This window comes from Manis pentadactyla, chromosome 11 (genome assembly GCF_030020395.1).
Source record: "Manis pentadactyla isolate mManPen7 chromosome 11, mManPen7.hap1, whole genome shotgun sequence".
NCBI classification, from domain to species: domain Eukaryota; kingdom Metazoa; phylum Chordata; class Mammalia; order Pholidota; family Manidae; genus Manis; species Manis pentadactyla.
Window position 1 is genome coordinate 77,057,200 of NC_080029.1, and position 474,173 is coordinate 77,531,372.

Here is a 474,173-nt window from a genome sequence, read left to right on the forward strand (position 1 = left end):
TTGCTTGGGCAAATTTCAACCTGCCATTCATCAGCTGTGAAAACTTACTCAAGAAAGCTACTTTGCCTCTCTAAGACTCAGTTTCCTCATTTGTAAAACGGGGTGTTCTACATGTCTAAGATGGTGATTATATAATGCTTCCTTTGCAGTTATTTTAAGGATAAATGAGATCGTGTATTCAAAGGGCATGGCGCACAGAATCCTCCTAAACTGTGATTATTGTTATCAAAAAGAAACATTACATGCCTTTCTAGGTTCCTAGTTTAGTTCCCTTGCAATGAAAATCCAGTTCCTCTGAGGATCCAACTCTTTGCCAGGTAGAGGAAATGCCTCCTACAACTAAAGAAAGGAGTAATGCTGAGAGAAGACACTGTAAGAATATAGTAATTTATCCTCCATTTGCCCCATGGTCCCAAGCACATAAGCCAGTGACAATTATGCCTGGGCTTTTTTCAGAGGCTCTCACCTTATTTTAAGCCTATGGTCCCTGTCTCATTCCCCCTCTACAGATGGAGACTCTAGCTGCTGCTAGGGAAAGGGGGCGACGACCACTCTGGCTGCTTCATGCTGAGAGGGGGCGCAGTAAAGGGTGCAGCTAGGTCTCCAACACTGGTCAGTTGAGAGGGCCTCAGAGGGTTGGTGCTTCTATTCTGGGTTTCATTTCTATTACTATTTGCAGTTTTGTGGCTTCTAGACAAAATAGAACAAATTGTTATTAGGTTAAGTAGCAACATCTGAAGTTGGATTTTCCATTCTGGAAGGACAAACTTGATGAGATTAAGAATGCATGGCTGAATGTGAGAACTAGAAATATGAAGAGTCTAATTGAGAATCATAGCCAGGTATTATGGGGAAACTAGAATTCTGGATCGAGTTTACATCTCAATGACTAGTATTAGGATTTAGTATAGATAAGACTGCATTATTGAAACAATACTTTTCTCTAAAATCACCCTCATTTTTATTAGAAGTAACCAGATAAAGAAAATAATTAACAGCTGGCTTGATTATTTGCATAAGTGCAGCAAGAAGAGTAATTGATACATGGGGTTGGAGGATAAATTACTATATTCTTACAGACACCTTAAATGAAATACCAAAAAATTTGCTGGACCCCCACATGACTATAGATGTATTTTTAGGGCAAAAGCCACTGTGAGTTTAAAAACTCTTTTAAATGACTTAGAAGTGTATTAGTCCCAACAACATCAACAAAAACTTGGCCAACAGGAATATGTATATACATATTGAGAAGCATGTTATTTATTCAGACTACAGGCCTGGCCGCCTTGGCACGTACATGGATTCCCTGCAACAGTACTGTTGTTCTCTAGTAATCTACAGCCTAGGGCTTAGAAACCACCAGTCAAGCACAATTGTCTCAAACTTGACTCTGCAAAAGAATCACTTAAGAGTTTATTGAAAAACCTTAGGCCCCACCGCCAAAGACTCTGATTAAGTAGATGGAGGCAAGGACTGTGAATTCTTGATAAATTCCCCATGTGATTACAGTGAGTCCACCCAGAGTGTATAGAGCTCTGGGAATTAGCATTCCTGATCGGCTCCTCATTTTCCTCTTCCAAGGATGTCATTCCAGTCACCTTCTTTTTGTTCCTCCCAGTTCCTGGCTTCTTTAACTGGAGTGTTGTGGTGACACCACAATGTGCAGAAAAATCTCCGAGAGTCAGACATTACAACTGGTTCTCTTTAAAAGGCAACAGCATATCTGCTTTTCAAGGAATTAATTTTGACCATAAATATAACTTCACATCCATTTTAACTCATTCAGAGGCAACCTGTGCTCACTAATGAAGGATACAGAGATTATGCTCAAGTGGTCAGGCTTGAAAATTGGTTCCCTGATGTAAACACCTCAACAGTACTTTAAGCTATTCCTGAAGAGAGAAAAAATTGTTGGGCCAATAGCCAATAGGGAAGCCAAAATAGAAAATGTTGATAAAATTAGTAATTATCATAGAAGGAACCACAAAGCCAGAAGAAGGAGCTTATCTTCACCCCCAGCTTCCTCATACAGAAAATTTCTCCTAGAGCCTCTCTGGCTCCCACACATGGGAAGGAACCCGGGGTAGGGTGCCAGGATAAGTCCCTTTTCCCTACCCTTTATTATCTTCGATGCCCTTGAGTGCCTCTTCAGTTTCTTGGGAATGTAAGCACTTCGTTTACAAGGTCAAAAAACTAGGCAACATTTTCCAAAAATTAAATCACCAATTAAAGAAAAGTTTTGTTTTAATATTCTCTTCTGCTATCAAGTCTCTCTGTCTCCCTGCCTCCCTCTCATTTCTTTCTCCTTCTGTTTCATCCTCTGGTGCGCTCTCTCTCCCTTTTCTCCCCATCTACTCCTCCTCTCTCCACTTCACCACACACAGAAACCCCTTTTCAAAGGGGCTTTTTTCCAACTCAGTGAAGTAAAGTCTTTGCCTCTTTGTGGGGAAGGCTCATTAACATTCCCACAGCAGCATCTCTTCAAGGATTTTACTTTTGTAACTCTGTGGGGAGGTCAAGAGGCCACAGTGGAGAGGTAAAAGGAAAAAAATGGTAAATGGGGGAGGGCAGAAGAAAGCAGAGGAGGGGAAAGAGCTTTTCCTTTCACAATAAGGCCAGCAAGGAGGGTGGAGAGAAATAGGAAAAGATCAGACAGACAAGACCTAGGAAAGAGACAAATATTGGGCTCCCAAATTTGGCCATGGAGATTTCACAGACTCCTGAGAAAAGCAAAAAACTGTATTCCTTCTCTACTTTCTTTTCCTCAAAGTGGAAGTAAATGATGGAAACAGGGGCGACATCTAGTCTATTCCACTGAGAAATTAGCAGATTTCCTGGCCTCGGTGTTCCCATGTCCTCTGCAGTAGCCTAGTGGTAACCGCACCTACCACAGGGACGTTAATAGGATGAATTAGACAATGTCAGCAAGGGTTCCAAGGGTGGACCATGAGGGAGCCACCCAGGGGCCTGACCCCAAAGGACTGGGAAAATAATGGAGGTTCAGTGAACTCCAAATCAAAGATCAGAGTGCCTCCCCATTCTCTCCAGATGTTGGGTACCTGCCTCATTTACCACAGCAACCCTTCTAGTGTCCCTCTCCCTTTCTTAGTATTTCTTAAAGAGTTTGAATGTAAGAGAAGAAAGGAAAGAACTTTAAGTTTGGACCCAACACTGTGAGTGAGCTTTCTTTGCTTTTCTCTGAAGACTCAGCCATCAGAGATTTACCTCACTAAGCTCCAAAAGGCAAAATAATTCACACTCTCGTAACTGAGGTGTTTCTGGTGTTCTCTCGTCTCAGCCAGGAGAGTAAAAGGTAAATAAGGTAAAAAAAAAGAGGATATATGCATTATGGCTGAAGATAGGGCATATCGATATTCAATGCCCAATAGCACAGTATTATTCCAAATTCAGGTAGGAACAGCATGGCCAGATGTTAAAGAACAAAAAATGAATCACTCTTTGGCATGCAGGCTGAGGGGAGACATGATTGGTTGCCAAATTATGTGTTTTAGAGATGGAGGAATTCTTAAAGGTCAAACTTCATATCTGTAAGAAAATTCTTTCCATGCAATCCTTCACAATTGTTTTCAGTCTCTGTGAGTACATATGCTAGAGACCTCACAAACTCCGTGGAGAGTCCATTACACTATTAGAAAGTTCCTTTATATTGAGCCGAAAGTGCCTCCTTATAACTTCCACTGTGGAGTACCACAGAACTCGTTGACCTCATCTCACAGGTGGTGTCCCTTCAGCCCTGGGAGCTGGAAGGAGTAGGAGAAATAGAAGAGCCACAGACCCTGCTGCCATTTTAAACGAGATTCCTTAATATCAATCTTTTTTTTTTTTCATGCAAAGAGTCTGGTGGCATATGTACCCTTTAATAATATATATATATATAAAGCTAGACTGTTGTTAGATGAACCTGGCTTCCAGGCCTGTCTCTTACACCATAGTTGTGCAACCTTGGATAGGTTACTTAACCTTACTGGGTCTTTTGGTTCATCTCTAAAGGGGATCGTCTGTAAATAGTAGTAGTAAGACCTGCCGTGCTAATCTCAGAGTTGTAATATTCAAAATATGTCATGTACATGAACATATTTCATGAATTATAGAAAGCTCTCTCTATATTAATTTATTATGATGACTTTCCATCTTTAGGAAGATGGCTTTTTGCCAGCTTTTCACTCCACGGTTTCAGCTCGCAGTAGCTGACTCCTTGGCCTCATAATCAGGATATGCCAGAAAGTTCTTCTTCAGTTTATGCACTAGCAGTCACCTCATCAAACAAGATTGCACAGAATCACGAAGGAACCAAAAAGCACTGTGAAGATCTCATAGGAGGCATTAGAAAAACAAACAGGGGCATTTTTCTGGACAGACAGCAGAGGGAAAGGCCTGGAGAGCCCCCGCAGGGAGGAAAGGGTTAAATCCTTTCCTCCACAGTACAAAAGAAAAGAGTGTGCGGAAAGATTAGGATTTTTGCTTTTACAATGGGAGCTGCAGAAGCGTAGGGAAGAAGCTGAAGAAAAAAAAGGGGGCGTCTCCCCTTTAAAGACTTGCAGAGATTGAGAGAGAAAGAGAGAGTCAGGGACAGAGAATCAGAGAGAGAGCGCCCGCGAGTCTGTCTATCTGTCTCTGGGAAGGGAGAACATCTCTGCCTCACAGTGATTTGCCCTGGGGAGAGGCATCAGTTGCCTTCAGACCCAAGAGAGAGAGCAGACCAAGTCACCCGGGTTAAGACTAAGTGAGCGTGGCCCCTCCCTAGCCCACCTCTCTCTACCCGGGAATGTCGCGGCGAAAGCAGCGGAAACCCCAACAGTTAATCTCGGACTGCGAAGGTCCCAGCGCGTCTGAGAACGGTGGGTGCCTGGGGAGGGGAGCGGGGGGCCCTAAATCCCAGCCTGTGGTGGGTCAGGCCAGGGTAAGGGGAGGACACCCACCCGGGCCGTGAGGGAACACGGTGGTGGGGGGGGCACTTAGTCCCTGGAGGCTTGAAGAAATTGGATGCAGGGAGTAAGGAGATGATGACTTGTGCTGGGAAGAAGCCCTGCTGGGCTTTGCTCAGGATTGATTCTGTTTGTGTTTCCCTTGTTTTTCTCTGGATGAAATGGAGTTTTCAAACTGGCTCCGTCTCCTCAACCAAGAGTTTTCTGCCCAGGTCCCGCTTTGCTCACTGGTCTTTGTGCCGTTGCTAAGTAACCTCCTCAGACCTGAAGACCGTCTCTTAGGGGTGGAATTTTCCCCCCTTTTCTCTCTGGAGAGTTGGGTTGCAAGAGAATGAATTGGATAAACGTGAAGGTTCCCCTGAGGGAGAAGAGAAAAAAGTTTCTCATTGTTGGGCTGAGCTGAGAGCAGATCAGAGCTCCCAGAGGGAGAGAGCTAATGTCGGTCAGCTGCAGCCTGCTTTGAGGTGTGTATCCATGTCACCTGGGGTGGAGGCTGGAGGAGAGGTCTGGACAAGGGGCTTACGTTTGTGCTTCAAGGAAGGCTAAGCTGAAAAAAAAAGGATGCATTACCACGACCTGTTAATACATGTACATCATTTTATGAAGATATATTATCATCTGTTTTTTAAGTAACATTTTCTTTATGAGGGGGAAAATTTCACATATTCTTATAGCATTCCAGTAAATAAGAGGCAGGCAATAGAGCGACAAGGATATGGAGAAGTGACATTGCCCAAAGCCTCAGAAACAGGCATTGTCAGGACAAACACCTAAGTTCCTCATGCTCCACTAACTTAGGATTTTCCAAACTGCTTCATTGTGGGTAGATCTAGGCTGGAGTCTGAAAGTCTATAATCTTTGCAAGTTCCCCCTTGTTTCTTAGGATGAAGCAAGTTTTGGACATATTGGTATGACTACATATATTCATACGGAAAAGTCTGGAAGTCCTGGCCCAGGGATAAACTGTCTATTTAGCAAACAGTTGATTCACCCAACAATGTAGTGTAGGATTAAGAACAGGGATTCTGAAGCCAGACGTTGAGGATTCAAATCCTAGCTATACCACTTGGTTAGCTGTGCAACCTTGGTTGATATACTGTGCCTCTCTTTGCCTCAGTTTTCTCATCTGTAAAATGGGGATGAATAGCCTTGCTACCTCATTAGGTTATTGGGAGAATCGAAATTAGTGAATATGTGTAAAGCACTTGGAAAAATAACTAGCATAAATAGGTGTTTAATACACATGGGTACTGGTATGATCATTTTCTGTGAGTACAGTGGCACTTACTGCAAGTGCTAAAATCAGACCAAAGCTCAGAAACCTCTAGCCTACCTTCAGTATTTCTTTATGAGATGTGTGCCATGAAAGGCTCTAGGATAATGTATTTGTAGTGACTAAAACTAAACTGCATTGAACTTACCTTTCCACCTGTTGTAAAAAAGAAAAAAAAATGATGAGATCAAATCAGTGCTCCATGTGCTGTGGAACAGCCTAAACAGACATACTGTGTTTTGGGCAGAACACATCCTCCTTAAGTCACTGTTTTGCTGAGATCCCACTGTGCCCATATTTAGAGGTTCCTGGTGGTGGCATCCTTCCCTCCTGGGCCCCGACAGCCCTCCTTAAAGCCGCTGCCACCGGATGTTTCCTCCTGTTGCTCTACAGGAGACTTCCCCTGGAGCCTCAGAGTGGCCTCCTGGTCCTGCTCTCCTGCTGGTTGTCTGTGGAACAGTGCTGAGTTCCCCCTATCCACCACACACCCAAGAGGCATCCTCTCCTCTCCTTTCCCCACATCTCCCAAGTCTGCTCACTCATTCCCCATACCTCTGCCGAGGGAAACTCTGTGAGGGAGTCAAAAGAAATCTTTTGCAACTGCCCTGAGTGGCTCTCAAGTCCCTGGAGAAATAGTTTCCACTTGAACAATTAAATGCATGGTGATGCTGCTATAAAGCTGTCCCCACAGAAACAGTGCAGGCTTGAACACAAAGGCAGCAAAAAATTTTAGCTGCAATTTTGCCTTTGAGCCATAAAAGCCAGAAACATAAATATATGGAGCAAGGAAGCAGTAGCAGCCTCTTAAGATCTGCCTTAAAACCTAAAGATTTTTTTTATCAGAAATCTCCTGAGAGCCAAAGATCTTGGGCTACTTCCACGACCTGGCATTTAATTGGGACTCATCCTAAGATGGGTGGGTATATTTGATGGAATATAAAATGCCTTTCTGCTCTGGTAAAAGATGTAGATTTCCCATTCTCTCCTTTTCCACAGACAGGGTTTCTATTTGCTTATGCGATCTTTCAGGCAACCTGACTTTTCCTTCTACCCCAGAGACATTTTCTTGTTCTGCATGCCCCAAAATTAGGTAGGAAGAGTTCTTATTTGGGGGCTTTTATGTGTCCCCTCTGGTGTACCTGTGACACTCTGGGCATCATTGTGAGCATCAGCAGACATTATTTAGTAGGCTCAGGGGCTGCTTAGGTCCTCAGAAGCCTTGGCCAGCCTGCCCTTAAGCAATGTTTACCATATGTGACAAACAAATGTTGAGCCACATTTGAAAAGATTCATCTCCACAGTGACCAAAGATGTCAACAAGAAATCGTCTGGAAAACCAGTTTTCCAGACCTGTTTTTGCTCAGCTGCCCTGACCAGAACACCAAAACCTAACAGAATAGTTATTGCATGTAAGTGATAAGAAGGAAATAGTCTATTTACTTAAAAACTCTGGAGAGAAAAAAAAAATTCTCTCTCCCCTGGAGTCTAGAAATCTGGATTAGAGAACATAAGGGAAGTGAATAGGGGAAATGTAAAGTAGTTCATCTGGGAAATAAAGGAAATGATCAGAAACCCAGATATTTAGTGAGAAGGAGAAACCAGGACAACAGCCAAACAGATCTAAGGGGAGAAGTGGAAGTTGGCAGACATCGAGAGCAGCGAAAGGGGGAAAAAGGCAAAAATAGAGTTTTGAGGGCTCTGTTCTCTTTATATGTGGAAGTAGAGAGCATCGTCTCTCAGGGTATTGAGCCCTGAGCTTTTCAGCTCTAGGCACTCGTAGGTCAAAATAAGATTTCTGAGCAGATAGAAAGTTAACTCAGGTAGGGTGTGACAGCACTGGATAAGGTAGCAGAAAACCTGGTTTTCAATCCAGCTTGGACCTTGAAGCCATGTGACCTTGGGCAGGTCCATTCTCCCTGCAGGGCTTTGGCTTTTGGCCTTTAAATAATAACCCTCATTACCCATATTTGTAGAGTACTTACTATTTGTCAGATACTATGTTAAGTCGTTTATGCATTTCCTCTTCATTACTCCTCCCAACTGCCACTATTATTACTTCCATTAGATATGTATTTTTAAATCTGTGGCAAAACATACATAGCAAAATTTACCATTTTGACCCTTTTTAAGTGTACAGTTCATTGGTATTAAGTATATTCACAGTGTTGGGCGACCATCTCTACCACCCATCTCCAGAACTCTCTCATCTTGCAAAACTGAAACTATACCCATTAAACACTAATTCCCCATTCCCCTCTCCTTCCAGCCCCCCCCCCCGCCCCCGCAGTCACCATTCTACCTTCTTTCTCTACAAGTTTACCAATTCTAGGTAATCCTCATATAATGGAATCCTACAATATTTGTTCTTTTGTGTCTGGCTTATTTCACTTAGCATAATGTTTTCAAGGCTCATCCATGTAGTAGCCTGTATAAAACTTGATTCCCTTTGGTGGCCATTCCCACATTTTAAGGAGAAATCCAAGCCTTAGAGAAACTTTCCCAAGGTCACAAAGATTAGAGAGTGTCGGGATTTGAACTGAGGTCTGATTCAGAGCTGATACTGTCAACCATGTGCTCAATGAGAGGGTCAGATCTCTACAGTCTCTTCCTTATTCAAAATGGTATGAATTCCATGTTAAATGCAGAGTCCTTCCATATCAGAAAAATGTCTATTAAAAGCACAATTTTTTTGTGTGTGAGCTAAGATATTCCTATTCTAGAAACAAACATTTTTCTCACTTAGCACCAGATGTACAAATCCCTGTGCCTGTTTGTCTACTGGGTTGTACAGACCAAGCTATGGGTGGCAAAGGAGTCTGAGTATGTATTTAGGAGAGAGGAGTGAGGATGAGAAGATGGGACATTCTCCCTTAGAAGAGGTCTATCACAGCAGTTACAGAATCAGTTCATAATTATCGACACTGCCACTTAGTGTTGGTCCAATGTTCACAGTAAATTTAGGCAGCAGCTTACATAGTGTGTGCTTTGTTTCTTTAATGGCTGGATGATGCTTGAACTCTATGTAGAGCAAAACCTTTCATCTAACAATGAGAAATAGGGCTCAAGATGCACACACCCTGGGAAAGGCAACCATGCCCTTAAATTCCCAGCCAGGTGTAAATCTTACCCAATTCTCTTCACGGAAGGGGGATCTAAGCAGGATGAAGTGTGGCTGTGGGCAGAGTAAAGAGGTAGCCTAATGGGCAGATTTAGCATTAAGTAGCTCATTTTGCCTCTGTCTTCATTTTGGTCAAGTCCAACGCAGGTAGTTTGTGAGGAGCAGGATGGAGGGGTGTTGGGAGGCGCAGTCCTCTGAAAGGCACTGTGGTTCTCATCCTTGGCTGTACACTAGAACCCCCCTGAGGAGCTTTACACTCAAACTGATGCCTGTATTCCACCTTCAGAGATCCTGAATTAATTGGTCTGAGGTGAGGCCTAGCCAAAGGGATTTTTTAAATCTCTCCTGGTTAATTCTGATGGGCGGCAAACTTTGAGAACCACTATTCAACTGTAGCACCCTGCTGTGCATTACCCACCTATTTTTCTCCCTGGTTCCCCCCAGCCATTCTCTTCCAAGCCTAAAGCAGCAGTTTAGAGAGCCACCTTATTTCTTTTTACGTTGTCATTTCAGCTCTTTATAAATTTAAACAAGCATATCCAGGTCTTAGTCCTATATCCATCCCAGATTTTGCACATGGCCCAGGATAGCTTACCTCACCTTATCTGCTATCTAGGGACACCATTACCAGCTTAGTTTATTCCTGTGTTTATGACTTCATTCACGTCTGCCTAAGAATCCTGCCCCCCTTTTCAGGACGGGCAATGCAAAGTGCTGAGAAATAGAGGGTTCATCTTACAGGTGGCTGTTGATCTGTCACCTTTCACCAGGGACTAAATTTACCTTAAGGAAGAGTGCAGATCAAATTACACATCAGAAAGCAAGTTTCATTAAAGAGCAAAAAAGGGGACAGTGTTTCCCAGGAGGAGATGAAAAGAAAAGTATTTCTTTTCTTGTCAGGAGACTTGACAAAACAGCAACTTGATATCAAATGTTCAATGCTAATTAACAAATGCTCTGTAGAAAGCTTCCATCTGATTCCTTCTCTTACTGAGGCCAGAGAGCAAATGGCAGGTAGGAGCCACACAGGGCCCTTTCTCTAGCACTAGGGGAGCCACACAATGTTGATGTGTTTGAGAAAGCGCTGGACAGGAGTCAAAATTCTGAATGCCGGCTTCATTGCATTACTGTGTGAACTTGCAAAATGCACTTAACCTCTCCAAGGTTCAATTTCCATATGTGTAAAAATAAACAGCATTGCACTAACCTATGATTCGCCATATTTGAAATAGCTCACCCACTCCCTCATTGTAAGGTCAGGCCTGGCAGAGGCGCTCATCTGGGTTAGAACTGTCATTCACATTAGTAAGATTCTCATGATTACCGGGAAGTTTCAAAACATAATTAAGTAAAATGGTTTCAATTGAAAAAGACAGCAACATTTATTTCAAATGAATTTTGAAAAGTAAAGAGGATGTTACTAACATTAGGTTATTTCAGCTCCCCCTCAAAAAGATTCTTTACCCTTGACATATGCCAATGATATTATCCAATAGCTTATCTTAGAAATGAATAAGATTAATAAGCAACATAAAAAACAGATCTAATGTTAGTATGTGCGTATTTTAGGTTGTTTTGATTGCTTAGTGATTGACAGTGCAAATGCTAATCCATGATATTTGGGACTTTCCACAAATTTAAACTCTCATATGTATATATTATTTGTCATAAGTTTCTCAAGTTTTTGTCCCCCCTAATATCTCTCTGAGGAGGAAAGCACTGCTAAAATATTACCATTTTACCAAAAGGGAAATGGTGGCATAGTGTGGGTTTTAATGACCACTGTACCTCAGTTTACCAGCCAGGCAAGAATAGACCTAGGATTAGAACAACATGGGTTTACTGATATCTGGCAAACCACAAACCTAAAGATTTGTGGTCACTTCCTGTAAGTAAGATATACTCTTTTAGGAAGTGGAAAACCCATTGAGTTTCATTTCCAGGTAAAAAGGGAATGCCAGGGTGCCTGGTCTAGGAAGCACCTCACCCCTCCCCTATCCTTTCTCTGAACAGGAGGCAGCCTCTGTGGCTATAGGCAGGTGTTAAGTATTTTCTAGGCATTCAAACCAGATTGGGGCTGAAGGGGGTTTAGGCACAAAGAGGCTACCTAGTAGCTTCGACTGCATTTTCCTTTGTCTCAGGAGCTCCCCTCCTCCCAGGTTAGAGCTAGGTGGGCCTCTGTAGACCTCTGCAGGCGAGCATCTCCCCAAACCAAGTTGTCCTTGATAGTGACAGAGCGCTAATGTTGCAAGAGAAGGGAAATAGAGGGAGAAGGATAGAGAAGAGGATACTAAACAGGAGATGGCTCCTTAACTAAGCATGAACTCTATGGGTGTGGGCCCGGTGCTCTGTGGAGTAACTTGGATTTGGTTATTATTCTGCGGAGGAAGGGTAGGGAGAAGAGGGCCTCAGTGTTCCGCAAAGACTGCTGAAATGACTTCCATGGAGCCTCCACCCTGAGAAACTTCTCGGGGGGAAAGGGGAACGGTAGGAATGGAGGTGAGGAAGATAGGACAAAACTTGGGGTACTTTGGGGTGCCCGTCTGTTGATGAAGAGTGGATATTCCGGGCTCCCCCTCTGGCCCTGAGACCTCTAAGGAGACCATACCACCTTCTCCGTGGAGTCCACGTTTTCCAGGCTCAGCGGATCCTTTTTCTGAAGAAAAATAAGAGAAGCCTATCGCTTTGCTCTATTGAGCAGGACTATGTTTCCCACTGTGCCCCCTTGAGCTTACTGGGGGGTGGGGTCGGGTAGGCCTGGGCAAAGGCATCTGGAAATGGTGGGGTGGCTGGCAGAGGGCAAGGAAAGGTGGATCCCACCATGCCCCACAGCACCTGTCACTAAGCCTCCGGAAACCCTCCTGGGCCCCGGGCTCCCGCCTCCACGCACCCTCGTCCTGCTCGCCGCTCCCTCCTCCCACCCCAGCAGCACCTCCCCCGTCTCCCCTATCCCAGCTTTCTCGCTCCAGCTCCTCCCCTCCTCCGCGCCTCCTCGCTCCCCTCCCCCTCCGCGGCTGCTCCCTGCCCCCGCCGCGGATCTCCATCTCTGCAGCCTCGGCCGCTGGGTGCACAGGCTGTCGCAGCCCCCGCGGCCACCACCGCCAACCCGAGCCCCGATACCCATTGTCTCCTACTCTCCCCGGCCTTCCACCTTCTCCACAACCATGGCGCACGAAGCCGGGAGAAGCTCTCGTCTCGGGGGGCCCTGCGGGGAGCCGACGGAGCTTGGAGGTGCGGTAGGGCCGGGCCGGCCGGGGCAGTCGAGGGGGCGGAGGGGACGCACGGGAGCAAGAGGAAAGACTTTCCGTGGATGGGATAAAATGCACGATTCTCTGCGTAGGAGCCCTTTCCCTGCACCCGCCGGTGGCCCGAGGTGGGGGTGTGTGTGTGGGGAGGGCAGTAGCTTAAGCGTGCCCGCCACCCGCCCTTCCCCGCCCCATGCTGGGTGTCTCGTGTCCAGGCGGGTCAGGACCGAGCTCTAGTTTTCTGCCTGGCCTGATGGTGAGCTCATCTCCCCACCCCCAACCAGCGGTTCCTGGGCCCGTTGTTAATGAGAGCCTCCGTGTACCCTTCCAAACCGCGCCACCCATGCTCTCTCCTTGTCTTCTCCCCAGGTGATGCTAGCGAGGAGGACCACCCCCAGGTCTGTGCCAAGTGCTGCGCACAATTCACTGACCCAACCGAATTCCTCGCCCACCAGAACGCATGTTCTACTGACCCCCCTGTAATGGTGATAATTGGGGGCCAGGAGAACCCCAACAACTCTTCGACCTCTTCTGAACCTCGGGCTGAGGGCCACATTAGTCCCCAGGTCATGGAGGCAGAGCACAACAGCCCTCCGGATTCTGGGTCCGTCGTCCCCACAGATCCCACCTGGGGCCCAGAGCGGAGGGCAGAGGAGTCTGTGGGGCACTTCCTGGTCGCTGCCGCAGGTACTGCAGCTGGGGGAGGTGGGGGCCTGATCTTGGCCAGTCCCAAGCTGGGAGCAACCCCGTTACCTCCAGAATCCACCCCTGTGCCCCCGCCTCCTCCACCTCCTCCCCCGCCCCCAGGCGTAGGCAGCGGACACTTGAACATTCCTCTGATCTTGGAAGAGCTGCGGGTGCTACAGCAGCGACAGATCCATCAGATGCAGATGACTGAGCAAATCTGCCGCCAGGTGCTGCTACTTGGCTCTCTCGGCCAGACAGTGGGCACCCCTGCCAGTCCCTCAGAGTTACCTGGGACAGGGACCACGTCCTCTACCAAGCCCCTGCTTCCCCTCTTCAGCCCCATCAAACCCGTCCAAACTGGCAAGACTCTGGCACCTTCTTCTTCCTCCTCTTCCTCCTCCTCCTCCTCAGGGGCAGAAACACCTAAGCAGGCTTTCTTCCACCTTTATCATCCACTGGGGTCACAGCACCCGTTTTCTGCTGGAGGAGTTGGGCGAAGCCACAAACCCACCCCTGCTGCGTCCCCGGCCCTGCCGGGCAGCACAGATCAACTGATTGCGTCGCCTCATCTGGCGTTCCCAGGCACCACAGGATTGTTGGCAGCACAGTGTCTTGGGGCAGCCCGAGGCCTGGAGGCCACTGCCTCCCCAGGGCTCCTGAAGCCAAAGAATGGAAGTGGTGAGCTGGGCTTTGGGGAAGTGATGGGCCCCTTGGAGAAGCCTGGTGGACGGCATAAATGCCGCTTCTGTGCCAAAGTATTTGGCAGTGACAGTGCCCTGCAGATCCACCTGCGTTCCCACACGGGGGAGAGGCCCTATAAGTGTAATGTCTGTGGCAACCGCTTCACCACCCGCGGTAACCTCAAAGTGCATTTCCACCGGCACCGTGAGAAGTACCCGCACGTACAGATGAACCCTCACCCGGTGCCGGAGCACCTAGACTACGTCATCACCAGCAGCGGCCTCCCCTACGGTATGTCTGTGCCGCCTGAGAAGGCAGAGGAGGAGGCAGCCATGCCCGGTGCCAGTGTGGAACGCAAGCCTTTGGTGGCCTCCACCACAGCACTCAGTGCCACAGAGAGCCTGACGCTACTCTCCACCAGTGCAGGCCCAGCCACGGCGCCTGCGCTCCCTGCTTTCAATAAGTTTGTACTCATGAAAGCAGTAGAGCCAAAGAGTAAAGCTGATGAAAATACCCCTCCAGGAAGTGAGGGCTCCACCATCGCTGGGGTGGCGGAAAGTAGCACAGCAGCCCGCATGCAGCTAAGTAAGCTGGTGACTTCACTGCCCAGCTGGGCACTGCTTACCAACCATTTGAAATCCACCAGTAGCTTCCCCTTCCCCTATGTGCTAGAGCCCTTGGGGGCCTCACCGTCTGAGACATCGAAGCTGCAGCAACTGGTAGAGAAGATTGACCGACAAGGAACAGTGGCCGTGGCTTCTACTGCCTCAGGAGCTCCCACCACCTCTGCGCCTGCAACTTCGGCCTCCACCTCATCTGGACCAAACCAGTGTGTCATCTGCCTCCGGGTGCTGAGCTGTCCTCGAGCACTGCGCCTGCATTATGGCCAGCACGGAGGTGAGCGGCCCTTCAAATGCAAAGTGTGCGGCAGAGCTTTCTCCACCCGGGGCAATCTGCGTGCACATTTCGTGGGCCACAAGGCCAGTCCTGCTGCCCGGGCCCAGAACTCCTGCCCCATCTGCCAGAAGAAGTTCACTAATGCTGTTACTCTGCAGCAACATGTTCGGATGCACCTAGGGGGCCAGATCCCCAACGGTGGTACCATGCTCCCTGAAGGCGGGGGAGCTGCCCAGGAGAATGGCTCTGAGCAATCTGCAGTCTCTGGGGCAGGAAATTTCCCCCAGCAGCCTTCCCAGCAGCCATCCCCAGAAGAGGAGTTGTCGGAAGAGGAGGAGGAGGACGAGGAAGAAGAGGAAGATGTGACTGATGAAGATTCCCTGGCAGGAAGAGGCTCAGAGAGTGGAGGTGAGAAGGCAATATCAGTGCGTGGTGATTCAGAAGAGGCATCTGGGGCAGAGGAGGAAGGGGGGGTGGTGGTGGCAGCACCCACAGTTGGGAAGGCGATGGACAGTAATGAGAAAGCAATTCAACCACCTTCTCTGCTGCCGCCACCACCACCACCACCACCACCACCACCACCACCACCACCACCACCACCACTACCTGATAGCCTGGACCAGACACAGCCAATGGAGCCAGGAGGCAGTGATGTTGCAGGAAGCACGGAAGAGGGGGGCAAACCAGAAAGGAGCTCAAGCCCAACATCGACGCTCACCCTGGGAGGGGAAGGTAGTGGCACCATGGTGGAGGAGCTGAGCATGCAGGAAGCCATGAGAAGGGAGCCAGGAGACAGCAGTAGCCGAAAAGCCTGTGAGGTGTGTGGCCAGACCTGCCCCACCCAGGCAGTCCTGGAGGAGCATCAGAAGACCCACCCCAAGGAGGGGCTGCTCTTCACTTGCGTTTTCTGCAGGCAGGGCTTTCTGGAGCGGGCTAACCTCAAGAAGCACATGCTGCTGGCTCACCACCAGGTACAATCCTTTGTCCCCCATGGCCCTCAGAATATTGCTGCTCTTTCCTTGGTCCCAAGCTGTTCACCCTCCATTACTTCTCCAGGGCTGTCCCCCTTTCCCCGAAAAGATGACCCCACGATCCCATGAGCCTGTTTTTCTGTGCCTGCTGCCCTTTCACTGAGGGAGCAGAAACTAAGAGCTCTGTAGAAGGACCTTTAAGATATTTGAGCCTTTATTTGAATCTTTCTCTCTGAGTTCTTACATTCTATGTCTCTAGTGGTTTTTCTCTAGTCCCTGAGCTTGGAAGTCATTGTCCTCATGGGGGGATGGCTCCCTGAGGAATTTTTCTTCCTTCTTCATTCATTGTACCTGAGGAAAATAGATTCTCTACAGCTTTCACATTCCCAAGAGACCCTCTCCAGCTACCCTGGGGGGACCCTTCTCCCTACTCCTCTTTTCCTCTCCCTCTGGCAGGTGCACTGAGCACCACATTTGGAATTGTAGCCCAGCCCAAAGGGGTTGGCAGCTATCTCTGGAGGGCCCAGTGCCACTCCTTTCTGGTGACCAGGTCAGCCTGCAGTACTTCCTGTCCCAGGACATTCCTGCCCAGCTGGTAAGGGTGGGTCCCCTCCTGTGTTTCTGGAACCAGTACACAGCTTTCCTGTCAAGTGATCTGCCCATCAAGCCCCAGAGTTCCAGCTGCATCACCGCTTCAGGCCTGGAACCAGCAGGGCTGTTTGGCCCAGGAACTGTGGCAGGAAGGTGCCTCCAGCAATGGGATCCAGAGAGGCCAAGAGAAGAGAGCTCCTTCTTCCTATTTCGGCCTCCTGCATCCAAGGCGGCATCTGAGAAGGCCATCGTAGAAGAGAACTAGCAAACTGTACATTACTTCTCCTGCCTCTTGCTCCCGAAGGTGCCAGAGGCGAAGATGCAATAGTGTGTGCATCTGGTGTCTCAGCTGGAGGGAGTAGGATGAAATGAAGGGTGTAGGACACTTTTCTCTCACTCTTCCCTCATGGTCACATCAAGGCAAAGGTGTTGGCTGGTTGATATGCCAGCACATGGCCAGCTTCTCATAGTCCTTTATCATGACCTCTCAAATTTAGGAAATGAGGATTTCTTGCCAAGAGGTCTTCCAGTGGGATGTTTTGGGAAATATGAAGTTTATATCTTCAACCAGTTATTGTTGGTGAGGGTTGCTGAAGGAGTAATGTTGGAGAGTTGAGGAGTGTTGCTAAAGCATCAGCTTGCTGGGAACCTATGTGATTTAAGAAAGGGATGTGGTACAAGGGATGGGAACTTGAATTCTTGACTGGATGGATCTCTTGAATGTTCTTTTGGACTACTGGTGATTTAGTGTGCAATAGTGCACCACGGGTTATGGGGGATTTCCTAGCACTAGTGTGCATCTAGTTTTAGATAACTCCCTCCTTTATTCCCTGGCCCCTTGTATTTTCCTCTTCTCTCTCAAAGCCCATTTCCTCCCCATTTTGCCTGTCCATAGGCTGGGGCTTATGTCTCTGCCGCTGTCTGGTTCTTAGAATCCCAGACTTTGGGAGATGAGCTCCAGGTGGTGTCTTCCCTGCCTCTCTGTCTTATAATGAGGTGTAGTATGTACTCTTAACATAGGATCATTTGGAACAGGAGCTCTGAGGAGGAGAGAGTAAGGGTTTTGCTCTTGACTGATTTGAGTAATGGCTTCTCCTCCAAAGGTGTAGGCTCCAGAATTTCCTAACATAGTAAAATGTGAAGAGCAGACAGGGGAGACATTAGTGTCTTTCCCTTTTCATTAAAGGTGTTTTAACCAAATATTTGTGTGTTTCTTCTCATTTCATGACTAAATAGCCAGCTGGGGTGTGATACAGGCCTTCCCTAACATTGAGATTCTCTTCCCACCTACATCTCTTGCCAAAGCTGAACATATGGTGTTCAAGTGTTTAATTTTTCAGCTGTGTCCTAAAGCAACCTCCAGTGAATTGTAATTTCCCTGTGGAAATGGAGTGGGTGTTCTCAAAAGGTAGGGGATTTGCCCTTTGTGTGCAGTCATTGTCTAGATTTTCTCTTTGCCTAGAACCTTTTACCACCAAGACCTTGTGTTTTAGTTTGCTTTTTGTTTTGTTTGGAATTGGAAGCTGTTTCTTTATAGTCTTTCCTGAATCCAAGGCCGGCCAAGCTGACATTAGTTATCTGCAGAAACAAGATGAGCAATATATATGTGTGTGTGTGTGTGTGTGTGTGTGTGTGTGTGTGTTTTACTTTGTCTCTCCATGTAGTATCACTAAGCTAGTGTTAAAGGGATGGGACTAGTGGAATTATTTGCCCTAAGTCACTCAACCAGTTAATGGTAGACTTGGATTAAAGACCCAAATCAGCAGAAAGCCAGTCTTAGTGCTGCTATCAATGATCAGGATAGCACTTGCTTCCTGCTACATCATTAAGATTGCTGATGAGAGACTGGCTGGAATACAGAAGGGAGGAGGTGAGTAAACGTATTCTGAGCTCGATTCAAGGTAAAGAACTGATGTTTGATTCTAGCTGCCCCCACCAGAGCAGTACTGGTTAGTAGGAATACATGGGAATCCTGTGAAGTCTACTGGGGAAGAAATGCCTCCTGTCTCTAGCTCCTAGCAAAGCTTTATAAAAAGTCTGTTTTTCCTTTCAGCCTACGGAAGGAGGTGGGTCACCAATCCTTTTCCCTTTACCTCCTCTACCCCTGTTGGACATAGATAATGCCATTTAACTAATTAAACTAGACTTGCCTTTTCTTTAGATGCCAGTTCCCATTACGGTGACAGCTGTCGGGGAGGCTTCTACTGGTAGATACTTCCTTGGGCAGGCCACCTGTGAGTGACTCCCTAACCCCTCCTTCATAGCTCTCTTTCCCCTTCTGTCTCCTTGTCATTCTTCTTCCTCTCCTGTTTTGTCTTCTTTTATTGACTCCTCTTATCTAACAGCTTTTCTTTCTTTTTCTTTTCTCTCTTCACCTTTAATTTATTCTGTCTCTTCTCAGAGCCTTTTAGTTCCTTCCTTCTTACAGTCCCTTCCAATCCCCATCCTCAGTCCCGCCATTTGTTGCTCAACCACTTTTCATTTGGTCATTTTTTGGAAGGTGACTTAACTCTAACCTGCTGAAATATAAACAAACTCTGCTTGCAAAACAGTTTACATGAAATAAACATAGTGGATCCAGTTCAAACTGGATGGACAAAAGCATCAGTAAAGCAAGAGCTTCTTCACTCATTCATTCAGTTACTTTTTGAGGATTTATTCTGTTTCAGAGATGAAGTGTTATGCAGGTACAAAAATAAGTAAGACACACTTCTGCCCCTAGGGGAGCTCAGTCTAAGCAGAGGAAAAATGTCGACAGATATTCTTATACAGTGGTAGAAATACTATGACAGACAAACAATGGCCTGTGGGTTCCCAGGGAGGAAAAAAAATTCAGTGCAAAGATGGAGAAGAAAGAACGGCATACAATTCTCTTGAATTCTGCATAATAACCACTCAAATATACTAACTCAACCCATACCACAACTTCAGGGCCAATGTAGTTACCATGTAAGATCCTTTATAAGATAACACCAAGTCCTCCTGGTAGATACAGAAATGTGCTGTTTCAGAGATGTTCCTTCAAAAAGGAACTGGATACCTAGCTGCAGGAAGCCTGGCTAGCTGACAGCCTTCAGCTGTCCTGCTTTTCTCCAGCCCTTGGCCAGAGATTGAGCAGGGTGGTGGTTGGTACAGGGGCATAGTCGTTCCTGTGGAACATGGGACTCTAATGAGCATTTTTGCTCTGGAAAATGCTCATTAATGCTCCCATGCCCCCTACCCATTGGCCTGGCAGAGACTGTCAGGTTCACATCATAGTCTGACAGCTCTCCTTGTTCAATCCTGCTTTCTTGCTCTTTTCCAAGTGTCATTCCCCAGTGAAACCTTTAGACTTCTGTCTCAGCGTTTGCATCTCAGAGATCTCAACCTGTGTCACCCCTGAAAAAGGCCTAGATTCTATCGGCACATTTACACTTCTCAGACTCCTGCTCCTGGGACTCTGGTTACTGATCCTGGAACTTTGTAGTAAACCAAGGAACATCTGTCTCCTTATTCCAAACAGACTTAGCTAGTGTTGCTCTCAATTAGACCCAACTTTAACTGCTCTTTTCTTTGTCTCTTCTAATATTTACAGATTGACTAACCCCAGTGGACATTTGTTTTTGATCATACAATAAGAAACTTGAGTAAGGACAAAAACCTAAAGAAAAAACCATTTTTGGCCAAAGAACCAAGTGAGAAAAGCAGTATTTGTCAGCATTGTGGACGTATCAGTAACCCATTGCTGATTCCATGGGTTTTCTAGGCAGGCCTCAGTTAAGATGGCTTGTCTATGTCCCGTGAAGTGAGAACTGAGCTCAGTCTGGCTGCTTCTATTTGGCTTGGAGGATCTAAGAAGGCCTTTCCATTTTTAGGTGATCTCTCGCTCTCTCAGTTATCTATCTGGATATACCTGGATTTCCTTGACAACCCAGGTCTCCAAACAGAAGCTCCAAAAGCAGAAGCTGCAAGGCCTCTTAAGGCGTAGGCTCTGAAACTCAAAGAATATCACTAATGCCGCATTGGGTTGGCCAAAGCTAGCCAGAAGGCCAGCTCGGATCCAATGGGAGGGGAAAGATTTACTTCTTAATGGGAAGAGTGGCAAAGTCATACTGTCTAAGAAGACTGGTCATGAGGAGTCTAGAAAGAATCCCTCTATAAGCAGATCAAGCTAATAGATCAGAGCCCTCCTGTGCTCCTAAAATTTGCCTAATTTATACTGCAATAATTTCCCTAAAGTAGATGTGACAGCAAAGACTAATGGTAGCTGCTCATGATTTGGCTGACAGCAGTACGTGGGCTACTTCTCTGGCTTTCTCTGTTGGTAAGAGGAGACGATCCAGGCCTCAGGTATCCTGATTCCTGCCAGAGACTGATGAATCTCTTCCACTAGAAAATCCTTTCTTTCCTAGACAAAAATGCTTATACTGTTTAGGGATTGACCTGTGTAATTCCCTCTAAGATGAATTAATCCCCTTCATCTTCTGCAGGGCTATATCCAGTCCTTTCTCCCCCAAGACTACTTAATTTTATTGCTTATGTAATTTCTCTATATTTCATTTCTTTGTGTTAAGGACCTTGAAAGAACCAGTGATAACAGTGAGGATTCAGATTTGTGAAGAATTACCTCTAATGGTTCTATAATACAGCAACAATACATGTGTCTAAACACCACAGAGGACACGTCCCAAATTAAAGTACAAAAGCATCCTCTGTCTGCTTTCTTGAGGGCAGTTTCTAGACCCACGCTATTGAAAGAAGCAAAAACCCTCAGGTAGGGCAGTCCCCTTGAGTATTCTTCAATGATCTCAAAGTAGCCAACTATTCCAAGAGTATTTCAGCTGAGGAAGATAGCATTTTTGCTTCTAATTAAGTGTAATCCTGAGAATTAAATGTCCAGGTGCTCACATGAACTCATATTCATTTCTGTGTCCTCTACTTCAAGGAACATATACAAAGTTACACATCTCAAAAGATAGTGTAAATTATCTATGAAGTAAATTAAGTTCAAAAAGTGAGATGGAAATTAGTATTTTGATCACTACGAAATCTTCACAGTACCTAGCTCACAGGACTCACTCAAATTTTTGCTGAATAAATGGATGAAACTGCCACATTTCTATACATTTCTATACACAGTATCTTCTCAACAGCCCTCCTTCATATTCACCCCTTCCTTCCCACCACTATCCATAACCAGCTTCACAGTTAAAGGTCTGCCATCAAACACAGTTACAATATGCTACTAACCATTTTCCCTGTCTCTAATCTCTCCTTTTTTCCCCATCACAATCCAACTAAACACCAAATTAATCTCAAAACACTTCCTATTCACAAATCCTAAAATGTTCCCTGTTGTATTTGGAATAGATTGCAGGCTCTTTACTCAGGTAACATGTACCTTTTGCAATCTAGCCTCAAATATGGAAACAAATATGCCCCCAAATTTCCAAATATAATTCTTTATGTTCTGGCAAATAATCTGGTTTAGCAGGACATACATCATGCTTTCCTAACTCTAGTCTAGACCTATGCTTTGTCATGTTCTTGGCCTGAAATTCTCTCCTAAAGCTTCACCTATTGAAGCCCCAGCTGTCACTTCAAGCCTTAACCTTGATGCCACCTTCTTTCCAATGCCTTCTGGGTTATCTGGTCTTCAGTTCCTCCTCTTCTTTGCCATCACGTTTTTTTCTAGAGCCTATGCTCACGCAGTGCTATGCTGTAAAGATGATTCAATAAACTGGGTCTTGGCTCCTTTTACTACACCAGAAACTCCTTGGTAATAGGAGCTGTTTGTTTTCAAGCTATTTTTTCTGATAGTGTTTAGCATTATAGACATTTGATAAATCAGTGGTTCCTAAATGATACCATTCAGAGGACCCCATTGCAACAAAAAAAACTTTTCTATATGAGTTTGCTACAACAGAGGTGCACGTAGCAAAATGTTCAGCTTAATTTTCACAAACAACATACTCATGCAATAAGCTCCGAGTCTGTAACAATGCAACCAGAACCTCAGAAGACCCTCCCTGGAGCCCCATTATGAGGACTCTATTACATATGATTCTTGTAAATTTGGTTTAAAGAGTGAGAATATGTATTTGTAGACCCCTTATAATATCTCTGCTCCCTGAGTCCTCCTCCCTCAAAGAGTTCGTACAAGTACACACACCCATAGACTGGAAACCAACGCAAAAGCTATATCCTTTACTTATTTGTAAATGAATGCATGGAAACATAATCTATACCCCCAGTGAAAAAGTTATGTCAGTATCAAACTCTCAAAAGAAATTACTGATACTTCATTAAAAAAAAATCTCTACTTCGCGTGCAGCTCTACTAAGGCTATCCTCACGCGAGTTAACTCGGGACTTCTCTTTATAGTCAACATGGCCGCATGCGCGTCTATAAGCAACATGGCCGCTCTGCCAGGCACCAACATGGCAGCCACAGTCTCACCGCGCCCGGAACACTATGTAGCTTCCGTGAAAAGATACTTCCGCCATTCTGCCAACACCTAAGGTGGCTCTCATTTCAGCTTCCAAGCGACCGCGAAACCGGAAATGGCCTTTTCGTGCACCTCCCGTGATCTCTTTCCGGAGAGCGTTGGCGTGTCCGCGTAAGAACTGGGTATTTCCTGCCGCAAAGGTTGGGAGGTGCTAGTCGGCCGCGCCTGATTCGAGACGTGTTCGGGCTGGGAGTCTAGAATGTCGGACACGTGGAGCTCTATCCAGGCCCACAAAAAGCAGCTGGATTCTCTGCGGGAGAGGTTGCAGCGGAGGCGTAAGCAAGACTCGGGGCACTTGGGTGAGGCGCGGCGCTGTCGGAGCCGATGCTTGGCCGGTGGGGGCGGGAGGGAATTCTGGAGAAAAAGACAGCTCCCAAGTCGGCGCCCGCTCCCAAGTCGGCGCCCTCCCCCGAGCGGCCATTTCTTTAATTCCTCGTACGTCGACTCTCTCCCTCTTCCTCAGCAGCACAGACGCTTCGCCCTCCTGCAAGTAGACACGGTTTCTTCCTGCCCCGGCCTTGGTTCCTCTGGTTCACTTTCCCGGGACGGATGCCCGGCCCCCAGTCCCGTCCGCCCGGCCGACTCTTAAAAGTCTACGAGAACGTCGCCTTTGCTAGGCCTCGCAGCTCCCCGTGTCTCGAAGCCGAGAATCCCCCATTTTTGTTGCTCCCCTGGCGCTTTGTTCTCTCGTTCATAGCGACTCCTTTGTAGTCATTTCTTTACGACCGTGGGGCACCGTGAGAGCAAGGACCGAACCTTTTTATCCACAGTGCCCAGCTTAGTGGCCCGCACAGAGTTGGAACTCGGTATTCTAAATGAATAGAGGAACTGGCCAGTGTCTTAGCCATTACATATCGTGCACAATGAAAACATTAGTTTTTTGTTTTTATAAACTTTTTCTTCCCTCCTATTGCGTCCCGTTACAGCCATAAAACTTGAAGAAAGCTCCAAAGATTGTCAACTCCCGCCCACATGTCCCCATCTCCAGCACAAGCCCCTAATTATTTAAGGCAAATGAATTACAAAGATCTTCAAGTATGGTGTGTACCATCCTTGTGATAGCTTGTTCCAATGTTTACTAGTATACCTGAGACCATCTTTGAATCTTACCTAGATACATTTTAGGTCCATTCTGGCCCCTGGAACCAGAACATGCTTTGGCAGACTCAAAGACCATAATAAACGTCCAGTATTTACGGTGTGTATGAGCCCAGTTAGACAAAAATAAGTAAAACACTGCCCACGCTCAAAGAGTTTAAAATTTAGTTAGGGAAAAAGGAGTGATGCTTGGAAAAAGAAATATAATGTAATGTATGTAAAATGCCAAATGAATTGAGTATGGTGAAGGGAGAAGTAACGAGTGGATTTAGTCAATGAAGGCATTGTGGAGAAGTTGGCACTTGGGATTTGGTCTTGAAGGCAATTTAGGATTAAAATAAAAAGAAGTTAAGCCAGAGTAAGTAGAGAGAGAGGTGCAAGTCATATGATCATGGCTGATTAGTAGTTAATTTAAGTTCCACTTCATTTTTCCATAACTACACTTTGGAATTAACCAAACTTTGTGCCAAATGCAAACCAAATTACCAGAACCTCCATACTGCATCCAGGTCCTTGCTAAGCATGCTTGATAATTTTGACAAGGTAATTCTCCCTTGAATGTAAATACTCTTTTTTGACTTGTAAAACCACCTAGTTTGGTTAAGACGCCTATAAAAGCATTTTTGAGGGTGTGATCAGGCATACACTGCCTAATGGTCCTTTTGGTACTGTGGGAATGTGCAGAGATGAAACACAAACTAGCCTATCGCTGTTCTTTCGATTATTTTGGTTATTCCAAAGAATATATATTTTGAGTGTTAGGATCTTAGGAACATTGTGAAACCACTCTGTTAGTTTGTTAAAGTTGTCCTATAAGGTGTAACTAAAGGCTTGATAAAAATTCAGATCATTAAGCTTTTCTCACAGGATATATAAAAAATTTCCTACCATATCTTGATTTTTATATATTATTACTGAAATTTGATCCTTATTTACTACTGGGCCCAGTGTTAAAAGACAAGAATATTAAACGAACTAAAGTGTATCAATGTCATTGATGAATGCCAAGTACAGTGGACAAGAAGACCTTTTGTTAGTTTGGCATTCTTAAAGTACAACTTAAAAAATTATGGCAACATACACATAATGAAATTTACCATCTTAACCATTTTTAAATGTACAGTTCAGTAGTGTGAGGTATATTCACATTGTTGTACATCCAATCCAGAAGTTGGTCATCTTTCAAAAATGAAACTCCACCTATTAAACCCTAACTACCTATTCTCCCTTCACCGCATTCCCTGGCAACCACCATTCTGTTTTCTATTTGTATGAGTTTGAGTACCTTTGATGTTTCATATAAATGGAATCATAGAATATTTGTCTTTTGGTGACTGGCTTACTTCAGTTAGCATAATGTCCTCAAGGTTCGTCCATGTTGTCACGTGTCAGAGTTTACTTTTTAAGGCTGAATAAGATTCCAGTGTATGTCTACACTGCATTTTGTTTATCCATTTTAGCTGCCATTAGAGATTTGGATTGCTTCTACCTTTCAGTTATTGTGAATAATGCTGTGAACATGGGTGTAGAAATATCTTGGAGATCCTGCTTTCAAAGCTTTTTTGGATATATACCCAGAAGTGGAATTGCTGAATCATATGGTAATTCTGTTTAAGCTTTCTGAGGAACCACCGTACTGTTTTCCATAATTTTTTAAATATCATCAAAAGTACAGCTTTTTTAAATGAAGATTATTACTTTAAATAATTCTTTGTTTAATTTTAATGGAACAAAATAGACTTGACCAGGTTTAGCACATGATAAACATGGAAACTGCTCAATATATTTATTTAATGGGATTGAAGGTACACATATAGATATTGACATATTTTAGGGGTCCGCAAGTGAGTAGACTGGTCATATTTTTATGTCTTGTCTTTAACCTGATATTTTTGGTTATCATCAGTGAAACTTAACCAAAGAAGAAAGTCAATTTCATGTATTCCTTTGCTGAATCTAACAGAATTTTTTATCAGAGAGAAGCAGGGTGTCAACATATTTGCCCACATAGTGGAAGCACTCAGTAAATGTACTGAATTAATAAATAAACAAATACTTTCTGAAGGAGTTGGAACCCAGGGGTTCTTAATCATTTTCTGCCAGTAACCCATTTTAAGAATGATAAAACAATGGAGTCTTTTCCATAAATGTGTATATATGTGCAGAAATTTACATGTGACTTTAGGGAATTCACAGAAAGCCCATCCATAAATAACAGTTGAATTAATGAGCTGTTAAATTTTGTCTATAAGATATTAGACATGAACCCCCTCCTTCCAATAATCTTAGAAGAGGTATTTTTTAGCTCCAGTGTCCAAAATGTCATGAAAAGAATACTCTCAGGAGGTATATTACACAAAGATTTATAAGCAGACTCACATCACCAGGTTGTCCTTTAAAAGAGCAATATTAAAACTGTCACATTACTAAATTTAAAATGTCAGGATCCCAGATTAAAAACATGTTAAAGTGGTTCTTTTCATAGACTTCTTGCTTACCCTAAGAAAAATTATTCATTACTCAACGTACAACTTCACTTACTGGAGAAAGTGAAAACTCTATAAGAATAAATGTTTTTATGATTCCATTGTTGATAATATCAGGTTAGTTATAATCTCATTTTAAATTTATTGGTACTCAGATTGGAGCCAAATCAATACTTTTTCTCACAGAGATAATGTCTGATATTTTAAAGTCTAATTGAAACAGTCTAAAGTCTAATTGAAACAATGTGTTGCATATGTTAGAAATAGCAAATAACATTTAATGAAAAGTTGGGTAATCTGTTCTGTTGATAAGAAAGAAAGAAAGCATTAACATGGAACTAAATCTACATACTGTTATTTTAAATATGATAATAGCAGATATAACAATGTCAAGTAGATTGCTTTATTTCTTTGGATTGTTATATTTTGGGCTTCTCTTAAACCTAATAGAGAAAATGTTCATCAAGGAAATAATGTGATATTATTGCATAGTTAAGCCAAGTGTCCCAAGAACCATACTGTGGCAGTAATGGAAAGTAATGGGGCAGTGAATAAGTATATCCCCAAACAGAATTTGGGTTTGATTACATTAACAAGAACGTTTTGGAACTATTAATTAAAAGTTTGAAATAATGTAAAATGCTTAGTAATTTGACATGTGTTTTAATCAGCGACAACACCTTGTCATTTTCTCATAATTCATGTGGGCAAGAAACAAAACAAACCATGCAAAATCAAGATATATTAGATCTCCAAAGAACACATACAAGTGGCCAAACAGGTACATGAAAAGGTGTTCAACATCACTAAGCATTGGAAATGCACAGCAAAACCATAGTGAGATACCAGCACATAATTGTTAGGATGTCTATTATTAAAAAATGAAAAGATACTACATGTTGGCAAGGAGAAAAGTAAACCCTGATTCACTGTTGGTGGGAATGTAAATTGGTGTAGACACTATGGAAAACAGCATGGCAGTTTCTCAAAATATAAAAAAATAGAACTACCATATGATCCAGCTGTTCCACCTCTGGGTATTCAAAGGAATTGAAATCAGCTTCTTGAAGAGATCCTTGCATACCCATGTTCATTGCAACAAAGTGGCCAAGATATGGAAAGAAATGTCCATTGATGGATTAATGGATAAAGAAAATGTGGAATATATATATATAGTGGGATATTATTGAGCCATAAAAAGAAGGAAATCCTGCCATTTGTGACCTAATGGGTGAACTTGGACGACCTTATGCTAAGTGAAATAAGTCAGACACTGAAAGACAAATACTGTGTGATCTCACTTAGATCATCTTTGAGATGTGGACTCTAAAACAGTCAAAGGTCACAGAAGTAGAGAATTAGGATGGTGATTGCCAGGGGCTGGGAAGAGGTGAAAATAGGGAGATGATAATCAAAGGGTTTGAAGTTTCAGTTCTGCAAGGTAAATTCTAGAGATGTAGCATACAGTATAGTCCCTTAATTGACCTAAAACTTTCAGAAAGATCTTATGTTAAGTGGTCTTACCACACACACACGTACACAAATAGTAGTAATAGTAAAGGCAGTGGAAGAAAACTGGGAAGTGATAGATACGTCTGTCGCCTTGATGGTGGTCATGGTTTCTTCAGTGTGTGTACTCACCTCCAAACTCATGAAGTTGTATGCATCATATATATATATATATATACAGCTTTTACACATCAGTCATACTTAAATAAAGTGGTCTTAAGATGTAGTATGGATTGTCTACAGGAAGCTTAGGCCTTTATTAATGAAATAAAACCCATACTACTGGCAAAAGCCTATTACAAGGTGCCTGGCACAAACTTTGAACATAAGTTGATGGGGAAAATGGATAATTTATGGCTTACCTAAAATACTAAAAATTTCCAAACTGCATAAAGAACTAAAGTACCTGTATGCTGAGAATTGATTTAAATCTTAAATTTATGTCTTATTTTAGCCCCCGTTTCTATTATCAAAATCTTCAGTTTAATAGCTTATCTGATTTACTCCTTTTGGCATATTTTATGAGTTAAAAAGTTCAATATATAATGTATAAAACAATTTGTGGATGTTGTATCTGAAATCCTAATTTAAAACACCTGTTTTTTTCTGCTTTAATAATTTATCATTGTCTTTAGGTTGCTTAATGAATGAAAAGAAAAAGCTCAGAGTTTGATCCTAGTGTAAATTGTAATTGGAGTATTTAAGCTTAAGTTTATTAGACTCATATAATTTCTGAATTGCAAGAAACTTCGTCACCAATTCAGTCCTGTTGAATACAGAAATTTGCCTGTAGTCTTTCAAGTAAGCTAAATAATAATAGTCACTTGTATTTCTTCATATTTTTAGCTTAAGTCAGTTGGCTCTCAAAACTCTTCTTCATCCAGGCCTTCAAACTGCTTCCATGACCCTAACGTGGGCACACCACCTCTTTGTCAAAATAAAACAAGGAACTTCTAACAGTACATCTGGCAAAAGTTCCAGTCTTTTCAAGATTGAGCAGAACATTAAAGGAATCATAAATAAGTAGGGTGAAGAAAGTAACATTTCCAGCTAGTGTGGAATTGTGGAGTCTATTTTCCAAATAGGGTATAACTTATTTTCATAAAATGTAACTGTTCCAGCAAGGTGTTTGGTGTGGTTCAGCTCCATTTTCCTTGGGATTTCTGAGTCAAATTTTACTAAAAATCAGTTTGATTACAGAAATTTCTGAGGAACCAAAGTACCTCTAAATGTAAACCAAGGGCCCACGGGCCCACTTGTATCTTAACAGTATTTAACAGAATGCCAGTACAGGTCCTGAGAATTAATACTTCATTTATATTTTTACTAAATAATTAGATATTGGGCTTTGGCAAAGATAATACAGCTGACCTACCCCACTCCGTGCAGTCAAAACTGTGTATATAACATTTGACTGCCCAGAAACTTAACTCCTGCTGTTGACTGGAAGCCTTTCTAATAACAGAAAGAGTCAACACATATTTGGTATGTTGTATTATATACTGTATTCTTACAAAAAGTAAACTAGAGACAAGAAAGTGTTTTTTCAAATTATCAGAAATCTCCAAAAAATTTTTCCAGTATATTTATTGAAAAGAAATCCATGTATGAGTGGATCCACACAGTTCAAACCCACAGTTGTTGAAGGGTCAACTGTATTTTGTCCTACTTTGAGTTTCTTAAATCTTATTAAGATTATGATGGCTACCCAGCCTTGTGAAATAGTAGGGTAGGTGATAAAAATACAACCAGGAAAATCCACTTGGTGACTAGGACTTCAGAGTTTTACAAGATTTTTGTGTTTAAGTGTTAAAAGTCACATCATTCTAACCCCCTATACTTGGCAATTTGTACACTCTCTTATCCATTCCTTAAAAGATCTGACCACAGCTTAAGTTGTTGAAAACATTTCTGGCTTTTAAATTCAGATTAACTATATCCAGTTGTCGTTTAGAGTGACTGAAGGAAGGTGGTATGGACATTTAAATCTATGCTGCTAATATATTTCCTTTGAAGCACAGCAAGGACATAGAATTAGGAAAACACCTCTCAATAGAGAAAAGGTAAGTGGTCCCCAGAAAATCCAGGATTATCTTGGCAAAGCAGTGCGTGATTCAGTGTGATTGAGAAAAGGTTATCTAGTGCTAAAGTTGGTCAGAGGACTCTTGCATGAAATAGATCTGTGTGCTGTGAATGCTGGAGAATTTGGCTCCTGAGGAATGTATAGACCAGTGGTTGCCTTTTCTCATTTTCACTTCTCTTCACTCTTAGATCTACGGAATCCAGAGGCAGCACTGTCTCCAGCCTTCCGTAGTGACAGCCCAGTGCCAACTGCACCCACTTCTGGTCCTAAGCCCAGCACAGCTTCAGCAGTTCCTGAACTAGCTACAGACCCCGAATTAGAGAAGAAGTTGCTACACCACCTCTCCGATCTGGCCCTAACATTGCCCACTGATGCTGTGTCTATTCGTCTTGCCATCTCAACGGTAATGACCTGATAAGACAAAATTAGCATCTACCACTCATTTTCTTCAGTTCACGGTCAGTGTGTTATTACCCTCCCCTCCCCTCTTTCCCTAGCCAGATGCCCCTGCCACTCAAGATGGAGTGGAGAGCCTCCTACAGAAGTTTGCAGCTCAGGAGTTGATTGAGGTAAAGCGAGGTCTCCTACAAGACGATGCACATCCCACTCTTGTGACCTATGCTGATCATTCCAAGCTCTCTGCCATGATGGGTGCTGTGACAGAAAAGAAGGGCCCTGGGGAGATAGCAGGGACTATCACAGGGCAGAAGCGGCGTGCAGAACAGGACTCGACCACAGTAGCTGCCTTTGCTAGCTCTTTGGCCTCTGGTCTGGCCTCTTCAGCATCAGAAGCAGCCAAGGAGCCAATGAAGAAATCAAGGAAACATGCTGCCTCAGATGTTGATCTAGAGATAGAGAGCCTTCTGAACCAGCAGTCTACTAAAGAACAACAGAGCAAGAAGGTAAGGGCAGATGGAAATGCTTTCATGTAGACACTTTGAATAGCAGGTTTAGTTTAGAGGAATTTACCCCTAAGGCAAGAAGCAATTCTTAAACTTGAGAGTTTAGAGCAGTGGTTCTCAACTGGGGATGATTTTGTCCCCTTCCCTCCCCTGCAGAGAACATTTGGCAATGTCTGGAGATGTTTTTGGTTGTCACGACATGGGAGTCTTACAGGTATCTAGCGGGTAGGGGCAAAGGATGCTGCTGAGCATCCTATGCTCATAGTCGGATAACCTCCACATAGCAAGGAATTAGCTAGCTCAAAGTGTCAATAATGCCAGTGTTGAGAAACAAATTTAAAGGATCTTTGTCATTTGATTTGTTTGGAAGAATCATCAGACTAAGAGAAGAGGAATCCAAATACAGAAACAGAGGGAGGAATGGAAATGTATCCTGGAAGATACTCATGTGGACCATTAATTACAGAAATTGGTGATTAAACAATGTGAATTGGCAGTATAGTGGTTCTGAGTATAAATACTGGACCTCATGAGTTCTCGTCCACTTGCTACATCTAACTGAATTTGAACAGTTAACTTCTCTTGAGCCTCAGTCATCTTGTCTGTGAGGATAGCCAAAGGGCCACCCACCCCTTACAGAATTGTTGCATAGACAACAGCAAGGTGCTTAGAACTTGAGCTTAAAGTAAGGTGCTTAGAACTCTGCATTGGTTTTGTATCTAGTAAATATAAGTGGTTTTGGTGGAAAGGAATGCTTTCTTTGGGAGGGGAGTTTGGCATAATGCTTAGCAGTAGGAACCAGGTTTCTGATATTTTAATTCCATCCCAAATGCAGATTTGTAAGAAAGGACTGGACCTGTGACAAATCTCTTCTGCTGAGGCTCCAGTTTTCCCATATTAAGTTAGCTTATTTACCCCTTACAGGTAATTAGTGTCAAGTAGGATTTTCGGAGGTGGTTTAAGGGCTTATTTTTAAGTCCGAGGCTTCTTCCGTCACAGGTCAGTCAGGAGATCCTAGAGTTACTAAATACTACAACAGCTAAGGAGCAATCCATTGTTGAAAAGTTTCGCTCACGAGGTCGGGCCCAAGTACAGGAGTTCTGTGACTATGGAACCAAGGAGGAGTGCATGAAAGCCAGTGATGCTGATCGTCCCTGTCGCAAGCTGCACTTCAGGTCTTTTGGGAGGGAGGGAGAGAGGTGGGACAGGCCTCCTAGAAGCAGTCTTTAATTTTTTATCTTGATAACCATTTGATTAATTTTATTTATACTTTTTTAAAATTAAGGTATCATTGATAGACAATCTTAGGAAGGTTTCACATGAGCAACATTGTGGTTACAACATTCACCTGTATTATCAAGTCCCCCCACCCCACCCCATTGCAGTCACTGTCCATCAGCATAGTAAGATGCTATAAAGTCACTACTTGTTTTCTCCGTGCTATACTGCCTTCCCGTGACCCACCTACGTTAATGTGTGCTAATCATATTGACCCTTAATCCCCTTCTCCCTCTTTCCCCACCCTCCCCAATCCCTTCCCTTTGGTAACCACTAGTCCCTTCCTGGAGTCTCTGAGTCTGTTGTGTTGTTCCTTTAGTTTGAAGCAGTTTTATTCAGCGCATTCCTTCTGGTCATTGGGGTTCTGTCTTTAATGCTATTGTTAAATGGTTTTAATATAGTTTGTCCAAGACCTCTAGACTCTGAAGGCCTACTTACAGGAGTAGTGATCTGTGGGAGGAAATACAGGCTGCACTCCCAGATAGATGTGAGATTTTAAAAGCCCCCTTTTTGCAGTAGCAAGGAATCTCTGTCTGAACCCCAGTGAAAGTTAAAGTTCTCTGGAAGGATGAAGATCTTAGGAGAAGTCTGTTTTATTCTCTTTAACCAGGAAGCCCTTCCGTCTTTCCTGTTTTAAGATGAGGAAGTTAACTATTTGCTCAGAGAGACACTAAAACTCTTTTAACGTGAATTATGGATTTCCATGTCACTTGCCTCCCTCCTTTGAAATCTCATGGAGGAAGTTCTAATGATAGAGAAAATAAGGAATGGGTAATAAAAGGACAGTTTGAAACAATTGGAAATTGAACTGTGTGATCTAACTCTGGGACACCATCTTGATTCTGACTCTTAATTTCTTCAGACGAATCATCAACAAACACACTGATGAGTCACTGGGTGATTGCTCTTTCCTTAATACATGTTTCCACATGGATACCTGCAAATATGTTCACTATGAAATTGATGCTTGCATGGATTCTGAGGCTCCTGGGAGCAAAGACCATACACCCAGCCAGGAGCTTGCTCTTACACAGAGTGTTGGAGGTGATTCTAATGCAGATCGACTCTTCCCACCTCAGGTACCTGTCTGGTCAGGAACCTTACATCTGGACTTAGGGCACCCATTCATGTAGGAAAGCAGGGCATAATGAGCAGTCTGTCTTGCTGATTGGGAATGGAGTGGGATACGCACACTAATTAAGGGAGTAGGAAAAGAGGGACTGGGGCCATGAACCTGAGAGTGAAGGAAGGGAAGATGACCAAATACCACCTCATGCAGTGGATCTGTTGTGATATCCGCTACCTGGACGTCAGTATCTTGGGCAAGTTTGCAGTTGTGATGGCTGACCCACCCTGGGATATTCACATGGAGCTGCCCTATGGGACCCTGACAGATGATGAGATGCGCAGGCTCAACATACCAGTACTGCAGGATGATGGCTTTCTCTTCCTCTGGGTCACAGGCAGGTAATGCAGTTCAAAGATATGTAGATATGGGCAGACAGAATACAGAGTGAGTACTGGGTGGGGATAAAATCCTGGGTTTTCCTTGCTCTGCTATTAAATGTATAAGTCAGCCTTTTTTTCCTACTGAGACCTTATGCCTGCTTATCATACAAATGATACCATGAATTCTTTTTGACTCTTCATTTGTTCCTTGTGAAAGGAAAGGTCATTGAGAATAGATGTCTGTCTTCATTCTTAGATCCCTCCTGTTGACCTAATGGTATCTTGCATGTACATGTTCACTGAATGCCTACTGAAAGGAATACTTCTCATGTATCTTGGGGAAAAAATCTGGGTATAGAAATAGCTGTTTTAACACTCATTTCTTTCTAGGGCCATGGAGTTGGGCAGGGAGTGTCTGAACCTCTGGGGGTAAGTATGATCATTGGGTTGTTTTTTTTGAAGGGAAATACATAATTGCTATAGTTGTGTTCCCCTCCCCCAGAGTGTTTCCTGCAATTCCTTGCCTCTGTAGATGGTACTACCTCTAAACTGTGATAGCCAGGTGAAAGCTGTAGTTCTCTTTCTTGTGCCCAGTTATGAACGGGTCGATGAAATCATCTGGGTGAAGACAAATCAACTGCAGCGCATCATCCGGACAGGCCGGACAGGTCACTGGCTAAACCATGGGAAGGAACACTGCTTGGTGAGTGGCGGTGGGCTCCAATTCAGTAGGTGGAGCAAAAGGAGGAATCATTTCAGCTTAATGAGAAAAAGTTCAAATGCTGGGATTCATAAGGTAATACATTCTCTGTGGCAAGCAGGTTGGTGTCAAAGGAAATCCCCAAGGCTTCAACCAGGGTCTGGATTGCGATGTTATCGTCGCTGAGGTATGTGCTTCCCCAGGCATGAAAGCCTTCCACATTTTAATTGGTATCAGTTATTCAAGTCAGGTGTATTTTTGTCCCAAGTTCTCACATTTGGATCATGAACATAAATGGAAAGGGCTAGAATTGCGGTCTTGGGTAACTTAAAAGTAGCTAGAGCCTTTTATTTCCTAGGTTCGTTCCACCAGTCATAAACCAGATGAAATCTATGGCATGATTGAGAGACTATCCCCTGGTACTCGAAAGATTGAGTTATTCGGACGACCACACAATGTGCAACCCAACTGGTAAGATGACAGAGAACATGCTAGCTCCCAAGGGAAAACCTGTTTATGGTTAAGGATGGAAGTTATAGTGGAGCCAGTAGTCTACAAACGGGCTTCAGGGGATTCATAAGACACCTAAGCTTGTATTTGAACTGTTTTATGGGACTCTGTAACATTCAATGGAAACCCAACACATTTTAGGACTCAAACCACTGCTCTCTAGGGCCTCCATACACTCTTAACTGCCTGAAGATCTGCCTCAGTTATCCTATGGGATGTACTGAATCTGCCCTCTGGTGGTTACTAAGAATTGTTTTTACTCTGTCAACAATTGTAATGTTTTTCATTCCATTAGTAGGGCTTCAAAAGACATGCTGGTAGCATTTTACTCAGCAAATTTGTTGAGGCCTATTAGTACAGATCCTGTTTTTAATTATTTATTTTTAAATTAAGGTATCATTACGAAGGCTTCACACGAGCAACATTGTGGTTACATTTACCCATATTATCAAGTACCCCCCTCACACCCCATTGCAATCATTGTCCATCAGTGTAGTAAGATGCTATAGAGTCACTGCTTGTCTTCTCTGCTATACTGCCTTCCCGTGACCCCCTACATTATGTGTGTTAATCATAATGGCCTCGGATCCTGCCTGTTTTAACAGCAATATCTGTGCCTGATTCCTAAACTAGTCATACTATCATTTTCACGATTATAATTATTAAGGTCTTTTTAAAAAGAATTAGCATGAATATTTGATGATAGGTAGTCTTAATAAAAGGTACCCATCTTTTAACAGTGTTAAGACATTTAATTCAGGATTTTTGATTTACCCTTTCTTTATCCTTGCTTCAGGATCACCCTTGGAAACCAACTAGATGGGATCCACCTACTAGACCCAGATGTGGTTGCCCGGTTCAAGCAAAGGTATCCAGATGGTATCATCTCTAAACCTAAAAATCTATAGAAGCACTTCCTCACAGAGCTAAGCATCCATAGCCATGTTTCTGCAGGCTGCATCTGAAGAATAATATTTGTACAATAGCTTCTTTCCTTATTTAAATAAAAGTTTATATTGTAGTTGGGATTTTGAAGTCAAATTCTGGCTCTGCCACCTAACAATGTGTGATCTTATGTAACTCATCTCTCAGTGTGGTATTCTTATGTATAAATCTGGAAATATTACCTACCTCATTGGGTTGCTGTGATGGTTCAAACTAAGTGAGAGCATTAAAATGGATTGTATTGTTAGGATCAAAGTGATTAGCAACAAGTAGTATGTGAACATGGTAATCAAAAAGGTAGTTCTGTGGGATAGCATTTTTCAAGGTGAGATTTGAGTTTCATTTAAGGTTATCATTAGGATTATCATGCTCTAAACATTTGCTTACTTTGTAACAACACTGATTTTGTTACTACTGTATTGTTTTTTAGGTTATTTCCAAGAAAAATGAAATATGCACATCAGTGCCCAAAATGTGCAGGAAATTAGCCTTTAGCCTTTATATTATGTAAGCCTGTTAGAAGATATTTTATCAAATACAAGTGAACATAGCTTTAACTTTGGTGAAACCTTTTATATTAATTTAAGGATATAGAGTTTGCCTTTTACACATAAACTTTGATTACTGAGGTGAAGAGGGACATGTTGACATAAAGAGAAATAAACTTCTCGGCAGGGTTTTTTCCCTCCAGCCCAGTGTGCCTACTGTGTTGAAAACCTTTGTTCTCAACGTAATATACAGCTAGACGTGACAGTAATAGTTTTCTGATTGAGAGGGAACCTTTAACGCAGGCTTTTCTCCCCTTTAAAGTGGATCACACAATGGTGTTTTCTCCTAGGCTCAAAGCAGAGTACTCTCCCATTATTTTAATAATTTTTTAGGCAAATCCTATGACAATTAAACCAACACATTTCCTTAAACAATCCCCCTACCCCACCACCACCCTTCTGTTTGTCCATATTCCCTTCATCGTTTCCTCTGCTATTATCACTGCTTTCACTGCTTGTACTTGAAAGTAAAAGGCAATTCTAGAGTACAGTAAACTCAATAGCCCTGCTGCACAGCCTGGCTCCTGTTGAAGAGAGAGGAAAATGGAGAAGCATGGAGGACCAGTATGGACTGAGATCAGGCACTACCAGAAACCCAACTTTGTGTTTTAAAAATAGGATCTTGGATTCCCAGCAGATAAGTCTTCACTGGCTTGGAGAACAGGAAGGACTATTTTACAAACACCACTGTGTTTGAATTTCTAGAGGCTACCCAGGCCAGGAAGACATCCCTAAGAGAGAAAAAAGATACACAAACTTAGAATTACAGCTCAGATAAACTTTTTAAAAATCTCTGTCTTAAATAGATTCCCAAATAATTTCCTATAACATCAACAAGATGAGATAGTATCACCCAATAGAATATAAGGGCAATAGGCCTAAAAGAAGTATAGGCAATCCTAACTTACTGAAGAGGATTTGAGGTAGAAATAGCAATGCCCTGTTTTAGATATAGGTAAACCTCAGGGAAAACTGGTAAGAAGGCAAAATCTTCAGAACTTTTCCCCACCCCACGTTTACTCCTACCACATTTACTACCTTATTGTGCTACTCACCACTTAAGCCATTTTTCCTCAAATTCTTAATCTCTAAGTGGCCTGATTTACACTGAGATAAGCTAACATTCACAGAAACAGCTTAAATGTGTTGTCATATTTTTGAAGAGCGGACATAGAGGTAATGTTGCAACTGAGAAGTGTGAACTGCTATTTAATTGTGTCATCTTTGTGTGGCAAATGTAAGCTCTTTTTAAGCAGGTGAACTTAACCTAGTAGCCTCTACAGTCATACATACACATAGCAATATATTCTACATAAGGTATGATGATACTGATTATATGCTCAGGATTACCATGTTTTCCAATACTGTTAATTTAACAATACCTGAATTATAAGAAGGGGAACTATAAACTTACCTGCAGTGCTTCACCACACACTCGTTGCTGCAGTATTCATTGTCCCAGTCCTTATTCACAACAGGAGGGTTCTCACAACCAGACCTCACACATCGAGGCTGGGGTGAGAGCGTCACAGGAGACCCACTCACCAATTCAACATCCATTTGAGAAGGAGACTCAACCTATATGAGAGAGAGCACCAAAGACAGATTAGATTGCTACCTACCTCACTTGCCAAATCAAATTAACTCTTGGACCCAATGGAGCAACAGGTGTTAATAATCCCTCACATATAGGATAAAGGTCTCAAAGGTGAGTTCTTGGTCTTTCCCTCTGTATCAAGTTTTACAGTTTTGCCAAGCAGACGGACATGAGTTCTTTCCAGCAGGGGAATGCTGGCCATATGTGAGTACTCTTTAATTTTAATCTTAACCATCACTGACTTTTATTCTGCACTTGAACAATATTCCTCTGAAAATATCAAAAGCTGAATGTGAATAGAAGTTGGATCACCTCAACTAAGATCAGGAGGGCTAAGAGAAGACAAAATGTGGTGCCATTACAAAAGGGAAAGAATCTGGAAATTGTTTCCCATTGATTGGGGGGAGGTATTCTTTAAAATGGCTGCTCTATTGTGGAGCGAGAGTCTCAGACCCATATTTTGAAATGATAACTGGTCATATAAGAGTTAAAACTAGGAAAATTGGCATCTGTATATATCTTTGGGAAGACTCAATGATGTGAGCCAACTGAATTTTCCTAGTTACATCCCCTATTTATCTCCCAACTGAAAACATGCAAGATGTAGGAAAAATGGAAGATTTATAGCTCTAAAGCTTAGAATCCTTGGGTAGGCACCTCTGAAAAGTAAGTGCTTAGGCTGCATCGTCTGTAGCTGAACCATGGTATCCTGCTTAGTTAAGGGGTACTCGGGGACTACTTAATGGCCCTCCTACTGTTTCTCACCAAGAACGCAGAGTATCTTGGGTAGGACAAGTCACAGTGATAGGGAACTGTCCACAGGATATTTTGTACTTCTGGTCGTCAGGCATTAAATGCTAGTAGTAACGCCCACTTTACTTCATCTACCAAAAATGTTCTTAAAACTTTTCTGCTGGTAAAGACTTGAAAACAGACTCACCTCAGGAACTACATCTGTAATCATCTCACAGATTGTCTCAGTAGAGGTTTCCTCAGCTGTGTGGGTTTCAGAGCTGCTGTTCACAGGCCTCTCAGGACTACTTTCCACAGCTGGTGGGACTAAGGTAGTCTGTACTTTCAGAGTGGGTGGAGGCACAAACTTGATTTGCAGAGGAGGGGGCTGTTGCTGTAAATTGATTCGAACTTTCTGAGATGGAGGCTGTTGCATGGCCTGGAGTGGGGGAGGCTGCTGCAAAATGGTCACTTGCTGCTGAGTTGGGGGCTGAGGCATCTGTTGCAATGGAGGGGGCTGCAGTCGTGGGGGAGGCAGTTGCATAGAAGCAGCAGCAGCTGCTGCTGCCTGCAACACTGACCGGGTGACAATTTGGGCTTGCTGACTGGGCTGGATAGTAGCTGTACTGGTTTGGCCTATTTGGAGCCCCCGGGAGGTTACCACTGTGGCTGGGATAACGGTGACCATTCCTCCTTGAGACATGGTAATAGACGAGGGCAACATCTGTTTGGTAATAATCAACTTGGTGATATTGGGCTGACCCCCAGCCCCAGAAGATGCCTGGTTTGCTACATAGGATGAAAGAGTGGAATTAACAACAATGGAAGAGGACAGGGAAGGGGGCTCTGTTGAGGCTGGTGCTGGCGACGCTGGGTCAACAGTAGCCACAGGAGGTGGAGAAGGAGTCTGTGATGGCACTGAATCCAGTTCTACTGTTTCCACAGTGGCCTAAAAGATAAGGTGGGAAAAGGTCATCTGGAGATTTATTCTCTTCCCCAGGACATACTCCAATCACTTCCTAATCAAAGATACATGACAGATTGGGGGGGAAAAAAGAGTAGCTATAAGTTCTATCCTGGCACAAGTAAACTATGAAAATAAGAAACTCAGACTGTTTAGCAAACTTAAGGATGGAAACAACAGGAAGCCCATTACGTACTTTAATACAACATAATGATTCCACAGGTTTTTGGTGGTATTTACTTCTTATAACTGCTAATAAATAGCTCAGAAACTATCTTTTTATAAGCATATATACCCACCTCCCTTAACCCCCTTACCTGACACTCTTGATTGTCTTTATAAGCAGCCAGAGCCTTCAGATACTCTTTCTTGGCAGCTTCAGTTTTCCTCTTATATACCTATAGGAAAGAGAGACTACTTTAAAAGTCCCCATCCTCCTAGGGAAGAGTGGTAATTCTTTATTATTTATCAATGAATGACAATTCATCTCAGTCTAAATATTGACAACTGTGAACATACTTCTGAAAGCAAGTAATCAAGGAAACCACCATGGCAGAGTTTCCAGTGACCAAGCATCTGAAAGACAGCCAGTCAACAAGAGTCTTCCCAGAATAACTACACTTCTAAAGCTAACACCAACCCATGCCCACTTCTGTAAGCAAAACAAATACTGATCCAAAAATGATATAAGACCTGCATTCTGCTTAGCCTGGGATTGTGTCTAACCAGTATATTCTCCCTTAAGGAATGTGGTAAATTGTTGGCAGTGATGGCCATAAGAATTCCTCCCATCCTGCATACTTCTTCTATCAAGAGCTGAAACCTATTTCCCCTTCCTTTGACTCTGGACCAGCTCTGTGAATTGCTTTGACCATCAGAACATGGCTGAAGTGACATAGAGAGACCTTGGAGCCTCTGTTTTCTCCTCTGGGAATACTGCTCTAAGTCTGCAGTACTGTAAAGAAGTCAGTCTAGTCTTTGGGAGGATGAGAGGCCACGTGAGGGAGAACTGAGACATCTCAGCCAACAGGCAGCACCAACTGCCAGATATGGGAGTAACTATACCTTGATACCAGCTGTCATCTAACTTTGCACCACAGGAATGATTTCCTGGCAAGAAACCAGGAAAACCACTCAACCAATTTATAGAATCATGAGAAACAATAAATTTGCCACTGTTTGAAGCCATTAAATTTATGGTGATTTGTTGAGCAGTAGTAGATAACTGATATAAATTATCTCTAATAAATCCAGCTTTTTGTTTCAAATATTAAGTAGTGGACTCACTCCGACAGAAGACTAAAGGCTAGGGTAATGACAGCATTTTTCAATTTCAATTGTATCTTATACACATCACAATTTTTACTTATTTTTTTAAGCCCAGATTAAATTTAGAGAGATTAACTATAGTTTTCAAGTTTGTTACTAGGCCAACAGGAACACCCTAAATTTTAAATCCAAACTGAGTAGTGGATTTTAGAGTTAGCCACAGCATGTAATCTACCAAGGAATAGCCGAATTTTACAGCTGGAGAAAAAAAATGAGGGTTAGAAAAGTTAGATTCAGTGCTTTTATAGTAATTACTAATAATTTTTAGATGGGTATTCTGAATTTAGTGTATGGCTGCAACGTCAAAGACAAAGGATGACCTGTGAGTGTCACTGTTAACAAAAAACTGGCATTACATAAAAACATTTAAGACAGTTAAAACTTTTTCCCCTCTACTTAAAAATTTCTAGAACATCTGTTCTCCATTAGCTCCTCCATTATTTGCTTACCTGTTTTTGCTCCTCTCCAAGACTGTCCCACATGGAGGCCACAATTTTTGAAACCTCCCCGAAAGTGGCATTGGGATTCTGTCCCTTGATGGCTGCCTGTGTATCACGAAAGAATAAAGCATATGCTGAGACTGGTTTCTGAGGTTCATTAGGATCTTTCTTTTTTCTCTTCTTTGGGGCCTTCTGCTTTTTTCCTGTTTCCACCACAACTGTCTTCTGGCTGGGAAGTTGCTGTAGGGGAGAAATGAGAATTACATGAAGGAAAATGGGAAGTATGTCTGGAGAACTGTAAGAAAAGGACATTTGTATGGGGAATCTAGGCACATGGATAGAATTTTCAGAAATGCTAAAAACAGAGGTGACAGGAAAGTATGTGAGGACCAACAAGATGGGGATTGAGAGGAACATTATAAACTAAATTGAGAGGTGAGACCCCATACCCAGAAGAGAGCAGAGGAGATGGCAGCGCAGGGGTAAAGAACACTGTGTAGCTCTGTATACAAGGACTTTTGTCCCCAAATATCATGGTAGATTTGATTTTGGCAGGGAATGCCTCACCCTCCGGAAATCCTCAACACCATCCTCATGAAGTGAACTAGTAGGTGAAGGGGTGGTTGAAAGACGATCCTCTGGTGACTGGGCAGGTGGCAGGATGGTACCACCCCCTAAGCTCAAACCAAGTTGAGAACTCAGTTCTGACTGATCAATGGTGGTCAACTGGCTATGCCCCATCAAGCCAGATGTCATGTCTGTCATTGGTACATCAATTGTAACAGGTGGGTTGGCGCTATACTGAGTTCCTATAGAATGGTCCAAGTCCTGAGAGAAGCAGAAGGACTAATTAAACACTAAATATAAAAAATACCACTCCTTCCCCCAGCTGAATTCAGGACAGTTTATTTAACCCCCTGCTTACCTGGATTGTATCATCATTTAAACTCTAAACTTTGAATAATTTTTCTACATATAAAACATACTAAGCTTTTTAATAAAGTATAGAAATCAGTAGTCACTTATTTGTACTCGGAAGCCTCTTCCAAAATAACCAGAAATAACTAGAGAAGTCCTAATTTTGGACAAGTTAACAAAATTATGCAGTAATCTGGAGGTAGTGATGATGTAGAGGGTAAAGAAAAACTTCCCTGTCACCTCCTAAAAGAATGGCTTTTAAAGTTGCCACTACACAGCTATTAGAGTAAGTAAGGCCAATATTAGAGATGTTTGGTATCAAACAGAGCATGTAGAGATGTACCACTGATAAGTGCTGTAAGCCCAATATACTGATTTATAACAGTAATCCATAATTAATATATTGGTTCAGACTGCTTTGAATAAATCCTCCCTGTACAGCTATCACACATTTGAATACTAGGATGTAAAGACCATAGTAAAGGGAAAAAAACCCTTATTTAAAAAAAAATTATTTTCATTTCAGGGTTAACACTGGACATTTTACAATTTTAAACCATTTTTCAAGTGAAATTGATTCAGATGATATATCACATCTATTCCGGGAGAATGAAGTCTTTGTTGGTGAACCTTTAGCCACAAGAATGAAAATCAAGTAATACGCAAGTGCAGTAGGGAATAGAGTCACTTTTGTCTCCTCTAACATCAGGCCCATGAACTTGGGTAAGCCTGATAATGTCTTGCCCCTTACCATGGTCAAGCCCCCACTCAGGAGCCCCCCGCCCTGCTCCATCAAGCCATGGGTCATGCCAACAGGCATGTCCAATGTCTGGACCCCATATTGGGCTGAAAAGCTGCCATCCTGAGAGGAGGAAGGGTCTGCCAGGTCATCAAAGTGGCCAACCACATCTGAGACAGCCAGTGAAGGATCAGAATCCAAGGAGATAGGCGGGATTTCAAATTCCTCATCACCCAAGCTTGGTGTATGGAATGTCTGTAGTGGGGGAAAAAAGGGAAAACAAATTAGTGAGAAGAGGAAGAACTGCGTGTTGCTACGTGAAGAACAAGGCTGGGTACTGGAGATTCTAATGTACCTCTTTTTCAGGTGGGATCCTATTTTTGTTATCAATTTCTTAGGACCTACTTAATTCTGCAAATATTTCTTCTTCCTCATACCCTTGGTCATGTGGCACACATAAGGCTGCCGACATTAATCAGTTTTCAATTCTTTTACCTCTTTTCTACCTTTATCTTCTCAGTTGTCCTGAACTAATGCCTGTTGTTCTAATAAATGATTCTTCCAGCACCATTATTAAGGAGTCAGCCTTTATAACCTGTTTAGCTATGGTGCTTACAATCTCTCTAAAAGTCTAATAGATGGTAGTTACTTCACAATTACTATTATCTGAACTGTTAGACCACTGAAATTCACTGTCAATCAGTTAGCCTTGGACTCAGTTTACTATACTTAGGGTCCTTTTAAGAGGATCTTAAAAGGTACTGGACTGGCAAGGGAATCTTACCCCCCTGTAAAATAAATGCACTTAAGAGTGTCCTACCTCTTTTCCACTTTAGAAAATATGGTGTTAACAACAAATAAGATTCCTATTTGTACAGGATTTTTTTAAAAACCAGAAATGCCAAGATTAGGAGAAAAACCTTCATAAGAGCTAAGCCAAAGGCATACTGGTTCTCTTAAGTTCCCAAACACATCGCTAGTTCTGCTCTGAATGAACCATTCTGAAAGAAAGAAAAAGAGTATCCCAGCTGGCTAAAAATCGAATCCCTTTCTCTAAGTCCAACTACAATAACATACTGTCTTTATTCTGAATGGGGCCACCATTCATGGAGTTAACAGACCAATGCTGAATTAAGATACATTAAATGCTATGTTCCTTTCTGACACTAAAAAACTAAAATGGCAGCATCTATAGCAAGAGACTTTGGTGTCAGAGAAGTCTGAGTTCAAATCCAGCTCTGCCATTTATTATGTAAATGTAACCTTTAATGGTCATATATGAATTTTCCTCATCTATAAAATGGAAGTTGTAATGGTAATCTCCTTATATTGTTGTTATGATGATTAATGGGATTTAATATGCAAAAGTGTATCACACTCCCTGGCATATATACATATGTGTGTGTGTGTGTGTGCATATGTAATTGCTTAATAGTTATTAATGATAATATGAATATACTAATTATTACTAACTTGCCACCTGCCCCAAACAATTATCATAGATGGGTGAAACTTTTGAAACTTTAAATTCTATCAATCCTGTCACATGGCATAGTAAATATCAAGTGATTAAGATCAAATTCAGTAGGTACCTACATTTTTTTGTCATGATTAAACAATGCAGTCTTAATTTAAGAGTTTGTCAAGGTTTTCTTGACCCAGAAAGGGTCTCACTCATGTCACCATTTTTATTCTAATGAAGATACTGCTAGAAAGAGTATTTCTGTAGTAGAAACCAGGGAGAAAAAGGTATGTCTGTGAAATGCCCAGTCTCTCTGGATGTATGTGTATATAGCTTCATTTCTACATTTTCCTCCTCTAATACCTTTGCTACTTCATCTAGCATGGTAAAAATTTGGTAGTTGTCTGGGATATTACATGAGAGTAGCACAAGAACAGGCAGTTCTTGATGAGAAAAACTAAAACTCTCCCCTGGAACTAAAATTTTTTCAGTAAACAACTCGTAATTTTTGTTGTTTTGTGGGCGTTCTTAACTTCCGGTCGTCTATGATTTTCTGAAATTTCAGTTTAGGTTCATGTGAACACTTTTCAGGAAGAGGGTAAAAAGATTTTTACCAAATTCTCACGTAAACAAAAGTTACGGGGATAGGAAAAAAGATCATGAGAAACATTTATTGTACTAGATTAATATAGTGATTGTATAATAGCAGTTTACCATTTTTTAAAAGATACATACTGCTTTGACAAAGCAAAAGATGCCTATCCATTTCTACTTACCACAACAAATAGAAAAGCAACTCTACCAAGGTATGAAAATGATACTTTTTGCTAGTGAGAACTGAAAAAGATGAAAAATTCATATCCAAAACAAGAGACCAGTGTTCTACAAAGGACTACCCCTCATAAACCATCTGAGTGCTCTCAAGGACTACACTTAAAAACCAGACATGCAGAGAGATTCCACTGTATTGAATTAACAAGGCATTCTTTCTATGCACCACTCCCTGGAATGTAGAAACAGCTTTGTTATTCAGTATCTGTGGCTTTAATGGTTTTTTGTTTTGCTTTGTTTCTTGCTTTAAATAAGAAAAGTAAAATAATGGCAATGATCAAGAATACAGAAGGGTAAAGCACATGCTCGAATAAACACAGATTCACTCTAAATCTCTTTTACTACCATAAATTATCTGTAAGAGTAAGGCTAAAATCCAATAATTAATATCTAAAGTTATATTGTTCCTGTGGATCTGAGACAGGGACCGTGGGTATAGTCAGAGTAGGGTGAGGGCCTCCGGGACATGCAGGGCAGAATATTTACAGTCAGAGCAATGTAACAATGGGCAACGAAGTCCCTACTGAAACTCTGTGCTAAGCATTATGCCAAGTCAAGGTCACACTCCCTAGGGTAAAGATACAGACATCTTTAGTGAGATCAGTTAAAGGTCAAAAGGCCAGGAGCAACTTGGCCTGGAATGTTTGAGTGTTCTGCAAGGGTATCAGCACAATGCGTGACTCTGCTGTCAGCCCTAGCAATCAATGACCCAGCCCACCTTGAGGACAAGGGCATAAGTCCACACCCCTAAGCCTTTTTTTTTGACGTTCTCGAAAAATCCTCAATTGCCTATAAAACCCCTAGACAATGCACCATCACGGGCTCTCTTGTCCCCTCCTGGCATGAGCCAGGAGCTCTATTCTCTCACTTTATTCCTAAATAAAAGCCTGTACCTTGCTCTCCTACCTTGAGTGTTTGTGAAGCTCATTCTTTGGCTTCGTGAACAAGAACCCTGGCATCAGATCTACTACATAACTAGGTCATACTCTAGACTCATAAAACAGAGATAAAACTGTAGCAATTTTTAAGTAAAAATAAATGATCTGGGCACAGGAGAAAATAGAAACCTGATGCAGCTATCTTCTCATGCAGCTTGCTTTTCCTTTTCTTCTCTGTTAAATTCTTGGGCTTTTTTCAGGGAGTAAGTAGTTTGGATACTACAGTTTATAAACAAGAAAGCTTGGATATTGAGAAAAAACCAAAAAAGACCATTTCTCTCTCTTTTCACATTTCCCGATACCAAAACATACAGTCCAGAATTTCTTTAGTTTCTTGTGTAGATTATTCATATTAAAGAAATGTATTTTAATCCAACACCTATTTATTCAACAGTACACTGGTAGTATGGATTTTTTAATAATTTATTCATTCTTAAAAACTGATATAGTAGTGACATTTTTAACTATTCAGTCTGAAACTATTAACTGGTTCTAATTTTAAAAGTACTTTTTCTCACTAAGGATAGGTATCTTCATGACATTATTTCCTCAAAGTTCTCCAAGTACAGTATCATGTATTACAGAAGAGCTAACTTGGATGAGAGAAACACAAAGATTAAACTCCCTCCAGATTACAGAGCTTTCCTATCTCAAACAAAGCTGTAATAAATGCTAAGCCTTCCTCTCTGCATACCCACTCTAAGAATTATTATTTACTTTGAGGTATAAAAAACCCTTACGTAAGGTACATACTTTTAAGTGTATAGCTCAATGAATTTTTACATATATAAGCATCCACATAACTACCACCCATATCAAAGATACCAAACATTTCTATCACACCAAAAGATTTTCATATATGCTCCTTCCCAATCAATCCTCCCTCCCTTTCGTAACAGGTACTATTCTGATTTGTCACCATAGCATTGTTTAGTCTTAATACTCATTAAAAAATGAATCCTTATAATAGCTACTCGTTTATGTCTGGATTGCTTTCCTCAACAACATATTTTGGAGATTATCTAAGTTGCATTTTTTTAGTAGTTTGCTTTTTAAATTGCTGCATAGTATTCCTTCTCACAAATGTACCAGTTTATAGATATTGGAGATGTTTTCAGTTAGCTATTATGAGTTAAGTTGCTTTGAACATACATGTTTTTGGTGAATATATGTACTCACTTCCCTCATGTATATATCAAGGAGTAGAATTACCCTGTCTCAGGATTGGTGTATGTTTATCCTTAGTAGATGCTGCCAGTTTTCCAAAGTGGTTAAATAGATTGACACTCTCTCATCAGCAATGATTAAGTTATCTACATTGGAACTGTCAGTCTTTTGAACTTTAACCATGCTAGTATGTGCACTGGGATATCCTTATGATTTTAATTGGTATTTCCCTGATGAAAGATGACACTTTTTCTATATGCCTAATGGCAATCTGGACACCCTCTTTGTGAAATGTGTATTCAAATCTTTTGCCTATTTTTAAATTGGATTCTTTAACTCTCCAGAAGTATTTGGTATTTCATATATTCTGAATACCAGTCGGATATATGTATTAAAATACCTTTTCCCAGTCTGTGTGTTGCCTATTTAGTTTCTTAATGACATCTTTTGATGAAAAGAAGTTCCTAATTTTAATGAAGCCCAATTTTTCAATATTCTTATCGTTAATACTTTTGCAGACATCTTTTTCTTGCAAGAAAATTAATTTTCTAAAAGAAAATTTAAAGATTACCTTTCCCTAGTTCTAAGTTATATTTGGGGTGGCTCATAGTAAAACCAGATTAAAAAACAAAACAAAACACAGACCAATTAAATTAGAGAACTTGCAAGGAAGAGGAGACCTATTAACACTGACAGACTGGCTAAAGGAAACCATTGAAAAACCACTTAAATTTAGTTATGAGCTTCTTGGCAAAATATTTTTGTTTTTTTGATTTCTCAAAGTCATAAAAACAAAGGACAGACTCAAACCTGGAAAGCTTCATGAGGCCAATGTGAAATTTACCACACTTTAAATACATTTAAAATATGGAGACCTGATTCAGAAGTAAATGGCAATGATGCACTTTCATGTGGATGAGGCCATGTGAGATGTACAACACTCCAAAAAATTTAATTAAACCATGAAGATCAGAAACTGGCAGTGAGACTGCAAAATACCACAGATTTTAGTTTTAAATCATTTCTAAATATGCTGCTCATTTGATTCACACTTTCCCCTGTTAATAATAAATAATAGTAATAAAGAAGTTAAAAAACTAGTAACTGTCCCTTGTCAATCCAACTCTTATCCATGAAAATGTTAAGATTTACTATAGAATACGCCCATTCAACAGCAACGGAGAATTCCTGGTACAAAAATCCGATGTCAATTGTTGACACCACTTTTGAAGAAAAGTTTTAGTACTCAGAAGGTAGAAAGCTGAACACGTCAAAGTTTCTCAGTGGGAAATTAATTTTTGTCCCATCTTTTTCTCTTACCTTGCCTAAACAAGTGATATATACCTATATTATTTCAACCAATAGTTTTCCATGATTACTAAAGGACCATTACTTCTACTTCACAACTTCCTAAAAAACTATTATTACAGCCATTTGACAGCTGGGGAAACTGACACACGAAGGTGAAGTGACCTGCCCCGACTCCGAGTCACTGCTAACAGAAACAAATGTTCTACTCAACTCCCTTCATGTTTTCTGGCAACTATTTCCTTTCATTCTGTAACTAGCAAAGCAAGCCAACACCACGTAAGTAAACATAACTATTAACTTTAAAAAAATCACTGAGTAGGAAATTTAAATGAAACAAAAACCCCGTCAACAGAGTTCAAGAATGAACAGAAGTCCATAGTTAACCTCTGCTAGGTAAATTCCTCCCCTTCCCCCAATTTTCTTAGCTGAAACATTCCCTTTCCGCTGCGATTCCCCAAGATTGTTGCAGTTATTACTCCCCAATGAAAGGAGACAATTCCACTGTGTCTTCCAATCCACAATCACTCTGAAACAGGTTGGCTTTTCTGATGACAGCAGCTTCCCGGGCCTTCCCCTTAGTCTTCACAGGCTCCGGGAGCAGTTGCCACTGTTCTCAAAGCACCAATCGCCCAGGGTAGTCTTCACAGGCTCCGGGAGCAGTTGCCACTGTTCTCAAAGCACCAATCGCCCAGGGTTCCCAGCCCCCGGACCCTGGCGCCTGCGATCTCCTCCCCCCACCCTACCCCGCCGCTGCCTCACGCCCTCCCCCCGCAGCGTCGGCAGCTTGTGCTCACCTCGGCCCCTGACAGGAAGGGGTGCGAGGGCCCTGTGATCGTCAGGTAATTGTCATTTCCTCCGGGAAACTGGAAATCAAAAGAAAGCCGCGGGGGTAAGTTAAGGGGCGCAGTGAGTTAGCCTGGAGCGACGGACTCTGACCCCGACTTTCTGACAACGCTCCCCAAACCCTGTTCTCGCTCCCCGCCCGTCAGTCGCCTCTCCGCCCGGCTTTCCGCCTCTGCTTCAGCCCCGCCGGCTGCGCGTTCTCGCCAGCCTTGTTAGTGCTCAGATTCCTACCTCCATCTTCTCACAACAGCTACCACCGTCTCACTCCTCTCATCACTCCCACCACCGCCCCCACAGGACTCGAACTGACGTCACTTCCGCAAGGACATGCGTAGCTCTTGGCTGATCGGAAGGAGAGCAGAGGGGCTGTTGCAACTCGGACCGGGGAACGCCGAGCGAACGAAAGGGCTCTCTATCGCCCCCTGGAGCTTGGTGGGATAACGGCATGCAGAAGCGTTAGAGGCATCCCTGGAGGCGGGGTCTGGGTGTACCGTAGATCCGACCGAGGGAGGATTTCTGGGGAGAGCAATAGAGACGTCATCTGGGCTAGAGGGGCCTGGGAGCGGTAGATTGAGTGGCTAGAGAGGCCGGAGGTAAGTGGCTGTAGAAGTCGGGCCCACCCAGAATCCAGAGGAAACGAGACCATGACTTATGCTTATCTGTTCAAGTACATCATCATCGGGGACACAGGTAACCCGCGGACGACGGCCCTCATGCTTAGGACGGGAATCCAATGGTCCTAAATCGGGTTGTGGGGGCGGGGCTCATTTCGTGGGCTGGGCGAGTCAGTGAAGAGCGGGCGGGGGCGGGGCAGCAGGGGCGGGGCTCGGGGCTCCCATTCCCCTGCCGCTGACGCCCGGACGCTAGACTGTGCCCGGCAGGGTGACTCTTGCAACGCGCGGCCGTCTGTTTCAGGTGTGGGGAAGTCATGTCTCCTCCTGCAGTTTACAGACAAGCGCTTCCAGCCTGTCCACGACCTCACAATAGGTAAGCGCATCTACCTGCCCCAGAACAGAAAATGACCCCTGATTTAAGTGGAAAGTTAGTCTTCAGTGTTGGAAGTAAAAAGTGAGCACTTCCTATTTTAAACTAGTACAAAGTACGTTAAACGAAAAGTGGGTAATCAAATGCTGGTAATTGAGGAGTAAATAATTGAAAGGTAACTTTAGAGATGAACGTGAGGTGTGGATTAGTTGCCGTAGGATTTTCTTTACTCCCCGGATGCAATTTGTTTGTTTATTGAAAACCCTAGGAAAGCATAACTACTTATTCCAAACCTTACCTTGCTTTGCGGTAAATTAGTGCTAACCACTTAAGCGGTTTTAAAAGTAATCACCAATACACAGACTATTTTGTGTGTTGGAGAGGAAGAAGCAAATAGAAGAGCCATCCCAGACTTAGAAGTAACAGGCAGATGAAACTAATAGCTTTTCTTTTAAAGAAAAAGATATGATAGAGTTCTAAAAACACACTGGTGGTCTGGAAATGGTTGTGATAAAGCATGGTCTGCTGGGCCTTTAGAACCTCTTTCCCATAATCTCCTTAAATCCAGCTCAAATAAAGAATATACATAAAATTAGCCTTCTTGCCATGCAGACTCAGTTCCTGAATAAAATCCTCTAGCTCCCATTCTTACCTACTGCCATTTCTGAGTCCCACCTTATGGAAATCTGAAACTACTACTTCCCAAAGGACTTATTCAAAACCAATTAACCAGAGGCGTTAGAAAAGGATTTAGAGGATTGCATGAAGAGGAAAATATTTTTGTAAATGAATATTAAGTGAACACCTACACTGCAGTAGGTGCTAATGATACTGTGCTCAGCAAGGCAAACGTGTCTGTCCTTGAGTAGCTTACAGTCTTCCAATGTAGGAAGTGGGCCTGGAGGTAGATAGTGACAAGTAAATTCCTACGGCAAAAGGGGAGGAGAAGCTACCACCTCTATCAAGAAAGGCTGAAAATTGAATGAGGTGTTAGTCAAGCAAAGGGGTTGTAGAGATGAGGGAAAAGTGGTAAGGGCAAGAGGGAATGATGTGCAAAAAAGAACTATTGTTTCATAGAGAGGACTAGAGAGTGACTTTGAGAAAATGTTAGAAATACTTTAAAATTTAGAAAAATTGGAAAAAAATGCAAGATTAAGCATTACCTAATCAAATTTAGGCATTAGCTAACATTGCTAAAAATTCATTCATCTTTTCTACTTGACTTCTTAATGAGTTAAATCCCCATATCTGCTTTTTGGTTATGTTCCTGAGGTCTTATTACCTAGAACACAGTTGTTAATTCTAGAAGGGAAATGAAACTTCAAGGAGCACAAAATTAATTGGAGCAAACAGCCAGCCATAATGAGTGCAGACAGAAGATAAGTCATTAGCACATTGAGATAAAGCATGAACCTCTCACTTAATGTGGCTGTTGTTCTAAGAATCACGTTCTTTTTTTTTTTTTTTTTTTTTCATCTTAACTGACAGGTGTGGAGTTTGGGGCCCGTATGGTCAACATTGATGGAAAACAAATCAAACTGCAAATCTGGGATACGGTGAGAGAGGACAAAATAAATTGTTCCCTGATCAGGATCCAAATATAACAGTAAAAGATGATGCAGGGGAGGGTGTAGCTAATGGTGGAGAGGAGAGCAGGGGAAGAGTGAAGTCCTAGAGATGGGGGAGCTTTCACTTCCATCTAATAGGGTTACAAATTCTGAATGCCATAACTTTGGGTTTTTCTTTTCAATTACCCAAGCAATATATATGACTTTAGTAAAAATAGAAGTGTATAGAGTAAAAAGTGAGTGTTCCCTTTATGCACATAAACCTCTTTAGTCCCTTCCAATCTTAGTTCCTACTTTACCAGAGTAAACCACTACTATGATTCAGTGTTCATTCTTTCAGACTTTTTCTCTGCATTTAGACACACAAATTTAAACATACACAAAGATATGGCAGTGATTTTATTTCTGTCAGTTTTTACACGAATAGAATTGTGACAATGTAGACCTAGCTCTGTGACTTAGGTTTTTTGTTTAACAATCGCTATGACTTTTCATGCCCCCTACATATATACTACCGCATTCCTTTTAATCACTGCATCGAATCATAGAATGTGTGTCCCGTAATTTATTTAACCCTCCATTCTACTGATGGGAATTTAGGTTTTTTCCAATTTTTTCACCATGGAACAGTTCCATTGAACATTCTTATTTACTACATCTTTATGCAGATGTTTGAGAATTTCTGTGGAAAGCCTGTCCAGAAATGGAAGTTCTAGGTCAAAGGTTATACATATTTTAAAATTTGACAAATGTAGTACCGCCAAATTTAGCTTAGTATAATTTTGCTTCATCCACATAAATTGCTTTCATGTGCATTACCTCTTTTGGATTGTACCTTTCTTTTCCCTTAATAATATCCTAGTCTCTATTTTAAATTAAAGGGTTTTAGCACATAGTCCTTAATATTCAGCTAAAATCTCTTCCAGTTTTTATTTACTTTTTTTATTGAAGTATCGTTAAGACAATTTTAAAAAATTTTGTTAGCATTAATCTACAATTCCATGAAGAACATTATGTTTACTAGGCTCCCCCCTTCAACAACTCCCCCCCACACACCCCATTACAGTCACTGTCTATCAGCGTAGTAAGATGCTGTAAAATCACTACTTGTCTTCACTGTGTTGCACAGCCCGCCCCATGCCCCCCCACATGCTAATTATACATGCTAATCCTAATAACCCCTTTCTTTTTCCCCCGCCCTTATCCCTCCCTTCCCACCCATCCTCCTCAGTCCCTTTCCCTTTGGTAACTGTTCGTCCATTCTTGGGTTCTGTGATTCTGCTGCTGTTTTGTTCCTTCAGTTTTTCTTTATTCTTATACTCCACATATGAGTGAAATCATTTGGTACTTGTCTTTCTCCGCCTGGTTTATTTCACTGAGCATAATACCCCCTAGCTCCATCCATGGTGTTGCAAATGGTAGGATTTGTTTTCCTCTTATGGCTGAATAATATTCCATTGTGTATATGTACCACATCTTCTTTATCCATTTATGTACTGATGGACATTTAGGTTGCTTCCATATCTTGGCTATTGTAAATAGTGCTGCGATAAACATAGGGGTGCATCTGTCTTTTTCAAACTGGGCTGCTGCATTCTTGGGGTAAATTCCTAGAAGTGGAATTCCTGGATCAAATGGTATGTCTATTTTGAGCTTTTTGAGGAACCTCCATACTGCTTTCCACAATGGTTGAACTAATTTACATTCCCACCAGCAGTGTAGGAGGGTTCCCCTTTCCCCACAACCTCGCCAACATGTGTTGTTGTTTGTCTTTTGGATGGTGGTTATCCTTACTGGTGTGAAGTGATATCTCATTGTGGTTTTACTTTCAGACAATTTTTATTTACTTCTTCTTATTTGATTGTTTAGAACCGAGAGCTGAAGCCCTTATATCTACAAGCAGTGATGAGTGATTTCTCCTCCTTTTTTCTCCTTTCCCTTCCTGCACACTGCCCGCCTCCCTAACCCACCCAAACACATGCAGGTGTGTCTTAAAAGCACTTATGTGCTCCTGTAGGCTTTTCTTGGCACAACTTTTCCTGGTGGTCTCCAAAATTACCACTTTTGGATGCACTGATTTATGAGGTGCTTTTAACTAGGATAATATGCTCCTGTACATTTGTTGGTTGTATTTGCAAGCATTTTAATAACCTTTTGGCCATCTGATCAAATTTTTCATCTCACCATACTGGCTTATCCTAATTATAGGAACATGAATCACTCTACATCTCTGATAGTTGCAGCACTAGCTAAATACTTGTAAAACTTCCAGACTTGCTTCTTTTGGGCAGTTTTATCTCTAGTCTTTTCCTCTCAATAAAGCCTAAGAGGTATTACTCTATATCTCTTGCCAAGGTTAAGTTCATATATTTGTTAAACAGTTGCCACTTTTCCCTTCTTTCATTGTTGGGACCCAGGAGTTTTGTTTCTATTAACCCAAGCCTGTATTGCAACTCTTCTCTTATTATCCCCTGGGTTTTATATTTCCCACAGAGGTAGATATGGCCCCTCAAGAGGCTACAGGACAAATTCTGAGGAGGTAACAAAGAGTGAAGCCTGTAGGTGTCAAGACTGGTATTAGCTAGATTCTGCCTTTTTAATTTAAACCTCCACCATTTCCAGAAATGGGTTTTTTTGATACCGGGAGCTGCTGTGGTCATGGTCATGAGAGTGTCTAAGGGTTGACTTGCTGGATTTTTCTTTTTTTGTTACATGGTAAATATGAGACACAGTGGATCATAAAATAAGTTAAGAACCACTGCTCTGTTGCCACTGTCCTTAACCACATGACCTGATAGTCATTTGTGATGAAACTGGCCTAGTTCTTTTCTGCTGTGTTTTAATAATTGTTTTGAGATTAGATTAGTCTTTGCTGAATCATAAAAAGATACAAGGTTTGAGAACATTGGGTTTTCTATTTATTTTGAAATTTTTAAGAGATTCCTACCTACAATGTAGTGTCTTGTCTTTCTTGTCTGCTACACTTGGGGTAAGCCTAATCATTTCCTCCCTGTCAGCACTGATCTCCCGTCCATTGCTTACCCATCACGGCTTCCCACTGTTGACCCCACTTCTCCACTTACTCCCAAAGCCATCCTACAAGAGAATATTTAGGGATTATCATGAAAGATATTTTTAAAGAGATCTGGTTATCCTAAGTTTTTTGTTGTCACTGTTCTGGTTATTAATAAGGATTTAGAGAGCCGTTTACTTTTTAATCTTTCTTCATTCTATACATATAGTTGCCAAAATAACCATAATAAATGAAGAGACATTGTACTGTAGCTAATATAAAATATTAAATTATCCCAAACTCATTTGTGTTTTACTTTGGAATGCATTTTGATTCTTAGGAAATAAGCGTATCTGATTTTGTAGGAGTTGATACTTCAAACTATGTATCTTGAAACTATAATGTGATACTTCCACTTGGGAGAAATTAGAAAGCTGCTAATTATCAAACCTCCATCTTCATTCTTTGCTGCTTCAGATTTTTTTTTAGTGGGAACAAAGATACCTTGGACTTGAACCACTCACTCTTTCTAGCTTATTGGCTCACAAAGTTTGGTTTTGATGAACTGGACTGAAATAAAGAAGTAAAAAGGTTTGATTTTAAAAGATATTTTCTGATGACCCAATGTAAGTATTTTAAGCTGCTGAAATTAAATGCAGCTGTGTGATTCAACCATCACGTGGGCCTCTCTCAAACTTTCCCTTTTAGTTCCTAGAAGGCCATGGGGAAGGAGGGTGCTTTCAATAATAGCAGGAGAGGAGAAAAAGTAAGATAAAAGCAAAAACAGGAATCAAATATTAAGTCATAGTTTAAATTTAAAGAAAAACTTAAGTAAAATTAAGTGAGCTCTTGGAGGGAAAAAGTATGTTTGAAATGTTAATATATTGTTAGTATTACCAACAGTTCTTTACACTAGAGTAAAACTCACTAAAATATTTGTATGACGCTTTTAGAAAAGATTCTTGTATTGTTGGAAAACTGGCATTAGGAATTCTCTTCTCCCCTTCAAACCTGGGTTCAGATTGTGTTATGTAATGGTCAACAACAAACTTTTGTGCTAGGAAGTACTAAGATCCTAAATTTAAATTATGGATTTGGCATTTATAGACTTTGTTACTTTGGGCCAGTTACTGAACTCACCCCTTTGAGCCTCATTTTTCTTAACTGGTATTTTTGGTATAATCACTGTTATGATAATCTGAGAAAGCCATTTATTTTCCCATGTCTGCATCTTAGTATTTTCATCTTTAGAGTATGAACAGTAGTATTCCTTCTTTTTCTTTTCAGTGTTTTTCTTTCTTTTACATTTTTTTTTTGGCATCATCAGTATACAGTTACATGAGCAACATTGTAATCACCAGATTCCCCCCATTATCAAGTCCCCACCACATACCCCACCACAGTCACTGTCCATCAGCGTAGCAAGATGCTATAGGATCACCACCTGTCCCCTCAATGCTACCCTGCCTTCCCCGTTTCCCCCAACTACATTATGTGTGCTAATCATAATACCCCTTTTTCCCCTTATCCCTCCCTTCCCATCCATCCTCCCCAGTCCCTTTCCCTTTGGTAACTGTTAGTCCATTCTTGGGTTCTGTGAGTCTGCTGCTGTTTGTTTTTTCTTTGTTCTTATACTCCACAGATGAGTAAAATCATTTGATATTTGTCTTTCTCCTTCTGACTTACTTCACGAGACCTAATCCTCTAGCTCTATCCATGTTGTTGCAGATGGTAGGATTTGTTTTCTTCTTATGGCTGAATAATATTCCATTGTATATATGTACCACATCTTCTTTATCCGTTCATCTATGAATGGACACTTAGTTGCTTCCATTTCTTGGCTACTGTAAATAGTGCTGCAATAAACATAGGGGTGCATATGTCTTTTTTTTTTTTTTTGGTATCATTAATCTACAATTACATGAAGGACATTATGTTTACTAGGCTCCCCTCTTCACCAAGTCCCCCCCACATACCCCTTCACAGTCACTGTCCATCAGCGTAGTAAGATGCTGTAAAATCACTACTTGTCTTCTCTGTGTTGCACAGCCCTCCCCGTGCCCCACACACACTATACATGCTAATCGTAATACCCCCTTTCTTTTTCCCCGCCCTTATCCCTCCTTTCCCACCCATCCTCCCCAGTCCCTTTCCCTTTGGTAACTGTTAGTCCATTCTTGGGTTCTGTGATTCTGCTGCTGTTTTGTTCCTTCAGTTTTCCTTTGTTCTTATACTCCACATATGAGTGAAATCATTTGGTACTTGTCTTTCTCCGCCTGGCTTATTTCACTGAGCATAATACCCTCTAGTTCCATCCATGTTGTTGCAAATGGTAGGATCTTTTTTCTTATAGCTGAGTAATATTCCATTGTGTATATGCACCACATCTTCTTTATCCATTCATCTACTGATGGACATTTAGGTTGCTTCCATATCTTGGCTATTGTAAATAGTGCAGCAATAAACATAGGAGTGCATCTGTCTTTTTCAAACTGGAGTGCTGCATTCTTGGGGTAAATTCTTAGAGGTGGAATACCTGGGTCAAATGGTATTTCTATTTTGAGCATTTTGAGGAACCTCCATACTGCTTTCCACAATGGTTGAACTAATTTACATTCCCACCAGCAGTGTAGGAGGTTCCCCTTTCTCCACAACCTCGCCAACATTTGTTGTTGTTTGCCGTTTGAATGGTAGCCATCCTTACTGGTGTGAGGTGATATCTCATTGTGGTTTTAATTTGCATTTCTCTGATGACAAGCAATGTAGAGCATCTTTTCATGTGTCTGTTGGCCATCTGAATTTCTTCTTTAGAGAACTGTCTGTTCAGCTCCTCTGCCCATTTTTTAATTGGATTATTTGCTTTTTGTTTGTTGAGGGGTGTGAGCTCTTATTATATTTTGGATGTCAACCTTTTATCGGATCTGTCATTTATGAATATATTCTCCCATACTGTAGAATACCTTTTTGTTCTATTGATGGTGTCCTTTGCTATACAGAAGCTTTTCATCTTGATATAGTCCCACTTGTTCATATTTGCTTTTGTTTCCCTTGCCTGGGGAGATATGTTCAAGAATAGGTCAGTCCTGTTTATGTCTAAGAGATTTTTGCCTATGTTTTTTTCTAAGAGTTTTATGGTTTCATGACTTACGTTCAAGTCTTTGCTCCATTTCGAATTTACTTTTGTGTATGGGGTTAGACAGTGATCCAGTTTCATTCTCTTGCATGTAGCTGTCCAGTCTTGCCAGCACCATCTGTTGAAGAGACTGTCATTTCCCATTGTATGTTCATGGCTCCTTTATTGAATATTAATTGACTACATATGTTTGGGTTAATGTCTGGAGTCTCTATTCTGTTCCATTGGTCTGTGGCTCTGTTCTTGTGCCAGTACCAAATTGTCTTGATTACTGTGGCTTTGTAGTAGAGCTTGAAGTTGTGAAGTGAGATCCCCCCCACTTTATTCTTCCTTTTTCAGGATTACTTTAGCTCTTCGGGGTCTTTGGTGTTTCCATATGAATTTTTGAACTATTTGTTCCAGTTCATTGAAGAATGCTGTTGGTAATTTGATAGGAATTGCATCGAATCTGTATATTGTTTTGGGCAGGATAGCCATTTTGACAATATTAATTCTTCCTAGCCAGGAGCATGGGATGAGTTTCCATTTGTTAGTGACCTCTTTAATTTCTCTTAAGAGTGTTTTATACTTTTCAGGGTATAGGTCTTTCACTTCCTTGGTTAGGTTTATTCCTAGGTATTTTATTCTTTTTGATGCAATTGTGAATGGAGTTGTTTTCCTGATTTCTCTTTGTATTGGTTCATTGTTAGTGTATAGGAAAGCCACAGATTTCTGTGTATTAATTTTGTATCCTGCAACTTTGCTGAATTCCGATATTAGTTCTAGTAGTTTTGCAGTGGAGTCTTTAGGGCTTTTATGTACAATATCATGTCATCTGCAAATAGTGACAGTTTTAACTTCTTCTTTACCAATCTGGATTCCTTGTATTTTTTTGTTTTGTCTAATTGCTGTGGCTAGGACCTCCAGTACTATGTTGAATAACAGTGGGGAGAGTGGGCATCCCTGTCTTTTTCCCGATCTCAGAGGAAAAGCTTTCAGCTTCTCGCTGTTCAGTATGATGTTGGCTGTGGGTTTATCATATATAGCCTTTACTATGTTGAGGCGCTTGCCCTCTCTACCCATTTTGTTGAGAGTTTTTATAATGAATGGATGTTGAATATTGTTGAATGCTTTTTCAGCATTTATGGAGAGACCCCTTGGTTATGGTGTATGATCCTTTTGATATATTTTAGAATTTGGTTTGCTAATATTTTGTTGAGTATTTTTGCATCTACATTCATCAGGGATATTGATCTGTTGTTTTCTTTTTTGGTGGGGTCTTTGCCTGGTTTTGGTATTAGGGTGATGTTGGCTTCATAGAATGAGTTTGGGAGTATTCCCTCCTCTTCTATTTTTTGGAAAACTTTAAGGAGAATGGGTATTGTGTCTTCTCTGTATGTCTGATAAAATTCCGAGGTAAATCCATCTGGCCCAGGGGTTTTGTTCTTGGGTAGTTTTTTGATTACCGCTTCAATTTCATTGCTGGTAATTGGTCTGTTTAGATTTTTCTGTTTCTTTCTGGGTCAGTCTTGGAAGGTTGTATTTTTCTAGGAAGTTGTCCATTTCTCCTAGGTTTTCCAGCTTGTTAGCATATAGGTTTTCATAGTACTCTCTAATAATTCTTTGTATTTCTGTGGGATCTGTCGTGATTTTTCCTTTCTCATTTCTGATTCTGTTGATGTGTGTTGATTCTCTTTTTCTCTTAATAAATCAGGCTAGAGGCTTATCTATTTTGTTTGTTCTCTTGAAGAACCAGCTCTTGGTTTCATTGATTTTTGCTATTGTTTTATTCTTCTCAATTTTATTTATTTATTCTGTGATCTTTATTATGTCCATCCTTCTGCTGACCTTAGGCCTCATTTGTTCTTCTTTTTCCAATTTCGATAATTGTGACATTAGACTATTCATTTGGGATTGTTCTTCCTTCTTTAAATATGCCTGGATTGCTATATACTTTCCTTTAAAGACTGCTTTCGCTGTGTCCCACAGTAGTTGGGGCTTTGTGTTGTTGTTGTCATTTGTTTCCATATATTGCTGGATCTCCATTTTAATTTGGTCACTGATCCATTGATTATTTAGGAGCATGTTGTTAAGCCTCCATGTGTTTGTGGGCCTTTTTGCTTTCTTTGTACAATTTATTTCTAGTTTTATTCCTTTGTGGTCCAAAAATGTTGGTTGGTAGGATTTCAGTCTTTTTGAATTTACTGAGGCTCTTTTTGTGGCCTAGTATGTGGTCTATTCTGGAGAATGTTCCATGTGTACTTGAGAAGAATGTGTATCCTGTTGCTTTTGGGTGTAGGGTTCTATAGATGTCTATTAGGTCCGTCTGTTCTAGTGTGTTGTTCAGTGCCTCTGTGTCCTTACTTATTTTCTATCTGGTGGATCTGTCCTTTGGAGTGAGTGGTGTGTTGAAGTCTCCCAAATAAATGCATTGCATTCTATTTCCTCCTTTAATTCTGTTAGTATTTGTTTCACATATGTTGGTGCTCCTGTGTTGGGTGCATATATATTTATAATGGTTATATCATCTTGTTGGACTGACCCCTTTATCATTATGTAATGTCCTTCTTTATCTCTTGTTACTTTCTTTCTTTTGAATTCTATTTTGTCTGATACTAGTATTGCAACTCCTGCTTTTTTCTGCCTGTTGTTTGCATGAAATATCTTTTTCCATCCCTTGCCTTTTAATCTGTGCATGTCTTTGGGTTTCAGGTGAGTCGCTTGTAATCAGCAGATAGATGGGTGTTGCTTTTTTATCCATTCTATTACTCTGTGTCTTTTGATTGGTGCATTCAGTCCATTTACATTTTGGGTGATTATTAAAAGATATGTACTTATTGCCATTGCAGGCTTTAAGTTTCTGGTTACCAAAGGTCCAAGTTTAGCTTCTTTAGTATCTTACTGCCTAACTTAGCTTGCTTATTGAGCTGTTATATACACTGTCTGGAGATTCTTTTCTTCTCTCCCTTCTTATTCCTCTTCCTCCATTCTTCGTATGTTGGATGTTTTGTTCTGTGCTCTTTTTAGGAGTGTTTCCATCTAGAGCAGTCTCTCTAAGATACCCTGTAGAGGTGGTTTGTGAGAGGCAAATTCCCTCAACTTTTGCTTGTTTGGGAATTGTTTAATCCATCCTTCATATTTAAATGATAATCGTGCTGGATACAGTATCCTTGGTTCAAGGCCCTTCTATTTCATTGCATTAAATATATCATGCCATTCTCTTCTGGCATGTAAGTTTTCTGTTGAGAAGTCTGATGATAACCTGATGGGTTTTCCTTTGCAGGTGACCTTTTTTTTCATCTCTAGCTGCCTTTAATACTCTGTCCTTGTCTTTGATCTTTGCCATTTTAATATGTGTCTTGGTGATGTCCTCTTTGGATTGCTTCTGTTGGGAGTTCTGTGTACTTCCATGGTCTGATCAATTATTTCCTCCCCCAGTTTGGGGAAGTTTTCAGCAACTACCTCCTCAAAGACAGTTTCTATCCCTTTTTCTCTCTCTTCTTCTTCTGGTACTCCTATGATGCGAATATTGTTCCGTTTAGATTGGTCACACATTTCTCTTAATAATCTTTCATTCCTGGAGATCCTTTTATCTCTCTCTGCATCAGCTTCTCTGCATTCCTGTTCTCTGATTTCTAGTCCATTAATGGTCTCTTGCATCTCGTCCATTCTGCTTTGATGTCCTTCCAGAGATTGTTTTATTTCTGTATTCTCCCTGCTTAGTTCTTGCATATTTCTCTGCAGGTCCATCAGTATGGTTATGACTTTTGTTTTGAATTCTTTTTCAGTAAGATTGATTAAATCTATCTTCCCAGATTCCTTCTCAAGGGAGGATGTGGAAGATGTCTGAGTTAGTCTGGGTCTGGATCAAATTTTTTTGCCTTTTCTTGTTGATAGATGCAGTGGTATGCTATTGACTCGTCTGTCAGCTGGGAGAGCCAAGACCCTTTCCACTTGCTCCTGGCCTTTCTTTACTGGGACAGTGGCGACCCCTAGCAGTTTGTGTTGGGCAGTTGCGTGTAGACTGGGTCTCTTGTTTTCTTGCCTGGCCACTATGGAGAAAGCTCCCTTGCTGTGGGCGTGGCCAGCCTCAGGCCGCTGCTCTCCTATGGTGGGGTGCCGGAGGGGGAACGTAAGTGGGGCTGTTTATTGCCGTGAGGGGTCTCAGAGCTGCTGCCCAGGGGGTTAGGGCACCTGGAGTTCTCCGGGATTCCCAGCTGCTGGGCTAAGTGTTCTGGGATAATTCCATCCAGCTGTGGGGTCCCTGTCCCTTTAAGACTTTCAAAAAGCACTCGCTTTTCTTTGTCCCAGGGGCGCCGACTGCGGGACCCGCTCACAGGTCTTACTGTCCTGTTTCCCTAGTATCCAGCACCCCATGCACTGTATGTCTGCACTCTGGGTGGTGATGGCTAGGGCTGGCTATTTAGCAGTCCTGGGCTCCCTCTCCCTCCCCGCTCTGACTCCTCTCCTCCTGCCGGGAGCTGGGGTGAGGGGCGCTCAGGTCCCGCCAGGCTGGGGTTTGTATCTTACCCCCTTTGCCAGGCGCTGGGTTCTCACGGGTGTGGCTGTAGTCTGGCTGTTGTCCTGTATCTTCTGGACTCTCTTTTAGGAATAGTTGTATTTGTTGTATTTTCAAAAATATATATGTTTTTGGGAGGAGATTCCCACTGTCCTACTCACGCCGCCATCTTGGCTCCCTTGCATATGTCTTTTTCAAAGTGGGCTCCTGCGTTCTTAGGGTTCATTCCTAGGAGTGAAATTCCTGGGTCAAATGGTATTTCTATTTTGAGTTTTTTGAGGAACCTCCACACTGCTTTCCGCAATGGTTGAACTAATTTACACTCCCACCAGCAGTGTAGGAGGGTTCCCATTTCTCCACATCCTCGCCAACATTTGTTGTTGTTTGTCTTTTGGATGTTGGCCATCCAAACTGGTGTGAAGTGATATCTCATTGTGGTTTTAATTTGCATTTCTCTGATGATTAGCGATGTGGAGCATCTTTTCATGTGCCTTTTGGCCATTGGAATTTCTTTTTGGAGAAGTGTCTGTTCAGTTCCTCTGCCCATTTTTTAATTTTTTAATTTCAATTTTTTATTTTAATTTTACTTTTTTTGAGTGGGCATCTCTCATATTTATTGATCAAATGGTTGTTAACAACAATAAAATTCTGTATAGGGGACTCAATGCACAGTCATTAATCAACCCCAAGCCTATTTCTCAACAGTCTCCAATCTTCTGAAGCATAACAAACAAGTTCTTACATGGTGAACAAGTTCTTACATAGTGAATAAGTTCTTACATGGTGAACAGTGCAAGGGCAGTCATATCACAGAAACTCAGTTTTGATCACGCATCATGAACTATAAAGAATCAAGTCAGATTTATTCGTTTGATTTTTATACTTGATTTATATGTGAATGCCACATTTCTCCCTTATTATTATTATTATTATTTTTTTAATAAAATGTTAAAGTGGTGGGTAGATGCAAGATAAAGGTAGAGAACATAATTTAGTGCTGTAAGAGGGCATATGTAGATGATCAGGTCTGTGCCTATAGACTAAGTATTAATCCAAGCTAGACAAGGGCAACAAAACATCCACGGATGCAGAAGACTTCTCTCAAAACAGGGGGGGTGAGGTTCTAAGCCTCACCTCTGTTGATCCTCAGTTTCTCACCTGATGGCCCCCCTGCGACTGTGCCTGTCTTAGGTTGTTCCTCCCTTGAGGAATCTTACCCATCTCTGGCTAACCAGTCATCTTCCGCGGCCATATAGGGAAATGTAAAGTTGGTAAGTGAGAGAGAAGCAATGTTGTTTGAAAGGGTTAGCTTTTTACTTCTTTGCAGATTTATCCCCTGTCCTCTGTCCATTTTTTAATTGGATTATTTGCTTTTTGTTCGTTGAGGTGCATGAGCTCTGTATATTTTGGATGTCAACCCCTTATCGGATATGTCTTTTATGAATATATTCCCCCATAGTGTAGGATGTCTTTTTGTTCTACTGATGGTGTCCTTTGCTATACAGAAGCTTTTTAATTTGATATAGTCCCACTTGTTCATTTTTGCTTTTGTTTCCCTTCTCCATGGAGATATGTTCATGAAGAAGTTGTTCATGTTTATATTCAAGAGAGTTTTGCTTATGTTTTCTTCTAAGAGTTTTATGGTTTCATGACTTACCTTCAGCTCTTTGATCCACTTTGAGTTTACTTTTGTGTATGAAATTAGACAGTAATCCTTTATCATATATTAATTGACCGTATATGCTTAGGTTAATATCTGGACTCTATTCTGTTCCACTGGTCTGTGGGTCTCTTCTTGTGCCAGTACCAAATTGTCTTGATTACTGTGGCTTTGTAGTAGAGCTTGAAGTTGGGAAGCGAGAACTCCCGTGCTTTATTCTTCCTTCTCAGGATTGCTTTGGCTATTCAGGGTCTTTTGTGGTTCCATATTAATTTTAGAACTATTTGTTCTAGTTCGTTGAAGAATGCTGTCGGTATTTTTATAGGGATTGCATTGAATCTTTAGATCGCTTTAGGCAGGATGGCCATTTTGATGATAATTAATTCTTCCTACCCAAGAGCATGGGATGAATTTCCATTTATTAGTGTCTTCTTTAATTTCTCTTAAGAGTGTCTTGTAGTTTTCAGGGTATAGGTCTTTCACTTCCATGGTTAGGTTTATTCCTAGGTATTTTATTCTTTTTGATGCAGTTGTGAATGGAATTGTTTTCCTGATTTCTCTTTCTGCTAGTTCATCATTAGTGTATAGGAATGCAACAGATTTCTGTGTATTAATTTTGTATCCTGCAACTTTGCTGAGTTCAAATATTAGATCTAGTAGCTTTGGAGTGGATTCTTAAGGGTTTTTTATGTACAATATCATGTCATTTGCAAAGAGTGACAGTTTGACTTCACCCTTACCAATCTGGATGCCTTTTATTTCTTTGTGTTGTCTGATTGCCGTGGCTAGGACCTCCAGTACTATGTGTAACAAAAGCTGGGAGAGTGGGCATCCCTGTCTTGTTCTTGATCTGAGGAGAAAAGCTTTCAGCTTCTTGCTGTTTAGTATAATGTTGGCTGTAGGTTTGTCATATATAGCCTTTATTATGTTGAGGTGCTTGCCCTCTCTACCCATTTTGTTGAGAGTTTTTATAATGAATGGATGTTGAATATTGTTGAATGCTTTTTCAGCATCTATGGAAATGATCCTGTGGTTTTTGTCCTTTTTGTTGATTTGGTGGATGATGTTGATGGATTTTCCAACATTTACCATCCTTGCATCCCTTGGATGAATCCCACTTCATCGTGACAGATGATGATCTTTTTGATGTATTTTTGAATTCGGTTTGCTAACATTTTGTTGAGTATTGTTGCATCTATGTTCATCAGGGTATTGGTCTGTAATTTTCTTTATTTGTAGTGTCTGCCTAGTTTTGGTATTAGACTGATGCTGGCTTCATAGAATGAGTTTGGAAGTATTCCCTGCTCTACTATTTTTTGGAAGACTTTAAGGATAATGGGTATTATGTTTTCTCTAAATGTCTGATAAAATTCAGCAGTGAATCCATCTGGTATGGAGGTTTTGTTCTTGGGTAGTTTTTTGATTACCGATTCAATTTCATTGCTTGTAGTTGGTCTGTGTAGATTTTCTGTTTCTTCCTGGGTCAGTCTTGGAAGTTTGTATTTTTCTTGAAAGTTGTCCATTTCTTCTAGATTATCCAGTTTTTTTAGCATGTAGATTTTCATGGTATTCTTTAATAATTCTTTGTGTTTCTGTGGGGTCTGTCATGATTTTTCCCTTCTCATTTTTGGTTCTGTTTATGTGTGTAGATTCTCTGTTTCTCTTAATATGTCTTCCTAGGGGTTTATCTATTTTGTTTATTTTCTCAAAGAACTAGCTCTTGGTTTCATTAATTTTTTCTATTTTATTCTTCTGAATTTTATTTATTTCTTCTCTGATCTTTATTATGCCTGTCCTTCTGCTGACTTTGGGCCTTATTTGTTCTTCTTTTTCCAGTTTCAGTATTGTGAATGTAGACCATTCATTGGGGATTGTTCTTCCTTCTTTAAATATGCCTGGATTGCTATATACTTTCTTCTTAGAACTGCCTTTGCTGCATCCCACAGAAGTTGGGGCTTTGTGCTGTTGTTTTCATTTGTCTCCATATATTGCTTTATCTCTATTTTAATTTGGTCATTGATCCATTGATTATTTAGGAGCATGTTGTTAAGCCTCCATGTGTTTGTGAGCCTTTTTGTTTTCTTTGTACAATTTATTTCTAGTTTTATATCTTTGTGATCTGAGAAGTTGGTTGGTACCATTGCAATGCTTTTGAATTTACTGAGGCTCTTTTTGTGGCCTAGTATGTGGTCTATTCTGGAAAATATTCTGTGTGCTCTTGAGAGGAATGTGTATCCTGTTGCTTTTGGGTGTAGAGTTCTGTAGATGTGTTAGGTCCATCTGTTCTAATGTGTTGTTCAGTGCCTTTGTGTCCTTACTTATTTTCTGTCTGGTTGATCTGTCCTTTGGAGTGAGTGGTGTGTTGAAGTCTCCTAAAATGAATGCATTTCATTCTATTTCCCTGTTTAATTCTCTTAGTATTTGTTTCACATATGTTGGCGCTCCTGTGTTGGGTGCATATATATTTATAATGGTTATATCCTCTTGTTGGACTGAGCCCTTTATCATTATGTAATGTCCTTTTTTGTTTCTTGTTACTTTCTTTGTTTTGAAGTCTATTTTGTGTGTTACAAGTACTGCCACACCTGCTTTTTTCTCCCTATTGTTTGCAAGAAATATCTTTTTCCATCCCTTCACTTTTAGTCTGTATATGTCTTTGGGTTTGAAGTGAGTCTCTTATAGGCAACATATAGATGGGTCTTCCTTTTTTATCCATTCTTTTACTCTGTGTGTTTTGATTTGTACATTTAGTCTGTGTATGTTTAGGGTGATTATTGATAGATATGTACTTATTGCCATTGCAGGTTTTGGATTCGTGGTTACCAAAGGTTCAAAGGCAGCTTCTTTACTATCTAACCATCTAACTTAACCCACTTATTACGCTATTATAAACACGGTCTGATGATTCTTTATTTCTCTCCCTTCTTTTTCTTCCTCCTCCACTCTTTATATGTTAGGTGTTTTATTCTGTACGCTTTTGTGTTTCCCTTGACTGATTTTGTGGATAGCTGATTTTATTTTGCATTTAGTTAGTGTTTGGTTGGTCTACTTTCTTTGCTGTGGTTTTATTTTCTCTGGCGACAGCTATTTAGCCTTAGGCATACTTCCATCTAGAGTAGTCCCTTTAGAATACACTGTAGAGATGGTTTGTGGGAAGTGAATTCCCTCAACTTTTGCCTGTGTGGGAATTGTTTAATCTCTCCTTCAAATTTAAATGATAATCATGCTGGATACAGTATTCTTGTTTTGAGGCCCTTGTGTTTCATTGCATTGAATATATCATGCCATTCTCTTCTGGCCTGTAAGGTTTCTGTTGAGAAGTCTGATGATAGCCTCATGGGTTTTCCTTTGTAGGTGACCTTTTTCCTCTCTCTCGTTGCTTTTTAATACTGTGTTCTTGTCTTTGATCTTTGTCATTTTAATTATTAAATGTCTTGGTGTTGTCCTCCTTGGGTCCCTTGTGTTGGGAGATCTGTGGGCTTCCATGTTGTGAGAGACTATTTCCTTCCCCAACTTGGGGAAGTTCACAGCAATTATTACGTCAAAGACAGTTTCTATCCCTTTTACTCTCTTCTTCTTCTTCTGGTACCCCTATAATGCAAATATTTTTCTGTTTCGATCAGTCACACAGTTCTTTTAATATTCTTTCATTCTTAGAGATCCTTGTGTCTCTCTCTGCCTCAGCTTTTGTGTATTCCTGTTCTCTGATTTCTATTCCATTAACAGTCTCTTCCACCTCATCCAGTCTGCTCTTAAATCCTTCCATTGTCTGTTTAATTTCTGTTATCTCCCTCTGGAATTCATCCCTTAGCTCTTGCATATTTCTCTGTAGCTCCATCAGCATCCTTATTACTTTTATTTTGAATTCTTTTTTAGGAAGATTGGTGAATTCGGTCTCACCAGGCTCTCTCTCTGGTGTTTGAGGCATTTTGGACTCAACAAGGTTTTTCTGCCTTTTCATGGCAATGGAACTGATTGCTGGCGAGTGGCACGTGTGTCAATTGAGAGAACAAAGTCCCTTCCTCCTTGCTGGTTGCCTTGCCCATCTCTGCTGTTGTGCTGGTCAGCCGCACACAGGGAGCAGCCTCTGGGTTAATCTCCTGAGCTGCTGTGGGTGGGGTGGCCCTCGGGATTGCCTAGGGCACTGGCGGGGTCCTAGACGAGTGGCGTGTGTTCTGCTGTGAGAACAAAGCCTCTTTGTGCTTCCCGGAATGCGCCCATCTCCTCTGTGCCGGTCAACCACGCTCAGGGAGCAGCCTCTGCGTTAATCCCCTCATCTGCCGTGGGCGGGGCAGCTCTCGGGATGACATGGGTCACTGGCGGGCTCGCAGGCAAGCAGCGTGTGTTCTGCTGTGAGAACAAAGCCCCTTTGTGCCTCCCTGACTCTGTGTCGGTGTCTGCTGTCGTTGCCAGTCAACCATGCGCAGGGACCAGCCTCTGGGTCTGAGCCGGTTAACCGCATGCAGGGAGAAGCCTCTGTGTTAAGCAGTGTGGTTGCTGTAGGCAGGGCTGCTCCCTAGCTATTGTGCAGCAATGGTGGGTCAGCCGGTTGCTTGCAGTGCCGGCCTGGGGGGAAGGAATGGCAGGCTGCTTATTGTTGTGAGGAGGTTTGGAGCTGTGCTGCCACCCAGGGGGTTAGGGCACCTGAAGTTCTTTACCGTTCCCAGCCTCCTGGGCTGAGTGTGCAAGGACGATTTAAACCCTTGTCCCTTTAAGACTTTTAAAGCAGCTGCTTTTCTTTTGTACCAGGGCAGCTGGCTTTGGGAACCTGTTCACAGTCTTAATCTCAGATTTTGCTTTCCGCTCCTCTAATATCCAGTGCACCATGTAATGTGTGTCTATGCTCTCAGGGCAGATTACTAGGGCTGGTTATTTAGGAGTCCTGTACTTCCACTCCCTCCCCACTCTGATTCTTTTCCTCCCACTGGTGAGCTGGGGTGGGGAGAGGGCTCGGGTCCTGCCGGGTCACAGCTCTGTATCTTACCCTTTTCCGTGAGATGTTGGGTTCTCGCAGATTTAGCCTGGCTCGTGTACTGTATCTTCTGGTCACTCTTTTAGGAATAGTTGCATTTGCTGTATTTTCAAAATAAATATGATTTTGGGAGGAGATTTCCGCCACCCTACTCACGCCACCATCTTAACATTTCTGTAGGGATATGAGCATAAACAATTTCAAGAATGTGCAAGCTTTCGTAATAGGATAGACTCACTGCCCAGGGGATTCATTAAAATATGCTTTTCTTCTAAGGAAAAAACAAAGTAAAACAAAAACAAAAACAAAACTGTTCCATCAAGAAACCAAATGTACCCAGTATGTGGGGCTATTAATAAACTGTTAAGTAATAAATAAAAGTTAATACCTTGGTCTCAGTTGGAAATGAGGTTATAGTATGAACAGTTGGATTTTTTTTAGTGAAACTCTGTTTTTGTCCTCTTTCCGTATTCCTTGACAAGGTCCCAGCAAGGGATATCTTGGTAGTCCTGCCTTTATTAGTGGAACACTAAAGGTCAGTTAGCATATGCCCAATTTAAGTGCTTTTTATCTAATTTTCCATATTGCTCCATTGGGATAAAACTTCCATTAGATAGCATACTGGCATTCTTTTATCTGTAAAAAGATAATTTTTCTTTTTACAATTAAAGGAGTAGAAACAGAACAGTTAATGTTAGGATTGAAAATACTCTTGCGTTTCTAGTCCTATTTCTAGTTATCTCCTAGGGGATACTGGGAAATTTATGGGCATGTCTTTGACTGTCACACTGACTGGGAGGTACTACTGGCATTTAGTGACTGGGAGCCAGGGATGTTAACCCTTCAGCAATTTGATGGATAGTCTCACAGGAAGAGCTGACCTACCCAAAAGAGCACTTGCAGTCCCACTGAAAAGGGTTAATTTCCCACCTGGACTTCTCCCTGGGCAATCAAGTTTCCTTTCCCTAATTCTATTCTCCTAATAGAAGTTCTTTTTTTCACAATTAAGTCCTTTGTGTTAGACTGGCATGTGATCAAGTAATTTCTTTGGAAGTAACCTGGTTTTGTGTAAATTTTTTGTTGCCATGTTGGTGGGAAAGGCTGGGCAAGAATCCTTCCGTTCTATCACCCGTTCCTACTACAGGGGAGCAGCTGGAGCGCTACTGGTGTATGACATCACAAGGTGAGTCAGAGCTGGTGGCTGGGAGGGAGACATCCCTACGTCCTTGAAATCTTTTTCTTTCTATCTGCTGATTCTGGTAAGAATACTGAAGAGGAATGGCCTCAATACTATTTTTCTTTGCACATGTAGCTTTACTCCTTTACCCATATATTTGAAAATGAGCCTCTGACTCACTTTCTAAACTTTTCTGCTATAGGCGTGAAACCTTCAACCACCTGACCTCATGGTTAGAGGATGCCCGCCAGCACTCTAGCTCCAACATGGTTATCATGCTGATTGGGAATAAGAGGTAAAATTTCATTTGTATACGAAGTACCCAGAGTCATCTAGGTATTCTGTGGACATTGAATCACTTGGTTCTCACACTTGTTTAGTTTATGGTGTTCTTATCTCAATAAAACACTTTCTAATTGTGGTAAAATATACATAAAATTTACCATTTTAGCCATTTTTAAGTGTACACTTCTGTGGCATTAGTATAGTATTATTATTAATTTTTTCATCTTCTCAAACTGAAACTCTATTCCCATTAAACACCAATTACATATTCCCTGCCCTGCCCATTCCTACCACCAACCCCCAGAAACCACCATTTTCTGTCTCAATAATTTGACTATTCTAGCTGCTTCATATAAGTAGAACATAAAATATTTGTTCTTTTGTCTTATTTCATTTGGCATGATGTCCTCAAGGTTTACCCATATTGTAGCATGTGCTAGAATTCCCTTCCTTTTTAAGGCTGAATAGTATTATCTTGTATGTATGTACCATGTTTTGTTTATTCATCCATTTATGGATACTTGAGTTGCTTCTGCCACATGGCTATTGGGAATAATGTTTCTGTCAACATAGAAATACAATATCTGTTTGAGTCTCTGCTTTCAGTTCTTTTGGGTATGTACTCAGAAGTGGAACTGCTTGATTTTACAGTAATTCTTTGTTTAATTTTTGGAGCTACTGCCATACTGTTTTCCATAGTGGCTGCACCATTTTACATTCTTACCAACAATGCACAAGAGTTCCAGTTTCTCCACATTCTCACCAACACTTGTTATTCTTAGTCAATTTTCTATGGCCTCTTTAGGCCAAAAGAAATACCTGACAGTTTCACTGTCACTATTTGCAGGTAACATGAAACTATATATAGAAAACCCTAAGGACTCAACCAAAAGACCATTAGAACTAACACCTGGATTCAGCAAAGTTGCAGGATACAAAGTTAATACACAGAAATCTGTTGTGTTACTATATATGAGCAATGAAATGAACTAGCAGGAAGAGAAATCAGGAAAAAAGTTACATTTACAGTTGCATCAAAAAGAATAAAATACCTAGGAATAAACCTAACCAAGATGGTGAAAGACCTGTACTCTGAAAACTGTAAGACACTGGTGAGAGAAATTAAAGAAGCTCATGGATAGGAAGAATTAATATTGTCCAAATGGCCATTCTGTTCAAAGCAATTTAGATTTAATGCAATCCCTATCAAAATACTGATGGCATTTTTCAATGAACTAGAGCAAATAATCCCTAAGAGTCATATGGAACTGCAAAGACCCTGACTAGCCAAAGCAGTCCTGAGAAAGAACAAAGCTGGGGGGAGTACGCTCCCTGGCTTCAAGCTATACTACAAAACTGCAATAGTCAAAACAGTATGGTACTGGCACAAAAACAGACCCACAGATCAATGGAACAGAATATAGAGCCTCAATATAAACCCATAAATATATGATCAATTAATATATGATAAAGGAACCATGACTATACAGTGGGGAAAAGACAGCCTCTTCAATAAGTAGTGTTGGGAAAACTGGAGAACTATCTGCAAGAGAACGAAACTGGGTTACTGTCTAACTCCATCCACAAAAGTAAACTCAAAATGAATTAAAGACCTAATGTAGGACATGAAACCATCAAACTCTTAAAAGAAAACATAGGCAAAAATCTCTTGGACATAAGCATGAGCAGTTTTTTCCTGGACACATCTTCCCAGGCAAGGGAAACAAAATAAAAAATGAACAAGTGGGTCTACATCAAACAAATAAGCTTCTGTACAGCAAAGGACACTATCACCAGAACAAAAAGGCAGCCTACAATATGGGAGAATATATTTGTAAACAATTTATCTGATAAAGGTTAACATCCAAAATATATAAAGAACTCATATGACTCAACACCCAGAAAAGAAACCATTTAAAAAATGGGCTGAGGACCTGAATAGACATTTCTCCAGAGAAGAAATACAGATGGCCAACAGGCACATGAAAAGATGCTCCACATCACTGATCATCATGGAAATGCAAATCAAACTACAATGAGATATCACCAGTTAGAATGGTCACCATCCAAAAGAAAAATAACAGTGTTGGTGAAGATGTGGAGAAAAGGGACCTCTCCTACACTGTTGGTGGGAATGTAAATTGGTGCAGCCATTGTAGAAAGCAGTATGGAGGTTCTTCAAAAAAATAAAAATAGAAATACCATACAACCCAGTAATTCCACTTCTAGGAATTTACCCAAAGAAAACAAAATCGCTCATTGGAAAAGATATGTGCACCCCTATGTTTATTGCCACATTATTTACAATAGCCAGGTTACAGAAACAAATGTCCATCGGTAGATGAATGGATAAAGAAGAGGTGGTTTATATACACAATGGAATATTTATTAAGCTATAAAAGGGAAAGAAATCCTGTCATTTGTGACAACATAGATGGACCTAGAGGGTATTATGCTAAATGAAATAAGCCAGGCAGAGAAAGACAAATACCATATGATTTCACTTATTTGTGGAATCTAAAAACAAAACAAAATGAACAAAATGGCAGTAGACTCATAGACACTTAGAAGTGAATGGTGGTACAGTGGGAGAAGGGTTGGGGTAGGTGGGTAGGGAGGGTGAGGGGGATAAAGGGGCACAAAAATTCTCAATCATAATATCAGTTCATCATAGAAATGGTAGTACAGCATGGAAAATATAGCCAGTTATTCTGTAACATCTTTGTATATTGACAGATAGCAACTGCACTGGTTGGGTGAGGATTTAATATTGTGGGTAATTGGTGAACCACTCTGATGGATACTTAAAACTAATATAAGATTGCATATCAACTACACTTTAATAAAAAAATGCAAAGTGATACAAAAAAATAAAAAAGGGAGAAATACCTGACAGATTCATTATTAGTTAGATTTGAGCAACATAACATGTATTTTTGTCATAACATCTTAGTAACTTTGAAAAGTGAAAAACATTAAAAAAAAGTTTTATTTCATTCTTAAATAGCCACAATTACTTCCTGATAACCTGTGTGTGCCTCGTGGGCATTGCACAGCTTCTGAAACCTTGGAATCAAGATTGGACACTGCCACTCCCATTTCCTGTTATAAATTGGTTTATCACAGCAACTGCCAAAATCTCAGCTTCACAAAGATACGCAGATATTGAATGGCATCTATGGAGATCTAATGTTGACATTGCAAGCTATCTTAAGCTTATAATTGGTGTGGTGTTCTGATGTTGAGTGTTGGTGTGTTTTCCTTGAAAATTTAAAGTATCCTGTGGCACTCTTGTGAGTTTGTAGCAATGCATAGGGTGTACCATACAATTAGGCCACAGACTAATTGTACTGATATATTGGTTCAACCAGTTTATGGAACTACTGTGTCCTAGACACTGCCGGATCCTGAGTGTGCCAAGTAAAAAAGAACCATGCCCCTGTTCCCATGGAGTATACAGTTTAGTGGGGACATAGAATTTTAATATAAAATGGCTTATATCTAATTACAAATTGTGAGAAATGCAGTGATGGGAAAAGGGGGTGCTATAAAAGAAAGTAATGATACCTATTTTTGATGAACAGTGATATTTAAGATGGAATCTGAAGGTTGGACAAAGATTAAAAAAAAAAGATTCCAGATGAGGGAACAAAGTGTGAAAGCCTTGAGCTGGGAAGAAACTTGGCAAGTTTATGGTAGTGAAAGAAACCTGGTATGGTGGGACTAAATCAAGGCAAAATGGTGCAATATGAAGTTGGAAAGGGAGGCAGGGGCCAGGTCCCATAGCACCTAATAGCCTTGGGAAAGAGTTTAGATCTGATTCTAAACACAGTAGGAAGCATTTAAGAATTTTAAGCAGAGAAGTGGTTTGATCAGATTTAAAAAAATAACCCTGGAGGGGAGCAAGTTTGAAGTGGGATTGCAGTTTCAGTAGTCCAAGTAGAAAGAATGGTTCCTCAGACTTGGGAGGTGACACTGGAGAGACAAAAGGATCATTTTACCTTATATTTTAGAAGTACCTTGTTTTGGGATGGATTGGGTATTTGGAGTGAAGGAGGAAAAAGTGTTAATAATAACATCTTAGTTTTTGGATTATGCCATTAATAGAGATTTAGAAACTTGGGGCAGAAGCAGGTTGGGGGGAAAAGATCAAGTTCCATTTTGATGTACCTTTGATGTGCCTTTTACATATCAGAGTGGAAATGAAGAATGGACAAATGGACAAACAGATCTAGAGCTTTGGAGGAGCATTTGGGCTAGAGATACAGATTTGGGAGTGTTGGCAGTTAGCTGGATAGTTCTTCCCTGGTTGTCACACTGCTGATGAATAAAAACGTATTTTGTAGATTTATTGTTTTTTAATAGACTTCCTAATTTTTTTAATGGTTGAAAAACTAGAAACATCCCACATGAAAACTTCCAATTTGAAAAATGAAAATCAAATAGTCCATCCTTAACTTAATCTACAGCCTTTTATCCTGTCTTTCATAAAGTTTTTCTGTGCCCCTTTATTCTCTTCCAAAGTACTTGGCTATCTTTTTGCCCTTGTAACATCTAATTTTATCCATATCACTTTTTCTGAATATCCCTGGTGGCAAGCTGCTATTACACACATTAATAATGAGACTAGTGAGAGGTAAGGCAGCTGTTTTCCTTATTCATGGCATTCTACTTGTGGATTGATTCCAATAAAAGAGGAAGGCAATTATGACAGGAAGGGACAGCTCTAACTTTTCTACTTGCTAACAGCTGAAACTTCCCTTTCATCTTCTTTCCTTTGCTCTCACTGGATCTCATTTGAAAAGAAGTATAGAGCATAAACCTTGAGTAACCGTGGGGCTTGCCTAACTCTTTGTAAACCTTTTTCTTTGTAATAAAGTAAGGTATTGTCCTCAACCATGCAGCAGCTGTCATGAATCTGAAAAATATTTTCCAAGAGGCTACAGGAATCCATACCCCTGTACAGGAGAATCATTCAGGATCTGCATTCTTTATGGATTAACTGGCAGTTGAAACGGCTATGGGATTCTTTTAGAACAAGAGTTTCTTCTTTCACTTGGATCCTTGGATCTTTTTTTTAGTTTTCTTCCTAATTAATCTTTTGCAGTGACTTAGAGTCCCGTAGGGATGTGAAGAGAGAAGAAGGAGAGGCCTTTGCTCGGGAGCATGGACTTATATTCATGGAAACTTCAGCTAAAACAGCCTGCAACGTTGAAGAGGTACTCTTTGGAAAAAAGTAGGGAAAGCTTTTCAGAGATTACACCATTGCCCTTGTCCTTCCTTCAGGATTCCCTTTTCCTGTGAGAGATGGGCAAGTTAAGGCTATCTTGTGGTCATAGTGACTTCATGTTCCCCTTTAAGGGAACTGTACCATTTCTTTTACCTTGATACCTAAGGTTTTACTTTTGCTGTGAGTAACATTAGTTATAAGTGTGGGTTAGACAGCAGTGTTGCTTGTAAATCATTTTAGTTGGAGTATCTAATGAGTTCTGCTGTGGTCATTCCTAAGCCTGGTGTTGACTGTGTCTTCAGCAACTAATTCAGAGAGAGCATGTTTGTTTTATTTGCAGAAGAACCCTAAGAACATCTGGGGTCAGTACCAAAATACTATACAACCCTTTTTATCTTTTTCAAACTACTTTTAACACCTTTTATAGGAATTTTGGGGATCTTATTCTTTTACTCCATTCCCTTAATGGTTCCTAATTCACCTTAGAAATCCAAATAGGAATACTATTTGTATTCTCTTTTCCTAACTTTGCTACCTAGATATGAGCTTAATGATATGGTTTATGTCTCCTTTAGGCCTTCATTAATACAGCCAAAGAAATATATAGGAAGATCCAGCAGGGTTTATTTGATGTCCACAATGAGGTGAGAAAGGGTGGGTGAGTGGGTGGGGCTGATAAATAACTTTGCTTTAGACAGAACAGGAAGCTTCCTAGAATGTAAGCATTTCCTGTCTAACATCATACTATTTGAAACTATGCCAGTTGTACTTGTTTGTTTGTTTTTTTATGTAAGTACACGGAACTCTGTCATCATTTTCTGTTTTTTCCTCAAGTCTGAGACCCAGAATGCTTAAAGGGATTATCAGTTAGTGATCTAAAAGGCTTATACAGTATAGGATGCTTTCTTCTCAACCTTAGGTTTTCACTATTTTAGAGCGTAGGGGAAGTGTCATTCTTAATTGTTCAACAAGCCTATTTCTGTAAAGCAAATTCTGCAGTAAAACAAGAAAGAATTATATGCTAATATGCTACTTCTACTCCTTTGCCACTGCTGCCTCTTACCAAATCAAATCCTGATTCTGCACATAACTATGAAACTTAAGTGTACCAGTCACCTTAAAATGGGCACAAAAGCCATTTTTGGTCTTCTGTAATCACTGCTGGTCATCATCTCCTTACTGTCACTGATTATATTCTTTGTAAATGTGCTTTGTAGTTCCCCAGCAGTCTGGCTAGGGCACACAGTTATCTGCCAAAGCATATCTGCTTCTAAGGAATGTAATTAATGATTTCTCCTTTTATTCTCCTTCTTTCTCCCATTTCTCTTAGTATGGAGGTAGGAACTATTGCCTCTTTTCTTTTACAGGCAAATGGCATCAAGATTGGTCCCCAGCAGTGTATTTCAACACCAGTGGGATCCAGCGCCTCCCCGCAGAACTCTCGTGATATAGGGTCCAGTTCTGGCTGCTGCTGAACATCTGGCCTGGATTCTTTTTTCCTTCCTGGAACAGCTTCAGATCAATAGGCTTAAAGAAAGAGGTCTTGTTTTGGCTGAGAAAAGCCTCTTTCCAAGTTGTGATGTTCTGCCTTTCCACTTCAAGACTAGGGGAGAATTTGGGCCCTTACTGACCTGTCCTTCTTCAGGGACGTGAGCATTCCTTATAGATTAGGGCTCTTCTCATCCTATTTTAATTTCTAAAATGTTAGGATCAAAATTGATTGTCATGGTAGTTGAAAAATAAACTTTTTTATGGGCATACACAATCTGTTCCCCACCAAGAATTAGTAACAAGTGTCTAGGGAATTCTGCTGGAGCACTTGAGATTATTGGGATTAGGCTGGCCTTTGGATTGTTAGACCCTCTGCCCAGGAATTTCATTTTTTTACTTCCCTCTTGGTAAGAGTCCTTGGAGAAGTCAGTTCCTTCTACTTGAACTGCTCAAGGATGCTGAATAATTCTCTACCATCTCATTGCTAATTTCTGTCTTTGACAAACTACAACACTTGTGAGAGCAGTGGAGTTGCTTGTGGACCTGTGGCCATTTACTGTCATTACCTAAATAAAGCATTTTTCCTAATTTGCTTTGTTTTAGGGACCAGACCTAACACTGCAGTGTCTTTCACCAAACAGACCCCTACTGTTCAATTGCACTCACTTAACAGGCCACGTTAGACTTTCTGTTCCATTCAAGCTGATCTGCTTATTGGACGTAACATACTTCCACTTCCCTGCCTTTGCACATGCCCTGCTCTCTGCTAACAAACTACGAAAGTCCAAACATTTTTCCTTAAGAAAGCATTCTTTGGCTGACCTAGAGACTTCTAAACAATTATTGACACAGTACTCCTTAGCTTTCCTAAAGTTTTTTGTTCATATGTGTATTTATTTGTATTTATATTGCTTGTAAATATGCTTTGTAGTTGTTTTATGTGTGGAATCTGTCTCCCCAACTAGGTTGTAAGCTCCTTAAGAGCAGGAACCATGTTCTCTCTTTAGTTTTGTAAACCATTCCCTCCACCATTCCTTCACAGTGCCCAGTACTACTCATTATGTGACCATTGAATTTGACTGACATTCTTAAAGACTTGGAACAGGTTTATTTTAGACTGCCGAGGAAACAAAAGGCCTTAGAGTCATCTCTTAACTCTCTCCCAGTCTCTTCCTTCTGCTTACCCTGGGTTCTCTACTGCTCTTCTCCCTTTCCTCTTTCACTTCCCTAGCTCTTTGCCTTCATTCCATGCAGCATACAGTAAGGCTACCTGCTTCCAAACAGTCAAATAAGCGGGTACTTCTCCAGCCATTCTCCCTTTCAAGAGCATATAATACTATCCTAGACAAATTTGCCTTTGTTTCACTCACAGTGCAGCCTTCTGGGTCAGTTGCTATAGTTTTTTGCCTTGATGTCCTATTCTCTTCCACAGCACTGAGGTCTCATGAATATTTCTAATTTTGTTGCTGTTGAAGAATTGTTTCATTATTAAATTTATGCATGTATCCAACCTGTGCATATTTCATGTGTTGTTTCTGGTTGTATCCCAGATATAAGTAGGTACTCTCCTAGGGAATTGTATCAAAGGTAATGGAAGGCACCTCCTTGAGATACATTGATTTTATACCAGATTCTACCCCCAGTAGTTATGTAATAAATAACACTCACCACAGGAAGTTGGAAGACATTTGGGGTATTGCTTTGATTCTGCTTTTGTTTTTTAAAATCCTACCTCATTCAAAAAAGGATTTGAGGCTGTTGAATTTAGGGTGAGCCTGCCCTGTTACATCAGGGACAAAACTGAAAGTAAATATAACTATAGTTTCTTTACAGAAGTTTTTCTTTACCAACCAAAAACATCTTCAGTGACTGGGAAGCATCAGAGCATTGGCCAAATATAACATCCTGCCTAGAGCTGCTTTCAGAGTCATTGAAGGATACCAATTTGGTATTTTGGAGCATATCTTTTTAATCAGAAATTTCATATCCAGTTGTATTATCCAAACCACTCATAACGGTCTGTACTGGAGTATTTCACCAATTGTAAAGGAGGCATGAGAAACAAAAAGTATCTGGGCAAATTCATGACCTGTGCTGATCGTTGCTGATGTTCTGAGTGAAATGGTCATGAAGAATTTTCGTAAAAAGTGGATCTCCCATCCACATCTGAAGAATGGTAGTTATGATATAATATGGGTATTGACTGATTTTTGAAGGCCAGGACCATTGAAAATTACACTATAGCAGTCCAAATCATACTTATACAAGCATACCTCAGAGTTACTAAGGGTTTGGTTCCAGACCACTGCAATACAATGAATATTATAATAAAGCAAGTCAAGTGAATTTTGGTGTTAACCAGTGCATATAAAAGGTGTATACTATATAAGTGCATTAGCAAATGTCAAAAAATACATACCTTAATTTAAAAATACTTTATTGCTAAAAATGTTAATTTGAGCTTTTAGGAAGTCATAATCACTGATCACAGATCACCCTAACATATAATAATGAAGAAGTTTGATATATTGCAAGAATTAACCAAAATGTGACACAGAAACACAACAGTGGGCAAATGGTCTTCAAAAAAGCGCTGATAAACTTGTTCAATGCAGGGTTGCTACAAACCTTCAGCTTCTAAAAAATGCAACATCTGCAAAGCAAAATGTAATAAAATGAGGTTTGTCTATAGATTATTGCAGATAGAAATTATTAGATGGGCCATACTCATTCCCCTTTCTATAATGCCTGCAACTAGTTCCTTTGATAGGTTTATTTTGCACTAAGTAAGCAGAAAGGTAATAAGATTTATTCTAGAAACTTCATAATTAAGATCATATCTGTATACGCAGTTACATATACATTGTTCTGGGCAATCCTAATAACTTTCAAATTCGATAGAATGATAGAAGCCTGGGGAGAATTTGGCCAACAGATTTTGTTCAATATACAGGGAAATGTATTTGGCCAAGTCTCACCACTTCCATGATAAAATACTGACTCTCATGACTCCTTAAGGTCTCTGAGCTCCTACCCCATGTGACCATACAAATGTGTTATTCCTTAAAAAATTCCTTTAATGATCTGAAGGACTCCCTCTTGTCATTAGTTCAAAAAACAAAAACTTGTTGTAGCAATAACAATAGTAGAGATTTAGACTAGGAAACAGGAAAATCTCACTGAGCACAAAAGAACTTCACCTACAATAAGATGATTTCCTTTCCAACTTAAATGCTGTCAGAAAATCTGCTGTCAATGTTTCCAAAGTTGTCCCCTAATTCCTCTCCTAACATAATTTCTCCTCTAAGGTTTCTATTGTTTGCTCTATCTGTATTCACAGGTAGTTTGGGTCTATTGATGAATTTAGGCCTTTTTTAAAAAAGTTGAAATTCTTCCCCAAATACTGTTCATTTCTAACAGACTTGTACTCCTGTACTGGCAAAGTCAAAACACTGGAAAACTTTTAAGTACAAGGAGTAGAAGCATCTAAAATAGACACATAACCTGTGTTAGCCTTACTCTGACACCCTGAGGAATGAGGATTCTATAAAGGACTATCCCAGGAACTGGGAAAACCCATTTACATTCCAATAATTCATTTTTGCTTTTTTGGTTTGGTAAGATCGCCTAATTCTTACGAGAGAGGTATTTGCCTCTAACTACATTCAGCATTATTCCGAAGTACCTACCCACCGTAATTGAGGGACATGCTGGTTATGTAAAGGAAAGTATGTTGGGGATGGCTTTAAGTAGGCTCTACAGAACTCCAAAGAACTGTTCAAATTCTTAAGCTTCCTCCTCCCCGCCTCCAAGGCACCAAGCGCGATCCAAGATGGCTTCCAAGAAACAGTTAACTGAATGTTGTTTTAGTTTAGAGCGCCCCCAGTGGCGGGGGTCAAAAGAGGATGCTGAGAGGCCTGATTGCCTGTGGACTGAGCCGTCAGAAGCCAGCTACCGCCAGATTTTATTTTCAATCAGGCATATCTGTGGTTGCCTACGTACCCTTCTCAGTCTTTTAGGACCTCCCACTTTCAGGAGACTTCCTGGATGGCGCTCACACTACCCTGTTGTAAGAGGCCAAGTATGGACCTTGCCATTGGTGGGTAGGAGCGCAGTTGGGCGGAGCCGACGGAGAATGGACTACTAGCAAGCTAGATTGAGGCGAGAGCTGGCCATGCTCCGCCGGAAGGCGCCTTGTTCTCCGCAAGGGTGAGTTGAAACGCTGATTGGAAAGGAGCCCCAAGGATTTGTACAGGTAGGCTCCCTGCTCCTTACTGCTCCACATTGCTGGTTCAAGCGTCTTTGCAAAGACTGCTGCTCTTAGAATTGGTTTCAATAACTGATCCTTCCCCAGGCTGCCTGGCTCCCCGTCTGTCCCCTAGTTGTGCAGGATCAGGTGCTGGGTGATGCTCTGGACTGAACCATTCTCCTTTGTGAGAAGCCGGGGGAGAGGGCGGCTGCCGGGCCGTGGGGCCCGAGTCGGGCCAAACCGCGAACGGGGTTGCCCCGGCCGCTGTGGAGTTTTGAGGGTTTGTCATTGCATTACTGGGCATGATGTAGATTTGAGGCAGCTCCTTGTTCTCCTCGCCCCTTCATTGGAGGGGAAAACTCCCCGGTTCTGTTTGGTTATTCCATACTTTGGACTCAAAAGTGAGAGGTTAAGGTTTTTTTCTTTTCTCTCTCTCTCTTTTTTTTTTTTGGTGTTTTAATAATAATGGTGGGTAGGAAAGCATAGGGTGAGCATGTGCAGGCTGTTAGACAGTATTAGATGTAATTTCTGTGGGTCTTTGGGAGAGAAGAGCAGGCTTTTGAAGAGTTTAGAGATGGTGCGAAGAGCACAGCCTTGCATCTCCGTTGACAGGTCTGCAGAGCTCACTGGTTTTCTGTTATATTATATAAACTCTTCACTGGCAGAAGACCCCTCCCCCTGCCTCGGGGCGTATGCAGTTTCTTTATTTACCTGTCTCTAGTGTCGCAGGAAATTTCCCTGCTGTTACCCCAGCTGTGCAAATGCAGCAGTTCTTACCTTTTAAAGAGCAGTCCTGAAGTGATTAAGGTCTTCAAAGAAGTGTATAGTAGAGGTGTATAGATGTTTAGTGATTCATTTTCTTTTCAATGACTGAGCCTAGTGAGAAGTCAAAGACTTAAAAGTCTTTGTCTTTTTCTTTTAAAGAATAGACATAGTGGAATACCCCCAATACAAGCCAGAGGAGCATGGTTACTAGTGTCCACTGCATCCTGCCGTCACACCAGCATCTACAGATCACTTATTCTTCATGTCGTTCTGAGACCATCAATTCAGTTAGGGATTCTCTGACTGGGTTATCCTTAGCATCAACTGAGGTTTTATCTGGTGTGGAGCACTTTAGTTACTAGAAGGTGAGTTTCTGATTTGAGTAATGTCCTCTGTTAGTTAATTAGATAATATCATTTGCTTAGGAATTTTTTTTTCTGTTGGTCACCAAGTAGGTTTCAGGACAAATTGTGGTCAACCTCTTCCTGGCAGAACTTGGTAAACTTCTCATTCCAAGTATTTTGAAATTATCCCATCCCTTAAAAGAAGTGTTAGGGAAAGCAACAAGTTTTGTTTAAGAAGATGTGGGTTGCAAGAGTGGCATGCCAGTGGATCTGCAAGGCAAGATGAAGGACATTGGCCAAAGAGAGGGTAGGCTTGTGTGTGAAGAGAGGCTTTGGGGAAAGTTATAACTGAGGTAGCAAAGGAGTAATGGCTTGAGATAAGGGATCTGATAGAGCAGTGTTTAGGTACCTACACAGTTAACACCTTCCCCAGGTTTGACCTATCCTGTGCATCTGGCCTTTTGATTTTGTCAGTTCCCAAATGGACAAAAACCACTTAGACATGGGTAGAAAATAATAGAAACAGAAATACTCTGTGCTGGTTGTGAGTCATTGGGAAACATGGATCTTGTACTTCCTGAGATGGCATTCTCAGCAGCACCCACTGGATGATGGGATGGAAAAGCCTTTGCGTTGTGCTAATCACCACTGTGGAGTTTTGATTGTAACAGGAAAAATTTGACATTTTTTGTGCAGGATCTGATAGTGAGATAGGGTTTCTGATAGGTACGGTAGGCTGGTGAGGGGGATCTGTCTTTAAAGGAAACCAGTATACATATCTCCTTTGAAAAGAGTGAGATTTTTCCAAGCAAAACTACCACTTAAAATTAATTTGTGGGTGCCAAGAACTGTATGCTTACTGAAAGAATGAGATTTCATGTTCTCATTAGTGCAAAGACTAATATTTTCAGAGCATTCAGGTGAACACTAAATTATTTGAAGATACTGTTTGTCCACAGCCCTGCAAAAGTTAAGCTAACCTCTGAGCTTACACTGAGCCTGATACCTGGGGGTAAAGAAGACAAGTATTTTTCTGGACCCTCCACTTTCACCCCTAGAAGTCATTCCACTTCTGGACTTAAATTTGAGCAAGTCCCTGATCTGCAGGTCTTTGCATGACCTACTTTTGCGCTTCAGTGACCAACCTAGTATTTAGTGTTTTACGTTTAGCAGCTGATTCATTGATAGACTGTCATTTCATGTTTTACTCAGTTTAACCTTTTCTATCACGTCTTTAACTTTTTGTTCTTTTCCGTACAAAGTTGGTGGGTTTTGTTTCACCCTTCTGTTACGATTTTGTCCAATTTGCTTTTTGTTTAATCGACTGACATTGCACATTTTTGCTTCTGTCTTGTTGAGGCATTTTAAGGAATGGAAAGAGACCCTAGTTTTCAAGAAAGATGAGGTTCTTTTGGTACCAAATAACCCAAGTGACAGTTGTATTTCTGTATAACGAACTGTTTACTGTTATTGCCTAAAGGATTATTTAACCATTTTATTGCATTCTAAGTTATCCTTGATAACCTTTCCCCTTTCATCTGGTTTTGTGTGTGCAAGTGTATGAAGTTGTGATTCAGCTCTTTGTGTTTTGTAACTATTTCATATTGCCTTTAAGATTTTCATTGTATTTGTATTGCAAAAGAAGCCTACATCTTTATAGTTACTGAATGTTTTAAATTTAAACCACATAGTATGCTAGTCTCTGAGATTTTTCATTAAGCTGTTCTGTAAGTAATATTTCTTTCAAACATTACTTTCTGTTCTTCACTGGGCTTTTTGGTTGTTTAATGTCACACGAAGCAAAGGGTCAGCTTTAGGGTTATCCTAATTCTTGCCTTCGGAGACTTGCAGCAGAGACTTAAAAATGAAATACTTAATTTCTACCCACTAACATAGTGACATGGTAGTGAGAAATCCAACAGGCATAAACAGAAATAAATTGGCATGGGTAAGTGCTTTACATTCATTATTAGCAGGGATGGAACTAGGAATATATTCCAAGCAGTGGAGTAGTGTAGGGAAGCTAGACAATATTCTAGCCTCTTCAAATTCAGACTGTCCAAGTCTGATCTTACTAGTTTGTTTGAAGAGTTCCCAGAGCATCAGACTTACATATTCAACTAGAAGTACAACAAAATTCAAAGACAAACCAAGGATTTTAGAAATTACTTAGTCTTCTGCATAATTACTAAGAAAATATGGGCTCTGTCATTGAAAGAGTGAGACATCCCTGATTTTATTCCCTCTGTACATTTCCAGAGAAATTTGTTGTGTATGGCTTCATTTTATTTAATATTTTTAGACTTTATTTCATTCAAATAAGACAATTAAATTACATCTACTGAAATTACTAGGTAATAATAGGACTGTGTTTCTTTTCTCCTCTGTATGTCATCACCTTAAATATTATAGTTTTAATCTTTTTGGTAATGTCCCAATGCTTTAGTAATTAGTAGCTCTATAATAACACCTTTTTGAGAGTCTGTAAAACATTCTTCTAAAACTATGTCAGTAAGTTACTGAGAAAGGATATATATTAACTGAATTCTTGATTTCATCTGAGAAGAAGGGTATTCAAGAGCCATACAGTCTCTCAATTTCCTCAAATTGTCTCTCCTGGTCATTACAGAAACTGTTGCAATATCCTGCTTTCATTTTTTTCTTCCTCCACATACATTTGGATACAATATATCTTTGGGAATTATTCCTTTGGGACTTGGGTGTTCAGAAGTACATTGTGCCATTTAGTGATAAGGGAGTTCCTTCTCAGTTAATTCTAGAAGAAACCAGTGATTTTGGGAGTTTGGCTACCTATTTAGAGCCCAGATCTTAACAGGATTTTTGTAACAGAACATGATTGTCATGGTCTAGTACAGATAATCAGATACACATCTACCTAAGTGAACTGAATGATTGGGTAGATTTTTCCGGGTTTTTAATAGGGGCTACCAAAGCTGCATGAACAGACTTGTCACTCTGTGTTTTATTCTCCATTGCTTCTATCTACTACTCAGTCATTCTCCACCAACCTTTTTTTGGGGAGTAGAACACATTAGTTACCTCTTTGCTGCTTTACCCATCAACTCTCCCATAAAATGTAGTCCTTTTGCCTGTTGGGACGACCTTTTTCATGAGGCCTTAAATGTATATAGGTGACTTGCACCTATGAAAGTATGGCAGGCAAAAGTCGAGGCAGCTAGGTCTGGGCATGGGAACTCCCGAGGGACAGCCTAGTCAGTTGGAGAACTCTTAAGCTCCCACAAGCAGCAGTTGTAAAGCAAATGGAGTGCTGTGAGACTGACACTGGCATCATTCCCACAAACACAAAAAATGATTAATTGAATTACCTGGATGTTGCCTGTCCTAGACACCAGTGCTGGTTGAAGGCTCTTCCATGGTGTTGAGGTTAAAGGGTTGTACTGCTTTCTCAGAGTCCTTTAATCCTCCCCCTTCTAGTGTCCCTCTCCCTTTCTTAGTATTTCTTAAAGAGTTTGAATGTAAGAGAAGAAAGGAAAGAACTTTATTTCTAGTGTCCTCCCTTTCTTAGTATTTCTTAAAGAGTTTAAATGTAAGAGAAGAAAGGAAAGAACTTTAAGTTCTATTCTAATTGTGAGACTTGTCCATCTATTTCAGTATCCCACCATTCTGTGTAGCAGATCAGCTCAGCCCAAGTCTCTAAGGAGTAATTTTGCTTTGAGAGAAACCTTTAGTAGTACTCTTTTAAATTATTGGACTGGGTATAATAAACTCCTTTTTATTGGGCTGCTCTGTGCCAAACATTATCTTTTAATCTTCAGAATAACTCTGACATGTATGTGATGTCAGTTTCATTTTTCAGAAGAAGAGGAGAAATAAGACTTAGTGAGGTTAGGTAACTTAACCAGGAGTAGGTCTCTGGTCTGTCAGATTTCAAAGCCCCCCATTCAATATCTACCCATCTACCCCTATTTAAAAGTTCTCTGCTGACCGCTGTGGGAGAACTTCTTTGACCACAACATTAGGTAAGTTGCCATTTAGTAGCCCGTTAAAGTTGTAGCTGTTACAGAACCTTGAGAATGTAATTTTTTTCTCTTTGTATCTTTCTTAAAAGGAAAAAAGAACAATAGTTTGTTTCTTTTATTTAACTTAGTTATTTTGAAGATAAGATTATGTGAAATACTTTTAAGTTCTGCAGAAGAAATTCACTTGGTTGGTCTTGCAAATAACTCCATTTTTTAGCCCACTACATTTTCATCAGTCGCATGTCACTGGGGTCATTTTTTTGTGCCTTGAGACACAAGTGTGATATAACTGCAATGTTTTATATGTGTTCTGTCCCCTCCAACCCTCCGCCATTCCCCGCTACACACTTTTAACAAAGATGTTGCAAGGAAACAATCCCTCATTAATAATTAAGTAAACATTTATATTTTTCTGTTAGGTCCACCAAATGTATGTACACTTGGCCCAGTTAAAGTAGGCTGTGCAAGACTGGTGTGGGAGGCCACGAGAGGACCAGGGCTCTGTAACCTAAATTATATATATATATATTGTTGCTTATGCTGGGTGCACCAAAATGACATCATGCAAAGAGGATATACTGATCCAGTTAGATAGTTCTCATCTGGAATCCAGAATATTGCCTTCACTTTGGTGACCTTGTGCCAGTGCAGAAGAACTCTCCAGATGAAGTCTCACTTGACTTCAGGGCAGTGATCTTTAAAGAGTGGGCTTTTTTTTTTGTTCAGACTTCAGGCCAAAACTCCAGGGTTTTACTAGAAAAAACATCTGTGGTGAGGCTGACTTAAAAATGAATCCATGCCCTGTTTTTGAGTCATGTGGGCATAGTGTCATCCATTTGCTTCTTGCCTCAGCCTTAAATTGGCCACCACTGAGGCTTTATGGTCCCAAGCCTAAAGGCAATAACTAATATTTCATTACTTTTAACAGTGATTATCAAACTGTAGAAAAAAGTCTTTTATGTGTATTGCATGCAGCCCCTTTTGCTACATGTAAAAGCTGCAGGTTCTCCATAGCCCCACTCCCACACACCTTTGCTGGAATTTGAAAATGCATTCATTCCTTCAACCACAGTACACTGAGTGCCCATTTCCATCTGCTAAGCATGGAATATTTTAAGGAACAAGTCATCCACAGTCCTTACTCTTGTGAAGCTTGCATTCTAATATGGGGTGGTGCTGATGGACATCAAACAATTTTATAATCAGTTATTCAATCTCTACTACAAAAAAGAAGGTATGGATATTACAAGAGAATTTATAATAGAGGCATGTAAGCTAGAGCATAGTTAGTATATGGTAGGGTGACTAAGAATGTGACTTCTGAAGCCACACTGCCTTAATTTGAATCTGGCACCACTTTTCACTAGTTGGGTAATGTTGGGCAAATTATCTCGCTATGTCCTCATTTCCATTTTCATTGCTTAGAAAAGTGCCTGGTATGTAATGTACACTGAATAAATTTGGCTGTTTTTTGTCTGGGAGTTCAGGGAAGGCTTTTCTTTGAAATGATGTTGAAATGAGCTTTGAAGGACAGTAAGAATTAAATGGGCACAATAGAGCAGGACCATTTAGAAGCAATTGCAGTAGTCCAGGGAAATGAGGATGGTACATTACCTTTTGAACCACATTGCTATGTATGATTCAGGCCCTAATCATCTTAGTATTCTTTTTTGCAAACAACAGAAATCATCTTTTGGCTAATAATCAGAAAGGGAGTTTATTAATATTGTATCACTCACAAATCAATGGGATTGATAAAAAACCTGGTTTAGAGAATGATCTGAAACCAAGGGAGGTTAGAGACATGGAGAACATGGCCAGGAGAATAGCAAGGTCACAGCACTAAACAGTCTGTTTAGTATTCTTCAGTAGAACACTGGTGTCTGCCATTGCTGAATATTGTCTTAACTCGTTGGTTCTGGGTCTTTGCAATACCTCTGCACATTCAAAGTTCCCACAAAGATGTCCATGTAAACTATTCTAGGTCATGTGCATACTTCATCTCTACTAGGAGGAAGAGGTGGGAACCCCCTCCAATCCTCTCTACCCCCACTCGGGTTCTATAGTGGAAGGTAAGATCTGGCCTCCCATTGAAGACTATTATTCTGAGCTGTTATCCCAACATAGGAAGGGTTGTTGAGCAGAAAAAAAAAATCTGCAAATATCCACTATACAACTCTTTTATGGACTACCATGGCAGGCTCCTAACTGCTACTTGTGTCCTCTGTCCTCTCATCCCCCAAATCTGTTCTCTGTCCAACAGCCAGTTAGCTAACCCAAATGCGGTTCTGATCATGTCATTCCGTGTTTCGGGGGCTCCTCGTGCTCCTTCCTATAAGAAAATACTTTAACGTGGCACTGAAGGCCCTCTTTGAAGGGTCTGGCTGTTATCAATTCCTTCAGTCTCATCTCTCCCTAATTTCTTTGTGGCTTACACTTTGGCAAGCCTGAACTACAGAGCTACTTAGAGCCTCCTGTATGTGTCTTGTGCTGTTTCTCATTGTTGTGCTTTATTTTGCCTTTCCTGCTGCCTGAGTATCCCTTTCTTATGGCCCACCTTCCCTTCCCCAGTAAACTCCTCCCCACCCTTTAAGAAACTACTTCCTTCGTACCTTTTCCTCATAAGTTATGAAGTCCCTTTCATCTGTGTTCCTGTAAAAGCCCCCTGCTTATTTCATTGCACATATCACCTTGTATTATTGTTTACAGCTCTCACTTTTGATATAGTCCCTGCTCTTCACCCTCTCCCCACATACATACACAAATATACTCCTACCTGTTGTGAGTTTTTTGAAGGTAGAGATTAGGTCTTACTCATCTTTGGTTCTCTAATACTCCCGCACCACTTGGTATGCCATATGCTCAATAAATGTTGAGTTAACAAAGAGGCATTTGATGTAGATCTTAGAGGAAAAGTAAGATTTTGATAAGGCAAAGAAACAAAATGAGGATGTCATGTAGTATGAAGGTAACAGCATTAAGTAGGCCCAGTTGATGACAGTATGACAATAGTAAATTGTCTTTTTTTGACTAGCATGTAAGCATATTTATAGACGACTTGTGGGAAATAAGACTGGAAAGGCAAAATGTGGTCTTAAGATTTATGTCTTTTAAAAAAAATTTTTATCAAACGTACATCACAGTGGTTCAACAGCCTCCCTCCTCCTCCCCGCCCCCGCCCACTCCCCTCCCCATTAAACATTTGAAAACTTTTAGGCAGGAGACTGATTTGATCATACTGTGTTTTAGGAAATTAATGTAGTAGCAGAATGGATGAGGTAGGGAGAGAGATCATTTATGGGGCTTCTTTCTGTTCCACAAACAACTGTGTAAAGAGGTAGCAGCAAAAATAAAAGTTTCATAGTTGAAATACTCAACTCTCTAAGCCTCAATTTTCTCATCTGTACAAGAGGGCTGACTTGATGTGATTGTTGAAGTCATTGCCAGTCCAAAATCTGTCTGTAACACATTGCAAGAGAGTCAGTGGGACTTGGCAAATGATTAGATGGTGGTGGATACAGGAGGAGGTTTCAGAGACACCTTTGAGATTTTGAGCCTGAGTGAGTGGGAAAACTGTATTGCTGTTTATAGAAGTGGTAATTAGGTGCTCCTAGCACTAGTGGTATTGCTAGGATCTTCAGAAATAGGAGATTTAAGGCCAAGTCTTTTATCTTCCTTGTTTGTGTCATTGAGTACAGAAAATAGGATTTCAGTGTTGAGGGTGGTTACATTTCAGGGGAAATTAGTGGTCAGGAGGGAAGCAGCTGTTTTTGATAATAGTTTACTTTGGGGGATTTAAGCCTGCATACCATCATTCTGGGATTGACTAATTTCATTGCAAATTAGAGTGGTCTCAAGTGACATTGCAAAGTGGACATTGGCAAATATGTCAAAAGGGCTGATTTTCAAGAGAAGTGAGGTGGGGGCTGGGGACAGATGTGGGGTGAGGAGTGGGTGTATGTTCTGGAGGGAAGGGCTGGGAATTGTTGGAAAGCACTTGGGATTAACTTGCAGGAAAGTGATGCCTCTGCCCAAGCTTGGCTGTCAAGAATGCAAATCAGCACTATGTGGCAGAAAGAGTGTTTTAAGAGTGAAAGGCTCCATGTTCCAGCAACTGGCCTGGCTCTCTCATGGTGGAGGGAAGGTCTGGTCCCTTTTAATAGGTAGTGGGATAAGGTACAGTGACCACAGCATAGGGGCTGACAGGGCTGCTGGAAGGCAGGGGATTCAGGGGCAATCGGGGTTGGCCTAGTGTGGATCCCTCCCTCCCGAGTTTACGCTCTCTGGTGTGCAGAATACAGTGTAGCTGGTAGGGAATTTAATCCCCAGAACTAGTTTCCTTAAGCTTGAGACCGCTTCTCTGACCGGGCTCCTTTTTTTTCAAGCAAGCTGCAGGCTTCGTTTGGGCTCTAGAAACCGGATAGGCCTCTCCGTGCGCTCTCAACCTAACCCGCGGGGGAGGGGGAAGCTCTTTCTAGTCCCACCCTTTGCGCTGTTTTGCGTGTGTGCGCTTCTGGTGAGTGGCAGCGGGGTTCAGCCAGTGACGATGCGGGGCGGGCAGGAGCATCAAGTTGCGTTGCGCAGGAGGTGGGGGAACTGGTGCTGGAGAGACAGCGAGAGGGGCGAACCGGCCCCCCACGGCCGCTGCAGGTAAAGGAGTCTCTCTTACCCCGCTGGGGTGAGGCACACTTCCTCTTCTCCCTCAGGGCTTGTCTGGCCTTCCAGCCTGTAGCTTCCGCCCTAACATTGCTCCCACCCGGGCATCACACCCCCCCACCCCCCGCATCTTACCGTCTTGGCCATCCCCACCCTAGAGGGCACCCTGCTAGCTCCCTCTGTCAAGTGCATGTACCCCATTTCCATGTTTGGGGTGTCAGTTGGCAGAAATCACCCGCCTCTGCTGTATGGGCCTTACTGGCACCAACCCCGGCAGTATGAGCAGGTAATGTACCCGGCTCCCCGCCACCCCCACCCCCAGTCGCATTTCCCTCTCCATCAACCCCTCACTTTCTTACCTTGCCCCTTCCCTTCTCCCATATGAGTACATAATTTCTGTAGTTTCTCCTTTACTCCCTTCTATACATTCAGCTCTCATAGCTGCTTATTTTGCTTTCCCTGTTTATTCAGAAGGGCTCACTTTAAGAGCCATGTTTGCCCCCAAATGTCCATTACCCTGATTTAAGGTGTGAGTGCTTTTTCCTTCAGTAACTAGGAAAACAAAAACAGAACAGCCGCACATTCGTCAGTGAGCATGGAGAAGATAGAGAAAATGGCCTAGGACCTAGAGCTTCTTGAGGAAATCTCCTTAGTGGCTTCAAGTAAATAGCTCCGTTTCTTATGATCTGTGTCCCAACATCCTGATGCCTTGCTAACCCTAAATTGTGATTATATTCACCTTGGATGTTTATTTCCCATTTCTTTGTAAGATTTGAGACACTTTGGGTCTCACAAATGTCTCCATGGTACAGTTTTAAAATCATTCTCTCAAAGTTATGTTGGTGATTTTCATTTTAGGCCTTTTTACTATTTTATTTTAAAGGGATTTCTCATTTATATTGAGCTGCTGCTACCCATCTTGTGTTTCAGTAACGTGTTTATGTCTGGAGCTGATCTTGAAAGGATACAGTTTCTGATAACAAGATACATACTTTGAAGTAAAATAGTTCTTTGCTGAGTCTGAGCAATTAGAGGTTAAGTGGGCATGGATGATAACTTTTTTTTAACAGTGCATGTTACAAGAAAAATCAGTATTTGTCATTACTGCATTCGTTTAAGGGGATAGTGCAGAGAAATCTGCAAATGTTGAGTAGATGTCTGTAATTCAGTTTATATAATTTTATCTGTTAGACAACTGATCTAATCTGTTTTACAGTGTTTCTCATCCATCATAAACAGTAAACTATGATAAACTCGCTTTCGAGAGACCATAAGAAGCCAAATCCCACCACGGAGACGTTGATAACCCTTCCACACCAGGCATGCTACTTTTTTCTCTGCCCCCACTATATTGTCTTTTACAGAAGATTTTGTCCAGTTTTGAATACAAATAACCTAAATGATGAGTTGTGTTTTCCTTTTCCATTTGACAAATATAAAACGATGACATTGAATGTGCATTTTGGGACTACATATATCTTCCACCCCCCATTTGAGAATCACTACTCTGTTGAAAAGTATAAAGAGATTGAGATGGAAAAATATAGATTATGAGTAAAACTAAGTCTATTATTGGGATGACAAGTCATTCATTGAAATGGACAAGGTTGAGGAGACACATAAAATAAGAACAGGGGAGTTGGGACTGTAGATTTCCCAAAAACCAAGAACTATTTTAAAGGTGGTAAAGCTGAAGAGGAACATCAGTTTATACTTATTTAGAGGAGAAGAAATAGTTCCCCTTTAAGAAGGAGGCGAGATGAAAGGCTGTTATATAAAGTATTTCTCCAGTGTTGTTTGGAGATTATAGATGGGTGGCCTTGGATTTTAACCTTAACTGACTAATTCATTCTACTTTTCCCCAACTTCCACCTCCCAAGGTTTCTGTTGGTAGTCTGGTCATTAGTTTGAAATTATGGAAAGTGATTAGCGGAACAATTAAATTCTCTTTCCTTTTGAACATATACACATATTTTTCTGTGGGGCAATGGTAGGCCCAGATTAGCCTTTCATTCTCAATATGGTAAAAATTTGGTATGACTTCTTTATCCAGGCAGTTGTTTTACTTGGGGGTATCTAAGTACTTCATATAGTTGAATGCTTAACATCTGTTTATTTTTACTAACAGGGTGTGAACCATGGAAAGAAATTCACGGGATAGGTGAATTTAGTAGAATAGACCAGTTGTGGATATGGCCAGGGATACCCCACAAGAATAAAAGTAGGGGTGAAGAAAGTTGGAGGTGTGTTGGGAGAAGGTTTAATCTTTTGAGAGTAAAGGACAACTTAAAGATAGGAGTTAGAGAAGAATCAGGAGACTAGGATTTAAAAATGTGTACAAGGTTTTCAGTCAAGTCTACCGTGTCACTGAAAAATTTCTGCTCTGGTAAGAGGAATGGTCTTATCAAGCAAGGCTTTCCTGAATTGTCACATACTGACCTCTTTTACAAGGAACAGATACTGCTCTTTCATGTTATGTGGTGTGTGGTGATGTATTTACAATTCTTTGTCTTAGTTTTTCCTTTTTTCCAGCATTTAAGCCCCAGAGGTGGTTTTAAACATACTGTCAGTTATTTGTAGGACAGTTTTTCAAGATGGGAAACTTCCCACTGTCTTATCTTAGAATCAAAGAATACCATAGTGTCTGGAAGAGCTGAATGGTTCATTCCAGATACTATAGGCAAATATATTAATTCATTAAATATATTTTGAGTAGCTACTATGTATGTGATATCCTGCTGATTCTTTAGGAATCCACAGATAAGATATGGTTGCCACCATCCAGGAACTTTTTGTCTCTTGCGAAAAGAGGAGCTGAGCCACCATGCAGGATTTTGCAGGGTGTACATTGGACATACTCATTATCATAATTGATAACATGTTTAGTATGACAATTTTCCAGCAGATGGCAGACAAGCATCTTGAGGAGCCAGCAGCTTTTATAATTTGTACAGAGAACTATTTGGACCTTCAGAGGATATGGACAAGACACTCATCATTTTAGTAAAATATTAAATATAAGTGCTTTAAGTAAGGTGCAGACAATGCTGTGGGTATTTAAAGAGGTGAAAGGACCAAGCCATCACAAATTGCTCTATTGTTAAAGGGAAGGAGGTTCAGGACTCACCTTTGTTGAGTTAGAAGACGTTTGAGGGAGGGGAAGAATTCAGCTGGGAGATATGTTTGGCGAATCGTAGGGGTGTTCCAGGCAGAAGCTAAATAGGCAAAGTCATGCAGACAGGGATAACATTAAGGCAATATGTAGTCTAGATGAAGTGAAATGCAGGATATATATAGGAAGTAATGAGAGCAAAGTTTGAAATATAAACTGGAACTAAAATGTAGAATTATTTGAGTCCCTTGAAGAGGAAGTTTTTGATCTTAAATATGAAGAGGGGGAGGAAGCTGCAGAACAGAAATAACTATGTATAGATTAATCAATACGTTAACCAGAATAAAATCTGCAAAACTTCCTGTGTAAAATTATGCTATAAGCTTAGTAATATTGTTACTATGAACTTGGTTAAAGGTGATTTATTTTTGCCAATAGTAAGTGAAAGTATTTAAAATACAAGGGAAATTCATAAAATACAATGTATTCGGAAACCTATATATACATTCACTGAAACACTGCTAGTATATACCTGAAGTAAAAGCTGGTCTCTATCTAAAAATGATAATTGTAAAAAGAAATGGACAGAGTATGATCTTGACAGGCAGAAACTTCAAAGTGTGTAGGTGTAAGAGCCCCAAAAGGGGTTGGTTTATTTCTTTTTTTCTGTTTTAGTTTTGAAGCAAAAATGTGGGTGTTCTTCCTGCTGTGTGTGTGTTTGTACTCAGATGACCTCACATTTCCCCTTTCACGTACTATTTTGATGGTATGTGGTATTAAGGGTAGTACCTAAGGAGAAATTTTCCCTGAGGTCACCTGTTTTGCTTACTTTTCATCTGTCTTCCCACAACAGGAGTTCCACCATCTTCCTCTGAAGACCTAGCCATCTTGCTCCATGAAGGTCAGGACAATCTGACATGCACTTGTTTCTTGCCTCTTTACCTGAAGAGTAGTCCTCTTCCATTGTGTACATTTTTTTCTTAATAGGGGAGGGGAGGGGAGAACCAGTACCCCCCCTCCCCTTCCCTCCCTTGGGGAAGTACCCTCCATTGCTTTCCCAAGATGGCAGACCCCATCATGGATCTGTTTGATGACCCAAATTTATTTGGCCTGGACTCTCTGACTGATGACAGCTTCAACCAGGTCACACAAGACCCCATTGAGGAAGCCCTTGGACTGCCAAGCTCTCTGGACTCCTTGGATCAGATGAACCAGGATGGTGGAGGTGGTGGTGATGTGGGGAATTCATCAGCAAGTGACCTGGTCCCCCCACCAGAGGAAAGAGCCCCCACAGAACTTCCCAAAGAATCATCAGCTCCAGCTCCAGAATCCTTAACCTTGCATGATTATACCACTCAGCCTGTCAGCCAGGAGCAGCCAGCCCAACCTGTCTTACAGACATCGGCGCCAGCATCAGGACTTTTGCAGGTCTCCAAGAGCCAGGAGATCCTGAGCCAAGGGAATCCTTTCATGGGTGTCTCTGCCACAGCTGTCTCTTCCAGTAGTGCTGGAGGGCAGCCACCTCCGTCAGCCCCTAAGATTGTTATCCTTAAGGCCCCACCAAGCTCCTCAGTCACTGGTGCCCATGTGGCACAGATTCAGGCCCAAGGTATCACCAGCACAGCTCAACCCCTGGTGGCTGGCACAGCCAATGGTGGAAAAGTCACTTTTACCAAAGTGCTAACCGGCACTCCCCTTCGACCAGGTGTTTCCATTGTCTCTGGTAATACAGTGTTGGCCGCCAAGGTCCCTGGGAACCAGGCTGCTGTTCAGCGCATTGTCCAGCCCAGCCGACCAGTAAAGCAGCTGGTCCTACAGCCAGTTAAGGGTTCAGCTCCTGCTGGAAACCCTGGGGCCACAGGGCCCCCACTGAAGCCTGCAGTTACACTGACCTCTACACCTACCCAGGTGACTTGAGTGAAAGGGGGAGGTGAATTTTGGTTTAGTAGAGGGCTCAGCAGCAGTGTGAGAGCACATGAAAGCTATCTCTAGGAAATCCTGTTTAGATTCCATCTTTGCTGTGTCAGTTAGCGTGGACAGCCACACACTAACTACTTACCAGGTGGAAGCAGTTAGCTTTAAGGTATCTTTGGAGCTCTTACTGCATGTTTACACTGCCTAGCTGGTGCTGAACAAGACACAGTCCTGGTTCTTACAGAGCTCACAGTCTGCCAGGGAATGCAGACATTAAGGGAGAATCCAAAGGTAGTGTATGAGATAAAGTTTTAGGAGAAATATAGGATGCTATGGGAACAAAGAATCACTTCTAAAAATGTGTTTATTTATTTACATTTGCAAGACTTATGGAAACCATGTATATCTTACCCCTGTTCTTATTACTAAGATTGTCCTCCTCCTACTTTGCCCAGTGAAAAGACTAATTTTGCTGAAGGGAAGTAGAGGCTCTAGCCTCTGAATATAAGGCCAAAACAGTTTGGTGGGGGGAGGGAGCAATATTAAGATAAGTAGGAATAGGAAAAGAAGCTATAAGGGAGCAGATTTCAGTTCAATATAAAGATTTTTGTTCTAAAAATTGTCAAAAAATGTAATGACTGCCTTAGAAGATAGCCTCCCATCAGGAATTTTTCAAAAATAGGTTGATACCTACTGGGCAGAGGTTTTATAAGAAAGATTTTCTTGGGATGAATAGGACAATGAACAGAATTAATTGTACTATGTCTTCTGACCTGCAGCTTTTATGATTTCTAGGATAAGGAAAACTGATGTAAATATTTGAGAGTATACTGTTCTTAATGTTGTACCTCTCTTTGAATTTGCTTTCTTCACTCTAGGGTGAATCAAAACGCATCACCCTGGTCCTCCAGCAGCCACAGTCTGGAGGTCCCCAAGGACACCGGCATGTCGTTCTAGGGAGTCTACCAGGCAAGATAGTGTTACAGGGCAACCAGCTGGCAGCCCTGACTCAAGCCAAGAATGCTCAGGGGCAGCCTGCCAAAGTAGTAACCATCCAGCTGCAGGTGCAGCAGCCACAGCAAAAAATCCAGATTGTACCACAGCCACCATCATCCCAGCCCCAGCCACCCTCAGCCCAGCCTGTGACTCTCTCCTCTGTGCAGCAGGCTCAGATAATGGGACCAGGACAGAGCCCGGGACAGAGACTTTCAGTACCACTCAAGGTGGTGCTGCAGCCTCAGGTGAGACTTTTTAAAGTTAGGAAAGAAAATAAACCTCTAAATCCCTTACTGTCACCTTCAGCACCCACTTGTTGAATGTAGGGCCAGTCCAGGTTTATGAACTGAGATGCAGACATTTCTTTCTTTCTCCCATGGAAACCTTGTTTTAATTATATCATGAAAAGATTTGAGGGTTATTGCTGGGTTTGAGATAAGAGATGATTTATCTAGTATTTGTCTTTCATCTGTTTAATTTACAATCTTTAATATTCTTATGAAATAAAAGTGATTGGAAATATCCTCCCATTTGAAAGAGAAATAGTCTTAAAGAGGTCAAGTGATTCTTACTCCATCCACCCCCCAGACAGATAAAGGTAAACCAAGAATAGAATTTGAATCCTCATTTTTAATATTAGCCCAGAGGCCACTATTGGCTATATTTGAAAATTTTCTAGAATAATGGAGATAATGGAATAGGAGCATGGCTAAAGGATACTGAAGTTTAATTTGGCCCACTTCTTTTCTTATCCCCTTCCCACCAAAAATCACTTTTTAAAAATGTATCTAGGTTCAGTTAGTACTTGGTCTGAGTCTTGTTCTTGAGGAGTTAAGAGAATTAAATGTTCTAAGCTAACTATTTCAGAGCTGCATTTTATTTAGGCTGTTTAACTACAAGCACATTGAAATTTTAGTGTCTTTATTTCTGTAGGCTGGCTCTTCCCAAGGGGCCTCTTCTGGGCTCTCTGTAGTTAAAGTTCTGAGTGCCAGTGAGGTGGCAGCTCTGTCTTCACCAGCAAGCTCTGCTCCTCATACGGGGGGCAAGATTGGAATGGAGGAGAACCGCAGGCTGGAGCACCAGAAGAAGCAAGAGAAAGCTAATCGGATTGTAGCAGAGGCAATTGCTAGGGCCCGTGCCCGAGGCGAGCAGAACATACCTCGAGTCCTGAATGAGGATGAGTTGCCCAGTGTTCGGCCTGAGGAGGAAGGTGAGAAGAAACGCAGGAAGAAGAGCAGTGGGGAGAGGCTCAAGGAAGAAAAGCCAAAGAAGAGCAAAACATCTGGTACATCCAAAACAAAGGGCAAGAGCAAGCTAAAGTGAGTACCATCCTGCACTACTTTGATAGGACATTTAAGGGCAGTGCGCTTGATTTTGAATCAGTGTTGAGAGGAACTACTTGTGTTTAGAAGCTGCATATACTTCAGGGGTATCTGTTACAGGGGAAAATACGGCTTTTCTTTTCTTGGTCCCAAATGCTTATTTGATAAACAGAATTTGAAAATTGCATATTACAAAGGAGAAACACCAAGGTATAGGGAAGATAACCAATCATTGTTTTGGGGGTTACATTTAAAAGCTATGATTCTGTTTTTATGTATTCTCAATTTTGCATTACTGTAATGTGAAAGTGGTTTCTCACTAAGCCCCTACTGCCAAGGCCCATAGAAGAGAGCTGGAGAAATAGCTGCCCTGTTCTTTAATCTCACAGGTGAACTGGAGAAGATTTCAGCAACCACTGTCAGCCTTAAGCAGTGTTGACCGAGCTGTGGCTTGCCACATGATTCCTGTTATAACTGAGTGTCCTCTCTTTCCCTTCCAGGTCTTGTAGCTTCCCTCCTTTCCCCCTACCTTCTAGTCCCTGGGATTCTTCAGACTCTGTGGTATAATTACAATAATGTTTATATATATATATATATATATATTTTTTTTTTTTTTGAGAGGGCATCTCTGATATTTATTGATCAAATGGTTGTTAACAGTTAACAACAATAAAATTCTGTACAGGGGACTCAATGCACAATCATTAATCCTCCCCCAGTCTAATTCTCATCAGTCTCCGATCTTCTGAAGCACAATGAACAAGTTCTTACATGGTGAACAAATTCTTACATAGTGAATAAGTTCTTACATGGTGAACAGTACAAGGGCAGTCATCACAGAAACTTCTGGTTTTGATCACGCATTATAAACTATAAACAATCAGGTCAAATATGAATATTCATTTGATTTTTATACTTGATTTATATGTGAATCCCACATTTCTCCCTTATTATTATTATTATTTTTAATAAAATGTTGAAGTGGTAGGTAGATGCAAGATAAAGGTAGAAAACATAGTTTAGTGCTGTAAGAGGGCAAATGTAGATGATCAAGTGTGTGCCTATAGGCTAAGTATTAATCCAAGCTAGACAAGGGCAACAAAACATCCACGGATGCAGAAGATTTCTCTCAGAATAGGGGGGGTGAGGTTCTAAGCTTCACCTCTGTTGATCCCCAATTTCTCACCTGATGGCCCCCTGTGACTGTGCCTGTCTTAGGTTGTTCCTCCCTTGAGGAATCTTACCCGTCTCTGGCTATAATGTTTATATTTTTATAGGATTTTTCAAGTTCTAAAAAATAAGTTTCACATCTTATCTCACTTGAGCCTCAACTGTTGGGCCAGGTGTTATAATCAGTGCTTACAAATAAGAGAACTTAATGCCCAGCTAGACAAAACTGGAACTGAAATGAGGCTTTGTAATCTTAGTCCAATCACCATTCAGCTATCTTATGCTACCTTCCTTCAGGTATTTGTGACCATAGTGGTACCGAGGATTTGTCAAATCTGGTGTAAAGGTCAGCCAGTGGTTTAGAAGAAACCCCAATATCCTCTTTGTTTACAAACTCACTGCTCAACTGCTGTGTGTTGCACAGACTGGAGATATATATACTTTTGTCAGTAACTTTATGATGATGTAGATTAGTTATATTTTCTTAATCCTAAATTTTGCTTGTCCTCACTGAAGATGAATTTACTTTTTCCTTTTTTAGCACCATCACTCCTGTGGTGGGAAAGAAGAGAAAGCGTAATACCTCATCTGATAATTCAGATGTGGAAGTCATGCCTGCCCAGTCACCCCGGGAAGATGAAGAAAGCAGCATTCAGGTAAAAGGCTCCCTGAAAAACTTAGTAGAAAAATCTTGTTTAATTCTGGCAGACAGACAAGTACTGAGAGACTGTAAGCCTACACACATTTCAACAGTTTTTCTAAACTGAAACCAGAGGTAGACCTAAAAGGTAAAAGAGATAGGACCTGGTCATGGTCCTATTTTTTAAATTTTTGTTTAGGCAAAAAGGATTTTACTGTAAAAACAGCCATATTCATTTTCCCAAATTTGTTTCAGAAACTAACCAAATATGAAATCATACTAAACAAGTGGTATTATGGCTATGTCAATACTTTGCTTTCTCTTAGAACTGCCCAACTATTCATTTTGCCTTACCTTTTCTATACTTCAGAGTTCTGACTCGGTGAAATAGATGGTTAGGCAAATGGTTTTTTTCCTGCTTTTTGAAAATGAGAGATACTGGAAGAAAATAAAAGAAGCCAGACCAGAAGAACTTTAGTCCTCTGCCTCTGATTGTTGTCTTACAGTACCATCTTTGGCTCCAGTTTCCAACCATAGAAAGAACGTGGTATTAAGATTCAGGAAACCATGGTACTTCTAAGTACCTTTGTAGGTTTGGCCAAAATACTGAGCTGGGTCTGAATTCCCCATCTGTAAATGGAGGTTTGGACTATATGAACCTTAAGTGCCTCTCTAGCTATTAATACATATAGATGCCTCCTCTCTTTCTTAATATACATTCAGTACATTGACAAGCTGATATTTGGGTTCTTTGGGGGGAAACTAACATGTGAGAACTAGTCAAGACATTTTTGAAAAGGAAAATGAGGCAGAGAAGAGGGGTTTAACAAGATGGTGGCATGAGAAGTGAGGCAGAAACCTCCTAACAAAACCACATATAACACAAAAAGACAGCAAATACAACTAGCCCTGAAAGAGTGACTGGAAAGAAGACTGCAACAGATGGCCTACATCTGGGCAAAAGAGAAGACCTCATGGAAAAGGGTAAAGTAACAAAGCCTCAAGCCGGTGGGACCCAAGCCCTCCCCCAACCCCAGCTCACCAGTGGGAGGAAGAGTAGCAGAGCAGGGAGGGAGTAGAAGCCAAAGACTGCTAAATACCCACCCCTGGAGATCTGCTCTGGGAGCATGAACCCACATTACATGGTGCTCTGATGATTAGAGGGGTTGGAAAGCATAGACAGGCAAAATACTTGGAGAGAGTGAGATTCCAGCCACTTGTAGAGAACAGGTACCCACAACTGGCTGCTCCAGGACAAAAGAAAGGTGGGCACTTTGAAAGACTCCCCAACAGTGAGAGGGCTGCTAACGGGGAAAAGATTACACAGAAATTGCTGCGCAGGAGAAAGGATGGGTAGAAAAAATCATCCTAGCACACTCACGTCAGCAGGTTGGGAACTTTCAGGAGCTTCAGGCGCAACATCTGCCTGACTGGCAGTGCAGTGCTGAGGTCCCTTACTGCAATACACAGCCTGCCACTCCTTCCTCTTGGCCAGCACCAGTTTGCAAACTTGCTGCCCCCATCATCATGCCAGGCCAGCCAGAGGGCGGACCTGCCTAAAGCAGGTATAAGGGAATAGCACAGAGGCTCCTCCCTGTGTGCTCGGCCCACTGGCCCTGGCAGTGGAAGCAGGCACTAAGGCAAGGAAGTAGGAAAGAACTCTTTTCCTCTCAGCAGGCACTGCTGCTGTGCACCTGTGACCCCTGCCATTGCTCGAGAAGCTGGACAGCTCCAGAGAGTAGACCTTCTGGGCACTAGAGGGCACCACCTTCATAAAGTTGTTATTCCATAGTAATAATTAGGAATATGAAATGGCAAAAGAACCTGGTGCAAACCAAAATCACTCAGATACCAGAAAGAGGGCTCAGTAAAACTGAAATCATCAATCTTCCTGATAAAGATTGCAAAATAAAAAGCATAAACATGCTCACAGAGCTACAGAAAAATATTCAAGACCTCAGGAAGGATTTCAAGAAAGAAAAACTTTGAAAAATACAGTATCTGAAATGAACATACAATGGAGGGATTTAAAAGCAGATTAGATGAGGTAGAGGAGATGGCAAATGAAATAGAAATTAAAGAACAGGAATACAAAAAAACTGAGGCAGAGAGAGAAAAAAGGGTCTCTAGGAATGAAAGAATATTAAGAGAACTATGTGACCAATCCAAATGGAACAGTATTCGCATTATAGGGGTGCCAGAAGAAGTAGAAGAGAAAAAAATGATATAAAGTGTCTTTGAGGAAATAATTGCTGAAAACTTCCCCAATTTGGGGAACAAAATAGTCTCTTAGGCCATGGAAATGCACAGATCTCCAAACACAAGGGACCCAAGGAAGACAACACCAAGATATATAATAATTAAAAAGGCAGAGATCAAGGACAAGGATAGAGTATTAAAAGCAGCCAGAGAGAGAAGAAAGACCACATACAAAGGAAGACTCATCAGACTATCATCAGACTTCTCAGCAGAAACTTTACAGGTCAGAAGGGAGTGGCATGATACATTTAATGCAGTGAAACAAAAGGGCCTCAAACCAAGAATACTCTACCCAGCAAGATTATCATTTGAATTTGAAGGTGGGATTAAGCAATTTCCAGATAAGCAAAAGTCGACAGAATTTACTTCCCAAAAACCATCTCTACATGTATTTTGGAGAGACTGCTATAGATGGAAGTGCTAAGGCTAAAAAGCTGTTACCAGAGAAAATAAAACCACAGTAAAGGAAGTACACCAATTAATTACTGAGCAAATGCAAAATTAAATCAACCACAAAGTCAAGGGCTACATAAATAGTACAGAATATGACACCTAATATATAAAGAGTGAAGGAGGAAGAAAAGGTAGGAAAAAACGAACCTTTAGATTGTGTTCGTAATAGTGTACTGAGTTAAGTTAGCCTGTTTGATAGTAAATGGGTTACCCTTGAAGCTTTGGTAACCTTGAATCTAAAGCCTGCAATGGCAGTAAGTACATACCTATTGATAATCACCCTAAATGTAAATGCACTAAACGCACCAATCAAATGACACAGTCACTGAATGGATGAAAAACAAGACCCATCTATATGCTGCCTAAAAGAGACTCACTTCAAACCCAAAGGCATACACAGACTAAAAGTGAAGGGATGGAAAAAGATATTTCATGCAACTAATAGGAAGAAAAAAGCAGAAGTTGTAGTACTTCTGTCAGACAAAATAGATTTCAAAACAAAGAAAGTCACAAGAGACAAAGGACATTACATAATGATAACAGAGGGAGTCTGACAACAGGATATGATCATAAATATAATGCACCCAACACAGGAGCACCGACATATGTGAAACAAATACTAACAGAATTAAAGGAGTAAATAGAATGCAATGCATTCATTATAGCGAACTTCAACACACTACTCACTCCAAAGGACAGAACAACCAGACAGAAAATAAGTAAGGAGACAGAGGCACTGAACAACACATTAGAACAGATGGACATAACAGACAGACATCTGCAGAACACTCCACCCAAAAGTAACAGGGTAGACATTCTTCCCAAGTGCACATGGAACATTTTCCAGAATAGATTACATACTGGCCACAAAAAGAGCCTCAGTAAATTCATAAGGATTGAAATTGTACCAATCAGCTTCTCAGACCACAAAGGTGTGAGACTAGAAATAAATTATGCAAAGAAAAAAAAGCCCACAAACACATAGACGCTTAACAACATGCTCCTAAATAATCAGTGGGCCACTGACCAAATAAAAACAGATCAAGCAATATATGGAGACAAATGAAAACAACAACTGAACACCGCAAAATCTGTGGGATGCAGCAAAGGCAGTTCTAAGAGGAAACTATAAGGCAATACCGGCTTACCTCAAGAAAGAAGAACAATCCCAAATGAATAGTCTAAGTTCAAAATGAATGAAACTAGAAAAAGAAGAATAAATGAGACCCAAAGTCAGTAGAAGGAGAGACATAATAAAGATCAGAGCAGAAATAAATAAAATTGAGAAGAATAAAACAATAGAAGAATCAAAGCAGGAGCTCGTCCTTTGAGAAAAAAAACAAAATAGATAAACCCTTACCTGGACATATCAAGAAAAAAAGAGAGTGTATACACATAAACAGAATCAGAAATGAAAAAGGAAAAATTGCCACAGACACCACAGAAACAATGAATTATGAGAGAATACTATGAAAAATTATATTCTAACAAATTTGATAAACTAGAAGAAATGGACAACTTTGTAGAAAAATACTACCTTCCAAGGCTGACCCAGGAAGAAACAGAAAATCTGACCAGACCAATTACCAGCAATGAAATTGAACTGTTATTCAAAAAACTAACTAAGAACAAAACCCCTGGACCAGATGGCTTCACCACTGAATTTAATCAAACACTTGGAGAATACCTAATACCCATCCTCCTTAAAGTTTTCTAAAAAGTAAAGGAGGAGGGACTACTTTGAAACTCGTTCTATGAGGATAGCATCACTCTAATACCAAAGCCAGTGAAAGACACCACAAAAAAGAAAGTTACAGACCAGTATAACTGATGAACATAGATGCAAAAATACTCAACAAAATATTAGAAAATCAAATTCAAAAATACATCAAAAAGATCATCCATCATGATCAAGTAGGGTTTATTCCAGCAACACAAGGATGGTACAGTATTCAAATACCCATCAACATCATACATTAACAAAAAGAAGGACAACAATCACATGATTATCTCAATAGATGCTAAAAAAGCATTTGACAAAATTCAGCATCCATTCATGATAAAAACTCTCAACAAAATGGGTATAGAGTGCAAGTACCTCAACATAATAAAGGCCATATATGAGAAACCCACAGCCAACATCATACTTAGCAGTGAAAATTGGGAACACGACAATGATGCCCACTCTCACCACTTTTATTCAACACAGTACTGGAGGTTCTAGCCACGGCAATCAGACAACACAAAAAAATAAAACGCTTCCAGATTGATAAGGAAGAAGTTAAACTGTCACTGTTTGTAGGTGACATGATGCACATAAAAAAACCTAAAGACTCCACTCCAAAACTGCTAGAGCTAATATCTGAATTCAGCAAAGTTACAGGATAAAAAATTAATATATAGAAATCTTGCTTTCCTATACACTAATGATGAACTAGCAGAAAGAGAAATCAGGAAAACAATTCCATTCACAATTGCATTAAAAAGAATAAAATACCTAGGAATAAACTTAACCAAGGAGGTGAGAGACCTATACCTGGGAAACTACAGGACACTCATGAGAGGAATTAAAGAAGACACTAATAAATGGAAACACATCACATGCTTATGGACAGGAAGAATTGATATTGTCAACATGGCATCCTGCCTAAAGCAATCTACAGATTCGATGCACTCCCTATCAAAATTCCAACAGCATTCTTCAGCAAACTAGAACAAATAGTTCTAAAATTTGTGTGGAACCACAGAAGACCCCAAATAGCCAAAGCAATCCTGAGAAGGAAGAATAAAGCTGGGGGGATTACACGCCCCAACTTCAAGTTCTACTACAAAGCCACAGTAATCAAGATAATTTGGTACTGGCACAAGAACAGACCCATAGATGAATAACAGAATAGAGAGCCCTGATATAAACCCACACATATAGGGCCAATTAATATATGATAAAGGAGACATGGATATACAGTGGGGAAATGACAGCCTCTTCAACACCTGGTGTTGGCAAAACTGGACAGCTACATGCAAGAGAATGAAACTGGATTATTGTCTAACCCCATACACAAAGTAAACTCAAAATGGATCAAAAACCTGAGTGTAAGTCATGAAACCATAAAACTCTTAGAAGAAAATATAGGAAAAAATCTCTTGAATATAAACACAAGCAACTTTTTCTTGAACACATCTCCTCGGGCAAGGGAAACAAAAGCAAAAATGAACAAATGGGACTACATCAAACTAAAAAGCTTCTGTACAGCAAAGGACACCGTTAGCAGAATAAGAAGGCATCCTACAATATGGGAGAATATATTTGTAAATGACATGTTGGATAAGGGGTTAACATCCAAAATATATAAAGAACTCACACATCTCAACACCCAAAAAGCAAATAACCCCATTAAAAAATTGGTGGAGGATCTGAACAGACACTTCTCCAAAGAAGAAATTCAGATGGCCAACAGGCACATGAAAAGATGCTCCACATTGCTAATCATCAAAGAAATGCAAATTAAAACCACATTGAGATATCACCTCACACCAGTTAGGTGGTCAACATCCAAAAGACAAGGAACAACAAATGCTGGCGAGAATGCGGAGAAAGGGGAATCCTCCTACACTGTTGTTGGGAATGTAAATTAGGTCAAACCATTGTGGAAAGCAATATGGAGGTCCCACAAAAAACTAAAAACAGAAATACCATTTGACCCAGGAATTCCACTCCCAGGAACTTAACGCAATGAAACCAAGATCCCTGATTCAGAAAGATATATGCATCCCTATGTTTATTGCAGCACTATTTACAATAGCCAAGATATGGAAGCAACCAAAGTATCCATCAACATGAATGGATAAAGAAAAGGTGGTACATACACACAGTGGAATATTACTCAGCCGTAGGAAGAAAACAAATCTTACCCATTTGCAACAATATGGATGGAGCTAGAGGGTGTTATGCTCAGTGAAATAAGCCACGTGGAGAAAGACAAGTACCAAATGAATTCACTCATTTGTGGACTATAACAACAAAGCAAAACTGAAGAAACAAGAAAACAGCAGCTCACAGATTCCCAAGAAGACACTAGTGGTTACCAAAGGGAAGAGGGTTGGAAGGGTTGGGAGGGAGGCAAAAGGGGATTAAGAGGCATTATGATTAGCACACAAAATATAGGAGGGGGGTCATGGGGAAGGCAGAATAGCACAGTGAGGACAAGTAGTGACTCTATAGCATCTAACTATGCTAATGGACAGTGACTGCAATGGTGTGTGTCAGGGGTCTTGATAATATGGGTGAATGTAATAACCAAAATGTTGCCCATGTGAAACCTTTATAAAATGGTATATATACATATTTTTTGGGGGGGTATCTTTTTTTTTAATAAAGGTATTATTGATGTACACTTTTGTAAAGGTTTCACATGAAAAACAATGTGGTTCTTACATTCACCCATATTATCGAGTCCCCCCACATACCCCATTGAAGTCACTGTCCATCAGTGTAGTAAGATGCTATAGAGTCACTATTTGCCCTCTCTGTGCTACACTGTCCTCCCCATGATTCCCCCTACACCATGTATGCCAGTCATAATACCCCTCAATCCCCTTCTCCCTCCTTCTCCACCTGTCCTCCCCAACCCCTCCCCTTTGGTAACCGCTAGGCCCTTCTTGGAGTCTGTGAGTCTGCTGCTGTTTTGGTCCTTCAGTTTTGCTTCATTGTTACACTCCACAAATGAGGGAAATCATTTGGTACTTGTCTTGCTCTGCCTGGCGTATTTCACTGAGCATAATTCCCTCTAGCTCCATCTATGTTGTTGTAAATGGTAGAATTTGATTCTTACTTAAGGCTGAATAGTATTCCATTGTGTATATGTATCACATCTTTATCCATTCATCTACTGATGGACACTTAGGTTGCTTCTGTATCTTGGCTGTTGTAAAAAGTACCGCGATAAACATAGGGGTGCATATGTCTTTTTGAATCTGGTAAGTTGTATTCTTTGGGTAAATTCCAAGGAGTGGGATTCCTGGGTCAAATGGTATTTCTATTTTTAGTTTTTTGAGGAACCTGCATATTGCTTTCCAGAATGGTTGAACTAGCTTACATTCCTACCAGCAGTGTAGGAGGGTTCCCCTTTCTCTGCATCTTCGCCAGCATTTGTTGTTCTTAGTCAAAATGCTCGCCATCCTAACTGATGTGAGGTGATACCTCATTATGGGTTTTTATAAGATGGTATGTTAATGATACCTTAATTAAAAAAAAATTTACACTCAGAAAAAAAGTTTAGAAAGGGAAGGAAAATGGGGGAATTTTACCAACATTAGAATCTATTAAGTAATTTCTAAGGCTTTGGAATAAGAGGAGAAATAACATTACTAAAAGTAGAGTCTAGAAGGAGTTTCAAATATGTATGACAATTTAGTATATGGATTAAAATGCCACTTTAAACCAATGGAAAGAAATATTATTTAATAAATTATGTTAAGGCAACTAGCTACCCACTAAGGAAAATAAATGAAACTGGATTTGTTGTGTTGCTGCTTAAACAAGAACAAATTCTGATTTAATCAAAGGACTGAATGTAAAAAATTGAAATCATGAACTTTCTGTAAGACATTAATGAATTTTTAAAAATAATTAACAAGTGTGATAGGTCTTTCTAAGGAGGATATTCAGGTTCAGAAGTCATAATTGGAAAGATGGATACATTTAGCTGTTTAAAAATCATGCGTGTATAACAACAAACAAAATTACGTGAATACATAATGTTAACAGATTCTGGAGCGGGATATCCTAGGTTCTCATCTTGACTTTACAATTTACTAACATTGTCACTTCAGACAAGTTTACTTGACCTCCTGGTGCCTCAATTTCTTCATCTCTAAACAGGAAATATCTACCAATAGGGTTGTTAAGAGGATTAAATGTCAGCATTTATAAAGCACATAACAGTACTTAGCTCCTGGTAAGAGAGTGTAGTAAGGTCACATATGTATTCATTAAATAGATAAACGAAACAAAGGATTAAAGTGTCTGTTAAATATTCAAAAAACAAACTGAAGGCAAATCTTTACAATACAAGATATACAGAGATTAGTAGATTTTAAAAAGTGGTGTATCAGTTTGGTAGTTTTGCCATAATAGAGTACCACAGCCTGGGTGGCTTAAACAACAGAAATTAATTTTCTCACAGTAATGAAGCCTAGAAGACCAAGATTAAGAGTTTGTTAGGTTTGGTTACCTCTGAGACCTCTGTGCTTGGCTTGCATATGGCTGCTTTCTCACTGTTTGTGTCTGGTTTTAACTCAGTGCATATATCCCTGGTGTCTTCCTGAATGTCCAAATTTCCTCTTCTCATAAAGACACCCTCAGGGTTAACTAGGGCCCACCCTAATGGCCTCATTTTAACTTAGTCATCTCTTTAAAGGCCCTATCTCCAAATACGGACACATTCTGAGGTAGTAGGGGTTAGGGCTTTAACATAAGAATTTGGGGGGATAAAATTCAGCCCGCAACATGTGGTTCAAGCCAGTGTTGGCAGTGGAGTTAAGGAACAGACATTTTGCACACAGGATCTCTGTGGCAAGTCAGTGTTTCACTACGTGACAACAGTTAAAATGGCAACGCCCTTTGACTCAGTGATCCTGTACCTAGCATATTACCTTATGGATACATTCTCAAAAGTATATTTATGTATGTTGCAGCAGTATTTGCAATAGCAAAAATGTCCAAATGTATGTCTGTTCTAGAGAAACAGTTAAATAATGAAAACCTTTTCAATAAGAAACTACATGGCAGTTAACAGCAGTGAAGTAGGGCTTTGCTAATGTGGAAAACTCCATATTAAATGAAAAAAGGTAGGTGTAAAATAGTGTATGTAATATATCTTTAGTAACTTTAAAGAGTATATGTGTGCACATGCATGCAGGTGCATAACATGTAGGTACATTTTTTTTTTCCTGGGAAGGATACACAAATTGTTTTAAGAGTGTCCATCTTTGAGGAGATAGGTTTAAGGGTAAGTTGTCAAATTGCTATACTTTTCATTTTTCTTAGGAACTGTAAGGCTTTTTAACTCCTTAAACATTTGCCATTTTGTTTTTTAGGTTAAAAAAATACATATATATATATATATATATTTATATATATATATATATGTAAAAAAAATTAACAGTGCAAAAAAATAGACACTATGAAAACCTCCCATGGTAGACCCCAACTTCACAGTCCCTCAGTTCTCTTCCCTGGAACCTCTGTTATTTTTTTGGGTATCTTCCAAGAAATATTCTTTAAGGAGCACTCTACATCCACTTAATATTAATATTCCATATCTCTTCTTCTGAATTGTGCTTTTTTTCGTCAGAAGTGTCTTGGAGGTTGTTCTTTATCAGAAAAGATATATCTAGCCCATTCTTTGCCCCACCTTCATTTTTATTTTGGAAATTTTGAAATATACAGCAAAATAGAGATTATATAATGAAGTCATGTATTCCATCACCCCAAATTCTCTTTTCTTAACGCTCTTTCAGTCACTTTACCCTCTGTCCGTAGACTAAACTGAGCCTGTTCGTGTAAATTTTCCTGTTCATGTAAAAGGAATCACCTAGTATGTATTCTTGGGTCCCACTTCTTTTAACATAATGTTTTTGAGTTTCCTTCATGTTGTTGAATGGGTCAACAGTTCATTGTTTTTTTTTTCCTTGAGATTTTATGAATGTACTGCCATGCTTATCCATTCTCCTATTGATGGGCATTTGGGTTATTTCCAATTTGGACCTGTTATGAATGAGGCTGCAATGAACAGTCTTAGTACAAGTTATTTTGGACATAGGTTTTTCTATCTCATAGTTAAATCTCCAGTAGTGGAATTGATAATCCGTAGGGTAAATATACAAACATTAACTTTGTAAGATAATCTGCCAGTTTCCAAAGTGATTGTGTCATTTTACACTTCCACCAGTAATGAGAGTTCCAGTTCCATGTCTTCAACATTGGTGTTGTCAGTCTACTCCATTCTTTAAGTAGTTCTGTAGTATTCCATTTTTTGACTATCATAATTTGTTTAATCCCCAGTTGATGGGTATTTAGGATTTGGTCCTCTACTACCACAGGTTCATTTCTTTTTTTTTCTTTTGGTTTCTTGAAATGTTATTGATACATAATCTTATATTGGTTTCAGATGTACAACACAGTGGTTCAATCGTTACCCATATTATTAAATCCTCACTCCCTCTAGTGTAGTTACTATATGTCAACATAGAAAGATGTTACAGGATCATGGACTATATTCTCCATGCCATGACCAACTTATATTGTGATTAAGAATTATTGTGCCTCTTTATCCTCCTCACCTTCCCCACCTGCCCACCCCAACCCCTCCGCATGATAACCACTAGTTACTTTTGCGTGTCTCTGAATCTACTGCTATTTTGTTCCTTCTGTTTTGCTTTGTTTTTAAATTCAACATATAAGTGAAATCATATGGTATTTGTCTTTCTCTGCCTGGCTTATTTCAATGAGCATAATACTCTCTAGGTCTATCCATGTTGTTGCAAATGCCAGGATTTTCTTTTCTTTTTATGGTTGAATAATACTCCATTGCGTATATGTATCACATCTTCTTTATCCATTCATCTATTGATGGACACTTTAGTTACTTCCATATCTTGGCTTTTGTAAATAATATGGTGATAACAGGGGAGCATATGTCTTTTTGAATCAGGGATTTTGTTTTCTTCGGGTAAATCCCTAAAAGTGGAATTCCTAGGTAAAATTGTATTTCTGTTTTTATTTTTTTAAGGAACCTGCATACTGCTTTTCACAGCAGTTACACCAACTTACATTCCCACCACAGGTTCATTTCTACATTTGAATTTTTGAATCACCTTATCTAATTTAGAAGGTTAGTTTTGTTTTGTCAAATTTATATAATTAGGGAGAATTTAGTTTTCTTATTCCAGAACAGTATATTTTGTTTCTTCAAGTCTTTAGTGTTCCCTAGTGTTTTAGAGTTTTCTTCCTGTAGATTTTATGTATTTCTTATTATATTTAATCCTTTAAATAATTAATCTTTTTTGTTTTCATATATAGCATCTTTTCTTTCATTTTTTTTTGGCTTGGTCTCTATAGGAATGCTATTTTATAAATTAATTTTATGCCATGCAGGTTTGCTCAATTTCATTAGTTCTCCTTTTGGTAGCCCATTTGATTCTTTTGAGTTTTCCATATAATCATGATTGAAAAATGATTTTCTCTCCCCATCCTTCCCAATTTCTAATAATGAGGTGAAAGTATTACTTCAGTTGTTTATTTAAAAAATATTTTACTCAACTACTTCAAAGAATACGGTAGATCTAAAATGTACTGATATGAAAAACATCTCCAAGAAACACTGTTAACAATACATATAGTATGATCCTATTTATTAAAACAAAACAAACAAATACAAACTCGTTGGAACTAAAGTGAAGAAACAAAATTACAAACAAAATATTCTCACACCTTTGCACTTCAGGGTTGTTCCTGGTGTGAAGTACATTGCACCTTGCAGGCTGAGTCCTGTTTTATTTTCCTAGAGCTTCTTGAGAGTAGTATCTGGGTTACTTTCAGTTGGATTCTGGCTCTTAGATAAAACAATACAGCAAATTAATATATATTCAGTACCTAGAATAAATTACATGATTTGATATCACATAGTTGATAAATAAGTTCTTTTTTTAATAAAGCTATCATTGATACACACTCTTACACAGGTGGTTATTACATTCACCATTATTATCGAGTCCCTCCACATACCCCATTGCAGTCACCCCATTCCATCAGTGTAGTAAGATGCCACAGACTCCCTATTTGTCCTCTCTGAGCTACACTGTCTTCCCCGTGACCCCAAACACACCATGTGCACCACTCATGATACCGCACAATACACTACTCCCCCCCCCCCACTTCCCTTTGGTAACCACTATCTTTCATTCATTTATTTATTTATTTACTTACTTATTTTCATTTTTTTGAAGAACAATATGTTTACTAGGCTCTCCCCTACCACAAGTCCCCCCCACAAACCCCATTACAGTCACTGTCCATCAGCATAGTAAGATGTTGTAGAATCACTACTTGTCTTCTCTGTGTTACAAAGCCCTCCCCTTTCCCCCACCCCCCACATTATACATGCTAATCATAATACCCCCTTTCTTATTCCCCACCCTTATCCGTCCCTACCCTCCCATTCTCCCCAGTCTCTTTCCCTTTGTTAACTGTTAGTCCATTCTTGGGTTCTGTGATTCTGCTGCTGTTTTGTTCCTTCAGTTTTTCCTTTGTTCTTATACTCCACAGATAAGCGAAATCACTTGGTATTTGTCTTTCTCCGCTTGGCTTATTTCACTGAGCATAATACCCTCTAGCTCCATCCATGTTGTTGCAAATGGTAGGATTTGTTTTCTTCTTATGGCTGAATAATATTCCATTGTGTATATGTACCACATCTTCTTTATCCATTCATCTACTGATGGACACACTTAGGTTGCTTCCAATTCTTGGCTATTGCAAATAGTGCTGTGATAAGCATAGGAGTGCATCTGTCTTTTTCAAACTGGAGTGCTGCATCCTTAGGGTAAATTCCTAGAAGTGGAATGCCTGGATCAAATGGTAAGTCTATTTTGAGCATTTTGAGGAACCTCCATATTGCTTTCCACAGTGGTTGAACTAATTTACATTCCCACCAGCAGTGTAGGAGGGTTCCCCTTTCTCCGTAACCTCGCCAACATTTGTTGTTGTTTGTCTTTTGGATGGTGGCCATGCTTACTGGTGTGAGGTGATATCTCATTGTGGTTTTAATTTGCATTTCTCTGATAACTAGCGATCTGGAACATCTTTTCATGTGTCTGTTGGCCATCTGAATTTCTTCTTTGGAGAACTGTCTCTTCAGCTCCTCTCCCCATTTTTTAATTGGATTATTTGCTTTTTGTTTGTTGAGGAGCGTGAGCTCTTTATATATTTTCGATGTCAAGCCTTTATCGGATCTGTCATTTACGAAAATATTCTCCCATACTCTAGGATACCTTTTTGTTCTGTTGATGGTGTTCTTTGCTGTACAGAAACTTTTCAGCTTGATATAGTCCCACTTGTTCATTTTTGCTTTTGTTTTCCTTGCCCGGGGAGATATGTTCATGAAGAAGTTGCTAATGTTCACATCCAAGAGATTTTTGCCTATGTTTTTTTCTAATTTATTTAATTTTATTTTGGTATCATTAATCTACAAGTACATGAAGGACATTATGTTTACTAGGCTCCCCCTTCACCAAGTCCCCCCCACATCCCCGTTCACAGTCACTGTCCATTAACATAGTAAGAGGCTGTAAAATTACTACTTGTCTTCTCTGTGTTGCACAGCCCTCCCCGTGCCCCCCCACGCTATACATGCTAATCGTAATGCCCCCTTTCTTTTTTTCCCGCCCTTATCCCTCCCTTCCCACCCGTCCTCCCCAGTCCCTTTCCCTTTGGTAACTATTAGTCCATTCTTGGGTCCTGTGATCCTGCTGCTGTTTTGTTCCTTCAGTTTTCTTTTGTTCTTATACTCCACATATGAGTGAAATCATTTGGTACTTGTGTTTCTCCACCTGGCTTATTTCACTGAGCATAATACCCTCTAGCTCCATCCATGTTGTTGCGAATGATAGGATTTGTTTTTTTCTTATGGCTGAGTAATATTCCATTGTGTATATGTACCACATCTTCTTTATCCATTCATCTACTGATGAACATTTAGGTTGCTTCCATATCTTGGCTATTGTAAATAGTGCAGCGATAAACATAGGGGTGCATCTGTCTTTTTCAAAGTGGAGTGCTGCATTCTTGGGGTAAATTCCTAGAAGTGGAATTCCTGGGTCAAATGGTATTTCTATTTTGAGCATTTTGAGGAACCTCCATACTGCTTTCCACAGTGGTTGAACTGATTTACATTCCCACCAGCAGTGTAGGAGAGTTCCCCTTTCTCCACAACCTCGCCAACATTTGTTGTTGTTTGTCTTTTGGATGGTAGCCATCCTTACTGGTGTAAGATGATATATCATTGTGGTTTTAATTTGCATTTCTGTGATGACAAGTGATGTGGAACATCTTTTCATGTGTCTGTTGGCCATCTGAATTTCTTCTTTAGAGAACTGTCTATTCAGTTCCTCTGCCCACTTTTTAATTGGATTATTTGCTTTTTGTTTGTTGAGGTGTGTGAGCTCTTTATATATTTTGGATGTCAACCATTTATTGGGTCTGTCATTTACGAATATATTCTCCCATACTGTAGGATACCTTTTTGTTCTATTGATGGTGTCCTTTGCTGTACAGAAGCTTTTCAGCTTGATATAGTCCCATTTGTTCATTTTTGCATTTGTTTCCCTTGCCCAGGGAGTTATGTTCGAGAAGAGGTCACTCATGTTTATGTCTAAGAGATTTTTGCCTATGTTTTATTCTAAGAGTTTTATGGTTTCATGACTTACATTCAATCTTTGCTCCATTTCGAATTTACTTTTGTGTATGGGGTTAGACAGTGATCGAGTTTCATTCTCTTACATGTAGCTGTCCAGTTCTGCCAGCACCATCTGTTGAATAGACTGTCATTTCCCCAGTGTATGTCCATGGCTCCTTTATCAAATATTAATTGACCATATATGTTTGGGTTAATGTCTGGAGTCTCTAATCTGTTCCACTGGTCTGTGGCTCTGTACTTGTGCCAGTACCAAATTGACTTGATTACTATGGCTTTGTAGTAGAGCTTGAAGTTGGGGAGTGAGATCCCTGCCATTTTATTCTTCTTTCTCAGGATTGCTTTGGCAGTTCGGGGTCTTTGGTGTTTCCATATGAATTTTTGAACTATTTGTTCCAGTTCGTTGAAGAATATTGTTGGTAATTTGATAGGGATTGCATCAAATTTGTATATTGCTTTGGGCAGGATGGCCATTTTGACGATATTAATTCTTCCTAGCCAAGAGCATGGGATGAGTTTCCATTTGTTAGTGTCCTCTTTAACTTCTCTTAAGAGTGTCTTATAGTTTCCAGGGTATAGGTCTTTCACTTCTTTGGTTAGGTTTATTCCTAGGTATTTTATTCTTTTTGATGCAGTTGTGAATGGAATTGTTTTCCTGATTTCTCTTTCTATTGGTTCATTGTTAGTGTATAAGAAAGCCACAGATTTCTGTGTGTTAATTTTGTATCCTGCAACTTTGCTGCATTCCGATATCAGTTCTAGTAGTTTTGGAGTGGAGTCTTTAGGGTTTTTTATGTACAATATCATGTCATCTGCAAATAGTGACAGTTTAACTTTTTTACCAATCTGGATTCCTTGTATTTCTTTGTTTTGTCTAATTGCTGTGGCTAGGACCTCCAGTAATATGTTAAATAACAGTGGGGAGAGTGGGCATCCCTGTCTTGTTCCTGATCTCAGAGGAAAAGCTTTCAGCTTCTCGCTGTTAAGTATGATGTTGGCTGTGGGTTTATTGTATATGGCCTTTATTATGTTGAGGTACTTGCCTTCTATACCCATTTTGCTGAGAGTTTTTATCATGAATGGATGTTGAATTTTGTTGAATGCTTTTTCAGCATCTATGGAGATGATCATGTGGTTTCTGTCTTTCTGTGGTTCTGATGTGGTGGATGATGTTGATGGATTTTCAAATGTTGTACCATCCTTGCATCCCTGGGATGAATCCCACTTGGTCATGGTGTATGATCCTTTTGATATATTTTAGAATTTGGTTTGCTAATATTTTATTGAGTATTTTTTCATTTACGTTCATCAGGGATATTGGTCTGTAATTTTCTTTTTTGGTGGGGTCTTTGCCTGGTTTTGGTATTAGGGTGATGTTGGCTTCATAGAATGAGTTTGGGAGTATTCCCTCCTCTTCTATTTTTTGGAAAACTTTAAGGAGAATGGGTGTTATGTCTTCTCTGTATGTTTGATAAAATTCCGAGGTAAATCCATCTGGTTTTCTTCTTGGGTAGTTTTTTGATTACTGCTTCAATTTCTTTGCTGGTAATTGGTTTGTTCAGATTTTGTGTTTCTTCCTTGGTCAGTCTTGGAAGGTTGTATTTTTCGAGGAAGTTGTCCATTTCTTCTAGGTTTTCCAGCTTCTTAGAATATAGGTTTTCATAGTAGTCTCTAATAATTCTTTGTATTTCTGTTGGGTCCGTCGTGATGTTTCCTTTCTCATTTCTGATTCTGTTGATGTGTGTTGATTCTCTTTATCTCTTAATAAGTCTGACTAGAGGCTTATCTATTTTATTTTCTCAAAGAACCAGCTCTTGGTTTCATTGATTTTTTTCTATTGTTTTATTCTTCTCAATTTTGTTTATTTCTTCTCTGATCTTTATTATGTCCCTCCTTCTGCTGACTTTAGGCCTCATTTGTTCTTGTTTCTCCTATTTTGATAACTGTGATGTTAGACTATTCATTTGGGTTTGTTCTTCCTTCTTTAAATGTGCCTGCATTGCTATATGCTTTCCTCTTAAGACTGCTTTTGCTGCGTCCCACAGAAGTTGGGGCTTTGTGTTGTTGTTGTCATTTATTTCCATATATTGCTGGATCTCCATTTTAATTTAGTCATTGATCCATTGACTCTTTAGAAGCATGTTGTTAAGCCTCCATGTGTTTGTGAGCCTTTTTGCTTTCTTTGTACAATTTATTTCTCGTTTTATACCTTTGTGGTCTGAAAAGTTGGTTGGTAGGATTTCAATCTTTTGGAATTTACTGAGGCTCTTTTGTGGCCTAGTATGTGGTCTATTCTGGAGAATGTTCCATGTGCACTTTAGAAGAATGTGTATCCTGTTGCTTTTGGGTGTAGAGTTCTATAGATGTCTATTAGGTCCGTCTGTTCTAGTGTGTTGTTCAGTGCCTCTATGTACTTACTTATTTTCTGTCTGGTGGATCTGTCCTTTGGAGTGAATGGTGTGTTGAAGTCTCCTAAAATGAATGCATTGCAGTCTATTTCCTCCTTTAGTTCTGTTAGTATTTGTTTCACATATGCTGGTGCTCCTGTGTTGGGTGCATATATATTTATAATGGTTATATCCTCTTGTTGGACGGAGCCCTTTATCATTATGTAGTTTCCATCTTTATCTCTTGTTACTGTCTTTGTTTTGAAGTGTGTTTTGTGTGATACTAGTACTGCAACTCGTGCGCTTTTCTCCCTATTGTTTGCATGAAATATGTTTTTCCATCCCTTGACTTTTAGTCTGTACATGTCTTTGGGTTTGAGGTGAGTCTCTTGTAAGCAGCATATAGATGGGTCTTGTTTTTTTATCCATTCAGTGACTCTGTGTCTTTTGATTGGTACATTCAGTCCATTTACATTTAGGGTGATTATCGATAGTTATGTACTTAGTCCCATTTCAGGCTTTAGATTTGTGGTTACCAAAGGTTCCAGGTTACTTTCCTTACTATCTAAGAGTCTAACTTAACTCACTTAGTATGCTGTTACAAACACAATCTAAAGGTTCTTTTCTATTTCTCCTCCTTTTTCTTCCTCCTTCATTCTTTATTTATTAGGTATCAGATTCTGTACTTTTTCTCTGTCCCTTTATTGGCTTTGGGGATAGTCAATTTAATTTTGCATTTGCCTCGCAATCAGCTGCTCCACCCTCCCTACCATGATTTTACTACCTCTGGTGACAGCTGTCCAACCCTAGGAACACTTCCATCTATAGCAGTCCCTCCAAAATAGACTGAAGAGATGGTTTGTGGGAGGTAAACTCTCTCACCTTTGCTTATCTGGAAATTGTTTAATCCCTCCTTCAAATTTAAATGATAATCTCGCCGGATAAAGTAATCTTGGTTCCAGGCCCTTCTGCTTCATGGCATTAAATACATCATGCTATTCCCTTCTGGCCTGTAAGGTTTCTGCTGAGAAGTCTGTGTTAGCCTGATGGGCTTTCCTTTGTATGTGATCTTATTTCTGCCTCTGGCTGCTTTTAACAGTCTGTCCTTATCCTTCATCTTTCCCAGTTTAATTACTCTGTGTCTTGGTGTTGTCTTCCTTGGGTCCCTTGTGTAGGGGGTTCTGTGGATCTCCATGGCCTGAGAGACTATCTCCTTCCCCAGATTGGGGAAGTTTTCAGCAACTACCTCGTCAAAGACACTTTCTATCCCTTTTTCTCTCTCTTCTTCTTCTGGTATCCCTATAATGCGAATATTGTTCCACTTAAATTGGTCACCCAGTTCTCTCAATATTCTTTCATTTTTAGAGATCCTTTTTTCTCTCTGTGCCTCAGCTTCTTTGTATTCCCCTTCTCTAGTTTCTATTTCATTTATTGTCTCCTCCACCGTATCCAACCTGCTTTTAATACCCTCCGTCATGTTCTTTAATGATTGGATCTCTGACCTGAATTCATTCCTGAGTTCTTGGATGTCTTTCCATACCTCCATTAGAATGTTGATTATTTTTATTTTGAACTCCCTTTCAGGAAGGGTCACGAGGTCCATAGCATTGAAATCTTTCTGTGGAGTTGTATTGACAATTTTTACTCTGGACATGGTTCCTTTGGCATTTCATGTTTGCATATGGCGCCCTCTAGTGTCCAGAAGCTCTATTCTGGAGCTGCTGAGCCCCTGAAGCAATGTCAGGGGTCGCAGGGGGTTCCTGGGGGTAGGAAAGAGCTGTTACCCGCCTCCTGGCTCCTGTGCTTGTCTCCACTACCTGAGCCAGTGGGCTGGGCACACAGGTAGAAGTTTTTGTCCCAGAGCAGCCAGATATGGATCCCTGCTTTCCACAAGCAGCCGGAATCCCAGTCTCCCCAGGAACTCTGCCTATATTAACTTTGCAACCCGGTAGTCATGCGAGTCTCATGTAAGCAGCATGAAATGTAGGTTTGTGCTCCCGGCGCAGATCTCCAGAGCTAGGTATTCAGCAGTCCCAAGCCTTCCACTCCCTCCCTGCTCCATTTCTCTTCCTCCCGCTGGTGAGCTGGGTTGGGGGAAGGGCTCGGGTCCCGCCAAGCCACAGCTCTGGTACGTTACCCCGTTCGCTGAGGTCTGCTCTTTTCTCCAGGTGTGTGCAGTCCGACGTGTACTCTTTCCTGTTGCTCTCTCGGGATTAGTTGCGCCAATTAAATTTTCAAATTGTATCTAGTTTTAGGAGGAAGCCTCTGTCTCTCCTCTCATGCCGCCATCTTTAATCCCATCCCCCTACTCTCTTATTGGAGTCTGAGTCTGCTGCTATTTTGTTCCTTCAGGTTTGCTTCATTGTTATACTCCACAAATGAGGGAGATCATTTGTTACTTGTTTTCTCTGCCTGGCTTATTTCAGTGAGCATAATACTCTCTAGCTCCATCCATGTTGCAAATGATAGGATTTGTTTCTTTCTTATGGCTGAATAGTACTCCATAGTGTTTATGTACCGCATCTTCTTTATCCGTTCATCTACTGCTGGACATTTAGGTTGCGTCCATACCTTGCCTATTGTAAATAGTGCTGCGATAAACGTAGGAGGTGCATATGTCTTTTTGAAATTGGGTTCCTGCATTCTTAGGGTAAATTGCTAGGAGTGGAATTCCTGGGTCAAATGATATTTCTGTTTTTAGTTTTTTGAGGAACCTACATACTACTTTAAACAATGGTTGAACTACTTTACATTCCCACCAGCAGTGTAAGAGGGTTCACCTTTCTCCACAACCTCACCAACATTTGTTGTTGTTTGTCTTTTGGATTGTGGCCATCCTAACTGGTGTGAGGTGATATCTCAATGTGGTTTTAATTTTCATTTTTCTGATATTTAGTGATGTGGAGCATCTTTTCATGTGCTTGTTGGCCATCTGAATTTCTTCTTTGGGGAAGTGTCTGTTCAGCTCCTCTGTCCATTTTTTATTGGATTATTTGCTTTTTGTTTGTTGAGGTGCGTGAGCTCTTTGTATATTTTGGATGTCAACCCCTTTTCAGATATGTCATTTTTTATGAATATATTCTCCCATACTGTATGATGCCTCTTTGTTCTGCTGATGGTGTCCTTTGCTGTACAGAAGCTTTTTAGTTTGATGTGGTCCCATTTCTTTGTTTTTCCCTTTGTTCCCCTTGCGCATGAAGATATGTTCATGAAGAAGCTGTTCGTGTTTGTATTCAAGATATTTTTGCCTATGTTGTCTTCTAAGAGTTTTTTATGGTTTAAGACTTACATTCAGGTCTTTGATCCATTTTGAGTTTACTTCTGTATATGGGGTTAGACAACAATCCAGTTTCATTCTCTTGCATGTAGCTGTCAAGTTTTGCCAACACCAGTTGTTGAAGAGGCTGTCATTTCCCCATCGTATATTCATGGATCTTTTATCATATATTAATTGAAATATATGCTTGGGTTTATATCTGGGCTCTCTCTTCTGTTCCACTGGTCTATGGGTCTGTTGTTGTGCCAGTACCAAATTGTCGTGATTACTGTGGCTTTCTAGTAGAACCTGAAGTCAGGGAGCATTATCCCCCCACTTTATTCTTCCTTCTCAGGATTGCTTTGGCTCTTTGGGGTCTTTCGTGATTCTGTATGAATTTTATAACTATTTGCTCTAGTTCCTTGAAGAATGCTGTTGCTATTTTAATAGAGATTGCATTGAATCTATAGGTTGCTTTAGGCAGGGTGGCCGTTTTGACAATATTAATCATTCCTATCCATGAGCATGGAATGTGTTTCTATATATTGGTATCTTCTTTAGTTTCTCTTATGAGTGTCTTGTAGTTTTCATTGTATAGGTCTTTCACTTCCATGGTTAGGTTTATTCCTAGGTATTTTATTCTTTTTGATGCAGTTGTGAATGTAATTGTTTTCCTGATTTCTCTTTCTGCTAGTTCATCGTTACTGTGTAGGAATGCAACAGATTTCTGTGTATTAGTTTTGTATCCTACAACTTTGCTGAATTCAGATATTAGATCTAGTAGTTTTGGAGTGCATTGTTTAGGGTTTTTATGTACAATATCATTGTCATCTGCAAACAGTGACAGTTTAAATTTTTCTTGCCAATCTGGATGCCTTTTATTTCTTTGTGTTATCTGATTGCTGTGGCTAGGACCTCCAGAATTATGTTGAATAAAAGTGGGGAGAGTGGTCATCCTTGTCTTGTTCCTGATTTTTAAGGAAAAGCTTTCAGCTTCTCACTGTTAAGTATAATGTTGGCTGTGGGTTTGTCATATATGGCCTTTATTATGTCAAGGTACTTGCCCTCTATACCCATTTTGTTGAGAGTTTTTATCATGAATGGATGTTGAATTTTGTTGAATGCTTTTTCAGCATCTATGGAGACAATTATGTGGTTTTTGTCCTTCTTTTTGTTGATGTGGTGGATGATGATGATGGATTTTCGAATGTTGTACCATTCTTGCATCCCTGAAGTAAATACTACTTGATCATGATGGGTGACCTTTTTGATGTATTTCTGAATTCTGTTTCCTAATATTTTGTTGAGTATTTTTGTATCTATGTTAATCAGGGATATTGGTCTGTAATTTTCTTCTTTTGTGGTGTCTTTGCCTAGTTTTGATATTAAAGTGATGTTGGCCTCATAGAATGAGTTTAGAAGTATTCCTTCCTCTATTCCTTTTTGGAAAACTTTAAGGCAGATGGGTATTATTTCTACACTAAATGTTTGAGAAAAATCAGCAGTGAAACCATCTGGTCCAGGAGTTTTGTTGTTATGTTGTTTTTTGTTTACCAATTCGATTTCCTTACTCATAATTGGTCTATTCAGATTTTCTGTTTCTTCCTGGGTCAGCCCTGGAAGGTTGTATTTTTCTAGAAACCTGTCCATTTCTTCTAGGTTATCCAGTTTTTAGCATATAATTTTTCATAGTATTCTCTCGTAATTCTTTGTATATCTGTGGTGTCTGTAGTGATTTTTCCTTTTTCATTTCTGATTCTGTTTATGTGTGTTTACTCTCTTTTTTTCTTGATATGTCTGGCTATGGGTTTTCTATTTTTTTAAATTTCTCAAAGGACCACCTCCTGCTTTCATTGATTCTTTCTATTGTTTTATTCTTCTCGATTTTATTTATTTATGCTCTAGTCTTTATTATGTCCCTCCTTCTGACTCTGGGCCTCATTTGTTCTTTTTTCTAGTTTTGTTAATTGTGAGTTTAGACTGTTTATATAGGATTTTTCTTCTTTCCTGATGTAGGCCTGTATTGCAGTATGCTTCCCTCTCAGCATGGCCTTCGCTGCATCCCAGATTTTACAGTGTTGAAATAGTTGTCATTTGTCTCCATATATTGGTTGATCTCTGTTTTTATTTGGTTATTGATCCATTGATTATTTAGGAGCATGTTGTTAAGCCTCCATGTGCTGTGGGCTTTTTTGTTTTCTTTGCATAATTTATTTTTAATTTCATACCTTTGTGGTCTGAGAAGCTCATTGGTACAATTTCAATATTTTTGAATTTATTTAGGCTCTTTTTGTGGCCCAGCTTATGATCTATTCTTGAAAATGTTCCATGTGCACTTGAGAAGAATATGTATTCTGTTGCTTTTGGATGGAGTGTTCTGTAGATGCCTATTAAGTCCATCTGTTCTAATGTGTTGTTCAGTGCCTTTATCTCCTTACTTATTTTCTGTCTGGTTTATCTGTCCTTTGTAGTATGTGGTGTGTTGAAGTCTCCTAAAATGAATGCATTGCATTGTATTTCCTCCTTTAATTTTGTAGTATTTGTTTCACATACATAGGTGATCCTGTGTTGGATGCATAAATGTTTATAATGGTTGTATCTTGTTGTTGGACTGACTCTTTCATCATTATGTAATGTCCTTCTTTGTCTCTTGTTACTGTCTTTTTTTTGAAGTCTATTTTGTCTGATAGAAGTACTGCAACTTCTGCCTTTTTCTCCCTATTAATTGCATGAAATATCTTTTTCTGTCCCTTCACTTTTAGTCTGTGTATGTTTTTGGGTTTGAAGTCAGTCTCTTGTAGGCCGCATATAGACGGGTCTTGTTTTTTTATCCATTCAGTGACTGTATGTGTTTTGATTGGTGCATTCACCCCATTTACATTTAGGGTGATTATCGATATGTATGTACTTATTGACATTGCAGGCTTTAGATTCATGGTTACGAATGGTTCAAGGGTAATTCCCTTACTATATAACAATCTAATTTAACTCACTAGAATGCTATTTTTTTTTTTCCTTCTTCCTCCCATTCTTTACATATTATATATCATATTCTGTTCTCTTTGTCTATCCCTTGGCTGTTTTTGGGGATAGTTTATTTAATTTTACATATCTTAGTAATTAAGTGTTTTACTTTTTTTTCTGTAGTTTTATTTCCTTTGGTGACTGGCATTTAGCCTTAGAAACACTCCGTCTATAGCAGTCCCTTCAAAATACACTGTAGAGATGGTTTGTGGAAAGTAAATTCTCTCAGCTTTTCCTTATCTGGAAATTGTTTAGTCCCTCCTTCAAATTTAAATGATAATCTTGCTGGGTAGAGTATTTTTTGTCCGAGGCCCTTCTGTTTCATTGCATTAAATATATCATGCCACTCCCTTCTGGCCTGTAAGGTTTCTCTTGAGTATTCTGATGATAGCCTGATGGATTTTCCTTTGTACATGATCTTTTTTCTCTCTCTAGCTGCTTTTAATAGTCTTTCCTTATCCTTGATCTTTGCCATTTTAATTATTGTATGTCTTGATGTTGTCTTCCTTGGGTCCCTTGTGTTGGGAGATCTATGCACTTCCATAGCCTGAGAGACTATGTAATTCCCCAGATTTGGGAAGTTTTCAGCAATTACCTCCTCAAAGATACTTTCTATTCCTTTTTGTCTCTCTTCTTCTGGTACCCCTATAATGCGAATATTGTTCCATTGGGTTGGTCACACAGTTGTCTCAATATTCTTTCATTCCTAGGGATCCATTTTTCTCTCTGTACCTTAGCTTCTTTGTATTTCTCTTCTCTAATTTCTATTTCATTTATCATCTCTTCCACCTTATCTAATCTGCTTTTACATCCCTGCATTTTATGTTTCATTTCTTATACAAAATCTCTTAATGATTGAATCTCCAGCCTAAATTCATCCCTGCCTTCTTTTTTTTATTTTAAGGTATTATTGATATACTCTCTTGTGAAGGTTTCACATGAGGAAATAATGTGGTTACTACATTTACCCATATTATCAAGTCCTCACCCATACCCCAATACAGTCACTGTCCATCAGTGTAGTAAGATGCCCCAGATTCACTGTTTGCCTTCTCTGTGCTACACATTTTCCCTGTGACCTTCCCACCACGTGTACTAAATGTAATACCCCTGAATCCCCATCTCTGTCCATCCCGACCTGCCCTCCTACCCCCCTCCCCTTTGGTAACCACTAGTCCCTTCTTGGGAGTCTGTGAGTCTGCTGCTGTTTTGTTTCTTTAGTTTTTCTTTATTGTTATACTCCACAAATGAGGGAAATCATTTGTCACTTGTCTTTCTCCTCCTGGCTTATTTCATTGAGCATAATATCCTCCAGCTCCATCCATGTTGTTGCAAATGGTAGGATTTGTTTCTTTCTTATGGCTGAATGGTATTCCATTGTGTATATATGTACCACATCTTCTTTATCCATTCATCTACTGATGGACATTTTGGTTGCTTTCATATCTTGGCTATTGTAAATAGTGCTGCAGTAAACATAGGGGTGCATATGTCTTTTTGAGTCTGAGAAGTATTCTTTCGGTAAATTCCAAGGAGTGGGATTCCTGGGTCCAATGGTATTTCTATTTTTAGTTTTTTGAGGAACCTCCATATTGCTTTCCGCAGTGGTTGAACTAGCTTACATTCCCACCAGCAGTGTAAGAGTGTTCCCCTTTCTCTCATCCTTGCCAGCATTTGTTGTTCTTAGTCTTTTCGATGCTGGCCATCCTTACTGGTGTGAGATGCTATCTCATTGTGGTTTTAATTGCATTTCCCTGATGATTAGTGATGTGGAGCATCTTTTCATGTGTCTGTTGACCATCTGAATTTCTTCTTTGGAGAATTGTCTCTTCATATCCTCTGCCCATTTTTTAGTCGGGTTATTTTCTTTTTGGGTGTTGAGGTTTGTGACCTCTTTATATTTTTTCCATGTTAACCCCTTGTTGGATATGTCATTTGCAAATATATTCTTTCATAGTCTAGGATCCCTTTTTATTCTGTTGATGGTGTCCTTTGCCATACAGTAACTTTTTAATTTGATGTAGTCCCATGTGGTTATTTTTGCTTTTGTTTCCCTTGGTTGAGGAGATGTGTTCAGGAAGAAGGTGCTCATGCTTATATTCAGGAGATTTTTGCCTATGTTGTCTTCTAAGAGTTCCATGGTTTCATGACTTTCATTCAGGTCTTTGATCCATTTTGAGTTTGCTTTTGTGTATGGGGTTAAACAATAATCCAGTTTCATTCTCTTGCATGTAGCTGTCCAGTTTTGCCAACACCAATTGTTGAAGATGTTGTCATTTCCCCATTGTATGTCCATGGCCCCTTTAATCGTATATTAATTGACCATATGTGGTTGGATTTATATCAGGGCTCTATATTCTGTTCTGTTGATCCATGAGTCTGTTCTTGTGCCAGTACCAAATTGTCTTGATTACTGTAGCTTCATCCTTGTATTCTTGAATATTTTTCTGTACCTCCATGAGCATGTTTATGATTTTTATTTTGAACACTCAACAGAAGTTTGAAGAGTTCAGTTTCACTTGGTCCTTTTCTGGTTTTTGTGAGATTTTGGTTTGTGCCAGGCTCCATTGATGTTTCGTATTTTTATGTGGCACCCTCTAGTGCCCAGAATCTGTTGTCTCTGGAGCTCTCATCCCCTGGGGTGATGTCAGGGGTCGCAGGGTAGTGGCGCTGGTGGCTAAGGGGGGGAAAGAGCTGTTTCCTGCTTCCGGCTGCAGTGCCTCTCTCCACTGTCAGAGCCAGTGGGCCGAGCCCACAGGTGTATGCCACTGTGCTTTCTGTTTGTATCTGCCGTAGATGGGGCTTCTCTCTGGCTAGCCTGATGCCAGGGTAGGGACTGCCGTTTTTTGATCAGGTGCTGGCAAGCCAGGAGGAAAGCACAGCAGGTTGTGTATCATGGTTGGAGGCCTCAGAGCTGAGTCGCCAGCCAGGGAGATGGGGCACCTGAAACTCCTGAAAGTTCCCAACCTGCTGGGCTGAGTGTGCCCAGACAAATTTGTCCACCTATCCTTTCTCCTGAGCAGCAAGCTCTGTGCAATCCTTGCCCCTTAGGAGCCCTTTTGCTGTTAGGAAGACTCTCAGACTGTGTGCCTTTCTTTTGTCTCAGAACAGCAGGATGTGGATCACTGGTTTCCACAAACCACTGGAATCTCAGTCTCTCCAGGTATTCCCTCTGTCAGAACTTTCCAACCCCACTAATCTCCAGAGCATCTTGCAATGTAGATTCTTGCTCCAAAAGCAGATCTCTAGGGCTGGGTGTTCAGCAGTCCTAGGCTTCTACCTCCTCCCCACTTTGTTTCTCTTCCTCCCAGCAGTGAGCTGGTGTTGGGGAAGGGCTAGGGTCCCGCTGGATGAAGGTTTGGTATGTTACCCTGTTTTGTGAGTTCTGGTCTTTTCTCCAGCTGTATGCAGTCTCATGCAGCCTTCTTTCCTGTTGCTCTTTCAGGATTAGTTTTATTACCTGTATTTTCTTATTATACATGGTTTTGGGAGGAGTTCTCTGTCTCATCTCTCATGCCGCCATCTTTAATCCTCTCTGATAAGTAAGTTCTCTACTGTCTTTTTGTTTGTTTGTTTCCATAGGGATTTTGGAGTAAAATCTAAGTGTATGACTTACTATAGGCAAATAGTTTTAAAGATTTTCTCTTTGAGAGACAATGAGCAATTATTTTAACCATTTTTGCTTCTACAGAAGAGACGGTCAAACCGCCAAGTTAAGCGAAAAAAGTATACAGAGGATCTGGATATAAAGATCACTGATGATGAAGAAGAAGAAGAAGTAGATGTAACTGGTCCAATAAAAACTGAGCCTATCCACCCTGAACCAGTGCAGGAACCAGATGGCGAGACTTTGCCTTCCATGCAGTTCTTTGTGGTAAGCTGAGAACTTAAGAAATTTGAGAGGTTTGTCCTGTTGCTCAGAATCACTGTTGGCTGACTGCATCTTTTTCTACAGGAGAATCCCAGTGAAGAAGATGCAGCCATTGTAGACAAAGTGCTTTCTATGCGGATTGTGAAGAAGGAGGTGAGGCCTCTATCTTTAATGGCAGCCCATAATGCTACATTTATAGGCTTTATTTAATGAACACTTTGGTTGTCAGGATATATTTCTATAGTTACGAGATGGCAGAAGAAAGTTAGCTAGAAAATAGGAACTGTCCCATGGCCTCTTCTTTTGCTTATCTGCTTAAAATGGGTAAAGGCTTATTTTGTTCAGCTATCAGGTCTCTAGTTTTCAAGTAACCAGATTAGTTGTTTAATCCTCCAGTCAGTAATATATTATGGGAGCATTGGTTTTAAGGTCTTCCATGTGTGGTTAAACTTTAAAGTTCTTTTTTTGACAAATTAGACAAATCCTTGATAAATTAGAAGGGTATTAATAACTGTAATTTCTTTCTTCTCAGCTTCCTTCCGGACAATATACTGAAGCAGAAGAATTCTTTGTCAAGTACAAGAACTAGTATGTGATTTGTGCAAAAAGCTTTTCACCCCAAACTCCATAGGGTTGTAAAAAGTTCTCCTGTGTAGTCTCTCCTGGTTGGGAATGTGTTCCTTTTTTAATTGGCATGTGTTCTGCTAGCCCAAATTACTGTGTTCAAGGAGAAGTTCACGAATTGACATGACTCCTACTGTTTCCCTGCAGGAAGGTGGGGTCCTCACCACCTAATTTTGGTAAAATCCCTTGTGATCCTCTATAACTTAATCTAACATTAAGACCTTGCCACTCAAAGTGGGATCTGTGGGCCAGCAGAATTGGCATCATTTGGGTACTTGTTAGAAACGTAAACTTCCAAATCCACCCCAGACCAGGTGGCTTGTGTGCAAAACCAAGTTGAAGAGGCACTCTTAAGAGACTGTCTCCCTCATTAAAGCATGTTCTCATTGTGTCTGCTTCTGGCTAATTCCAAAATCTCAAGCAGTAGCCTACAGTTCCCCTTTCTCACACCGTGACTGGCTATTTCCCTCCCCTTAAGCTCCTATCTGCACTGTGAATGGGCTACCATCTCCCAACTAGAGAAGGATAAGAGGATCCATCAAAAACTGAAACGCTTCAAGACCAAAATGGCTCAGATGAGACACTTTTTCCATGAGGTAATTAAGAATAGGTATTGCCTATCATTTATTTCATGGAAGCATAAATTATTGGGTTTATCAGCCTTGATTGATTCTTCAGAAGACTTGTAGTGGCTTTGTATGTATAGGTTTAGAGTTGTAATTTTGATAATTGGAGTTCCCTTACTTAATTGCTCCATGCTTTGTTTTATCAGGTCTAAATATGGTCTTTTTATAAATTATAAGATATTTTGAAATTGACTTGCTCAATATTCATGAAATATTTTCAAAATATTGTTAAACTGACCTCTCGTCCACTTAGGCATTCTTCTCTCATGTCATTAGCAGTTGATGGTATCTGTAGAAATAAGCAGCCATATTGTTGAGAGAATGCTTATTTTCTCACATTTCTAATCTAGTACAACTAGACATAGTGATGAGCTTTAATTTCCCATATCCAGTGTTACTACTAGTTAAACACTGGAGTGTGCATATGGGTCCCTTGAGCCGTATTTTACTGCTCCATCTTGCTGTGAAAACTTTGTGTACATAGCCCTTTGCCAAACTGGGATTTTGCAAGTGCCTTGAGAAGAAATACTCTTTTACAAGCTTCTTAGAACTAAAGGGGAGAAGGTCCAGTAAGAAACATTGAGAGAAGGAATAATATATTGCTTCAGCAAAAAATCAGTTCTGGCCTAATACATTTGATAAAGCTAACTTCATACCAGCAGGTTTGCCAATAAATGAGTTATTTTCCACATCACCTGGAAAGGACCGTGTAGGTTTTATCATTTGTTTTTATATGAAAATAGTGATAATTGAGTTGTATTTTTTCATCCGTGTTCTTTTAAAGCCTAATTTGTAAAACGTACAGTGAAACTGTAATCCTATTCCAGCTGGTGTTAGATGTACAATTTGTGACCTTTGAAGCAAGCTCTACTAGCTAACTTAAATTCCAATTAAATCTGCCTTTTTTATAGGTAGGCCATTTAACCAAATCAAGCATCCATTTATTCATCATTTATTATGATAAACCAGTGTATTTTGTCATGTAGCTCACTGTGTAATCAGGGAGAGAGAGAGAGATTAAAAAAGAATTAGAATTGTGATAAGTGCCAGATAAAGAAGAGCACAAGGAGACATAAGAATTTTTTACAAATGCCTATTTTGAATAATTAGGAAAGACGTCTCTGACAATTGAATTATCACTAGGAGTTAGCAGGGCCATGAATACATGTAAATAGTATCCCTGGAATGGGAAATAGCGTATATGAGAGCCCTGAGTGGGACAGGACGAGGCACCGAAAGGACAGTGTAGCTGATGGACAATTGAGAGTGAATGGCCCAGAATGAGATCAGAAATTTAGGCAAGCAGGCACTTGTAGATCTTTTAAAGAGTTTGGTTTTTGTTGTTTCTATTCTAAATGTAAAAGGAAACCATTCAACTATTTAAAACAGGTTAAATATCTGATTTTCACTTCTAAAAATCACCTCAACTTTGGGAAATGGAGTGGAAATGAGTAAGCATGGAAGGAGGATGAACAGGATGAAAGAAAGGAGTTGAAGTATTCTAGATGAGAAATTTATGGCTTAGACTGGAGGGATTTCAGTAGATAGAGAGAATGAATAGATTTGATTGTATTTTAAAGTAGAATTGACAGGGCTTGGTGTGATGGCTTATGTAGATAGGTTTCTATTGTGAGCAGATGGGTTGAGGTGGGAGCATTTACTGAAGTGTGGAAGATTTTAAAAGCACCCAATTTGGGGAAAATCAAGAATTTAGTATAGACTATTTTAAGCTTAAGATTCCTTAATACATATCTAGTAAGCAGATGGATATACAAATCTGGGTTTTTCAGGTTACAATTTAAATTTGGATCTTAATTGCATATAAATAGTTATTAAAGTCTTAATAATGAATAAAGTCACCTGGGGAGAAAGGTCTGTACTTTTTAATGGTTCTGTATGTACTTCCTTATAGAAAGTTCTTGTTATAAGACAATGAATGTAAGCCCCAGAACTGATGCTTGAGTAATGTTTCCAAATTTAGAGGTCTAGGTGAGGGAGAAGGAATTGTATGCTGTAGTGGTAGGAGAAAGATTAGGAAAAAGATATGTCACAAAAACCAAGGGAAAAAGTGTCTTAAGAAAGAAGGGTTTTTTCCCTTAAGATTTCTTTGAGGTCTTCTTTCTTTGGAGTCTTGTGTTACTTATCTTAGGGTAACACCCAAAACTGTGTATCAGTAACTTGGAAGGGCCAGTGAAGGTGATTGAGAATTGGCCCAAAAAATAAACAAACAAACAAATAAAGGGGAGGGTGACTATAGAAGAGAGTCTGCTGTCTCAGAAAGGCCAAAGGAAGAGAGTGCATTAAAGAGGGAATGATGAATTGCTGAATCCTTTGTACAGGTAAAATAAGATGAGTACAGAAATGTTTCCATTGTATTTGGGAATTTGGAGATCATTAATGAACTTGATGAGTAGTTTAGGTATGGAATTGAAGTGGAAGGACGAATGGAATGTATGGACAAATGAAGTGATGAAATGGAGATACCATGTGTTTAAAATTTAACTCTTGGGAAAGCTTGGGTATGAAGCAGAACAGAAAAATAGTTGCAGGGGGTTGTAAAGTCAAAGGAGGTCATTTTAAGGTGAGAAATAGTAGAGCATGTTTGTATGTTTATAAGAATGATCTAGTAGAAAGGGATTCTTAGGTAGGTGAGAAGGAATAGAATTCAGAACATACATAGAGAGAATGGCCTCTGTTAGAGAGATGAGACACTTTATCTGCTAACAAGTGAGAAAATGGGTACAGGCACAGATAAGTTTGTAGGATTTGATATTGTGAAAATGGGGAACTCCCTTCTGATCACTCTGTTCTTAATAAATTTTGAAGTAGAGTCGTCAGTTGAAGGTAGGATGGAGGGGTGGGTTTACTGGACAGTGTTTTTTTTGGACTAACTGCTTTATTTCATAACTCCTCTAGGATGAAGAGCCCTTCAATCCAGACTATGTAGAGGTTGATAGGATATTGGATGAGTCTCACAGTATTGACAAAGATAATGGGGAGGTGAGTTGGGTCATGGAGGAACATGAAAGAAATCTATAGATTTTGGCTGGTCTGCTTGCCCATCCTTTATTTTGCAGATACGATGGAAGAATCCCTTGGACTAAAAAGGTATTTTTTGCATTTTTCTGAGGGATCCTTAGAATGATATTGGGAAGGTAAGGGAATAGGGAGAGAGGCTAAAAGGAAAGATTCCCATAAAGTCAAACATCTGAGAGCTATGTTTCTAAGTACTATATTTGCAAGTATGGAGAGTTATAAATACTCATTCACCTTGGTCTCTTTTTCTCTCATATTTTCTGTAGGAGAGACCCTTGACATTCAATTGGGGGTGAAAGGTGGGGAGGGAGAAAGGGATGCTTAACAAATCCTTAAATTTGTGAATATAAAAATACTTGTACAGACTCATAGCTTTCTTCATGTTGTTGAGAATTTTTTCCTGAACCTTCTGTCAGTTAAATGCTTTTTCATTTGTTACTAAAACAGATCTACTTCATCTCGATCTGTACTTTGAAACAGATGCAGGTTCCTACTATTCCCACAGATTCAGTAGGTTTAGGGTAGGACCTAGATACCTGTATTTTTAAGCTGGTTCTCAAAGGCGTTTTCATGTGTAGCTTGATTTGGGAGTCACAAAAACTTGCTTAGATTGGGGAACAGATTTTACATATGCTGATACACATGCTGATACAGTTTCATAAATCACTTCTTTCATTTTCAAATAAATTGTATAGGTCAAGCCACCAGTGAAGTCAACTCTCTCTATATTAAGTGTATTTCAAACTTACTTAATTTGTGAACCATCATTTCCTTAGAATTTGTCACTTTCTTTTCACTTCAAGTAGTAGTTGTTGGTTTAGCTTTTGCAGGGCCACACTTCATAAAAATTTTATCACTTTTGACAGTTAATACTTAAACAATGACCAGTAGGGAACAACAGAACCTTGTTCAGGTGTCGGTGTCCAATGGTGAGCTGGTCTCACTGACAAGCTAAGTGACTTGCTTCCATTTGTCATCCTTTTAGGACCTGAGAGTCACAAGTCTTCTCCCTGTAAAATTGCAAGTTTACACTATTTCATAAAGCTTTGGGGTCACTCAGATAGCATCTTAGATGTCCAAGGCCCATTACAATTCACTGTGTCTTCAAATCCTAACATATACAGTATTCTACTTTTGGAATGAGGGGTGGGAGTCACTGATGGTTACTCATTTGTAGGAGGTAAGCAGGGAGTGGAGCAGGTCAGCACAGGTTAACTACTGTTAAGTTCTCTTCATTTTCGGGATCTTGGCCTTCCCAGCCTGAAAAATCTTACACTTTCTACAGTAATACTTAACTTTCCAAAAGTAACTGGCCTTTGATTAAGGCCCCTTTTGAATGTTTTCAAGTGGCATGACAAGTGAAAATGTTTTAGAACCCTGGTATTATAATTTATGCTCCCAATGTTGTATAAGAACATTCTGTGTACCCATTTTTCCCTTCTCCAAAATGATTTTAATCCCCCTTAATTGGGGAAATAAATATCATAAATATTAAAGCCCTTGGAGAAGTAAGTTATGATGTTGGAAATATGTGACCTGGACAAAAGGCTTTACAGAGAAAATGATCTGAGTCACTATAATAAAGGAAAAGGTATAAAAGCAACTAGATTAATTCTAGGGATGCCTTGATCTGTGAGCAGGATCTGTTGAGGAATTTGTATCTTTAAACTTCTTGCTGTTTTAAGGGTTATTCTATGAGATGAGATAGATTGGTTTTTTTCATTGGGCTCAATCTAATGCTTCTTGCTTCAAAAGCTAAAAATGATACTGCAGTCAGTGTACCCATGTTGGGTTGTGAGAGTGGGAGCCACTCTACCATTGGTCACTTCCTTCCCCTTGCAGTGGAATGCCTCCATGGATCATAGCACTTTGAAGAGTTCCATCATTTGCCCTTCCTTTCCTCTCTTATTACATCTCTTCAGTAATACCTCTTGTGGTTATCTCCTAGCTTCTTGGGGCTCGCAGGAAACCTCTTCACCACAGTATGACTGCTGTTTGAAGTAGCATCTGCACTCAGAGCTCCAGCAGCACTATATCCCAGTGATTTCAGTCCTGCCCTGCTCCTATGGGTTTAACCATTTCCTCTGTTCTGAAAGTAGCCTTGATTTCTACTGTATCAAATTTGGTGCTGGGATAATAGTGTAGAATAGAGCCATATCTTTTAATTTCAATCTAATTCAGCACAATCTAAAAGAAAGGTTTTTTGGGTTTTTTTTTTTTGCATCTGCTTGATTGTTGAGCATAGTGTTTCAGTGCTTAGTGTTCTAGAAACTTCTGGGTAGAAATTTCACTTTTAGAACAGATTCTGATAAATTGCCTGGAAGAATGACCAAAGCCACAAATAGGACAGTGCCATCAGCAGGTGAGCCTATGGTTGTTGTTTTCAACCTGATTTTTCAGCACCTTTTTAGATATCGACACTTTGTGATCTGTTTCTATAGCCAAATTCTTATTCTTTAACCACAACAGGGAACATGGAATCAGTCTGTTAAGGCTTTGGCTTCTTCTCTCCTAGCCTGTAATTTACTACCTGGTTAAATGGTGCTCTCTGCCCTATGAGGACAGCACATGGGAGCTGAAAGAGGATGTTGATGAGGGCAAGATTCGAGAATTTAAACGGATCCAGTCAAGGCACCCAGAACTCAAAAGGGTGGTAAGTACATTTGCATTTATAGAGTGAGTATAAAGCCTGTATAGGTAATGATTTAATTTTTCCCCTATAGAAGTTTATGTAGTTTTAGCTTTTTATCACAGAAATTTTCAAACACAAAAGTTGAAGAAATAGTGTAATGTTCCCATCACCCAACTGGATTAACACATAACCAATCTTATTTCATCTATTTCTCTACCCACTCATTTACCTGTTTCCAGGTGATTTTAAAGCAAATCCCAGATTATTTTATTTCATTTGTGAATACTTAAGTGTTTATGTCTGAAAAATAAATAATATCATTGTTACACTAGAAAAAATTTTACCATTCCTAAGTATCATTAAATAACCAATCGCTGTATATGTTTCCCTTATGGCCTTCTATTTTTTGTTAAATTGTTTGAGTTGGATTCTAAATAAGGTCCATATATTGCTGTTGGCTAATGTCTCAAATCTCTCTGAATTAAGTACCCCCTTGATCTCCTTTCCCTCCTTTTCAATTTTTTCTTGAAGAAACCAGGTGATTTGTTCTCTAGGGTTTTCTATAGTCAGAAGCTTGCCAGTTGCACTCCCCTTAGTATCTTTTAACATGTTTTTTGTCTCTTATATTTCATATAAATGGGTAGAGGTAGAATAGTGCTGGTCCGTTAGGACCTCTTAGGCCTGTACTGGCCAGTACAGTAGCCTCTAGCCACATTTCAAATGCTCAGTAATCACATATGGCTGGTCGCAGATAACAAACATTTTCTGTCACTTTAGACAGTTCTATTAGATATAACTGTTCTAGAGCTTGATCAGATGGGGGAGGAAGGCCATTAAATCTACTTCATAGGTGGTTCTGTTGGGTTGTCTTTTGTGATTAGTCACTTATGATGACTGCCTAGATCCATTCTTTAAAGATTTTTAAATGGTGATATTTTAATCCTATCATTTCTTCATTTATTAGCCAGAATTTTTTATAAAAAGAAATATGACTCACCTACTCTTTGGTTACCCTGAGATACAGATGGTATAGGAAACTAGAGTAAATGCTTTATTCTTTTCCTTTATTTCCCAGTTTTCAAAATAATGAAGTAGTTCCCTAGAATCCTCCAAAAGTGACTAGTGGGTTTTTCCTTTTTTTTAAGTGTCATTATGACCTCATGAATTTGAATATATTTAACATGTTTTAATCTAAGCAGTAATGTTTGGATTGACTTCAACTATGAGAACTACCTAGTAAGTTTGCCTAATTTTGTTTGTTTCCACCCCGTTTATTTAAATTTCCTAATTTTTAGAATCGTCCACAGGCAAGTGCCTGGAAAAAGCTGGAGCTGTCACATGAGTATAAAAACAGAAACCAGTTACGGGAATATCAGTTGGAAGGCGTCAATTGGCTGCTCTTTAATTGGTTTAACAGGTAAAGGAAAGATTGGGCCCTTAAGGTGTAGGCTTATTCTGGGATTATTTTTATTCATTTTTCTGTGAGAACAATTTCTTTTATGCGTTTTTTGAAAGTTGGTATCTTTTGACATGTTTTTCTTTTTCCATGATGATTCTGCAGGCAAAACTGTATCCTGGCTGATGAGATGGGATTGGGCAAAACTATTCAGTCCATTGCCTTCTTGCAGGAGGTATATAATGTTGGCATCCATGGTCCCTTCCTGGTCATTGCCCCACTGTCCACAATCACTAACTGGGAGCGAGAATTCAATACATGGACTGAGATGAATACTATTGTGTACCATGGCAGTCTGGCCAGCCGGCAGATGATTCAGCAATATGAAATGTACTGCAAAGATTCACGGGTGAGTTGTATGTCATGGGAATGTTATGGTTTAGAGCGAGTAGGCCAAAGTACCTGGTATTTTAGAGTCTTTTATATGAATAAAAGTCTTTTATTAAGGTGTTCTGATTTAAGGCATTTTTTTTTTGACTTTGCTGTTTTTATCCAGTGGACATTTTGATCCAGTGGAAGTTCTGACTTTATTTGTGAATACATACATTTTAAATAGGATTTTACCAGCATTGATGAGTTTTCATCAAGAAAGTATATTTTCCAGAAAGAAATTCACTTAGGTACTTTAATTCATTGATCTATATATGGTGGTGAACTTAAACCATTTCCTTGTTTTAAAGTGTGCTAAAATTTTCATCAAGATCAGATCCATTTTCTATGTAACTTTGAAAATAAAAATTTGAACCATTCATCCTTTCTCAATATTGATTTTATGAATTGTATTTTTACCATTAGTTTTCTGTGCGTTTTCTTTCAAACCAAATTTATTCAAGTCATATTTTGCTGCTTTTATTTTGTTCAGATCGTTTGATTCTTCTATTCATTTTTAGATAGTAACCAATATTACCAAATGCTGAATTAGCAATTTCCCTTTTATTAGTTTTGTTTTGTATGTTTTAGCAATGCCCAACATTTGTGGATTTCAGTGTTATAATATCTAGGGTTGAGATACATGGCATAGATAGAGTCAAAAATAGCCAGCACTTATTTCTCATTTTCCCAAGAAGCTAAATATGTTGAGGAGGTAATGCATCTTAGACTCAGCGATTTGGCACTGCTTATTAGGAAGATAAACTGTGGAGGTGGGTGGGTAGTGCAGTTGGCATTTCCTATTAAGTCTGCCTGAATATAGAAAAGAGAATGTGTAATTCAGAAGCGTTCCTGTTAGGTACAGTTTATGCCTCTTCTCACTTTACTGCCTTCATGCTTAGGGGCGCCTCATCCCAGGTGCATACAAGTTTGATGCCTTGATCACTACGTTCGAGATGATTTTGTCAGACTGTCCTGAGCTTCGTGAGATTGAATGGCGTTGCGTCATCATTGACGAGGCTCATCGACTAAAGAACCGTAATTGCAAGCTGCTTGATAGTCTCAAGCACATGGACCTGGTGAGTTCCTCACACGACTTGCAGAAAAACCTGGAATTAATAGAACTCTAATTCAGCAGAGAAGAAAAAAAGAGTCAGAACCTTGGGTAATGGGTATGGCTTAGGGGAATGGGAACCTGAAAGTCATATAAAAGTCATTCATTTTAGAATTGTAAGGCAATTGTAGGTTAGTGGTTCTCATCCAGGTAGAGAGGTGGGATACTATGTAATTACCTATTGCTGCATATCAGAATACCGTAAAATTTAGTGGCTTAAAACAGCAACTCTATTTTTCATGATTCTCTAGCTTGGCTACCTGGGCCAGGCTCATATGGGCCATTCTTTTGGTGGTCTTGCTTGAAGTCAGTAGTGTAGCTGCATTTGGTAATGTTGCTGGCTGGGGTTCCTGGGTCACCTTCCACATGGTCTGTCATCCCTTCAGTCGGCCAGCCTTTGCTGCTTTACAGGGCAGAGTCAGGGTAGTGTACAAGAGGACAAAGGCAGAAGCTGCAAAGCCTTTGGAGTATTGGCTCTGAAACTCAGTATCACTTTTGCTACATTCTCTTTATCAGAGCAAGTCACAAGGGAAGCCCAGATTCAAGGCGTGAACCTTGATAGGAGGAACTACAAAAAATTAATGGCCCTATTTAATCCAGCACAGGTACATTCCCTAGAGGGGTACATACTAGGATATCTGTGGGAAGTTGAGTGTGGAGAGGCATATGTAGTTGGAAGAAAACATATTCTGAATATTTGATTATAATCATAATATTTATGTTAACCATGTTAAATAGTACCAAGGGTTTTCTTGGATGTTTAGTGTATAAAAAGAAGGAGCAAGTGAAAGAAAAGAGTTATCTTGTCCATTCCCATAATTGTAAAGAAATTAAAGCTTAAGTTTTTTACTTGATAGAAAAATCCTATAAATCACTTGTGTTTTGAGTTTCATCATTCTGTTTCCTTCATTTCTAGGAACACAAAGTGCTACTCACAGGAACACCTTTGCAAAATACAGTGGAGGAGCTGTTTAGCTTGCTTCATTTCTTAGAACCTTCACAGTTTCCCTCAGAATCAGAATTCCTCAAGGACTTTGGGGATCTGAAGACAGAGGAACAGGTAGGAAGTCTATCTGAGGAGGTACTAACCAACCCAGGACAAGAAAAATAAAGTTTGCATGAGGCAGACATCTATTGCCATAGGCATCAAGGGTGTTTCTGAATTCCTTATAACCTTATGCCCACATTATTTGTTGACAATGTCCAAAATCTATATTTCTTAGATACTGGAAAACTCATTGTACTTCTCCATGTTTCCATGTAATGTAAGAATATTTGTTCTCACATTATTGATTTATTTTCTCTCTGTATTGGGCATAGGTACAAAAATTGCAGGCTATTCTCAAGCCAATGATGCTGAGAAGACTCAAAGAAGATGTTGAAAAAAACTTGGCACCCAAACAGGAGACTATTATTGAAGTGGAGCTGACTAACATCCAGAAGAAATACTACCGGGCTATTTTGGAGAAGAATTTTTCCTTTCTTTCCAAAGGGGCAGGCCATACTAACATGCCTAATCTACTCAATACAATGATGGAGTTGCGCAAATGCTGCAATCACCCATATCTCATCAACGGTGAGAGAATTCCTGGAAAATACCTGCATTTCTGTATTAATTGGTCATTTTCTGCTGCTATGCCTCAGGAACAATGGATGCATTGACCTATCCAGCCTAATTTGGGAGTGGAGGGGCATTCCCCTTTTAAAACAATTCTTATGTGTAATGTCTTTTCTTTTCTAGTTCTTTCTATTCCCTTGATCCTGAATCATCTCCAAAATTAAATAGAATTTGCTGTTCAGAATTTCATGAATGAGAACTCAAGTCATGCTATTCTCTGGATAAATGTCCTCATTTATACTCCAGTTTGCTCTTCTGTTTTGGATGCCAATAGGGTGGTAATAGTAGTTTGCATGTAATATCTTAGTTCTTGTCCATATACTTACATATTTTTTACCAAATTACAATTTGAAACCTGACTTAAGATGTTTCGTGTACGACAGCTGAAGATGACTGAGGATTTTTTTGGGTGCTGAAATCGTGTGTGGGAAATGTTGATCTGAGGTAGATTACTTTTTTGTCCTTGCTTCCTTATCGCAGTTAAATAAACTACAGAAGATAAACTACAGCATCAGTGTGTTTCTCTGGATCTCACCATCAAGTTTGATTTTTCTTTTGGCAGGTGCAGAAGAAAAAATCCTAACAGAATTTCGAGAAGCTTGCCATATTATACCTCATGACTTCCACTTGCAGGCCATGGTTCGTTCAGCTGGCAAATTGGTTCTTATTGACAAGTTACTTCCAAAACTTAAAGCTGGTGGCCATAAAGTTCTAATTTTTTCCCAGATGGTACGCTGCCTAGATATCCTAGAGGATTATCTGATCCAGAGAAGGTGAGAAAAGAGAGTCATCTTTTGCCTTGTGTTTACTATATCCTCACAAAGCTGCAATGAGTAGGAGGGTGTGGGTTTAATTAAAGTTGGCCAGGACTGGAATACAGTTTTTGGTCACTAGAGATATGGAGGTACTGGGATTGATCTTAGTTTGCCTTTGTGGTCTCCTTTTCTGCTTAGCCAATTAAATGTTTTTTTCTGTAATTCCCGTACAGGTACTTATATGAGCGTATTGATGGGCGAGTTAGAGGCAACCTTCGACAGGCTGCTATTGACCGCTTCAGCAAACCTGACTCAGATCGCTTTGTCTTCTTGCTATGCACCCGGGCTGGTGGACTTGGTATTAACCTCACAGCTGCTGATACTTGCATCATCTTTGATTCAGATTGGAATCCACAAAATGACCTGCAGGTAAAGGAAATCATTGTTTTAGGGACTAACTACATAACCTAGGAGGTTTTCAACAGGATTAGAATCGCTTAAAAATACTTGTCCTTCAGGGAGTATGGAATTGTTTACTTACTTAGATGTGGCAGTCTAGATCAGAGGTCAGCAAACCTTTTCCATACAGGACAAGGCAGTAAATGTTTCAGGCTTTGCAGACCACACAATTGCTGTTGTAATACTTGCCTCTGCACTGAAGGCACAAAAGCAGCCATAGGTGATCTGTAAATGAATGGATGGGGCTCTGTTTCAGTAAAAGTACAGAAATAGCTGGCTTTGCAGCCCATAGTTCTCTGACCCCTGGTCTATATTATGAGGCAATAATTTCATCTTGATATTGACTTGATTTTGAGTTTATCTCATTGCTGCTTTACAGATACAAATTAGTATTTTTAATCATTTCTTGACAATAAATTAGTATTTTTAATCATTTCTTGACATAATTTTATGTTAACTTTGCTCTTCCTTTTTTTTTTTAAAACCAGGCCCAGGCACGGTGTCATCGAATTGGGCAGAGCAAAGCTGTGAAGGTGTACCGTCTCATCACTCGTAATTCTTATGAGAGAGAGATGTTTGATAAGGCCAGCCTCAAGTTGGGATTGGATAAGGCTGTGCTTCAGTCCATGAGTGGTCGGGATGGCAACATTACTGGAGTATGTCCTTTTATTACTCTGCAGATACGTTTGAGGCAGGTTCTAGTGACAGAGGGAAATAAAAATCTGTATTTGTACAAGAGTCTGACCACCTTATTTGGATTATCGATTGTTTTTTCTTACAATATAATAAACTAAAATATTATGATATGATTGGATAATACTCGCTTGGTAGTCTTTTCATCTTTCTATTTGATTTTGTAGATCCAGCAGTTCTCCAAGAAAGAGATTGAAGATCTCTTACGCAAAGGAGCATATGCAGCCATAATGGAGGAAGATGATGAGGGCTCCAAGTTTTGTGAAGAGGACATTGACCAGATCTTGTTAAGACGAACCACAACCATCACCATTGAGTCTGAAGGAAAGGGTTCTACCTTTGCCAAGGTGTGTTCCATATGTGCCAGAGTTTGAGACAGGAATCTCTGGAATTTAAATGTATTTTTTTAATGTACTTAGTGGTTTCCCGTTGCTCAAAAAAGTGTCATAGTCAACTTTACTCTGTTCTTCGCTCCTCACTAGGCAAGCTTTGTTGCTTCTGAAAATAGAACAGATATTTCTCTGGATGACCCCAACTTTTGGCAGAAGTGGGCCAAAAAGGCTGACCTGGACATGGATCTACTCAATAGCAAGGTGAGCTTCCTTTTCCTTTAGAGAGGAAGTACTGTGGAAGATACATTACTTTCTGGAGTTGTATAGCTGTTTGGATATTCTGTGTTGACCTTGTCTTATGATGGTGTATTATAAACAAGGACTGTTGTAAAGACTTTCTACATAGGCAGCCCAGGAAACTACTTAGATCTACCAATTTTGCTTCCTGAGTCCTTGTAGATTATTTTGCATGTCCTAAATAATCTCTCTTGAGTATTTACAAATGTTACATCCAAGGCTATTTCAATCCAGGATTGTCTTATTTCCTTTCCCGTGATCATATCATGAACCTCTTCTTCTGTCCTCTGCATAGAATAACTTGGTGATTGACACACCTAGAGTACGAAAACAGACCCGTCACTTCAGCACTCTGAAAGATGATGACCTGGTGGAATTTTCTGATTTGGAAAGTGAAGATGACGAGCGACCGCGCTCTCGCCGACACGACCGTCATCATACCTATGGGCGCACTGACTGCTTTAGAGTGGAAAAGCACCTCTTGGTATATGGGTAAGAATCCACCTTGCCATCAGAAGTCATGCATCTCCATCTTGATAAATATCCTGTTTGCTTTTCAAATTGGAGATATGACCAAAGAGAGAATAATGGGAAAAAGTTTTATTTATTCTGTTCCCATGTTTTCCCAAGTTCTTTTTATCTCCTGCCCCTTGGGAGATGTGCTTGTGGAGCCTAGGGAATATCATTGAAGTCCCCAGGAAAATAATAACAGAATTCCCTTTTCTGTTTTTCTAGTTGGGGGCGGTGGCGAGATATCTTATCTCATGGACGTTTCAAGCGACGTATGACTGAACGAGATGTGGAGACAATCTGTCGGGCCATCCTTGTGTACTGTCTTCTACACTATCGTGGGGATGAAAATATCAAAGGCTTCATCTGGGACTTGATTAGCCCTGCTGAAAATGGCAAGACAAAAGAGTTGCAGAATCATTCAGGTAATTATCAACTCTTTACTTTTCATCTTCCTATAGGTTACCTAATCTTTTTCAGGTCCAAGGTTTTTTCTCAATCCAAGTCTTCAATATCTCCCCTTTCCCAGGTCTGTCTATCCCTGTGCCCCGTGGACGCAAGGGGAAAAAAGTAAAGTCACAAAGCACTTTTGATATCCATAAGGCAGATTGGATCCGGAAATACAACCCTGATACTCTATTCCAAGATGAGAGTTATAAGAAGCATTTGAAACATCAGTGTAATAAGTAAGGATGGGAATCTAGAGGGTATTATGCTCAGTGAAATAAGCCAGGTAGAGAAAGACAAATACCTTGATTTCACTTACTTATGGAGTATAAAAACAAAGCAAAACAGAATAGCAGTAGACTCATAGACATTGAGAAGTGACTAGTGGTTACCAAGGAGAAGGGGTTGGGGCAGTGAAGAAGATAAAGGGGCACAATAATTCGCAATTACAGTATTAGTTCGTCGTGGGGATGGTAGTACAGCACAGAGAATATAGTCAATGATTCTGTAACATCTTATTATGTTGATAGATAGTAACCGCACTGGAGGTGTGAGGATTTAATAATACGGGTAACTGTTGAACCATTGTGTTGTATATTTGAAACCAGCAGAAGGTTGTTTATCAATGATAACTTTAATTAAAAAGGTTTTAATTCAGGAAAGAATAAAGCATTGTCCACCTCAAACTTTCTACACTATTACTGATCCAGCTGTAACCCCTCTCTCTCCTAGGGTGCTGTTGCGGGTACGAATGCTGTACTACCTGAGGCAGGAGGTTATTGGAGACCAGGCAGAAAAGGTGTTAGGGGGTGCCATTGCCAGGTAAAGTTAGGCTGTGTTTTATTTTATGCCCTGCCTTATTCCAGAAAAGATGGGTTCATTTCATTTGTTATTATCTTTGGGATACTTGGTAATTAAAATCTGTATATCAGGTTGTTAATCCTATACTTGATACCAGTGGAGGGAAATAGGCAGATGTGTGAGCATTGAATTAATGGATAAAAGAAAATACTTAGAGTAAACTTACTAAGGTGATTATCAGTTTTAATTTTCTGCATTGCTGGCTGACCCTGCCCTTTTATTCCTTTAGTGAGATTGACATATGGTTCCCAGTAGTGGATCAGCTGGAAGTTCCAACAGCATGGTGGGACAGTGAGGCTGACAAGTCCCTACTTATTGGAGTCTTTAAGCATGGTAGGTACTCTCTTTTTGGTCTATTCCTTTCCAGCTGTGGATTTATGGGAAACTAGTTCTTAGGTATCTAGAGCAGAGCAATTTGTTCCTGTAAATAGATGTTCAGGAAAGACCAGATACACAGTGAATTCACAAGGTAGGGGGTCTCCCATCTGTTCTGTTATCACTGTTATCAATCTGTATGTCATGGCATCTAAGTTAAGGTTTCATAAATCAGGGAGGTAATATATGCCCACTCCTGTTAATAATAACCATGCTTCATTTGTATGACCTTTCTTGTGGCTTGCTGAAGGTGTTCAACTTATGTAACATCCCATTTGTCTAAATGTTCAGCAGTCACTCTGATGCAGGTATGAACAGTGTTTTAGTGCAACAAAAAATGGTGTATAAAAAAAGGGAGAATTCTCCTTAATAACAAATCCCAGGCATTAAAAGCAGTGAGTGCTAACTTCCAGCTCAGTAATTTAGGAAATTGGAATATCATTTCTTTTTCTAAAATACTTCTCTGCAAGGTAAAAGTAATGGCATTTAATCCATGTTTGTGAGAAAGTTAATGTGGTAAGAAAAACTGAGCATTTGTAGTCTTAGATTTACTTGTAAGACACAGAGGTTCAGATGATAGCAAATATCCTGCATTTATTCATTCATTCACCATTCATCAAACATTCATAGTGCCTGCTCGTTTACAGATAGAAGTTTCTTATCCTTCATTTAAAAATGTGTTACCTAGCCCTAAGTTATTTGACTATTTTAGTTTCCCCATCTATGTAGTAAGAATAATAGAAACATTACCAGTTAAAAGGCTTTGTAAATCACCATGCTAAATAAACTCTGATTAGATATTTCTCTTCAGTAACTATTGATAAAACTCCTTATGACTCTTAAATTGCTGTAGAAATGTTAAATATAATAATGTAACCCAGCATCTGTCCAAGTTAATATTTTAACTACATTTTGTATTATGAGCAAAGTAGCCCACATACTCTAATTATTCCAGCAACGTACAAAGTAAGCATAAAGGCAAAAAGAATCTCTGATTTTCTTCACCTTATGGCCCTTTTTCTTCTAGGCTATGAGAAATACAATACTATGAGGGCAGACCCAGCTTTATGCTTCCTGGAAAAGGCAGGCCGACCAGATGAGAAAGCCATTGCAGCAGAACATCGAGTGCTGGATAATTTCTCTGACATAGTGGAAGGGTAAGCATTGGTGTTTATTAGTTCTCTTCAAGTTGGAGTCCACTGTGTGACAGCTATTAGTTGCTTATGCTAAGAGATAACATAATTGCTTTGACTGAATCTGGTGGGATTATTACTGTTGGTTTTATTCACGATTGATAAATTCTTAACCAAGAATGGGACTAGCAGAAAGGACTGCAGAAACTGACTGAAAACCACACCTTACCGTAAAATTCAACTATGGTGAAAATTAATCTTATTACCCATTGGCTGACTTGTTCTATTCAGTTTTCTTTGCAGTGCTTTTTTGTATAGCCATAGTAGCTGAGAGGAGAGCTATCTTTCTCTGTAAAGGTAGCACCTATGCAACTCCCCCATGCCACTTAGGTGGTAGAGCCTCAGGAATTTTAGCCCTGCTTTTTTATAACCTCCCAAAGGTGGCAGACACATAAATGCATTTACTGTGTCTGGATACATGCCTCAGTGATGAGTTGCCATGCTAATACTGAGCCACCAGGTAGGGCAGTATTGCCCTGGTTTGGGTGCCAGTGAGTTTAACAAAACTTCTCACATGGAGACCTGAGAGGCATGTGACTACCCACCTGCTCCATCACGATTGAGAGATTTCGTTGATGATCACAGCCCCACAGCTCTTAGTATAAGACCCTTAGAGGAAATTGGGCCATTCATTGCAAATAATTTATGTTACCCTTCTGCTCAACAGAGCAAAGTAGTAAAAATAAACAAGCAAGCATGGACCATTCAAACACAGTAACAGAAGTTAATAGTTGGGAAGGAAGGGGAGAATGGGTTAAACAGTAAAAGGGCTATCAAGAGAAGGGAAGTATGCTGGTCAAAGTGCTTCATTTCACATTCAAGCAATTTAGAATGACACTTTGTGAGTTTCTCTCAGGTCTTTGTTCTGTTGGATATTATACCTAACTTACTCAAAGCTTAACACCTGGCCTGCCATTCCTTCTAGCATGAAAGATGATTGCATGCTGGATTGTATGTTTGGCCATGTCTTCATCCTAGGTTCCTCTTAGTGAAAGAAGATACATTGTTAACAAGTTTTTATGCCTCTGGATAATTTTAGGGTTGACTTCGATAAGGATTGTGAAGATCCTGAATATAAACCACTCCAGGGTCCCCCGAAGGACCAAGATGATGAGGTGAGGGATTCTCATTTGAGTCTAGCTTTTCTCTGTTACTGAATAGTTAAATATCCTCCCATTCCTTGAATCCTGAAATATATTGACTAGCTTATAATACAAAATGGAAAATGGTTACCATTTGAGGATATAAAGTATTAATGGAAAGGATTGTAATGCCAGCTGAGGGGGATCAGGGATGGCTTTGTGGAGGAGGTGGGACCCAGGCTTGACACTGAAGTATATTATTTCACTACTGAATTCCTGAGTCCCATTATCTTTAAGCATTAGTAAGAACCCACTTTTCAGGTTCAACTTCCCTATTCTTTCAGTTGGTTACTTCCAGTTTTTGTGAGGGTTTTTTTTGTTAGACATTTCTCTTCATCCCTTTGGTATCATAGGAGGACACATTAAGTGATTTCAGAGTGCCAACTTCTCCCCCTTTCCCTCCTCCCTCCATCCTATGTGGTGGATCTCCTTCTCTAGGGTGATCCCTTGATGATGATGGATGAGGAGATCTCAGTAATTGATGGAGATGAAGGTAAACTTCTAGATCCAGTGGTACAATTTTGTGTGGGTGGTGGGGTTGGGGAATTATTGACTAAATTCTATTCTATCTTGGTATTTCTAAGCTTTGCCTCTGGGTGGGTTGAAATACCAGTATTATCTCTATTGTCTTTCCTGCACCTCCTGTTCATTCTACTTTGCTTCCCACAGCCCAGGTGACCCAACAGCCAGGCCACCTATTCTGGCCTCCAGGCTCTGCTCTGACAGCTAGGCTTCGACGCCTAATCACAGCCTATCAGCGCAGCTACAAGAGAGAACAGATGAAGATAGAGGCTGCAGAACGTGGGGACCGGAGACGACGGCGTTGTGAGGCAGCCTTCAAGCTAAAAGAAATTGCACGGCGGGAGAAACAACAAAGGTAAAATATGGCTGGGAATTGGGGCTGAGCTGTTACGTCTTCAGCATATAGCATGGGCCCTATATGAAAAAGCATCTTAGGAAGGATTTATTTGGAATCCCCTATAGAGGGTCCATCTTTTTTGCTTTTAGTTTTTATACCTCTGTGACACAGCTCTCCCCTCTGTGACACAGCTCTCCCCACTGTGCAAAATCATAACTCCTAAGAGGGTCTCCTAGGGAGCCTTTCTCATTCATTTTCCTGCATCATTTTTCCCCTTAGCTTGCTAATTCTCAGATTATTACATGTTACAGAATATCTCTCCTGCTGTCTTCTCGCCCTTTTTTTTTGCTCATAGTTTCAGTTTCTGTGTGATCAGATATTCTAAGCCACACTAAGAAGTAACCTGTTTCCCTGTGTTCTGATCACTGTTGCCTGATTCCTCTTCCCTTTGTTAGATGGACAAGGCGTGAACAAACTGATTTTTATCGAGTGGTGTCTACCTTTGGTGTGGAGTATGACCCTGACACCATGCAGTTCCATTGGGATCGCTTCCGCACTTTCGCCCGACTGGACAAAAAAACAGATGAAAGCCTTACCAAGTATTTCCATGGCTTTGTGGCCATGTGCCGCCAAGTGTGCCGCCTTCCCCCAGCAGCTGGAGATGGTAAGCAAGACTGGGAGAGTTTTGAGTGAATAGAGATGGGTGGCAATAGAACCAACTCTTGGTCCATTTCACCTTCCACTCCTGTCTTCTTGCAGAACCCCCGGATCCTAACCTGTTCATTGAGCCCATCACTGAGGAGAGGGCCTCACGGACTCTCTACCGTATCGAATTGCTACGGCGCTTACGGGAACAAGTTTTATGCCACCCCCTTTTGGAAGACAGGCTGGCACTATGTCAGCCTCCAGGTCCTGAACTGCCTAAATGGTGGGAGCCCATTCGGCATGATGGGGAGCTTCTACGAGGGGCAGCCCGTCATGGGGTCAGCCAAACAGACTGCAACATCATGCAGGACCCAGACTTCTCTTTCCTGGCTGCCCGTATGAATTACATGCAGAATCATCAGGCAGGAGCACCGGCTCCATCCCTGTCACGCTGCTCTACCCCACTGCTCCACCAGCAGTATACCTCGCGCACTGCCTCACCATTGCCCCTGCGCCCAGATGCTCCTGTTGAAAAGCCACCTGAGGAGACAGCTGCCCAGGTCCCCAGTTTGGAGAGTCTGACTTTAAAGCTAGAGCATGAGGTGGTGGCCAGGAGCCGACCAACCCCACAAGACTATGAGGTGCAAGTAGCCCCCTCTGATACAACCCCTCTGGTTTCCCGGAGTGTTCCACCAGTCAAACTGGAGGATGAGGATGATTCAGACTCTGAGCTGGACTTGAGCAAGCTGTCACCATCATCCTCTTCTTCCTCATCCTCATCCAGCTCCAGCTCCAGCACTGATGAGAGTGAGGACGAGAAGGAAGAGAAGCTAAGTGAGTGCCTGTGACAGGCTGTTGGCCCTCTTCCCTATTCCCACCCCTTGTACCTTCTGCTCTTTTTCTTTTCTACACACCTGAGAGGTTTAGGTTATGAGTTGACAGCAATGGGAGGTTATTCTTTGGACCTTATACATTCCTGTATACCTTTATTCTTCCTTCTTTGCTCACTCGTTCTGTATGATCCCTAGCTGCTGACCAGTCCCACTCTAAGCTCTATGATGAGGAGAGTCTCCTATCTCTTACTATGTCCCAAGATGGATTTCCAAATGACGATGGAGAACAAATGACCCCTGAGCTTCTGCTGCTACAAGAAAGACAGAGAGCCTCTGAGTGGCCAAAGGTAACATTCCTGGGCATGTAGAGTCTAGAAACGTAGTGTTACATACAGGGAACAAAGAACAGATGGTTCTGGTTTTCTTTGATTGTATTTAAAGCTACAGTTTTTTCATGAAACTCTCTCGATTTAACTTAGGGATCTGATACTATTACCTCTCCTTTTTGCCTTATGATTTTGACCCATCTTGATAATGATGGCAGAACTGTTTGGCACAGGATCACAAAGCTAGCACTCAGGCCCTAAAGCCAGTATTGATTTTTCCCCCCCACTCAGGATCGTGTCCTGATAAACCGTATTGACCTCGTCTGCCAGGCTGTACTCTCAGGGAAATGGCCTTCTAGCCGCCGGAGCCAGGAGATGGTAACAGGAGGAGTTTTGGGGCCAGGCAACCACTTGCTCGATAGTCCCTCATTGACTCCAGGAGAATATGGTGACTCCCCAGTCCCAACACCACGAAGTAGCAGTGCAGCTTCGATGGCAGAGGAGGAGGTGTCCGCAGTCACCACAGCAGCGGCTCAGTTCACCAAGCTTCGCCGAGGCATGGATGAGAAGGAGTTTACAGTACAGATCAAAGATGTAAGCTCAGCATTTATGCCTGGGGAAGTGCGGAAGGAGGCTGTAGTGCTTGCTAACTAGTTTCACTAACAGGATCCTAAACTTATTTGGTTAGCTAACTGTAAAAATGGGAGAAGTAGAAAAAAATAGAGCTCACAGAGATCCATTTAGGAAAGGTCATGGCAGTAAAGGAATATGGATTTGTATTTCCCGAGGACTGGATTAAAAGAAATCATATTTTTGAAATAAATTTAATTGACACAATTATTCTTTTTTTGGGTGGCTTTTATTTAAATCCTAGAAACAGTTTTTAAAAATTGAAATAAAATTGTGGGAAAGCTGTTAAAATGACACCTAAGTATTATGGGCCTTACTAAGTTATAAATAAAAAGGAGTTATTCCTACTGACATTAAATCAGTGTTATTTATTTTATAGATGGAAATTTTTATTTTAACTGACCTCCTTCCCTATTGAGCCCTATTAGGTAGTTATTAAGTGTACTCAGTAGGAAAACTTCCTTAAATTAGTATGTGACAAAGATATCAGGATTTTGCCCCTGTGACGAGTTGCCATGCTAATACTGAGACACCAGGCACGGGTTTTTACTCTTCATTGGGTGTTGTTGAGATAAATTCTACTTCTCTTAAATCTACCTGAGGGGCACTAGGTCAAGAAAGAAATCTAAGGAAAAACTAAATAAGTTTGTTCTATTTTTAACTTCTACCCATTATTCAGGAGAGCCTTTCTTCTCACCATTATGGGCCAGAGGATGATGCTTATTCCAGGTCCCCCACAGCTTAACCTTTATTTTAAAAATATTTGCCATGTGACTTCTTGTGTGGGTGGGTTGTCTTTCTAGGAGGAAGGATTAAAGTTAACATTCCAGAAGCACAAGTTGATGGCTAATGGAGTAATGGGAGATGGACATCCACTGTTTCATAAAAAGAAGGGGAACAGAAAGAAGCTAGTTGAGGTGAGTGGTAGAGAAAGTTTTTAACATGATAATTAGGTAAGATGTTTTTACTGTCACTAACTGATGAAGGCAGTTGGGATTGAGGGACTAGAAGATATTTAGAGTTGTTTTATGGCTACTATTGGCTCTGCTCCCCTCCCTCCCTGCTCCAAAGAAGAGTATGTGCTCATGGGGGTGGATTCTGGGTTTGCAGCTGGAGGTGGAGTGCATGGAAGAGCCTAATCACCTTGATGTGGACCTGGAGACCCGGATCCCTGTCATCAATAAGGTGGATGGTACTTTGCTGGTGGGTGAGGATGCCCCTCGCCGGGCTGAACTGGAGATGTGGTTACAGGGTCATCCAGAGTTTGCTGTCGATCCCCGATTTCTAGCGGTGAGTGGCAGTTCCATCCAGCAAGATTTAAAGTCATTCCCTTGTGTGTGAGAAGGAGGAAGCATGCCATATTATGTTATTTGTTGTTTCTGCTTCTGCAAAATAAGAGTAATAATACCCAGTTTTCCTACCCCACGAAATTGTGAGGATCAAAATAATGTTAAAGTATTTGTTAAACTAGGTGCTAGGCAAATATTTATTATTTAACTATTATATAAACATCTAATTTTTTGGAGAGAGCTGCTTAATGGCATTTTCTACTAGGACTGATCCTTTGTTCATGCAATAAGCTTTTATTGTCAAACTAGACATTAGTACCTTAATAATTACTCCAGAGATTTTTATTCTTCTAGGATAATTGATACTTTCCTATTGCAGTATATGGAGGATCGCAGAAAACAGAAGTGGCAGAGATGTAAAAAAAATAACAAGGCAGAACTAAACTGTTTGGGAATGGAACCAGTGCAGACAGCTAACTCTAGGAATGGAAAAAAGGTAAGACTGAGACATTACCACTCTGTTCCCAAAATTCTAAAACTCACTGTAGCACTTTAAGCATATTAAAATATAAGAATAAATAAAATGTGTAAGAATGTTCTAGTCCTTATCCTCCTTCTCTGCTAAGGGATTTTGGCAAATCATTTAACCTTTCCAGTTTGCACATCTTGAAAAATGAGGGTTTTGGAGCAGGTAATCTCTTTAAAAGTTTTATGATTCAAGATATATATTTTATGTGATTTGGGGCCTACTAAGGAAAACAGTCATAGGACTTCCCAACATATAAGAGGTTGAGAATCACTATTATGCCAGTAATGGAAAAAGGATAGGAAACCATTCTATAGTTTATAACAACAATTTTGGTCATTAGGTTATTCCATTATTTTCAGATGTACTTTTGCTTTTATCAAGATTATAGACCACTAAGTACTTAGAAGCCTTTCTACCAAAACATAACTACAAAAGTTTCTCTTGGCTGTTTGCCTTACTTTGGGAAATAGTTGTATTTTTTAAACATACATAACTCATGGTTTGGTTTAGCAAGCAGTCATTTAAAACAGATCAGCATTTTTGTGTACTCGCTTTATAAAACCACCCTCCACTCGATCTTTTATATACATCTCTATATATGTGATACATACGTAAAACCACATGCTTTATCTTTTAACAAACTTAATTTCCAAGTGAACAATCATCTCTTTTGCATTTAACAAGTTCTGAGAATATTATTTTGCACATTATATTGTGAGGTGAATTTATAAGACTTATTATTTTTATATTGGTGAAAGTAGTTTCACATGAATACTGTTACCATGAAAGAATGTTTTAATTTTCCCTTAGCCTCCATGGTATCAAGTGTGTAATAAACAGAGTGGTTGATATGGGAGGCTGATAGCTAGAAAGCAGTTATCTCAGATTTAAAATAATTGTATGGCCCATCAAAAGGCTTTCCTCCAATATTAAGTATTTTACCTAAAGAACTTTTCGCTGTTTTATAGCCAATTGATAACTCTAAGTAAGAAAATAGGAAATCATAGAAAATCATATGATTAGTATAGAAATCTTGATGCAGAACCAATGTATATATAGTACTACACTATTACTTGGACCCACATATGTTTAGTCTATTATAGTTATATTCTTAAAGTCTAAACAAGTAGAATGTTGAAATGTTTGTTTTTTCCAAGTCAGAAAGTATATTCTCATGTAAGATGGTAGGTTTAGATTGGGAAATAGTCCACAGACACAGGTATAAATTGTCTTTTGAGTTTAATGTCAGTTTACCCAGTACTGTACTGAGTTCTGGCAAAACAGAGGCATTAAAAGTAGTAAGTTCCCACTTAAGTGAACTTAGCCAAAATTTATAGTTAGAACATTTAGAAGAAGTAATTTAAAATTCAGCAGATAATATCAATTTTATCAAATTGAAAAAAACTTATTTTTTTAAGTTTGATTAGGAGCTACTCACAATCTTTTTGGTGTTCTAGACATACAGATGTTTTAATCTGACCTGTCTTTAGTTTACCCGACTCTGATGGTGATAATGAAGGCTAGCATAAATGTCAATCTAGTTGTGCTGCACTTCACATGGTAAGATTATTTGAACAATCTGCCATCCATAAAGTATATTGTGTAAGTACTGATTCACTTACTGTCTTACTCAGGCCCCTTAACAAGGTAAGCATTTGTGAAATGGTTGGTTGGCATAAAGAGGTACAATTAGTCATGGAAAAAAAGCAAAACTTTATTCACATGAGTATTACTATCACATCCTTAACCTTAGCTTTAGCATCAGAATGCCTCAGCCAGCTATGTACAGCATTTCCTCTTTCCCATTACGATCAAGCCTCATCTAACTGTACTTGTTTGTCCCTCCAAAAGATAGATTCACTGAAAAAGCATTTGCAAGCTAGGACTCTGTTGACTTCTGTTTCTTTTCCTTTCTTTGTTTTTACTGTCTTCTCTTCTTTCTCTCCAGGGTCTCCATGCTGAAACTGTGTTCAACCGGGTTTTGCCAGGGCCTATTGCACCAGACAGCAGCAAGAAACGGGCCCATAGAATGAGACCAGACCTATCTAAGATGATGGCCCTGATGCAGGGTGGTGGCACTGGGTCACTGTCTCTGCATAATACCTTCCAACACAGCACTAGTGGCCTGCAACCTGTGTCATCTCTGGGTCACAGCAGTGCCACTTCTGCGTCTTTGCCTTTTATGCCATTTGTGATGGGTGGTGCAGCATCATCCCCTCATGTAGACACCAGCACCATTCTTCATCACCACCACCACCACCCCCACCCCCACCATCACCACCATCACCATCCAGGCCTGAGAGCCACTGGCTACCCTTCTTCACCAGCCACCACCACCTCTGGTACTGCCTTGAGGTTGCAACCACTGCAACCTGAGGAGGAGGAGGACGATGAGGATGAAGATGATGATTTATCTCAGGGCTATGATAGCTCAGAAAGGGACTTCTCACTCATTGATGATCCTATGATGCCAGCCAACTCAGACTCCAGTGAAGATGCTGATGACTGAAGCCCCAGCATGGTCCCCATTGCTGGGTGGCTGCTGTCTTTTCATTTACTCTGGCCCTTGAACTATGGAAAAATGGGAGGGGCAGGGGAGATGTGGGGAAACCCAGGACTCCAGGAGGTGACAAGGAAAAAGGAAACTTGTACCTGACTGCTTCCAAATTTTAGAGGATTGGGTGGGCAGGGGAACTCCTAAAAGAATACATGACCACGTCCTCATTTCTGGGGAAGTAATGGAGACCAGAGCAGCTGATGTGCTCACCCCTACCCTAGACGCCTCCATTAACCACAGACTATGTAGTGCTGGCCCTGGCCTCCGGCAGAGCCTGTTCCTGGCTGAACTGTGGATACAGCTGGAGAGTCAGGAACTGTTACCTTCCTTCCCCTTGGCATTAATAAATTTAAGTTAATCCTTTTCCATTCTTCCCTTGTTCTATATGTGCTCAAACCCAATATAAATATTAAGAGTTTATGTTCATGATGGGTAATTTGAACACAACTTAAGTTCATCACTGTTGATGGTAGCTTGAATAGGGCAGACAAGTCATTTGTGCTCCATTAAAGAATATATAAATGTAAGTTTTCCAACTTCCTAAAGGCAAAGGAATGATTTAAGCTAAATGGCAGGCAAACTGTTGTTCCAGATTCAAACTCCAAGATCTTAGAAGAAACAAGAAGGAAGAATTTCTTCAAGAACCTCGTACATTTTGTTTCAAATTAACTGAAATAACAGTCCTTTGGGGAAACCGTAAGAATGGCGTCACTTCAAGAATTGCTGCAAGGAGACTGGCGGAAGACTTGGGCCCCGGGACTGAGTTGTGGTGTGAAGCCCCTCAGGCCATGTTTCCTATGACCCCTCCCCTAACATCCTGGCGCTCAGATGAAGCCTTGGCATTTTATTTGTTTTTCTAAAGTTAAGTCCCATCATAGGTTGGGTCGTAATTTAACGGGAGGACGGGTGCCCTCTTCCTTGTTTGAGGTCTGCCTGCACGGAGCCCCTGACCCTGCGTCCTGGCGCCGAGGGTACTCCCACGCCTGGGGCAGCAGCAGATTTTGTTTCCCCACCAATTCTAGAAGGGGAACGTACCCAGTTATGCTATAGTCTTCGTACTGGCATCCCAGGCCAGATCCTGCTCTTTCCGCTCCCCATTCCTTTACCGATGGGTGGGGCCATCACACCCACGCGCTGCAGCTTGGGTAGGGCAGAGCAGGCACGTCAGGCACCGCCTCCCCGCCTTCGCATTGCCCAGCCGACCCCGCCGCCTCATAAACTGAGCTCCTGGAAACGGCAGCCCGGCAGAGAGTAAGGGCGGGGACAGGGCGTCACATGATGGACCCTCAGGCGGTTGCAATTGACAAGAAAACCGCGCGAAATCTAGATTATTTTTGCGTTGTACGGTTTGTTTACTTCCGCACTCTTTTTCCTCCTCTCCCCGTAACCTCCCGAGAGAGGATTTAAAAAAATTTTTTTTAAATCCTTAGCGCTGTCGGGACCCGGAAGCGGAAAGGACCGCTTGAGGTCGACACTTCCGGGTCACTGGGAGAGTGCGGGATTCCGGGGCCGAGAGCGGGTGGCGGAGCCGGGACCTCGCGTGATTCTCGGAGCCCGAGGAGTAGCGGTGTCTGTGGCTATGGCTGTGACTCTGGACAAAGACGCTTATTACCGGCGAGTGAAGAGACTGTACAGCAATTGGCGGGTGAGAGATCTCATAATTTTCCCTCAGGAGCCCCCCCTCTGCCATCCCATAATAACCCTGCTTCTCGGCGCCCTTTTTCCCTTCCGTTGGGAATTCCCGGGTTCAGTGCCGCGCGCCCCTTTAGTTGCTCCAGAAGCATTGGTCACAGATAGCCCCGAATGCTTCCCTGAACAGGGAATCTCTTGCAATCACTCTGCCCTGCGGCCACCACCATCTTCCCCGCGTGCCGGCCCCGTCATGCCTAACAGCCGCCTCTCGTAGTCTTCCCGCCCTAGAGGAAGCATCATCTTTCCCTCCAACCCCGGGATCACTACTGGCTGCCTCTTCTGCAGTGTTCACACACACCCACGCACTCGCTGTGTCCTTCCAGGACCGGAGGATTCAGCCTCAGGTCCTGCCAGAATCAGCCTCCCTGAAGAATGGATGGAGGAGCTAGGAGGATGTGAATCGGGCTCTGCTGAATCTTTTGCTGGAGTTAAAAAAATACCGCTAACGCGCAACCGTCTCATGTTCTAGGCCTTGCCGTGGGTAACACAGAGACCTAACACTGACAACCTGCAGGCATTAGCAAATATAAAAAACGATATGATGCCTGAAACCTCATTAGTTTTCCTTCTTGGTAGAGTATTGGGGCACGTGTTCAGAAAAAGAGCTGTTGTAGTTCCCAGTGTTTTAAAGATTGGGCAGTTATGCTGCTTGAAGAACGTATGCAGCTGAAATCTATTTTTATGATAGTAGTTTACCAATTCATACATTTCACTGCATGCTGTGGTGCAGCCTGAGCAGTCTAAAACTTAAGCCTGGCCACTGAACTCTGTCATTCAGGGAAGAGAATACTAATAAAGACTTTGTAAAACCAGAAAAATACCCTGACAAAAATGATCAGCCCTGACTAAAGCATTGTAAACTTTCAAACTGATCCTTTACTATAAACCAAACTGTTAGAATTAGTCATTTCTCTGCCGTTAATAACATTCCTGTGCATGTTTCATCTTTTGAGGATAAATGGATTAGATAATGAAAATAAAATGGATTCTCTGTTACATTTTATGTAAAGCAAAAATAAGGACTGTATGTATTCTAGACAAATGCTGAGCATAAATTTCTTTAAAATTCTTTATTGGTTAATTTCTTCTAGATGTTTTTACAGCTGCTTCCATTGTCACATTTTAAAATTTGGACATGATCCATGTTAGAGAAATTTTCTAAAAGCCCTGATATTTTCTGAAGATAAATACTAGTATACCAGCAATAATAAAAAGCCCTTTCTCCCACCCTTAGACTCTGAAGTCATACACTTCGCTGTGATTGTTTCTTCTCCCAGTGAGTCAGAGTTTACCAAATTATTTTTTATCCTCTCTAGACCATTCATAAAAGCTAAGGTTAATACAGAGCTCAGAATTCCCTTATGTGTTAGGTAAATGCAAAGCATGAAACTATAGATCTGAAGAGAGATTGGCAAACAATATCAAATGACAGTCTTTATATCCATGAAAGTTATTGGTCCCCAATTTTTGTTTCTCAAAAATCATTACTATTTATCTTGGCCCTTCTATTTAACGTAGTGACATCCTTAGAAGGGGATGTTGGTATTGATTTGACCCTGGTGTTATAAAACTGTGAGCCAAGTCAATACAGAAGTTCTCATTAGTAAGATTTGTGGCTAATTATTATGAAAATCTTATTTCATAGACTTTCTGCTTTTTATAACTATAAATTTTAATAACTGCCCGGAATCCACCTGTAGAATTTTTTTTCAAATTGAAGTATAGTTGATATACAATCTTTTTTTTTTTATAGACAGCATTTTATTTTTAATGTACACATTTTCATACCATATTAGATATTACAGTAAAGTGCATAAGGGTATAAAAGGGTCTAACAAAAAGTAATACTGCATAAAAGTACATAATACATAATGAGAAAAATTAAAATTTCTGTAATTGATACACAATCTTACATTGGTTTCAAGTATTCAACAGTGGTTTGCTGGTTACCCACATTATTAAATCCTCACCGCAACTAGTACAGTTACTGTCAACATAAAAGATGTTACAGAACCATTGACTATATTATCTATGCTATACTACCATCCCTGTAACCAACTTATGAGTGAGAATTTTTGTGCCTCTTTAATCCTCCCACCCACCTACTGCAACCCCTCCCCCATTGTAACCACCAGTCACTTCTCAATGTCTGTGAATCTACTGCTATTTTGTTCATTTTGTTTTATTTTTATATTCCACAAATAAGTGAAATCATAATGGTATTTGTCTTTCTCTGCCTGGTTTCTTTCATTTAGCATAATACCATCTAGGTCTGTCCACGTTGTCACAACTGGCAGGATTTTTTATTTTTAATGACCAAATAACATTCCATTGTGTATATGTACTACATCTTTGTCCATTTGTCTATTGATGGACATTTGTTTCCATATCTTGGCTATTGTAAATGTGGCAGTAAGCATAGGGTTACACATATCTTTTCGAATCAGGGACTTTGTTTTCAGGTAAATTCCTAGAAGTGGAATTAAATTCCTAGAAGTGGAATTAAAGGGTTGTATGATATTTCTATTTTTAGTTTTTTGAGGAACCTTGAAACTTCTTTCCCACCTGTACAATTTCTATATGCACAGTCTTTCCAGATTACAGTACAGTTGACCCTTCAATAACATGGGCCTGAACTGCACAGGTCCACATATACATGGATTTTTTCAATACGTATATTGGAAAACTCTTGGAGATTGGTGACAATTTGGGAAAACATCTTTTCTCTAGCTTACTCTGTTGTGAGAAGATGGTATATAGTATACATAACATATAAAATAAGTGTCAGTTGATTGTTTATGTCATTAGTAAGGCTTCTGGTCTGCAGTAGACTATTAGTAGTTAAGTTTGGAGGAGTCAGAAGTTATATGGGATTTTCAGCTGTTTAGGGATGGCACACCAACCCTCAAATTGTTCATTGGTCATCTGTACTTTCTGGTCTGATTAAGCAAACAGTTTTCTGGGATAAGTTCTGGTTGCTTATCTTCTTAGTTGTAGCAGAAGGATACTGAAATACATAGATATATGCATGCTATACTTCTTCTTCTTTTACATTTCTTCCTTTTTTATTAAAAACATTTTTTGGTGTTATTAATATACAGTTACATGAGCAACATTATGGTTAGTACATTGCCCTCATTATCAAGTCCCCACCACATAGCCCCATTATAGTCACTGTCCATCAGCGTAGTAAGATGCTGTAGAGTCACTACTTGTCCTCTCTGTGCTATACTGCCTTCCCCATGCCCCCCTCTACATTATGTGTGCTAATCCTAATGCCCCTTATTCCCCTTATCCCTCCCTTCCCACCCTCCACCCCCAGTCCCTTTCCCTTTTGCAACTGTTAGTCCATTCTTGGGTTCTGTTGAGTCTGCTGCTGTTTTGTTCCTTCAATTTTTGCTTTGTACTTATGCTCCTTAGATGAGTGAAATCATTTGGTACTTGTCTTTCTCCACCTGGCATATTTCACTGAGCATAATACCCTCTAGCTCCATCCATGTTGCAAATGGTAGGATTTGTTTTCTTCTTATGGTTAAATAATACTCCATTGTGTGTATGTACCACAGCTTCTTTATCCATTCATCTACTGATGGACACTTAGGTTGCTTCCATTTCTTGGCTATTATAAATAGTGCTACGATAAACATAGGGATGCATATGAAAGGCCCAGTCTTTTTGAAAATGGGCTCCTGCATTCTTACGGTAGATTCCTAAGAGTGGAATTTCTGGTACAATGGTATTTCTATTTTTAGTTTTTTGAGGAACCTCCAAACTGCTTTCCACAATGGTTGAACTAGTTTACAGTCCCACCAGCAGTGTAGGAGGGTTCCCCTTTCTCTGCATCCTCGCCAGCATTTGTTGTTCCTATTCTTTTCTATGTTGGCCATCCTAACTGCTGTGAGGTTGTATCTCATTGTGGTTTTAATTTGCGTTTCCCTGATAATTACCGATGCGGAGCATCTTTTCATGTCCTGTTGGCCATCTGAATTTCTTCTTTGGAGAATTGTCTGTTCATATCCTCTGCCCATGTTTTAATAGGGTTATTTGCTTTTTGGGTGTGGAGGTGTATGAGTTCTTTTTATATATTGGATGTTAACCCCTTCTCAGATATGTCATTTACAAATATATTCTCCCATACTGTATGATGCCGTTTTGTTCTGCTGATGGTGTCCTTTGCTGTACAGAAGCTTTTTAGCATGATGTAGTCCTATTTGTTCATTTTTTATTTTGTCTCTCTTGCCTGAGGAGATGTGTTTAGGAAGAAGTTGCTCATGTTTATATTCAAGAGATTTTTGTCTATCTTTTCTTTTAAGAGTTTTATGGTTTCATGACTTCCATTCAGGTCTTTGATCCATTTCGAATTACTTTAGTGTATGGGGTTAGACTATTGTCCAGTTTCATTCTCTTGCATGTAGCTGTCCAGTTTTGCCAACACCAGCTGTTGAAGAGACTGTCATTTCCCAATTGCATATCCATGGCTCCTTTATCATATATTAATTGACCATATATGCTCGGATTTATATCTGGGCTCTCTAGTCTGTTCCTTTGGTCTATGGGTCTGTTCTTGTGCTAGTACTAAATTGTCTTGATTACTGTGGCTTTGTAGTAGCGCTTGAAGTCAGGGAGTTTAGTCACCCCCGCTTTATTCTTCTTTCTCAGGATTGCTTTGGCTATTCAGGGTCTTTTGTGGTTCCGTATGAATTTTAGAACTATTTGTTCTAGTTCATTGAAGAATGCTGTTGGTATTTTGATAGGGATTGCATTGAATCTGTAGATTGCTTTGGGCAGGATGGCCATTTTAACAATATTAATTCTTCCTATCCATGAACATGGGATGTGTTTCCATTTATTCATATCTTCTTTAATTTCTTTCCTGAGTGTCTTGTAGTTTTCGGAGTATAGGTCTTTCACTTCCTTGGTTAGGTTTATTCCTAGGTATTTTATTATTTTTGATGCAACTGTGAATGGAATTGTTTTCCTGATTTCTCTTTCTGCTAATTCATCATTAGTGTATAGGAGTGCAACAGATTTCTGTGTATTAATTTTGTATCCTGCAACTTTGCTGAATTCAGATATTAGATCTGGTAGTTTTGGAGTGGATTCTTTAGGGTTTTTTATGTACAATATATCATCTGCAAACAGTGACAGTTTAACTTCTTCCTTACCAATCTGGATGCCGTTTATTTCTTTGTGTTGTCTGACTGCTGTGGCAAGGACCTCCAGAACTATGTTGAATAAAAGCGGGGAGAGTGGGCGTCCTTGTCTTGTTCCCGATCTTAAAGGAAAAGCTTTCAGCTTCTTGCTGTTAAGTATAATGTTGGCTGTGGGTTTGTCATATATGGCCTTTAATATGTTGAGGTACTTGCCCTTTATATCTCATGTCTTCCTTTTTTAATAAAACACATTGAAATAAAAGAATAACTTGAAATTAACTATCTAAATCCCAACCCATGTGTTGCCAGCTCCCGTCTTCAGAGAAATCTCTGTTATGACAAATTAACTAAAAAATTAGTTTGGGCTCTATACCCACTTTTCTTTTAGACAGCCTTAGCCTTAAGCATAAACCTTTCAGAACTGTATGGGTGCTTGTAGTAGCTCCAGCTCTCTTGAACTACATGTATAGAGTCATACAGAACCAAAGAGCTACTAATTATTTTTTTTAAATAAGAGTAGGAGCTAATATGGCTCCTGATCTCACCTATCTGCATGTTGAATTTGGATTAGGTACATATTGAGAGGCTGTTGCAAATAAGATACATTATTTCTTAAAATTTTCATAGCTCATGGCCTAAAAACAGTTGCAGTATCACAATTTTAATTGAGTAGAAACTTCTAAAACAAACCTTATATGTGAGTAGCTAGTGTTGTAGAGAGATGAGGAAATAGGTTCAGTCAAAAGTCAAATGTGATCTCCACAGTGACTGGAACTTAGTACTGTTTTTATGACTCTTCTTGGACGTTTGGCTGTAGCCCAGTCCTGCCTCTTAGTTTTTAATTTAGAATTGCTGTGAGCAGAAAGGTTTGCAGCCTCCACCTGTTTCTGCATTAGAAAGCCCCAGGTGGTAGTGGTTGGTTATGAGAGTGGGCTGGGGGCTTCTCTGTCCTCATACTTACTGCGTCCTTATTCAGGGCTTCCTAGCCTTTTCATGATTGAGATTATGTTTAACCAAGTAATACAATTAGTACTGCATGGGGTACAGTGCAGTTGGTCACCCCGCATTGTAGGGTCCAGCTTTGAGAGCTGAGGGGTACACTATCCAGGCACATGTGTGACTCATTTGAGACCTTCCTGTTAGAACATCCTGTTATGAGTGAAGTTTGATTTCAGTCATCTGCCTTTTGTTCTCCTGAGAATGTCAGAATAGCAGCTATTTTCAAAAGAATACTGATCCAGTGTATCCATTCACGTGGCTCTGCGCTGCCAGTTAGGGTTGATGTGGTGGGTGGCTCCAATCCCGCAAAGAAAGTTTGTGTCTGGAGCAACCTAATAAGTTATAGTGTCAGTGTTTCTCTTCAGTGTCACTTTCTGGCTCTTTGCTGATGTTTGTCACGGACAAGTTTCTTGTTCTGGATTGCTCTCCAAGACTAGGCAGTTATCTTCTGTGGCTTAGGAAGGTTCTTTAACAGGCTTTTCCATTAGACTCACAGACACTGAGAAGTGACTGGTGGTTACCAAGGGGAGGGGGACTGTTGAACCACTGTGGTGTACATTTGATAATTAAAAAGAAAAAAATACAGGCTTTTCCCGTACTACTTTCAGCAAGATAATGGGTTACTTCCACCCATCTCAGTTCTTTATGGCTTTTTCATCTCTGGAGTGAGAGAGAAAGGTGTAAATGATGCTTTGGTTTCTTGAGTAAAGAGGACTAGGTGGAAGTAAATGCCTGGATATGTTGGGATTCATTTATTCTTGCTTATTCATCTTTTATCATCTACTCTAGTGATCTACTTTTTTATAGATGTTTGTTTTTTATTCCAATAACAAGTGTAGTACCTGGCATGTAGTAGGGTACTCAGTAAACAATGGTGACTTTGGTAAGCTTTCATGCATGCATCCTTTTCTTGGTTTGAAGAGATTTCTATTCAGTGTGTTCTTGGGGTGTCCGTAAGTCCTGTCTTTCCTGTAACTGTTGTTCACCTGCTTTTCCATATGTAACTATTAATGGCATCCCCTTTTATTCTCAAAATTGTCTGGATTTGGTTTGGGTTATAAATTATACAGGTGTCCTAGCTATAACCAGAGACTCAAAATGTTTCCTCTTGTAATGCAATCCCTGTTTGGTTCAAAGGAAGATAGATAGTTGTTCCGCTGCTGCAGTATTTCCTCAACTTTTGTTATCACCTTCACAGGTTTTACTGACTCCTTACCACCTATATTATTTACTTTGCACTTTAAAAAGTTATTTTTAATCAAATAATACATACATAGGTTTTTTTTAAAGCAAATACTTATAAAACCTTAAAACAAAACAGTCATCTGCACCAGAAACAACCACTTCCTGTTCTTCTCTTTAGTATTTTGAAGTAAAACCTAAATACTGCTATTTCTTTATTTGTCAGTTTTAGATAGTAACTGTTGTTTTGGTAGATTAGGATTTAAATTCATTGTTTTGTATACTACCGCACTCATTCCAGCTTCCTTATCTCCTGATACTTAAAACTTCTTGACACATTGTTATGGAAAATTTTCAAGCATACAAAAAGATGAAAGAATTTCACAGTGAACACCCATTTACCACCTAGATTGTACAATTAATGTTTTATTACATTTGCTTTATCACACATCCATACCTCTTGATAAATTTTCTTTTTTACAATTTTTAGTGAAATCAGTAGTCAGTTTACATTGTTAGGCTCGTGAATGTTTTCACTGCTGGGTGAAGTAATAAGAGTACGATTTCCTTTTCTCTACAGGTTTTCATTTTTCCTGGCATTAATGATTGCCTCAATTTTTCTTCTTTTTTTAGTGTCCCTAGCCCTAATTTTTTCCTGCAGGTCTGTCATAAACTTATCAGTCTTCTGGTTTGAAGTTCTCACACTTCAAAGTTATTTTATTAATTCTGTGTGTGCCTTTTAAACATCACCACCATGCACCCTCCTGCTGTATATTATATGACTTTATCCATATGGGGTGCTCTTGAGTCTGTATTGAACCTTGGGACTTTCCAATGTTGGGTCTCTCATATCCTGCAGCCAATGCCTTGATATTTTTCCTTTGCTTTGAACATTTTCTCTAAGAACTTCTTAAGGAAGGATACAGGGAATATATATTTCTTAGACCCTGTGTGTCTTAACAAGTTTTATTCTACTTCACTTTTGGTTAATAATATAGTTCAGTGGGTATAAAATTTGAGGTTGAAAATCTCTCAGAATTCTGATCAGAATTTGAACCTATTATTTGTCAGACTTCAAGTTTTTAGTATTGCTTATGAGAAGGCTGATGTGAATCTATTTCCTGTTCCAATATATATGACCTCTTGTTTACTCTGAATCATTTAGAATCATTTATGGTTGTGTTTATTCCTTGGTTTTTGATATTTCACTGCCTTGGTATGAGTCTTGTTTTTTCCCCCTTGCATTGAGGCGGGATCGGAAGGCCATTTCCCTTTCAGTCTCAAGACTCAAATTCGTTACTGCTGGAATCTTGCATTCTTTATTTTCTCTCCTCCATTTCCTCAGTGATCTCTTCCCACCCCTTAACCCCTGAAATTCCTATTCAGTAAGGTATAGACCTCTCGGCTTCAAGTTGTTAGTTTTCAGTTTAATTTCTTATCTCTTTGTCTTCTACTTCCAGATACCATTTCATAACTTATTTTCCCCCTTTTTATTGAGTTTTAAAAGTTTCCAGCTCTTTTTAATCTTACGAGTTCTTTCTTGTCCTCTGTTCTTTTGTTTTATGAATGTACCATGTCTTTCTTATAGGAGGTGTTTCTATTTAATTTTTATTTTCTGTCTTCTCCTTGTCTGTTTCTCATGGGTTGTTTGCTTTCTCTCTTAAATATTGGAAACTTCATGAAAACCAAAAATGAGGTTTGGTTACCAATCCATGTTAAAAGTAAGGCAAAAAGAAATTGGTTGGAAGTGCAGCAGGAATAGGGCCTCTCAACTAGTGAGGGCTGCTAAATAGTGAATAGGCTTGGTTATTCTGTGGAGGACCCCTAAATGTCAGTATCTGAAATATTTTTCTCTGAATTCAGTGAGGATGCACACACACAAAATTCTCCAGTTCTTTTCCTTGGAGACATTTGCTCCCAGTTAACTGTCATTGAAAATACAGACTTTCATTTAATTCCCCAACATTTAGTACTTATCTTCTGCTGGGCCTAATATCTGAGTCTAGAGCCTTTCTGAGCCCATTTTTCCAGAGGATAAATCAAGTCTTTTTCAGGGGAATTAGGAGTCATCTTAGGGCTTCCAAGAACTGGGAGGGATCCATCTCTTAGGCTGGTTAACCATACCTTCTGTTTTTAGTCCTTAACTTATCCATGTACAATATGCTCCACTCCCCTTCCCTGATACTTGGTGCCTCCTGAGTTCTAAGCCCATCGAGCTCTATGAGCTATGCACATGAATACTATCAATATATTCCCAGTGAGAATGCACATCAGGCACTTAGAGTATAGCTACCCTTGCTCTACTTAGTCATTTGCTACTCTCTGTCCTTTTTTTCCCTAAAGCTTTTGAACTCTTTAAACCTAAATACATTCAGAAAGGATACTTTATATCACTGAGTGGAAAATTGTGTCACTTTTCCAAAATAAAAAGTAGCTGTTAAAAAATAAAGATACAAGCACAGGTGAGTTATTAAATTGTAGTAGGTGTTAAGGACTAGCATTAAACATATATCCTTGATGTAATCAAACAGGTTAAAAGAATTGAAGCATATGTAACTTTTTTGCTCTGATGGGATATTTAAAACCACATCTGTAATCACCTACAGTTACCTCCTTCCTATATGGATTGTACATTTTCAGAAAGTCTATATTCTTCTGAACATATTCTGTACTGATGATGTAATGTACAGCTCATTTTTGACATCAGTAACCATAGCAATGTAGTACACAGTAGATTTTCAGCAAGTAGATATCTGTCTTGCATAATAATGATGGTAAACACCTAGTAGTTAACTATGAGCTGAGCACTATTCTAAGCTCTTTATACACATTAGCTCATTTAATTCTCACATCAATAATAATGATTGAGGAGACTGGAGCACAGAGAGTTTAAGTCATAATAAGTGATGGGGTCAAGGAATCAAACCCAGGCAGTCTGACTTCAAAGTGAGCTCTTACCCAGTAGGCAGACATTACTGTCTCGGTAAATACAGAAGGCAGACCTTGGTATCTATTGCTTGTAGTTGCTGAAAAATTTTTTGGTATGTTTAAGAAGTCACCAATACTAACATCTTACCTGAAGAATTTCTCAGATGACTCTCAGTCTTCTTACAGATAAAAATCAGAAAACTTCCAAAGAAATTGTAGGACTTAAGTGAAAGTATTCTCTTGTCTGATTTGCTAACTGAAACAGACAGATGGTAGAAAAAGTATTACTTTACCTGTTACTCTGTAATAATTGTATCCTAATGAAAAAATTTTAATTAGACTTTCAGCACCTTTATTTAAGACCTAGGTCATCATTAATCTGAGGATTGCATATATATTTGTGTGGGGATTTTCATTGTGCTAGGTCTTGATTTGGGATTTTGAATATGATGATCCATACTGTCTAAAGTTGTAATGTGAGGATTACAGATGGTTAATTCAAGGCACAAACAAAAAATTGCTCATTGAAGGAGTAATAAATACTATTACTCCTGTCTGAAACATGTATTTAAGCAAGCCTTTAGATGTCGATTACAGCAGAGAGACTAGGGTGGCAGAAATTGAAGACCTTAAAGGGTTTAGTGGAAGTTGAGAATCTGTGTACACCAGGGGTCACTGCCACAAGATGGCCCACCTAGAAGGGGGAGCACAGGGATCACAGTGCAGATTGGACAGGGGCTCAAGACCACATCCTGAAGACGAAGGTACAGGAGATCAGGTAGGAATCAGGCCGTTTATGCAGCACAGAGCTGAGCCCCCACTGCCTGGAACAGCCAGTCTGCACTTGAGCTGGTCCTGGGGCAAGGGCTATTAGCTTTGTGGTTTTTTTTTTTTAACCAGCCCCCTCCACTCCAGGATTTTAAAACAGATTCCAGATATAATTTACTCAAAATATTTTAGTACTATATGACTTTATTATAATGTCACTTTGGGTAACAACACGTGAATTTTACAAGGAAATTAATAATCTCACAGTTTTAGAAGCCAATTTTCAGATGTAGTATGTAGAAGGCATTCATACTCCTCATAAGGTTTGAAAATACAAAAACACATTCAGATTCTTCTGTCCCAAGTATTAGGTTGTCCAGCATTTGTCTTGAGGTATCTTTACCACTTAGAACAATTATGATACTCGGTAATTTTCGATATGAGGCACGAATTCTACTAAAGGGTTGTAATTAGGAAGGAAGAAGAAAAGCTATAGAAGTAGCTGATGGAAGAAAACATGGGAAGATTATTTCTCTGACATATCTTCTTGTAGAGTAACATAAGCATGTACAGGTTTTAACAAACTACTAATTAAATTGCATACATACATTAACATAATAGGAATACAGTTACATATCAAAAGCAGACCTACAATTACCAGCCATATCCAGTGAAACCAAGAAAACCAGTTAGGTACCCAAGGCATTTGTGAAAACTTTTCAGTGATAATATAGATATTGTCTAACTGAATTTGAATAGTTTGAGAAAAATCAGACAAATTAAAACAACACATTCCTGGGAACTTTTCACATCCCATATGTTCTTTTAACAGTAGATAGTCTATAGTCGCACGATTTTGGAGCACTGCAACTTGCACTTCTCCTAATTCTTGGTTGAGTTCCGACAGTATAGATCCAGTCAAAATTTTTGTTTTACTCTATGCGCAGGCCAGCTTAGATATCTCCTTCTACATTCCAATGGCAAGTCCAGGAACCGGTGGGATGAATGCAACTACAACTGCAACAGCGCCAGGATCTTTGTTGAAGTTTTTTGATGATCACCTTCTGGAATGACTCTCCCACAGGATGTTGATGTTGGAAGTTCTTCTTCATATCATATCTTAATTCGTTTTCTGGGTAGCCAAATTAGGCTTTGATCCTCTGTATAAACACAAACAAACCCTTTGCCCACACTTTGATATGACCTTTATACCATTGTGAAGAACCTATTGGAGATCACCATACAGGAACTGCTTTTTTTTTTTTTAAGAGAAAGGAATATTATCAGAAAAATGTACTTCCATAGCTGATCATCTGACACCCTTTAAAAGATCAAAATTAAGGATATGTAAAGCATGCATTAATCATTGATTTGCAGTTAGTTTTATCCTATGAGGGAGTAATCCCCCTTTTCTTTCTCTCTTTTTCTTTTTTTTGTTATCATTAATCTACAATTACATGAAGAATACTATGTTTACTAGGCTTTCCCCTATACCATGTCCCCCCCACAAACCCCATTACAGTCACTGTCTGTCAGCATAGCAAAATGTTGTAGAATCACTACTTCTCTGTGTTGCACAGCCCTCCCCTTTCTCATCCCCCCCATAATGCATGCTAATCATAATACTCCCTTCTCCCCCCCCTTATCCCTCCCTACCCACCCATCCTCCCCAGTCCCTTTCCGTTTGGTACCTGTTAGTCCATTCTTGTGTTCTGCGATTCTGCTGCTGTTTTGTTCCTTCAGTTTTTCCTTTGTTCTTATACTCCACAGATGAGTGAAATCATTTGGTATTTCTTTTTCTCCGCTTGCCTTATTTCACTGAGCATAATATCCTCTAGCTCCATCCATGTTGTTGCAAATGGTAGGATTTGTTTTCTTCTTATGGCTGAATAATATTCCACTGTGTATATGTACCACATCTTCTTTATCCATTCATTTACTGATGGACACTTAGGTTGCTTCCATTTCTTGGCTATTGTAAATAGTGCTGCAATAAACATAGGGATGCATCTGTCTTTTTCAAACTGGAGTGCTGCATTCTTAGGGTAAATTCCTAGGAGTGGAATTCCTGGGTCAAATGGTCAGTCTATTTTCAGCATTTTGAGGAACCTCCATACTGCTTTCTACAATGGTTGAACTAATTTACATTCCCACCAGCAGTGTAGGACGGTTCCCCTTTCCCCACAACCTTGCCAACATTTGTTGTTGTTTGTTTTTTGGGTGGTAGCCATACTTACTGGTGTGAGGTGATATCTCATTGTGGTTTTAATTTGCATATCTCTGATAATTAGCTATGTGGAGCATCTTTTCATGTGTCTATTGACCATCTGAATTTCCTTTTTGGAGAACTGTCTGTTCAGTTCCTCTGCCCATTTTTTCATTGGACTATTTGTTTTTTGTTTGTTGAGGTGGTTGAGCTCTTTATATATTTTGGATGTCAAGCCTTTGTCTGATCTGCCATTTACAAATATACTCTCCCATACTGTAGGGTACCTTTTTGTTCTATTGATGGTGTCTTTTGCTGTACAGAAGCTTTTCAGCTTAATATAGTCCCACTTGTTCATTTTTGCTTTTGTTTTCCTTGCCCAGGGAGATATGTTCAAGAAGAGGTCACTCATGTTTATGTCTAAGAGATTTTTGCCTATGTTTTTTTCCAAGAGTTCTATGGTTTCATGACTTAGATTCAGGTCTTTGATCCATTTCCAATTTACTTTTGTGTATGGGGTTAGACAATGGTCCAGTTTCATTCTCTTACATGTAGCTGTCCAGTTTTGCCAGCACCATCTGTTGAAGAGACTGTCATTTCCCCATTGTATGTCCATGGCTCCTTTATTGTATATTAATTCACCATATATGTTTGGGTTAATGTCGAGACTCTTCTGTTCCACTGGTCTGTAGCTCTGTTCTTGTGCCAGTACCAAATTGTCTTGATTACTATGGCTTTGTAGTAGAGCTTGAAGTTGGGGAGTGAGATCCCCCCCACTTTATTCTTCTTTCTCAGGATTGCTTTGGCTATTCGGGATCTTTGGTGTTTCCATATGATTTTTTGAACTATTTGTTCCAGTTCGTTGAAGAATGTTGCTGGTAATTTGATAGGGATTGCATCAAATCTGTATATTGCTTTGGGCAGGATGGCCATTTTGACGATATTAATTCTTCCTAGCCAGGAGCATGGGATGAGTTTCCATTTGTTAGTGTCCCCTTTAATTTCTCTTAAGAGTGTCTCGTAGTTTTCAGGGTATAGGTCTTTCACTTCTTTGGTTAGGTTTATTCCTAGGTATTTTATTCTTTTTGATGCAGTTGTGAATGGAGTTGTTTTCCTGATTTCTCTTTCTATTGGTTCATTGTTAGTGTATAGGAAAGCCACAGATTTTGGTGTGTTAATTTTGTATCCTGCAACTTTGCTGCATTCCGATATCAGTTCTAGTAGTTTTGGAGTGGAGTCTTTAGGGTTTTTTATGTACAATATCATGTCATCTGCAAATAGTGACAGTTTAACTTCTTCTTTACCAATCTGGATTCCTTGTATTTCTTTGTTTTGTCTGATTGCTGTGGCTAGGACCTCCAGTACTATGTTAAATAACAGTGGGGAGAGTGGGCATTCCTGTCTTGTTCCTGATCTCAGAGGAAAAGCTTTCAGCCTCTCGCTGTTCAGTATGATGTTGGCTGTGGGTTTCTCATATATGGCCTTTATTATGTTGAGGTACTTGCCCTCTATACCCATTTTGCTGAGAGTTTTTATCATGAATGGATGTTGAATTTTGTCAAATGCTTTTTCCGCATCTATTTAGATGATCATGTGGTTTTTGTCCTTCTTTTTGTTGATGTGGTGGATGATGTTGATGGATTTTCGAATGTTGTACCATCCTTGCATCCCTGGGATGAATCCCATTTGGTCGTGGTGTATGATCCTTTTGATATATTCTTGAATTCGGTTTGCTAATATTTTATTGGGTATTTTTGCATCTCATTGGTCTGTAATTTTCATTTTTGGTGGGGTCTTTGCCTGGTTTTGTTATTAGTGTGATGTTGGCTTCATAGAATGAGTTTGGAAGTATTCCCTCCTCTTCTATTTTTTGGAAAACTTTAAGGAGAATGGGTATTATGTCTTCTCTGTATGTCTGATAACATTCCGAGGTAAATCTGTCTCGCCCGGGGGTTTTGTTCTTGGGTCGTTTTTTGATTACCGCTTCAATTTCTTTGCTTGTAATTGGTTTGTTTAACTTTTGTGTTTCTTCCTCGGTCAGTCTTGGAAGGTTGTATTTTTCTAGGAAGTTGTCCATTTCTTCTAGGTTTTCCAGCTTATTAGCATGTATATGCTATTTTTCATAGTAGTCTTTAATAATTCTTTGTATTTCTGTGGAGTCTGTCGTGATTTTTCCGTTCTCATTTGTGATTCTGTTGATTTGTGTTGATTTTCTTTTTGTCTTAATAAGTTTGGCTAGAGGCTTATCTATTTTGTTTATTTTCTCAAAGAACCAGCTCTTGGTTTCATTGATTATTTTTGTATTGTTTTATTCTTCTCAATTTTGTTTATTTCTTCTCTGATCTTTATTATGTCCCTCCTTCTGCTGACTTTAGGCCTCATTTGTTCTTCTTTTTCCAGTTTCGATAATTGTGATGTTAGACTATTCATTTGGGATTGTTCTTCCTTCTTTAAGTGTGCCTGGATCGCTATATTCTTTCCTCTTAAGATTGCTTTTGCTGCGTCCCACAGAAGTTGGGGCTTTGTGTTGTTGTCATTTCTTTCCGTATATTCCTTGATCTCTATTTTAATTTGTTCGTTGATCCATTGATTATTTAGGAGCATGTTGTTAAGCCTCCATGTGTTTGTGAGCCTTTTTGTTGTCTTTGTAGAATTTATTTCTAGTTTTATACCTTTGTGGTCTGAAAAGTTGGTTGGTAGAATTTCAGTCTTTCGGAATTTACTGAGACTGTTTTTGTGACCTATTATGTGGTCTATTCTGCTGGAGAATGTTCCATGTGCATTTGAGAAGAATGTATATCCTGTTGCTTTTGGATGTAGAGTTCTATAGATGACTATTAGGTCCATCTGTTCTAGTGTGTTGTTCAGTGCCTCTGTGTCCTTACTTATTTTCTGTCCAGTGGATCTATCCTTTGGGGTGACTGGCGTGTTGAAGTCTCCTAAAATGAATGCATTGCATTCTATTTCCCTGTTTAGTTCTGTTAGTATTTGTTTCACATATGCTGGTGCTCCTGTGTTGGGTGTATATATATTTATAATGGTTATATCCTCTTGTTGGACTGAGCCCTTTATCATTATGTAATGTCCTTCTTTATCTCTTGTTACTTTCTTTGTTTTGAAGTCTATTTTGTCTGACACTAGTACTGCAACCCCTGCTTTCTTCTCCCTGTTGTTTGCGTGAAATATCTTTTTCCATCCCTTGACTTTTAGTCTGTGCATGTCTTTGGGTTTGAGGTTAGTTTCTTGTAAGCAGCATATAGATGGGTCTTGATTATTTATCCATTCTATTACTCTGTGTCTTTTGATTGGTGCATTCAACCCATTAACATTTAGGGTGACTATTGAAAGATATGTACTTATTGCCATTGCAGGCTTTAAATTCGTGGTTACCAAAGGTCCAAGGTTAGCTTCTTTAGTATCTTACTGCCTAACTTAGCTCGCTTATTGAGCTGTTATATACACTGTCTGGAGATTCTTTTCTTCTCTCCCTTCTTATTCCTTCTCCTCCATTCTTTATATGTTGGTTGTTTTATTCTGTGCTCTTCCGTGTTTCCTGTAAGTGCTTTTAGTGGGTAGTTGATTTTATATTTTGCCTTTAGTTAGTATTTGGTTGGTCTGCTTTCTTTGCTGTGATTTTATTTTCTCTGGTAACATCTGTTTAGTCTTAGGAGTGCTCCCGTCTAAAATAGTCCCTCTAGAATATCCTGTGGAGGTGGTTGTGGGAGGCAAATTCCCTCAACTTTTGCTTTTCTGGGAATTGTTTTATCCTTCCTTCATATTTAAATGATAATCGTGCTGGATACATTATCCTTGGCTCAAGGCCCTTCTGTTTCATTGCATTAAATATATCATGCCATTCTCTTCTGGCCTGTAAGGTTTCTGTTGAGAAGTCTGATGATAGCCTGATGGGTTTTCCTTTATAGGTGACCTTTTTCTCTCTAGCTGCCTTTAAATCTCTGTCCTTGTCCTTGATTTTTGCCATTTTAATTATTATGTGTCTTGGTGTTGTCCTCCTTGGGTCCTTTCTGTTGTGAGTTCTTTGTGTTTCGTTGGTCTGTTCGATTATTTCCTCCCCCAGTTTGGGGAAGTTTTCAGCAATTATTTTTTCAAAGACATTTTCTATCCCTTTTTCTGTCTCTTCTTCTTCTGGTTCCCCTATAATGCAGATATTGTTCCTTTCGGATTGGTCACACAGTTCTCTTAATATTGTTTCATTCCTGGAGATTCTTTTATCTCTCTCTGTGTCAGCTTCTATGTGTTACTGTTCTGTGGTTTCTATTCTATCAATGGCCTCTTGCATCTTATCCATTCTGCTTATAAATCCTTCCGGAGCCTGTTTCACTTCTGTAATGTCCTTCCGGACATCTGTAATCTCCCTCTGGACTTTATCCCTTAGCTCTTGTATATTTCTCTGCATCTCCGTCAGCATGTTTATGATTTTTATTTTGAATTCTTTTTCAGGAAGACTGGTTAGGTCTGTGTCCTTCTCAGGTGTTGTCTCTGTAATCTTTGTCTGCCTCTAATTTTGCGTTTTCATGGCGATAGAGATAGTTTGCAGAGCTGGCACAAGTGACGGCTGGAAGAACTTCTCTTCTTGTTGGTTTGTGGCCCTCCTCTCCTGGGAGAACAGCGACCTCTAGTGGCTTGTGCTGGGCAGCTGTGCACAGACGGGGCTTCTGATTCTTGCCCGGCCACTATGGAATTTATCTCCGCTGTTGCTGTGTGTGTGGCCTGCCTTGGGCCGCTGCTCCAATATGGTGGAGCTGCGTTGGAGGGGGAACGGCCGGGAGGCTGTTTATCTCCGTGAGGGGCTTCTGAGCTGCGCTGCTATCCAGGGTTTAGGGTGGCTGGAGTTCCCTGCTGCTGGACTAAGTGTCCCAGGATGCTTCCGTACAACAGTGGGTCTCTGTCCCTTTAAGACTTTTAAAAAGCACTCGCTTTTCTTGTCCCATGGATTCCGGCTGTGGGGACCCGCTCGCAGGTTTTACTCTCCCGTTTCCCTAGTATCTAGTACACCACGCACTGTGTGTCTGTGCTCTGGTGCGGATGGCTAGGGCTGGGTATTTAGCAGTCCTGGGCTCCCTCTCCCTCCCCGCTCTGACTCCTCCCCTCCTGCCAGGGAGCTGAGGTGGGGGCAGTCGGTTCCCGCTGGAACGCGGTTTGTATCTTACCCCCTTCACGAGGCGCTAGTTTCTCGCAGATGTAGATGTAGTCTGGCTGTTATATTTGTATTTGTTGTATTTTCAAAAATATATATGGTTTTGGGAGGAGATTTCCACTGCTCTACTCACGCCACCATCTTGGCTCCTTCTTAAACTGGAAAACTTTTTCAGATAATTATGGATATTCTTTGTTACTACTCTTAAACTATAGAAGTGGTAATATCTTAAAAGTTAGTTGTAATGTGGAATCTGAAACTCCAACAATAGACTTCTCATACTCAAGTTACTGGTCTGTTTTACACTTTTGATCCTTTACCCATGGTGACTTTGTAACATGCATTTGGAAAGTACTGGTTCTGTGTTGTGCAGAGCTTCTAATATTACACATTTTGTTATATAATATTGTAAATGTTAACATCACTACTGATCTCAGGAAAATATTGAGTGGGAGTCTGTCATTTTCACAGTGGTGGGTGCAAGTTTTTAAATTTTTTATTTTTGCTTGAAAGTCATTAACATTTATATCATTCATTTTCCTTGAAGTGACACACTCACTTCATTATTTTCAAGAAAATGTATGTTAGGTACCCACGTCTTTCAGTGGCAAGTCCAGCGTGTTACTCACAGAACTGTACAGATGCTTTTCCATTAGACAGTCATCATACTTCTTGTGCACACAGAAAGGCTATGTGTATACTTCATTTTTTTACACAGAATATTAAAAAGATACATACACTAGGTTTGGGATTGCATAATACTAATCATTTTTACTGCATCAAGAACATTCTTTGGGGAAACTGAATTTTTTTTCCCTTTTCTTTCCATGAGTGTTTGGCAATGTAGAATTGGTTTGGTGCCATGGCCTTGATTACCACTAAGGCACTAGCAGTTTTAACAGCCATTGCTTTTGCATCATCAGTAAGAACTAATGATAAATGTTTACCAGATTGAAGGAAAGCATTTTCTCACTGAAAATCTCTGGGGGAATGCATACAGTTTCTATGTAGTAACTTTGGGTTATTTTGTTTTGGTAGAGAAATTCAACAAAACCCCCAATTGCTATATTTGAATTCTTGCTGGCAACTCTCACCCTTAAAATGTGGAAGAGTCTTATATAGATGTAGTTTTTTTTGACTTGTAGGGGAAGTCAGAGATTTAACCTTAACTGTTCAAGAGTAGCTAATAGTTGAAGAGCTTGCACTTCTGAAGTTTAAAATGTAACGACAAAGCTGTAAAAATCAAAACAGTGTGTAAGGATGGACATGTAGATCAATGGAAGAGAATTGAGATTCCAGACATAAACCTTCACATTTATATCATTTGATTTTTTTTACAATGGTGCCAGGATAATTCAGTGGGGAAAGAACAGTTTTTTCATCAAATGGTGCACTGGATATCCACATGCATAAAAGTGAAATTAGGCCCCTTCCTCACACCACAAACAAAAATTAACTCAAGATGAATTACAGATCTAAATATAAGAGTGAAAACTATAAAGATGTAGAAAAAAGTGTAGGTAAACCTTTATGTCTCTGGGTTAGGCAAAGCCTTCTTAGATATGACATCAAAAGCACAAGAAAATCATTTGGAGTTCTTCAGAATTAAAACTTATGTGCTTCAAAGGATAACGTCATTAAGAAAGTGAAAAGACCACCCACCAGATGGGAGAAAAATGTGTAAATCATATCTGATAAGAAATTTATTTCTAGAATATAAAAGAACTCTTAAAACTTAACAAAAGAGCAGTAACCCACCTCCAGAATGGGCAAAGGATCTGAAGAAGCACTTATCCAAAAAACATATTCAAATAGTAATCATGTGAAAAGATGCTCAGAATCACTAACATTAGGAAAATGTAAATGAAAACTACAGTGAAATGCTACTTCACACCCAGTGGATAGTTATAATTTTAAAAAGACTGTGGAGAAGCTGGAACCTTCATATATTGCTTTTGGGAATGTAAAATGGCATGGTCACTTAGGAAAACATTCTGGTGGTTCCTCAGAAAGTTTAGCATAGAATTGCCCATGACCCGGCAATTCCTCAACTCAGTATATGATTATCAAGAGAAATATGTCCACCCAAAAACTTAGGTGAATGTTCATAGCATTATTAATATAGAAGCCAAGAAAAGTGGAAACACCCCTAATGTCCAGCAGTTGATGAATGGATACAGTGTGTATATCCACACATGGAATGCTATTTAGCAATAAAAAGGGTGAAGTACATGCTGCAGCATAGCTGAACCTTGAGAGCATACCAAGTTAAAGAAACCAGGCACAAAGGCCACATATATTCCATTTATATGACATGTCCAGAATAGACAAATCCATGGAGACAGATTAGATTAGGGCTCGGGGGAGATGTATAATGATAGTAATGGGTTTCTTTTTAGGGAGATGAGAATATTCTGCAGCTAGATGGTGGTGGTGATTGTATGACTCTGAATGCACTAACAACAACTGACTTGTACACTTGAAATGGATGAATTGTGTGTGAATTGTATCTCAATAAGGCTGTTTAAAAAATAGTTAACTAATGGCTGTGAGGTTGCCAAGCAAATATGTTCCTTAAACTTGGAATTTCTATTAGGAAAAAATTACATTTATATATATCTCCTGATGAAATACTGAAGTCTGTATTTCTATTTTGCTGGTGTAGAAAGAAAATAATCCAGTTACCTACTCTTCACTTTTCAGAAAGGAGAAGATGAGTATGCCAATGTTGATGCCATTGTTGTATCAGTGGGTGTTGATGAAGAGATTGTTTATGCCAAATCAACTGCCTTACAGGTGAGAAATTTACAGCAGTTTTTAGCCCTGAGAATCACTGAATCATTTATTGCCCTGTTCAATATGGTGGCCACTAGCACAAAGATTTAATTCCTCCGTCCCAAGTCTCAAGTCCTCTATAACTGGCTGCCATATTAGAGCAGATACAGAGTATTTCCATCAGCACAAAGAGTTCAGTGGATAGTACATAAGGAGTAAAGAAAGGTATATCAATTGGGATAGATTTAACTGTATAACAGAAAAATCTAACAATAGGTTAAACAAAGTGTTTCTTTTTCTCTTAGTGTTCAAGGGCCCAGGTTTTTTCTAGGTCTTTGCTCTGCCTTCCCTAGAGTATAGCTCTCATGCTCTTGGTGCAAAATTGTTAGAGCTCCAGCTGTTACATCTGTATTTCATGCAAAGAGAATGAAGAAAGGGAAGAAAATGGGAGACCTCCTTCCCTTTTTAAGGAGATGTGCTTGAAGTCCCTACAATACTTCTACTTACAACTTTTTCTGTCAAAATTTACTGGCCATGCTTAGCTGCCAGAAAGTATGGAAACTAGAGTCTCAGTGCTGAACAGTGTGCCCAGCTAAAAATCCTGAGTCTTTGAGAGAGAAGGAATGAATAGTAGGCAACTAGCAATCTTTGGGGGAGGTAGAAGGCACAGTTCCCTAAGGTGCTACTCTGTCCCTTGTTTTATGTATTTCCGTCCAACTAAACAGTAATATAGTTTCTATAGACGCAAAATAACCAATTGATTTGATAGTCTTCCTTATGGAATATTTCAAATAGTTAATATGTAAAACTCCTGTGTACTCATTATCTAGTAAATTTTCAACTCCTGGTTAATCTCACTTCGTTTGTATACACATCCAGGGCCCTCTGACCCCAGGTGATTTTGAAGTTAATTCCAGTTACTTTTTGTTCAGTTTTCTGTATAAGTACATTAATTTTTTTTTAATCTATAAATACTTTTGTCGTTGTTTCCCATAGACATGGCTCTTTGGTTATGAATTAACTGATACTATCATGGTCTTCTGTGATGACAAAATCATCTTTATGGCCAGCAAGAAAAAAGTGGAGTTCTTGAAACAGATTGCAAATACGAAGGGCAATGAGAATGCTAACGGAGCCCCTGCCATCACACTGCTGATACGAGAGAAGGTCAGAACTAAGAGGGAACGTATCACAAACATCATCAACAGAAAAGCCTCCTAGGAATTGAAAAGAATACAAAAGGAAGAATTTAGCTGACTGAGGTTGTAATTACAAAGTTCTGTTGCATCTTCAGTGTTCATTAGGAAGAAAAGACTTCAGTAACCCTGTCGGATCTGCAGCAAAACAAATGGGCTGTGAAATTCTAATCAACAAACAACTGACTTTATCTAAAGTCCATTCTTAAAGACACTGTCAACCTGTTTGTTTTCACCTGAGTACCTTAATTAGAACAAATAATCTTAAATATCCTTAAGGAAACTAGATATGCTTCATTTCTGTTTTTTTTTTAAATCTGATCCTATATGTCATAATACCCACCTGACCACCTGACAAAGACTTTTTCAGAATATTGTTCACCTGTATGTTTGAGTTTCTCAGCTGTTCCTGAAGAAAAGGAGTGTAGTCTTGTCAACTTACATGGGCACTTGAGTATATAAAAAATATATATATATATTTTAAATACATATATTCAAAGAAATTCCTTGAAGAATTTGTTGAAGAAATTTTGGGTTAATTTTGGTGTATTATACTCTGCCCTAAAGAAGTAGGTGGGGCATGGGGAGAGCATTTATTCTTTCCACAGTTTAGAATGTTTGCCTAGTAGACATACAGATGTATGAAGTCCCTATTACTAGTAGAACACAGATTTAATTCTAAAACTAATTAACGAATTCCTTTTCTTCCTGTGACACTGATAGAATGAAAGTAATAAGAGCAGCTTTGACAAAATGATTGAAGCCATTAAAGAAAGCAAGAATGGCAAGAAGATTGGAGTGTTCAGCAAAGACAAATTCCCTGGAGAGTTCATGAAGAGCTGGAATGACTGCCTCAACAAAGAGGGCTTCGACAAAGTAAGACCACCCTTGGGGCCAGTACCTCCGATTGGAAAGGCACCCCATAGTGGGTGGTGTAGAGAACCTGTGTTTGGGAAAGCTAGGTAATCATTCACATTTCTGTTTTTCAGTCTCTTAAAACAGGAAGCCTGTTTTACTTTTCAGTCAAGGATTAGGCATCCAGGAGGTAGTTTGGCTACTTCAGAGGGAAACAGAAAAATCTCCCCCCACCCCCCGCAATTTTTTTTGTCCTCTGCTTTCCTGTGTATTTTCCTTCCTCAGTCTTTGCAAAAACCTCTAGGGAAGGGCATTTATATTTACATTTTAAATGGCACATTAGTTGAATGCCTCTTAGAATACACGGTGACCTGGGAAGAGCGATTTTAAATGTTTACTCAATCCAAGAAGAGAGTATTTAGATATTCTCCAAACTACTGATGAGTAGTGTGCTAAATAAACAGATATCATCTCAGATAATACTCAAATGAGGAGAGGTGCAGTTGGTATTTGCATGTTATAAGTTCTACTACTGTGCCTGCAGGTAGATATCAGTGCGGTTGTGGCCTATACCATTGCTGTAAAGGAGGATGGGGAGCTCAACCTGATGAAGAAAGCAGCCAGCATCACCTCTGAGGTCTTCAACAAATTCTTCAAGGAAAGAGTCATGGAAATAGTTGATGCTGATGAGGTAAATGGAGAGGAGAAAGTCTTTTTACTGCCATACGTAATACAGCAGAAATAATTGCGGACATGCAGTGTTTCTTTGGTGTGTGCTGAGTTTCCTTTTACATTAAGCCTTTAGTACACACTTTGGTGGTACATGGGTGTGCCAGCTCTCTTTCACAGTAAGTCTAAACCTGCGCTTTGATTTCTTGGGGTTACCCAGTATTTTACTCAAGAATTCCTTGAACAGTTGTGAATTCCACATTTCATTCTCTGAATTTGCTTTCCACATATACCAGCATATTATCTGGCATGTAAACTGTCCTAAGACTCGTAGCTTCCTAAATGATATCAGGATATATGTTGTCTTCAAATGAGTCCAAAAACCTAACACCCCTCTTTGCCACCCTCTAGTAAACTGTTGTTTTGTTTTTGGGTACACTTACAGAAAGTTCGACACAGCAAACTGGCTGAGTCTGTGGAAAAGGCCATTGAAGAGAAAAAATACCTAGCTGGGGCAGACCCTTCTACTGTGGAAATGTGTTACCCCCCTATCATTCAGAGTGGTGGCAACTATAATCTTAAGTTCAGTGTGGTGAGGTAAGTATGAGAACTTCAGAATGTAACAACCAGAGCGTTTCACACTTTAGCCTATTTTTCTTGGATTCATTCTGAAATTCAGAAAAGTAGGAACAGACAGAATAAACTTTAGTCTGCTTTCTGCATCATTATCTTGTCTTATTCTATGCATATTTCCATTTTAGTTTACACAGTAATTTGTGGGGTTTTTTTTGACAAGTGTACATTCATAGTGGTTAAACCATTCCCCCTCCCTTCATTGGTAACCACCAGTCACTTCTCAGTGTCTGAGTCTGACACTGCTTTGTTCCTTCTGTTTTGCTTTGTTTTTGTATTCCACAAATAAGCGAAATGATATGGTATTTGTCTTTTTCCACTTATTTCACTGAGCATAATACCCTTTAGATCCATCCATGTTGTTGTAAATGGCAGGATTTCTTTTTTTTTATTGCTGAACAGTAATTCTTTTTTTTTTTTTTTATTTTTATTAAGGGGTTTACTTGATTTCTTACTTGAACATTTTATTGTAAACATTTTTCCAGATGATGAAAAATGCCAAGAAAAAATGTAAAATGTGTTGGATAAAACCATTAAAATGTTGTTAGGTGTACCAAAATGTAATTCCCCTTACAATTTTAAAAAATATTGTAAAGAATGCTGTTTTTCCTGGTCAGTCTTCAGTAATTCATAGTGAATTCTATAGTTCTTATTGGGATGGCCGATTAGTGATGCCTCACCACCATAGCCATTAGACTGTAAAGAATAAAATTCAGTATATCCTTTGCATATTTAAGATACATCAACTTAACTTTTCACTGAATTTTTATCCTTAAAAGTTTTGGTCACTAATTTTACTCTGGAGCCTTTATAAACTGTTTTGTTCTATTTAAAAACAAAAAAAGTTTAAGTTCTTCTTCCACTTTAGCTTTGGGACATAATATAGCAAGGACAAAGTGATTACAGATGTTGTTTGCTAGTGATATTAAGGCCTTTACTAGTTGGGGTAATAAAGTGCTTTCTTCCATTTGTCTCTAGTGACAAGAATCACATGCATTTTGGGGCCATCACTTGTGCCATGGGTATTCGCTTCAAATCTTACTGCTCCAACCTTGTTCGCACTTTGATGGTTGACCCATCTCAGGAAGTTCAGGAAAATTACAACTTTTTGCTCCAGCTTCAAGAGGAGCTGCTAAAGGAATTAAGACATGGTGAGGTGCCTTAGGAAAAAAAGGTTTGGAAATCATATAACAAAAATGTCTTTAGGGTTTATGTGCATTTATATCCCTGAAGCTTTTGTACTAAAAATAGAATTCAGTTTTACTAACCATGAATCATCCTAGCATTTAGTTCTCCAGTCTACTTTTTCTTTAAGCAAGAGTGGTTATTGTGGTTTTATATCGATGTTTACAAAAGCCTCTCTTGATCCAGATCTTCATAAAATACCATGACCGTGTAGTTCTTTTTAGAAAAGATCTGAGAACTTTGTCTCTGCCAACAGAACGTGTAATGTTAATCCTCCAATTGAGTGAATATCAGAGGAGTGTGTTTGAGAGCAGAACTAATAGCAACGCTGCTAAGCCAGTAACTGCATACCTCAGAGCAGCCAAGTGCTTGACACCTCTTTGCCTTGAGACTCTACACTCCCAATTGGCTAAGTGGGACTTGATGTTTACCACCTTTAAAACACCTTCTCAGACCACCCGTGTTGCCCAGAGTTTCCAGACAACCATTCCTCCATGATTCTATCTCAAGTAGATCTTGAGAAATCCTTGGAAATCAGTCATAAGTAGTTTAATCCTCTGGGGCTCCTGTGTCTGGACTACTCTGGTTTGAAGTAACTTGTTGTATCCTAGGTCCTGAAAAATTAAGGGCAGAATCCTAACAGTAATTCACCCAGTGAGTAGGTCCCATTTTTCAAAATGTGTAACTTTAATGTGATGCCATTTATCAACTCTTAAAACATCATTTCCTGGAGACCAACTGGTGTCCCACAGTCAACTGGGGCAGTGATTTTCAAACAGTGTAATTAAGAATGTCTGGGTGGTTTCTTTCTAAAAAATGCAAATTTCTAAGCCCTGCCACCCTTGCAACTATATTTCTTAGTTCACTTTTTGGAAAATCTTGCTTTAGGGGATTTCATAGGTGAAAAAAAACTATTGATTAAAAAAAATGTGTTCTGGTTTTTTCTGAAGGCTGCTTTAATCCCCTTTCTGTCTTGTCTTTAGGTGTGAAGATATGTGACGTGTATAATGCTGTTATGGATGTGGTTAAAAAGCAGAAGCCAGAGCTTTTGAACAAAATTACTAAAAATCTGGGGTAAGATGCTGTAATGTACATTGTCACTTTGAGTCAGTCTGCATAACTGGCAGTGGTGCATAACTGGCAGTGGTTAGGCAAAATATTTTTGGATTGATTGAGTCAACATTTGTGGACTATTAAGCTTAACTATGTGCCAAACACTGTTATCAGATAATGTGAGAAAGAGTCAAGCTCTACTCTTAGGGATAGGGTGAAGATTTTCTAGATCAGAGGTATCCCAGGCTTAAATTAGAATATTAGGAGGCATCACACACTGTATTCCCTTTCTTAGAACATCTTTGCTCACATTTGCAAATTAAATACTCTTGAGATGTCCAACTGTTCAAAAATTTTTTCAATCGTTATTTAATCTAGTTTCTCAAATGTATTTGACCATTGAGTATCTAGAAATGCCTAATAACATCATAGAAAACCAAAGACATCTTGGGAAACAAAAGCTCTTGGCACTCTCTTTAGGTGGAAACTTGTCTGGGGTATTTCCTTTCTTCCTGGACTTCTCTGATGGATGAGAGGAAATACAGTTACCTATGCCAAGTTTTGGCCCAGGTGACTTAATGAATCTAGTTATCAACACTCCACTCAAAAAAGCCTCACTTAATCGAATTATTGGTGTCTTGATAATGTGCCCCTTAAAGTCTCTGCCAAGTTTTCTATAGGAAAACTCCTAACTTGATTTCATGGTAGAATATTAAAATTTAAATGTAGGTGAGAAAGCTAAAATAAATTAGGCTTCATGTAATAAATGTTATATGAGGTACTCAATTAGGAAATTGATTTCAACATAGTAAGAATCCAAAGACTGTCCTTGAATCTTCTTCTTTAACTGACTGATGAGCCAGGTTAAATCACATACCTTGTTTGCCTGCTTTATCTTGAAAATTGAAATAGAAATATATTGTCCTTGACCCATGTTAGAAATCTTTTATTCTACTGCTGAAGTTTCTCTTCATTTCTTTGTTAGGTTTGGAATGGGAATTGAATTCCGTGAAGGTTCTTTAGTAATTAATAGTAAAAATCAGTACAAACTGAAGAAAGGTGAGTTTCAAATGCATGCAATAGGAAAAAACTTCTGACTTATTTTTTAGCTTCATTTCCGCCTTTTCTGTATAAAACCTGCATTTCTTCATCCTTTCATAGTTATAGACTGATACCTGTTTTGCTCTTTTAGGGATGGTTTTCAGCATCAATTTGGGATTCTCAGACCTGACTAACAAGGAGGGGAAGAAACCAGAAGAGAAAACATATGCCCTGTTCATTGGTGACACTGTTCTTGTGGATGAGGTGCGCACTGCCTCTTCATCTTTTGAGTGTACATGAATGGACTTGAGAGGCATATTTTGTACCCTATGGTTTTTTTCTTAGAAGTCTGTTATCAGCTGGCTAAGGGGAGAGGTCCATGTGACAGCCTGCTGTAATACAGCTAGGAATTGAGATTGTAGTCCAGGTACAGGAAATGATTTAAACCAAATTGTTTATCATGTTGTAGCTTCACCTTGACAATGATAATACTAGTAACTGATTCTAATAATGGAACTAATTTTAAAAAATTTTTCTTAATAACTCTATTGAGCTATAGTTTACATACCAAACAATTCACCCACTGAAAGGGTACAATTCAGTGAATTTTTTTTTTTTTTTAAATAATTATTTTTTATTGAAGGGTAGTTGACGCACAGTATTACATTACATTAGTTTCAAGTGTACAACACAGTGGTAGAACATTTATATACATAATTCTAGGTTCCAGCTATCACCCTACCAAGCTGTTACAATATCTGACTATATTCCATATGCTATACATTACATCCCGGTTACTTATTTATTTTACCATTGGAAGTCTGTCCTTTTTTTTTTTTTTTTTTTTGTGAGGGCATCTCTCATATTTATTGATCAAATGGTTGTTAACGACAATAAAATTCTGTATAGGGGAGTCAATGCTCAATGCACAATCATTAATCCACCCCAAGCCTAATTTTTGTCAGTCTCCAATCTTCTGAGGCATAACAAACAAGTTTTTACATGTAGAACAAATTCTTACATAATGAATAAGTTACATAGTGAACAGTACAAGGGCAGTCATCACAGAAACTTTCGGTTTTGCTCATGCATTATGAACTCTAAACAGTCAGTTCAAATATGAATACTCATTTGGTTTTTATACTTGATTTATATGTGGATACCACATTTCTCTCTTTATTATTATTATTTTTAATAAAATGCTGAAGTGGTAGGTAGATACAAGATAAAGGTAGAAAACATAGTTTAGTGTTGTAAGAGAGCACATGTAGATGATCAGGTGCGTGCCTGTAGACTATGTGTTAATCCAAGCTAGACCAGGGCAATAAAACATCCACGTATGCAGAAGATTTCTCTCAGAGCAGGGGGGTGAGGTTCTAAGCCTCACCTCTGTTGATCCCCAATTTCTCACCTGATGGCCCCCCTGCGACTGTGCCTGTCTTAGGTTGTTCCTCCCTTGAGGAATCTTACCCATCTCTGGCTAACCAGTCATCTTCTGGGGCCATACAGGGAAATGTGAAGTTGGTAAGTGAGAGAGAAGCCTTATTGTTTGAAAAAGTTAGCTTTTTACTTCTTTGCATATTTATGCCCTGTGGCTTCTATGACCAGCATTTGTCTTGAGGTATCTTTACCACTTGGAAGAATTATGATACTCGGTAAATTTGATATGAGGCACGAATTCTATTTAAGGGTTGTAATTAGGAAGGAAGAAGAAAAGCTATAGAAGTAGCAGGCGGAAGAAAACATGGGAAGATTGATTATTTCTTTGATATATCTTCTTGTAGAGTAACTTCAGCATGTACAGGTTTTAAGCTACTACTTAAATTGCACACACACATTAACATAATAGGAGTATAGTTACATAACCAAAGCATATCTGTAATTACCAGCCATCTGCAGTGAAACCAAGAAAACCAGTTAGGCACCTTAGGCATTTGTGAATGATTTGTGAAATCTATGATATGGTGGATATTGTCCAACTGAACTTGAACAGTCTGAGAGAAATCAGACAAATTAAAACAACCCATTCCTGGGGATTGTTCACATGCCATATGTTCTTTTAACAGTAAATAGTTTGTAGTTGTAAGACTTTGGAGCGCTACAATTTGCACTTCTCCAAATTCTTGGTTGAGTTCCAACAGTATAGATCCAGTCCAATTTTGTTGTTTTACTGTATGCACAGGCCAGCTTAGATATCTCCTTCCTCATTCCCATGGCAAGTCCAGGAACTGGTGGGATGAGTGCATCTACAGCTGTAGCAGTGCGTGGATCTTTGTTGGGGTTTTTTGATGATCATCTTCTGGCATGAGTCTTCCAGAGAGTGCAGAAGTTGGAAGTTCTTTTTCATATCATATCTTAGTTCATTTTCGGGGTAGCCCAATTAGGCTTTGATCCTCTGTATAAACACAAACAGACCCTTTGCCTACACTTTTATATGCCCTTTATACCCTTGTGTAGAACTCGTTGGAGGTTACCACACAGGAACTGCCCTTTTTTTTTTTTTTTTTTTTTCTATCACTAATCTACACTTACATGACGAATATTATGTTTACTAGGCTCTCCCCTATAAACCCCTTTACAGTCACTGTCCATCAGCATAGCAAAATGTTGTAGAATCACTACTTGCCTTCTCTGTGTTGTACAGCCCTCCCTTTTCTCCTACCCCCCCATGTATGTTAATCTTAATACCCCCCTACTTCTCCCCCCCTTATCCCTCCCTACCCACCCATCCTCCCCAGTCCCTTTCCCTTTGGTACCTGTTAGTCCATTCTTGAGTTCTGTGATTCTGCTGCTGTTTTGTTCCTTCAGTTTTTCCTTTGTTCTTATATTCCACAGATGAGTGAAATCATTTGGTATTTCTCTTTCTCCGCTTGGCTTGTTTCACTGAGCATAATACCCTCCAGCTCCATCCATGTTGCTGCAAATGATTGGATTTGCCCTTTTCTTATGGCTGAGTAGTATTCCATTGTGTATATGTACCACATCTTCTTTATCCATTCATCTATTGATGGACATTTAGGTTGCTTCCAATTCTTGGCTATTGTAAATAGTGCTGCAATAAACATAGGGGTGCATCTGTCTTTCTCAAACTTGATTGCTGCGTTCTTAGGGTAAATTCCTAGGAGTGCAATTCCTGGGTCAAATGGTAAGTCTGTTTTGAGCATTTTGATGTACCTCCATACTGCTTTCCACAATGGTTGAACTAACTTACATTCCCACCAGCAGTGTAGGAGAGTTCCCCTTTCTCCACAGCCTCGCCAGCATTTGTTGTTGTTTGTCTTTTGGATGGCAGCCATCCTTACTGGTGTGAGGTGATACCTCATTGTAGTTTTAATTTGCATTTCTCTGATAATTAGCGATGTGGAGCATCTTTTCATGTGTCTGTTGGCCATCTGTATTTCTTTTTTGGAGAACTGTCTGTTCAGTTCCTCTGCCCATTTTTTAATTGGGTTATTTGTTTTTTGTTTGTTGAGGCGTGTGAGCTCCTTATATATTCTGGACGTCAAGCCTTTATCGGATGTGTCATTTTCAAATATATTCTCCCATACTGTAGGGATCCTTCTTGTTCTATTGATGGTGTCTTTTGCTGTACAGAAGCTTTTCAGCTTAATATAGTCCCACTTACTCATTTTTGCTGTTGTTTTCCTTGCCCGGGGAGATATGTTCAAGAAGAGGTCACTCATGTTTATGTCTAAGAGGTTTTCGCCTATGTTTTCTTCCAAGAGTTTAATGGTTTCATGGCTTACATTCAGGTCTTTGATCCATTTTGAGTTTACTTTTGTATATGGGGTTAGACAATGGTCCAGTTTCATTCTCCTACATGTAGCTGTCCAGTTTTGCCAGCACCACCTGTTGAAGTGACTGTCATTTCGCCATTGTATGTCCATGGCTCCTTTATCAAATATTAATTGACCATATATGTCTGGGTTAATGTCTGGATTCTCTAGTCTGTTCCATTGGTCTGTGGCTCTGCTCTTGTGCCAGTACCAAATTGTCTTGATTACTATGGCTTTATAGTAGAGCTTGAAGTTGGGGAGTGAGATCCCCCCTACTTTATTCTTCTTTCTCAGGATTGCTTTGGCTATTCAGGGTCTTTTGTGTTTCCATATGAATTTTTGAATTATTTGTTCCAGTTCATTGAAGAATGTTGCTGGTAGTTTCATAGGGATTGCATCAAATCTGTATATTGCTTTGGGCAGGATGGCCATTTTGACGATATTAATTCTTCCTAGCCACGAGCATGGGATGAGTTTCCATCTGTTAGTGTCCCCTTTAATTTCTCTTAAGAGTGACTTGTAGTTTTCAGAGTATAAGTCTTTCACTTCTTTGGTTAGGTTTATTCCTAGGTATTTTATTTTTTTTGATGCAATTGTGAATGGAGTTGTTTTCCTGATTTCTCTTTCTGTTGGTTCATTGTTAGTATATAGGAAAGCCACAGATTTCTGTGTGTTGATTTTGTATCCTGCAACTTTGCTGTATTCCGATATCAGTTCTAGTAGTTTTGGGGTGGAGTCTTTAGGGTTTTTTATGTACAGTATCATGTCATCTGCAAATAGTGACAGTTTAACTTCTTCTTTACCAATCTGGATTCCTTGTATTTCTTTATTTTGTCTGATTGCCATGGCTAGAACCTCCAGTACTATGTTAAATAGCAGTGGAGAGAGTGGGCATCCCTGTCTAGTTCCCGATCTCAGAGGAAAAGCTTTCAGCTTCTCGCTGTTCAGTATAATGTTGGCTGTGGGTTTATGATATATGGCCTTTATTATGTTGAGGTACTTGCCCTCTATTCCCATTTTGCTGAGAGTTTTTAACATGAATGGATGTTGAACTTTGTCAAATGCTTTTTCAGCATCTATGGAGATGATCATGTGGTTTTTGTCTTTCTTTTTGTTGATGTGGTGGATGATGTTGATGGACTTTCGAATGTTGTACCATCCTTGCATCCCTGGGATGAATCCCACTTGGTCATGGTGTATGATCCTTTTGATGTATTTTTGAATTCGGTTTGCTAATATTTTGTTGAGTATTTTTGCATCTACGTTCATCAGGGATATTGGTCTGTAGTTTTCTTTTTTGGTGGGGTCTTTGCCTGGTTTTGGTATTAGGGTGATGTTAGCTTCATAGAATGAGTTTGGGAGTATCCCCTCCTCCTCTATTTTTTGGAAAACTTTAAGGAGAATGGGTATTATGTCTTCCCTGTATGTCTGATAAAATTCCGAGGTAAATCCATCTGGCCCGGGGGTTTTGTTCTTTGGTAGTTTTTTGATTACCGCTTCAATTTCATTGCTGGTAATTGGTCTGTTTAGATTTTCTGTTTCTTCCTGGGTCAATCTTGGAAGGTTATATTTTTCTAGGAAGTTGTCCATTTCTCCTAGGTTTCCCAGCTTGTTAGCATATAGGTTTTCATAGTATTCTCCAATAATTCTTTGCATTTCCGTGGGGTCCGTCGTGATTTTTCCTTTCTCGTTTCTGATACTGTTGATTTGTGTTGACTCTCTTTTCTTCTTAATAAGTCTGGCTAGAGGCTTATCTATTTTGTTTATTGTCTCGAAGAACCAGCTCTTGGTTTCATTGATTTTTGCTATTGTTTTATTCTTCTCAATTTTATTTATTTCTTCTCTGATCTTTATTATGTCCCTCCTTCTGCTGACCTTAGGCCTCATCTGTTCTTCTTTTTCCAATTTCGATAATTGTGACATTAGACCATTCATTTGGGATTGCTCTTCCTTTTTTAAATATGCTTGGATTGCTATATACTTTCCTCTTAAGACTGGTTTTGCTGTGTGCCACAGAAGTTGGGGCTTAGTGTTGTTGTTGTCATTTGTTTCCATATATTGCTGGATCTCCATTTTGATTTGGTCATTGATCCATTGATTATTTAGGAGCGTGTTGTTAAGCCTCCATGTGTTTGTGAGCCTCTTTGCTTTCTTTGTACAGTTTATTTCTAGTTTTATGCCTTTGTGGTCTGAAAAGTTGGTTGGTAGGATTTCAATCTTTTGGAATTTTCTGAGGCTCTTTTTGTGGCCTAGTATGTGGTCTATTCTGGAGAATGTTCCATGTGCACTTGAGAAGAATGTATATCCCGCTGCTTTTGGATGTAGAGTTCTATAGATGTCTATTAGGTCCATCTGCTCTACTGTGTTGTTCAGTGCTTCCGTGTCCTTACTTATTTTCTGCCTAGTGGATCTATCCTTTGGGGTGAGTGGTGTGTTGAAGTCTCCTAGAATGAATGCATTGCAGTCTATATCCCCCTTTAGTTCTGTTAGTATTTGTTTCACATATGCTGGTGCTCCTGTGTTGGGTGCATATATATTTAGAATGGTTATATCCTCTTGTTTGACTGAGCCCTTTATCATTATGTAGTGTCCTTCTTTATCTCTTGTTACTTTCTTTGTTTTGAAGTCTATTTTGTCTGATATTAGTACTGCAACCCCTGCTTTCTTCTCACTGTTGTTTGCTTGAAATATGTTTTTCCATCCCTTGACTTTTAGTCTGTACATGTCTTTGGGTTTGAGGTTAGTTTCTTGTAAGCAGCATATAGATGGGTCTTGCTTTTTTATCCATTCTGTTACTCTGTGTCTTTTGATTGGTGCATTCAACCCATTAACATTTAGGGTGACTATTGAAAGATATGTACTTATTGCCATTGCAGGCTTTAAATTCGTGGTTACCAAAGGTTCAAGGTTAGCCTCTTTAGTATCTTACTGCCTAACTTAGCTCGCTTATTGAGCTGTTATATACACTATCTGGAGATTCTTTTCTTCTCTCCGTTCTTGTTCCTCCTCCTCGATTCTTCATATGTTGCGTGTTTTGTGCTGTGCTCTTTCTAGGAGTGCTCCCATCTAGAGCAGTCCCTGTAAGATGTTCTGTAGAGGTGGTTTGTGGAAAGCAAATTCCCTCAGCTTTTGTTTGTCTGGGAATTGTTTAATCCCACCGTCATATTTGAATGATAGTCGTGCTGGATACAGTATCCTTGGTTCAAGGCCCTTCTCTTTCATTGTATTAAATATATCATGCCATTCTCTTCTGGCCTGTAGGGTTTCTGTTGAGAAATCTGACGTTAGCCTAATGGGTTTCCCTTTATAGGTGACCTTTTTCTCTCTAGCTGCCTTTAACACTCTTTCCTTGTCCTTGATCTTTGCCATTTTAATTATTATGTGTCTTGGTGTTGCCCTTCTTGGATCCTTTCTGTTGGGGGTTCTGTGTATTTCCGTGGTCTGTTCGATTACTTCCTCCCCCAGTGTGGGGAAGTTTTCAGCAATTATTTCTTCTAAGATACTTTCCATCTCTTTTCCTCTCTCTTCTTCTTCTGGGACCCCTATAATACGGATATTGTTCCTTTTGGATTGGTCACACAGTTCTCTCAATATTGTTTCATTCCTGGAGATCCTTTTGTCTCTCTCTATGTCAGCTTCTATGCGTTCCTGTTCTCTGATTTCAATTCCATCAATGGCCTCTTGCATTCTATCCATTCTGCTTATAAACCCTTCCAGAGTTTGTTTCATTTCTGCGATCTCCTTTCTGGCATCTGTGATCTCCTTCCGGACTTCATCCCATTTCTCTTGCGTATTTCTCTGCATCTCTGTCAACATGTTTATGATTCTTATTTTGAATTCTTTTTCAGGGAGACTGGTTAGGTCTGTCTCCTTCTCTGGTGTTGTCTCTGTGATCTTTGTCTGCCTGTAGCTTTGCCTTTTCATGGTGATAGGAATAGTTTGCAGAACTGGGACGAGTGACGGCTGGAAGGACTTCCTTTCTTGTTGGTTTGTGGCCCTCCTCTCCTGGGAGAACAGCGACCTCTAGTGGCTTGTGCTGCGCAGCTGCGCGCAGACAGTGTTTCTGCTTCCTGCCCGGCTGCTATGGAGTTAATCTCCGCTGTTGCTGTGGGCGTGGCCTGGCTCGGGCATCTTCTCCAAAGTGGTGGAGTCGCGTTGGAGCAGGAGCAGCTGGGAGGCTATTTATCTCTGTAAGGGGCCTCCCTGCTCCCTGCAGCCCAGGGGCTAGGGTGCCCAGAGATCCCCGGATTCCCTGCCTCTGGATTAAGTGACCCGCCCTGCCTCTTTAAGACTTCCAAAAAGCACCCGCCAAAACAAAACAACGCCCACCAAAAAAAAAAAAAAAAAAAATTTTTTTTAATTAAAAAAAAAAAAAAAAAAAAAGAGGTGGTCGTTCTTTTTTTTTATTCTCCGGTGCCAGCCTCAGGCCTCTGCTCACTGGTCTTTCTGCCCTGTTTCCCTAGTATTGGGGTCCCTATCCCTTTAAGACTTCCAAAAAGCGCTCGCCAAAACAAAACAGCAAAAAAGCAAAAAAAAATTGTCGCGCGCTTTTCTTATGCCCTCTGTCGCCCAGCCTCCAGTGCCTGCTCACTGTTCTTGCTGCCCTGTTTTCCTAGTATCGAGCGCCCTGCACTCTGGCCCGGGTGGCTGGGGCTGGGTGTTTGGCAGTCCTGGGCTCCGTCTCCCTCCCGCTCTGCCTGCTCTTCTCCCGCTGGGAGCTGGGGGGAGGGGCGCTCGGCTCCCGCGGGGCCGGGGCTTGTATCTTACCCCCTTCGCGAGGCGCTGGGTTCTCTCGGGTGCGGATGTGGTCTGGATATTGTCCTGTGTCCTCTGGTCTTTATTCTCGGAAGGGTTGTCTTTGTTATATTTTCATAGATATATGTTGTTTTGGGAGGAGATTTCCGCTGCTCTACTCACACCGCCATCTTCTGCCCCTCAATTTTTTTTTTTTAGTATATTTACAGATGTGCACCAATCACCACAGTCTTAATTTTAGAACATTGCATCACCTCAGAAAGAAACCCTGTACCCTTTAGCAGTCACTACCCATTTTCCCTCCATGGTACCCCAGACCTAGGCAATGACTGAACTCTTTTCTGTCTCTGAGGATTTGCCTGTTCTGAACCTTTGTGGTCTTTTGTGCCTGGTTTCTTTCACTTAGCAAGAACTGGTTCTTAACAGCAGATATTTCAGTGTTACTATTATTATTTAAGCCCTGTTATGCATTAATTCATGGAATCCTTAAAATAACCTGGTGAAGAACTCTTATCCTCATATACAGATAAAGATACCAAAGCACAGAGAAGTTTAAATAACTTGCCAGACATAACACAGCTAGGAAGTTATTGAGCTGGGTTTCAAGTCAAGCCTATGTTCTTAACCATTATTCCAATGTTGGCTCCAAACTGTATTTCCTAATAAGTCAGGAGGATAAAATTTGTACATATTTATTGTCAGAGATTTTAGTATCCAGGAGGTTCATAGCATTGCCCAGCTGTACATGAGGTTAGAAACTGTAAGTGTTTCAGCTGCTCCTAGAGATATCTGATTTCTCCCTTTTATTCCAGGATGGCCCAGCTACTGTTCTCACGTCTGTGAAGAAGAAAGTGAAGAATGTGGGGATTTTCCTAAAGGTAGGAAAACGATAAATGAGTGGTGTAGAAGTTTGGTACAGTGAGGAAGATAAACAGTATTGGCTAAAAAAAAAATCAAAACGTGAATTTCTGATTATGATCTTTTCTCTGTAGAATGAGGATGAGGAGGAGGAGGAGGAGGAGAAAGATGAGGCCGAGGACCTGTTGGGAAGAGGTTCTCGGGCAGCATTGCTTACAGAAAGGACGCGAGTGAGTTTACTGTTTTAATCTCATTGCTTTTGGACACGTAAGGTTCCCCTGTCCTGCTGACTTGGGTTTCTCTGCTGTAGAATGAGATGACTGCAGAAGAGAAGCGGAGAGCGCATCAAAAAGAACTGGCAGCTCAGCTCAACGAGGAGGCAAAGAGGCGATTAACTGAACAGAAAGGAGAGCAGCAGATTCAGAAGTAAGAGTCTGCAGAGAGCAGTCAGATTGCCCTGGGGTTATGTGGGACTTGCAGAAATTTCTGAAAAAAAGTTTTTTGTCCCCACTCCAGAGCTCGCAAATCTAACGTGTCCTATAAAAACCCATCTTTGATGCCTAAGGAACCACACATTCGGGAAATGAAGATCTATATCGATAAGAAATATGAGACTGTAATCATGCCTGTGTTTGGTATTGCGACACCTTTTCACATTGCCACAATCAAGGTACTAACATTGAAATGATTCTCTACATACTATTTTTTAAAATATTAATCGTGCTTACTATAGATAGTTTTTCTGGCTGCATCATTTCTCCCACTCTCTGCTCCTATCAGACTCTACCATCACCCTATATTGACTTCCCCCCTCTCCTTATCTCTCAGTATTATTCTCCCTTTCCTGTTTTCACTTTGTAGAAAATTTAAATGATCTAATCTAGAAACATAATTTGCCTGTCTTTCCTTGAATGTCAAGCATTTTCTAACGTGTAGTTGTTCACTTGGCATAAGGTACTTTGAGAACTCAGCGATTCTTTTGAAAACATTCATTGGGTCACATGAAAAGTTAAGCTAAATGCATAGTTTTTTAGGTTCAGATTAAGGTTTATAGGCTAGGTTTAGCAGACAACTTTTAACTCCTAATGTAATTTTAGCATCTCTTTAATTACTGATTGTTACCTAGGAAAGAAAGCTATTTTTGTTTGTTTTGTTAATGCTTTTCCTTTCTTTGAGCAGAATATAAGTATGTCAGTGGAAGGAGATTATACTTACTTGCGAATCAACTTCTATTGCCCAGGCAGTGCCCTGGGCAGGAATGAGGGCAACATCTTTCCAAACCCAGAAGCCACTTTCGTCAAGGAAATGTGAGTCTCCAGGAAAACCATCCCCAAATATTTGTTGGCTGGAGTGGTACTCTCCGAAACATTTCATTTTTTGTACTGTGTCCTGCCCCATGTAGTGAATGGCAAAGCCCCTCTCGGTGACACTTGCTGAGGGTCACCTTGCCAGCTTTGTGCTGTTACGAGGATGGAACCTAACTCAGAGTCCTCGTGAAAACATTTCATCTCACTACACGTATTTTGAGATAGACTCTCAAATAAGGAAATGTGTGCCTTCCTGGAATCTATTCCTTTGTGGTGTGGAATAGGATAATTTGGAGAGGTTATGCCATACGTAAAAAATAAGTGTGATTCTCCTACCCAGTAGCTTAGCCATTTATAACATTCTCTGTTTAAGAAAGAAGAAAGGAAGATTTGTTCAGCTTTCCAGATACTGTGTCACCATTAAGTGGCACCTTTTTCACCTAAAAGATACTGAAATAATTATAAAATATGGTGATGAGTGCAGGTTACCTGGCCTGATAAAGAAACTTGTGTAAGAGCTTCCCCTTTTCTCCAGCACATACCGAGCTTCAAATATGAAGGCACCTGGAGAACAGACAGTACCAGCCTTGAACCTTCAGAATGCTTTCCGAATTATTAAAGAAGTACAGAAGCGGTATAAGACTCGGGAAGCAGAAGAGAAAGAGAAGGAGGTGAGCCTGAATACTAACAAAGATGTGCAAGAGGATCCATGTGGGTTTGGGGGACATGTTAAGACACTTGAGGATTCACATTGCATTTCATCTGTTTAGGGCATTGTGAAGCAAGACTCACTTGTGATCAACCTGAACCGGAGTAATCCCAAACTGAAAGATCTATACATTCGCCCAAATATTGCCCAGAAGAGGATGCAGGGTTCACTGGAGGCCCATGTCAATGGTATGGACGATCTCTCCTGTGCCTGGCCTTTGTCTTCAGGGCACATTTGTAGGGATGACAGGTCAGATAATATAATATGGCAGGGAAATGCTGGGAGGAGTGTACTTACATTGCTTTATGGCCAGAAGGAAAAAGTATATACAATTGGTGTTCCCTCTGACCCTGTTCAGATCAGCCTTTTGGCCTAAACTAATGCTGCTGCTTAATACTTAGCTGCTTAGTTCTTTTCCCCAGGTTTCCGCTTCACATCTGTCCGAGGAGACAAAGTGGATATCCTGTATAATAACATCAAGCATGCCTTGTTCCAGCCGTGTGATGGAGAAATGATTATTGTCTTGCACTTTCACCTCAAGGTATACCTTTCCGTTTATTGGCTGTGGTATCTTGGCAAGATCTGCCCCCTTCTTTTCTATAAAATAGTGGTGAGAAATACCACCTATCGCCCAAGATCATGAAAGGATTGAATGAAGTAATGGTTATGCAGTCCACAGTGCCTAGATGTAGGTGCTAAATAGCCATGTTTCTTCCTTTGGTGTGATATGTAATGACCACCAAAACATAGAAGATCATCTTCAAATTCCTATTTCTGAAATAGACTATTTTTGCTTTAGACACAGTTCATTACCAACATAATCTCCAAACCCATTCTAATAAATAGGAGTACTTTTTAAAATTTATGCTCTTCCACATTCCCAAATGTCATTATTTATGGTGATATCAGGGATGGTTTAACTGTTTTTACATAAATGCTGTGATTTCCAGCATAGATAATTCTGTATTTTCACACTGTGTTTGTTATCTTGCCTCTTTGTATGTTGTGTATGTAGCCTTAAGACTTCTGACTCCTTTCTTGTTCATTCTGCTTTGTGCCCTCAGAATGCCATCATGTTCGGGAAGAAGCGGCACACAGATGTGCAGTTCTACACAGAAGTGGGAGAAATCACCACAGACTTGGGGAAACATCAGCATATGCATGACAGAGATGACCTCTATGCTGAGCAGGTCTGTGCAGTTCAGCGTTTTATTTGCAGAGTAGTGAGAGGATACAGTCCAGATCTGAGCCCAGGAATTACTAAATTTTATAAACAACCCCTGACTTTGTGTGCAGAACTCAGGTTTATCTGCTGGGATGGTGTAGTGCAGTGGTTCATGGATTAGACTCAAGTTGCAGGCTCAGCTCTACAGTTAATGGTATGGTGGCCTATAATAAAGTATCCATGTTAGCATCATAGTTATGAGAAGTAAGGGCTACAAAAGCACTTCGAACTTTCTGAAAAGGTGTACTGTTAACAAGTGAAGTGAAGCCATAGTTAATTAGTATCTTTTTCTTCTACAGATGGAACGAGAAATGAGGCACAAACTGAAAACAGCCTTTAAAAATTTCATTGAGAAAGTAGAGGCTCTAACTAAAGAGGAACTGGAATTTGAAGTGCCTTTTAGGGACTTGGGGTAACATCTCTCTTCTTTTTGGCCTGAAGTTTCACTGGTCTACCTGTTAGGAAAAGTGGTTGTTGTTCTTTCATAATAATTTAATAGAACATATCCTGTCCTTTCTCCTGTAATTGAGATAACCTTGGAGACATCCATTCCCTTTTGGAAATTTGTAAGGGCAGGGGTGAGTGGCTGAGACAGAGGCTTCCTCTGGAAATGAGTCCCCAGCGAGTCTGCTGGAGTTGTCTGGAATGGGAAAAGGAAAGGAGGTATAGTGGCGGCGACAGTTGCTCTGGTGAGGAACCCAGTCTCATGTGAGTTTCTTTTCTTATTCTCTAAGATTTAATGGAGCTCCGTACAGGAGTACCTGCCTCCTTCAGCCCACTAGTAGTGCGCTGGTAAATGCTACAGAGTGGGTGAGTATTTCTTAACACCTTTTAGTAAGAAAACTGTTAGACAAAAGAAAGGAGGGTAGGTGTTTTGAAAATTAGATTCTTATTATATCTGAGGATTTTCACTTTTGATATTTATTTATCTTAGACATAAAACTTAATGAACAAATGATTCTTTAGAAGTATCTTTTCATAGTTTCTTCACATAGTTTCCCTAAATTTATTCTTCTTGAGGAAAGATTTTGATCTTGCAGATCCCTTTACCAGGGCTTCTTAGTATGGTTCATTGTTTTCAGTCTTTACAAACATTAAACAAAACACCAGTTTCCTTGTCCTTTATGTAATGATTTGTAGATCCTGAGAGTATTTGAAAACACTGGTGCTTTGGGCAATTCGTGTGCTAATGACCCAGTTCCTCCCTGACAGCCACCTTTTGTGGTGACATTGGATGAAGTGGAGCTGATTCACTTTGAGCGGGTCCAGTTTCACCTGAAGAACTTTGATATGGTGATTGTCTACAAGGACTACAGCAAGAAAGTGACCATGATCAATGCCATTCCTGTAGCCTCTCTCGACCCTATCAAGGAGTGGTTGAAGTAAGTACGTCTGTGAGCAGTCTCCCATTTACCCTGTGAACCCTGTATTATAGAATACAAGTGTGTTATGTTGAAAATAAAATCTACTGGTGTGCTTATTGAGACTGCCTTTGGGTTGAGTTAGAGACCAGGACTTGATAGTTTGGAGTCTATGAGACACAGAGCTGTTCACTTTTTCCTATACCCACCAGTGGTTTATGAAGACTTACACAAGGAAAATCAAAGTCTTAAGATCTTATTTGACTCTACTTGATAACATGTATAAGAACATCTACACACATGTATAATAATATATTGACAAAAAGTAGGACATATTTCTTACTAGTTCTCAGTTTTTACTGAAAGATGAGATAGTGTTTGGGTTTTTTTAGCCTTTGACATCACGTATTCATACTTAAGCTAAAAGAATTTCTCATGAAAGTACCAGAACCCCAGTAAACAGGGAGATATCACCCCCTAGGTAAAGGCTCAGGCTTGGGTAGTCATGAGTATAGTTTACTCTGCCTTCCAGCACCATCCCCCTAATTTTCTGTGAAAGGGGCACCATATATGTCAATATCCTAAGAAACGTTGAGAGAACAAACTGTGAGAAAGATAAATTTATGTTTTCCATGAGGATTTTCCCAAGAAACGTGCAGGTAGGTGATATAGTATCACAAATACTATGTATAAATATTTATGGCATTTTAAAATCTGCTTTTTTGAGGTACAGTTTACATGTAATAAAATTCCCCAGTGTATGTGGATGATTTGACGAGTTCTAACATGTATACAATCTCATGCCTACTATCATAATCAGGATATAGAACGTTTCCTTCACTCCTGAAGTTCTTCATACATCTTTGTAGTCCTCTCTAACCTATCACTGGTTTGTCATTTGGCTTCTGGAATTTAATATAAATGGAATCATACAGTATGTAGTATTTTGTATCCTGCATCCTTCACTTAGCAAAATACTTAGGAAATTTGTCCAAGTTGTTGTGTATACCAGTCCTTATTACTGAGGAGTATTCCATTATGTAGATATTCCATACTTCATTTTTTAGTTAACAGACTTGGGTTTTTGTTTTTTTATCATATGGAGGTTCTTAGGAATAGCAGTTATAAACATTACATACAGTCTTTGTATGAACATATGTTTTCATTTCTCTTGGGTAAATGACCTAACAGTGGGATTGTTGGGTCATATGGTTTGTGGTTAAGTGGGTTTTAACTTTATAAGAAACTACCAAATCATTTTCTAGAGTGGCTGGAAAACCTGCAGTATGTGAGAGTTGTCGTTGCTCCACATCCTCACCAACATTTTGTGTTTAACTCTTTTTAATATTAGCCATTATAGTGGTAATGCAGTGCTCTCTCCTTGTGATTTCAGTTTGCATTCCCATGGTGATTAATGATGTTGAGCATCTTTTCATATTGCTTATATGACATTTTGTACGTCGATGAAGTATTTTCATATTTTTTGCCTATGTTAAAAACCAGTTTTTTTTAAGCATCATGATATACAATCTTATGAAGGTTTCACATGAACATTGTGGTTTCAGCATTCACCCATATTATAAAGTCCTCACCCCCCCTCCATTGCAGTCACTGTCTATCAGTGTAGTAAGATGCTATAGAGTCTCCATGCTGACTTGCCTTCCCCATGACCTACCTATATTGTGAGTGCTAATGTAGTGCCCCTTACAGATTGCTTATCTTATTACTGGGTTGTAAGAATTTGGCCCATAAACTATGTCTTTCGTACACTGTCTTCCAGTAGTTTCTATGACCTCACATTTTCATTAGTGTTTTTCAAAGACCAGAAGTTTTGACATTTTCATGAAATCTATTTGATCAACTTTTTCTTTTATAATTTGTGCTTATGTCTTACCTAATAAATTTTGCCTAACCCAAAGTCATAAAATCTTTATTTTCTTCTAGAGTTTTATAGGTTTAGATCTTATACTTAGGCCTGTGATCCATTTTGAGTTAATTTTTTTCTGTAGTGTAAGGGTCAAGGTTCATACTCTGCATACATGTAAGCCAGTTATTCTAGTATCATTTGTTGGAAAGATTTTTCCTTACCTACTGAATCACCTTTGCATCACTGCCAAAAATAAAAGATAAAAACTACCATGTAGGGTCTATTTCTGGATTCTATTCTGTTCCATCAGTATGTGTGTGTCCTTAGACTGATACCATACTGTCATGGTTATTGTAGCTTTATAGTAAGTCTTGGAATCAGGTAGTGTAAATCTTCCAATTTTGTTGTTCTTCACATTTGACTATTCTGTATAAATTTTAGAGTCAGCTTGTGTCTTTTAAAAAACTAGTCTATTTCATCTACATTATCAGCTTTAGCATTTGTACAGTCTATAGTGATGTCCCCTTTCATTCCTAATATTGAAGTTTTGTTTTCTCTTTTTCTTGGTCTGAGTAGAGGTGTGTGTTTTTTCATCATTATGAGGTGTCCTTTATTCCTAGTAATACTCCTTGTTTTGAAGTCTGCCTGTGTGATACTACTGTGGATGTCTAGCTTAATTTTGGTTAGTGTTTGCATGGTGTGTCCTTTTCCTGTTCATTTAATTTTAACTTAGATTACTTTATGCTTAAAGTGGTTTACTTGGAGACACCATGTATTTGGGTCTCACTTTTCAAAATCTATTCTGAGAATATCTGCATTGGCATGGTGAAAACAGACCATTTAATGTAATTTCAGTATGGTGGGGTTTAAATCTACCATCTTGGCTATTTGTTTTCCCATCTGTTCTTTGTTGCTTTTCTCCTGTTGTAATGCCTTCTTTTGGATTAATTTTATGATTTTATATTACTTTCTTAGTTGGCTGATTAGCTGCCCCTCTTTTACTTTCATAATGATTGCTTGGTTTATGTAAATACATCTTTAACTTACCAGTTTGCATTCAGATGATACACCACTTAACTGTTGTTGAAAAGTTCATGCTTTCATTTGCCTTCTTCTGTACTTTCTGCTATTGTCATGTGCTTCCATAGTTTACTGTCGTTACTTTAGCTTTGAAACGGTGATCTTTTAATTTACAAAATGATGGAGGAAAAAGTATTTTTCCTTTTCCCTGCCCACTTCCCTCCCCTTGGTAACCACTACTCATTATGTCTGTGTGTCTAATGCTGTTTTGTTCCTCCTGTTTTGCTTTGTTTTTATATTCCACAAATAAGTGAAATCATAAGGTATTTGGCTTTTTTCACCTGGCTTATTTCAGTGAGCATAATACCCTCTAGATCCATCCCTGTTGTTGCAAATGGCAAGATTTCTTTCCTTTTTATGGCTGAATAATATTCCATTGTGTATATGTACCATATCTTTATCCATTTGTCTATTGATGGACACTTAGGTTGGTTCCATATCTTGGCTATTGCAAACAGTGCAGCGTAAACAGGGGTGCATATGTCTTTTCAAATCAGGGATTTTGTTTTCTTCAGGTTAATTCCTAGGAGTAGAATCACTGGGTCAAATGGTATTTCTTGTTTTTAATTGGTGAGGAACCTTGATACTGCTTTCCACAGTGGTTGCACCATTTTGGCAGTCCTACCAACAGTGTAGGAGGGTTCCCATTTCTCCGCACCCTCGCCAACATTTGTTGTTGTTTGTCTTTTGGATGTTGGCCATCCTAACTGGTGTGAGGTGATAGACAACTCGTTGTAGTTTTAATTTGCATTTCCCTGATGATTAGAGATGTGGAGCATCTTTTCATGCCTGTTGGTTGTTTGGATTTGTTTGAAGATGTGTCTGTTCAGGTCCTCAACCGATTTTTTGATCAGATTATGTGTTTTTTAGGTGTTGAGGTGTTTGAGTTCTTTACATATTTTGGATGTTAACCCCTTATCATATGAGTCGTTTACAAATGTATTCTCCCATATTGTAGGGTGCTTTTTTGTTCTGCTGATGGTGTCCTTTGCTGTACAGAAGCTTTTTAGTTTGATGTAGTCCCACTTGTTCATTTTTTATTTTGTTTCCCTTGCCCAAGGAGATGTGTCCAGGGAAAAGTTGCTCATGTTTATATTCATGAGATTTTGCCTTATGTTGTCTCCTAAGAGTTTAATAGTTTCATGACTTACATTCAGGTCTTTGATCCATTTTGAGTTTACTTTTGTGTACTCAAAGTTAGATAATAATCCAGTTTAATTCTCTTGCATGTAGCTGTCCAGTTTTGCCAACACCAGCTATTGAAGAGGCTGTCATTTCCCCATTGTATGTCCATGGCTCCTTTATTATACATTAATTGGCCATATATGCAAGGGATTATATCAGGGCTCTGTTAGATCAATGGAATATTCTGTTCCATTGATCTATGGGTCTGTTCTTGTGCCAGTATCAAATTGTCTTGATTACTGTGGCTTTGTAGTAGAGCTTGAAGTTGGGGAGCATAATCCCCCCAGCTTTGTTCTACTTTCTCAGGATTGCTGTGCCTATTCGGGGTCTTTTGTGGTTCCATATGAATTTTACAACTATTTGTTCTAGTTCATTGAAGAATGCTGTTGGTATTTTGATAGCAATTGTACTGAATCTGTAAATTGCTTTGGGCAGATGGCCAGTTTCACAATATTAATTCTTCCTATCCATGAGCATAGGATGTATTTCCATTTATTGGTGTCTTCTTTAATTTCTCTCAAGTGTCTTGTACTTTTCAGAGTATAGGTCTTTCATCTCCTTGGTTAGGCTTATTCCTAGGTATTTTATTTTTTGATGCATTTTAAATGGAGTTGTTTTCCTGATTTCTCTTTCTGCTAGTTCATTTTTAGTGTATAGGAATGTAACAGAATTCTGTGTGTTAATTTTATATCCTGCAGTATTGCTGAATTCAGTTATAATTTCTAATAGTTTTTTGGTAGACTCTTTAGGGTTTTCTATGTATAATAATACCATGTCATCTGCAGATAGTGACAGTTAAACTTCTTCCTTACAAATTTGGATGCCTTTTATCTCTTTGTGTTGTCTGATTGTTGTGGCTAGGACCTCCAGTACTATGTTGAACAAGAGTGGTAAGAGTGGGCATCCTTGTCTTGTTCCAGATCTTAGAGGAAAAGCTTTTAGCTTTTTGCTATTAAGTACTATGTTGGCTATGGGTTTGTCATATATGGTCTTTATTTTGTGGAGGTATGTATCCCCTGTACCCATTCTGTTAATGAGCTTTGTCATGAATGGATATTGAATCAGCATCTATTTAGATAATTGTGATTTTTGTCCTTTTTGTTAATGTGATGTGTGATACCGATTTTCTAATATTGTACATCCTTATTGCCTCCCTGGATAAATCCCACTTGGTCATGATGGATAATCTTTTTGATGTAACTTTGAGTTTGGTTTGTTAATATTTTGTTGAGTATTTTTGCCTTGTTCATCAAGCATATTAGTCTATAATTTTCTTTTTTTGTGGTGTCTTTGTCTTGTTTTGGTAATAGTGTGATGCTGGCCTCATAGAATGAGTTGAGAGTATTCCCTCTTCTACTTTAGGGAGGATGGGTATTAGCTCTTATTTAAATGTTTGATAAAAATCAGCGATAAAGTCATCTGGACTGGGAGTTTTGTTTTTAGGTAGTTTTTAATTACCAATTCGATTTCATTACTGGTAATTGGTCTGTTCAGATTTTCTGTTTCTTCCTGGGTCAGTCTTGGAACTTCTATATTTCTAGGAAGTTGTCCATTTCTTCTAGGTTGTCCAATTTATTGGCATATAATTTTTCATAATCTCTAATAATTGTTTGTATTCCTGCGGTATCATTGTGATTATTCCCTCTTTATTTCTGATTTTGTTTATGTGTGTACACTCTCTTTTTATCTTGATAAGTCTGGCTTAGGGGTTTATCTGTTTTGTTTATTTTCTCAACCAGCTCATGGTTTCATTTATTTTTTTTTCTATTGTTTTAGTCTTGTCTGTTTTATTTCTGCTCTGATATTTATTATGTTCCTCCTTGTACTGACTTGGGTTTTCATTTGTTCCTCTTTTTCTAGCTTCTTTAATTGTGAGTTTATAGACTATTTGTTTGGGATTGTTCTTGTTTTGAGGTAAGCCTGCTTTTGTGGCATCCCACAGGTTTGGGGCTGTGGAGTTTTTGTTTTCATTTGTTTCTATGTATTGCTTGATTTCTGTTTTCATTTGGTCATTGAGCAATTGATTATTTAGAAGCATGTTGTTTAGCTTCCATGTGTTTGTGGGCTTTTTTGTTTTCTTTGTGTAATTTATTTCTAGTTTCATACCATTGGGGTCTGAGAAGTTGTTTGATAGAATTTCAGTCATTTTGAATTTATTGAGACACTTTTTGTGGCCTAGTATGTGATCTATTCTGGAAAACATTCCATATGCACTTGAGAAGAAGTGCTTTTGGGTGGAGTGTTATGTAGATATCTGTTAAGTCCATTTGATCTAATGTATTGCTCAGTGCCTCTGTCTGCTTACTTATTTTCTGTCTGGTTGATCTATTGATATGAGTGGTGTATTAAAGTCTCCTGAAATGAATGTCCTGCAGTCTGTTTTCTCCTTTAATTCTGATAATACTTATTTTACATATTGAGGTGCTCCTGTATTGGGTGAATAGTTACTTATAATGGGTATATCCTCTTGTTGGACTGACCCCTTTATCATTATGTAATGTCCTTCTTTGCCTCTTTTTACTTTATTTCTTTGAAATCAATTTTGTCTGATATAAGTACTGCTACTCCTGCTTTTTTCTCCCTGTTGTTTGCATGAACTATCTTTTTCCACCCCTTCACTTTTAGTCTGTGTATGTCTTTGGGTCTGAATGTGTCTCTTGTAGGCAGCATATAAACGGGTCCTGTTTTTATTTTCCATTCTGCCACTCTTAACGTCTTTTGATTGGTGCATTCAGTCCTTTTACATTTAAGGTGATTATTGATATGTGCTTGTTGCCATTTTATTAATTGTTTTATGGTTGTTTTTATAGTTCCTCTCCCTTTTTTCCTTTGATACTCTTCTGTTATTATTTGATGGATTTCTTTAGTGTTGTGATTAGATTTTCTGCCTCCCTGCCTCCTCCCTCCCTTCCTTCCTTTTTTTTTTTTTTTTGTTCTATTGTAGACTTTAGATTTGTGGTTACCAAAGGTTCAAGGATAGCTTCCTTACTATCTAACAGTCTATCTTAAATTGCTGATTACTCTGTTTCAAACACAATCTACAGGAACTTTTTTCCCCCTTTCTACTTCCTCCTCCTCCACACTTTATGTATTAGGTGTCATAATCTGCACTTTTTGTGTATCCCTTGACTGATTTGGGAGTAGCTGATTTTATTTTGTATTTGCTTGGTAATTAATTGGTTTACTACCTTTACTGTGGGTTTATTTTCAGTGGTGACAGCTATTTAGCCTTCATAACATTCCCATATACAGCAGTTCCTTTAACATATGCTATAGGGCAGGCTTAGTGGTGGTGAATTCCTTCAATTTTTGTTCATCTGAAAATTGTTTAATCCCTGCTTCAGATTTAAATGTTAATCTTCCTGGGTTGAGGATTCTTTTTTGGAGGTCCTTCTGTTTCATTACATTAAATATGTCATGCCACTCACTTCTGGCCTTAAAGTTTCTGCTGAGAAGTCTTCTGATAGCCTGATGGGGTTTTCTTTATAAGTAATGTTTTTTCCCTTACTGGCTACTTTCAGTATTCTCTCTTTATCTTGGATCTTTGCCATTTTAAGTATTACATGTCTTGGTCTTGTCTTCTTGAAGTTCCTTTAGTTAGGGGCTCTTTGTGCTTTTATGAACTGAGTGTCTTATTTCCCCAGATAGGGAAAGCTTTTAACAATTGTTTTCTTAGAGATTCTTTGTCCCTTTGTCTCTGTCTTACTGATTCCTAGAGCTCCTTTTTTTTCCGTTTTTCAGCTTCATTGTTTTCTTTTACCCTAATTTCCATATCATTTACAACTTCTTCAACCTATGATAATCTGCTATTAAATGCCTCCATTGTATGTTCCATTTCAGATACTGTATTCTTCAGCTCTTGAGTGATTTTTTTACTGGCCTTTTTGTTGAAGTCCTCTCTTGAGTTCTTGAATATTTTTCTGTAGATCTGTGAGCATGTTTATGATTTTCACTTTGAAGTCTTTATCAAGAAGATTGGTGATTTCTGTTTCATTCAGCCCTCTTTCTGGTGTTTTATCTTATAGTTTTGTTTGGAACATAATCCTCTGTAGCCTCATTTTGTCAGGTTTTCTGTTTCTTACTATGGAGTAATACTTTTATGAAGGAGGCGCCCTCTAGTGTTCAGAAGCTCAAGACTTTACCGTGCCTTTGTGATCAGCGCATAAGTCTCTACTGGAATTACTGTGGGTGGGGCCACCCTCTGCCTGGCCTACAGCAATGGCAGGGGCTACAGGCATCTAGGACCTGGTGCCCATGGAATTGGGAGGCATGGGGAGAAGGAGCTCTCCAGGGGTAGCTTGTGCAGGCACCTCCCCAGCTGGACTGAAAATGGAGGTGAGAATGCTGGGTCTACCTCTCTACCCTGTGGCAAAGTCTGACACCACTGCAGGGCCAAGTGGGCCATCCACTGGTTTCATGCTCAGGGAGAAGCCACAGGGCTGTGCTGCTGGAGTTGCTCTGGGTGGGGCTGCTCTCCACCTGGCCTGCAGCAGTGGTGGGGACCGCAGGCTGGTAGGACCTGAGTCTTCTGTGAAGAAGGAGCTCTCAGGGCTGGTTTCCACAGGCACCTTCCTGGCTGGGATGAAAAGGAGCTGGGAAAGCTAGGAGAGCCTCCTCTTGCCCACTGGCAGCAAAGTCTGACACTGCTGCCGAGCCAAGTGGGTTGCCTGCCAGCTTGGCACACTAGGAGGGAGCCTTAGGGCTGCACTGCCAATAAGGAGAATGAAATGTCTGGGGCTCCCAAGAGTTCCTGACCTGTTGGGCTGAAGGCAGGCTGGGGAGGTATCATCCACCTAACCTATCTCCTGAGAAAACACCGTCTAATGCTTGCCTCTCTGGCATGCCTCTCACTGCTGGTGAATCTTTCAAACTGCCCACTTTGCTTTTTTGTCTTGGGCCAGTAGAGCATGCCTGTTCTCCACAAGCATCCTGAATCTAGTCCAGCCCCACTAATCACAAGAGCATCATGTAATGTAGGCTTGTGCTCCTGGTGCAGATCTCCAGAGTCAGGTGTGCAATTCTGGATTCCTACCCAGTCCTTTTGTCCGTCCTTTTTCTCCTACCTGTGGGCTGGAGTAGGGGGAGGGCTTGGGTCCTGCCAGATCTTGACTTTGCCACTTAACCCTTTTCTGTGAAGACTCCTTTTCTTCCCCAGGTGTAGGGGGTCTGTTCTGCAGTCTTCAGGTCATTTTCAGGTTTAGTTGTATTTGCTGTATTTTCTTCTTTTACGTGTTTTTGGGAGGAGGTTTCCACCTTGTCTTCCTACTCTGCCATCTTTTTCTCCACCCCTGCTTGAATGTTTTTTTTTTAATGGTTTTTCTGCTTGGTGGCCATTGGGCTTCTTAGATCTAGGGAGTTTATAGTTTTCATCACATTTGGAAATATTTTAGCTCTTATTATTCAATATTTTTGGTCTTTCCTCAGTTCCCTCCTTTTTCTGAGACTACACAGTTTTCCTTTCTTTATTTCTCTTTCCAGCATTTTCAAGTTTACCTCTTCCTTCTTGAACATATGGAGCTTAGTTATAACAGCTTTTTTAATATCATTATCTGCTACTTCAGTCCATCATCTGTGTGTTTTCTGGATCTGTTTATGTTGGTTGATTTTTCACCTGGTAATTGTGATTAGTTGTGTGACTACAGATTTTTGTTGCTAGGTTTTGTTATTTCAAATATTTTAAATTTTATTGTAGGATACAGTTTAGTGACTTCTTGGATTCCAGTTGATCATTAAGACTTGTTTCCAAATATTTTTACTGCTGATTCAGGATACCCTTTAGTCTAGGGCTAATTGGCCGCACTGCTGAGGCAATGCTTTTCTGAGGACCCTATCTGATTCCCTGTGAGTTATGAGTTCTTTCCTCCAAAGCTGGTAGGAACAGGAATTATTTCAGTTCTGTGTGAGATCTGGGAATGGCTGGCTTACTGCTTTCCAGTGTTTTTTTTGCCCAGCTCTAGTCTCCTTCCACACATGTGCAGATCAGTCTTCAGCCAAAAATTTGAGGACCTCTCTCTGCCCTTCTCCAGAGCTTTCTGTCACTCTTCTCTAGTACGCCCCACAAATCTGAGATCATCTCCCGCTCCTAACTCCAAGGGACTACCAGTTTCTAGTTGGATTCTCCCTCCCTGCAGAGCTACCTGGGACCTGCCTCCAGGCAGAAAACTAGATCAGTCATAAAACAAAACCTTGTTTCCTTCTTTTAGGGGTTATAGTCCTGTGCTGCTCTTCTTTGAGTGTTTTCAAACTTTTGTTTCATATTTTATTTGGTTTTCTAGTTGTTAAAGGTGGAAAAGTAAACCTAGTCCTTGTTAATCCATCATAGCTAGAAGCAGAAGTTTCAGTGAACATGACAGAAGCTACAATGGCTGTTGGCCAGTCATTTTCAGACAGGTTTTATGCTGAAGGTTTCTTGTTGGATCCTTTCAATTGTCATTTCCTTGGTTTTCTTTTCTCTTCTTCCCCACACCCTCTAGTTGATTCAGCTGTCTTCAACAAAAGTGGATAAAAAGGTCACTTGAGCATCTTCTAAATATAGGGCACTTTACATACTAAAAAAAAAAAATCATCCCTAACTTCAAATAGACCTTGCATCAGATAAACAAAAGTAGGACTCACAGATGTGACGATGAGTTGAGTTCAGAGTAGTTGCAAATAGGAGTGGAGCCAGAGAGAGGAAAGCATGGGTGAGTAGGAGAAAAGGCTAAAGGAGGAACAGGGAAATTGGTGTTTAAGGAACAAAATGGAAAAGAGAGAGAGGATGAGTTCACATTTAACTCAATTGAGGGACAGAGCTCACTTCAGTTGGAATGCTCCTGGGCTGTGAGGGCTAGTGCCCTGGGAGTCCAGATAGCAGTCATTTGATTATGTTTTGGTGGCATAGTGCAAAGAAGAAAAGGTTTTCTCTTCAGAGATGCTAATGACCAAGATGATTCAGGACATTCTCAGATAATACATTGGATTGACTCTGACTTTGTAATGTCATTTCCCTCAGTTCCTGTGACCTAAAGTACACAGAAGGAGTACAGTCTCTCAACTGGACTAAAATCATGAAGACCATTGTCGATGACCCTGAAGGTTTCTTCGAACAAGGTGGCTGGTCTTTCCTGGAGCCTGAGGGTGAGGTGCGTGAGTGTGGGGTTTCTTTTCTGGTATGTGCTGTTGCCCAATATCATCTGGGAGATTAGGAGAATGCCATCCAAGTATAAGGGACCAGACCAACTGGGAGAAGCTTTGAACACAACCTGGTGTCACTGTACTGTCTCTCCAAGTTAGCTTTATAGGGAATGATAAATTAATTGGACACTGGTAGCCACTGATAAGATTTCGTTGAAATTACAAAAACTATCCTTTCAATAAATTTCTTAGTATTGGGGAAAAATTCTTCAGGGCATGTTGCAAAAATTATTTCTTAAAAAGTGGCCCTCCCACCTCTGTACAGTGCACTATTAACCAAGAGTTGTTTGTATGTTTTGTTTTCCTGGGTAAGGAAGGAAGAAGTAAACCTTTAAGAAATAAGAATTTGATATTTAGGGTATCTAATAGTTATACCTTACTAGTAATTTTAAAAAGTCCTTTTATCTCTTGGTCACTTGACTGCTTTACTTTTTCATGTAAAGTAGAAATAAATAGAATCTGGAATGAAGTAGCACTTGTTCCGTACTCTCCCAAGTGGCTTGTGCTTACTGGACTGAATTAATTCATTAAGTTAATGACATGGATGTCCAGAAAACCCAGTAAATAGTATTATGCTCTCTCTAACTCTCCAGGGGAGTGATGCCGAGGAAGGGGACTCAGAGTCTGAAATTGAAGATGAGACTTTTAATCCTTCAGAGGATGACTATGAAGAGGAGGAAGAAGACAGTGATGAAGATTACTCATCAGAAGCTGAAGAATCAGGTTAGTCTTCATAGGAAAAGTTTTCATGGCTTCCTAATGTCATTTATGGAATGGAAGAACTCTCATTTCATTCCTGTCTAATGACTAATGCTTAGCCAATTTATTCCAGACTATTCCAAGGAATCATTGGGCAGTGAAGAAGAGAGTGGAAAGGATTGGGATGAATTGGAGGAGGAAGCCCGAAAAGGTAAATTTTGTTGTTTTTTTGTTTTATTTTTTAAGGCACAAATATCTAACAGATTGTGGTATTTTGACACACTGTTTCCCTAATAAGAGTAACAGAAAATCTATTTAAAAAACTGATGTGGAGCCACAGTTAGTTTCATTGGCCAGAAGAGAAAATGAGTCTAGATGTGTCCATACTCTCCCAGGTCTTGTAAGGCTCCAGAATTAGGCTATTCAGTTTCCAGGTTTAGGTCTTAACAATAATAGTTTGACTTTCTGGACCTCTTCTGGGTTAGGAATGTTATTATAGTGCTAGTTTGAGTACTCTGAAACTAAACACCAAATACAAGTTAAAGATGAAATATTATCTCCTGTATCCCAAGCATTGTGGTAGGTACTTTGCATAGATTACCTTATTTAATTCTAAAACAATTTTCCATTTTACAAATGAATAAACCAACACTCAGAAAGGTTAAGTACTTGTTCAAGATCACACAACTGAAGTGACTGAGGAAAGATTAAAACTTAGGTCTGATTGAAAAGTACAGTCTTTGCACTATGTCACCCTGTCCTGTAGATTAGGTACCCAAAGCTACTCTTTAGTTAACAGTGATGCCTCTTCCCTCTGCTTAGCGGACCGTGAAAGTCGTTATGAGGAAGAAGAAGAACAGAGTCGAAGTATGAGCCGGAAGAGGAAGGCATCTGTGCACAGTTCAGGCCGCGGCTCTAACCGCGGTTCCAGACACAGCTCTGCACCCCCCAAGAAAAAGAGGAAGTAACATCTGAACTTTGGTCTTGAGCTCCATCCTTCCTCAGCCAAGCCCTGAAAATTTTACATGACATAAAAACTGTATTTTTCCTTTTTTTTCTTTTGAAGTTTTGCCATTTGTGTTTATGGGTTTAGGGGGCCATTTATGTGGACCAATCTACTTGGGGAATTCCAGGCCCACCAGGACACATGCCAATGGCCCCATCCACATGGCAAGGGAGAAGGTGTTCTTGAAGGGCGGAGGTTTCCACTGTTAATAAGTACTGTTTCATTCCTCTCTCTCCCTGTCACCTTCTGCCAGGACATCAATGGCTTCTGACATCTTACCCTTTGATGTCTCAAAGCTGTATTTCCAAGACACTGGTACCAGATCACCCTTTAACTCCCTGTACCATGGTTTTTGACGAGCAGATTCAATCCTCCATCCTACCCTTCTGCCGTGACCTTCCTCACATCTCTGATTCCGTCTCTGTAGTACACAAGAGAATGTTCTTGGAATTTGCTAATGGTTGTGATAAACCATACAACTTGAGCTACTGAGGCAGATTGGGCCAGTACCATTGTCTGAGTTTTCCTGCTTTCTTGCCTCATGCAGATTCTGAGGTATTTCTACTGCCTTGGAAGATGGAAGAAGCAGTGACATTCCCTGGCTCGGTTTCATCCTCACAAGTTCACACATGATACAATGGTAGAAGCAAAATTACCACTGTTTCTTTTTTGATTTCTGAGGAAGAATGGTTGTGCCTCACGTACTTCTAGTGAAATCTAGAAGGAGGCTCAAAGGAGTCAACATTTAGATCTGGAAGGGGCAATGCCACGCCTAAAATACCTTGATGAGAAAAGAGAAGAGGAAGGGAGGCCATGTCCACAACACAGCCTCTCGCCACTGCTGCTCCTTATTTCTACTTGTCTTGAGTTGTCCTGTATTTATCACAGTTTCTGTTGAACAGCTTTTTAAGTATTTGGGGAGTTTTATCTTGCCATCCTCCCCCTCCTGGTTCTATGCACCCACCTGTCCCACTGCAGTTCTTTCTGTATTCTGTGACTCTAAGAGAAGAGGCCGGGAGGGCTCTCAGATTTTGTTCGTTTTTTTCTCCTTAGCAGTAGGTCTTGATATTTTCAATTTTGGAAGAACTAAAAGATAAATAAACTGTGGGTTTTTTTGTTGTTGTTTTGTTTTTGTAAATTCACCTTTTTGTGATAGTTCTCTTAACATTTCTAGGAAGCATATCAGCTTCACGCCTTGTAAAGTGCTAAGGCTTTTAGAGAAAAATGCCTTCAGCTAGTATAACAAAAATACACTTTGATCATTCTAAGGTTTCATCAGGTTGGGAGATAATAGACATCACAGTAAACCGAATTCATGGTGTAGCAGTTACTTTATAAGAGTTGTGACTCTAGTTCCCTCAGAGAGTTTAGAATGGAATAGCACTTGTTCTATCCCGAAAAGAAATCTTCAGTCATCTCCTTGTAAATAGCACGGAGGGCGGCAGCAGCTCCAAGGGACACCTTCAGCCTTCCTATTGCAGTAGCTTCATCTTCAGGGCTCACAACTGTTGAGAAAGGATAAAATGTGTCAGGCAGCAGCATTACTGTTAAGATTAACACACAAATACATGTTATTTGCCATATTAGGTGTGGAGGATACTAAATAATGCAATTACCTCATTTCTTGGGGGGACTTGGTTTAGTGGAAAAGAAAGGGAAAAAAACATGATTACAGTATTTAAAACTCAGTGTGCTCTGGGAACGCACAGAAGAGTCGGGTCACCTAACCCAGAATGGGGGAATTGGAAATGGCTTTCTGGAGACAATCCCTGAGCTAGGTCTTAAAAAAGTAAAAGATATTCTAAGTATGTGCCAAGACATGAGAACATGACAAGTTTGGAAAACTTCAAGGAGGGACAGAAAGGAAGCTGAGTAGATAAGCAGGGGCCAGATCATAAATGGCCTAGGCTGTCTTCTAAGGAATGTATCTGGGTTTAACTGAAGGTATTAAAATTGGTAGTTTTTAACTGGGTTCTGGGAAGATGATTCCCATCATGTGGAGAATATATGCAGAGAGGGTACAAGTTAAATAGGGCAGTTGTGAAACTTCTAGTAATTCAGGACAAATGAAGGAGTCTGACGTGCAACTGGGAGGAAAAAGGGGACAGACATTTAAGAGGTAACATGAATAGTTTTGTGATTGAACCTTGGGAGTGAGAAGATGAATAAAGGATGACTTTAATTTGGGTAGCAAAATGAGTGCATTAGAGGGAACAATGTACACAGTATAGTCAGAGTTTTGAGATGCTAAGGAGATGCAGAAGTAGTGACTCTTAGGCTGCTGTTTATATTGTATTTAAAAAACCTGGTCTAGAAACCTATGTTTGAGATCATTTCTAGATTATAATTAAAACCCTGAGAGTGAATGCAAACACCCTGGAAGAAAGTATACAGAGAAAAAGGCCAAGAATTGAGCCAGGAGAATCCAACCCTCAAACCCAGGAAGGAGGACCTGCAAAGGAAATAAGGATTCCGCAGAAGTCAGAACTCCCTAAAAAGGAGGACAGTTCAAAACAGAATGAGCAATGCTAAGAGATTTTTAAAATGTCAAATAGGATGAATAATAAAACCAATTGGATTTGACAACTAGGAAAATTGGTAAGAACAGAGTCAATAAAATACTTGGATGAAAACTTGAAATTGGTTGAAGCATATAGGAGGTGCCAAAATAATACTGTGGACTGACCATTCAGCAAATATTTCAAGGAGCTGAGTTTTGAAGTCATAGAAGGTAGCTGCAGGCCTAGAAGGCAATTTGTTTTAAAATCAGACTAACAGTCATCTTTGTACGTACCTCCAGGGTTTTGTACTTGGTAATTATTCAGTATATACTTACTGGATGGAAGAAATAGATTTAGAATGGGTTGAAACTGACCCCTAAAAGAGTGACACTTCAGATGTCTTAATAATAGATACTTAGAGCTTATTTTTAAAGTTTTAATTAAAAAAAATAAGACTAACATGTTTAAAGCCTGAGTGGGAGACCATAAAAGATTACCAAAAATTTATCTTTCAATGATAAAAATAAAAAATTAAGCATTCATTGGTTTTAGGGATTTTTTAGGTCACTAGAAAAAGCTTAAGGGGATGGTCCTTATGTACAGAGGGCATGGGCATGTTTGGGGAATGGAGACAAAAATAGAAATTGGGAGTGAGATGGAAAACGGCAAACAGCTGGCAGTTGCTGTGCCAAACACTGTCCTAAGTACTTGATTCTTCACTTAAGCACAACCTCAGTCTTCACAACAACCCTATGAGGTGGCAGCTGCTATTATGCTCATCTTACAGTTGAGGAAACCGGTACAAAAAGGTTGAATTGTCCAGTAGCACAATTGGAAAGGTACTAGAAAAATATAATAAAGAATCTTGTCTACCACTAAAGTTTGAACTTTGTAACCCTTGGTTTGAAGACTTCCTCGATATTTTTTATTATAATCTGTACAGATAATTTTATATCGTGACTCATTAAATATATACATAAAACAAGTTTCACAAAATATTTACTCTGTGCAATGTACTCTGATATTTTCTAGGTTTTTTTCCTTCACATTATCGTACTAATTTCACTATCCACTAATGTGCTATGACTATACTTAAGAAACCACTGGTCTAGTGGACAATCTTCAGTGCCTACCACAGCCTAGATTAGCTGAATGTGCATGTCCTGGGTGTACAGGAGTGGTGAGGACCCCACAGAGCAGACCAACATAAAGGTATTCAAGTGCAAATATTTTAAAAACATCCTAGTCTTATAGCAACAGTCTTAAAGGTGGGTTTAAGAAGACTGGTCTAAGTTATTATATAGAAACATGGCAGTAAATGGAAATAGGGTGGAAGAAACCAGTGTCAGGGAGACTAGTTAAGAAAACTTAAGAGTAATGGGGTTGGAGTCACGCTACTTCTGAAATAGAATGGCTAAGACTTGGTAACCAATATAGTGAGATGTGAGGGAGAAGAGCTGGTGTCTTTAAGAGACTGGGTGCCTGATGATGCATTAGAAGAGAAGGGGTATTAGCTGCCTTTATAAACCTCCTATGCTTAGGGGAAGTCAGAAATTCTGGTGTTTAAATGTGATTGAGATTAAAAGAACTTCTTCAAATGTTCCCTATCTCACACTGGAGATTCATAATAAATTCTAGTTGTCATGAGGTATATATGGGCTAAAATACACAACTAACTACCTTCATGCTGGATCTAGAAAGAAAGGTAACTGTAGCGATTTCATTCCGGCTTGTGTCTTACCAACCTCAAAGTGGTGTATATGTGCTGAAAGTAAAAGAGGAAAAGTATTCATGATTAGGATGACTTCCTTAGAAATAAGGAGAACTGAGAAGCATCAGAATTTATTACTCACTGTTGAGCTCTTGTAGAACATCCCTTCCTGACTCTAGGATCGGCCGCAGTTCCAGATATGCATACCCCACTTCTTGACATTCTTTCTTTTCCTCATCCATAGGATCACTTACCACTGTAAACTTCAAACTAAAGGGAAAAAAAATTCCACTTTATTCAGCACTGCTGATACCCTTAGGCTTTAAAAATATATAAAAGGATAAGAGTGGTCAAAGAATAAGAGTGGTCATAAATTACAAAATGTCTTCCCTCAATCACTTTTCCCTTGCCTCTGCCTCCATTTTACAAAACTACAATGGCAAAACAGTGAGGAATTGGTATAAAGTAACAACAGGCCTGGAGAAGAGGGAACTAAGACCTGAGATAATATGTAAGTTGTCTCCAAATGGTTGAGATAAAATTCGTTGTAAGACAATTCACAATTTTGAGGAAAGATTTGATACACAAAAAAGATTACAGGAGAGGGGGAAGAGATTTTGAATTTAAATAAAAGAAAAGTTGGGTACCAACTCTGAGCAGAGTAAAGAAAATAGCAGGAATATAGAATTGCAAAATGAATATAAACCGTGTACTCCTTAGAGTTGTATATCTTGAAAAATGATGCTGTAAAGCACACAGCACATACCTCACAAGCAGTGCCGTGAGCAGTCAACAGCATTTATTATTATCCTGACTTAGCCTAGCAAAGAATTATACTGAATTCCAGAAACTGGTATCTATTAAACTTTTTAAGATAGAGTTCCCATAACATAAATTAATATTTTAGCCATTTTTAAGTGTACAATTCAGTATAATCACAATGTATAACCATTACTGCTATCTAATTCTAGATCACATTCAATCCCCCCAAAAATCTATCCCCATTAAGCAGTCACTCTCCATTCTCCTTTCTCTCAGCTTCCAGTAACCACTGATCTGTTTTCTGCCTTCTAGATTTGCCTATTCTGGACATTTCATATTCCTAGTAATTTGTTAAAAGCAAATCCTGGGCATCTAGAATGGCGAATGCTTTCCAGAAGGTTTTCAATTTACTTTGCCCAGATCCATCAAAGCAATCACTATCTATGGCAGCTATGGACTTATGAAATGCATTTCTTCAACATTACAACTTGGAAAGTTGAAATTCCTCCTTGACCCATGGGCTGCAGAATGTACATTGTGGTAGCAGGCATGCAAACAGCATTCTTCTCATTGGGCAGCTCCACCAGAGCTCTTGGGTGACCGGATGTATTGTCAGTGAGCAGTCATATTTTTTTTTTTGAGAGGGCATCTCTCATATTTATTGATCAAATGGTTGTTAACAACAGTAAAATTCTGTATAGGGTACTCAAAGCACAATCATTAATCAACCCCAAGCCTAATTCTCAACAGTCTCCAATCTTCTGAAGCATAACGAACAAGTTCTTACATGGTGAACAAGTTCTTACATAGTGAATAAGATCTTATACATGGTGAACAGTGCAAGGGCAGTCATCACAGAACTTTCGGTTTTGATCACGCATCATGAACTATAAACAAGTCAGATATGATTATTCGTTTGATTCTTATACTTGATCGATATGTGAATCCCACATTTCTCCCTTATTATTATTTTTAAATAAAATGCTGAGTGCTAGGTAGATGCAAGATAACGGTAGAAAACATAATTTAGTGCTGTAAGAGGGCAAATGTAGATGATCAGGTCTGTGCCTATAGACTAAGTATTAATCCAAGCTAGACAAGGGCAACAAAACATCCACGGATGCAGAAGATTTCTTTCAAAACAGGGGAGGTGAGGTTCTAAGCCTCACCTCTGTTGATCCCCAATTTCTCACCTGATGGCCCCCCTGCGACTGTGACTCTCTTAGGTTGTTTCTCCCTTGAGGAATCTTACCCGTCTCTGGCTAACCAGTCATCTTCCGGGGCCATACAGGGAAATGTTAAGTTGGTAAGTGAGAGAGAAGCAATATTCTTTGAAAAGGTGAGCTTTTTACTTCTTTGCAGATTTATGCCCTGTGGCTTCTATGCCCAGCATTTGTCTTGAGGTATTTTTACCACTTGGAAGAATTATGATACTCTGTAATTTTCTATATGAGGCATGAATTCTATTAAAGGGTTGTAATTAGGAAGGAAGAAGAAAAGCTATAGAAGTAGCAGACGGAAGAAAACATAGGAAGATTGATTATTTCTTTGACATATCTTCTTGTAGAGTAACATAAGCATGTATAGGTTTTAACAAACTACTAATTAAATTGCATACACACATTAACATAATAGGAATACAGCTACATATCAAAATCAGACCTACAATTACCAGCCATCTCCAGTGAAACCAAGAAAACCAGTTAGGTACCCTAGGCATTTGTGAAAACTTTTCAATGATATGATGGATATTGTCTAACTGAATTTGAATATTTTGAGAAAAATCAGACAAATTAAAACAACACATTCCTGGGAACTGTTCACATCCCGTATGTTCTTTTAACAGTAGATAGTCTATAGTCGCACGATTTTGGAGCACTGCAACTTGAACTTCTCCTAATTCTTGGTTGAGTTCCGACAGTACAGATCCAGTCAAGTTTGTTGTTTTACTGTATGTGCAGGCCAGCTGAGATATCTCCTTCTTCATTCCAATGGCAAGTCCAGGAACCGGTGGGATGAATGCAGCTACAACTGCAACAGCGCCAGGATCTTTGTTGAAATTTTTTGATGATCATCTTCTGGAGTGACTCTTCCAGAGGACGTTGATGTTGGAAGTTCTTCTTCATATCATATCTTAATTCGTTTTCTGGGTAGCCAAATTAGGCTTTGATCCTCTGTATAAACACAAACAAACCCTTTGCCCACACTTTGATATGACCTTTATACCATTGTGAAGAACCTATTGGAGATCACCACACAGGAACTGCTTTTTTTTTATAAGAGAAAGGAATATTATCAGAAAAATGTACTTCCATAGCTGATCATCTGACACCCTTTAAAAGATCAAAATTAAGGATATGTAAAGCATGCATTAATCATTGATTTGCAGTTAGTTTTTTTGTATCAGGGAGTAATCCCCCTTTTCTTTCTCTTTTTTTTGTAATCATTAATCTACAATTACATGAAGAATATTATGTTTACTAGGCTCTCCCCTATACCAAGTCCCCCCCACAAACCCCATTACAGTCACTGTCTGTCAGCATAGCAAAATGTTGTAGAATCACTACTTCTCTGTGTTGCACAGCCCTCCCCTTTCTCCCATCCCCCACATTATGCATGGTAATCATAATACCCCTTTCTTCTTCCCCTCCTTATCCCTCCCTACCCACCCATCCTCCCCAGTCCCTTTCCCTTTGGTACCTGTTAGTCCATTCTTGTGTTCTGTGATTCTGCTGCTGTTTTGTTCCTTCAGTTTTTCCTTTGTTCTTATACTCCACAGATGAGTGAAATCATTTGGTATTTCTCTTTCTCCGCTTGGCTTATTTCACTGAGCATAATACCCTCCAGCTCCATCCATGTTGCTGCAAATGGTAGGATTTGCCGTCTTCTTATGGCTGAGTAGTATTCCATTGTGTATATGTACCACATCTTCTGTATCCATTCATCTACCAATGGACATTTAGGTTGTTTCCAATTCTTGGCTATTGTAAATAGTGCTGCGATAAACATAGGGGTGCATTGGTCTTTCTCAAACTTGATTGCTGCATTCTTAGGGTAAATTCCTAGGGGTGCAATTCCTGGGTCAAATGGTAAGTCTGTTTTGAGTATTTTGATGAACCTCCATACTGCTTTCCACAATGGTTGAACTAGTTTACATTCCCACCAGCAGTGTAGGAGGGTTCCCCTTTCTTCACAACCTCGCCAACATTTGTTGTTGTTTGTCTTTTGGATGACAGCCATCCTTACTGGTGTGAGGTGATACCTCATTGTAGTTTTAATTTGCATTTCTCTGATAATTAGTGATGTGGAGCATCTTTTCATGTGTCTGTTGGCCATCTGTATTTCTTTTTTGGAGAACTGTCTGTTCAGTTCCTCTGCCCATTTTTTCATTGGATTATTTGTTCTTTGTTTGTTGAGGTGGTTGAGCTCTTTATATATTTTGGATGTCAAGCCTTTATCGGGTCTGTCACTTACAAATATACTCGCCCATACTGTAGGGTACCTTTTTGTTCTATTGATGGTGTCTTTTGCTGTACAGAAGCTTTTCAGCTTAATATAGTCCCACTTGTTCATTTTTGCTTTTGTTTTCCTTGCCCAGGGAGATATGTTCAAGAAGAGGTCACTCATGTTTATGTCTAAGAGGTTTTTGCCTATGTTTTACTTACATTCAGGTCTTTGATCCATTTCAAATTTACTTTCCTGTATGGGGTTAGACAATGGTCCAGTTTCATACTCTTACATGTAGCTGTCCAGTTTTCCCAGCACCATCTGTTGAAGAGACTGTCATTTCCCCATTGTATGTCCATGGCTCCTTTATCAAATATTAATTGACCATATATGTTTGGGTTAATGTCTGGAGTCTCTGATCTGTTCCACTGGTCTGTGGCTCTGTTCTTGTGCCAGTACCAAATTGTCTTGATTACTATGGCTTTGTAGTAGAGCTTGAAGTTGGGGAGTGAGATCCCCCCCCACACTTTATTCTTCTTTCTCAGGATTGCTTTGGCTATTCGGGGTCTTTGGTGTTTACATATGAATTTTTGAACTATTTGTTCCAGTTCGTTGAAGAATGTTGCTGGTAATTTGATAGGGATTGCATCAAATCTGTATATTGCTTTGGGCAGGATGGCCATTTTGATGATATTAATTCTTCCTAGCCAAGAGCATGGGATGAGTTTCCATTTGTTAGTGTCCACTTTAATTTCTCTTAAGAGTGTCTCGTAGTTTTCAGGGTGTAGGTCTTTTACTTCTTTGGTTAGGTTTATTCCTAGGTATTTTATTCTTTTTGATGCAATTGTGATTGGAGTTGTTTTCCTGATTTCTCTTTCTATTGGTTCATTGTTAGTGTATAGGAAAGCCACAGATTTCGGTGTGTTAATTTTGTATCCTGCAAGTTTGCTGCATTCTGATATCAGTTCTAGTAGTCTTGGAGTGGAATCTTTAGGGTTTTTTATGCACAATATCATGTCATCTGCAAATAGTGACAGTTTAACTTCTTCTTTACCAATCTGGATTCCTTGTATTTCTTTGTTTTGTCTAATTGCCGTGGCTAGGACCTCCAGTACTATGTTAAATAACAGTGGGGAGAGTGGGCATCCCTGTCTTGTTCCTGATCTCAGAGGAAAAGCTTTCAGCCTCTCGCTGTTCAGTATGATGTTGGCTGTGGGTTTCTCATATATGGCCTTTATTATGTTGAGGTACTTGCCCTCTATACCCATTTTGCTGAGAGTTTTTATCATGAATGGATGTTGAATTTTGTGGAATGCTTTTTCCACATCTATTTAGATGATCATGTGGTTTTTGTCCTTCTTTTTGTTGATGTGGTGGATGATGTTGATGGATTTTCGAATGTTGTACCATCCTTGCATCCCTGGGATGAATCCCATTTGGTCGTGGTGTATGATCCTTTTGATATATTTTTGAATTCGGTTTGCTAATATTTTATTGAGTATTTTTGCATCTCGTTGATCTGTAATTTTCATTTTTGGTGGGGTCTTTGCCTGGTTTTGTTATTAGTGTGATGTTGGCTTCATAGAATGAGTTTGGGAGTATTCCCTCCTCTTCTATTTTTTGGAAAACTTTAAGGAGAATAGGTATTATGTCTTCTCTGTATGTCTGATAAAATTCCGAGGTAAATCCGTCCAGCCCAGGGGTTTTGTTCTTGGTTAGTTTTTTGATTACCGTTTCAATTTATTTGCTTGTAATTGGTTTGTTTAACTTTTGTGTTTCTTCCTCGGTCAGTCTTGGAAGGTTGTATTTTTCTAGGAAGTTGTCCATTTCTTCTAGGTTTTCCAGCTTATTAGCATGTATATGCTATTTTTCATAGTAGTCTTTAATAATTCTTTGTATTTCTGTGGAGTCTGTCGTGATTTTTCCGTTCTTATTTGTGATTCTGTTGATTTGTGTTGATTTTCTTTTTGTCTTAATAAGTTTGGCTAGAGGCTTATCTATTTTGTTTATTTTCTCAAAGAACCAGCTCTTGGTTTCATTGATTATTTTTGTATTGTTTTATTCTTCTCAATTTTGTTTATTTCTTCTCTGATCTTTATTATGTCCCTCCTTCTGCTGACTTTAGGCCTCATTTGTTCTTCTTTTTCCAGTTTCGATAATTGTGATGTTAGACTATTCATTTGGGATTGTTCTTCCTTCTTTAAGTGTGCCTGGATCGCTATATTCTTTCCTCTTAAGATTGCTTTTGCTGCGTCCCACAGAAGTTGGGGCTTTGTGTTGTTGTTGTCATTTCTTTCCATATATTCCTTGATCTCTATTTTAATTTGTTCGTTGATCCATTGATTATTTAGGAGCATGTTGTTAAGCCTCCATGTGTTTGTGAGCCTTTTTGTTTTCTTTGTAGAATTTATTTCTAGTTTTATACCTTTGTGGTCTGAAAAGTTGGTTGGTAGAATTTCAATATTTTGGATTTTGCTGAGGCTCTTTTTGTGGGCTAGTATGTGGTCTATTCTGGAGAATGTTCCATGTGCACTTGAGAAGAATGTATATCCTGTTGCTTTTGGATGTAGAGTTCTATAGATGTCTATTAGGTCCTTCTGCTCTACTGTGTTGTTCAGTGCCTCTGTGTCTTTACTTATTTTCTGTATGTGGATCTATCCTTTGGGGTGAGTGGCGTGTTGAAGTCTCCTAAAATGAATTCTATTTCCCCGTTTAGTTCTGTTAGTATTTGTTTCACATATGCTGGTGCTCCTGTGTTGGGTGCATATATATTTAGAATGGTTATATCCTCTTGTTGGACTGAGCCCTTTATCATTATGTAATGTCCTTCTTTATCTCTTGTTACTTTCTTTGTTTTGAAGTCTATTTTGTCTGACACTAGTACTGCAAGCCCTGCTTTCTTCTCTCTGTTGTTTGCCTGAAATATCTTTTTCCATCCCTTCACTTTTAGTCTGTGCATGTCTTTGGGTTTGAGGTTAGTTTCTTGTAAGCAGCATATAGATGGGTCTTGATTATTTATCCATTCTATTACTCTGTGTCTTTTGATTGGTGCATTCAGTCCATTTACATTTAGGGTGACTATTGAAAGATATGTAATTATTGCCATTGCAGGCTTTAGATTCCTGGTTACCAAAGGTCCAAGTTTAGCTTCTTTAGTATCTTACTGCCTAACTTAGCTCGCTTATTGAGCTGTTATATACACTGTCTGGAGATTCTTTTCTTCTCTCCCTTCTTATTCCTCCGCCTCCATTCTTTATATGTTGGTTGTTTTATTCTGTGCTCCTTCGTGTTTCCTGTAAGTGCTTTTAGTGGGTAGTTGATTTTATATTTTGCCTTTAGTTAGTATTTGGTTGGTCTGCTTTCTTTGCTGTGATTTTATTTTCTCTGGTGACATCTGTTTTGCCTTAGGAGTGCTCCCATCTTGAGCAGTCCCTCTAAAATACCCTGTAGAGGTGGTTTGTCTGAGGCAAATTCCCTCAACTTTTGCTTGTCTGGGAATTGTTTAATCCCTCCTTCATATTTAAATGATAATCATGCTGGATACAGTGTCCTTGCCTCAAGGCCCTTCTGTTTCATTGCATTAAATATATCATGACATTCTCTTCTGGCCTGTAAGGTTTCTGTTGAGAAGTCTGATGATAGCCTCATGGGTTCTCCTTTATAGGTGACCTTTTTCTCTCTAGCTGCCTTTAAATCTATTTTCTTGTCCTTGATCTTTGCCATTTTAATTATTATGTGTCTTGTTGCTGTCCTCCTTGGGTCCTTTCTGTTGGGAGTTCTGTGTATTTCATTCGTCTGTTTGATTATTTCCTCCCCCAGTTTAGGGAAGTTTTCTGCAATTATTTCTTCAAAGACACTTTCTATCCCTTTTTCTGTCTCTTCTTCTTCTGCTACCCCTGTAATACAGATATTGTTCCTTTTGGATTGGTCACACAGTTCTCTTAATATTGTTTCATTCCTGGAGATCCTTTTATCTCTCTCTGTGTCAGCTTCTATGCATTCCTGTTCTCTAGTTTCTATTCTATCAATGGCCTCTTGCATCTTATCCATTCTTCTTATAAATCCTTCCAGAGTTTGTTTCACTTCTGTAATCTCCTTCTGGACATCAGTAATCTCCCTCCTGACATCTGTAATCTCCCTCTGGACTTCATCCCTTATCTCTTGTATACTTCTCTGCATCTCCGTGAGCATGTTTATGATTTTTATTTTGAATTCTTTTTCAGGAAGACTGGTTAGGTCTGTCTCCTTCTCAGGTGTTTTCTGTTATCTTTGTGTGCCTGAAATTTTGCCTTTTCATGGCAATAGAGATAGATTGCAGAGCTGGCACGAATGATGGCTGGAAGGACTTCCCTTCTTGTTGGTTTGTGGCCTTCCTCTCGTGGGAGAACAGCGACCTCTAGTGGCTTGTGCTGGGCAGCTGCGCGCAGACGTGGCTTCTGATTCTTGCCCGGCCACTATGGAGTTTATCCCCACTGTTGCTGTGTGTGTGTGGCCTGCCTCGGGCTGCCCCTCCGATATGGTGGAGCCGTGTTGGAGGGGGAACAGCCGGGACGCTATTTATCTCCGTGAGGGGCCTCCGTGCTCCCTGCTGCCCAGGGGGTTAGAGTGCCCAGAGTTCCCCAGATTCCCTGTTGCTGGACTAAGTGTCCCAGGATGCTTCCATCTGGCCCTGGGGTCCCTGTCCCTTTAAGACTTCCAAAAAGCACTCGCTTTTCTTTGTCCCCAGGGTGACGGCTGCGGGGACCCGCTCACAGGTCTTACTGTCCTGTTTCCCTATTATCCAGGACCTCCCGCATGCACTGTGTCTGCGCTCTGGTGTGGATGGCTAGGGCTGGCTATTTAGCAGTCCTGGGCTCCCTCTCCCTCCCCACTCGACTCCTCTCCTCTGGCCTGGAGCTGGGGTGTGGGGCGCTTTGGTCCCGCTGGGCCGGGGCTTGTATCTTACCCCCTTCGTGAGGCGCTGGGTTCTCGCAGGTGTAGATGTGGTCTGGATGTTGTCCTGTGTCTTCTGGTCTCTCTTGTAGGAAGAGCTGTCTTTGTTGTATTTTCAAAAATATATGTGGTTTTGGGAGGAGATTTCCGCTGCTCTACTCATGCCACCATCTTGGCTCCACCTCTTGAGCAGTCATATTTTGAAAGGAATCTTTTTCTGAGTAGCAGGTATCAACCAAGGGCTTAAAAATTTTAGTAAACCATGTTGTATATAGACGTGCTTTATTATTCCCTTTACAGAGCACAGGCAGAGTAGTTTAAGCATAATTCTTATGGGCCCTAGGATTTTCAGAGTGGTCAGTGAGCACTGGCCTCAACTCAAAGTCACCAGTTGTATTAGACCTTCACAAGAGAGTCAGCCTATCTTTTGAAGGTTTGAAGCCAGGCACTGACTTCTCCTCTCTGGCTATGAAAGTCCTAGATGGCCTCTTCTTCCCATCCAAGGCTGTTTCATCTACATGGAAAAGCTGTTGTTTAGCACAGCCATGTTCATTGATGATCTGAGCCAGATCCTCTGGATACCTTGCTGCAGCTTCTCCATCAGCACCTGCGGCTTCTCCATCAGCACCTGCTGCTTCACTTGCACTTTGATGTTATGGAGACAGTGTCTTTCCTTAAACGTCATGAACCTACCTGTGCTAGCTTCCAACTTTTCTTCAGCAGCTTCTTCACCTCTCTCAGCCTTCAGAGAACTGAAGAGAGTTAGGGCCTTGCTCTGAGTTAGACTCCTGACTTCAGGGAATGTTGTGGCTGGTTTGATCTTCTACCCAGACCTCAAAAACTCTCTCCATATCAATAATAAGGCTCTTTTGCTTTCTTATTATTCATGTGTTCACTGGATTAGCACTTTTAATTTCCTTCAAGAACTTTTTTCTTTTGCATTCACAATTTGACTGTTTGGTGCAAGAGGCCTAACTTTTGGCCTAGCTCAGCTTTTGACATGCTTCTCTTACTTAACTTAGTCATTTCTAGCTTTTGATTTAAAGTGAAAGATGTACAACTCTTCCTGTCACTTGAACAGTTAGAGGCCACTGTAAGGTTATTAATTGGCCTAAATTCAGTATTATGTCTCAGGAAATGAGAGGGAGAGGAAGGGGAACAGCTAGTAGTGAGAACACAGACATTTATTAAGTTTTCTGTCTTACACAAGCAAGGTTCTGGCACCCAAAACCATTACAATAGTAACATCAAAGATCACTAATCATGGATCACCACAACAAATATAACGATAATGAAAAAGTATGAAATTTGTGAGAATTGCCAAAATGTGATACAGAGACACAAAGTGAGCAAATGCTGTTGGGAAAATGGTACCAATAGACTTGCTTGATGCAGGCTTGCCCCTAACCTTCAATTGTAAAAAATGCTGTGTCTGCAAGGGCCAATAAACTGAAGTGCAGTAAAACTAGGCATCCCTGTAAAATCTCAAAGTTCATAGAGCTAGTAAGTGGAAGAGTCAGGATTCAAAACCAGCTCCGTCTGATTACAAAACCAGTGTCCTGTCCACCATAACATACTGGCAAAAATAAAGTCAAAAGGGAAAATCAGTTGAGATCTAAAACTGAGTAGGTTACAAAAAGAAAAAAGTTCCAACAGTAAGGGAATAAAGGAAAAGAGAGTTCTAGGAATGCTGAGGGAAAAAAAAGAACAGAACAAGCTAAATTTAACATTAATGCAGAAGGGAAACAAGCAAATGATGTTCCATTTCCCAGTTACTAGTAAACTTATATGTCCTTTAATCCACCGTGATACTGAAGTCAGATTAACTGTTTATTTCAGCTGGCTCCTTTTTAAGTCCTTTCTTTTTGTCTTTTCTTTCTTTTTTTTCATGTCAGATGGGTAATGTGCCAACTTGTAACAAGGTGTGAGGGAGGCACATGTCACACAAAAGCATGAACACCCAGTCATCATGCTTATGAATGACAAAAGGACCTTTGGTTCTTCCTGTGACCAACTGGAGACAAAGTAAATGCAAGTAAAATTGGGCGTTTAGGAAAGTGATGGGTTAGAACACCAGCCCTGTATTATTTCTTAGCGACACACACAGAAAGGAGGTAAGGTTGCCAGATTTGGCCAAAAACAAAACAAACTGAAACCCCAAATCAGATACTAACTTAAATTTGAATTTCAAATTTCAGCTGAACAATGAATAATTTTTTAGTGTAAGTATATATGTCTCATGTATTTCATCTGGAACCTCTAAAAGGAGGCTTCCTCAAACTACAAGAATAATAAGCACAACCGGCTGTCCCAAAACTGATAGCAAGACCTAGAATTTACTTCAGTTATATCAAAGTCACCATATTCCTGTAGAAAAATAATTTTAAAAATCTAAATATAAAATTAGCATTAAAAAGGCATCATATTTGGTAATCTAGCCCTGGTACTGTATTTGTGAGGGATGAATCAAATTACCTTAGGATGTCAAAGTGTTCTGTCCATAGGGCACTGTCAATATTCAGGAAACTTGCTGGCACCAGAAAGGCGCTTACCAGGGTCTTGCTTAGGTGATAAATAAGTTAACCCTATCAGATTACAATTTGATTTATCAAGTCAGGTAGATGAGAAATTCATTAAAGGTAAATTAATAAGAAGTTATTAAAATATTTAATATCAGCTCAAAAACAAACTGAATTCTGGTGTGAGTATGTCCTTTGTTTCACAGTGGAGAGTGGATGCTTACTGTCCATGCTCAGGATCTTGTCCATTCATCATGGTGAAGAGAAACTGCCTTCGGCCTTTTTGCTCCAGTGGGTCCAGGTCTATCACTGTATGAAGGATGAGAGGAAAAAAAGCCAAGAATCATAGACTGTTGCTATTTGGACACTGAGACGTCCATAAGTGGAGTATGTAAAACAATGATATAAAGCGGAGGCTGGCAAAGTAGGGCCTGTGGGCTGCCCACCTATTTGCATCAATAAAGTTTCATTGAACACAGGCACGCTTACTTGTTCATATTATTATTTATGGGTGATTTCCAACTACCAGGATAAAACTGAGTAATTGTGACAGAGACTGTTTGGCCCACACACCCTAAAATATTTACTATCTTTATGAAAAGTTTGTCAGCCCGTTATAAAGGAAGCTTTACAGTCCGCACTGAGAGCTGTCCTGCATCTGCCGAGATGATGTATTCCCACCACTCCTCAGCTGGACAAATTCTAGGAAACAGATTTTTTTAGGGCCATCTAGAGATTTGGGTTTTGTGGCAGGTTCAACTCAAAATGCCTGTGTCAACATCCTTGCCCTCCTTCCTCTTCATATTTATACGGGAATGTTGCATCATCATATACATTGCCCCACACTTTCCAACCTCTATATTAGCTAGGTTTAGCTACATGATTAAGTTCTGGCCAAACTGTTGTGTGAAATCTGCTTAACAGGCTAGCTTTGAGGCTTGCTTTCTTTCTCGGGCAGCCGTTAAGTAATGATGATGGGTAACCAAGAAGATGGAAGACAGGCAAAGGATGTGGGAAGGCAAGGCAGGTGTTTGGACTCCCCCGGTATCACTAGGCTCAGGCCTGGACTGCCCACCTTTGTACTTGTTTTACACAAGTGAGAAATAAACTTATCTTGCAAGATAGAAGGACAGGATCTATTTTTTAAATGAATAAGAGGAATAGAGAACAAGAAACAGCTCTTAGAAATTTAAAATACTCAGTAAATGACTAAAAGAGAAAAATTAAGGAAATCTCCCAAGAAATAGAAAAAACAGAGGTAGAATATAGGAAGAAAGAGATAAAATCAGAGGATCAATTTAGAAGATTCAAAAGTCTACTAACAAAATGAGAAAACGTTGGGAAGAAAATTATCATAGAAATGTTAATAACATTCCCCGGAACTAAAAGACATGAGTTTCTATTTTGAAAGAGCCTCCTGAATGGCCAGAACAATAAAAGAAAAAACATACATATTCTGAGATTTAGGAATGCTAATGTTGAAGATAAGATTCCTGGGCTGGATCTAAAAGACCATAGACCAACTGCTTCGAAATTACGAATGAAAATGTTTTCAGCATATACTTGGTCTACTTACCAGTGATGTATGTGGGTAGAATAAAGTTATTTCATGCATGACTGTCTCAAAATATATACTTCCAATGTACTCTTTTTTTAAATGCTTGTGCAAAATATGATCTATTAAAATAAAATAAATCAGAGGATGACACAGGACCCAGGAGACAGGAAATCGAGTTTAGGAGAGAATTTAATCAAATTCTCCCAGTGGCAGCAGTTGGCTAATAAATGAACATGGGCTAGAAAGGAGCAAGAGGATGAAGAAAAGTCTTTAGGAAAAAATAATAAATTATTTGACAGGTTTGGTAACTTGAAAATTTGGAAAGGCTGCTGGAGGGTGTAAAAAGAATTACAAGTACAAAATGAAAATAAAACAAGTGAAAAACTGAGACAAAATAATGACCAAGAAAGGAAACATAATCCTGGTATACCACTTGGCTCTGCCAGAATGAATATTTACATATCCATAATAATAGAAACAATTAAGATTGGATTAAATAAAAATTATGATCCAACTGTAAGGGTTATAGGTGTGGTATAAGAGAGAGAGAAATTGTATGTGCCAAGATAGGAAGTCTGCAGATAATTTCTAAAACTGGTGAATCAAGAAATTGCAATAGAAACATTACCCAGAAACATGGAGTTAAATAATAGAAGAAACAGCAGAAAAAGGGAAAAGTGGTGTGGCAGACTGAGGGGACACCAGGAGGGGTGAGGGGGACTGATCTTTGGTGAAGGGGTGGAGCAAGGGACTGCCTGACTTTAAACAAAAATCTTTTTTGGTCTATTTGATATTTTGAAACCATATGCATATATTACTGTGATAAATAAAAGAAAATCAAATGGTTGGATCCACCCCATCAGAAGTCCAGAGTGGTTCTGACCCCTCAGTTTAAGCATCTGTCAGCCTCCTCTCCCAGCTAACCACAGGGAACTCCTCACTTTTGCTGAAGTGAAAGTGGATCTCTTCTCCTGCCCTCGGCTTCCTCAGAGACACTGGGGTCTCTGTCTCCGACAAGGGTAGATCATAGAACCTGTACTCCACATACACTTGTTTTACGTTCTCATCACACATCACTTCAGCCTCTGGGTAGAAGGCCAGGGACACAATTTCAATGCACATCCTCTCTGAAACCTGATAAGGAAAATATTTATTTCCTATTGATTAGCAATGCTCCATGTGCTTAGACCCTATCTGATTAACACATTACTCCCTCAGACTGAACCACAGGCAGACCCCATCTAAATTATTACTACTCCTTGATAATCAGTTTATAGGTAAAACTGGTACCAAGAGACAACGTGACTGAATTGCTACTGTGAATTGGTGGGAAATCTGTAGACAATCCAGTTGTTCTATTTCTCAGTCCAGTGAGTCCTTTCTGCAGACCAGCCTTTCTCAGCCATCTCCACATACAGCAAGAATCAAGAAACTTTCTGAACAGATAAGTTTTCTTAAATGTTGTCCATGGAAAGCAATCCTAAGAGGCCTGCTGACAGGTAGTGAAGCATTTGTAGCTGTGTTAGCCACAGAGCAAAGAGCTGCACAGGGCTCCCTGTGCCCAGCTCAGGGCACACCACAGAGCCAGCTTTCGGGCCACCTGACTTCTCTCAGCAACACCAGCACTTTCGGCTCCACTTTAGAGCACTGCCACCACCACCATCCCCTTTTCTGATTGTCCCTGTGTTCAGCTCCCACAACATTAGAGATCCCAGGCAGAGGGCTGACTGCTCTCTGCACTTTCAGTCCAGCCATCCTCCTACAGCGTGGTGGCATGCCAGTGTCACGGCACTAGGTAGGTGAATCCAGGGTGGCCCTGCCCAGCTGCGTTCTCTCAATGTTTCCCTTTCAACAGTCCCCTCACAATCCTCATGCAACACTGTCATGAAAACCATTGACTCTATCTACAGTGTTTTCCAAAATGTGGGTTTTGACATTTATGTTCCAGCTTAGTGGGTTTAACTAGCATTTTTTTAAATGAAAGATTGAGTAGGAGATAGGATAAGAGAGAATGGAATTGGGTTCATGACACATGGTAAAAGTAAGACTCATTTCTTGAAACATTTGTGTAACTGCATTGGGCACAAGGTAGAAATGCATTTCTTACAGTGGTTATAAAAAAAAAGTGTAAAAACCCACTCATACACACAGTCTAGGGTGGCTCCTGGCAATCTGTGTTTAACTTTTAAATATTTAGGTATAATCTGCATACATTAAAATGCAAAAACTTAAGTATACAGTTTTGACAAATGGATAAAGCTGTGTAATTAACACCCTATTTAAGATACAGAACATTTCCATCACCTAGAAAATTCTCTTATCCCACTGCTGCACTGTCTTTAAATCGAGAATTTACACTGTAGTCTCAATAAAAGTGAAACAGAATTTCTCAAGGTGTGTGGGGAATAGGTGTTTTACAAATGAATGGCTCTGTGATAAAACACATTTTGGAAAATCAAGATTAACAAAGATACCAGCTTTCTTTAATTCGACTTAAAGCCTTTAATATGCTAATATGCATTGGGCACTTTCAGAGGATGATACAGAGGTAATTCATTCCAAACATATTTGGCTACACAACCTTTTTTTTTTTCCTGTAGTATGGTTGGGTTTAATATTCCATGGAACATACTTTGGGAAACACTGAACTCTGGGGGAAAAATAAAGGTGCTTGTAGTCATGCAAGTGCTTGAATGGCCCCCCAGCTCCATCTTACGAAAGGAAAGCCTTTTATGCTTAGTGGGGAAAAACTTTCTCTATAGTTAAAAATGAACCACCACCAGACCAGAGACTTTCAAAACTGCAAGACACCCAAGTGAGAGTATCTCTGTGTGTGTGTGTAAAAACAATCACTGAAATAAAAGTCTCCTGAAACAATTCTTGACCTTATTGTGTGTAATGCAAACTATTATTTTGTATTCTATTCTATCTCCATGTTTTTTGTTTGTGCTGGCTGAGACCCCCCATTTTTTAAAGAAGTATTAATTTTTATTGAAAAAAAGTTGACACAGAATATTATATTGGTTTGAGATGAGCATAGTAATTCGACAATTATATACATTACTAAATGCTCACCATGATGTGTAGTTACCATCTGACACCATACGAAGATATTTCAATATTATTAGCTATATTCCTTATGCTGTTCTTACATCCTTGTGACTAATTATAATTTGAAGTTTGTACCTCTTTATCCCCTTCACCTGTTTCACCTGCCACCCTCCCTGCTCCCTGATAATCAACAGTCTATTCTCTGGGTTTATGAGTCTATTTCTGTTTCATTTGTTTATTTTGTTTTCAGATTCTACGTATAAGTGGAACCATATGGTTTTTATCTTTCCCTGACTGCCTTATTTCATTTAGTATAATGCCTCCTCTGACCCTGTCTTCCTCTCTTTTCTCTTCCCTTGTGCATTATGACTTCTTTAGTGTTAATGGTTGGAGTCCCTTCTCTTTGTTTTTTATGACTTCTTTAGTGTTAATGATTGGAGTCCCTTCTCTTTGTTTTTTTTTTGTGTGTGTGTGTTACAGGGTTTCGGCTTGTGGCTACCATGGGGTTCATATATGGCAATCTATGATAAATTGATGGTCACTTAAGTTTGAAAGCATTCTAACACCACATTTCTTACTGGAATACCTTATTTTGATTTCATTCCCCACTAAGGGATGCCAACTCACTGTTGAAAACATTGAGCCAGAGCTTTGCTCCATGACATGATAGCCATTAGCCATATGTGGCTATTGAGCACTTGAAATGTGGCCAAACTGACGTGGGATGTGCTGTCAGTGTAGCACACACAGGAGTTAGAAGATGTTGCATGGAAAATATGAATTTAAGATATCTCAATAATTTTTTATATTGATTTCATGTTGAAATGATAATACCTTGGATATATTATGTTAAGTAAAACATATTATTAAAATTAATCTTACTTGTTTCTTTTCACACTTTAAATGTGGACACTAGAAAATTTTAAATTATATTTGTGGCTCACAGACTCACATTATAATTCTGCTGGGCAGCACTTCATAGACTGTAAGCTCCATGAGTTCTAGGACCACAATTCTGTTCACTAACCCCTTTGGTTCCAGCATTTGAGATACTTCTAATTTGTTTTGTTACTTTTCCATGCCACCTAGATCTAAATTTTCAGAATTACTTTTAACTAACTCCTTCCCTCACAAACACTCATTCCATTAAAGTTAGGAACTTTAGAATTTGGCAGAAAAAGTGTTAGCAACACTGTGAGAAAAAGGCCACTTTAAGATGAGCTATAAATTGGTATAATCTGGGGGGATGATAATTTGGTGGCATCCAGCAAAATGTCAAGTGCACATTTCTTTTAAAACCAGCGGGTCCGTTTTCAGGAATCTATCCTGCAAGAACATTTGCCAAGTCCACAAAGATACATGTGAGCAAGGTGTTCATTGCTGAATTATTATTGTGATTTTCTTCTTTGCCCTTCCTTATGGTAGGTACCTGGCTATACAGAAATGAAAGTCACAAGGTCCCAGTGCCGTGGGTCAGCACACAGATCAGAGGGCGAATCTTGCGAGGCTGGCTGTCGTCGCCACACATTCACTCCTCTCCAGGCCCGTTCACAGATCCTGGCTATGAACTTTGACAGTGGAAATCTTTTTCTTGTTCCCAGATTCACTGAGATATAGGTGACATGTAACATTCTCTTGATTTTCTGTACCTCAGAGAAACCAAACTTTTCTACCTCAGAGCCTTTTCATTTATTTGCCATTGCCTCTGCCTGAGATGGTTTCCCCCAGCTCTTCACTTTTCATTCTTCAGATTTCCATTCAAATGTCCCCTCCTCAGACAAGTCTTTCCTTATGACCTTATCTAACTCAATCTCTACCTTTACTATCTACTACATCAGCCTATTTATTTTCTTTATGGTATTTAGAATCGACAAGTATCTTGATTTATTTATTTGTTCACTGGTACAGATGTTTTTCCCTCAGGAGAATGTAGGGTTCAAGAGGGAAGGGACCAAGTCTGTCTTATTCACACTTTTTTGTCCATGAAGCCTGGCAAATGCCAAGACAGGCCACTTCATAATTACTTGCTAGAGGAGCTCACAGCTCACAGGGCTGCTGTGAGGATTTAATGAGTTAATGAACATCAAGCACATAGTGTAAAAAGCTCAACCAGTGTTGCTCATTGAGGTCTGTCTAAATAAAAGGTCACATATTATTTTAACAGACTACTGGTTAACAGATAAATGAACTAGAAAAAGCTAAATATATCAACATGGATGGACTCCTAAAACATTACTGATTGAGGAATGCACATTTCAGAGTAATATGTACCAAAAAAGAAAAAAAATGGAGGAAATTGAGTGAAGGGTACATGGTACCTCCCTATACATTTTTTTTTGCAACTGATTTCAAATCTATAATTATTTCAAAATAACAAGTTTTAAAAAAGAATTATTTAGTTTGATGTCATTTATTTAAAGCAAAAAAAGCAATTACAAAACAATATGAATGCTAAAGTTCTGTTTTTTAAGATCTAAAAAGATATACTTCCAAACTCAAAACAATGGTTTTCTTGGGGTTGGGGGAAAAGGTAGCAGGGACTATGGGGATGGTCAATAGAGATTTAGTTTTATCTGTAATATTCTAGTTTTTAAAAGACAAAATTTAAAAATTTTGAACTTGTAAATAATCCTAGGATAAATGATCAGAAATCCATTTTTATGCAGACTGTATCAAGTTTGTTCTGATATCAGAGGTGAATTAAGAGTAAGAATAAATGTAAATATGATTAACATTTGAGCCAAGTATACATTCCCATTCATTTCATTCCTATTAGGTCGAACCACATGAAACTGACAATAGCCCACCATTTTTTACCTATAGAAGTGATTATTTCAGTTTGTTATGGACAGAATATTTGTGTCCCCCTCAAACCCTAATCTCAGTGATGGTGTTTGGAAGTGGGGCCTTTGGGATGTAACTGGGTCATGGGGGTGGAACCATCATGAAGTGCCCTCATAAGAAGAGGCCAGACAGCTAGCTCGCTCTCTTTCTGCAACGTGAGGATAGAATGAGAAATTAGCAGTTTGCAACCTGGAAGAGTCCTCATCAAAATCTGACCACACTGGCACCCTGATCGTAGATTCCCAGCCTCGAGAACTGTGAGAAATAAATTTCTGTTGTGTATAAGCCCCCCAATTTGTGGTACTTTGTTAGAGCGCCCAAATTAACTAAAACATGGTCCAATGTTTAATCTGGCCCAGAATTCTTTACATGAGCTGGTTCCATTATATAATTGTACTGGGATTGAACAGCAAAGAAAAAAGTATATTAGAAAAAAATAACTAGTAATATTAACCATACTAGTGGCTGTAATATACACTAACCCACTCGAACCTCTTGGCAGACCTGTTAAGAACAATTAGTTATGCAGCATTAGTGCTACAGTTCTTTGGCTTGTTAGCTCAGATGTGCCAGCTAATCTGGTTGGGGACAGAGCTGCTGAAATTAATTAGCTCGCAAAGCTAAGGGGATCAGGACATCTTCAACACCTGAAATTAAGAGTATAAGAAAAGAGAATAAACTTTGAGGTTCTTGATCCACACTGGTTATAGGACAGTAACCTGAGGCCACTGAGTGAATGGCAATGGATTGCTCCCTCCTCACCAGCAGCTGTTAGGAAGGGGAGAGAAAAGTTTTCTATGGTCCACTCAGGGTGGCAGATTGATCTCTGGGACTAGGAATGGGACTTCATCAGGAGGGAACCATGTGGTTTGGGTTGAGATCATTTTTTTGGGATTCTTACAGGGAAGCTAAGTACTGCGGGTCTTTCGGAACCTCATGCTGGTTAACAGACAGTCCTACACACATCATATGAACACAGGAACTGTCCTAATTCTGGACTCAAAGACAGGCAGTTAAAGATCCATATGTATTGTGATTATTTCATTTTTTTTAGCAGTAGAAGGGAAAGACATTTTGGAAGGCTTCTTTAAGCTATACTGTTCAACCTGCTCAATAGCTCTGCCAGGCAGAAGGGAAAGGACTCCATTCTGCCTCAAATGCCTCCCCTCAGGGCCAAGTCCTTCCAGGTAGGGGTTACAACTAGATCATAGGAACGTGACCTTGAGAAGTAGAATATTTCAGAGAGAACAGACTATTGCCAGCAGTGCTCAATTTGCCTCTGGCACTGTACGAAACCCTTACCACATATTATGTTATTCAAATCTTGCCACATCATTGTAAGACAGGTATTCTTAATATTACCACTTTACAGATGAGGAAACAAAGCCTAATTAACATTAAACAACTCCCCCAAAGCTGCATAGGTAGTAGTTAGCAGAGCTAGGATCTAAACCACTTCTATCTGAACCAAATCTCCCTGCGCTCCTCTCTTGCCTCCTCCATTATCCTGGCTGACTCCAGGCAGAAGAGTGACAGGGCCCAAGTACTGTCTCTGGGCCTCCAGCCCCTTTGATCTAGCTATTTGGAAATACAGTAATGATTGAGCATATATATATTGTGTTGTAAATTTCATTTGATTATAATAACACCATTTTTTTTTGCTAAGTAGGCTCAGTTTTCATAGTTTTTCCAGTAACAGTTTTGGATACACAAGGCTTTCTAAAAGGAGATCTTTTTTAGGAGCCTTGAATTTAGAACAATATTTTAAATGTAATCTGTCGGACTTGTATTTGTAAATTTGCTGACCAACTGGCTGCTTTTCGGGATGGTTTGGAAACCTTGACTGGAGTTCCAGCTCCTTCACAAACTAGCTCTATAATCCTGGACACACCATTTCATCTTCTTTACTTTTATGATCTCTACTGTGTCATTTACCAGTTCTAACATTCTATGGCTCTGATCTGGTTTATAAACATTTCTCAAGATATTAATTATACAATGTCTAAAAAATATATGACAGATAAAAATTCAGAAGATAAATTCAACTGTTTGCTACAGTAACTATCCGACCTCCCCACTCCAATATCCTTTATTTTCTTGCAAATCCTCAGTACAAGTTCTGACTTTCAAGGAAGTCTTCTGACCTCTACCAAAGCAACAATTTCCCTTATCTGAATTCTTATAAATGTTACAGTGTTTACATGGCATAACCTACCCACTTGCTCCTAGGTTATCCTATAGTTTTATTCTTTCTAATGAAGTTCATAATCCTCATAATTCTAATAAAGTTAAAATCCTAGATTTTAATATTTCCCTCAGTCACTCATTCAACAAATATTTATTGAGCACCTACAAATGTGCAAGGGAGCAGTCTAGTGGCTTAAGAGTTACTGTTTTCTACATTTATAACCCCATAAGATTCAAATCCAATGACTGTTGAATATATCTGTGAATATTTATTGATACAGTTCTGTGAGTGTGTGTGTGTGTTCCACAGAGATTTGAGGCTGAAATGTTTATAAATAGCTATAATTACAGGTTTTCAAAGTTGAGTCAAAAACTTCAGAAACTGAATGATCTCTCTGAGCCCTCCCATGAAGGATCCTTAACTCTTTACAGCCTCTACCTCCAAAAATAAACGTGCTCTCTTAAAGAGGATTTAAAGAAAAGGGCATCACTCAAGCTGGGGATGAATCATAGGACACAATGAAGGAGGCAGACAAAGGATTCACATAGGAGAGAGATGTGTTGAAGCAAGTCCTATTTACACCAAATCAAGAAAACGATCCTTTCATCTGATTCTATTAACAGACTTCCATTCATTTGCAATGTAAATTTAGCTAAATAACTTGAATTTCTGATCAGGCACATTAAAACCTGATTTCACTTTCACACTGGTGGCCATTAAGCCCACTAGCTGTCACTGTTTACAATCTTGTCTCACACTAACAATTACCCCAGTGTACTTACCGCCTTAGGACGTTTCTGAGATACGGGCATCACTATGTCATCACTGTCTGTAGTTTGTGCTTCACTGACTTCAGAAGTTTGCTCACAGGATTCTTCATCTGCTAGAGAAGAGGCTGGAGTTACAGAACTGCTTTAGACCACCCCATCTAGCCCCCCCAAATAACTAGTATGTATATCTTCAATCTGCTGTCTAGTCACTAGCTGTAGGTACGTAAATTCAGGTTACATTTACTAGGAATCAAAACCTCTTTTTCAAAGATTAACTTATTTGGAAGTTTGCCAAACACACAGGGTTCACTTCTGAAAATAAGAAGGGGAAAGAGGAAAGAATGGAAGGAAGGTAGATAGGCAGTCAGTCCTTTTGCAGGGGCTGACCAAGCAAAGGGAAAGCAGTACAACCAGCGTGTGGCAGATGGCAGTTTCTGAAGACAGCCTCAAACAATATTTTTCATCCCACGTGCTCTCTTGCAATGTGACTTTGACAACCCTAATATTTTTTACTGCACATTTGAATTTCCTTTTCATAGAGTACCTTCCAAATCTTTTGCTCATTTTCCTATTGGGTTGTCTTTTTCCTATTGATGTGTAGTAGTTCCGTATATTTTCTGAATTTGGACCCTTTGATGGTTACATGTGCTACAAACATCTTTTGCACTCTGTAGCTCACCTCTTTGATCTCTTGCTGAACAGAAATTAGGTAACCAATTTTATCAATATATTTATTTATGATTAGGGCACTCTACTTCTCACTTAAGAAATATTTCCTTACTCTGAATGATGAGTAATGCTGCTACAAGTATTTGTGTACCAGTCTTTAGGTAGATGAATGTTTTCATTTTTCTTGGGTAGATACTTAAGAATAGAATTGCTGGGTTGTTTAACTTTTTAATGAACAGCCAAATATTTTTCAAAGCAGTTGTACTGTATTACATTCCTGCCAATAATGCATGAGGCTCCAGTTTTTATACACCTCACTAATCTTAGTACAATCAGCCTTGGAACATACCAATTCTTCTCGGTATATACAGATATCTCATTGTGGTATGATTTTGCATTTTCTTAATGACTAATGATGTTGAGCATCTTTCTGTATGTTTCTTAGCCATTAATATATCTTTTTAGTGAATGTCTATTCAAATCTGATGTCCATTTTTACCTTGGATTATCTTATCACTCAGTTGTAAGAGTTCTTTTTTTAAATTAAAGTATCACTGAATTAATATACAATAAAGGAGCCATGGACATACAATGGGGAAAGGACAGCCTCTTCAACAGCTGGTGTTGGCAAAACTGGACAGCTACATGCAAGAGAATGAAACTGGATTACTGTCTAACTCCATACACAAAAGTAAACACAAAATGGATCAAAGACCTGAATGTAAGTCATGAAACCATAAAACTCTTAGAAGAAAACATAGGAAAAACTCTCTTGAATATAAACATGAACAACTTCTTCATGAACATATCTCCATGGGTAAGGGAAACAAAAGCAAAAATGAACAAGTGGGACTACATCAAACTAAAAAGCTTCTGTACAGCAAAGGACCGCATCAGTAAAACAAAGAGGCATCCTTCAGTATGGGAGAATATATTCATAAATGACATATCCGATAACAGGTGGACATTCAAAATATACAAAGAGCTCACGCACCTCAACAAACAAAAAGCAAATAATCCAATTAAAAAATGGGCAGAGGAGCTGAACAGACACTTCTCCAAAGAAGAAATTCAGATGGCCAACAGGTACATGAAAAGATACTCCACATTGCTAATCATCAGAGATATGAAAATTAAAACCACAGTGAGATATTGCCTCACACCAGTTAGATGGCCAACATCCAAAAGACAGACAACAACAAATGTTGGGAAGATGTGGAGAAACAGGAACCCTCCTACACTGCTGGTTGAACTAAATTAGTTCAACCATTGTGGAAAGCAGTATGGAGGTTCCTCAAAATGCCCAAAATAGAAATACCATTTGACCCAGGAATTCCACTTCTAGGAATTTACCCTAAGAATGCAGGAGCCCAGTTTCAAAAAGACATATGCACCCCTATGTTTGTCGCAGCACTATTTACAATAGCCAAGAAATGGAAGCAACCTAAGTGTCCTTCAGTAGATGAATGGATAAAGAAGATGTGGTACATATACACAATGGAATATTATTCAGCCATAAGAAGAAAACAAATCTTACCATTTGCAACAACATGGATGGAGCTAGAGGGTATTATGCTCAGTGAAATAAGCCAGGGGGAGAAAGATAAGTATCAAATGATTTCACTCATCTGTGGAGTATAAGAACAAAGCAAAAACTGAAGGAACAAAACAGCAGCAGAACCACAGAACCCAAAAATGGACATAGCAGAACTTATAGTAAGTTCTGAAATCAGGTAGTATAAAAATTTCAAATTTGTTCTTTTATGAAATTGTTTTGGCAATCTAGGTTCTTTGCATTTCTATATATATAGTTACCAAAGGGAAAGGGACTGGGGAGGATGGGTGGGAAGGGTGGGATAAGGGGAAAAAGGGACATTATGATTAGCACAAATAATGTAGTGGGGGGGGCATGGGGAAGGCAGTATAGCACAGAGAAGACAAGTAGTGATTCTGTAGCATTTTACTATGCTGATGGACAGTGACTGTAATGGGGTATGTGGTGGGGACTTGATAATGGGGGGAATCTAGTAACCACAATGTTGCTCATGTAACTGTATGTTAATGATACCAAAAGAAAAAAAGTATCATTGATATACCATCTTATGTTGGTTTCAAATATACAACACACTGGTTTAGCAGTTACCCAATATTATTAAATCCTCATCCCCTCTAGTGCGGTTACTATCAACGTAGTAAGAGTTTACAGAATCATTAACTGTATTCTCCATGCTGTACTACCATCCCTATAACCAACTTATATTGTGGTTGTAAATTATTGTGCCCCTTTATCCCCTTCACCCTCCCCCCACACCCACCCCAACCCCCCTTGGTAACCACTAGTCCCTTCTTGATGTCTATGAGTCTACTGTTATTTTGTTCCTTCTGTTTTGCTTTGAAGAGTTCTTTTCAGACTATGGATGCAAATCCTTTATCAGAAATGTGATTTGCAAATATTTTCTCCTAGTGTGTAGTTTATCTTCTTGTTTTCTTAATGGTGTCCTTTGAAGAGCATTCATTTTTTATTTTGTTGAAGTCCAATTTATTATTTTTTTATTTTATGGATCATGCTTCTGGTGTCAAATGTAAAAAGTCTTTCTCTAAAGTAAAGTATTTTATCCTATATGTTCTTTTAGAAATGTTATAGTTTTGGCTCTAATATGTAGATTTATAATCTATTTTGATTAACTTTTTAAATTTTTTTGCTATAAGGGTCTAAGTTCTTTTACTCTTCTTATATGTAGATATCTGATTGTCCCCACACCATTTATTTGGAAAGATTGTACTTCCCCATTGAATTACGTCAGAACTTATGTGGAAATTCAATTGGCTATCAACATAAGGGTTTATTTTGGGATTTGCAATTCTGTTCCACTGATTTATAAGTCTAACTTTATGCTAACCACACTGTCTGAATTACTATAGATTTATAGTAAGTTCTGAAATCAGGTAGTATAAAATGTCAACTTTGTTCTTTTATGAAATTGTTTTGGCTATTCTAGGTTCTTTGCATTTCTATATAAATTTTGGGGAGAACTGCCAATCTTCACAATTATGAATGATCCAATCCATAAACATGGCACATTTCTCCATTTATTTGAATATTCTTTAATTTCTCTTAGGAACTTGTATAGTTTTCAGCATAGAGGTCTTATATTTCTTATGTTAAATTTATTTTCCAGTATTTTATTCCTTTGGATGATACTGTGAATGCAACTATTTTCTTGATATCATTTTAGATTGTTCAGTGATAGTATGTGAAAGTACTATTGATTTTGGTACATTGATTTATATCCTGCAACCTTGTTTGGTTGCTTTGAGCTCTAGTTTTTATTTTTTTTATAGATTTCTTAGGATTTTCTAAATATAGGATCATGTCAATTGCAAATAGACAGCACTATTTCCTTTCCAATCTATATGAATTTCTTTTTCTTGCCTTACTGCAATGGTTAAACTCTCCACTACAGTACTCAGCAGGAGGTGAAAGCAGACACCTTTGTTGTTGTTGCAGTTCTCAGGCTTAAGGGAAAAGTGCTCAGTCTTTCACCACTAGGGAAGATGTCAGGTATAGGTTTCATGGTCCTTTCTTAGATTAAAACAATTTCCTTCTAATCCTAGTTTGCTGAGAATTCTTATCCAGAATGAGAGTTGGAGTTTGTGAAATATTTTTTCTCCGTCTATTGAGATATCATGAGGCTTTTAGCTTTTACTCTATTTATACACTCTTTTCAATCCATTTTCTGATGTTAAACTAAATTTGCATTCCTGGAATAAATCCCACTTGATTATAGTTTATAATTTTAAAAACCTGTTTACATTTTGCTGGGTTGGTTTGCCAATATTTCAATTAGGATATTGCATCTGTGTTGATGATGGATATTGGTCAATACTTTGTTTTTCTTTTTTTAAATGTCTTTGGCTTGCTTTGGCATCAAGATAATACTAGTTTTATAATGAAATGAGTTTGGAAATTCCCTTTGCTCTACTATTTTCTGAAAGTGACTGTGAAGGATCAGCATTATTTCTTCCTTAAATATTGATAGAATTCATCAGTGAAGCCATCTGGAATGGACTTTTTGGTGTGGGAAGATTTAAATTACCAATTAATTGTCTTTACTGTTTATAGGTCAATATTTATCTTCTATTTCTTCTTGAGTCAGTTCTGGTCATTTGTATCTTTCTAGGAATTTGTCACTTCTATCTAAGTTGCATAAAGTTGTTCATAATATTCTTTTATAATCCTTTTAGTTGCAAGGTCTGAGTGACTCTACATTCATTCTTGGTTTTGTTAACTTGTGACTTTGCTCTATTTTTCTTGATCAGTATGCCAGTTATCAATTTATTGCTTCTCCACTCAGAAAAAAACTTCACTGCCTGCTCTGCAATAATGGAGGTGGATTCTGTAACTCTTTCTTCTTTGACAGCTGGCACCATGTTATGTTTTGTTAGTAGAGGGCACTGAAGGATCACTCCACTGGAGAAGAAAAAGATTCCTCTTCATGGTTCCAGTGTGCTTTTTAAGGCAGACTCCTGGAGTAGATGTGGATTCTGTAGACCACACTGTAGGCTCCTGCAACTCAGGGCTTGGTCCCAGCAGCACACATTTTTTCTTGCAGAATACAATTCTAGGAGCACCTGGCTTCTGCAACATCCAAATCCAGCAGTTCTCGGTGGCCAGTAGCACACGACACCTCCCCATAGGCAGTTTCCCTGGTACCCCCTAGAGTGGATTCATAGCGAAATGTCACTGGCTTAGCAACTTCTCTGTGTAATAGTGTATCTCCAACATTCCACAGGTCAGCTTTACAGTTCCTCTGAGTTCTAATATGGAGCCATAGCAAACCTCTGTGCCATTCAGTAAAACTTGATTTCACTTTCTCCAATGAGGTCTGGAATTTCAGCCATGAAGGCAGTTATCTACCAGACCTAATTTTTCTTGGGGTGTTCCATTTCAGCTCTTAGGATTAGTGGATGCTCTTTAAATCTGCTATTTTTGTATTCTTTAAGTTCTCTTTACTCCTTAATAGTTTATCCTTATCCCACCAGTTCAATCCCCTGTTACAGTTAATAGCTTATGGTAAACATTTCCTGTTCAAGTGACTGCAGGCATACCTTGTTTTATTGAGCTATGCTTTGTTTTACTGCAGCTTGTAAATATTGAAATTTTATAAACTGAAGGTTTGTGGTAACCTTGTGCTGAGCAAGTCTATCAACACCATTTTTTAACAGCATTTGCTCACTTCATGTCTCTATGCCACATTTTGGTAATTCTCACAATATTTCAAACTTTTTCATTATTATTGTATTTGTTATGATGATCTGTGGTCAATGATTATAATAGGTTCAAAGTTTGGTTAATGGGTAAGCATTTTTTAGTAATGGAGTATTTTTAAATTAAAGTATATACATTATTTATTTAGACACATTGCTGTTACAAACTTAATAGACTACAGTATAGTGTAAATATAACTTTTATATGCACTGGGAAACCAAAAATTTCATTTGACTCACTTTATATGTGTGGTCTGGAACCAAACCCACAATCTCTCTGAAGTTTGCCTACATGTAGTTTCTGTCTCACATTTGGATCTTATTAGTATAGTCATTCTAGACAAAGGCTTATCAAGTTTGTTGATCTTTACAAACAAACAACTTTTGGCTTCATTGATTTTCTCTATGTTTTTCTGTTTTCTATTTCACTGATTTCTGCTCTGATCTTTATTATCATCTACAAAGACTCTTATTTCAAATAAGATAACACTTTAAAGGTTCTGGGGTTTGGAGACCACCACTGAATCCACTACATTATCTATTTAAGTTCTAAACATATTTTAAACCCCAAAAGCAGACATTTTTTGCTTTATACAGTTCCTTAAATTAACCCATGTTCTTTGCTTTTCAGTCCCTGTTGCATCTTTGTGTTTCCTTCAGGGATAATTTTCCTTCAGAAGGAACAACATTTAAGTTTTCTTTAAAATGTGATGGGGAAGCAAACTCTCCATTTTGGATTATCTTTACATTTTATCATATGTCTATTATGTTTTCATTCTGGAAGATATTTTTATTGTGTAGAAACATCGCGGTTGTCAGTTATTTTCTTTCAGCACATTGAAGGTAACTTGCCACTGGTTTCTTGCTACAGTTGTAGCTCTTGACAAGTCAGTTGTCCATCTTACCAATGGATGCATACTTTCTTTTTCTTTAAAATGGATTCTTTCACATTTTCTCTTTGACTTTATTTTCTGCATTTTAACTCTGATATGTCTAGGTTTGGATTTTTTTTTCCTTGAGTTTCATTTAATTGAATCTTAATATCTGTTATCAGTTCTGGAAAATTCTAAGTTATAGTTACTTTAAATATAGACTGTGCCCCATTCTTTCTCTTCTACATTTAATTAAATGTAGCTTAGATCTTGTTATTTTATCCTTCATGTCTCTTCTCCCCTTTTGTATTTGATGTCTCTCCTTGCTTTATTCTGGATATTTTCACTAACTCTCACTTCAGTTGTGTCTAATCTTTTAATCCATCTATTTCTCTCATAAATTTCTGTATTGACCAGCTCTATAACTTTTACTGATTTATTTCCAAATTTTATTTTGCAAACATTTTGTAATTGACTCAGGCAAAAAAAAAAACAACCATAAATGGATGCCAAAATTATTAGGTGAAATTTGATGAGGAAAAGATAGTCATATAGTCTCAAAATAACTTCTCATAGATTACCTAATAATTACAAAGCAAAAAATGTTAACTTTATGATGTAAACACCTTTCTTAACCAAGTGATCACAGTTAACGTCACCAATAATGGGACAAACTGACATCACGTACCTCTTAATGTGATGCAGTGAGAAAGATACAATATCATTTCTGTGGTATTCCTGTAATAAGTCATAACCTGAATCTAATTATGAAGAACCAGCAGACAAATCCAAATGGAGGAACACTGTACAAAATACCTCACTTACACTCTTCAAAATGTCAATATCATGAAAGACAAAGAAAAGGTGAGGAACTGTTCCAGATTAAAGGAAACTAACGAGACATGCCTAAATGCAATGCATGATTCTGGATTAGGTAAGGGGAAAAAAGCCAGTTATAATGGCCTTTATTGGGACAATTGGCAAATTCTGAAAATGTACTGGACATAGGTAACAATGTATCCATGTTAAATTTGCAACTTTGATAATTGTCCTATGGTTATATAATTTCCTTTTTCTTACTCAACTATGGAGCAGTAAGGGGGCATGATATTTACAATTCATTTTCAAATCTTTGGAAAAAATGATAAAGCAAGAAGTGGAAAAATGTTGAAAGCTGATGAATTTGCATGAAGGGCTTAAGTGAATTTTTTTGTCCTATTTGTGCAGATCATATGTAGTTTGAAATTATTTTAAGACAAAATGCCTTAAGAAACTTACTTACAACATCAATTTTCAAACTTCAGTTCCTTGCTGAAATTTTAAAGTTCTGCTTTTTATCTCCGTGAAGCTGGTAAACCCAGTTCTTATGCAGGTTGTCTGATTAGCTCCAGTATCTGTAGCCCTGGTGGGAATGGGGTCAGTCTTTGTCTCTCTAGCCCTGCAAGTGCTCAAAGCACAATTCTGCCTCGCAGAGCATAAGAGGCTCACAATGGTGCTGTCTTCAGGGTCCCAGACCAGAGTGGGGAATTCTGCCACCAGTAGACACATGCCTATGCTGGGCAAACACCAGATTCAGACTGTAGCCCATTTCCCCACCCCAAAAGTCCACATAAGCATGGTTTTCTCTTTCCACTGGCAATGTCCCAGGGCTGAAGCAGTTCCACCTCACCTCTTTGAGCTCCAATCATCTCCCTAGGTAATTCCCTTTTTGATTCTTTAATGCTTTTAAGAAACATTATGATTCTTAAAAAATACATTAACTTTAGCTTTTTAGTTGTCATCAGTGGGAGGGTTGGTCTGAATTACCTAGTTTGCCATTACTATAACCTGAAATCAGGTCTTTTAATTGTAACACAAAAAGCCTTGCCTTAATTTAAAAGAAATTTGGATTAGCATCACAAATGAGCCAATCACACTCTTTCTATTTCTTTGCAACCATAATTCACAAGACCCTGGAGTGAATTAACATACTAATTAACTAAACTGGCTAGCTACCTAGCTTTAAATACATAGAAAGCAACTTTCTTTGAGAATTCCAGTCTTGTTTGACCTAACTTGCACACTTGTAACATAAAACTGAGCTTAGGGTTAGTACTAATTTATATGATAAGTTTATCAATGCAAGGTGAAGGAAGACAATAAATAACTGGCTTGATTCAATAATACAATGATTAAATAGAAAATTAGATTTTAAAAAGACAATACCATTTACAGGAAGTATGGCTTCCTTCTGTATCAGTGCTGAATGGGATGATATCACTTCCTCTTCTTTTTGCTGATTTTTTAAACTGTCATCAATGGAGATCTTAAGCCGTGAGAACTTCCATTCAGTGTAATTCACCTGCTTCAGAATAAGGACAATATAGTTATATATAAAAATATTGTATAATTATAATAATTTAATAAAATTAACAATTACATAAATACAAATATACAATCAGTATAAATTATGATATAATTATGTGTAATATATATTTATAATATCATGTATATCTTAGGTGGTACATAGTAATTTTAATCTAATTTCCTATGAACAAAAGGGGAAAAAAGCACATAGTAGGTGCTCAATAAATACTTGTTTAATTTATTTTGATTACAGTTTAAGTGGACTGGTTAGAACTGTGGTACAGAAGTTCTAAGCATAAATTGAAGAGTCCATAATCTGCTGAATTAAATTACATTGAAACAAATTTAACAATACAGAGGCTTATTAAACTACTTGTGTTTATGGAAACACAGGGTAACCACAAAAAGCCATGATTATTGCTTAAGTATCTGCTTCTGCTTCTACCTCTGAGACTAATATACTTGGGGACATTACAACCTATATTTTACTTCTTCAGGATTTCTATGGCCTTACCTCTAGTGTGCTTCCATTTAAGATGTTACAACTAAGATACTCCATTCTGTTCTTTCCTTGAATGCCTGTGTTTTTGCCATGTTTTCTTCTTGAGTAGCTTGCAACCTGGTGTTCCTTTTCTTTTCTTTCTCCCATCTGTGGAGGTTTTCTCTTAGCTTGATACTGGCCAGCTTCAATGGGAATCTCAGCAGATGCCATCTGGTCCTAAATAGAAGGATCAAAGACAGACTTATAAGATGATAGTTTAACAGTCCTGATACTCAAGAAAGGGATTTGTGAACTAGCACCAGACTTCATTTTTCTCCTGCCATAATGCTAAGGAATGCCATTTCTCTCTCCTCCTCACAATAAAACCCAGGGATTTGCTCCACCAATAGCCTCTTGGCATCATGAGGGATGCAGATTATGTTTGCAGAATACATGACATTCACAGAAGGAATTTCTTTAACTCGAATTGTAATACTGTCTTCCTTAAATATGCTCAATTGGTGGAGATCTGTTACCTGGGGAAGAAAGGAAGTCTTCTTCTCTTCAGATGAGATCCCTAAACTGTCCTTGGTGTCGTTCTCCTCTGGCTTTCTGTAGCTATCCGGGGATAGGTAGAAGGACTTCCAATCTAGTTGCATCTGAACAGATCCATTGGGTTTCCCCACAGGGTCAGTGAGGTTAAATTCACCTGAGAATCACAAAGACATTAATAAGATTCTATCTTAATAAGATTATCTATCACGAAATAGGCAAGTGACTATTTATCAGCTCCTATCTATTCCCCCCATTTCAATTTCACCATATTTTGTTTGTAATTATAGTCATGATGATAATACGCCCAGATGTAACATAAAATAACAGTGAGTATTTATATTCAATTAGAATATTTATAGGGGAAAATGGGTATCATTAGGTTTCAGGAAGGGATAGTTAAAAGATATATGGAGATGCACAGCTTGCTTGTCATCAGTCACCCAGACAATGAACAAAATCAAATTACTATCACCAAACGTTTGCCTCACCTTAGGCATGCCAAGAAAGCCATTCTCTACACTCAAGTGGTCCCTATTTCTAAAATAACAAGAGCCAGGAAAACTTATGCCAAATGCCTTTCTCCAAACACCAGACTTTTGATTTGTAAACCTGATTAATTAACAGATGGTTCACATTGCATCACCTCCTCTTTGGTAAAGGGTAAGTTGTGAGCAAAAGTGTCAGCTTTTTTTTTTTTTTAGTTCTTATGGTATTAGGAGGTCCTAGAACATCCAGAAGCTTGTTAAACATGGTTGGTACTGGCTATACCCATTCACACTTCCCAGTGAGAGCACAGAAACATCTGCCTCACCCTCTCAGGACTGCAACCAGAGCTGACCTTTCCTCACAACCCTGGGTATGAAAGTAAGCTAAGGTAGCGTGAAGTTCAGCTCCATATTGGAAAAAAGAATCCAAGAAATTAACTTTTGCCATGCTGTGTGATCGAAGTCTAAGTTGCGTCTAATGTTTAAAAGAAGCGAGAGAATTATAAGGGAGTATTAAGGACACAGCTTATAATCTGATATCTAGTCATGTGCTAAGAAACACTGGGCCTTGAGTAAAGACAAGTACCAAGAAGCACTACAGTCAGAAAATGTTTGCTTGGCGATAGCTGTATGGACTTTAGGTTGGCAGATCTACCCACTCAGGAATCTTGCTTTTGTTGCTGAAAAGCAGCAGCAGAAGCCATGTTTCCATATGATTAGTGGGGTTCTAAGTCTTCCACTCTATAGCCCTTGACAACATCCTATAATTCTTTCAGCAGGCTTTAAGAGAGACTCTTCCAAGCAAGTAATCAAAGAAAAGTAGAATTAGGACAGGAAGACAACACTGACAGAGAGCATAAAGATGAAATAACCTTGAACTCCCACCTTTAATGGATTTGTTTTGTGCAAGAGGAAGCAAGGGAACTTGGACTTGGCCAAGGTATGAGCCAGGCTCTGAGTCTTCATCATCGAAAACATAGACAGACAGGGCCTCCCGCCTCAGGTACTGATCCAGGTCGGAGGTCACAAGCACTGGGAATCGAGCCTGGTCTCTAAAGCAGGGATTGTTACTGGCTGGAATGATGGCAGTGTCATGGTCAGAAAAGGTGAAGAAGCGGTATATGGCGTATGGGCTCGGTTTGGTTCCCAGCCATCGACTCTGGAGTCCACAGCATCGGATGATTTCTACCTGCAGCTCATTCTGATGCTTCCAAGTCTCTGATCTAGACTGGAAAGATGTTGGTCTTGGATTGAGGAAAAGGGCAGCCTGAGAGAGTTGTAGTGAACCCCAGCACCCTTGATGAGGATGAGCTATGACCTAGAAAACTGCAGAATTCTGACAGGGTCATGGAGGAACCTGATGACCTTTCCTGGCCTGCAAACTGGCTCTGGAAGATGGTTATCTGAGGGAGATGCTGGCAGCAGGCCTTATCTTAGAGAATGGAACAGAGAAGCTATTTTGTTTACAGCAAGGAGAGAGCTAGCTCCAAGGGTATGATTTCATTTCAAACTCAAGCTAGACCAAGGGAAGAATTTGGACTAGCTGTGGTGTAACATTTTTTTCTTTCATTCACATTCAACAAATGCTTTTTGAGAGTGGTAGACAGAGCTGTTCTCCTGAGCTGCTCGGCTGAGGCTCCTTTGAGATGCATGGACACTTCCTTTTTCTCACCTCATCTTCCTGGGCCTCCCAGGCTCCAGGCACACTGGCTGACAGGTAGGCCTGAGCTTCCTTTTGCTTATTGCATGCCTGTACACTGGATCTTATGGGGAAGCGCAGCCTCATCCAGTACTGTAGCACCCCGAAGTCCTCTCCACCAGCTCCTGGGTATCAGAAAGTATGAAAGGCATGGAGGATACAGATGCTATGGTGAGGGTCAAGACTAAAGGCAGAGGAAGAAAATGGGAAGCCACCAGAAGAGCAACTACAGACTTTGGGAAATTCTGCATTAGTTCTGGGAGCTGTGAGACACCAAGAGCACTTACCAGTAAGTGTGGCAGAGCCATGGACTCTCTCTACAGTGTCCAGCACCCTGTCAAAGCAAATAAATCCAGCTGCAAGGGTGTGGTGCTTACTCGCTATAGCCTGGTGTAGCTCTAGCTGGCCTGAAGCCCCTTGAAGGTAGTGCACAAAAAGGGAGTCTGTCTCCACCACATACTGGGAGGTAAAGTCATAGAGGGGCTGTGGCCCCACAACTAGTGGGGTACAGTGGGTTTCAAAATCATAGAAGGAATAGGTGCAGAAAGTGGTAGGTTGAGCATCTCCAGCTTGAGTCAGGGCGGCACACGTCAGGAAAGCCTGGTGGATGTGCAGTTCAAAAAGATTTTCACTCTGATGCGGCAGAGAAATTTCCACTTTATCCTCATCTCCACAGGCTGGCAGGGCTTCCAGACATAATGACAACTGTTGGGTGCCATAAACCACATCTTTGAGTTGTTCTAGAGGAGAAAGAAAACTGCCTATCCATTAAAGAGTAGGAAGCTCTTCCTTAGGGTAAAGGAAGGTGGACAGAAGGAGAACAAAAACCGTGGTGGAAGTCCAAGTTGTAATTGTTTTAAGGAACCATGTGATTCAAAAGAAAAAACATACAAGAATGACAATCAGGAGCTTTGTATTCTGATGGCCAAATAATCCAATGACTCTTTTAGAGATAAGGTTCAAAATGAGTGACTGGGAAGTAAACACTAAACTCAGGAAAACGCTGGAGGCACAATTTCAACTGCAGATGACACTGTCTGGGCTTACAGCAAGGTCATATGAACTGACTGGTAATTCCTCTGGAGAAGCACTGGGAACACAAAATATGAATGTTTCCTAGAGTTTGAGATATTGGCCATGGAAGAGCAAGTTACAGTCGCTATGTATGTTGCATTACATTGGGCCCCACCAAGAAATGATTTTCTTTCTCCAGCCAGATCAGTTACAAGAATATTCATTCTACTGAGAATTTGGTTTTGTTGTAAGAGGGCAAAAGAAACCCAATTTAAGTCAAAGAGTAATGGGAGTAAAAAGCGGAGCAGAATACTTATCGGAGAAAGGTTAAAAATATTGGCAAGGGGTGGCAAAGATATGTAAGACAGCCTACCAGATAGATCTGTGCATTATCTCCCACATCCAACCAATCAGAAACTTTGATATATGGTCTGCTTCAAATTGGGGAGTCTTAAAGTCATCATAGTGTGTTGATGGTGAAGGTCCTATTTTAAGAGTTAAAGTAGTAGAATAAAAATATTTTGGATATATAAGAATGTCTTCCTGACCCCCAAAATGGAATAGAGAGATTGACTAATGGTTTCTTAATTAATAAGGTTAATACAACTAAATAAAACATACATAAAATTTGGCATTATATAACACAGGATTAATAATCTGAGCATATAAAACACTTTAACAAATCAATAACAATACTATTAAGAAACAGAAAAAGAACAGGAAAAGACAATTCTCAAAAGAAATAATACAGGTAACTGGTAAACATATGAAAAACTCTTTAGCCTTACCAGTGATGAAAGAACTGTAAGTTAAAGCAAATGAATCTTCTTAAGTAGTTAAGGGTATTTATCTTGCACTGTGCCAAGAGAAAGACCCTGAATTTGAAAGACCTGAGCATTTCCATCCAAGGGGGGATCTCCCATGTTACATGGCAGTGACCTTTTAAAAGACTACCCCTGGCATGGATAAATCATGCACCAGAATGCCCCACCTTCCTTTACTCTGGTTCCAAGCTCACTAAGTAACCTGCTTACTGATTCTGCTTTCCAGAGAGAAAGCTGCACGGAACAGTGTTTTTGAATATTCTGGCAGCAACACAACAGCCACTGCTGTAAAATAACAAATGAACCTTCTGGTTTAATATTTTGTCTACGGTGAATTTGGTTAGTGTAAGTCAGGCCACTCACCACAGGATATAATAACAAAGCCAATTTCCTTGACATGCAAACCTGATACCAGATCTTGGTCAGCAGCAGCTGTATTTAGTATAGGAAGAACCCACATTATGAAATTTGCAGACTGTTACCCTGTTTTGCAGACATCCTCAAACTGCAACAAAAAATGTGGAGACTTTTAGAGAGAAATCACAGAAAAGGATGAGTAGAGATGAATGATGGAATTCTATTGTCTAGCAAAAACTTCTATTACAGGCCTGGGTTGACGAAACAATCTAGAGAGAGCAAGAGTGTTACACCACCCTGAGGGCCAACAGTGATACACTCTCATTCTCAAAATAAATTAAGCAATTGTTGCACCCTGTTGAAACTCTCCAGAGAAATCAAAGAAAGACATTGACACAGTGGAGGAAAATAAGTTGCCAACCATGTGTTAAAACAACAAAGATGTCAGGATAAAGCCCAGGAGGGATAAGTCATATGCTGAGGACATAAGTGATGGCCTTCTAGACAGGTACACAGAGGGTAGCACAGGCATTAGCTGTGTGACAGGTTCCAAGAGGAGCAGAACAAGGTACTAAGACTTGCCGGATACGGGAAGGCCAGGGCTTCTTAAAATACCTTCCAGTTGATTGATACGATTGTTCTTGAGGTCTAGGAGCTGATTCAACCTCTCCAGTTTTTCTTTGCGGTCTTTACTTTCATTATTGGCTTTTGTCATCTTTGCCTCCAGTTCCTCCTGAAACAAAATAATGTCTCAACTTTCCTATTCCAGTGGCCAAGAACTTAACAGCCCAGATAAAAACGTGGCACTTTCTGGGTAAAGGAGGCTCCACTATCTCCTTAACAGGGCAGGTTCATCCACTAGAAAAAGGCTTGGGCTCCCCAGAGACCCCTCAAGGACCAGTTGGGCTATTAGTGCCACATGGAAGTATTTTCCTGGGATTGGTAAAATGTGCACCCAGAAACTTCACACCTGCCTTCTCATTAGCCAGCCCCTTCTCTGGCTTCTGCAGCCTAGGTGCCTTGGGCAGGTGTGAGTCCTCAAGTTCTTCAGAGGACAGCACATTCTGTGTTTGCACAGGACAGCATATCACCTTGCAACAGCCCTGGCAACTTGGGCCTTGCTTCATTCCCAGTCTTATAAGTGGCTCCCTTGTGCCCATGTATCTATCCCCATCTTTCCTTGCACCTGATAACACACATTGATTTTGCACTGCAGAATAAGCATGTCTCTGGTCTTTTCCAGTTCCAGTGTGGTCTCTCCATGTGATGCTTGCAACTCCTTTAACGTCTGGGACAGTTTCTTTTCTTCTTGGTTTTTTGGTTCACTGGGCTATAGAGGGAAAAAGCATTGGTAAAAGGGAGTATAAACATGACAAGTACAGTAATAACTATTGTTTAAAAGTAGTTGTTGGAAACAGTAAAGTACCAGCAACAAAATCTACTCTAGAATGTAAATGAGGAGTTGTGTCACTTCACAAGTGCTCTTTCCCCTAGTTCCTCAGGTTCAATGGCAGCAGTGGGCAAGCTGCACAATCTCAACAGCTGTTTGCTCTTCAGCAGATCATTTCAAGCCCTCAACTGGAAAAGATTCTGAATTGTAGAAAGTGTAAAGAATGGAAAAATCATGTGGAGCTCACAAAGGTTATCACTACTGTCAGCCTTCTCAGAGCCTCCCAAGTATTGTCCTCAATCAGGATAAAATATTATTCAGTTAGCTTTCCTGTCCTTTCATCTTTTCTAGGGATATTTGCCAGACACCCCTCTGCAGAGGGGACTTGCTTGATTATAGAGGCTCTTACCTCTATCTGAGTGATCTCCTGGCATAGAGGCAGGTGAGTGGTTGTTTCAGATGGCCCGTCAGGACATTGGAAAATTGTATCTTTATTTTGGAAGCTATCTACTTCTTGTTTATGCTTCTGAAGCAAGTTGGTGACTTCAAGCTTCAGATCCTTGTTTAGAGCTGGGGAAAAGATAATCCAGAAAGTTGAAACTCTGTAGTTATCAGTAGTCATGGTTAAAGTTGGACCAAGTATAAATTAAATTTTCCCATGAATGTTTAGTTCATTTTATGAATTTGCCCTTACAGAAGCAATCCTCTATTATTTCTACAAAGGGGTTCTATCTTTTCAACCTAGTAAACTGAGTTGACACTTAGAATTCAAAACCAAACCAAAAACACCTGCAGAACTGCAGAGTGGAAAGGAAAAGGACAAGAAGAAGAAGCAGAGTCACTAGACTGATGGGCACAGTCCAAACTTTGGGACAGCACCATCCCAACTGGTATCTCACCGACTCTTCCCAGCACCATTCTGACTTCTAAGCTATTGGCTCTCTGTGGGCCACCGACCTGGATGGAGAGAGGGTAGGCACTCGGGCATTTCCTTGTGTGTGTGTGTGTGTGTGTGTGTGTGTGTGTGTGTGTTGTTCTGTGTGATCATCTCATCATCATGCATTAGAGAGGGGATTAGATTATTTTTCCCTAAGGTCTTTATAAGACTTTACTTGTATTCATACATACTACAAGATCCTAAGCTTTATCCTTTTATGGTTCCTGTCTCTATTTTTCTCAATATTGTATTTTTTCTCCACTTTCTTATGTGAATGTACTAGAATCTGAAGAAATATAAGATTGATAAGATTAAATATCAAGGCATCCAGGCAAGAAAAAAAAAGTGAGACAAAGGTCTCTTTAACAGTATTCAAAAATCTTTAGAATAACTGTCAACTGTGAGCCACTGTTTAGATGGGGAAAAGTGGTGCAAGAGCAGTAATTGGCTTCTCAATTTCAAGTATCATGTGCTAAAAATAAAAGGCCCCCAATCACCTTCTAAAGTGACTGATCAGAATAAAAGGCAGAGGAATTCATTGTCAGTACTTTCAATTAAAGAAAGTAAATGTTTAAAAACATAAGTAGAGAATTGGCATCCTCTCAACTAAAAAAATACATTACAGAGAGGTGGAGCCAAGATTGCGACATGAGTAGAGAAGCGTAAATCTCCTCCCAAAACCACATATATCTATGAAAATATAACAAAGACAACTCTTCCTAGAATAAAGACCAGAGGACACAGGACAACATCCAGACCACATCCACACCTGCGAGAACCCAGCACCTCGCAAAAGGGGTAAGATACAAGCCCCAGCCCGGCGGGACCCAAGCGTCCCTCCCCCCAGCTCCCGGCGGGAAGAGAGGAGTCAGAGCAGGGAAGGAGAGGGAGCCCAGGACTGCTGAACACCCAGCCCCAGACATCCGGACCAGAGCGCAGACACAGTGCAAGTGCAGGGCCCTGGATACTAGGGAAACAGGACAGCAAGACCAGTGAGTGGGTACCAGAGGCCTGGCACCGGAGGACATAAGAAAAGTGAGTGGCCATTTTTTTTGTTTTTTGTTTTTTTGTTGTTGTTTCATTGAGGTGAGTGCTTCTTGGAAGTCTTAAAGGCACAGGGACCCCAATACTAGGGAAACAGGGCAGCAAGACTGGCAAGCGGGTATCGGAGGCCAGCGCCGGAGAATAAAAGAAAAGTGAGCGGACATTTTTGTTGTTGTTGTTGTTGTTTTGTTTTGGCGAGCGCTTTTTGGAAGTCTTAAAGGGATAGGGACCCCAATACTAGGGAAACAGGGCAGCAAGACTGGTGAGCAGGTGCCGGAGGCTGGCGCCAGAAAATAAAGAAAAACGAGCGGCCATTTTTTATTTATTTATTTTTATTTTTTAAGTCTTTTTTTTTTTTTTGTGGTCGTTGTTTTGTTTTGGCGGGTGCTTTTTGGAAGTCTTAAAGGGGCAGGGCGGGACACTTAATCCAGAGGTAGGGAATCTGGGGATCTCTGGGCACCCTAATCCCCTGGGCTGCAGGGAGCATGGAGGACCCTTACAGAGATAAATAGCCTACCGGCCACTCCCCCTCCAACGCGACTCCACCACTTTGGAGCAGCAGCCCCACCCAGGCCACGCCCACAGCTACAGCGGAGATAAACTCCATAGCAGCCAGGCAGGAAGCAGAAGCCCTGTCTGCGTGCAGCTACCCAGCACAAGCCACTAGAAGTCGCTGTTCTCCCAGGAGAGGAGGGCCACAAACCAACAAGAAGGGAAGTTCTTCCAGCCGTCACTCATCCCAGCTCTGCAAACTATTCCTATCACCATGAAAAGACAAAATTACAGGCAAACCAAGATCACAGAGACACCAGAGAAGGAGACAGACCTAACCAGTCTTCCTGACAAAGAATTCAAAATAAAAATCATAAACATGCTGACAGAGATGCAGAGAAATATGCAAGAGAAATGGGATGAAGTCCAGAGGGAGATCACAGATGCCAGAAAGGAGATTACAGAAATGAAACAAACTCTGGAAGGATTTATAAGAAGAATGGATAAGATGCAAGAGGCCATTGATGGAATTGAAACCAGAGAACAGGAACGCATAGAAGCTGACATAGAGAGAGATAAAAGGATCTCCAGGAATGAAACAATATTAAGAGAACTGTGTGACCAATCCAAAAGGAACAATATCTGTATTATAGGGGTACCAGAAGAAGAAGAGAGAGGAAAAGGGATGGAAAGTATCTTGGAATAAATAATTGCTGAAAACTTCCCCAAACTGGGGGAGGAAATAATCGAACAGACCACAGAAATACACAGAACCCCCAACAGAAAGGATCCAAGGAGGACAACACCAAGACACATAATAATTAAAATGGCAAAGATCAAGGACAAGGAAAGAGTTTTAAAGGCAGCTAGAGAGAAAAAGGTCACCTATAAAGGAAAACCCATCAGGCTAACATCAGACTTCTTGACAGAAATCCTACAGGCCAGAAGAGAATGGCATGATATACTTAAAGCAATGAAACAGAAGGGCCTTGAGCCAAGGATACTGTATCCAGCACGACTATCATTTAAATATGACGGTGGGATTAAACAATTCCCAGACAAGCAAAAGCTGAGGGAGTTTGCTTCCCACAAACCACCTCTACAGGACATCTTACAGAGACTGCCCTAGATGGGAGCACTCCTAGAAAGAGCACAGCACAAAACACGCAACATATGAAGAATCGAGGAGGAGGAATAAGAAGGGAGAGAAGAAAAGAATCTCCAGACAGGTATATAACAGCTCAATAAGCGAGCTAAGTTAGGCAGTAAGATACTAAAGAGGCTAACCTTGAACCTTTGGTAACCATGAATTTAAAGCCTGCAATGGCAATAAGTACATATCTTTCAATAGTCACCCTAAATGTAAATGGACTGAATGCACCAATCAAAAGACACAGAGTAATAGAATGGATAAAAAAGCAAGACCCATCTATATGCTGCTTACAAGAAACTCACCTCAAACCCAAAGACATGTACAGACTAAAAGTCAAGGGATGGAAAAACATATATCAGGCAAACAACAGGGAGAAGAAAGCAGGGGTTGCAGTACTAATATCAGACAAAATAGACTTCAAAACAAAGAAAGTAACAAGAGATAAAGAAGGACACTACAGAATGATAAAGGGCTCAGTCTAACAAGAGGATATAACCATTCTAAATATATATGCACCCAACACAGGAGCACCAGCATATGTGAAACAAATACTAACAGAACTAAAGGGGGAAATAGACTGCAATGCATTCATTCTAGGAGACTTCAACACACCACTCACCCCAAAGGATAGATCCACGGGACAGAAAATAAGTAAGGACACAGAAGCACTGAACAACACAGTAGAGCAGATGGACCTAATAGACATCTATAGAACTCTACATCCAAAAGCAACAGGATATACATTCTTCTCAAGTGCATATGGAACATTCTCCAGAATAGACCACATACTAGCCCACAAAAAGAGCCTCAGCAAAATCCAAAATATTGAAATTCTACCAACCAACTTTTCAGACCACAAAGGTATAAAACTAGAAATAAATTCTACAAAGAAAACAAAAAGGCTCACAAACACATGGAGGCTTAACAACATGCTCCTAAATAATCAATGGATCAACGAACAAATTAAAATAGAGATCAAGGAATATATAGAAACAAATGACAACGATAACACAAAGCCCCAACTTCTGTGGGACGCAGTGAAAGCAGTCTTAAGAGGAAAGTATATAGCGATCCAGGCACACTTGAAGAAGCAAGAACAATCCCAAACGAATAGTCTAACATCACAATTATCGAAATTGGAAAAAGAAGAACAAATGAGGCCTAAAGTCAGCAGAAGGAGGGACATAATAAAGATCATAGAAGAAATAAACAAAATTGAGAATAATAAAACAATAGCAAAAATCAATGAAACCAAGAGCTGGTTCTTTGAGAAAATAAACAAAATAGATAAGCCTCTAGCCAAACTTATTAAGACAAAAAGAAAATCAACACAAATCAACAGAATCACAAATGAGAACGGAAAAATCATGACAGACTCCACAGAAATACAAAGAATTATTAAAGACTACTATGAAAACCTATATGCCAACAAGCTGAAAAACCTAGAAGAAATGGACAACTTCCTAGAAAAATACAACCTTCCAAGACTGACCAAGGAAGAAACACAAAAGTTAAACAAACCAATTATGAGCAAAGAAATTGAAACGGTAATGAAAAAACTACCCAAGAACAAAAAAACCGGGCCGGACGGATTTACCTCGGAATTTTATCAGACACACAGAGAAGACATAATACCCATTCTTCTTAAAGTTTTCCAAAAAATAGAAGAGGAGGGAATACTCCCAAACTCATTCTATGAAGCCAACATCACCCTAAAACCAAAACCAGGCAGAGACCCCGCCGAAAACGAAAATTACAGACCGATATCCCTGATGAATGTAGATGCAAGAATACTTTATAAAATATTAGCAAACCGAATACAAAAGTATTTCAAAAGGATCATACACCATGACCAAGGGGGATTCATTCCAGGGATGCAAGGATGGTACAACATTTGAAAATCCATCAACATCATCCACCACATCAACAAAAAGAAAGACAAAAACCACATGATCATCTCCATAGATGCTGAAAAAGCATTTGACAAAATTCAACATCCATTCATGATAAAAACTCTCAGCAAAATGGGAATAGAGGGCAAGTACCTCAACATAATAAAGGCCATATATCATAAACCCACAGCCAACATTATACTGAACAGCGAGAAGCTGAAAGCTTTTCCTCTGAGATCGGGAACTAGACAGGGATGCCCACTCTCTCCACTGCTATTTAACATAGTACTGGAGGTCCTAGCCACAGAAAGAAATACAAGGAATCCAGATAGGTAAAGAAGAAGTTAAACTGTCACTATTTGCAGATGACATGATATTGTACATAAAAAACCCTAAAGACTGCACCCCAAAACTACTAGAACTGATATCGGAATACAGCAAAGTTGCAGGATACAAAATTAACACACAGAAATCTGTGGCTTTCCTATACACTAACAATGAACCAATAGAAAGAGAAATCAGGAAAACAACTCCATTCACAACTGCATGAAAAAGAATAAAATACCTAGGAATAAATCTAACCAAAGAAGTGAATGACCTATACTCTGAAAACTACAAGTCACTCTTAAGAGAAATTAAAGGGGACACTAACAAATGGAAACTCATCCCATGCTCGTGGCTAGGAAGAATTAATATCGTCAAAATGGCCATCCTGCCCAAAGCAATATACAGGTTTGATGCAATCCCTATCAAATTACCAGCAACATTCTTCAATGAACTGGAACAAATAATTCAAAAATTCATATAGAAACACCAAAGACCCCGAATTGCCAAAGCAATCCTGAGAAAGAAGAATAAAGTAGGGGGGATCTCACTCCCCAATTTCAAGCTCTACTATAAAGCCATAGAAAACAAGACAATTTGGTACTGGCACAAGAACAGAGCCACAGACCAGTGGAACAGACTAGAGACTCCAGACATTAACCCAAACATATATGGTCAATTAATATTTGATAAAGGAGTCATGGACATACAATGGTGAAATGACAGTCTCTTCAACAGATGGTGCTGGCAAAACTGGACAGCTATATGTAAGAGAATGAAACGGGACCATTGTCTAACCCCATATACAAAAGTAAATTCAAAATGGATCAAAGACCTGAATGTAAGCCATGAAACCATTAAACTCGTGGAAAAAAACATAGGCAAAAACCTCTTAGACATAAACATGAGTGACCTCTTCTTGAACATATATCCCCGGGCAAGGAAAACAACAGCAAAAATGAACAAGTGGGACTATATTAAGCTGAAAAGCTTCTGTACAGCAAAAGACACCATCAATAGAACAAAAAGGTACCCTACAGTATGGGCGAGTATATTTGTAAGTGACAGACCCGATAAAGGCTTGACATCCAAAATATATAAAGAGCTCAACCACCTCAACAAACAAAGAACAAATAATCCAATGAAAAAATGGGCAGAGGAACTGAACAGACAGTTCTCCAAAAAAGAAATACAGATGGCCAACAGACACATGAAAAGATGCTCCACATCACTAATTATCAGAGAAATGCAAATTAAAACTACAATGAGGTATCACCTCACACCAGTAAGGATGGCTGTCATCCAAAAGACAAACAACAACAAATGTTGGCGAGGTTGTGGAGAAAGGGGAACCCTCCTACACTGCTGGTGGGAATGTAAACTAGTTCAACCATTGTGGAAAGCAGTATGGAGGTTCATCAAAATACTCAAAACAGACTTACCATTTGACCCAGGAATTGCACTCCTAGGAATTTACCCTAAGAATGCAGCAATCAAGTTTGAGAAAGACCAATGCACCCCTATGTTTATCGCAGCACTATTTACAATAGCCAAGAATTGGAAACAACCTAAATGTCCATTGGTAGATGAATGGATACAGAAGATGTGGTACATATACACAATGGAATACTACTCAGCCATAAGAAGACGGCAAATCCTACCATTTGCAGCAACATGGATGGAGCTGGAGGGTATTATGCTCAGTGAAATAAGCCAAGCGGAGAAAGAGAAATACCAAATGATTTCACTCATCTGTGGAGTATAAGAACAAAGGAAAAACTGAAGGAACAAAACAGCAGCAGAATCACAGAACACAAGAATGGACTAACAGGTACCAAAGGGAAAGGGACTGGGGAGGATGGGTGGGTAGGGAGGGATAAGGGGGGGGAGGAAGAAGGGGGTATTAAGATCAGCATGCATGGTGGGGGAGAAAGGGGAGGGCGGTACAACACAGAGAAGACAAGTAGTGATTCTACAACATTTAGCTATGCTGATGGACAGTGACTGTAAACGGGTTTATAGCAGGGACTTGGTATAGGGGAGAGCCTAGTAAACATAATATTCTTCATGTAAGTGTAGATTAAAGATAACAAAAAAAAAGAAAGAAAGAAAAGGGGGATTACTCCATGATAGGATAAAACTAACTGTAAATCAACGATTAATGCATGCTTTAAATATCCTTAATTTTGATCACTTAAAGGGTGTCAGATGATCAGCTATGGAGGCACACTTTTCTGATAATATTCCTTTCTCTTAAAAAAAAAAAAAGCAGTTCCTGTGTGGTGACCTCCAATGAGTTCTACACAATGGTATAAAGGGCAGATCAAAGTGTGGGCAAAGGGTCTGTTTGTGTTTATATAGAGGATCAAAGCCTAATTGGGCTACCCAGAAAATGAACTAAGATACGATATGAAGAAGAACTTCCAACATCAGCACTCTCTGGAAGAGTCATACCAGAAGATGATCATCAAAAAACCTCAACAAAGATCCAGGCGATGCTGCAATTGTAGCTGCATTCATCCCACCGGTTCCTGGACTTGCCATTGGAATGAAGAAGGAGATATCTAAACTGGCCTGTGCATACAGTAAAACAACAAATTTGACTGGATCTACACTGTTGGAACTCAACCAAAAATTAGGAGAAGTGCAAGTTGTAGCGCTCCAAAATCTTACAACTACAGACTATCTTCTGTTAAAAGAACATATGGGACGTGAACAGTTCCCAGGAATGGGCTGTTTTAATTTGTCTGATTTCTCTCAGACTGTTCAAGTACAGTTGGACAATATCCATCATATCATAGACAAATTTTCACAAATGCCTAGGGTGCCTAACTGGTTTTCTTGGCTTCACTGGAGATGGCTGGTAATTATAGATCTGCTTTGGTTATGTAACTGTATTCCTATTATGTTAATGTGTGTGTGCAATTTAATTAGTAGTTTAAAACCTATACATGCTTAAATTACACTACAAGAAGATATGTCAAAGAAATAATCAATTTTCCCATGTTTTCTTCCGTCTGCTACCTCTATAGCTTTTCTTCTTCCTTCCTAATTACAACCCTTAAATAGAATTCGTGCCTCATATCGAATTTACCGAGTATCATAATTCCTCCAAGTGCTAAAGATACCTCAAGACAAATGCTGGGCATAGAAGCCACAGGGCATAAATCTGCAAAGAAGTAAAAAGCTAACCTTTTCAAACAATATTGCTTCTCTCTCACTTACCAACTTTACATCTCCCTGTGTGGCCCTGGAAGATGACTGGTTAGCCAGAGACGGGTAAGATTCCTCAAGGGAGGAACAACCTGAGACAGGCACAGTCGCAGGGGGGTCATCAGGTGAGAAATTGGGGATCAACAGAGGTGAGGCTTAGAGCCCCATCCCCCCCTGTTTTGAGAGAAATCTTCTGCATCCGTGGATGTTTTCTTGCCCTTGTCTAGCTCAGATTTAACACATAGTCTACAGGCACACACCTGATCATCTACATTTGCTCTCTTACAACACTAAACTAAGTTTTCTACCTTTATCTTACATCTACCTACCACTTCAGCATTTTATTAAAAAAATAAAAATAATAGCAATAAAGGGAGAAATGTGGGATCCACATGTAAATCAAGTATAAAAATCAAACGAATATTCATATTTGACCTGATTGTTTATAGTTCATAATGCGTGATCAAAACCGAAAGTTTCTGTGATGACTGCCCTTGCACTGTTCACCATGTAGGAACTTATTCACTATGTAAGAATTTGTTCACCATGTAAAAGAAAAAAAATGTTTAAGATGGTAAATGTTATGTGCACTTTACAACAATAAAAATAACAAGAATGGAGAAAAAAAAACATTACAGAGGAAAAAGTATATGTGTGAGGTAGGTGTCATGCTTTCCTCACTGTAAATCTGATCTGATTGCCAGTGTTCTTACTCTAGTTTTCCACAACCCCCACAGAAACAGGATCAACTTGAGAGGGTTGGAGAAATGCTGGCCTAAGTTCCCTTCTCCCAAATGAGATGTCAAGGAGGCCTCAGCTGAGAGCTCTTCAAGGCCTGACTTACCTTCTTCTCTGGACAGCTGAAGTAGGACTCTGCTCTTCTCCTCCAGCTCAGCATCCAGCCGAACCTGCAGCTGAGAGACCTGTAGCTGCAGCTGCTCTCCGTTGAGCTCAGGGCTCCGGGTATGCTGCTGACTGCTGTCCAGCATGCTGAACATAGGAAGCAAGTGATGAGGGAGGGAAGAATTGTTGGATGGATACTCAGAGGTGTGTGGTATGACATCTTTATTATACACATTCAGCATCTCCTAGGCCTAGTTCATCACTAATTCCTCTACATGGTTTCTGCTGCCCCTGTTTTATCTGCAACTGTCATTTACCAACTGCCTTGGAACTTTTGGGCCCTACTAAGGAATTCTTTAGTATCACTCCTGTTTAAGTCTCAAATATCCCACAGAGAAAATAACCCAAGTCATATCTCTTTCCCAAGGAACTTCTCCAGCATGATGGCTTTCTTCAGGCAGGGAATTGTGTACCAAGACATTCTCAGGCCTGCTGGCGTAGGAATGAGGAACAAAATATTCCTCTTTTCCTTACTCCAATCCTCTCTCTACCTCTGCCTATGACTAGTTTAGAGAATACTTGCCTTTGAGCTAGCTTATAAACTGCTACACTGAAGGGTAGTGCGATGGTGGTACCCTGCACACTGGACCTAGCTGTCTGGGCAGACCAGCTCGGAGTGTAAAACACACACAGCCAGTCCTTGATTGAATCAATGCAGTCACAAGAGAAGTAACATTGCTAATCAAGCTATTATTTCTGTTTGTATCTTTTTCCCACTTATCATTTTAATCAATGTGGCCTAAAAGCAACTTGCTTTAGCTAGTATTAAGAGTTCTTGGCACTTCCTGACCATACATTTCAGGATGATCCAAGAAGAAAGTATTCTGAGTGATGAAAGGAAAAGGCTAAAAGTAATGTTTGTCACAGGGAGTCTCCAAAGTGGATAAGCCCCACGCTACTTCATTTCACTGAGATGAAGCCCATCAGTTGTGCCCAGGATGCCCCCATATAACCTGCCCAATCTACATCCTGCTGCCTTAACTGAGTCAGAAGTCACCCTGAATTTTTTAAGCTTCTAGGTATTTTTAATTTCCAAATTAATACATGAATATATGCTTGTTGTGAAAAATTAGGCTGATTCAGAAGTACACAGAATAAAAGTGAAGGCGCTTCTTCACCCTACTTCAATCCTTTTATCTCACCAAAAGTGTGTGGACACACACACATGTGCACATACACACACATCATAAATTAGGTCAGATTTAACATATTCTTTTACAACATGATTTTTATTTTAACACTATCTCAGGCATAGGGATCTATACCTTATTTTTAATAGCTTCATAGTATTTTATTGTGGGCATGCAACATGATTTATTTAATCAATCCTTGTCACAAGAAATTTAGATGGTTTCCAATTTCTTCACTATTGTTAACAATGCAGTAATTAACATTCTTACTATACATTATCTTTGCACATACATAAAAGGATTTCTCGAGTTTTGATTCCAAAAAGTGGAATTGCTGGCACAGAAGATGTGCATGTTTAATATCTTGATAGATAACATCAAATTCCCTTTCAAAAAGACTGCACCAACTGATATTCTCACTAATAGTATTGAGTACCAATTTCCTTATATCTTATCAACAGTAGTATTATTTTTAAAATTTGGAAGGCACTTTTCTATAATCATCTAACAAACAATGCTCTGGGACCCAAACCTGGTACTCACTTTTCTAAGAGTTTGTCATAATTGTCATTCAGCAATTTTCGTTCTTTTTCCAAATCTTCAACTCTCTCCTGAAACTAAGAATGGTAGTAGAGTGACTGAGATAAAATGTTAAAATCTATTGGCTTGCACAAGTTGTCCCTTTTCTGTTGCAGGGTGGGCCGTGAGCAGGAGGTGACCTATGTTCATCTCCCACGAAGAGTCATTCAATTAGAAAGACTCGAACCAACTGAAGGTGTGACAGAAACTCTTACTGGAATTAATGAGGATCCTCTGAAGCAATTTTTCATGGTGTTTGGGTTTCTACTGTTAGGAAAGCAGCAGAAAATGATAACTGAGCAAAGACTTTGGAGAATAGACATAAGTATAAATGCCTTTTTCCCCAATTGTGTAATATTGAGCAAATTATTAACCACTTGGAGCCAAATTTTTCTCATTTGATAAAAATGAAATACCCATATGGTTGCTAAGATACACTTTTTTTTTTAATATTGTAGATAAGAGTCCTTTATTTATTTATTTATTTATTTTGTGAGGGCATCTCTCATATTTATTGATCAAATGGTTGTTAATGACAATAAAATTCTGTATAGGGGAGTCAATGTTCAATGCACAATCATTAATCCACCCCAAGCCTAATTTTCGTCAGTCTCCAATCTTCTGAGGCATAACAAACAAGTTCTTACATGTAGAACAAATTCTTACATAATGAATAAGTTACATAGTGAACAGTACAAGGGCAGTCATCACAGAAACTTTCGGTTTTGCTCATGCATTATGAACTCTAAACAGTCAGTTCAAATATGAATACTCATTTGGTTTTTATACTTGATTTATATGTGGATACCACATTTCTCTCTTTATTATTATTATTTTTAATAAAATGCTGAAGTGGTAGGTAGATACAAGATAAAGGTAGAAAACATAGTTTAGTGTTGTAAGAGAGCAAATGTAGATGATCAGGTGTGTGCCTGTAGACTATGTGTTAATCCAAGCTAGACCAGGGCAATAAAACATCCACGTATGCAGAAGATTTCTCTCAGAACGGGGGGGTGAGGTTCTAAGCCTCACCTCTGTTGATCCCCAATTTCTCACCTGATGACCCCCCTGCGACTGTGCCTGTCTTAGGTTGTTCCTCCCTTGAGGAATCTTACCCGTCTCTGGCTTAAGATACACTTTTTAACATCTCTTAAATTGGAATGTAACTTACAATTGATGGTATCTTCCAATTAGCATCACTTACCTCCTTTAGGGTTATCTGCAGGATGGACATATTCTCCCTTTGGCTCTTCAAGCTCACAGCCTTCTTGCTCTCCTCTTTCAGCTCTGCCCTAAGCTCATTCACTTGGCTGAGGAGGACATCATGGGCCTCACTCAAGATTCCTTGATTCTGGGGCAAAAGGAAAGTTGTTCTGGGAATGTCAAATCACTCAGCAGAAGATCTCAAGATAACCAGCAACCCTAGCATTCCCTAGAGGATATCACAAAGGTGGCTTTGATTAACAGCACATTGCCTTTGCAGTGAATTGATGTTGGTTTTCAACCTAGCATTTTTCATGAAGTATCATTTCCCTCTTCGTGAGGATTTTCCCCTCTGGGAAACTGTAATTCATAATTGGAGCCTTCATTTCCCCACAGTTCAAATTAAACCTTGGCCCTGAGTGAAGCGTCATCCTTCACAGCTGCTTTTACTTCTAAGCTACCTGCGTATGTTTTATGATGATATACTCCACCTGTTACACCTAGCACGTTAACTCTTGAAGTGAAGTGTGCATTTTTCTAGTGGACACATCTGGTGAGGAACAGCTATGGCTGGTCATGCTGGGAACTCTGCCTTAGTGATTCTTAATCATGGACATTCACCCAGCTTCCCCAGCACCCCTTTCACAGGGGTGAACAGGGCCAAATAGTTAATAACACTAGAGAAGACCTGCAACAGCTTTGGTATATTTAACATCTCCCTCATGCTAGAGAATACTCTTGGGACTTTTTGAGCAAATGCTATAATTCTCTCTAGTAATAGGCTGAAAAATACTATTTCGAATTCTCAACTTAGATCTCATGTTTCAGTTTTTATGAAAACAGTGCAACAAGTATCTTATAATAATAGTATAATTTGTCTTAATAGAAACTATATGACATATTAACTTTGATTTAATTGGCTAAATTCTGGTATTATGTTACTTGAAGATGAATATGGATTTCTTTGGGTTTCATCACCTTGATTTTAACTAAGATAAAGAGATTGATGGAATCTTTATTAAGTACCTTCTGGAGCAGAGTTTCATATGCCTAAAAGAAAGAAAGAAGCATTATTCTACTGATCCATCAACTTGACATTCATTTTGATGTTTATCTCTGTAATATAAATGTTTAAATATTCGAGACATTATAGAAAATGCCCATAATTCAAGTCAGTTTATGTGCCTGTTTAGTGCCCTAGCTTGCCAGGTAGTCTGTGAACATTAATAGATCAGACCATTTCTATAAAAAGGATGAAGTGTCATTTATTCCCATTTGCATTTCACAGGATGGATTACCCAAGAAAAATATTTATTTTCAATCCAGGTGCTATCGCTTACTCTACATGCTTCAGGAAAGGTCTTTTGCCAGTTTTAGAAACAGAAAAAACAACAGCCAAACTGACAAAAACAGCTACTATTGGTTAAGCAGTTACTGTGTGTGTCATTTTGATGGTTATAATTGCTTCACATATATTATCTCGTTGAATCCTTGCAGGAAATCTGAGAGGTAAGCTCAGAGAGCAAAGTCACTTGCTCAGAATCACATAGCTATCACGAGGTAGAGGCAGAACTTTCCCTCATTCTGACCTCAGAGTCTGTGCTACTGACCACATACTGTACTGATAAGAGATTATGAGAATGCTAATTTATTTTCATACATATGTAAGAAAGCATGAGTAAAAGGTAAATTGCCAAAGGAAACTGTAAAACCTATATTTAAAAAAATGTAGGTGATCATTCACCATATTAGGTGACCTCTTCCACTACACCTGACATGGATATGGACAATTTAAAATGGCTTTCTTCCTTTTTGCCTTTAATGTCATGGAGGTATGGGTGGATTAAAAAAAATCTAATCCCATTAATATAGCTATTTAACCACACAATTTTAAATTATCTTCCTTCCCATATTTCCACATCCTTTTAAGCGCTACCAAAATTAACCAAACCAAAAGAATAGTTCTCTACAAAACACAGATCTGGAGGTGGCCTTGTAAAGATGCCTCCAGCCCCAACCTACCAAGCGCAGCACTACCTCGATGAGCGGCCAGTCTCAGGGAATGGCACCACCGTCATCTAGTCATCCAAACCAGAGACCCAGGGGTCATCTTTCACTTTGCCTCTTCTCTCACTCACTCTCCTTAGGTGATAAAGTCCATTCTTTTACTCATGGGCCTCTCCCAGTACAGCCCTTTCTCTGCAGGTCTCTCTCACTGCCTCCATTGGCACCACCATCCTGCCTTCCTGGGACCACTGCAGTCATCTTTTTCCTGACGTCTTTGCCTCCAGTCTTGTGAGCCAACCCATCATTCACTCTGCTGCCAGATGAACTTCCCTAGCAGTTTTGTGCCAGATGATCTTTCCTAGCAGTTTTGTGATTTTTGAGAAGTTGCAAATTTAATGTAAGTATAATGACTGTAATGACAGTTGTCTACTCAGAATTAATAATTGTTAGTCCTTTATAATAGGTTTTCAAAAGTGTTATTTGCTTTTTAAAATGTATTTCAAAAATACTTCAGACATTACAACAAGGCAAAGTGACCTCTCTGGGGAAAAAAATTGATCATGTTATTAACCTGCTTAAAATCTTTCTTAAGCTCTCCACTGCCTTCAGGATGAAGTCTAAAATCCTGCTAAGACCCCCATCACCCAGTCCCTGATGTTTCTCCCCTCTGCCTTGGCCTACACTTCTTCCCGCTGGAAAGCTCTCCTCTCTTTTGCACACTTGTGAACATCTGCTGACCTTCCGGTACCCCAGCATTTGGCCCAAGAATATACTCCTTTATGAAGCCTTTTTGGATCCTGTACCCACTCCTCTGGTGGATCTGACTACTCTCTGTTTTGTGTCCCATATATCCTTCATGTGGATAGATGTACTTACTTACATCTGGTTCTCTCCCTCCTGAAAGTTCCTGGAAGGCAGGAGCTGTCTTGTCTTGGTATCCAGTGCTTTGCATAGTTCCTGGTACTCAGTAAATACTTATTTAATAAAAGATTGGTGCAATCTATTGCATCAATTAATGCCAATTTCTACCATTGTGATACAAGTTTCTATTGAGCAGTAAAGAGAGAAGAGCATGAACCTGAGTGCCAGAGAAACCTGGACTCAAAGCTTGCTCTGCCTCTTGCTGTTTTCATGACTTGAGCAAATTCCTTAACTTCTTTGAGGCTCGGTTCCCTCAATAATAAAATAATATATAAAAAATATATAAAAATATTAAAAAAATAATAAAAATTTATTATTTTACCTTAAGGATTGCTGTCAGGCTTAAATGAGATCACGACTATAGGTATCTAGGACAGAGTCCAGCACATAGAAAGGGCCCAGGAATGGCTGGTTTCCTGCCTTACCCGTGATTGCACTTGGCTTCCCAACTTAATTACATTCTGGTTGTGACCCTTGGCTGGGACCTTAACCCTGGCACAAGTTAACCCCACTTAGTTCCTCCTTGATGGGGAGGACTTGAGCCTTCTTTCTGATAGAGAGATAATGAGAAGTATTGGAAGGAGAATGGATTCTGAGTTACAAGGCTTGGATTTGAATATCTCCTATAAGTTGTGTGGCCCTAGACAAGTAACTTACTTTCTCTTAATTGTAGTCTTCCTTGTGTAAAATGAAGAAAATAATACTAATCTCTTAACTAATTTTTTCCCCAAAAAAACACAATTGACAAAGGCAACTCACCTCTTGAACTTCTGCTAATTGTGCTTTTGTCACTACCAATAAGGTATTCCTTTCACGTACGAGCTTCTTAAGTTGAATGAGCTCTATATTCTCCTTAATGGAAGCTCTGGAGAAGGGAGACAGTGTAAAATATTCTGTCTGTGAATGGACAGAGGTAAGCACTTTCAACCATGACACTGCACCGTTAAGAATATCTTCCTCTTGCCTTCCAACCTCTTTCAAAACATACCACAAGTAGGAGTGTATGTACACTCCAATAAATAATCCTCTTTCTCCCATTTCCTCTCACAGGGGCTGAGATTTGATAGAGAGAACACCCAACCTTAACTCAGTGTTCTGAAAAAACACAACAGCTATTTAAAAATGATGGTGCTCCCAGTTCCCCAAAAACCTTGCGAAGTCCAGCTCAGTCTCAGCCTTGTTTCTTTAAACCAGAGAGGTGTGGGTACAGAGGGGAACACAAGAGAAGATTATTATTTTTGAACCTAGAGGATCATATTTTCTTTATTGTTGGAGAGGCACTGGGGAAGATTTGGGTTCACTAGACCCTATCTCAATGATTCCCAGTCTGAGCTGCTTATTAGAATCATCCGAAGAAATCTTTCAAATTACACTGCCTAAACCCCACCCCCAAATAACTGAAAGGAAATCTCTAGGGTGGGGCCCAGGCATCTGTGGCTTTAAAAGGTCTCCAGGTTGAAAACTTAGGTCCACACAAAAACCTGAAAATGGACGTTCACAGTGGTTTCATTCATAATTGCCAAAACTTGGAAGTAATCAAGATGTCCTTCAGCAGGCGAATGGGTAAATACACCATAGAATCTGCAGACAATGGAACATTATTCGGTGCTAAAAAGAAATGAGCTATCAAGCCTTGAAAAGACAAGAAGGAAACGTATATTGTTTCCTAACATATAACTTCTTAACACTTAGCATATTGCTAAGTGAAAGAAGCCAATCTGGAAAACCTACATAGTATATGGTTCTAACTATACAAGATTCTGGGCAAATGCAAAATCATGGAGAAAGTAACAAGATTAGGGTGCCAGGGGTAAGGGGGTTAGGGAGGGATATTCAGAACACAAAGGTTGTTTAAGGTATTAAACTCTTCTGTATGATACTATTATGATGGATGTGTGCCATTGTACATCTGTCCAAATCCACAGAATGTTCAACACCAAGAGTGAACCCTCAGGTACGGGTGATGATGTATCCATGTAAGTTGATCCATTGTAACAAATGTACCACTCTGGTGGGGGATGGCCATGTGCGTGGGGAGATGGGGGGATGGGAAATCTCTGTACTTTCTGCTCAGTTTTGCTGTGAATTTAAAACTGCTCTAAAAAATAAACTCTATTTAAAAAAAAACTTCTCTAGGAACTAATATACTGTGAGGGTTTAGGACCACTGTGTGATGAGGATGAAACAGTTTACCTTTCATGAAGTGAAGCAGCAAATGTCCTATTATACATAAGAATATTAGATTAATCCCTTCAGATTAATCCATTTCTTAACCCACTTGGGACTTCAGGTCTACTTCTCAGATTGAATTTCATTCCAAGAATCCCTTTTTCCTCTGAGATGGAGGAAAGGTTTAAATAAGAACCTTTTACTTTTTCAGTTCACCGTGGGGTGAGTCATGGAATGGCACACTCTTACCGAAGCTCTGTGGCCTTCTGGGCATACTCCAAAGAACTTCTCTGTTCAAAATTATTATCTTTGGACCATGTTTTCTCAGGAGACTTGGGTGGTTCTTCCACTTGCATAGTATTGCTGGTCATAGTGTGCACACTGTTAGGTACGCACATAGAAAAATGAGTTTAGTCATGACTGGTGAAAGAAAGAACACTGTTAGAATTAGGAACATTAAACACAAAAAAGAAGAAATAGAAACTGCCATTACAGGGGTTTAGAATTGGGCTCTCACATATATAAAAATAAGTTAGAGGAGTTAGTAATTTTGGTACATGTAGAGACTGAATTTACAAAATACAGCTTTCAAGTGTCAAACAGAAATATAAATGAATAGGACCTAAGGGAGAAAAATATAAAGGGAAAAAGAGGGAATACCTTTAGTTAAGGAAAGGGCCTTTATTTTCCTTTCCTTGGAAGACAGAGATGCTTATTTTCCACTTTTAAGCAACAAAGGTGGAATTTGACCTACGGTTGATTTTTTTCTCTGATTATGCTGGAAAGACTTGAAAATGCCAACAATCACTTGTCCCCTAAATGGTTAATTTCCAGTTAAACCTGAAAGAGTAACTAACAGTGCAGGATACATGAAAAGAACTCACAGTTCGCTGGGTTCACCGGGTATTTCATCTCTGTTTTTTTCATTTGTCGCATGTTCTTTGAATGTGGGAGGAGCTGTGTAGCTCAGCCTCTCCCTTAGCTCTGAAAATTTAGACAGAAGATGCAGACACTGGCAACAGATTTCTCCAGAACTCGTGCTAGAACTGGAACACCAAGTGCTGTAGTAGGGAGCATTAAGATCAGAGGGGGAGTCCTTATAGGACCTCTGATCCCAGAGGAGAGGTTCTCAGGCTTTACTCCTGCTTAGATATGCAACTACAGATTTAATAAGTCACTGGGACTAGAGACTCTGAAGTGAGTGAGTACAAATGGGAAGAAAGGTGCAAGCTTGTCCAGGATGGGCCTGTGTGGTTAGCCTTGATGCATTTTATCTCTATTGCATGGCATATAATCGGTACTCAATAATGCTGAAGTTAAAGTGAACTGAAACTTGGACTGGTTTTTCGAACTTTTGGCTGCTTTTGCAAAGAATTGTTAGTCATCATAAGAAGAAAACAAATACTACCATTTGCAACAACATGGATATAGCTAGAGGGTATTATGCTCAGTGAAATAAGCTGGGTGGAGAAAGACAAGTACCAAATGATTTCCCTCATTTGTAGAGTGTAACAATGAAGCAAAACTGAAGGAACAAAACAGCAGCAGACTCACAGACTCCAAGAAGGGACTAGCAGTTACCAAAGGGGAGGGGTGAGAGGGAGAAGGGGATTGAGGGGTATTATGATTGGTACACATTGTGTGTGAGGGGGTCACGGGGAAGACAGTGTAGCACAGAGAAGACAAGTAGTGACTCAGTGGCATCTTACTACACTGATGGACAGTGACTTCAATGGGATACGGGGGGGACTTGATAATATAGGTGAATGTAGTATCCACAATGTTTTCCACGTGAAACTTTCTTTAGAGTGTATATCAATGATACCTTAATTAAAAAATTGTTTGGCATGAGCAGGGAGTTGAAAATACAGGACAATACTAAACAAAACCTAACAATGAATCCTCAGGATAAAGACACCCCATTGCCATGGACCTAAATCAGAGGTGAGCAGACTAGGTGAAGGAAACTGACACAGAGCATTTTCTTTAATTCAGTGTGAGGTTTTGTAAAAGCCAGAGACACCTAGCCACTGGGAATACAGGAAAAGGAGAAACCATAACTCCTCACTTGCAGCCTGACCTCTAGGCCTGGACATCAGGAACAGGCTTTGGGAATCTGTCCCCCATGGAACTGTATACAAAGTTTTGTCTATGTATCTGTGCACTTTTCTTGAGAAAAGGCTTAGCTTTGATCATGGTTCCAAAGAAGTCTACTTCCCCAAAAAGGCTAGAATCCCAGGCTGGAGGCATGGTCAATTCGCCCAGACTTCCACTGTTCCAGTAGAGGGACTTGTCTTAAGATCACTGCCACTCACACCTAAGGGGGACATCGGTGTTATCTTGGTTTTCTAGATCAGCTGCAGAACTTGACAAGCAAAGTTCCAGTTTCTGTTGTCTGATTCTCCCCTCAGCAGTACTTCACGATGAACTGAGAATATTGAACCTAATGTCCCACTCAGGAAAAAAAGATTTTAGAAGGTAGAAAGGACTGAGAACAAACATAAAATGGGAGTGGTGGGTGGAAAGTAAGGAGGAAAACGTGGCTGCCAAATCAAGCCTTCCTAGAGGGCTATCCCTGCCAGGGACTTGGCCCTGAATCTCACCTCTCTTGGATTTCTCGGGCACCGGGGCACCCGCCCGGGCTACGTGGAACTGTCTAGGTCCCGCATGGACCCGAGGCCGGGTGCGGCGGGAAGCAAGGCCTCCAACGTGCTGTAACTGCAGGTGCAGCCAGTGCACTGGGGGGCGCTGTTGCTTAGGGGAGCGGGGCCACCACCCCTCATTCGGCCGCCGCCGTGTGGGCTCCAGGAGCTGCTCTGCTGCCACCTCTGCCCGCAGGTTCCGGCCCGCAGCTGTCAGCCGGAGCAAGGCTGTCCTCATCCTATGGGCAAAAATAGAGCTGGTGGCATGTGTCTTTTCCTTCTATGACAGATACTATTTTCTACAGCTTATTTTATGGCAACTAATCACAAATTTATCTGTAGTATAGATTTATCTGCTGTGGTCCATTACTCACATTTATTACAGCTCCCAGTACGCTGTAAGTCTTTGACAGCAGAGCATTCGTGGGGCAATAATCACGGTCACCTTAGTTAAAAAAGGGTGGGGCATTCCTCAAGATATTTGTAGTGTATTTGTTTTTATTTTTTATTTTATTTTATTTTATTTTGTTATCATTAATCTACAATTACATGAAGAACATTATGTTTACTAGGCTCCCCCCTTCACCAAGTCCCCCCCCACCCCATTACAGTCACCGTCCATCAGCATACTAAGATGCTGTAGAATCACTACTTGTCTTCACTGTGTTGTACAGCCCTCTCCACGCCTCCCCCACTATATTATACATGCTAATCGTAATGCCCCCTTTCTTTTTCCCCACCCTTATCCCTTCCTTCCCACCCATCCTCCCCAGTCCCTTTCCCTTTGGTAACTGTTAGTCCATTCTTGGGTTCTGTGGTTCTGCTGCTGTTCTGTTCCTGCAGTTTTTCTTTGTTCTTATACTCCACTTATGAGTGAAATCATTTGATACTTGTCTTTCTCCACCTGGCTTATTTCACTGAGCACAATACCCTCTAGCTCCATCCATGTTGTTGCAAATGGTAGGATTTGTTTTCTTCTTATGGCTGAATAATATTCCATTGTGTATATGTACCACATCTTCTTTATCCATTCATCTACTGACGGATACTTAGTTTGCTTCCATTTCTTGGCTACCTTAAGTAGTGCTGTGATAAACATAGGGGTGCATCTGTCTTTTTCAAACTGGGCTGCTGCATTCTTAAGGTAAATTCCTAGAAGTGGAATTCCTGGGTCAAATGGAATGTCTATTTTGAGCATTTTGAGGAACCTCCATACTGCTTTCCACAATGGTTGAACTAATTTACACTCCCACTAGCAGTGTAGGAGGGTTCCCTTTTCTCCACAACCTCACCAACATTTGTTGTTGTTTGTCTTTTGGATGGTGGCGATCCTTACTGGTGTGAGATGATATCTTATTGTGGTTTTAATTTGCATTTCTCTGATGACAAGCGATGTGGAGCATCTTTTCATGTATCTGTTGGCCATCTGAATTTCTTCTTTGGAGAACTGTCTGTTCAGCTCCTCTGTCCATTTTTTAATTGGATTTTTTGCTTTTTGTTTGTTGAGGTGCATGAGCTCTTTATATATTTTGGATGTCAACCCTTTATCGGACCTGTCGTTTATGAATATATTCTCCCATACTGTAGGGTACCTTTTTGTTCTATTGATGGTGTCCTTTGCTGTACAGAAGCTTTTCAGCTTGATATAGTCCCACTTGTTCATTTTTACTTTTGTTTCCCTTGCTCAGGGAGATATGTTCATTAAGAAGTCACTCATGTTTATGTACAAGAGATTTTTGCCCATGTTTTTTTCTAGGAGTTTTGTGGTTTCATGACTTACATTCAGGTCTTTGATCCATTTTGAATTTACTTTTGCATATGGGGTAAGACAGTGATCCAGTTTCATTCTCTTACATGTAGCTGTCCAGTTTTGCCAGCACCATCTGTTGAAGAGACTGTCATTTCCCCATTGTATGTCCATGGCCCCTTTATCGTATATTAATTGACCATATATGTTTGGGTTATTGTCTGGAGTCTCTATTCTGTTCCACTGGTCTGTGGCTCTGTTCTTGTGCCAGTACCAAATTGTCTTGCTTACTGTGGCTTTGTAGTAGAGCTTGAAGTTGGGGAGCAAGATCCTCCCCACTTTATTCTTTCTTCTCAGGATAGTTTTGGCTATTCAGAGTCTTTGGTGCTTCCATATGAATTTTTGAACTATTTGTTCCAGTTCACTGAAGAATGTTGTTGGTAATTTGATAGGGATTGCATCAAATCTGTATATTGCTTTGGGCAGGATGGCCATTTTGATGATATTAATTCTTCCTAGCCAAGAGCACGGGATGAGTTTCCATTTGTTAGTGTCCTCTTTAATTTCTCTTGAGAGTGTCTTCTATTTTTTGGAAAACTTTAAGGACAATGGGTATTATGTCTTCTCTGTATGTCTGATAAAATTCTGAGGTAAATCCATCTGGCCTGGGGGTATTGTTCTTGGGTAGTTTTTTGATTACCACTTCAATTTCGTTGCTGGTAATTGGACTGTTTAGATTTTCTGTTTCTACCTTGGTCAGTCTGGGAAGTTTGTATTTTTCTAGGAAGTTGTCCATTTCTTCTAGGTTTTCCAGCTTGTTAGCATATAGGTTTTCATAGTATTCTCTAATAATTCTTTGTATTTCTGTGGGGTCCATTGTGAGTTCTCGTTTCTGAGTCTGTTGATGTGTGTTGATTCTCTTTTTCTCTTAATAAGTCTGGCTAGAGGCTTACCTATTTTGTTTATTTTCTCAAAGAACCAGCTCTTTGTTTCATTGATTTTTTTCTATTGTTTTATTCTTCTCAATTTTATTTATTTCTTCTCTGATCTTTATTATGTCCCTCCTTCTGCTGACTTTAGGTCTCATTTGTTCTTCTTTTTCCAATTTCGATAATTGTGCCATTAGACTATTCATTTGGGGTTGTTCTTCCTCCTTTAAATATGTCTGGATTGCTACATACTTTCCTCTTAAGACTGCTTTTGCTGTGTCCCACAGAAGTTGGGGCTATGTGTTGTTATTATTTATTTCCATATATTACTGGATCTCCATTTTAATTTGGTCATTGATCCATTGATTATTTAGGAGCATGTTGTTAAGCCTCCATGTGCTTGTGGGCCTTTTTGCTTTCTTTGTACAATTTATTTCTACTTTTATACCTTTGTGGTCTGAAAAGTTGGTTGGTAGGATTTCAATCATTTGGAATTTACTGAGGCTTTTTTTGTGAGCTAGTATGTGGTCTATTCTGGAGAATGTTCCATGTGCACTTGAGAAGAATGTATATCCTGTTGCTTTTGGATGTAAAGTTCTATAGATGTCTATTAGGTCCATCTGTTCTAGTGTGTTGTTCAGTGCCTCTGTCTCTTCACTTATTTTCTGTCTGTTGGATCTATCCTTTGAAGTGAGTGGTGTGTTGAAGTCTCCTAAAATGAATGCATTGCATTCTATTTCCCCGTTTAGTTCTGTTAGTATTTGTTTCACATATGCTGGTGCTCCTGTATTGGGTGCATATATATTTATAATGGTTATATCCTCTTGCTGGCTGAGCCCTTTATCATTATGTAATTTCCTTCTTTATCGCTTGTTACTTTCTTTGTTTTGAAGTCTATTTTGTCTGATACTAGTACTGCAACACCTGCTTTTTTCTCCCTGTTGTTTGCATGAAATATGTTTTTCCATCCCTTGACTTTAAGCCTGTGCATGTCTTTGGGTTTGAGGTGGGTCTCTTGTAAGCAGCATATAGATGGGTCTTGCTTTTTTATCCATTCTATTACTCTGTGTCTTTTGATTGGTGCATTCAGTCCATTTACATTTAGGGTGATTATTGAAACATATGTACTTATTGCCATTGCAGGCTTTAGATTCATGGTTACCAAAGGTTCAAGGTTAGGTTCTTTTGTATCTTACTGCCTAACTTAACTCACTTATTGAGCTATTATAGACACTGTCTGGTGATTCTTTATTTCTCTCTTTCTTCCTCCTCCTCCATTCTTTATATGTTGGTTGTTTTATTCTGTGCTCTTTTGTTTCCTTTAACTGCTTTTGTGGGTAGTTGATTTTATTTTTTGCCTTTAGTTAGTATTTGGTTGGTCTGCTTTCTTTGCTGTGATTTTATTTTCTCTGGTGACATCTGTTTTGCCTTAGGAGTGCTCCCATCTAGAGCAGTCCCTCTAAAATACCCTGTAGAGGTGGTTTGTGGGAGGCAAATTCCCTCAACTTTTGCTTGTCTGGGAATTGTTTAATCCCTCCTTCATATTTAAATGATAATCGTGCTGGATACATTATCCTTGGCTCAAGGCCCTTCTGTTTCATTGCATTAAATTTATCATGCCATTCTCTTCTGGCCTGTAACGTTTCTGTTGAGAAGTCTGATGATAGCCTGATGGGTTTTCCTTTGTAGGTGACCTTTTTCCTCTCTCTAGCTGCATTTAAAACTCTGTCCTTGTCCTTGATCTTTGCCATTTTGATTATTATGTGTCTTGGTGTTGTCATCTTTGGGTCCCTTCTGTTGGGAGTTCTGTGTGCTTCTGTGGTCTGAGCGATTATTTCCTCCCCCAGTTTGGGGAAGTTTTCAGCAATTATTTCTTCAAATACACTTTCTCTCCCTTTTTCTCTCTCTTCTTCTTCTGGTACCCCTTTAATGCGGATATTGTTCCTTTTAGATTGGTCGCACAGTTCTCTTAATATTGTTTCATTCCTGGAGATCCTTTTATCTCTCTCTGCATCAGCTTCTAGGCGTTCCTGTTCTCTGGTTTCTATTACATCAATGGCCTCTTGCATCTTATCCATTCTGCTTATAAATCCTTCCAGAGATTGTTTCATTTCTGTAATCTTCTTCTGGACTTCATCCCTTAGCTCTTGCATATTTCTCTGCAGCTCCATCAGCATGGTTATGACCTTTATTTTGAATTCTTTTTCAGGGAGATTGGTTAGGTCTATCTCCCCAGATTCCTTCTCAGGGGAAGATGTCTGGATTATTCTGGTCTGTATGAAATTCTTCTGCCTTTTCATGGCAATAGAGGTAGTTGTGGGGAGCTGGCGCATGTGTTGGCTGGGAGAATGTCCCTTCTTGCTGGTTTGTGGCCTTCCTCTCCTGGGAGAACTGTGACCCCTAGCAGCTTGTGCTGGGCAGCTGCACGCAGATGTGGTCTCTGATTCTTGACTGGCTGCTGTGGAGTTCAGCTCCACAGTTGCTGTGGGCGTGGCCAGCCTCATGCTGCTGCTCCACTATGGCGGAGTGGTGTCAGAGGGGAAACGGGTAGGAGGCTGTTTATCTCCATCAGGGTCCTCCTAGCTGTGCTGCTGCCTAGCGGATTAGGGCACCTGGAGTTCCCCGGGATTCCCAGCTGCTGGGCTAAGTGTCCTGTGACGTTTCTGTCCAGCTGTGGGGTCCCTGTCCCTTTAAGTCTTTCAAAAAGCACTCACAGGGGCACCAGCTGTGGGTACCCGCTCACAGGTTTTACTGTCCCATTTCCCTCATATCCAGCACCCCATGCACTGTGTGTCTGCACTCCAGTGCAGATGGCTAGGGCTGGGTGTTTAGCAGTCCTGGGTTCCCTCTCTCTCCCCGCTCTGACTCCTCTCCTCCTGCTGGGAGCTGGGGTGAGGGGTGCTCAGGTCCCGCTGGGCCGTGGCTTGTATCTTACCCCCTGTGTGAGGCGCTGGGTTCTCGCAGGTGCAGATGTAGTCTGGCTGTTGTCCTGTATCTTCTAGTTTCTCTTTTAGGGATAGTTGTATTTGTTGTATTTTAAAATATATATATGGTTTTGGGAGGAGATTTCCGCTGCTCTACTCACACCACCATCTTGGCTCCACCCTCATTTGTTTTTAAATTATATACATTTAGTTCTGTACTAATAAACTGTAGGTCATTATAAAGTATAAACAAAAATCCTAATTTTTAAAGGCAAGATAATTAAATATAAGTAGAAATTTTATTACTTCTCCCATCCCACTTGTCTGTACACCCCTGTACAGGTGCCCATCTTTAAGGATTACTCCTCTACAGTCCTTAGTATACACCGAGCCTTACCTATAAGGCACATCACTACTTGTTTCTTCACCTGAAATCATGCTTTTTAAACCTTACTCCAGATTCTGTGGTCCCACTACCTGCCGATTCTGACATTTACTGACCATGCGGCCTTGGACCTGTCATTAACTTTTTGTACTGTTTCCTCATCTATGAATAAAGATGAAAATAGCACCTGCATCACTAGATTGTTATGAGGATGAAATAAATTAATACATGTAAAGTGCTTACAGCAGTAAAGGTGCATTATAAGCACTGCAGTAGTTATTATTATTATACTTCACTATATTCAAATAAAGAAATCAAGGCACAAAATAGCTAGGTAATGTGCCTAAAGCTGGGGAGACAGAATCTAATTTAGCTACTTCATGTTTATAATCTCAGTACTTTTTATCAACCAAGAGGCCAAATTTTTGGTTCCTGCAACCACTGACTTCACCAGATTCTCGAATTCTTCACAATGTAAACAAATCTACAATTCTGAAGAGTGCTGGCATACAACAGAAGCCTGCAATCCTGTGGGTTCCAAATGAAGTTATGAACCACTCCTGGGGATTAGCAATGAGAAAGCCCAAAGCTGCTCTTAACATCATGGAACTGGTCTGATAACGCTAGTTTTCAGGGTTGTTTTAAACTGGCCTGGTACTCACAGCTAGGCCATGTTACTGTCCTGTTGGACATAATCTCACAGAACACCAATGCGCAAGGCCATTCTGAGGCCATAATAGAGTGATACAAAATAAAGCCACTATATAATTGTGTCTAAGAACAAAAACAAGGTCACTGTGCCTCACAAGATACCACCATCTTCCTCTCCCAGCAAATGAGTGACTGCTACTTCTTCACCAATTACAACTTTAGCCTCACTCTAGTCTGCTCTCCCTGAAGATAAGATTTATTGAAATATCCAAACACAGAATTCTCTGTTTTCTGACAGTACCACCCCTGGAGCAGACTCGTTACCTTGGGTCCTCTCCCAAATCACCCAGCAGAAGCCCAAATTCTGCAATAGGTTCTTTCTAACACATTCTTACAAAGATGCCTTTAGTTCCCTGTGGTAGGCATTTTCTCCAGCTGCTGTGAGTAACAAACCCAATTTGCTAAACTATTCCTGGTAGTTTTTGGTTGGAAGGCATTGACACCAGTTATCTTCAAAATATATCCTCAAGATAAACCCTGAACTTTCAGAACTCCCATTCTTCCCATATGTTTGTCTACTAGCATTCTATCTCAGATTCCTCTCCAGGTTCCCACCCAAGAGATTCATTTTTGAAATTAAATGGCCTAAGGTCAGTGTATATAGTATATTTTAGAGTAAAGAGCTTTCAGTTCTGCCACTCAGTAGCTGTGACTTTAGGCAAGTAACTTAACCTCTTTGTGCTTCTCTGTCCTCTTAATAATACCTTCTTCATAACATTGTTAGTCCATATAAAGCACTTGTATCATGCCTGCATAAGCACTTATGCTTTCCCCTGCAGCCTTTGTTCTCTTGAGATTTTGGCCATTTGCCATGTCCCCATCCCTTCTTTGGTGACCAGGCCAGGAGCCTGCCCAGTCTCTTGCTCTGTGGGTTGAAACAGTTCTTGATGATGCTTTGTGACCTAAGGCCACAATCTACTGATGTGTCTGACAAGAAAACAGTATAAAGTAATAATGCTCCAAAAATTATTTTTGGAGTTAACCATCCTTGACATGTGAATTATTTTCTGGTATGGATGTCTCAGGGAAATGTATTCTTTTTGGTTTAGTGTCGTGTAGGCCTAGTGTAGATTCAGCTTTTAAAGACTTAAAGAGAACTCTAGGTACCTCTTGATCTCCTCCTGTTGCTTCCAAGAAAGCTCCTTCACCAACATGTGCTCTTCACGAAGACGAAACAAACTGTCCTCCAGTTCTTCCCGGCTCATCCGGCTCAAGGATAGTTGAGTTTTTATATTCTTACCTAAAGTCCCAGGAGAGGGTAAATGGAGATAATTTTTACATGTAATTTTTTTAACCCATCAGATTCTCACCACATCTTGTCCAAAGGGCTTGAATCTATTTTAAGTCAAGTGTTTAACAGGAAATTCAGGAAGTATATGAAATGTGTATAATGGAACTTTTTATCATTCTATATTGCTCCCTGATATGGAATATTGTTCCATATCATTCCAGCATAAGGTATGATTCAACCTCCTATCTAGAAAGTACATTCTCTTTATGCTGTTAGTCTAATTATTCTTTTAAATTTACTCTTATATTTTTTCTTATTAGATAATTTGGACTTAAAGAAGGATTGTCCCCACACTGTCCTCAAACCCCTGGTAAGGAAAAATTTAGAAGCTTTCCTTGAGTACCAAGAGTCATCTAATTTGTTTTTGTGGTCTGGAGAAACCGTCCCAAGCCTGCCTTCTCAGAATAGAGCCTCTGCTTGGTCTAAGCAGAGGAAACTAGAGCACACTTTTTGGTATGTGAGTGTTCACTAGCTCTAATCTCAAGAGAATCATTCCAAAATCCCCGAGCTCAAAATACAGCCCCTTCTCTGGAAGGAAGAGAATTTAGAAATTTAGTCTCAGAACCACCTCAGCTACCACTACCATCTCTCTGATCCATCCTTTGGATATAATGACAAGAAAGTTTTGTTAAAAAAACAGCTTTATTGAAGTATAATTGACATGTAATACACTGAACATATTTAAAGTGTAAAATTTGATGAATTTTGATATATGTATATAACTGTGAAACCATCACAGTTCAGATAATGAACAGATCCATCATTGCCAAGTTTCCTTGTGCTCCTTTGTATCTTTCTTCTCTACCCGTCCTAACCTCAATCCCCACCTGTTTCCAGGAAACCACTGCTATGCTTTATGTCACTAAAAATTAGTTTCCATTTTCTAGCATTTTATACAGTTCGAATCATCCATTATGTACTGGTTGGTTTTGTTTTGTTTTTGGTCTGACATTTCACTCAGCATAATTATTTTGAAACTCACCTGTGGTGTTTCACATACCAATCGTTCTCTTTGATTGCTGGTAGTATTTCATTGCATAAATATACTGTTACTTATCCATTTACTGTCAATGGACATTTGGATTGTTTCCAGGTTTTGGCTATTATGAATAGAGCTTCTATGAATATCTGCGTCAAAGTCTTTGTGTGAATGTGTTTTAATTTCTCTTGGGTAGTTATATAGGAGTGAAATAGCTGGGTCATAAAGTAGGTATATGTTTACCTTTTTAAAAAACTGCCAAACTGTTTTACAAGTTTATTTACATACACACACACACACACACACATACATATATTATATATATATTCTTCATATATTACTTTTTGGACCCACATAGCCACAATATAATTCTAATTCTATTATTCCTTCTACACTTATTAGTTTGCATTCTACTACCAGGTAGATATTTCCCTAGACTCTGTTTATTTATTAATTAATCTATTTATTTATATTTATATGATCTCATAGATTCCTATTTTACTCAGTGGGTTATAAACCATTAATATCATTATTCATTTTGATAATCAAATTGTCCTAGATTTAGCCAGTATGTGCCCTTCCAGCTGGTTCTCATGCCCTTAAAAATATCTCCATGATTTTTTGAGAACTTCATATTTTTTTGCACAATAAGATGTTCTAGTCTCACCTTGTACTTTGCTTGAGCTCCTGGCTCCTTTTTGTGAAGAATGACATTTAAGACCAAGATCTGGGTAATAAGTGTTCTTATGGCTACCAGAATATCATTCTTTCTATGTCCTCTCCACTGATAAGAGTCAGGAAGTAAATGTATGTACACACGTGGGCACAGATTCACACAGACACACACACATCCATATCTGTTTCTATATGCTAGAAACCACGAATTCACTCTAATACCTTCATTTAAATTCCAAAATCATACAGTTTATTCTAGCCTTCTCCCTTTCCATATTTGCATCTCTCTTCTTATCAGGAAACCAGTTCTCACTATCCTTGATATATTTACTTATTTGCTTAATCCCTTTGAATGAAACTAGTCTCCCAATCATGTGGGCTATCTCCTCATCCACTGCATTGTTGAATCACACTGCCTGTGCTGAGTCACCCAAACAGGTGGCCCACTGATTTACACCTGCCTGCAATGGCACAGAAATACCACATCAGCCCAGGTGGTACCCCTGATGAGTTTTTTTACATTACATTGTTATGTTCTTTCTCTTTTCCTTTAAAAAATTTTACAATCTCAACATTTTTACTAATACAGCTAAATCTGATAAAATTTCACCACATACATATACACAATGGAATATTATTCAGCAATAAAAAAGAAAGAAATCTTGCCACTTGTGACAGTATGGATAGACATGCACAGTATTATCTTAAGGGAAATAAGTCAGTCTGAGAAAGAAAAATACCATGTGGTTTCACTTATACATGCAATCTGAAAAACAAAGCAAACAAACAAAAGTGAAATAGACTCATAAACACAGAGAATGGACAGTTGTTACCATGGTGGGTGGTAGAGGAATAGGTGAAATAGGTGAAGGGGATGGGATAAAAAGGTACAAACTTCAAATTATAAAATAATTTAGTTACAGGTGTGGAAGTACAGCATAGGGAATATAGTTTATGTTGTAGTATCTTCATATGGTGACAGATGGTAACTACACTTATAATTGTGAGCATTTAGTAATATATATAATTGATGAATCACTAAGTTGTTCATTGGAAGCCAACATAAATTATATATAAACTATATTTCACTAGAGAAACATTTTTAAAAATTTCCCAAAAGCATGTTGATTAATTTACCTTTGGAATTGGTGAAATCAGAAAAAATACTAAAATTAATTTTTTAACATATGCCACAAAAATATTCCCTTAATGTTGTGACATCAAAGATTTTCTTCTCCAAAAACAAGGTATCTAAGATAAATTCAAGATTTCTTACAATGGAAAAAAAGATACAACTTCCAAACAAATGAACTTAAAAAATGATGCAGCTGATTACTAGGTATACTTACTTTAACAGAAATGTAAGGTCACTTGGAAGGAAATTTGTAACATGACCATAGACTTTTATAAAAATCATTTATAGCAAGCTCTTTCTTTGTTTACATTTAGCTATTTCATCAATACAGAAGGGAAACTGGACACAGTTTATAATAAAACCTACAAAACTTTCTTTTATCACAAAGTAAATGTGTAAATCCTTCACTTTGGCACCTTCTTCTACCTTTTTTCCTGTGCTGGAGAACAAATAACTTCTTTTCGATTTTTGGTTGTGAGAATGGCTTCCAAACCAACTAGACTCTCTTTGGGTGGTTAGTTCCTGCACAGGATTTTCCTCTCACTAACTAGTTCCCTGAATTTTCCAACTCTGAAAATTATGTTTTATGTGCTTTGTGGAAGAGTTAAAGCTTTGACAAGCACAAAATCCCTAATTGTGCACTACTAGCAACATGAACAGAGTAGATTTTTCACATATTAAATTATTATAATCCATTTAATATCAGTAATTGAAGAAGCTCTAAACATTATGGGGCTTTGGTTACCTCTCAGCTCAACTAGGTCCCACCATGGGGGTCTCCCTTTTTTGTTTTTAATTAAACATGTTTTATTGTTAATATACAGATGAAAACAATACCAAAATTTATCAGGTGCAGCTAAAGCAGGAATAATAGAAAAATTCATAGCTGTAAATTACTACATTAAAAAAAGATCTGAAATCAATTACCTAGGTTTCACCTTAAGACATTAGAAAAAGAAGAGGAAACTAGACCTAAAACAAGAAAAAGGAAGGAAATAATAGAAATTAGAGCAGAAATAAAGGAAATAGAGAATAGAAAACAATAGGGAAAATCAGTAAAAAAAAAGTTGGTTCTTTGAAAGATCAACAAAATTGACAAACTTTAGCTAGATTGATCAAGAAAAGAGAAGACTCAAATTACTAAAATCAACAATGAATGAGGGGGCATCCCTGCTAACCTTACTGAAATCAAAAGAATTATAAGACAATATTACAAACAATTTTATGTCAACAAATTAGGTAACCTAAATGAAGTGGATAAATTCCTAGAAAGACACAAACTACTAAATCTGACCCAAGAGGAAACAGAAAATCTAGACTTATAAGAAGAGATTGAATTCATAATAAAAAACTTCACACAAAGAAAATCCCATTACCAGATGACTTCACTGATAAATTCTACTAAATGTTTAAATAAGAATTAACATCAATCCTTCACAAACTCTTCCAAAAAAATAGAAGAGGGGACACTTCCCAACTTATTACATGAGACCAAAAGACACCACGAAAAAGGAAACTACAGATAATACCCCTTATTACTATAGATAGAAAACTCTCAACTAAATAATAGCAAATTGAATCCAGTAACATATAAAAAGGATTATGCACCAAAACCAAATGGAACTTATCCCAGGAACACAAACTTGGTTTAGCATATGAAAATCAGTCACTGTAATATACCATATTACAGAATAAAGGACAAAAATCACATGATCAAATCGACAGACAGAAATAACACTTGACAAGTCCAACATCCTTTCATGATAAAAAACAGTCAACCAACTACTAATAGAAGGAAACCTTCTTAGCCAGCTAAGGGTCATCCAAAAAAACACACAGAGCTAAAATCATACTTAAAATACTGAAAGTTTATCCCCTAAGATCAGGAAAAAGACAAGGATGTCCACTCTTGCTACTTCTGTTCAATGATTTACTAGAGATTCTATCCATGAAAATTAGTTACAGAAAAAAATAGGTATCCAGATTAGGAAGGAAAAAGTAAAGCTATCTTTATTCACAGATGACATGATCTTGTATATAGAAAATCCTAAGGAATCCACTTAAAAAAAACTATTACAACTAATAAATGAGTTCAGTAATGTTTCAGGATCAACATACAAGAACACACAATATATTATAAGATCAGGATGTAAGACTCAATGGTATTCCTATATACTAGCAATGAACAATCTGAAAATAAAATTAAGATAATTTCACTTACAATAGTATCAAAAAGAATAAAATACATAGAATAAACTTAAGCATAAAACTTATACACTGAAAATTATAAAACATAATTGAAAGGAATTTTAAAATGTTTAAATAAATAGAATGACATCCCACGTTCATGGATTTGAAGACTTAATATTGATAAGATGCAATACTTCCAAAATTCATATACAGATTCAATTCAGTTCCTATCAAAATTTCAGTTGACATTTTTTTTACAGATATTGACAAGCTGATTCTAAAGTTCACATGGAAATGCATGGAACTAGAAGAGCTAAAATAATCTTGAAAAAGGACAAAGTTGGAAGACTCAAATGTCCTGATTTCAAAACTTACTACAAAGCTACAATAATCAAGAAAGCATGATGCTGGCATAGGACAGGTATGCAGATCAATGGAATAGAACTGACAGTCCAGAAATAAACCCTTATGTTTATGGTTGATTGATTTTCCACAAGCATGTCAAGAAAATTTAGTGAAGTAAAATAAGACTTTTTTAAACAGATGGTGCTGGGACAACTGGATAGATGTATGTAAAAGAATGAAGTTGGATCCTTATCTCACACCATGTAAAAAAAAAACTGAAAATGGCTCATAGACCTAACTGTAAGAGCTAAAACTATAAAAGTCTTACAAGAAAACATAGAAGTAAGCTTTTGTGACCTTGGATTAGGCGATGTTAGATATGACACTGTGAAGTTAGACATGAAACCAAAAGGACAAGTGACAAAAGAAAAACAGATAAATTGGACTTCATTAAAATTAAAAACTTTCATGCTTCAAAGGACATTATCAAAGTGAAAATGGGGAAAATTTTTTCAAATTGTACATCTGTTATTTTTATCCAAAATACATAAAGAACCTGACAACAAACAATACAAAGACAAATAGCCCAATTTAAAAATGAGCAAATGCCCAAAGGAGACATTTTTCTAAAGAAGATACAAAAATGACCAATAAACACATGAAAGACGTTCAATGTGATTATTCACTAAGGAAGTGCAAATCAAAATCACAAAGAAAAAGGTATTAAAAAAAAATACGATACCATTTTAGTAGCACGTATTGGTAAGGATATGAAGAAACTGGAATGCTCCCATATTCTGGTGGGAACACAAAAGGGAGCAACTGCTTTAGGAAATAGTTTGACAGTTCCTCAAAATGTTAAACATAGTGTTACCATGTAACCCAGCAATTCCACTGCAAGTTGTATACCTGAGGAAAATGGAAACAAGTTTACATGATAATCTGTATACAAACCCTCATAGCAGCATTATTATTAATGACCAAAAAGTAAAAAAACAACCTCGATGTCCATCAACTGATAAACAGGTAAACACAATGTGGTAAGCCCATACAAGGAAATATTATTCAGCAACTAAAAGGAATGAAGCCTTGACAAATGTTACAACATGGATGAACTTTGAAAACATTACGCTTAGTGAAAGAAGCCAGGCGCAAAAAAACATATATGATTCCATTTATATAAAATGTCCAAAATAGGCAAATCCATACAGACTAGAAGCAAATTAATGATTATCAAGGGGCAAGGTATGGGGAATGTCTGCTAGAGAGTTTCTTTGGGGGTAATTAAACGTTCTAAAATTAGAGAGTGGGGATGAATGCACAACTCTGTGAATACAGTAAAAATTAGTGACTTGTACACTTTAAAAGAGTAAATTTTATGGTATGTAAATTATATCCCAATAAAATATATGTGTATTATATACAACACATATATGTATCATACAAATATATTGTTACATATAATAAATTATAAATGTTCACACATGTAAATGAGGAAATAGAACATATGGGCAGTTTGAAGAATATGATGTGCTAACTGCTTTATATTTATGATTTTATATAGAAAATGTAATTATATTTATTATAAAGAAAATAAATGTATTATTTTATATGAATATATATCAATGTATGTTCATTTTCTAATCAATGGACATCAGTGTTTACATTTTTTACTCTTATGAATAACTCTGCTATGAACATTCTGGTATGTCTACTGGTACACAAATGCAAACATTTCTGCAAATTTTATACCCAGAAGTAAAGTTCTATGTTCAACTTTACTAGATAATGCCCAGCTTTTTTCCAAAGTGACTCTGGTATTTATACACCCATGGGTAGTGTATAAAGTATCCTATCTTTGGGGAAAAAAAGTATAGAAGTGAAATCAAGTGAAAATAGAACCAATAATAGCTATGATTAGGATTGAGGATTGGGAAAGTAGGAAGTTACAAAATAAAGAACAAAAATATCTAATGGTGAGTGTGGAAGAAGCTCTAGTGGGGCTGTGCTCTTTTGTCTTATTGCCTACCTCTGCTTAGTGAGTAGGAAGGGTTAATGACACACATAGCTGAAGGATACCCCACTCATTTGTTCTTGGCTTTTGTTGTGGTGTTTGTGGTGGTCACAACATTTAGTTTTACCTCCTAAACCCTCACAGTGAAAGTTTTATTGCAAGAATTTAGGAATAAAATGTTGAAAAAGTTGAAGAAAGGAGCTGAGAGCAAAGCAGTCACTATGAAGGCTAGCAAGATGCCAGAGAATGACAGAGAGCTGTTTTAATTCTAAAGGGCGTCATCCTCAGGCACTGAATTTACCTTTCGAAGCCGGCACCATCAGAAGGATCAAATCTATGTCTCTAACAGGTTCTTTGATGCGCTGTCCACCAGAAGATGTGATGTCGTATCACTTCCCAAGCTGTAAGGGATTCCAGAGGCCACTGAAATAAAGGAAAAGTCCAGCCGATTACATGTAACTTTAAGACGACTTCATCAATCTGTACTTCAGTTGTAACAGGAATTTCTCAACACTTTTGTGATTATACATGACATGTCATGGTCTTTTTTTGTGGTAGTATGGACCATTCCATACTGAAGAGAAGATTAAATATTCAGTAGTAATGACATTACTTATTCAAAATGAAATCAGTTTTTCTGATTATAGAATCAATACATACCATTTTTGATTATTTTTTAAGTGTCAGTGACCCTGGAAGTCAGGGACCATCCCCTTTCTCTAGGAGATGAGCCTCTGACCATCCCCCATCCATTTACAAGGATTGATTCCACAGGAGCCAGTTTATATTCTTTGATCCAATCTCCACAGTCATTGTTCATTTTACCAGGGGTAGACCACTGACCCAAGTGAGGCCAATTGAATTCTCTTTCCCAGGCAAGGCAGTTGGAAATAGGACTAAGAGAGTTCAATTAGTCTCTGTGGATGGCTAGAACTAGTATATAAACTTGGCAGTTCTAGGATAGCCAGCTCTGCTCTGCAGCCTGAATAACCAGGGAAACCCTGTCTGTAGAGTTGCCTGATGCCAAAAGGTCAATACTCTTTTCCTGGATTATAGAATCCAGTCTCCTGGCTTCAAATACCATGTATATATATGCTGTTGCTCCCCAAATAGCTATCTCCAGCCCTGAGCTTCAGATTTGCACATCATCCTGTCTTTTAAACATTTCCACTTGCATGACTACTAAGTATCTCAAACTTACCTGTCTCACACGAGAATTTTGATTCCTCTCTCAAATCTGATCTCCAGGTCTTTAATTCCATGAATGGCATTACCATCCTACCAGTTCCTAAAGCCTTTGTTCCTCTCCTTCTGTCATCCATTACCAAATCTTCCAAATACTTCCTAAAAAATACACCATGCTATTTCCCACAGGTACCACTATAATTCAAGCCACCTGTGTCTCTTACCTCAACTACCATATTTTCCTAATGTTCTCCCCATTGTCCTTTTCCCATGCCCATCCCACCAATTCTCCCTGAAACATTGAGAGTGATCTTTATAAAACAACCCACTTCATAGCATTTCCTGCTTAAAATTCTCCAGTGGCTTTCCATAACCTGACCTTTCTGTTTTTCAGATCACACCTTGACCCTCTCCTCCTCTTCTAGTTAAATAACACTCTTTGCCACTAGTCTCCTCCCTACTCTCCCAACCATCAAGCTCCTTCTTGCTTCAGGGCCTTTGTATTTCTCTGGAATCCTCTTTCCCTTACTCTTTAACACAGCTGGTTCCTTCCTATCCTTCAGTCTCAGCATTTTTTCATTTGTCAGGAGTACTCGCTCTGACCTTCATAACTGAAGTGAACCCTTCCTAGTTATACCTTGTCATGTCACCCTGTCAACACTTAGCATACTTAGAAACTACTTCTGTTTATTTACTGTCTATCTACTCTCATCTACTCTCACTAAACTATAAGGACTTTTTGAAGGCAGAATATTGGTTTGTGTTGTTTACCTCCATTTCTTTTTGCTCGAACAGTTCTTGAATATTGTACGCATCCAATAAATATATATTGAATGAATGAATAGATGAATGAACACAGAGGAGAATGACACTGAGCAGCTGACATGAGTCAGAAAGTCCTAAAAGCTTTCTGTTCTTGATTCCAGTCTTTTCCAAGGCCTATCTCTGTCCCTGCCCTTAGGTTCCATAGGAGAGCCCTGCGTCCTGTACAACAAATTCCCCTTCTTTTGCTGAAGCTAGTTTAACTTGTCAACTGAAGAATCTTGTTCACAAGCTTGTTTTGAACAAATGGAGAAATATATAGAAGAAAGTAAAAAGCATGATAGAGAAATTCTATCACTGGGAAAGAACACTGACATTTTGATGATCTACTTTCTAGAGAATTTAACTTGAATTGAGTCATTTATATTCTGTTCTGTGTATTTCATTGTTTTAAACCACAATAACTGGAGAACATCTTTCCCATGCATATTTTAAATAGATCTACACAGTTTTTCCAGGACGCTTATTTTATGGAGGCTGAACATTCACCCAAAAGTTGATGTGCTTTCATATGTTAGGCAACAGTCCTAGGATTAGAACAGAGTGGAAACAGTCAAGGAAGCCACTTTGTTTGAAAGTAAATCTCACATTTATGGTAGCTTTTGCAGGTTTGCTAAGTTCCCCTATCTTCCCAGGCTCATATTGTAGAGAAGGAACATGAAGGGAAAGGAGAGGCGGCTGCATCGCATGCCTTGCCCTCTGGACCTGAAACTATTTGCAAAAATGGAGTTATGGCTGAAGAAGAGATACTGTGATTTCTAGTATCTGGGCCCAGAGAAGATTGTTCTGCTTTATGACCATTCCAAAATACACCACCAAATCTCTATAGCACTGTGGAGCAACTGAGAAGTACCACTAAAATTGAACTCAGAGGAAGTCAAAGGAGCTCTACGAATAAAACAGAGGCTCAGAAGATCAGAAAGGAACACCCAGGAGAAACATCCAGGGAAGGTAAGAAGAAAGAATATCCAAAATCCAATGAAGTGGCCAAATATAAAAACTCAGGAAAAAAGAAGTAAAGAGGAGATGTAAGTAGGGAGGGTTTATCAATTGTTTTGAACTCAGTGGAGCAAAAGAATAAGAGAATTCCTCCTCGGTGATAATCACAATTGCAGTGCACTGGGGCAAGGGTAGGTGAGAAAGGGGGAAGAATGACACTTTAGTAATAGTAGATGCATAAAGCCAGTTTGAAAACACCAGCAATGAAAACTGTACAACTAGCTCCTCTTAACTCTGATTTTATACTTATTCAATTTGGAGAAGATGCACTGTAAATCATAGCTATGACCAAGAGCCTAGGAATAAAAAAACACGAATCCACATTCTTCCTTTTTTATGCAACCATGGACAAGTTACTTAACCACTCTGCTTAGTTTCCTTATCTATAAAATAAGTATGATAGACTTGATATGGTTATGATAAGGATTGATTCAGATAATGCCTACAAAAATCTGGGCATAATGCTTGGTACTTAGTATAGGCTCCAAGTTAACTAAGCACTCTGGTTTTGTTCTGTCCACTGAACTAGTCTCCAGACAATTGATTATCTTGTACTATACTTACCAGTATAAGTTAATGACTTATTTATGCTATTTTGTGTGTTGGTTAATATGAGTCAGTACTGTATAGTGCTTATACATCATGTGTCTCTTCACTGGTCTACAAGCTCTTTTGAGGATACTTTGTATATATACTGCCTAACACAGGTACCTGTATATGCAAAAAAAATTTTCAGCAGGTGTATTGTTATGACATTGAATTGTGGCAGAAATTTTTTCCTTTTAAGAACTGCTTTTAATGATTTACAGTTTTGTATTAATCCTCTCCCCCCAGAACACAGTGAAGTGAGAGGCACAATGGTGTCACTGATTTGAGCAGAGAGAGGAAGAGGAAGAGGAAGAGGAAGAGGTAGAAAAATGCAAAAATTTCAGTAGAGCATAGCAAATGATGCTGCAAAAATATTCCCATTTTTTAGAATTCATGGAGTAGGTGGGCTGTGTGATAAAAAATATAGAAGTAGGGTTATAACTATTTCAAATTTAACATGGTTTGGGAATTCATGTCTTCCCACTGTATAAGAAATTAACTGTAACAGACCCAATAAATAGCCAAGTCCTTGAAGGGGCACTGCAGTTGGGCTCCTTTGAGTTGAAGGTCTGGGAGAAGGAAAGAACAAATTATGAATAGATGTAAGAGACAATTTGAAATAAATACTTTTACATTGAGTGACTGAATTCAGTAGATGTTGATCTTATGTAACATGATAGAAGTTCACATAAGATGTAAACATTGAGAAAGAAATTTGGAGCAGAAATAAGGAGAAGCTGTGGAGAAAAATGTAGTAATTATAGTACTGGTTGTATGAATGCTCAGAAAAGGAGATAGGAATTCCTAGAATTTGGATTCAATTTAATATGAAAAATATTACTGTCCGCCCATTCTGTGCAGTTGCTACAAGAAGAAGAAAAATAGAGCCCTTTCTCTTAGGAAATGAATAATTAAGAAGGAAAATGAGAAAAGCACACTCTTAACTGTAAGGTAAAATATAAAAGTCAATCAGGGAAGAACAAGGCAAAGTGAAAGTGTAAAAGAAGACTGAGACTCGCATTCACTTCAAGGATCAGCTTAAGCTTTCTGGAATGAGGGGTCTGGAGAGTCTGGGAGGGGTTTTGGCAGGTGGAGATACAGAATGTTCCATACAGACAGGACAGTCAGAGGTGGGAAAAAGCATGGTTGTCTTGGTCAGCAGCAGGTAGATATGATGACTCTGCATAAGTGTCGTGGAAATGTAAATGAAAGGAAGCATATTTTGGAACACATATAAGTTGCACATAAGTTAGAGGAGTTTTATTCATTCTTCAGACAATGGACATTAAATTATACATTTTGAGCAGAAGAACAATAGAGTTGGAGCTGTAGAAGAGCTTAAGGAAGATTTATCTGGCACTGATGAGTTAGAATGACTGGCAGAAAGAAGGTGTGTTAGCATATTTCTGTGGTTCAGGCCAGTGGCTGTGAACTAGGAAGGATGGTAACAGGAAAGATACTGAGGAAAGAGAATCAAAGACCTGCCAACTAGTCGCATATGGGATTCATTACGAGGGTGACAGGATTAAAGATGACCTAGCTGTTGTGCCTGGATGCCTGGGAGACTGGAAGGAAAATACAAAATGAATAAACATTTTTTCACTCTTCTCACAAATACCCCAGGGCAAAGAAATGGGAGATTATAAATGCATTAAATATAAACTTACAGTTCTGCTTCCTCCAAAGAGCTCTAATTCTTTTCTCTGACTGTTCTGGTGTCCTCTAGTCCTCTAGAATCCTCTTGTCCTTCTGGCTTGTTAAGAGAGGAGTTAATACAGTTCCATTTAGCTCTTAAGACATTAACTCTTTGTAGATCAGAGCTTGAAGGCTGTGCTTTTTCTCTATGCCTGTTGTAGTTGAAGAAAGAGCAGCTAAAAGATTCCTTAACATACCAACTTCTCAACTTAAACTAAAGCTGAAAATACATTTATTTGATTTGATATTAATAGAAAGTTATTAGCAATGGAAGAATGGTCCTTAAATCTCTTCCTGAAGGGCAACAACAGTGGGAGATTTTCCAGAGTCTTGTGATCTCTTTGAAGAAAACAAACCCTGCTTCAATGGTGGGATCAATGTGCCTGATCAATCCACATGTGCCAGAACCCTCATGCACATCTCCCATTTCACTGTGACCATAGTTTCCAGACCAAATATTGAGACGTACATATGCAACACAACTTGGTATTTGAAAATTAAATGTTCTTAAAAATTCTGCATGGCTGGTCCCTTCATACTATATTAATATGGAACATAGCCTCAATTATTCAAAAAGACCTCTGTTTTATGTCCATCCTGTGTATATACTGGGAAACTTCCATTCTAGTTACTGCCATGGAGTGCAGGGATCCCCAGGAGGGTGAGCCACGTTTAATGGGCCCTGTGTAACTTCCCCTGTACCCTATGAAATAATAATATAAAATAAAACAAGAGAGACAATTAGGGAGTCTAGAAATTATCCAGAACACATAAATATCCCAGAGAAAACAAGAAAATCCAAAATAATATCTTCTCAGGACTAAGTGAAAGATTATATTTTCTGTCCTTGAGATTGCCTTACCCAAGTTTTTTCACAATAAATCTTGAATCTTCTCTCCTTTTTTTGGATGATATAACCAGATAATTCTAGGCAAAATTTTGAAGTAGGCTAAGCCTGTGTTTGTTGATCTTGCTCTTTCTTTTCCGAATCTCTGATTTTTGTGGATTTTTCAAACATTTCTTCCTCCCCTTTCAGGCAATCAGTTACCTCCTGTTTTTTCTCTTGATATCCTCATTACATCTTAGAGTGTATAACTTAGACCATTTAATATTTTTTTAATAGGCTTAATGTACTTCTTGCAATGTAAGGCCTTGTTCCATTTTAAAAGAATTTCATTTATCAAGAAGTTGGAGATACAACGTTTTTTCTGATTGCAGAAGTAATAGATGTTCATGGTAGACATGAATAAAAAAAATGAAAATAAGAAAATGAAATATATTAATAATACCATCACCCAGAAATAACTACTGTTATCATTTTGGTTTGTGTATGCATAAAAACATACCTAATATTTAAATAAAAATAAGATCATTTATTTTTAATTTATTTAAAAAATTTTAAAAACTTTAGTAAAATGCACATAACATAAAACGTACTATCTTAACCATTTCTAAGCACACAGTTCAGTAGTGTTAAGTATTGTTAAAAAACAAAATTCAGTTGCATGAAAAAAGATTCCATGAAAACAGAAATGAAAAAAAAGAGAAGCTCGAGTAGCAGTACTCATATCAGACAAAATATACTTAAAACAAAGACTGTGTGTAATAAGAGACAAATAAGGACATTATGTAATGATTAAGGGCTCAATCCAGCAAGAGGATATAACAATTATAAGTATCTATACATGCAACAGAGGAGCCCCTAAATATATAAAACAAATATTAACAGACATAAAGGAAAAAACTGAAGTAATACAATGATAATAGGGGATTTTAACACTCCCCCCAGCCCCACCCTGAGTTACATCAATGGACAGATCATCCAGACAGAATATCAACAAAGAAACAATGGCTTTGAATCAGGCAGCATCTAATTTAGCAGAAAGAACACTCCAAGATAGCAGAACTCCAAGGAGCTGTATACAGTGAGACTTTTATAGGCAGAACTACGAGGGAGCAAGAAGTTATAGTAGGCAAAAAAGTTAGTTGGTTATTGCAGGATTGTTAAGGAGACCCTGAGTCTCTTCTCCTTTTGGAGTTGGCAGGGTCTATCAGGCAGATTACCTAACTAGTGCTGATTAGGTGATTCCTGACTGGTTTAAGATTTCATTTCTAGGAAAGCTGAAACTATAATTAAGTCAAGTCTTGGTATAGGAAATGGGACTTAGCATAAGTGACTCCATTTTGGGTCTGTTGTCTTATTTATTCCCATTGTTGCACAACCAATCTCCAGAACTTATTCATCTTGCAAGATCCCCCTACGTCCTTGGTAACCACCATTCTAGTTTCTGTTTCTATGGGTTTAACTTTCTAGATAATTTATTCTAATTCTTAATTTATTCTGTCTTTTAATAACAATATATAATGAACAATGAACTTTAAAAAATATTAATATTCTATACATGAGCAACTTTTTCCTGAGCACATCTCCTTGGGCAAAGGAAAACAAATAAAAGATGAACAAATGGGGCTACATAAAACAAAAAAGCTTCTGTACAGCAAAGGACACCTTCAGCAGAACAAAAAGGCATCCTACAGTATGGGAGAATAAATTTGTAAATGACATATCCGACAAGGGATTAACATCCAAAATATATAAAGAACTCACACATCTCGACACCCAAAAAACAAATAACCCTATTAAAAATGGGCAGAGGATATGAACAGACAATTCTCCAAAGAACAAATTCAGATGGCTAACAGGCACATGAAAAGGTGCTCCAAATCACTAATTATCAGGGAAATGAAAATTAAAACCACAATGAGATATCACCTCTCACCAGTTAGGATGGCCAACATAGAGAAGACTAGGAACAACAAATGCTGGTGAGGATGCAGAAAAAGGGGAACCCTCCTACACTGCTGGTGGGAAGGTAAACTAGTTCAACCATTGTGGAAAGCAATGTGGAGGTTCCTCAAAAAACTAAAAATAGAAATACCATTTGACCCGGGAATCCCACTCCTTGGAACTGATCCAAAGAAAAGATCCTGATTCAAAAAGACATATGCACCCCTATGTTTATTGCAGCACTATTTACAATAGCCAAGATATGGAAGCAACCTAAGTGTCCATCAATAGATGAATGGATAAAGAAGATGTGGTACATATACACAATGGAATATTATTCAGCCACTAGAAGAAAATAAATCCTACCATTTGCAACAACATGGATGGAGCTAGAGGGTATTATGCTCAGTGAAATAAGCCAGGCAGAGAAAGACAAGTACCAAATTATTTCACTCATTTGTGGAGTATAAAAATAAAACTAAGTGAAGGAACAAAATATCAACAGACCCACAGACTCCAAGAAGGGACTAGTGGTTACCAAAGGGGAGGGTTTGGGGAAGGTGGGTGAGGAGAAGGGGATTAAGGGGCACTATAATTCACAATCACAATATAGGTAGATCATGGGGAAAGCAGTACAACATGGAGAAGATAAGTAATGACTCTATAGCATCTTACTACGCTGACCGACAGTGACTGCAATGCGGGGGTGAGGACTTGATAATATGGGTGAATGTTGAAACCACAATGTTGTTCATGTGAAACCTTCATAAGATTATGTATCAATGATACTTTAATAAAAAAAATTCCACTATTTAACTTTAAATGGCTGCTTAATATTCTTTTCTATAATGATATAACTTATTTAATCAATGTCCAATGGATGGGCATTTAGATTATTTTTTGTCATTATAGCCATGTTGCATTAAAAATCATAGGTAAATCCTTTCTTAAATACATAATTAGTTTTTGAAGATGAATTACTAGAAGTAGAATTGCTAAGTCTAGGAGAACACCCATTTTTAAGGTCTTTGATACTTATTTCTGAATTGCCCAACCAACTTTTAGGACAGTCATACCAGTTTATACTTCTATCAGCAGTATCCATTTCATCTCATCTTAACACTAGGAGCATCTTTTAAAAATATCTATTTTACAGATGAAAATACTAATTCACTCTTTTAAATTTGCATTTCTTTGATGGCTACTAGCCTTGAACTTTAAAAATATTTATTATCATTGTATATTTCTTTTGATATATTTATTATGATTGTATATTTCTTTTGATATATTAAAGATACTAAATTTTTGCACATTTCCTATTTTAGTTGTTATATATTTCTAAGGTAAGTATAAGTATTTTGAGACAGATTTAAGAAAGTATTTTTTAGCATCATGGAAATCTTTTATGTACTAGACTTATGCTGTTCAAAACAGTAGCCATAAGTCACATGTGTTTATTAGACACTTTTGAAGTACAGCTGGTATGAACAAGGATCTGAACTTCTAATGTTATTTCCTCTTCTTTTCTAGCAGTTTTAAAAAACAACCTTATTGAGATATATTTCACACATGCCCATTTCAAGCATAAAATACAATCATCTTTTTATTAGTAACTTTACTGATGAATGCAACCATCACCATAAATCAGTTTTAGGACCTTTTTATCCCCAAATGTTATTTACTTTAAATTTGCAAGCTAATACTTATTCAGTTATTGGAAACCTTAGTCACACAAGCTTAATACAGCTTTGTTTCGCTTTTCGGGACTCAGATAAAGGGAAGGGACTTTAATGATCTCTCCTTTGTTGCTCAAATCTGCCAGCTGAAGTGTGGACTACTTTTCTTTGTGGTATTATTGTTCCTAATTCAGTATTTCTTCAGATTCCCCAAATTTACCATTCTTTGACCCCTACAATTCTGTTTTTACCTCTCCCCTGAAGGGAATGGTAGCCAGGGTTCTCTGGGCAATGGGGAAGGGAGCAAGGGAATATGTTCAGATATCCGAATAAACTGAGCTGACAAAAAGGCTGTATTCTGGAGGTGGAGTTGTAGAATAGGTAGTAATAAAAGATGAGTCATTCTATTGGAAATGTTTCTCAGACATCAAGAGATGTCTCCAAAATTCAGTGTTTAAAAAAGTCCCTGGATAAGGTCATGTGGAACCTCATTACTATGTGAAATATAATTTTGTATTTGAAAGGATATAGGCCAGTTCACATAGCATTTTTATAACATTTAGATGTGTGCCTGAAAAGGCAATTTCTACCATAACAATAAAATAAACACTAATTAGGAAATGTACGACTTGTCAACTGAAAAGCACTTTGTAAGCCATACAAAGATTACCCTACTGAAAAATTACCAGAGGATAAAATCTTGTGCTTCAGAGCCAGAAAGAACAGATGGCAAGTATGATAAAGAAGGCTTAACCCATGAGAAACCAGATTTAGGTCATTGCTGGGATGAAAATTAGAAGATGAGCAAAGAAGACAAAGACAAAGATGGAGGAAAATATTTAGTAAGAAGAAGAAAAAAAGAAATTGAGGAAATAAGAAAGAAGGAGGGAGTATTTTTTAATTAAGTCATTTACTTTCACAATATCTCCTTGCAGGGGCCAGGGGCGTATGTTATACAGGTTCCATAACACCCTAACTTACCTTTAGTATGCCCTAATACAATTTATTGTAAGCAGTTAACTGAGTAATTATTTAGTTAATAACTTGACTCACTTCTGAAGGTCAGGGGCCACATCTATTTTACTTATATGTTCTTGTGACCTGGCATAGTACTTGACATAGTGCTTATTACATTATCATGAGCTTCATAAATTTATTTGTTGAATGAATGGGTAGCATTTTTCCACCTTGGCAAAACTTATATTATTAATGACTATATTATTAATGCATATATTAATAGTTACATGCACACACTCTTGAATCAGACTTCCTAGAATCAAAATCAGCTCTGTCAAAAACTAGCTGTTCCACTTTAGGCAAATTACTTATCCTCTCCATGCTTGAGTTTCCTCATCTTTAAAATGGGAATAATAAAATTACTAAGTGAACTAATTTATGCAAAATGCTTAGAAAAGTGCTTGACACCTGGTATCTGATTATTTTTATTATTACTAAAGAGGTGGCCAGGAATACTTAAAATCAAATGCTACTTGACCTCAATACCACTAAATGAATGTCATGATTCAGAATTTATTTAATCTTTCTAATTTTTTCAAGCTTTATGGTTAAGGATTTTTTTCTTGTTTATTTATATTTTCATTTTTAAGGCTCAGGGTTTCGATTGTTAATAAAAAAAGATGAAAAGTTGTCCCTGATTACAGATTATAATATTTAGATAAATATAAATCCCTATGTACATTTTTAAAAATCTGTAAAGATCTATATAAAAAAATTAAGAATGGATGTTTTGGGGGGCAGATCACATAGAAACTTTCACTTTTCCTATATTTCAAGTTTTTGCAATAATTACATATTATCAGAAAACAATGTAAATAGGATATTTCTATTTGGAAAGCCTTAAAATAATAAAAGAGGAAACAGGAAAAACACTGGGAGCCTTGGGAAGGAGAGTATCCAATCTAAGTGATCAATAATTTCATTAGCAATGTGTAAAATCTTTTTTGTACTCTAGAAGCCAAGTCATCAATAATCTAGTCACTGGATTCCATATTCCAAATTCCCCTACTATGATTTTAACCACTGTCAAAGGCTTTTGGGATGAAAACAGAAATGGGTATAATGAAATGCTACGTCAGAAAGCTATTCAGACACTCGACCCATTAAATACTGTGATTCACACACATACACCAAAGTTCATAAATAAAAGTATTACAGAACAAAACAGTGCTAACTTGTTATAGGGTAAATCATGACTAGGAAATGAGCTTGAGAAGGGGTGTAAAGCTGGAACTACAGTATGTCCAGTTTTGTGATGTTTAACTTAAAGTTTAAAAAAACCTTAAAATATCAGTTGGCTGAATAAGTAGTTATTCTTTAAAAGAATTAATTGGGACTTCAGTTGGGTTTTAAAGAATGGTTAGTCTGGGGAAAGAAAACAGCAATGTGGCCTGTTGTCTGAGGACAGCATCTAGACTAGGATCTTGTGGAGGGGATTACAATGACAGGTGATGAGGAGCAGGTCAGGGAAGAGCAGTGAATGAAACATAGGACTGAAATAGAGAGCTATTATAGGATTTTAGTGTGGGAGTCACACACTAAAAGTGAATGCTTTCAGATTATTACCATGACAGCAGTTTGCATGATCAACTTGGGGGACAGACTCAGTGTGGGAAAAAGCAGATGTAGTAAAAGGGTAAGAGTCTTAAAAGTGGTGTGTAATATCCAACATGTATTGTTTAGGTAGAATATTGTTGCCTGCACAAGATAGGTTGCAAACAGTCAGAAAGACCTCCAAATTAGTGTAAAGAAGTATAAAGTAGGGTTGGGTAAATTAGAGAGCTCTGGGAAGTTTTAATTAAGTGTTTTGCCTGGATTCATCAGAGGTCATCTCACTCTCCAGCGAAAGATGCTATGACATCCTTGAATGATGGAGGATGCAGAGGAAGAGAGGCAATTACTATTGTTCTAGTAAAGTCCTATTTGATTTGTTGACTGGAATAAGGTAGATAACTAGGTATGCTGAGGGTACATAGGGCAAAGATATTGAGGACAATATTCAGCTTATAACTTAGGTTAAAAAAAGTAAATTAGGCGTTTCAACAGCTGTTGCTACTTTTCCTTTCTTCTTCTTGACAGGTGGCTTCGCATTAGGAGGAGGGAAGATTGCAGGGGATACGCTATCTGGGTAATACCTCCAAGCCACAAAGAGAATTACTTTTTGAATCAAAAACAAAAAGTTCAGTTTTGTTTAGTTTACTCTTTAGCCCAAGGTAAGGAGTTACTGCTTCTGTTTCCTCTCTTCTTCCCCTATTCTCCCTCCACACTGACATCTGGCTCATGACTTTCTACTATACACAGACACCCAATAGAATCATTCAACTTTAGAACTGTAAAAGGAAGAACAAGGAAACTTCCTTCTCTGCATCTCACCCCCACAGGTTTACAGAAACTTAAGCCACATGGTCAAGAATGTTTGTCATTATCACGGTGCTTAGCATTCTGCCTCAAATGATGATATTTTTGCTCTTGTTTTTTCATCCTTAGTAAATTCTAAGTTACTCAGTGGAGGGACTGGTTGTTAATTCTTCCCATCTCCTCCACTTTCACCCCACCTAGCATAGGGGTGAACCTCCTGAAAACATGATGCTGTCTCTCAAGTACTTCCTTTGCACCAAATACAGTGCTGGTTTTATTTAATAAATTGTGACAAAGCTCATGCAGTAAAACTGATGTCTGGTAAAATGAAAATAAGTAGTTTTCATTAACATTTTATGGATATTTTCATTCTATGAGAACAATGAGTAATAAAACATGTAAGTGTTGTTAGAAAACAAAATTCAGCTGAGTAATTTGAAGATCTAATTGTCTTTGTTGCCTAATCCATGAATCAAGCAGCATGCCACATAGCAAATACAAGGGAGCTCCAAAGAGCTATAGCAAAGAAAAGGTTTTTCAAAGGCAGAGAGGTGGTGAGATAAGAAAGTCATGAATTAGCTAATTAGGGCTAATTAGGAAATTTCAGACTGACTCGTTAAAGAGATTACACTCCTAGAGGAGACCAAAACTGCAATTAGATTAGGTATTAAGTTTTGGTTTGGTGATAATGGGCTTATTTAGCACAGGTGATTTCATTTTGGACCTGTTGTCTCCTTTTTTAGTGTTTATTCTTGTTTACCTCAGTCAGGAATTACATGTCAATCAAGCCTTACTGCGTTTGGGTCCTTCTGAGGTAAGTGCTGTATAAAAAATATAATAAAGAATGGACAGTCTGCCTGTTTGTCCTAGAAAAACAGCAATTTCTCTTAATAAATGAAAGTTAATGATTAATGAATTTAACACAAATTTCAAACACTCTAAGGCCCTAGAAATATGTAGTAGTCAAGGGGAATACGGACAGGAATAAAAATTAAACTCTGCCATCAAAAAACTTACATCCAAGAATGGAGAAGAGGCATGCATAATATTAACCACAGAGCTATAAGGTAATTTTAAATAAATTGTAATGTTGCATTTGAGCTGAGACTTTAAGCAGGTGGAGGAGGATGTTTTCACTGAGTACATGTTTAAAATGGACAGTTTGGAACATAGAGGAAAGCAGAAGAAAGTAAAACATAAAGCACACGTAACTTCTCAACTAGGAAAGAACTATTAACAGTTTAGTATATTTTTTCTTACATGCTTTAGAAAATAGCTTAAAGCAAAATCTGCATGTGGTAACAAATACAAATAGTATAGAAAGGCATACCACTGATAAAGGTGAACAATCCACTCCCCAGAGGTATGTCGAAACAAATTTCTACGTGCCAGACGGAGTTGCTCGTACCCTGTGCCATATCAGCAAACTGATCTTTCCAACTTCTGGGATCTGCTTGACCAGAATGGTAGTATATTCTGTCAGCCAAGCCCCAGACTCCAAGCGAACTCTGGCCTCTTAACTTCCTTGGTCCTTGATCTTTCTAAAGAAGGTCAGATACTTAACTCCAGGCAATCACACCTTTTCAGGGCTGACACTTGTAATGCTATATAAAACTCGCTCTTGCCCAAACTACCTTGGGAAGAGTGTCCACTTGCGGTATTCGCCCAATCCATGGATTGTTTTGCCTTAACTAAAGGACATTAAACTCTTACTAAATTGTTTGAGCTTTGCCATCTGACAAGTAACAGCTAGCTTCCCTGTGTGTCTCTCTGGAATTCACAATTAATTCCAAACTAATGCATAAAACTGCATTCACATACACATATATCCATTAAAGTGTACATAGATAGAATCACATTATCCAGCGTTCTGCACTTTGATTTCTTAAAGGCACAGAGAAACCCACTCTCAGCAGAGTTGGTCCTGTTCCATTGTGTGCATGGCTACTTAATACAACCAGAGGTACTGGCAGGTGATGGCCCCGGTGAGTGGGTGGGAGACGCCATTTCAGGATAAGCACAACTAAGAGACCACAAGGGGGCGGGGGGCAGATGGGTAAGACAATTTGGTTGGTGCGTAGGTTATTAGTGAGATGACTTGGGGGCCAGAGGGTGGGAGCTGTAGAATTCAACGTCAGCATTTTGGACTTTTACTTTCTTATAGTGGAGAGGAATAAGGAAGTTAGTTTGTTTGGGTGCGATGTGGGTTATCTGAAAAATGGCTTGACATGCTGAGAAACTGTCCAGATTGGAGCTGACATTCGAGTCTAGAACCGAGAAAAGATCTAGGGTTGGAAAAACTACAGGCTGGTTTCTACCAATGTCCTAGTCTTCTCTACTCCCTTCCTAATCTAAGAAAAGTCCTTTCTTTATCCACACCGTACGAAGGAGTGTTCCCCTGGCGCTTTTCCTTTTTCCTAGGTCCGATGATAGAAGCAGAGTCCACCTCCCAGCTACTTAACAAAACCCGTTTCTCCTTCCCCGCCCTCGTGCCGCGGGAATTCCGAAGTCTGAGCGACCCTTCACCTAGGCGCTCTCAGCAACAGAGATAAGATACAGGAGCCGCCAATCAGACCTCCCGGATCCCCGGATGTGAAGCCGTGCGCTATACAAAGGCGAGCTTCTACCCAGTGCTTCATCGGGCACAGTGACCAATAAGCATTTTTCAGGCGAAAAATGACAAGTAAAATAACCAGTTACAAACCAGTTTCTCACACGCATGTGGAAATTCTCTTGCAAAGTCTCACCCACTAATGATTGTGATTGGACAGAATTATGAAGAGCGGTAGGACTGTCTAATTAAAAGCGGGAGCGAGAAAAGTCGCAGCCAATAGGAAGATTCCAGGGAGTGGGGCGGGGGCTAGGCCTTCGTCTCGGCGGCAGAGGAGAATTGGGGGCCATTTTGTGAAGAGACGAAGGCTGAGCCGTTGCAGCCGCGCGCGTTACCAACCTCGAGCAGCAGTCGGCTTCTCCACGTAGAGTACGGGAGTAGGGGATTCAGAATTGAATCTCTTCTCCCTACTCCCTTCTGGTAAGTGGAGGGGGCGGAAGCCGGGAAGTTGCTGGGTTCCTGGGGAGCGCGAGGGAGTGTGGGAGAGAAGACGACGGAACCCTCTCCTCAGTCTAGTAACCAGGCCCCCATTTATTCTCTGCATTGGGGAATTAGGTCTTACTCCAGGCCTCAGCCTGTGTAGATTTAACGTGGTGTCCTCTAGGCCACGATTGGCAGGGAAAACGTCCCTTTTCTTTTTCGTTCTCCTCTATTAACGGCAGCTTTTCTTGCATTTTCTACGACCGTGAGGACTATAGGAGAGAGATGAAAGGGAAGATGGAGATGCTCATTAGTGTAGTTGAAGTTAATATAGTGCCGATGCCTCCTGTTAAATTTAAAAATTGGCCGGGGGATGGGGAAGGGTTACTAAATAGATGTACCGCAAGCCTGTAAATTCTGGAGCGTACTGTAGGGCATAAAAATAAACATTATAACAATAGACTCGATTTTACCGATTATTTTCTATTCTGTCAGCAGTGATAGACTTCGCAGTAGTTGTTTTCAGTTCTATTTTTAAAAAATGTGATCTTTTTGCATAATAGCAGTAGTAATTAAAGCTGGCTTTTTATCTGCAGGTTACAAAATCACTTGAAATTTATAAGTTAGTGGAACTTTGCTTGAGGTAGGTATTACTATCTTTCTCAGACAGAAATTGAGGCATGAGAGTTTCGGTTGCTAGTTGTAACTAAATCGGTAGCGAACTAGGAAGGATTTTGACGACTAAGTTGGTCAAGTGGTTTTACCTAGCTATTGGAATACTAAGTTAAAAGTACTATACTTGAATTTTACAAGATCCTAATTAATGACAGCAACCACTGGCAGTTAACTGAAACTCCCCAAGCTGCACTTAGGAAAAATAATTAATGAGCATTGTATGTGTTACCAATGTAATGTGCTAAGTTAACATTTGACTTTCAGTATAATTCTCGCGTTAATTTTCCAGACCCTCTAAACCTTGGCAAAAGTGCATACTTTTGATTTAGCAAGTATAATAGAGCCTGTTTATAAAAATTATATAAATTTTTAAGTATCACATTTATCCAAGAAATAGCCTTTTTTGTCTTCATGTAAGGTTCAGTTGATTTTATTTTTCATAACGTTACCAACAGAACTCTCACAACTGTTACTAAGTACAGTTTAAACCCATACTGCAAGAAAAACTCATGCCTTAGGAAACCTATTTGATAGAAAGTGAAATAGTCTAAGCTGTGCATTTGATTTCCTCATCGTATAAACGTTGTAAAAGGGTTCAAAACCGTTGCTCTTAGGCATTTCTTTTTTAAAGCCTGAACATATGTATTATCACAGGGGCTTTAAAAAAAGAACTAAAGCTTAGCGCTCTGCAGAAAAATGAGATAAGGGCAGTGATTGGTTAATTTAGGAAGTCATACACCTAATATTATTGGCAAGTAGAAAGAGAAAGGTAAGGAATTAATATTTAAGAACAATTATTGATGAGAGCTGAAATTTATAGAAGGGACTGTGCTTGCCTTGAGGTGTTAAAAATACGGGTCCCTTGGGGTCGTCAGCACGTACCAAGGAAACAATTCCATTGAGTTGCTCTCCATTTGGGACATTAATATCTGAAACTATTCTAGATGTGTTTTCAAATAGGTGGCATTAAAAACTTTTTTTGGCTAGAGGGGAAGGATTTAAGGATAACTAAATTGTAGGCCTCCTGACCTTGTATTTCCCAATGATCAGAGCCATGGGAATGCTTGGTGGTGGTTACACTCTTCCTTCTGAAGAGAATTAAACTTACACTGTGATTAGGTCTCTAGAGGGTTTCATACAGCATGTGACCTTGTTTTAGATGAAATTGTTACAGAAACAAGGAATTAGTTCCAAAATAGCTAGTTATACTCATCTTAAAGATTGATTTATATTAACTGGTCAACTGGTCAGTGTGTGACATGTTAACTGGGGAGTGTGACACTTGAATCTTGATCTAGGAGTTAAGAGAACTGGATTGTAGCCCCCCTTCTGCTAATTAGTTGCCACATCAGGCAAATCAGTTAAACTTTCTGGATTTCGTTTTTTACTCACAAGGCCGGGACACTTCTTAAAGTGTTTTAATTTAAAATTTCTATAACTTAGTCATCTGTTGTCAGAAGGTTGAGAAGTGTACAGAAATATTTTTATTTTAAAAGTAGTTTTTGTATTTTATTTTTTAGCTCCTTTAATAGCAGTATTTCAGTTTTCAAATACTTTTATTAGTAATTGTTTTGGGGGAATCATTTGCTCATATTTACTATGTATATTCATTCTTAATGGGATCAAGGCAGATAATGGTTTTGTGCACAATAAATTTACTACAGAATTGACTGGTGAGAACCAGAACTATTAGATGGAGCATAATTTCATGTGTTCTCGTAGATACTAGAAATTTAGGGTTTATAAAGTGAAAAAGGATTAATACAGGTAATCCTTGGTGCATTTACTATGGGAGGACTAAATGTTCCCTATTAAACTCTTCAGGGTGCTGGTAACAGAATTAGCAAGAGGGGTAGATAAACCAGATAGCTAGGCTCTCCACCACCAGAGTTTTTAATTTGGTTGGGTGGGCCCCAAGAATTTGCATTTCTGATAAAGTGCTGAGTGATGCTGGTTGGCCTACCTCACTTTGAGAAGACACAGACGCCTTTGGAAGAAGGGATCCAAACCTCCAAGAGGTTTTACAAAGTATAACCTAGGTACAGTGTTAATTGCAAAGCATTACAATTAGGTGCTAAAGTTGTTTGGTGTTTTTTTATGAATGATAGTGCATCATTTTAGCATAACATCTTGGGAAACATCTTCTGAACATTGAAAGGTACATTTTCTTTCCATTATAACTGCTGCTTTTTAAACTTTTGTCTTGTGACACGTGCAAAGGATTTGTAGATGAGCCACAAAGTTACTGTTAAAATAATCCTGAAAATTTTGAATACCGGGTTCAAGCTGACACCAAGTAAGAAAATAGAATGTTTTACCATAACCGTATATTACTGACTGGAGTTAACATTCAAATGAATGTACATTTTATATAGTTAGTATGTTTGTACAATTAACACATCATTCCAAATGTAAAAGTAATTAACTTAGATGTCATGCCTAAACTGGTCTGCTACTTAATAAAAATTTAAAGTTAAAATTGTTGAGTTTTAGTACCTGTTCTGTTGCAAAGTCATTCACATAATTGACTCAGGGAACACTTTTTTAGCTTACTGACATTTGTAAAGGAGAATGAAACCTCATGGCTGAATATTCAAATGTGAGTGCAACCAGTTCATTTTTATGTATTCAAACATCTGCAGTCTCATTGGAAATTTTGTTACAACAAACTACAGCTGATGAAACAGCCAGTCATGTAATTATTTAGGGTGGTGGTAGGAATCAGGGTCCTAGAATTCATATCTTGAAATTAGCTATACATACTAGTTTATTAACAGTGGTACAAAAGAAACAAATTCCTTAAAGACCATAAATTATTTTTCACCAGTTTTATGATGTTAAATATTCAGATTTCATAATAATCTACTTCTCTTTCATCTATGGTTTTTTCATTCTGTCAGTGGGTAGAATAATGTGCTCCTGAAAGCATCTTTTCCCCTTTTGTAGAATCTGTCAGGTCTTGTGATTTGAACCAACTATTCTCACTGGTTTTGAGAATAGGTGTCATTTCTAGTATATATCTTCATGGTAGACCATTCCCTTTCTGTCTGTGTCAGAGAAAAACTACATTGACCTAAAATTTAAATCTGCTTACCTTCATGACCTTGATGATTGGACATTTGCTCACTCTTCGTCTTTGTTGGCTTGGTTTTTCTATATTTTCTTTGCCCCAAACTGCTGACTATCATAGTTGAATGTAGACATTTTTTCCCCCTAGACCTTGAAGGCATACAGGCATGTATATGGTTAACTTTAGTCATTTGCTTACTGATACTGAACATTTGTGAAGACAGTCACTGGTAGAGGTGATGTTTCTATAGAGGCTCTTCCCATGCCAGTAGAATGTTATGCTTTACCAAAATGTGTTAGATGCAGTGGACAGATGTTTCTGTCTTGGGGGTTTATGGCACAACATTTTTGAGGAACTCTGACTCAAACTGTCCCTTCTCCTTTCACAGGGCAGCAAGGCGAACCCCATCCCTACTCAATGGAGCTCAGCTTTGATTTTTAACCTCCTTTCCCCACCCTTCCAGAACACACACATTCCCATTCTAAAACTGATTTTATAAAGACATTTTAAACATAATGATGCAACTTGGTGTGCACTACAGCAAATGTACAGGTGTTTTTTTTTTTAATGTTTCCAAAAACGGGACTTGGATTTAAGATGTAATTTTTAAAATTCTATTTCTATTTTTTCTGCAGCAGTTGGGTTTAGAGGAGGAGGAGCCTTTTAGCCTCTCATAAACTGACCTCTCTACTTCCTCGTGTATTTTTAAGATTGATTGATAATGTGGAAAAGGGCTTTGCTTGTTTGCTACTAAGAACTTTACCCTTGCGGTTTTGTGGAAACTGCTTGTGGAAAAGAAAAGAAATGAACTTTACTGACTTGACATTTTTGCACCTCCCATTTTTCTAATCTGGGCTATTTTTATTTTTGTTTTTTTACAGTGAGATTTTTTTGATCTTCAGCTACAGTAAGTTATTCCAGTTTTTTTTTTACATTTTTCCTGACTTTCCGCTGATTTCCTTTTTGTTGTTGTTACTAGTTACTATTATTATTTATTATTATTATATTTATGATGGTGGTGATGATGATAATAATAACACTGATGATTTTTAACCGGATTAAAATCAAGTTTTTCTGAATGTTCATAAGAATTTCTCCGGCCTCCTGATTGACTTTGGAGTTTTGCATCTTGGGAGAGAAAGTGAATGCAGTAGCATTTTTAAGTGGATTGATCACATAAACCTTTTCTCTCCCAACCCCACCCTTGCCCTCATCCCCTTCCCCAGGCTCGAAAGAATTTTACTGGCTGTTAAGTCTGTGACCTTATTTTTCCTGATCTTTAACTTAACTGTTTTAGAGTCTCTGGACGTCTGTATTTTTAATTTTTTTATTTTTGTTTTTTTTATTTTTAATCTTTAATTTGTTAAATTTTTAAGCTGTGCTGCAATAAAATGTGTGTGGTACTGTTTAACACCTATGATGGTGATGGCATTTTCCCAGAAAGCCATCTTCCTCCTGTTTCCCTTGAAACCCCATCCTGTTTTTCCTGTACACTATCCCTCACAAACCACAAGCTGCAGCAACATGGATGCCCAGCCTGGAGCAGCAGCAGCCAGGATGACCTGGAGCCAGGGGGGCCTTCGGAACAGATGCACACCCTTCCTGGGTGATGGTAAGAGGTGTGAGGTCCACTTGGTTTCATTGCAAAAACTAGGAAATATACCGGTTTTAAGTTTAGTTGATGGTAGTGTAGTTGATAGCTCCTGGAAATGTTTAGACTGAGGCCTTTATGTGTGTATCTTGAGATGTTTCCCAAATGGAGGTCACCTCAGTTTTTTGTAAATTAATGAAATTATGAGTGTCTTGGGCAGACTGAGAATTTCTGATAACTGGAAAGAGCAACTGAAGCTTACTGGTACTTTGGAATGAAAATGGCTTGTAATGATGAGCAACAAGACACACGTATTAGGTGGTCCTTAGATTATTCCAAACTAATAAAAATTTTTTGTCACTTAGAATAATCTTCCTTGGGTTTGTGACAATTTTAGATTGTATTCCATTTAAACTTTATCAGTTAAACATGAATCAAACCACGAGAAACATGGTATAATAGTAAAATACTGTTTTGCTGGAAGGTGTTTTTTAAAGAGGTATGTAGGCTTTTTTAATCTTAGAAAGCAGGGAAATTACTGAATCTCTATCCAAATCAGGAAAGATCTAGGGCTGACCTCTTTTTCAATGACGACCTATGGCCCAGCTGGATATAAGGGAATCCAGTGTATTCTCAAAGGTGACAGGAAGGAGTGAATGGCCAAAGAATTTTAGCAACCTGTAGTATTTTACTGACAAGAGTGGGAAATCTTGATGACTCACTCTAAGGTTGCTTCAGTAGATTTTGAGCTGGGGGAGGAAGGAGTAGAATGATTTTTTAAAGGCATTTTCAGTGCTGTGGTACTAGGGTAAATCACATACTTGACCCTTTACCTTATACTGAAAGTAAAATCAAAGTGGCCACTGAAGGTGCCCTCAAAGGAAAACAGAATAATAGAGTTAATTAAAATGTTGGGAGGTTATCTGGAAGAGGGATAAAGAATTTCCTTTGTAGATTGAAGTGTTATTGAGGTCCTCTATTGTTTATACCTCTTTGTTGCTGTCATTGTCATTGTGTGGCTGCTGTTCACTGTAAGTTTAATTTATTCTGTAATTCAGTAGATGGGAGTTGAACTCAATCCTAGAGAATTATGACCAGATTAAAGAAATTTTAATGCCATGCCAAGGAGTTGTATTTTATCTAAAAGCCAATGATGAACTGTTGAAAGATTCTAAACTGCTGAGGGACACCGTATTTTCATTTTTAGAAATGTAATTTTGATAGCATTGTGGAATGGCTTAGAGGAGCATATTGGAAGTAGGTGATAAATAAGGAAGATACTAACCTAACGTAGAAGAATCATGACCTGGCCTGGTCAGAAACAGTGGTATTTGGATTAGAGGGAAGGGGGTGTAAATTCAGGAGGATTTGGCAGTGGCTGTGATAGGAAGAGGGAGGGAATATTCCTGACTCCCTAGTTTATAGCTTCTGGGATGGGGATAGATGCAGGTTAAACAAAGGGAGTAGGTTAGGGCTGAGAGTAGGAAAAAGCAATTTAAATACTTGTCTTTGGGATGGTCATGCAATATTGTATTAGAGATGTTTATTTATTAAACATGTGAGTGCTTATTCTGAAAAATCACCATTACGCTTGGGCATATAGGGATGAACAAAACATACTGTCCCCTACCTTCTTGGGATTTACAGACTATTGAGGGGAGAAATACAGTGAACCAATACACTTTCTCATTTTAGATCCATGGAGGAAAACACAGGGTGAAATGATGGTAAGGAGTCACCTCTAGAATGTGGAGGTGGGAGATGGCTGCCAATGAAGAGACCGTAAAGGAACAGATGTTAAAATTGAGATTTGATAGTGGATTATCATACTTGAAGGCACAAATAATGGGTGGGGGTCAGGATTGGGGTGGGGAATGGCAGACTTGGCATCTGAGCAAGAAATACTGGAGAATAGTCACCAAAAATGCATAGAGTAAGAGACAAAGTTGGAAAGGTAGACGAGTACCAAGCATACATAGTACACAGGTTCTTGTAGGGCCATTATTAAGATTTAGGTTATCTTGGGCACAATAGGAATCTGTTAAAGGAATATGGAGAGTGCCATTTCCTTCAGAATTTCCTTGTGGCCATGCAGAGAAAGTTAGTAATGAAGATCTATTAGAGTAGGCCTCTATCTTAATCTGAAGAAAGCAGGTATCCTAGGCCTGAGGATACTTGCCCTGGTTTTCAAATGAGTTTTCTTTGGATGTAATAGGGAGCAAATACAGTTTATAGATAACAGATTGGTCAGGGTCTAGGAAGTTACTAGTTAATTCTGCAACACCCCTGTTGGGTCAGACATGATATAATTGCTTTTTTCACTTGAAAGAAAAAAATGAAGTAGAATTTGAATTTCTTTTGGAAGTAATAGTCTGGAAACTTTACCATGTGATTTCATAAATACTATTCTCATTTTGGAGATGAAAATACCGAAGCACAGAATTTAATCTAGAATTTACTTAATGGTGAACATGGATTTAATTCAGGCAGTTAACACCTGCAGATTTCAACCCTTAATCATATTAGACTGCCTGTACTTTATTTGACATGTGAAGTATTCTAGGAAAAATGAAACTCTAATTTGGTTAGGATACACCCCCCCCAAAAGAAGGCATTTTTTTTTTTTTAAGTTTTAGACTAAATGTCATATTTCATCATTTAATTCACAACATTTAAATGGCATGAAGTGTCCAAGGTAATTATTTAGTAGATGTAGCTTTGTGGTATAATTTGGATGTGACATTCTTTTAGGGAGGTACACATTTTAAAAGTGAGTTTTAGTTGGAGAAAAGTTGTATTTATGATTTAAAAAAACCACACTCCATAGGAATGTGTTACTAAATCTAATGGTCCTTTTCAATCGTCACCACTCTTGCCCTGTTTCGTGTGATGTAACCAAAATTTGAGCTACTTCTGTCCTTGAAATATTTTTTATTGGGCTTCCAGGGTTTTTTTCTGTGTCTTGCTATTATTTCTTTTCTCTCAGTTGGGGTGCTCTTTGGTTCAGCCCTTCCATGACTCTGTTCTATTCATGCTTCCTGGGTCATTTCTTTCAGTCACATGATTTTATATACCATCTATACCGTATATACCATTTCCTACACTTACATAATCAGCCTGGACTTTTCTTTTGGATGACATACCCATCTATCCAGTTACATACATGATAGCTTCCTTGACTGTAAAGGACATCAACTTAGAATCCAAAACTGTAGCTCCTGCTATAGTTTTCTCAAACTAGCTAGCTCCTTCTGCAGTGTTGCCCGTTTCAGTTAGTGAAACTTGTGTTCTTGTCATTTCGACCAAATTTTAATAAGCCACCCTTGGCATTTTTTCTTTGTCATACCTCACCTTTGGCCTTGTATAAAATCATGTCAGTGCTTCCTTAAAAATACAAAAAGAATTCATCACCTGTACTACCAATTTCAAGTCACCATTGTTTTCCTGTGCTTAATCGCAATACGTACATATTTGCTTTGAGCCTTCCTACTAGTGTATGGTAGCTAGATTTTAACAGAATCAATCTGTTAAAAACTAATGCTTGGAAAATGCATTGCCTGAAAGAGTTTCTGCTTGAAACCTAACCTAATAGCTGCCTTTGCAGCGTTAAAAGTTAGTTTTACTGTGATATACAAGATAACTCTGTACATTATCTCTGCTTTAAATGACAGTACTATAATGAGCAACAGAGTATGGTTTTTGCTTCTGATTAAAAAACTTTTTATTGTAGATATACTTCGGATTCTGTGTCTGGGTATAAGTAGCATGACTAGCCTCTGTAGTAGGGATTTAGTAAGCAGTTTTGATACCTAAGTTGAAGAAATAGGTTCAGCTGTGACGAAGTAAGTTTAGCATTTGATGGCGTAGCTGCTGTGTTGCTTGTGAGGGAGCTGTAATCAAAACTTGGAAGAACTGCCGTATTTAAAAAATTTTATTTTCCAGTGAGAATGCGATGGCTGTTTCTGAGATAACTGTAATAAGAGTAGAAGATAGCTGAATTTTTCTTTCTACCTAACCTGATTCCAGTTTTACCAGTCTGGAATATTGTTTCCCATTTACATTAAATATTCGGCTTTTGTGTTGATCTCAGAACTAATGTAATTCTTTAGGAGTTAATCAAACTAGTCATATTTTCTGGCTTGTCTGGAATAAGTTTAGGAATAGTTTAATAGAACAAATATTAAACAAAAAATTTCCCTTAGCCCTCTTACTAAAACTCTGTATTCTGAAAATGATCTAACTATTCGTAGTACACTATATTCCTTATATTAATCCTTCAAATATAGTTATCTTCACCTAAGTGGTTTTGGTGTTAACTAAAAACTTCATGGCCAAAATTGAGGTAGGAAACTGCTTTCCAAAGAAAAAATTCCCTTGTTCTTGAAAGTATGTTGGCTTCTTATGTTGGAATTATGCACTTAATTGTGCAGTGTTTGAGATGTAGTTTTACTGAAATGAGAAGGGAAGACTAACCAGATGACTTTAAGATTTGTGTGGATTTCTAAGCATCTTTATTTTACCCTTAATCCAAATTAAGCAACGGATGCACATAATACATTTTTCAGCCCCAAAAGGGACATACTTCAGCCATCCAAAAATAAAAATGGCTTTCTTTGCATATAAGCTTTTCAAAAAGTCTTGTACATACAGCACACATATTTGAGTGGTATCTTTTTTTTTTTTACTTACATGAACATAAGTCGATATTAGTAGAGAGCTAAAATTTTTGATAGCTACGTAATACTACAGTGGATACTTGCAGTATATTTTTAACAGTACTCCACTGTAACCTTAGCATTTCCCATTTTTTCCTTATAAACAATTTTTATACATAATCTTATAAACAGTTGAACAGTCCAACTAAAATTTTGTAAATACGCTTACTTGATCAGAATTAAGTCCCTGAAGTATAGTTGTTCAAGGGCATGCATATTTTAAAACCTTTTCAGTCTACATGGCTCTCCAAAAAAAGTGCTAATGATTTATCTGCTCAATGACTGTAAGTGACCATTAATAATTAATAAATGTCTGGTTTTTTGAATTAGTTGGATATTTTGCTTACTTATATTTCAACATTTCATCCTGACATTCAGTGTCTGTAGTGTTTGCTAAGTCTGTAAATTGAAGAGTTAAGAATGGTTTTAGGGTTACAGATCTTAGTTAAGTGAAAATTTGCTACCATGTTGCTATGAGATTCACCCTGTTACTTACATGTACAGTTAGAGATTGATGTGTAATTCTTTTTTCATATATATATATATATATATATATGGAGTTTTTTTGGTGTATAATTTTTGTCCTCAGATACGTGTATGTATGCATATATTTGGGGCTATCTTAAATTCACTGTGAAAAATTTCTGAACATACACAAAAGGTAATAGTATTACCAATCTCCACAGACATGTCCAGCTTCAACAATCCTTAGGTAAACTTGTTTCATCTATACCTGCCTCTCCCCTCTTCCCTTCATGTTATTTTGAAGTAAATACTTGAGATATTTCATCCGTAGATACTTTAGTATGTCTGCTTTGAAAGATAAGACCTTAAAAAAAAAATCATTATCACAGATGAAGCATTTAATAATTTAATGAAGTATATTAAGACTCTAAAATATAAATAAAAGGACTGGATAAGGTCCCAAATGTTTTATTTTTATAGGAATGGTAATGTGGATGATCGTTTTTTCTTCACATGTTATTTTTTGCTTAATACTTTCTGGAGTTTGGGAAGTTCTGTTTATTAGATAAGTTTTTTTAAAAAGTTTGAGAGAATCTTGGCATGGTTATCCTCATTGGTGATAAAATTAAATTCAGGATAATAAAACATGGGGTTCCACTATATTTTGTATGCATTTAAGTATTAAATTCTCAAATTTAGGTATATTCATATGTTTTAGCTACTTAGATCTAAATTATGGAGAATGTAAGACAGATTTCCTTACTACAAATTATTTCCATATAAAAAATTACTTTGCTGCACTGGTCCAATAATCTGTTCACAATTTAGAACTTCAAAAATCTGTATGACAAAGCTTTTTATTAGTTAGACTTATTTGGTAACAAAATCCAACCTCAAATGACATTATTTATAATCTGTGCATTGTATTTAGTGACTTCATAGGTATTGCTGCAGAAATACTAATGTATTTGATTTGACAGCTGAGTGCTTCCCCACATCCTGCTGGGGTGTTATATAGCAAAAAAGCACAGAATTACCTTTGTAAAATCTGAAAAATACTGATTTTTCCAAACAAGCTTCCGAGGGACTGTGGCAGACTTAAGATATACTTTGTTGGAATTCAGTGCAAGATAATGAGGAAATGACGTCTCTTGTGAATAATTATTACTGACCTTGTTGCTAAGCATGTGGGTTGTGCTGCAGCAGCAGAAGCACCTGCATCATACGGAACCTTTGCAAAAATACGCATTTCCACACCCCATCCCAGAACTGTGATGGACACGTTAAAGAGAAGCACTGGCTTAGACCACCTTTACTCCTTTTTAATAGCTTGGTTGGAGTTAGAAATTTCGATGGACATTTTGGCAAGGGTGTTTTTGATGTTTTGTGGGGAAAGTTGAGGATCACAGTATATCCACGTTTTTTGTAAACTTGAAATACTATATAAAAACTGACAAGTTTTATGTATGAAATTCGATGATTCTCCCCAAATTGTAAATAGGACTGAGAATCAAGTAATTTCAAAAATGCAGTCTAGATAGTGGTTATAATCAGGAATTAAACTAATAATCAGAAATACATGCCATACTGAAATATCTTTTTTGACCTCTTAGGCAAATCATACATTTGGTATTACGTGACCATAATGTGTACTATAATAACTTCTGGTGATAAACAATAGCTGCAAAAGGTCACATTTTAAAAGCATAGCTTTTGCAGATCAAGGTAGATCTGTGACTAGAATAGTTTACACGACCATTTTTTCTTTTCACCAACTTCTTAGAGGAAAACATGAAGATACAGAACAGCATGATGAATTTCTATATACTTTAAGCCTAGATTGTGATGTTTGCCTTTTCTTTTAATGTTTTTTGAACCATTGAAAGGGAATTTCTGATTTAGGACAAAGACCCCGAAGTTCTTAAGTGTTGATCTTTAAGCATAAAGATAATCTCCTAACCCAGGAATTTTTAAACCATTCTGTTACTCTGATTCACATAGGTTTTCAGTTATGTAAGAAATAATGGCCTAGGTTTTCAGTTATATTAGAAATAATGGCCTTCTGGTACTTTTTTTGTATATTCATTATTTTTGTATATTGCATATGCCCTTGATTTAGTTACCAGTCAAGATTTATTGACCTTACTGAAGTAACTTTGAAATGTTGATCTTAACTCTCTTTCCTGTGAAGAATATTCTTTTACATATTCTTAATGCTTGTTTGCTACTTGGAGGTATGGGAATCTCTTTTCAGATGCACAAAATGTTCCCACAATAAATAGCAGTTTGGTTAGAAGCTACTCTAATGGAGAATTGATGGGTTCTAAAATTTTTTTTTCCCTTTTTCATTAAGTCTGATGGAGCACTCATAAGAATATATGACAAATAACATTTAATAGTGGCATAGTTGATTATGAAGGTTGAGAATCGACAGAAAAATATCTGTATCTGTTGGAATTGCCAATGAGTGAGAGACCCGCAATTATGGAACCCAGTATCCAGTGAAAATTGTCATGCCCTAGAGGTGCTCATTTCCTTGACTTTGTAGAGTTCCAGATTGCTCTTTTGAGAAGTGCTCAACTTTTCCACCTTTGGCTTAGGGATTTAAAGAAGAGCTTTCCTGACTCTAGGCCAACCTGTAGGTCATAATAAATTCCAGGGGACCATTAAGCTATCTTTCAGAATGAAAAATGAAAAGCAATGTTACTCAAGAAAAATTGGGAAAAAATTTTTTAAAGACCTCACAATCCTCCCACATTCTGAGATGTCTGACACTTAGTGTATAATCTTATAGATAGTTTATATATAGCATATACTCCTTAACATGAACATCTCTCAGTGTCTGTGCTTTGTCATTTTTTTTTTTCTTTTAGGTGAGCAAGGTACAGGCTTTTATTTAGAGATACAGTGAAAGGACAGAGCTCCTGGCTCACGCCAGGAGGGGACAAGAGAGTCTGTACTGGTGCGTTGTCTAGGGGGTTTTATAGGCAGTTGGGGATTTTTTTTTTTTTTTTAGAGGACATCTCTCATACTCATTGATCAAATGGTTGTTAACAACAATAAAATTTTGTATAGGGGACTCAATGCACAATCATTAATCAACCCCAAGCCTAATTCTCAACAGTTGCCAATCTTCTGAAGCATAACAAGTTCTTACGTGGTGAACAAGGTCTTACATAGTAAATAAGTTCTTACATGGTGAACAGTGCAAGGGCAGTCATATCACAGAAACTTTGGGTTTTGATCACACATCATGAACTATAAACAAGTCAGATATGATTATTCGTTTGATTTTTATACTTGATTTATATGTGAATCCCACATTTCTCCCTTATTATTATTATTATTTTTTTAAATAAAATGCTGAAGTGGTAGGTAGATGCAAGATAACGGTAGAAAACATAATTTAGTGCTGTAAGAGGGCAAATGTAGATGATCAGGTCTGTGCCTATAGACTAAGTATTAATCCAAGCTAGACAAGGGCAACAAAATATCCACAGATGCAGAAGATTTCTCTCAAAACGGGGGGTGAGGTTCTAAGCCTCACCTCTGTTGATCCCTAATTTCTCACCTGATGGCTCCCCTGCAGACTGTGCCTGTGTTAGGTTGTTCCTCCCTTGAGGAATCTTACCCGTCTCTGGCTAACCAGTCATCTTCCAGGGCCATACAGGGAAATGTAAAGTTGGTAAGTGAGAGAGAAGCAACATTCTTTAAAAAGGTGAGCATTTTACTTCTTTGCAGATTTATGCCCTGTGGCTTCTATGCCCAGCATTTGTCTTGAGGTATCTTTACCACTTGGAAGAATTATGATACTCGGTAATTTTCGATTTGAGGCACGAATTCTACTAAATGGTTGTAATTAGGAAGAAGAAAAGCTATAGAAGTAGCAGACGGAAGAAAACATGGGAAGATTGATTATTTCTTTGACATATCTTCTTGTAGAGTAACATAAGCATGTATAGGTTTTGAACTACTAATCAAATTGCGTACACATTAACATAATAGGAATACAGCTACATAACAAAAGCAGACCTAGAATTACCAGCCATATCCAGTGAAACCAAGAAAACCAGTTAGGTACCCTAGGCATTTGTGAAAACTTATCGATGATATGATGGATATTGTCTAACTGAATTTGAATAGTTTGAGAAAAATCAGACAAATTAACACATTCCTGGGAACTATTCACATCCCATATGATCTTTTCACAGTAGGTAGTCTATAGTCGCATGATTTTGGAGCGCTGCAACTTGCACTTCTCCTAATTCTTGGTTGAGTTCCGACAGTATAGATCCAGTCAAATTTGTTGTTTTACTGTATGTGCAGGCCAGCTTAGATATCTCCTTCCTCATTCCAATGGCAAGTCCAGGAACCGGTGGGATGAATGCATCTACAACTGCAACAGCACCAGGATCTTTGTTGAAGATTTTTGATGATCATCTTCTGGAATGACTCTTCCAGAGGATGTTGATGTTGGAAGTTCTTCTTCATATCATATCTTAAATTTGTTTTCTGGGTAGCCAAATTAGGCTTTGATCCTCTGTATAAACACAAACAAACCCTTTGCCCACACTTTGATATGACCTTTATATCATTGTGAAGAACCTCTTGGAGATCACCACACAGGAACTATTTTTTTTTTTTCAAGAGAAAGGAATATTAGGATAATGTACGTCCATAGCTGATCATCTGACACCCTTTAAAAGATCAAAATTAAGGATATGTAAAGCACGCATTAATCATTGATTTGCAGTTATCCTATCAGGGAGTAATCCCCCTTTTCTTTCTCCTTTTTATTTATTTTTTGTAATCATTAATCTACAATTACATGAAGAATATTATGTTTACTAGGCTCTCCCCTATACCAAGTCCCCCCCACAAACCCCATTACAGTCACTGTCAGCATAGCAAAATGTTGTAGAGTCACTACTTGTCTTCTCTGTGTTGCACAGCCCTCCCCTTTCTCCCCCCCCACCCCCCTTATCCCTCCCTACCCACCCATCCTCCCCAGTGCCTTTCCCTTTGGTACCTGTTAGTCCATTCTGGTGTTCTGTGATTCTGCTGCTGTTTTGTTCCTTCAGTTTTTCCTTTGTTCTTATACTCCACAGATGAGTGAAATCATTTGGTATTTCTCTTTCTCTGCTTGGCTTATTTCACTGAGCATAATACCCTCTAGCTCCATCTGTGTTGTTGCAAATGGTAGGATTTGTTTTCTTCTTATGGCTGAATAATATTCCATTGTGTATATGTACCACATCTTCTTTATCCATTCATCTACTGATGGACATTTAGGTTGCTTCCAATTCTTGGCTATTGTAAATAGTGCAGCGATAAACATAGGGGTGCATCTGTCTTTTTCAAACTGGAGTGCTGCATTCTTAGGGTAAATTCCTAGGGGTGCAATTCCTGGGTCAAATGGTAAGTCTATTTTGAGGAACCTCCATACTGCTTTCCACAATGGTTGAACTAATTCACATTCCCACCAGCAGTGTAGGAGGGTTCCCCTTTCTCCACAACCTTGCCAACATTTGTTGTTGTTTGTCTTTTGGATGGTAGCCATCCTTACTGGTGTGAGGTGATATCTCATTGTGGTTTTAGTTTGCATTTCTCTGATAATTAGCGATGTGGAGCATCTTTTCATGTGTCTGTTGGCCATCTGAATTTCTTTTTTGGAGAACTGTCTGTTCAGTGCCTCTCCCCATTTTTTCATTGGATTATTTGTTCTTTGTTTGTTGAGGTGGTTGAGCTCTTTATATATTTTGGATGTCAAGCCTTTATCGGGTCTGTCACTTACAAATATACTCGCCCATACTGTAGGGTACCTTTTTGTTCTATTGATGGTGTCTTTTGCTGTACAGAAGCTATTCAGCTTAATATAGTCCCACTTGTTCATTTTTGCTTTTGTTTTCCTTGCCCGGGGAGATATGTTCAAGATGAGGTCACTCATGTTTATGTCTAAGAGATTTTTGCATGTTTTTTTTCTAAGAGTTTTATGGTTTCATGACTTACATTCAGGTCTTTGATCCATTTCGAATTACTTTAGTGTATGGGGTTAGACTATTGTGCAGTTTCATTCTCTTACATGTAGCTGTCCAGTTTTGCCAGCACCATCTGTTGAAGAGACTGTCATTTCCCCATTGTATGTCCATGTCCATGGCTCCTTTATCGTATATTAATTGACCATATATGTTTGCGTTAATGTCTGGAGTCTCTTTTCTGTTCCACTGGTCTGTGGCTCTGTTCTTGTGCCAGTACCAAATTGTCTTGATTACTATGGCTTTGTAGTAGAGCTTGAAGTTGGGGAGTGAGATCCCCCCCACTTTATTCTTCTTTCTCAGGATTGCTTTGGCTAATCGGGGTCTTTGGTGTTTCCATATGAATTTTTGAACTATTTGTTCCAGTTTGTTGAAGAAAGATTGCTGGTAATTTGATAGGGATTGCATCAAATCTGTATATTGCTTTGGGCAGGATGGCCATTTTGACGATATTAATTCTTCCTAGCCAGGAGCATGGGATGAGTTTCCATTTGTTAGTGACCCCTTTAATTTCTCTTAAGAGTATCTTGTAGTTTTCAGGGTATACGTCTTTCACTTCCTTGGTTAGGTTTATCCCTAGGTATTTTATTCTTTTTGATGCTATTGTGAATGGAATTCTTTTCCTGATTTCTCTTTCTATTGGTTCATTGTTAGTGTATAGGAAAGCCACAGATTTCTTGTGTTAATTTTGTATCCTGCAACTTTGCTGTATTCTGGTATCAGTTCTAGTAGTTTTGGAGTGGAGTCTTTAGGGTTTTTTATGTACAATATCATGTCATCTGCAAATAGTGACAGTTTAACTTCTTCTTTACCAATCTGGATTCCTTGTATTTCTTTGTTTTGTCTAATTGCCGTGGCTAGGACCTCCAGTACTATGTTAAATAACAGTGGGGAGAGTGGGCATCCCTGTCTTGTTCCCGATTGCAGAGGAAAAGCTTTCAGCTTCTCGCTGTTCAGTATGATGTTGGCTGTGGGTTTCTCATATATGGCCTTTATTATGTTGAAGTACTTGCCCTCTATACCCATTTTGTTGAGAGTTTTTATCATGAATGGATGTTGAATTTTGTCGAATGCTTTTTCAGCATCTATGGAGATGATCATGTGGTTTTTGTCCTTTTTGTTGATGTGGTGGATGATGTTGATGGATTTTCAAATGTTGTACCATCCTTGCATCCCTGGGATGAATCCGACTTGGCCGTGGTGTATGATCCTTTTGATATATTTTTGAATTCGGTTTGCTAATATTTTATTGAGTATTTTTGCATCTACATTCATCAGGGATATTGGTCTGTAATTTTTGGTGGGGTCTTTGCCTGGTTTTGGTATTAGTGTGATGTTGGTTTCATAGAATGAGTTTGGGAGTATTCCCTCCTCTTCTATTTTTGGAAAACTTTAAGGAGAATGGGTATTATGTCTTCTCTGTATGTCTGATAAAATTCCGAGGTAAATCCATCTGACCCGGGGGTTTTGTTATTGGGTAGTTTTTTGATTACCGTTTCAATTTCTTTGCTCATAATTGGTTTGTTTAACTTTTGTGTTTCTTCCTTGGTCAGTCTTGGAAGGTTGTATTTTCCTAGGAAGTTGTCCATTTCTTCTAGGTTTTCGAGCTTGTTAGCATGTATATGCTATTTTTCATAGTAGTCTTTAATAATTCTTTGTATTTCTGTGGAGTCTGTCATGATTTTTCGATTCTCATTTCTGATTCTGTTGATTTGTGTTGATTCTCTTTTTGTCTTAATAAGTTTGGCTAGAGGCTTATCTATTTTGTTTATTTTCTCAAAGAACCAGCTCTTGGTTTCATTGATTTTTTTTTCTATTGTTTTATTCTTCTCAGTTTTGTTTATTTATTCTCTGATCTTTATTATGTCCTTCCTTCTGCTGACTTTAGGCCTCATTTGTTCTTCTTTTTCCAGTTTCGATAATTGTGATGTTAGACTATTCATTTGGGATTGTTCTTCCTTCTTTAAGTGTGCCTGGATCGCTATATTCTCTCCTCTTAAGATTGCTTTTGCTGTGTCCCACAGAAGTTGGGGCTTTGTGTTGTTGTCGTCATTTCTTTCCATATATTCCTTGATCTCTATTTTAATTTGTTCGTTGATCCATTGATTATTTAGGAGCATGTTGTTAAGCCTCCATGTGTTTGTGAGCCTTTTTGTTTTCTTTGTAGAATTTATTTCTAGTTTTATACCTTTGTGCTCTGAAAAGTTGGTTGGTAGAATTTCAGCCTTTTGGAATTTACTGAGGCTCTTTTTCAGGAAGAGTCATGAGGTCCATATCATTTAAATCTTTCTCAGGAGTTTGTATTAATTTTACTCTGGACAAGGTTCCTTTGGTGTTTCATGTTTGTATATGGCGCCCTCTAGTGTCCAGAAGCTCTATACTGGAGCTGCTGAGCCCCTGAAGCAATGTCGGAGGTCGCAGGGGAGCGGTACTGGTGCCTTGGGGGAGGAAAGAGCTGTTCCCTGCCTCCTGGCTCCTGTGCCTGTCTCCACTGCCTGAGCCAGTGGGCCGGGCACACAGGTATAAGTTTTTGTCCCAGAACAGCCGGATATGGATCCCTGCTTTCCACAAGTAGCCGGAATCGCAGTCTCCCCAGGTGCTCTGCCTGTATTAACTTTCCAACCCAGTAGTCATGCGAGTCACATGAAAGCACCATGAAATGTAGGTTTGTGCTCCCAGCGCGGATCTCTGGAGCTAGGTATTCAGCAGTCCCAAGCCTTCCACTCCCTCCCTGCTCGGTTTGTCCCCGTCCCCCCCCCACCTGCCCCGTCCGGTGAGCTGGGGTGGGGGAGGGGCTTGGGTCCCACGGAGCCACAGCTCTGGTATGTTACCCCGTTTGCTGAAGTCTGCCCTTTTCTCCCTGTGTGTGCAGTCTGACGCCGTCCTCTTTCCTGTTGCTCTCTCAGGATTAGTTGCGCCAATTAAATTTTCTAATTGTATCCAGTTTTAGGAGGAAGCCTCTGTCTCGCCTCTCATGCCGCCATCTTCAATCCAGAGGGAGTGAGGCTCTTTTTGTGAGCTTGTATGTGGTCTATTCTGGAGAATGTTCCATGTGCACTTGAGAAGAATGTATATCCTGCTGCTTTTGGATGTAGAGTTCTATAGATGTCTGTTAGGTCCATCTGTTCTACTGTGTTGTTCAGTGCCTCTGTGTCCTTATTTTCTGCCCGGTGGATCTATCCTTTGGGGCGAGTGGCGTGTTGAAGTCTCCTAAAATGAATGCATTGCAGTCTATTTCCCCCTTTAGTTCTGTTAGTATTTGTTTCACATATGCTGGTGCTCCTGTGTTGGGTGCATATATATTTAGAATGGTTATATCCTGTTGTTGGACTGAGCCCTTTATCATTATGTTATGTCCTTCTTTATCTCTTGTTACTTTCTTTGTTTTGAAGTCTATTTTGTCTGATACTAGTCCTGCAACCCCTGCTTTCTTCTCTCTTTTGTTTGCCTTTAATATGTTTTTCCATCCCTTGACTTTTAGTCTGTGCATGTCTTTGGGTTTGAGGTGAGTTTCTTATAAGCAGCATATAGATGCGTCTTGCTTTTTTATCCATTCTATTACTCTTGTCTTTTGATTGGTGCGTTTAGTCCATTTACATTTAGGGTGACTATTGAAAGATATGTAGTTATTGCCATTGCAGGATTTAGATTCGTGGTTACCAAAGGTTCAAGGTTAGCTTCTTTAGTATCTTACTGCCTAACTTGGCTCGCTTATTGAGCTGTTATATACACTGTCTGGAGATTCTTTTCTTCTCTCCCTTCGTATTCTTCCTCCTCCATTCTTTATATGTTGGTTGTTTTATTCTGTGCTCTTCCGTGTTTCCTTTAACTGCTTTTAGTGGGTAGTTGATTTTATTTTTTGCGTTTAGTTAGTATTTGGTTGGTCTGCTTTCTTTGCTGTGATTTTATTTTCTCTGGTGACATCTATTTAGCCTTAGGAGTGCTCCCGTCTAGAACAGTCCCTCTAAAATACCCTGTAGAGGTGTTTTGTGGGAGGCAAATTCCCTCAACTTTTGCTTGTCTGGGAATTGTTTAATCCCTCCTTCATATTTAAATGATAATCGTGCTGGATACATTATTCTTGGCTCAAGGCCCTTCTGTTTCATTGCATTAAATATATCATGCCATTCTCTTCTGGCCTGTAAGGTTTCTGTTGAGAAGTCTGATGATAGCCTGATGGGTTTTCCTTTATAGGTGACCTTTTTCTCTCTAGCTGCCTTTAAAACTGTCCTTGTCCTTGATCTTTGCCATTTTAATTATAATGTGTCTTGGTGTTGTCCTCCTTGGGTCCTTTCTGTTGGAGTTCTGTGTATTTCGGTGGTCTGTTCGATTATTTCCTCCCCCAGTTTGGGGAAGTTTTCAGCAATTATTTCTTCAAAGTCACTTTCTATCCCTTTTTCTCTCTCTTCTTCTGGTACCCCTATAATGCGGATATTGTTCCTTTTGGATTGGTCACACAGTGTTCTTAATATTGTTTCATTCCTGGAGATCCTTTTATCTCTCTGTGTCAGCTTCTATGCATTCCTGTTCTCTGGTTTCTATTCCATCAATGACCTCTTGCATCTTATCCATTCTGCTTATCAATCCTTCCAGAGTTTGTTTCACTTCTGTAATCTCCGTCCAGGCGTATCAATCCTTCCAGAGTTTGTTTCACTTCTGTAATCTCTGTCCAGGCGTCTGTAATCTCCCTCCTTCATCCCTTATCTCTTGTATATTTCTCTGCATCTCCGTCAGCATGTTTATGATTTTTATTTTGAATTCTTTGTCAGGAAGACTGCTTAGGTCTGTCTCCTTCTCAGGTGTTGTCTCTGTTATTTTGGTCTGCCTGAAATTTTGCCTTTTCATGGCGATAGAGATAGTTTGCAGAGCTGGCATGAGTGACGCTGGAAGAACTTCTCTTCTTGTTGGTTTGTGGCCTTCTCCTGGGAGAACAGCAACCTTTAGTGGCTTGTGCTGGGCAGCTGTGCGCAGACGGGGCTTCTGATTCTTGCCCAGCTGCTGTAGAGTTCATCTCTGCTGTTGCTGTGGGTGTGGCCTGCCTCGGGCCGCTACTCCGATATGGCGGAGCTGCGTGGAGGGGAAACAGCCAGGTGGCTATTTATCTCTGTGAGGGGCCTCCGTGCTCCCTGCTGCCCAGGGGGTTAGAGTGACCGGAGTTCCCCAGATTCCCTGTTGCTGGACTAAGTGTCCCAGGATGCTTCCGTCCGGCGGTGGGGTCCCTGTCCCTTTAAGACTTCCAAAAAGCCCTCGCTTTTCTTTGTCGCCAGGGCGCCGGCTGCGGGGACCCGCTCACAGGTCTTACTATCCTGTTTCCCTAATATCTAGGACCCCCTGCATGCACTGTGTCTGTGCTCTGGTGCGGATGGCTAGGGCTGGGTATTTAGCAGTCCTGGTTTCCCTCTCCCTTCCCGCTGGACTCCTCTCCTCCCGCCCCGAGCTGGGGTGTGGTGCCTTCTGGTCTCTCTTTTAGGAAGGGTTGTCTTTGTTGTATTTTCAAAAATATATGTGGTTTTGGGAGGAGATTACCGCTGCTCTACTCACGCCGCCATCTTGGCTCCGCCCCTGTGCTTTGTCATTTTGAAATAATTGTCCTTGCTGTGTTCATTTGGATGGAGGTGCTAGAATTCATTTAGCCAGTCTCACTGTCATGCACTTTTTTGTATTATTTGTGTATTATTTTCTAATTTTTCACTTTTAATATGTCCACATCTTTCTTTCCTTCAGATGAGTTCTCTAAACTAAGATTGAGGCAATGAATTTGCAGTTAAAAGGCTGTTGATAAAATAGTCTATTGTCCTTGGAAAATACAGTTTCAGTTCATGCTGTCTGAAATAATTTGTGAAAATGACAGTTTAAGTTTAAAATGTTATTTGGTAGATGAAGTATGGTATTTGTTTAATTTATATTTCCTTTATAGTGATGTTGAATTTTTTTAAATGTCCAAAGACCTTTAGTGCTTAGTAGTAGTTACCAATCACCAATTCGTTCCCATTTTTTGTTGCTATGTACCAATTATAGTAAATGACAGTGGTAGCAGCTGCAGCGGCAGCACCTGCTGTGGGCCAGGCCTGCGCGTGACGGTTCCCATAGCTCCCTTGTTCACACCTCATGCCTGTCCTTTGAGACGGTGTACATCCCGTCAGGGATACCTACTGTGCAGTTGAGGAATCTGGTCTTTAAGCAGTTGGCTTCTCAGAGGGTAGTACACACCACTCTTAAGTAGTTGAGTTTGAAATTGAAACAAGTCTGTCTGACTCTAAAGCCTTTAAGCTCTTAACCATTAGGATGTATTTGTATTATTTTTATACATTTTATATACAGTATTAAGGACTTGAGTTGTTCTGGACAAACATGTATTGTAGATGTTGATCAGCTTTGATTTTTCCTAATGCGGTATATTAGTGTGGGGATGTTTAGTATTTTTATGCTCTATTTAGGAAGTTCTCATCTCAATCTTCATCATTTTTGAATGAAGTTTGGCCATGGTAGAAGACTTGGCTTGAATTTGTGGGGTTAGTTCTTGTATCTACATTTTCAGTTGTTTGTTTTGCTTTTTCCAAACTTTTGATTTAGTTTTTAAAGTCACTATCCTGGGTCTTTCTCAGAAAGTAAACCAGGGTCAAACTTAACATTGTACAGAAGAAAAAATTCAGAAAGACTTCTCAGTTGAGATTGACTTTACCTAATTATCATTGTGTTAAAAGTAATACATAACATGAAAATGTATTATTTTCACACATTTTATATACATTTTGCTATTGAAGGAAAATTGTGTTAATCTTACTAAAAAATTTTTAGTGACTTAGATTCCCCAGGGTAAATTGAACAAATCAGTGAAGGATATGTAATTGGGAGCAGTTGTTAATAGTTGACTCAACACTCGTTAAAAGAGGGTGAAAAAATACATAAAATGTAAAGGCCTATACTTATATTTGTCCAAATATAGAAAGTTAGCATTATATTAATAAGTGAATAAGGATTAACAGTTTTGGTAAACTGAATTCTGCATGTGTTGACAGTGCCAAAACTAGTGGAAATAATATCTGGATAGCATCCAAAATGTATTCCACTCTTGAAAGAGCAACCAAATTTGGACTACTACTATGTTCAAGGGGACATTGACAGATTAAGTTTTATTTGTTACATGCACCGTTTCTTATTTTTCTAAAAGCTGGTCAGGACAGGGAACAATTTGAATAAGATGGTTTAAGTTGAAGAAAAGAATAATTACTGATGAATGGACATTTAAAGAGAAGAGCTAAGGAAAAACATTTGTTAAAAGACAATTTTTAGAATTGAGTATCTTCAGGTTGTGGATTCCTTGACTGGTAGCAATTCAAGAGGCTTAATCTTTGATGAGTGAACAAGGATGTTTTAACAACCTCTGAAAGATTTTGGGGGGCATTTAACTGATGCAGGGGAACATTTACTTAAAGACCTTCATTAAAAATTTTTTAGTTGCATTATATTACCTATTTATATTTTTACAGAAATAATTGTCTTATAAAAATGCTTATTAAGGGAAGCATGGAAATGAAGAAAATACTTTAAGATCAGCACTCAGAGATAACCACTATTAATATTTTGGTGTTTCGTTCCATGAGTTTCTGTCTTGTAGCTATAGTAGCTACACCTATATACCTATTTTTAAAATCCCTTTATATTTCATACATTTATATTTTTTCCCAGTATGGAATTATTATTGTGTATAGTTTTAGAGACTCTATATATTATAAACATTTTCAACTTAGTAAATTTTCTTAGTAAGTTGCTTAGTAAGTAACATGTTTTTGTTAAATGGCTATCTAATATTTTTTGTTCAGGGATTTACAAAACTTACTGAGGATCAAAATTTCTTTTCAATTCCAAATATGGGATGAACTGAAATTTAATTTGACATTATAAGTTGCTTCAGTAATACAGACATGTACCCTACCCATTCCTTGGCACTCACCTCTAATCAGGAAATTTCAAATGAACCTAGAAAAGCATGTACTTGTATAGTTAGTTATAGTGGTAGAAGTGCTAGTTCCTCCCTTTACTTCATTGGATGGTCATTCTTACATCGGCAAATGTGCTAGAAAAGATTAATTTTGCTATTTTCTGGGAACTTACTAAAGCATGTGACCTGGTATATTATCATTTTCCCATTTGCTATACTAGGATCTTAAAAAAGCTTTTGAAGAGGCAACATGTACATCTGTAAAATACACCATCCCCTCAGCCTCCCTGTTGTTCTGGTGGCAGTTATCTTTTAGATTGCTGTTAGCTGTGTGTTTTTTTTCCCCCCTCTCCTGAATGATTTTATAGTTGCAGACACAATACTTAGGAACTTAACATAACTGTATCTTCTCTAAGAATAATTTGTATTACAATAATCCAAGCAATGAAAATCAAAATTAAATACCTCATATACAGTCCATATTAAAAATCTCTAGTTGTCAGAAAAAATGTCTTTTCCCCAATTCGTATCCATTCAAAGTTCACATACTGCTTTCTTAATCCAGAAAAGGTCCCCTACTTTCATTTCTTGAGGAGAGTCCCAACTAGTTCTGTTGTATGATGTTCTCACAAACTTGAAATTGTCTGATTGCCTATCTGTCAATTCAAGTCAAGTATTTACCATGTGTATTGCATAGGTGATGGGTGTTTATTAATTTTGTCACATCAGGAGGCAAGTAATGTTGGGATCACTTAGTTTTAAGTGGTGACGTTCTTGTTTCCATTGTAAAGGTCCAATTTGCCCTTTATAATCATTTGTAATCTGTCAGGCAATATTTCTACCCAATGAGCTTTTACCAAGTGCTTTAGCATACATTGATGTTGTCTGAACCAATTACTACATTGATGTGATCTTCACCAATCTGACAGTTTTAAAAACTGGTATCTCTAAGTTTAACCTGGAATTTCAGTATGTTTTTCTTAAAAGACTCTTTCATGTTTATGATTTGTTTGGCATTTCATGCTAATTTTTTCTGTGATTGTTGATTTTTGTCTTAGGCTTTGGCAATTTTGTATATAATTTTTTACATTTGAGTTTTGATCAAGCTATGATTTATTTTGGTCTGTAAAGTGAGATTGGTTACCAATTTTTGTGATTTTAGATTGCTGTGTGGTACTATTTACTGAATTATTTACCTTCCCTTTATAGTAACTATTCCTTTAGTGTTAATTCTTAGACATAGCAATTAGAATAATTTATCTAAAAATGGCTAACTTTGTTTTCTCATGGCCTGAAAATGTCCTAAAAATACTACCATGTGCTATTTTCTCATGCTAGTGTGCATGATAGTCTTTATCTCAAGATCATGTATATGTTATAATGATGACTAAGTTTTGGGGGTAGAGCAACAAAAATACACTTACAATTGCAGACACATGGGCAGTAACAAAAATACACTTATAATTGCAGACACATGGGCAGTTTGTTTTTGGGGTCTATGAAGAGGCCATAGGGAAATACTCAATGCAGTAAAGATACATACGCGAACAAAGAAGCGGTGCCAGGTAGAGTAACATGAACTTAGTGTGGAAAGGGTACACAAAGGGACAAGGGACATACAAAACAGCAGCTTAATTCTTATTTTAAATGAAAACCACTTAGACCGGATGATGATGCTCTTAAGTAGCAAAGAAATTTATTTAAAGTATTCAAACAGTATTGAGAAGAACTGTTGACAAGAAATTGTGAAAGAAGTGAAATAGAAAACTTTGGAACTCAAGATTTAGTCTTTTAAGAAAATTGCCAACTCATTGCTGCCATCTAGTGACACTTCCTTTTAAGTTCTTCAAAGAAATGGGAAATCGTGTATTTGCATATGGTAGTTGCATCTAATTTGAATTGAATGTAGAGGCTACTTTAGATTTTACAGTAAAGATAGTAGTAAAGAAAACTAATAAAGTAGGGTTCTGAATCTCCTAGTCTAGCCCAAGTTGTTTCCTTTGTTCTCTAGTAAGATTTGACATCTGATGAGCTATACTGATGCTATCTTTGATTTCATTTTTTCTGGACTAACAGATAATGTTAGTCTATGTGAACAGAGTAGACAGGCAGAGGATTGTCAGAAATGCTTTGTAGAAACATGTTGTGAATTAATATACTGTTTTTTTTTTCCAGTAAGTATGTCTAGATAAGATACTGAACTTAGTCTGAATGAGTGGCAGCTTCTATTCCCTCAATCTCTTTTCATTAAAAGTGTAGTTCTAGTACCCAGGACATAAAGCAAGGGAGCTAAGGTTTGATTCCAATTATAAACTTATTTTGGCCCAACTCCCAGTAAATTCTAGGACCTTATTACATGTTTATGGACCATTTGAACTTTTTATCTCTTTTAATCATTGGAAAATGAAATCTTCCTTTCCCATCTTGCTGTACTCTTTCTGGAATTTTGCTTGCATCCCGCCGAGAGAGAGATTTTATTTATTTATTTTTGGTTTTGGGATATGGCTGGGATGTTAGACGTGGGAATAGAAACATTTCTGTATCTATAAAATAGTGTTTCTTCATACTACCACTAAAATCTCTTGTTGCTTTTATTGCTTCAATATAAATTATATGATCGGACACATAGATCCTTTGGTATAATAAGACAATAAAAGTGATTTAATATTCTTGGTTTTGACTTTCACTCACCAGGTAAAACAAGCTTTAGTGATCCTTTGATGATAAAAATCATGGGATTTAGAATCAGGGATGAAAGACTATATAATGTACAAATAAATACATGTGTATACACAGCCTTTGATTAGAGTTGTGAGGGCTGCCATTCAGTGATCTCTAGGAAAGTATTCATTATTCTTTCTGTTGTCTGTACTGTGGTGGAATTCTGTTTTTCTGGAAACCAAAACCATTGGGTCTGTGCTAGTGAATTAAATAGGGTGCAGAGTAACAAGGGAGCACAATTATTTCAGAAATCTTCCCTATTGGTTTTGCTCTTCGGAACCAATCTTAGGAAAAGAATTTCTATCATTTAATTCTGTGTTCTTTTATTTACTTAGATCTTCAGTAGTATTCAATATTGAATGAATTTGTCTAAATGAATTTGACTGAAAACATGATTTTCCTGAGGATGATTTTGCTACAGGATGCTAGACTACTTTACTCTTTGAGGAATTATTTAGAATGTGCCAGAAACTTCTGATTTTCAAAAAGTAAGAGAAGTTGGAATTTATAAACTATAGATCCATGAACTAGACATTCCTCTCTGATACCGGAATAGATTATTAAATTTAAATCTAATATATAAGATTAAAGTCACTTCATTATTTCAGGTTTTTAGGCTATTAGTACATGACTAATATACTAATTTGATCTCAAAATGTTTGAATGGTTTCATTTTTTTAAAGATTTTGAGACCTGGATTCTTTTGTGACTGAGCTTTTTAAATTTTTCTCAAATGTGTTTCCTGATTAAGGAGTTAGGTGCTTGACTTAGAAATTGACCTTCCACACACACCCCTTTCCCCCCCAAAAAAACTAGCATGTTTATTTAGAAAATTTGGACAGTAAGGAAAAACTGAAGGTGATTGATGACGAAAATTAAGCAAAAGCAGGGTACTCACAGAAAAAAACATTTAAAAATATTTCTGTTCTATCTTCCCTAAGCACATAAGTTTTATGTGGATAGTTCATATATACCTGCTGGTATGTATTATACAATGGTATCACTGCTTTTTGACTAAACATTTTACTGTAATCTGCACATGAGAAGTCAAAATATTCCTCAAATTATTTGAAAACCCAAGATAGTTTTGCCTTTCTTAAGAGGGTGAAGAATCACAATAGTAGCTGAAACTTGAGAATGACCAGCTGGAAATAAAAATGAAAAAGTTTGCTTGCATCCTGCCGAGAGAGAGATTTTATTTATTTATTTTTGGTTTTGGGATATGGCTGGGACGTTAGATGTGGGAATAGAAACATTTCTATATCTATAAAATAGTGTTGTAAAAATGTGTGTAGAATATAACTACTACAGATCTGTATTAGGTTAAAAGCAAAAGTTGACCCACTCCTGCAGCTTGGAATTTTATACTCGGAATCTGATGTATTTCTTTAAGGTTATGCTGTTTGTCTGATTTTTAAGCTGGCCAGAGTGATGCTTCCCATTTCTTTCCTTAGCACTTTTAAAAAATTGGAGAAATTGACCTATCCTGTAAGGGTATATTACTCCAAAGTGTAAACCTTTATGAGCCAGAGTCAGCCTCAGATATACTCATTTAGATCTGTTCTGTTTCTCTTTAAGTCTATAAAAAAAAAGTTTAATATTAGAGTTATTGCAAAGCAAAGACTCTTGTAAATTTCTGCTCAAGTTGAGAAAAATAGAACATTGCCAGTAAGGTTTACAGTTTGGAATGTGATCTTTCAGAAGTAAATGAAGTAACATATTTAAGGAAGAAAACATGCTCTAATGATTTTACACCCTGCCAAATTGACTTAAAAGTATAAAGGGTCCAAGCATACTGTTACTAATGTACAAAAACGGAGGAGTTAGTCTCATAAATTCTTTCTAGGTAATACTCATACTAGAGATAAGCTTTGAGACACCATAATACCTAGAGAGAGATAATGTAGACTTTAAGCATTAATAACACAAAAAGACAATGCCACCTATATATAGCCTTGCCGAAGGGCCACATGAGAGTCTGATCAAGCTTTTAGTTGCAGCTTCCAATTTCAGGAAATAAAGAGGACAGAAGAATATGTGTGATTGTACTAAAGAGTATGAAATTCTGGAAATCCAACTTGGGGAACTGCAGGTTTAAATACCTTGGAATCTTCAACACTTTAAGTTATAGTAGAAAGGGAACTAGTTTAAAAAGAGCCCTAAAAGACCCATCAAATTAGTTTTTGTGGGTAAAAATTATATTGTCTAGGGATATACCTTATTTTAAAAGGGATAAACAGGTGATATAATTATTTTTAAAGGAAGAAAGTGATTACTAAAAAGTTAAAATAGTAGTTAACTTTGGGGAAGAGGAAAGGGATTGAGAATGGATTGTGCACATGGAGCTTCTGAGTTTTTGAAATAGAGTAGTAAGCTGCTTGGATACCTTAAAACCTCTTAACTACAGTACCTTTTACTTTTACTCATCCACCACTGGAGCAGGAACACCTCTCCAGTTTCAACTGCTCTCCTTAAAACAGTTCCTTTGCTTTCCAGTAAATACTAACTGGATATCTGGGGATTCTTCAATTTCTAGGTCTCTTAGACTCCTCGTTGATTTTAATACTTAACTGCTTCTCTCCAGAGTCACCATAAATGTTGGCTGTAGGCTGGCCCTTACCAGCTTATATTTGGGAGTTTTGTCACTTGTAAATGCTGTCCATGGATTTTTGGCTTTAATCTCTAGCTGCTTTTATATCAGGTATTCAAAAAGATTAAAAAATTATGCTTTGCTGTTGCTGCTTTCTCCCAGGTACCCCAGTTCTTTTTAAAGTAATGTCTGCATTTAGGGCATTGACCATTTTTCTTCTCTTGATTCCACTGGTAAGGTACCTTAATGATGATCACAGGTAGGGTGAAGTGGCCTGAGATCATGCAGTTATTTCTAAAACTTCGGGGAATCTTGATCCCTCTTCAATAAGACTGTATACAGTAGTACCACTGGAGTATAAACTGAGGATCATATATATATATATCTGTTCCTGTTTGTTCCCTGAAGTAACCTTAGTGTCTGATACTTGGCAGACATTACTTAATAAGTATTCAGTGACAAAAATGTGTTAATTTTCAGTAACTCTTTGCTAATTCTTTAGGAGGTTGTGTTTTTAGGACTGGGATTGAGGGATCTTTGTGAGTTCACTTGTTTTTACAGTTGCTCATATCTTTTAAAGTTTTTATAGTAAATATGGACATTGAAAGCTATTCATTCCATTGATTTCAGCTAAGCTTTTGAAGTTGGGGTCATTGTATAATTATTATTTTAGCAGAATGATTTTTATAGTAGCAAATTCAGAAATCACACAAAATGAGAGAAAGTCATCAACTTAACAGGTGACAACCATTGTTAGCATATTTTATTTGTATTCCTAGGTGATTTCTCTACCAGCCTTTTAAAATGGGGTTCCTTGAGAGAATTAAGCCCTAACAACCTAAGGCATTGTTTGTATCTAATGAATTCTCTATTATACATAGATTGGTACTAGCCATGTACTATTAAAAATTGAAAAAATAGTCACTTAAATCTATTTTCTGTGGTTTAAAGGAGTATACTTATAGGGACAGTAATTCAGTGTCTTTCATTTGGTGTTTGCTCCTCCTATTCAGTGTGCTGGTGGCATGTAGACTCACCCTCTTTGCCTCCACAGATAATTTCTTCTGGTTAAATCCAGGGAGATTATACATAGAATTACTGTTGATACATTTATTCTTTGTGAAGACATTTGCTGAAAACTGGCTTTTATGTCCCCATTTAAAGTAATAGAAACCTTAATAGCTAGGAATAATACCAGTTAGGTCTTTTTGTGAATTTCCATTTCGATTGATTCCTTTCGACTCGGCTCTTTTAAGGCTTGCTGTCACTCACAGTTAGAGTTGAAAGTGTGTGACTCTTAGTGGCTACTGTTTGGTAAATTTTCATAGCTTAGTCTAAAATTAAGAACTGTTGTTTATAAAGATAATTTGGAGGGGATCATCACGGGAAGATGGCAGCATGAGTAGTTCTGAGGAAATCTCCTCCCCAAAACATATATATTTATGAAAGTACAATAAATACAACTATTCCTAAAAGAGACACGAATGGATGCAGTACAACAGCCAGGATACATCTACATCTGTGAGAACTCAACATCACACGAAGGGGGTAAGATACAAGCCGCGGCCAGGCGGACCCGAACGCTCCCCCACCCCAAAACCCTGTGGGAAGAAAGGAGTCAGAATGGGGAGGGAGTGAAAGCCCAGGACTGCTAAACAACCAGCTCTAGAAATCCGCACCCGCAACGCAGATACAAGGTGCACGGGGTGCTGGATATTAGAGAAACAGAAAAGCAAAACCTGTGGGCAGGTCCTCGCAACCGGCGCTGCTGAGACTAAAGAAAAGTGAGTGCTTTCTGCAAGTCTTAAAGAGACAGGGACCCCATAGCTGGACGAAGTTGTCCCAGCAGCTGGGAATACCAGGGAAACTTAGGCGTCCTAAACCCTGGGAAGGCAGTGCAGCTCTGAAGCCCTTCATGGCACTAAGCAGCCTGCCAGTCGTTCCTCCAACTGGCGCGGACCCTGACACACCGGCCCAGTAGTGGGAGAGTGGCAGCGCGAGCCGGGGATGGCAGTGCCGGAAGGAACCAGGAGCAGATCCGGGCGCTGCAGGAGAGGCTTGTGCTAGCCCGCAGCAGTGCAACCGAACAGCCCAGGCGCAGCTCACGCGCATCGGCGGCAGTGAAGCCAGAGGAGCCCGGTAGAGGCCTGCGTGGAAGAGCCCTGCGTGCACCTGCAGTGGAGCCAGAGGGAGCAGGCGCGCTCCCAGCAGCCGACCGGAATCCCAGCCCAACACACAGCTGCCCGGGCCAGACCCAAAGGCTGCTGCTGTGACACAGCTGCCCGGCAGGGGTGCTGCAAGCACGGAGGAGCACACCTGGTGTGCCTGCCACTCCCTGCAGGGCTCTGTGCTGCTCTGACGGAGAACCCGCCTACAGCAGCTTAGGAGACTAACCCGGTGGCTGCTCCAGGAGTGCGGGTACCTGTCACAGGCAGCGGAGAAGGGCAAGGCATCCAGCAAGCAGGAAAGGACTTTCTTCTCCCAGCTGACACACCCGCAACCTGCCTACAGCCACTGCTATCATCATGAAAAGGCAAAAAAATTTAGTCCAGTCCAAGATAGTTCAAACAACACCGTAGAAAGGATCGGCAGAGGCAGACCTCACCAGTCTCCCTGAAAAAGAATTCAAAATAAAAATCATAAACATGCTGACAGAGCTGCAGAGAAATATGCAAGAGCTAAGGGATGAAGTCCGGAGGGAGATTACAGAAGTGAACCAAACTCTGGAAGGATTTATAAGCAGAATGGATAAGATGCAAGAGGCCATTGATGGAATTGAAACCAGAGAACAGCAACGCATAGAAGCTGATGCACAGAGAGATAAAAGAGGAATGAAACAATATTAAGAGAACTGTGTGACCAATCCAAAAGGAACAACATCTACATTATAGGGGTACCAGAAGAAGAGGAGAGAGAAAAAGGGAGAGAAAGTGTCTTTGAAGAAATAATTGCTGAGAACTGCCCCAAACTGGGGGAGGAAATAGTTGCTCAGACCACGGAAGCACACAGAAATCCCAAAAGAAGGGACCCAAAGAGGACAACACCAAGACACATAATAATTAAAATGGCAAAGATCAAGGACAAGGACAGAATATTAAAGGCAGCCAGAGAGAGAAAAAAGGTCACCTACAAAGGAAAACCCATCAGGCTATCATCAGACTTCTCAACAGAAATCTTACAGGCCAGAAGAGAATGGCATGATATATTTAATGCAATGAAACAGAATGGCCTTGAACCAAGGATACTGTATCCAGCACGATTATCATTTAAATATGAAGGAGGGATTAAACAATTCCCAGACAAGCAAAAGTTGAGGGAATTTGCCTCCCACAAACCACCTCTACAGGGTATCTTAGAGGGACTGCTCTAGATGGGAGCACTCCTAAAAAGAGCACAGAACGAAACACCCAACATGAAGAATGGAGGAGGAGGAAAAAGAAGGGAAAGAAATAATCATCAGACTGTGTTCATAACAGCTCAATAAGCAAGTGAGGTCAGACAGTAAGGTAGTAAACAAGCTAACCTTGAACCTTTGGTAACCAGAAACTTAAAGCCTGCAGTGGCAATCAGTACATATCTTTCAATAATCACCCTAAATGTAAATGGACTGAATGCACGAATCAAAAGACACAAGAGTAATAGAATGGATAAAAAAGCAAGACCCATCTGTATGCTGCTTAAAAGAGACTCACCTCAAACCCAAAGTCATGCACAGATTAAAAGTCAAGGGATGGAGAAAGATATTTCATGCAAACAACAGAGAGAAAAAAACAGGTGTTGCAATACTAGTATCAGACAAAATAGACTTCAAAATAAAGAAAGTAACGAGATGAAGAAGGACATTATGTAATGATAAAGGGCACACTCCAACAAGAGAATATAACCATTATAAACATACATGCACCCAATACAGGAGCACCAATATATGTGAAACAAATACTAACAGAATTAAAGGAGGAAATAGAATGCAATGCATTCATTCATCTTGGGAGACTTCAACACACCACTCACTCCAAAGGACAGATCCACCAGACAAAAAATAAGTAAGGACACAGAGGCACTGAACAACACACTAGAACAGATGGACCTAATAGACATCTATAGAACTCTACATCCAAAAGCAACAGGATACACATTCTTCTCAAGTGCACATGGAACATTCTCCAGAATAGACCACATACTAGGCCACAAAAAGAGCCTCAGTAAATTCCAAAAGATTGAAATCCTACCAACCAACTTTTCAGACCACAAAGGTATAAAACTAGAAATAAATGGTACAAAGAAAACAAAAAGGCTCACAAACACATGGAGGCTTGACAACATGCTCCTAAATAATTAATGGATCAATGACCAAATTAAAATGGAGATCCAGCAATACATGGAAACAAATGACAACAACAACACAAAGCCCCAAGTTCTGTGGGACACAGCAAAAGCAGTCTTAAGAGGAAAGTATATAGCAATCCAGGCATATTTAAAGAAGGAAGAACAATCCCAAATGAATGGTCTAATGTCACAATTATCAAAATTGGAAAAAGAAGAACAAATGAGGCCTAAGGTTCACAGAAAGAGGGACATAATAAAGATCAGAGAAGAAATAAATAAAATTGAGAAGAATAAAACAATAGGAAAAATCAATGAAACCAAGAGCCGGTTCTTCAAGAAAATAAACAAAATAGATAAGCCTCTAGCCAGACTTATTAAGAGAAAAAGAGTCAACACACATCAACAGAATCAGAAACGAGAAAGGAAAAATCACGACGGACCCCACAGAAATACAAAGAATTATTAGAGAGTACTATGAAAACCTATATGCTAACAAGCTGGAAAACCTAGGAGAAATGGACAACTTCCTAGAAAAATACAACCTTCCAAGACTGACCCAGAAAGAAATATAAAATCTAAACAGACCAATAACCAGCAACGAAATTGAATCAGTAATCAAAAAACTACCCAAGAACAAAACCCCTGGGCCACATGGATTTACCTCAGAATTTTATCCGACATACAGAGAAGACATAACACCCATTCTCCTTAAAGTTTTCCAAAAAATAGAAGATGAGGGAATACTCCCAAACTCATTCTATGAAGTGAACATCATCGTAATACCTAAACCAGGCAAAGACCCCACCAAAAAAGAAAATTACAGACCAATATCCCTGATGAACGTAGATGCAAAAATACTCAACAAAATATTAGCAAACCGAATTCAAAGATACATCAAGAAAGTCATACACCATGACCAAGTGGGATTCATTCCAGGGATGCAAGGATGGTACAACATTCGAAAGTCCATCAACATCATCCACCACATCAACAAAAAGAAAGACAAAAACCACATGATCATCTCCATAGATGCTGAAAAAGCATTTGACAAAGTTCAACCTCCATTCATGATAAAAACTCTCAACAAAAGGGGCATAGAGGGGAAGTACCTCAACATAATAAAGGCTGTATATGATAAACCCGCAGCTAACATCATAGTGAACAGCGAGAGGCTGAAAGCTTTTCCTCTGAGATCAGGAACAAGGCAGGGATGCCCACTCTCCCCACTGTTATTCAACGTAGTACTGGAGGTCCTACCCACGCAATTAGACAAAACAAAGAAATACAAGGAATCCAGATTGGTAAAGAAGAAGTCACACTGTCACTATTTGCAGATGACATGATATTGTACATAAAAAACCCTAAAGACTCCACTGCAAAACTACTAGAACTAATATCAGAATTCAGCAAAGTTGCAGGATACAAAGTTAACACACAGAAATCTGTAGCTTTCCTATACACTAGCAATGAACTAATAGAAAGAGAAATCAGGAAAAGAATTCCATTCACAATAGCATCAAAAAGAATAAAATACCTAGGGATAAACCTAACCAAGGAAGTGAAAGACCTATATCCTGAAAACTACAAGATACTCTTAAGAGAAATTAAAGAGGTCACTAACAAATGGAAACTCATCCCATGCTCCTGGCTGGGAAGAATTAATATCGTCAAAATGGCCATCCTGCCCAAAGCAATATACAAATTCGATGCAATCCCTATCAAATTACCAACAGCATTCTTCAATGAACTGGAACAAATAGTTCAAAAATCCATATCAAACCTCCAAAGACCCCGAATAGCCAAAGCAATCCTGAGAAAGAAGAATAAAGTGGGTGGGATCTAGCTCCCCAACTTCAAGCTCTACTAGAAAGCCACAGTAACAAGACAATTTGGTACTGGCACAAGAACAGAGCCACAGACCAGTGGAACAGAATAGAGACTCCAGACATTAACCCAAGCATATATGGCCAATTAGTATACAATAAAGGAGCCATGGATGTACAATGGGGAAATGACAGTCTCTTCAACAGATGGTGCTGGCAAAACTGGACAGCTACATGTAAGGGAATGAAACTGGATCACTGTCTAACCCCATACACAAAAGTAAACTCCAAATGCATCAAAGACCTGAATGTAAGTCATGAAACCATAAAACTCTTTGAAAAAAACAGAGGCAAAAATCTCATGGACATAAACATGAGTGACTTCTTCATGAACATATCTCCCCGGGCAAGGGAAACAAAGGCAAAAATGAACAAGTGGGACTATATCAAGCTAAAAAGCTTCTGTACAGCAAAGGACACCATCAATAAAACAAAAAGGTACCCTACAGTATGGGCGAATATATTCACAAATGACAGATCCAATAAAGGATTGACATCCAAAATTATAGATATATAAAGAGCTCGCACACCTCCACAAAAAGCAAATAATCCAATTAAAAAATGGGCAGAGGAGCTGAATAGACAGTTCTCTAAAGAAGAAATCCAGATTGGTAAAGATGCTCCACATCGCTAATCATCAGAGAAATGCAAATTAAAACCACAATGAGTTATCACCTCACACCAGTAAGGCTCACCATCATCGAAAAGACAGACAACAACAAATGTTGAGGGTGTGGACAAAGGGGAACCCTCCTACACTGCTGGTGGGAATGTAAATTAGTTCAACCATTGTGGAAAGCCCTGTGGAGGTTCCTCAGAATGCTCAAAATAGAAATACCATTTGAGCCAGGAATTCCACTTCTAGGAATTTACCCTAAGAATGCAGCACTCCAGTTTGAAAAAGACAGATGCACCCCTATGTTTATTGCTGCACTATTTACAATAGCCAAGATACGGAAGCAACCTAAATGTCCATGTAGATGACTGGATAAAGAAGATGTGGTGCATATACACAATGGAATATTACGCAGCCATAAGAAAAAACGGATCCTACCGTTTGCAACAACATGGATGGAGCTAGAGGGTATGCTCAGTGAACTAAGCCAGGCAGAGATTTCACTAATCTGTGGAGTATAAGAACAAAGGAAAACTGAAGGAACAAAACAGTAGCAGAATCACAGAACTGAAGAGTGGACTAATAGTTACCAAAGGGAAAGGGACTGGAGACGGTGGGTGGGAAGGGAGGGATAAGGGTGGGGAAAAAGAAAGAGGGCATTATGATTAGCAGGTATAGTGCGTGGGCAGCACCGGGAGGGCTGTGCAACAGAGAAGACAAGTAGTGATTTTACAGCATCTTACCTCGCAGATGGATAGTGACTGAAGGGGGTAACTTAGTAAACATAATGTTCTTTCTGTAATGGTAGATTAATGATACCAAAATAAAAAAAAAAAGATAATTTGAAACCAAAATACAGACATTCTTGAATTTCAGAAAGGCTAGGAGGGAAAAACAGTTAAAACTTTGAAATCAGTACTGCTTGTGAAATGACTAGGTGTTTTAAGGCCAGAATGGTAATGGTTGTGTATAAATGAAACACCTGTTTTTATTACATACATACATGTATATATAAGGTCCTAATATAATGCATGAGAATAGTTTGACATTCTCGAGCATCGGAAAGAGAACATAAAGACACTGATATCTTTTTTTGATTTGAAGCTCTTCAGTACCTCTTAAAGGGATGGATGGGAAATAAATTATCTTAAGAATATTACTCTAAATTGAAGGTGCATCCATGTTAAACCCTGTTTCAGTTTGGCTGTTGGATTGGAAAGGTACAGCAGACTGACAGAAAAGCTAAAAGAATGTCAGGACATTTTCACTTAGAAAACATCTGAGATGATAATACCATTAATCTCCATGTAATTGTAGTAGGGTAAAGCCTCTGTAACATACTTAAAGAAGTCTAATTTTTGTTTTGAACTAGTCTGAGGAAAATCGTGTTCTCTTTAGTAGTTGTGGTCCTCTTGATTTATGCAGTGATCTACGTGCTAGTTTTATCATCATCACCATCTAGTAGTATTAAATGTCCCATGTATATAGTCAATTTATTTTATTAAAAAAAGGTATGCATACTTAAGGTGTGTATATGGCATATTAAATATCAATTAGAGTATCTGGAAAGAGATATTTCCAGAGTGAATGAATTGCTTCTACTTATTGCCTATGTGTAACATGTTTAATCAATACTTGAAGGGGGATAGAATGTCACTCGTCCACATTAATCTAGCTAAAATATGGTTTGTGCGCAGAATTTGGAGTTTTGTATATCTTTGGGGAAATGGGTGAGACTTACTTTGGTAAAAGCATATTGTAAGAATGGTGGATTTAGTGATCATTGGGAAGGAATGGTAGGTTAGCCTGACTGGGAATGTGAAAAAACGTGGAGAAATTGGTAGTAGACAGCTTAGGGGATTCAGATTTGCTTGAGGACTTAAAACAGAGAGGGAGGGAGCCACTTGGAACTAATAATGTGCACGAAGATCGTGTTGCTCATAGTCTGTGAAGAGGATTTTTCCCCCTTGAAATATTACTATAGCACTGCTGGAATAGACTAGAAAAAAGGACGTTGAATATCCATATGCATATATTCAGCAGCTCTAGTCTCTGAAAAGTAATATGCTTGGTGCTGTGAGATCTCTGTAAATTGACTGATACTCTGAGTAACCAGTGGCTCAAGATAAGAGTAGAAAAAGTTTAACCAAGGAATATTTTGGTTTTGCTATTTTTTCATCTGAATACGTTCTTTTTTCCTTCCAGTTTTTTGGCTTTGTGAAGAACCTTACCATCAAAGACAATGGCCAGCAATGTTACCAACAAGACAGATCCTCGCTCTATGAACTCCCGTGTATTCATTGGGAATCTCAATACTCTTGTGGTCAAGAAGTCTGATGTGGAGGCAATCTTCTCAAAATACGGCAAAATTGTGGGTTGCTCAGTTCATAAGGGCTTTGCCTTCGTTCAGTATGTTAATGAGAGAAATGCCCGGGCTGCAGTGGCAGGAGAGGATGGCAGAATGATTGCTGGCCAGGTTTTAGGTAAGGTCTGGGTAGAATGAATATTTTCTTTGATTTTGTAATTCAGATCTGAAGAGTTTCTCTGCTCATGTTTCTCATTTTCTCCCTTTCTCTCCAAAAGCTTAACAGTCTGAGATGTTCTGGATGATGTGACTGGATTATGTTCACTCTAATAAGAGTACAATAGATTATAGGTACAGTGGGCTAAGAATTTTATTTATTATGCCATTTTGTGTAGTAGACTGGATAACCCTTAGTTAGTCTTGATTAAAGTAGGGAAAGTAGGAAGGATATTTCCTAAGGTACAGTTGCTGCCTACATGGCTGTGTACTACCACTTACAGTGGACTAGTGGAACACAGTGTAGCTTAGTCACTTATGGGCTGTGGAGTTGGATTGCTTAGCTCTCTCTGCATTGGGGCTTCACAAACCACTACGTATGTTGGGCAGCCCACATAGCTTGGCTGAGTATTACATTTTCCCGTCTTAAAATGGAGATAATAGTACTCAGAATTTATCTTTTTTTTACCTGAAGGAATAGTAGTTTGGATTGTCAGAGAATATATAGATAAATTGAGGGGATTGAGATGATTTCTTAAAAAGCTAGTGTAAGTCCAGCATGTTATACTCAATAAATGGAACTTACTGTTAAAACAGCTGCATAAACTGGTTGTTATATTAGATATTAGTTACCCCAGTAGGGTCCTCCGCTGTGGATCTAGCATGTTCAAATGTTGAGAAATGAGATCTGGGCTCTGCTTTGTTAATAGTCTTAACTACTTTGACAATCTCATTACACATTAAGACTGTCAGACTGCACATATATATATGTTCCTGGTGATTGTAGAATTTCATCTCCTTAAGTAGTTTTCTAATTGTTTATCAGTTTCTAGGATTTGCTGTCAGAGTCATAGTAATTTGATATAGCTTATATTTTATTTGTGAATATTAGGGAAACTGAAGTGTTCATAAGGAAGTCAATTTCTTCTTTTTATGAATAAAAAAGAAAAACACAGTTGTTTTGAGTACCACAGAAGGACTAGTTCCATTGTTGATAATGCATTGTGTGTACCAATTTAACAAATTATTTACTTTAGAGTTATAGTACTATAGATTCATATTTAGATGATAGCAGTTCATAATTGAATGAATTTTTTTTTTAATAATCCTGTGGTGGCTTAAATTTTTATTTTGTTTTCAACATTTTTAGGAGTTTGTATTTTTTTTTAATGCATAAATTAGTACAAAAATTTGCAGTCCTAAAATGCTTCATTTCCTACTTGGCTTCTCCCTTCAGATTGGAGTGGACTTTTCCCCTTAAGTATTTCCATGTTGGTGTTTCCCTATAATACAGCTCAAACTTCAGCATTGCTTAATGATTATAACATTAAAGAATGTTTACAACAAACTATGTTGTGTGGGAACTTGTATGACTATTTTGGACATTTAGTTCAGTGGCTTCTCAGTGACTGTTAATGACATGATAGCTCTTGCATTCTAGAGTAAACTTTGTGTAATTTGTATTTCATTTATGAATGCTTCTCAAATGCTACTTTTAAAACCCAATCCCAGTGAATTGGGAAGGAAAATTACTGGAAGCTAGAGAACCTTACAGTCATTGACATTTAAGACAGTAGAAGAGTTGTAATTGACAGTAGTCAGATTTTCATACCCATGTTGTCCTATACCAGAGTAAACTCAATACAGAACATTGGCATCTATAAAATGGCTATAGCAAAAATGAACAGTTTTACTAGAGGTCTTAAAATGAAGTCAGGTTTTTTATTATACTTGTTTATTTTTTAACTAATGAAAATTTTCTAACATGAAAGTGGAGAGAAGAATGTGATGAACCCTATGTGTTACGTACATCTCACCTAGTTTAACAGATACCAACGTTTGACTAATCTTGTTTTTATCAGTGTTTCTTCTCTGTTTTTCTTTTTCTTTTCTAGTTTTGTTGAGGGTATTTTTAAGATTTCAGTATGTATCTGGCAGACAAGCGCTTTTAACAAAATGCAAACCACACTGTCCTTACCAAACAAAAAAGTAGTTATTCCTTAATACCATCTAATATTCAGTACACGTTTGAATTTCATTGCCACAGACTTTTAAATAACTCGGTTCATTCAAATTAGAACTCAATCTGTGTCCACATATTTTATTGATTGCCTCTTAGGTATCATTAAATCTGTTGAGTTTCCCCATCCCTTTCTGTCCCATTTAAAAAATTCATGACACTTAATTTATTGAAGAAATTTTTAGTAGGTTCCACACTGCATACTGATTGATACCTTTTGTCATTTAATTTGTTCTTTTCTACCCTTAACTTTGTGTAATACTGGTAGATCAAGAGCAGTATTATCCAGTAGAAATAAAAGAGCCATGTATGTAATTTTAAATTTGTAAATAGCCATGTTGAAATTTAAAAAATGGGTGAAATTAATTTGAATGATATATTTTAGTTAACCACCCAAAATACTGCCATTTCAATATGTAATTAGGTAAAAAATCCAGTGTGTATACTTAAAACACATCCGAATTCTCTCTCAATACATTTCAAGTGTTCAGTAGCCACTTGTGACTAGCAGCTTACTGTCTTGGACTGTGCAGAACTAGAATAATTTACATTCTTTTTTTTGGTGAAAACACATCATGGATAGTGCTACATATTTCATATTGCATCACATCAGGAAGCCTAGCGTGGTTGTCCCATTTTAGTGATGTTAAGAATAATTTGTGTGTTCATGATTTATATCCTGACCCATCTGTGATAAAATTCCCAATCAGTTTTTCACTTTATGGTGATGACCCATTGATGATTACTTAGGTATTTCATGAGGGGTTGCAAAAGAGTGGGTTTTCTGATAACCTTCTGTTTATTAACTGAAACTTCTCTAAAATGTAGAACTTCTCATTAGTATTTGATTTTTATTAAATAACTTCACATTGGAAAGGCAGAATAAAATTTTCAGATCTTGGTGTAAATTGATATCCTAGCAACCTTTAAAATATAATCATTGTTTAAGTCCATTGCACATCATTTTCGGAGCTCAGAATATTTCATCATTGGCAAGCAGATCACCTTCAAGTTGGTTCTTGTATTAATGAGACCTTACTCTTGTAATATTGCTATTGCATTGTTTCCTTTCTTTCTAGCACTATAAGATACTCCCAGTGATCTAGCATTTTTTAGTTAAATCTGGAATTTGCCATTCTTCCTAAAAAGCCTTTGCTCCTTTTAATGGGAATTACTTAGAAACCACTGTCTGTATGTCAGGAGTGTTTATTATTACTATTGAATTTTAGTAGCTTCTGGCTACTTTCAGTGGGCAGAAGAATTACTTTTCAGGAAAACAAACAATGCACTTTGTCCCAGTTTCAAAGTAACCATACCTGTTTTTTACCAAAAAATACAATTTCAGATTTGAGGTTCTTTTTTACTAATACTCTATTTTATTGATACTAATAAGTACTACAGTTTAGAATTATGTGAAATAGTTCTATAAGGTTGTATGATCAACCTGATGGCTTAGTTTTATTCCTTTTTTTTACAATTTAAAATTGCTTTTTAAAAATTCTGTCTTTAGTTTTTCTTGTAAAAAGCTCATGATTTCAAGTAAAAAAAGCAAGGTTGTTACAAATAGATGTTAAAAATTAGAAATGAGTTTAGTGAACCAGTAACTCTGAAGATTATTCATAAAGGTAATGGTATTTAGCAAATGGACAGTGTACTGAAAAATTGGTCATTTGATGAACTGAGTTTTGGAGACCTGGCTCTTGGCTAATTGGTTTTTGACAAATGGGCTCTTTTGTCAGAACAACAGGGAGAACTTGAACTCTTGTTTGCATAGGCAGTAGGTGCCAGGTAAGTACCTGGCCACTTTGAAAAAGTATTTTTAAAATTATATTGTATATGGAAACTAGGACTTCTTTTCTCCATTGCTTCTTTATTTCCCTGTTCTCAGGGTGTGCGTGGGGGTGCTCATGCATTTAAAGATTATTTGCTTGAGCAGTTCACTACATAAATATATATATATACACATATATATATTTTGGTATCATTAATCTACAATTACATGAGCGAAATGGTTACTAGACTCTCCCCATCATCAAGTCCCCACCACATACCCCATTATAGTCACTGTCCATCACTACATAGTATTTCTTAATAAGCATTTCTTAATGTAACTTTTACAGCTGATCCTGTTTGTAAGGGGAATAGAAATTTGCCTTTGGGGATAATTTGAGGGTATTATACTTCAACCATATTAATTCATGAATTGCCATGTATTTTACAAGGTCATTTCACTAGTTGCTACTCTATTTGTGCTAATTTTACAGTGCACACAATCATTCCTGGAAAGGCCACTTAACAGTCATTGATACTTTTCTCCTATGATAGTAATTGAGTGAGCAGAGTGGGTGATTTTAATGGTGAGAGTTTGGCTGAGGGTGATTGTACCAGAGACAAACTTAATGTATTATGGCTAATGAACACTTTGGTACAGAACCAGAGGACAAAGGAATGGAAGATTTAAGTCCTATCTTTGTAAAAATTCTAGATCCTTTTTTACATAATGAAAGGTGAGATACATCATTAGACGGTTTGTTGTTCATATGATGGTAACCTTTAAAAAGCTGTATTTTGAGACATACTCCACAACAGAGTTGTCATTTAGATTTTTTGGTTTTGTTTTCTCAGATATTAATCTGGCTGCAGAGCCAAAAGTGAACCGAGGAAAAGCAGGTGTGAAACGATCTGCAGCGGAGATGTACGGGTCAGTACCAGAACACCCTTCTCCGTCCCCTCTACTCAGGTCCGGAACTTTATTATTTATAACTGCATTGTGTCCATCAGTGGGCATCTTCTCTATCTGTTTTCTGGATGTGGGGAGGGTTAACTGTAGTTATGTTTTATCTGTGTAAAAGTAATGCTTATTATTCTTTTGTTAATAGACCTCCTGTTTGCCTATTTCCCAGAGAATTACTAGAATTCCCTGAGATTTTTACTATTAAAGACTAGTTTGGTATTTATAGAATAAATTGAAATCTTTTAAGAGTTGTGTAGTTTCTAAGAAACTGGGTAATAGGAAAGGGAAGGAGGGTGGCATAAAAATGTTTACTGTTGTATTTTTTTCAGTGTTGTTATTTTAGCCATTATGTGTTGAAATTTTAGCAAACTTGAATCTAAATTTGCCATTTGGCTACAGCATGTCCAATGGCTTAAGATGATTGGAATTTTAATGGTCTGTTGTTTGAATAATGGGGCTTATTTATGCTTATCAGTTGGTCTATTTGTTATGGTTGGTTTTGCATGGGTGTTCTTTTTTGTTTTGCTTTGTTTTCCCATCTGCTGTTGTGAATTTACATCAACAGCTTCAAATTAATCTTGTCCGGTATTTATTTTTCAGCTCCTCTTTTGACTTGGACTATGACTTTCAACGGGATTATTATGACAGGTATGTTAAAGGTGTTTTGTCTGTTCTAGTAAAATGCCATCTAGTGAGAAACAGTTTATTCCATTTTGTAGTAGTGTACAACAAACAAGTTACAGATACAGTCCCCCTTTCTTTCAAAACAAAATGAAAAATACCTTTTTTCAAATAGACAGAGGTAGAAGATGTAGAGTGACATTTCCATTGATTTCAAAGAATCAGTTTATATAGTCAGGACATAATGAGTACATATCCAATATTTTTGGACTTAGTTTTTCTTGAGACAAGTCAGTTTTCTTTTTGTTTTAATCTGTATGCCAACTAAAAGTAATGGCTAACTGACTTGCCTAATGATGAAGATGGGACTCAGCAGTTCTTTGTTCTGTTATTTCCATATTGGCTTTGCACTGTAGAGGATTATAGCAAAACAAAAAAAAAATTCCATAACCTTAAAAATCTGGTAGTTTTTTGAACAAACCAACTAAGACAAAATAGGATACAGTAAGCATATTATAATGAATTAACAGTGAACATTGTTTTAGGACTTAAAGTGAGAAATTTTATAGGTAGGGGATCATGGTGGGTACAGTAAAGGTAAGAGAGTTGGGATGGTAATTATGATTTTCTTGTGTCTTCAGAACAGCATTAATTAGTATTTATTGGAGAGTTATGAGAGATAAAACTAGAAGATACAGGGATAGTTTATGGATGGCTTTGAATGATGGATTTAGACCTGATGATGTAAGAATTTGTTTCGGGGAATGATAGACAAAAAATTCTAGTACTGCATTGGCATTCTGATAGCATTGGTCTTGAACGTTAAGGAAACAGGTTTGTTTGGCTTGCTGCTTTTTAAATTATGCAGAATATGGAGCATACTCATACAAGAATTTCAAATAGCCCAGTCTCTGAATAAAACTAAAAGCTTTCTTCATTTGGGCATGTTTCATGAAAGAGAAACATTTGAACTGAGTTGATAATAGCTCCTGGTAAAAAGAATCACAGCAGCCGGTAAAAGAATGAGCAAAGACCTGAATGTGCACTCTTTATGTGAGAAATAGCACTAAATAAGAGTAAGGGTAGATAAAAAGGCCAAAAGAGTAAGGCTGGAAAAATAGTTTGGATCTACATTGTAAAGATCTTTAAATGCCATATTAAAGTTGTGTAATTTGAGTCTCTTTCATGCATCATCAAAATAGTAATTTCATTTGTCCTTAGTGATTTCTTCAGTTTTTTATGTTTATTTGTGTTGGAACACATACTCTGAAAACTAACGATTTTTGTGCTTTGGAAATAACTAAAATTTGAAAACGGGAGGAGACCTTAGAGTTGAGAGAACAGATATGGGAATCTCCTGGTACTGAAAACTTGGTTGTTCGTTGAATGGCTTAAAGGCACTGCAACCTAGTGAGTTTGAAGCAGCTGCCTGTTACTGTTTGTGCACATAGGAATCTCTTAGCCACATTGTCAAAATTCCATACCCAGCTACACCTGTTGGGGTTCTTAATATAAATGATCTAAGTAGATCTTTTAATGTTTTTTTTTTTTTTTTAAACCGCCCACGGAATTGTAATGTCAAGGCAGGGTTGAGAATCATTGGTAACAAAGATTGAAGAAGTAGTTTTATTTCTGATTCTGTTTCTTTGTCGTGGCTCCTTTTAGAGAAATTCTATTTTTAAAAATAATTTTTGAGTTATCATTGGACTATAGCATAAGAAACTCCTTTTAAGTTGAGTGAATAGAAAATCTTCACAGTGTACAGTTCTCCCTTCTTCATGAGAATAGTCCTCTAAAGTTTAACATTTAGTTGTCTTGGTGAGGCAGCAAAGCATCCCAGTATAAGTAGGTTTGGAATAAATTGTTCTTACTGAGGAATTTTGGAAAGGTTAATAGAAAAAGTCATACAGACAGCAGATGATTTGGATGTTTACAGAAATATCTTCAAATTTCTTAGCATTGCTGTTCTGGTTTTAAAAATTGATGGCAGCACCACTGTTGGCCTCACTCTTCAGTTTTTCAAGAGGCAAGAAAATACCTTTAGTTACTCTGTATAGCTTGATGTTTCAGAGTGTCAAAGGTAACGTCTTTTCCCTCCATCTAATCTCAGCCATTAGAAAAAGACTGATGAGCAACCAACTGTCTCAAGTATTATACTGAAGTAGTACTGAGATGGGAAAATGAACAGTTTAGTCAAGAATGGGAAAACTGCTCAGGAAAATGATACACAGTGTTTTCTCTTAGAAGTCACTTGGAAGATACTTTATTCACAAGGTTAATATTTTCATTATTATTCTAGTTAATAACATTGTGATCCTAAGTCAACTATTCTGATATTTACTAAAGAAAATAGAAAGTTGGCTCTGAGGTGCTGAAGGCTCCAGGTCTGCTATGTAAATGGAGGTTAAATCAATATCTAGTTAGTCATTTTAGTCCTTTAGTCCATACCCTTAAGAACATGAAATTCACATAAATGCTTCAAGACATAAACATGGCATTTTTAAAAAAGTTATGAATTTTAATTAAAATATAGTTAACATACAATATTAGTTTCAGGCATACAACATAGTGATTTGACATTCATATACATTATGAAGTGATCACTGCAAAGTTGGTATGCTCGCCCTGCAAAGAAACTACAGTGTATTATTTATATCTGTTCCCTATGCTGAACCTTTTCACCCCTGTGACTTACTTAATAATTAGAAGTTTGTACTGCTTAGTCCCTTTCACTTATTTTGCCCGTTTTCTCTCAGCAGCCACCACCTTGTTGCACCAATTCTTCAGATCACTTTTTATTACAAGCTTTCTAGGGATTTTGAGTTCTACTGCCTATTGTTATGGTAGGGAGGCAATAGGTAATGAGGCAGAGAAAATGAAGAATTCAAAGACTTGTCACTTACTGAAGTTAGGGCCAAAATCATATGTAGTCTGTGTTCGTATCCCTAAAATGAAAATAATAATGCCTACTTAACAAAGTTGCTATTAAGATTAAAGGAGACATGAAAGAACCAATTACATTGTAAATGACTCCCCAAAATGTTAGCAAGAACTCCCAGTCTTTTTAGAGCATGAGGGTTCTTTTTATTATCAAAATCCTCCAGATATCTTATATGCTGAAGTTTACTGAAAATTACACTTCTGAATTAGTATTTTATTAATCCTATTAAAACTGACATACATTGTTTTGTTGACACTAACTAAATATCAAATGAACTAAAAATCTCTAGCATAACTAGGGTTCTTTATGTGTGACAACACTGTTACAAACTAATGCATAATGAAGTGAAGAATGGTTGGCGTGCTTGTTTTCTAGGCATCCTTTTTAATAGTTATTTGAACCTTTTTTTTTACTCTGTTTAATGGAACATTTCAATTCAAATGTAAAAAGAATAGTATAATCAGTAAAAGATGAAGACTTTTTATAAACATTACCGCAATACCATTTACACTTAAAATAATAAAATTCCTTAATCTCAGTAGTTTCTCATCTACTAAGACTTGATTTTGCAAGTTGTATTTTGTGTTTAGCATGTTTCTCTGCCAGCTGTTTGCTGTGAATTGGACAGATTTGGAGGCTTAATCAGATTTAAAAAGGCTTCTGTTTTCTTCCCCTCCTCTCCCCCCAACTTTTTTTCTTTCCTTTGGCATCAGGGTGTGGGAGGAGAGAACAGAATACTTCAGAAAGGTATTATGAACTTTAATCATTACCCTGACTTTGACAGAAACTTTAAAGAATGTAGGCATTGGGTGTTTTGTAGGGACAAGCTTATATTTAAAGGTGGAGGATAATCATTTTTTTAAATAATTGGAAGTTTGTACTTAACTTATTTTGCAGTAAAGATTGTGAATACTTTAAAGCTGGAGGATAATCAAAGGTTAAAACTTGTACCCGAGTCACGTATATTTTAATATGCTGTCTTCTCAGGAGACAATAGAGGATTGGGTACCGTAGCCTCAGTGCTGCTGCCTGCACTGCAGTGACGTTACTCATTTTCATTTTGGGTGTGGGGAAAAGTTAAGAACTGTTAATTGAAATCATTAAAAGATTGCCTTCATTTGGAAGAATTTTTACAAGTTTCTGCTATTGCCAACTGGTAGAATTTTAGATTCTGAGTATTTAGAAAGGCCTGCCAAGAATAGTATTCCTCCAAAGTTAACTGAATGTATTTGCTAATATTATCTGTTTCAGTGGTCAGATGATACATTGTAACGAAAAATCCAATTGATTGTTACCAGGTTCTCCATAAATTAACCTTTTCTAAATTCCAAAAAGTAGGCATTTTTGTTTTTAAGGCCATTCATTCCCAGTGTTAGTAGGTGTTGGAAGTTCTTAGATGAATTGAACATAAATTGCCAATATGTAACTACTTACGTTTATTAATATCTTAGTATTCAAATATACTATTAGGTCTGTTTCAGGTATTCTATAAACTCTGTCATACATAGTTGATAATTAACCCAAAGATTCATAGACCAAAACACATTTTCCTGGTTAGGATTACAAGCCCAAAAGTAGTTTTTTTTGTTTTAGGATGAGTATTCATGGGAGTCTATAAAACTAGGAGAGTTGTTTAAGGCACCCTTGCATGCAAAAAGTACTTGTTGATGTTGAAACTGATCATTTATAAGCTTCTGACAAAGATCCAGTTCCAGTTTTGTCCTGTTGAGAATCTTGTTGGCTTCTAAGAAAATTGATGGAGTGGTTCTTGCTGGAGGACTTGTTGTGTGAGCAGTCATTTACTGTATTTTATTTTTTATTTTTCAATTCCTTTGCGGTGGTTTCTTTTTAAAACTCTTAAATTTATCTAATTTATTTAAAAACTCCACATTGATTTTCATTCATTTTACTTTTGAAATCATGGATCATTAGAATGCAATACTTGCTGTTATGCCCAAAGTGTCAAAAAATAAATAGCACATTGTTGGAGGTTCACAGGCATTGAGGCTAGTTTTTGAGAAATCTTACCTTTCAGGCAAGGAGATTGGAATATCCTAAAAATAGATCTGAATGTTCTGAGGTACACTGACATACAATGCAAGTGAGTTTGTCATAGCTAGCCTGGAATTACTACAATCAGGTTTATAATGATTCATTCTTATAATCAGATCTAATGATCCAGAGACCAGTTCAGTGGTCTTTGACGTCTTTATAGTAAGCATTTATTCCAAATTGTATGTGATAACACGAATAATAATGTCAGCAGTATAAGCGACTAGAGTATAAAAGTCCTTCTGTTAGAGATTTTCCAGAATGGTATTACTACTCTATATCTCAATACATTAAGTAAACATGCCAGCACACCATGAAGTAAGTCAAACTCAGATCAAGTATGACTTAGGTATGACAACAACCAATGAAGCAAGCAGCAGTTTATGCAGTGGAGAAAATGTTGTGAAGTTAATGGGGGCTGCTATATTTCCTGAATTGTACAGGACTGTCTCATAGAAAGATGAATTGTATTGTCCTTTGAGGAGCTGTGAGCTCCCCTATTAAGATTTAAAGACTCGGGTATTTTCATAAAGGACTGTATTTTAACTTGACTTTGATATTAGGAGGTAAAAACCTAAAAAGGCAGATGGGGTGAGGGTACAACTATAGGGATAGAAAGTTTTGAACATCCCTGGTATATTTGGGGTAGCAGCTGGCTGCAATTGAAAGGAATGATGGTTGTGAAGAGGTTTATAGCACACAACTCCTTAATATGTCATACAGGCAGATATCTTAGAAATAGTCCCTTGGCTAGAAAAGAGAAACTGGAGGGAAAAAAGATATGTTAAGTAGTTACCATTATAAATGTTGAAAGGACAAGAGACAGAAGTTTCTGAGGTAGACTGGTCTTGGTGTGTTTCATTGACTTAAGAGAGTAGGTGCTTTGTAGGGAGAGAATAGTCAAGTATAGCTGAGATTTTTATCTTCTATGATTAGGATCACTGCATGAAATGTTACACAAAGGGAGATCGGAGGCTTGGAGTTCAGATGTTGGGAAGCAAGCAGTTCTGTTGTTGATACTACCCTACAGATCTTTTTCCGGGAAGGTGGAGAAGGGTTGTTGATACTACCCTACAGATCTTTTTCCTGCTAGTGGAGAAGATAGTAGTTGAGGTAAAGTAGTGTGATGGGGGAGTCAACGTTGAAAGGCAAGTCAGGTGAAAGAGGCTAACCATCATATTCCTTAAACTAATATTTAAGCCCTTGTTTTATTCTACACACATAAAGTTATAGATGCATTTTCTTAAAAACTAGTAATGTTGAGGATTCATGTGCTTACTGGCCATTTGTTAATCTTCAGAGAAACGTATTCAGATCCTTTTTCCATTTTTATATTGGGTTTTTGTGTTGTAAGTCTTCATGTATTCTGGATATAAGTTTCTGGATACAATACCTGATAATTGACATTTTTGAGGTTTATAACTGCTTTCAGTTTTAGTTTCACCATCACCATTCTGCTCTGTGATCATAGATGTGTAACTATCAGTTTGTACTCAGGACATTTTTAGTTAGTTTGTGAGTATTATGGTTTTGTTTTAGACTGGAAAAATTACGGAATTCTGGGCTCTTTGGAAATTATATATAGGCCATAGACATATGTCTGTGGAAACAACAAACTAGAGTGATGCTATTCAGTAGAGCTTTCTGTGATGCAGATACTCTGTATCTGCACTATTAGGCAGTAGATAACAGCCACATGTGACTATTCAGCATTTGTTTAAGAGATTGGAATGTATATATAGAGTCCTGGTGGCTATAGAGTTTGAGGCAATTACCAGTCATCAATTAGGAGTTTTTTAACTAAATGGATGGAAAAATCTGTTCTTTGATTCTTAAAACTCATACATAACTTTTGCAGTTGTGTTATATTGTTTTCTGTGGTTTCCTATAGATATATCCAACAGACCGCATTTTACTGATACTCACTGGGATCTTAGTTACCTTCCTTTTGTTAAATCATTCCTTTTGAATCTCATCATGGATTTATACATGTTTCTTTTGTCCTGTTTCTTTTGTACCTAAATATAAAGCATGTTTATCAGAAATAAGTAGTATTCTAGATTTGGTCCTGATCAGCTCAGATAGAATGGAATATACCTGATAACTAGTTGGTTTCCAGAATTAACCTCTTAGGTATTTGATAATTCATATGCCTAAAATTATTCATCTAAATTCTTAAGACAGGCAACAGCTATGTTACATTAAATGTATTCAGGAGAATATAGATTTTTACTAATTCTAGTTGTTTCAACTTTGGTAGTAATTGAAATGTATTAGTATTATTCAGATTTTGAGACCCCATATAGTATGCTATATAGTCATTTAAGAAGCTTGTTTTTTAAAACCTGTATTTTTAATAAATTCCTTGTAATGCTTGTGTTTTAGCTTGGAGATGAGGATAGAGGTTGTCTTACCTGTTTAGATAATTGTGTGTCCAGAAATTAACTTCTTTATGGTGGTATTTTAATTTCTTTTATTCTGACTATATTTTATACCAACACTTAGTGTCTAGATTCTGATTTTTAGGGTCTAATCATAATTCTCTTGGGGCTTAGTGCTTGTTACTTTGGTAACAGTGAAACTTTGATGAAGATTTTAGTGATTTGGACATTATACATAGGGGATCAGCAGTTGCCTCATGTGATTTGCCATATAGCGCTCTTGTGGGGAAAATGGTCCTTTAATTTGTAGCTGGTTCTTGACGATGTCATACTGAATGAAATTCCTATAACTTAGCCCTTGGACCATAAAGGTCATTATGGTAGGATGGTTTTTTTCTGTTTGTGTTTTCTCTTCGTCGGGTCTTCACAATCATGCATTTTGACATTTTACAAGGCAAGGTCTGCTTAAATTTCTTTAGGGGAATCTTTGTATTTTGAGAGTCCTTTGTTGCTTGAACCAGCAGTAAGTTCTTTGGCATAAAAGGCCATTGGTATTACCAGTTGATCTTTGAAATACAATTTTCTTCTAAGAACTAGTGTATTATGTTTTGTGTTCATGGAGCCATTTGCATAGATTTAAGACGAACTGCATTTCTTGCCTCATTTTTGTTATGCCTGTTTACATGGGTCAGATGAAAGAGTATGGTTCAAAAGGAAAGTCCAGTGATTTGAATTGTAGGGAATCTGGAATGGCTAGATCATTGGTTTGGAAACTGGTGCCAGTGAGAGTGAGTGGTTTGAGAGGTAGGATAGATTTCTGAACCCAGCAGGGCTGGGGCACGAGCTGTTTTTTATGCCCAAAGATAGAGATAACTCACTTTTTGTTTACCTCCAGAGTTTTAAAAGTAACGTCTTGCACAAAGGAGAGACTAAGCTTTATGTAAAAGGAAAATAGTAGTATTAACAAAAAGTTCCTAAGTATATTTTTTATATGTGTTAATTTCCATAAATGGATTAAAAATGACAAGTTAACAGGCTAGTTAATACTTGTCTACTGAGAAGAAACCTCTGTAGAAGCACTGAGGCCATCCTGCCTTCTAAATTATAAATTTTCCTGTTTCTGAGGCTCAGACTTCAAGTGTTCCTTACTGGAACTTAAAACAGGCAGTATGAGTGCTTTAGTAACTTTTACTACAGCACTGATTCTTTGGCACTTGGCAAATCAGTAACTACTGTGCTTCAAGGGGAAAAGTTTTAGGTCAGTGACTAAAAATTGCTTAGGTGAAAATTAGTCATCCTCTCACTTGTTTGGTAGTGTTACATATGTTCTGATTTAGGAAAATGTACCTATGACAGCCACTCCTAGGAAAAGAAGGTATTTCCTTGTTAAAATAAGATGAAAACATTTTAGATTTAAGTTGGGTTGAACAGAAGAGAGAGTTATCTTTGAGAGCCTGTAAAGTCAGTGTATTCACTACCATAGGGTTGGAGAATGTTACAAATTCAGAGCAAAATAGCCACTAATAAGGTACATGAGAGACTCATCACTTCGTATATGAGTTATAACATTTCAAAGCTGTTTAATATATCACATTTTGTTCTTTAATACCTTTGAAGTTAGGCATGCAGCCATTGGTGGGATTTTTTTTGTAGAATAATACCTGAGCCTTTGAGTTAAGTTAGTTATTAAAAAGGTACAGAATTAATAGAATAAGATTTTTTTTTTCTTGTACTGGTGTGTCTTAACCTTCTTAGGCTGCCACAGGCTCTTAGAAAAATACCAACATGGAGTGTAAAGACTTTTTAGAACTGATGTCCATGTAAGAAGTTTTCTGTTGTCTTTTGAATTTTCTATTTACAAATGGAAGAGTCAGTAGTACCAAGCCATCACTTTGGTTTGTCTTTAGCAATCACTAGGATACTTGTCTAATGAACAGCGAGTGATTTTTGAAAGCTAAATGTGTGCTGGGCAGTAGATACAGGCACTGTGGACAGTGACCAAGATAGTATTCTCTCTGCCCTATTAGGACTTTTGAGTGGAGTTTATGCTTAAATGTTGTTTGAATTGATGGTGGTATTTCTTATCCAGCCAACATGTATGAAATGGCTGTTTGTTTTTGAGAGGCCAAAAATAGTTGATATTGGTAATTTTATATGGTTCAACCTAATATCACTAACTAGTAATGATGATTGGTATGCTTCTATGGGTGAAAAGATCAGGGATTTAGCTAACAATAAAACCCCTCTGTTTGTAGACTTAGTTAATTGTAGTCCATTTTGTGAGTACTCTTTTGGCTTATATGAATTGTTTTATTGTAACACATTATGAAGAGTAGAGCAACATAAAGGCCACTCATTGTAAAAGGTGTAATACTTTATTAATATTGCTGTGGCACAGAGAATCCTTTTATGTCCATTCACTTAAGGCCAAACACATCATTGGATATGTGCATTTCCTTGAAGGAAAGTAGTTGTGATACTAAAAATAGCAAGGAATGAAGGTTTTTATGACCTTTTGAATGGAATTGACTTAGCAAAAATAAATGAGAGACATTGGACATTCATTATTTGATAAAGTCACTGTTGTTTGAATTTGTTGACTTAATTTTAGTTGTGAAGGAATTCTGTTTTCCTTTTTATCAAATAGGATGTATAGTTACCCAGCTCGAGTTCCTCCTCCTCCTCCTATTGCCAGGGCTGTAGTGCCCTCCAAACGCCAGCGTGTATCAGGAAACACCTCACGAAGAGGCAAAAGTGGCTTCAATTCTAAGAGTGGACAGCGAGGATCCTCTTCTAAGTCTGGGAAATGTATGTATTAGTTTTGCAGCTTTGTGATTTTGGTATTTCTTACATGTTGAAGTAGGGAAATTAATGAAGTCAGTAATATTTTATTTTTGTACAAGTGGCTTTTCATGATTTTAATTATAAAAAAAGAAGAAGATGGTGATGAAGGGGGCCAGATCTGCCTTCTTACCTCCAAGACCCTGGTAATTTGAAAAAAGTCACTAGACTTTAGGGAGTTTGGGGCACCTGTTAAATTTGTGAAACGTCAGTCAATAAAACAGTACGAAAATGCTTTAAAAAGAATTGAAGTCTTTAGCAGACCTACAAAAGTCTGAACACAACTGCTAAGGGAAGTAGACACATTAGATCCAGTTTTAGTTTTAGATCCAACTAAAAATTGAGAGTCTCCATTACTGGGACAATCTGGTCCTGGCTCCATTTTTCACCAGGGGTCTCCTGGTGACAACTAGTTTAGTGTTTGGTAACTGGTAGCTTCTGGTAAAGTTGATTCTAATCTGAGTTTTTTTGTTTGTGTTAAAGTGAAAGGAGATGACCTGCAGACGATTAAGAAGGAATTGACCCAGATAAAACAAAAAGTGGATTCTCTACTGGAAAGCCTGGAAAAAATTGAAAAGGAACAGAGCAAACAAGGAGGTAAATGGTTCTGCTGCTTGTTGGGTGTAAAGTTGGGTTAGTACCAAAGACATAAGACAGTTGAAAGTACATGTCAGAATAGGGGGATATAAAGCAATTGAATATAAAATTTGGGAAGGGCATTTGTGTGGGAGGATTTAGACTTGTGCTGCAGTTCTGTGATCATTAGTGGGGATTGTCTACCTTCTGTGGACATTACATGCCCCTAGACAGACTTGTCCTTCTCATCCCCAGTAGAGATGAAGAATGATAAGTCAGAAGAGGAGCAGAGCAGCAGCTCCCTGAAGAAAGATGAGACTAATGTGAAGATGGAGTCTGAGGGGGGTGCAGATGACTCTGCTGAGGAGGGGGACCTACTGGATGATGATGATAATGAAGATCGGGGGGATGACCAGGTGAAAACCACGGGAAAGGAAAGAAAGAGGTGGTGGAGGGGGGAGCAGGGACACATGGAGTGCCTCTAACTCCATCCTATTTGTGTCTGTTTCTCACAGCTGGAGTTGATCAAGGATGATGAAAAAGAGGCTGAGGAAGGAGAGGATGACAGAGACAGCGCCAATGGCGAGGATGACTCTTAAGCACATAGTGGGGTTTAGAAATCTTGTCCCATTATTTCTCTACCTAGGCGCTTGTCTTAGATCAAAATTTTCACCAGTCCTCTCCCCTAGTATCTTCAGCACATGCTCACTGTTCTCCCCATCCTTATCCTTCCCATGTTCATTAATTCATATTGCCCTGCGCCTAGTCCCATTTTCACTTCCTTTGACGCTCCTAGTAGTTATGTTAAGTCTTACCCTGTAATTTTTGCTTTTAATTTTGATACCTCTTTATGACTTAACAATAAAAAGGATGTGTGGTTTTTATCAACTGTCTCCAAAATAATCTCTTGTTGTGCAGGGAGTGCAGTTCTTTACATTCTTTACACATGAGCTCAGTAACTGCTTCCCTAACTTGCAAGGCAATCTCATTAGTTGACTAGCACCTGAGAGCAGCTTTGAGTTAGAGTGTGTGTGCTAAGCCCTGGGAAGAGTGCTATGTGGGGCTGGTCAACACAAATGTAACAATGTATTTTTGTGAATGAGAGTTGGCATGTCAAATGCATCCTCTAGAAAAATAGTGTTAAATAGTCTTAAGATTTGTTTTCTAAAGTTGATACTGTGGGTTATTTTTGTGAACAGCCTGATGTTTGGGACCTTTTTTTCTCAAAATAAACAAGTCCTTATTAAACCAGGAATTTGGAAAAAAAAACCCTGGTTTTTAATTTTTATTTTTGTATTCTATAATTACTTCAAATTCTTTCTTTCACAGCGGACTCTACAAGAACCCTAGAATGTACTAGATGTATTTTTGAGTCACAGTCATTATGCACACAAACACAACTCGGATTCTATGTCATTGGTTGGGTGTTGGCATTAAAGATACAAGTAGCTTTGATACGGAGTGAGGATTCTTTTGCTGAATGGTTTTTAAATCTTAATGAGAAAGTTTGGTAACTACATTAAAGCTCTTCATCAGTGCTTTTGGTCTACTTAGCACCCTTTTTTGAGATTTTTGGTGTGTGCTAAATTGTTTCATCCTTTTAAATAGAAAAGGCTCACATGTCAAAATTTTAGGAAAATTGAAACAACTGGGCAATGAAACGTCTGTCCCATTTTTGTCCTTGTCTGTGACTCAGTTACCTTCTGGATTCTGAGTTGTACGTATGCCTCAGTGTTACTGAAGATGGGAAAGCTCTTTTCCTGGTCCTCTATAGTCCATGCCCTCCCAGGTACCTGAGGACAAAGGTTATACATTAATTTTGCTTTGAATTAGTTCAGTCCATATGAACTAATTTTTGCCCTTTTCCCCTCAACTTGACTAATTGCATTGATTTTTAGTCATGGTACAGGTTAGCAACCAAACTTATAAGGATGGATTTATTAAACATCTTTCAGATTATGATGCTTACAATAGTCCCAAAAGGTCCAGTTCATGTTTTATATTTTAGATTTTCCAGCAGAGCAGAATGAAAGCATGACTAGTTTGGATTATCATTGACTTAAATTAACCCTTGTGTTCCCCAGAAAGTTGCCGTTGTTTCATAGCTGAGCAAATTTATATATCACCTCTGGGCAGAAGTCATGTCCTCTTTATAAGGATCTCATAAATCATTTTTTATAATGGGTGACAAAGCAGAACAGAAGAGGCTGAGCTATGGACTACTGTTGGATCCCAGATCCACAGTACAAAAGTACCTTTTTTGTGTTCATTTCATCTACACTACTTACCCACGTAGTTTTCTGATCTTAGGTGATCTTGCTTTAGCACATTAACTTACAACAAGAAAATAAACTATGCTTAGAGGAAAGGATCAAAGTTCTAAGATGCTGATAAAACTTATTTAAGATTATAGTAGCCATCCATATTAGAAATACTAGACCAGTTAGTCTAGGCATGATATGTCTTCTTTTTAATTCCCTATAAAACCAGTATTGAAACTGGAATGCCCTTTTTAAATAGCTAGAGAAATTATCGTACAGTCATAGGAAATATACATACAGACACGTACATAGGATTACTGAAAAAAATAGCAAAGGTATTGGTCTGTTTTGATGAGGAAAAGTCATTTCACACTAGGTCTCAGGCTACTGTGAATTAAATCTCAAGTTAACTAAGAGAACAGCACTAGCTTTGTATAATCATAGGTATACTCTTTTAATACTTTAAAATTCAGGCTCCTAGGCCAAAACTACAGCAAAGTAAATGAACCATGATTAAATAGCATAAGTTAGTGTCTTTTGAGATCTGATCAAATCCAGATATTACAGACTTTGAAAAAGAGACTAGTGTTCTTAAAGACCATTGACCAGATGGTAGTTACATTACTTAACACTGGGCCCCAGGAAATGAAGATGAGTAGGTTCAATAGAAATTACAGAGGCAGTGCAGCTTAAGGTGGAAGCCTTGACATTTTTGGTCAGCTAATTGTGTAGAGGAATTCTGGGTAACTTGACAGTCTCAAAAAGCATTAATGCTATTCAGGGTAAATAAGATGTAAAAATACAGCCATGCATTTGTTGGGAATAAAATTCAAAATGGATTTTTTTCTCAATATGCCATGAAATCTGAGAAAATAGCCTGGAAGCTTTTAAGAATGCAGTTTCCAGCCAAGGTTGGAAAGTAAGAAAAAGTGGGTGATGAAAAATCTCTGAAACATTGGGAAACTTGGGAGCTTGCTGGCTAGGGTACTGTGTAGTTTGATGCTGGCTCACCAGTGAAAGGAGCTAACTTAAAGCTATTGGGCTGGAATGGATGACAAATTTGGAATGCTTAAAAGAGGGTTCCTCTAGATTTTGGTTCAGATGTTACCCCAACATCTGAAACCTGAAGTGATTATAAGGTTAGTACCACTCTGTTTAAAAGCTTGTTTTACAGAGGGAACCTTGGAACAGGAAGAAATGTAAACAGGAACAAGATTACAATAAATTGGGAATAAACCTGAAGTCAAATGAGGATTGAAAATGTCATGGAAGAAATGGAACAAAAATAAGCATTCCAGCCATACAGTAACCATGAAATGTCAGTAAAGGAATCTACTGAACAACTTAGTAGCAATATGTTATTTGAGGAGTAAGTAGCTTGGGGAAGCAAATCTCAGAGGTATGATAGAGTAAGAACAGGTGACAGTGTACTTCACAAGTGCTTGTGTTTTTAGGTAGATCTAGATGAATTGGGGTGCATTGTGTAAATAGCTAGGGAATCAGGAAGTATCTGTACATTGAATGAGATCAGTTGAAAGATGTGCTTTGCTCTGAGAACATGTGCCTGGCCTGTCACAGCATTGTCTGACCACTGGTGGACTAATGTGATTTTCAGAAGAGAACCAGGAACTATCATTTATTGTGGCCTAGGAGAATGAAGGCTTAGGCACATAAACTTTACTGTTGACAGCTGACTTTTTTGAGGAAAATTCAGCTGCACCAATGTCAAGTCGAGTGAGAATTTCTGGACCCTAGTTAAAGTCAACCTTGACCAAGAAACTGCATTTCAGTTGAATTTAGAGGTATCAAAGAAAAAGTACTCTGATAATGCAAGGAAAACAGCTAATAGTAAACACATTATGACAAATGAGAGTGGCCAGTAAATGCGTTACATATTACAATGCAGAGTATGGGTTACTAAGTAACTTTGAAGAACCGCACTTGCTTCATCAATGCTGTACCTCACAGAGAACAAGTATTTTTTATATTATGGCATTAACTAATAAGGAGAAATTTTAGTATTTGAAAAAACTTTGGGATAAAGTAATTTGGCCAGCTAAACTGCATAGCAAAAAAGCATACGGATGTATATTTGGGATAACAATTGCAAATGTTTGGAGAGACTACATTAGGGGTATTGGAAAATTCTAAGCGAGTTTTTGTTAATCAGGTTTATAATAAAGTAAATCAAGGAAAAGGCCTCAAAACTATGTGGTTGCATTAGTAACTTCCAAGGTAAAAATTTTAGACTTCATACTTACCTGGCAGGGGAGACACTTGCCAGGGGAGGCTTATCCATTGCACTTCGGATGTGCCGACCCCTGCAGTTTCTCCAAATGTGGGAAACTCAACTGCATGATTCGTGGTAGTGGGGGACTGCATTTGTGCTTTCCCCTGAAAAATAAAAAAAATTAAGATTTCAATTACAAAAAGCAGGACCTGTTGGAAAATGTCAAAGCCCTGTTAATGAGTGAAACTGGGACCACCCCCCTTCCACCCACCGCTTAAATTAGAACTACAAAACAGATACAATGGAGTGAATGTCAGGAAGATAAAGCAGTTAATAGGCATTTTACAACCTAAAAATGTAATTAGAATAATCATCAGTATATTATCAACTTAGTTGTCAAGTGGTCCTCACCCTTGCTTGTGCATTAAAATCACCAAGAGCTTTGAAAATCCTGATGGCAAAGTGTGCACTCCAGACCAATTAAATCTCTCTGTGATTGGAACTCCCAGCATCAATGCATTTCAAGCTGCTGTAATATCAGTTTTCTACCAACATGGGGAGCCACTGTACCAAACATTTCTAGGCCCTATACACCAACGTTGAAGATTCTGTGGTATGAGAATGTGTAACTGCAGACCTGGTCTGCTGCTCACACCATTTTAGCAATGTCTTGTGCAGGAAAAAATACATTTTTAGGTGGGAACCCACCACGTCAGCTACTGAGGCTCAAGGCTAATATTCACAGAAGGGTTTATATGCACCTAGCATGATACTGGTTAAGCACTTAACATTGAATCTAATTTGATTTTTAGCACAATCCTATATCCTATATATGTAAGTATGGAAATAGTAATTATTGGTTCAGTGAGTTCCAGAGAGATTAAGTACCTTGTTTAAAGCCCCATAGTTATTACATAGTAGAATGAACATTTCAACATCTGATCTGATGTTAACATCCAAGGATTTTTGCTCAGGAGAGTAAATGATATTTTTGAATCCTGAATCCCAGGAAACGACAAACTATTTCCAAAATATGGCAACAGATTCTAGGATCCTCAAAAGGAAAAATACTGTCACCATTTTTCTGTTCATTCTGTACACTGAAAACTAGTGTGGTTTGTATACCTAACAGTTGCAAAAGCACATTATTGAAAATGCTTGGCTAGGCTGAAGTGCTGCTGTTGAATGCAACATCCTTGGGCTTTAAAAATGTAGGAACAATACAAAGAATTCAATCTCTTACCCTCATTTCCCTCAGCTCTTACTGGGACACCCAGAGGCACTATTTTAAACCATTTCTTGTACCTCAAACAACAAACGTTACAAATAGCTTATAAAAATTACTTTGTCAGGACAATACTCTGATTACACAACTGGCCCTGTAGCTTGATGTCTGTGTGGCCCTTTTGAAAGTACCTGGCACCATCACTGTGTGTCCTGAGACTGGCCTTCCAAAAAAGTACTCATTAATATGAACAGGGTTCATTGACAAGGTGAGTCACCTTTGCAGACCCACACAAGCCAAATAATGAATTTCTGGTGTGAATTTGGGACATAAGTTGGAGTTTAGGGATGGGGAGTGAGCGTGAGAATCTACCTATTATAATAATTCAGTGACTTAGAATCAAGCCATCCATTTCCAGCTTGGTCCTTAACAGGTTAACAGGTTCCCATTCAGACTTGGAAATAGTCCTATGCCTAGGGACCATCAAGTCTTCGTGTCTGATGCAATTTTTTTTGTCCATTTTGTCCCTGCTCTAAGGGATACTTGCTCAGAGAGGTATGAATAAGATACTTAAAAGCCCCTCGGCCCAGCTGTGGAAAATTACCCCAACCAGGGGACTTGTCGTAGGGCAGTGTTCTGCTCAGTAGCTAGCTAGACCCAGCTGCCAGCTCAGCCTCACCCCCAGTATTTCTTTCCCTACTTGGAACCTGTAGTTTCTCATCTAGCCAAACGTGCCCTTTACCCAGAACTTTATATGGACCCTCCATAAAAGCTGTTCTGTATTAGCAGCTAGGTGGCTCCCAAGGCCCCAGAAGGTGCTGCAATTTAGCTGCCAGAAAGTTTTCTGCATAACTGCTGGAAATGCAGTGGTCTGCTTTGTCCTTGCCAGGTCCCCTATCCTGGACTGACCCTCTGCATTCCTACAGCTAGAGGTGTTCCAGCTCCTTCTGCCTAGACAGGAGGAGGAGCAGCCCTTCGCAGAACCTGCTTTCCTAACGGAAACCTAGCAGCATCCTCACTTCCTCACTGTTACCTGACTGCCTCTGACAATGGACTCAGTCTTTTGCATCCCCTCTTACCTGGGCATAAGATCCCATCCATTCTCCTGGTGGGGCCCAACTACAACCTGGGTACAGACCTAGGGCCTTATTATCTCCCTCCCTGCCTGTGGATCAGGCGCATGGCAGCACTCTGAAGTTGATGCTGTCTTAAACACCCACCTGAGCCTAAGGATATACATCTTCACTTCAAAATACAAACCCTCCAGCAGAGTCCCTCACCTCCTCAAGGAGTCTGCAGTCCATGCCAATGACTCCAAGATTCATTTTCTCTAGATCTCTGCAGACCTAGGAAGCTTTGTCTTAGCTTTGGTTTATCCAAAGAGTCTTGTTTTTCTCACCAGGGTAGCAGCCTCCTGCCTGCCCCTTGAACACTGTCCTCCATGTTGCCTTCCTTGCAATGCCCTCTGCGTGTTGTTTTTCACTAGTGGTTCCATAGCCACGCCCTCCAGCCCATGGGCACTCTCCCTCCTTTTTTTGCTGCTTTATGGTAATCTTCAGTTCTCTCCTTGAGCAGTATTTGTATTTGGCAGCTTCAGAATATCCCAGGCTCAATTCAGCTGCAATATGGTCACATACCTTTTTTCTTAAGAAGTGTGCTAGTCAAACAGTAATGACCGAAGTTAACGAAGTACGTATTCCTCTGTACCCAGCTGATGGAAATAATGACACAGCATATTTAACATAGCTGTTGTTAATGTGCTTTTAAAATACCTGTCCAGTGTTTGTTTTCTGCATTCTTACTGCCACACCCCAGTCCAAGCTACCATCACCTTGCTCCCGGCTCCCAGCAGTACCCTCCTATATGCTCATATCCACTGTAGTCCTTTGCCAGTCACTTCACCATTCCAGCCACAGTGATCTTTCCAAAACCCTCATATACTCATGGCACTTCTAGGCTTAAAGCCCTTCTGGCTTTACGTGCCCTCAAGATAATAACAGAACAGAGTATATATGGCCATAAATGGCTTCCCTTGTCCCTCTATCCAGCTTCTCCACCAAATGCTCCCTCACTTTCCCTGTTCCAACCAGATAGGACTTTCTTTGTACCTCTTACACCCCATGCTCTCCCTCTGCACCTCTGCCCATTTGGTTCCCTAGTTAACTTCTATTAATCCTTAGAGTGCAGCTCAAGTGTTGCTTCCTCCAGGAGTCCTCCCTTGCCTTTCTTACATAGGTCAATAGACTCACAGAACCAGGAATCTCATCCTAGTAGCACTAATTACAGTCATGCTCATCAATATTTCTCTTAGTAGAGTGGAACTCAATGAGAACAGGAGCCACATCTATGACTGTTCACTGATAGATCCCAAGTGCTTATCCAGTGGCTGAAACAAATACATGTGGAATGACTGAATGGGAAAGGGAAAGGAAGAAGTGGGGGAGGGTTAGCCTTGGGTGAGACAGCCCTGGAAACAGGCAGCCAGAAGGCCAAGCAAGGCTGAACACCTGACTTCACAAGGAAGGTTGTGGAGGAATGTACTACCTGTGCCCGTCCCAAGCGGATGCTTTCTTACAGTGAATATCGGTGCCACTGCTTTCACTGCAGTATTTCACAATCCTCTCCCAATGTCAGCTTCCAGAAAATCCCTCAGTAATCTGTGTCTGATGCCAAGGGTGAGAGAGGAAGGCCATTAGCTAAGAAAGAGAGATGTGCCTATTTCAATTAACCTATCTTTCAATACATTTAAGTCCAAGTACCTTTGCAAATCTCACCCTCCCTTTAGTGAGCAGCTCTCCTAACCCTCAACACCTGCATTTTTTAATTCTTAAAGTTGAAGATTATGTATATACTATACAATGCACACATTTTAGGCATATAGCTTGAAGATTTCAAAGTGAGCATGCCTGTTTAAATGCCACCCTGACCAGGGGATGGAACATTACCAGCACCCCAGAAACCTCCTTCCCCCCTCCAGCCATTACCCCACTAGGTAACTACTCCCGACTTCCAGAACCACAGGTAGGATTTGTCTGTTTTTGACCTATAGGTAGATGGAGTAGTACTATGTTGTTGAGGTTTGGGCTTCCCCCTGAGAGAAACACGGGTACCTTGGTTGCTTTGAGGGATGATTCCAGGAGCCCGGAGTGAGAATGCAGAAAGAGAGAAAGACAGTTCAGGAGGAAAAGCCAATACAAAGGTGTATACTGAGATTGGACCCATAATACTTCCCAGGATTGTTTGAAGGATGGGAGGACAGGAGGCCAGAATATTCATCCACCGGCTTCTCTTCCCCATGGACTGAGGAATGCCACAAGGAGGTTACTTCTTGAAGTTCTGGGCTGTACCTGATCTGAGTAGGCCCTGCAGTGTTGAGGGACATTCCCTTGATCTCTGTTTGGGAAAATTCTGCTGTGAACACTGTCTTGTACATGTTTTTTGAGAGCACATGTACACATTTGGACACATTTCTGATGGGTGGAATTGTTGGGTCATAGGGTATGTGTATACTCAGCAGATACTGCCACTCTTCCAAAGTGAATGTACTAATTTATATTCTCACTGAGTATAAATGAAATTTTCAGTTGTTTCACATACTTGTCAGCACTAATACTGTCAGCACTTTTACATTTTAGTTTTTTCAGTGACTGTGTAGTGCTATCTCACTATGTGTTTCCTTTTTGGTAAACTTTTTATTGAAGTATAGTTTACGGACAGAAAAGTGCACATATGCATACTGAATGATGTCACATACTGAATTCACAAAAAACATCAAGAAATCAAGAATTTAAAAAAATCACAAGCACTATAGAAGCCCCATGCATGCATGCCCTCTATACCACCATGCCAAGGACATCTGTTACCCCAATACCATAGATTATTTTTGCCTGTTTTGAACTTCAAATAAATGGAAAATGTATTATGTAGTTTTTGGTGCCTGGCTTGATTCAACATTATGCAGTTCATCTGTATTGTTCATCTATATTGTTGCATGTTGTAATTTGTTTGTTCATACTGTTGCATTACACTGCATAAATATATTGCAATTTATTCATTCTGTAAACAAGCATTTGGCTGTTTTCAATTTTGAATATTAAGAATAAAGCTGCTATGAACATTCTACAGCATGTCTTTTTTTGAACGTAGGTATTTCTGCAGGATATAAAACAAATAATGAAATTATTGGAATAAGTATATTACCCTACATCCTTACCTATCTATTTTCTAATTTTAATCATCCTGGTAGGTTTGAATGGTGTCACTTTTTAAAAAATAATCCATCTTTTAAAAAAATAAGTTTTTAATGTTAGATTTACAGAAAACTTGCAAAGATATACAGAGAGCTCCTTGTATACCCCTCGTCCAGTTTCCCCTAATGTTAACATCTTAACACTACTATGATACATTTATCAAAAGGAAACTAACACTGCTACATTACTATCAAATCCTAGACTTTATTCAGTTTTCACCAATTTTCACATGCACTGTGTGCATCTGCACAATTTCATCATGTATAAATTCATGTAACCACCACCCCAATCAATATACAGAACTGTCTCCTAGCTACAAATGAATGCTTATAACTATTTATTGTCACCACACATCTTCCCACTACCATCCTTAGCCCCTGGAAACCACTAATCTGTTCTTCTTCACTATAATTTTGCCGTTTTAAGAAATTATATTAATGGCATCATAGAGTATGCAACCTTTTGAGAATGCCGGCCTCACTCCCAAAGCATACTGCCCTTGAATTCCATCCAAGTTCTTAAATGTGCCAGTAGTTTGTTCCTTCATATCGATGTAGATGTAACAGTTTAATCATCATCTGTTGAAGGACATCTGGGACATTTCCAGTTTGGGGCTATTACAAATAAGGCTGCTAAGAATATTTGTGTGTCAGCCTTTGTGGACATAAGTTTTCTTCATTTCTCTGGGATAAATGCCCGGTAGTGTGATTGGTGAATAGTATGGGAAGTATATGTTTCATTTTATAAGAAACTGCCAAGCTGTTTCCCAGAGTTGCTGTATTATTTTACATTCCCAGGATCAATGCATAAGAGATCCCATTTCTCTGCATCCTTGCCAAGATTTGGGATTGTCACTAGTTTTTATTTTCACTTTTCTAATAGGTATGGTAGTGGGTTTCTGTTTTTTTGTTTTAGTTTTAGTTTCCCTGTTTGCATTTCCCTTGTGGCTAATGATGTGGACCATCTTTACATGTGCTCATCTGCCATCCATATATCCACTTTAATGAAATGTCTGTTCATGCATTTTGTCCATTTTATAATTGGATTCTTTTTAAACTGATGAGTTTTGAGATTTCTTTATATATTCTAGATATGGGTTTTTTGTCAGATGGCAAATATTTTCTCCCAGTCTCTAGTTTGTCTTTTCATCTTCTCAACAGAGCCCTTTGTAGAGTAAAAGTTTTTAAATTGATGAAATCCAGTTTATCCAGTTTTTCTTTTATGCATCATGCTTTTAGTGTGATTTTAAAGACATTTTCACCAGGACCTAGGTTCTATTTTCTCCTTTGTTTTCTCTAAAAAGTTTTATAGTTTTACCTTATACTATAAATTAAAATTTTTTATCCATTTCAAGTTATTTTTTGTTTAAGATGTGAGGTCTAGACTGAGGATTTTTAAAGTTTTGTTTTTACTTACAGCTGTTCAATTGCTGTGGCACCATTTGTTGAAAAGCCAGTCCCTCCACCATTGAATTGCTCTTGCATCTTTGTCAAAAATCAGCTGGGCATATTTGTGTGGGTCTATTTCTGGTTCTCCAGTTGGTTCCACTGATCAATGTTTTTATCCATCTGTCCATACTATATTTTGTTAAACAGAAAGTATTAAAATTGCGGAGAATGATTCCTTCCACTTTATTCTTTAACTTTTTCAAACTTGTTTTAATTATTTCCTTTGCATCTCCATATAAATTTTAGAATATGCTTGTATATATGTAAAAAATCTGAATTGGATTATGATAGGAAATATGTTGTATCTGTAGATCAATTTGAAGAGAATTGACAACCTTGCCCCATTGAGTCCTCCAATCCATGAACACAGTATGTCTTTCCACTTGTTTAAGTCTTTTATTTCTTTCATCAGGGTTTTGTAGTTTTCAGCATACAGACCCTACACAAGTTTTGCTAAATGCACACCTAAGTATTTTAGAGAATTGCAAATAGCATTGAGTTTTAATTTCCATTTCTAATGTTCATTGCTAATATATAGAAATAGAACCAATTTTTATATCTTAATCTTGTATCTTGCAACATTTTTGAGCTCATTCTAGTTGTGTGTGTATGTGTGTTTTGTAGCTTTGTTCGTTGAGAAGTAAATTTTCTTAATTCACTGACAATTTTTTAGATTCATCTGCCCGGACAGTCGTGTCATCTGCAAATAGCGATAGTATATTTATTCCTTTCCAATATGTATACCTTTTGCTTCCTTTTCATGCATTCCTGCACTGGCTAGGATTTCCAGTACTATGATGCATAAGAGAGGGTGGTAAGAGCAGACATCCTTGCCTTATTCCAATCTGGGGAGGAAAGTGTTTACCATAAGTATGATGTTAGCTATAGGTTTTTTTGTAGATGTTCTTTATAGGTTGAGGTAATTTTCTTATATTCCTAACTTGCTCAGAGGTTTTTTATTTTGTTTTCTTCTCATAAATGAGTGTTGAATTTTGTCAAGTGCTTTTTGTGCAATTGATATTATTGTGTGACTTTCTTCTTTAGCCTATTAATATGGAAGATTACATTGATGGCTTTCCAAGTGTTGAGCTAATCTTGCATTCCAAGAATCAGCCCCACTTATTTATGGTGCATAATTCTTTTTATACATGGTTAGATTCTGTTTGCTAATATTTCATTGAAGACATTTGTGTTTATATATGCATGAGGGGCTTTTTTTAGTATGGTCTTTTTCTGGGATTGTTTCATTTGGCTTTTTGTTTTTCCTTTTTTTTGTCTCAAAATACTGGCCTCATATGAGTTGGAAAAGTATCATTCTATGTTCTCTTTGAAGAGATTATGTAGAACTGGTGTGAATTCTTAAGTGTTTGGTAGGATATCCACCAAAACCAGCTATATCTAGAGATTGATTTTTAAGAACTTTAAAGAATAGGAACTGAGTTACATATTACCTATTTTATATCTGTGATTTTAGTAGTTTAAAAAATTTTTTTTATTAAGGTATGATTGATAGACACTCTTATGAATGTTTCACATGAAAAAACAATGTGGTTGCTACATTTACCCATATTATCAAGTCCCCACCAATACCCCAATGCAGTCACTGTCCATCAGTGCAAGGTGCCAGAGATCCACTATGTCCCTTCTCTGTGATACAGTGTTCTCCCCGTGATCCCGCACACCATGTATACTAAACATAATACCCCTCAGTCCCCTTCTCCCTCCCTCCCCACCCACCCTCCCACACCCCTCCCCTTTGGTAACCACTAGTTCATTCTTGGAGTCTCTGAGTCTGCTGCCATTTTGTTCCTTCAGTTTTGCCTCATTGTTATACTCCACAAATGAGGGAAATCATTTGGCATTTGTCTTTCTCTGCCTGGCTTATTTCACTGAGCACAATGTCCTCCAGCTCCATCCATGTTGCAAATGGTAGGATTTGTTTCTTTCTTATGGATAAATAGTATTCCATTGTATATATGTACCACCTCTTCTTTCTCCATTCATCTATTGATGGACATTTAGGTTGCTTCCATATCTTGGCTATTGTAAAAAGTGCTGCAATGAACATAGGGGTGCATATGTCTTTTTGAATCTGAGAAGTTGTATTCTTTGGGTATATTCCAAGAAGTGGGATTCCAGGATCAAATGGTATTTCTATTTTTAGTTTTTTGAGGAACCTCCATATTGCTTTCCACAATGGTTGAACTAGCTTACATTCCCACCAGCAGTGTCGGAGGGTTCCCCTTTCTCCGCATCCTCGCCAACATTTGTTGTTCTTAGTCTTTTCGATGCTGGCCATCCTTACTGGTGTGAGGTAATATCTTATTGTGGTTTTAATTTGCACTTCCCTGATGACTAGTGATGTGGAGCATCTTTTCATGTGTCTGTTGGCCATGTGAATTTCTTCTTTGCAGAACTGTCTCTTCATATCCTCTGCCCATCTGTTAATCAGGTTATTTGCTTTTTGGGTGTTGAGTTGTATAAGTTCTTTATATATTTTGGATGTCAACCCCTTGTCAGATATATCATTTACAAATACATTCTCCCATACTGTAGGATGCCTTTTTGTTTTGTTGATGTCCTTTGCCATACAAAAACTTTTTAGCTTGATGTAATCCCATGAGTTCATTTTTGCTTTTATTTCCCTTTCTTGAGGAGATGGGTTCAGGACGAAGTTGCTCATGCTTATATTCAGGAGATATTTGCCTTTGTTGTCTACTATGAGTTTTATGATTTCATGACTTACATTCAAGTCTTTAATCCATTTCGAGTTTACTTTTGTGTATGGGGTTAAACAATAATCCAGTTTCATTCTCTTGCTTGTAGCTGTCCAGTTTTGCCAGCACCATCTGTTGAAGAGACTGTCATTTCCAATTGTATGTCCATGGCTCCTTTATCATCTATTAATTGACCATATATGGTTGGGTTTATATCTGGACTCTCTAGTCTGTTCCATTGGTCTATGGGTCTGTTCTTGTGCCAGTATCAAATTGTCTTCATTGTAGTAGAGCTTGAAGTTGGGGAGCATAATCCCCCCTGATTTATTCTTCACTCTCAGGATTGTTTTGGCTATTCAAGGTCTTTTATGGTTCCATATTAATTTTAGGACAATTTTCTCTAGCTCATTGAAGAATGCTGTTGGTATTTTGACAGGAATTGCATTGAATCTATAGATTGCTATATGCAGGATGGACATTTTGAAAATATTAATTCTTCCTATTCATGAGCATGGGATGTGTTTACATTTATTCATATCTTCTTTAATTTCTCTCATGAGTGTATTTTAGTTTTCAGAGTATAGGTCTTTCACTTCCTTTGTTAAGTTTATTCCTAGGTATTTTATTATTTTTGATACAATTGTGAATGGAATTGTTTTCCTGATTTCTCTCTCTGCTAGTTCATCGTTAGTGTATAGGAATGCAACAGATTTCTGTGTATTAATTTTGTATCCTGCATGAGTGAGCATGTGTGTAGGAGTGTGAGTGTGTGAGGGTGTGTGAGAGGGTTTGTGTGAGTGTGTCTGTGTGTGTAGGTGTGAGCGCATGTGACTGTGTGTGTGTGTGTGAGGGTATGTGACCATGTGTGAGTGTGGTGTGAGTGCATTTGAGTCTGTGAGTGTGTGTGGTTGTGTATGAGAGTGTGTGGTTGTGTGTGAGAGTGTGTTTGTGTCAGTGTAAGTGTGTGTGTGATAGTTTGTGTGACTGTGTAAGTGTGTAAGTGTGTCTGTGAGTGTGATTGTGGATATAGGATTTTGGGTGAGTTTCTGTGTGAGTATGAGTGTGTGTGACAGAGTGTGTGTGAGTGTGTATGTGTGTGAAGGGCTGTGTGTGTGTGAGAGTGAGAGTGTGTGTATGTGATTGTGAGTTTTGTGTGAGCGGGTGTGTGCTAGTGTGTGTGAAAGTAGGTGTGAGAGTGGGAACATGACTGTGTGTGTGAGTGACTGTGTAAGAGTGGGTATGTGCATGTTAGTGTGGGTGGTATTGTGTGGGTGCGCAGGTGTGTGTGTGTGCGAGTTGTGAGTGTGAATGTGTGAGTGTGTGTGAGTGAGTGTGTGAGTGAGGGTGTGTGTTTCACTATATGTGAGTGACTGAGTGTGAGTTTGTGTGTATGAGTGTGTGTGAGTGTGAGTGTGAACATGTGTGAAGGGCTGCGTGTGTGAGACTGTGTGAGTGCATGTGTGTAGGTGTGTGACTGTGAGTGAACGTGAGTGTGTGTGTGTGACGGTGTGTGACATTGTGTGTTAGTGTGTGTCTAGGTGTGAGTGTGTCTGAGTTTGAGTGAGTGTGTGAGAGTGTGACTTTGTGAGTGTGTGTGGGTGTGTGACTGTGTGAGAGTGTGTGGGTGTGTGTTTGAGTGTGTCTGTGATTATTTATATGTGAGTGTGTGTGATTGAGTGTGTGATGGTGTGTGTGAGTGTGAGGGTGTGTGACTATGAGAGTGTGAGTGTGGGTATGTGTTTGAGTATGTCTGTGATTGTTTATATGTGAGTGTGTGTGTGAGTGAGAGTGTGATGGTGTGAGTGAGTGTGTGTGCATGGGTAGCTGTGTTAGGTGCTGTGTGTGAGTGGGAGAGAGTGTGAGTGTGTGTATGTATATGTGAGTGTGTGTGAGTGAGCAGCTGAGTGTGTGAGCATGCTTGTGAGAGTGAAGGTGTGCATGGGAGTGAGTGTGCATATGAGTGTGTGTTTGTGTGTGATTGTGTGTGAGTGCATAATTGTGTGTGAATGTGTGAGTGTGTGTGAGTCTGAGTGTGTGGATTTGTCTGAGTTTGTGTAGGTTTATGAGTTTGTGTGAGAGTGTGTGTGAATCTGTGAGTGTGTGTGGGTGTGTCTGTGTGTAGGTGAGTGTGAGTGTGTGTGATTGTGAGTGTAGGTGTGTGAGTGTGTGTGATTGTTTATAAGTGAGTGAGTGAGTGAGTGTGATGGTGTGTGAGTGTGTGCATGTGTAGGTATGTGAGGTGCTGTGTGACTGGGTGAGAGTGTGTGAGTGTGTATATGTGAGTGTGTGTTTATGAGCAGGTGTGTGATTGTGTTTGTGAATGTAGGTGTGTGAGTGGGAGTGTGTGTAAGAGTGTGTGATTGAGTGTGAGTGTGTGTCTGTGGTAGGTGTGTGTTTGTGACTGTGTGTGAGTGCATGAGACTGAGAGTATTTGTGTGTGTATAGGTGTGTGAGTGTGTGTGACAGTGTGTGAGAGTGTGTGTGAGTGTGCACGGGTGTGTGAAGGCATGTGAGTGTGAGTAGGTGAGTCTGGGTGCATGTGTGATTGCATGTGTGTGTGTGAGTGAGTGTGTGTAGGTGTGTGATGTGCTGTGTGTGAGTGTGAGTGTGTGAGTATGAATATGTGAGAGTGTGAGTGTGTATGAGGTGTGAGTGTGTTTGTATGTGTAGGTGTGTGAGTGTGAGTGTGAGTGTGTATATGAGTGTGTGATTTTGTGTGTGTGTGAGTGGGTGTTAGTTTGTGTGTGTAGGTGTGGGAGTGTTTGTGACAGTGAGTGTGGGAGTGAGTTCGTGTAATTCTGTGTGTGTGTCTGTGTGCATAGGTGTGTGAGTGTGTGACAGGGTGTGTGTGAGTGTGTTTGAGAGAGTGTAGGTGTGTGAGTGGGATTGTCTATGAGTGTGTATATGAGTGTGTGAATGTGTGAGGTGTGTTTGTGCATGAGGGTGTGTGTGTGTGACTGTGAGGGTGTCTGAGAGTGCATGTGAGAGATTGTGTGTGTGTAGGTGTGCAGGTGTGTGATTGGGTGTGAGTGTGTGTGTGAGTGTGTGTGTGTGTGAGTGTAGGGGTGTTTGGTTTGAGTGCGTGGGTGTTTTTTTATATGTGAGTGTGTGTGATGGTGTGTGTGAGTGAATGTGTGTGTAGGTGTGAGAGGTGCTGTGTGTGAGTTGGTGAGAGTGTGTGAGTGTGTGAGTATGTATAAGTGAGTGTGTGAGTGTGCTTGAGCATCTGTGTGAGTGTGAGAGCCTGTGAGAGTGAAGGTGTGAGTGGGAGTGACTGTGTGAGCATGTATACGATTGTGTTTGTGTGTGTGATTGTGTGTGTTTGTAATTGTGTGTGTGTGAGTGCATGTGACTCTGTGAGTGTGTGGGTGTGTCTGTGTAGGTGTGTGTCTGTAACTGTGTGTGTCTGAGTGTGTGTGTGTGAGGGTGTGTGACAGCTTGTGTGTGTAGGTGTGTCTGAGTGCGTGTGTGATTGCTTATATGTGAGTGAGTGTGCGTGAGTGTGTGATGGAGTGTGTGAGTGTGTGTAGGTGTGTGATGTGCTGTGTGTGAGTGTGTGTGTGAGTGGGAGTGAGTTTGTGTGTACACAAGTGTGTGATTGTGTGAGTGTGTGTGTGACTGTGAGTGTGTGAACATGTGAGTGTGGTGTGAGTGCATTTGAGCCTGTGAGTGTGTTTGTGTGTGAGAGTGTGTGTGACACTGTGTGAGGGTGTGTCTGTGTGTTTGTGTCAGCGTAAGTCTTTGAGTGTGTGTGTGACAGTTTGTGTGACTGCATAAGTGTGTAGGTGTGTGTGTGAGTGTGTGTGATTGTGGATATGTGATTTTGTGTGTTTCTGTGAGTGTGTGTGTGTGACAGTGTGTGAAAGTGTGTCTATGTGTGTGAGGGGCTGTGTGTGAGTGTGTGAGTGAGTGTGTGTATGTGATTGTGTTTGAGTTTTGTGTGAACGGGTGTATGCTAGTGTGTGTGTGTGAATGTGTGTTTGTGAGTGTAGGTGGGAGAGGGGGAACATGATTGTGTGTGACTGTGTTTGAGTGGGTATGTGTGTGTTAGTGTGTGAGTGTGTGAGTGGGAGTGAGTTTGTGTGTACACAAGTGTGTAGGTTTGTGCGCAGGTGTGCGAGTTGTGAGTGTGTTTGAATGTGTGAGTGTCAGACTCTGAGTGTGTTTGCGTGTGTCTGCGTGTAGTTGAGTGTGTGTGTGACAGAGAGTGTGTCTCTGATGGTATGTGACAGGTTGTATGAATGGGTGAGTGTGTGTGTCTGTTTGAGGGTGTGTGTGAATGCTATATGAGTGTGTGTGAGGGAGTGTGTGATGGTGTGAGTAAGTGTGTGTGTAGGTGAGAAAGGTGCTGTGTGAGTTGGTGAGCATGTGAGTGTGAGCGAGCATGTATATGTGAGTGTAATTGTGTATGAGCTGGTGTGTGAGTGTGTTTGTGAGACTGTCGGTGTGTGAGCGGGAGTGAGTGTGAGGGTTTATATGAGTTTGTGAATGTGTGTGTGTGTGTTTGTCAGTGCGTGTGTGTGTCTGTTTGGGGCAATGTGTGGTTGTGACATTTGTGAGTGTGTGTGTGAGAGTGTGAGAGACAGTGTGTGTTTTCTGATTGCGTGATATGTGAGTGTTTGTGTGTGTACGTGTGTGATTGTGTGTGACAGTGTTAGGGTGTGTGTGTGTGACAGGGTGTGTGAGGGTCTGAGTGTAAGTCTGCATGAGTGCATATGTGATTTTTGTATTTGAGTGTGTGTGAGAGTGTGATGGTGTGTGCAGTTGAGTGTGTGATTGGGTAAGAGTGTGTGTGTGAGTATATCTAAGTGAGTGAGTGTGTGTGTGACAGAATGTGAATTTGTGAGTGTGCTTTTGAGAGTGTAGGTGCGTGAGTGGGAGTGAGTGTGTGTGTACACGAGTGTATGATTGTGACTGAATGGGTGTTTGTGTGTGAGTGTATGTGAGTATGTCTGTGTGTAAGTGTGTGTGTGTGACTGAGTGTGTGTGACTGCATGTGATTCTGTGAGTGGGTGTGAGTGTGTCAGTGTGTGTAGGTGTGTGAGAGTGTGACAGAGTGAGAATATGTGTGAGTGCATGTGAGTCTGTGAGTGTGTGTGGGTGTGCCTCTGTGTGATGGTGTGTTGGACTGATTTTGAGGGTGCAGGTGTGTGAGGATATGTTTTTGAGTGATTGTATGTGTGTGTGTGAGCATGTATATGTGAGTGTATGTATGAGCACGTGTGAGAATGTGTTTCTGAGACTAGTTGTGACATTGGGTGTGATAGTGTGAGTGTTTATATGACTGTGTGATAGAGTGTGAGATTGTATTTGACAGTGTGTGTGTGTCTGTGTAGGTATGTGAGTGTCTGTGACTGTGTGTGAGTGTGTTTACATCTGATAGTGTGGGTGAGTGTGTTTGTGTAGGTGTGTGAGTGTGTGAAATGGTGTGAGATTGTGTGTGAGTGTGGGAGGGTGTGTGACAGGGTATGTGAGTGTGTGAGTCTAGGAGTATCTGATAGAGTGCATGTGTGATTATTTATATGTGTGTGTGAGACTGAGTGCGTTTGGTATTGACTGTGAGTGTAGGTGTGTGAGTGTGTGTGACAGTGTGTGTGAGTGCATGAGGGTCTCTGAGTTTGTGTGCATGTGTTTAACCGTGTGTAGGTGTGTGATTTTGTGTGACAGTGTGTGTGTTCGTGTGTGACAGGTTGTGTGAGTGTGTCTGTATGAGTGCATATGTGATTTATGTATGTGTGTGTGTGAGTGATTGTGTGATGCTGTGTGTACTTGAGTGTGTGTAGGTGTGTGAGGTGCTGTGTGAGTGGGTGAGTGTGTGTGTGAGTATATCTATGTGAGTGTGTGAGGGTGTGAGCAAATGAGTGAATGTGTGAGTGTGTTTGTGAGATTGTAGGTGTGCGTGTGATCTTGAGTGTGTGAGTGCATATATGTGTGTGATTGTTATTTAGTGTGTGTTTTTGTGTGAGTGTGTGTCTGTGTGTAGGTATGTGGTTGTGTGTGACTGCATGTGAGTCTGAGTGTATGTGAGTGTGTCTGTGTGTAGGAGTGTGAGAGTGTGAAACAGTGTGAGAATATGTGTGAGTGCATGTGAGTCTGTGAGTGTGTGTCTCTGTGTGATGGTGTGATGTAGTGTGTGGGTGTAGGTGTGTGAGGTGCAGTGTTTGAGTGGTTGAGTGTGTGTGTGTGAGAGCATGTACATGTGAGCATGAGTGTGTATGAGCGGGTGAGAGAATGTTTCTGAGACTAGGTGTGTGACTGGGTGTGAGTGTGTGTTTATATGTGTGTGATAGAGTGTGACAGTGTGTGTGAGTGTGTGTGTCTGTGTGTAGGTGTGTGAGTGTCTGTGACAGTGTGTGTGAGTATGTGTAATTCTGATAGTGTGTGTCTCTGTGTACGTGAGTGTGCATTACAGGGTGTGAGAGTGTGTGTGAGTGTGGGCGGGTGTGTGACAGGGTCTGTGAGTGTGTGAGTGTAGGTGTATATGTTTGATTGCATGTGTGATTTCCTATATGTGAGTGTGTGAGTGTGTGATGGTGTGTGTGAGTGTGAGTGAAGGTGTGTGAGGTGCTATGTGTGAGTGGGAGAGTGTGTGTGTATGTATATGTGAGCATGTGTGAGTGTGTTTTAGCAGCTGTGAGTGTGTGAGCATGTTTGAGAGAGTGAAGGTATGAGAGGTAATGAGTGTGTGAGTGTGCATACGAGTGTGCTTGTGTGTGTTTGTGTGTGAGTGCATAATTGTGTGTGAGTGTGAGTGTGTGGGTTTGTCTGTGTGAGTGTGTCTGTGTGTATGAGTTTGTGTGACAGTGTGCGTGGGTGTGTATTTGTGAATATGTGAGGGTGTGGTTGTGTCTGTGTGTAGGTGTGTGAATGTGTGACAGTGTGTGAGTGTGTCTGAGTGCGTGTGAGTGTGCAAGGATGTGAGACAGTGTGTGTGAGTATAGGTGTGTGAGTGTGATTGTGTGTGTTAGTCTGTGTTTGTAGGTGTGGGGTATGTATTACAGTGAGTTCGTGTGATTCTGTGAGTGTGTGTCTGTGTGTTTGTCAGTGTAAATCTTTGAGTGTGTGTGGCAGTTTGTGTGACTAAGTGTGTAGGTGTGTGTCTGTGTGAGTGTGATTGTGGATATGTGACTTTGTGTGAGTTTCAGTGTGTGTGAGTGTGTGTGACAGTGTGTGACAGAGAGTGTGTGTGACTGTATGTGTGTGAGGGGCTGTGAGAGTGTGTGAGAGAGAGGGTATGTGATTGTGTGTGTTTTGTGTGAGCCAGTGTGTGCTAGTGTGTGTGTGTTTGTGAGTGCAGGTTTGAGATTGGGAACATGACCCTGTGTGTGTGTGTGAGTGACTGTGTTTGAGTGGGTATGTGCATGTGAGTGTGGGTGGTATTGTGTGAGTGTGCAGGTGTGTGAGGGTGAGTGTGTTTGAATGTGTGAGTGTGAGTGAGGGTTGTGTGATTGTGTGTTTCACTATATGTGTGAGTGACTGTGTTTGAGTGAGTGTGTGTATGAGTGTGTGTCAGTGTGAGTGTAAACGTGTGAGGGGCAATGTGTGAGTGTGTGAGACTGAGTGTGTGTGAGTGTGTAGGTGTGTGAGTTTGAGTGAACATGTGAGAGAGTGTGATTGTGAGTGTGTGACAGTGTGTGTTACTGTGTTTGAGTGTGTCTGTGTGTAGGTGTGTGAGTGTGTGTGACAGTTTTTGAGTGAGTGTGAGTGTGTGTGTTTGAGAGGGTGTGGTGTGTGAGGGTGTGTGACTGTGTGAGAGTGTGAGTTTGGGTGTGTGTTTGAGTGTGTCTATGATTGTTTATATGTGATTGTGTGAGTGTTTGATGGTGTGTGTGAGTTGCTCTGTGTAGGTGTGTGAGGTGCTGTGTGTGAGTGGGAGAGTGTGTGAGTGTTTATATGAAGGTGTGATAGGCTGTGAGAGTGTGTTTGTGTAAGTGCGTGTCAGTGTGTCTGTGTGTGTAGGCGTGTGAGGTGCTGTGTGTGAGTGGGAGAGTGTGTGAGTGTTTATATGAATGTGTGATAGGCTGTGAGTGTGTTTGTGTGTAAGTGCATGTGAGTGTGTCTGTGTGGGTTGGTGTGTGAGTGCATGTGGGTCTGTGAGTGTGTGTGGGTGTGTGAATGTGTGACATTGTGTGAGTGTGTGTGTGAGGGTGTGTGACAGAGTGTGTGAGTGTGTGAGCATAGGTGTGTCTGAGTGCTTGTGTGGTTTAAAATATGTGTGTATGATAGTGTGTGTGAGTGCATGTGTCTGTAAGTGTGTGAGTGACTGTGATAGGTGTGTGAGTGAGTGTGAGTCTGTGAGTGTGTGTTAGTGTGTCTGCATAGATGTGTGAGGGTGTTTGAGAGTGTGTGAGCATGTGTGTGAGTGTGAGTCTGAGATTTTTTTGGTGTGTCTGTGCGTGTAGCTGTGTGAGTGTGTGTGAGGGCCGGAGAGTGTGTCTGTGATGGTGTGTGACAGGTTGTATGAGTGGGAGAGAATATGTGTGTCTGAGGGCGTGTGTGAATTTTCTATGAGAGTGTGTGTGAGTGTGTGATGGTGTGTGTGAGTGTGTGTGCGCATAGGTGATAAAGGAGCTGTGTGTGAGTTGGTGAGAGCATTGACTGTGTGTGAGCATGTATATGTGAGTGTGATTGTGCATGAGCTGGTGTGAGTGTTTTTGTGAGACAGTAGGTGTGAGCGGGAGTGAGTGTGGGAGTGTTTATACGAGGGTGTGAATGAGTGTGAGTGTGTTTGTGTGTCAGTGCGTGTGAGTGTGTCTGTGTGTAGGAGTGTGAGTGTGTGTGACATTTGTGAGAGTGAGTGTGTGTGACAGTGTGTTCTTTGAATGCATGCTAATAAGTGAGTGTGTGTGAGTGTGTCTATGTGTAGGTGTGTGTGTCTGTGACTGAGTGTGTGTGAGTGTTTAAGTATGATGGTGTGGGTGGGAGTGTCTGTGTGTGTAGGTGCGTGAGTGTGTGTGAAAGGGTGTGAGAGTGCGTGTGAGTGTGTGAGGGTGTGTGACAGGGTCTGGGAGAGTGTGAGTGTAGGTGTTTCTGTTAGAGTGCATTTGTGATTTTTTATATGACTGTGTAAGTGTGTGATGGTGTGTGTGGGTGTATGTGTGTGAGGTGCTGTGTGTGAGTGGGTGAGAGTGTGCGTATGTATATGTGAGTGTGTGTGAGTGTGTATGAGCGGGTCTTTGAGTGTGAGTGTGAGATTGTAGGTGTGTGAGTGGGAGTGTGAGAGTGCATATATGAGTGCGTGGTTGTGTGCGAGTGTGTGTTCGGTTGTGAGTGTGTGTGATTGTATGTGAGTGTGTGTGATTGCATATGAGGGTGAGTGTTGTGTCTGTAGCTGTGTGAGTGCATGACTGTGTGTGTGCGTGAGTCTGAGTGTGTGTGTGAGTTTGAATATGTGTGTAGCTGCGTGATTGTGTGTGACATTGTATGTGAGTGTAGTTGTGGCTGAGTGCGTGTGTGATTTTTATATGTGTGGGTGTGAGTGATTGTGTGTGTGTGAGTCTGTCTGTGTAGGTGTGTGAGGTGTTGTGTGGGAGTGGGTGAGACCGTGTGAGTGTGTGTGAGTAAGTATACATTAGTGTGTGTGAGTGTATATGTGGGTGTGTGAGTGTGTTTTTGAGAGGGTAGGTGTGTGCGTGGGTGGGTGTGATTCTGTATACGAGCTTGTGATAGTGAGTGTTCGAGGGTGTGTGTGTGTGTGATTAGGTGTGTCAGTGTGTGAGTGTGTGTGTGACTGCATGTGATTCTGTGAGTGTGTGGGTGTGTCACAGTGTGTGAGTGTGTGTGACTGAATGTGAGTCTGTGAGTGTGTGTGTCTGTGTGTAGTTGTGTGAGCGTGACAGTGTGAGGGTATCTGCGAGGGTGTCTGAGTCTGTGATTGTGTGTAGGTGTGTCTGTGTTTGTAGGTGTGTGAGTGTGTGTGACATTTGGGAGTGTGTGTGTGTGACAGTGTGTGATTTTGATTGTGTGCTAATATGTGAGTGTATGTGAGTGTGTCAGTGTGTGTACATGTGTGACAGTGTGTGACAGTTTGTGAGTGTGTGTGTGACGGTGTGTGTGTCTGAGTGTATGTGTCTGCATGAGTGTGTATGAGATTTATGTATGTGAGCGTGTGTGAGTGAGTGTGTGATGGTGAGTGTGAGTGTGTGTAGGTGTGTGAGGTGCTGTGTGTGAGTGGGTGAGTGTGTTTGTGTGAGTTTATCTATGTGAAAGTGTGTGAGTTTGTGTGAGCCGATGTGTGACTGTGTGAGTGTTTGTGAGAGTGTAAGTGTGTGAGTGGGACAGAGTGTGTGAGTGCGTATATGAGTGTGTGGTTGGGTGTGAGTGTGTATGTTTGAGTGTATGTAAGAGTGTGTGAGTGTGTGTGAGATTGCATATGAGCCTGTGTGTGTGTTTGTGTGTGTAGGTGTGTGAGTGTGTGTGACATTGTGTGAGTGTGGGTGTGAGTGTGTGAGTGTGTGAGAGAAGGTGTGTCTGAATGATTGTGTTCTTTTAAATATGTGTGTGTGTTCATGTGAGTCTGTACATGTGTGTGAGTGAGTGTGACAGCAGGTGAGTGTGTGTGAGTGAGTGTTAGTCTGTGAGTGTGTGTTAGTGTGTCTGTTTGTGTAGTTGTGTGAAAGTGTTTGACAGTGTGTGAGCATGTGTGTGAGTGTGTCTGACTGAGTGTGTTTGGGTGTGTCAGTGTGTGGTTGTGTGAGTGTGTGAGACAGAGAGTGTTTGTGATGGTGTGTGATAGGTTGTATGAATGTGTGAGTGCATGTGTGTCTGTTTGAGGGCGTGTGTGTTTTATGAGTGTGTGTGTGTGACAGTGTGAGAGTCGGTCTGTGATGGTGGTGTGTGACAGGTTGTATGAATGGGAGAGTATGTGTGTCTGTCTGAGGGCGTGTGTGAATTTCATATGAGTGTTTCAGTGTGTGTGATGGTGTGTGTGATTGCTTATGAGTCTGAGTGTGTGACTGAGTGTAGGTGTGTGATTGTGCACGACAATGTGTGTGTGAGTACGAGTGAGTCTGTGTGTGTGTGAGTTTGACTTTGTGAGTAGGAGTGTGATTGTGTGTGAGAGTGTGTGTGTGTGTGACAGGGTTTGTAAGTGTGTGAGTGTAGGTGTGTCTGAGTGTGTGATATTTTACGTGAAGGTTTGTGTAAGTGTGTGATGCTGTGTGTGAGTGTGTGTATGTATGTGAGGTGTGTGTGAGTGGGTGAGTGCGTGTGTGTGAGTATATATATATGAGAGTGTGTGTGGGTGAGAATGTGTGAATGTGTGAGTGCGTTTGTGAGATTGTAGGTGTGTGAGTGGGATTGAGTCTGTGGATGCATATACGATTGTATCATTATGATGGAGAGTGTGTTTGTGTGTGAATGTGTGTGTCTGTGTGTAGGTGTGTGAGAGTGTGACAGAGTGTGAGAATATGTGTGACTGCATGAGAGTCTGTGAGTGTATGTGAGTGTGTCTGTGTGTAGGAGTGTGAGAGTGTGACAGAGTGTGAGAATATGTGTGAGTGCATGTGAGTCTGTGAGTGTGTGGGTGTGCCTCTGTGTGCTGGTGTGTTGGAGTGATTTTGTGGGTGTAGGTGTGTGAGGTGCTGTTTTTGAGTGATTGATTGTGTGTGAGTGTGTGTGCGTGGGTGTGTGACAGGGTTTGTGAGTGTGTGAGTGTAGGTGTGTCTGACTGCATGATTTTTTATATGTGAGGGTTTGTGTGAGTGAGTGTGTGATGCTGTGCGAGTGTGTGTATGTATGTGAGGTGTGCGTGTGAGTATGTGAGAGTGCATGTGTGTGAGTATATATATGAGAGTGAGTGTGTGGCCAAGAATGTGTGAATGTGTGAGTGCGTTTGCGAGATTGTAGGTGTGTGAGTGGGATTGAGTGTGTGGATGCATATATGATAATATGATATGATGGAGAGTGTGTTTGTGTGTGTGTGTGTCTGTGTGTAGGTGTGTGAGTGTGTGACTGCACGTTAGTCTGGGAGAGTGGGAGTGTGTCTGCGTGTGTAGGTCTGTGAGAGTGTGACAGTGTGAGAAACTCTGAGAGTGAGGGTGAGTCTGTGACTGTGTGTGGGTGAGACTCTGTGTGATGCTGTGTTGGACTGTGTGGGTGTAGGTGTGTGAGGTGCTGTGTTTGAGTGGTTGAGAGTGTGTGTGTGAGCATGTATATGAGCGTGAGTGTGACTGAGCAGGTGTGAATGTGATTCTGAGACAAGGTGTGTGAGTGGGTGTGAGAGTGTGAGTGTTTATATGAGTGAGTGTTAGATTGTGAGAGTGTTTGTGCGATTGTGTGTGTGTGTAGGTGTGTGAGGGTCTGTGTGAGTGAGGGTAATTCTGATAGTGTGTGTGTGTGCTCTTTGTGTACGTGAGTGTGCATTAAAGGGGGTGATGGTGTGTGAAAGTGTGAGTGTGCAGGTTTGTGAGGTGTTGTGCGTGAGTATGTATATGTGAGTGTGTGTCAGTGTGTATGAGCGGGTGTTTGTGAGAGTGTAGGTTTGCGGGTGGGTGTGAGTGTGTGAGTGCATATACGTGTGAGATTGGGTGTGTGTGTGTGTGCCTAAGTGAGTCTGTGTGTGTAGGTGTGTTAGTTTGTGACAGTGTGAGTGTGTGTGATTCCATGTGACTCTGTGAGTGTGTGTGGGTGTGTCTGTGTGTGTAGGGGTGTGATATTGTGTGGCGGATTGAGTGTGTATGAGTGCGTGTGAGACTGAGTGCATTTGGTGGTGTCTGGTGGTGTAGTTGTGTGTATGTGACTGCGTGTGTGAGTGCATGTGAGCCTCTATGATAGTGAGTGAGTTTGTGTGTGTAGGAGAGTGAGTGTGTGTGATATTTGTGAGTGTGCAAGACAGTGTGTGTTTTTTGATGACATTCTAATATGTGAATGTATGTGCGTGTGTCTCTGTATGTGTCTGTTTGTGTGTGACAGTGTGTGAGAGTCTCTGTGTGTGACAGGGAGTGAGTGTCTGAGTGTATGTGTGTCTGCAGGACAGCATCTGTGATTTTTGTATGGGAGTGTGTGTGACTGTGATGGTGTCTGTAGGTGAGTGTGAGTGGGTGAGAGCGTGCGTGAGTATATTTTAGTGTTTGTGTGTGAGTGTGTGAGCGAATGTGGGAATATGAGTGTGTTTGTGAGAGTGTAGGTGTGTGAGTGGGAGTGAGTGTGAGAGTGTGTACACTAGTGTGTGATTGAGAGTTAATGGTTGTGTGTGTGAGTGTGTGTATGTGAGTCTGTGAGTAGGTGTGTGGGTGTGACAGTGTGAGTGTGTGTGACTGCATGAGAGTCTGGGAGTGTGTTTCTGTGTGTGTAGGTCTGTGAGAGTGTGAAAGAGTGAGAAAATGTGAGAGTGTGTGTGAATCTGTGAGTGTGTGTGGGTGAGTCTGTGTGATGCTGTGTTGGAGTGTGTGGGAGTAGGTGTGTGAGGTGCTGTGTTTCAGTGGTTGAGTGTGTGTGTGAGCATGCATATGTGAGTGTGAGTGTGTATGAGTGGGAGTGAGAACGTGATTTTTAGGCTAGGTGTGTGAGTGGGTGTGAGAGTGTGAGTGTTTATATGAGTGTTAGATTGTGAGAGTGTTTGTGTGCGACTGTGTGTGTGTGCAGGTGTGTGAGTGTCTGTGTGAGTGTGTGTAATTCTGATAGTGTGGGTTTGTGTGCTCTTTGTGTATGTGAGTGTGCATTACAGGGAGTGATGGTGTGTGAGTGAGTGCGCAGGTGTGTGAGGAGCTGTGCGAGAGAATGTATATTTTAGTGTTCGTGAGTGAGTATGAGCGGGTGTTTGTGATTGCGCGTTTGAGAGAGTGAAGGTTTGTGGGTGGGTGTGAATGTGTGAGAGCATATACGTGTGTGATTGGGTGTGTGTCTGAGTGTGAGTGTGCATAAGTGGGTCTGTGTGTGTAGGTGTGTTAGTTTGTGACAGTGTGTGTGTGTGAGATTCCATGTGAGTCTGTGAGTATGTGTGGGTGTGTCTGAGTGTGTAGGAGTGTGAGAGTGTGTGGCAGATTGAGTGTGTAAAAGTGCGTGCGAGACTGAGTGCATTTGGTGGTGTCTGGGGGTGTAGGTGTGTGTGTGACTGCGTGTGTGTGAGTGCATGTGAGCCTCTTTGATAGTGGGTGAGTTTGACTGTGTGTGTAGGTGTGTGACAGTGGGTGAGTGTGTGAGTGTGTGGGAGGGTTTGTGACAGGTTTTATGAATATGTGAGTGTAGTTGTGTCAGGGCGTGTGTGAATTTTTCTCTAACGTGAGGGACAGTGTGTGAGTGTGTGATGGTGTGTGCGAGTGTTTGTGTGCTTAGGTTTGTGAAGTGCAGTGTGTGAGTTGGTGAGAGTGTCAGTGTGTTCGAGTGTGAATCTGTGAGTTTGTGTGAGTTTGTAATGGGGAGTTTCGGAGTGTGATGATGAGAGAGTAGGTGAGAGAGTGTGTGAGTGTTTCTAAAATATTTGATTGTGAGTGAGTGTGTGTTTGGGTTTGAGTGTAGGGGACTGTGTGTGTGTTAAATTTTGTGTGTGTCACAGTGTGTGAGTGTGTTTGTGAGTGTGTTAATTTGAGGGTGGTTGTGAGTGTGAGAGCGTGTGTAAGTCTGTGTGACAGATTGTGCTTGTGTGTGAGTTTAGGTGAGTTTGACTGCGTGTGTGAATTTTTATGTGAGTGTGTGTGTGAGTGGGAGTGTGATGGTGTGTGCGAGATTGTGTAGGTGTGTGCGGTGCTGTGTGTGAGTGGGTGATAGTGTGTTTGTGTGAGTGACAGTGTGTGAGACTGTGTGAGCAGATGTGTGACTCTGTGAGTGCATATATGTGAGTGTGGTTGTGCGTGAGTGTGATCGGGTGTGAGTGTGTCTGAGTGTAAGCGAGAGTGTGTGTTTGAATGCATAAAAATGTGTGAGTGTGTGTCTGTGTGTGAAGGTGTGTGAGTGTGTGTGACATTGCGTGAGTGTGTGTGACATTGCGTGAGTGTGTGAGGGTGTGTGAAAGGGTGTGAGAATGTGGGAGAAGGTGTGTCTGAGAGCTTGTGTGGTTTTAAACAAGTGTGCGATGGTGTGTGTCAGTGTGTGTGTGAGTGCATGTGAGTCTGTTAGTGTGTGTGAGTGAGTGTGACAGCAGGTGAGTGTGTATGAGTGTGAGACTGTGTGTGATAGTGTTTGTGTAGTAGTGTGTGTGTGTTTGACAGTGTGTGAACGTGTATGTGATTGAGTGTGTTTGGGTGTGTCTGTGCGTGTAGTAGTGTGACTGTGTGTGACAGTGAGAGATTGTGTCTGTGATGGTGTGTGACAGGTTGTATGAATATGTGAGTGTATCTGTATCTGTTTGAGGGCATGTGGTTATTTTCTATGACAGTGTGCATGCGAGGGAGTCTGTGAAGGGGTGTGTGTGTGTGTAAGTGAGAAAGATGCGGTGTGTGAGTTGGTGAGAGCATGTGAGTGTGTGTGAGCATGTCTATGTGAGTGCGATTGTATATGAGCTGTTTTGTGTGATTGAAAGACTGTAGGTGTGTGAGAGTGAGTGTGTGAGTGATTATACGAGGGTGGGAATGTGTGAGCGTTTGTGTGTCTGTGTGAGTGTGTGTCTGTGTGTAGGTGTGTGTGTGATATTTGTGAGTGTGCAAGTCAGTGTGTGTACGTGATGGCGCTCTAATATGTGAATGTATGTGAGTGTGTATCTGTGTGTGTTTGTGTGTGACAGTGGGTGAGAGTGACTGTGTGTGACAGGGTGTGTGAGTGTCTGAGTGTAAGTGTGTCTGCACAATGGCGTCTGACTCCTGTGTGTGAGGGTGCTAGAGTGTGTGAGGATGTGTGTAGATGAGTGTGAGAGTGGGTGAGTGTGTGTGAGTATATTTCAGTCAGTGTGTGTGAGTGTGTGAGGGAATGTGTGAATGTGACTGTGTTTGCGAGGGTAATTTTGTGAGTGGGAGTGAGTGTGTGAGTTTGTACACAAGTGTGTGACTGTGACCAAATGGTTTTATGTGTGAGTGTGTGTGAGTGTGTGTTGGTGTGTGTGTGACATTGTGTGAGTGTGTGTGACTGCATGTGAGTCAGTGAGTGTGTGAGAGTGTGTCTGTGTGTGTAGTTTTGTGAGTGTGACAGTGTGAGAATCTGTGTGAGTGTGTGTGAGTCTGTGAGTGTGTGAGTGTGTGTCTCTGTCTGATTTTGTGTTGGAGTGTGTGGGTGTAGGTGTGTGAGGTGCTGTGTTTGAGTGGTTGACAGTGTGTGTGTGAGCATGTATATGTAAGCGTGAGTGTGTATGAGCGGGTGCGAGAATGTGTTTCTGAGGCTAGGTGTGTGAACAGGTGTGAGAGTGTGAGTGTTTATATGAGTGTGTGTTTGAGTGTGAGAGGGTGTTTGTGTGTGTGCGTATTTCTGATAGTGTGATTGTGTGTGCTCTTTGTGTATGTCAGTATGCATTACAGGGCGTGAGTGTGTGAGTGGGAGTGTGTGAGAGATTATACGAGGCTGTGAAAATGTGTGCACTTGTGTTTGTGCGCCAGTGCGTGTGAGTGTGTCTGTGTGTAGGTGTGTTAGTGTGTGTGACATTTCTGAGTGTGCGAGGCTTTGTGTTATTGATTGCTTGCTACTGAGTGTATGTGAGTGTGACTCTACGTGTGTGGTTGTGTGTGACAGTGTGTGAGTGTGTGTGACAGGGTTTGTGAGTGTCTGAGTGTAAGTGTGTCTGCACGACTGCATCTGAGATTTTTGTATGTGAGTGTGTCTGAGTGTTTGATGGTGTGTACGTGAGTATGAGAGTGGGTGAGACTGTGTGTGTATCTCTGTGAGTGTGTGTGAGTGTGTGAATGTGTGAGTGTGCTTGTGAGGGTGAAGGTGTGTGAGTGGGAGTGAGGGTGTGAGTGTGTACACGAGAGTGAGATTGTGACTGAAAGGGTGTTTGTGTGTGAGTGTGTGTGAGTGTGTTTGTGCAGGTGTGCGTGTGAGAGCGTGTGAGTGTGTGACTGCATGTGAGTCTGTGAGTGTTTGTGTCTGTGTGTGTAGTTGTGTGAGTGTGACAGATTGTGAGAATCTGAGTGTGGGTGAGTGAGTGAGTGTGTGTGATTGTGTCTCTGTGTGATGCTGTGTTGGAGTGTGTGGGTGTAGGTGTGTGAGGTGCTGTGTTTGAGTGGTTGAGAGTGTGTGTGTGAGCATGTATATGTGAGCGTGTGTGTGTATGAGCGGGTGTGAGGATGTGATTCTGAGACTAGGTGTGTGAGTGGGTGTGAGAGTGTGAGTGTACTTCTGATAGTGTGACTGTGTGTGCTCTTTGTGAACATCAGTGTGCATTACAGGGTGTGAGTGCGTGCGAGTGTGTAAGGGTGTGTGACAAGGTCAGTGAGTGTGTGAGTGTAGGTGTATATGTTTGAGTGCATGTGTGATTTCCTATATGTGAGCGTGTGCGAGTGTGTGATGGTGTGTGTATGTGAGTGTGCAGGTCTGTGAGGTGCTGTGCGTGAGTATGTATATGTGAGTGTGTGTGAGTGTATATGAGCGGGTGTTTGCGTGTGTGTGTTTGTGAGAGTGTAGTTTTGTGGGTGGGTGTGAGTGTGTGAGTGCATATACGTGTGAGACTGGGTGTGTGTGTGTGTGTGCCTAAGTGAGTCTGTGTGTGTAGGTGTGTTAGTTTGTGACAGTGTGAGTGTGTGTGATTCCATGAGAGTCTGTGAGTGTGTGTGGGTGTGTCTGTGTGTGTAAGTGTGTGAGATTGTGTGGCAGATTGAGTGTGTATGAGTGCGTGTGAAACTGAGTGCATTTGGTGGTGTCTGTGGGTGTAGGTGTGTGTGTGTGACTGCGTGTGTGTGAGTGCACGTGAGCCTCTAGGATAGTGCGTGAGTTTGACTGTGTGTGTAGGTGTGTGAGTGTGTGTGATATTTGTGAGTGTGCAAGACAGTGTGTGTTTTTTGATGGTATTCTTATATGAGGATATATGTGCGTGTGTCTCTGTATGTGTCCGTTTGTGTGTGACAGTGTGTTAGAGTCTCTGTGTGTGACAGGGTGTGAGTGTCTGAGTGTATGTGTGTCTGCAGGACAGCATCTGTGATTTTTGTATGGGAGTGTGTGTGACTGTGTGATGGTGTCTGTAGGTGAGGGTGAGTGGGTGAGAGCGTGCGTGAGTATATTTTAGTGTTTGTGTGTGAGTGTGTGAGCGAATGTGGGAATATGAGTGTGTTTGTGAGAGTGTAGGTGTGTGAGTGGGAGTGAGTGTGAGAGTGTGTACACTAGTGTGTGATTGAGAGTTAATGGTTGTGTGTGTGAGTGTGTGTATGTGAGTCTGTGAGTAGGTGTGTGGGTGTGACAGTGTGAGTGTGTGTGACTGCATGAGAGTCTGGGAGTGTGTTTCTGTGTGTGTAGGTCTGTGAGAGTGTGAAAGAGTGAGAAAATGTGAGAGTGTGTGTGAATCTGTGAGTGTGTGTGGGTGAGTCTGTGTGATGCTGTGTTGGAGTGTGTGGGAGTAGGTGTGTGAGGTGCTGTGTTTGAATGGTTGAGTGTGTGTGTGAGCATGCATATGTGAGTGTGAGTGTGTATGAGTGGGAGTGAGAACGTGATTTTTAGGCTAGGTGTGTGAGTGGGTGTGAGAGTGTGAGTGTTTATATGAGTGTTAGATTGTGAGAGTGTTTGTGTGCGACTGTGTGTGTGTGTGCAGGTGTGTGAGTGTCTGTGTGAGTGTGTGTAATTCTGATAGTGTGGGTTTGTGTGCTCTTTGTGTATGTGAGTGTGCATTACAGGGAGTGATGGTGTGTGTGTGAGTGCGCAGGTGTGTGAGGAGCTGTGCGAGAGAATGTATATTTTAGTGTTCGTGAGTGAGTATGAGCGGGTGTTTGTCATTGCGCGTTTGAGAGAGTGAAGGTTTGTGGGTGGGTGTGAGTGTGTGAGAGCATATACGTGTGTGATTGGGTGTGTGTCTGAGTGTGAGTGTGCATAAGTGGGTCTGTGTGTGTAGGTGTGTTAGTTTGTGACAGTGTGTGTGTGTGAGATTCCATGTGAGTCTGTGAGTATGTGTGGGTGTGTCTGAGTGTGTAGGAGTGTGAGAGTGTGTGGCAGATTGAGTGTGTAAAAGTGCGTGCGAGACTGAGTGCATTTGGTGGTGTCTGGGGGTGTAGGTGTGTGTGTGACTGCGTGTGTGTGAGTGCATGTGAGCCTCTTTGATAGTGGGTGAGTTTGACTGTGTGTGTAGGTGTGTGACAGTGGGTGAGTGTGTGAGTGTGTGGGAGGGTTTGTGACAGGTTTTATGAATATGTGAGTGTAGTTGTGTCAGGGCGTGTGTGAATTTTTCTCTAACGTGAGGGACAGTGTGTGAGTGTGTGATGGTGTGTGCGAGTGTTTGTGTGCTTAGGTTTGTGAAGTGCAGTGTGTGAGTTGGTGAGAGTGTCAGTGTGTTCGAGTGTGAATCTGTGAGTTTGTGTGAGTTTGTAATGGGGAGTTTCGGAGTGTGATGATGAGAGAGTAGGTGAGAGAGTGTGTGAGTGTTTCTAAAAGATTTGATTGTGAGTGAGTGTGTGTTTGTGTTTGAGTGTAGGTGACTGAGTGTGTGTTAAATTTTGTGTGTGTCACAGTGTGTGAGTGTGTTTGTGAGTGTGTTAATTTGAGGGTGCTTGTGAGTGTGAGAGCGTGTGTAAGTCTGTGTGACAGATTGTGCTTGTGTGTGAGTTTAGGTGAGTTTGACTGCGTGTGTGAATTTTTATGTGAGTGTGTGTGTGAGTGGGAGTGTGATGGTGTGTGCGAGAATGTGTAGGTGTGTGCGGTGCTGTGTGTGAGTGGGTGATAGTGTGTTTGTGTGAGTATATCTATGTGAGAGTGTGTGAGACTGTGTGAGCAGATGTGTGACTCTGTGACTGCATATATGTGAGTGTGGTTGTGCGTGAGTGTGGTCGGGTGTGAGTGTGTCTGAGTGTAAGCGAGAGTGTGTGTTTGAATGCATAAAAATGTGTGAGTGTGCGTCTGTGTGTGAAGGTGTGTGAGTGTGTGTGACATTGCGTGAGTGTGTGTGTGAGTGCGTGAGGGTGTGTGACAGGGTGTGAGAATGTGCGAGAAGGTGTGTCTGAGAGATTGTGTGGTTTTAAACAAGTGTGCGATGGAGTGTGTCAGTGTGTGTGTGAGTGCATGTGAGTCTGTTAGTGTGTGTGAGTGAGTGTGACAGCAGGTGAGTGTGTATGAGTGTGAGACTGTGTGTGATAGTGTTTGTGTAGTAGTGTGTGTGTGTTTGACAGTGTGTGAACGTGTATGTGATTGAGTGTGTTTGGGTGTGTCTGTGCGTGTAGTAGTGTGACTGTGTGTGACAGTGAGAGATTGTGTCTGTGATGGTGTGTGACAGGTTGTATGAATATGTGAGTGTATCTGTCTGTTTGAGGGCATGCGGGTATTTTCTATGAGAGTGTGCATGTGAGGGAGTCTGTGAAGGTGTGTGTGTGTGTGTGTAAGTGAGAAAGATGCTGTGTGTGAGTTGGTGAGAGCATGAGAGTGTGTGTGAGCATGTCTATGTGAGTGCGATTGTATATGAGCTGTTAAGTGTGATTGAAAGACTGTAGGTGTGTGAGAGTGAGTGTGTGAGTGATTATACGAGGGTGGGAATGTGTGAGCGTTTGTGTGTCTGTGTGAGTGTGTGTCTGTGTGTAGGTGTGTGTGTGATATTTGTGAGTGTGCAAGTCAGTGTGTGTACGTGATGGCGCTCTAATATGTGAATGTATGTGAGTGTGTATCTGTGTGTTTGTGTGTGACAGTGGGTGAGAGTGACTGTGTGTGACAGGGTGTGTGAGTGTCTGAGTGTAAGTGTGTCTGCACAACGGCGTCTGTGACTCCTGTATGTGAGGGTGTTAGAGTGTGTGAGGATGTGTGTAGATGAGTGTGAGAGTGGGTGAGTGTGTGTGAGTATATTTCAGTGAGTGTGTGTGAGTGTGTGAGGGAATGTGTGAATGTGACTGTATTTGCGAGGGTAATTTTGTGAGTGGGAGTGAGTGTGTGAGTTTGTACACAAGTGTGTGACTGTGACCAAATGGTTTTATGTGTGAGTGTGTGTGAGTGTGTGTTGGTGTGTGTGTGACATTGTGTGAGTGTGTGTGACTGCATGTGAGTCAGTGAGTGTGTGAGAGTGTGTCTGTGTGTGTAGTTTTGTGAGTGTGACAGTGTGAGAACCTGTGTGAGTGTGTGTGTCTGTGAGTGTGTGAGTGTGTGTCTCTGTCTGATTTTGTGTTGGAGTGTGTGGGTGTAGGTGTGTGAGGTGCTGTGTTTGAGTGGTTGACAGTGTGTGTGTGAGCATGTATATGTAAGCGTGAGTGTGTATGAGCGGGTGCGAGAATGTGTTTCTGAGGCTAGGTGTGTGAACAGGTGTGAGAGTGTGAGTGATTATATGAGTGTGTGTTTGAGTGTGAGAGGGTGTTTGTGTGTGTGCGTATTTCTGATAGTGTGATTGTGTGTGCTCTTTGTGTATGTCAGTATGCATTACAGGGCGTGAGTGTGTGAGTGGGAGTGTGTGAGTGATTATACGAGGCTGTGAATATGTGTGCACTTGTGTTTGTGCGCCAGTGCGTGTGAGTGTGTCTGTGTGTAGGTGTGTGAGTGTGTGTGACATTTCTGAGTGTGCGAGTCTTTGTGTTATTGATTGCGTGCTACTAAGTGAGTGTATGTGAGTGTGACTACGTGTGTGGTTGTGTGTGACAGTGTGTGAGTGTGTGTGACAGGGTTTGTGAGTGTCTGAGTGTAAGTGTGTCTGCACGACTGCATCAGAGATTTTTGTATGTGAGTGTGTCTGAGTGTTGGATGGTGTGTACGTGAGTATGAGAGTGGGTGAGACTGTGTGTGTATCTCTGTGAGTGTGTGTGAGTGTGTGAATGTGTGAGTGTGCTTGTGAGGGTGAAGGTGTGTGAGTGGGAGTGAGGGTGTGAGTGTGTACACGAGAGTGAGATTGTGACTGAAAGGGTGTTTGTGTGTGAGTGTGTGTGAGTGTGTTTGTGCAGGTGTGTGTGTGAGAGCGTGTGAGTGTGTGACTGCATGTGAGTCTGTGAGTGTTTGTGTCTGTGTGTGTAGTTGTGTGAGTGTGACAGATTGTGAGAATCTGAGTGTGGGTGAGTGAGTGAGTGTGTGTGAGTGTGTCTCTGTATGATGCTGTGTTGGAGTGTGTGGGTGTAGGTGTGTGAGGTGCTGTGTTTGAGTGGTTGAGAGTGTGTGTGTGAGCATGTATATGTGAGCGTGTGTGTGTATGAGCGGGTGTGAGAATGTGATTCTGAGACTAGGTGTGTGAGTGGGTGTGAGAGTGTGAGTGTACTTCTGATAGTGTGACTGTGTGTGCTCTTTGTGTACATCAGTGTGCATTACAGGATGTGAGTGCGTGTGAGTGTGGAAGGGTGTGTGACAAGGTCAGTGAGTGTGTGAGTGTAGGTGTATATGTTTGAGTGCATGTGTGATTTCCTATATGTGAGCGTGTGCGAGTGTGTGATGGTGTGTGTATGTGAGTGTGCAGGTCTGTGAGGTGCTGTGCGTGAGCATGTATATGTGAGTGTGTGTGAGTGTATATGAGCGGGTGTTTGCGTGTGTGTGTTTGTGAGAGTGTAGTTTTGTGGGTGGGTGTGAGTGTGTGAGTGCATGTACGTGTGAGATTGGGTGTGTGTGTGTGCCTAAGTGAGTCTGTGTGTGTAGGTGTGTTAGTTTGTGACAGTGTGAGTGTGTGTGATTCCATGAGAGTCTGTGAGTGTGTGTGGGTGTGTCTGTGTGTGTAAGTGTGTGAGATTGTGTGGCAGATTGAGTGTGTATGAGTGCGTGTGAAACTGAGTGCATTTGGTGGTGTCTGTGGGTGTAGGTGTGTGTGTGTGTGACTGCGTGTGTGTGAGTGCACGTGAGCCCCTATGATAGTGTGTGAGTTTGACTGTGTGTAGGTGTGTGAGTGTGTGTGTATTTGTGAGTGTGCAAGACAGTGTGTGTTTTTTGATGGTATTCTTATACGAGAATATAAGTGCGTGTGTCTCTGTATGTGTCCGTTTGTGTGTGACAGTGTGTTAGAGTCTCTGTGTGTGACAGGGTGTGAGTGTCTGAGTGCATGTGTGTCTGCAGGACAGCATCTGTGATTTTTGTATGGGAGTGTGTGTGAGTGTGTGATGGTGTCTGTAGGTGAGTGTGAGTGGGTGAGAGCGTGCGTGAGTATACTTTAGTGTTTGTGTGTGAGCGAATGTGGGAATATGAGTGTGTTTGTGAGAGTGTAGGTGTGTGAGTGGGAGTGAGTGTGAGAGTGTGTACACTAGTGTGTGATTGAGAGTTAATGGTTGTGTGAGTGTGTGTACGTGAGTCTGTGAGTAGGTGTGTGGGTGTGACAGTGTGAGTGTGTGTGACTGCATGAGAGTCTGGGAGTGTGTTTCTGTGTGTGTAGGTCTGTGAGAGTGTGAAAGAGTGAGAAAATGTGAGAGTGTGTGTGAATCTGTGAGTGTGTGTGGGTGAGTCTGTGTGATGCTGTGTTGGAGTGTGTGGGTGTAGGTGTGTGAGGTGCTGTGTTCGAGTGGCTGAGTGTGTGTGTGAACATGTATATGTGAGCGTGAGTGTGTATGAGTGGGAGTGAGAACGTGACTTTTAGGCTAGGTGTGTGAGTGGGTGTGAGAGTGTGAGTGTTTATATGAGTGTTAGATTGTGAGAGTGTTTGTGTGCGACTGTGTGTGTGTGCAGGTGTGTGAGTGTCTGTGTGAGTGTGTGTAATTCTGATAGTGTGGGTTTGTGAGCTCTTTGTGTATGTGAGTGTGCATTACAGGGTGTGATGGTGTGTGTGTGAGTGCGCAGGTGTGTGAGGAGCTGTGTGAGAGAATGTATATGTTAGTGTGCGTGAGTGTGTATGAGCGGGTGTTTGTGTGTGTGCGTTTGAGAGAGTGAAGGTTTGTGGGTGGGTGTGAGTGTGTGAGTGCATATACGTGTGTGATTGGGTGTGTGTCTGAGTGTGAGTGTGCATAAGTGGGTCTGTGTGTGTAGGTGTGTTAGTTTGTGACAGTGTGTGTGTGAGATTCCATGTGAGTCTGTGAGTATGTGTGGGTGTGTCTGAGTGTGTAGGAGTGTGAGAGTGTGTGGCAGATTCAGTGTGTAAGAGTGCGTGCGAGACTGAGTGCGTTTGGTGGTGTCTGGGGGTGTAGGTGTGTGTGTGACTGCGTGTGTGTGAGTGCATGTGAGCCTCTTTGATAGTGGGTGAGTTTGACTGTGTGTGTAGGTGTGTGACAGTGGGCGAGTGGGTGAGTGTGTGCGAGGGTTTGTGACAGGTTTTATGAATATGTGAGTGTAGTTGTGTCAGGGCGTGTGTGAATTTTTCTCTAACGTGAGGGACAGTGTGTGAGTGTGTGATGGTGTGTGCGAGTGTTTGTGTGCTTAGGTTTGTGAAGTGCAGTGTGTGAGTTGGTGAGAGTGTCAGTGTGATTGAGTGTGAATCTGTGAGTTTGTGTGAGTTTGTAATGGGGAGTTTCGGAGTGTGATGATGGGAGAGTAGGTGAGAGAGGGTGTGAGTGTTTCTAAAAGATTTGATTGTGAGTGAGTGTGTTTGTGTTTGAGTGTAGGTGACTGTGTGTGTGTTAAATTTTGTGTGTGTCACAGTGTGTGAGTGTGCTTGTGAGTGTGTTAATTTGAGGGTGCTTGTGAGTGTGAGAGCGTGTGTAAGTCTGTGTGACAGATTGTGCTTGTGTGTGAGTTTAGGTGAGTTTGTTTGACTGCGTGTGTGAATTTTAATGTGAGTGTGTGTGTGAGTGGGAGTGTGATGGTGTGTGCGAGATTGTGTAGGTGTGTGCGGTGCTGTGTGTGAGTGGGTGATAGTGTGTTTGTGTGAGTATATCTATGTGACAGTGTGTGAGACTGTGTGAGCAGATGTGTGACTCTGTGAGTGCATATATGTGAGTGTGTTTGTGCGTGAGATTGATCGGGTGTGAGTGTGTCTGAGTGTAAGTGAGAGTGTGTGTTTGAATGCATAAAAACGTGTGAGTGTGTGTCTGTGTGTGAAGGTGTGTGAGTGTGTGTGTGAGTGCGTGAGGGTGTGTGACAGGGTGTGAGAATGTGAGAGGTGTGTCTGAGAGCTTGTGTGGTTTTAAACAAGTGTGCGATGGTGTGTGTCAGTGTGTGTGTGAGTGCATTTGAGTCTGGTAGTGCGTGTGAGTGAGTGTGACAGCAGGTGAGTGTGTGTGAGTGTGAGACTGTGTGTGATGGTGTTTGTGTAGTTGTGTGTGTGTGTTTGACAGTGTGTGAACGTGTATGTGATGGAGTGTGTTTGGGTGTGTCTGTGCATGTAGTAGTGTGACTGTGTGTGACAGTGAGAGACTGTGTCTGTGATGGTGTGTGACAGGTTGTATGAATATGTGAGTGTATCTGTCTTTTTGTGGGCATGCGGGTATTTTCTATGAGAGTGTGCATGTGAGGGAGTCTGTGAAGGTGTGTGTGTGTGTGTAAGTGAGAAAGATGCTGTGTGTGAGTTGGTGAGAGCATGAGAGTGTGTGTGAGCATGTCTATGTGAGTGCGATTGTATATGAGCTGTTAAGTGTGATTGAAAGACTGTAGGTGTGTGAGAGTGAGTGTGTGAGTGATTATACGAGGGTGGGAATGTGTGAGCGTTTGTGTGTCTGTGTGAGTGTGTGTCTGTGTGTAGGTGTGTGTGTGATATTTGTGAGTGTGCAAGTCAGTGTGTGTACGTGATGGCGCTCTAATATGTGAATGTATGTGAGTGTGTATCTGTGTGTTTGTGTGTGACAGTGGGTGAGAGTGACTGTGTGTGACAGGGTGTGTGAGTGTCTGAGTGTAAGTGTGTCTGCACAACGGCGTCTGTGACTCCTGTATGTGAGGGTGTTAGAGTGTGTGAGGATGTGTGTAGATGAGTGTGAGAGTGGGTGAGTGTGTGTGAGTATATTTCAGTGAGTGTGTGTGAGTGTGTGAGGGAATGTGTGAATGTGACTGTGTTTGCGAGGGTAATTTTGTGAGTGGGAGTGAGTGTGTGAGTTTGTACACAAGTGTGTGACTGTGACCAAATGGTTTTATGTGTGAGTGTGTGTGAGTGTGTGTTGGTGTGTGTGTGACATTGTGTGAGTGTGTGTGACTGCATGTGAGTCAGTGAGTGTGTGAGAGTGTTTCTGTGTGTAATTTTGTGAGTGTGACAGTGTGAGAATCTGTGTGAGTGTGTGTGAGTCTGTGAGTGTGTGAGTGTGTGTCTCTGTCTGATTTTGTGTTGGAGTGTGTGGGTGTAGGTGTGTGAGGTGCTGTGTTTGAGTGGTTGAGAGCGTGTGTGTGAGCATGTATATGTAAGCGTGAGTGTGTATGAGCGGGTGCGAGAATGTGTTTCTGAGGCTAGGTGTGTGAACAGGTCTGAGAGTGTGAGTGTTTATATGAGTGTGTGTTTGAGTGTGAGAGGGTGTTTGTGTGTGTGTGTATTTCTGATAGTTTGATTGTGTGTGCTCTTTGTGTATGTCAGTATGCATTACAGGGCGTGAGTGTGTGAGTGGGAGTGTGAGTGATTATACGAGGCTGTGAAAATGTGTGCACTTGTGTTTGTGCACCAGGGCGTGTGAGTGTGTCTGTGTATAGGTGTGTGAGTGTGTGTGACATTTCTGAGTGTGCGAGGCTTTGTGTTATTGATTGCGTGCTACTGAGTGTATGTGAGTGTGACTCTACGTGTGTGGTTGTGTGTGACAGTGTGTGAGTGTGTGTGACAGGGTTTGTGAGTGTCTGAGTGTAAGTGTGTCTGCACGACTGCGTCTGAGATTTTTGTATGTGAGTGTGTCTGAGTGTTTGATGGTGTGTACGTGAGTATGAGAGTGGGTGAGACTGTGTGTGTATCTCTGTGAGTGTGTGTGAGTGTGTGAATGTGTGAGTGTGCTTGTGAGGGTGAAGGTGTGTGAGTGGGAGTGAGGGTGTGAGTGTGTACACGAGAGTGAGATTGTGACTGAAAGGGTGTTTGTGTGTGAGTGTGTGTGAGTGTGTTTGTGCAGGTGTGCGTGTGAGAGCGTGTGTGTGACTGCATGTGAGTCTGTGTTTGTGTCTGTGTGTGTAGTTGTGTGAGTGTGACAGATTGTGAGAATCTGAGTGTGGGTGAGTGAGTGAGTGTGTGTGAGTGTGTCTCTGTATGATGCTGTGTTGGAGTGTGTGGGTGTAGGTGTGTGAGGTGCTGTGTTTGAGTGGTTGAGAGTGTGTGTGTGAGCATGTATATGTGAGCGTGTGTGTGTATGAGTGGGTGTGAGGATGTGATTCTGAGACTAGGTGTGTGAGTGGGTGTGAGAGTGTGAGTGTACTTCTGATAGTGTGACTGTGTGTGCTCTTTGTGTACATCAGTGTGCATTACAGGGTGTGAGTGCGTGTGAGTGTGTAAGGGTGTGTGACAAGGTCAGTGAGTGTGTGAGTGTAGGTGTATATGTTTGAGTGCATGTGTGATTTCCTATATGTGAGCGTGTGCGAGTGTGTGATGGTGTGTGTATGTGAGTGTGCAGGTCTGTGAGGTGCTGTGCGTGAGTATGTATATGTGAGTGTGTGTGAGTGTATATGAGCGGGTGTTTGCGAGTGTGTGTTTGTGAGAGTGTAGTTTTGTGGGTGGATGTGAGTGTGTGAGTGCATATACGTGTGAGATTGTGTGTGTGTGTGTGTGTGCCTAAGTGAGTCTGTGTGTGTAGGTGTGTTAGTTTGTGACAGTGTGAGTGTGTGTGATTCCATGTGAGTCTGTGAGTGTGTGTGGGTGTGTCTGTGTGTGTAAGTGTGTGAGATTGTGTGGCAGATTGAGTGTGTATGAGTGCGTGTGAAACTGAGTGCATTTGGTGGTGTCTGTGGGTGTAGGTGTGTGTGTGTGACTGCGTGTGTGTGAGTGCACGTGAGCCTCTATGATAGTGCGTGAGTTTGACTGTGTGTGTAGGTGTGTGAGTGTGTGTGATATTTGTGAGTGTGCAAGAGAGTGTGTGTTTTTTGATGGTATTCTTTTTTTTTTTTTTTTAATTATTATTTTTTATTGAAGGGTAGTTGACACACAGTATTACATTACATGAGTTTCAAGTGTACAACACAGTGGTAGAACATTTATATACATAATTCTAGGTTCCAGCTATCACCCTACCAGGCTGTTACAATATCTTGACTATATTCCTTATGCTCTACATTACATCCCGGTTACTAATTTATTTTACCATTGGAAGTCTGTCCTTTTTTTTTTTTTTTTTTTTGTGAGGGCATCTCTCATATTTATTGATCAAATGGTTGTTAACGACAATAAAATTCTGTATAGGGGAGTCAATTCTCAATGCACAATCATTATTCCACCCCAAGCCTAATTTTTGTCAGTCTCCAATCTTCTGAGGCATAACAAACAAGTTTTTACATGTAGAACAAATTCTTACATAATGAATAAGTTACATAGTGAACAGTACAAGGGCAGTCATCACAGAAACTTTCGGTTTTGCTCATGCATTATGAACTATAAACAGTCAGTTCAAATATGAATACTCATTTGGTTTTTATACTTGATTTATATGTGGATACCACATTTCTCTCTTTATTATTATTATTTTTAATAAAATGCTGAAGTGGTAGGTAGATACAAGATAAAGGTAGAAAACATAGTTTAGTGTTGTCAGAGAGCACATGTAGATGATCAGGTGTGTGCCTGTAGACTATGTGTTAATCCAAGCTAGACCAGGGCAATAAAACATCCACGTATGCAGAAGATTTCTCTCAGAGCGGGGGGGGTGAGGTTCTAAGCCTCACCTCTGTTGATCCCCAATTTCTCACCTGATGGCCCCCCTGCGACTGTGCCTGTTTTAGGTTGTTCCTCCATTGAGGAATCTTACCCGTCTCTGGCTAACCAGTCATCTTCCGGGGCCATACAGGGAAATGTGAAGTTGGTAAGTGAGAGAGAAGCCTTATTGTTTGAAAAAGTTAGCTTTTTACTTCTTTGCATATTTATGCCCTGTGGCTTCTATGCCCAGCATTTGTCTTGAGGTATCTTTACCACTTGGAAGAATTATGATACTCGGTAAATTTGATATGAGGCACGAATTCTATTTAAGGGTTGTAATTAGGAAGGAAGAAGAAAAGCTATAGAAGTAGCAGGCGGAAGAAAACATGGGAAGATTGATTATTTCTTTGATATATCTTCTTGTAGAGTAACTTCAGCATGTATAGGTTTTAAGCTACTACTTAAATTGCACACACACATTAACATAATAGGAGTATAGTTACATAACCAAAGCATATCTGTAATTACCAGCCATCTCCAGTGAAACCAAGAAAACCAGTTAGGCACCTTAGGCATTTGTGAAAACTTATCTATGATATGGTGGATATTGTCCAAATGAACTTGAACAGTCTGAGAGAAATCAGACAAATTAAAACAACCCATTCCTGGGGACTGTTCACATGCCATATATCCTTTTAACAATAAATAGTTTGTAGTTGTAAGACTTTGGAGCGCTACAATTTGCACTTCTCCAAATTCTTGGTTGAGTTCCAACAGTATAGATCCAGTCAAATTTGTTGTTTTACTGTATGCACAGGTCAGCTTAGATATCTCCTTCCTCATTCCCATGGCAAGTCCAGGAACTGGTGGGATGAGTGCATCTACAGCTGTAGCAGTGCGTGGATCTTTGTTGGGGTTTTTTGATGATCATCTTCTGGCATGAGTCTTCCAGAGAGTGCAGATGTTGGAAGTTCTTTTTCATATCGTATCTTAGTTCATTTTCGGGGTAGCCCAATTAGGCTTTGATCCTCTGTATAAACACAAACAGACCCTTTGCCTACACTTTTATATGCCCTTTATACCCTTGTGTAGAACTCGTTGGAGGTTACCACACAGGAACTGCCCTTTTTTTTTTTTTTTTTGCTATCACTAATCTACACTTACATGACGAATATTATGTTTACTAGGCTCTCCCCTATACCAGGTCTCCCCTATAAACCCCTTTACAGTCACTGTCCATCAGCATAGCAAAATGTTGTAGAATCACTACTTGCCTTCTCTGTGTTGTACAGCCCTCCCTTTTCTCCTACCCCCCCATGCATGTTAATCTTAATACCCCCCTACTTATCCCCCCCTTATCCCTCCCTACCCACCCATCCTCCCCAGTCCCTTTCCCTTTGGTACCTGTTAGTCCATTCTTGAGTTCTGTGATTCTGCTGCTGTTTTGTTCCTTCAGTTTTTCCTTTGTTCTTATATTCCACAGATAAGTGAAATCATTTGGTATTTCTCTTTCTCCGCTTGGCTTGTTTCACTGAGCATAATACCCTCCAGCTCCATCCATGTTGCTGCAAATGATTGGATTTGCCCTTTTCTTATAGCTGAGTAGTATTCCATTGTGTTTATGTACCACATCTTCTTTATCCATTCATCTATTGATGGACATTTAGGTTGCTTCCAATTCTTGGCTATTGTAAATAGTGCTGCGATAAACATAGGGGTGCATCTGTCTTTCTCAAACTTGATTGCTGCATTCTTAGGGTAAATTCCTAGGAGTGCAATTCCTGGGTCAAATGGTAAGTCTGTTTTGAGCATTTTGATGTACCTCCATACTGCTTTCCACAATGGTTGAACTAACTTACATTCCCACCAGCAGTGTAGGAGGGTTCCCCTTTCTCCACAGCCTCGCCAACATTTGTTGTTGTTTGTCTTTTGGATGGCAGCCATCCTTACTGGTGTGAGGTGATACCTCATTGTAGTTTTAATTTGCATTTCTCTGATAATTAGCGATGTGGAGCATCTTTTCATGTGTCTGTTGGCCATCTGTATTTCTTTTTTGGAGAACTGTCTGTTCAGTTCCTCTGCCCATTTTTTAATTGGGTTATTTGTTTTTTGTTTGTTGAGGCGTGAGAGCTCCTTATATATTCTGGACGTCAAGCCTTTATCGGATGTGTCATTTTCAAATATATTCTCCCATACTGTAGGGATCCTTCTTGTTCTATTGATGGTGTCTTTTGCTGTACAGAAGCTTTTCAGCTTAATATAGTCCCACTTACTCATTTTTGCTGTTGTTTTCCTTGCCCGGGGAGATATGTTCAAGAAGAGGTCACTCATGTTTATGTCTAAGAGGTTTTCGCCTATGTTTTCTTCCAAGAGTTTAATGGTTTCATGGCTTACATTCAGGTCTTTGATCCATTTTGAGTTTACTTTTGTATATGGGGTTAGACAATGGTCCAGTTTCATTCTCCTACATGTAGCTGTCCAGTTTTGCCAGCACCACCTGTTGAAGAGACTGTCATTTCCCCATTGTATGTCCATGGCTCCTTTATCAAATATTAATTGACCATATATGTCTGGGTTAATGTCTGGATTCTCTAGTCTGTTCCATTGGTCTGTGGCTCTGTTCTTGTGCCAGTACCAAATTGTCTTGATTACTATGGCTTTATAGTAGAGCTTGAAGTTGGGGAGTGAGATCCCCCCTACTTTATTCTTCTTTCTCAGGATTGCTTTGGCTATTCGGGGTCTTTGGTGTTTCCATATGAATTTTTGAATTATTTGTTCCAGTTCATTGAAGAATGTTGCTGGTAGTTTCATAGGGATTGCATCAAATCTGTATATTGCTTTGGGCAGGATGGCCATTTTAACGATATTAATTCTTCCTAGCCACGAGCATGGGATGAGTTTCCATCTGTTAGTGTCCCCTTTAATTTCTCTTAAGAGTGACTTGTAGTTTTCAGAGTATAAGTCTTTCACTTCTTTGGTTAGGTTTATTCCTAGGTATTTTATTTTTTTTGATGCAATTGTGAATGGAGTTGTTTTCCTGATTTCTCTCTCTGTTGGTTCATTGTTAGTATATAGGAAAGCCACAGATTTCTGTGTGTTGATTTTGTATCCTGCAACTTTGCTGTATTCCGATATCAGTTCTAGTAGTTTTGGGGTGGAGTCTTTAGGGTTTTTTATGTACAGTATCATGTCATCTGCAAATAGTGACAGTTTAACTTCTTCTTTACCAATCTGGATTCCTTGTATTTCTTTATTTTGTCTGATTGCCGTGGCTAGGACCTCCAGTACTATGTTAAATAACAGTGGAGAGAGTGGGCATCCCTGTCTAGTTCCCGATCTCAGAGGAAATGCTTTCAGCTTCTCGCTGTTCAATATAATGTTGGCTGTGGGTTTATCATAGATGGCCTTTATTATGTTGAGGTACTTGCCCTCTATTCCCATTTTGCTGAGAGTTTTTAACATGAATGGATGTTGAACTTTGTCAAATGCTTTTTCAGCATCTATGGAGATGATCATGTGGTTTTTGTCTTTCTTTTTGTTGATGTGGTGGATGATGTTGATGGACTTTCGAATGTTGTACCATCCTTGCATCCCTGGAATGAATCCCACTTGGTCATGGTGTATGATCCTTTTGATGTATTTTTGAATTCGGTTTGCTAATATTTTGTTGAGTATTTTTGCATCTACGTTCATCAGGGATATTGGTCTGTAGTTTTCTTTTTTGGTGGGGTCTTTGCCTGGTTTTGGTATTAGGGTGATGTTAGCTTCATAGAATGAGTTTGGGAGTATCCCCTCCTCCTCTATTTTTTGGAAAACTTTAAGGAGAATGGGTATTATGTCTTCCCTCTATGTCTGATAAAATTCCGAGGTAAATCCATCTGGCCCGGGGGTTTTGTTCTTTGGTAGTTTTTTGATTACCTCTTCAATTTCGTTGCTGGTAATTGGTCTGTTTAGATTTTCTGTTTCTTCCTGGGTCAATCTTGGAAGGTTATATTTTTCTAGGAAGTTGTCCATTTCTCCTAGGTTTCCCAGCTTGTTAGCATATAGGTTTTCATAGTATTCTCCAATAATTCTTTGCATTTCCGTGGGGTCCGTCGTGATTTTTCCTTTCTCGTTTCTGATACTGTTGATTTGTGTTGATTCTCTTTTCTTCTTAATAAGTCTGGCTAGAGGCTTATCTATTTTGTTTATTTTCTCGAAGAACCAGCTCTTGGTTTCATTGATTTTTGCTATTGTTTTATTCTTCTCAATTTTATTTATTTCTTCTCTGATCTTTATTATGTCCCTCTTTCTGCTGCCCTTAGGCCTCATTTGTTCTTCTTTTTCCAATTTCGATAATTGTGACATTAGACCATTCGTTTGGGATCGTTCTTCCTTTTTTAAATATGCTTGGATTGCTATATACTTTCCTCTTAAGACTGCTTTTGCTGTGTCCCACAGAAGTTGGGGCTTAGTGTAATGTTTCCTTTCTCGTTTCTGATACTGTTGATTTGTGTTGACTCTCTTTTCTTCTTAATAAGTCTGTCTAGAGGCTTATCTATTCTGTTTATTTTCTCGAAGAACTAGCTCTTGGATTCATTGATTTTTTTCTATTGTTTTATTCTTCTCAATTTTATTTATTTCTTCTCTGATCTTTATTATGTCCCTCCTTCTGCTGACCTTAGGCCTCATCTGTTCTTCTTTTTCCAATTTCGATAATTGTGACATTAGACCATTCATTTGGGATTGCTCTTCCTTTTTTAAATATGCTTGGATTGCTATATACTTTCCTCTTAAGACTGCTTTTGCTGTGTCCCACAGAAGTTGGGGCTTAGTGTTGTTGTTGTCATTTGTTTCCATATATTGCTGGATCTCCATTTTGATTTGGTCATTGATCCATTGATTATTTAGGAGCGTGTTGTTAAGCCTCCATGTGTTTGTGAGCCTCTTTGCTTTCTTTGTACAGTTTATTTCTAGTTTTATGCCTTTGTGGTCTGAAAAGTTGGTTGGTAGGATTTCAATCTTTTGGAATTTTCTGAGGCTCTTTTTGTGGCCTAGTATGTGGTCTATTCTGGAGAATGTTCCATGTGCACTTGAGAAGAATGTATATCCCGCTGCTTTTGGATGTAGAGTTCTATAGATGTCTATTAGGTCCATCTGCTCTACTGTGTTGTTCAGTGCTTCCGTGTCCTTACTTATTTTCTGCCCAGTGGATCTATCCTTTGGGGTGAGTGGTGTGTTGAAGTCTCCTAGAATGAATGCATTGCAGTCTATATCCCCCTTTAGTTCCGTTAGTATTTGTTTCACATATGCTGGTGCTCCTGTGTTGGGTGCATATATATTTAGAATGGTTATATCCTCTTGTTTGACTGAGCCCTTTATCATTATGTAGTGTCCTTCTTTATCTCTTGTTACTTTCTTTGTTTTGAAGTCTATTTTGTCTGATATTAGTACTGCAACCCCTGCTTTCTTCTCACTGTTGTTTGCTTGAAATATGTTTTTCCATCCCTTGACTTTTAGTCTGTACATGTCTTTGGGTTTGAGGTGAGTTTCTTGTAAGCAGCATATAGATGGGTCTTGCTTTTTTATCCATTCTGTTACTCTGTGTCTTTTGATTGGTGCATTCAACCCATTAACATTTAGGGTGACTATTGAAAGATATGTACTTATTGCCATTGCAGGCTTTAAATTCGTGGTTACCAAAGGTTCAAGGTTAGCCTCTTTAGTATCTTACTGCCTAACTTAGCTCGCTTATTGAGCTGTTATATACACTGTCTGGAGATTCTTTTCTTCTCTCCCTTCTTGTTCCTCCTCCTCGATTCTTCATATGTTGGGTGTTTTGTGCTGTGCTCTTTCTAGGAGTGCTCCCATCTAGAGCAGTCCCTGTAAGATGTTCTGTAGTGGTGGTTTGTGGAAAGCAAATTCCCTCAGCTTTTGTTTGTCTGGGAATTGTTTAATCCCACTGTCATATTTGAATGATAGTCGTGCTGGATACAGTATCCTTGGTTCAAGGCCCTTCTGTTTCATTGTATTAAATATATCATGCCATTCTCTTCTGGCCTGTAGGGTTTCTGTTGAGAAATCTGACGTTAGCCTGATGGCTTTCCCTTTATAGGTGACCTTTTTCTCTCTAGCTGCCTTTAACACTCTTTCCTTGTCCTTGATCTTTGCCATTTTAATTATTATGTGTCTTGGTGTTGCCCTTCTTGGATCCTTTCTGTTGGGGGTTCTGTGTATTTCCGTGGTCTGTTTGATTACTTCCTCCCCCAGTGTGGGGAAGTTTTCAGCAATTATTTCTTCTAAGATACTTTCCATCTCTTTGCCTCTCTCTTCTTCTTCTGGGACCCCTATAATATGGATATTGCTCCTTTTAGATTGGTCACACAGTTCTCTTAATATTGTTTCATTTCTGGAGATCCTTTTGTCTCTCTCTATGTCAGCTTCTATGCGTTCCTGTTCTCTGATTTCAATTCCATCAATGGCCTCTTGCATTCTATCCATTCTGCTTATAAACCCTTCCAGAGTTTGTTTCATTTCTGCGATCTCCTTTCTGGCATCTGTGATCTCTTTCCGGACTTCATCCCATTTTTCTTGCGTATTTCTCTGCATCTCTGTCAGCATGTTTATGATTCTTATTTTGAATTCTTTGTCAGGAAGACTGGTTAGGTCTGTCTCCTTCTCTGGTGTTGTCTCTGTGATCTTTGTCTGCCTGTAGCTTTGCCTTTTCATGGTGATAGGAATAGTCTGCAGAACTGGGACGAGTGACGGCTGGAAGGACTTCCTTTCTTGTTGGTTTGTGGCCCTCCTCTCCTGGGAGAACAGCGGCCTCTAGTGGTTTGTGCTGCGCAGCTGCGCGCAGACAGGGTTTCTGCTTCCTGCCCAGCTGCTATGGAGTTAATCTCCGCTGTTGCTGTGGGCGTGGCCTGGCTCGGGCAGCTACTCCAAAATGGTGGAGTCGCGTTGGAGCAGGAGCTGCTGGGAGGCTATTTATCTCTGTAAGGGGCCTCCCTGCTCCCTGCAGCCCAGGGGTTAGGGTGCCCAGAGATCCCGGGTTCCCTACCTCTGGATTAAGTGACCCGCCCTGCCCCTTTAAGACTTCCAAAAAGCACCCGCCAAAACAAAACAACGACCACAAAAAAAACAAGAAAAAAAATTTTTTTAATTAAAAAAAAAAAATTTTTAATTAAAAAAAAAAGGTGGTCGTTCGTTTTTCTTTATTCTCCGGTGCCAGCCTCAGGCCTCTGCTCACCGGTCTTTCTGCCCTGTTTCCCTAATATTGGGGTCCCTGTCCCTTTAAGACTTCCAAAAAGCGCTCGCCAAAACAAAGCAGCAAAAAAGCAAAAAAAAAAAAAAAAAAGGTCGCGCGCTTTTCTTATGTCCTCTGGCGCCCAGCCTCCAGTGCCTGCTCACTGTTCTTGCTGCCCTGTTTTCCCAGTATCGAGGGCCCTGCACTCTGGCCCGGATGGCTGGGGCTGGGTGTTCGGCAGCCCTGGGCTCCATCTCCCTCCCGCTCTGCCCGCTCCTCTCCCGCCGGGAGCTGGGGGGAGGGGCGCTCGGCTCCCGCGGGGCCGGGGCTTGTATCTCACCCACTTCGCGAGGCGCTGGTTTCTCTCAGGTGCGGATGTGGTCTGGATATTGTCCTGTGTCCTCTGGTCTTTATTCTAGGAAGGGTTGTCTTTGTTATATTTTCATAGATATATGTTGTTTTGGGAGGAGATTACCGCTGCTCTACTCACGCCGCCATCTTCCGCCCCCTCCTTGATGGTATTCTTATATGAGAATATATGTGCGTGTGTCTCTGTATGTGTCCGTTTGTGTGTGACAGTGTGTTAGAGTCTCTGTGTGTGACAGGGTGTGAGTGTCTGAGTGTATGTGTGTCTGCAGGACAGCATCTGTGATTTTTGTATGGGAGTGTGTGTGACTGTGTGATGGTGTCTGTAGGTGAGGGTGAGTGGGTGAGAGCGTGCGTGAGTATATTTTAGTGTTTGTGTGTGAGTGTGTGAGCGAATGTGGGAATATGAGTGTGTTTGTGAGAGTGTAGGTGTGTGAGTGGGAGTGAGTGTGAGAGTGTGTACACTAGTGTGTGATTGAGAGTTAATGGTTGTGTGTGTGAGTGTGTGTACGTGAGTCTGTGAGTAGGTGTGTGGGTGTGACAGTGTGAGTGTGTGTGACTGCATGAGAGTCTGGGAGTGTGTTTCTGTGTGTGTAGGTCTGTGAGAGTGAGAAAATGTGAGAGTGTGTGTGAATCTGTGAGTGTGTGTGGGTGAGTCTGTGTGATGCTGTGTTGGAGTGTGTGGGTGTAGGTGTGTGAAGTGCTGTGTTTGAGTGGTTGAGTGTGTGTGTGAGCATGTATATGTGAGTGTGAGTGTGTATGAGTGGGAGTGAGAACGTGATTTTTAGGCTAGGTGTGTGAGTGGGTGTGAGAGTGTGAGTGTTTATATGAGTGTTAGATTGTGAGAGTGTTTGTGTGCGACTGTGTGTGTGTGCAGGTGTGTGAGTGTCTGTGTGAGTGTGTGTAATTCTGATAGTGTGGGTTTGTGTGCTCTTTGTGTATGTGAGTGTGCATTACAGGGAGTGATGGTGTGTGTGTGAGTGCGCAGGTGTGTGAGGAGCTGTGCGAGAGAATGTATATTTTAGTGTTCGTGAGTGAGTATGAGCGGGTGTTTGTGATTGCGCGTTTGAGAGAGTGAAGGTTTGTGGGTGGGTGTGAATGTGTGAGAGCATATACGTGTGTGATTGGGTGTGTGTCTGAGTGTGAGTGTGCATAAGTGGGTCTGTGTGTGTAGGTGTGTTAGTTTGTGACAGTGTGTGTGTGTGAGATTCCATGTGAGTCTGTGAGTATGTGTGGGTGTGTCTGAGTGTGTAGGAGTGTGAGAGTGTGTGGCAGATTGAGTGTAAAAGTGCGTGCGAGACTGAGTGCATTTGGTGGTGTCTGGGGGTGTAGGTGTGTGTGTGACTGCGTGTGTGTGAGTGCATGTGAGCCTCTTTGATAGTGGGTGAGTTTGACTGTGTGTGTAGGTGTGTGACAGTGGGTGAGTGTGTGAGTGTGTGGGAGGGTTTGTGACAGGTTTTATGAATATGTGAGTGTAGTTGTGTCAGGGCGTGTGTGAATTTTTCTCTAACGTGAGGGACAGTGTGTGAGTGTGTGATGGTGTGTGCGAGTGTTTGTGTGCTTAGGTTTGTGAAGTGCAGTGTGTGAGTTGGTGAGAGTGTCAGTGTGTTCGAGTGTGAATCTGTGAGTTTGTGTGAGTTTGTAATGGGGAGTTTCGGAGTGTGATGATGAGAGAGTAGGTGAGAGTGTGTGAGTGTTTCTAAAAGATTTGATTGTGAGTGAGTGTGTGTTTGTGTTTGAGTGTAGGTGACTGTGTGTGTGTTAAATTTTGTGTGTGACACAGTGTGTGAGTGTGTTTGTGAGTCTGTTAATTTGAGGGTGGTTGTGAGTGTGAGAGCGTGTGTAAGTCTGTGTGACAGATTGTGCTTGTGTGTGAGTTTAGGTGAGTTTGACTGCGTGTGTGAATTTTTATGTGAGTGTGTGTGTGAGTGGGAGTGTGATGGTGTGTGCGAGATTGTGTAGGTGTGTGCGGTGCTGTGTGTGAGTGGGTGATAGTGTGTTTGTGTGAGTGACAGTGTGTGAGACTGTGTGAGCAGATGTGTGACTCTGTGAGTGCATATATGTGAGTGTGGTTGTGCGTGAGTGTGATCGGGTGTGAGTGTGTCTGAGTGTAAGCGAGAGTGTGTGTTTGAATGCATAAAAATGTGTGAGTGTGTGTCTGTGTGTGAAGGTGTGTGAGTGTGTGTGACATTGCGTGAGTGTGTGTGTGAGTGCGTGAGGGTGTGTGACAGGGTGTGAGAATGTGCGAGAAGGTGTGTCTGAGAGCTTGTGTGGTTTTAAACAAGTGTGCGATGGAGTGTGTCAGTGTGTGTGTGAGTGCATGTGAGTCTGTTAGTGTGTGTGAGTGAGTGTGACAGCAGGTGAGTGTGTATGAGTGTGAGACTGTGTGTGATAGTGTTTGTGTAGTAGTGTGGGTGTGTTTGAGAGTGTGTGAACGTGTATGTGACTGAGTGTGTTTGGGTGTGTCTGTGCGTGTAGTAGTGTGACTGTGTGTGACAGTGAGAGATTGTGTCTGTGATGGTGTGTGACAGTTTGTATGAATATGTCAGTGTATCTGTGTCTGAGGGCATGTGGGTATTTTCTATGAGAGTGTGCATGTGAGGGAGTCTGTGAAGGTGTGTGTGTGTGTGTAAGTGAGAAAGATGCTGTGTGAGTTGGTGAGAGCATGTGAGTGTGTGTGAGCATGTCTATGTGAGTGCGATTGTATATGAGCTGTTTTGTGTGATTGAAAGACTGTAGGTGTGTGAGAGTGAGTGTGTGAGTGATTATACGAGGGTGGGAATGTGTGAGCGTTTGTGTGTCTGTGTGAGTGTGTGTCTGTGTGTAGGTGTGTGTGTGATATTTGTGAGTGTGCAAGTCAGTGTGTGTACGTGATGGCGCTCTAATATGTGAATGTATGTGAGTGTGTATCTGTGTGTGTTTGTGTGTGACAGTGGGTGAGAGTGACTGTGTGTGACAGGGTGTGTGAGTGTCTGAGTGTAAGTGTGTCTGCACAACGGCGTCTGTGACTCCTGTATGTGAGGGTGCTAGAGTGTGTGAGGATGTGTGTAGATGAGTGTGAGAGTGGGTGAGTGTGTGTGAGTATATTTCAGTGAGTGTGTGTGAGTGTGTGAGGGAATGTGTGAATGTGACTGTGTTTGCGAGGGTAATTTTGTGAGTGGGAGTGAGTGTGTGAGTTTGTACACAAGTGTGTGACTGTGACGAAATGGTTTTATGTGTGAGTGTGTGTGAGTGTGTGTTGGTGTGTGTGTGACATTGTGTGAGTGTGTGTGACTGCATGTGAGTCAGTGAGTGTGTGAGAGTGTGTCTGTGTGTGTAGTTTTGTGAGTGTGACAGTGTGAGAATCTGTGTGAGTGTGTGTGAGTCTGTGAGTGTGTGAGTGTGTGTCTCTGTCTGATTTTGTGTTGGAGTGTGTGGGTGTAGGTGTGTGAGGTGCTGTGTTTGAGTGGTTGACAGTGTGTGTGTGAGCATGTATATGTAAGCGTGAGTGTGTATGAGCGGGTGCGAGAATGTGTTTCTGAGGCTAGGTGTGTGAACAGGTGTGAGAGTGTGAGTGTTTATATGAGTGTGTGTTTGAGTGTGAGAGGGTGTTTGTGTGTGTGCGTATTTCTGATAGTGTGATTGTGTGTGCTCTTTGTGTATGTCAGTATGCATTACAGGGCGTGAGTGTGTGAGTGGGAGTGTGTGAGTGATTATACGAGGCTGTGAAAATGTGTGCACTTGTGTTTGTGCGCCAGTGCGTGTGAGTGTGTCTGTGTATAGGTGTGTGAGTGTGTGTGACATTTCTGAGTGTGCGAGGCTTTGTGTTATTGATTGCGTGCTACTAAGTGAGTGTATGTGAGTGTGACTCTACGTGTGTGGTTGTGTGTGACAGTGTGTGAGTGTGTGTGACAGGGTTTGTGAGTGTCTGAGTGTAAGTGTGTCTGCACGACTGCGTCTGAGATTTTTGTATGAGAGTGTGTATGAGTGTTTGATGGTGTGTACGTGAGTATGAGAGTGGGTGAGACTGTGTGTGTATCTCTGTGAGTGTGTGTGAGTGTGTGAATGTGTGAGTGTGCTTGTGAGGGTGAAGGTGTGTGAGTGGGAGTGAGGGTGTGAGTGTGTACACGAGAGTGAGATTGTGACTGAAAGGGTGTTTGTGTGTGAGTGTGTGTGAGTGTGTTTGTGCAGGTGTGCGTGTGAGAGCGTGTGAGTGTGTGACTGCATGTGAGTCTGTGAGTGTTTGTGTCTGTGTGTGTAGTTGTGTGAGTGTGACAGATTGTGAGAATCTGAGTGTGGGTGAGTGAGTGAGTGTGTGTGAGTGTGTCTCTGTGTGATGCTGTGTTGGAGTGTGTGGGTGTAGGTGTGTGAGGTGCTGTGTTTGAGTGGTTGAGAGTGTGTGTGTGAGCATGTATATGTGAGCGTGTGTGTGTATGAGCGGGTGTGAGGATGTGATTCTGAGACTAGGTGTGTGAGTGGGTGTGAGAGTGTGAGTGTACTTCTGATAGTGTGACTGTGTGTGCTCTTTGTGAACATCAGTGTGCATTACAGGGTGTGAGTGCGTGCGAGTGTGTAAGGGTGTGTGACAAGGTCAGTGAGTGTGTGAGTGTAGGTGTATATGTTTGAGTGCATGTGTGATTTCCTATATGTGAGCGTGTGCGAGTGTGTGATGGTGTGTGTATGTGAGTGTGCAGGTCTGTGAGGTGCTGTGCGTGAGTATGTATATGTGAGTGTGTGTGAGTGTATATGAGCGGGTGTTTGCGTGTGTGTGTTTGTGAGAGTGTAGTTTTGTGGGTGGGTGTGAGTGTGTGAGTGCATATACGTGTGAGACTGGGTGTGTGTGTGTGTGTGCCTAAGTGAGTCTGTGTGTGTAGGTGTGTTAGTTTGTGACAGTGTGAGTGTGTGTGATTCCATGAGAGTCTGTGAGTGTGTGTGGGTGTGTCTGTGTGTGTAAGTGTGTGAGATTGTGTGGCAGATTGAGTGTGTATGAGTGCGTGTGAAACTGAGTGCATTTGGTGGTGTCTGTGGGTGTAGGTGTGTGTGTGTGACTGCGTGTGTGTGAGTGCACGTGAGCCTCTATGATAGTGCGTGAGTTTGACTGTGTGTGTAGGTGTGTGAGTGTGTGTGATATTTGTGAGTGTGCAAGAGAGTGTGTGTTTTTTGATGGTATTCTTATATGAGAATATATGTGCGTGTGTCTCTGTATGTGTCCGTTTGTGTGTGACAGGGTGTTAGAGTCTCTGTGTGTGACAGGGTGTGAGTGTCTGAGTGTATGTGTGTCTGCAGGACAGCATCTGTGATTTTTGTATGGGAGTGTGTGTGACTGTGTGATGGTGTCTGTAGGTGAGGGTGAGTGGGTGAGAGCGTGCGTGAGTATATTTTAGGGTGTGTGTGTGAGTGTGTGAGCGAATGTGGGAATATGAGTGTGTTTGTGAGAGTGTAGGTGTGTGAGTGGGAGTGAGTGTGAGAGTGTGTACACTAGTGTGTGATTGAGAGTTAATGGTTGTGTGTGTGAGTGTGTGTATGTGAGTCTGTGAGTAGGTGTGTGGGTGTGACAGTGTGAGTGTGTGTGACTGCATGAGAGTCTGGGAGTGTGTTTCTGTGTGTGTAGGTCTGTGAGAGTGTGAAAGAGTGAGAAAATGTGAGAGTGTGTGTGAATCTGTGAGTGTGTGTGGGTGAGTCTGTGTGATGCTGTGTTGGAGTGTGTGGGAGTAGGTGTGTGAGGTGCTGTGTTTGAGTGGTTGAGTGTGTGTGTGTGCATGCATATGTGAGGATGAGTGTGTATGAGTGGGAGTGAGAACGTGATTTTTAGGCTAGGTGTGTGAGTGGGTGTGAGAGTGTGAGTGTTTATATGAGTGTTAGATTGTGAGAGTGTTTGTGTGCGACTGTGTGTGTGTGTGCAGGTGTGTGAGTGTCTGTGTGAGTGTGTGTAATTCTGATAGTGTGGGTTTGTGTGCTCTTTGTGTATGTGAGTGTGCATTACAGGGAGTGATGGTGTGTGTGTGAGTGCGCAGGTGTGTGAGGAGCTGTGCGAGGGAATGTATATTTTAGTGTTCGTGAGTATGAGCGGGTGTTTGTGATTGCGCGTTTGAGAGAGTGAAGATTTGTGGGTGGGTGTGAGTGTGTGAGAGCATATACATGTGTGATTGGGTGTGTGTCTGAGTGTGAGTGTGCATAAGAGGGTCAGTGTGTGTAGGTGTGTTAGTTTGTGACAGTGTGTGTGTGTGAGATTCCATGTGAGTCTGTGAGTATGTGTGGATGTGTCTGAGTGTGTAGGAGTGTGAGAGTGTGTGGCAGATTGAGTGTGTAAAAGTGCGTGCGAGACTGAGTGCATTTGGTGGTGTCTGGGGGTGTAGGTGTGTGTGACTGCGTGTGTGTGAGTGCATGTGAGCCTCTTTGATAGTGGGTGAGTTTGACTGTGTGTGTAGGTGTGTGACAGTGGGTGAGTGTGTGAGTGTGTGGGAGGGTTTGTGACAGGTTTTATGAATATGTGAGTGTAGTTGTGTCAGGGCGTGTGTGAATTTTTCTCTAACGTGAGGGACAGTGTGTGAGTGTGTGATGGTGTGTGCGAGTGTTTGTGTGCTTAGGTTTGTGAAGTGCAGTGTGTGAGTTGGTGAGAGTGTCAGTGTGTTCGAGTGTGAATCTGTGAGTTTGTGTGAGTTTGTAATGGGGAGTTTCGGAGTGTGATGATGAGAGAGTAGGTGAGAGTGTGTGAGTGTTTCTAAAAGATTTGATTGTGAGTGAGTGTGTGTTTGTGTTTGAGTGTAGGTGACTGTGTGTGTGTTAAATTTTGTGCGTGTCACAGTGTGTGAGTGTGTTTGTGAGTGTGTTAATTTGAGGGTGGCTGTGAGTGTGAGAGCGTGTGTAAGTCTGTGTGACAGATTGTGCTTGTGTGTGAGTTTAGGTGAGTTTGACTGCGTGTGTGAATTTTTATGTGAGTGTGTGTGTGAGTGGGAGTGTGATGGTGTGTGCGAGATTGTGTAGGTGTGTGCGGTGCTGTGTGTGAGTGGGTGATAGTGTGTTTGTGTGAGTGACAGTGTGTGAGACTGTGTGAGCAGATGTGTGACTCTGTGAGTGCATATATGTGAGTGTGGTTGTGCGTGAGTGTGGTCGGGTGTGAGTGTGTCAGAGTGTAAGCGAGAGTGTGTGTTTGAATGCATAAAATTGTGTGAGTGTGTGTCTGTGTGTGAAGGTGTGTGAGTGTGTGTGACATTGCGTGAGTGTGTGTGTGAGTGCGTGAGGGTGTGTGACAGGGTGTGAGAATGTGCGAGAAGGTGTGTCTGAGAGCTTGTGTGGTTTTAAACAAGTGTGCGATGGAGTGTGTCAGTGTGTGTGTGAGTGCATGTGAGTCTGTTAGTGTGTGTGAGTGAGTGTGACAGCAGGTGAGTGTGTATGAGTGTGAGACTGTGTGTGATAGTGTTTGTGTAGTAGTGTGGGTGTGTTTGAGAGTGTGTGAACGTGTATGTGACTGAGTGTGTTTGGGTGTGTCTGTGCGTGTAGTAGTGTGACTGTGTGTGACAGTGAGAGATTGTGTCTGTGATGGTGTGTGACAGTTTGTATGAATATGTCAGTGTATCTGTGTCTGAGGGCATGTGGGTATTTTCTATGAGAGTGTGCATGTGAGGGAGTCTGTGAAGGTGTGTGTGTGTGTGTGTAAGTGAGAAAGATGCTGTGTGAGTTGGTGAGAGCATGTGAGTGTGTGTGAGCATGTCTATGTGAGTGCGATTGTATATGAGCTGTTTTGTGTGATTGAAAGACTGTAGGTGTGTGAGAGTGAGTGTGTGAGTGATTATACGAGGGTGGGAATGTGTGAGCGTTTGTGTGTCTGTGTGAGTGTGTGTCTGTGTGTAGGTGTGTGTGTGATATTTGTGAGTGTGCAAGTCAGTGTGTGTACGTGATGGCGCTCTAATATGTGAATGTATGTGAGTGTGTATCTGTGTGTGTTTGTGTGTGACAGTGGGTGAGAGTGACTGTGTGTGACAGGGTGTGTGAGTGTCTGAGTGTAAGTGTGTCTGCACAACGGCGTCTGTGACTCCTGTATGTGAGGGTGCTAGAGTGTGTGAGGATGTGTGTAGATGAGTGTGAGAGTGGGTGAGTGTGTGTGAGTATATTTCAGTGAGTGTGTGTGAGTGTGTGAGGGAATGTGTGAATGTGACTGTGTTTGCGAGGGTAATTTTGTGAGTGGGAGTGAGTGTGTGAGTTTGTACACAAGTGTGTGACTGTGACGAAATGGTTTTATGTGTGAGTGTGTGTGAGTGTGTGTTGGTGTGTGTGTGACATTGTGTGAGTGTGTGTGACTGCATGTGAGTCAGTGAGTGTGTGAGAGTGTGTCTGTGTGTGTAGTTTTGTGAGTGTGACAGTGTGAGAATCTGTGTGAGTGTGTGTGAGTCTGTGAGTGTGTGAGTGTGTGTCTCTGTCTGATTTTGTGTTGGAGTGTGTGGGTGTAGGTGTGTGAGGTGCTGTGTTTGAGTGGTTGACAGTGTGTGTGTGAGCATGTATATGTAAGCGTGAGTGTGTATGAGCGGGTGCGAGAATGTGTTTCTGAGGCTAGGTGTGTGAACAGGTGTGAGAGTGTGAGTGTTTATATGAGTGTGTGTTTGAGTGTGAGAGGGTGTTTGTGTGTGTGCGTATTTCTGATAGTGTGATTGTGTGTGCTCTTTGTGTATGTCAGTATGCATTACAGGGCGTGAGTGTGTGAGTGGGAGTGTGTGAGTGATTATACGAGGCTGTGAAAATGTGTGCACTTGTGTTTGTGCGCCAGTGCGTGTGAGTGTGTCTGTGTATAGGTGTGTGAGTGTGTGTGACATTTCTGAGTGTGCGAGGCTTTGTGTTATTGATTGCGTGCTACTAAGTGAGTGTATGTGAGTGTGACTCTACGTGTGTGGTTGTGTGTGACAGTGTGTGAGTGTGTGTGACAGGGTTTGTGAGTGTCTGAGTGTAAGTGTGTCTGCACGACTGCGTCTGAGATTTTTGTATGAGAGTGTGTATGAGTGTTTGATGGTGTGTACGTGAGTATGAGAGTGGGTGAGACTGTGTGTGTATCTCTGTGAGTGTGTGTGAGTGTGTGAATGTGTGAGTGTGCTTGTGAGGGTGAAGGTGTGTGAGTGGGAGTGAGGGTGTGAGTGTGTACACGAGAGTGAGATTGTGACTGAAAGGGTGTTTGTGTGTGAGTGTGTGTGAGTGTGTTTGTGCAGGTGTGCGTGTGAGAGCGTGTGAGTGTGTGACTGCATGTGAGTCTGTGAGTGTTTGTGTCTGTGTGTGTAGTTGTGTGAGTGTGACAGATTGTGAGAATCTGAGTGTGGGTGAGTGAGTGAGTGTGTGTGAGTGTGTCTCTGTGTGATGCTGTGTTGGAGTGTGTGGGTGTAGGTGTGTGAGGTGCTGTGTTTGAGTGGTTGAGAGTGTGTGTGTGAGCATGTATATGTGAGCGTGTGTGTGTATGAGCGGGTGTGAGGATGTGATTCTGAGACTAGGTGTGTGAGTGGGTGTGAGAGTGTGAGTGTACTTCTGATAGTGTGACTGTGTGTGCTCTTTGTGAACATCAGTGTGCATTACAGGGTGTGAGTGCGTGCGAGTGTGTAAGGGTGTGTGACAAGGTCAGTGAGTGTGTGAGTGTAGGTGTATATGTTTGAGTGCATGTGTGATTTCCTATATGTGAGCGTGTGCGAGTGTGTGATGGTGTGTGTATGTGAGTGTGCAGGTCTGTGAGGTGCTGTGCGTGAGTATGTATATGTGAGTGTGTGTGAGTGTATATGAGCGGGTGTTTGCGTGTGTGTGTTTGTGAGAGTGTAGTTTTGTGGGTGGGTGTGAGTGTGTGAGTGCATATACGTGTGAGACTGGGTGTGTGTGTGTGTGCCTAAGTGAGTCTGTGTGTGTAGGTGTGTTAGTTTGTGACAGTGTGAGTGTGTGTGATTCCATGAGAGTCTGTGAGTGTGTGTGGGTGTGTCTGTGTGTGTAAGTGTGTGAGATTGTGTGGCAGATTGAGTGTGTATGAGTGCGTGTGAAACTGAGTGCATTTGGTGGTGTCTGTGGGTGTAGGTGTGTGTGTGTGACTGCGTGTGTGTGAGTGCACGTGAGCCTCTAGGATAGTGCGTGAGTTTGACTGTGTGTGTAGGTGTGTGAGTGTGTGTGATATTTGTGAGTGTGCAAGAGAGTGTGTGTTTTTTGATGGTATTCTTATATGAGAATATATGTGCGTGTGTCTCTGTATGTGTCCGTTTGTGTGTGACAGGGTGTTAGAGTCTCTGTGTGTGACAGGGTGTGAGTGTCTGAGTGTATGTGTGTCTGCAGGACAGCATCTGTGATTTTTGTATGGGAGTGTGTGTGACTGTGTGATGGTGTCTGTAGGTGAGGGTGAGTGGGTGAGAGCGTGCGTGAGTATATTTTAGGGTGTGTGTGTGAGTGTGTGAGCGAATGTGGGAATATGAGTGTGTTTGTGAGAGTGTAGGTGTGTGAGTGGGAGTGAGTGTGAGAGTGTGTACACTAGTGTGTGATTGAGAGTTAATGGTTGTGTGTGTGAGTGTGTGTATGTGAGTCTGTGAGTAGGTGTGTGGGTGTGACAGTGTGAGTGTGTGTGACTGCATGAGAGTCTGGGAGTGTGTTTCTGTGTGTGTAGGTCTGTGAGAGTGTGAAAGAGTGAGAAAATGTGAGAGTGTGTGTGAATCTGTGAGTGTGTGTGGGTGAGTCTGTGTGATGCTGTGTTGGAGTGTGTGGGAGTAGGTGTGTGAGGTGCTGTGTTTGAGTGGTTGAGTGTGTGTGTGTGCATGCATATGTGAGGATGAGTGTGTATGAGTGGGAGTGAGAACGTGATTTTTAGGCTAGGTGTGTGAGTGGGTGTGAGAGTGTGAGTGTTTATATGAGTGTTAGATTGTGAGAGTGTTTGTGTGCGACTGTGTGTGTGTGTGCAGGTGTGTGAGTGTCTGTGTGAGTGTGTGTAATTCTGATAGTGTGGGTTTGTGTGCTCTTTGTGTATGTGAGTGTGCATTACAGGGAGTGATGGTGTGTGTGTGAGTGCGCAGGTGTGTGAGGAGCTGTGCGAGGGAATGTATATTTTAGTGTTCGTGAGTATGAGCGGGTGTTTGTGATTGCGCGTTTGAGAGAGTGAAGATTTGTGGGTGGGTGTGAGTGTGTGAGAGCATATACATGTGTGATTGGGTGTGTGTCTGAGTGTGAGTGTGCATAAGAGGGTCAGTGTGTGTAGGTGTGTTAGTTTGTGACAGTGTGTGTGTGTGAGATTCCATGTGAGTCTGTGAGTATGTGTGGATGTGTCTGAGTGTGTAGGAGTGTGAGAGTGTGTGGCAGATTGAGTGTGTAAAAGTGCGTGCGAGACTGAGTGCATTTGGTGGTGTCTGGGGGTGTAGGTGTGTGTGACTGCGTGTGTGTGAGTGCATGTGAGCCTCTTTGATAGTGGGTGAGTTTGACTGTGTGTGTAGGTGTGTGACAGTGGGTGAGTGTGTGAGTGTGTGGGAGGGTTTGTGACAGGTTTTATGAATATGTGAGTGTAGTTGTGTCAGGGCGTGTGTGAATTTTTCTCTAACGTGAGGGACAGTGTGTGAGTGTGTGATGGTGTGTGCGAGTGTTTGTGTGCTTAGGTTTGTGAAGTGCAGTGTGTGAGTTGGTGAGAGTGTCAGTGTGTTCGAGTGTGAATCTGTGAGTTTGTGTGAGTTTGTAATGGGGAGTTTCGGAGTGTGATGATGAGAGAGTAGGTGAGAGTGTGTGAGTGTTTCTAAAAGATTTGATTGTGAGTGAGTGTGTGTTTGTGTTTGAGTGTAGGTGACTGTGTGTGTGTTAAATTTTGTGCGTGTCACAGTGTGTGAGTGTGTTTGTGAGTGTGTTAATTTGAGGGTGGTTGTGAGTGTGAGAGCGTGTGTAAGTCTGTGTGACAGATTGTGCTTGTGTGTGAGTTTAGGTGAGTTTGACTGCGTGTGTGAATTTTTATGTGAGTGTGTGTGTGAGTGGGAGTGTGATGGTGTGTGCGAGATTGTGTAGGTGTGTGCGGTGCTGTGTGTGAGTGGGTGATAGTGTGTTTGTGTGAGTGACAGTGTGTGAGACTGTGTGAGCAGATGTGTGACTCTGTGAGTGCATATATGTGAGTGTGGTTGTGCGTGAGTGTGGTCGGGTGTGAGTGTGTCAGAGTGTAAGCGAGAGTGTGTGTTTGAATGCATAAAATTGTGTGAGTGTGTGTCTGTGTGTGAAGGTGTGTGAGTGTGTGTGACATTGCGTGAGTGTGTGTGTGAGTGCGTGAGGGTGTGTGACGGTGTGAGAATGTGCGAGATGGTGTGCCTGAGAGCTTGTGTGGTTTTCAACAAGTGTGCGATGGAGTGTGTCAGTGTGTGTGTGAGTGCATGTGAGTCTGTTAGTGTGTGTGAGTGAGTGTGACAGCAGGTGAGTGTGTATGAGTGTGAGACTGTGTGTGATAGTGTTTGTGTAGTAGTGTGTGTGTGTTTGACAGTGTGTGAACGTGTATGTGACTGAGTGTGTTTGGGTGTGTCTGTGCGTGTAGTAGTGTGACTGTGTGTGACAGTGAGAGATTGTGTCTGTGATGGTGTGTGACAGGTTGTATGAATATGTGAGTGTATCTGTGTCTGTTTGAGGGCATGTGGGTATTTTCTATGAGAGTGTGCATGCGAGGGAGTCTGTGAAGGTGTGTGTGTGTGTGTAAGTGAGAAAGATGCTGTGTGTGAGTTGGTGAGAGCATGTGAGTGTGTGTGAGCATGTCTATGTGAGTGCGATTGTATATGAGCTGTTTTGTGTGATTGAAAGACTGTAGGTGTGTGAGAGTGAGTGTGTGAGTGATTATACGAGGGTGGGAATGTGTGAGCGTTTGTGTGTCTGTGTGAGTGTGTGTCTGTGTGTAGGTGTGTGTGTGATATTTGTGAGTGTGCAAGTCAGTGTGTGTACGTGATGGCGCTCTAATATGTGAATGTATGTGAGTGTGTATCTGTGTGTGTTTGTGTGTGACAGTGGGTGAGAGTGACTGTGTGTGACAGGGTGTGTGAGTGTCTGAGTGTAAGTGTGTCTGCACAATGGCGTCTGTGACTCCTGTGTGTGAGGGTGCTAGAGTGTGTGAGGATGTGTGTAGATGAGTGTGAGAGTGGGTGAGTGTGTGTGAGTATATTTCAGTGAGTGTGTGTGAGTGTGTGAGGGAATGTGTGAATGTGACTGTGTTTGCGAGGGTAATTTTGTGAGTGGGAGTGAGTGTGTGAGTTTGTACACAAGTGTGTGACTGTGACCAAATGGTTTTATGTGTGAGTGTGTGTGAGTGTGTGTTGGTGTGTGTGTGACATTGTGTGAGTGTGTGTGACTGCATGTGAGTCAGTGAGTGTGTGAGAGTGTGTCTGTGTGTGTAGTTTTGTGAGTGTGACAGTGTGAGAACCTGTGTGAGTGTGTGTGAGTCTGTGAGTGTGTGAGTGTGTGTCTCTGTCTGATTTTGTGTTGGAGTGTGTGGGTGTAGGTGTGTGAGGTGCTGTGTTTGAGTGGTTGACAGTGTGTGTGTGAGCATGTATATGTAAGCGTGAGTGTGTATGAGCGGGTGCGAGAATGTGTTTCTGAGGCTAGGTGTGTGAACAGGTGTGAGAGTGTGAGTGTTTATATGAGTGTGTGTTTGAGTGTGAGAGGGTGTTTGTGTGTGTGTGTATTTCTGATAGTTTGATTGTGTGTGCTCTTTGTGTATGTCAGTATGCATTACAGGGCGTGAGTGTGTGAGTGGGAGTGTGTGAGTGATTATACGAGGCTGTGAAAATGTGTGCACTTGTGTTTGTGCGCCAGTGCGTGTGAGTGTGTCTGTGTATAGGTGTGTGAGTGTGTGTGACATTTCTGAGTGTGCGAGGCTTTGTGTTATTGATTGCGTGCTACTGAGTGTATGTGAGTGTGACTCTACGTGTGTGGTTGTGTGTGACAGTGTGTGAGTGTGTGTGACAGGGTTTGTGAGTGTCTGAGTGTAAGTGTGTCTGCACGACTGCGTCTGAGATTTTTGTATGAGAGTGTGTCTGAGTGTTTGATGGTGTGTACGTGAGTATGAGAGTGGGTGAGACTGTGTGTGTATCTCTGTGAGTGTGTGTGAGTGTGTGAATGTGTGAGTGTGCTTGTGAGGGTGAAGGTGTGTGAGTGGGAGTGAGGGTGTGAGTGTGTACACGAGAGTGAGATTGTGACTGAAAGGGTGTTTGTGTGTGAGTGTGTGTGAGTGTGTTTGTGCAGGTGTGCGTGTGAGAGCGTGTGAGTGTGTGACTGCATGTGAGTCTGTGAGTGTTTGTGTCTGTGTGTGTAGTTGTGTGAGTGTGACAGATTGTGAGAATCTGAGTGTGGGTGAGTGAGTGAGTGTGTGTGAGTGTGTCTCTGTGTGATGCTGTGTTGGAGTGTGTGGGTGTAGGTGTGTGAGGTGCTGTGTTTGAGTGGTTGAGAGTGTGTGTGTGAGCATGTATATGTGAGCGTGTGTGTGTATGAACGGGTGTGAGGATGTGATTCTGAGACTAGGTGTGTGAGTGGGTGTGAGAGTGTGAGTGTACTTCTGATAGTGTGACTGTGTGTGCTCTTTGTGAACATCAGTGTGCATTACAGGGTGTGAGTGCGTGCGAGTGTGTAAGGGTGTGTGACAAGGTCAGTGAGTGTGTGAGTGTAGGTGTATATGTTTGAGTGCATGTGTGATTTCCTATATGTGAGCGTGTGCGAGTGTGTGATGGTGTGTGTATGTGAGTGTGCAGGTCTGTGAGGTGCTGTGCGTGAGTATGTATATGTGAGTGTGTGTGAGTGTATATGAGCGGGTGTTTGCGTGTGTGTGTTTGTGAGAGTGTAGTTTTGTGGGTGGGTGTGAGTGTGTGAGTGCATATACGTGTGAGACTGGGTGTGTGTGTGTGTGCCTAAGTGAGTCTGTGTGTGTAGGTGTGTTAGTTTGTGACAGTGTGAGTGTGTGTGATTCCATGAGAGTCTGTGAGTGTGTGTGGGTGTGTCTGTGTGTGTAAGTGTGTGAGATTGTGTGGCAGATTGAGTGTGTATGAGTGCGTGTGAAACTGAGTGCATTTGGTGGTGTCTGTGGGTGTAGGTGTGTGTGTGTGACTGCGTGTGTGTGAGTGCACGTGAGCCTCTAGGATAGTGCGTGAGTTTGACTGTGTGTGTAGGTGTGTGAGTGTGTGTGATATTTGTGAGTGTGCAAGACAGTGTGTGTTTTTTGATGGTATTCTTATATGAGAATATATGTGCGTGTGTCTCTGTATGTGTCCGTTTGTGTGTGACAGGGTGTTAGAGTCTCTGTGTGTGACAGGGTGTGAGTGTCTGAGTGTATGTGTGTCTGCAGGACAGCATCTGTGATTTTTGTATGGGAGTGTGTGTGACTGTGTGATGGTGTCTGTAGGTGAGGGTGAGTGGGTGAGAGCGTGCGTGAGTATATTTTAGGGTGTGTGTGTGAGTGTGTGAGCGAATGTGGGAATATGAGTGTGTTTGTGAGAGTGTAGGTGTGTGAGTGGGAGTGAGTGTGAGAGTGTGTACACTAGTGTGTGATTGAGAGTTAATGGTTGTGTGTGTGAGTGTGTGTATGTGAGTCTGTGAGTAGGTGTGTGGGTGTGACAGTGTGAGTGTGTGTGACTGCATGAGAGTCTGGGAGTGTGTTTCTGTGTGTGTAGGTCTGTGAGAGTGTGAAAGAGTGAGAAAATGTGAGAGTGTGTGTGAATCTGTGAGTGTGTGTGGGTGAGTCTGTGTGATGCTGTGTTGGAGTGTGTGGGAGTAGGTGTGTGAGGTGCTGTGTTTGAGTGGTTGAGTGTGTGTGTGTGCATGCATATGTGAAGATGAGTGTGTATGAGTGGGAGTGAGAACGTGATTTTTAGGCTAGGTGTGTGAGTGGGTGTGAGAGTGTGAGTGTTTATATGAGTGTTAGATTGTGAGAGTGTTTGTGTGCGACTGTGTGTGTGTGTGCAGGTGTGTGAGTGTCTGTGTGAGTGTGTGTAATTCTGATAGTGTGGGTTTGTGTGCTCTTTGTGTATGTGAGTGAGCATTACAGGGAGTGATGGTGTGTGTGTGAGTGCGCAGGTGTGTGAGGAGCTGTGCGAGGGAATGTATATTTTAGTGTTCGTGAGTATGAGCGGGTGTTTGTGATTGCGCGTTTGAGAGAGTGAAGATTTGTGGGTGGGTGTGAGTGTGTGAGAGCATATACATGTGTGATTGGGTGTGTGTCTGAGTGTGAGTGTGCATAAGAGGGTCAGTGTGTGTAGGTGTGTTAGTTTGTGACAGTGTGTGTGTGTGAGATTCCATGTGAGTCTGTGAGTATGTGTGGATGTGTCTGAGTGTGTAGGAGTGTGAGAGTGTGTGGCAGATTGAGTGTGTAAAAGTGCGTGCGAGACTGAGTGCATTTGGTGGTGTCTGGGGGTGTAGGTGTGTGTGACTGCGTGTGTGTGAGTGCATGTGAGCCTCTTTGATAGTGGGTGAGTTTGACTGTGTGTGTAGGTGTGTGACAGTGGGTGAGTGTGTGAGTGTGTGGGAGGGTTTGTGACAGGTTTTATGAATATGTGAGTGTAGTTGTGTCAGGGCGTGTGTGAATTTTTCTCTAACGTGAGGGACAGTGTGTGAGTGTGTGATGGTGTGTGCGAGTGTTTGTGTGCTTAGGTTTGTGAAGTGCAGTGTGTGAGTTGGTGAGAGTGTCAGTGTGTTCGAGTGTGAATCTGTGAGTTTGTGTGAGTTTGTAATGGGGAGTTTCGGAGTGTGATGATGAGAGAGTAGGTGAGAGTGTGTGAGTGTTTCTAAAAGATTTGATTGTGAGTGAGTGTGTGTTTGTGTTTGAGTGTAGGTGACTGTGTGTGTGTTAAATTTTGTGCGTGTCACAGTGTGTGAGTGTGTTTGTGAGTGTGTTAATTTGAGGGTGGTTGTGAGTGTGAGAGCGTGTGTAAGTCTGTGTGACAGATTGTGCTTGTGTGTGAGTTTAGGTGAGTTTGACTGCGTGTGTGAATTTTTATGTGAGTGTGTGTGTGAGTGGGAGTGTGATGGTGTGTGCGAGATTGTGTAGGTGTGTGCGGTGCTGTGTGTGAGTGGGTGATAGTGTGTTTGTGTGAGTGACAGTGTGTGAGACTGTGTGAGCAGATGTGTGACTCTGTGACTGCATATATGTGAGTGTGGTTGTGCGTGAGTGTGGTCGGGTGTGAGTGTGTCAGAGTGTAAGCGAGAGTGTGTGTTTGAATGCATAAAATTGTGTGAGTGTGTGTCTGTGTGTGAAGGTGTGTGAGTGTGTGTGACATTGCGTGAGTGTGTGTGTGAGTGCGTGAGGGTGTGTGACGGTGTGAGAATGTGCGAGATGGTGTGCCTGAGAGCTTGTGTGGTTTTCAACAAGTGTGCGATGGAGTGTGTCAGTGTGTGTGTGAGTGCATGTGAGTCTGTTAGTGTGTGTGAGTGAGTGTGACAGCAGGTGAGTGTGTATGAGTGTGAGACTGTGTGTGATAGTGTTTGTGTAGTAGTGTGTGTGTGTTTGACAGTGTGTGAACGTGTATGTGATTGAGTGTGTTTGGGTGTGTCTGTGCGTGTAGTAGTGTGACTGTGTGTGACAGTGAGAGATTGTGTCTGTGATGGTGTGTGACAGGTTGTATGAATATGTGAGTGTATCTGTGTCTGTTTGAGGGCATGTGGGTATTTTCTATGAGAGTGTGCATGCGAGGGAGTCTGTGAAGGTGTGTGTGTGTGTGTAAGTGAGAAAGATGCTGTGTGTGAGTTGGTGAGAGCATGTGAGTGTGTGTGAGCATGTCTATGTGAGTGCGATTGTATATGAGCTGTTTTGTGTGATTGAAAGACTGTAGGTGTGTGAGAGTGAGTGTGTGAGTGATTATACGAGGGTGGGAATGTGTGAGCGTTTGTGTGTCTGTGTGAGTGTGTGTCTGTGTGTAGGTGTGTGTGTGATATTTGTGAGTGTGCAAGTCAGTGTGTGTACGTGATGGCGCTCTAATATGTGAATGTATGTGAGTGTGTATCTGTGTGTGTTTGTGTGTGACAGTGGGTGAGAGTGACTGTGTGTGACAGGGTGTGTGAGTGTCTGAGTGTAAGTGTGTCTGCACAATGGCGTCTGTGACTCCTGTGTGTGAGGGTGCTAGAGTGTGTGAGGATGTGTGTAGATGAGTGTGAGAGTGGGTGAGTGTGTGTGAGTATATTTCAGTGAGTGTGTGTGAGTGTGTGAGGGAATGTGTGAATGTGACTGTGTTTGCGAGGGTAATTTTGTGAGTGGGAGTGAGTGTGTGAGTTTGTACACAAGTGTGTGACTGTGACCAAATGGTTTTATGTGTGAGTGTGTGTGAGTGTGTGTGTTGGTGTGTGTGTGACATTGTGTGAGTGTGTGTGACTGCATGTGAGTCAGTGAGTGTGTGAGAGTGTGTCTGTGTGTGTAGTTTTGTGAGTGTGACAGTGTGAGAACCTGTGTGAGTGTGTGTGAGTCTGTGAGTGTGTGAGTGTGTGTCTCTGTCTGATTTTGTGTTGGAGTGTGTGGGTGTAGGTGTGTGAGGTGCTGTGTTTGAGTGGTTGACAGTGTGTGTGTGAGCATGTATATGTAAGCGTGAGTGTGTATGAGCGGGTGCGAGAATGTGTTTCTGAGGCTAGGTGTGTGAACAGGTGTGAGAGTGTGAGTGTTTATATGAGTGTGTGTTTGAGTGTGAGAGGGTGTTTGTGTGTGTGTGTATTTCTGATAGTTTGATTGTGTGTGCTCTTTGTGTATGTCAGTATGCATTACAGGGCGTGAGTGTGTGAGTGGGAGTGTGTGAGTGATTATACGAGGCTGTGAAAATGTGTGCACTTGTGTTTGTGCGCCAGTGCGTGTGAGTGTGTCTGTGTATAGGTGTGTGAGTGTGTGTGACATTTCTGAGTGTGCGAGGCTTTGTGTTATTGATTGCGTGCTACTGAGTGTATGTGAGTGTGACTCTACGTGTGTGGTTGTGTGTGACAGTGTGTGAGTGTGTGTGACAGGGTTTGTGAGTGTCTGAGTGTAAGTGTGTCTGCACGACTGCGTCTGAGATTTTTGTATGAGAGTGTGTCTGAGTGTTTGATGGTGTGTACGTGAGTATGAGAGTGGGTGAGACTGTGTGTGTATCTCTGTGAGTGTGTGTGAGTGTGTGAATGTGTGAGTGTGCTTGTGAGGGTGAAGGTGTGTGAGTGGGAGTGAGGGTGTGAGTGTGTACACGAGAGTGAGATTGTGACTGAAAGGGTGTTTGTGTGTGAGTGTGTGTGAGTGTGTTTGTGCAGGTGTGCGTGTGAGAGCGTGTGAGTGTGTGACTGCATGTGAGTCTGTGAGTGTTTGTGTCTGTGTGTGTAGTTGTGTGAGTGTGACAGATTGTGAGAATCTGAGTGTGGGTGAGTGAGTGAGTGTGTGTGAGTGTGTCTCTGTGTGATGCTGTGTTGGAGTGTGTGGGTGTAGGTGTGTGAGGTGCTGTGTTTGAGTGGTTGAGAGTGTGTGTGTGAGCATGTATATGTGAGCGTGTGTGTGTATGAACGGGTGTGAGGATGTGATTCTGAGACTAGGTGTGTGAGTGGGTGTGAGAGTGTGAGTGTACTTCTGATAGTGTGACTGTGTGTGCTCTTTGTGAACATCAGTGTGCATTACAGGGTGTGAGTGCGTGCGAGTGTGTAAGGGTGTGTGACAAGGTCAGTGAGTGTGTGAGTGTAGGTGTATATGTTTGAGTGCATGTGTGATTTCCTATATGTAAGCGTGTGCGAGTGTGTGATGGTGTGTGTATGTGAGTGTGCAGGTCTGTGAGGTGCTGTGCGTGAGTATGTATATGTGAGTGTGTGTGAGTGTATATGAGCGGGTGTTTGCGTGTGTGTGTTTGTGAGAGTGTAGTTTTGTGGGTGGGTGTGAGTGTGTGAGTGCATATACGTGTGAGACTGGGTGTGTGTGTGTGTGCCTAAGTGAGTCTTTGTGTGTAGGTGTGTTAGTTTGTGACAGTGTGAGTGTGTGTGATTCCATGAGAGTCTGTGAGTGTGTGTGGGTGTGTCTGTGTGTGTAAGTGTGTGAGATTGTGTGGCAGATTGAGTGTGTATGAGTGCGTGTGAAACTGAGTGCATTTGGTGGTGTCTGTGGGTGTAGGTGTGTGTGTGTGACTGCGTGTGTGTGAGTGCACGTGAGCCTCTATGATAGTGTGTGAGTTTGACTGTGAGTGTAGGTGTGTGAGTGTGTGTGATATTTGGGAGTGTGCAAGAGAGTGTGTGTTTTTTGATGGTATTCTTATATGAGAATATATGTGCGTGTGTCTCTGTATGTGTCCGTTTGTGTGTGACAGGGTGTTAGAGTCTCTGTGTGTGACAGGGTGTGAGTGTCTGAGTGTATGTGTGTCTGCAGGACAGCATCTGTGATTTTTGTATGGGAGTGTGTGTGACTGTGTGATGGTGTCTGTAGGTGAGGGTGAGTGGGTGAGAGCGTGCGTGAGTATATTTTAGGGTGTGTGTGTGAGTGTGTGAGCGAATGTGGGAATATGAGTGTGTTTGTGAGAGTGTAGGTGTGTGAGTGGGAGTGAGTGTGAGAGTGTGTACACTAGTGTGTGATTGAGAGTTAATGGTTGTGTGTGTGAGTGTGTGTATGTGAGTCTGTGAGTAGGTGTGTGGGTGTGACAGTGAGTGTGTGTGTCTGCATGAGAGTCTGGGAGTGTGTTTCTGTGTGTGTAGGTCTGTGAGAGTGTGAAAGAGTGAGAAAATGTGAGAGTGTGTGTGAATCTGTGAGTGTGTGTGGGTGAGTCTGTGTGATGCTGTGTTGGAGTGTGTGGGAGTAGGTGTGTGAGGTGCTGTGTTTGAGTGGTTGAGTGTGTGTGTGTGCATGCATATGTGAGTGTGAGTGTGTATGAGTGGGAGTGAGAACGTGATTTTTAGGCTAGGTGTGTGAGTGGGTGTGAGAGTGTGAGTGTTTATATGAGTGTTAGATTGTGAGAGTGTTTGTGTGCGACTGTGTGTGTGTGTGCAGGTGTGTGAGTGTCTGTGTGAGTGTGTGTAATTCTGATAGTGTGGGTTTGTGTGCTCTTCGTGTATGTGAGTGTGCATTACAGGGAGTGATGGTGTGTGTGAGTGCGCAGGTGTGTGAGGAGCTGTGCGAGGGAATGTATATTTTAGTGTTCGTGAGTGAGTATGAGCGGGTGTTTGTGATTGCGCGTTTGAGAGAGTGAAGGTTTGTGGGTGGGTGTGAATGTGTGAGAGCATATACGTGTGTGATTGGGTGTGTGTCTGAGTGTGAGTGTGCATAAGTGGGTCTGTGTGTGTAGGTGTGTTAGTTTGTGACAGTGTGTGTGTGTGAGATTCCATGTGAGTCTGTGAGTATGTGTGGGTGTGTCTGAGTGTGTAGGAGTGTGAGAGTGTGTGGCAGATTGAGTGTGTAAAAGTGCGTGCGAGACTGAGTGCATTTGGTGGTGTCTGGGGGTGTAGGTGTGTGTGTGACTGCGTGTGTGTGAGTGCATGTGAGCCTCTTTGATAGTGGGTGAGTTTGACTGTGTGTGTAGGTGTGTGACAGTGGGTGAGTGTGTGAGTGTGTGGGAGGGTTTGTGACAGGTTTTATGAATATGTGAGTGTAGTTGTGTCAGGGCGTGTGTGAATTTTTCTCTAACGTGAGGGACAGTGTGTGAGTGTGTGATGGTGTGTGCGAGTGTTTGTGTGCTTAGGTTTGTGAAGTGCAGTGTGTGAGTTGGTGAGAGTGTCAGTGTGTTCGAGTGTGAATCTGTGAGTTTGTGTGAGTTTGTAATGGGGAGTTTCGGAGTGTGATGATGAGAGAGTAGGTGAGAGAGTGTGTGAGTGTTTCTAAAAGATTTGATTGTGAGTGAGTGTGTGTTTGTGTTTGAGTGTAGGTGACTGTGTGTGTGTTAAATTTTGTGTGTGTCACAGTGTGTGAGTGTGTTTGTGAGTGTGTTAATTTGAGGGTGCTTGTGAGTGTGAGAGCGTGTGTAAGTCTGTGTGACAGATTGTGCTTGTGTGTGAGTTTAGGTGAGTTTGACTGCGTGTGTGAATTTTTATGTGAGTGTGTGTGTGAGTGGGAGTGTGATGGTGTGTGCGAGATTGTGTAGGTGTGTGCGGTGCTGTGTGTGAGTGGGTGATAGTGTGTTTGTGTGAGTGACAGTGTGTGAGACTGTGTGAGCAGATGTGTGACTCTGTGAGTGCATATATGTGAGTGTGGTTGTGCGTGAGTGTGGTCGGGTGTGAGTGTGTCAGAGTGTAAGCGAGAGTGTGTGTTTGAATGCATAAAATTGTGTGAGTGTGTGTCTGTGTGTGAAGGTGTGTGAGTGTGTGTGACATTGCGTGAGTGTGTGTGTGAGTGCGTGAGGGTGTGTGACGGTGTGAGAATGTGCGAGAAGGTGTGCCTGAGAGCTTGTGTGGTTTTCAACAAGTGTGCGATGGAGTGTGTCAGTGTGTGTGTGAGTGCATGTGAGTCTGTTAGTGTGTGTGAGTGAGTGTGACAGCAGGTGAGTGTGTATGAGTGTGAGACTGTGTGTGATAGTGTTTGTGTAGTAGTGTGTGTGTGTTTGACAGTGTGTGAACGTGTATGTGATTGAGTGTGTTTGGGTGTGTCTGTGCGTGTAGTAGTGTGACTGTGTGTGACAGTGAGAGATTGTGTCTGTGATGGTGTGTGACAGGTTGTATGAATATGTGAGTGTATCTGTGTCTGTTTGAGGGCATGTGGGTATTTTCTATGAGAGTGTGCATGCGAGGGAGTCTGTGAAGGTGTGTGTGTGTGTGTGTAAGTGAGAAAGATGCTGTGTGTGAGTTGGTGAGAGCATGTGAGTGTGTGTGAGCATGTCTATGTGAGTGCGATTGTATATGAGCTGTTTTGTGTGATTGAAAGACTGTAGGTGTGTGAGAGTGAGTGTGTGAGTGATTATACGAGGGTGGGAATGTGTGAGCGTTTGTGTGTCTGTGTGAGTGTGTGTCTGTGTGTAGGTGTGTGTGTGATATTTGTGAGTGTGCAAGTCAGTGTGTGTACGTGATGGCGCTCTAATATGTGAATGTATGTGAGTGTGTATCTGTGTGTGTTTGTGTGTGACAGTGGGTGAGAGTGACTGTGTGTGACAGGGTGTGTGAGTGTCTGAGTGTAAGTGTGTCTGCACTATGGCGTCTGTGACTCCTGTGTGTGAGGGTGCTAGAGTGTGTGAGGATGTGTGTAGATGAGTGTGAGAGTGGGTGAGTGTGTGAGTATATTTCAGTGAGTGTGTGTGAGTGTGTGAGGGAATGTGTGAATGTGACTGTGTTTGCGAGGGTAATTTTGTGAGTGGGAGTGAGTGTGTGAGTTTGTACACAAGTGTGTGACTGTGACCAAATGGTTTTATGTGTGAGTGTGTGTGAGTGTGTGTTGGTGTGTGTGTGACATTGTGTGAGTGTGTGTGACTGCATGTGAGTCAGTGAGTGTGTGAGAGTGTGTCTGTGTGTGTAGTTTTGTGAGTGTGACAGTGTGAGAACCTGTGTGAGTGTGTGTGAGTCTGTGAGTGTGTGAGTGTGTGTCTCTGTCTGATTTTGTGTTGGAGTGTGTGGGTGTAGGTGTGTGAGGTGCTGTGTTTGAGTGGTTGACAGTGTGTGTGTGAGCATGTATATGTAAGCGTGAGTGTGTATGAGCGGGTGCGAGAATGTGTTTCTGAGGCTAGGTGTGTGAACAGGTGTGAGAGTGTGAGTGTTTATATGAGTGTGTGTTTGAGTGTGAGAGGGTGTTTGTGTGTGTGTGTATTTCTGATAGTTTGATTGTGTGTGCTCTTTGTGTATGTCAGTATGCATTACAGGGCGTGAGTGTGTGAGTGGGAGTGTGTGAGTGATTATACGAGGCTGTGAAAATGTGTGCACTTGTGTTTGTGCGCCAGTGCGTGTGAGTGTGTCTGTGTATAGGTGTGTGAGTGTGTGTGACATTTCTGAGTGTGCGAGGCTTTGTGTTATTGATTGCGTGCTACTGAGTGTCTGTGAGTGTGACTCTACGTGTGTGGTTGTGTGTGACAGTGTGTGAGTGTGTGTGACAGGGTTTGTGAGTGTCTGAGTGTAAGTGTGTCTGCACGACTGCGTCTGAGATTTTTGTATGAGAGTGTGTATGAGTGTTTGATGGTGTGTACGTGAGTATGAGAGTGGGTGAGACTGTGTGTGTATCTCTGTGAGTGTGTGTGAGTGTGTGAATGTGTGAGTGTGCTTGTGAGGGTGAAGGTGTGTGAGTGGGAGTGAGGGTGTGAGTGTGTACACGAGAGTGAGATTGTGACTGAAAGGGTGTTTGTGTGTGAGTGTGTGTGAGTGTGTTTGTGCAGGTGTGCGTGTGAGAGCGTGTGAGTGAGTGACTGCATGTGAGTCTGTGAGTGTTTGTGTCTGTGTGTGTAGTTGTGTGAGTGTGACAGATTGTGAGAATCTGAGTGTGGGTGAGTGAGTGAGTGTGTGTGAGTGTGTCTCTGTGTGATGCTGTGTTGGAGTGTGTGGGTGTAGGTGTGTGAGGTGCTGTGTTTGAGTGGTTGAGAGTGTGTGTGAGCATGTATATGTGAGCGTGTGTGTGTATGAGCGGGTGTGAGAATGTGATTCTGAGGCTAGGTGTGTGAGTGGGTGTGAGAGTGTGAGTGTACTTCTGATAGTGTGACTGTGTGTGCTCTTTGTGAACATCAGTGTGCATTACAGGGTGTGAGTGCGTGCGAGTGTGTAAGGGTGTGTGACAAGGTCAGTGAGTGTGTGAGTGTAGGTGTATATGTTTGAGTGCATGTGTGATTTCCTATATGTGAGCGTGTGCGAGTGTGTGATGGTGTGTGTATGTGAGTGTGCAGGTCTGTGAGGTGCTGTGCGTGAGTATGTATATGTGAGTGTGTGTGAGTGTATATGAGCGGGTGTTTGCGTGTGTGTTTGTGAGAGTGTAGTTTTGTGGGTGGGTGTGAGTGTGTGAGTGCATATACGTGTGAGACTGGGTGTGTGTGTGTGTGCCTAAGTGAGTCTTTGTGTGTAGGTGTGTTAGTTTGTGACAGTGTGAGTGTGTGTGATTCCATGAGAGTCTGTGAGTGTGTGTGGGTGTGTCTGTGTGTGTAAGTGTGTGAGATTGTGTGGCAGATTGAGTGTGTATGAGTGCGTGTGAAACTGAGTGCATTTGGTGGTGTCTGTGGGTGTAGGTGTGTGTGTGTGACTGCGTGTGTGTGAGTGCACGTGAGCCTCTATGATAGTGTGTGAGTTTGACTGTGAGTGTAGGTGTGTGAGTGTGTGTGATATTTGGGAGTGTGCAAGAGAGTGTGTGTTTTTTGATGGTATTCTTATATGAGAATATATGTGCGTGTGTCTCTGTATGTGTCCGTTTGTGTGTGACAGGGTGTTAGAGTCTCTGTGTGTGACAGGGTGTGAGTGTCTGAGTGTATGTGTGTCTGCAGGACAGCATCTGTGATTTTTGTATGGGAGTGTGTGTGACTGTGTGATGGTGTCTGTAGGTGAGGGTGAGTGGGTGAGAGCGTGCGTGAGTATATTTTAGGGTGTGTGTGTGAGTGTGTGAGCGAATGTGGGAATATGAGTGTGTTTGTGAGAGTGTAGGTGTGTGAGTGGGAGTGAGTGTGAGAGTGTGTACACTAGTGTGTGATTGAGAGTTAATGGTTGTGTGTGTGAGTGTGTGTATGTGAGTCTGTGAGTAGGTGTGTGGGTGTGACAGTGAGTGTGTGTGTCTGCATGAGAGTCTGGGAGTGTGTTTCTGTGTGTGTAGGTCTGTGAGAGTGTGAAAGAGTGAGAAAATGTGAGAGTGTGTGTGAATCTGTGAGTGTGTGTGGGTGAGTCTGTGTGATGCTGTGTTGGAGTGTGTGGGAGTAGGTGTGTGAGGTGCTGTGTTTGAGTGGTTGAGTGTGTGTGTGTGCATGCATGTGTGAGTGTGAGTGTGTATGAGTGGGAGTGAGAACGTGATTTTTAGGCTAGGTGTGTGAGTGGGTGTGAGAGTGTGAGTGTTTATATGAGTGTTAGATTGTGAGAGTGTTTGTGTGCGACTGTGTGTGTGTGCAGGTGTGTGAGTGTCTGTGTGAGTGTGTGTAATTCTGATAGTGTGGGTTTGTGTGCTCTTCGTGTATGTGAGTGTGCATTACAGGGAGTGATGGTGTGTGTGAGTGCGCAGGTGTGTGAGGAGCTGTGCGAGGGAATGTATATTTTAGTGTTCGTGAGTGAGTATGAGCGGGTGTTTGTGATTGCGCGTTTGAGAGAGTGAAGGTTTGTGGGTGGGTGTGAATGTGTGAGAGCATATACGTGTGTGATTGGGTGTGTGTCTGAGTGTGAGTGTGCATAAGTGGGTCTGTGTGTGTAGGTGTGTTAGTTTGTGACAGTGTGTGTGTGTGAGATTCCATGTGAGTCTGTGAGTATGTGTGGGTGTGTCTGAGTGTGTAGGAGTGTGAGAGTGTGTGGCAGATTGAGTGTGTAAAAGTGCATGCGAGACTGAGTGCATTTGGTGGTGTCTGGGGGTGTAGGTGTGTGTGTGACTGCGTGTGTGTGAGTGCATGTGAGCCTCTTTGATAGTGGGTGAGTTTGACTGTGTGTGTAGGTGTGTGACAGTGGGTGAGTGTGTGAGTGTGTGGGAGGGTTTGTGACAGGTTTTATGAATATGTGAGTGTAGTTGTGTCAGGGCGTGTGTGAATTTTTCTCTAACGTGAGGGACAGTGTGTGAGTGTGTGATGGTGTGTGCGAGTGTTTGTGTGCTTAGGTTTGTGAAGTGCAGTGTGTGAGTTGGTGAGAGTGTCAGTGTGTTCGAGTGTGAATCTGTGAGTTTGTGTGAGTTTGTAATGGGGAGTTTCGGAGTGTGATGATGAGAGAGTAGGTGAGAGAGTGTGTGAGTGTTTCTAAAAGATTTGATTGTGAGTGAGTGTGTGTTTGTGTTTGAGTGTAGGTGACTGTGTGTGTGTTAAATTTTGTGTGTGTCACAGTGTGTGAGTGTGTTTGTGAGTGTGTTAATTTGAGGGTGCTTGTGAGTGTGAGAGCGTGTGTAAGTCTGTGTGACAGATTGTGCTTGTGTGTGAGTTTAGGTGAGTTTGACTGCGTGTGTGAATTTTTATGTGAGTGTGTGTGTGAGTGGGAGTGTGATGGTGTGTGCGAGATTGTGTAGGTGTGTGCGGTGCTGTGTGTGAGTGGGTGATAGTGTGTTTGTGTGAGTGACAGTGTGTGAGACTGTGTGAGCAGATGTGTGACTCTGTGAGTGCATATATGTGAGTGTGGTTGTGCGTGAGTGTGGTCGGGTGTGAGTGTGTCAGAGTGTAAGCGAGAGTGTGTGTTTGAATGCATAAAATTGTGTGAGTGTGTGTCTGTGTGTGAAGGTGTGTGAGTGTGTGTGACATTGCGTGAGTGTGTGTGTGAGTGCGTGAGGGTGTGTGACGGTGTGAGAATGTGCGAGAAGGTGTGCCTGAGAGCTTGTGTGGTTTTCAACAAGTGTGCGATGGAGTGTGTCAGTGTGTGTGTGAGTGCATGTGAGTCTGTTAGTGTGTGTGAGTGAGTGTGACAGCAGGTGAGTGTGTATGAGTGTGAGACTGTGTGTGATAGTGTTTGTGTAGTAGTGTGTGTGTGTTTGACAGTGTGTGAACGTGTATGTGATTGAGTGTGTTTGGGTGTGTCTGTGCGTGTAGTAGTGTGACTGTGTGTGACAGTGAGAGATTGTGTCTGTGATGGTGTGTGACAGGTTGTATGAATATGTGAGTGTATCTGTGTCTGAGGGCATGTGGGTATTTTCTATGAGAGTGTGCATGCGAGGGAGTCTGTGAAGGTGTGTGTGTGTGTGTGTAAGTGAGAAAGATGCTGTGTGTGAGTTGGTGAGAGCATGTGAGTGTGTGTGAGCATGTCTATGTGAGTGCGATTGTATATGAGCTGTTTTGTGTGATTGAAAGACTGTAGGTGTGTGAGAGTGAGTGTGTGAGTGATTATACGAGGGTGGGAATGTGTGAGCGTTTGTGTGTCTGTGTGAGTGTGTGTCTGTGTGTAGGTGTGTGTGTGATATTTGTGAGTGTGCAAGTCAGTGTGTGTACGTGATGGCGCTCTAATATGTGAATGTATGTGAGTGTGTATCTGTGTGTGTTTGTGTGTGACAGTGGGTGAGAGTGACTGTGTGTGACAGGGTGTGTGAGTGTCTGAGTGTAAGTGTGTCTGCACTATGGCGTCTGTGACTCCTGTGTGTGAGGGTGCTAGAGTGTGTGAGGATGTGTGTAGATGAGTGTGAGAGTGGGTGAGTGTGTGAGTATATTTCAGTGAGTGTGTGTGAGTGTGTGAGGGAATGTGTGAATGTGACTGTGTTTGCGAGGGTAATTTTGTGAGTGGGAGTGAGTGTGTGAGTTTGTACACAAGTGTGTGACTGTGACCAAATGGTTTTATGTGTGAGTGTGTGTGAGTGTGTGTTGGTGTGTGTGTGACATTGTGTGAGTGTGTGTGACTGCATGTGAGTCAGTGAGTGTGTGAGAGTGTGTCTGTGTGTGTAGTTTTGTGAGTGTGACAGTGTGAGAACCTGTGTGAGTGTGTGTGAGTCTGTGAGTGTGTGAGTGTGTGTCTCTGTCTGATTTTGTGTTGGAGTGTGTGGGTGTAGGTGTGTGAGGTGCTGTGTTTGAGTGGTTGACAGTGTGTGTGTGAGCATGTATATGTAAGCGTGAGTGTGTATGAGCGGGTGCGAGAATGTGTTTCTGAGGCTAGGTGTGTGAACAGGTGTGAGAGTGTGAGTGTTTATATGAGTGTGTGTTTGAGTGTGAGAGGGTGTTTGTGTGTGTGTGTATTTCTGATAGTTTGATTGTGTGTGCTCTTTGTGTATGTCAGTATGCATTACAGGGCGTGAGTGTGTGAGTGGGAGTGTGTGAGTGATTATACGAGGCTGTGAAAATGTGTGCACTTGTGTTTGTGCGCCAGTGCGTGTGAGTGTGTCTGTGTATAGGTGTGTGAGTGTGTGTGACATTTCTGAGTGTGCGAGGCTTTGTGTTATTGATTGCGTGCTACTGAGTGTCTGTGAGTGTGACTCTACGTGTGTGGTTGTGTGTGACAGTGTGTGAGTGTGTGTGACAGGGTTTGTGAGTGTCTGAGTGTAAGTGTGTCTGCACGACTGCGTCTGAGATTTTTGTATGAGAGTGTGTATGAGTGTTTGATGGTGTGTACGTGAGTATGAGAGTGGGTGAGACTGTGTGTGTATCTCTGTGAGTGTGTGTGAGTGTGTGAATGTGTGAGTGTGCTTGTGAGGGTGAAGGTGTGTGAGTGGGAGTGAGGGTGTGAGTGTGTACACGAGAGTGAGATTGTGACTGAAAGGGTGTTTGTGTGTGAGTGTGTGTGAGTGTGTTTGTGCAGGTGTGCGTGTGAGAGCGTGTGAGTGTGTGACTGCATGTGAGTCTGTGAGTGTTTGTGTCTGTGTGTGTAGTTGTGTGAGTGTGACAGATTGTGAGAATCTGAGTGTGGGTGAGTGAGTGAGTGTGTGTGAGTGTGTCTCTGTGTGATGCTGTGTTGGAGTGTGTGGGTGTAGGTGTGTGAGGTGCTGTGTTTGAGTGGTTGAGAGTGTGTGTGAGCATGTATATGTGAGCGTGTGTGTGTATGAGCGGGTGTGAGAATGTGATTCTGAGGCTAGGTGTGTGAGTGGGTGTGAGAGTGTGAGTGTACTTCTGATAGTGTGACTGTGTGTGCTCTTTGTGAACATCAGTGTGCATTACAGGGTGTGAGTGCGTGCGAGTGTGTAAGGGTGTGTGACAAGGTCAGTGAGTGTGTGAGTGTAGGTGTATATGTTTGAGTGCATGTGTGATTTCCTATATGTGAGCGTGTGCGAGTGTGTGATGGTGTGTGTATGTGAGTGTGCAGGTCTGTGAGGTGCTGTGCGTGAGTATGTATATGTGAGTGTGTGTGAGTGTATATGAGCGGGTGTTTGCGTGTGTGTTTGTGAGAGTGTAGTTTTGTGGGTGGGTGTGAGTGTGTGAGTGCATATACGTGTGAGACTGGGTGTGTGTGTGTGTGCCTAAGTGAGTCTTTGTGTGTAGGTGTGTTAGTTTGTGACAGTGTGAGTGTGTGTGATTCCATGAGAGTCTGTGAGTGTGTGTGGGTGTGTCTGTGTGTGTAAGTGTGTGAGATTGTGTGGCAGATTGAGTGTGTATGAGTGCGTGTGAAACTGAGTGCATTTGGTGGTGTCTGTGGGTGTAGGTGTGTGTGTGTGACTGCGTGTGTGTGAGTGCACGTGAGCCTCTATGATAGTGTGTGAGTTTGACTGTGAGTGTAGGTGTGTGAGTGTGTGTGATATTTGGGAGTGTGCAAGAGAGTGTGTGTTTTTTGATGGTATTCTTATATGAGAATATATGTGCGTGTGTCTCTGTATGTGTCCGTTTGTGTGTGACAGGGTGTTAGAGTCTCTGTGTGTGACAGGGTGTGAGTGTCTGAGTGTATGTGTGTCTGCAGGACAGCATCTGTGATTTTTGTATGGGAGTGTGTGTGACTGTGTGATGGTGTCTGTAGGTGAGGGTGAGTGGGTGAGAGCGTGCGTGAGTATATTTTAGGGTGTGTGTGTGAGTGTGTGAGCGAATGTGGGAATATGAGTGTGTTTGTGAGAGTGTAGGTGTGTGAGTGGGAGTGAGTGTGAGAGTGTGTACACTAGTGTGTGATTGAGAGTTAATGGTTGTGTGTGTGAGTGTGTGTATGTGAGTCTGTGAGTAGGTGTGTGGGTGTGACAGTGAGTGTGTGTGTCTGCATGAGAGTCTGGGAGTGTGTTTCTGTGTGTGTAGGTCTGTGAGAGTGTGAAAGAGTGAGAAAATGTGAGAGTGTGTGTGAATCTGTGAGTGTGTGTGGGTGAGTCTGTGTGATGCTGTGTTGGAGTGTGTGGGAGTAGGTGTGTGAGGTGCTGTGTTTGAGTGGTTGAGTGTGTGTGTGTGCATGCATGTGTGAGTGTGAGTGTGTATGAGTGGGAGTGAGAACGTGATTTTTAGGCTAGGTGTGTGAGTGGGTGTGAGAGTGTGAGTGTTTATATGAGTGTTAGATTGTGAGAGTGTTTGTGTGCGACTGTGTGTGTGTGTGCAGGTGTGTGAGTGTCTGTGTGAGTGTGTGTAATTCTGATAGTGTGGGTTTGTGTGCTCTTCGTGTATGTGAGTGTGCATTACAGGGAGTGATGGTGTGTGTGAGTGCGCAGGTGTGTGAGGAGCTGTGCGAGGGAATGTATATTTTAGTGTTCGTGAGTGAGTATGAGCGGGTGTTTGTGATTGCGCGTTTGAGAGAGTGAAGGTTTGTGGGTGGGTGTGAATGTGTGAGAGCATATACGTGTGTGATTGGGTGTGTGTCTGAGTGTGAGTGTGCATAAGTGGGTCTGTGTGTGTAGGTGTGTTAGTTTGTGACAGTGTGTGTGTGTGAGATTCCATGTGAGTCTGTGAGTATGTGTGGGTGTGTCTGAGTGTGTAGGAGTGTGAGAGTGTGTGGCAGATTGAGTGTGTAAAAGTGCGTGCGAGACTGAGTGCATTTGGTGGTGTCTGGGGGTGTAGGTGTGTGTGTGACTGCGTGTGTGTGAGTGCATGTGAGCCTCTTTGATAGTGGGTGAGTTTGACTGTGTGTGTAGGTGTGTGACAGTGGGTGAGTGTGTGAGTGTGTGGGAGGGTTTGTGACAGGTTTTATGAATATGTGAGTGTAGTTGTGTCAGGGCGTGTGTGAATTTTTCTCTAACGTGAGGGACAGTGTGTGAGTGTGTGATGGTGTGTGCGAGTGTTTGTGTGCTTAGGTTTGTGAAGTGCAGTGTGTGAGTTGGTGAGAGTGTCAGTGTGTTCGAGTGTGAATCTGTGAGTTTGTGTGAGTTTGTAATGGGGAGTTTCGGAGTGTGATGATGAGAGAGTAGGTGAGAGAGTGTGTGAGTGTTTCTAAAAGATTTGATTGTGAGTGAGTGTGTGTTTGTGTTTGAGTGTAGGTGACTGTGTGTGTGTTAAATTTTGTGTGTGTCACAGTGTGTGAGTGTGTTTGTGAGTGTGTTAATTTGAGGGTGCTTGTGAGTGTGAGAGCGTGTGTAAGTCTGTGTGACAGATTGTGCTTGTGTGTGAGTTTAGGTGAGTTTGACTGCGTGTGTGAATTTTTATGTGAGTGTGTGTGTGAGTGGGAGTGTGATGGTGTGTGCGAGATTGTGTAGGTGTGTGCGGTGCTGTGTGTGAGTGGGTGATAGTGTGTTTGTGTGAGTGACAGTGTGTGAGACTGTGTGAGCAGATGTGTGACTCTGTGAGTGCATATATGTGAGTGTGGTTGTGCGTGAGTGTGGTCGGGTGTGAGTGTGTCAGAGTGTAAGCGAGAGTGTGTGTTTGAATGCATTAAATTGTGTGAGTGTGTGTCTGTGTGTGAAGGTGTGTGAGTGTGTGTGACATTGCGTGAGTGTGTGTGTGAGTGCGTGAGGGTGTGTGACGGTGTGAGAATGTGCGAGAAGGTGTGCCTGAGAGCTTGTGTGGTTTTCAACAAGTGTGCGATGGAGTGTGTCAGTGTGTGTGTGAGTGCATGTGAGTCTGTTAGTGTGTGTGAGTGAGTGTGACAGCAGGTGAGTGTGTATGAGTGTGAGACTGTGTGTGATAGTGTTTGTGTAGTAGTGTGTGTGTGTTTGACAGTGTGTGAACGTGTATGTGATTGAGTGTGTTTGGGTGTGTCTGTGCGTGTAGTAGTGTGACTGTGTGTGACAGTGAGAGATTGTGTCTGTGATGGTGTGTGACAGGTTGTATGAATATGTGAGTGTATCTGTGTCTGAGGGCATGTGGGTATTTTCTATGAGAGTGTGCATGCGAGGGAGTCTGTGAAGGTGTGTGTGTGTGTGTGTAAGTGAGAAAGATGCTGTGTGTGAGTTGGTGAGAGCATGTGAGTGTGTGTGAGCATGTCTATGTGAGTGCGATTGTATATGAGCTGTTTTGTGTGATTGAAAGACTGTAGGTGTGTGAGAGTGAGTGTGTGAGTGATTATACGAGGGTGGGAATGTGTGAGCGTTTGTGTGTCTGTGTGAGTGTGTGTCTGTGTGTAGGTGTGTGTGTGATATTTGTGAGTGTGCAAGTCAGTGTGTGTACGTGATGGCGCTCTAATATGTGAATGTATGTGAGTGTGTATCTGTGTGTGTTTGTGTGTGACAGTGGGTGAGAGTGACTGTGTGTGACAGGGTGTGTGAGTGTCTGAGTGTAAGTGTGTCTGCACTATGGCGTCTGTGACTCCTGTGTGTGAGGGTGCTAGAGTGTGTGAGGATGTGTGTAGATGAGTGTGAGAGTGGGTGAGTGTGTGAGTATATTTCAGTGAGTGTGTGTGAGTGTGTGAGGGAATGTGTGAATGTGACTGTGTTTGCGAGGGTAATTTTGTGAGTGGGAGTGAGTGTGTGAGTTTGTACACAAGTGTGTGACTGTGACCAAATGGTTTTATGTGTGAGTGTGTGTGAGTGTGTGTTGGTGTGTGTGTGACATTGTGTGAGTGTGTGTGACTGCATGTGAGTCAGTGAGTGTGTGAGAGTGTGTCTGTGTGTGTAGTTTTGTGAGTGTGACAGTGTGAGAACCTGTGTGAGTGTGTGTGAGTCTGTGAGTGTGTGAGTGTGTGTCTCTGTCTGATTTTGTGTTGGAGTGTGTGGGTGTAGGTGTGTGAGGTGCTGTGTTTGAGTGGTTGACAGTGTGTGTGTGAGCATGTATATGTAAGCGTGAGTGTGTATGAGCGGGTGCGAGAATGTGTTTCTGAGGCTAGGTGTGTGAACAGGTGTGAGAGTGTGAGTGTTTATATGAGTGTGTGTTTGAGTGTGAGAGGGTGTTTGTGTGTGTGTGTATTTCTGATAGTTTGATTGTGTGTGCTCTTTGTGTATGTCAGTATGCATTACAGGGCGTGAGTGTGTGAGTGGGAGTGTGTGAGTGATTATACGAGGCTGTGAAAATGTGTGCACTTGTGTTTGTGCGCCAGTGCGTGTGAGTGTGTCTGTGTATAGGTGTGTGAGTGTGTGTGACATTTCTGAGTGTGCGAGGCTTTGTGTTATTGATTGCGTGCTACTGAGTGTATGTGAGTGTGATTCTACGTGTGTGGTTGTGTGTGACAGTGTGTGAGTGTGTGTGACAGGGTTTGTGAGTGTCTGAGTGTAAGTGTGTCTGCACGACTGCGTCTGAGATTTTTGTATGAGAGTGTGTATGAGTGTTTGATGGTGTGTACGTGAGTATGAGAGTGGGTGAGACTGTGTGTGTATCTCTGTGAGTGTGTGTGAGTGTGTGAATGTGTGAGTGTGCTTGTGAGGGTGAAGGTGTGTGAGTGGGAGTGAGGGTGTGAGTGTGTACACGAGAGTGAGATTGTGACTGAAAGGGTGTTTGTGTGTGAGTGTGTGTGAGTGTGTTTGTGCAGGTGTGCGTGTGAGAGCGTGTGAGTGAGTGACTGCATGTGAGTCTGTGAGTGTTTGTGTCTGTGTGTGTAGTTGTGTGAGTGTGACAGATTGTGAGAATCTGAGTGTGGGTGAGTGAGTGAGTGTGTGTGAGTGTGTCTCTGTGTGATGCTGTGTTGGAGTGTGTGGGTGTAGGTGTGTGAGGTGCTGTGTTTGAGTGGTTGAGAGTGTGTGTGTGAGCATGTATATGTGAGCGTGTGTGTGTATGAGCGGGTGTGAGGATGTGATTCTGAGACTAGGTGTGTGAGTGGGTGTGAGAGTGTGAGTGTACTTCTGATAGTGTGACTGTGTGTGCTCTTTGTGAACATCAGTGTGCATTACAGGGTGTGAGTGCGTGCGAGTGTGTAAGGGTGTGTGACAAGGTCAGTGAGTGTGTGAGTGTAGGTGTATATGTTTGAGTGCATGTGTGATTTCCTATATGTAAGCGTGTGCGAGTGTGTGATGGTGTGTGTATGTGAGTGTGCAGGTCTGTGAGGTGCTGTGCGTGAGTATGTATATGTGAGTGTGTGTGAGTGTATATGAGCGGGTGTTTGCGTGTGTGTGTTTGTGAGAGTGTAGTTTTGTGGGTGGGTGTGAGTGTGTGAGTGCATATACGTGTGAGACTGGGTGTGTGTGTGTGTGCCTAAGTGAGTCTTTGTGTGTAGGTGTGTTAGTTTGTGACAGTGTGAGTGTGTGTGATTCCATGAGAGTCTGTGAGTGTGTGTGGGTGTGTCTGTGTGTGTAAGTGTGTGAGATTGTGTGGCAGATTGAGTGTGTATGAGTGCGTGTGAAACTGAGTGCATTTGGTGGTGTCTGTGGGTGTAGGTGTGTGTGTGTGACTGCGTGTGTGTGAGTGCACGTGAGCCTCTATGATAGTGTGTGAGTTTGACTGTGAGTGTAGGTGTGTGAGTGTGTGTGATATTTGGGAGTGTGCAAGAGAGTGTGTGTTTTTTGATGGTATTCTTATATGAGAATATATGTGCGTGTGTCTCTGTATGTGTCCGTTTGTGTGTGACAGGGTGTTAGAGTCTCTGTGTGTGACAGGGTGTGAGTGTCTGAGTGTATGTGTGTCTGCAGGACAGCATCTGTGATTTTTGTATGGGAGTGTGTGTGACTGTGTGATGGTGTCTGTAGGTGAGGGTGAGTGGGTGAGAGCGTGCGTGAGTATATTTTAGGGTGTGTGTGTGAGTGTGTGAGCGAATGTGGGAATATGAGTGTGTTTGTGAGAGTGTAGGTGTGTGAGTGGGAGTGAGTGTGAGAGTGTGTACACTAGTGTGTGATTGAGAGTTAATGGTTGTGTGTGTGAGTGTGTGTATGTGAGTCTGTGAGTAGGTGTGTGGGTGTGACAGTGAGTGTGTGTGTCTGCATGAGAGTCTGGGAGTGTGTTTCTGTGTGTGTAGGTCTGTGAGAGTGTGAAAGAGTGAGAAAATGTGAGAGTGTGTGTGAATCTGTGAGTGTGTGTGGGTGAGTCTGTGTGATGCTGTGTTGGAGTGTGTGGGAGTAGGTGTGTGAGGTGCTGTGTTTGAGTGGTTGAGTGTGTGTGTGTGCATGCATGTGTGAGTGTGAGTGTGTATGAGTGGGAGTGAGAACGTGATTTTTAGGCTAGGTGTGTGAGTGGGTGTGAGAGTGTGAGTGTTTATATGAGTGTTAGATTGTGAGAGTGTTTGTGTGCGACTGTGTGTGTGTGCAGGTGTGTGAGTGTCTGTGTGAGTGTGTGTAATTCTGATAGTGTGGGTTTGTGTGCTCTTCGTGTATGTGAGTGTGCATTACAGGGAGTGATGGTGTGTGTGAGTGCGCAGGTGTGTGAGGAGCTGTGCGAGGGAATGTATATTTTAGTGTTCGTGAGTGAGTATGAGCGGGTGTTTGTGATTGCGCGTTTGAGAGAGTGAAGGTTTGTGGGTGGGTGTGAATGTGTGAGAGCATATACGTGTGTGATTGGGTGTGTGTCTGAGTGTGAGTGTGCATAAGTGGGTCTGTGTGTGTAGGTGTGTTAGTTTGTGACAGTGTGTGTGTGTGAGATTCCATGTGAGTCTGTGAGTATGTGTGGGTGTGTCTGAGTGTGTAGGAGTGTGAGAGTGTGTGGCAGATTCAGTGTGTAAGAGTGCGTGCGAGACTGAGTGCGTTTGGTGGTGTCTGGGGGTGTAGGTGTGTGTGTGACTGCGTGTGTGTGAGTGCATGTGAGCCTCTTTGATAGTGGGTGAGTTTGACTGTGTGTGTAGGTGTGTGACAGTGGGTGAGTGTGTGAGTGTGTGGGAGGGTTTGTGACAGGTTTTATGAATATGTGAGTGTAGTTGTGTCAGGGCGTGTGTGAATTTTTCTCTAACGTGAGGGACAGTGTGTGAGTGTGTGATGGTGTGTGCGAGTGTTTGTGTGCTTAGGTTTGTGAAGTGCAGTGTGTGAGTTGGTGAGAGTGTCAGTGTGTTCGAGTGTGAATCTGTGAGTTTGTGTGAGTTTGTAATGGGGAGTTTCGGAGTGTGATGATGAGAGAGTAGGTGAGAGAGTGTGTGAGTGTTTCTAAAAGATTTGATTGTGAGTGAGTGTGTGTTTGTGTTTGAGTGTAGGTGACTGTGTGTGTGTTAAATTTTGTGTGTGTCACAGTGTGTGAGTGTGTTTGTGAGTGTGTTAATTTGAGGGTGCTTGTGAGTGTGAGAGCGTGTGTAAGTCTGTGTGACAGATTGTGCTTGTGTGTGAGTTTAGGTGAGTTTGACTGCGTGTGTGAATTTTTATGTGAGTGTGTGTGTGAGTGGGAGTGTGATGGTGTGTGCGAGATTGTGTAGGTGTGTGCGGTGCTGTGTGTGAGTGGGTGATAGTGTGTTTGTGTGAGTGACAGTGTGTGAGACTGTGTGAGCAGATGTGTGACTCTGTGACTGCATATATGTGAGTGTGGTTGTGCGTGAGTGTGGTCGGGTGTGAGTGTGTCAGAGTGTAAGCGAGAGTGTGTGTTTGAATGCATAAAATTGTGTGAGTGTGTGTCTGTGTGTGAAGGTGTGTGAGTGTGTGTGACATTGCGTGAGTGTGTGTGTGAGTGCGTGAGGGTGTGTGACGGTGTGAGAATGTGCGAGAAGGTGTGCCTGAGAGCTTGTGTGGTTTTCAACAAGTGTGCGATGGAGTGTGTCAGTGTGTGTGTGAGTGCATGTGAGTCTGTTAGTGTGTGTGAGTGAGTGTGACAGCAGGTGAGTGTGTATGAGTGTGAGACTGTGTGTGATAGTGTTTGTGTAGTAGTGTGTGTGTGTTTGACAGTGTGTGAACGTGTATGTGATTGAGTGTGTTTGGGTGTGTCTGTGCGTGTAGTAGTGTGACTGTGTGTGACAGTGAGAGATTGTGTCTGTGATGGTGTGTGACAGGTTGTATGAATATGTGAGTGTATCTGTGTCTGAGGGCATGTGGGTATTTTCTATGAGAGTGTGCATGCGAGGGAGTCTGTGAAGGTGTGTGTGTGTGTGTGTAAGTGAGAAAGATGCTGTGTGTGAGTTGGTGAGAGCATGTGAGTGTGTGTGAGCATGTCTATGTGAGTGCGATTGTATATGAGCTGTTTTGTGTGATTGAAAGACTGTAGGTGTGTGAGAGTGAGTGTGTGAGTGATTATACGAGGGTGGGAATGTGTGAGCGTTTGTGTGTCTGTGTGAGTGTGTGTCTGTGTGTAGGTGTGTGTGTGATATTTGTGAGTGTGCAAGTCAGTGTGTGTACGTGATGGCGCTCTAATATGTGAATGTATGTGAGTGTGTATCTGTGTGTGTTTGTGTGTGACAGTGGGTGAGAGTGACTGTGTGTGACAGGGTGTGTGAGTGTCTGAGTGTAAGTGTGTCTGCACTATGGCGTCTGTGACTCCTGTGTGTGAGGGTGCTAGAGTGTGTGAGGATGTGTGTAGATGAGTGTGAGAGTGGGTGAGTGTGTGAGTATATTTCAGTGAGTGTGTGTGAGTGTGTGAGGGAATGTGTGAATGTGACTGTGTTTGCGAGGGTAATTTTGTGAGTGGGAGTGAGTGTGTGAGTTTGTACACAAGTGTGTGACTGTGACCAAATGGTTTTATGTGTGAGTGTGTGTGAGTGTGTGTTGGTGTGTGTGTGACATTGTGTGAGTGTGTGTGACTGCATGTGAGTCAGTGAGTGTGTGAGAGTGTGTCTGTGTGTGTAGTTTTGTGAGTGTGACAGTGTGAGAACCTGTGTGAGTGTGTGTGAGTCTGTGAGTGTGTGAGTGTGTGTCTCTGTCTGATTTTGTGTTGGAGTGTGTGGGTGTAGGTGTGTGAGGTGCTGTGTTTGAGTGGTTGACAGTGTGTGTGTGAGCATGTATATGTAAGCGTGAGTGTGTATGAGCGGGTGCGAGAATGTGTTTCTGAGGCTAGGTGTGTGAACAGGTGTGAGAGTGTGAGTGTTTATATGAGTGTGTGTTTGAGTGTGAGAGGGTGTTTGTGTGTGTGTGTATTTCTGATAGTTTGATTGTGTGTGCTCTTTGTGTATGTCAGTATGCATTACAGGGCGTGAGTGTGTGAGTGGGAGTGTGTGAGTGATTATACGAGGCTGTGAAAATGTGTGCACTTGTGTTTGTGCGCCAGTGCGTGTGAGTGTGTCTGTGTGTAGGTGTGTGAGTGTGTGTGACATTTCTGAGTGTGCGAGGCTTTGTGTTATTGATTGCGTGCTACTGAGTGTATGTGAGTGTGACTCTACGTGTGTGGTTGTGTGTGACAGTGTGTGAGTGTGTGTGACAGGGTTTGTGAGTGTCTGAGTGTAAGTGTGTCTGCACGACTGCGTCTGAGATTTTTGTATGAGAGTGTGTATGAGTGTTTGATGGTGTGTACGTGAGTATGAGAGTGGGTGAGACTGTGTGTGTATCTCTGTGAGTGTGTGTGAGTGTGTGAATGTGTGAGTGTGCTTGTGAGGGTGAAGGTGTGTGAGTGGGAGTGAGGGTGTGAGTGTGTACACGAGAGTGAGATTGTGACTGAAAGGGTGTTTGTGTGTGAGTGTGTGTGAGTGTGTTTGTGCAGGTGTGCGTGTGAGAGCGTGTGAGTGAGTGACTGCATGTGAGTCTGTGAGTGTTTGTGTCTGTGTGTGTAGTTGTGTGAGTGTGACAGATTGTGAGAATCTGAGTGTGGGTGAGTGAGTGAGTGTGTGTGAGTGTGTCTCTGTGTGATGCTGTGTTGGAGTGTGTGGGTGTAGGTGTGTGAGGTGCTGTGTTTGAGTGGTTGAGAGTGTGTGTGTGAGCATGTATATGTGAGCGTGTGTGTGTATGAGCGGGTGTGAGGATGTGATTCTGAGACTAGGTGTGTGAGTGGGTGTGAGAGTGTGAGTGTACTTCTGATAGTGTGACTGTGTGTGCTCTTTGTGAACATCAGTGTGCATTACAGGGTGTGAGTGCGTGCGAGTGTGTAAGGGTGTGTGACAAGGTCAGTGAGTGTGTGAGTGTAGGTGTATATGTTTGAGTGCATGTGTGATTTCCTATATGTAAGCGTGTGCGAGTGTGTGATGGTGTGTGTATGTGAGTGTGCAGGTCTGTGAGGTGCTGTGCGTGAGTATGTATATGTGAGTGTGTGTGAGTGTATATGAGCGGGTGTTTGCGTGTGTGTGTTTGTGAGAGTGTAGTTTTGTGGGTGGGTGTGAGTGTGTGAGTGCATATACGTGTGAGACTGGGTGTGTGTGTGTGTGTGCCTAAGTGAGTCTGTGTGTGTAGGTGTGTTAGTTTGTGACAGTGTGAGTGTGTGTGATTCCATGTGAGTCTGTGAGTGTGTGTGGGTGTGTCTGTGTGTGTAAGTGTGTGAGATTGTGTGGCAGATTGAGTGTGTATGAGTGCGTGTGAAACTGAGTGCATTTGGTGGTGTCTGTGGGTGTAGGTGTGTGTGTGTGACTGCGTGTGTGTGAGTGCACGTGAGCCTCTATGATAGTGTGTGAGTTTGACTGTGAGTGTAGGTGTGTGAGTGTGTGTGATATTTGGGAGTGTGCAAGAGAGTGTGTGTTTTTTGATGGTATTCTTATATGAGAATATATGTGCGTGTGTCTCTGTATGTGTCCGTTTGTGTGTGACAGGGTGTTAGAGTCTCTGTGTGTGACAGGGTGTGAGTGTCTGAGTGTATGTGTGTCTGCAGGACAGCATCTGTGATTTTTGTATGGGAGTGTGTGTGACTGTGTGATGGTGTCTGTAGGTGAGGGTGAGTGGGTGAGAGCGTGCGTGAGTATATTTTAGGGTGTGTGTGTGAGTGTGTGAGCGAATGTGGGAATATGAGTGTGTTTGTGAGAGTGTAGGTGTGTGAGTGGGAGTGAGTGTGAGAGTGTGTACACTAGTGTGTGATTGAGAGTTAATGGTTGTGTGTGTGAGTGTGTGTATGTGAGTCTGTGAGTAGGTGTGTGGGTGTGACAGTGAGTGTGTGTGTCTGCATGAGAGTCTGGGAGTGTGTTTCTGTGTGTGTAGGTCTGTGAGAGTGTGAAAGAGTGAGAAAATGTGAGAGTGTGTGTGAATCTGTGAGTGTGTGTGGGTGAGTCTGTGTGATGCTGTGTTGGAGTGTGTGGGAGTAGGTGTGTGAGGTGCTGTGTTTGAGTGGTTGAGTGTGTGTGTGTGCATGCATATGTGAGTGTGAGTGTGTATGAGTGGGAGTGAGAACGTGATTTTTAGGCTAGGTGTGTGAGTGGGTGTGAGAGTGTGAGTGTTTATATGAGTGTTAGATTGTGAGAGTGTTTGTGTGCGACTGTGTGTGTGTGTGCAGGTGTGTGAGTGTCTGTGTGAGTGTGTGTAATTCTGATAGTGTGGGTTTGTGTGCTCTTCGTGTATGTGAGTGTGCATTACAGGGAGTGATGGTGTGTGTGAGTGCGCAGGTGTGTGAGGAGCTGTGCGAGGGAATGTATATTTTAGTGTTCGTGAGTGAGTATGAGCGGGTGTTTGTGATTGCGCGTTTGAGAGAGTGAAGGTTTGTGGGTGGGTGTGAATGTGTGAGAGCATATACGTGTGTGATTGGGTGTGTGTCTGAGTGTGAGTGTGCATAAGTGGGTCTGTGTGTGTAGGTGTGTTAGTTTGTGACAGTGTGTGTGTGTGAGATTCCATGTGAGTCTGTGAGTATGTGTGGGTGTGTCTGAGTGTGTAGGAGTGTGAGAGTGTGTGGCAGATTGAGTGTGTAAAAGTGCGTGCGAGACTGAGTGCATTTGGTGGTGTCTGGGGGTGTAGGTGTGTGTGTGACTGCGTGTGTGTGAGTGCATGTGAGCCTCTTTGATAGTGGGTGAGTTTGACTGTGTGTGTAGGTGTGTGACAGTGGGTGAGTGTGTGAGTGTGTGGGAGGGTTTGTGACAGGTTTTATGAATATGTGAGTGTAGTTGTGTCAGGGCGTGTGTGAATTTTTCTCTAACGTGAGGGACAGTGTGTGAGTGTGTGATGGTGTGTGCGAGTGTTTGTGTGCTTAGGTTTGTGAAGTGCAGTGTGTGAGTTGGTGAGAGTGTCAGTGTGTTCGAGTGTGAATCTGTGAGTTTGTGTGAGTTTGTAATGGGGAGTTTCGGAGTGTGATGATGAGAGAGAAGGTGAGAGAGTGTGTGAGTGTTTCTAAAAGATTTGATTGTGAGTGAGTGTGTGTTTGTGTTTGAGTGTAGGTGACTGTGTGTGTGTTAAATTTTGTGTGTGTCACAGTGTGTGAGTGTGTTTGTGAGTGTGTTAATTTGAGGGTGCTTGTGAGTGTGAGAGCGTGTGTAAGTCTGTGTGACAGATTGTGCTTGTGTGTGAGTTTAGGTGAGTTTGACTGCGTGTGTGAATTTTTATGTGAGTGTGTGTGTGAGTGGGAGTGTGATGGTGTGTGCGAGATTGTGTAGGTGTGTGCGGTGCTGTGTGTGAGTGGGTGATAGTGTGTTTGTGTGAGTGACAGTGTGTGAGACTGTGTGAGCAGATGTGTGACTCTGTGACTGCATATATGTGAGTGTGGTTGTGCGTGAGTGTGGTCGGGTGTGAGTGTGTCAGAGTGTAAGCGAGAGTGTGTGTTTGAATGCATAAAATTGTGTGAGTGTGTGTCTGTGTGTGAAGGTGTGTGAGTGTGTGTGACATTGCGTGAGTGTGTGTGTGAGTGCGTGAGGGTGTGTGACGGTGTGAGAATGTGCGAGAAGGTGTGCCTGAGAGCTTGTGTGGTTTTCAACAAGTGTGCGATGGAGTGTGTCAGTGTGTGTGTGAGTGCATGTGAGTCTGTTAGTGTGTGTGAGTGAGTGTGACAGCAGGTGAGTGTGTATGAGTGTGAGACTGTGTGTGATAGTGTTTGTGTAGTAGTGTGTGTGTGTTTGACAGTGTGTGAACGTGTATGTGATTGAGTGTGTTTGGGTGTGTCTGTGCGTGTAGTAGTGTGACTGTGTGTGACAGTGAGAGATTGTGTCTGTGATGGTGTGTGACAGGTTGTATGAATATGTGAGTGTATCTGTGTCTGAGGGCATGTGGGTATTTTCTATGAGAGTGTGCATGCGAGGGAGTCTGTGAAGGTGTGTGTGTGTGTGTGTAAGTGAGAAAGATGCTGTGTGTGAGTTGGTGAGAGCATGTGAGTGTGTGTGAGCATGTCTATGTGAGTGCGATTGTATATGAGCTGTTTTGTGTGATTGAAAGACTGTAGGTGTGTGAGAGTGAGTGTGTGAGTGATTATACGAGGGTGGGAATGTGTGAGCGTTTGTGTGTCTGTGTGAGTGTGTGTCTGTGTGTAGGTGTGTGTGTGATATTTGTGAGTGTGCAAGTCAGTGTGTGTACGTGATGGCGCTCTAATATGTGAATGTATGTGAGTGTGTATCTGTGTGTGTTTGTGTGTGACAGTGGGTGAGAGTGACTGTGTGTGACAGGGTGTGTGAGTGTCTGAGTGTAAGTGTGTCTGCACTATGGCGTCTGTGACTCCTGTGTGTGAGGGTGCTAGAGTGTGTGAGGATGTGTGTAGATGAGTGTGAGAGTGGGTGAGTGTGTGAGTATATTTCAGTGAGTGTGTGTGAGTGTGTGAGGGAATGTGTGAATGTGACTGTGTTTGCGAGGGTAATTTTGTGAGTGGGAGTGAGTGTGTGAGTTTGTACACAAGTGTGTGACTGTGACCAAATGGTTTTATGTGTGAGTGTGTGTGAGTGTGTGTTGGTGTGTGTGTGACATTGTGTGAGTGTGTGTGACTGCATGTGAGTCAGTGAGTGTGTGAGAGTGTGTCTGTGTGTGTAGTTTTGTGAGTGTGACAGTGTGAGAACCTGTGTGAGTGTGTGTGAGTCTGTGAGTGTGTGAGTGTGTGTCTCTGTCTGATTTTGTGTTGGAGTGTGTGGGTGTAGGTGTGTGAGGTGCTGTGTTTGAGTGGTTGACAGTGTGTGTGTGAGCATGTATATGTAAGCGTGAGTGTGTATGAGCGGGTGCGAGAATGTGTTTCTGAGGCTAGGTGTGTGAACAGGTGTGAGAGTGTGAGTGTTTATATGAGTGTGTGTTTGAGTGTGAGAGGGTGTTTGTGTGTGTGTGTATTTCTGATAGTTTGATTGTGTGTGCTCTTTGTGTATGTCAGTATGCATTACAGGGCGTGAGTGTGTGAGTGGGAGTGTGTGAGTGATTATACGAGGCTGTGAAAATGTGTGCACTTGTGTTTGTGCGCCAGTGCGTGTGAGTGTGTCTGTGTGTAGGTGTGTGAGTGTGTGTGACATTTCTGAGTGTGCGAGGCTTTGTGTTATTGATTGCGTGCTACTGAGTGTATGTGAGTGTGACTCTACGTGTGTGGTTGTGTGTGACAGTGTGTGAGTGTGTGTGACAGGGTTTGTGAGTGTCTGAGTGTAAGTGTGTCTGCACGACTGCGTCTGAGATTTTTGTATGAGAGTGTGTATGAGTGTTTGATGGTGTGTACGTGAGTATGAGAGTGGGTGAGACTGTGTGTGTATCTCTGTGAGTGTGTGTGAGTGTGTGAATGTGTGAGTGTGCTTGTGAGGGTGAAGGTGTGTGAGTGGGAGTGAGGGTGTGAGTGTGTACACGAGAGTGAGATTGTGACTGAAAGGGTGTTTGTGTGTGAGTGTGTGTGAGTGTGTTTGTGCAGGTGTGCGTGTGAGAGCGTGTGAGTGAGTGACTGCATGTGAGTCTGTGAGTGTTTGTGTCTGTGTGTGTAGTTGTGTGAGTGTGACAGATTGTGAGAATCTGAGTGTGGGTGAGTGAGTGAGTGTGTGTGAGTGTGTCTCTGTGTGATGCTGTGTTGGAGTGTGTGGGTGTAGGTGTGTGAGGTGCTGTGTTTGAGTGGTTGAGAGTGTGTGTGTGAGCATGTATATGTGAGCGTGTGTGTGTATGAGCGGGTGTGAGGATGTGATTCTGAGACTAGGTGTGTGAGTGGGTGTGAGAGTGTGAGTGTACTTCTGATAGTGTGACTGTGTGTGCTCTTTGTGAACATCAGTGTGCATTACAGGGTGTGAGTGCGTGCGAGTGTGTAAGGGTGTGTGACAAGGTCAGTGAGTGTGTGAGTGTAGGTGTATATGTTTGAGTGCATGTGTGATTTCCTATATGTAAGCGTGTGCGAGTGTGTGATGGTGTGTGTATGTGAGTGTGCAGGTCTGTGAGGTGCTGTGCGTGAGTATGTATATGTGAGTGTGTGTGAGTGTATATGAGCGGGTGTTTGCGTGTGTGTGTTTGTGAGAGTGTAGTTTTGTGGGTGGGTGTGAGTGTGTGAGTGCATATACGTGTGAGACTGGGTGTGTGTGTGTGTGTGCCTAAGTGAGTCTGTGTGTGTAGGTGTGTTAGTTTGTGACAGTGTGAGTGTGTGTGATTCCATGTGAGTCTGTGAGTGTGTGTGGGTGTGTCTGTGTGTGTAAGTGTGTGAGATTGTGTGGCAGATTGAGTGTGTATGAGTGCGTGTGAAACTGAGTGCATTTGGTGGTGTCTGTGGGTGTAGGTGTGTGTGTGTGACTGCGTGTGTGTGAGTGCACGTGAGCCTCTATGATAGTGTGTGAGTTTGACTGTGAGTGTAGGTGTGTGAGTGTGTGTGATATTTGGGAGTGTGCAAGAGAGTGTGTGTTTTTTGATGGTATTCTTATATGAGAATATATGTGCGTGTGTCTCTGTATGTGTCCGTTTGTGTGTGACAGGGTGTTAGAGTCTCTGTGTGTGACAGGGTGTGAGTGTCTGAGTGTATGTGTGTCTGCAGGACAGCATCTGTGATTTTTGTATGGGAGTGTGTGTGACTGTGTGATGGTGTCTGTAGGTGAGGGTGAGTGGGTGAGAGCGTGCGTGAGTATATTTTAGGGTGTGTGTGTGAGTGTGTGAGCGAATGTGGGAATATGAGTGTGTTTGTGAGAGTGTAGGTGTGTGAGTGGGAGTGAGTGTGAGAGTGTGTACACTAGTGTGTGATTGAGAGTTAATGGTTGTGTGTGTGAGTGTGTGTATGTGAGTCTGTGAGTAGGTGTGTGGGTGTGACAGTGAGTGTGTGTGTCTGCATGAGAGTCTGGGAGTGTGTTTCTGTGTGTGTAGGTCTGTGAGAGTGTGAAAGAGTGAGAAAATGTGAGAGTGTGTGTGAATCTGTGAGTGTGTGTGGGTGAGTCTGTGTGATGCTGTGTTGGAGTGTGTGGGAGTAGGTGTGTGAGGTGCTGTGTTTGAGTGGTTGAGTGTGTGTGTGTGCATGCATATGTGAGTGTGAGTGTGTATGAGTGGGAGTGAGAACGTGATTTTTAGGCTAGGTGTGTGAGTGGGTGTGAGAGTGTGAGTGTTTATATGAGTGTTAGATTGTGAGAGTGTTTGTGTGCGACTGTGTGTGTGTGTGCAGGTGTGTGAGTGTCTGTGTGAGTGTGTGTAATTCTGATAGTGTGGGTTTGTGTGCTCTTCGTGTATGTGAGTGTGCATTACAGGGAGTGATGGTGTGTGTGAGTGCGCAGGTGTGTGAGGAGCTGTGCGAGGGAATGTATATTTTAGTGTTCGTGAGTGAGTATGAGCGGGTGTTTGTGATTGCGCGTTTGAGAGAGTGAAGGTTTGTGGGTGGGTGTGAATGTGTGAGAGCATATACGTGTGTGATTGGGTGTGTGTCTGAGTGTGAGTGTGCATAAGTGGGTCTGTGTGTGTAGGTGTGTTAGTTTGTGACAGTGTGTGTGTGTGAGATTCCATGTGAGTCTGTGAGTATGTGTGGGTGTGTCTGAGTGTGTAGGAGTGTGAGAGTGTGTGGCAGATTGAGTGTGTAAAAGTGCGTGCGAGACTGAGTGCATTTGGTGGTGTCTGGGGGTGTAGGTGTGTGTGTGACTGCGTGTGTGTGAGTGCATGTGAGCCTCTTTGATAGTGGGTGAGTTTGACTGTGTGTGTAGGTGTGTGACAGTGGGTGAGTGTGTGAGTGTGTGGGAGGGTTTGTGACAGGTTTTATGAATATGTGAGTGTAGTTGTGTCAGGGCGTGTGTGAATTTTTCTCTAACGTGAGGGACAGTGTGTGAGTGTGTGATGGTGTGTGCGAGTGTTTGTGTGCTTAGGTTTGTGAAGTGCAGTGTGTGAGTTGGTGAGAGTGTCAGTGTGTTCGAGTGTGAATCTGTGAGTTTGTGTGAGTTTGTAATGGGGAGTTTCGGAGTGTGATGATGAGAGAGAAGGTGAGAGAGTGTGTGAGTGTTTCTAAAAGATTTGATTGTGAGTGAGTGTGTGTTTGTGTTTGAGTGTAGGTGACTGTGTGTGTGTTAAATTTTGTGTGTGTCACAGTGTGTGAGTGTGTTTGTGAGTGTGTTAATTTGAGGGTGCTTGTGAGTGTGAGAGCGTGTGTAAGTCTGTGTGACAGATTGTGCTTGTGTGTGAGTTTAGGTGAGTTTGACTGCGTGTGTGAATTTTTATGTGAGTGTGTGTGTGAGTGGGAGTGTGATGGTGTGTGCGAGATTGTGTAGGTGTGTGCGGTGCTGTGTGTGAGTGGGTGATAGTGTGTTTGTGTGAGTGACAGTGTGTGAGACTGTGTGAGCAGATGTGTGACTCTGTGACTGCATATATGTGAGTGTGGTTGTGCGTGAGTGTGGTCGGGTGTGAGTGTGTCTGAGTGTAAGCGAGAGTGTGTGTTTGAATGCATAAAATTGTGTGAGTGTGTGTCTGTGTGTGAAGGTGTGTGAGTGTGTGTGACATTGCGTGAGTGTGTGTGTGAGTGCGTGAGGGTGTGTGACAGGGTGTGAGAATGTGCGAGAAGGTGTGCCTGAGAGCTTGTGTGGTTTTCAACAAGTGTGGGATGGAGTGTGTCAGTGTGTGTGTGAGTGCATGTGAGTCTGTTAGTGTGTGTGAGTGAGTGTGACAGCAGGTGAGTGTGTATGAGTGTGAGACTGTGTGTGATAGTGTTTGTGTAGTAGTGTGTGTGTTTGACTGTGTGTGAACGTGTATGTGATTGAGTGTGTTTGGGTGTGTCTGTGCGTGTAGTAGTGTGACTGTGTGTGACAGTGAGAGATTGTGTCTGTGATGGTGTGTGACAGGTTGTATGAATATGTGAGTGTATCTGTGTCTGTTTGAGGGCATGTGGGTATTTTCTATGAGAGTGTGCATGCGAGGGAGTCTGTGAAGGTGTGTGTGTGTGTGTGTAAGTGAGAAAGATGCTGTGTGTGAGTTGGTGAGAGCATGTGAGTGTGTGTGAGCATGTCTATGTGAGTGCGATTGTATATGAGCTGTTAAGTGTGATTGAAAGACTGTAGGTGTGTGAGAGTGAGTGTGTGAGTGATTATACGAGGGTGGGAATGTGTGAGCGTTTGTGTGTCTGTGTGAGTGTGTGTCTGTGTGTAGGTGTGTGTGTGATATTTGTGAGTGTGCAAGTCAGTGTGTGTACGTGATGGCGCTCTAATATGTGAATGTATGTGAGTGTGTATCTGTGTGTGTTTGTGTGTGACAGTGGGTGAGAGTGACTGTGTGTGACAGGGTGTGTGAGTGTCTGAGTGTAAGTGTGTCTGCACAATGGCGTCTGTGACTCCTGTGTGTGAGGGTGCTAGAGTGTGTGAGGATGTGTGTAGATGAGTGTGAGAGTGGGTGAGTGTGTGTGAGTATATTTCAGTGAGTGTGTGTGAGTGTGTGAGGGAATGTGTGAATGTGACTGTGTTTGCGAGGGTAATTTTGTGAGTGGGAGTGAGTGTGTGAGTTTGTACACAAGTGTGTGACTGTGACCAAATGGTTTTATGTGTGAGTGTGTGTGAGTGTGTGTTGGTGTGTGTGTGACATTGTGTGAGTGTGTGTGACTGCATGTGAGTCAGTGAGTGTGTGAGAGTGTGTCTGTGTGTGTAGTTTTGTGAGTGTGACAGTGTGAGAACCTGTGTGAGTGTGTGTGAGTCTGTGAGTGTGTGAGTGTGTGTCTCTGTCTGATTTTGTGTTGGAGTGTGTGGGTGTAGGTGTGTGAGGTGCTGTGTTTGAGTGGTTGACAGTGTGTGTGTGAGCATGTATATGTAAGCGTGAGTGTGTATGAGCGGGTGCGAGAATGTGTTTCTGAGGCTAGGTGTGTGAACAGGTGTGAGAGTGTGAGTGTTTATATGAGTGTGTGTTTGAGTGGGAGAGGGTGTTTGTGTGTGTGTGTATTTCTGATAGTGTGATTGTGTGTGCTCTTTGTGTATGTCAGTATGCATTACAGGGCGTGAGTGTGTGAGTGGGAGTGTGTGAGTGATTATACGAGGCTGTGAATATGTGTGCACTTGTGTTTGTGCGCCAGTGCATGTGAGTGTGTCTGTGTGTAGGTGTGTGAGTGTGTGTGACATTTCTGAGTGTGCGAGGCTTTGTGTTATTGATTGCGTGCTACTGAGTGTATGTGAGTGTGACTCTACGTGTGTGGTTGTGTGTGACAGTGTGTGAGTGTGTGTGACAGGGTTTGTGAGTGTCTGAGTGTAAGTGTGTCTGCACGACTGCGTCTGAGATTTTTGTATGTGAGTGTGTCTGAGTGTTTGATGGTGTGTACGTGAGTATGAGAGTGGGTGAGACTGTGTGTGTATCTCTGTGAGTGTGTGTGAGTGTGTGAATGTGTGAGTGTGCTTGTGAGGGTGAAGGTGTGTGAGTGGGAGTGAGGGTGTGAGTGTGTACACGAGAGTGAGATTGTGACTGAAAGGGTGTTTGTGTGTGAGTGTGTGTGAGTGTGTTTGTGCAGGTGTGCGTGTGAGAGCGTGTGAGTGTGTGACTGCATGTGAGTCTGTGAGTGTTTGTGTCTGTGTGTGTAGTTGTGTGAGTGTGACAGATTGTGAGAATCTGAGTGTGGGTGAGTGAGTGAGTGTGTGTGAGTGTGTCTCTGTGTGATGCTGTGTTGGAGTGTGTGGGTGTAGGTGTGTGAGGTGCTGTGTTTGAGTGGTTGAGAGTGTGTGTGAGCATGTATATGTGAGCGTGTGTGTGTATGAGCGGGTGTGAGGATGTGATTCTGAGGCTAGGTGTGTGAGTGGGTGTGAGAGTGTGAGTGTACTTCTGATAGTGTGACTGTGTGTGCTCTTTGTGAACATCAGTGTGCATTACAGGGTGTGAGTGCGTGCGAGTGTGTAAGGGTGTGTGACAAGGTCAGTGAGTGTGTGAGTGTAGGTGTATATGTTTGAGTGCATGTGTGATTTCCTATATGTGAGCGTGTGCGAGTGTGTGATGGTGTGTGTATGTGAGTGTGCAGGTCTGTGAGGTGCTGTGCGTGAGTATGTATATGTGAGTGTGTGTGAGTGTATATGAGCGGGTGTTTGCGTGTGTGTTTGTGAGAGTGTAGTTTTGTGGGTGGGTGTGAGTGTGTGAGTGCATATACGTGTGAGACTGGGTGTGTGTGTGTGTGTGCCTAAGTGAGTCTGTGTGTGTAGGTGTGTTAGTTTGTGACAGTGTGAGTGTGTGTGATTCCATGAGAGTCTGTGAGTGTGTGTGGGTGTGTCTGTGTGTGTAAGTGTGTGAGATTGTGTGGCAGATTGAGTGTGTATGAGTGCGTGTGAAACTGAGTGCATTTGGTGGTGTCTGTGGGTGTAGGTGTGTGTGTGTGACTGCGTGTGTGTGAGTGCACGTGAGCCTCTATGATAGTGCGTGAGTTTGTGTGTGTAGGTGTGTGAGTGTGTGTGATATTTGTGAGTGTGCAAGACAGTGTGTGTTTTTTGATGGTATTCTTATATGAGAATATATGTGCGTGTGTCTCTGTATGTGTCCGTTTGTGTGTGACAGTGTGTTAGAGTCTCTGTGTGTGACAGGGTGTGAGTGTCTGAGTGTATGTGTGTCTGCAGGACAGCATCTGTGATTTTTGTATGGGAGTGTGTGTGACTGTGTGATGGTGTCTGTAGGTGAGGGTGAGTGGGTGAGAGCGTGCGTGAGTATATTTTAGTGTTTGTGTGTGAGTGTGTGAGCGAATGTGGGAATATGAGTGTGTTTGTGAGAGTGTAGGTGTGTGAGTGGGAGTGAGTGTGAGAGTGTGTACACTAGTGTGTGATTGAGAGTTAATGGTTGTGTGTGTGAGTGTGTGTGTGAGTCTGTGAGTAGGTGTGTGGGTGTGACAGTGTGAGTGTGTGTGACTGCATGAGAGTCTGGGAGTGTGTTTCTGTGTGTGTAGGTCTGTGAGAGGGTGAAAGAGTGAGAAAATGTGAGAGTGTGTGTGAATCTGTGAGTGTGTGTGGGTGAGTCTGTGTGATGCTGTGTTGGAGTGTGTGGGAGTAGGTGTGTGAGGTGCTGTGTTTCAGTGGTTGAGTGTGTGTGTGAGCATGCATATGTGAGTGTGAGTGTGTATGAGTGGGAGTGAGAACGTGATTTTTAGGCTAGGTGTGTGAGTGGGTGTGAGAGTGTGAGTGTTTATATGAGTGTTAGATTGTGAGAGTGTTTGTGTGCGACTGTGTGTGTGTGTGCAGTTGTGTGAGTGTCTGTGTGAGTGTGTGTAATTCTGATAGTGTGGGTTTGTGTGCTCTTCGTGTATGTGAGTATGCATTACAGGGAGTGATGGTGTGTGTGAGTGCGCAGGTGTGTGAGGAGCTGTGCGAGGGAATGTATATTTTAGTGTTCGTGAGTGAGTATGAGCGGGTGTTTGTGATTGCGCGTTTGAGAGAGTGAAGGTTTGTGGGTGGGTGTGAATGTGTGAGAGCATATACGTGTGTGATTGGGTGTGTGTCTGAGTGTGAGTGTGCATAAGTGGGTCTGTGTGTGTAGGTGTGTTAGTTTGTGACAGTGTGTGTGTGTGAGATTCCATGTGAGTCTGTGAGTATGTGTGGGTGTGTCTGAGTGTGTAGGAGTGTGAGAGTGTGTGGCAGATTGAGTGTGTAAAAGTGCGTGCGAGACTGAGTGCATTTGGTGGTGTCTGGGGGTGTAGGTGTGTGTGTGACTGCGTGTGTGTGAGTGCATGTGAGCCTCTTTGAGAGTGGGTGAGTTTGACTGTGTGTGTAGGTGTGTGACAGTGGGTGAGTGTGTGAGTGTGTGGGAGGGTTTGTGACAGGTTTTATGAATATGTGAGTGTAGTTGTGTCAGGGCGTGTGTGAATTTTTCTCTAACGTGAGGGACAGTGTGTGAGTGTGTGATGGTGTGTGCGAGTGTTTGTGTGCTTAGGTTTGTGAAGTGCAGTGTGTGAGTTGGTGAGAGTGTCAGTGTGTTCGAGTGTGAATCTGTGAGTTTGTGTGAGTTTGTAATGGGGAGTTTCGGAGTGTGATGATGAGAGAGTAGGTGAGAGAGTGTGTGAGTGTTTCTAAAAGATTTGATTGTGAGTGAGTGTGTGTTTGTGTTTGAGTGTAGGTGACTGTGTGTGTGTTAAATTTTGTGTGTGTCACAGTGTGTGAGTGTGTTTGTGAGTGTGTTAATTTGAGGGTGCTTGTGAGTGTGAGAGCGTGTGTAAGTCTGTGTGACAGATTGTGCTTGTGTGTGAGTTTAGGTGAGTTTGTTTGACTGCGTGTGTGAATTTTTATGTGAGTGTGTGTGTGAGTGGGAGTGTGATGGTGTGTGCGAGATTGTGTAGGTGTGTGCGGTGCTGTGTGTGAGTGGGTGATAGTGTGTTTGTGTGAGTGACAGTGTGTGAGACTGTGTGAGCAGATGTGTGACTCTGTGACTGCATATATGTGAGTGTGGTTGTGCGTGAGTGTGGTCGGGTGTGAGTGTGTCTGAGTGTAAGCGAGAGTGTGTGTTTGAATGCATAAAAATGTGTGAGTGTGTGTCTGTGTGTGAAGGTGTGTGAGTGTGTGTGACATTGCGTGAGTGTGTGTGTGAGTGCGTGAGGGTGTGTGACAGGGTGTGAGAATGTGCGAGAAGGTGTGTCTGAGAGCTTGTGTGGTTTTAAACCAGTGTGCGATGGTGTGTGTCAGTGTGTGTGTGAGTGCATGTGAGTCTGTTAGTGTGTGTGAGTGAGTGTGACAGCAGGTGAGTGTGTATGAGTGTGAGACTGTGTGTGATAGTGTTTGTGTAGTAGTGTGTGTGTGTTTGACAGTGTGTGAACGTGTATGTGATTGAGTGTGTTTGGGTGTGTCTGTGCGTGTAGTAGTGTGACTGTGTGTGACAGTGAGAGATTGTGTCTGTGATGGTGTGTGACAGGTTGTATGAATATGTGAGTGTATCTGTGTCTGTTTGAGGGCATGTGGGTATTTTCTATGAGAGTGTGCATGCGAGGGAGTCTGTGAAGGTGTGTGTGTGTGTGTGTAAGTGAGAAAGATGCTGTGTGTGAGTTGGTGAGAGCATGTGAGTGTGTGTGAGCATGTCTATGTGAGTGCGATTGTATATGAGCTGTTTTGTGTGATTGAAAGACTGTAGGTGTGTGAGAGTGAGTGTGTGAGTGATTATACGAGGGTGGGAATGTGTGAGCGTTTGTGTGTCTGTGTGAGTGTGTGTCTGTGTGTAGGTGTGTGTGTGATATTTGTGAGTGTGCAAGTCAGTGTGTGTACGTGATGGCGCTCTAATATGTGAATGTATGTGAGTGTGTATCTGTGTGTGTTTGTGTGTGACAGTGGGTGAGAGTGACTGTGTGTGACAGGGTGTGTGAGTGTCTGAGTGTAAGTGTGTCTGCACAACGGCGTCTGTGACTCCTGTGTGTGAGGGTGCTAGAGTGTGTGAGGATGTGTGTAGATGAGTGTGAGAGTGGGTGAGTGTGTGTGAGTATATTTCAGTGAGTGTGTGTGAGTGTGTGAGGGAATGTGTGAATGTGACTGTGTTTGCGAGGGTAATTTTGTGAGTGGGAGTGAGTGTGTGAGTTTGTACACAAGTGTGTGACTGTGACCAAATGGTTTTATGTGTGAGTGTGTGTGAGTGTGTGTTGGTGTGTGTGTGACATTGTGTGAGTGTGTGTGACTGCATGTGAGTCAGTGAGTGTGTGAGAGTGTGTCAGTGTGTGTAGTTTTGTGTGTGACAGTGTGAGAATCTGTGTGAGTGTGTGTGAGTCTGCGAGTGTGTGAGTGTGTGTCTCTGTCTGATTTTGTGTTGGAGTGTGTGGGTGTAGGTGTGTGAGGTGCTGTGTTTGAGTGGTTGAGAGCGTGTGTGTGAGCATGTATATGTAAGCGTGAGTGTGTATGAGCGGGTGCGAGAATGTGTTTCTGAGGCTAGGTGTATGAACAGGTGTGAGAGTGTGAGTGTTTATATGAGTGTGTGTTTGAGTGTGAGAGGGTGTTTGTGTGTGTGCGTATTTCTGATAGTGTGATTGTGTGTGCTCTTTGTGTATGTCAGTATGCATTACAGGGCGTGAGTGTGTGAGTGGGAGTGTGTGAGTGATTATACGAGGCTGTGAATATGTGTGCACTTGTGTTTGTGCGCCAGTGCGTGTGAGTGTGTCTGTGTGTAGGTGTGTGAGTGTGTGTGACATATCTGAGTGTGCGAGGCTTTGTGTTATTGATTGCGTGCTACTAAGTGAGTGTATGTGAGTGTGACTCTACGTGTGTGGTTGTGTGTGACAGTGTGTGAGTGTGTGTGACAGGGTTTGTGAGTGTCTGAGTGTAAGTGTGTCTGCACGACTGCATCTGAGATTTTTGTATGTGAGTGTGTCTGAGTGTTTGATGGTGTGTACGTGAGTATGAGAGTGGGTGAGACTGTGTGTGTATCTCTGTGAGTGTGTGTGAGTGTGTGAATATGTGAGTGTGCTTGTGAGGGTGAAGGTGTGTGAGTGGGAGTGAGGGTGTGAGTGTGTACACGAGAGTGAGATTGTGACTGAAAGGGTGTTTGTGTGTGAGTGTGTGTGAGTGTGTTTGTGCAGGTGTGCATGTGAGAGCGTGTGTGTGACTGCATGTGAGTCTGTGAGTGTTTGTGTCTGTGTGTGTAGTTGTGTGAGTGTGACAGATTGTGAGAATCTGAGTGTGTGTGAGTGAGTGAGTGTGTGTGAGTGTGTCTCTGTATGATGCTGTGTTGGAGTGTGTGGGTGTAGGTGTGTGAGGTGCTGTGTTTGAGTGGTTGAGAGTGTGTGTGTGAGCATGTATATGTGAGCGTGTGTGTGTATGAGCGTGTGTGAGGATGTGATTCTGAGACTAGGTGTGTGAGTGGGTGTGAGAGTGTGAGTGTACTTCTGATAGTGTGACTGTGTTTGCTCTTTGTGTACATCAGTGTGCATTACAGGGTGTGAGTGCGTGTGAGTGTGGAAGGGTGTGTGACAAGGTCAGTGAGTGTGTGAGTGTAGGTGTATATGTTTGAGTGCATGTGTGATTTCCTATATGTGAGCGTGTGCGAGTGTGTGATGGTGTGTGTATGTGAGTGTGCAGGTCTGTGAGGTGCTGTGCGTGAGCATGTATATGTGAGTGTGTGTGAGTGTATATGAGCGGGTGTTTGCGTGTGTGTGTTTGTGAGAGTGTAGTTTTGTGGGTGGATGTGAGTGTGTGAGTGCATATACGTGTGAGATTGTGTGTGTGTGTGTGTGTGCCTAAGTGAGTCTGTGTGTGTAGGTGTGTTAGTTTGTGACAGTGTGAGTGTGTGTGATTCCATGTGAGTCTGTGAGTGTGTGTGGGTGTGTCTGTGTGTGTAAGTGTGTGAGATTGTGTGGCAGATTGAGTGTGTATGAGTGCGTGTGAAACTGAGTGCATTTGGTGGTGTCTGTGGGTGTAGGTGTGTGTGTGTGACTGCGTGTGTGTGAGTGCACGTGAGCCTCTATGATAGTGCGTGAGTTTGACTGTGTGTGTAGGTGTGTGAGTGTGTGTGATATTTGTGAGTGTGCAAGAGAGTGTGTGTTTTTTGATGGTATTCTTTTTTTTTTTTTTTTAATAATTATTTTTTATTGAAGGGTAGTTGACACACAGTATTACATTACATGAGTTTCAAGTGTACAACACAGTGGTAGAACATTTATATACATAATTCTAGGTTCCAGCTATCACCCTACCAGGCTGTTACAATATCTTGACTATATTCCTTATGCTCTACATTACATCCCGGTTACTAATTTATTTTACCATTGGAAGTCTGTCCTTTTTTTTTTTTTTTTTTTTTTTTTGTGAGGGCATCTCTCATATTTATTGATCAAATGGTTGTTAACGACAATAAAATTCTGTATAGGGGAGTCAATTCTCAATGCACAATCATTATTCCACCCCAAGCCTAATTTTTGTCAGTCTCCAATCTTCTGAGGCATAACAAACAAGTTTTTACATGTAGAACAAATTCTTACATAATGAATAAGTTACATAGTGAACAGTACAAGGGCAGTCATCACAGAAACTTTCGGTTTTGCTCATGCATTATGAACTATAAACAGTCAGTTCAAATATGAATACTCATTTGGTTTTTATACTTGATTTATATGTGGATACCACATTTCTCTCTTTATTATTATTATTTTTAATAAAATGCTGAAGTGGTAGGTAGATACAAGATAAAGGTAGAAAACATAGTTTAGTGTTGTAAGAGAGCACATGTAGATGATCAGGTGTGTGCCTGTAGACTATGTGTTAATCCAAGCTAGACCAGGGCAATAAAACATCCACGTATGCAGAAGATTTCTCTCAGAGCGGGGGGGGTGAGGTTCTAAGCCTCACCTCTGTTGATCCCCAATTTCTCACCTGATGGCCCCCCTGCGACTGTGCCTGTCTTAGGTTGTTCCTCCATTGAGGAATCTTACCCGTCTCTGGCTAACCAGTCATCTTCCGGGGCCATACAGGGAAATGTGAAGTTGGTAAGTGAGAGAGAAGCCTTATTGTTTGAAAAAGTTAGCTTTTTACTTCTTTGCATATTTATGCCCTGTGGCTTCTATGCCCAGCATTTGTCTTGAGGTATCTTTACCACTTGGAAGAATTATGATACTCGGTAAATTTGATATGGGCACGAATTCTATTTAAGGGTTGTAATTAGGAAGGAAGAAGAAAAGCTATAGAAGTAGCAGGTGGAAGAAAACATGGGAAGATTGATTATTTCTTTGATATATCTTCTTGTAGAGTAACTTCAGCATGTATAGGTTTTAAGCTACTACTTAAATTGCACACACACATTAACATAATAGGAGTATAGTTACATAACCAAAGCATATCTGTAATTACCAGCCATCTCCAGTGAAACCAAGAAAACCAGTTAGGCACCTTAGGCATTTGTGAAAACTTATCTATGATATGGTGGATATTGTCCAAATGAACTTGAACAGTCTGAGAGAAATCAGACAAATTAAAACAACCCATTCCTGGGGACTGTTCACATGCCATATATCCTTTTAACAATAAATAGTTTGTAGTTGTAAGACTTTGGAGCGCTACAATTTGCACTTCTCCAAATTCTTGGTTGAGTTCCAACAGTATAGATCCAGTCAAATTTGTTGTTTTACTGTATGCACAGGTCAGCTTAGATATCTCCTTCCTCATTCCCATGGCAAGTCCAGGAACTGGTGGGATGAGTGCATCTACAGCTGTAGCAGTGCGTGGATCTTTGTTGGGGTTTTTTGATGATCATCTTCTGGCATGAGTCTTCCAGAGAGTGCAGATGTTGGAAGTTCTTTTTCATATCGTATCTTAGTTCATTTTCGGGGTAGCCCAATTAGGCTTTGATCCTCTGTATAAACACAAACAGACCCTTTGCCTACACTTTTATATGCCCTTTATACCCTTGTGTAGAACTCGTTGGAGGTTACCACACAGGAACTGCCTTTTTTTTTTTTTTTTTTTGCTATCACTAATCTACACTTACATGACGAATATTATGTTTACTAGGCTCTCCCCTATACCAGGTCTCCCCTATAAACCCCTTTACAGTCACTGTCCATCAGCATAGCAAAATGTTGTAGAATCACTACTTGCCTTCTCTGTGTTGTACAGCCCTCCCTTTTCTCCTACCCCCCCATGCATGTTAATCTTAATACCCCCCTACTTATCCCCCCCTTATCCCTCCCTACCCACCCATCCTCCCCAGTCCCTTTCCCTTTGGTACCTGTTAGTCCATTCTTGAGTTCTGTGATTCTGCTGCTGTTTTGTTCCTTCAGTTTTTCCTTTGTTCTTATATTCCACAGATAAGTGAAATCATTTGGTATTTCTCTTTCTCCGCTTGGCTTGTTTCACTGAGCATAATACCCTCCAGCTCCATCCATGTTGCTGCAAATGATTGGATTTGCCCTTTTCTTATAGCTGAGTAGTATTCCATTGTGTTTATGTACCACATCTTCTTTATCCATTCATCTATTGATGGACATTTAGGTTGCTTCCAATTCTTGGCTATTGTAAATAGTGCTGCGATAAACATAGGGGTGCATCTGTCTTTCTCAAACTTGATTGCTGCATTCTTAGGGTAAATTCCTAGGAGTGCAATTCCTGGGTCAAATGGTAAGTCTGTTTTGAGCATTTTGATGTACCTCCATACTGCTTTCCACAATGGTTGAACTAACTTACATTCCCACCAGCAGTGTAGGAGGGTTCCCCTTTCTCCACAGCCTCGCCAACATTTGTTGTTGTTTGTCTTTTGGATGGCAGCCATCCTTACTGGTGTGAGGTGATACCTCATTGTAGTTTTAATTTGCATTTCTCTGATAATTAGCGATGTGGAGCATCTTTTCATGTGTCTGTTGGCCATCTGTATTTCTTTTTTGGAGAACTGTCTGTTCAGTTCCTCTGCCCATTTTTTAATTGGGTTATTTGTTTTTTGTTTGTTGAGGCGTGAGAGCTCCTTATATATTCTGGACGTCAAGCCTTTATCGGATGTGTCATTTTCAAATATATTCTCCCATACTGTAGGGATCCTTCTTGTTCTATTGATGGTGTCTTTTGCTGTACAGAAGCTTTTCAGCTTAATATAGTCCCACTTACTCATTTTTGCTGTTGTTTTCCTTGCCCGGGGAGATATGTTCAAGAAGAGGTCACTCATGTTTATGTCTAAGAGGTTTTCGCCTATGTTTTCTTCCAAGAGTTTAATGGTTTCATGGCTTACATTCAGGTCTTTGATCCATTTTGAGTTTACTTTTGTATATGGGGTTAGACAATGGTCCAGTTTCATTCTCCTACATGTAGCTGTCCAGTTTTGCCAGCACCACCTGTTGAAGAGACTGTCATTTCCCCATTGTATGTCCATGGCTCCTTTATCAAATATTAATTGACCATATATGTCTGGGTTAATGTCTGGATTCTCTAGTCTGTTCCATTGGTCTGTGGCTCTGCTCTTGTGCCAGTACCAAATTGTCTTGATTACTATGGCTTTATAGTAGAGCTTGAAGTTGGGGAGTGAGATCCCCCCTACTTTATTCTTCTTTCTCAGGATTGCTTTGGCTATTCGGGGTCTTTGGTGTTTCCATATGAATTTTTGAATTATTTGTTCCAGTTCATTGAAGAATGTTGCTGGTAGTTTCATAGGGATTGCATCAAATCTGTATATTGCTTTGGGCAGGATGGCCATTTTAACGATATTAATTCTTCCTAGCCACGAGCATGGGATGAGTTTCCATCTGTTAGTGTCCCCTTTAATTTCTCTTAAGAGTGACTTGTAGTTTTCAGAGTATAAGTCTTTCACTTCTTTGGTTAGGTTTATTCCTAGGTATTTTATTTTTTTTGATGCAATTGTGAATGGAGTTGTTTTCCTGATTTCTCTCTCTGTTGGTTCATTGTTAGTATATAGGAAAGCCACAGATTTCTGTGTGTTGATTTTGTATCCTGCAACTTTGCTGTATTCCGATATCAGTTCTAGTAGTTTTGGGGTGGAGTCTTTAGGGTTTTTTATGTACAGTATCATGTCATCTGCAAATAGTGACAGTTTAACTTCTTCTTTACCAATCTGGATTCCTTGTATTTCTTTATTTTGTCTGATTGCCGTGGCTAGGACCTCCAGTACTATGTTAAATAACAGTGGAGAGAGTGGGCATCCCTGTCTAGTTCCCGATCTCAGAGGAAATGCTTTCAGCTTCTCGCTGTTCAATATAATGTTGGCTGTGGGTTTATCATAGATGGCCTTTATTATGTTGAGGTACTTGCCCTCTATTCCCATTTTGCTGAGAGTTTTTAACATGAATGGATGTTGAACTTTGTCAAATGCTTTTTCAGCATCTATGGAGATGATCATGTGGTTTTTGTCTTTCTTTTTGTTGATGTGGTGGATGATGTTGATGGACTTTCGAATGTTGTACCATCCTTGCATCCCTGGAATGAATCCCACTTGGTCATGGTGTATGATCCTTTTGATGTATTTTTGAATTCGGTTTGCTAATATTTTGTTGAGTATTTTTGCATCTACGTTCATCAGGGATATTGGTCTGTAGTTTTCTTTTTTGGTGGGGTCTTTGCCTGGTTTTGGTATTAGGGTGATGTTAGCTTCATAGAATGAGTTTGGGAGTATCCCCTCCTCCTCTATTTTTTGGAAAACTTTAAGGAGAATGGGTATTATGTCTTCCCTCTATGTCTGATAAAATTCCGAGGTAAATCCATCTGGCCCGGGGGTTTTGTTCTTTGGTAGTTTTTTGATTACCTCTTCAATTTCGTTGCTGGTAATTGGTCTGTTTAGATTTTCTGTTTCTTCCTGGGTCAATCTTGGAAGGTTATATTTTTCTAGGAAGTTGTCCATTTCTCCTAGGTTTCCCAGCTTGTTAGCATATAGGTTTTCATAGTATTCTCCAATAATTCTTTGCATTTCCGTGGGGTCCGTCGTGATTTTTCCTTTCTCGTTTCTGATACTGTTGATTTGTGTTGATTCTCTTTTCTTCTTAATAAGTCTGGCTAGAGGCTTATCTATTTTGTTTATTTTCTCGAAGAACCAGCTCTTGGTTTCATTGATTTTTGCTATTGTTTTATTCTTCTCAATTTTATTTATTTCTTCTCTGATCTTTATTATGTCCCTCTTTCTGCTGCCCTTAGGCCTCATTTGTTCTTCTTTTTCCAATTTCGATAATTGTGACATTAGACCATTCGTTTGGGATCGTTCTTCCTTTTTTAAATATGCTTGGATTGCTATATACTTTCCTCTTAAGACTGCTTTTGCTGTGTCCCACAGAAGTTGGGGCTTAGTGTAATGTTTCCTTTCTCGTTTCTGATACTGTTGATTTGTGTTGACTCTCTTTTCTTCTTAATAAGTCTGTCTAGAGGCTTATCTATTCTGTTTATTTTCTCGAAGAACCAGCTCTTGGATTCATTGATTTTTTTCTATTGTTTTATTCTTCTCAATTTTATTTATTTCTTCTCTGATCTTTATTATGTCCCTCCTTCTGCTGACCTTAGGCCTCATCTGTTCTTCTTTTTCCAATTTCGATAATTGTGACATTAGACCATTCATTTGGGATTGCTCTTCCTTTTTTAAATATGCTTGGATTGCTATATACTTTCCTCTTAAGACTGCTTTTGCTGTGTCCCACAGAAGTTGGGGCTTAGTGTTGTTGTTGTCATTTGTTTCCATATATTGCTGGATCTCCATTTTGATTTGGTCATTGATCCATTGATTATTTAGGAGCGTGTTGTTAAGCCTCCATGTGTTTGTGAGCCTCTTTGCTTTCTTTGTACAGTTTATTTCTAGTTTTATGCCTTTGTGGTCTGAAAAGTTGGTTGGTAGGATTTCAATCTTTTGGAATTTTCTGAGGCTCTTTTTGTGGCCTAGTATGTGGTCTATTCTGGAGAATGTTCCATGTGCACTTGAGAAGAATGTATATCCCGCTGCTTTTGGATGTAGAGTTCTATAGATGTCTATTAGGTCCATCTGCTCTACTGTGTTGTTCAGTGCTTCCGTGTCCTTACTTATTTTCTGCCCAGTGGATCTATCCTTTGGGGTGAGTGGTGTGTTGAAGTCTCCTAGAATGAATGCATTGCAGTCTATATCCCCCTTTAGTTCCGTTAGTATTTGTTTCACATATGCTGGTGCTCCTGTGTTGGGTGCATATATATTTAGAATGGTTATATCCTCTTGTTTGACTGAGCCCTTTATCATTATGTAGTGTCCTTCTTTATCTCTTGTTACTTTCTTTGTTTTGAAGTCTATTTTGTCTGATATTAGTACTGCAACCCCTGCTTTCTTCTCACTGTTGTTTGCTTGAAATATGTTTTTCCATCCCTTGACTTTTAGTCTGTACATGTCTTTGGGTTTGAGGTGAGTTTCTTGTAAGCAGCATATAGATGGGTCTTGCTTTTTTATCCATTCTGTTACTCTGTGTCTTTTGATTGGTGCATTCAACCCATTAACATTTAGGGTGACTATTGAAAGATATGTACTTATTGCCATTGCAGGCTTTAAATTCGTGGTTACCAAAGGTTCAAGGTTAGCCTCTTTAGTATCTTACTGCCTAACTTAGCTCGCTTATTGAGCTGTTATATACACTGTCTGGAGATTCTTTTCTTCTCTCCCTTCTTGTTCCTCCTCCTCGATTCTTCATATGTTGGGTGTTTTGTGCTGTGCTCTTTCTAGGAGTGCTCCCATCTAGAGCAGTCCCTGTAAGATGTTCTGTAGTGGTGGTTTGTGGAAAGCAAATTCCCTCAGCTTTTGTTTGTCTGGGAATTGTTTAATCCCACTGTCATATTTGAATGATAGTCGTGCTGGATACAGTATCCTTGGTTCAAGGCCCTTCTGTTTCATTGTATTAAATATATCATGCCATTCTCTTCTGGCCTGTAGGGTTTCTGTTGAGAAATCTGACGTTAGCCTGATGGGTTTCCCTTTATAGGTGACCTTTTTCTCTCTAGCTGCCTTTAACACTCTTTCCTTGTCCTTGATCTTTGCCATTTTAATTATTATGTGTCTTGGTGTTGCCCTTCTTGGATCCTTTCTGTTGGGGGTTCTGTGTATTTCCGTGGTCTGTTTGATTACTTCCTCCCCCAGTGTGGGGAAGTTTTCAGCAATTATTTCTTCTAAGATACTTTCCATCTCTTTGCCTCTCTCTTCTTCTTCTGGGACCCCTATAATACGGATATTGCTCCTTTTAGATTGGTCACACAGTTCTCTTAATATTGTTTCATTCCTGGAGATCCTTTTGTCTCTCTCTATGTCAGCTTCTATGCGTTCCTGTTCTCTGATTTCAATTCCATCAATGGCCTCTTGCATTCTATCCATTCTGCTTATAAACCCTTCCAGAGTTTGTTTCATTTCTGCGATCTCCTTTCTGGCATCTGTGATCTCTTTCCGGACTTCATCCCATTTTTCTTGCGTATTTCTCTGCATCTCTGTCAGCATGTTTATGATTCTTATTTTGAATTCTTTGTCAGGAAGCCTGGTTAGGTCTGTCTCCTTCTCTGGTGTTGTCTCTGTGATCTTTGTCTGCCTGTAGCTTTGCCTTTTCATGGTGATAGGAATAGTCTGCAGAACTGGGACGAGTGACGGCTGGAAGGACTTCCTTTCTTGTTGGTTTGTGGCCCTCCTCTCCTGGGAGAACAGCGGCCTCTAGTGGTTTGTGCTGCGCAGCTGCGCGCAGACAGGGTTTCTGCTTCCTGCCCGGCTGCTATGGAGTTAATCTCCGCTGTTGCTGTGGGCGTGGCCTGGCTCGGGCAGCTACTCCAAAATGGTGGAGTCGCGTTGGAGCAGGAGCTGCTGGGAGGCTATTTATCTCCGTAAGGGGCCTCCCTGCTCCCTGCA

The 474,173-nt window shown here is 40.4% G+C and overlaps 8 protein-coding genes, 3 non-coding genes and 1 pseudogene across 33 annotated transcripts; 9 read left to right on the forward strand and 3 right to left on the reverse strand.

Annotated features, from left to right (window-relative positions):
• Positions 1-4,591: 4,591 nt before the first annotated feature.
• On the forward strand, positions 4,592-17,071 carry SALL2 (spalt like transcription factor 2). 2 transcript variants are annotated; one of them, XM_036887443.2, is made up of 3 exons: positions 4,592-4,862; positions 12,955-15,821; positions 16,453-17,071. In XM_036887443.2, the coding sequence occupies exons 1-3, from the start codon at positions 4,790-4,792 to the stop codon at positions 16,675-16,677; spliced, it is 3,165 nt and encodes a 1,054-aa protein (XP_036743338.2). In that variant the 5' UTR covers positions 4,592-4,789; the 3' UTR covers positions 16,678-17,071. The 2 variants fall into 2 exon arrangements, with proteins under 2 accessions (XP_036743338.2, XP_057344592.1); XM_057488609.1 differs by lacking the exon at positions 4,592-4,862 and adding an exon at positions 12,190-12,571.
• Positions 17,072-22,960: 5,889 nt separating this feature from the next.
• On the forward strand, positions 22,961-35,940 carry METTL3 (methyltransferase 3, N6-adenosine-methyltransferase complex catalytic subunit). Of its 2 annotated transcripts, none has more exons than XM_036887448.2 (11): positions 22,961-23,174; positions 30,264-30,478; positions 30,573-30,977; positions 31,977-32,152; positions 33,118-33,334; positions 33,535-33,722; positions 34,095-34,133; positions 34,299-34,407; positions 34,526-34,591; positions 34,763-34,875; positions 35,711-35,940. In XM_036887448.2, exons 1-11 carry the CDS (start codon positions 23,099-23,101, stop codon positions 35,820-35,822), a joined length of 1,716 nt encoding a protein of 571 aa, XP_036743343.2. In that variant the 5' UTR covers positions 22,961-23,098; the 3' UTR covers positions 35,823-35,940. The 2 variants fall into 2 exon arrangements, with proteins under 2 accessions (XP_036743343.2, XP_036743342.2); XM_036887447.2 differs by having other exon boundaries at positions 22,963-23,198.
• TOX4 (TOX high mobility group box family member 4) lies at positions 35,270-50,079 on the reverse strand. 2 transcript variants are annotated; one of them, XM_036887444.2, is made up of 9 exons: positions 49,910-50,079; positions 49,630-49,698; positions 43,139-43,381; positions 42,037-42,297; positions 41,479-41,709; positions 40,018-40,098; positions 38,945-39,685; positions 37,822-37,985; positions 35,270-37,138 (listed from the first exon to the last, which is right to left on the reverse strand). In XM_036887444.2, exons 1-9 carry the CDS (start codon positions 49,913-49,915, stop codon positions 37,078-37,080), a joined length of 1,857 nt encoding a protein of 618 aa, XP_036743339.2. In that variant the 5' UTR covers positions 49,916-50,079; the 3' UTR covers positions 35,270-37,077. The 2 variants fall into 2 exon arrangements, with proteins under 2 accessions (XP_036743339.2, XP_036743340.2); XM_036887445.2 differs by lacking the exon at positions 49,630-49,698 and having other exon boundaries at positions 49,910-50,063.
• Positions 50,080-50,140: 61 nt separating this feature from the next.
• Positions 50,141-79,220, forward strand: RAB2B (RAB2B, member RAS oncogene family). The gene is made up of 8 exons (XM_036887449.2): positions 50,141-50,368; positions 50,594-50,665; positions 52,151-52,218; positions 70,607-70,689; positions 70,886-70,978; positions 76,076-76,187; positions 76,774-76,842; positions 77,566-79,220. Exons 1-8 carry the CDS (start codon positions 50,323-50,325, stop codon positions 77,671-77,673), a joined length of 651 nt encoding a protein of 216 aa, XP_036743344.1. The 5' UTR covers positions 50,141-50,322; the 3' UTR covers positions 77,674-79,220.
• A 2,614-nt stretch (positions 79,221-81,834) lies between these two features.
• On the forward strand, positions 81,835-155,152 carry CHD8 (chromodomain helicase DNA binding protein 8). 8 transcript variants are annotated; one of them, XM_036887453.2, is made up of 38 exons: positions 81,835-81,944; positions 95,670-96,724; positions 97,609-97,971; positions 98,660-99,045; positions 100,760-100,874; positions 128,402-128,584; positions 128,666-128,734; positions 129,114-129,169; positions 129,684-129,801; positions 132,748-132,831; positions 135,383-135,520; positions 136,795-136,916; positions 137,061-137,304; positions 138,227-138,403; positions 139,355-139,498; positions 139,759-140,014; positions 140,619-140,829; positions 141,045-141,240; positions 141,759-141,926; positions 142,131-142,310; positions 142,446-142,556; positions 142,888-143,084; positions 143,328-143,527; positions 143,608-143,788; positions 144,282-144,371; positions 144,640-144,743; positions 145,813-145,942; positions 147,018-147,093; positions 147,559-147,613; positions 147,790-147,997; positions 148,435-148,643; positions 148,739-149,458; positions 149,653-149,804; positions 150,075-150,377; positions 151,217-151,330; positions 151,524-151,703; positions 152,082-152,198; positions 154,180-155,152. In XM_036887453.2, the coding sequence occupies exons 2-38, from the start codon at positions 95,879-95,881 to the stop codon at positions 154,738-154,740; spliced, it is 7,764 nt and encodes a 2,587-aa protein (XP_036743348.2). In that variant the 5' UTR covers positions 81,835-81,944; positions 95,670-95,878; the 3' UTR covers positions 154,741-155,152. The 8 variants fall into 8 exon arrangements, with proteins under 8 accessions (XP_036743348.2, XP_036743352.2, XP_036743349.2 ...); XM_036887457.2 differs by having other exon boundaries at positions 81,864-81,944; positions 95,670-95,717; XM_036887454.2 differs by lacking the exon at positions 81,835-81,944 and adding an exon at positions 82,880-83,068.
• Positions 146,400-146,509, forward strand: LOC118913462 (small nucleolar RNA U6-53/MBII-28). Its single transcript, XR_005025216.1, has one exon. It is a non-coding gene; the product is annotated as a small nucleolar RNA U6-53/MBII-28 (small nucleolar RNA).
• LOC118913463 (small nucleolar RNA U6-53/MBII-28) lies at positions 150,911-151,019 on the forward strand. Its single transcript, XR_005025217.1, has one exon. It is a non-coding gene; the product is annotated as a small nucleolar RNA U6-53/MBII-28 (small nucleolar RNA).
• A 1,094-nt stretch (positions 155,153-156,246) lies between the features above and the next one.
• Positions 156,247-212,396, forward strand: SUPT16H (SPT16 homolog, facilitates chromatin remodeling subunit). Its single transcript, XM_036887462.2, has 26 exons — positions 156,247-156,433; positions 177,578-177,670; positions 178,646-178,816; positions 179,569-179,721; positions 180,245-180,391; positions 180,815-180,966; positions 181,981-182,153; positions 183,171-183,261; positions 184,226-184,299; positions 184,433-184,545; positions 193,625-193,690; positions 193,805-193,900; positions 193,981-194,096; positions 194,187-194,340; positions 194,850-194,977; positions 195,513-195,648; positions 195,748-195,874; positions 196,109-196,227; positions 196,751-196,876; positions 197,211-197,323; positions 197,646-197,721; positions 198,124-198,293; positions 209,396-209,525; positions 210,171-210,300; positions 210,410-210,487; positions 211,099-212,396. Exons 1-26 carry the CDS (start codon positions 156,368-156,370, stop codon positions 211,242-211,244), a joined length of 3,144 nt encoding a protein of 1,047 aa, XP_036743357.1. The 5' UTR covers positions 156,247-156,367; the 3' UTR covers positions 211,245-212,396.
• Positions 212,397-212,594: 198 nt separating this feature from the next.
• RPGRIP1 (RPGR interacting protein 1) lies at positions 212,595-294,893 on the reverse strand. Its single transcript, XM_057488612.1, is given in 26 exon segments — positions 212,595-212,787; positions 215,637-215,764; positions 227,379-227,463; positions 229,654-229,846; positions 237,578-237,675; positions 246,580-246,718; positions 247,235-247,438; positions 247,738-247,910; positions 249,127-249,469; positions 249,914-250,065; positions 250,228-250,680; positions 252,751-252,868; positions 253,322-253,465; positions 253,935-254,095; positions 263,425-263,570; positions 265,157-265,230; positions 266,397-266,543; positions 267,422-267,445; positions 270,083-270,188; positions 271,742-271,873; positions 272,377-272,474; positions 274,096-274,306; positions 274,308-274,373; positions 281,938-282,070; positions 289,761-289,882; positions 294,721-294,893. Coding segments are annotated over 25 exon segments (3,663 nt in total). The 5' UTR covers positions 289,780-289,882; positions 294,721-294,893; the 3' UTR covers positions 212,595-212,671.
• LOC118913464 (small nucleolar RNA U13) lies at positions 226,525-226,627 on the reverse strand. Its single transcript, XR_005025218.1, has one exon. It is a non-coding gene; the product is annotated as a small nucleolar RNA U13 (small nucleolar RNA).
• A 10,573-nt stretch (positions 294,894-305,466) lies between the features above and the next one.
• HNRNPC (heterogeneous nuclear ribonucleoprotein C) lies at positions 305,467-361,818 on the forward strand. 13 transcript variants are annotated; one of them, XM_036887429.2, is made up of 11 exons: positions 305,467-305,618; positions 306,215-306,261; positions 309,752-309,915; positions 310,245-310,270; positions 344,453-344,730; positions 349,414-349,528; positions 350,123-350,170; positions 360,165-360,325; positions 360,842-360,955; positions 361,190-361,350; positions 361,450-361,818. In XM_036887429.2, exons 5-11 carry the CDS (start codon positions 344,490-344,492, stop codon positions 361,531-361,533), a joined length of 924 nt encoding a protein of 307 aa, XP_036743324.1. In that variant the 5' UTR covers positions 305,467-305,618; positions 306,215-306,261; positions 309,752-309,915; positions 310,245-310,270; positions 344,453-344,489; the 3' UTR covers positions 361,534-361,818. The 13 variants fall into 13 exon arrangements, with proteins under 13 accessions (XP_036743324.1, XP_036743333.1, XP_036743320.1 ...); XM_036887438.2 differs by lacking the exon at positions 344,453-344,730; XM_036887425.2 differs by lacking the exon at positions 309,752-309,915.
• A 3,630-nt stretch (positions 361,819-365,448) lies between these two features.
• On the forward strand, positions 365,449-365,592 carry LOC118913461 (U1 spliceosomal RNA; annotated as a pseudogene).
• Positions 365,593-474,173: the final 108,581 nt, after the last annotated feature.

Coding starts and splice junctions, on each gene's coding strand:
- HNRNPC (XM_036887429.2), top strand. CDS start 344,490: ATGGCCAGCAATGTTACCAACAAGACAGATCCTCGCTCTATGAACTCC. Junction 360,326..360,841: donor CTCTTCTAAGTCTGGGAAAT/GTATGTATTAGT, acceptor TTTGTGTTAAAG/TGAAAGGAGATGACCTGCAG. Junction 361,351..361,449: donor AAGATCGGGGGGATGACCAG/GTGAAAACCACG, acceptor TGTTTCTCACAG/CTGGAGTTGATCAAGGATGA.
- RAB2B (XM_036887449.2), top strand. CDS start 50,323: ATGACTTATGCTTATCTGTTCAAGTACATCATCATCGGGGACACAG. Junction 52,219..70,606: donor AACTGCAAATCTGGGATACG/GTGAGAGAGGAC, acceptor TTGGTGGGAAAG/GCTGGGCAAGAATCCTTCCG. Junction 76,843..77,565: donor TATTTGATGTCCACAATGAG/GTGAGAAAGGGT, acceptor TTTCTTTTACAG/GCAAATGGCATCAAGATTGG.
- SALL2 (XM_036887443.2), top strand. CDS start 4,790: ATGTCGCGGCGAAAGCAGCGGAAACCCCAACAGTTAATCTCGGACTGC. Junction 4,863..12,954: donor TCCCAGCGCGTCTGAGAACG/GTGGGTGCCTGG, acceptor TCTTCTCCCCAG/GTGATGCTAGCGAGGAGGAC. Junction 15,822..16,452: donor TGCTGCTGGCTCACCACCAG/GTACAATCCTTT, acceptor TTCTGGAACCAG/TACACAGCTTTCCTGTCAAG.
- TOX4 (XM_036887444.2), bottom strand. Junction 39,686..40,017: donor AAGACAATCAAGAGTGTCAG/GTAAGGGGGTTA, acceptor CTTATCTTTTAG/GCCACTGTGGAAACAGTAGA. Junction 37,986..38,944: donor TTACAGATGTAGTTCCTGAG/GTGAGTCTGTTT, acceptor TCTCTCATATAG/GTTGAGTCTCCTTCTCAAAT.
- METTL3 (XM_036887447.2), top strand. CDS start 23,099: ATGTCGGACACGTGGAGCTCTATCCAGGCCCACAAAAAGCAGCTGGAT. Junction 30,978..31,976: donor AAGAACAACAGAGCAAGAAG/GTAAGGGCAGAT, acceptor CTTCCGTCACAG/GTCAGTCAGGAGATCCTAGA. Junction 33,335..33,534: donor ATCGACTCTTCCCACCTCAG/GTACCTGTCTGG, acceptor CACCTCATGCAG/TGGATCTGTTGTGATATCCG.
- CHD8 (XM_036887453.2), top strand. CDS start 95,879: ATGGCAGACCCCATCATGGATCTGTTTGATGACCCAAATTTATTTGGC. Junction 135,521..136,794: donor ACCCAGAACTCAAAAGGGTG/GTAAGTACATTT, acceptor CCTAATTTTTAG/AATCGTCCACAGGCAAGTGC. Junction 137,305..138,226: donor TGTACTGCAAAGATTCACGG/GTGAGTTGTATG, acceptor CTTCATGCTTAG/GGGCGCCTCATCCCAGGTGC.
- SUPT16H (XM_036887462.2), top strand. CDS start 156,368: ATGGCTGTGACTCTGGACAAAGACGCTTATTACCGGCGAGTGAAGAGA. Junction 180,967..181,980: donor CTTAAGTTCAGTGTGGTGAG/GTAAGTATGAGA, acceptor ATTTGTCTCTAG/TGACAAGAATCACATGCATT. Junction 184,300..184,432: donor TCAGTACAAACTGAAGAAAG/GTGAGTTTCAAA, acceptor TTGCTCTTTTAG/GGATGGTTTTCAGCATCAAT.